Source organism: Canis lupus, chromosome X (genome assembly GCF_048164855.1).
Source record: "Canis lupus baileyi chromosome X, mCanLup2.hap1, whole genome shotgun sequence".
In the NCBI taxonomy this organism is placed as follows: domain Eukaryota; kingdom Metazoa; phylum Chordata; class Mammalia; order Carnivora; family Canidae; genus Canis; species Canis lupus.
In genome coordinates, this window is record NC_132876.1 from 65314565 (window position 1) to 65860929 (window position 546365).

At 38.3% G+C, this 546365-nt stretch overlaps 3 protein-coding genes and 2 long non-coding RNA genes across 14 annotated transcripts; 3 read left to right on the forward strand and 2 right to left on the reverse strand.

Annotated features, from left to right (window-relative positions):
* Window positions 1-2076: 2076 nt before the first annotated feature.
* LOC140627948 (uncharacterized) lies at window positions 2077-221781 on the reverse strand. Of its 5 annotated transcripts, none has more exons than XR_012026423.1 (6): window positions 221291-221781; window positions 164060-164173; window positions 60606-60684; window positions 58676-58787; window positions 15469-15617; window positions 2077-2916 (listed from the first exon to the last, which is right to left on the reverse strand). It is a non-coding gene; the product is annotated as an uncharacterized lncRNA (long non-coding RNA). The 5 variants fall into 5 exon arrangements; XR_012026425.1 differs by lacking the exon at window positions 2077-2916 and adding an exon at window positions 12996-14083; XR_012026424.1 differs by lacking the exon at window positions 60606-60684 and having other exon boundaries at window positions 221291-221780.
* MAGEE2 (MAGE family member E2) lies at window positions 155707-158028 on the forward strand. The gene has a single exon (XM_072815413.1). It carries the CDS (start codon window positions 155928-155930, stop codon window positions 157497-157499), a length of 1572 nt encoding a protein of 523 aa, XP_072671514.1. The 5' UTR covers window positions 155707-155927; the 3' UTR covers window positions 157500-158028.
* Window positions 221673-392869, forward strand: ZDHHC15 (zDHHC palmitoyltransferase 15). 4 transcript variants are annotated; one of them, XM_072816567.1, is made up of 12 exons: window positions 221676-222021; window positions 257399-257425; window positions 294372-294466; window positions 321155-321275; window positions 324308-324377; window positions 326661-326693; window positions 327423-327543; window positions 337935-338067; window positions 339638-339764; window positions 341452-341555; window positions 378625-378699; window positions 388734-392869. In XM_072816567.1, exons 1-11 carry the CDS (start codon window positions 221886-221888, stop codon window positions 378669-378671), a joined length of 1014 nt encoding a protein of 337 aa, XP_072672668.1. In that variant the 5' UTR covers window positions 221676-221885; the 3' UTR covers window positions 378672-378699; window positions 388734-392869. The 4 variants fall into 4 exon arrangements, with proteins under 4 accessions (XP_072672666.1, XP_072672667.1, XP_072672668.1 ...); XM_072816568.1 differs by lacking the exon at window positions 388734-392869 and adding an exon at window positions 380149-382448; XM_072816565.1 differs by lacking the exons at window positions 378625-378699; window positions 388734-392869 and adding an exon at window positions 343895-351369 and having other exon boundaries at window positions 221673-222021.
* A 61252-nt stretch (window positions 392870-454121) lies between these two features.
* On the reverse strand, window positions 454122-487741 carry UPRT (uracil phosphoribosyltransferase homolog). Of its 3 annotated transcripts, XM_072817608.1 has the most exons (8): window positions 487155-487285; window positions 482768-482859; window positions 466530-466572; window positions 463870-463939; window positions 462776-462838; window positions 459223-459384; window positions 458286-458384; window positions 454122-455484 (listed from the first exon to the last, which is right to left on the reverse strand). In XM_072817608.1, exons 3-8 carry the CDS (start codon window positions 466548-466550, stop codon window positions 455378-455380), a joined length of 522 nt encoding a protein of 173 aa, XP_072673709.1. In that variant the 5' UTR covers window positions 466551-466572; window positions 482768-482859; window positions 487155-487285; the 3' UTR covers window positions 454122-455377. The 3 variants fall into 3 exon arrangements, with proteins under 3 accessions (XP_072673709.1, XP_072673708.1, XP_072673710.1); XM_072817607.1 differs by lacking the exon at window positions 482768-482859 and having other exon boundaries at window positions 487155-487741; XM_072817609.1 differs by lacking the exons at window positions 482768-482859; window positions 487155-487285 and adding an exon at window positions 487617-487688.
* Window positions 487050-490362, forward strand: LOC140628325 (uncharacterized). The gene is made up of 2 exons (XR_012026616.1): window positions 487050-487518; window positions 489506-490362. It is a non-coding gene; the product is annotated as an uncharacterized lncRNA (long non-coding RNA).
* Window positions 490363-546365: the final 56003 nt, after the last annotated feature.

Here is a 546365-nt window from a genome sequence, read left to right on the forward strand (position 1 = left end):
GTAGCATGCCTCTTAGTCCCTCAAAAATGGCATCATCAGGGCCTCAGATGAAGCACTTTGTAGAATCTGTATTTATTCATACAGCAGTTTGGACCAAGCAGGCCAGCAGGGCTTTGAAATTTGTTCATGAGCCAGTCTCTACTTATCTCCCATTGGTATAAGATGATGGGGCTTACTGGTTTCCTTTTTCATCTTCTGAATGCTCTTTCCAACCTGTCTGTCACTTTCAGATTTGGGACAAATTGTCTAATTGTGTGATCTCTTTCTCTATAAGCAAAGCTCAAAGTGCAGCTTTGCATGAGCTGGGGGTCCAGGTGACATGCGCTCTATCATGTCTTAGGCCCATCTGCGCTTCTTCAGCACAACTGAGAAAGTAAGTGTAAACATAGATAACTGATTCCTTCGCTCAGGCCTATCCATACCACCCTCTCCAGCAAGAGCCAATCTTGCCTTTCACAGCCTGGAAGGCCAGCAAAAGCTACAGTTTTCTGACTGCATCATAAAGAATGAACATTGTCTGATCTTGAACATGCAGTGTCACTATTTACACTAAAACACCTTTCCACAAGATATTTAGTTCAAATCCTCAAACTGCTCATTTGTCTCATGCCCCCATCCCTATCCACTCTTGTTTTTCACTTCAACTTATTTTCTCTCTCCAAACCTCCAACACTGCCTCTCCCATCCTCACTCTTAGCTGATGACCTCCCTTTCTAATTCAACTCGAATTGACAAGTCCAAAATTGAACTCCCCCATCTTTCCATATGAACCTTCTTCAGCTGCAGTACTTTCCATCGCAGGGCAATGGCAAGTCTATTCATTCAGTTGTTGTGCCAAAGACTTGAGAGTGATTCTTCACTATGCTGCTGTACTCACCCCTCATTTTCTTTTTTTCTTTTTAAGATATTTATTTATTTATTTATTTATTTATTTATTTATTTATTATTAGAGAGAGAGAGAGAGAGAGAGGCAGAGACACAGGCAGAGGGACAAGCAGGCTCCATGCAGGAAGCCCGATGCGGGATTGGATCCCGGAATAATTCCGGGATCACGCCCTGAGGCAAAGGCTCAACCGCAGAGCCACCCAGGCGTCCCTCACCCCTTATTTTCAACCTGTCAGGAAATCCTGTGAGCTCTTTTTACAAAATATGTCCAGAAACTGACCACTTCTCCCCACCTCCACTGCTGGCATCCTGTTACAAGCCACCATCAGTTTTTTCCCCCTAGCTTGTTGAAATCGTTTCCTGACTTCTTTCTCTGCTTCACCCTCCCGCCCGCCACCCCTCTCCAAACTGCCCCACTGATAATCAATCCAGCAGCCAAAATACTGCTATTAAAACATATAATCAGATCGTATAATGCCTCTGCTTAAATCCAGCAGCTTTCGTTTTATCCAGGATAAATTAAGAGTCCTTATAATTGCCTACAAGGCCATATGTGATTTGTCCACTAGTTACCTCTCTTGTCTCGTAGTACTCTCCTCCTTTCTCATTCCCCTTTGGCCACAGTGACCACAAAGAAAGGGCTTTGGCACCATCTGTTCTTTCAGCCTGGAACATTCTTTCCCACAAATGTCTGCATGATTACCTCCCTCATCTCTTTTATGTCTTTGATTAAATGTCCCCTTTCAACGCGACTTACCCCTAAACATCTAATTTCAAATGCCCCTCCCCACCACACATACAATTCCCATTTACCTTGTCTTATTTTGTTCTTTTCTTGAATGCATTTTGTTCTTTCAACACATTATGTAATTTACTTCCTTATTCTGATTGTTTGCTTGTGTCTGCACACTAGAAGGCAAGCTCTTCAAAGCCAGGGTGGTGGTGGTGGTTGTTTAGTATGTATGTCTGATTGTTCACTCATTTGTCACAGTAGTGACTGGCATGTAGGAGGTGCTCAATAAATGTTCGTTGAATGAATAAATATGTATTACCAACATCCTCCATGTGCGTTCAACTTTTTTTAATCCAGTGAAGAGTGAGAGGGAGATGTTAATGTCCCCCACAAAATTGTTTCCCTCAATTTCCCCTTATGGTTGCACCATCATCGACAAAATCCCAAAGACAAAGAAAACTGTTTCTAACACGTATAATAGGCAGAGGGTAAATAACCCTGAGGAACAAAAACAGACGATAAATAGCACACCAAACAGTGAAACAGACAAGCAAAGAAAACACATTAGGGCACCCACGAATCAATGAACACTGTTCACAAACAATTTGGTAGTGGTGGTGAGGGTAAGGAAACAAACTACTTTGTTCAACTGTGCTCACACAGGAGTGTTGTAAAAAAAAAAAAAATGTCCATGAATGTTACTGTTGTATCTGAGAGGTGTTGGGACAGTGTTGGAGAGGAAGTTCACTCATTATACGGTAACCTCCCTTGGATGACTCCTGGGAGAAACCTACCTCAGGGAACAGCATAGTTATTCCTTCTGTGCAGTCATTCAGGTTTGACCTCAGGGATACTGTGACTCCTGTTGGTGATCACCTTTCCTCTTCTTTTTTTTTTTAAGATGTTATTTATTTATTCATGAGAGACAGAGAGGCAGAGACACAGGCAGAGGGAGAAGCAGGCTCCCTGCAGGGAGCCCGATGCGGGACTCAACCCAGGACCCCGGGATCACTGACCTGAGCAAAAGGCAGACGGTCAACCACTGAGCCACCCAGGTGCCCCAACTTTCTCTCTTTCTATTTAGGCAGCTTGAAACCGTAGATCCACATCTCTGGCCAACTGGCAGTAAATGCATAGAACCTTATGGCATGTGCTTTGTGTTCATCTGATTAGACTTCCACATTGTAATTTGGCCTTGATTTCCTCACCCAATATATTTATTGAAATCTTGATTTTCTTTTGCATTGATGTATTTTGTAAGCCGTGTGATTCCTCAGCTCAAAGCCTGCCGATGGCTTCTGATCTCACCCAGAGTAAAAAAAAAAAAAAAAAAAAAAAAAAAAAAAAAAAAAAAGAGAGAAGACTCAAATTAATAAAATCATGAATGAGAAAGGAGAGATCACTACCAACACCAAGGAAATACAAACGATTTTAAAAACATATTATGAACAGCTATATGCCAATAAATTAGGCAATCTAGAAGAAATGGACGCATTCCTGGAAAGCCACAAACTACCAAAACAGGAACAGGAAGAAATAGAAAACCTGAACAGGCCAATAACCAGGGAGGAAATTGAAGCAGTCATCCAAAACCTCCCAAGACACAAAAGTCCAGGGCTAGATGGCTTCCCAGGGGAATTCTATCAAACGTTTAAAGAAGAAACCATACCTATTCTACTAAAGCTGTTCAGAAAGATAGAAAGAGATGGAGTACTTCCAAATTCGTTCTATGAGGCCAGCATCACCTTAATTCCAAAACCAGACAAAGACCCCACCAAAAGGGAGAATTACAGACCAATATCCCTGATGAACATGGATGCCAAAATTCTCAACAAGATACTAGCCAATAGGATCCAACAGTACATTAAGAAAATTATTCACCATGACCAAGTAGGATCTATCCCCGGGACACAAGGCCGGTTCAATACTTGTAAAACAATCAATGTGATTCATCATATCAGCAAGAGAAAAACCAAGAACCATATGATCCTCTCATTAGATGCAGAGAAAGCATTTGACAAACTACAGCATCCATTCCTGATCAAAACTCTTCAGAGTGTAGGGATAGAGGGAACATTCCTCGACATCTTAAAAGCCATCTACAAAAAGCCCACAGCAAATATCATTCTCAATGGGGAGGCACTGGGAGCCTTTCCCCTAAGATCAGGAACAAGACAGGGATGTCCACTCTCACCACTGCTATTCAACATAGTACTGGAAGCCCTAGCCTTAGCAATCAGACAACAAAAAGACATTAAAGGCATTCAAATTGGCAAAGAAGAAGTCAAACTCTCCCTCTTCGCCGCTGACCCAAAAGCCTCCACCCCAAGATTGCTAGAACTCATACAGCAATTTGGTAGCGTGGCAGGATACAAAGTCAATGCCCAGAAATCAGTGGCATTTCTATACACTACCAATGAGACTGAAGAAAGAGACATTAAGGAGTCAATCCCATTTACAATTGCACCCAAAAGAATAAGATACCTAAGAATAAACCTAACCAAAGAGGTAAAGGATCTATACCCTAAAAACTACAGAACACTTCTGAAAGAAATTGAGGAAGACACAAAGAGATGGAAAAATATTCCATGCTCATGGACTGGAAGAATTAATATTGTGAAAATGTCAATGTTACCCAGGGCAATATACACGCTTAATGCAACCCCTATCAAAATACCATGGACTTTCTTCAGAGAGTTAGAACAAATTATTTTAAGATTTGTGTGGAATCACAAAAGACCCCGAATAGCCAGGGGAATTTTAAAAAAGAAAACCATAGCTGGGGGCATCACAATGCCAGATTTCAGGTTGTACTACAAACCTGTGGTCATCAAGACAGTGTGGTACTGGCACAAAAACAGACACATAGATCAATGGAACAGAAGAGAGAACCCAGAAGTGGACCCTGAACTTTATGGCCAACTAATGTTCGATAAAGGAGGAAAGACTATCCATTGGAAGAAAGACAGTCTCTTCAATAAATGGTGCTGGGCAAATTGGACATCCACATGCAGAAGAATGAAACTAGACCACTCTCTTTCACCATACACAAAGATAAACTCAAAATGGATGAAAGATCTAAATGTGAGACAAGATTCCATCAAAATCCCAGAGGAGAACACAGGCAACACCCTTTTTGAACTCGGCCACAGTAACTTCTTGCAAGATACATCCACGAAGGCAAAAGAAACAAAAGCAAAAATGGACTATTGGGACTTCATCAAGATAAGAAGCTTTTGCACAGCAAAAGATACAGTCAACAAAACTAAAAGACAACCTACAGAATGGGAGAAGATATTTGCAAATGACGTACCACATAAAGGGCTAGTTTCCAAGATCTATAAAGAACTTCTTAAACTCAACAGCAAAGAAACGAACAATCCAATCATGAAATGGGCAAAAGACATGAAGAGAAATCTCACAGAGCAAGACATAGACATGGCCAACATGCACATGAGAAAATGCTCTGCATCACTTGCCATCAGGGAAATACAAATCCAAACCACAATGAGATACCACCTCACACCAGTGAGAATGGGGAAAATTAACAAGGCAGGAAACCACAAATGTTGGAGAGGATGCGGAGAAAAGGGAACCCTCCTGCACTGTTGGTGGGAATGTGAACTGGTGCAGCCACTCTGGAAAACTGTGTGGAGGTTCCTCAAAGAGTTAAAAATAGACCTGCCCTACGACCCAGCAATTGCACTATTGGGGATTTACCCCCAAGATACAGATGCAATGAAATGCAGGGACACCTGCACCCCGATGTTTATAGCAGCAGTGTCCACAATAGCCAAACTGTGGAAGGAGCCTCGGTGTCCATCGAAAGATGAATGGATAAAGAAGATGTGGTTTATGTATACAATGGAATATTACTCAGCCATTAGAAACGACAAATACCCACCATTTGCTTCAACATGGATGGAACTGGAGGGTATTATGCTGAGTGAAGTAAGTCAATCAGAGAAGGACAAACATTATATGTTCTCATTCATTTGGGGAATATAAATAATAGTGAAAGGGAATATAAGGGAAGGGAGAAGAAATGTGTGGGAAATATCAGAAAGGGAGACAGAACATAAAGACTCCTAACTCTGGGAAACCAACTAGGGGTGGTGGAAGGGGAGGAGGGCGGGGGGTGGGGGTGAATGGGTGACGGGCACTGAGGGGGGCACTTGACGGGATGAGCACTGGGTGTTATTCTGTATGTTGGTAAATTGAACACCAATAAAAAGAAATTTATTATAAAAAAAAAAAGGAAGCCCAGTTCTTGGCCTGTAAAGAATACCAGATTTTTTTTTTTATAAGCTCATTATGCTTTAATATGATGATGGATCATCCCTGCCCGCCAGCACCATCCTCGGAATGGTGATGAAGGTCGAGACACCCGAGAATACCAGATTTAATTTCTGGCTAACTCTCCGGGGCTTCCTCTCCCCTTCACTCACTCTGCCCTACTCAAACTGGAATCAGCTTATACTTTTAATAAAATCTTCTGTTTCTGGGGTGATTGTGCCACATGATACATGTCGCAGCCACAGACTTTTTTTTTTAAACCCAGCTTTTGATGGCAAGTCTCCAAGTCTGCTTGCCCCTTGTGCATGCCAACATTTGAATAAAGCACATCTGTTGATCATATCCCCAAATGCTATGTATTTTGCTACTCTTTCCACCAATAGCATTGCTGGTGTACCTGTCTGGTCAGTACTAAATTCTTGTCCTACAGCTCACCCTCTGAGAAGAAAGAGTCACCAGCCACCACTGAGACCATTAGATCCGTGATGACAGCTACCTTCTATCTTAGTGTATACATATTGCCTGCCAGAAAAAGAAGATCTGAGTCCATTTACTGGGGCCTTTCTACAAAACAACACTCATCACCCTTGTGGTCATTTATCTCTGGCTTTCTCCATCCATGTGAATCCACCAAACTTCCAAGGCTCCCTCCCCCAGCTTATCCAGTATGATCGTCCCCTCCCTACTTGGATAATTTCCCACAGCCTGCACTGCTAGCCCAAGATGGGGAAATGGAATACGCAATACAAGAGAGGCTAGACTTTCAGTGGCAATGTGGTATCGCCAAAGCCTTCTTTACCTAGAAGGATCCTGCCTAGAGGACTGATCCCCAGAGCCACGTGGGAAGTGCCCTGGTTAGGTCTAAACATTCTAACGACTGAATCCTTGGAAATCCAGGCCTCTGGAAATCTGTGGTATGGGATTTCATCAATTTGGAGGTGCACAGGAAAGCCAATGGGGCACAAATAGTTTGAGGGTCATGAGTTATTTATTACCGGAAGGTTCAGGGTCAAGGCCCAGAAGGTTTCTCTCTTTTGCTTCCTTCCACCTCAGGGAATGGCCTTAGGCAATGCCTCTGGAGCCAGTTCACTCAGTCTTCTCTGACCGGCACTGCCAGCCCTTCCTTCCAGATCTTGTTCTTGTGTTTAACCCACCATATGGACTTGACATCCTCACCAGGGAAAATTTGGAAATTGGGGAAAGTTACCAGGATGAATTAAAAAAAAAAACACCATAATTCCACAACCAATGTATAGTCACTCTTAGTTCTTAATTTACTCCCCATGGGTCTCTTTCCTATGGGAGTAAGATAATATAGCACATAACCCACTACCATGAGATCCAGTGGTGTCCCTTGCTGCATCCCAGACATTGCTGTGTCTGGGAGCATGTGTGATGATCTGCAAAAATGATCTTCCTTCCCCCTACCCACTTACCCCCATCCTTCATGGAAAAAGATGGAAAAAGATGCTTAGCCCCAACATTAGTCAGGCAATAAAATATATATATATATATATTTTTTTTTATTTATTTAAATTCCGGTTAGTGAACATGCAGTGTAATATTAGTTTCGGGTGTCCAGTATTGTAGTTCAACACTTCCATACATCAACACCCAGTGCTCATCACAAGTGCGCTCCTTAATCCCCATCGCCTATTTAACCCATACCCCCACCCCACCCCCCACCTTCCTTCTGGTAACCATCAGTTTGTTCTCTAGAGTTAAGAGTCTGTTTCTTGGTTAGGCAATTAAAATAATTAGTCACAGTGAAATACCATTTCTTTTCTATCAGAGGACTATTTGATTTAGGGATGGAAAAGGACTAGGAAATGAAATCCTAAGGAAGAAAGAACCAGGAAGCCCAGCATGGCCCACTAACAGCACTGTGGCTGTGTGAGGGGAGTGGTGATATCCCTTACCCAGGTTGGTCCCCTGGCCCAGTTCCTATGGGACTGGATATGAATCCAATGAGGGGCTGAGAGTAAAAACCAGAAGAGTTGTTTCCATAATAAGAGTGATGAAGCAGTGCAAATCACTCAGCACAGGCCAAATGGCTTCCTTTCATGGTGGGTGACCACCATGTGCAACTGGTGGGCCTGTGGTCAGCCCAAGGGATGCCCCTGTGCCACCAAGCACCACAGGAGCCACTCTCAGAGAGATCTGATACCTGGGTCCAGTGCCCTGGATTCTTTTGTAGATGCGGCTGAATAAAAACAGGGTTAACACCAGGTCAGCAGAAGAGGCTCATCGCCAATCTCATCCCTGCCTTTTTCTCTGGATGCTCCAGAACTCCTAGTGAGCTCTGAATCAACATATTCAGCAGTCCCAGCTGGGGTATGTGATGGCCACCAAGGTTATCACCAGGCTTAGGCATGGATGGACAGGCTCGATGGCATATCCGGACATATGATTCCGTATCTTCACCCGAGAATAGAATACAATGGAATGGAATGGAATGGAATGAAATGACAGAGGAGATCGGAAATATGGGCGTGGGGGAGGCTTAAGAGTGCTGTGATTAAAGAATTGATCCAAGTCCTAAATGACCAAATTGTTCTGATCATTTAGGAAAACACACACACACACACAACCGAAAGAAAATCTTCCACATTTCTAGCTGAGAAACTTTGGAGATGGGGCTTGGATTATCAAGTGTTAATAACATTAAAAACTGTTTTATGTTTCTATTAAAAATGTTCTGTGATTATGAGAAAGCAGAAAAGGAAAAAAGGAGCAGAGGAGGGACTCCTGGGTGGCTCAGTGGTTGAGTGTCTGCCTTTGGCTCAAGGCGTGATCCCAGAGTCCTGGGATCCGAGTCCTGCATCACGCTCCCCAGAGGGAGCCTGCTTCTCCTTCTGCCTATGTCTCTATCTCTCTCTGCGTGTCTCTCATGAATAAATAAATAAAATCTTAAAAAAAAAGAGAAGGAGCAGAGGAAGAGGAGTAGAGAGAGGGAGGGAGAGAGAGAGAAACAGAGACACACACACAGAATAAAGACAAAGTAAGGAAAGAAGGGAAAGACAAATAAGAGACTATGTATAGAGACCGGCCACGGGCTTAGTTCATTTCTCTTCTTGAAACCCAGGGCTGCTGCCACTAAAGCCCAAAGTCCTGATGATAAGTTTCTGGTATTGCGCTTGCTTAGTGAAGCTCTCAGAGCTTCTGCTGAGGAAAATTTATGACCCACTGCAGCAAGACAGAAAACTTGCTGTTTTTTGGGGTCTATGCCCAACCAGTGTGACAGCCCTAGTTCACCCTAGCACCAGGAAGTTGCAGCTGGACCCCCAAGTACCATGGCTAACTTATGCCTATTTCTCCCCTTCATTGCCCCGAGCCTCCCTCTTCCGTAGCAGATGCGGAGCAAAGGAACGTTTGCAGAAAAAAAAAAATTTTTTTTTTCAGAGCCTTGGTCTGAGCTATGTCTGGAAAGTCCATGGCATCCTGAATGATATAGAATTTACTGAGCATTTATTAGGCTCCAGGCCTTGTTCTAAGAGCTCATATGTTCACTCATTATATAACTCCATCATTAAAACAACCAAGTGAGGCAAGCGCGACTATAACCTTCACTTTCGCAGTGAGGAAACCAAGGCTCCATGAGCCTTAGAAACCTACCTAAGGTCACACAGATCATAAAATTCAGGTGCCTCTGAATTAAAAGATGACATACTTTACTTTATTCATAAAGCATCATGGCCCTGAGGCTGAAGAGGAGAATAAGGTTGGTAATTTCCAAGGAGGAGGTGATTTTAAATCTGGCCTGATTTCAAATCACTTTGAACTACCCCTGCTGTACCTAGGGAGGCACCTTCTCTCTTAAACATCTACTCACAGACAGACAGACACACACACACACACACACACACACACACACACACACACCACACACACACCACACTGACTGGCATGGAGCAGTCGGAGGCCCATGTGATCCAGACTCAGCAGTTCACAGAATGATTATTTCCTTACCCTTACTCATGAACAATATTAAATCAATACTCCCAGAATTTTCTTGGAAACTTAAGGCATCAGAAGCTTCCAACTTTAGCCCAGAATGTGTTCTCTTCAGTTGTACAGATTCCACCATCCCCTAAGGATAGCTTAGAGCCCCTCTCCATCTTCCCATAACGCCCTGGGTGTATTTTTATCAATCCATTCATGCAACAAAAAATCGTGGAACTTCTCTAATATATGTCAGCCACTGTATTTATTCCTTGTAATCTCTGTCATTCAATTACTACTATCTTATTTTTAATGATCAGTCTTAATGTAACAATACCTCTCACTAGGATGGGTGCCTTGTCACTATTATATACCTAGGGCTTAGCCACATATGGGCACACCTCTGAGTAGGCTCTCAACCAATACTGGAGATTGAATGGAAAATTTCATGAGGTATATACTTACTGCATGTAAAAAATTAGGAACACAAGGAGGAGATAAAATATAAACTAAATGGAATGTGAACCTCACTGTGGGTAAAGAGATAATGCCACATTGAAGGTGGAGTACCAAAAAGGGAGGCTCTTATAATACTTGCAAAGACACATGGGGATCCCTGGGTGGCTCAGTGGTTTAGCGCCTGCCTTCAGCCCAGAGCGTGATCCTGGAGTCTGGGGATCGAGTCCCGCATCAGGCTCCCTGCATGGAGTTTGCTTCTCCCTCTGCCTGTGTCTCTGCCTCTCTCTCTCTCTCTCTCTCTCTCTCTCTCTCTCTGTGTGTGTGTGTGTGTCTCATGAATAAATAAATAAAATCTTTAAAAAAAATCTGCAAACACACTTTGCAATATAAACCAGGGTCTGTACACTCAGATAAGAATATATCTTAGGCAGGATGGCAAAATAACATCCAGCCCTATAATGGGAGCCCCCTCTTCTTAGTCTCAGGTTTGCTTTATGGGTGGGGTGGGGGTGGGGGCCTGCCTATCATACTGTATGTAACACAATCCCCAGGCACGCCAGGGACATTAGACACGAGGAGTGAAAGAGCATGAACATGAAAGTCCTTCCTTTTAGGAATGGACACCTTCTACTATGACTCGCTGGACTCTCCTATCTGTCTCTCAAGGTATTAGAAGTTCTGAATTCCCAAAACCTACCCAGGAGAAGTGTTGCTACTCCAGACCTACATACTTCCTAACTATGCATAGGTTTGAAGGGCCAACTTTGCCCACCAGTTGCCCTAGAGATAGCAGATTTTATTGGTGAATTCTGTTGACAGGACCCATCCCATATTCTGCAGGTCCCATTCATTTACAAGACATTGCCACTTTTGTTTTCAGACAAGGGCCATTTCAAGCAAGGAGACAAGAGAACATTTCTCAAATCCACCTCCCCGAAGGGTTGGCGTTGGGTGTATTTAAGGATAAGGGGTCAGGATGTCAAGGGGTATGTAGGGTTGAATGGAATATGCTGATTGCACATAGGGACAAAGGGGGGGGGTGTCCTCCTTTCTGAGCATGTGCATTTGGGAATCACGCCCCTTCGTGAGACACATGTTCAGAAAATGGTGACATAAACATGATGAATGGGAGAGATCTTGGGTTTGTCGTCACAGAGGTTACTTTCGGTCACTTTTGGCCTCTTCCACACGGCTGCAAGAATTCTTCCCGATTAAGTTCCAGTCTTAGTTAGTCTCATAGGTGGTTGGTCAACCACTGCGAAACAGACTCATAACTCAATCAAGTTAACCAGAGTTTCTTTAGGGTAGAACGATTAAACATTTGTTGATGTGTCGGTTTCACTTTCAATTTGTCAGGGGTTTGTTTTTGATTGTTTTTTTTTTTTTTTTTTCTGGACAAGGGCCCTGAATTGTCTCATGGTCCCTGGTATAGTACTCAGGAATGATGCAGGCCTTCTGACTTTAAGTTGTGCTGCAGGTGGCAGCAGGGAGCAGCTCCTCCTTTCTTTCTACAGCTATTGTTGAATCACAAATAAAAGCAAAGTTTTCATACACTGAGCCGCTTTTCTAAATTAGGTTTCACACTACATCAATCTCAGAATAACTCTTCAAGTTGAGTATTTTTCTTTTCACTATTTGAAAAAGAGAAAGAGGGAGGGAAGGAGACAGGCAGGGGGTGAAGAGGGAGACAGACCCTGTACAAAAACAATAGATGGAAGAATTAAGACTCGATTCAAGGTCTAAGCTTATCACTAGTTGGCATTATGGATATTAAGTGGTGTTTCTTGAGTTTTCCTTCCTGAGAAGCAAATCTGTGACAAAAGAGCAGTAGCTGGAGTCCATGGCCAGCCTGGCAGCACTATCTTATCACAGCACCCCTGGGAACACTAGAGCTACTTTTGATGGTAATGGGGTGGGATGGAGGTGAGACTGTGGACATGACACAAAGCTGAGAGGGACTTATGGAGACTAGTGAATGCCCATACCTTTCCTTCAGTGAGGGTGGTGTCAATGTCATGATGTCAACCCTTCCTGGCCACTGTATCCCAAGACAGAGCAAGATTTTCAGGGACTTGTGAGTCTCTATGTCAAAAGGAATGCAGTGCATTGTGTTACCTCCTGTAACAACTGTGTCAGATGGCCAGGATGGCATCTTAAGGGGCCATTGTATGTCCTCCTGACCACAAAACAGTCCTGGAATATGATCACCACATTCACACGCAACAGCTTCAGCAAGATGGCACCAGCCATCTCTTCTACCTGGCCCCTGTTACATTTTGTAAATCAGGTTTTCAGTTTTCACGGAACACTCTCTCAGATGGTTTCTGACCACAACCCCAGCTTTTTATTCCCCTCTCAACTTTTAGTCACAAGTTTCAAGGCCAATCAAATTTGCTTTCCTGTCCTATAGTCCAATAGCCAAACAGTCCATGAGAACTACACCCTACAATACTATCTGCCTATTTAGCTGCTGGATTCATGTTTCATATCTCACTGACCTCATTGCCCCAGGACACTCTACCTCATACCATTTATGGCTTCCAGCCTGTGTGCATGAATTGGATTCTTTCTTACTTCTTTTTTTTGAAAAGCACTTTGTTATTTATTTATTTATTTATTTATTTATTTATTTATTTATGATTTTATTTATTTGAGAGAGAGAAAGAGAATGCACATGAGCAGGGGCGGGGGGCAGAGGGAGAGAGAGAGAGAAGCAGGCTCCCCGCTGAGGGCAGAGCCTGATGTAGGGCTCAATCCTAGGAACCTGAGATCATGACCTGAGCCAAAGTCAGACGCTTAACAGACTGAGCCACCCAGGTGCCACCAATAATACATTTATTATGCATGTTGCATAGATGCTTGCCAGTGACAGGTACTATGTAATTGTTGGGTTTAGGGTTCGGGATTTATCCACTAAGTCAAGTTTGTTCACATGTTCAAAACTTCTAAATTCTTATTAGGTTGTAGGCTGTTTGAGCAGTCAATTGCTGAGAGACGTGTTAAAATATCCCACCATTTTACTGGATTTGTCCGTTTATGCTTGTAATTCTTTCAATTTTTGGTTTATGTATTTTGAGGTGGTCTTACAGCAAGGTTTCTGGGACAAGTTCCAATCTGGAATAGCATCCTGGGGTCATGGTTGCACTCCCTCCTGGCCATAGAACACACCCCGTGGACACAATCACTCAAGATGCCATCTCTAACATCCTATCTTGGCATGAAGCACACTTACTATAAGATGACGCAAGTCAGCCCCGGTAGGTTTTATGAACCACATAATTTACAGGAATATTACAGGAAACACTTTTATTATCCAGATTTTATATTTTCATAGCAGACTAACTTAAATGGTTTCTGACCATAGTCCTATTTTTCCTCTCAACTTTTAATGACCAGTTTCAAGGTCCTTCAAGTTTGTCTTCCCATGTAGTCTGACAGCCACCATGACCATGTGATCCATATTTTTAAGGAGTATCTACATGGCTTTACCAACTGCAACTAGCGGCACTCACCCAACTGCCTTGCCAATGACAAACATATTTGATAATGGAAGTTGCTTCCATTGACGTGTAACGTCAGATGCCTTCTTCTACCCCATGGTACCCTAGCTCCAGCAATTACAGCTTTCATTTTCTCCACACCCCTGTTATCCCTGGCACTACAGATACCTCAGCACCTTAGTCAGGACTGGTGACACCTTTGGATCCATCCATGGCATGTCCATATTACCTGTCTTCGAAGGAAGCTGAAGGTCAACTCAGTGGTGCCCTTCCAGAAAAGAGAAAGAATCATCCCAGGTGAACTTCCATCTCCATGTTTCTTACCCCACACCCAAAGGTCTTTCTTCAATATAGTTCTTAAAGTCCACCAACTCTCTCCTTTTATGTTCCTGGCCCATCCTTCTTTCTCTTATTTTAGTAACCAGCTACCTTGAGTCCATTTGAAACAATCGGTGTGAGTGCAAAGGCCAATGCTTATTTTGATAGCTCTGCCTGGCCTGGCAATGGGAAAGGCCCTGGATGACAGTTTGATCTGCTGCTGTTTGCGGGTACAGAGCAATTGGCTTTTCCAATCTTGTGAGAACCTCAATTCCTGGTCCGGATGAACCTTGAGGACATTCTACTAAGTGAAATTAGCCAGTCACAAAAAGACAAATACTATATGACTGCCCTTGTATGAGGTATCTAAAGTAGTCAAATTCATAGAAACAGAAAGTAGTATGGTGGTTGCCAGGGGCTGGGGGGAGGGAAAAATGGAAGTTGTTGTTTAATGGGTGCAGCCTTTCAGTATTGCAAGAAGAACTAGTTCTGTTGCACGGCGGTGTGGATACACTTAACACTCTTGAACTGTATACTTAGAAATGGTTAAGGGGGTCAACTTCTCTGTCATGTGTATTTCACCACAATTTTAAAAAGTCCCTGGACCTCCTGTCTCTTTCTAGCTTCAACTCTTTAGAAGAACTTCCTATGGTCATTGCCATCTCTTCTTTAACCCCCACTCCCTTCTCAACCCACTGCCATCTGACTTCTGCCCTCACCATTCCACTAAGCCTGCTCTTGCTATGGTTGTCAGTGACCTCTCGATATTTGTGGGCTTAATGTACTCAACCCAGGGGATTGGACACTATTCACCTTTCTCTCTCCTCTCTCTCTCTCTCTCTCTCTCTCTCTCTCTCTCTCTCTCACACACACACACACACACACACACTCACTTTTTCTGCCTTTTTGCCTCTTCATAAATAGTTCTTTGTGAACTGATCTTTGTGTCTTTGAATTCTTCAGAGTTTCCTTTGAACAGCTCAATTAAACCTAAAGAAACAGCTATAAGATGTATATCTCTGGTCAGATCTCCCTCTAACCAGTCAGTTCCATCTGAACGTCCCATTGGCTCTTCAAACTCAACTCCTCAAATTAAACACCATCATCCCTCCTCTCGCTGTTTTTTAAGCTCAATGCATGCATTTCCACATCTTATCCTGAAATTTGGGACTCATACTGGAATCCTGATTCTTCTATATCTCTCATATCCAATTAGTCAAAAAGCTCTATGGATTCTAATTCCCTTCTTATTTCTCAGAATTCATATCCAAATACATTTCAACTCTTATTTTGATGTAATTTTTGTGTTTGGTATAAGATATTGGTCCAGGGTACCTGGGTGTCTCAGTCGTTTAATTGTCTGCAGTTGGCTCATGTCATGATCTCAGAGTCTTCAGATGGAGCCCGTGTTGGGCTCCCTGCTCAGCAGGGTGTCTGCTTCTCTCTCCCTATGCTCCTCTCTGTCCCTCTCATGTTCTGTCTCTCTGAAATAAATAAAAAAAATTTATAAATAATTTTTAAGTAAACAAAATATTGGTCCAGTTTGATTCCTTTCTATGTAGCTAACCAGTTTTCCCAACACCATTTATTGAAGAGACTATTGTTTTCCCATTGTATATTCTTGCTTCCTTTATTTTAAGTTAATTGACCATATATGCGTGGGTATTTCTGAACTCTCTGTTTTTTTCATTGATCCGTATGTCTATTTTTATGCCAATATTATGTTGTTTAGATTATTATAACTTTGTAATATAGTTTGAAATCCATGAATGTAATGACTCTAGCCTTCTTAGTTTTTCTCAAGATTGCTTTTGTTGTTCAGGACCTTTTGTAGTTCCACACATATTTTAGGATTGGTTGTCCCATTTTTGTGAAAAATTTTATTGCAGTTTTTTTTAGATATTGCACTGGATCTGTAGATTGCTTTGGGTAATATGGATATCTGAGCAACGGTGATTTTTTTCTATCTTTGATAGTGGAAAATCTTTCCATTTATTTGCGTCTTTTTCAATTTCTTTAATTACTGTCCTATATTTTTCAGTGTGGAGGCTCTTACTCTCCTTGGTTAAATTTATTTCTTGGTATTTTATTGAATTTGGTACAATTGGTAAATCAGATTATTTTCTTACTACCTTTTCTGATAATTCATTGTTAATATATAAGTACACAACATATATTTGTATACTGACACACTGCAACTTTACTGAACTCATTGGTTCCGGGTTTTTTGTAGGAGTCTTTAGGGTTTTCTATATATAAAATTATGTAGTCAGGGCACCTGGGTGGCTCAGTGGTTGAGTATCTGCCTTTGAATCAGGGCATGATCCTGGGGTCCTGGGATTGAGTCCCACATTGGGCTCCCTACAGGGATCCTACTTCTCCTTCCATGTCTCTGCCTCTCTCTGCATTTCTCATGAATAAATGAATAAAATCTTTAAAAAATAAATAAAATCATGTGGCCTGCCAATAGTGACAATTTTACTTCCTCCTTTCCAATATGGCTACCTTTTTTCTTTTTCCTACCTAATTGCTCTGGCTAAGACTTACATTTCCAGGAGGTCCCTGGGTGGCTCAGAGGTTTTGCAGCTGCCTTCAGCCTAGGGCGTGATCCTAGAGTCCCTGGATCGAGTCCCACATCGGAATCCCTGCATAGAGCCTGCTTCTCCCTCTGCCTGTGTCTCTGCCTCTCTCTCTGTCTCTCATGAATAACTAACTAACTAAATAAATAAATAAAAAATATTTAAAAGACTTCCATTTCTATGTTGAATAAAAGTAGTGAGACTGTGCATCCTTATATTGCTCCAGATCTTAAAATAAAAGCTTTCAGCTCTTCACCATTGAGTATGATGTTAGCTGCAAGCTTGATTTATGGCGTTAATTATGTTGAGGTATGTTCCTTCTATACTCACTCTATTGAGAGTTTTTATCTTAAGTGCATGTTGAATTTTGTCAAATGCCTTTTCTACATTTATTGAATTCATTATATGGTTTTTATTTCTCACATTGTTAATGAGATATATCATGTTGATTGATTTGCAGATGTTGAACTCTGTTGCATCCCTGGAATAAATCCCACTTGATATTGGTGCATCATGCTTTCAATGTATTGCTGACTTTGGTATGCTTATACTTGGTTGAGGATTTATATAGTTTTACTTATTTTTACAACTTTTGTCTTTTAAACATTCACACTAGCTTTATTAAATGTTTAATTCACTTCCTTTACTATACATTTATCTTTATTTGTGAAATTTTTACTTTCATACATTTTCTTGTTGCTAACTAGTGTGTTTTCTTTTCAGGTTAAAGCAGTCTCTTTAATATTTCTTATCGGGCCAGTTTAACGGTGGTGAATTCCTTCAGCTTATGTTTTTTTGGGAAACTCATTATCTCCTTCAATTCTTTTTTTTATAATTTTTTTAAAAAAAATTTATTTATGATAGAGAGAGAGAGAGAGAGAGACAGAGAGACAGGCAGAGGGAGAAGCAGGCTCCATGCACCGGGAGCCCGATGTGGGATTCAATCCGGGGTCCCAGGATCACACCCTGGGCCAAAGGCAGGCGCCAAACCGCTGCGCCACCTAGAGATCCCTCTCCTTCAATTCTTAATGAGAATCTTGTCAGGTAAAGTATTCTTGGATTGAAGTCCCTCCCACCCCCACCCCAACACTTTGAGTATATCATGCCACTACATCCTGGCCTGAGAAGTTTTTGGTTAAGAATCTGCTGATAAGAAAGGGAGACAGAACGTAAAGACTGCTAACTCTGGGAAACGAACTAGGGGTGGTGGAAGGGGAGGAGGGCGGGGGGTGGGAGTGAATGGGTGACGGGCACTGGGTGTTATTCTGTATGTTAGTAAATTGAACACCAATTAAAAAAAAAAATTAAAAAAAAAAAAAAAAAAAAAAAAAACAAAATAATAATAGAAAAAAAAAAAAAAAAAAAGAATCTGCTGATAATCTCATGGGGGTACCCTTTTATGTAACAAGTTGTTTCCTCTTGCTTCTTTCAATATTCTGTCTTAATCTTTAACTTTTGACAGTTTAATTATAATGTGTTTTGGTTTGGGTCTCTTTGGGTTCATCTTATTTTAAAATCTCTAGACTTCCTGGATCTAAGTTTCTGTTTTCTTCTCCAGGCTAGAGAAACTTTCAGTTATGATTTCTTCAAATACGTTTTCTTTTTTCTCTCTCTTTTTCCTCCTGAGACTTCAAAAATGCAAATGTTATTCTGCACGATGTTCTCACTTGCGTCATTTAAGCTATTTTCATTTTTTGCCTTCGATTTTTGTTGCCCTGTTTGGGTGAGTTCCACTACCTTTTCTCACTAATTCTTTGTTTTATTCCATCTAAGCCACTTCTAAATCACTGTAGTGCATTTTTTGTTTGTTTGTTTGTTTGTTTGTTTAGTTACTTTAACCTTCAACTGTCTGACTTCAGTTTTTTTTTTATGTTTCCTATCTCTTTATTGGATTTTCACAGTGTTCAGCCATTCTTCTCCTAAGGTCAGTGAGCATTTTTATGACTATTACTTTAATTCTTTACCAGATAAATTACTTATCTCCATTCCATTACGGTTTTTCTCCAGTGTTGTTTTCTTGTTCTTTTGTTTGGAATGTATTTCATGCTCTTTATTTTACATGGCTCTCTGTGTTTGTTTCTATGTATTAGGTGAAACATCTATCTCTTCCAGTCTTGAAGGCATAGGTTTCTGTAGACAATGAGCGCTATCTTTTAAGTTTGCCCTAGGTTTTGTTGTCTCTTGAGCTACCTTTTTTATTGTTTTAGACACATCGGTCCCAGAAATGAAATCTACCTTGGCCAATAGAGCTAAGCACACAAGAGACATTACCTCAGTAGGCTGTGCTCACCTGCTAGATGGGTTTGACAGTGGCTGGAAAAGTGGCACAGGGAGTCAGGTCACTAAGTCTGGCTGTGGCCATGGAAGTGGTATGGAAGGGTGTGTTATTCTAGTTTCTTAAGGTATAAATTTATAGACTTCAGAACTTTCTTCTTTACTAAAGTATGTATTTAGTGGTGTAAATTTCCCTCTCAGCACTATTGAGTAAATAGGGAGTATTGCAATTGCTGGATCATAGTGTAGTTCTAATTTTAACTTTTTGAAAAACATCTATACTGTTTTCCAGAGTGGCTGCACCAGTTTTTACTCCCACCAACAGTGTAAGAGTGCTCCCCTTGCTCCACGTCTTCACCAACATCTGTTTCCCATGTTGTTAATTTTAGTCATTCTGATAAGCGTGAGGTGATATCTCATTGTAGTTTTGATTTGTATCTCCCTGATGATGAGTGATGTTGAGCATCTTTTTATGTGTCCGTGTCCATCTGTATGTCTTCTTTGGAATAATGGCTATTCATGTTTTCTGCCAATTTCTTAAACTGGATTATTTAGTTTTTGTGTGTTGAGTTTTAGCAGTTCTTCATAGAATTTGGATATTAACCCTTTATCCAATATGTCATTTGGAAATTTCTTCTCCCTTTATGTAGGTTGCCTTTTAGTTTTCTCAATTATTTCATTTGCTATAGAGAGGCTTTTTATTTTGATGGAGTCCAAATAGTTTATTTTTACTTTTGTTTCCTCAAAAGAGGGCTCAGAGGACCTATCTAGAAAGAAGTCGCTAGAACAGATGTCAAACACATTACTGCCTGCACTCTTTTCTAGGATTATAATTATGTCAGGACTTACAATAAGGTCTTTAATTCATTTTTAGTTTTTTTATCTGTGTATGGTGTAGGAAAGTGGTCCAGTTTCATTCTCCTGAATGTTACTGTCTAGTTTTTGCAACACCATTTGTTGAAGAAACTGTCTTTTTCTCACTGGATACTCTTTCATGATTTTTTGAATGGTTAATCATATAGTTGTGTGTCCATTTCTGGGTTTTCTATTCTGTTCCATTGATCTATGTGTCTGTTTTTGTACTAGTACCATTCTGACTTGACCACTAAGCTTTGCAACATAACTTGAAGTCCAGAATTGTGATGCCTATACCTCTGCTTCTCCTTTTTAAGATTGCTTTGGCTATTTGGGGTCTTTTGTGGTTCTATACACATTTTAGGATTGTTTGTTCTAGCTCGTGAAAAATGCTGGCCATATTTTTATAGGGATTACATTACATGTGTAGATTGATTTGGATAGTATAGACATTTTAACAATATTTGTTCTTCCAATCTAAGAGCATGGGTGTTTTTCCATTTCTTTTTGTCATGTTCAATTTCTTTCATAAGTGTTTCGGTTTTTTAGAGCACAGTTCTTTTATCTTTTTGGCTAGGTTTTTTCCCAGGTATCTTGTGGTTTATGGTACAATTGTAAATGGGACTGATTCTTTGATTTCTCTTTTTGTTGCTTCATTTTTCATATATAGAAATGCAACAGATTACTGTACATTGATTTTTATCCTGCAATTTGACTGAATTCATGAATCAGCTCTAGAGTATCATGGAATCTGCAAATAGTGAAAGATTGACTTCTCCCTTGCCACTTGGGATGCCTCTTATTTCCTTTTGTTTTCTGATTGCTGAGGCTAGGACTTCCGGTACAATGTTAAATAACAGTGGTAGGAGTAGACATCCCTGTCTTGTTCCTGACCATAGAGGAAGAGCTCTCACTTTTTCTCCATTGAAAATGATATTAGTTGTGGGTTTTTTGTATATAGCCTTTATGAAGTTGAAGTATGTTCCCTCTGTCCCTATTTTGTTGATGGTTTTTATCATGAATGTATGTTCTACATTGTCAAATGTTTTTTCTGCATCTACTGAGAGGATCAAATGGTCCTTATCCTTTCTTTTATTAATGTGGTGTATCACGTTGATTGATTTGTGGATATTGAACCACCCCTGCAACCCAGGAATAAATATCACTTGATCGTGGTGAATAATTCTTTTAATGTGCTATTGGATTCAATTTGTTGTATTTTGTTGAGAATTTTTGTATGCAATTCATAAGGGATATTGGCTTGCAACTCTTTTTTAATGAAGTCTTTGTTTTTGGAATCCGGGTAATGCTAGCCTAGGGAATGAATTTGGAAGTTTTCCTTCCATTTCTATTTTATGAAACATTTTGAGAATAATAAGTATTAATTCTTCTTTATTTTTTTTATTTATTTATGATAGTCACAGAGAGAGAGAGAGAGAGAGAGAGAGAGAGAGAGAGAGAGGCAGAGACATAGGCAGAGGGAGAAAGAAGCAGGCTCCATGCACCCGGAGCCCGATGTGGGACTTGATCCCAGGCCTCCAGGATCGCGCCCTGGGCCAAAGGCAGGCGCCAAACCGCTGCGCCACCCAGGGATCCCTAATTCTTCTTTAAATGTTTGGTAGGGGAACACCTGGGTAGTTCAGCGGTTAAGCATTTGCCTTTGGCTCAGGGTGTGATCCCGGAGTCCTGGGATTGAGTCCTACATTGGGCTTCCTGCATGGAGCCTGCTTCTCCCTCTACCTGAGTCTCTGCCTCTCTCTCTCTCTCTGTGTGTGTGTGTGTGTGTGTCTCATGAATAAATAAATAAAATCTTTAAAAATATATTTGATAGAATTCCCCTTAGAAGTCATCTGGCCCTTGACTCTTGTTTTTTCAGAGATTTTTGATTACTTATTTTATTTATCTGCTGGTTAGTAGTCTGTTCAAGTTTTCTATTTCTTCTTGTTTCAATTTTGTTAGTTTACACGTTTCTAGGAATGTTTCCATTTCTTTCAGATTTCCTGATTTGTTGGATATAACTTTTCATAACATTCTCGTCTATTTCTGCGGTGTTGGTGGTTATCTATCCTCTCTCATTTATGATTTTACTTATTTGACTCCTTTCCTTTTTCTTTTTGATAAGTCTGGCTAGGCGTTTGTATATTTTATGATTTTTTTCAGTGAACCAGCTCCTGGTTTCATTGATTTATTCTATGGAAAATTTTCAGTTTCTATATCATTTATTTCTGCTCAAATCTTTACTATTTCCCATTTTCTGCTAGCTTTAGGCTTCACTTGTTTTTCTTTTTCTAATTCCTCTAGGTGCAAGCGTAGGCTGTATATATGGGATTTTTCTTATTTATTGAGGTGGCCAGTATATGCTATATGCTTCCCTGTCAGGAACACTTTTGCTGCATCCCAAAGATTCTGGACTCTCATGTTTTCATTTACATTAGTTTCTATGTATTAAAATTTTTTTTTCTACCTTAATTTCCTGTTTGGCCCATTCATTCTTTAGTAGTGTATTTTTTACCTCCAAGGTTTTTTTTTTTTTAATTTATTTTCATTGAAGTTCAATTTGCCAACATATAGCATATCACCCAGTGATGACCTCATCAAGTGCCCCCCTCAGTGCCCGTCACCAAGTCACCCCAACACCCGCCCACCTCCCTTTCCACTACCCCTTGTTCACTTCCCAGAGTTACGGGTCTTTTATGTTCTCACACTCACTGATATTTTCACTCATTTTCTCTCCTTTCCCCTTTATTCCCTTTCACTATTTTTTATATTCCCCAAATGAATGAGACCATGTAATGATTCTCCTTTTCCGAAAGGCTTATTTCACTCACCATAATACCCTCCAGTTCCATCCACGTCGAAGCAAATAGTGGGTATTCGTTGTTTCCAATGGCGGAGAAATACTCCATTGTATACATATACCACATCTTCTTGATCCATTCACCTTTCCATGGACACCAAGGCTCCTTCCACAGTTTGGCTATTGTGGACATTGCTGTTATAAACATTGGGGTGCAGGTGTTCTGGCATTTCACTGCATCTGTACCTTTGAGGTAAATCCCCAGCAGTGCAAATGCTGGGTCATAGGGCAGTTCTATTTTTAACTTTGAGGAACCTCCACACAGTTTTCCAAAGTGGCTGTACCAGTTTACATTTCCACCAACAGTGCAAGAGGGTTCTACCTTCTCCTCATCCTCTCCAACATTTGTGGTTTCCTCTCTTGTTACTTTTCACCATTCTCACTGGAGTAAGGTGGTATCTCATTGTGGCTTTGATTTGTATTTCCCTGATGGCCAGTGATGCGGAGCATTTCTCATGACTTTTTGGCCATGTCTATGTCTTCTTCTGTGAAATTTCTATTCATGTCTTTTGCCCATTTCATGATTGTTTGTTTCTTCGCTATTGAGTTTAATAAGTTCTTTATAGATCTTGGATATTAGCCCTTTATCTGATATGTCATTTGCAAATATTTTCTCCCACTCTGTACGTTGTCTTTGAGTTTGGTTGACCATAAAGTTGAGGATCCACTTCTGGATTCTCTATTCTGTTCCATTGATCTATGTCTGTTTTTGTGCCAGTACCACACTGTCTTGATGACCACAGCTTTGTAGTACAACTTGAAATCTGGCATTGTGATGCCCCCAGCTATGGTTTTCTTTTTTAAAATTCCCCTGGCTAGGTGATGGAAGGGGAGGAAGGCGGGGGGTGGGGTGAATGGGTGACGGGCACTGAGGGGGGCACTTGACAGGATGAGCACTGGGTGTTATTCTGTATGTTGGTAAATTGAACACCAATAAAAAATAAATTTATTATTTAAAAAATAATTAAAAAATAAAGGGTTAAAAATAAATAAAATAAAATTCCCCTGGCTATTCGGGGTCTTTTCTGATTCCACACAAATCTTAATATTATTTGTTCCAACTATATGAAGATAGTCCATGGTATTTTGATAGGAATTACATTGAACATGTAAATTGCCGTTGGTAGCATTGACATTTTCACAATATTAATTTTTCCAATCCATGAGCATAGAATATTTTCCCATCTCTTTGTGTCTTCCTCAATTTCTTTTATAAGTGTTCTGTAGTTTTTAGGATATAGATCCTATACCTCCTTGGTTAGGTTTATTTCTAGGTCTTATGCTTTGGGGTGCAATTGTCAATGGGATTGTCTCCTTAGTTTCTCTTTCCTCAGTCTCATTGTTAGTGTATAGAAAGGCCACTGATTTCTGGGCATTGATTTTGCATCCTGCCACATTACTGAATTGCTGTATGAGTTCTAGCAATCCTGGTGTGTAGTCTTTTGGGTTTTCTATTTACAGTATCATGCCATCTCCGGAGAGGGAGAGTTTGACTTCTTCCTTGCCAATTCGAATGCCTTTTATTTCTTTTTGTTGTCTGATAGCTGAGGCTAGGAGTTCTAGTACTTTGTTGAATAGCAGTGGTGAGAGTGGACATCCCTGTCTCGTTCCTGATCTTAGGGGAAAGGCTCCCAGTGTTTCCCCATTGAGAATGATATTTGCTGTGGGCTTTTCGTAGATGGCTTTTAAGATGTTGAGGAATGTTCCCTCTATGCCTACACTCTGAGGAGTTTTGATCAGGAATGGATGCTGTATTTTTTTCAAATGCTTTCTCTGCATCTAATGAGAGGATCATATGGTTCTTCTTTTTTCTCTTGGTAATATGATCTATCACATTGATTGCTTTATGAGTGTTGAACCAGCCTTGCATCCTGGGGATAAATCCCACTGGGTCATGGTGAATAATCTTCTTCATGTACTGTTGGATCCTATTGGCTAGTATCTTGTTGAGAATTTTTGCATCTGAGTTCATCAGGGATATTGGTCTATAATTCTTCTTTTTGGTGCGGTCTTTGTCTGGTGTTGGAATTAAGGTGATGCTGGCCTCATAGAATGAGTTTGGTAGTATTCCATCTTTTTCTATCTTTCTAAACAGCTTTAGTAGAATAGGTATGGTTTCTTCTTTAAACGTTTGATAGAATTCCCCTGGGAAGCCATCTGGCTCTGGACTTTTGTGTCTTGGGAGGTTTTGGATGACTGCTTCAATTTCCTCCCTGGTTATTGGCTTGTTCAGGTTTTCTATTTCTTCTTGTTCCAGTGTGGTAGTTTGTGGTTTTCCAGAAATGCGTCCATTTCTTCCAGATTGCCTAATTTATTGGCGTATAGCTTCTCATAATACGTTTTTAAAATATTTTGTATTTCCTCAGTATTGGTTGTGATCTCTCCTTTTTCCTTCATGATTTTATTAATTTGAGTCTTTTGTCTTTTCTTTTTAATAAGACTGTCTAATGGTTTACCTATCTTATTAATTCTTTCAAAGAACCAACTCTTGGTTTTGTTGATCTGTTCTACAGTTCTTCTGATCTCCATTTCATTGAATTCTGCTTAAATCTTTATTAACTCTCTTCTTCTGCTGGGTGTAGGATCTATTTGCTGTTTTTTCTCTAGCTCCTTTATGTGTAAGGTTAGCTTTTTTATTTGAGTTCTTTCCAGATTTTTGATGGATGCTTGTATTGTGATATGTTTCCCCCTCAGGACTGCTTTTGCTGTATCCCAAAGATTTTGAACAGCTGTATCTTCAGTCTCCTTAGTTTCCATGAATGTTTATAATTCTTCTCTAGGTTCCTAGTTGACTCTTTCATCTTTTAGCAGGATGCTCTTTAACCTCCACGTGCTTGAATTTCTTCCAAATTTCTTGTGATTGAGTTCTAGTTTCAAAGCATTATTGTCTGAAAATATGCAGGGGACAATCCCAATCTTTCGATATCGGTTAAGGCCTGATTTGTGACCCAGTATGTGGTCTATTCTGGAGAAAGTTCCATGTGCACTTGAAAAGAATGTGTATTCAGTTGCATGTGGATGTAAAGTTCTGTAAATATCTGTGAAGTCCATCTCATCCAGTGTATCATTCAAAGCTCTTGTTTCTTTGGAGATGTTGTGCTTAGAAGCTATGTCAATTATAGAAAGTGCCATGTTCAAGTCTCCCAGTATAAGTCTATTATTATCTAAGTATGTCTTAACTTTGGTTATTAATTGATTAATATACGTGGCAGCTCCTACATTAGGGGCATAAATCTTCATGATTGTTAGGTTCTCTCGTTGGATGGATCTTTTAAGTATGATAAAGTGTCCCTTTTCATCTCTTACTACAATCTTTGGGATAAATTTAATTTATCTCATATTAGGATGGCTACCCTTGCTTTCTTTTGAGGACCATTTCAATGGTAAATCGTTCTACAACCTTTAATTTTCAGGCTGTAGTTTTCTTTACATCTGAAATGAGTCTCTTATAGATAACAAATAGACAGGTCTTGCTTTTCTATCCAGTCTGAAACCCTGTGCCTTTCGATGGGATCATGAAGCCCAAGATATGAATTTAGTGTCATCATAATACCTATTCAGTCCCTGTTTTTGTGGTTTGTTTCCTTGGACTTCCCCTTTGTTTTACAGAGTCCCCCTTAATATTTCTTGCAGAACTGGCTTGACGGTCACATGTTCTCTCAGTTTCTGCCTATCTTGGAAGCTCTTTATTTCTCCTTCTATTCTGAATGAGAGCTTTGCTGGATAAAGTATTCTTGGCTGCATGTTCTTCTCATTTGGGACCCTGAATATATCCTGCCAGCCCTTTCTGGCATGCCAGGTCTCTGTGGAGAGGTCTGCTGTCAACCTAATACTTCTCCCCATGAAGGTTAGGGATCTCTTGTCTCTTGCTGCCTTATGGATCTTCTCTTTATCTTTGGAATTTGCAAGTTTCACCATTAAATATTGGGGTGTTGAACGGTTTTTATTGATTTTAGGGTGGATCTCTCTATCTCCTGGATCTGAATGCTTGCTTTCCTCCCCCAGTAAAGGAAGTTCTCAGCTATGATTTCTTCAAATACACTTTCTGGTCCTTGTCCCTTTCGGCACCCTCTGGAACCCCAATTAAACATAGATTTTTCCTTCTGAGGCTGTCATGTATTTCTCTTAATCTTTCCTCATGGTCTTTTAATCGTTTTTCTCTTTTTTTCTTCAGCTTCCTTCCTTACCATCAACTTGTCTTCTATGTCACTCACTCCTTCTTCTACCTCAATAACCCTTGTCGTTAGGACCTCTATTTTGGATTGCATCTCATTTAATTGATTTTTAATTTCAGCCTGATTAGATCTAAGTTCTGCAGTCATGAAGTCTCTTGAATCCTTTATGTTTTTTTCCAGAGCCATCAGTAGCTTTATAATTGTGCTTCTGAATTGGCTTTCTGAGATTGAATTGTAATCCAAATTTTGTAACTCTGTGGGAGAGAGTACTGTTTCTGATTCTTTCTTTTGTGGTGAGTTCTTCCTTCTAGTCATTTTGCTCCGTGCAGAGTGGCTAAAAACAAGTTGTACTGGAAAAGGAAGGAAAAATGGAAAAATAGGCAGGGGGCAACCAAACAAACAAAAAGCAAAAACAAGGAGGTGTATCCCCTGATTGTAAATACTGTAAATCCCTCGACTTCCCCTGGACCTTCCGGCATTGCTTGTTCAAGAACTTGCTCTTCCCCTGTCCTTCCAGCAGGTGTTCTGGGGGAGGGGCCTGCTGTGATGATTCTCCGGTGTGTGCACCTGAGTGAGCTGCCCCGCCCCCTGCAAGGTACATGGCTCAGTGGCAGCTGTTTATCCTGTGAGCCAAGAGCCACTCTGGAAAACAGTATGAAGGTTCATCAAGAAGTTAAAAATAGAGCTACCCTGTGACCCAGCAATTGCACTACTGGGTATTTACCCCAAAGATATAGATGTAGTGAAACGGCAGGACATCTCATCCCAATATTCATAGCAACAATATCCACAATGGCCAAATTGTGGAAGGAGCCAGGATGTCTTTTGATAGAGGAATGGATAAAGATTTGGAATATTACTCAGCCATCAGAAAGGATGAATTTCCACCATTTACATTAACGTTGATGGAACTGGAGGGTATTATGCAGAGTGAAATAAGTCAATTGGAGATAGACAATTGTCATATGGTTTTAGTCATATGTGGAATATAAGAAGTAGTGTAAAGGACCATAAGGGAAGGAAGGTAAATGGTATGGGAAAAAATCAGAGAGGAAGACAAACCATGAGAGACTCTTAACTCTGGGAAACAAACTGAGAGTTGCTTAAAGAAAGGTTAGTGGTGGGATTGGGTAACTGGATAATGGGCCTTAAGGAAGGCACTTGATAGGATGAGCACTTGATGTTATACTATGTGTTGGAAAATTAAATTTTAATTAAAAAGGCAAACAAAACTAAAAAATTAAAAATAAAAAAATAAATTTCTGTCTTCTTGTGTGTGTTAGAACAACTTATTATCTTTCTTGCTCCTGAGAGTAATGGCTTTATGAAGAAGTATAGTGTCCATGGCCTGGTGCTATAGGATTTGTCTCTGGTGTGTGCTGCGTGCACTCTACTGCTTTGTTTTGGTTGCTCTATCTGTCAAGCTAGTGGTCTCCAGAAGCTCTCCTTGTCTACAGTGGGTAGTATTTGGGTCTTAGCCAGAGCATGGTGAGTTTGAACTAGATGTGCTCTGGTCTTCTTGCTAAGTGAGCCCTGATGCTACTTCCACTAGAACTGTAGACTTGCAGAAGTTTTTGGTGGGATACATGGTGTGGGAAGGGGTTTCTGCAGGTCTTCTGGGGAAGGATCCTGCTACAGTGGAACCGAGTCCCACTTGCCAGGGAATGGCAGTACCAGGAGAGCCCAGGGGCAAGACTTGTAAGCAGGTTAGGCAGCAAGTGGAAGCACTGTGCTGTATACTACAGGTCCTTCTATGCTTATGCTGAGGGATGGGGGAGGAAATGGTGCTGGCCAGCTTCTTTGTCCCCAGAGAAGTGTTTTTGTGCTTTGCTGTTCTTAGAGAAGCACTCTAAAAGAGTGAATATCTTTCCTTCATGTCCCAGAAAAGGCAGGCAATATTTCAGATTGCTGTTTTCATGTTGTCTGTTTCTGGGTTGCTTGCCTGCCTGTAGCAGCACAGTTCACTTTGGGCTCTATTTTAGCTAAGCCTGCTGACTTTTAAAACTCCAAACCAGAGACACACTCTGGCAGAAACCTGTACTTGGCAGTCTGCTGGGGTAGAGTCTGACTGTTCTGGGATGGATGAAGCTTTGACTAAGAAGGGCAGTCACACCAGAGCACAAGGGCATGGGATTTGGAGGAAAGCCGTCTAAATAGCTAGTGTCTGTGTTAGCCATCCTCAGTAGGTGTTTCTGTGTCTGTTCTTCTGGGGGCAGAAGAGGGAGGGAAATGGTGCCCCCTGGCTCTTTTATCCCTAGAGAGGTGTTTCTGTGGATGCCCCCTCTCACAAATGTGCTTTAAGAAGGGCAAACTGTCTCCCTGTGTGCCTTAGGAAATCCTCAGATTGCTCCATATGCCCTGTGATTTTTGTCTGCCGTTTCTCGAGGAGCAATGCAATGCCTTCTATCCCAGGCAAACCTACTGACCTGTAAGCCCCACTGGCTGCAAAAAATGACAAAAAATAGTCCCTTTCCTTTGCCCTGGCAATAGCTTTGAGGAAGTGTTCTCCTTGTGTATTCCCCTGTTCCACTCTCTGTTGCCTTTTCCTGCAAACAAGGATCATTTTCCTCCAAAGCAGCCATGATCCATTTCTCTTTCAAACCACATCTCCCTCTTTCCCTCTTCCTCCATGTGGTCTCTTCTCTTTCACTAGTTGTTCAGTTTGTTTTCGCAACCCTCAAGTCAATTTCTTGGATATTCAGAATGATTTGATAGCTATGTATTTGTGTTTGAGGAGAAAGACAAGCCTAGGCTCCTACTACTACATCATCATCTTTGTTCCAAGACTGATGTGTGAGAAAAATCTTAATTGATTCAACATATATGGGGTGCCTACCATGTGCTAAGCACTCTTCTAGGCTGTAGAGGTATAGAAGTGGACAAAACAAATATTCCTGTCTTTATGAAATATACATCAGAAGCAATTAACTAAATTTTCACCAATGGTATATGAATGTGCTCATTTTTTTCCTTATTCACATTAAGATTACTATTTTTCAAGATTTATGGATTCATTTATTTTAGAAAAAAAGAGAAAGGGGGAGGGGCAGAGGGGGAAGGAAAGAAGGAATCTCAAGCTGACTCCCCACTGAGTGTGGAGCCTGATTTGAGTCTGAATCCCAAGACCCTGAGATTATGACCTGAGCCAAAATCAAGATTTAGATGCTTAACTGACTGAGCCATTCAGGCACACCAAGATAACTATTTTTTACAAATCTTAGTGACTTTAGTAAGAGTAAATCCATGCTCCTTGGTCTTTTCATTCACATATCTTTAATTATTTAGTGAGATTAAGTATTTTTTATGTGTTTTAGTCATTTCTGCTTTCTCATTATAAATTCTATATTGCAAGTGATTTGCCAGTCTGTCACTTTGGACATGATATCTTTGACATTCATCTACTGGAGGTAATTTTCCTTGTTTCTTTTTGTTTTGTTTGGTTTGGCCTATAATTCTCCAGTATTTATTTATTTATTTATTATTTTTTTTTATTGGTGTTCAATTTACTAACATACAGAATAACACCCAGTGCCTGTCACCCATTCACTCCCACCCCCCGCCCTCCTCCCCTTCTACCACCCCTAGTTCGTTTCCCAGAGTTAGCAGTCTTTACGTTCTTTCTCCCTTTCTGATATTTCCCACACATTTCTTCTCCCTTCCCTTATTTTCCCTTTCACTATTATTTATATTCCCCAAATGAATGAGAACATATAATGTTTGTCCTTCTCCGACTGACTTACTTCACTCAGCATAATACCCTCCAGTTCCATCCACGTTGAAGCAAATGGTGGGTATTTGTCATTTCTAATAGCTGAGTAATATTCCATTGTATACATAAACCACATCTTCTTTATCCATTCATCTTTCGTTGGACACCGAGGCTCCTTCCACAGTTTGGCTATCGTGGCCATTGCTGCTAGAAACATCGGGGTGCAGGTGTCCCGGCGTTTCATTGCATTTGTATCTTTGGGGTAAATCCCCAACAGTGCAATTGCTGGGTCGTAGGGCAGGTCTATTTTTAACTGTTTGAGGAACCTCCACACAGTTTTCCAGAGTGGCTGCACCAGTTCACATTCCCACCAACAGTGTAAGAGGGTTCCCTTTTCTCCGCATCCTCTCCAACATTTGTTGTTTCCTGCCTTGTTAATTTTCCCCATTCTCACTGGTGTGAGGTGGTATCTCATTGTAGTTTTGATTTGTATTTCCCTGATGGCAAGTGATGCAGAGCATTTTCTCATATGCATGTTGGCCATGTCTATGTCTTCCTCTGTGAGATTTCTGTTCATGTCTTTTGCCCATTTCATGATTGGATTGTTTGTTTCTTTGGTGTTGACTTTAAGAAGTTCTTTACAGATCTTGGAAACTAGCCCTTTATCTGATATGTCATTTGCAAATATCTTCTCCCATTCTGTAGGTTGTCTTTGAGTTTTGTTGACTGTATCCTTTGCTGTGCAAAAGCTTCTTATCTTGATGAAGTCCCAATAGTTCATTTTTGCTTTTGTTTCTTTTGCCTTCGTGGATGTATCTTGCAAGAAGTTACTATGGCCGAGTTCAAAAAGGGTGTTGCCTGTGTTCTTCTCTAGGATTTTGATGGAATCTTGTCTCACATTTAGATCTTTCATCCATTTTGAGTTTATCTTTGTGTATGGTGAAAGAGAGTGGTCTAGTTTCATTCTTCTGCATGTGGATGTCCAATTTTCCCAGCACCATTTATTGAAGAGACTGTCTTTCTTCCAATGGATAGTCTTTCCTCCTTTATCGAATATTAGTTGCCCATAAAGTTCAGGGTCCACTTCTGGATTCTCTATTCTGTTCCACTGATCTATGTGTCTGTTTTTGTGCCAGTACCACACTGTCTTGATGACCACAGCTTGGTAGTACAACCTGAAATCTGGCATTGTGATGCCCCCAGATATGGTTTTCTTTTTTAAAATTCCCCTGGCTATTCGGGGTCTTTTCTGATTCCACACAAATCTTAAAATAATTTGTTCTAACTCTCTGAAGAAAGTCCATGGTATTTTGATAGGGATTGCATTAAACGTGTATATTGCCCTGGGTAACATTGACATTTTCACAATATTAATTCTGCCAATCCATGAGCATGGAATATTTTTCCATCTCTTTGTGTCTTCCTCAATTTCTTTCAGAAGTGTTCTATAGTTTTGAGGGTATAGATCCTTTACATCTTTGGTGAGGTTTATTCCTAGGTATCTTATGCTTTTGGGTGCAATTGTAAATGGGATTGACTCCTTAATTTCTCTTTCTTCAGTCTCATTGTTAGTGTATAGAAATGCCACTGATTTCTGGGCATTGATTTTGTATCATGCCACGCTACCGAATTGCTGTATGAGTTCTAGCAATCTTGGGGTGGAGACTTTTGGGTTTTCTATGTAGAGTATCATGTCATCGGCGAAGAGGGAGAGTTTGACTTCTTCTTTGCCAATTTGAATGCCTTTAATGTCTTTTTGTTGTCTGATTGCTGAGGCTAGGACTTCCAGTACTATGTTGAATAGCAGTGGTGAGAGTGGACATCCCTGTCTTGTTCCTGATCTTAGGGGAAAGGCTCCCAGTGCTTCCCCATTGAGAATGATATTTGCTGTGGGCTTTTCATAGATGGCTTTTAAGATGTTGAGGAATGTTCCCTCTATCCCTACACTCTGAAGAGTTTTGATCAGGAATGGATGCTGTATTTTGTCAAATGCTTTCTCTGCATCCAATGAGAGGATCATATGGTTCTTGGTTTTTCTCTTGCTGATATGATGAATCACATTGATTGTTTTACGGGTGTTGAACCAGCCTTGTGTCCCAGGGATAAATCCTACTTGGTCATGGTGAATAATTTTCTTAATGTACTGTTGGATCCTATTGGCCAGTATCTTGTTGAGAATTTTTGCATCCATGTTCATCAGGGATATTGGTCTGTAATTCTCCTTTTTGGCGGGGTCTTTGTCTGGCTTTGGAATTAAGGTGATGCTGGCTTCATAGAACGAATTTGGAAGTACTCCATCTCTTTCTATCTTTCCAAACAGCTTTAGGAGAATAGGTATGATTTCTTCTTTAAACGTTTGATAAAATTCTCCTGGGAAGCCATCTGGCCCTGGACTCTTGTGTCTTGGGAGGTTTTTGATGACTGCTTCAATTTCCTCCCTGGTTATTGGCCTGTTCAGGTTTTCTATTTCTTCCTGTTCCAGTTTTGGTAGTTTGTGGCTTTCCAGGAATGCGTCCATTTCTTCTAGATTGCCTAATTTATTGGCGTATAGCTGTTCATAATATGTTTTTAAAATCGTTTGTATTTCCTTGGTGTTGGTAGTGATCTCTCCTTTCTCATTCATGATTTTATTAATTTGAGTCTTCTCTCTCTTCTTTTTAATAAGGCTGGCTAATGGTTTATCTATCTTATTAATTCTTTCAAAGAACCAACTCCTGGTTCTGTTGATCTGTTCCACAGTTTTTCTGGTCTCGATTTCGTTGAGTTCTGCTCGAATCTTTATTAGCTCCCTTCTTCTCTTGGGTGTAGGATCTATTTGCTGTTTTTTCTCTAGCTCCTTTATGTGTAAGGTTAGCTTTTGTATTTGAGTTCTTTCCAGTTTTTGTTTTTTTTTTTTTTTTTTTTTTTTTTTTTAAATTTTTTTTATTTATTTATGATAGTCACAGAGAGAGAGAGAGAGAGAGAGAGAGAGGCAGAGACATAGGCAGAGGGAGAAGCAGGCTCCATGCACTGGGAGCCCGACGTGGGATTCGATCCCGGGTCTCCAGGATCGCGCCCTGGGCCAAAGGCAGGCGCTAAACCGCTGCGCCACCCAGGGATCCCTCTTTCCAGTTTTTGAATGGATGCTTGTATTGCGTCCAGTATTTATTTAGAAACTTTTCCAACTATAAGACTTTTCTGTATTACAGTATATAATTTGAATAATCCAATTTATTAATAATTTAATTACATTATAATAAGTTTGAAATTCCATGAAGAAATTCTGGAAGAGTGAAAGTATCAAAGTAGAGATAAACGTAACTGTTGTAGTGAGTCCTGATCCAGATACAGTTGTAGCCTTTCAAAAACATTAATGTGCATCCTACTGTCATATATTTTTCTGCTTATTATTCAAAAATAATTTAAAGCTTACAGAAAAGATGCCAGAATAGTACAAAGGACTGCCTTATTCTCTTTGTTCGAATTGATCAAGTATTTAAGAGTTTGTCCCATTTATTTTATCATTCACTATTATCTAGCTATCTATCATCTATCTATATCTATATATCCATCCATCTATCTTCGTTGAAATACTTGAATTTAAGTTTTAGATGTCATTCTCCTTTACATCCAAATAATTTCTAGATTATTTCCAAAGATCAAGGACATTCCACAATATAAGTTCATTCAATTTTCAACTTTGGGAAGTTTAATGCTCATACAGTGCATTTTCTTTATTCTATCAACCATATTTCAATTTTTTTCAGTTGATTTAATATTAAACATGATAACAGTTTCCTCCTGCAGTTCATGATTATGCATTTCAGCTATTTGTCATATCTTTTTGTTATATTGAATCTGGAAAAGTTCTTAAGCCTTTCAGGCTATGAATTCTGAATCACACTACAGAAATGATTTTGTATCTTGAGCACAGACATCTTTTGTGTGCATACTGATATACATAAAATAAAATCCACTAATTTTATGTGCATATTAATGAGTTTTGGTAAATATATACAGCACAATACAGATTTAGAATCTTTCTATTTTCCCAGAAAGTTCCCTTCTGTCTATTTGCAGTCAATCTTTGTCTCTGCCAACGCCCAGCGGCAAGTGCTGATTGGCTCCCTCTCCATATAGTTTTGTCTTTTCTAGATTTCTTACATATGGAGTCATACAATATGTAGACTTTAGTGTCTGGCTTCTTTCACAAAGCTTTATGTTTTTGATTTTCACCCATGCTGTGCCATGAATTTTATTTCTTTTTATTTCCAAGTAATATTCCATTATATAGATATATCATGATTTGTTTATCTACTCACTGGGTGATGGTAATTGGAGTTGTTTCCAGTTTTTAATCTATTTACATGTGCTGTTGCTATGAACATTCTTATACAAGTGTTGTCAGGACATATTTTCATTTCTTGTGGGTGTATACCTACGAATGAAATTGTTAGGTCATATGGTAACTTTAACATTTTGAAGAATTGTGAGACTATTTCCAAATTGCACCATCTTACATTACATCAACAATGAATGAAAGTTCCTATTATGAGGCATACATATCGACATTTGTTTTTAACACATTTTTGATATTAGCTATTCTTGTGGGTGTTCATTGGTATTTCATATGGTTTCAATTTGCATTTGCCTAATATCTAATGATATTGAGATACTTTTTATGTTCTTATTGCTGATTTATGTAATCTCTTTGGAAATTTAAAAAAAATTTTTTTAAATTTTATTTATTTATGATAGTCACACACACACACACACAGAGAGAGAGAGAGAGAGAGAGGCAGAGACACAGGCAGAGGGAGAAGCAGGCTCCATGCAGGGAGCCCGACGTGGGATTCGAACCCATGTCTCCAGGATCGCACCCTGGGCCAAAGGCAGGCGCTAAACTGCTGCGCCACCCAGAGATCCCTCTTTGGAAAATATTAAGATATTTTGACTATTTTAAAATTAACTTATTAATCTTTTTATTAAGTTGTAATAAGATTTGCATGCCCTTTATGTATTCTGCATAATAATAAATTTTAGCAAAGTTATGGAGTTATAAAATGATCACCATAATCCTATCATAGAACATTTTACCTGTATTCCATTTACATTTAGTCCATGTCCCCAAACCAATCCCAAGGCAGCTATTAATCTACTTTCTGTTTCTATAAATTTACTTAAAAATTATTTATTTGAGTATAGTTGATACACACCCCTAAATTAGTTTTAGGCATACAACATAGTGATTTGACAAGTTTATACATTATGCTATGTTCACCAGAGGCATAGCTACCGTTTGTCACCATAAAATACCATTACAGTACAATTGACTGTATTTCCTATTCTGTGACGTTGATTCCTGTAACATACTTATTCCATAAGTGGAAGCCTGTATCTCTCACTCCCTTATACCCATTTTTCCATCCTCCTGCCCCCCTTCCTTCTAGTAACTATCAGTTTGTTCTGTATTTATAGGTCCAATTCTGCTTTTTGTTTGTTTATTCATATTTTTAGATTACACATATAAGTGAAATCATATGGTATTGTTTTTCTCAATCTGAATTATTTCACTTAGCATATACCCCATAGGTCCATCCATGTTGTTGCAAATGGCAAGATCTCATCCTTATTTATAGCTGCATAATACTCCATTATATATATATAATATATATATACATCACCACTTCCTTATCCATTTGTCCATTGATGGACCCTTGGGTTGTTTCTATATCTTGGATATTGTAAATAATGCTGCAACAAACATACAGATGTATATATCTTTCAAATTAGTGTTTTCATTTTCCTCAGGCAAATACCCAGTAATGGAACTACTGGACCATATGGTATTTTTATTCCTAATTTTTTGAGGCAGCTCTGTAGTGTTTTCCACAGTGACTTTATCAATTGACATTCTCACAAACAATGCACAGAACTCCTTTATCTCCACAGCCTTGTTACTTCCTGTTGTTTCTTGTCTATTTACTTTTAGCCATTTTGACAGGTAAGGTGATATCTAATTGCAGTTTTGATTTGCATGTCCTTGATGATTAATAATGTTGAGCATCTTTTCATGTGCCTGTTGGGTATTTACACATTTCCCCTGGGAAAGTACCTGTTCAGGAGCTCTGCCCATTTTTAAATTATACTGTTTGGTGTTCTTTGGTGTTGAGTTGTATAAGTTTTTTCTATATTTTGGGTATTAACCCCTTATCAGATATACCATTTGAAAATATATTCAGGAGGAAACTTGGAAGATACCAGAGAAGGATCCTAAGTTCACCATGTCCTAGGATACACAGAGATAATTGGCATGTCAGTGCAACTAACCTAGACATTGGCCCAAAGACTGACAGAACAGTCTCTTCACAGTTAATCAAAGAGAAAAAACCTCATCCGAAAGGGTGGGAAAAGTGGAGACATGGTCAGGAACCAAACTCTTGGTGAGACTAACCACAAACAGGAGGGACACCATATCATGGAGAAAGGAAAGGAAGAGATCCCACACCAGGCAACAGAAACATGGGGAAAATTACATTAGAAGATGATTTCTCATAACGTTTGTCTTTGAAAACTAGTGGGGCTTATCTTCATGAGTTTTTACGATCAGCAAGACTTAAATCCAGGTACTTTAAAAATCAGTGGGCTTAGCTCAGTAAGAGCCAGAATGTGATAGGAAAATGAGTCCCTGCCCATAACAAGACAGTATAAGAAACACCACCACTGAGATATAACATAAAAGCAGCAGTTTAAAAAGCACCTGAAGTATATGGAAAAGAGATTTATTTATTAATCTAAAAATGTGTGTAGGAGTGGCAGTAATCTTTAGGAGAGTTCTTAGAATAGAAGGCCTTCCAAATGCCATTTCCCACCCTCTGTTCTACCCCAGATGCTCAGACACTTGTGACAAACAGAACATACACTTCCCATGTAGCTTACTTATACCACATGCCCCTCCCTCAATTTTTCCTGTGAAATCATCCCATCTAACTTCCTCACTTATCAGGAATCCTTCCAAAGTTGCTCCTGGTATGTCTCATTCTGTAAACAGTACAAATGGCCACTGGCATCACTCCAAAATGACTTTTGCCAAAGGGAGAGAGGAGGATAATGACACACACTTATTTGACTGCAGCCACAACATTTGGATAGAGACAAACATCTGATATGACTACAGTCCAGGTCTAGAAACAAGCCCATTAGGGTACAATGCAGGGAACATGCTCTGCAGTTAAGGATGACCACAGACTTGGAAAATCACCTCAGGCAGACAACTTGTGTGACCCATTTCCAAGCTCAAGGTGGCCCAAGACTGAACCCTTACAGACAGAGGCACAAATACTGCATATAATATGCAAAGGGAGCCATTGCAACTGACTGGACTGAAAGCAAATAAAGCTCAACCACAAGAGTAGGATACACACAATACATATAGGAGATAACCCTTGAAGCACCATGGTTTAAGGAACAGGGGACATTGCACTATAAGGCATTACAAGACCTCTTATTCATAAAGCCATTACATTCATGATCAAGAAATATAGCTAACTTACCAAATACATATTAACAAACACAGAATTAATCAAAATGAGGATACAGAACAATATGTTCTAAATGAACAAATAAGAAAATTACTGCAAAAGAGCTAAATGAAACATAAAGAGCAATATCCCTGATAAAGAATTCAAAGCAATAGTGATAAAGGTACATACCGAACATGAGAAAAGTGGAGGATCTCAGTGAGAACTTCAACAGAGAGATAGAAGCTATTTTTAAAAATCAGACAGAAAAACTAAATAATTGAAATAAAAAATATACTAGAGGGTATCCATAGCAAACTATAGAAAGCAGAAAAATAGATCAGCAAGCTGGAAGACAGTGTAATTAAAAGCAACCAAATGAACAGTAAAGAGAAAAAAATAATAAAAAATGAGAACAGTTTAAGAGAACCCAGTAACACTCTCAAGCATAATAACATTCACCTTATAGAGATCCCATAAGTAGAAGAAAAAGAAAAAGGGGCAGAAATTTATTGAAGAAATAATAGCTGAAAATTTCTGTAATCTGGGAAGGAAACAGACTTTCAGATTCGAGAGGCACAGAGAGCCCAAACAAAACCAATCTAAGGAGGTTTATACCAAGACACATAACTAAACTAGCAAAAAGTAGTAACAGAGAATTTTAAGAGAATCAAGAGTAATGAAAGCAGATACATACAAGGGAAACAGCACAAAGTTATCAAGTGATTTTTCTGCAGAAACTTTGCATTGCAAAACAGGGCGGCATAATCAAAGAGCTGAAGGAAAAAAAATACTCTATCCAGCAGTGCTATCATTCAGAATAGAAGGAAATATAGAGTTTCTAAGACAAACGAAAGGTAAAGGAATTTATCACCACTAAACCAGCATTACAAGAAACACTAAAGGGAACTCTTTGAGTGGAAGGCCAGAATCAGGAGTAAAAAACTAGAAAAGAAAAATTAAATTTATAGGTAAATAGAAACATAATAAAAGTAGTAGATTAATATTCATACAACCAATATGGAGGTTAAAACACAAAAACAGTTAAATGGATCACATCTATAAAAATCAAGCTGGGTATTCACAAAATAAAAAGGTGTAAAGTATGACATCATACATATAAACCATGAGGTTGGGAATAAAAGTTTAGTACTTTTAGAATGGTTTCAAAAGTAAGTGACCATCAACTTAATATAGATGGCTATATGCATAGGGTGTTATATGAACCTAATGTTAACAAGAAATTGAAAATCTGGGGATGCCTAGGTGGCTCAGTAGTTGAGCATCTACCTTCAGCTTAGGGCGTGATCCTGGAGTTCTGGGATCGAGACCCACATCGGCTTCCTGCATGGAGCCTACTTCTCCCTCTGCCTGTGTCTCTGTGTCTCTCATGAACAAATAAATAAAATTTTTAAAAAGAAGAAATTAAAAATCTGACATAGACATGTAAAAAATAATGAGAAGGAAACACAATCATATCATTAAAGAAAGGTATAAAAATATAAGAAAACACAGTGAAGGAAGAAAGGGAAAGGAAGAACTAAAAATACAACCATAAAAATATGAAAAGAACAATAAGCATATTCCTACCAATAATTGAGTATAAATGGACTAAATGCTTCAATCAAAAGTGATAAGGTGGCTAAATAAAAAGGAACATCTATCTACAGGCTGCCTAGAAAATATTCATACCAAGATGGTGAAAGAGTAGGGGTCCTCAGCTCACCTGGTCCCACCAACTTACCTAGATAATATACAAAACATCCTGAACACCTACAAATTCAACTTGAGATTTAAAGAGAGAACAGCCAGAATGCTACAGAGAGAAGGGTTTTTGCTTCTAGCAAGAATCATCTAGGGTGAAATTTACTTAGGTAGTGGTTGATATTCTTGACTCAGCCCACTCTTACAGCCACTCTGCACAGAGCAAAATGACTAGAAGGAAGAATTCACCACAAAAGAAAGAAGCAGAAACAGTACTCTATGCTACAGTTACAGAATATTGATTGCAATTCAATATCAGAAAGCCAATTCAGAAGCACAATTACAGAGCTACTGGTGGCTCTGGAAAAAAGCATAAAGGATTCTAGAGACTCCATGACTGCAGAATTTAGATCTAATCACTGGAAAAAAAGCATAAAGGATTCTAGAGACTCCATGACTGCAGAATTTAGATCTAATCAGGCCAAAATTAAAAATCAATTAAATGAGGTGCAATCCAAACTGGATGTTAATGAGGTGGAAGAAAGAGTGAGCAACATAGAAGACAAGTTGATGACAAGGAAGGAAGCTGAGGAAAAAAAAGAAAAACAAGAGACCATGAGGAAAGGTTAAGGGAAATAAAAGCCTCAGAAGGAAGAATCTACATATAATTTGGGTTCCAGAAAACTCTGAGAGGGTCAGAGGGCCAGAAAGCATATTTGAACAAATCATAACTGAGAATGTCCCTAATTTGGGGAGGGAAACAGGTATTCAGATCCAGGAGATAGAGAGGCCCCCCCCCCAAAAAAAACCAATAAAAACCGTTCAACACCTCAATATTTAATAGTGAAACTTGCAAATTCCGAAGACAAAGAGAAAATCCTTAAAGCAGTGAGAGACAAGTGATTCTTAACTTATATGGGGATAAATATCGAATTAACAGCAGGTCTCTCCACAGAAACCTGGAAGGCGGGATCCCTGGGTGGCGCAGCGGTTTGGCACCTGCCTTTGGCCCAGGGCATGATCCTGGAGACTCGGGATCGAATCCCACATCGGGCTCCCGGTGCATGGAGCCTGCTTCTCCCTCTGCCTGTGTCTCTGCCTCTCTCTCTCTCTCTCCGTGTGACTATCATGAATAAATAAATTAAAAAAAAAAAAAGAAACCTGGAAGGCCAGAAAGGGCTGGCAGGATATATTCAAGGTACATGCAGCCAAGAATACTTTATCCAGAAAGACTGTCATTCAGAATAGAAGGAGAGATAATGAGCTTCCAAGAGAAGCAGAAACTGAAAGAATATGTGACCACCAAACCAGCTCTGAAAGAAATATTAAGGGAGACTCTGTAAAAGAAAGTGGATGCCCAAAGAAATAATCCACAAGAACGGGCACTGCATTGGTATTACGATGACGCTAAATTCATATCTTTCAATAGTTACTCTGAACGAAAATGGGCTAAATGAACCCATCAAGGGATTCAGGGTTTCAGACCGGATTAAAAAAGCAGGACCCATCTCTTTGCTGTCTACAAGAGACTCATTTGAGACCTAAGGACACCTACAGCCTGAACATGAAAGGTTGGAGAACCACTTACTACTCAAATGGTCCTCCAAAGAAAGCAGGGATAGCAATCCAAATATCAGATAAATTTAAGTTTATCCCATAGACTGTAGTAAGAGATGAAGAGGGATACTCTATCATACTTAAAGGGTCTATACAAAAAAAAAAAAAAACAAAAACCTAACAATCATGAATATTCATACCCTGAATGTGGGAGCTGCCAAGTGTATCAATCAACTAATAACCAAAGTAAAGATATACTTAGATAATACTACACTGATACTAGGAGACTTCAACACTGTTATTTCTGCAAATGACAGATATTCTAAGTAGAACATCACCAAAGAAACAAGGGCCTTAAATGATACACTGGACCACATGTATTTCACAGATACATATAGAACTTTGCATCCGAACAAAAGTGAATACACATTCTTCCCAAGTGCACATGGAACTTTCTCCAGAGTAGACCACATATTGGGTCACAAATCAGGTCTCAACAGATACCAAAAGATTGGGATTGTTCCCTGCATATTTTCAAATCACAATGCTTTGAAACTAGAACTCAATCACAAGAAGAAATTTGGAAGAAAGTCAAACACTTGGAGGTTAAAAACCATCCTACGAAAAGATTAATGGCTCAACGAGGAAATTAGAGAAGAATTTAAAAGATTCATGGAAACTAATGAGGATGATGATACAACCATTCAAAATCTTTGGGATACAGCAAAAGCAGTGTTAAGAGAGAAATACATTGCAATACAAGCATCTCTCAAAAAGATGAAAAAAAAAAAAAACCCCAAATACACAAGCTAACCCTGCACCTAAAGGAACTAGAGGTAGAACAGCAAATAAAGCCTACACCTAGCCAAAGAAGAGAGTTAATAAAGATTCGAGTAGAACTCAATGAAATAAAGATCAGAGGAACTGTAGAGCAGATCAACAAAACCAGGAGTTGCTTCTTTGAAAGAATTAATAAGATAGATAAACCATTAGCCAGCCTTATTAAAAACAAAAGAGAGGGGATCCCTGGGTGGCGCAGCGGTTTGGCGCCTGCCTTTGGCCCAGGGCGCGATCCAGGAGACCCGGGATCGAGTCCCACATCGGGCTCCCTGCATGGAGCCCGCTTCTCCCTCTGCCTGTGTCTCTGCCTCTCTCTCTCTCTCTCTGTGACTATCATGAATAAATAAATAAAAATCTTTAATAAAAAAAGAAACAAAAGAGAAAAGACTCAATTTAATAAAGTCATGAATGAAAAAGGAGAGACCACAACCAAAACCGAGGAAATACAAACGATTTTAAAGATGTATTATGAGAAGCTATATGCCAATAAATTATGCAATCTAGAAGAAATGGATGCATTTTTGGAAAACCACAAATTACCAAACCTGGAACAGGAAGAAATAGAAAACCTGAACAGACCAATAACTAGGGAGAAAATTGAAGCAGTCATTACAAACTCCCAAAACACAAAAGTCCGGGACCAGATGGCTTTGCAAGGGAATTCTATCAAACGTTTAAAGAAGAAACAATGCCTATTCTTAAAGCTGTTCCAAAGGACAGGAAGGGACAGAATACTTCCAAACTCGTTTTGTGAAGCCAGCATCACCTTAATTCCAAAACCAGACAAAGACCCCACCAAAAAGGAGAATTATAGACAAATATCCTTGATGGACACAGATGCAATAATTCACAAGATACTAGCCATTAGGATCCAACAGTACATTAAGAAGATTATTCACCATGACCAAGTGGGATTTATCCCCAGGATGCAAGGCTGGTTCAACACTCATAAAGCAAGCAATGTGATAGATCATATCAAAAAGAGAAAAAACAAGAACCATATGATCCTATCAATAGATGCAGAGAAAGCATTTGACAAAATACAGCATCCATTCCTGATCAAAACTCTTCAGAGTGTAGAGAAAGAGGGAACATTCATCAGCATCTTAAAAGCTGTCTACAAAAAGCCCACAGCGATTATCATTCTCAATGGGGAAAAACTGAGAGTCTTTCCCGTAAGATCAGGAACACGACAGGGATTTCCACTCTCACCACTGCTATTCTACATAGTACTAGAAGTCCTAGCCTCAGCAATCAGGCAACAAAAAGAAATAAAAGGCATTCAAATTGGCAAAGAAGAAGTCAAACTCTTCCTCTTCGCAGATGACATGATTCTGAACATAGAAAACCCAAAAGACTCCACCCCCGGATTGCTAGAACTCATACAGCAATTCGGCAGTGTGGCAGGATACAAAATCAATGCCCAGAAATCATTGGCATTTCTATACACTGAGACTGAAGAAAGAGAAATGGAGTCAATCCCATTGACATTTGCACCCAAAAGCATAAGATACCTAGGAATAAACCTAACCAAAGAGATAAAGGATCTATACCCTAAAAACTACAGAAAACTTCTGAAAGAAATTGAGGAAGAGACAAAGAGAAGGAAAAATGTTCCATGCTCATGGATTGGAAGAATTTATATTCTTTAAATATCAATGTACCCAGGGCAATTTACGTGTTCAATGCAATCCCTATCAAAATACCATGGACTTTCTTCAGAGAGTTGGAACAAATCATCTTAAGTTTTGTGTGGAATCAGAAAAGACCCCAAATAGCCAGGAGAATATTGAAAAAGAAAACCAGAGCCGGGGGCGTCACAAGGCCAGATTTCAAGTTGTATTACAAAGCTGTGTTCATCAAGGCAGTATGGTACTGGCAGAAAAACAGACACATAAATCAATGGAACAGAATAGAGGATCCAGAAATGGGCCCTCAACTCTATGATAAACTAATATTCAACAAAGTAGGAAAAACTATCCATTGGAAAAAGGATAGGGTCTTCAATAAATAGCGTTGGGTAAATGGGACAGCCACTTGCAGAAGAATGAAACTAGACCATTCTCTTACACCATACACAAAGATCAACTCAAAATGGATGAAAGATCTACATGTGAGACAAGAATCCATCAAAATCCTAGAGGAGAACACAGGCAACACCCTTTTTGAACTTGGCCACAGCAACTTCTTGCAAGATACATCTATGAAGGTAACGGAAACAAAAGCAAAAATGAATTATTGAGACTTAATCAAGATAAAAAGCTTCTCCACAGCAAAAGAACAGTCAGCAAAAGTAAAAGACAACCCAGAGAATGGGAGAAGATATTTGTAAATGATATATCAGATAAAGGGCTAGTATTCAAGGTCTATAAAGAACTTATTAAACTCAACAGCAATGAAACAAACAATCCAAACATGAAATGGGCAAAACATAAACAGAAGTTTCACCAAAGAAAACATTGGAGGTCCCTCAGTGGCTCAGCGGTTTAGCGCCTTCCTTCTACCCAGTCTGTGATCCTGGAGTCCCAGGATCGAGTCCTGCATCAGTCTCCCTGCATGGAGCCTGCTTCTCTCTCTGCCTTGGTCTCCGCTTCTCTGTCTCTCTGCGTGTGTCTCTCATGAATAAATAAATAAAATCTTTAAAAAAACTACACATGGCTAACAAGCACACGAGAAGATGCTCTGCATCACTTGCCTTAAGGGAAATTCCTACCCTATGACAATCCAGCAATCGCTCTACTGGGGATTTACCCCAAAGATACAGATGCAGTGAAATCCTGAGTCACCTGCACTCCAATGTTTATCGCAACAATGTTTACAATAGCCCAACTGTGGAAGGAGCTTTGGTGTCCATTGAAAGATGAATGGATAAAGAAGATGTGGTCTGTAAATCCAATGGAATATTACTCAGCCATTAGAAACAACAAATACTCACCATTTGCTTCGAGTGGATGGAACTGGAGGGTCTGCGGTGAGTCTCCTATATGCAGTATGTAGATCGGTTTATTTTTTTATCCATTCTGGCACCCCATGTCTTTTTATTGGAACATTTAGGCTATTTATATTTAATTATCGATATACATGTAATTATTGCCACTTTTAAAATTTCTTTTCTGATAGTCTTTCTATTCTTCTGAGTTCTTGTCTTCTCTTGTGCTCCTTTTTTGTGTTTGATGAGTATTTATAGTGTTATGTTTGGCTTTATTTCTCTTTATTTTTTTGTGTATCTATTACAGGTTTTGGTTCCTATGAAATGCATATGTAACATCCTAAGTAAATAGAAGTCTCTATTAATCTGATTGTCCTTTAAGTTCAAACACGCTATAAACCATAAAGAAAACAATAACAGTAAAAAAAAACAGGAAAAGAAATAAAGACTTCTTTCTCTTTTTTTTTTTACCCGTTCACTTCCTTTTATACCCCTTCTCCATGTATTATATGTATGTAGTCATTTTTACATCTGTTTATTCATAATTTTCTGATGTCTAATTATGGCTATTTCTCTTTCAATAAAGAAGTCTCTTTAACATATCTTGTAAGTCTGGTTTATGAGTGATAAATTCCATTATTTTCTGGTTTTTCCTGTGAAACTTTTAATTCCCCTTCAAATCTAAATGATAACATTGCTGAGTAGAGTATTCTTGGTTGTAGCTTTTTTTCCTTTCAGTTATTTTCATTTATCATGCCCTTTGCTTCTGACCTGCAAAGTTTTTGTGAATAATAAGCTAATAGCCTTTTACCTTTTTCCTTGAAAGCAAATGTTTGTTTCTCTTTGCTACTTTTAAGATATTTTTCTTGATCTTTAAACTTTACATTTTAATTAGGTGCCATGGGGTGGATCTTCTTGGGTTCATCTTGTTTGGAACTCCCTGTGCTCCTTAAGCTGGATGTGTATTTCCTTCCCCAGGTTAGGGAAGTCTTTAGCTATTATTTCTTCAAGTAAATTTTCTACTCATTTCTCTTTCTTCTTAGGACCCCATATAATGCGAATCTTTTTCCTTATGTTTAGCATGGGTGCTTTCCATTACTCTATCTTCCAGACTATTGATAAATTCTTCTTCACTGATCTGTTGATTCCCTCTACTGTATTATTTATTTAAGTTACTGCATTCTTCAACTCTGGCTCTTTTTTATACTTCTTGTCTCTTTTAAAAATATTTTATTTTATTTATTCATCAGAGACACAGAGAGAGGCAGAGACATAGGCAGAGGGAGAAGCAGGCTTTTCACAGGGAGCCCAATTTGGGACTAAATCCCCTGACCCTGGGGTCACACCCTGAGCTTCAGGAAGATGCTCAACTACTGAGCCACCCAGGTGTCCCTTTCTAATCTCATTATTAAAGGTCTCACTGAGTTATTTCATTTTTTCCATCCCAGTGAGCATCTTCACAATTGTAACTCTATATTCTGTATCAGGCATATTGCTTATCTCTGTATCATTTAGTTCTTTTTCCGAGGTTTTGTCTTGTATTCTTTGGGAGGATATTACTTTCTCTCCCCATTTTGCTTGATTTTTTTGTTTGTTTTTATGGATCAAGAGGTATGGGTACTTCTAAACTTGAATTAATGATCTCAATTATGCTCATTACCTATGCAGGTTATGTGTGCTTGGTGAATTTTGCTGTCTGGCTGGAGCTGTGGCTGGCATGGGCAGGGAATTTCATGGTTCTCAATGCAGTGGGTGTCCTGGCAGGACAACTAAAGCCAAAGTGCATGCAAGCTGGTGTGTCCCAATGTTCTACACACATAGGGTGCCCTGGCAGGATATCAAAGCTTATGTTTATGTAAGATGGTGTGTCCCAGGGTTCTATGCATTGAGGGCAACCTGGGAGATTAGGCGAAGCTGAAATTGGTGTAAGGAGGCATGTTCCTGGGCACTCTGGGCAAGGGGTTTCTTGGAGTGGGGGCAACTTGAGCTTAGGTGTTGTGTGGGATAAAAGGTTCCTGTGCTCTCTGCTCAGACTGTGTTCCTGTGTTCTCCAAAAGGTTCCAGTGTTCTCTGCTCAGACACTGCTCAGACTAGGGTTACCTAGTTTTCTATGCACAAGTGGAACCTTGGCTTGATAGCTGAAGCTGGACTGGGTGTAAGCCAGGGTGTTCCAGGGTTGTCAGTGCAGAAGTTTTTTTGGTTTGGCAACTGAAGCCAAGTCTAGGGTGGGTGAAAGTGTTCCAGGGTGTCTATGTGCATGGGGAATCCTGGCAGCATGGCTGGATCTGAAGCAGATACCAGTTGGGAGATTCTGAAATTCTCTTGCTGAAGTGGCAAGCTGGCTTCATCTCCACACCCAGCTCTGATCTGTATTTTCTAGTTGGAAGCAAAGCATAAACTGTGCTGTTCTCTAGTCCCTCTGACTCAGAATGAGTTTCTTCAGCTCATTCACCATTTGGTGGAGTTCTAATGCTGTCTTTTTATAAACTAGTTGCTCCTTTGAACCATGGATTTTTTTTCTGTGCCCAAGGACAGAGAAATCTATTTTAGGCTGCTTGGTACTATCCATCCCCACTGCAGTTCACAGAGTTTGGAATGGAAGTTCTCTTCCTTATCATGTCTCTGTCTCTCTTGATGTTTTCATTTGACAACCTCTCCATTTTCTCTTCTGCAGAAGCTCTTCAGTTCACCTTAAGTTCTTCTTCAGGAGGAAATGATCAATAAATAGGTGTCACTTGGTGTCTCTGTATAGAAAGTGAGTTCAGGGTCTCTTACATTGCCATCTTGGATGGGACTCTATATATTTGCTTTTTATGAGACATTTCTTATATGGAATCATGCAAGATGTGGTCGGTTTCATCTGGCTTCTTTCAGTAAGAAGTTTCTCAGATTTATCCATCTGGTAGCTTGTACCAGAATTTCATTCATTTTATGACTGAATAATATTACACTGTGTAGGTATACTACACTTTATTTATCTAGTCATCAGTTGGGGTGTTCCAAGTTTGGCTATTATGAGTAATAGCATAACATTCAGGCATAACATTTTTGTAAAAACTTTATGGAGATGTAATTCAAATACCATTCAATCCACTCAGTGAAAGTATAATAAGTTGTGGTAAACTACAGTGTAGTTTTTAGTATATTCATAGACTTGTGCAAATTATCAACCACTACAGTTAACTTTAGAATATTTTTATCACTTTAAAATACATTCCCAGAAATTTTGCCTATCAATTCTCCTCAATTCTAGTGACTAATCTATTTAACCAATCACTAATCTATTTTCTTTCTGTATAGATTTGTTACTTCTGCTTATTTCATGTAAATGGAAAAATAGCATGTATGATATTTTATAATTGACTTATTTCATTCAATATAATGCTTTCAAGTTCCATCCAGATTGTAGCATGTATCAGTATTTCTTTCTTTTATGGCTTATTTATATTGCATTATATGGATATACCACGTTTTGTGTATCCACTAATCAGTTGATGAATATTAGAGTAGTTTCCATTTGGGAGCTATTACAAATAATGCTTTGAACATCTGTGTATGATTTCTGTGTGGACATAATTTTATTTATTTTTGAGCATATATCAATGACTAGAATTATTTGGCCAAATGATCTAAATTTTGAGAAACTAATAGTCTTTTTAATTTTAATAAGTTTTTTCTTGGTGCAGCGGTTTAGTGCCACCTGCAGCCCAGGGTGTGATCCTGGAGACCCGGGATCGAGTCCCATGTCAGGCTCCCTGCATGGAGCCTGCTTCTCCCTCAGCCCGTGTCTCTGCCTCTCTCTCTCTCTCTCTCTGAATAAATAAATAAATAAATCTTTTTTTAAAAAAGTTTTTTTTTCTTTTAAATCTGGTACAATTAACATATAGTGTTATATCAGTTTCAGATGTACAATTTAGTGATGCCACAATCCTATACATTGCTTAATGCTCATTATAAGTGCACTGTTTAATCACTATCTCTTATTTCAACCATTCCTCCACCAACCTCCCTTCTAGTAACCATCAGTTTGTTCTCTATGCTTATGAGTATGTTTCTTGATTTATCTCTCTTTCATTCCCTTTACTTTTTAATTTTTTTCTTAAATTCTACATTTGAGTGAAATTATATGGTATATGTCTTTCTCTGACTGACTTATATCACTTAACATTATACTGTCTAGCTCCATGAATGTCTTTCTAAATGGTAAGATTTTTTTTTCCTTTTTGTGGCTGAATAATATTCCATGTATGTTATATATATACTATATTATGTATACTGTATATATATATATTATATAGCGTGATACATATAATATATATCACATCTTCTTTTTCCATTCATCAGTCAATGGACACTTGGGCTGCTTCCATTATTTGGCTATTATAAATAAAGCTGAAATAAACATATGAGTACATATATCTTCTGGAATTAGTGCTCATGTCCTTTTTGGGTAAATATCCAGTTGTGTGGTTACTGGGTCACAGAGTAGTTCTATTTTTAATTTTTTGAGAAACGTCCATACTATCTTCCAAAGTGGCTGCGCCAGTTTGCATTTCCACCAAAAGTACACAAGTGTTCCTTTATCACCATTTCTTCACCAATACTTGTTGTTTTATCTGTTTTTTATTTTAGCCATTCTGACAAGTGTAAAGTGACATCTCATTATAGTTTTGATTTGCATTTTCCTGATACATGATGTGTAATGATGAGCATCTTTTCAGGTGTCTGTTGGCCATCTATATGTCTTCTTTGAATAAATGTCTGTTCATGTCTTCTGCCCATTTTTAAATTGGGCAGAATTGGAACACCAAAATTCATTTTGGGTGTTGATTTTATAAGTTATTTATATATTTTGGATATGAACATTGTATTGGAGATGCCATTTGCAAATATCTTCTCTCACTCAGAAGGCTGTTTTTTATTTTAGTGATTATTTCATTTGTTATGCAGAAACTTTATGTTGATGTAAACAGATGTAAAAGAGAGAAATTAAGAAGGCAATGCCATTGACAATTACATCAAAAGTAATAAAATACCAGGGAATAAGGAGGATGGCAGAAAAGTAGGAAGATTCTTGGCTTGGCTCGTCCTATGAATACAAGATAACAATTAAATCACCTAAATATAACAGAAATCTCCCTGAAGAATGGCAGAACAAAATCCACAACTAAAAGTAGTGAAGAGTCCAAGCTGAAGAAGGTATGAAGCACAGAGGCAGAGTTTGTTGGGGAGAAGTGGGTCATGGCTGCTGTAGTTGGGAGGGGATCTGCAGTCATGGAAAGGGCAAGAGACAAACCAGAACACAGGGGTGAACACAGGGAAAATAAATCCCCATAGGAATTGGCTTGGAAAAGTTAGAGACCCCAAATTTCATGAATTCTTTTGACCAGGAGGTTTAAAGCCAAGAGATTTGAAGGTAGGCAGCTTGGCTCAGAGACAGCCTGGATACATTTCGGCTGCTCTTAGAGAGAAGGCTGGCAAACAGCCCATAAACATACAACATAGAAACAGCATTCTGAAGAGCGTCTGGGGCACACAGTGGGGATGTCAGTTTCTCATCTTGGAATATGTCCCAGGGAGACACATTCACAGAGAGACCCCTCTAGGAATAAAGGAATTGGCATGTGCCATTTCCTTCAATGGCCCCTCAACAAAAGCACAGAGCCACCTGTAGTAACCAGCACAGCACTGACACTCACTACCTATATTTCTTTTGTTGTTGTTTTCATTATTTATTAAATTTCAATTTAATTAACATATGCTGTATTATTAGCTTCGGAGGTACAACTTGGTGATTCATCATTGTATACAAGTGCCCATCCCCCTACCCACATCCCTTCCAGCAACACTAGGGTGTTTCCTACAGTTAAGAGTCTCTTATGGTTTACCCCCCTCTCAGTTTTCATTTTATTTTATTTTTCCTTCTCTTCCCCTATGTTCATCTGTTCTGGTTCTTAAATTCCACATATGAATGAAATCATATGGTATTTGTCTTTCTCTGACTGACTTATTTTACTTAGCATAATGCCCTTTAGTTCCATCCATGTCATTTCATTGCAAATGGCAAAATTTCATTCCTTTCAATGGCTGAGTAATATTCCAATATATATATATATGTATATATACCACAACTTTTTAATCTATTCATCTGTTGAAGGATATCTGGGTTCTTTCCATATTTGGGCTATTATGAACATTGCTGCTATAAACATTGGGGTGCATGTGCCCCTTTGAATCACTATGTGTATATTCTTTCAATAAATACTGAGTAGTGCAATTGTTGGGTCTCAAGGGAGCTCTATTTTGAACTTTTTGAGGAACCTCCATAATGTTTTTGAGTGGCTGCACCTGTTTGCATTTACATCAACAGTGTAAGAGGGTTCCCCTTTCCCAAAATCTCACCAACATCTCTCATTTCCTGAGTTGTTCATTTTAGTCATTCTGACCAGTGTGAGGTGATATCTTATGTGGTTTTAATTTGTACTTCCCTGATGCCAAGTGATGTTGAGCATTTTTTTCATATGCCTGCTGGTCATTTGTATGTCTTCCTGAAAAATGTCTGTTCATGTCTTCTGCCCATTATTTGGCTGGATTTTTGGGGGTTTTGGGCAGTGAGTATGATAAATTTTTATAATTTTGGTACCAGTACTTAATCTTTTAAGACATTTGCAAATATCTTCTATTCTATAGGTTGCCTTCACATTTTTTGACAGTTTCTTTGCTGTGAAAAAGCTTTTAATGTTACTGGAGTTCAATAGTTTGTTTTTGCTTTTGTTTCTCTTGCTTTAGGAGATGTGTCTAGCAAGAAGTTGCAGTGGCCTAGGTCAAAGAGGTTGGTGCCTGTGTTCTTCTCTAGGATTTTGATGGATTCCTGTCTCACATTTAGGTATTTCTTCTATTTTGAGTTTATTTTTGCATATGGTGTAAGAAAAATGGTGCAGTTTCATTCTTCACGTGGCTGTCCAATTTTCCCGACACTATTTGTTGAAGAGACTGTCTTTTTTCCATTGAATATTCTTTCCTGCTTTGTTGAAGATTAGTTGAGCATATAGTTGAGGGTTCATTTCTGGGTTCTCTTTACTGTTCCATTAATCTATGTGTCTCTTTTTGTGCAGTAACATGTCTTAATGATTAGAGCTTTGCGATACAATTTGAAATCTGAAATTGTGATGATTCCAGTTTTGGTTTTCTTTTTCAACATTCCTTTGGTTATTTGGGGACTTTTCTGCCTCCGTACAAAGTCTTGGATTGTTTGTTTTAGCTCTGTGAAAAATGTTCATGATATTTTGATAGAGATTGCATTGAATGTGTAGATTTCCTTGGGTAGCATTGACATTAAAAAAATTGTTCTTCCAATCATGAGCATGGAATGCTTTCGATTTCCTTGTGTAATCCTCAGTTTCTTTCATAAATGTTCTAAAGTTTTCAAAGTACAGATATTTATGTCTTTGGTTAGATTACTATCTAAGGATGTAATGATTTTTTATGCAATTGTAATGGGATTGATTCCTTGATTACTCATTCTTCTGCCTCATTGTTACTGTATAGAAATGACTGACTTCTGTACATTGATTTTATATTCTGTGTTTTTGCTGAATTCCTGTATCATTTCTAGAATTTTTTTGGTTACGTTTTTTGGGTTTTCTACATAGATTATCATGTCATCTGTGAAGAGTGAAACCTTGACTTTACTGATTTGGATGCCTTTTATTTCTCTTTGTTGTCTGATTGCTGAGGCTAGGACTTCTAGTACTATGTTGAATAACAGTGGTGAGAATGGACATACCTGTCTTGTTCCTGACCTTAAGGGAAAAGCTCAGTTTTTCCCAATTGAAGATGATATTACTTGTGCTACTTTCTTATATGGCTTTTATTATATTCAGGTACGTTCCCTCAATCCCTACACGGTGGAGAGTTTTAATTAAGAAAGAATGCTGTATTTTGCCAAATGCTGTTTCTACATCTATTGAGAGGATCATATGGTTCTTATAGTTTCTTTTATTAATGTGGTATATCATGTTGATTGATTTGCAGACGCTGACAGTCCCCCCAGCCCCGCCAAGCCCAGGGATAAATCCCACTTGGTGGTGGTAAATAAGTCTTTTAATATACTGTTGGATCTTATTGGCTAGTATCTTGTTGAGAATTTTTGCATCCATGTTTATCAGGGATTTTGGTCCGTAATTCTTTTGAGGGAGTTCTTTGTCTGGTTTGGTGAACAAGGTAATGCTTGCCTCATAGAATGAGTTTGGAAGTTTTACTTCCATTTCCAGTTTTTGAAACAGCTTCAGAAAAAGAGTTAAAAATAGACCTGCCCTACGACCCAGCAATTGCACTGCTGGGGATTTACCCCAAAGATACAGATGCAGTGAAACGCCGGGACACCTGCACCCCGATGTTTATAGCAGCAATGGCCACGATAGCCAAACTGTGGAAGGAGCCTCGGTGTCCAACGAAAGATGAATGGATAAAGAAGATGTGGTTTATGTATACAATGGAATATTACTCAGCTATTAGAAATGACAAATACCCACCATTTGCTTCAACGTGGATGGAACTGGAGGGTATCATGCTGAGTGAAGTAAGCCAGTCGGAGAAGGACAAACATTATATGTTCTCATTCATTTGGGGAATATAAATAATAGTGAAAGGGAATATAAGGGAAGGGGGAAGAAATGTGTGGGAAATATCAGAAAGGGAGACAGAACGTAAAGACTGCTAACTCTGGGAAACGAACTAGGGGTGTTGGAAGGGGAGGAGGGCGGGGGGTGGGAGTGAATGGGTGACAGGCACTGGGGGTTATTCTGTATGTTAGTAAATTGAACACCAATAAAAAAAACACAAATTAAAATAAAAAGATAAATAGGTATTAATTCTTCCTTAAATGTTTGATAGAACTCTGCTGAGAAGCCATTCAACCCTGGACTCCTGTTTGTCGGAAGATTTTTTTTTAAAGAAATCATCTTTGTTTTTTTATTTTTTGTTTTTAATTTAAATTCAATTTGCCAACATATAGTACATCCTTAGTTTCAGATGCAGCGTTAAATAATTGCTGGGAGACTTTTGATTACTGATTCATTTTCTTTGCTGGTTTGTTCAGGTTTTCTATTTCTCCCTGTTTCAGTTTTTGTAGTTTATATTTTTCTAGGAATTTAACCATTTCTTCCATATTGCCTAATTTGTTGGCATACAATTACTCATAATTTTCTCATAATTATCTGTGTTTCTTCAGTATTGGTTGTGATCTCTCTCTTTCATTCATGATTTCATTCATTTGGGTCTTTTCTCTTTTCCTTTTGATAAGTCTGGCTAGGGGTTTAGCAAGTTTATTAATTCATTCAAAGAACCAGCTCTAGTTATTTTGATCTGTAATACAATTTTAAAATTTCTCTATCATTGATTTCTGATCTAATCTTTTTTTATTATTTAAAAAATAGTTTTCTCCTTCTGCTAGTTTTAGGCTGTATTTGCTATTCTTTTTCCAGCTCCTTTATGTGAAATGTTAGATTGTGTAATTGAGACTTTTTTTATTTCCTGAAAAGGGCCATATTTCTATATACTTCCCTCTTAGGACAACCTTTGCTGATCCCAAAGGTTCTGAACTGTCGTGTTTTCACTTTCATTTCTTCCATGCATTTTTAAATTATTCTTTATCTCCTGGTTGACCTATTTATTCTCTAGTAGGATGCTACTTAACCTCCAGGTATTTGTGGACCTTCCAAATTTTTTCTTGTAGTGACCTCAAGTTTTAAAGCACAGTGGGCTGAAATATGCATGGTATGATCTCAATCTTCTTCTACCAGTTGAGACCTGATTTGTGACCCAGTAGGTGATCCATTCTGGAGAATGCTCCATGTGCATTTGAGAAGAAAGTGAGTTTTGTTGCTTTAGGATGAAATGTTCTGGATATATCTGTTTAGCAATTTGATCCAATTTGTCATTCAAAGCCCTTGTTTCCTTGTTGATCTTCTGCTTAGATTATCTGTACATTGTTCTGAGTGTGGTATAAAAGTCCTTTACTATTACTGTATTATTACCAATGAGTTTCTTTAAATTTTTATTATATATCTGGCTATTTATATTTATATTTATATTTATATTTATATTTATATCTGGTTTATATATCTGGCTATTTCCATGTTAGGGGAATATTTACAATTGTTGGATTTTCTTTGGATAGATCCTTTTAATTATGATATAATTTCCTTCATTTCTTCTTTTTTTAAATTTAAATTCGATTTTCCAACATATAGTACATCATTAGTTTCAGATGTAGTTTTCAACAATTCATCATATGTGTATAACAACTGGTGCTCATCACATCACATGCCCTCCTTAATGCCCATCATCCAGTTAACCCATCCCTCCATCCACTTCCCTTTCAGCAATGCTCAGTTTGTTTCCCAGAGTTAAGAGTCTCTCATGCTTTGTCTTCCTCTCTGATTTTTTTCCCATTCAGTTTCCCCTCCTTCCTTTATGGTCCCTTGCACTATTTCTTATATTCCACATATGAGTGAAACCATATGATAATTGTCTTCTCCAATTGACTTATTTCATTCAGCATAATACCCCCCAGTTCCATCCACATTAATGTAAATTGTAGGCATTCATCCTTTCTGATGGCTGAGGAATATTCCATTGAGTGTATATATCATATCTTCTTTATCCATTCATTTGCTCCTTCCGTAGTTTGTCTATTGTGTACATTGCTGCTATGAACAGCAGAGTGCAGGTGTCCCTTTGACTACATTTGTATCTTTGGGGTAAATACCCAATAGTGCAATTGCTGCATCATAGGGTGACTGTATTTTTAGCTTCTTGAGGAAACTATATACTGTTTTCCAGAGTGGTTGTACCAGCTTACATTCCCACCAACAGTGGAAGTGGGTTTCCCTTTCTCCACATCCTCACCAACATTTGTTGTTTCCTGTCTTGTTAATTTTAGCCATTCTAACTGCTGTAAAGTGGTATCTCACTGTTTTGATTTGTGTTTCCCTGACAGTAAGTGATGTGGAGCATTTTTTTCTTGTGTCCCTTGGTCATTTGTATGTCTTCTTTGGAGAAGTGTCTGTTCATGTCTCCTACCACTTTCTTGACTGGATTATTTGTTTCTTGGGTGTAGATCCTTTACCTCATAACTACACTTAAAGATACAAGAAACAGTAAAACAAGTGGAGTTCAAATTTAATATAAAGAAGGAAATAATAAATATCAGAGAGGAAAAAAGAGACTGAAAAGATCGATGAAACTAACGCATAGTTTTCTGAATAAACAAAATTGAACAATATTTAGCTGGCCTAAGAAAAAAGAGAGAAGGCTTAAATAAAATCAGAAGTAAAAGAGAAGTTATGAGGAGGAAGCAAGATTGCGAAGAGTGGGGGTCCTCATTTCATCTGGTGTCTTAAATTTAGCTAGATAACTATCAAACAATGCTATGAATTCATCGCCTAAGAATTCAGCCTGAGATGTAAAGAAAGAATGGCGGGGGGCGGGGGGCGGTGCAGGGAGCCTGCTTTTCCCTCTGCCTATGTCTCTGCCTCTCTCTATGTGTCTCTTGTGGATAAATAAATTAAATCTTTAAAAAAAAGAATGAATGGCTAGAACTATATGAATAGAAAAGTGACCACTTTTTGCAAGGTAGGAGTGCAGAGAAGAAAAATGGAGGGGATATATTGGTAGATAAACAGAGGGCGGGATGGAGCCCTTGTAAGCTTGCTCCCAGAAAGTGATGGAGCTCAAAATCAGGACCTTTAGAAATTCAATCCTCTAAGAGATTTCCCTGCCTGAAAGCTGCTCAGGTTTTAAGCAGGGCAGAATCACAGGTGGGACAGTAGAGTCTCAATATTCCCAGACGCACAGAAAGAACAGGGGTGCCTGAGTCAGCAGAGTTCCCAAGCAATGGAGTGGGAAAACAGGTTTAGGTCAGTGGACCTAGGAAGGGGCTCTCAGCTTGTTCTGCTATAAACTGCAAACCATGGCTGGATCGGGTGACTGCTTTCCATGTTGGGCCCCTGCAAAAGACTGGAACACAGCAACCCTCCACCTTCCTCCGGGAGGGGTGGAGCAAGTAAGTACTCAACCTGGGAAACACTCTCTGTCAACAGATAGAAATGGGGCGACCCTCTGCTTCCTCATAGAGTGGTGGAGCGGGTGCCCCCGCAAGCAGGCAAAAGCTCTCCTGGCTGGAGCCTTGCAAATTGCACAAATCAGTATCCTTCTGGCTTTGCTCAGGAAGGATCTGAGTGGGCAGGCACCATAGGAATCTACAGAGTTTGGCGCACATCGAGGTCTCTCAGCTCTGGGGCTAGAGATCAAGCTCGAACATTTTTATTGTTGCCCTCTAAAAGGGTGTAGAAAGCCTTCATGGAAAAAAAGCTTCACGCAGCAGTTTATCCTAAGCCCAGCCCCTTGGCAAAGGGTGGTACAACTCCATCCAGGCACAGACACCTGAGAATCAGTGCAGCAGGTCCCTCCCCCAGAGACCAACTAGAAGATCAGGCAAACAGCAAGTTTACTGACCAAGCAGAACTAGAAAACTTCACTGCTAGAGGAAAATAGTATATAGAACATGAGGGGTTTTTCTTATAATTCATTTACCTTTCAGTTTAAAATTTTCCAATTTTTTCTTTCTTCCTGTTTCAGCTAATTCTTTATTTTATCAACTCTTTGTCTTTAAGTGATTTTTTAAAAAAAATCATATTTCATAATTACATGCTATAGATCTTCATTTTTGGCTTCCTTCCACTGTATTCAATTTTATTTTTGTATACATTTAAGTTTTTCTGTCTTTATAGTTTTTTAATTTAGTAACTTCTAACACAGACCAAAATGCATTCAGGACCAAGAAGATCACTCCGTTCTGTCCAATCTGTGAGATTGTATTTTCTTTCCCCTCCTTCTCCCTCCTTTTTTTGTTTTGTTTTGTTTTTCTTTTTCTTTTATTTACTAGTTCCTGACTTCTTTTGATTTGTCTACATTGTATTTCACTTGGGTCATGGTTGATATATATTTTTAAGATTTTTTATTTATTTATTCATGAGAGACACAGAGAGAGGCAGAGACACAGGCAGAGGGAGAAGCAGGCTCCTTGCAGGGAGCCCAATGTGGGACTCGATCCTGGGACTCCTGGACCACATCCTGGGCTGAAGGTGGTACTAAACCACTGAGCCACCTGGGCTGCCCTGTGGTTGATATTTTTGATTCTGTTCACTCATACAGCCATTCTTCACTGGACAAAATGACTAGATGGAGGAATTCACAACTAAAGAAAGAACCAAAGGAAATACTCTGTCACAGATCTAATAGATATGGATATAAATAAAATGTCAGAGCTGGAAGCCAAGATAACAATTATAAAGTTACTAGCTGGTCTTGAAAAAAAGCATAAAAGATGCTAGAAAATCTCTTAGTGCGGAAATGACATCTAATCAGGCCGAAATAAAAAATGCTCCAACTCACTGGGTGTTATACTCTATTTTGGCAAATCGAATTTCAGTAAAAACAAATATTTTTTAAAAATTAAGAAATAAGGGATCCCTGGGTGGCGCAGCAGTTTGGCTCCTACCTTTGGCTCAGGGCGTGATCCTGGAGACCCGGGATCGAGTCCCACGTCGGGCTCCTGGTGCATGGAGCCTGCTTCTCCCTCTGCCTGTGTCTCTGCTTCTCTCTGTGTGTGACTATCATAAATAAATAAAAATTTTTTAAAAAAATTAAGAAATAAAAATGCTCCAACTGACATGCAGTATAAAGTGGATGCTCTAACAGCTAGGGTAAATGAGGCAGAAGAGAGAGAAAGTGGCATAGAAGACAAGTTGATGGAAAGGAAGAATGCTAAGGAAAACAGAGAAAAATAACTAATAGAGAGGCTGTGAGAGATAAGTGATAGTATGAAAAAAATCCAAATTATTGGAAATCCTGAGAGTGCAGAGAGAGAGAGAGATAAAAGTCCAGAAGGTGTATTTGAGCAAGTCATAGCTGAGAACTTCCCTAATCTGGGGAAGAAAACAGGCATTCATACCCAAAGGGTAGAGAGGTAATCCAAAATCAATAAAAATAGATCAATAACCCAACATATAATAGTGAAGATTGGAAATTTCAGGGTAAAGAGAAAATACTAAAAGCAGCTTGAGACAAGAGATTCCTAACATACAGAAGGAGAAATGTTAGAATGACTGCAGACCTATCCATAGAGACCTGGCAGGCCAGAAAGGGCTGGCATGATATATTCAGCACACTAAATGAAAAAAAAAAAACATGCAGCCAAGAATACATTATCCAGCATAGTTGTCATTCAGAATGGAAGGAGAGATAAAGAGCTTCCAGGACAGACAGAAACTGAAAGAATTTGTGGCCAAAAAAACCAGCTTTACAAATGATATTAAGGGAGATCCAGTAAGCAAAGAGGGAGCCTAACAATAACATAGATCTGAAAGAAAGAGAGACAATCTGCATAAAATGGACTGGGCAATAATACGATAACATGAAATACACAAAATACATATGTTTCAATAGTTACTCTGTATGTAAATGGGCAAAATGCTCCAATCAAAAGACACAAAAGAGGGAGGGGCAAGATGGCAGAAGAGTAGGGGTCCTCAACTCATCTGGTCCACAAACTTATCTAGATAACTTTCAAAACATCCTGAATTTGACCTGAGATTTAAAGAGAGAATAGCTGGAATGCAACAGAGAAACGGTTTTGCTTCTAACAAGGTAGAAAGGCGAAAAATATAAAAAAGAATAAAGTGGGGGAGGGGAACTGCAACTAGCTGGGCTAAAGGGAACGGAAAAAGCCTCCAGGGCATGAAAGCCCAGCCCTGGAGAAGCAGGAACTTTAAAAATCTGCACTGGAGTTTTCTGTGTCAGAAAAGTGCTTAGCAGGGAAATCAGGCAGAATTGCAGAAGGGGCAGCCTCAAGATTCCTGGAGTCACTAGAAGAGGAGGAGCACCCAGCGGAAAGCTCACCACAAACCGTGGTCTGATATCAGTAAAGGGCTGGAGAGCCACAGCCCATTGGGACATTTGGGAGAAGCCAATTGGTTAGGTGGGCCAGCTTTGGAGCTGCCTTTGCCCTAGAGTCTGGCAATGGACTAAAGTGGCTGTATTCTGTTCCCTTCAGGAGAGGTGGTCCCTGGGAGCATGGGTGCAATGGCACAGGGCCCTGGATCCCAGGACACCCAAGTGGACAAAGCTGGCAATCCTCCATTCCCCCCTGGACAGGTGGAAGCAGGGAGGAGAGCTAGAACTCTCCTGTCACTGGGTGCCCTGCAAGCTATGTGGATCAGTACACCTGAGCCTGCCTCCAGGAACATCTAGGCAAGTGTGGACTATGAAACTGCAGTTAGTTACTCGAAGGGAGCTCAACTCCAGAGCTGGAAATTTGGCCGCCACCATTTTTTGTTTTTCCTTTTTCTTTCACCTTATGCCTAGGAAAAGGCAGGGTCTCTAGGGTATAAAGGTCTCAAAGGATAAATAGCTTATACTGAGCTCAGTACCTGGCAAGGGGCAGGGCATCTCCACCCAGGCACAGACACCTGAGCATCAGCACAGCAGACATCTCTCCCAGAAAAACTGCTGGAAGTACAAGGGAAAAGCAAGTTTATTGAACAAGCAGCCCTGGAAAGCTCAAGGACGGAGTGAAAATAGTATATAGAACTAAAGGGTCTTTTTCTTTTCTATTAAGACTCATTTTTATATCACACTAAAAATTACCAATATTTTTCTTTTTTCCCATCTTAACTATGATATTTTACCAACTCTTCATTTTTAAGTTTTTTTCCATTTTGACTTTCATATTATTACAATTACAAATCCTAGATATATTTTTCACTCCTGGATTCCTGTCAATATACTCAATTTAATTTTGGTAGATAGAGGAGCAAGATGGCGGAAGAGTAGGGTCTCCAAATCACCTGTCTCCACCAAACTACCTAGAAAACCTTCAAATTATCCTGAAAATCTATGAATTCGGCCTGAGATTTAAAGAGAGACCAGCTGGAATGCTACAGTGAGAAGAGTTCGCGCATCTATCAAGGTAGGAAGACGGGGAAAAAGAAATAAAGGAACAAAGGCCTCCAAGGGGGAGGGGCCCCGCGAGAAGCCGGGCTGGGGCCGGGGCGAGTGTCCCCAGGACAGGAGAGCCCCGTCCCGGAGGAGCAGGAGCTGCACCGACCTTCCCGGGCGGAAAGGGGCTCGCAGGGAGGTGGAGCAGGACCCAGGAGGGCGGGGATGCCCTCGGGCTCCCGGGGACAGTAACAGCAACTGCGCACCCAGGAGAGTCCGCCGATCTCCCTAAGGGCTGCAGCGCGCACGGCGGGACCCGGCGGGACCCGGCGGGACCCGGAGCCGCTGAAGGGGCTCGGGCGGCGGCTCCGCGGAGGGGGCTGCGCGGCCCCGGGAGCAGCTCGGAGGGGCTCGGGCAGAGGAAGAGGCTCCGTGCAGAGGGGGCTGCGCGGTTCCAGGAGCAGCTCGGAGGGGATTGGGCGGCAGCTCCGCGGAGGGGGCTGCGCGGCCCGGGAGCGCGAATCCAACAGCGCAGGCTCCGGAGCACAGGGCGCCGGGACACAGCCCAGGATCCGGCCTCCCCCGGGACAGGCAGAGGCCGGGAGGGCCCAGGACACCAAGGACGCACCTGCCCCAGCTGAGCAGATCAGCGGCCCCGCCCCGGAGCCTCCAGGCCCTGCAGACGGAGTTCCTGCCGGAGCTGAATCCAGGTTTCCAGAGCTGCCCGGCCACTGGGGCTGTTCCTCCTGCGGCCTCACGGGGTAAACAACCCCCACCGAGCCCTGCACCAGGCAGGGGCACAGCAGCTCCCCCAACTGCTAACACCTGAAAATCACAACAGGCCCCTCCCCCAGAACACCAGCTAGACGGACAACTTCCAGGAGAAGCCAAGGGACTTAAAGTACACAGAATCAGAAGATACTCCCCGGTGGTTCTTTTTTTGTTTGTTTGTTTTTGTTTTTGTTTTTGTTTTTGTTTTGTTATGCTTTTTGATTTGTTTCCTTCCCCCACCCCCTTTTTTTCTCCTTTCTTTTTCTTTCTCTTTTTCTTCTTCTTTTTTTTTTCTTTTTTTTTCGTTTTTTTTCTTTTTCTTCCCTTTTTTTTTCTCTTTCTCTTTTCTTTCCTTCTTTCTCTCCTCTCTTTTTCTCTTTTTCCCAATACAACTTGCTTTTGGCCACTCTGCACTGAGCAAAATGACTAGAAGGAAAACCTCACCTCAAAAGAAAGAATCAGAAACAGTCCTCTCTCCCACAGAGTTACAAAATCTGGATTACAATTCAATGTCAGAAAGCCAATTCAGAAGCACTATTATACAGCTACTGGTGGCTCTAGAAAAAAGTATAAAGGACTCAAGAGACTTCATGACTGCAGAATTTAGAGCTAATCAGGCAGAAATTAAAAATCAATTGAATGAGATGCAATCCAAACTAGAAGTCCTAACGACGAGGGTTAACGAGGTGGAAGAACGAGTGAGTGACATAGAAGACAAGTTGATAGCAAAGAGGGAAACTGAGGAAAAAAGAGACAAACAAAAGACCATGAAGATAGATAAGGGAAATAAACGACAGCCTGAGAAAGAAAAACCTACGTTTAATTGGGGTTCCCGAGGGCGCCGAAAGGGACAGAGGGCCAGAATATGTATTTGAACAAATTCTAGCTGAAAACTTTCCTAATCTGGGAAGGGAAACAGGCATTCAGATCCAGGAAATAGAGAGATTCCCCCCCTAAAATCAATAAAAACCGTTCAACACCTCGACATTTAATAGTGAAGCTTGCAAATGCCAAAGATAAAGAGAAGATCCTAAAAGCAGCAAGAGACAAGAAATCCCTGACTTTTATGGGGAGGAGTATTAGGGTCACAGCAGACCTCTCCACAGAGACCTGGCAGGCCATAAAGGGCTGGCAGGATATATTCAGGGTCCTAAATGAGAAGAACATGCAACCAAGAATACTTTATCCAGCAAGGCTCTCATTCAAAAAGGAAGGAGAGATAAAGAGCTTCCAAGACAGGCAGCAACTAAAAGAATATGTGACCTCCAAACCAGCTCTGCAAGAAATTTTAAGGGGGACTCTTAAAATTCCCCTTTAAGAAGAAATTCAGTGGAACAGTCCACAAAAACAAAGACTGAATAGATATCATGATGACACTAAACTCATATCTCTCAATAGTAACTCTGAATGTGAACGGGCTTAATGACCCCATCAAAAGGCGCAGGGTTTCAGACTGGATAAAAAAGCAGGACCCATCTATTTGCTGTCTACAAGAGACTCATTTTAGACAGAAGGACACCTACAGCCTGAAAATAAAAGGTTGGAGAACCATTTACCATTCGAATGGTCCTCAAAAGAAAGCAGGGGTAGCCATCCTTATATCAGATAAACTAAAATTTACCCCAAAGACTGTAGTGAGAGATGAAGAGGGACACTATATCATACTTAAAGGATCTATTCAACAAGAGAACTTAACAATCCTCAATATATATGCTCCGAATGTGGGAGCTGCCAAATATATAAATCAATTATTAACCAAAGTGAAGAAATACTTAGATAATAATACACTTATACTTGGTGACTTCAATCTAGCTCTTTCTATACTCGATAGGTCTTCTAAGCACAACATCTCCAAAGAAACGAGAGCTTTAAATGATACACTGGACCAGATGGATTTAACAGATATCTACAGAACTTTACATCCAAACTCAACTGAATACACATTCTTCTCAAGCGCACATGGAACTTTCTCCAGAATAGACCACATATTGGGTCACAAATCGGGTCTGAACCGATACCAAAAGATTGGGATTGTCCCCTGCATATTCTCGGACCATAATGCCTTGAAATTAGAACTAAATCACAACAAGAAGTTTGGAAGGACCTCAAACACATGGAGGTTAAGGACCATCCTGCTAAAAGATAAAAGGGTCAACCAGGAAATTAAGGAAGAATTAAAAAGATTCATGGAAACTAATGAGAATGAAGATACAACCGTTCAAAATCTTTGGGATGCAGCAAAAGCAGTCCTAAGGGGGAAATACATCGCAATACAAGCATCCATTCAAAAACTGGAAAGAACTCAAATACAAAAGCTAACCTTACACATAAAGGAGCTAGAGAAAAAACAGCAAATAGATCCTACACCCAAGAGAAGAAGGGAGTTAATAAAGATTCGAGCAGAACTCAACGAAATCGAGACCAGAAGAACTGTGGAACAGATCAACAGAACCAGGAGTTGGTTCTTTGAAAGAATTAATAAGATAGATAAACCATTAGCCAGCCTTATTAAAAAGAAGAGAGAGAAGACTCAAATTAATAAAATCATGAATGAGAAAGGAGAGATCACTACAACACCAAGGAAATACAAACGATTTTAAAAACATATTATGAACAGCTATACGCCAACAAATTAGGCAATCTAGAAGAAATGGACGCATTCCTGGAAAGCCACAAACTACCAAAACGGGAACAGGAAGAAATAGAAAACCTGAACAGGCCAATAACCAGGGAGGAAATTGAAGCAGTCATCAAAAACCTCCCAAGACACAAGAGTCCAGGGCCAGATGGCTTCCCAGGAGAATTTTATCAAACGTTTAAAGAAGAAATCATACCTATTCTCCTAAAGCTGTTTGGAAAGATAGAAAGAGATGGAGTACTTCCAAATTCGTTCTATGAAGCCAGCATCACCTTAATTCCAAAGCCAGACAAAGACCCCGCCAAAAAGGAGAATTACAGACCAATATCCCTGATGAACATGGATGCAAAAATTCTCAACAAGATACTGGCCAATAGGATCCAACAGTACATTAAGAAAATTATTCACCATGACCAAGTAGGATTTATCCCTGGGACACAAGGCTGGTTCAACACCCGTAAAACAATCAATGTGATTCATCATATCAGCAAGAGAAAAACCAAGAACCATATGATCCTCTCATTGGATGCAGAGAAAGCATTTGACAAAATACAGCATCCATTCCTGATCAAAACTCTTCAGAGTGTAGGGATAGAGGGAACATTCCTCGACATCTTAAAAGCCATCTATGAAAAGCCCACAGCAAATATCATTCTCAATGGGGAAGCACTGGGAGCCTTTCCCCTAAGATCAGGAACAAGACAGGGATGTCCACTCTCACCACTGCTATTCAACATAGTACTGGAAGTCCTAGCCTCAGCAATCAGACAACAAAAAGACATTAAAGGCATTCAAATTGGCAAAGAAGAAGTCAAACTCTCCCTCTTCGCCGATGACATGATACTCTACATAGAAAACCCAAAAGTCTCCACCCCAAGATTGCTAGAACTCATACAGCAATTCGGTAGCGTGGCAGGATACAAAATCAATGCCCAGAAGTCAGTGGCATTTCTATACACTACCAATGAGACTGAAGAAAGAGAAATTAAGGAGTCAATCCCATTTACAATTGCACCCAAAAGCATAAGATACCTAGGAATAAACCTCACCAAAGATGTAAAGGATCTATACCCTCAAAACTATAGAACACTTCTGAAAGAAATTGAGGAAGACACCAAGAGATGGAAAAATATTCCATGCTCATGGATTGGCAGAATTAATATTGTGAAAATGTCAATGTTACCCAGGGCAATATACACGTTTAATGCAATCCCTATCAAAATACCATGGACTTTCTTCAGAGAGTTAGAACAAATTATTTTAAGATTTGTGTGGAATCAGAAAAGACCCCGAATAGCCAGGGGAATTTTAAAAAAGAAAACCATATCTGGGGGCATCACAATGCCAGATTTCAGGTTGTACTACCAAGCTGTGGTCATCAAGACAGTGTGGTACTGGCACAAAAACAGACACATAGATCAGTGGAACAGAATAGAGAATCCAGAAGTGGACCCTGAACTTTATGGGCAACTAATATTCGATAAAGGAGGAAAGACTATCCATTGGAAGAAAGACAGTCTCTTCAATAAATGGTGCTGGGAAAATTGGACATCCACATGCAGAAGAATGAAACTAGACCACTCTCTTTCACCATACACAAAGATAAACTCAAAATGGATGAAAGATCTAAATGTGAGACAAGATTCCATCAAAATCCTAGAGAAGAACACAGGCAACACCCTTTTTGAACTCGGCCATAGTAACTTCTTGCAAGATACATCCACGAAGGCAAAAGAAACAAAAGCAAAAATGGACTATTGGGACTTCATCAAGATAAGAAGCTTTTGCACAGCAAAGGACACAGACAACAAAACTCAAAGACAACCTACAGAATGGGAGAAGATATTTGCAAATGACATATCAGATAAAGGGCTAGTTTCCAAGATCTATAAAGAACTTATTAAACTCAACACCAAAGAAACAAACAATCCAATCATGAAATGGGCAAAAGACATGAACAGAAATCTCACAGAGGAAGACATAGACATGGCCAACATGCATATGAGAAAATGCTCTGCATCACTGGCCATCAGGGAAATACAAATCAAAACTACAATGAGATACCACCTCACACCAGTGAGAATGGGGAAAATTAACAAGGCAGGAAACAACAAATGTTGGAGAGGATGTGGAGAAAAGGGAACCCTCTTACACTGTTGGTGGGAATGTGAACTGGTGCAGCCACTCTGGAAAACTGTGTGGAGGTTCCTCAAACAGTTAAAAATATACCTGCCCTACGACCCAGCAATTGCACTGTTGGGGATTTACCCCAAAGATACAAATGCAATGAAATGCCGGGACACCTGCACCCCGATGTTTCTAGCAGCAATGGCCACGATAGCCAAACTGTGGAAGGAGCCTCGGTGTCCAACGAAAGATGAATGGATAAAGAAGATGTGGTTTATGTATACAATGGAATATTACTCAGCTATTAGAAATGACAAATACCCACCATTTGCTTCAACGTGGATGGAACTGGAGGGTATTATGCTGAGTGAAGTAAGTCAGTCGGAGAAGGACAAACATTATATGTTCTCATTCATTTGGGGAATATAAATAATAGTGAAAGGGAAAATAAGGGAAGGGAGAAGAAATGTGTGGGAAATATCAGAAAGGGAGACAGAACGTAAAGACTGCTAACTCTGGGAAACGAACTAGGGGTGGTAGAAGGGGAGGAGGGCGGGGGGTGGGAGTGAATGGGTGACGGGCACTGGGTGTTATTCTGTATGTTAGTAAATTGAACACCAATAAAAAAAATAAATAAAAAAATAATTTTGGTAGATATATGAGATATGGGTATGTATTTTTTGTTTTTTTCTGCCTCATTTTGTTTTACAATGGTGGAAGTTAGAGTCTTCTAACACAGGACAAATATACACCCAGAACCAAGTGGAACACCATGTTGATTCATTCTGTGAGATTATATTCTCTCTTCATTCCCATTTAGCCCCCCTCTCTTACCTTGTTTATGTTTCTGTGGTCAATGTTGGGGCTTTATAAATGTATTACTGGGTTATATATTTTGGGGATTGAGCATCTTCTAACATACAGAGAAAAATACTCTCAGAACCCAGAGGATCACCCTCTAGGACCTCTCAGGTAGACTCATTCTCTCACCACTACCACTTCCTCACCACCACCATCACCGCCCTTTTTTCTCTTTTCTTTACCTTTTTTTCTTTTTCTTTGTTTTTGTTTTTTGACTTCTTATTTTTGCTACCTTGTTTTAAAATTTGTTTTTCACTTTAGTGGTCCTTTTGTTGTATTTTGTTCTTTTTATTTTTTAATTATATTTTCTGGTCTCTGACCACTTTGGAATCATGTAGGGTGTATTTTACTTACATCGTGATTGATATTTTTTCTCAGACTACTCATACACTCACTCTGCACTGGACAAAATGACTAGAAGGAAGAATTCACCACAAAAGAAAGAACAGGAAACAGTACTACTGCCACAGAGTTACAGAATTTGGATTTCAATGCGAAGTCATAAATTCAGTTCAGAAGTACAATTATAAAGCTACTGGTGGCACTGGAAAAAAGTTTAAAAAATAAAGGACTCTAGAGACTTCATTAATGCAGAATTGAGATCCAACCAGGACAAAATAAAAAATATATTAAATGAGATGCAATCCAAACTGGATGCTCTAACTGCTAGGGTTAATGAGGTGGAAGAGAGAATGAGTGACATAGAAGACAAGTTGATGGTAAGGAAGGAAGCTGAGAAAAAAAAGAGAAAAACAATTAAGAGCCCATGATAAATGGTTTCGGGAAAGAAATGATAGCTTGAGAAGGAAGAATATACGTCTAATTGGGATTTTAAAAGAGGCTGAGAGAGAGGGAGAGAGGACCACAAAGTGTATTTGAACAAAACATACCTGATAACTTCCCATATCTGGGGAAGGAAACAAGCATTCACATCCAAGAGATAGAGGGCCCCCAAAATCAATAAAAACCATTCAACACCTCAAAATTGAATAGTGAAACTTGGAAATTTCAAAGATGAAGAGAAAATTCTTAAAGCAGCAAAATACAATAGATTCTTAATTTATATGGGGAGAGATATCAGATTAACAACAGACCTCTCCACAGAGATTTGGCAGGTCAGAAAGGGCTGGCATGATACAGAGAGAGTACTAAATGAGAAGAACATGGAGCCAATAATGCATTATCCATCAAGGCTTTCATACAGAATAGACCGAGAGATAAAGCGGCTTATACGATAAGCAGAAACGAAAAGAATATGTGACCACCAAACTGGCTCTGCAAGATATATAAGGAAGACCCTGTAAAAGGAAGTCAATGACCAAAGAAACAATCCACAAAAACAGAGAATCTAGGTCATATGATAATACTAAATTCATGTCTTTCAATAGTTACTCTGAATGTGAATGGGATAAATGAACCCACCGAAAGATGCAGCTTACTGGACTCTAAAAAAGCAAGACCCATCTATATGCTCTCTACAAGAGACTCATTTATTTATTTATTTATTTTCACAATTTTATCTTTTTAAAAAAAAATTTTTATTGGAGTTCAATTTGCCAACATATAGCATAACACCCAGTGCTCATCTCGCCCAGTGCCCCCTTAGTGCCCATCACCCAGTCACCCCAACCCTCCGCCCACCTCCCTTTCCACTACCCCTTGATCATTTCCCAGAACTAGGTGTCTGTCATGTTTTGTCACCCTCATTGATAATTTCACTCATTTTCTCTCCTTTCCCTTTATTCCTTTTCACTAATTTTTATATTCCCCAAATGAATGAGACCATATAATATTTGTCCTTTTCCTACTGACTGATTTAACTCAGCATAATGCCCTCCAGGTCCATCCAGTTGAAGCAAATGGTGGGGATTTGTCATTTCTGATGCCTCAGTAATATTCCATTGTATACATATACCACATCTTCTTTATCCATTCATCTTTTGATGGACACTGAGGCTCTTTCCACAGTTTAGCTACTGTGGACATTGCTGCTATAAACATTGGGGTGCAGGCGTTCTGGCATTTCACTGCATCTGTATCTTTGGAGTAAATCCCCAGCAGTGCAATGGCTGGGTTGTAGGGCAGATCTATTATTAACTCTTTGAGGAACCTCCACACAGTTTTCCAGAGGGGCTGTACCAATTCACATTCCTACCAACAGTGCAAGAAGGTTCTCCTTTCTCCACATCCTCTCCAATATTTGTTGTTTCCTGCCTTGTTAATTTTCCCCATTCTCACTGGTGTGAGATGGTATCTCATTGTGGTTTTGATTTGTATTTCCCTGAAGGCCAGTGATACAGAGCATTTTCTCATGTGCTTTTTGGCCATGTCTCTGTCTTCTGTGAGGTTTCTGTTCATGTCTTTTGCCCCATTTCATGATTGGATTGTTTGTTTCTTTGCTGTTGAGTTTAATAAGTTCTTTATAGATCTTGGATATTAGCCCTTTATCTGATAGGTCTTTTGCAAATATCTTCTCCCATTCTGTAGATTGTCTTTAGTTTTGAGGACTGTTTCTTTTGCTGTGCAGAAGCTTTATCTCTTGATGAAGTCACAATAAATCATTTTTGCTTTTATTTCTCTTGCCTTCATGGATGTATCCTGTAAGAAGTTACTGTGGCCAAGTTCAAACAGGGTGTGGCCTGTGTTCTCCTCTAGGATTTTGATGGAATCTTGTCTCACATTTAGATCTTTCATCCATTTTGAGTTTATCTTTGTGTATGCTGTAAGAGAATGGTCTAGTTTCATTCTTATGCATGTGGATGTCCAATTTTCTCAGCACCATCTATTGAAGAGACTGTCTTTTTTCCAGTGGATAGTCTTTCCTCCTTTGTCAAATATTAGTTGACCATAAAGTAGAGGGTCTACTTCTGGATTCTCTATTCTGTTATATTGATCTATGTGTCTGTTTTTGTGCCAGTACGATACTGTCTTGATGACCACAGCTTTGTAGTACAAACTTGAATCTGGCATTGTGATGCCCCCAGCTATGGTTTTCTTTTTTAATATTCCCCTGGCTATTCGGGGTCTTTTCTGATTCCATACAATTCTTAAGATGATTTGTTCCAACTCTCTGAAGAAAGTCCATGGTATTTTGATAGGGATTGCATTAAATGTGTAAATTGCCCTGGGTAACATTGATATTTTCACAATATTAATTCTCCCAATCCATGAGCATGGAATATTTTTCCATCTCCTTGTGTCTTCCTCAATTTCTTTCAGAAGTGTTCTGTACTTCTTAGGGTATAGATTCCTTACCTCTTTGGTTAGTTTTATTCCTATGTATCTTATGCTTTTGGATGCAATTGTCAATGAGATTGACTTTTTATTTTCTCTTTCTTCAGTCTCATTGTTAGTGTATAGAAATGACACTGATTTCTGGGCATTGATTTTGTATCCTGCCACACTGCCAAATTGCTGTATGAGTTCGAGCAATCTTAGGGTGGAGTCCTTTGGGTTTTCTATGTACAGTATCATGTCACCTGTGAATAGGGAGAGATGACTTCTTTGCCAAACTGAATGCCTTTAATGTCTTTTTGTTGCCTGATTGCTGAGGCTAGGACTTCTAATACTATGTTGAATAGCAGTGGTGAGAGTGGACATCCCTGTCTTGTTCCTGATCTTAGGGGAAATGCTCCCAGTGTTTCCCCACTGAGAATGATATTTGCTGTGGGCTTTTCATAGATGGCTTTTAAGATGCTGAGGAATGTTCCCTCTATCCCTCCACTCTGAAGAGTTTTGATCAGGAATGGATGCTGTTTTTTGTCAAATGCTTTCTCTGCATCTATTGAGAGGATCATATGGTTCTTGTTTTTTCTCTTGCTGATATGATCAATCACATTGATTGCTTTATGAGTGCTGAACTTGGCTTGCATCCCGAGGATAAATCCCACTTGGACATGGTGAATAATCTTCTTAATGTATTGTTATATCCTATTGGCTAGTATCTTGTTGAGAATTTTTGCATCTTTGTTCATCAGGCATATTGGCAAGAGACTCATTTTAGACCTAAGGACACCTACAGCCTGAAAAAGAAGGGATGGAGAACCACTTACCATTCAAATGGTCCTCAAAATAAAAGCTTGGGTAGCAATCCTCATATCAGTTAAATTAGAGTTTATACCAAGGACTGTAGTAAGAGATTAAGATGGACACTAAATCATACTTAAAGCATATATCCAACAAGAAGACCAAACAATTAAGAATATTTATGCCCTTAACATGGGAGCCACCAATATATCAATCAATTAATAACCAAGGTAAAGAGATACTTAGATGATAATACACTAATTGTAGGGGATTTCAACACGGCACTTTCAGCAAATAATAAATCTTCTAAGCAGAACATTAACAAAGAAAGAATGGCCTTGAATGATACACTGAACCAAATATTTCACAGATATATACAGAACATTCCATCTGAATGCAACTGAACACAAATTCTTCTCAAATGCACATGGAACTCTCTCCAGAATAGACCACATGCTGGGTCACAAATCAGGTCTCAACCAATAGTAAAAGATTGAGATTGTCCCCTGCATATTTTCAGACCACAATGCTTTGAAACTAGAACTCAATCACAAGAGGAAATTTTGAATAAACTCAAACATGTGGAGGTCCAAGAGCAATCTACTGAAAGAGGAATGGGTCAAACAAGGAAATTAGAGAAGAATTAAAAGGATTCAAGGAAACTCATGAAAATGAAGATACAATCACTCAAAATCTTTGGGATACAGCAAAACAGACCTAAGAGGGAAATACATCACAATACATGCCTCCCTCAAAAAGTTGGAAAAAACTCAGCTACACAAGCTAACTTTCTACCTAAAGGAATTGGGGGAAAAAAACAGCAAATAAAGCCAAAACTAAGCATAAGGAGAGAGATAATAAAGATTCAAGCAGACTCAATGAAATAGAGACCAGAGAACTGTAGAACAGATCAGCAAAACCAGGAGTTGGTTCTTTGAAGGAATTAATAAGATAGATAAACCCGTGCCATTCTTATTAAAAAGAAAAAAGACTCAAATTAATAAAGTCACGAGTGAAAGAGGAAAGATCACAACTAATACCAAGGAAATACAAACGATTCTAAAAACAGATTTTGTGCAACTATATGCCAACAAATTAGGCAATCTGGAAGAAATGGATGCATTTCTGGATACCCGTAAATTACCCAAACTGGAAAAGGATGAAACAGAAAACCTAAAAAGCCCAATAACTAGCAAGGAAATTGAAGCAGTTATGGAAAACCCCCAAGACATAGAAGTCCAGGGCCAGATGGCTTCCCAGGGGAATTCTATCAAACATATAAAGAAGAAATAATACATATTCTACTAAAACTGTTTCAAAAGATAGAAAGAGAGGAAAGAGTTCCAAACTCGTTTAATAAGGCCAGCATTACCTTGATTCCAAAAGCAATGACCTCACCAAAAAGAATTATAGACCAATATCTCTGATGAACATGAATGCAAAAATTCTCACCAAGATACTAGCCAATAGGATCCAACCGTACATTAAGTGATAAATGTAAATCCAAGTGGGATTTATCCCTGGGATGCAAGGATGGTTCAACACTCATAAAGCAATCAACGTGATAGATCACATCAACAAGAGATAAAACGGGAACCGTATGATCCCCTCAATAGATACAGAGAAAGCATTTGACAAAATACAGCACCCATTCCTGATCAAAATTCTTCAGTGTGTAGGGATAGAGAGAACAATCCTCAGCATCTTAAAAGCCATCTACTAAAAGCCCACAGCAAATATTTTCAATGGGGAAACATTGGGGCCTTTTCCCTAAGATTAGAAACATGACAGGGATGTCCACTCTCACCACTGTTATTCAACATAGTACTAGAAGCCCTAGCCTCAGCAATCAGGCAACAAAATGAAATAAAAGGCATTCAAATTGGCAAGGAAGAAGTCAAACTCTCCCTCTTCACAGATGACATAAGAATTTATATAGAAAACCCAAAAGACTCCACCCCAAGATTGCTAGAACTCATACAGCAATTCGACAGTGTGGCAGGATACAAAATCAATGCCCAGAAATCAGTGGCCTTGCTATACACTAACAATGAATCTGAAGAAAGGGCAATTAAGGTATCAGTCTCATTTATAGTTGCACTCAAAAGCCTATGATACCTAGGAATAAACCAAACCAGAGAGATAAAGGATCTATATCCTAAGAACTACAGAACACTTTTGAAAGAATTTGAGGAAGACATGAACAGATGGAAAAACATTCCATGGTCATGAATTGGAAGAATAAATATCATGAAAATGTCAATGCTACCCAGGGCAATGTACATGTTCAGTGCAATCTCTGTCAATATACCATGGACTTTCCTCACATAATTGGAATGTATAATCTTAAGATTTTTGTGGAATTAGAAAAGATCCTGCATATCCAGAGGAATATTGAAAAAGAAAACCAATGCTGGGTGCATCACAATGACAGATTTCAAACTATATTACAAAGCTGTGACCATCAAGACCGTATGGTACTGGCACAAAAAAAGACATATGAATCAGTGGAATAGAATAGAGAACCAGGAAATGGGCACTCAACTCTATGGTCAACTAATATTCAATAAAGCAGGATAGACTATCCACTGGAAAAAGGACAGTCTCTTCAATAAATTGTGTTGGATAAATTGGACAGCCATGTGCAGAAGAATGAAACCAGGCCATTCTCTTACACTATACACAAATATAAACTCAAAATGGATGAAAGATATAAATGTGAGGCAAGAATCCATTGAAATCCTAGAGGAGAACACAAGCAACAGTCTTTTTGAACTTGGCCATAGTAACTTCTTGCAAGATACATCTGTGAAGGCAAGGGAAACAAAAGCAAAAGTGAACTATTAGGACTGAGTCAACATAAAAAGCTTCTATTTTTAAGATTTTATTTATTTATTTATTAGAGATACACACAGACAGAGGCAGAGACATAGGCAGAGGGTGAAGCAGGCTTCCTGCAGGGAGCCTGACACGGGACTGGATCCAGGGTCTCGAGGATCAGGCCCTGGGCTGAAGACAGCGCTAAACCACTGAGTCACCTTGACTGCCCAGACAAAATGCTTCTACAAAGCAAAAGGAACAGTCAACAAAACTAAAAGACAGCCTACGGAATGGGAGAAGATATTTGCAAATGAAATATCAGATAAAGGGCTAGTGTCCATGATCTATATAGAATTTATTAAATTCAATACCCAAGAATCAAACAATCCAATCATTAAATGGGCAAAAGACATGAACAGAAATTTCACCAAAGAAGGCATACATATGGTCCACAAGCACATAAGAAAATGCTCTGCCTTACTTGCCATCAGGGAAATACAAATCAAAACCACAATGAGATAGATATGGCCTTACACCAGTGAGGATGGTGAAAATTTACAAGGTAGGAAACAACAAATTTTGGTGAAGTTGCTTTGTTGGTGGGAATGCAAGCCACTGCAGCCACTCTGGAAATCAATGTGGACTTTCCACAATAACCTAAAAATATAGTTACCCTATGACCTAGCAATTGCACTACTGGATATTTACCCCCAAAATACCGATGCAGTGAAGCATCAGGACACCTACACTACAATGTTCATAGCAGTAATGTCCGCAGTAGACAACCTATGGAAGGAGCCATAATGTCATTCAACTGATGAATGGATAAAGATGATGTGATACGTATGTATTCCACACAGTGGAATATTACACAGCCATCAGAAAGGACATATACCAATGCAATATTACCCAGCCATTAGAAACGACAAATACCCACCATTTGCTTCGACGTGAATGGAACTGGAGGGTATTATGATGAGTGAAATAAGTCAATCAGAGAAGGACAAACATTATATGGTCTCATTCATTTGGGGAATATAAAAAATAGTGAAAGGGAATAAAGGGGAAAGGAGAAAAAATGAGTGGGAAATATCAGAAAGGGCGACAGAATATGAGAGACTCCTAACTCTGGGAAAGGAACTAGGGGTGGTGGAAGGGGAGGTGGGCGGGGGTGGGGGTGGCTGGGTGACGGGCACTGAGGTGAGCACTTGACGGGATGAGCACTGGGTGTTATTCCATATGATGGCAAATTGAACACCAATAAAAAATAAATTTTAAAAAAATAAACGACATATACCCACCATTTGCTTCGATATCGATGGAACTGCAAGGTATTATGCTGAGTGATATAAGTCAATCAGAGGAGGACAACCATCATATAGTTTCACTCATATGTGGATTATGAGCAATAGTGAAAATTATTTTAAGAGAAAGGAGGGGAACTGAGTGGGAAAAAGTGGAGAGGGAGATAAGCCATGAAAAAATCCTAACTCTGGGAAATAAACAGAAATAAACAAAGACTTGTGGAAGGGGAGGTGGGTGGGGTGATGGGGTAACTGGCTGATGGATACTGAGGAGGGTGAGCACTGGGTGTTATACTATATGTTGGCAAGTCGAACTTAAAAACTAATGTAAAAAATTCAAAAATAAATATAAAAATAATTTTAGATTTTTATGCAAATGACCAAATAGGAACATGATTAAAATTTTAAATAAAAAAAAAAGACACAAGGTGTCAGATTGGATAAAAAAGCATGACTTGGGGTAGCCCAGGTGGTTCAGTGGTTTAGCACCGTCTTCAGCCCAGGGCCTGATCCTGGAGACCTGGGATCGAGTCCCATGTCCGGCTCCCTGCATGGAGTCTGCTTCTTCCTCTGCCTGTGGCTCTGCCTCTCTCTCTCTCTCTCTCTCTCTCTCTGTGTCTCATGAATAAATAAAATCTTTAAAAGCATGACTTGACCATATATGCTTTCTATAAGAGACTCATTTTAGACCTAAGGACATCTTTGGACTACAAATTAGGGGGTGGAGGACAATTTACCATGCAAATTGACCTCAAAAGGAAGCTCTCTTGGCCATCTTCATATTAGATAAATTAGATTTTACATCACAGACTGTAGTAAAAGTTGAAGAGGGACACTATATCATAGTTAAAAGGTCTATCCAACAAGAATATCTAACAATTATAAATATTTATGTTCCCAATTTGAGAGCATCTAATTTTATCAAAAATTAATAACCATATTAAAAATATACATATTGATACATTAATAGTAGGGGACTTCAATACTCCACTCACAGCAATGAACAGATCATGTAACTAGAAGATCAACAAAGAAAGAAGGACTTTGAATGTTACACTGGACCATATGGACTTCACAGATATATAGAGTATTCCATCCTAATGCACCAGAATACACATTCTTCTCTAGTGCACATGTAACTTTTTCCAAAATAGATCATATACTGGGTCACAAATCAAGTATTAACCAATATCAAAAGTTGGAGTTTATTCCCTGAATATTTTCAAAGCACAATGCTTTGAAGTTTGAATTCAATCACAAGAGGAAATGTGGAAATATCTCAAACATTTGGAGATTAATGATTATCCTACTAAAGGATTCATGGGTCAACCAAGAAATTAGAGAAGAATTAAAAAGAATCATGGAAACTAATGAAAATGAAAGCAGAATTGCTCAAATTCTTTGGGATATGGCAAAGGTGGTCCTAAGAGGGAAATATATTTCAATAGAACCCTCTCAAAAAATTAGAAAAATTTCAAATATAGAAGCCAACCTTACACCTGCTGGACCTGGAAAACAAACAGCAAATAAAGCCTAAACCAAGCAGGAGAAAAGAAATAATAAAAATTATAGTAGAACTCAATGAAATAGAAACCAGATCAGTAGAACAGATAAATGAAACTAGAAGTTGGTTCTTTGAAAGAATTAATAAGTTAGATAAATCCCTAGCCAGCCTTATTGAAAAGAAACAAGACAGGACCCAAATTAGTAAAATCATGAGTTAAAGAGGAAAGGTCATGATCGACACCAAGGAAAATCCAAAGATTTTAGGAATATATTATGAGGAACTATATGCCAACAAATTAGGCAATGTGGAAGAAATGGATGCATTCCTGGAAAGTATAAACTACCAAAATTTAAACAGGAAGAAACATAAAACCTGAACAGACAAATAACCAGCGAAGAAATGGAAGCACTCATCCAAAACCTCCCATGAAACCAAAGTCCAGGGCCATATGGCATTCTAGGGGAATTATACCAAACATTTAAAGAAGAAACACCTATTCTACTGTTGTGTTTCAAAAGGTAGAAATAGTAGGAACACTTCAAAACTCGTTCTATGGGCCAGCATTATCTTGATTCTAAAAGCAAAGACCCCACCCAAAGGAGAATTACAAACCAGTATCCCTGATGAACATGGATGCCAAAATTCTCACCAAGATACTAGCCAATAGGATCCAATAGTACAATAAAAGGATTATTCACCAGGACAAAGTGGGATCTTTTCCTGGGATGAAAGGTAGTTCAACATTCACAAATCAATCGGAATGATACATCACTTTAATAAAAAAAATATAAGAATCATATGATCCCCTCAATTGATGCAGAAAAAGCATGTGACAAAATACAGCATCCTTCTTGATTAAAACTCTTCAAAGTGTATGGATAGATGGAACATATTTTAATATTGCAAAAGCCATATATTAAAACCCCACAGTGGATATCATTATCAATGGAAAAAAACTGAGAGCTTTTCCTCTAAGGCCAGGAACATGACAGGGATGCCCACTCTCACCAGCATCGTTCAACATAATATTATACGTTTTACCCTCAGCAATCAGACAACAAAAAGAAATAAAAGCTATCAACATTGTCAAAGAAAATTGAAATGCTCACTCTTCCCAGATATCATGATGCCTTATGTGGAAAACCCAAATTACTCCACTCCAAAATTGCTAGCCCTCATTCAGCAATTCAGCAATGTGGCCAGATTCAAAATCGATGCATAGAAATGAGTCGCATTTCTATACAGTGTCGATGAGACTAATGAAAGTGAAATTAAGTAATCAATCCCATTTACAGTTGCACCCAAAATCATAAGATACCTAGGAATAAATTAAGCAAAAAATGAAGCATCTATATTCTAAGAGCTACAGAACACTTATGAAAGAAATTGAGGAAGACTCAAAGAGATTGCAAACCATTCCATGCTCATTGATTGGATGAATAAATATTGTTAAAATGTCTATGCTACCCAGAGCAATTTACCCATTCAATACAATCCCTATCAAAATATCATGGACATTTTTCAGAGTTTGAATAAATAATCCTATAATTTGTATGGAACCAGAAGAGAGGCATGTTGGAAAAAAAAAAAAAACAACACAAACCTGAGAGCATAATAATGCCGGGCTTCAAGCTATATTACAAAGCTGTGATCATCACTTCAGCATGGTACTGGCACAAAAACAGACATATAGATCAATTGTACTGGATAGAGAACCCAGAAATGGACCCTCAAATCTATGGTCAACTCATCTTCGACAAAGCTGGGAAGAATATCCAATGGAGAAAAGAGAATCTCTTCAATAAATGATCTTGGGAAAATTGGACAGCCACATGCAGAAAAATGAAACTCGACCATTCTCTTACACTATACACAAAGATAAAATCAAAATGGATGAAAGATCTAAATGTGAGACAAGATTCCATCAAAATTCTAAAGGAGAACTCAGGCAGCAACCACTTCAACCTCAGCCATGGCAACTTCTTGCAAGACACACTATAAAGGCAAAGGAAACAAAAGCAATAATGAACTATTGAGACTTCATCAAGATACAAAGCTTCTGCACAGCAAACACTCAACAAAACTAAAAGGCAACCAACAGAATGGGAGAAGATATTTGCAAATGATGTATCAGATAAAGGGCTAGTTTCCAAGATCTATAAAGAACTTATCAAGCTCAACATATAACAAACCAACAATCCAGTCAAGAAATGGGCAGAAGACATAAACATTTTGCAAAGACATACAGATGGCCAACATGACATGAAAATATGCTTCACATTACTTGTCATCAGGGAAATTTTTTTATTGGAGTTCCATTTGCCAACATATAGCATAATACCCAGTGCTCATTCCTCCAAGTGCCCCCCTCAGTGGCCATCACCCAGTCACCCCCAATTCCTTTTAGCAGGATGATCCTTAACTTTCGCATGTTTGAAATCCTTCCAAACTTCTTGTTGTGATTTAGTTCTAATTTCAAGGCATTATGGTCTGAGAATACGCAGGGGACGATCCCAATTTTTGGTATCGGTTCAGACCTGATTTTTGACCCAATATGTGGTCTTTTCTGGAGAAAGTTCCATGTGCACTTGAGAAGAATGTGTATTCAGTTGCATTTGGATGTAATGTTCTGTAGATATCTGTGAAACCCAACTGATCCAGTGTATCATTTAAAGCTCTTGTTTCTTTGGAGATGTTGTGTTTAGAAGACCTATCGAGTGTAGAAAGTGTCTTTATGTCTAAAATGAGTCTCTTGTAGACAGCAAATAGATGGGTCCTGCTTTTTATCCAGTCCGAAACCCTGCACCTTTTGATGGGATCATTTAGCCCATTCACCTTCAGAGTTACTATTGAAAGATATGAGTTTCGTGTCATCATGATACCTATTCAGTCCCTGTTTTTGTGGATTGTTCCATTGGACTTCTTCTTAAAGAGGAATTTTAAGAGTCCCCCTTAAAATTTCTTGCAGAGCTGGTTTGGTGGTCACATATTCTTTCGGTTCCTGCCTGTCTTGGAAGCTCTTTATCTCTCCTTCTATTCTGAATGACAGCCTTGCTGGATAAAGTATTCTTGGCTGCATGTTCTTTTCATTTAGGACCCTGAATATATCTTGCCAGCCCTTTCTGGCCTGCCAGGTCTCTGTGGAGAGGTCTGCTGTTAATCTAATATTTCTCCCCATAAAAGTTAGAGATTTCTTATCTCTTGTTGCTTTAAGGATCTTCTCTTTATCTTTGGAATTTGCGAGCTTCACTATTAAATGTCGAGGTGTTGAGCGGTTTTTATTGATTTTAGAGGGGGAGCTCTCTATTTCCTGGATCTGAATGCCTGTTTCCATTCCCAGATTAGGAAAGTTTTCAGGTATGATTTGTTCAAATACATATTCTGGACCTCTGTCCCTTTCCCCACCCTCGGGAACCCTAATTAAAAGTAGATTTTTCTTCCTCAGGCTGTTATTTATTTCCCTTAATCTATCCTCATGATCTTTTGTCTCTTTTTTCCTCAGTTTCACCTTTTGCCATCAACTTGTCTTCTATGTCACTCACTCATTCTTCCACTTCGTTAACCCTCGTCGTTAGGACCTCTAGTTTGGATTCCATCTCATTTAATTGATTTTTGATTTCTGCCTGATTAGCTCTAAATTCTGCAGTCATGAAGTCCCTTGAGTCCTTTATGCTTTTTTCTAGAGCCACCAGTAGCTGTATAATAGTGCTTCTGAATTGGCTTTCTGACATTGAATTGTAATCCAGATTTTGTAACTCTGTGGGAGAGAGGGCTGTTTCTGATTCTTTCTTTTGAGGTGAGGTTTTCCTTCTAGTCATTTTGCTTAGTGCAGAGTGGCCAAAAACATGTTGTATTGGGAAAAAGAGAAAAAGAGAGCAGAGAAAGAAGAAAAGATAAAGAAAAAAGGAAAAAAGAAAGAAAAAAAAAGACAGAAAAAACGAAAAAAAAGAGAAGAAAAGGAAAAAGAAAAAAGGGGGGAAGGAAACAGAAATCAAAAAACAAAAAACAAGGGGGAGTATCCTATGATTCTGTATACTGTAAATCCCTTGACTTCCCCTGGAACTTTCCAGTGTTGTTTCGTCAATAATTTGTTTTTCTCCTGTCGGTCTAGCTGGTCTTCTGGGGGAGGGGCCTGCTGTTCTTATTTTCAGGTGTTAGCACTTGGGGGAGCTGCTCAGTCCCCTGCCTGATGCAGGGCTCTGTGAGAGATGTTCAACCTGTTTATCCTGTGATGCCACTGTGAGGCTCAGTGGGGGCTGTTTATCCAGTGAGACCCCAGGAGGAACAACAACAGTGGCAGCTGCCAGCTCTCCAGCCCTGGATTTAGCTCCTGCAGTAACTAAAGAGCTCTCAGTCTGCAGGGTCCTGGATGCTCCGGGGGCAGGGCCACTGATCTGCTCACCTCAGGTGCCTGGCGGCCGGAGTGTCCTTGCTGTTCTGGGCCCTCCCGGCCTCTGCGTGTCCTGGGAAGAGCACCGGATCTTCGGCTGTTTCCCCGGTGCCCTGTGCTCCCGGGCCTGCCCTGCTGGAATCGCGCTCCCGGCCGCGCAGACCCCTCCATGCGGAGCCTCCGCCCCAGCCACCTCCAAGCTGCTCCCGGGTCCAGCCGAGTGCGCGCTGCAGCCCTTTAGGGAGTTGGGCCGTGGGGTGTGGTGCTCTCCCTGGGGCGCAGGTGCTCTGTTAGTGTCCCAGGGAGCCTGAGGGCATCCCCACCCCTCCTGGGATCCTGCTCTAACTCCCTGCCAGCGCCTTTCTGTCTGGGAAGATTGGTGAAACTCCTGCTTCTCCAGGACGGGCCTTTCCTGTCCTGGGGACACTCGCTTTGTGGCCTTACCCAGCTCCTCACGCCCCCCCCCTTGGATGCCTTTTGTTTCTTTCTTTTTTCCTTCGTCTTCCTACCTTGATAGAAGCATGAACTCTTCTCACTGTAGCATTTCAGCTGTTCTCTATTTAAATATCAGGCTGAATTCGTAGGTTTTCAGGATGATTTGAAGGTTATCTAGGTAATTTGGTGGGGACAGGTGACTTGGGGACCCTACTCTTCCACCATCTTGCCCCACCTCCTGAAGGTAAACTTTCCTGAGAATGGCTTTCTCTCTCCTGATAAACTTTCTTTGCTGTGAAGACTCGTACCTTAGAGGAAAGAAGTAGAAGAGACTGGTGAAATGGACAAGGTAGAACTGGTGGACTTTGAACCCAATCAGGAAAGATGGGGCCATTATAATGGGGCCCTATATGCCGATGATGATCATCATCCTAAGGGTGGTGTTCAGTGTCAGACCTCTTAATTGGGACAGTGAACAACACTGCTGCTGGCATTTTATATGCAGTAGTGAATGAGTGAGCGAGTATAATCATAGCTCACTACTTGCTATTGTTTTTGTTTTAATATTCAACTATATTTGAATTTTAAAAGTTAAATGAAGAATAAACTCAATATAAAAGCTCTGACTTTGCCCTGTATGTGTGATGACTTCAGTTTGCAAGATAAGTTTAATACTGTAAAAACTACTTAAAAAAAAATCTCCCCTAGCATTTGTTAGTCCATACCTTGTAATTGATTGCAGCTCTATGTATATGAAACAGTTCAGACTGAAATGCTAGGTGTATGTATTGACTTCAGTGTATGACCCTTAATTGTTGAGGTATGAAGTTAAAACTTGTATTTAATTGGCAATCAAATAATTTATTAATTTGCAGAGAAGTGTTGGTCTTTAGTTACGTTAAGTGGGATTCATTGTGATGCCTCTGCATTTTATTGCCTCAACTGTTACTTGAAGATGGCAATGCTCTGTAATTTGGCCTGTGGTATCAGTGATAGAAAGGATACCTCTCTAAAGAAGGGGTTTATCATCTGCTTCTTGAGGGCTTTCAATTGTAGATTGCATTCTTTCTGTTGTGCCATATCAGTCCTGGTTACATTTTTTTTCCTTCTCTTTGGACCATGATAAACTTCAGAGTAGTGACTTCGGGAGCAGGGTAACTTAGAGTGAAGAGACATTTACATGGAGAAGTTAATTTGCATGTATGAGACAAGAAGGGGTCTTCTTGGTATGTGACAGGCTTACTTTAAACCATTTAACTTATGCTCTGAAGTAACTGTAATTTCATGTTGGTAGTATAGAAAATTATGATGAATAGCTTTAATTGTATGCTGAAAAGTCATGTTCACAAGCTTAAATCTGGAATCAGAATTAAGCAATCTAAATGTATGAATGTCTCCTTATACTGATTACAAAGCAAAAAAAAAAAGGAAAGTAACTAGATCACTATCACACATGATACCAAAAATTTACTCAAAATAGATTAAAATCTTTAATTTTTGATGAGAAAGCATAAAGCTGCAAGAAGAAAACACAGGCCATAAACTCCTTGACATTGGTCTTGGTGGTATTTTTTGTAGATCTGATTCCAAAGGCAATGCAATAAAAATGAAAATAAACAAAGTGGACATCAAAGTAAACTGCTTCTGCACAGTGGAGGACATCATCAACATAACAAAAGTCAACCTTTGCAAGACATTTGAAATTTGTGTATCCAATAATAGATAATGTCTAAAATATAAAAAGAACATTTATACATCTCAATAACGGAAAATTTCTGAATTAAATATGGGCAGATGATCTGAATAGACTCTTTACAAAGAAGACATACGGATTGCCAAAAGGAACATCAAAATATGCTCATTATTCATCATCTGGGAAATCCAAATCAAAACCACAAGAAAATATAACCTCACACCTGTCAGAGTGGTTATCATTTAAAAAATAACAAAAATATGACAAGTGTTGGCAAGGATGTGGTGAAAAGAGAGCCCACACGCGCTGCTGGTGGGAAAGTAATTTGATATAGCCACAAAGGAAAACAGTACAGAGGCTCCCCACAATATTAATATTGGAATTAGAGTATGATCCAGTAATTCCACTTCTAAGTATTTATCTGAAGAAAATGAAAACACTAATTCAAAAATAAATATGCACCCCTATGTTCATCAGTGTTATTTATAATAGCAAAGATATGGAAACAACCTAAGTGTTCATTGATGGATGAATGAATAAAGAAGATGTTATATATAATTGAATACTACTCAGCCATAAAAAGAATATCTTGCCTTTTATAACATCATGAGTGGACTTTTAGGGTTTTGTGCTCAGTAAAATAAGTCAGAGAGATACAATTAATGTATGGTTTCCTTATATATAGAATCTAAACAGCAAAGCAAATTTTCTACAAAACAAAGCAAAACTCATAGAAATAGAGAATAGGTTGGTTGCCAAAAAGAATGGAGTTTGGGGGCTGAGTGAAATGGGTGATGGGGATCAAGAGGTACAAACTTACAGTTATAAATACATAAGTCATTGGATGTAATAAAAAATAAATTGTTTTATGGCCCAGGATAGAGTGTATTTTTGTGAATTATTTGTGTGTGCCTGAGAAGAATTGTATTTTGTTGCTTTGGGAAGGATGTTTTGGGAAGGTCAGTTAGATCACACTGGTTAACTTTAAAGGGTATTTTCACTTGGTATAGGAACTAGTTTCATAGGGTTTTTTTTTCATTCAACAAAATATGTATTCTTGTTTGCATGCTTTCTGAGAAGTCTTCTATAATTTGTATTTTTCTTCCTCTTTAGGCAATATGGCCCCACTTCTGTCTGACGATAAGATTTTCTCCTTAGTTTTGGTTACTGTAGATAATGCTGCTATGAACATCGGGGTGCAAATATCCTTTTGAGTTAGTATTTTTGTATTCTTTGGGTAAATACCTAGTAGTGCAATTGCTGGATCATAAAGTATTCTATTTTTAACATTTTGAGTAACATCCACAATGTTTCCAGAGTGGCTGCACCAGTTTGCATTCCCAACAACAGTGCAAGAGGGTTCCTCATTCTCCATATCCTTGCCAATACCTGTTGTTTCTTGTGTTTTGATTTTAGCCATTCTGAGAAGTGTGAGACTCAGCCAAAAAAAAAAAAAGAAAAAAAAGAATGAAATCTTGCCATTTGCAACGACATGGATGGAGCTAGACAGTATTATGCTAAACTAAGTTAATCAGATAAAGACAAATACCATATGATTTCACTCATATGTGGAACTTAAGAAACAAAACAAATGAACAAAGGGGGAAAAGATAGAGGTAAATCAAGAAACAAACTTAATTATAGAGAACAAACTGTTGCTTACCAGAGGGGAGCTGGATGAGAGAATGAGTTAAATAGGTGATGGGGATTAAGAAGTGCACTTGTGATGTGTACTGAGTGTTTATGGAAATGTTGAATCACTATACTATACACCTGAAACTTATTACACTTTGTGTTAACTAACTGGAATTTAAATAAAAACTATTAAAAAAGATTTTCTCCTTGTTGGGTGTTTTTTAGTAGTGTGAATATATTATGCCTAAGAGCGCATATTTGTTTCTATTTTATTTATTATTTATCTTACGTGATATACTCTGAAAATTTTGAGTCTGTGGTGTTTTTAGTAATTTTGGAAAATTCACAGCTATTATTTTTCAAATATTTCTTTTGTTTTGTTCTCTCTATTCTACTTATGGTATTCCACTGATATGTGTATTATACCATTTGTTATTGTTCCATGGTGCTTGTATGTTCTGTATTGTTTTCCTATTCTTTTTCCTCTTAGTATTTCAGTTTGGGTAATTTCTATTTACTCATCTGCAAGATTAGTGATTCTTTCCTCAACTTTAGAGAGCATACTGATGAGCTAACAAAGACAATCTAATTTCAGATTTCTGTTTTTCATTTCTAGCATCTCCATTTATTCCTTCTTACAGTTTCTGTTTTCTGTTCAAGTACTTATGTAAACTTGCTTGTTTTCTTTCTTTTTATAGAGCTTTTAACACAGGATTTTGAAGGTATCCCAACCTCAGGATAATAAACATTTCCAGCTCAGATAATTCTATTCTAAGTTGCTGTCCTGTGCATTGTAGGATGTTTAGTATCCATGGTCTTTACCCACTAGATACCATAGCACATCTTATGACAATGATAGATACCTCCAGAACATTTCCAAATGTTCCCTGTGGGCAAAATTGCCCCTCCTCTTTTGATAACCAGTGCTTAAACATGTTAAGCATAGTTGTTTTAAATTCCTTTTCTGATATTTCTAACAGCCATGTCATATCTGAGTCTGCTTTGGAAGATTTGCCTCTTCAAATTGTGTTTTTCATGCTTTTTTGACATGCCACATAGATTTTTTTTGTTTAAAGATGAACATTTATAGAGTAGTAAATACTGAGATACTTTTTTTATGTGTCAGGATTAGCATGTTTTTCCTTCTGCTGGGCCTTTAGTGTGGCTGCTTGTGTTGATCTAGTGAGGAGTTGGACTAGGTTTGAAATTTGCTTAGTTCCTATTGTTTCTATGGTTACTGAAATTGGAATTTGTTGCTATGGTTATCTGAGTTGGATTTTATTGTTGCTATGGGCACAAGAGATTTCAAAATCCTCTAGTGATACCTTGTTTTTGTCTCTCCTCTTGAATTTGGATCTTTCTTTTGTTTTGCTTCTCATAGTCAGTCTCTTGTCATCCTTCCAGCTGTACTCCACTATAATATTTACTGGAGGTTTGTTAGCCTGGTGAGGGGGCAGTTTTTGAAGGGAACAGTCTCTGATGCTCTTTTTAAGCCTTTAGGCAAATATTTTTAACCTGAGTTTTGAGGCATGCTGTTTACAAGTATTCCTATTCCTTCTCCAAATGTAGAAGATTTTAGGGAGGTAAATATGGGTGCAGCTTTTGTGATGGTCTGCATTTCCCTCACTCAGCTGCAGTGGGTTTCTACTAGTGCACTACACTGAAGATTAGGTCTTTTGTTCTGTAGTGCAGATGGAGTGGGGGAGGACATTGGAGTATGTTGATTTTGACAGTGGCTATTATTGTTCTTTTCTTCCAGTCAGAAACATGGCGGAACTTTCTTAGGTTCCTCTTGTCTTACATCTGGGATTTCAGGTGGGGGGAGGTCTGCAAATAGGTGAGAACACACTTCTGCTGTGGCCCCTTATCCAAATCCGTGCTAATTCATGCTCTCATGCTAATCCATGGTTGGCCTTTAGCAGTTCACTAAGTATTTCCAGTTTAATCTTCTTAAAGGTTATAAATAATTTGTAATATTTATTCTGGGTATACAATGATCCAGTCCTGTTTTTATCTTCAGGCAACTCTCTCCAGATTTCAGGTCAGTTGTCTGCCCTTTGACTTCAATTAACTGATAGGTTCAAAAGAGTTGTTAATTTACATTTTGTCCAGCATTTTTCTTGTTCCATTGATCAACATGATCTTTCCATATTCCTATATCCTCTGTGTGTAATCAAAAACTACTGCTAATAAACTTTTAAAGTCATTTAAATAATAAAAATTTCCTTATTATTTACCCATGCACTTATCATTTTGTGGAATCTTTATTCCTTTATGTAGATCCATATTTCCACCTGGCATCATTTTCCTTATGTCTGAACAACTTCATTTAACATTTTTTGTAGTGTGGATCTGCTGCTGATGTATGTCTGAAAAAGGTTTCATTTCACCTTCATTTTTTTAAAATATTTTTTTCCAGGTAAAGATATATAGGCTGACATTTTTTTACTCTTCCAGTAGTTGTATTATGGTAATCCAGAGAAAAAGAGCCAATATATTTTGCAAGATATTGAAGAAAGGTCACAGAGTTATAGGTTGTTTTTGCCCAGGAGAAGCTAGTCTTTGCTCTATTAAGGCTCCAACTGGTTGGATGAAGCCCAACTAATTATGGAGGGCAGACTCCTTTACTCAAAGTTCCCCAATTTAAATGTTGATCTCATTTGAAAAATATCCTCACAGAAAGATTATCAAGGATAATCTTCAACCAAATACGTGTCAATTTGGTTGACAAATTTAACAATCACAGTACTTTAAAAATGTTGATGTACAATCCTCTTATTTGCATTTTTTCCCAATGAGACATCTACTGTCATCTTTGTATTTGTTCTTCCATATGTAATGTCTTTTTTCTCTGGTTGTCGTTAAGAAATTTTTCACTTCTTTTTAATAATACGGTTAAATGCCTTGGTTTATATTTCTTCACATTTTCATGCCTAGGGTTTCCTAGGCTTCGTGGATCTATTTTTATCAAATTTAGATAACTTTTAGCTATTATCATTCAAACTTTTTCCTTTATCTTTTCTTTTCCTTCTAGGACTCAAATTCCATATACACTACGCCTCTTAAAGGTTTCCCTCAGTTTACTGATGTTTTGTTCTTTCTCAACAACTTTTTTCCCTATGTTTTACCTCAGATAGTTTCTACTGCCATATTATCAAGTTTACTTTTCTATTCTTTAAAGGTTTATCTGTTAATTCCATTTAGTGTATTTTTACATTGGTTATTGTAGTTTTCACGTCTAGAAGTTTGAATTGTTTTTTTTTTATTTTTTTGTTTGTTTTTAAAGAGGGGGAAGGGGCAGAGGGAGAAGGAGAGAGAGAGTCTTAAGCAGGCTTCACGTGGAATGTGACACAGGCTCCATCTCACAACCCTGAGATCATGACCTGAGCCGAAATCAAGAATCGGACACTTAACTGACTGAGCCACACAGGAACCCCGGAATTTTTTTTAAATAATCTGTATCTCTATTTAACTTTTTGCATATATAGAATGCAGTTCAAATAACTTGAATCTTCTTGTCTGCAAATTCTTAAGTCTGTAAGTTCTGGTAAATTTCAATTAAATTGTTTTTTTCTTCATAATGGTCACTTTTTTCTTTGCATTCCTGGTATTTTGTTATTTATTTATTTATTTATTTATTTATTTATTTATTTATTTATTGCATTCCTGGTATTTTGTATTGGATTGCTGACATTGTCGTTTATACCATTTACATTATGGATATTTTTGTATTTCATTAAATATTCTTGAGCATTGCTCTGTGATGTGGTTAAAATACATGGAACCAGTTTGGGCCTTTATGGTTCTGTTTTTATTATTTGTTATGCGGGACCAAAACACTGTTTAGTCTAAGGATAATTATTTCTTACTCCTGAGACAAGACTCTTCTGAGTAATTTTCCTTCTACTCCATAAATTATGTGTTGTTCCAGTCTAGTTGGAAAAGGCATTATTTCTGACTGATGCTAGGTACTTTTCTTTCAGATTTTTTCATGTGGTTCTTTTCCCTGCTTTTGGGTATTTCCCTCACATGTAAGCATTGATCAGCAATCTGCTACATACTTAAGAGAAACACTCTTAATCACGGTTATTCTCTCTGTTTGCAGCTAGCTCTCTCTTTTTTATTTTGTCCAGCAAACTGTAGTTACTTTGATTTCCCCTAACTCTTAGCTTCATTGTTTCAACTCTAAGAGTCCCTGTGGCACTGCCTGGATTCCCATTACTACAGTGAGGCATGGAAACTCTCTCAGGGAACTAAACTGAGACAATTATTGGGTTCATTTTGTTTGCTTTATGAGTCTCAGGTGTAACTTTCTTTCAAGGTCTAATTTATTTTTTAAATAATTGTTTCATACATTTTTCCTGTTTTTAAAAAATCATTTCAGAAAAGAAGGTAAATCTGGTCTCTAGTACTCCATTTTGTCCCAAAGCACAAGTCTCATAAAGTAGTTCTTTGTGTATATTATAATAGATATTTATTTTTTAAAAACACTTCAGACAACTGGATTTTCTTACAGTAAAAGCACTAGCAGAGCCCAAAGGATCAACAAATCCACCCAAATCTTCCCACAGAAGCAATGCCAGAACAGGAGGTGAGAACAACCCACCTCTCAGTCAGTAGCAGTGGAACATTCTACTTGTGCCAGAGAATACAGTTGAGTCCAGTCCTTTCTACAGCTATGACTACTGTAATATGTGAGCCAATCTTCCCGAAATAGCAGAAACATATCAACCAGTCAGGCCAACTAGCTCATGTATCAAACTCACCAGCAGCAGGTCCTGTTAGCACCAAGGATGATAGTAAGCCTGGAATATCCCATCCCTTCATCCAAAGTGATAGAGAGCCATGCACACCCGGCAGTACTCGGCCTTCCATGAAATAGCAGAAGAAGATCCAGGCTAAATGTCTCCTAGATTCCCATTAATGAATGGCATAATTCAAATAAGTCTACCAAATTCTGGCCCTTCCCAGTGGCATAAAATGAATCAGAATCAGGCCAATAGTTTTTTGAACTTCCACCCACCCAGACATTGTGATTCTTGATCTTCCAGTCATTGGAAGGTGGTATAAATAATTGCTTCCCTTACCTCGTGCCATTGGTATATATAGAACAGGAAAAAAAAAGAACAGGGAGCTCACTGGTATTGGGTGGCTGGAAAGTAGCCCAGGGGAAATTTTCTTTTTCTCCTGGTATTGGTATCCTCTATCCCTCACCAAATGACACCAATAGCCCAGGGCAAAACCTCCCAAACCCAGCCCAGCTGTTAACTTAATGCTGAATTTATAGCCACAGAACTTTGAGACATTAAATTTCTGCTCAAGCCACCCAATTTATAGTACTTCCTTATGGCAGCCCTAGAAAATTCATACAAATCTTGATTAAGAAAATATAATCAATCATGCCAACATGATGTTGAATATAAATTAGATGCTGGAATTTTATAACAATAATTTTTTATAAACCTGTTTTTCTGAGATATACCTCACATAGCACATAATTCATCCTTCTAAAATGTGCTTTTCAGTGTTTTTTAAATATATGCACAAGGTTGTACAACCATTACCACAATCTAAGTTTGGAACATTTCATAAAACCTCAAAAGAAACCCATATTTATGGGAATTCAACCATCATCTATATTTAACCCATGACACAAGAAATCATAAATCTACTTTATGCATTCATAAAGTTGCCTGTTATGGACAGTTCATATAAATTAAATCATCTAATATTTCACCTTTTGTTAGTTGGCTTTTTTCACCTAGCATGATGTTTGTTTGTTTATTTATTTATTTCTTATTTTATTTATGTGTTCATGAAAGACACACACACTCACACACACACACACACACATACAGAGAGGCAGAGACACAGGCAGAGGGAGAAGCAGGTTCCATGCAGGGAGCCCTACGTGGGACTCGATTCCAGGTCTCCAGGATCAGGTCCTGAGCTAAAGGTGGCGCTAAACCACTGAGCCACCTGGGCTGCCCTAGCATAATGTTTATAAGCATCATCCACATTGCATTATGTATTAATATTTCGTTCCTTTTATTGATGAATAATGTTCCACTATATGGATATACCATATTTTTATCAATATGTCAAATAATGGACATTCTGTTTGTTTCCACGTTTAACCATTATCAATAATTCTACTATGTGTAAAAATTTTTGAATAGATGAATCTCTTTATCTATTTTGGGTTTACACTTAAGAGTGGAATTGGTGGATCATATGATAATTCTATATTTAATGTTTTAATAAACTTCCAAAATGTTTTTTTACAGTGGCTGCACACATTTGCATTTACACCAGCAATATGTGGTGATCCAACTGATATGAACACAAATTTTAAAGCTTTCATCATAAAATGTTTAGACAGTAACTAAAATTCTCTTGAAACAAATGAAAACTTAGAAAGTATTTTTTAAAAATGAAACTTATAACAAAGGACAATGTGGACATTCTAGAAGTGAATATAATGAACAAATAAAATATTTCTTGATTAGCTTGACAGTAAAGTGGCAGTGACAGAATGAAATCAGTAAACCGATGGACAGAACAATCAAATTACTCAACCTGAAAAAGCAAAAAGAAAACAGATTGAAAAAAATTAACAAGACCTTAGGGTCCTGTGAGACAACAAAAGATCCAACATTCATATCATGAAAATTTCACATGAATATGGAAAAGTGAGATAAAAATATTTTATTTTTTTAAAGATTTATTTATTTATTCATTCAGAGAGAGAGAGAGAGAGGCAGGCAGAGACACAGGCAGAAGGAGAAGCAGGCCCCATGCAGGGAGCCCGATGCGGGACTCGATCCTGGGTCTCCAGAATCACGCCCTGGGCTGCAGGCGGCGCTAAACCACTGCGCCACTGGGGCTGCCCAGATAAAAATATTTTAAAATAGTTGTCTATGGGAACACCCAAATACATGAAACAGCTAAAACAATCATAAAGGAATTAGTCAGTAGTAATACAATAATAACAGCAAGGAACTATACCACCCCACATACATCAAAAAGATCACCCACCTAAAAAATCAACAAGGAGGGACAAATGGTGGAATAAAAGGGACCTGATTTCATCTAGTCCCTTGAATTTAGCTAGATAAATATCAAACCACTCTGAACACCCATGAGTTCAACCTGAGATAGAAGAAAAGAATTGCTGGAACTCTACAAGTAGTAAAGTGACCATTTTCTGCAAGGTAGGAGGTGTGGAGAAATGAATCTGAAGTGATACACTGGAAGATAAATGGTGAGGACCAGAAGTCTCCATAAGCAGGATAAGGGAAAGTGATATAGCCACAGAGGGCAAAATCAGAACCCTTAGAAATCTGCTCTAGTGAGAGACATACCTGCTTGAAGGGTGCTCAGGTGGTGAAATGCACAGTGTGGTCTCATGATGCCCGGAGTCAGAGAAAGAATGGAGATGCCTAAGCTGGCAGAGTTCCCAAACATTGAAGCAGAAAACTGGTTAGGGTCAGCAAGCCCAGGATGGGGCTTTCAGCTTTGTTTGACATAAATCATGAGCCTTAGTCTGATCGAGTGAATGATCTTCATGTGGGGCCCCTCCATATTCCCCGGGAGGGTCAGAGGGGGTGCACACACGACTGGGGGACAGCCCTCGGTGCGGAGACCCTGTAAAAGACAGTAATGGAGCAACCCTTCTCCTTCCCCCACCCCAGGATTGGTATGGGCCGCACTGCAGTAGTCTGTAGAGTTTGGCAACCACAAAAGTGACAATTTCTTATCCCCGAGGGTTTACTGAAGAGAGAGAAGGAACCACAAACTTACAGCTCTGGGGCTGAAGATCAGAGCATGGCCATTTTTGTTTTGGTCCTCTAAAGAGTTGGAGAAAGCCTTCAGGGAACAAAAGCCTTGCAGAGCAACCAGAAAGAACTTACATTGAGCCTGGGCCCCTAGCAAAGGGCAGTGCAACCCCGCCCAGGCAAAGACACTCAGGCGTCAGTGCAACAGGTCCCTCCCTTAGAAGACCAGCTGGAAGAATAGGGAAACAGAAAAGTTATAGACCTCAGAATTGCAAAACTCCACAGCTATGGGAAAATAGTATATAGAATTTTGTGGTTTCTTCTCATGATTCATATATCACTCAGTTTAAAATTTTTATTTCTTTTTGAGTTGTTTATTTAAGATTTTATTTATTTATTTGAGACAGAGAGAGCATGAGCAGAAGGGAGGGGGAGAGGGAGAAGCAGACTCCCTGCTGAACAGGGAGCCTGATGTGGGACTCAATACCAGTACCCAGGGATCATGACCTGAGCTGAAGGCAGATGCTCAACCAACTGAGCTACCCAGAGGCCCAAATTTTTCCATTTCTTTTTTTCTTTTCATTTTTCCCTTTCAAACTAGTTTCTTGGTTTATCAACTCTTTGATTTTAAGTCTTTTTTTAACTTCTAATTTTTATATTAACAATTTATACATATATTCTTCATATTTGGCTTCTTTTCATTCTATCCAATTTTATTTTTGTATATATATTTTTTATTTTGTATATGTACATATATATTTGTATATATTATATATAATATATATTTGTGTATATATGTGTATAAATATTATATGTGTATTATATGTGTATATATTATATGTGCATGTGTATATATATATATATATAGTTTGCTTTCCTTATAATTTTGGAATTTAGTGTCTTTTATTTTTATTTATTTTTTTAAATTTAATTTAGTGTCTTTTAAACAGACCAAACTATACCAAGGACCAAGTGGATCACCCTGTTTTGTCCACTTTGTGAGATTATATTCTCTAGCCCCAACTTTTCTCTCTTTTTTCTTTCCTGTTTTTTCTTTTTCTTTTAATTTTGGTTTCTGACATCCTTGGATTTGTCTAGTAGGTATTTCAGCTTGGGTTGTGGTTGATATTTTTTATTCTGTTCACTTGTTCACCAGTTCTTCTCTGGGCAAAATGACTAGAAGGAGGAATTCACAACAAAAGAAAGAACCAAAGGTTCTTTCTCTATCTATGCCACAAATCAAATCGATATGGATATAAGTAAAATGTCAGAGCTGGAAATCAGGATAACAATTATAAAGTTACTAGCTAGTCTTGAAATAAGTATAAAAGACACTAGAGAATCTCTTAGTGTAGAAATGACATCTAATCAGGCCAAAATAAAAAATGTTCCAACTGACAAGCAGTATATAGTGGATCCTCTAACAGCTAGGGTAAATGAGGCAAAAGGGAGAGAAAGTGGCATTGAAGACAAGTTGATGGAAAGAAAGGAAGCCAAGGAAAAGAGAAAAACTAATGGACCATGAGGCAAAGCTTCAAGAATTAGCAATGTCATAAAATGAAACAATATCAGAAGTATTGGAGTGCCTGAGGCAAAGAAGTAAAAAGAGGACCAGAAGGTATACTTGAGAAAATCAAGCCTGAGAACTTCCCTAATCTGGGGAAGGAAACAAGCATTTATATCCTAGAGGAAGAGAGGACCTCTCCCCAAATCAATAAAAATAGGTCCACACTCTGACATAATGGTGAAACTTGCAAATTTCAGAGATAAAGAAAAAATACTGAAAGTAGCTTGAGGCAAGAGGTTCCTTATCTATATGGGTAGGAACATCAGACTGGCAGCAGAACTTTCCATGAAGACCTGGCAGACCAGAAAGGGCTGCAGGATATATTCAAGGTACTAAATGAAAGGAACATACAGCCAAGCATACTTTATCCAGCAAGGCTGTCATTCAGAATGGGAGGAAAGATAAAGAGCTTCCAAGATAGGCAGAAACTGAGGGAATATGTGACCACCAAGCCAATCCTTCAAGAAATATTAACGGGGATCCTGTAAACAGAGAGAGCCCAGGAGTAACATAAACAAGAAAGAACCAGAGACAATCTATAGAAACAGGGATTTTACAGATAATACGATGGCAATAAATTCATGTGCTTACTCTGAATGTAAATGGGATAAACGCTCCAATCAAAGGGCACAAGGCATCAGATTTGATAAAAAAGCAAGACCCATCCAAATGCTGTCTACAAGAGACTCATTTTAGATGTAATGAAATCCCCAGACTAAAAGTGAGGGGGCAGAGAATGACCTATCCTGCTAATGGACCTCAAAAGAAAACTGGAGTAGCAATCCTCATATCAGACAAATTAGATTTTAAAACAAAGACTGTATCAAGGGATGAATAGGGACATTATATTATCCTTAAAGGTCAATCAAAGAAGAAGATCTAATAACTATAAATACTTATGCTCCTAACTTGGGAGCAGCCAATTGCAAAATTAATTAATTACCAAATTAAAGACACATATTAATAATAACACAATTATAGTAGAGAACTTCAACACCCCACTCATAACAATAGACATATTATATAAGCAGAAGATCAACAACAACAACAACAAAAAAAACCCAAGAGCTTTGAATGAAACACTGGACCAGATACACTTCACAGATATATAAAGAGCATTGCATCCTAAAACAACAGAATACACATTCTTCTCCAGTGCACATTGAACTTTCCCTAGAATAGATAACATACTGGGTCACAAATCAGATCTCGACAGATACTAAAAGATTGGGATTATTCCCTACATATTTTCAGATCACAATGCATTGAAACTTGACCTCGACCACAAGAGGAAATATGGAGGAACTCAAAAACTTGGAATTTAAAGAGCATCCTATTAAAGAATGAATACGTCAACCAGGAAACTAAAAAAAAATAATTTTAAAATTTCATAGAAATGAATGAAAATGAAAACAAAACTGTTCAAATCCTTTGGGATACTGCAAAAGCAGGCCTAAGAGGGAAGTATATTGCAGTACAAACCTCTCTCAAAAAATTAGAAAATTCTCAAATACAGAAGCTAACCTTACACCTAATGGAGCTGAAGAAAGAATAGCAAATGAAGCCCAAACTAAGCAGGAGATGAGAAATAAAAAGATTAGAGCAGAACTCAATGAAATAGAAACCAGATCAGTAGAATAGATCAATGAAACTAGAAGCTGATTCTTTGAAAGAATTAATAAGGTAGATAAACCCCTAGCCAGCTTTATTGAAAAGAAATGAAATAGGACCCAAATTAATAAAATCATGAATGAAAGAGGAGAGGTAATGACAAACACCAAGGAATATCCAAAGATTTTAGGAATGCATTATGAGCAGCTATATGCCAACAAATTAGGCAATCCGCAAAAAATGGATGCATTCCTGGAAACGTATAAACTACCAAAACTGAAACAGGAAGAAACAGAAAACCTCAACAGACCAATAACTAGCAAGGAAATGGAAGCAGTCATCAAAAACCTCTCAACCTCAAGAATCCAAGGCCAGATGGTGTCCCAGGAGAATTCTACCAAACATTTAAAGAAGAACTAATATATATATATATATATATATATATATATATATATATATATATATATTTCTGTTCAAAAAGTAAAAATGGAAGGAAACTTCCAAACTCCTTCTATGAGGCCAGGATTATCTTGATCCCAAAACCAGAGACCCCCACCAAAAAGAGAATTGTAAACCAATATACCAGATGAACATGGATGCCAAAATACTCACCAAGATAACAGCCAGTAGGATCCAACAGCAAATTAAAAAGATTATTCACCAGGACCAAGTGGGATTTATTCCTGGGATGCAAAGTTGGTTCAACATTTGCAAATCAATTATTGTGATACATCACATTAATAAAATACAAGAACCATACGATCCTCTCAATTGGTGTAAAAAAAGCATTCGACGAAATATAACATCCTTTCTTGATTAAAACTCTTCAAAGTGTACAGATAGAGGGAACATACCTCAATATCATAAAAGCCATATATTGAAACACCACAGCAAACATCATTATCAATGGGAAAAGCTGAGAACTTTCTCCCTAAGGCCAGGAACATGACAGGGATGCCCACTCTCACCACTGTTGTTCAACATAGTACTAGAAGTCCTAGCCTCAGCAATCAGACAACAAAAAGAAATAAAAGGTGTCCAAATTGTAAAAGAAAATTCAAACTCTCTTTGTAGATGACATGATACTGTACATAGAAAACCCAAAAGACCACCCCAAAATTGCTAGAAGATATACAGCAATTTAGCAATGTGGCAGGATACAAAATCAATGCACAGAAATCAGTTGAATTTTTTTCAGTTGAATTTTTATGCACATTGTTAGTGTGAAGACTAACAGAGACTGAAGAAAGAGAAATTAAGGAATTTATCCCATTTATAATTGCATTCAACACCGTAAGATACCTTGGAATAAAGCTGAGCAAACAAGTAAAGGATCTGTACTCTAAAAACTACAGAACATTTATGAAATAAATTGAGGAAGACACAAAGAGATAGAAAACCACTCCATGCTCATGGATTAGAAGAATAAATATTGTGAAAATGTCTACGCTACACAGAGCAATTTACACATTCAATGCAATCCCCATTTACACATTCAGTATGCCATGGACATTTTTCACAGAGCTGGAACAAATAATTCTATGATTTGTATAGAACCAAAAGAGACCCAAATATCCAGAGGAATGTTGAAAAAGAAAACCAAATCTTGTGGAATCACAATGCTCAGCATCAAGCTGTATTTCAAAGCTGTATTCATCAAGACAGTATGGTACTGGCACAAAAACAGATACATAGATCAATGGAACATAATAGAGAACCAAGAAATGGGCACTTAATTCTATGGTCAACTAATCTTTGACAAAGCAGGAAAGAATATCTCGTGAGAAAAGGACAGTCTTTTCCCTAAATGGTGCTGTGAAAATTGGACAGCCACATGCAGAAGAATGAAACTAGATCATTCTCTTACATCATACACAAAGATAAACTCTAAATGGATGAGAGACCTAATTGTGATAAAAGAATCCATCAATGTCCTAGAGAATACAGGCAGCAACATCTTCAACCTTGGCCGAAGCAACTTCTTGCTAGACACATCTCCAAAGGCATGGGAAACAAAAGCAAAAATGAAATATTGGAATTTCATCAAAGTAAAAAGCTTCTGCACAGCAAAATTTTCTTTGCTATTTAGATTCCATATATAAGGAAATCATACAGTAATTGTATTTCTCTGATTTATTTTACTGAGCACAAAACCCTATAAGTCCATTCATGATGTTATAAATGTCAAAATATCATTCTTTTCATGGCTGTGGAGTATTCAATTATATAAAACATCTTTATTCATTCGTCCATCAATGAACACTTAGGTTGTTTCCATATCTTTGCTATTTTAAATAACACTGATGAACATAGGGGTGCATATCTATTTTTGAATTAGTGTTTTCATTTTCTTCAGATAAATACTTAGAAGTGGAATTGCTGGATCATATGCTAATTCCAAATATTAGCAGGGAAGTACAAATCAAAAGCATAATGAGAAACAACCTCACACGAGTCAGAATGGCTAAAATTGAGGTCAGGAAACAGCAGATGTTGGTGAGGATGTAGAGAAAGGGGAACTCTCTTACGCTGTTGGTGGGAATGCAAGCTGGTACAGCCACTCTGGAAAACAGTATGGAGATTCCTCAAGAAGTTAAAAACAGAGCTACCCTATCACCCAGCAATTGCACTAACAGGTATTTACTCCAATGATAAAAATGTAATGATCTGAAGGGAAATATGCACTCCAATGTTTATAGCAGCAATGTCCACAATAGACAAACTATGGAAAGGGCCAAGATGTCCATTGACAGATGAATGGGTAAAAAAGATGTTTATATATAAACAATGGAATATTACTCAGCCATCAGAAAGGATGAATACCTACCATTTACATCATATGGGTGGAACTGGAGGATATGCTTAGTGAAATAAGTCAGTCAGAGAAGGACAATTATCTTATGGTTTCACTCATATGTAGAATATAAGAAACAGTATAGAGGATCATAGGGGAAGGGAGAGAAAACTGAATGGGAAGTCATCAGAGAAGGAGACAAATCATGAGGGACTCAAACTGAGGATTGCTGGAATGGAAGTAGGTGGGAGGATTGGATAAATGGGTGATGGGCATTACAGAAGGAACATAAAGTGATGAGCATTGGGTGTTATATCCAACTGATAAACAATTGAACTCTGCATGTGAAACTAAAGATATACTATGTGTTGGCTAATTACATTTAATTAAAAAAGAGAAAATGCCTTTAAAACAGGTCATCAGAAATGGTGCATACCTATAGAGAAAAAAACATGTGAATAATAGTCAATTTCTGCTCTGTTTAGGAGTTTGGCCATCTTTCAAGTCCATGAATTCTATATCTGGAAAGACTATCCTTTAGAGAAGGGTGTGCGGATGGGGTAACTGGGTGATGGGCACTAAGGAGGGCACTTGATGGAATGAGCACTGGGTATTAAAATATATGTTGGCAAATTGAATTTAAATAAAATACTTTTAAAAATGAGATGGGCAGCTAGGCATGTGAGGACATCAGAATAAAGAGATGATATGCAGTGAAAAAAAGACTATCCTTTAGGAATGAAGAAGGAATAATAAAATCCTCATATGAAGGATGCTAAGAGACTTTGTCACTAGTAAACCTATTATTAAAGAATAGTTAAATTGTTTTCTGAAATAGGAAGGAAATGGTAACAGCAGAAATCTTAGACCTTCAGAAAGACAGGAAGAACATCAGAATGGAATAAAATTGGGTAATTATAATTAAATGTTAATCTCACGAATTTCCTAAATCATTTTTAAGAATTAAAGCAAAAATTATGATAATATTTTCATGAGGCACAATGCACATGAAATAAATATGTGTGACAATGACATTTTTTAAATGAAGTGGACAGATGTACCTAAATGGAAGTAAGATTTCAATACCTTACTCAAAGTGGTAAAAACATTGATAATAGCAAACTCTGATAAGTTATGTATATATATATATTTAATTCTTAGAAGGAATATTGAAAATTCTACAATACTGAAAAGTGAAAGAGTCAGAAATATGTTCAATAGCATTACAAGTAAATATTGTGGAATCATCTATATGTTCTAATAATCCACAGAAAGGCAAGAAAATATGAAAAGGGAAATGGGAAAGAGGAAAGAAAGTGAAAATAAATAATAAAATGGCAGACCAAACTGAAAATAGTCAATAATTACATTAAATATAAATAGTGTAGGATATACCAGAAGGTGGCAGCATAGGAAGATCCTGGTCCCATCTCTTCCCACAGACACACCAATGTTGCAACAGCATATAGAGAAATTCTCTCTGCAATTTACTTGAAGACTAGCAGAACAACTCTTCCACAATGCCAGATAGGAAGAAGATAGAAAATAACAAAAGCTGTACCAGTACTGATAGTAGGCGCAGAAAGGTGTCTTGCCAGGACACTCATGACTGGTACAGAAACCTAGGAGGGAGGGATATAAAAAATGCACAGCTCCTTTCTGAGAAGCAAGGGGGTTGAGTCCTATCAAGGACACCCCAGCCCAAGGGACCTGAACTGGAAATTTAAGCACCCCACCAAAATGGCTGGCTTTGAAAAACAATGGGGCTAACCCCTAGGAGAGCTGGAGGGATGTAAGGAACCAAGGCTCTACTCTTGAAGGGCTTGCACATAAATTCACTTGTCCTGAAACAAGTCCCCAAACAGGCAGTACCTTGAGAAGCACCTAGCCTATATGTATGGGAGATTCATTGACTATTCTTAGGGAGTATACTAGAGAAGCAGGAGTCTATTGGAGATCTCACTGGCACAAAGACACTAACAGGTGCCATTTTTTGCTTTTCTACTTCCTCTCTAGCCTGGTGCTGGCAGGGGAAGGAAAAGGGGGGGAGGAGAGAGATCGCATGACACGTGTGTTCTGCAGCCTGTCCCACAACACCCAGCCAAGTTCTTGTCCACTGTGCCCCCAGCTCATCAAACCTGGCAAGCAAGATCACTCTGGCCAAGTGCAATTCCATCACAGCCCCAACCTTGCCAATGTCAAAAGGTAGGATTGCCCTGGCTTGTCACTCATTCACTTCAGTATCTGTCTTGTCAGACCTGGCAAGTGAGCTTGGCCCAGGCTGATATTTTTCATCACAGACATTGCCACATCAGACACCAGAGGGTAGGCTCACTCAGTCTTGGGGCTTGTTCCCTGCCCCCACACACTCTGATAGACCACGTGGACAGGTTTGTCCAAGCCTGGCACTCATCCACATGGTCCTATCACTGTAGACAACCCTGACAAAGGGGGCACTTCTTGAACACTGGCACTGCTGGCTGGGGGACTTATGTTTCTGGTCCCCATTGGGCTGAAAAAATCAGAAAGACAAAAAGTTGAAGGGCTACTACTCCCAGGACACTGCACAAACAACAAACTGAAACAACCTGAGATTTCCAGTGACCACCCCTTCATGACAAGGAGAGACACTTCATCACCAAATACATAGAAATAAATACAGAGAGGAAAAATGAGACAGAGAAATATATTCCAAATGAAGGAATAAGACAAAACCTCAGAAAAAGACAATAAAAACAGTCTACCTGATAAAGTGTTCAAAGTAATAAAAATGCTTATTGAACTTTGGAGAAGAAAGAATAAGAACAGGGAGTTTTTTGAGAAGGATATAAAAAATATAAGAAAGTTCCAATAGGAGTTACAAAGCTGAAGAATAAAACATCTGAACTGAAAAAAATACACAATAGGGGTTCATTAGCAGACAGGATGAAGCAGAAGAACATATCAGTGAGTTGGAATACAAAGCAATCGAAATTAACTAGGCAGAGCAGGGTGAAAAATGAATATTTTAAGGGACGTTTGGGATAACATCAAGTGAAATTACAAGCATTATAGAGGTCCCAGTAGAAGAAATGTGAAAGAGCCAGAAAAATTATTTGAGGAAATAATAGCTGAAATCTTTCCTAATCTGGGGAAGGAAATAGACACCTAGTTCCAGGAATCCCAGGGAGTCCCAAATAAAATGAACTGAAAGAGATCCACACCAAGACACAATCTAATTGAAATGCCAAAATTTCATAAATAAAGGATTTTAAAAACAACAAGAGAAAAACAACTTATGTACAAGGGAAACCCCATAAGGCTCTGAGCAGATTACTCAACAGATATTTTTCAGGCCAGAAGAGAATGGCATAACATATTCAAAGTGCTGAAAGGAAAAAAAAAACTTCTGATCAAGAATTCTTATTGAAAGGGAGATCAGTAGTTTTCCAGTTAAGCAAAAGCTAAAGGAGTTCATCAGCAATAAAGCAGCCTTAAAAGAAATGTTAAAGGAACTTATTTGAGCTGAAAAGAAATGGCACTAATTCATAACAAACATACAAAAGTGAAAACTTCACTGGAACAGGTAAATATATACTGGCATAACTTGTTTTAATGTTCTTCACTTTATTGCACTTTGCACATATTGCATTTTCTACAAATTGAAGGTTTGTGGCAACTCTGAATCAAGCAAGTTTATCAGCACCATTGTTTTAGATTTTGTTTATTTATGAGAGAGAGAGAGAGAGAGAGAGAGAGAGAGAGAAGCAGGCTCATGCAGGGAGCCTGATATGGGACTCAATCCCAGGACCCCAGGATCACGCCTTGGGCCAAAGGCAGGTGCTAAACCACTGAGCCACCTGGGAATCCCCCGCACCATTTTTCTAGCAGCATTTGTTCACTTAATGTTTTTGTCACATTTTGGTAATTATTGCAGTATTTCAAACTGTATCATTATTACTATATTTTTATTTAGTTGTCTATAATTGTTAATGTTTGTTGTCAATATTGTAATTATTTTGGAATGCTATGAAACTCTTCCATATCAAACTTATGTGATAAATGTGTCTGTTTTGACTGCTCTATCAATGGGCCATTTTCCCCATCTCTTTTCCTCTCCTTGGACTTTCCTATTTCCTCAAAACAACAATATTAAAACAAAGCCTACTAATAATCCTACAATGGCCCCAAAGTCTTCAAGTGAAAGGAAAAACTCTCAATTTAAATCAAAAGCTATAAATGATAGCTAAAATAAGATGAAAGCTTGGTATCTTCCACCAAACAGTCAAATTTTGAATGCAAAAAAAAGTTCTTAAGGTAAATTCAAAATAATAATACTTCACTGAACACACAAATGATAGCAAAGTAAAATAGCCTTATTGTTAATATGGAGAAAGTTTTGGTGGTCCGAATATAAGATCAAATCAGCCAAAATTCCCGTAATCCAAAACCTAATCCAGAGCAAAGCCCTAACTCTATTTAATCCTGTAAAAGATTAGATAGGTGAGGAAGCTGCAGATGAAGAAAATGAAGCTATCAGTAGTTCGTCCATGAGTTTAAGAAAAAAAGGCATTTCCATAACATAAAAGCACAAGGTGAAGCAGGAAGTGCTAATGTGAAAGATACAGCAAGTTATCCAAATGATCTAGCTAAAATGATTAATAAAGATGGCTACACTATATAACAGATTTTCACTGTATACAATGCAGCCTTATATTGAAAGAAGATACCATCTAAAAATTTCATAGCTAGAGAGAAGTCAATGCCTTGCTTCAAAGTTTCAAAGGACAGCTGACTTGTTAGGAGCTAATGCAGCTGGTGACTTTAAGTTGAGGCCAATGTTCATTTACCATTCTGCAAATCCTGAGTCCCCTAAGAATTATGCTAAGTCTACTCTGCCTGTGCTCTATAAATGTAACAAGAAAGCCTGACTGGTAGTGCATCTGTTTACAACATAGTTATCTGAATATTTTAAGCCCACAGTTGAGACATGCAGCTTCCTTGGAAGGAAAAAAGATTCCTTTCAAGATATTACTGCTCATGGAGGGGTAGGTATCTTTAGGAGGTTTATCAAATAATTAAAGACGTGGTGGGTGGCATTTCTACTTCCCAACCTCTGCACACTAAGCCTAGATACCCAGAAACCAGCAAAAACAGAAGCCACACATCTTGCTAATACCATGCACCCCACCCATGTGTTCTCCTAAAATCCACCTCATCCATCCAGTCCCACTTGGCACAAGTTTCCCCAAAATAACTCCAGCCAGGTCTCATCATGCAAGCAGCCGCAGTAGGGACCAGGGACAGGCACATGCCTTGCTAACATCAAGTACTGTGCCTCCACATTCTCTTGCAAGTTTGCTCTACTGAACCTGCCCCACATGGAAAAAAATCCCTTCAAAAGGGCCCTGATACATCTCTTTCTGCAAGTAGCTGCAACAGTGACCAGCACCATTCCAAAGTGACTCTTGTCAGGGGGAGAGGAGAAAATAACCACACATTCAAGTTTGAATATAGCACCAGTTGTGCTATATCAGACATCTGATCTGACTGCTGACCCCACCCACCAAAAAAACCCTCATAGTAAGAAGCAAAAAGAAAGATCTCTGTAGTTTGGGGTTACTATAACACCAACAAATGGATTGGGGGCAAGCATCTCGTTGGACTATGGACCTGATACATTGAAATCCTCTCAAGTTACAATGCACCAAGAACACACTGTAGTGTGGTGTAACCACAGCTCCAGAAAATGGGCAACTTCTTTGACCAACTATAAGTCCAAGGTGGGACCAGACTGGCCTCTTGACATCACAGGAAATATGCAATGCCAACAACAAACAAAGGTGGCCATTGCAGTAGAATCGGCTGAAGGCAAATATAGCCTAAGCACAATAGTAAGGCCCACAAAACACGCATAGGAGACAGCCCTAACACCCTTGGTTCTGGTGAATAGAGGACATTATACTACAGGGTACTACAGGACATCTTCATAAGGCTGCTATTTTCAAGAGTGGAGATGTAGCTGACTTTCATAATACATAGAAACAGAGTGTTAGACAAAATGAGGAGACAGAAGACTATGTCCCAAATAAGAGAAAAGAGCAAAATCATAGTAAAAGAGCTTAATGAAACAGAGATAAATAATGTGCTTGATAAAGATTTCAACATAATGGTCATAAAGATATTCACTAGACGAGAAAAGAGTTGAGGATCTCAGTGAGATCTTCAACAATGAGACAGAAAATATAAAGAAAAAGTCAGAGATGGGGAAATTAGTAAAATAAATTAAATATACACTAGATGGAACAAATAATAGACAAGAAAAAGGAGTACAAATTAGCAAGGTAGAAGATCGAGTAATGGAAAGCAACCAGTCTGAACAGGAAAAGAGAATAATAAAAAATGAGAAAGAGTTCGGGGAACTCTGTGACATCATCAAGCATAATATTTGCCTTATAGGGATCCCAGAAGAAGACAAGAAAAAATGGTCAGAGAATTTATTTATATAGATAACTGAAACGTTCACTAATCTGGGGAAGGAAACAGACATCCAGATCCAGGAGACACAGAAATCCTCTAACAAAACCAACCCAAGAAAGTTCACACTAAGACACATAATGATTAAAATGGCAAAATGAAATGATAATTTTAAAAGGAGCAGGATAAAAGAAAGTTGTTATATATAAGGAAAACACCATAAGGCCATCAGCTGATTTTTCAGCAGAGACTTTGCAGGTCAGAAGAGAGGGGCATAATATATTCAAAGTGTTGAAGGAAAAAATCTTCAATCAAGAATACTCTATCTACCAAGGCTATCATTCAGAATAGAAGGAGAAATAAGGAGCTTTCCAGACAAAATTTAGAGGAGTTAACCGCACTAAACAAGCCTCACAAGAAGTGTAAAAGGAAGTTCTTTGAGTGGAAAGAATAGACCATAATGAGTAGTAAGAAAGTAAGGAAAGGATAAAACTTCACAGGTAAATACAAACATAATAAAAGTAGTAGATTAGTCATTTATAAAACCAGTATGGAGGTTAAAGCACAAAAGCAGTAAAATCAATTATATTTATAAAAATCAGAAAAGAGGTTCACAAAATAAAAGGATGTAAACTATGACATCATATACATAAAATGTGGGTAAGAGGAGCAAAAATTTAGTGTTCTTAGAATGGATTTAAACTTAAGCAACCATCAACTTAATATAGACTGCTACATGCATAGGGTTTTATGTATCAACTTAAAGGTAAAGAAAATCTTAAAAATCTAAGATAAATATGCAAAAAAAAAAAGAAAATCCAAGCATATCACTAAAGAAAGCATCAAACCACAAGAGACAGCAGAGAACTAGAAAAACAACCATAAAACAAGAAACAGAGTGACAATAAGTACATAACTGTCAATAATTTGAATGTAAAATAACTAAACTCCCATCAAAAAACACAGGGTGACTGAATTAATAAAAAAGAAGCATCCATCTACATGATGCATGCAAGAGACACACTTCAGTCTTAAAGACACATGCACAATAAAAGTGAAGGGATATAAAAACTATTATCATGGAAATGGAAGTGAAAAGAAAGCTGGAATAGCAATGCATATATCAGACAAAATAGACTTTAAAACAAAGAGTATAACAAGAGACAAGAAAAATGGTACATAATGATAAAGGGAAAAATTGAACAATAACAATTGTAAATATTCATGCACCCAAGATGGGGGCACCCAAATACATAAATCATTAACAGACATAAAGGAAGAAATTGATAGTAAAACAGTAAAGTCAGGGACTTTAACACTCTACTTACATCAATTGATAGGTCTACCAGACAGAAAATAAGGAAGAGTTCCTACTGACACATTGGACCAGATTGATCTAACAGATATATTCAGAACATTCCACCCCCAAACATTGGAATACACATTTTTTTCAAGTACACATATAATATTCTCCAGAATAGATCACATGTTAGGCCACAAAAGAAGTCCTAATGAATTTTTACAAATTTAAATCATATCATGCATCTTTTCTAACCATAGCAGTACGTAAGTAGAAATCAAACTTAAGAAAAAAATCTAGAAAGGACACAAACACACGGAGATTAAATAATAAGATACTAAACAATGAATAAATCAACCAAGAAATCTCAGTGGATATCAAGAAGAAATCTAGAAATACATGGAAACCAATGAAAATGAAAACAATAGTCTAAAGTTTCTGTAATTCAGTAAAAGCTGCTCTAAGACGTAAGTTCAGAATATCTTTGTTCAGATATCTTTGTCATTTTTTATCTTTCCTTTCCACTCAAAAAGTCCTTTTAGGATTTCTTGCAGGGCTGGTTATTGGTCATGGAATCTTTTAATAGAATTGGTAGATTACATGCTAATTTATTTTTCCTTTTTTGAGGAAGCTCCATAATGTTTTCCACAATGGCTGCACCAGCTTTCATTTCCATCCACTGTGTACAAGGGTTCTTTTTTGTCCATGTCCTTACCAATACTTGTTATTTCTATTTTTTTCTTGATTTTGATATTCTGAAAGATGTGATATCTCATGGTGATTTTGATTTGCATTTCCCAGATGATTAGTGATATTGAGCATCTTTTCATGTATCTCTTACCCACCTATCTGTTTTCTTGGGGACCATATTTATTCATATACTCTGTTCATGTTTTAATCAGATTATTTGTTTTTTTGGAGTTGAGTTATATGTTTTCTATATATTTTGGATATACTCCTATTGGATACATCATTTGCAAATACCTTCTCTCATTCAGTAGTTTGGCTTTTTGTTTTTTATTGTTTCCTTCACTGTACAATGACTCAATGTTATATCACACTAAGAAAACAAATGAAAAAAACATATGATCATTTCAATAGATGCAGAAAATGCATTTGAAAATGCACAACATCCATTCATGTTAAAAACTCTCAACAAGGTAGATTAAGAGGGAATATACCTTGATATAGTAGGACTATATATTTAAAATATCCACAGCTAACATCACACTTAATAGTGAATAAACTGAAAGCTTTTCCTCAGCTTATATCTTGTTTTTTTTAATACAACCCACCTATATGCTGCCTACAAGAGACTCATTTTGTGCCTAAAGACACCTACAGATTGAAAATGAAGGATGGAGAAAGATTTATCATGCAAATAGACATCAAAAGACACCCAGAGTGGCAATATTTATATCACACAACCTAGATTTTATCTTTCCCCCCAATTTTTCTTTAAATTCCAGCTAGTCAACACACAGTTCAAGATTAGTTTCTGGAATAGAATTTTAGTGATTCATCACTTAGGTACCACACCCAGTGCTCATCATAACAAGTGCCCTCCTTAATACCCATCACCCATTTAGGCCATCTGCCCCACATCTCCCACACAAACTAGATTTTAAACCAAAAAAATGTAACAAAAGATTAAGAAGGGCACATAGTTCAAACAAACATAATAGAAAACTCAGAAATGAGCCCACAACTATATGGTTAATTAATCTTCAAGAAGACAAGAAAGATTATTCAATGGAAAAAGGCTGTCTCTTCATCAAAGGGTGTTTTGAAAACTGGAAAGCAACTTACAGAAGAACGAACTGGACCACTTTCTTACACCATACACAAAAACAAATTCAAAATGGGTTAAACAGCTAAATGTGAGACAGGAATTCATCAAAATCCAGAGGAGAGCACAGATAGTAATTTCTTTGAGAAAAGCTGTGGCAACTTCTTACTAGATATGTTTCCTGAGGCAAGGGAAAGAAAAGCAAAAATAAACTATAGGGACTTGATCAAAACAAGTAGCCTCTGCACAGTGAAGGAAACAATCAACTAAACTAAAAGGCAACATATGGAATAGGAGAAGATATTTGCAAATAATGTATCTGGTAAATGGTCAGTACCCACTATATATGAAGAACTTATAAAACTCAACGCCAAAACAGACAAACAAATAATCCAGTTACAAAATGGAAAGAAGACATGAATAGACATTTTTCCAATGAACAGATTCAGATGGCTGACAGACACGTGAAAAGATGCTCAGCATTACTCATCATCAGGGAAAGACAAATCAAAACTACAATGAAGTATCACCTCACACCAGTCAGAATGGCTAAAATTAGCAACACAGGGAACAGATGTTAGCAAGGATGCAGAGATAGGGAAATGCTCTTATACTGTTGGTGGGAATGCAAACTGGTGCAGCTAATATGGAAAACAATATGGATGTTCCTCAAAAAGATAAAAGTAGAACTACCCTACCAACCCAGCAATTGCACTACTAGGTATTTACCTAAAGGACACAAAAGTACTGATTTGAAGATATACATGTACCGCAATATTTATAGCAGCATTATAAAAAATAATCAATTTAGGGAAAGTGCCTAAATGTCCATCTACTGATGAATGGATGAAGAAGCAGCAATATATATCACTGCGCCATCAAAAAGAGTGAAATCTTGCCATGTGAAAAGTGCTCAGTGAAATATGTTAGTCAGAGAAAGACAACTACCATATGATTTCACTCATATGTAGAATTTAAGAAACAAAACAAAAAAACACAGGGGAAAAAGAGTGCAGTAAACCAAGAAACATACTTTCAACTCTAGTGAACAAACTGATGGATACTGGAGAGGAGGTGGGTGGTGTTTGGGTTGAATAGGTGATGGGTTTAAGGAGGGCACTTATGATGAACACTGGATATTGTATGTAAATGATGAATCACCAAATTGTGCACCTAAAACTAATATTACACTGTATGTTAACTGACTGGAATTTAAATAAAATCTCAGAAAGTAAAAGAGAAAGACAAGTACTATATGATTTCACTCCTATGTGGAATTTAAGAAACAAAAGAAAACAACAAAGAAGAAAAGAGGCAAGCAAAACCAGACTCTTGAATATACAGAACAAATTGGTGGTTGCCAAAAGGGAGGTGAGTGCAGGGATGAATGAAATAGATGAATGGGATTAAGAGTACACTTATCCTGATGAGCACTGAGTAATGTATGAAATCGTTTAATCATTATATAGTTAATGTAACACTGTATGTTCATTATGCTTGAACTAAACAATGAAAATGAAAATTCAAAAATTTTAAAGATAAAGATGTTATTGCTCATTGGCAATGCATCTTGTTACCCAAGTGTTCTGATCCATGTATACAATGATATTAATGTTGTTTTCATTTCCACTAACACAAAATCCATTCTGGAATCCTTAACTGAACTCAAAATATTTCTGAGGTATGTCTGTAGTAAAAACAGTGGATCAATCACTTATAAAAGAAGTAGGAAGGTTAAAAGCAAAAGTAGTAAGATTAACTAAAACTATAATAATTAATTATGGGATACATAAAATAAAAAGATGTGGAATTTGACATCAAAGATATAAAGTGTATAAATCTTCTGGAAGAAAATATAGGCAATAATTACTTTGACATTTGTTGTAGCAAATTTTTCTAGATATGGCTCCTCATGCAAGGAAAATAAAAGCAGAAATAAACAATTGGAACTGCCCAAACTAAAATGCTTTTTCACAGCAAAGGGAACCATCAACAAAATAAAACTTCAACCCACTGAATGGGAAAAAGCATTTGCAAATGACATAGACCATAAGGGGTTAATATACAAATTATATAAAAACTTATATACCTCAACACGAAAGAAAAAGTAATCCAAATACAAAATGGGTGAAGAAACTGGACATTTTCTCCAAAGAAGACTTAAAAGATGGCCAACAATCTATGAAAAGCCCACAGCAAATATCATTCTCAATGGGGAAAAACTGAGAGACTTTCCCCTAACATCAGGAACATGACAGGGATATCAACTCTCACCACTGTTATTCAACATAGTACTAGAAGTCCTAGTGTCAGCAATCAGACAACAACAACAACAACAAAAAGGCATTCAAGTTGGCAAATGAAGTCAATATCTCCCTCTTTGCAAATGACAAAATAATTTATGTCGAAAAAAACCCAAAAGACTCCACCCCAAGTTTGCTAGAACTCATACAGCAATTTAGCAATGAGGCAGGATACAAAATCAATGCCCAGAAATCAGTGGCCTTGCTATACACTAACAATGAGCCTGAAGAAAGGGCAATTACGGTATCAATCCCATTTATAATTGCATACAAAAGCATAAGATACCTAGGAATAAACCTAACCAAAGAGGTATAGGATTTATACCCTAAAAACTACAGAACACTTCTGAAATAAATTGAGGAAGACACAAAGAGATGGAAAAATATTCCATGCTCATGGATTGGAAGAATTAATATTGTGACAATGTCAATGCTACCCAGGGCAACTTACACGTTTAATGCAATCCCTATCAAAATACCATGGACTTTCTTCAGAGAGTTTGAACAAATCATCTTAAGATTTGTGTGGAATCAGGGGGATCCCTGGGTGGCGCAGCGGTTTAGCGCCTGCCTTTGGCCCAGGGCACGATCCTGGAGACCCTGTATCGAATCCCACATCGGGCTCCCGATACATGGAGCTTGCTTCTCCCTCTGCCTGCGTCTCTGCCTCTCTCTCTCTCTCTCTCTCTGTGTGTGTGTGTGACTATCATAAATAAAATAAAATAAAAAGATTTGTGTGGAATCAGAAAAGACCCCGAATAGCCAGAGGAACATTGAAAAAGAAAACCAGAGCCAGGCACATCACAATGCTGGATTTCAAATTGTACTACAAAGCTGTGATCATGGAGACAGTGTGGTACTGGAACAAAAACAGACACAGATCAATGGAACAGAACAGAGAACCCAGAAATGGACCCTCAACTTTATGGTCAACTCATATTCGACAAAGCAGGAAAGACTATTCAGTGGAAAAAAGTACAGTCACTTCAATAAATGGTGATGAGAAAATTGGACAGCCACATGCAGAAGAATGAAACTAGACCATTCTCTTACACCATACACAAAGATAAACTCAAAATGGATTAAAGATCTAAATGTGAGATAAGTATCCATCAAAATCCTAGAAAACACAGGCAACACCCTTTTTGAACTTGGCCACAGTAACTTCTTGCAAGATACATCTATGAAGGCAAGGGAAACAAAAGCAAAAAAATAACTATTGGCACTTAATCAAGATAAAAAGTTTCTGCGCAACAAAAGAAACAGTCCACAAAATTCAAAGACAACCTACAGAATGGGAGAAGATATTTGTAAATGACCTATCAGATAAAGGGCTAGTATCCAAGATCTATAAAGAACTTCTTAAACAAACAAACAAAGAAACAGGGATCCCTGGGTGGCGCAGCGGTTTGGCGCCTGCCTTTGGCCCAGGGCGCAATCCTGGAGACCCGGAATCGAATCCCACATCGGGCTCCCGGTGCATGGAGCCTGCTTCTCCCTCTGCCTGTGTCTCTGCCTCTCTCTCTCTCACTGTGTGCCTATCATAAATAAATTAAAAAAATTAAAATCAAACAAACAAAGAAACAAACAATCCAATCATGAAATGGGCAAAAGACATGACCAGAAATTTCACAGGGGAGGACATAGACATGGCCAACAAGTACATGAGAAAATGCTCTGCATCACTGGCTATCAGAGAAATACAAATCAAAACCACAATGAGATACCATCTCACACCAGTGAGAATGGTGAACATTAACAAGACAGGAAACAACAAATGTTGGAGAGGACGTGGAGAACAGGAACCCTCTTGCACTGTTGGTGGAAATGTGAACTGGTACAGCCACTCTGGAAAACAGTGTGGAGGTTCCTGAAAGAGTTAAAAATAGAGCTACCCTTTGACCCAGCAATTGCACTGTTGGGGATTTACCCCAAAGATACAGATGCAGTGAAAATATGAGACACCTGCACCCCAATGTTTATAGCAGCAATGTGCATAATAGCCAAACTGTGGAAGGAGCCTCAGAGTCCATCGAAAGATGATGGATAAATAAGATGTGTTATATGTATAAAATGGGATATTACTCAGCCATTAGATATGACAAATATCCACCATTTGCTTCAACGTGGATAGAACTGGAGGGTAGTATGCTGAGTGAAGTGAGTCAGTCAGAGAAGGACAAACATTATATGGTCTCATTCATTTGGGGAATATAAAAAATAGTGAAAGGGAATAAAGGGGAAAGGAGAGAAAATGACTTGGAAATATCAGAGAGGGTGACAGAACACGAGAGACACCTAAATCTGGGAAAGGATCAGGGGGTGGTAGAAGGGGAAGTGGGCGGGGGGTTGGGGTGACTGGGTGACAGGCACTGAGGGGGCACTTGATGGGATGAGCATTGGGTGTTATGCTATATGTTGGCATATCGAACTGCAATAAAAAATATATACCAAAAAATTTTAAGAAAGTAAACACACACACAGAAAAGAATCAATTCTAATTTGATTGTGTATTTACATATGAAAGGTCACAATAAAAGTCCTTAAAACAGAAAAAAAAAACATGAAAATCAATGTCATCCACCATATCAACTGACTAAAAGAGAATTGCTATGTGATAAGATTAATCAATGCAGGAAAAGTATTTGATGAAATCCAACACACTTTTATGATATAAATTCTCAGAAGACTAGGCATATTGGGGAATGTCCTCAATTTTCTAAAGAACACCTGCAAAAAAAAAAAAAGAACACCTGCAAAATATTTACAGTTAACATATTTAATAGTGAAAGACTGACTGCTTTTCCCTAGGGCTGGAAACAAGAAAATGATGTCCACCCTCAGCACTCTTATTCATCATAATATAGAAAAAAATAATAAAAATACATATTGGAATGAAAAGGTAAGTCTTTATTTGCAAATAATATGATTTTCTACAAAGAAAATATCAAATAATATATCAAAATAATTTTCTAAAACTATTGAGTTCAGCAATGTCACAGCAATGTCATAAATTAAACATATAAAATCTATTGTATTTCTATTTAGTACCAATAAACATCTGGATATTGAAATTAATAATACAATAGTGTGTAAAATCACTATGTAAAAAACCCACAAAACACTTAGGTGTGTATCTACTCATCCCAAAGTACAGGACTTTGTTGCTTACTACACAATGCTGATGAAAGAAATCAAAGAATACAAATCTAGTGACATATCGTGTTGATGGACTGCAAGAATCATTATGCTAAACAAGTCAATTTTGCTCAAATTGCTGTATGCATTAATGTAATTCCTGTAAAAATTTCAGCAAGATTTTTTTTTTAAATTTTTTTTTTTTATTTATTTATGATAGTCACAGAGAGACAGAGAGAGAGGCAGAGACATAGGCAGAGGGAGAAGCAGGCTCCATGCACCGGGAGCCTGATGTGGGATTCGATCCCAGGTCTCCAGGATCACGCCCTGGGCCAAAGGCAGGCGCCAAACCGCTGCGCCACCCAGGGATCCTCAGCAAGATTTTTATAGGCATAGACAAGCTTATTATAAAATTCAAGTGGAAAAGTATAGGCCTTAGAATAGCCAAAACCAACTGGTTGGGTAAGTGGTGTGCAAATATTTATTAAAATTGAAAATACGCAAGCTTTCAAACCATGAGTCTTGCATTTGGAAATGTATCATGTAAAACACTAGTACTTAGGATTATATGTAAGAATATTTATTACTGTATTGTTTATAATGGCAAAGTTTGAAAACAATTTATCATTAGAGAATTGAATCAATTGTATGTTATCCATACTATAAACTATTATACATATATTCAAACATATTTTTTAAATAGAGAAAGGAGTAAAATCTCTAGCAAAAGTATAGGGATCAACCTTTAATAGAAACAGGAGCATGTCATCCATTATAAAAGAAAGGTAGACAAAATATATAGGTAAAGATATCAGTAAGTTGATCATTTTGGTGGAGGAAAGACAATGAAATTTCCTTTTAGTTGCAAATATTTTCTAAATGACAAATGAGACGCAGTCATGAGCTTGCTGTGTGAGAGGGGATTGGGGGGATAGTGGAGGTTTAGGGAAGGAAAAGAATTTTAGCAAGTAGCAAAGAAAACAGAGTGGGACAACATGTAAAGTTTACTGGACAGTGTTATCTTCCAACCTGAGATTTTGAGTTCTTCAATATAAATGAGACTGATCATTAGGGATGTGTACATTTCTCCACTCACAATAGTAATATCTGAGAAATTGTGAATTCATTACGACATATATGTCTATGTGTGTGTGCATGTTCATCTGCTTGTATCTATTTATATGTTTATCTGTATTTCTTTTACACATTTAAATCAATGGATAATTACCACATAAAATCATTGCAAAGACTAACTTATATTCCAAATGAAGCACTATCCTGGGAGAACTCCTACTATGCATAAATATCACCTTTATGATATATTGCCAGAATCCCACAGACATGGTTAAGAATTCCCTTTCTCATACCTCAACAGTATCTTGTAATTAACCCTATTTAGCCCTTTGAAAATATAAAATGTGTCTTAAAAATCTTCATCCCTATGACTTATCAGGATCTGGAACGTGTTGGAACCCAGTATATGTTTGTTGTTTGTGGGTAAATGGTTTATACATCCATGTACTCATCAAAATTATAAAAACAGAATGCCAAAAACTAAGCTTGCTCTACAATGTCCACCAAACACCAATCTATTCCCACCTGAAAGGCAGTTGGGCCACATTTGTTATTAAGAAGAATTGTTCCCTAGAAGATCGTTGTAAATATGAAATCTTTGGCTGAAGATTAGAGTGATTCTTAGCACAAATACAACAGTCATCTAACCTACCTCAGCTCTACATGTAGGAAGGATTCAGTGTCGTATCCTGAGTCTTTGTTCATTCTCTCAACCTATACTCTGCTCCTGGGTGATTTTTCCTAGATTGATGGTTTTAAATGCAATCTGGAGAAGAACCCTCTTGCACTGCTGGTCAGAATGGAAACTGGTGCAGGCACTCTGGAAAACAGTATGGAGGTCTCTCAAAAAATTAAAAATAGAACTACTCTGTGATCCAGCAATTACACTGGTAGATATTTACCGAAAGGATACAAAAATACATATTTGAAGGGGTACATGCACCCTAATATTATAGCAGCATTATCAACAATAGACAAACTCTGGAGAAAGCCCAAATGTCCACCAACTGATGAATTGATATAGAAGCAGTGGCATTTATATTTATATTTATATTTATATAAATGTTATTAACCCATCAAAAAATGAAATCTTTCCATTTGCAACAACATGGATAGAGGTAGAGTTGAATTCAGCAATGTCACAGCATAGCATTATGCTAAGTGAAATAAGTCAGAGAAAGACAAATATGATACAATCTCACTCATATGTGGAATTTATGAAAGAAAACAGATGAAGATATGGGAAGGGTGGAAAAAGGAGAGAAACAATCATAAGAGACTCTTCACAATAAAGAACAAACTGTGGATTGATGGAGGGATGTGGGTGGAGATGGCCTAAATCAGTGATGGGCATTAAAGAAGGCATTTGTTGTGATGAGCTGTGATATAAGCTGTGATGAGCTGTTACATACACCCAGTTGTATGCAAGTGATGAATCACTGAATTCTATTCCAGAAACCAATATTGAACTGTATATTAACTAACTAAAGTTTAAGTTTAAAACAAGGTAATCTCGAGTCCAGGCTTCTCTAGTCACAGGCCCAAAAGCCTATTTGACCTTATTGTTTGAATGAATAATAAGCCACTTAAAAAAAGACATGGCCAAAAAAATCTCTTGATTTCCTCTAAGAAAACCTATTCCTTTTCTAATCTTCACCATCCCATGAAAATATATTCCTATGTGTCCAATTGCTTAATCCAGAAGTTCACTCTAAATTTCCCCCAAGTTTTTTTATCCCCACACATAACACATCATCAAATCTTTACAAATATTCATAATTCATATTGAAAATCTACAAGTTTCACTCATGTGGATTTTAAGAAATGAAACAGATGGACATACAGGGGAAGAAAAGAGAGAGGGAAACCATAAAACAGGCTTTTAGCAATAGAGAACAAATTGAGGGTTGCCAAAGGTGAGATGGGTGGAGGATGTGTTAAATGAGTGATGGGGATTAAGGAGGGTATTCATTGTGATGAGCACTGGGTGTTGTATGTAAGTGTTGAATCACTAAATTCTACACCTGAGGCTAATCTTACACTGTATGTTAACTAACTGGAATTAAATGAAGAAAAGAAAAAAAAAGAAAAGTTAAAAAAATCAACAACTATGACTTTCCCCTGAATGATAAGAAAGAGTCAGATCCAGAGTTGAAACAGTAGTTTATTTAAAATGGTCATGTATTGAACTACTCTTTCAACTCTGGATCTGATTAAAAGTGCCGTTTTCAACAAAAAGAAAATTACAAGACATGCAAACGAAGGGTGACTCATATACAAGAAAAAAATGTAGTCAGTGGAAACTGACTCAGTAGGGATGCAGATGTTAGATATAGCAAAGACTTCAAAGAACTTGGAGGAGGAGGGGCAAGATGGCGGAAGAGTAGGGTCCCCAAGTCACCTGTCCCCAGCAAATTACCTAGATAACCTTCAAATCATCCTGAAAATCTACGAATTCGGCCTGAGATTTAAAGAAAGAACAGCTGAAACGCTACAGTGAGAAGAGTTCACATTTCTATCAAGGTAGAAAGACGGGGAAAAAAGAAATAAAGAAACAAAAGGCATCCAAGGGGGAGGGGCCCCGCGAGGAGCCGGGCTAAGGCCGGGGAAAGTGCCCCCAGGACAGGAAAGCTCCAGCCGGGAGAAGCAGGAGCTGCACCAATCTTCCAGGGCGGAAAGGCGCTCGCAGGGAGTTGGAGCAGGACCCAGAAGGGCGGGGATGCCCTCAGGCTCCCTGGGACACTAACAGACACCTGCACCCCCGGGAGAGTGCGCGGAGCTCCCTAAGGGGCTGCAGGGCGCAAAAGGCTGGACCAGGAGCAGCTCGGCTGGACCCGGGAGCAGTTCCGAGGGGCTCGGGTGGAGGATCCACGCAGAGACGGTTGCGCGGACCCTGTTGCAGCTTGGAGGGGCTCGGCTGGCGGCTCTGCGGAGAGGGTGCTGCTTAGCTGGGAGCGCGAATCCAACAGCACAGGCCCGGGAGCACAGGGCGCCGGGGACACAGCCCAAAATCCGACCACCCCCTGAGACAGGCAGAGACCAGGAGGGCCCAGGACAGCAAGGACGCTCCTGCCCCGAGCTAGCAGATCAGCGGCCCCACCCCCAGAGCATCCAGGCCCCTGCAGATGGAGAGCTCCTTAGTTACGGCAGGAGCTGAATCCAGGGCTCCAGGGCTCCAGAGCTGGCCGCCGCCACTGTGGTTGTTTCTCCTGGGGCCTCATGGGGTAAACAACCCCCACTGAGCCCTGCACCAGGCAGGGGGCAGAGCAGCTCCCCCAAGTGCTACCACCTGAAAATGAGCACAACAGGCCCCTCCCCCAGAAGACCAGCTAGACGGACAAGTTCCAGGGGGAACTCAAGGGACTTAAAGTATACAGAATCAGAAGATACTCCCCCGTGTTTTTTTGTTTGTTTGTTTGTTTTTTGCTTTTTGATTTCTGTTTCCTTCCCCCACCCTTTTTTTCCTTTCTTTCTTTTTCTTCTCTTTTTTTTCTTTTTTTCTTCCTTTTTTCTTTTTTTCTTTTCTTTCCTTCTTTCTCTCCACTCTTTTTCTCCCTTTCCAAATACAACTTGTTTTTGGCCACTCTGCACTGAGCAAAATGACTAGAAGGAAAACCTCACCTCAAAAGAAAGAATCAGAAACAGTCCTCTCTCCCACAGAGTTACAAAATCTGGATTACAATTCAATGTCAGAAAGCCAATTCAGAAGCACTATCATACAGCTACTGGTGGCTCTAGGTAAAAGCATAAAGGACTCAAGAGACTTCATGACTGCAGAATTTAGATCCAATCAGGCAGAAATTAAAAATCAATTGAATGAGATGCAATCCAAACTAGAAGTCCTAACGACGAGGGTTAACGAGGTGGAAGAACGAGTGAGTGACCTAGAAGACAAGTTGATGGCAAAGAGGGAAACTGAGGAAAAAAGAGACAAACAATTAAAACACCATGAAGACAGATTAAGGGAAATAAACGACAGCCTGAGGAAGAAAAACCTACATTTAATTGGGGTTCACGAGGGCGCTGAAAGGGACAAGGGCCAGAATATGTATTTGAACAAATCATACCTGAAAACTTTCCTAATCTGGGAAGGGAAACAGGCATTCAGATCCAGGAAATAGAGAGATCCCCCCCAAAATCAATAAAAACCGTTCAACACCTCAACATCTAATAGTTAGGCTGGCAAATTCCAAAGATAATGAGAAGATCCTTAAAGCAGCAAGAGACAAGAAATCCCTGACTTTTATGGAGAGGAGTATTAGGGTAACAGCAGATCTCACTACAGAGACCTGGCAGGCCAGAAAGGGCTGGCAGGATATATGCAGGGTCCTAAATGAGAAAAACATGCAACCAAGAATACTTTATCCAGCAAGGCTCTCATTCAGAATGGAAGGAGAGATAAAGAGCTTTCAAGACAGGCAGGAACTGAAAGAATATGTGACCTCCACACCAGCTCTGCAAGAAATTTTAAGGGGGACTCTTAAAATTCCCCTTTAAGAAGAATTCCAGTGGAACAATCCACAAAAACAGGGACTGAATAGATATCATGATGACACTAAACTCGTATCTTTCAATAGTAACTCTGAACGTGAATGGGCTTAATGACCCCATCAAAAGGCTCAGGGTGTCAGACTGGATAAAAAAAGCAGGACCCATCTATTTGCTGTCTACAAGAGACTCATTTGAGACAGAAGGACACCTACAGCCTGAAAATAAAAGGTTGGAGAACCATTTACCATTCAAATGGTCCTCAAAAGAAAGCAGGGGTAGCCATCCTTATATCAGATAAACTAAAATTTACCCCGAAGACTGTAGTGAGAGATGAAGAGGGACACTATATCATACTTAAAGTATCTATCCAAGAAGAAGACTTAACAATCTTCAATATATATGCCCCGAATACGGGAGCTTCCAAATATGTCAATCAATTAATAACCAAAATTAAGACACACTTAGATAACAATACACTTATACTTGGTGAATTCAATCTAGCGCTTTCTATGCTCGATAGGTCTTCTAAACACAACATCTCCAAGGAAATGAGAGCTTTAAATGATACACTGTACCAGATGGATTTCACAGATATCTACAGAACTTTACATCCAAACTCAACTGAATACACATTCTTGTCAAGTGCACATGGAACTTTCTCCAGAATAGACCACATACTGGGTCACAAATCGGGTCTAAACCGATACCAAAAGATTGGGATCGTCCCCTGCATATTCTCAGACCATAATGCCTTGGTATTAGAACTAAATCACAAGAAGTTTGGAAGGACCTCAAACATGTGGAGGTTTAGGACCATCCTGCTAAAAGATGAAAGGGTCAACCAGGAAATTAAGGAAGAATTAAAAATATTCATGGAAACTAATGAGAATGAAGATACAATCGTTCACAATCTTTGGGATGCAGCAAAAGCAGTCCTAAGGGGGAAATACATTGCAATACAGGCAGCCATTCAAAAACTGGAAAGAACTCAAATACAAAAGCTAACCTTACACATAAAGGAGCTAGAGAAAAAAACAGCAAATAGATCCTACACCCAGTAGAAGAAGAGAGTTAATAAAGATTGGAGCAGAACTCAACGAAATCGAGACCAGAAGAATTGTGGAACAGATCAACAAAACCAGGAGTTGGTTCTTTGAAAGAATTAATAAGATACATAACCCACTAGCCAGCCTTATTAAAAAGAAGAGAGAGAAGACTCAAATTAATAAAATAATAAAAGAGAAAGGAGAGTTCACTACCAACACCAAGGAAATACAAACGATTTTAAAAACATATTATGAACAGCTATACGCCAATAAATTAGGCAATCTAGAAGAAATGGACGCATTCCTGGAAAGCCACAAACTACCAAAACTGGAACAGGAAGAAATAGAAAACCTGAACAGGCCAAGAACCATGGAGGAAATTGAAGCAGTCATCAAAAACCTCCCAAGACACAAGAGTCCAGGGCCAGATGACTTCCCAGGGGAATTCTATCAATTGTTTAAAGAAGAAACCATATCTATTCTACTAAAGCTGTTTGGAAAGATAGAAAGAGATGGAGTACTTCCAAATTCGTTCTATGAGGCCAGCATCACCTTAATTCCAAAACCAGACAAAGACCCCACCAAAAAGGAGAATTACAAACCAATATCCCTGATGAACATGGATGCCAAAATTCTCAACAAGATACTAGCCAATAGGATCCAACAGTACATTAAGAAAATTATTCACCATTCCCAAGTAGGATTTATCCCCAGGACACAAGGCTGGTTCAACACTTGTAAAACAATCAATGTGATTCATCATATCAGCAAGAGAAAAACCAAGAACCATATGATCCTCTCATTAGATGCAGAGAAAGCATTTGACAAAATACAGCATCCATTCCTGATCAAAACTCTTCAGAGTGTAGGGATAGAGGGAACGTTCCTCAACACCTTATAAGCCATCTATGAAAAGCCCACAGCAAATATCATTCTCAATGGGGAAGCACTGGGAGTCTTTCTCCTAAGATCAGGAACAAGACAGGGATGTCCACTCTCACCACTGCTATTCAACATAGTACTGGAAGTCCTAGCCTCAGCAATCAGACAACAAAAAGACATTAAACGCATTCAAATTGGCAAAGAAGTCAAACTCTCCCTCTTCGCCGATGACATGATACTCTACATAGAAAACCCAAAGGCCTTCACCCTAAGATTGCTAGAACTCATACAGCAATTTGGTAGCGTGGCAGAATACAAAATCAGTGCCCAGAAATGAATGGCATTTCTATACACTAACAATGAGACTGAAGAAAGAGAAATTAAGGAGTCAATCCCATTTACAATTGCACCCAAGGGGATCCCTGGGTGGCGCAGCGGTTTGGCGCCTGCCTTTGACCCAGGGCGCGATCCTGGAGACCCGGGATCGAATCCCACATCGGGCTCCCGGTGCATGGAGCCTGCTCCTCCCTCTGCCTGTGTCTCTGCCTCTCTCTCTCTCACTGTGTGCCTATCATAAATAAATTAAAAAAAAAATAAAAAAAATGTTTACAATTGCACCCAAAAGCATAAAATACCTAGGAATAAACCTAACCAAAGAGGTAAAGTATCTATACCCTACAAACTACAGAACACTTCTGAAAGAAATTGAGGAAGAGACAAAGAGATGGAAAAATATTCCATGCTCATGGAGTGGCAGAATTAATATTGTGAAAATGTCAATGTTACCCAGGGCAATTTATACGTTTAATGCAATCCCTATCAAAATACCATGGACTTTCTTCAGAAAGTTAGACAAATTATTTTAAGATTTGTGTGGGGTCAGAAAAGACCCCGAGAAAAACAAAAACAAAAACAAAAAACAAAACAAACAAACAAACAAACAAAAAAAGAGCCCGAATAGCCAGGGGAATTTTAAAAAAGAAAACCATAGCTGGGGGCATCACAATGCCAGATTTCAGGGTGTACTACAAAGCTGTGGTCATCAAGACAGTGTGGTACTGGCACAAAGACAGACACATAGATCAATGGAACAGAATAGAGAACCCAGAAATGGACTCTGAACTTTATGGTCAACTAATATTCGATAAAGGAGGAAAGACTATCCATTGGAAGAAAAACAGTCTCTTCAATAAATGGTGCTGGGCAAATTGGACATCCACATGCAGAAGAATGAAACTAGACCACTCTCTTTCACCATACACAAAGATAAACTCAAAATGGATGAAAGATCTAAATGTGAGACAAGATTCCATCAAAATCCTAGAGGAGTACACAGACAACACCCTTTTTGAACTCAGCCACAGTAACTTCTTGCAAGATACATCCACGAAGGCAAAAGAAACAAAAGCAAAAATGAACTATTGGAACTTCATCAAGATAAGAAGCTTTTGCAGAGCAAAGGATATAGTCAACAAAAGTAAAAGACAACCTACAGAATGGGAGAAGATATTTGCAAATGACGTATCCGATAAAGGGCTAGTTTCCAAGATCTATAAAGAACTTCTTAAACTCAACACCAAAGAAACAAACAACCCAATCATGAAATAGGCAAAAGACATGAAGAGAAATCTCAAGGAGGAAGACATAGTCATGGCCAACATGCACATGAGAAAATGCTCTGCATCACTTGCCATCAGGGAAATACAAATCAAAACCACAATGCGATACCACCTCACACCAGTGAGAATGGGGAACATTAACAAGGCAGGAAACCACAATTGTTGGAGAGGATGTGGAGAAAAGGAAACCCTCTTCCACTTTTCGTGGGAATGTGAACTGGTGCAGCCACTCTGGAAAACTGTGTGGAGGTTACTCAAAGAGTTAAAAATAGACCTGCCCTACGACCCAGCATTGCACTGTTGGGGATTTACCCCAAAGATTCAGATGCAATGAAACGCCGGGACACCTGCACTCCGATGTTTATAGCAGTAATGTCCACAATAGCCAAACTGTGGAAGGAGCCTCGGTGTCCATCGAAAGATGAATGGATAAAGAAGATGTGGTTTATGTATACAATGGAATATTACTCAGCCATTAGAAACGACAAATACCCACCATTTGCTTCAATGTGGATGGAACTGGAGGGTATTATGCTGAGTGAAATAAGTCAATCGGAGAAGGACAAGTATTATATGTTCTCATTCATTTGGGTAATATAAATAATAGTGAAAGGGAATAGAAGGGAAGGGAGAAGAAGGGTGTGGGAAATATCAGAAAGGGAGACAAAACATACAGACTCCTAACTCTGGGAAACGAACTAGGGGTGGTGGAAGGGGAGGAGGGCGAGGGGTGGGGGTGAATGGGTGATGGGCACTGAGGGGGGGCTCTTGACGGGATGAGCACTGTGTGTTATTTTGTAAGTTGCAAATTGAACACCAATAAAAAATAAATTTATTATAACAAGGAATTAAGGAAATAAAAAAAGAATTAAGGAAATACAAAAACTATTAATTAGGAGATATGAATAAATAGGAAACAGAAAGGAAACTAATGGATATCTGGATATGAAAAATATATTTGCTACAATGGAAATTTTAACTCAATAGAAGATTTGTTATCAGAAGTATCAGTCAATTTGAAGGTAGATCAATAGAGATTATTTAATTTGAAGAGAAGGAAAAACAATGAAGAAAAATGAACAGATCCTCAGAGACCTGTAGGAAACCATCAAGAGTATCAACATTGCATAATGAGAGTGACAGAAGGAGAAAATCAAAAAAAAGGTGCATAAAAATATTTGAAAAATGGCAGAAAACTTCCCAAACTTGATCAAAATTATAATTTACTTATCCAATAAGCTCAGCAAACTCCAAGTAGGAAAATGGAGAGATCTAAACCTAGGCATATTTTCCCCTGTGGTATGCATTCTTCCTTGCTGCAAAAACCAATAAACCCAAATTGTACAACTTACAGGGGTGTTCCTGATGATCTTTGTCAGGAAGCCAATGACAGAAATGAAGGACACTAATACTCAGCTGAAGTTCTCACTACTTTGGACCAGAACCTTTTACTCAGTAATAGCATGCTATAGAGACCCGTGTCTCTTTCTGTTGAGCATAAGTATCAGAGACCCTTTGTGTTTCTATCTGTTCAAGGCAACGCCTTCTCTTAGTTGGGAAGTAAGCTCACACTGAATTGAATTTGATGTTTTATTAAAGGCTTTCAGCACTGGGTTTATTTTATGATCCTAGGAATAAGATTCCTTGGGATTTCTAAAAATCTGATCACCTTTAAAAATCTGCTTCTATGGGTTGTCTGTTTAATATCTTGATATTAAAGTTGTTTGTCTATAATAAATGTGTATAGAGAAAGAGTGGAGTTAGGCCTAGTAAGTATCAAGCTGATCTTAAATGCTGAGAAGATTTTTCTCAAACAAATATCCTTTGGACCAATTTTGCTCAAGGTCTTCGTTTCAAAATCTGATAAAGATTTTTTTAGTCTTTTTTTTTTTTTGTGTGTGTGTGTGTATACCCAGAATTGGCATTTAGTTTCATTTACTCAAATACAGATAGGTGGTATCTCATAGTTTTGCTTTGTATTTCCTCAATGATGAGTGATGTTGAGCATCTTTTTATGTGTCTCTTAGCTATCCATATGTCTTTTTGGGGAAAAATATCTTTTCATCTCTTTTGCCCATTTCATAACTGGATTATTTGGGTTTTTTTTAGTTGTTGAGTTTGATAAGTACTTTATAGATTTTAGATATTAACCCTTTGTCAGATATGTCATTGGCAAATATCTTCTCCAATTCTGTAGGTTCTTTTTTAGTTTTGTGCATTGTTTCCTTTTTTTTTAAATTTTTATTTATTTATAATATTTACAGAGAGAGAGAGAGGCAGAGACACAGGCAGAGGGAGAAGCAGGCTCCACGCACCGGGAGCCCGATGTGGGATCTGATCCTGGGTCTCAGGGATTGCGCCCTGGGCCAAAGGCAGGCGCCAAACCGCTGCGCCACCCAGGGATCCCCGCATTGTTTCCTTTGTTGTGCAGAATCTTTTTATCTTAAGTTCCTATAGTTCATTTTTGCTTTTGTTTCCCTTGCTTCCAGAGAAGTGTCAAGTAAGAAGTTCCTAGAGCTGAGTTCAAAGAGTTTGCTGCCTGTGTTCTCCTCTAGGACTTTAATGGTTTCCTGTCTCACATTTATGTCTTTTATCCATTTTCAATTAATTTTTCTGTATTGTGCAATAAAGTGTGGTCCAGTTACATTATTTTGCATGTTGCTGTCCGACTTTCAAAACATTCTTTTTCCCATGGGTATTCTTTCCTGCTTTGTCAAAGATTGGCTGACCATATAGTTGTGGGATCATTTTTGAGTTTTCCATTCTGTTCTATTGATCTATTTTTGTACCAGTAAAATAGTGTTTTAAAATAGTGTTTTAAAATAGTGTTTTAAAATAGTGATTAGTACAGCTTTGTAATATAACTTGAACTTTGAAATTGTGATACTTCCAGTTTTGTTTTTCTTCTTCAAAATTGCTTTCACTATTTGGAGTCTTGTGATTCCATACAAATTTGTGTGTTCTAGCTCTGTGAAAAATGAGGGCAGTATTTTGATAGGGATCGCATTAAATGTGTAGATGTCTTTCGGTAGTATAAACATTTGAACATGTTTGTTCTTCCAATCCATGAGCATGGAATGTTCTTCCATTTATTCGTGTCTTCTTGATTTCTTTCAAAACATTCTATAGTTTTCAGAGTACAGTTTTTTTTACCTCTTTGGTTAGGTTTATTCCTAGGTATCCTATGGGTTTTGGTGCAATTGTAAATGGGATCAATTTCTTGATTTCTGTACTTCATTACTGATGTAGAGAAATGCAATAGATTTCTGTATGTTGATTTTATAACCTGAGACTTTGCTGAATTCCTATATCAGTTCTACTAATTTTTTCATGGACTCTGGGTTTTTTACAGAGTATCATGTCATCTGCAAATAGTGAAAGCTTTACTTCTTCCTTGTCAATTGGATGCTTTTCTTTCTTTTTATTGTCTGAGGCTAGAACTTCCAGTACTATGTTAAATAACAATGGTGGGAGTGGACACCTCTGTCTTGTTTCTGACCATAGAGGAAATAAACTGAGATTTTCTCCACTGAGGATGATATTATCTGTGGATATTGCACATATGGCTTTTACGATATTGAGGTATGTTCCCTCAATCCCTACTTGTTGAGGGCTTTTATTAAGAATTGATGCTGTATTTTGTCAAATGCATATTCTACCTCTATTGAGAGGATCATATGGTTCTTCTCATTTCTTTTAATGATGTAATGTTGGATTCAATTTGCTAGTTTCCTTTTTTTTTTATTTTATTTTATTTTATTTTTTATTTTTTATTTTTTATTTTTTTTATTGGTGTTCAATTTACTAACATACAGAATAACACCCAGTGCCCGTCACCCATTCACTCCCACCCCCCGCCCTCCTCCCCTTCTACCACCCCTAGTTCGATTCCCAGAGTTAGCAGTCTTTACGTTCTGTCTCCCTTTCTGATATTTCCCTTTGAGAATTTTTGCATCCAAGTTCATCAGGGATATTACCCTGTAATTCTTTTAGTGGGACCTTTATTTTTTTTTATTTTTTTTATTTTTTAGTGGGACCTTTAAATGTCTGGTAGAATTCTCCTGAGAAGCCATCTGGCCAGGGATGTTTGTTCATTGGGAGATTTTTGACTACTAATCAATTCTTTTGCTGGTTAAAAGTATGTCCAAATTTTCTATTTATTCCTGTTTCAGTTATTGTGTTTATATGTTTATAGGAATTTATCCATTTCTTCCAGATTCCCCAGTTTGTTGGCATATGATTTTTCTTTTTTAAAAAAAGATTTATTTATTTATTTATTTATTTATTTATTTATTTATTTATTTGAGACAGAAAGCATACAGAGGGAGAGGGAGAAGCAGACTCACTGCTGAACAGGGAACCGACATGGGGCTCGATCCCAGGATCCCAGGAACACGACCCAAGCCAAATGCAGACGCTTAACTAACTGAGCCACTCAGGTGCCTCAGGATATGATTTTTCTTATTGTTGTTTATATTTGTGTAGTGTTGTTTGTGATATCTCCTCTGTCATTCCTGATTTTATTTATTTGTCCTTTCTCTTTTCTTTTTGTTAAGTTTTACTAGTTTATCAATTTTGTCAGTTCTTTCAAAAAGCCATCTCTTTCATTAATCTGTCCTACTGCTTTAATTTTTTGTTTGTTTCTACATCTTTTATTTCTGCTCTAATCTTTATTTCCCTTCTTCTGCTGGCGTTAGGCTTTATTTGTTATTTCCTCTCTAGCTCCTTTAGGTGCAAGGCTATATTGTATATTTGAGACTTGCTTCTTGAAGTAGTCTTCTACTGCAGTATACTTTCCTCTTAGGACCACCTTTGCTGCATCTCAACAGTTTTGGAGAGTCATGTTTTGATTTTCATTTGCTTCCATGTATTTTTGTAATTTCTCCTTTAATTTCCTACTTAACCCATTACATTCTTTAGTAGGATGTTCTTTAGCCTCCCTGTATTTGTGATCTTTCCAGATTTTATCTTGTGTTCAACTTCACATTTCATAGTATTGTGGTCAGAAAATATGCATAGTATGATCTCAATCCTTTCATACTTGTTGAGGTATGATTTCTGACCTAGTTTGTGATCTGTTCTGGAGCATGTTCCATATGCACTTGAAAGAATGTGTATTCTGCTGCTTTAGGGTAAAATGTTCAGAATATTTCCGAATATGTCTGTTAAATCCATCTGGTCCAGTGTGTCATTCAAAGACATTGTTTCCTTGTTGATTTTCTGCTTAAATAATCTTTCCATTTGTGTAAGTGGGGTGTTAAAGTCTCATACTTTAATTGTATTACTATCAATGAGTTTCTTCATGTTTGTTATTAATTTATTTATATATTTGGGTGCTCCCAAGTTGGGGACATATTTATAATTGTTAGAGCTTCTTGTTGGATAGATCCCTTAATTGTGAGTTAGTGCCCTTCTTCATCTCTTGTCAAACTCTTTGGTTTAAAATCAATTTGTCTGGAGGCACCTGAGTGCCTCATTGTGTTGAGCATCTGACTCTTGGTTTCAGCTCAGGTTATATCAATGGGTCTTTCTTTTTTAATCCATTTTGACACCCTTTGTCTTTTGACTGTAGTATTTAGTTCATTTACATTTGGAGTGATTATTGATAGATATGCATTTAGTTCCAATATATTATCTATAAAGTGGGTGTTTCTAGAGATTTTCTCTATTCCTTTATAGTCTTTGTTGCTTTTGGTGTTCATTTCCTACTCACAGTCCCCTTAAATGTTTCTTGCAGGGTTTGAAATATGAACTCCTTTAGATTTTGTTTGTCAGGGAAACACTTTACTCTTCCCTTCTGTTCTGAATGGTAGCATGCTGAATAGAGTATTCTTGGCTACATATTGTTCCCATTTAGCACATTGAATAAATCATGCCACTCTTTTCTGGCCTGTAAGTTTCTGTGGAGGTATATGTTACAAACCTTATTTGTCTTCCCGTGCAGGTTAAGGACATTTTCCCCCATCACTGCTTTCAGGATTCTTTCCTTATCTGTGTATTTTGCAAATTTTACTATATATCTTGGTGTTGGCCTGCTTTTGTTGATTTTGATGGGAGTTTTCTGTGTCTCCTGTATTTCTATGTCTGTTTCCTTTCCCAGATTAAGGAAATTTTCATCTATAATTTGTTCAAAGGAAACTTCCCCTTCTTCCTCTATTCTTCTTCTGGGACTCCTAAGATATGAATGTTATTACCCGTTATGGAGTCTCTGAGTTTCCTAAGTCCACATTTGTGATTTAATATTTTTCTTTCCCTCTTATTTTCAGCTTCATTATTTCCCATAATTTTATCTTTTGTATCATTGATTCATTTCTCTGCTTTATCCTTGCTATTGCATCCAGTTGGTTATATGGTGGTGGTGGTGTGGGGGGAAAGCCTGGTGTACTGGTTCTCAGGCAGACTTGCCCTAGTAATGATGCACCTGAAGAGCACAGTAGGGTGGAGCTTGGTGTAAGCAGCTCCAGCCTCCACTGGGGGTGTTGTGTTGTTCACTGAAGCCTGTCCATGCTAATGGGCCTGGGGAAAATGGCATCATCCTGCATCCTTGTGCCTGGAGTGGGGACTTCACACCAGCTATTCTTCAGGGTGCCCTTACAGAAGAATGAACAATTTCCCTTCTTATGTTCCAAGCATCTATCAAAACTCTGCCTTTACCTCATGTCTGAGCTGCCTGCCTGCTTGGTGGCACAGTGCTCCTGTGTTTTATCTCAGATATGTGATTGGATTGAAAAACTCCAAATTTTAGGGACCTGGCATGATGTAGACCCACACCAATCTTCTGGGGGAAGGTCTTGCCACACTGTGGCTGGTGCCAATTTACCCAGAAATCAGTCACATGACCACACAAGGGCTTGGAGTTTGTGGTAAAGAACAGACAAAAGCTCCCTTCCAGGTAAGCTGCCTTCAGTAGGTGCCTCTGTTATGCTAATTAACAGGGGCCACTAAACCTTCTCTTTTGTCACCCCAGAGGCTGTGTCACCTCTTTCAAATTCACTTCCAGGTGGGGAATTGTCTCTCCCAGGGCAACCTATGGGATCTTCAGACCAGGTTGTCTTCTCCCAGGCCTCTTCCCTCCTTCTTCACAGGAGCACTGCTAAGCCCACCAGATGTGACCTTGGCAATGGTGTGGATTTCTAAAACTTCAGACTTTGAGCTCCACTGCTTATAATAACTTGTTATAATCAGCCCCTCTCTTTTTCTCAGTGAATGGTTTGGGGGAAATGTTTTTCTTGTGCAATCCCTTGCACTCTGCTTTCTCTCTTTCTCTCTCTCCTCTTTCTGTGATCAGGACTCCCTCACCTCTGCAGCACATGTGATTTTTTTTCTCTCTCAAATCAACTCTCCACAGCTCCTACCTTACACAATATGACCTTTTTTCTCCCTCTAGATGTTCAGTATATTCTCTCAATTCTCAGATAGATTTCCTGGGTGTTCAGAATGATTTGGTATTTAACTAGCTATTATTGAGGGACGAGGCAAGCATAGGGTCCCTCTACTACTCTGCCATCTTAACTCACCCACAAATTTTCTTATTTATTAAAAGGAGAAATAACTTTGTTTAAAATGGGAGAAATCCTCTTCTTTGTTTCTATAGTCTGGGGGTTATTAAGTGCTAGACCTTTAATCATAAGCTTAATGAAATTGTCAAGGGAAATAATATTTTAAAGTCAGTTATGTATCATTCTCTTTTGTGTATGCATATGGCAAAATACATTTTTCTACAACTAAATTTTCTTCTCTCTCCTTGAAGAGAGAATATACTTAGCCTTTGCAGTGATAACTACATATTTGCCAGGAATCAACTCCTTCTCATTTCTTTTCCTTTCCATTTCCTTTCCTTTTCTCTCTCTTGAGAAACGCTAAAGATTAACTGACCAAAAAAATCATTCAGTTCTTCTTTGTTCATTTTAAGAGTATCTAGTCTAGATGAACAGTTATTAAAATAGACAGAAAATTATTAAAATATGGGGTTTAGGGAAGGACACTGAAAAGCTTATTTCTAAGTCTGAATTTCTCTTAATTAAAATGTCCTAAATTCCCTACATTAGTTTATGAGTGAAATAGCTTTCTACTTTTTTCATAACTTATTTATATACAAAATCATGTATGTAAAATAATATTTTCTACAGATGACTGTTGCAGCAATGAATTGTCATATTCACTAACATATAAATGCTATAAATATAATAAATGTTATGTTATAAAGGATATCTTTACAAGGAATTAATTTTTTTAAGACTATTTATTTATTCATGAGAGACACACACACAGAGAAGCTGTCTCCTCACAGAGAGCCCAATGTGGGACTCCATCCCTGGACTTGGGATCACTCCCTGAGCTGAAGGCAGATGCTCAAACTCTGAACCATACAGGTATCCCTATAAGGAATTAATTTTATGAAATTCTTAAAATGTTTCAAATCACAAAGATTTAATGTGTTAACTAAATTGTAATTTTCAAGTCCTTAACTAACTTTAAGACTGTAGGCCTAAGTTGAGTAATAAGTAATCTTTGAATGCTTACAGTTGCTAAAAAATAAAGACAGAAAATATTGGTTACTAAACAATTTTAATATAATCGTATTTACTAAAATCAATAGATGAACAAATTTGCAAATGCTTTTCAATTATGCCTGTATGTTTGTTTTTGTTTCCTCAGAGTTAAAATAATATGAAATAGTGCTCATGGAAAAAATAAATAGTTTTGGGTTTTTGGCTTGCTAGTTTTCTCTTTTATCTAGGTAAATTAAAAACTTGCTATTTCAATTGCAGTTAATAATTAATATAAATGGTTAATCAATTAGGTACAATGATTACAGGTAAATACAAAAATATACAAAATAATGGTTATGATTTTCTATTTAAGAAGGTTGTTCCAGTTAATTCAAATGATAAATATAAAATATATTACTTTATTTATTATGTTCAGTTAATCATATTTTAAGGCTATAGCTAAAATCTTTATTACTGATTACTATATTTATATATATATGCTTACATGTGTAAATACAAAGGCCTTCAGTAGGTGCCTGAATGAATTAATGAATTAATGAATCCTTTAAGTTATTATTTGGGTAATGCATCAAAATGGTAACTTTTTTGTATATTTTTTATTGGAGTTCGATATGCCAACATATAGCATAACACCAGTGCTCATCCTGTCAAGTGCCCCTCTCAGTGCCCATCACCCAGTCACCCCATCCCCCTGCCCATCTCCCCTTCCACTACTCCTTGTTAGTTTCCCAGTTAGGAGTCTCTCATGTTCTGTCACCCTCTCTGATATTTCCCACTCATTTTCTCTCCTTTCCCCTATAATCCATTTCACTATTTTTTTATATTCCCCAAATGAATGAGACCATATAGTGTTTTGAATTTGTTTCTTTTCATGTAAAAAGACTACATTATTTTTCTATTTCATGCCCAGAGTACTAGAATTTTCTGTTACAAAATTACCCTGTTAACTCTTAGTGCTTTTTGAATTACTCTGAATTTTTTAAATTTTAATTTGAGTATAGTTGACATATGATACTACATTAGTTTCAAGTATACAGCATAGTAAGTTAACAACTCAATATGTTATTCTATGCTCATCACAAAGCACAGCTACCATCTGTCAACTTGCAATGCTGTTATAATACCATTGACTATATTCCCTATGCTGTACATTTTATTTCTGTTACTTATTCATTCCACAAAATTTTTCTTGATTTTCTTTTTCCCAAATTAAACTTCAAGCTCAGAGTAATAAAATTATTGATATCTTTTATGCCTAAAGTACTACTGAATTTCCAAAAATGAACTTTAGATAAGAACCATTTGATCCTTCACCTTACAAGAGAAAAAACAAAAATAACTAGGTTTGCCAAAAAATGTCCAAATTTTAATTAAAACAGTCATGATAAATTTTATTTTAAATGCTTAATGTAAAAAAATAACAAAATAAAAAAGAATTTAAGTTCCTTGTTTAGTTATAATTAGAATATGTCAATATAAATATCTTTTAATAATTTAATATATTTTCAAGCAAAAATAAACATTTATATTTAAGCACAAACTGATAAAGAGAGATCCAGGATGGCAATGTAGGAAAACCCTGAACTCACCTCCACGGACACACCAAATCTATACCTACATATAGGATTTCTCCTGAAAAACAGGGCTTATTGAACAGTTTCTGGAGAAGAAGGGACAAAGTAACCATAGAGAGCAGCAGGAGAGAAGGAGACATGACAACAATAAGAACACCACTGCAGTGCTGTAAAATGTAGTAGGGAGGGATAGCTCAGAGAGACTGCCAGATTTGCCTTCCTTAAGGCAGAAAAAGTTGCAGTTTAAGGAGCAAATAAACTAGAAGTGAACTAACCCTATAATGTCTGCCAAACGTTAAAGAAATTGCAGAAATGCTCTCTGGGGTTGGAGGTGCTGGTGAGTACCATTGTTTATGTTACCCCTCCACCTTGATAGCATGTGTAGAAGCAGGGTGCAGGTGTTCCAGTCAGCCTGCCACCTTTGTGATTCCTGGGCCCCTAGTTCACAGCAGCCCCAGACAACCCCCCAAGGTGACCCCTATCCATGCCAGTCCAAGCTATAGCCATCCCACTGAGACGGTAGCAGTTCACTGTACACTGGAACAAAACCAGATGTAACCCACTAGAGCTTCAGCCATAAAATCAAGGTAGTACAGGCACAGTACATCCTGGGAAAACCCAACCCCACACCTGCTTCAGTTTCAGTTGTCCACCGAGGCCTCCAGAGATTACCATTAGGCCATTCCCACTCAGGCCTCCCTCAGCTCCAGCCATTCTGCTAGGATGCCCCCTAAGTTGAGTGCCCCCAGAAAAACCTGGCTTGTGCCTGCTTCAGCTTCAGCCACCTTACAAAGATAGCCCTGGCATGAAATACCCTGGGGCCTATGGACTGTACCAACTTCAGTTCCAGCTATGGAACTGTCAGGGTCTCCCTTGCAACCAACATCCAAAGACCCCCCAGTTCATACCCACTAGAGCTCCACCTTTCCTGCTAGAGCACCACCAGCATAGAGCATCTCATGGCAACATAAGTTGTGCCCAGTTTAGCTCCAGCCCAACCAACAGGGCATTCAGCTATCCAACCTATCCAACCAGGGTGGCCCTAGTGTGGAATGGCCCAGGACCCACAGCCCATGTTATAGTTCCTGACAGCTGCCCAAAGCCACCAAGCAATGCAATCTACACAGGGACTTGTTCTACACAGGGCCATTCCCTTCAAGACTAGAAGTAGCTGTTCTGCTTAATTCATGGAAACAAACACAGAAAGTCAAACAAAATGAGACAGAGTAATATGCTCTAAATGAAGTCCCAGAAAAACCTGTAGAAAATAAAGAAAAAGAAAAAAAGACAAACAATCTAACTGATAAAGAGTTCAAAGTGATGGTCATAAGATGCACACTGTACTTGAGAGAAGAGGGGATAAATCATTGAGAACTTCAACAAAGAGAGAGAAAATATAAAAAGGAATAAATCAGAGCTGAACAACACAATAACTGAAATGAAAAAACAACAACAGATGAGAAACAACATTAAGTAGACAACAGCAGATTAGAGGATGCAGAATGAACCAGTGATTTGGAAGGCAGAGAAATTTTCTTTTTCCTACTTTAAAATATTTTATCTATTTACTTATTCATGAGAGACGCACAGAGAGAGGCAGAGAGATTAGACAGAAGGAGAAGCTCCTCACAGGGAGCTTGATGCAAGACTTGATCCCTGTACCAGGATAACACCCTGAGTCAAACGCGGACACTCAACTGCTAAGCCCCTCAGGTGTCCCTAGAAGACAGAGAAGTTAAAAGCACCTAAGCTGAACATCAAGAAGAAAAAAAACCTTAAGGGTAGGTTAAGCAACTTCTGGGAGAACATCAAGTCTATTAACATTCACATTCAAGGAGTTCCAGAAGAAGAGAGAGAAAGGAGTAAAAACCTCATTTGAATAAATAATAGCGGAAAACTTCCTTAGGCTGGGGAAGAAAACAGATTAATCCAGGTTCAGGAACAAGAGAAAAGTAAATATTTCCATATAACGGAACCCCATAAAGGTTAGCATTGATTTTTCAGCAGAAACTTTGTTCTCCAGAAGGCAGCAGCATGATATATCCAAAATGCTGAAAGAAACAAAACCTACAGCAAAGAATACTCTACCTGACAAGGTTATCATTCAGAGTTAAAGGACATAAAGAATTTCCCAGACAGACAAAAGTTAATAGAGTTTAATACCATTTAATCAGCCTTACAAGAAAACTTACAGGGAGCTTTAAAGCAAAAAAGGAAAAGCCATAAATTGAAATAAGAAAATTATGAAAGGAAAAAGTTTCACGGGCAAAAGTAAACATACATGAAAGGTCGTAGATTAAACATTTATAGGACAGCATGGAGGTTGAAACACAAAAGTAGTTAGATCAAAATTTGTTAGATCTGCAAAAATTAATCAAAGGGTACACAAAATAAAAAGATGGAAAATTATGACATCATATAGATAAAACATGGATGAAATAACATTTATTGCTTTTAACAAGTGTTCAAATTTAAATGACCATAAAATTAATACAGACTGCTATATACTTAGAATATTATATATTAAGCCTCACAGTAACTACAAACTATAATACAAACCTATAATACATAAACAAAAAAGTAAAGAAAAAAGATCCAAGCATAACATTAAAGAAATCATTAGTTACAAGGGAAGAGAATAAGAGAAAAAGAAACATAAAAGAACTACAAAACGTTAAAATGAAAAAAAAGAACTACAAAACAACCAGAAAACAATTAGCAAAATGGCAATAAGTACATACATATCAATAATTATTTTAAATATAAATGATCTAAAATCTGAAATCAAAAGACAGAATGGCTGAATGAACAAAAACAAAAGACCCATATATATGCTGCTCACAAGAGGCTTACTTGAAACTTAAAGACACATATAGACTGAAAGTAAAGGGATGAAAAGATATATACCATGTAAATATAAGCAAAAGAAAAGGTGGGGTAGCTATACATAGATAAAACAAACTTTGAAACAGAAACTATAACAAGAGACAAAGAAGGGTATTGCATGATGATAAAGGGATCAGTTCAATAAGAGAATATAACAATTGTAAATATTTATGTACCCAACATAGAAGCACTAAGATATATAAAGCAACACTAATAAACATAAAGGGAGAAATTAAAATTAATACAACAATATTAGGAAACTTCAACACCTCACTTAAATCAATGGATAGATAATCCAGATAGCATATTGATAAGGAAAGAGTGGATTTGAATGAAGATGATGGACTTAACAAGATATATAGATTATATATATATATATATATATATATAGAGAGAGAGAGAGAGAGAGAGAGTATACATATATATAGACTTAAAAAATAGAAAAGATAGAGACTTAAAAATAGAAAAGATCAATCAGTAGAGACTTAAAAATTAGAAAAGATCAATAAACTAAACCAAGAGCTGGCTCTTTGGGAGAAAAAAGTGAATGAAGTTGATAAAATTTTAGCCACAGTTATCAAGACAAAAAGAGAAGATGTGGGGAGATAAAATCAGTAATGAAAGAAAAATTACAACTGATACCAGAGGTATATAAAGAATTATAAGAACATACTAAAAAAATAATATGCCAGTAAATTTGACAACCTAGAAGAACTGGATACATTTCAAGAAATATGCAATCTTCCAAATTGAATCAGGAAGAAATAAAAATCAGACTGTTTACTAGACATCAAATTGAATTGGTAATCAAAAAACTCCCCCCCCCCAAAAAAAATGTCCAGGATCAAATGGCTTCAAAAGTTAATTATACCAAATGCATGGAGTTAATATCTACTCTTCTCAAAAAAAGAAGAAAAGGAAGGAATGCTTTCAAAATCTATTCTATGAGGCCTGCATTACCATGACACTAAAGTCAGACAGACATTACAAAGAAAAGAAAACTGCAGATCAATATTCCTGATGAACATAGATGCAAAAAAATTCAACAAATATTAGCAAACTGAATTCAAACATACATTAGAAGGATAATTCAACATGATCAAGTGGGATTTATTGCAATAATATATATGCAAATTAATCATTGTGATAAACCACATTAACAAAATTTAGGGTAAATATACATATGATTATTTCAAAAGATGTAGAAAAAGAATTTGGCAAAATTAAACATCTATTCATGATAAAGTCTCTCAACAAAATGAGTATAGAAGAAACATACTTCACCATAATAAAAGCCATATATGACAAACCCACAGCTAACATAATAGTGGAAAGCCAGGGATGACTGGGTGGCTCAGCAGTTGAGCGCAATCTGACTTCAGCTCAGGGCATGATTCTGGAGTATTGTGATGGAACCCCGCATCGGGATCCCTACATGGGGCCTGCTTCTCCTTCTGCCTATATCTCTGCCACTCTCTTTCTGTGTCTCTAATGAATAAATAAATACAATCTTTTAAAAAATAATGACAAGTTGGGACGCCTGGGTGGCTCAGTGGTTGAGCATCTGGCTTTGGCTCAGGGTGTGGTCCCAAAGTCTCAGGATCGAGTTCCACACCCGACTTCTTGCAGGGAGCCTGCTTCTCCCTCTGCCTTTGTCTCTGCATCTGTCTCTCATGAATAAAAATTTAAAAAAATAGTGAAAAGCCAAAATTTTTCTTTAAGATCAAGAACATGACAAAGGTGTCCATTCTCAGCACTGAAAGTCCTAGCCATAGCAATCATAGAAGAAAAAGAAGTGAGACAAATCCAACTTGGCAAGGCAGAAGTAAAACATTTACTATTTGAAAATGACATGGTACTATAAATAGAAAACTCTAAAGACGCTAACAAATAAATGTATTAGAACTAATAAATGAGGTCAGTAAAGTTTCAAGATACAAAAATCAATGTACAGAAATCTGTTTCACTTCTACACACTACCAATGAAATAGCAGAAAGTGAAATTAATAAAAAGGAATCCCATCTATAAGTGTATCAAAAGAGTAAAATATCTAGGAATATATTTAACCAAAGATGTAAAAGACCTATACTTGAAAAACTATAGAATAATGATGAAAGAAATTAAAGACAACACAAATATTGGAAGATATATGATTCTCATGGATTATAATAAGCATATTGTTAAAATGTCCATATCACCCAAATAATCTCCAGATTAAATGCAATCCATATCAAAACTGTAATTGAATTTTTCACAGAACCAATACAAAAAGTCCTAAAACCTATATGGAACCACAGAAAACCTTGAAAAGCCAAAGCAATCCTGAGAAAGAAGAACATGGAAATATCAAAACAATATATATCAAACTATACTACAAAACTGTAATAATCAAAACAGTATGATACTGGCACAAAAAGAGATATATAGGTCAATGGAAGAAAATTGAAAGCCCAGAAATATACCAACTCTTATATGGACAATTAATCTGTGACAAAAGAGGCAAGAATATACATTCGGTAAAAGTCTCTTTAACAAATGGTTCTAGGAAAACTGGGCAGCTATGTGCACTAGAATAAAACTGAACTTCACCCTAACACCATACACAAAATCAAACTTAAAATGGATTAAAGATTTAAATATGAGACCTGAAACCATAAAACTTCCAGAAGAAAACAAAGGCAGTAACCTCTTTGATATCAATTTTAGCAACACTTTTCTAGATATGTCTTCTAAGGCAAGAGAAACAAAAGCAAAAATAAATTATTGGAACCACATCAGAATAAAAAAGCACAGCAAAGGAAACAATCAACAAAGAAAAGGTAACCTACTGAATGGGAGAAGATGTTTTCAAATGACATATCCAATAAAGGGTTAATATCTAAAATGGGTACAACTCAAAACCAAAACAAATAATCTGATTAAAAATGGACAGAGGACATGAACATTTTGCCAAAGACATACAGGTAGACAAAATACATGGAAATATGCTTGACATCACTAATTGTCATGGAAATGAAAATCAAAACTATAATAAATGCAAAATAAAAACCACAATAAGGAAACACCATATGATCCAGTAATTCCACTACTGGGTATTTACCCAAAGAAAATAAAAATACTAATTTAGGAAAATATATGCATCCTTATATTTATTGCATCATTATGTACAATACCCAAGATATGGAAGTAATCCAAGTGCCCATTGATGGATAATGGACAAAGATTATATGTATATATCTTGCCATTTATGACAATGAGTGGACATAGAGGGCATTATGTTAAGTAAGACTGAGAAAAAATAACATATGATTTTACTTATATGTATAATCTAAAAAACAAAGAAACAAAACTCTTAACCACAGAAAACAAACCAGTAGTTGCCAGGGGAAAGGTGAGTGGAGAGATGGGTAAAATAGATAAAGGGGATTAAGAGATATAGTCTTACAGTTATGGAATAAATAAGTCACAGAGATGAAAAGTGCAGCATAGGAAATATAGTCAATAATACTGTAATAACATTGTGCAGTGAGAACATCACTTGCCATCAGGGAAATACAAATCAAAACCACAATGAGATACCACTTTTTCACTAGTGAGAATGTCTAAAATTAACAAGACAGGAAACAACAAATGTTGGTGAGGATGTGGAGAAAGGGGAATGCTCTTCTACTGTTGGTGGGAATGTAAGCTGGTGCAGCCACTCTGGAAAATAGTGTGGAGGTTTCTCAAGAAGTTAAAAATAGAGCTACCCTATGACTCAGCAATTGCACTACTGGGTTTTTACCTCAAAGATACAGACATAGTGAAATGACAGGACTCCTGTACCTAATGTTCATAGCAGCAATGTCCACAATAGCCAAACTGTGGAAGGAGCCATGATATCCTTTGACAGATGCATGGATAAAGAAGATTTGGTATATCTTTGGTATAGGATGTAAGGATGTAAGGAAGTAAGGATGAATACTTACCATTTACATTGACGTGGATGGAACTGGAGGGTATTATACTGAGTGAATAAGTCAATCAGAGAAAGATAGTATCATATGGTTTCAGTCATGTGGAATATAAGACACATTGCAAAGGACCATAAGGGAAAGGGAAACTGAGTGGGGAAAAAATAGAGAGGAAGACAAACCAGGAGAGACTCCTAACTCTGGGAAACAAACAAAGGGTTGCAGAAGGGAAGGTGGGTGGGGGGATGGGGTAGCTGGGTGATGGGTAATGAGGAGGGCACTTGATTAGATGAGCACTGGATGTTATACTATATGTTGGCAAATTGAATTTAAATAAAATTTTTTTTTAAAAATCATTGTATGGGGAAAGATAGAGACTGCACTTATCATAGTGAGCATTGAGTAATGTATAGAATTGTTGAACCAATTTGTTGTACACTTGAAACTCATATAACATTGTACATAATTTATACTTCAATAAAAATGATGTATGCACCCCTATGTATATTGCTGCTTTATTTACAATAGCCAAGATATAGGAGTAACTTAAGTGCTCATTGATAGATTAATGGTTAAACAAGATGTATATGTACACTATGGAATATTATTCATCCACAAAAAAGAATAAAATGTCATTATTTATGACAACATGGATGGACCTAGAAGGTATTTTGCTAAGTATAATAAGTCAGAAAGAGAAAGACAAATACCATATGATGTTACTGATATGTGGAATCTAAAAAACTAAACAAGCAAACAAATAAAAACAACAACAAAGAAGAACATACTCATAAATATAGAGAATGAACTACTGGTTGCCAGAGGGAATGGGTGTGGAGTAAATGCAAAATAGGTAAAGGTAATTAAGAGGTATCAACTCCCACTTTTAGAGTAAGTCAAGGGGCATCTGGTTGGCTCAATCGGTTAAGCATCCAACTCTTGATTTCGGCTTGGGGGGGTCATGATCTCAGGGTCATGAGATTGAGCTTTATGTTGGGCTCAGTGCTCAACAGGTAGTCTCTTCTCCCTCTCTCTCTCTCTCTGTCCTTCCTTCTCCCTCTGTTCCTCTCTTTGCTCATACACTCTGTCTCAAATAAATAAAAAATATATTTTTTAAAGATTTTGTTTATTCATGAGAAACACACAGAGAGAGGCAGAGACATAGGCAGAGGGAGAAGCAGGGTCCCCTCAGAGAACTGAGTGTGGGACTCAATCCCAAGACACTGGATTCACGCCCTGAGCTGAAGGCAGACGCTCAACCACTGAGCCACCCAGATATCCCCCCAAAAATATTTAAAAATAATAAGTAAGTTATAAAAATGAAGAGTAAGTATAGGAATATAGTCAATAATATTTATAAAATAATATATGGTGACAGATGGTACTTAGAGTGTGCATTTCATAATGTATTTAATTGTTAAATCATGTTGTACACCTGAAACTCATAAAATATGTCAATTATACTTCAATTAAAAAGAAAACAAAGAAAACTGAAATCATATCAACCATCTTTTCTAACCACAATGGTATGAAACTAAAAATAATTTATAGGAAAGAAGACTAGGAAAAACACAAGTACGTAATTTCATTTTTTCAACTAACATCTTTTAAACATTTTTTGTATTCATTTTAGTTACTTATAACGTATTATTACTTTCAGGGGTACAATTTAGTGATTCATCGGTTACATATAACACCCAGTGCTCACTTCATCAAGTGCCCTCCTTAATGTCATCATCCAATTACCATTTCCCCCCATCCAAGACCCCCCTCCAATAACCCTCAGTTTGTTTCCTATAGTTAAGAGTCTCTTATAGTTTGCCTCCCTCTCTGTTTTTATCTTATTTTTTCTTCCCCTATGTTCATCTGTTTTGTTTCTTAAATTCCACATATGAGTGAAATCATATGGCATTTGTCTTTCTCTGACTGACATATTTCACTTAGCATAATACCCTCTAGTCCCATCCATGTTTTTGGAATTGGCAAGATTTAATTATTTTGATGGCTGAGTAATATTCCACTCTCTCTGTATATACCACTTCTTCTTTATTCACTCATTTATCAACGAACATCTGGCCCTTTCTATATTTTGGTTATGTGGACATTGCTGCTATAAACATTGGGGTGCATGTGCCCATTCCAATTGCTATGTTTGTATCTATTAGATAAATACCTAGTAAGTAGTGCAATTGCCAGGTCATAGACTGCTTCTATTTTTAACTTTTTGAAGAAGCTTCATACTGTTTTCCAGAGTGGCTGCACTCCCACTCTGGTTTGCATTCCCACCAACAGTGGAAGAGGGTTCCCCTTTTCTCCACATCCTCACCAACATCTATTGTTCCCTGGGTTGTTAATTTTAGCCATTCTGACTGGAGAGAGGTAATATCTCATTGTGGTTTTAATTTATGTTTTCCTGATGCCAAGTGATGTTGAGCATTTTTTCATGTGTCTGTTGGCCACTTAAATGTCTTCTTTGGAGAAATGTCTTTGTGTCTTCTACCCATTTATTTCTTGACCGGATTTTTTCTTTTATGGGTGTTGAGTTTGATAAATTCTTTATAGATTTTGGATGCTAGCCTTTTATCTGATGAGTGACTTGCTAATATCTTCTCCCATTCTGTAGGTTGCCTTTTAGTTTTGTTGACTGTTTCCTTTGTTGTGCAAAAGCTTTTTATCTTGATGAAGCCCCAATAGTTCATTTTTTGTTTTGTTTCCCTTCCATTTTTTTAAAAGATTTTATTTATTTATTCATGAGAAACACAGAGAGAGGGAGATGGAGACATAGACAGAGGGAGAAGCAGGCTCCATGCAGAGAGCCTGATGCAGGACTCGATCTCGGGACTTCGGCATCATGCCCTGAGAGTAAGGCAACTGCTCAACCGCTGAGCCACCCAGGCATCCCACTGTCTCCTTTGCATTTGAAGACATGTCTAGAAAGAGGTTGCTGCAGGTGAGGTCAAAAACTTTGCTGTTTGTGTTCTCCTCTAGGATTTTCATGGATTCCTGTCTCACATTTAGGTCTTTCATCCATTTCGAATTTATTTTTGTGTATGGTGTAAGAAAGGGTCCAGTTCATTCTTTTGTGTGTGACTGTCCAATTTTCCTGACACCATTTGTTGAAGTGATTGTCTTTTTTCCATTGGATGTTATTTCCTGCTTTTTCAAAGATTTGACCATAGATTTGAGGGTCCATTTCTGGGTTCCCTTTATGTTCCATTGATCTGTGTCTGTTTTGGTGCCAGTGCCATACTGTCCTGATTACCACAGCTTTTTTTTTTAATATTTTTTATTTATTTATGATAGTCACACAGAGAGAGAGAGAGAGAGAGAAGCAGAGACATAGACGGAGGGAGAAGCAGGCTCCATGCACCGGGAGCCCGACGTGGGACTCGATCCCGGGTCTCCAGGATCACGCCCCGGGCCAAAGGCAGGTGCTAAACCGCTGCGCCACCCAGGGATCCCCCTATCACAGCTTTATAATACAGTTTCAAGTCAGGGATTGTGATGCATCCAGCTTTGGTTTTCTTTTTCAACATTTCTTTGGCTATTTGGGGGCTTTTCTGATTTTATACAAATTTTAGGAATTTTTTTCCTAGCTCTGTGGAAAGTGCTGGTGGTATTTTGACAGAGATCATATTAAAAGTGTAAATTGGCTTGGATGGTATAGACATTTTAACAATGTTTATTCTTCCACTCCATAAGCATGAAATTCTTTTATATTTCTTTGTGTCCTATTCGATTTCTTTCATAAATGCTCTATAGTTTTCAGCATACAGGTCTTTCAGCTCTTTAGTTAGGTTTATTACGAGTTATCTTATTGTTTTTGTTATAATTGCAAGTGTGATAAATGCCTTGATTTCTTTTTCTGCTGCTTCATTATTGGTGCATAGAAATGCAACTGATTTCTGCCCATTGATTTTATATCCAGCAACTTTGCTGAATTCATGTATTAGTTCTAGTAATTTTTTGTGGAGCCCTTTAGGTTTTCTACACAGAGTAAAAGATAAAGAATCTTAAAATAAGCAAGAAAGATGCACAAAGATACCTAAAAGGGAAAGCCTATAAGACTTGTCAGCTGATTTTTCAGCAGAAACTTTGCAAACCAGAAGAGACTGGGATGATATATTCAAAGTGCTGAAAGGAAGAACCTAATAGCAAGAATACTCTACCCAGCAAGATTATATTTCAGATTTGAAGGAGAGATAAGAAGTTTCACAATAAAGATAGTTTATCACCACTGAACTATCTTTACAAGATATGTTAAAGCGACTTCTTTATTTTTTTTTAATATTTTATTTATTTATTCATGAGAGACACAGGGAGAGAGAGAAAGAGAGAGGCAGAGACACAGGCAGAGGGAGAAGCAGGCTCCACGCAGGGAGCCTGATGTGGGACTTGATCCCGGGACTCCAGGATCACGCCCTGGGCTGAAGGCAGGCGCCAAACAGCTGAGCCACCCAGGGATCCCCAAAGCGACTTCTTTAAGTGGAAAAGAAATGGCTATAATTTGATAGAAGAAAAATATGAATGAAAAGATGTAAAATATGATAACATATTCTTAAAACATGGAGAAAGGAGTATAAAAGGAAGAGAAGGAGAAAAAGAAAAAAGAAGAATTTTTCTGTTTTTTCTTTTCCTTTAGAATGTGTTTGAACTTAAATGCCCATCAAATTAATAGAGGCTGCTATTTATTTAGGATGTTATATAGGAACCTCATCATAACCACAAACCCAAAATCTATGATAGATACACACAAAAAAGAGAAAGGCAAACAAAATACTACAGATATTCATCAAACACATAGAAACAAGGGAAGAATAAAGGAACTAAGAAGAAGTAGAAAAACAACCAGAAAAGAAATTTTTTTAAAGTGGCAGTGAGTGCATACCTATCAATAATTATTTTAAATGTGAATGTCCTCAATGTTACAATCAAAAGACATAGAGTGGTGTAATGAATAAAAGAATAAGATCCATCTATATATTGACTACAAGGGACTCATCTAAGACCTAAAGATACATACAGACTGAAAGTGAAAGGATGGAAAAATATTAACCTTGCAATGGAAGTGGAAAAAAAGCCATGGTAGCAATACTCATATCAGAAAATTCAACTTTAAAATAAAGACTAAAAAGAGATAAAGAGTGGCATTACATAGTGATATAAGTATCAATACAATAAGTGGATACAACATTTGTATATATCTAGGTACCCAACACTGGAGCAAGCACCTAAATACATAAAACAAATGTTAGTTAGACATAAAAAGAGAAATTAATGTTAATACAATAATAGTATTGGATTTTGATACTACATTTATATCAATGGATAAATTGTCCAGACATAAAATCAATAAGGAAAGAATGTCACTGAATGACATATTGGACTAGATGGACATAATGGATATGAAAATACTCCATCCAAAAAGTCCGGAATACACATTCTTTACAAGTGCACATGGAACATTCCCCAGAATACTTTGAAAATTTATTTATTTATTTATTTATTTATTTATTTATTTATTTATTTTAATGTGAGAGAGAGCATGAGCAGGGGGAGGAACAGAGGAAAGGGTTAGGGAGAGGAAAAGAACTTTGAGCTGACTCTGCACTAGTACAGAGCCCAATGTGGGGCTCAGTCTCCTGACCCTGAGATTAGGACCTGAGCTGAAACCAAGAGTTGGACACTTAACCAACTGAGCTACCCAGTCACACCCATTCTCCAGAATGGATCGCATAATTGACCACAAAAGAAGCTTCAATAGATTTAAGGAAACTTAAATGATTCTTTGCCAATCACAATGGTATAAAATTAGAAAAAAATCACAAGGAAAAAACTCCCACAAACACATGGAGACTAAACATCATGACACTAAACAACAAATGGGTCAATTCATTAATTAAAGAAGGAATTAAAAATATATGTGGAGAGAAATTAAAAATAAAACACAGTGGTCCAAAATCTCTGGGACGCAGCAAAAGTAGTTGCAAGAGGGAATTATATAATGATATGGGCCTACCATAAAAAAAAAAAAAACAAGAAAAACCTCAAATAAACAATCTGACTTGACTAGAAAAAGAACAAACAAAGCTGACGGTGAGTAGAAGAAAGGAAATAATAAAGATCATGGCAGAAATAAATGATGTTAAGACTGAAAAAGAAAAGTCAACCATGAGTTGGTTCTCATGAAAAAATAGACAAATCCTTATCCAAACACATGAAGAAGAGAAAGGATCCAAATAAATAAAATAAGAAATGAGGGAGGAGAAGTAACAAATGACACCACAAAAGTACAAAGGAATATAAGAGAATACTATGAGAAATTATATTCCAATAAAGTGGATAACTTATCCCTAGATAATCCCTAGAAACAAACAATTTCTGAAGACTACACCAGGAAAATATAGAAAATATGAACAGATCTATCACAAGAAATGAAATCGGATTGGTAATGAAAAACCTACTAAAAATAAAAGTCTGGGACTAGGTGGAGTCACACGTGAATTTTACCAGACATTTAAAGAAGAGGCAATATCTATTATCATCAAACTATTCAAAAAATTAGAAGAGGAATAAATGTTTCCAATACATTCTGCTACTTCAGCACTACTTTCCTATGAAAACCAAAGACTTCATATAAAAAGAAAACTACAAATCAGTAACACTGATGAATACAAATGTAATAATTGTCAAAAAATATTATCAAACCATATGCAACAATGCATTGAAACATCATTCACCATGATCAGGTGGAGTTTATTCCCAGGATACAAGGATGATTCAATGTTTGCAAATCAATGTGATACACCACAGTAAAACAAAGGATAAAAATCATATGGTGTTCTCAACAGATGCAAAAAAGCACTTGACAAAATACAGCATCCATTCATGATAAAAAAAAAGTCTCAACAAAGTAGATTTATAGGAAACATAACTCAACATAATAAATACCATATATATGGTAACACACAGAAAACATCATATTCGGGGAAAAAAAAACAGAGCTTTTCTTCTACAGTAAAGAATAAGACAAGGATGTCCACTCTTTACTACTTTTAATCAACATAGTACTGGAAGTTCTAGCCACAGCAATCAGACAAGAAGAAGGAATAAAAGGTTTCCACACTGGTAAGGAAGTACTGAAACTTTCACCATTGGCAGATGACATGATACTCTTAATATAGAAACCCTAAAGACTCCACCAAAAAACTGTAAAAGTAATAAATGCATTCAGTAAGGTCACAGGATATAAAATCAATGCACAGAAGTCCACTGCATTTCTATGCACTAATAACAAAGCAACAGAAAGAGAAATTAAGAAAGCAATCCCATTTACAATTATAGCTAAAATAATAAAATATCTAGTAATAAACTTAAGGTGCTGAAATATCTGTACTTTGAAAACTATAAAACATTGATGAAAGGAATTGAGGTGACACAAATAAATGGAAAGATATTCCATGCCCCCACCAAAAGAAAGATATTCCATGTTCATGGATTGGAAAGAAAATATTTTTTAAATGTCCATACTACCCAAATCAATCTACAAATTTAATTCAATCCCTATCAAAATACCAACCTTTTTCACAAAACTAGAACAAAGTATCCTAAAATTTGTATGGAACCATAAAAGACCAAGAAAAGCCAAAACAATCTTGAAAAAGAAAAACAAATCCTACTAAGCTGTAGTAATCAAAACAATATAGTACTTGCACAAATATAGACAAATAGAACAATAGAACAGAATAGAAAGCCCCAAAACATACCCACAATTCTTTTTTTTAGAATGACATAGATTTTTTTCATTTCATTTTTAAATAGTAAATTTATTTTTATTGGTGTTCAATTTGCCAACATACAGAATAACACCAGGTGCTCATCCCGTCAAGTGCCCCCCTCAGTGCCCGTCACCCATTCACCTCCACCCCCCGCCCTCCTCCCCTTCCACTACCCCTAGTTCGTTTCCTAGAGTTAGGAGTCTTTATGTTCTGTCTCCCTTTCTGATATTTCCTACCCACTTCTTCTCCCTTCCCTTCTATTCCCTTTCACTATTATTTATATTCCCCAAATGAATGAGAACATATAATGTTTGTCCTTCTCTGAGTGACTTATTTCACTCAGCATAATACCCTCCAGTTCCATCCACGTTGAAGCAAATGGTGGGTATTTGTCATTTCTAATGGCTGAGTAATATTCCATTGTATACATAAACCACATCTTCTTTATCCATTCATCTTTCAATGGACACCGAGGCTCCTTCCACAGTTTGGCTATTGTGGACATTGCTGCTATAAACATCGCATACCCACAATTCTATTGTCAATTAATCTTTGACAAAAGAGGCAAGAATATATAATGGGATAAAACAGTCTCTTCAATAAATGGTTCTGGAAAAACAGGACAGGTATATGAAAAGAAAGGAACTGGATCACTTCCTTATACAACACAAAAATAAAGCCAAAATGGATTGAAGATCTAAAGATTAGATCTGAAACCATAAAAATCCTAGAAGAGAGCACAGGCAGTAATTTCTCTGACATTGGGAGTAGCAACATTTTCCTCAATATGTCTCCTGAGGCAAGGGAAATAAAAGCAAAAATAAACCATTGGGACTACAGCAAAATGAAAAGCTTCTGCACAACAAAGGAAACAATCAACAAAACTAAAAGACAACCTACTGAACGGGAGGAGATATTTGCAAAAGACATATCTGATAAAGGGTTATTTTTTGATAAAAGGTTATTATCCAAAATATATAAAGAGGGCAGCCCGGATGGCTCAGCAGTTTCACGCTGCCTTCAGCCCAGGGTGTGATTCTGGAGACCCGGAATCGAGTCCCACATCAGGCTCCCTGCGTGGAGCCTGCTTCTCCCCCTGCCTGTGTCTCTGCCTCTCTCTCTCTCTCTCTCTCTCTCTCTCTCTTTCTCATGAATAAATAAATAAAATCTTAATATATATATATATATTGAACATGAATATATGTATATATTTATAAAGAACTTCTATTACTCAATCCCCCAAAAAAACAAATAATCCAATTTAAAAGTGGGCAGAATCCCTATCAAAATACAATGGACTGTCTTCAGAGAGTTGGAACAAATCATCTTAAGACTTGTGTGGAATCAGAAAAGACCCCAAAGAGCCAGGGGAATATTAAAAAAGAAAACCAGAGCCTGGGGCATCACAATGCCAGATTTCATGTTGTACTACAAGGCTGTGATCATCAAGACAGTGTGGTACTGGCACAAAAACAGACACATAGATCAATATAACAGAATAGAGAACCCAGAAATGGGCCCTCAACTCTATGGTCAACTAATATTTGACGAAGCTAGAAAGACTATCCACTGGAAAAAGGACAGTCTCTTCAATAAATGGTGCTGGGAAAATTGGACAGCCACGTGCAGAAGAATGAAACTAGACCACTCTCTTTCACCACACACAAAGATAAACTCTCAAAATGGATGAAAGATCTAAATGTGAGACAAGATTCCATCAAAATCCTAGAGGAGAACACAGGCAACACCCTTTTTGAACTTAGCCACAGCAGCTTCTTGCAAGATACTTCTATGAAGGCAAGGGAAACAAAAGCAAAAATGAACTATTGGGACTTCATCAATATAAAAAGCTTCTGCACAGCATAAGAAACAGTCAACAAAACTCAAAGACAAATTACAGAGTGGGAGAAGATATTTGCAAATGACCTATCAGATAAAGGGCTAGTATCCAAGATCTATAAAGAACTTATTAAACTCAACACCAAAGAAACAAACAATCCAATCATGAGATGGGCAAAAGACATGAACAGAAATTTCACAGAGAAAGACATAGTCATGACCAACAAGCATATGAGAAAATGCTCTGCATCACTGGCTATCAGGGAAATACAAATCAAGAGCACAATGAGATACCACCTCACACCAGTGAGAATGGGGAAAATTAACAAGACAGGAAACAAATGCTGGAGAGGATGTGGAGAAATGGGAACCCTCTGCACTGTTGGTGGAAATGTGAACTGCTACAGCCATTCTGGAAAACTGTGTGGAGGTTCCTCAGAGAGTTAAAAATAGACCTGCCCTACGACCCAGAAACTGCACTGCTGGGGATTTACCCAAAGATACAGATGCAGTGAAAAGCCGAGACACCTGCACCCGAATGTTTATAGCAGCAATGTCCTCAATAGCCAAACTGTGGAAGGAGACTCGGTGTCCATCAAAAGATGAATGGATAAAGATGTGGTCTCTATAAACAATGGAATATTACTCAGCCATTAGAAACAATGAATACCCATCATTTGCTTCGACGTGGATGGAACTGGAGGGTATTATGCTGAGTGAAGTAAGTCAATCAGAGAAGGACAAACATTATATGGTTTCACTCTTATGGGGAATATAAAGAACACTGAAAGGGATTATAGGGAAAAGGAGAGAGAATGAGTGGGAAAAGTTAGAGAGAATAACAAAACATGAAAGACCCCTAACTCTGGGAAACGAACAAGGGGTAGTGGAAGGGGCGGTAGGCGGGGAGATGGGGTGACTGGGTGCCAGGCTCTGAAGGGGGCACTTGATGGAATGAGCACTGGGTGTTAGGCTATATGTTTGCAAATCAAACTCCAAAAAAATATATTTAAAAAAATAAAAATAAACAAAAATTTAAAAAATAAATGAAAAAATAAAAACACAAGAATAAAATAAAAGTTGGCAGAGGATATACATACATTTCTCTAGACATCCAGATGGCTAACACACACATGAAAAGATTCTCATCATCAGTTACTATCCGGAAATGCAAATCAAAACTACAATGAGATATATTACATCTGTCAGAATGGCTAAAATAAAAAACTCAAGGAGCAGGTGTTGGCAAAGATGTGGAGAAAAAAGAATACTCATACACTGTTGGTGGGACTGCAAACTGGTGTGGCCACTATGGAAAACAGTATGGAATTTCCTCAAAAAGTTAAAAGTATCTCATTGTAGTTTTGATTTGTATTTCCCTGATGGCAAGTGATGCAGAGCATTTTCTCATATGCATGTTGGCCATGTCTATGTCTTCCTCTGTGAGATTTCTGTTCATGTCTTTTGCCCATTTCATGATTGGATTGTTTGTTTCTTTGCTGTTGAGTTTAATAAGTTCTTTATAGATCTTGGAAACTAGCCCTTTATCTGATATGTCATTTGCAAATATCTTCTCCCATTCTGTAGGTTGTCTTTGAGTTTTGTTGACTGTATCCTCGGTGTCCAACGAAAGATGAATGGATAAAGGAGATGTGGTTTATGTATACAATGGAATATTACTCAGCTATTAGAAATGACAAATACCCACCATTTGCTTCAACGTGGATGGAACTGGAGGGTATTATGCTGGGTGAAGTAAGTCAGTCGGAGAAGGAACTGGAGGGTATTATGCTGAGTGAAGTAAGTCAGTCGGAGAAGGACAAACATTATATGTTCTCATTCATTTGGGGAATATAAATAATAGTGAAAGGGAATATAAGGGAAGGGAGAAGAAATGAGTGGGAAATATCAGAAAGGGAGACAGAACGTAAAGACTGCTAACTCTGGGAAACGAACTAGGGGTGGTAGAAGGGGAGGAGGGCGGGGGGTGGGAGTGAATGGGTGACGGGCACTGGGTGTTATTCTGTATGTTAGTAAATTGAACACCAATAAAAAATAAATTTAAAAAAAAGTTAAAAGTAGAATTACCTCATGATGTAGCAATAGCACTACTAGCTATTTATCTAAAGAATACAAGAACACTAATTTAAAGGGCTACATGTACCCCTATGTTTATAGCAGCATTATTTATAATAGCCAAATTTACAATCGCCAGATTACAATAGCTGAATATTATTCAGGTATAAAAAGGAATGAAATTGCTATTTGCAAACATATGGATGGAACTAGAGGGTATTATGCTAAGCAAAATAAGTCAGTCAGAGAAAGACAAATACCATATAATTTTACTCATATGTGGAACTTGAGAAACAAAACAATTGAGGAAAGGGAAAAAACAAAAGATAGAGACAAACGAAGAAACAGACTCTTAACTACAGAGAACAAATTGATGCTTACCAGGGGGTGGGGATAGGGAAATGGGGTTTAAGGAGTGCACTTGTTATTATTAACAACAGGTGATGTATAGAATTGTGGAATCACTATACTGTATACCTGATACTAATATAACACTGTATGATAACTAACGAATTAAAATAAAAATAAACACAAGAAACAACAAATGCTGAGGATGTGGAGAAAAAGGAATTTGTGCACTAATGGTGGGAATGCAAACTACTGTATACACTGTATAAAACAATTTGGAGGTTCCTCAAAAAGTTAAAAATAAAAGTTAAAAATAGGTTCCTATGATCCAGTAATTGCACTACTGAGTACCCAATGAATACAAGACACTAATTCAAAAGGATATATATATTCCTTTATTTTTTGCACATTATTTATAATAGCCAAATTATTGAAGCATTCCAATTGTCTATCAATAGATGAATGGATAAAGAAGATGTGGTACATACACACACACACAGACACACACACACACACACACACACACACACTGGATTGTTACACAGCCATAAAAAGAATGAAATTTTGCCATTTGCAACGATATGTTGGAGCTAGAGAGTATAATGCTAAATGAAAAAAGTCAGTCAGAAAAAGGCAAATACCCTATGATTTCACTCATATGTGGAATTTAAGATATTCATGGTTTTATTTTTTTTTATTCATGGTTTTAAATTGCAAAAAGGATGTCAGAAAGTATCGCTAGAAGTCCAAAATGGTGAGTATGGTCTCATCTTTTTCATTCACACTTAGAGTTCACAATATACCATATATCATATTCACAGTCACAACTCCTTAATTTTCCATTTAGCAAGAACTAGAACTATTTCAGAGACCAGTAGACTATAAATGACTGAGACGAAATGCTGAGACACCTGCACCCCGATGTTTATAGCAGCAATGTCCACAATAGCCAAACTGTGGAAGAAGCCTTGGTGTCCATCAAAAGATGAATGGATAAAGAAGATGTGGTATATGTATACAATGGAATATTACTCAGCCATTAGAAACGACAAATACCCACCATTTCCTTCGACGTGGATGGAACTGGAGGGTATTGTGCTGAGTGAAATAAGTCAATCAGAAAAGGACAAACATTATATGGTCTCATTCATTTGGAGAATATAAAAATTAGTGAAAGGGAATAAAGGGAAAGGAGAGAAAATGAGTGAAAATATCAGTGAGAGACACCTAACTCTGGGAAATGAACAAGGGGTAGTGGAAAGGGAGGTGGGTGCGGGGTTGGGGTGACTGGGTAATGGGCACGGAGGGGGGCACTTGATGGGATGAGCACTGGGTGTTATGCTAAATGTTGGCAAATTGAACTCCAATAAAAGAATTTAAAAAATAATAAATAACTGAGACCAGGAATGTAGCACTGTGTAACCTGGGAGTAGACTTCATGAATGGATTCTGGTGGATAAAAACGAAGATGGAAACCCAGGTAGGGAACAATTTGTGAAGGACTTGAAATCTGTGGAATTAGATTAGGATGTTATTTCAGAAGTAAAATGCTACCATTTGATGTTTTTTTTTTTGTTACTAGATGGAGGGTTAATAGAAGTTTCAACTCATGACAAAAATGTGAGCTGGGTTTCAGGAAAATATATATCTTTTTTTTTGTGACTGGGAATAAAAATCCTCTTTGAATCTACACCTTGGTAGCACCTGTCTAGACAAAGAACATGGAGTTCTTTTTTTTAAATAAATTTATTTTTTATTGGTGTTCAATTTACCAACATACAGAATAACACCCAGTGCTCATCCCGTCAAGTGCCCCCCTCAGTGCCCGTCACCCATTCACCCCCACCCCCCGCCCTCCTCCCCTTCCACCACCCCTCGTTAGTTTTCCAGAGTTAGGAGTCTTTATGTTCTGTCTCCCTTTCTGATATTTCCCACACATTTCTTCTCCCTTCCCTTATATTCCCTTTCACTATTATTTATATTCCCCAAATGAATGAGAACATACACTGTTTGTCCTTCTCCGATTGACTTACTTCACTCAGCATAATACCCTCCAGTTCCATCCACGTTGAAGCAAATGGTGGGTATTTGTCGTTTCTAATGGCTGAGGAATATTCCATTGTATACATAGACCACAGCTTCTTTATCCATTCATCTTTCGATGGACACCGAGGCTCCTTCCACAGTTTGGCTATTGTGGACATTGCTGCTAGAAACATCGGGGTGCAGGTGTCCCAGCGTTTCATTGCATGCAGATGGCAATCTTATGTAAATTTTTTCTCCTTCCCCAATATTTAACCACGTATCTTGATGTGAGAGCTAGGATTTAGCCCAATTATTTTGGTAGCACTCCCTAAAAATAACGCAGCTGATCTTTCTTCCTGGTCAGAGTGCTTGGATTATGCTTCCGCAAACACATAACCAACCTCTAAATAACCAGGCCCTATTCTGGTTTTGCCATTCCCATTTTGTGGGGTCCCAACCAATTCTGTTATACTGCTAAATCAGAAAACAGGAAATCCAATCATTCCTGGCTTACCATCTGCATTCTCATTTCCCACCCATCCTGGTACACTGGTTTTAGCCACTTTGGGTAACCAGATGTAATGCAACTTATGTTGTACTTTCACATCTCTGGGACTTTTCTGATATGCTGATCCTTCAGCCTGGAATTCCCTTATAGATCCTTTCCATCCTATTCATCACTTAAAGTTCAATTCTTCCTTGAGGCATGTGCCCCCATTCCAAGATTTCTCAAATTAAGCTGTAATTCATGGCTTGCTCCTTCTGTGTGTATACTATATGTTAATTGACCCTACATTACAGCAACTATTTCCATCTACTTTATAGGTCATTTTTAATGAACTCTTTGAATGGCAGATGGTGTCATAGAGAGTACTTATGCTTGAGACTTTGACAGAACTGGATTCAAATCCTATTCTCTTCCATTTATTGCTCCCTGATTTTGAACAAGTAAATCAACTTCTCTGACCCAGTTCCCTCATCCGCAAAATGAAGACCATTAAGAGTAGCCACCTCATATCTAGCATTAAATGTTTTAATATGGGACAAATGGAAGTACCAGAAACTGCCTGGTACATCGTAAATGCTTCATAACGGTAGGCTCTCATTATTATCACCACGGTTTGAACTTACCTCAGAATGTAAACTCTACAGAAAAAGATAATTATGTTTGTCCTCTGATGTGACCCTAGTACCCAGCACTGTGCCTGGCATGAAGTACGTACTCAAGAAATGTCTGTTGAGTTTGTGGATAAATTAATGAATCCATAAAACAATTCTCATTCTTAGCATCCTCCTTTTCTTCTTTGACTCTTCTACTATCTATTAACGTGGTGCTTCATACCTCACAGAAAAACTATTAAGTAGAGGGTCACTGAACATTCCCCATCCCTTGTTCATTTTGCTTTACCTCCACTTGTTGCCCCCTTTCTTGAATTCTCTGCTCTAACAAGTTTGAATTCAGCAGTGACCACTACAGCCTAGCCTTCCTGACAGAGGTAGTACGCAGGAGTGGGGGGGCGGGTAGCGGGGCGTGGCCACAGTGTCGCAGAACCAGACTGCGCTTGCGTAGGCTGCGACAACGCGGAGCACTGAGAGGCCAGTGGTCATTGCTCACTGGGTGTGTGTGTGGAAATATCACTTTTCTCACCAGCTCTCACTCCGGATCCCGGGTCTCTGGTTTAGGATTTGCCGGAGGCGCCGACATTCCTACCATCCTCTCTGACAGGTTGCTGACCTCCCGGTTCCTGCTCCTGACTCCTGGAACCATGTCTCTGGTAAGCCAGAATGCGCGCCGCGGCAGCGCAGAGACCACTGCAGATTACAGCGACGGCCAGGGTGAGATGCAGGCTAGTAACGCCTCCGGGTCCCCGACCTCCATGCTAGTTCCCCAGGCCCTCCAGGGCCCTCATGCGCCAATCAACCCTCAGGGTGCCAGCGCTTTCCAGGCTGCGCAGGACCCGAATGACCTCGAGGTCCTAATCGAAGAGCAGTCCCAACGTTTGGGGGCGCTCAGGGTCCAGGACCCTCTAGAAGACAGGTCGATTGCTTTGGTGAATTTCATGCGAATGAAAAGCCAAACAGAAGGTTCCATCCAGCAGGCTGAGATGCTGGAGTTCCTCAGAGAATACTCAGATCAGTTCCCTGAGATCCTCAGACGAGCCTCAGCCCACCTGGATCAGGTGTTTGGGTTGAACCTGAGGGTTCTTGATCCCCAGGCTGACATTTACAACCTAATCAGCAAACGGGGGTTCCAGACCTCTGATCAGTTAGCAGAATCCCTGGATGTGCCAAAGGCAGGTCTCCTGGCCTTGGTCTTAGGCCACATCCTCCTGAATGGTAACCGGGCAAGAGAAGCATCCATTTGGGACCTGCTGTTAAAGGTTGATTTGTTGGGTGATCCTCAGAGGATCAACAACCTTTTTGCGAACACAAGAAACCTGCTCATTACTGACTTTGTGCGCATGCGGTTCTTGGAGTACTGGCCAGTGTATGGCACCAATCCCCTTGAATTTGAGTTCTTGTGGGGCTCTAGAGCCCATAGGGAAATCACAAAGATGGAAGCCCTGAAATTTGTGGCAGAGGCCCATGATGAAGAACCCTGGAGCTGGCCAGAAGAATATAACAAGGCCCTGGAAGCTGACAAAGCCAAAGAAAGAAGACAGGCTGCTGGCTTGGAATTCTGGTCAGAGGAAACTATGAATGATAAGGCCAATGATTTGGTCCAATTGGCCATTAATGTCACTGAGGAGTTGCTACCTATACATCAGGATGAGCTACTGGCTCACACTGGCAAAGAATTTGAAGAAGTGTTCCCAAATATCCTCAGTCGAGCTACTCTAATCCTTGATCTGTTCTATGGATTCTCTCTGATTGAAGTTGATACCAGTGAGCACATCTACCTCCTTGTCCAGCAACCAGAATCAGAAGAAGAGCAAATGATGCTAGACAGCCTGGGGAGACCCACTCAAGAATATGTGATGCCAATTTTGGGTTTGATCTTCCTGATGGGAAACCGTGTCAAAGAGGCCAACATCTGGAACATGCTTCGAAGATTTGGTGTGGATGTAGGGAGAAAGCATGCCATCACCTGCAAGCTTATGAGACAGCGATACTTGGAATGCAGGCCACTCTCCTACTCTAATCCGGTTGAATATGAGCTTCTTTGGGGTCCAAGAGCTCACCTGGAAACTACCAAAATGAAAGCCTTGGAGTATATGGCCAGGCTCTACAGAAAGCGACCACAGGACTGGCCTGAGCAATATAGGGAGGCTGTTGAAGATGAGGAGTCCAGAGCCAGATCTGAGGCAACTGCCATGTTCTTCTTCAGCCCCATGTGAAGTCTGGGGAAATGTATCACTTTAGTTGTGTGGCATCAGTTAAAGGGGCCCTGGGGAAATGGGCACTGGGGCTCCAAATAAGAAGTCAGTCAGGCCTGGGGTGGAAAGTACACATTGTGCTTGCTATTTGTGTTCTATTACTAATAGTATTTCCTTTCTTATAATATATCTTTGAATTAGGTTCATGATCAATGTTTATAAATGAAATTGCTCATTTGTGATCCCCATCTTATTTTACTATAAAAGCTCAGATAACTGTGTAAAATGCATTGGTGATATTTACATCTTTCTATGATATGGAAGAGAATATAAAGTTGTTTTTTAACTGTTTGAAATAATTAGTAAAATGGTATGGTGCAAATGTTAAGTAACAATAGTAACAATACACACAACAAAAACAAACACAAAATCACTTATCCGTGGATGCCTTCTTTGTGTCTACTCTTGTGTAAGGAAAAAAAGGCTGGTATTCACCTGTTTGCTTTGTTGTTCCAAAATGTTGTGAAAAATAAAAGTATAATGAATTAGATCCCATGCTTAAGCACTCTTTTTTATTCAACAAACATTTATTAAGCATCTGCTATGCTCCGTGCTGGGAATATAAAGGTGAAGAAGACCCAGCTGAACCCAGGGCTTAAGGGGGAGGGTCCATGGAAGTAAACCAAAAATTGTTTCATTGCTGTGGCAAGATGGTATAATGAGGATAAACTCAAGAGTTAGTTCTAGGAGAGGCCACAGGAGTAATTTCCAACTAAACTGTAGGTGCTGGGAGGGTATGGTGGAGAAGACAATGGGGCACAAGAAAGGCTAGGGGAGGGGCAGGGTGGTGTCAAGCAAAAGAGTAGTAGGGGAGTGGCAGAGGAGGTGGTAGGGGATAATGAGGTGGTATGGAGGGCTCAGGACAAGTTGTCCTATAGTGACTTCTATTCTACCACCTGAGGTTGGGGTGGGGGAGAGAGGGATTGTTTATGAAGTCAGGGGCAGTATGTAAATCACCTTTTAGAGGATTCACAAAGACAATGTTCAGTTCAAGGGGAAGTGGGAGAGGGAAGCCTGGGGCAGAGATAAGGAAGACCCATATTCTCCAGAGTGGGTCTTGGGAATCAACAATGGTTCTCCCGAAGGCAGCTGGTCTTGGCTCTTGGGTCAGACAGAACAATCTACCTGGAGCTCTGTCCAGCAACCTTGGCCAGTGGAATTTATTTCTACACCTAAGCTGTTAAGGTGAGTGAGTATTTTGGCTCTCTTCATCCTGATGCTTTTTTGCAGCTTCTAACCCTCCTCACAGCTCTCCCTAAGTTTTCCCTAGAAAGCCTGCAAATAACAATTTCTATAAGGGAGTCCTGGCTCAGTAGTGGATGTTAAATGGAAAGTCATCTATGACGGCAGGGGTGGGGGAGGTGCCTACGCATGGTGTAGATTTTATGTTTCCTCACCCCCCCACCCCACCCCGCACCCATAAGCTTTCTGTCCTTTCATCCGTTTAATCAATAAGGGCTACCCTCAACTGCCACCTCCTAACAAATGAGAAAAGATGCTCCTCACATTTTCGTCAGTCTCAGGAAGAGAATGACACGACCATTTTACCGGGGGAGGGGACAAGAAGGGAAATACACCGTTTTGGTCCCAAATACCGCAGCCTGCAGAAGTCAAATTAGAGCTGCCTGCTTGGGGAAGCCACTGCGCATGCGCACTCCGCGGTTGCCTGGGAGATACAACCCCCACCTTGTCTCCGCGATCTCCCTATCACAGCAATCCGGGGAAAACTAAACACTAAGGGCAGGATTTCCAGTCATGAGAAAATGAGTAACTAGAGAGCTAGAGCTAAAGGGGTTCTGGAAAATGGGATGGGGGTTGGAGTTATGAGGCAGGAGAGCTTCTAACTCAAAGGCCGGACCTTGAAGTAGGGTCCTGCCTACATGCTGAGATCTCATTCTTTAGCCTCCTTGGATCCTTAATCTGTGCACGCTTGTGAGGCAGGGGAGGGGGGCAAACAGATTAAGATGCCAAATTTTCCTTGCTCTGATTTTTTTTTGGGGGGGGGGGTGGTGCAGTGTCTGGATCCTCGAGAACATCAGTTGTTCTGCGGGTACCAGTAGAGAGAAACCTGCCAAGGGGTGGGTGTAGCATCCAGACCAACAATAGTGTAAAACTGCCAACTTCTTTAATACTAAATTTGTTCTAGGTACTGTGCTGGGTTCTCCACCTCCTTTAGCTCTAATCTTTCCAGCAGTTCTCTAAGAAGCATTTTAATAGCCTTATTTGGCACTGTAGGAAACTGAGGCCCACACAGCCAGTCACCGAAGGCTGGTGTTGGAGTCTAAGTCTGCCTGTGACTATGGTTCACACTCTTTCCAGTATACTACATCGCAGGCCCCTTCCAGCTTGTGCTCTGTTTTCACTCTAACTTATTGAATCTCGAGAAATATAAGGAAAGGCTGCATGACATGATGGGAGAGGCAAGATGATAGCCCTCTGGAGGCCAATGAAAGTACTGCTGAAATTTTCCAGGCTCTTCCTAGTTCCATCACTCAGGCTCCACTAGAGCTGTCTAGGTGTAGAAAGTGCGTTTTTGTCCAATCTCCTTACTCTGTCCTATGAGTCTTCCCCAATTTGCCCTCTTCCTGCAAGCATCCAGCCTTATCTGCTGGCTTTCACCCAGAGAAAGTAAAACATCACCATTTCTGGGCCTCCAGAAATGTTTGGCAATGTATTTTGTGATCCTGAAAGAACACTGGCCTGATAGAGATCATGCTTTGCCAAAGGGAGGTCAGGATGCAAAAACAGAAGTGGGAGATAGCCCCTCTGTCACAGATGCCACATGTAGTTTCCTAGAAGTGACAAAGATGAGACTTGCATGGGGCACATGCCTGTGGTAAGGGAAAGGTTGTAGTCTCTCTGTGGCTACAGCCATTCCTTGGAAGGCTAGGGGAGATCTGGGTACTCTGCTTTCTACACACACCAAATTAAAATTAGCACCCCCTAGGAGAAACAGTGATGGAAGTGGGTGTCTAGTAAATAAGACTTACAAAAGATGCTGCATGAATTAATTCAATGTAAAATCACCAATAGGCCTTTAAACACTGAACCAAGTATTTTTCTTATCTGTGTGAATTTAGAAAAATGATAAAGTCTCAGTTCATTTGTAGACTCTTTGGGCTATCAATACCACAAGTATTGAATTTTGGCCAAGGTAGGGCTTGCAAAATGGGTGTTAGTTAGATATGAGCTCATAACCCTATATATACAATGCCATTTGGATTCCCCTTTGATCCTTCCTGGAAAGAAAATGTTGAGAATACATTCACTTTCAGTTGCTGAGACCCAGGAGTGTCCTCTTCTGGAGAAGATGGGTGGTTAGGGAAGACTTTTCCTGCCTTCTTTCCATCAGTTTCTCACTGAGCACACTCAATGAGCATTATAATTCAAGGAAAAGCTGAGCTGGACTGGCACATGTGGTCTTCAAGGCAGTTCTCCCAGCCCTAGGATTGCTGCTCCTAGGCCCTCCAATACCAACAATCTAGACCAGCCTGTAAGTACCCTTTAGGTTCAGACAAGGACCTCACAGTTGTCTTCTACCTTTCTAGTGGGGATTTCCAAACAGTGAGATTTCTCATTTTACATACTTTCTTTTTCCCCTCAATGAGTACTTGGCAATGCCCTAAGGAATTCTCTGCAGACAGGGTTTGAGGCTAGTTATAAAGAAAGCTGGAAAAGAATTATCAGAGTGGGCTCTGGCTCACTCAGACATTCCTGTTGTAGGCCTCATAGGAATACAATAAGCATATGATAAGTAGGGGGCAGTAGGTCAGAATGATTATGAACTCTGGATCTGGACAATGCCGGCTCTCACTTCCTGGTGACCTTGGGCAAGGTACTCAACATCCCTATCTAAACTACCTAAAACTATTTTCAAGAAATTGATTGAAAAGCCCAGAGTCATACACTATTCGATGATGTCAGAGAACTATACAACCTAGGCCAATTGTATGTTAGTCTAGTAATATTTCAATTCTTTACACTGCTTTTAAGATTACTTGTCAACACCTTGGTAGCTGAGTTCAAATGAATACAGATTTCTTAGAATTACTAGTATTTGGGGTTTTCCTAACAATTATTTCAGGTGAATATTAACTCCAGGTTGTTATGAATCATAAAGTTTGGCTGCATTAATAACATATTTTTTGCAAACACCCATCCACAAGACACTTTTCTAGGGCTTCTGCATGGTCTCTTTAAACAGGTCTCAAAGACTATTAGGAATAGGCTATTAGGCTTTACATAGTATTCAGGAGGATGCTTAGGTGGCTCGGTTGTTGAGTGTCTGCCTTTGGCTCAGGGCATGATCCCGGTTCTGGGATCGAGTCCCACATCTGGCTCCCTACAGGGAGCCTCCTTCTCCCTCTACCTGTGTCTCTGCCTCTCTCTCTCTCTCTGTCTCTCATGAATACATATCATTCAGGGAGTCCTAAACAATGAGGACTTCTCTGATAAAGGTCAGGGTTAGGAAGGGAGTTGGGAGCTCAAGCCTAATGTCTGAGCAACCTTATTTCTTATTTGAGTATTTGATACACAATGTTACATTAGTTTCAGATATGCAACTTAGTGACTTGACAAGTGTATACATTATGCTATGTTCACAAGTGTAGCTACCATCTGTTATGTTAAATCCCTATTACAATATCATTGACCGTATTCCTTAGATTGTGACTTTTACTCCGATGACATACTCATTCCAAAACTGGAGGCCCGTATCTCTCTCCCTTCACCCATTTTGTCCAATCCCTCACTCCTTTTCCCTCTAGCAACCATCAGTTTGTTCTCTGTATTTATAGGTGTGATTCTTTTGTTTATTCATTTTTTTGAGATTCCACTGGTGAATATATAATTGTTAATTATATATTGTTATATATAAAATATATATAATACATAAGTTTATATTTATATAAAAACATATTTATATATTATATATAATATAAAATATATAATATATAAAATTATAAATATATGATATTAATAATATTGTATATATATACAACATTTCTTTATACCTTCATTTATTGATGGACGCTTAGGTTGCTTCCATATCTTGGCTCTTGTAAACAATGCTGTAATAAATATAGGAGCGATATGGCTTTTTGAATTAGTATTTTTGTTTTCTTTGGGTAAATACCCAGTAGTGAAATTATTAGATCATACAGTATTTCTATTTTTAATTTTTTGACAAGCCTCCATATTGTTTTTCTCAGTGGCTATACTAATTTACATTTCTATCAACAGTGCACAAAGGTTCCTTTTCCTCCATATCCTCACCAACACCTATTTCTTGTCATTTTGATCTTACTTTGATTTTAGCCATTCTTATATTTGTAAGGTGATATATAATTACACGTATGTTGAGCAACTTTTCAAGTGTCTGTTGGCCATCTGTCTTCTTTGGAAAAATGTCTATTCAGTTTCTCTGCCCACTCTTTAATCAGATCATTTGTTTTTTTAGGTGTCGAGTTGATAAGTTCTTTATATATTTTGGGTATTAAACCCTTATTGGATAAATCATTTGTAAGTATCTTCTCCCATTCAGTAGTTTGTCTTTTTGTTTTGTTGATGGTTCCTGTCACTGTGAACATTTTTAAAAATAATCCAAATAGTTTATTTCTGCTTTTGTTTCCCTTGCCTTAGGAGACATATCTAGAAAAATGTTTCTATGGCCAATGTCAGAGAAATTATTGCCTATGCTGTCTTCTAGGATTTTTATGGTTTCAGAGTCTCATGCTTAGGTCTTTAATTCATTTTGAGTTAATTTTTGTGTATGGTGTTAGAAAGCAGTCCAGTTTCATTCTTTAACAGGTCCAGTTTTCCCAGCACCATTCATTGAAGAGACTATCTTTTCCCTCATTTTATTTTCTTGCTTCCTTTGTCATAGATTAATTGACTATATAATCATGGGTTTATTTCTTAAGACTCTATTCTGTTCTATTGACTTATATGTCTGGTTTTGTGCCAGTACCATACTGTTTTGATTACTACAGATTTGTAGTATATCTTGAAATCTGGAATTGTGATACCTCTACTTTGTTCTTTCACAGGATTACTATTTAGGGTCTTCTGTGGTTCCATACAAATTTTAGGATTATTTGTTACAATTTTGTGAAAATGCTGTTGGTATTTTGATAGGAATTGCATTGAATCATAGATTGCTTTGGGTAATGTGGACATTTTAACGATATTAATTCTTCCAACCCATGAGCACGGAATATCTTTCCATTTGTTTGAGTCATCTTTAATTTATTTCATAGGTCTTTTATAGTGTTCAGAGTACAGGTCTTTCACCTCTTTGGTTAAGTTTATTCTTAGGTATTTCATTCTTTTGTGGTGAAATTTTAAATGGTGTTGTTTCAAAAAAAAACTCTTTCTGAGTGAACTTATTTCATACTGCCTTTCTCCTTAGAGCATTTGGTTTGGCATGGGCTGGCCAGGGTAGGGTCTCTGTCCTCTAAACATCCACTTTTCTCAAAATATAGGATGGAGAAAGGGAAAACACAAGAATGGTCATTACTTACGAAGCTGTCCTCTGTTCTCAAGCCTTAACTTGCTTGGGCCACAGCTGAGAGAAACTTCCCTGCGAGGTGACAACAGGGTGCCTTGGGATGGCCTCAGTGTTGTTTGGTCTTGTTCTGCAAGACAAAGAGGACTGCTATTCTGGAAGATATTCATTATTCCCGACAGTGAGGGAGACCACTGAGATCTAGCTGTAGAGAAATACTTGTACACAAGACTACTCTCCTTTTTCTGGATTGGGAGCTAGGAGGAGTGCAAGGCCTAGGATGGAAGAAGTGAGTAGAGGGAGCTTTGGCACAACTACTAACCTTTTATATCATGTCCCCTCATACAATAATGGGCATGGGCATGCTCATAGTTCCTAACAGGGAAGAAGAACAGTAGTCAGACATGCTGAGTGAACAGAAGTCAAAGGCCAGCTATGACAGGGAACAAACTGGCCCTTAAGATCAGTGGCAGCACCCAAGCCTCTTGTTTGCATGGCCTTCACTGCCAAACTTACCCACAAGGAGTAAGACCTAGTTCAGCCCAAACCAAAGGCTGTCCTGGCCTCTGAGATTCATCTATGCTGAAGGAGCCTTTGGAAATCAGGCTTGTTAAGGGCCACTTGCCCAGTTAAGTGTTTTTTTCATTTTTAAAAGATTTTATTATTTATTTATTTATTTACTTATTTATTTATTTGAGAAAAAGATGGAGAAAGAGCGCACAAGTGGGGGGTGTGGGAGGGCAAAGGGAAAAGAAGAAGCAGACTTCCTACTGAGCAGGTAGACTGACATAGGGCCCGATCCCAGGACCCTGAGATCCTGACCTGAGTGAAAGGGAAAGGCTTAACCAGCTGAGCCACCCAGGCACCCTTGCCTAGTTCAGTTTAATAAGCAGTTGCTGAACACCTGCTATATGCTGGCCTCATCATAGTAGACACTAGGGCACAGAGATGAATTAAATATGGTCCCTACCATAACTGTGTTCTAATTCTCTATTCAGCTTTGAGTCTGTACAACTGTATAACTAATATATCAAGGTTTTATTCCAATGCATCACTTTTTAATTTCTTGAATTTATAATTGTTTCTTTTTCAAATATACCTTATTTTTTCTAAATAAGGACATTGTTCTTTTCTTATGGATTCTAGTCTTTTTCATCTCTTTAAACATTTTAATCAGTCTTATTTTAAAATTTTTAAGTATTTGCCTATTTTTTGTTAATTCTGCCATTTGTTAGGTCTGCTCAGTATCTAATTAATGATGGTGGGTTTTCATATGTGCTTTATAACTTATGTCTGTGTGCTAATCTTTAGTAGGCATTACCTCCTGAGAGACTCTCATGTTGTCTCTGCCTCCAATCTCTCCCTCTTGGGGAGAAAGAATGAAGTTACATGCAGTCTGGTGCAATTGTTCCACTGCAGTTTTTCAAGCACAGACACAGTGTCTTTCTGAGGTTGGAGGTTCTCTGAATCTCCTCTGACAAGAATACCTCCTGCTCCATGGAAGCCCTCTCCTGTACACATATCTTTAAGATATTTATCCAAATCTTTGCTGCCTTTTATGATTCCTTGCTCTTATAGTTTACTCCTCTTATAAATTTTTAGTGTCATTTCAATAGGATTTTGGAAAGAAAGGGAAAAGAGGAATGTAATATCACATCTTGACCAGAACACATCATTTACTTCAGTAGGTAAAAGTTGAAGTCAACTTAAAATCTCATAGTATATACTTTAGTTTCACTTATTAATAGAATTAGTGTCCGTCCTTCCAGTTGAAAAGTGTAAAATATTTGGGAATGATGGACTATTAAAGAGTAAGAAATGATATTCAATATGTATTATTAACTACAAAAAGCAAGTGATGAAATATTAAATATAGAGTCAATATTGTCTTGTTAAGTCTATGTGCAAATATTGGAAACATATTTTTTTAAATTATGAATAGTGATGTGGTAGACAAAATAACAGTCCCTTAAAGATATCATTACATGGGTAATGATCCCTGAAACTAGTGACTTAGTTACTTTACATGGCAAAAGGGACTTTTCAGATATGATTCAACTAAGGATATTAAGATAGGGGAAATTAGAGATTATCCTGGATGATGTAATCAAAATAGTCTTTATAAAAAGGTAGCAGGAGAATCAGGATTAGTGGTAGGGGATGTGACAAAAGAAGCAAGAGATTAAAGTGATGTGAGGAAGGGATCATGAACCAAGAAATGAAGACAGCCTCTGCAAACTGAAAAACGTAAGGAAATAGATTCTCCCCTCGGAGACTTGGGAAAAATTAGCCTTGTTGAGACCTTGACTTTAGTCCAGTGAGACTAATGTTGGATTTCTGACTTTCAGAATTATAAAGTAATAATACTACCAAGTTTGTAGTAATGTGTTACAGAAGCAATAGGAGATTCATACAAGTGCTTACCATAGGGTAAACAAATTTAGAGTAATTTAAGTTTCTACTTTGGTTGAAAAAAAATAACATTCAAATAAATAAGATAAAATGTTTAAAGCAGCTGAATCTGTCAATAACAATAAGACTCTGGTTGTCAGCTTATGACCAGAGAAAATAAAAGTACTGTAATATCCATGGTAGGAGAATGCAAAAGGAATAAGAATGCATTTATTTACATGTCTCCTAGAAATATAAATTAGTAGTGGGTTATACGGGGCTACATTAAATACTACACATTTTAAAGAAATGATTACATTCCATTTATAATAATGAATTTTGAGAAATTGTTTTTGGATGTGAACTTGCATTTGGCTTGGAGGATTATTCCAGACTTACTTAAATGAGGAAAAATGCCAACGAAAACAACTAAAAACTCCAACTAAATCTTCAATAACATTTGATTGGTAAAGGAGGTAAAAGTCTGTCTATGTAATAGAATGGCATACAGATAGTAGAAATGACAATGAACAGTAATGGTTAGTAACAAGTCAGTTACTTTAGGAGACAATATTAGCAGTATAACTTAATTTCTATGAAATTAAAAAGGACTATTTCTCTGGCCATATTATAATTTTATTCATCTTTTGTTAGTAGTTTTGCAGGTGCTATTTTTGCATATATTATAATACCACTTCCTTACTTTTCCACGGTGAAATTATATTTGTTTTAATAAATTGAACAAAACACCAAAGGCATACTGTGATGACCTCTTTCTTTTGAAAAGTGAAAAAATAATTTTAATTCTTGAATGCAAATTGAGTTGAGAAAAGGTCTTATGCTGTGGGTAGGAGCATAGATACAAACAGCTCCTTTATGGAGAGTCTTTTGGCAGCAAAGTAACACTTTTGAAGGTTTTCTCAGGAAATAATCCAGCAGATAAATATAGATTTGGCTATATGGAGTCCATAAAGGTATTTTTTTTTATTGGAGTTCAATTTGCCAACATATAGCATAACACCCAGTGCTCATTCCATCAAGTGCCCCCCTCAGTGCCCATCACCCAGGCACCCCCACCCACTACCCACCATGCACCTCCCTTTCCACCACCCCTTGTTTGTTTCCCAGAGTTAGGAGTCTCTCATGTTCTGTCTCCCTTTCTGATATTTCCCACTCATTTTTCTCCTTTCCCCTTTATTCCCTTTCACTATTTTTATATTACCCATATGAATGAGACCATATAATGATTGTCCTTCTTCGATTGACTTATTGCACTCAGCATAATACCCTCCAGTTCCATCCATGCCGAAGCAAATGGTGGGTATTTGTCGTTTCTAATGGCTGAGTAATATTCCATTGTATACATATACCACATCTTCTTTATCCATTCATCTTTCGATGGACAACGAGGCTCCTTCCACTGAAAGAATATGTGACCATGAAGCCAGCTCTGCAAGAAATACTAAGGGCGATTCTGTAATAGAGGAAGTCCCAGAGAACAATCCACAAAAACAGGGACTGAATAGATATCATGGTGACACTAAATTCATATCTTTCAATAGTAACTCTGAACATGAATGGGCTTAGTGACCCTATCAAAAGGAGCAGGGTTTCAGCCTGGATAAAAAAGCAAGAACAAATTTGCTGTCTACAAGAGACTCATTTTAGACATAAGGACACCTACAGCCTGAAAATGAAAGGTTGGAGAACCATTTACCATTCAAATGGCCCTCCAAAGAAAGCAGGGGTAGCCATCCTTATATCAGATAAACTAAAGTTTATCCCGAAGACAGTAGTAAGAGATGAAGAGGGACACTATATCATACTTAAAGGATCTATCCAACAAGAGGACTTATCATCAATATTTATGCCCCGAATGTGGGAGCTGCCAAGTATATCAATCAATTAATAACCAAAGTTAAGACATACTTAGATAATAATACACTTATACTTGGTGACTTGAATGTAGTGCTTTCTACAATCGACAGGTTTTCTAAGCACAACATCTCCAAAGATACAAGAGCTTTAAATGATACACTGGAACAGATGGATTTCACAGATATTTACAGAACTTTACATCCAAACGCAACTGAATACATATTCTCAAGTGCACATGGAACTTTCTCCGGAATAGACCACATACTGGGTCACAAATCAGGCCTTAACGGATACAAAAAGATTGGGATTGTCCCCTGCATATTTTCAGACTATAATGCTTTGAAATTAGAACTAAATCACAACAAGAAGTTTGGAAGGATTTCAAACATGTGGAGGTTAAAGACCATCCTGCTAAAAGATGAAAGGGTCAACCAGGAAATTAGGGAAGAATTAAAAAGATTCATGGAAAGTAATGAGAATGAAGATACTACCATTCAAAATCTTTGAGATACAGCAAAAGCAGTCCTGAGGGGGAAATACATCGCAATACAAGCATCCATCCAAAAACTGGAAAGAACTCAAATACAAAAGCTAACCTTGCGCCTAAAGGAGATGGAGAAAAAACAGCAGATAGATCCTACACCCAGCAGAAGAAGAGAGTTAATAAAGATTTGAGCAGAACTCATGAAATAAGAGACCAGAAGAACTGTGGAACAGATCAACAAAACCAGGAGCTGGTTCTTTGAAAGAATTAATAAGATAGATAAATCATTAGCCAGCCTTATTAAAAAGAAGAGAGAAAAGACTCAAATTGATAAAATCATGAATGAGAAAGGAGATCACCACCAACACCAAGCAAACACAAATGATTTTAAAAACATATTATGGAGTCCATAAAAGTATTGATTGAACAGGCTAAAACTTGAACGAACAAGGGGTGGTAGAAAGGGAGGTGGGCGGGGAGTGGGGGTGACTGGGTGCCGGGCACTGAGGGGGGCACTTGATGGGATGAGCACTGGGTGTTATGCTATTTGTTGGCAAATTGAACTCCAATAAAAAGAATAAATAAATAATAAAAACCAAAAAAAAAAAAACCACACAAAAATTAGTTACAGAAAATGGCATTTTTTTCATTAAATTGAATGGAATTCTGCCTCTGACCAGGAAGAAACAGAAAAAATGTTTCAAGGCATATAAATACTGAATATGTATCATTTTATGAAAAAATGTAAATATTTGGTAAGATTATAGTTTTGTAAAAATAGGCATATAAACATAAAATTTATACAATGAAATAGAATGCTCTCAAATTAAGCTTTGTTCATATCTATGTGTTACATGGGATTCTGGTTATTTTTATATCTTCTTATCATAGTTTATTATTTATGTACAACGAAATACTGTTCTTGTGTAACAATAGTTTTTAAAGCCTGAACAATAAGAAGAACCAAATAGTTTTGGTAAATTAAGTGAATACAAGCCCAATGAAATTAAAGATTCACATTGGAGGCATTCATTTGGGCATTGTATCATGGGACCCTCTATTAGAGCAACTTCAATGAAAGCCATATGGCAACATTTCATTCAAAGCTCTGAAATACACAGGGCCTTAAATGCCACTTAATCTTGTGAAATCTTTGTCTTATAATTAACTTTGGCTATCAGCACAGATTTAAATGTGATGTTCTATTTACCACCACTTATTTAAATTGACAATCTGAGTGACACTGAATACTCAACAAAAATGGAAAGTGTTGGGAAGCCTAGGTGGCTCAGCAGTTGAGCATCTGCCTTTGGCTCAGGGTGTAATCCTGGAGTCCTGGGACCAAGTCTCACATCGGGATTCCTGCATAAAGCCTGCTTCTCCCTCTATGTCTCTGCCTCCCTCTCTCTATGTCTCTCGTGAATAAATAAATAAAATCTTTTTAAAAAATGGAAAGGGTTGAGAAAGTAGGATTTGTTCATGGGAATTTAAGGTTTTACAAACATTGCAAATGATGTCCTAGGAGAATATTTGAAAATCTGGGAAATTGCAAAATGTAGTTTTTAAACATTTTGTTTTGAAATAATTACCAATTCCCAGGAAGTCACAAAGGTAGTAGAGAGATATTCTGTGTACTCTTTACCCAATATTTTCCCATGATACTGCTATATACTACAATATCAAAACCAAGAAACTGACATATAATGTATGTGTATAGCTCTATATCATTTTTACACATGTAACTACCACCACACACAAGATATATAACTATTCCATCCCAACAAATATTTTCTTCTTGCCTTTATAATCACACCCACACTTGACCCCATACACACTCCTGCCATTCCTTACCCCTTAACAGCCACCGATTTGTTTTCCATCTCTATAATTTTGCCGTCTCAAGAATGTTATATAATTGGAATCATATAGCAGGTAACTTTTTCTGATTGGCTTTTTAAACTTAAAATAATACCCTTGAGATCTATCCAAGTTGGGGCATGTAGTAATAGTTTTTCCCTTTTTACTGCTGTGTAGTATTCCATGGTGTGAATGTACCACAGTTTGTTTAATCATTCACCTATTAGGGTACCTTTGGGTTGTTTGCAGGATTTCACTATTACAAATCAAGCTGATTTGAAAAAAAACTGAGGAAAATTCCCTTGATAGTTAATTTTCTTAGAGTTTTTATCATGAATGGCTTTTAAATTTTGTCAAATAATTTTTTCTGCATTTGATCATAGAGTTTCCTCTTTATCCTGTTAATATGGTGGATTACAGGGTGGCTAGGGAGCTCAGTTAAGCATCTGCCTTTAGCTCAGGTCATGATCTCAAGGTCCTGGGATCCAGCTTTGAGCTGAGCTCCCTGCTCAGCAAGGAGTCTGCTTCTTCCTCTCCCTCTGCCACTCTCTCCCCACCACTCGTGCACTCTCTCTCATATTCTCTCTCTCTCTCTCAAATAAATAAAGTATTTTTAAGAAGATATTTATTCATGAGAGACCCAGAGAGAAGAGAGAAGGCAGAGACATAGGCAGAGAGAGAAGCAGGCTCCAAGCAGAAAACCCGATTGTGGGACTTGATCCCGGAACTCCAGGATCACTCCCTAAGCCAAAGGTAGACGCGCAACTGCTGAGCCACCCAGGCATCTCAAATAAAATATTTTTAAAAATATGGTGGATTACACTGATTGATTTTCAAATATTGAACCAGCCTTACATCTATGGGATAAATTCCACTTAGTCATGGTGTACAATATTTTTTTGTGTGTATATATAGCTTAATTCTATTTTCCAATATATTGTTAAAAATTTTGCATCTAAATTTATAAGTGATATTGGTGTGTTATATTCTCTTTTTGTAATTTGTATGTTTGTGATTTGGTGCCATGGCAATACTGACTTTGTTAGAAAGAACTGGGAAGTGGTCCCTCATAGTTTTTGGAAGAGATTGTATAAAATTGGTGTAAATTCCTATTCAAATATTTGGAAAAATTCTCCAGTGTTGCATGGAGATTTTGTGGAGGAGGATCTTTTCAACAACAAATTCAACTACTTTAATACTATATGGGCTATTCAACATACCTACCTCTTATTGGATGAGTTGTAATAGTTTCTGCATTTTGTTTTTCCTAAGTGGTAAAATTTGTGTATATTGATTTGATCATATTGCTCCTTTGTTACCTTTTGACCTCTGCAGGGTGTGTAATGATATTCCTCATTCTGTTCTTGATATTAGTCATTTGTATTTCCTGTCTTTTTTATTATTATTCATTAGTCTTGCTAGAGTTCTGTCAAATTTATTTGTTTTCTCAAAGAACCAACTATTTATTTTTATTTTTTTAATTGGATTTCGATTTGCCAATATATAGTATAATACCCAGTGTTCATCGGTCAAGTGCCTCCCGCATTGCCCATCATGCAGTCACCCTGTCACCCAGCACACCTCGCCTTCCACTACTCATTGTTCCTTTCCCAAGTTAGGAGTCTCTCATATTCTGTCAACCTCTCTGATAATTCCCACTCATTTTTTCTCCTTTCCCCTATTATCCCTTTCACTACGTTTTATATTTCCCAAATGAATGAAACCATATAATGTTTGCCCTTTTCCAACTGACTGACTTCACTCAGCATCATACCCTCCAGTTCTATCCACGTTGAAGCAAATGGTGGGTATTTGTTGTTTCTAATGGTTGAGTAATATTCCATTGTATACATATACCACATCTTCTTTATCCATTCATCTTTTGATGGACACCGAGGCTACTTCCACAGTTTGGCTATTGTGGACATTACTGCTAAAAACTTTGGAGGTGCAGGTGTCCTTCCTTTCACTGCATCTATATCTTTGGGGTACATCCCCAGCAGTGCAATTGCTGGGTCATAGGGTAGTTCTATTTTTAATTTTTTGAGGAACCTCCACACAGTTTTTCAGAGCGGCTGTATCAGTTCACATTCCCACCAACACTGCAAGAGGATTCCCCTTCTCCAATCCTCTCCAACATTTGTTGTTTTCTGTCTTGTTACTTTTCACCATTCTCACTACTGTGAGTTGCAAACTCTTTTTTATTAGATTTTATTTATTTAATTAGTCATGAGAGAAACACACAGAGGGAGAGAGACAGGGGCAGAGACATAGGCAGAGGGAGAAGCAGGCTCCATGCAGGGAGCCCAATGCAGGACTTGATCCCTGGACTCCAGGATTATGCCCTGAGCCAAAGTCAGGCGCTAAACACTGAGCCATCCAGGGATCCCCCTTTGTTTTGTGAAGTGGTATCTCATTGTGGTTTTGATTTGTATTTCCCCGATGGCAAGTGATGTGGAGCATTTTATCATGTGCCTGTTGGCCATGTCTATGTCTTCTTTGGTGAAATTTCTGTTCATACCTTCTGCCCATTTCATGACTGGATTGTTTGTTATTTGGGTGTTGAGTTTCATAAATTTCTTATAGATCTTGAATACTAGCCCTTTATCTGATATGTCATTTGCAAGTATCTTCTCCCATTCTGTAGGTTGTCTTTTAGTTTTGTTGACTGTTTCTTTTGTTGTGCAGAAGCTTTTTATCTTAAGTGCCAATAGTTCATTTTTGCTTTTGTTTCCCTTGCCTTCATAGATGTATCTTGCAAGAAGCTGCTGTGGCCAAGTTCAAAAAGGGTGTTGCCTGTGTTCTCCTCTAGGATTCTGAGGGATTCTTGTCTCACATTTAGATCTTTCAACGATTTTGAGTTTATCTTTGTGTATGGTGTAAGAGAATGGTTTAGTTTCATTCTTCTGCATGTGGATGTCCAATGTTCCCAGCACCATTTATTGAAGAGACTTTCCCATTTCCAGTAGATAATCTTTCCTGCTTTGTTGAATATTAGTTGACTGTAGAGTTGAGAGCCCATTTCTGGGTTCTCTATTCTGTTCCATTGATTTATGTGTCTGTTTTTGTGCCAGTACCACACTGCCTTGATGATCACAGCTTTGTAGTACAACTTGAAATCTGGCTTTGTGATGCCCTCGGCTCTGGTTTCATTTTTCAATATTCCCCTGGCTATTTGGGGTCTTTTCTGATTCCCCACAAATCTTAAGAATGCGTAATCCAACTCTCTGAAGGAAGTCCATGGTATTTTGATAGGGATTGTACTGAATGTGTAAATTGCCCTGTGTAGCATTGACATTTTCAGAATATTGACTCTACCGATCCATGAGCATGGAATATTTTCCCATATCTTTGTGTCTTCCTGAATTTCTTTCAGAAGTGTTCTGTCGTTTTTAGGGTATAGATTCTTTACCTCTTTCATTAGGTTTATTCCTAGGTATTTTATGCTTATGGATAAAATTGTCAATGGGATTGACTCCATTTCTTTTTCTTCAGACTCATTGTTAGTGTATACAAATGCCACTGATTTCTGGGCATTGAATTTGTATCCTGCCACACTGTCAAATTGCTCTATGACTTCTAGCAATTGTGGGGTAGAGTCTTTTGGGTTTCCTATGTACAGTATCATGTCATCTGTGAAGAGGGAGAGTTTGACTTCTTTGCCAATTTGAATGCCTTTTATTTCTTTTTGTTGTCTGATTGTCTAGTACTATGTTGAATAGCAGTGGGGAGAGTGGACATCCGTGTCATGTTCCTGATCTTATGGGTAAGGCTCCAAGTGTTTCTCGTTGAGAATGATATTTGCTGTGGGCTTTCCATAGATGGCTTTTAAGATGCTGAGGAATGTTCCCTCTATCCCTACACTCTGAAGAGTTTTGATCAGGAATGGATGCTGTATTTTGTCAAATGCTTTCTCTGCATCAATTGAGAGAATCATATGGTTCTTGTGTTTTCTCTTGTTGATATGACCAATCACATTGATTGCTTTATGAGTGTCGAACCAGCCTTGCATCCGGGGGATAAATCCTGCTTGGTCATAGTGAATAATCTTCTTAATGTACTGTTGGATCCTATTGGCTAGTATCTTGTTGAGAATTTTTGCATCCATGTTCATCAGGGATATTGGTCTACAATTCTCCTTTTTGGTGGGGTCTTTATCTGGTTTTGGAATTAAGGTGATGCTGGCCTCATAGAACGAGTTTGGAAGTATTCCATCTCTTTCTATCTTTCTGAACAGCTTAGTAGAATAGGTATGGTTTCTTCTTTAAGCGTTTGATAGAATTCACCTGGGAAGGCATCTGGCCCTGGACTTTCTGTGTTGGGAGGTTTTTGATGACTGCTTCAATATTCTCCCAGGTTATCGGCCTGTTCAGGTTTTCTATTTCTTCCTGTTCCAGTTTTGGTAGTTTGTGGTTTTCCAGAAACATGTCCATTTCTTCTAGATTGCCTAATTTATTGCCATATGCCTGCTTATAACATGTATTTAAAATCGTTCGTATTTCCTTGGTATTGGTGGTGATATCTCCTTTCTCATTCATGATTTTATTAATTAGAGTCTTTCTTCTTTTTAATAAGGCTGGCTAATGGTTTATCTATCTTATTAATTCTTTCAAAGAACCAACTCCTGGTTTTGTTGATCTGTTGTACAGTTTTGGTCTCTATTTCATTGAGTTCTGCTCGAACCTTTATTAACTCTCTTCTGCTTGGTGTAGGTTTTATTTGCTGTTTTATCTCCAGTTCCTTCAGATGCAAGGTTAGCTTGTGTATTTGAGTATTTTCCAATTTTTTTTGGCATGCTTGTGTTGTGATATATTTCCCTTTTAGGACTGCTTTTGCTGCATCCCAAAGATTGTGAACGGTTGTATCTTCATTCTCATTAGTTTCCATGAATCTTTTTAATTTTTCTTTAATTTCCTGGTTGACCCTTTCATCTTTCAGAAGGATACTCTTTAACCACCGCATGTTTGAGTTTCTTTCAAAGTTCTTGTAATTGAGTTCAAGTTTCAAAGCATTATGGTCTGAAAATATGCAGGGAACAATCCCAATCTTTCAGTATCAGTTAAGACCTGATTTGTGACCCAGTATGCTGTCTATTCTGGAGAAAGTCCATGTGCATTTGAGAAGAATGTATATTCGGTTGTGTTTGGATGCAAAGTTCTGTGTGTATCTCTGAAATCCATCTGGTCCACTCTATCATTTAAAGCTCTTGTTTCTTTGGAGATGTTGTGCTTAGAATATCTGTCACTTGCAGAAAGCACCATGTTGAAGTCTCCTAATATTAGTGTATTATTATCTAAGTATGCCCTACTTTTGGTTATTAAATGATTGATATACTTGGCAGCTCCCACATTCGGCACATAAATATTCATGATTGTTAGGTCCTCTTATTGGATAGACACCCTAAGTATGATATAATGTCCTTCTTCATGTCTTACTACAGTATTTGGGATAAACTTTCATTTATCTGATATGAGGATGGCTACCCCAGCTTTCTTTTAAGGACCATTTGAATCGTAGATATTCTCCAAACTTTTATTATCAGGCTGTAGGTGTCCTTAGATCTACAATGAGTCTTTGTAGACAGCAAAAAGATGGGTCTTGCTTTTTTTATCCAGTGTGAAACCCTGCATCTTTTGATGGGATCATGAAGCCATTCATGTTCAGAGTTACTATTGAAAGATATGAATTTAGTGTCATCATAATACCTAATCAGTCCCTGTTTTTGTGGATTGTTTCTTTGGGTGTCCTCTTTCTTTTACAGAGTCCCCCTTAATATTTCTTGCAGAGCTGGTTTGGTGGTCACATATTCTTTCAGTTTCTGCCTATATTGGAAGCTCTTTATCTCTCCTTCTATCCTGATGAGAGCCTTGCTGGATAAAGTATTCTTGGCTGCATGTTCTTCTCATTTGGGACCCTGAATATATCCTGCCAGCCCTTTCTGGCCTGCCAGGTCTCTGTGGAGAAGTCTGCTGTTAATCTAATATTTCTCCCCATATAAATTAGGAATCGCTTGTCTCTTGCTGCTTTAAGGATTTTCTCTTTATCTTTGGAATTTGCATGTTTTGCTATTAAATATCAAGGTTTTGAACGGTTTTTATTGTTTTTTTTTTGGGGGGGGGACCTCTCTATCTCCTGGATATGAATGCCTGTTTCCCTTCCCATATTAGAGAAGTTCTCAGCTATGATTTAAATATATTTCTGTCCCTCTGTCCCTCTTGGCACTCTCTGGAACCCCAATTGTACATAGATTTTTCCTTCTGAGGCTATCATTTATTTCCCTTAACCTTTCCTCAGGGTCTTTTACTAGTTTTTATTTCTTTTCTTTTTTTTTTAATTTTTATTTATTTATGATAGTCACACACAGAGAGAGAGAGAGAGAGAGAGAGAGAGAGAGGCAGAGACATAGGCAGAGGGAGAAGCAGGCTCCATGCACTGGGAGCCTGACGTGGGATTCGATCCCAGATCTCCAGGATCACGCCCTGGGCCAAAGGCAGGCGCTAAACCGCTGCGCCACCCAGGGATCCCCTAGTTTTTATTTCTATCAGGTTCCTTCCTTGACATCAACTTGTCTTCTGTGTCACTCACTCTTTCTTCTACCTCATTAACACTTGTCATTAGGACCTCCAGTTTGGATTGCATCTCATTTAATTGATTTTTAATTTTGGCCTAATTAGATCTAAATTCTGCAGTCATGACATCTCTTGAATCATTTATGCTTTTTTCCAGAGCCACCAGTAGCTTTATCATTGTGCTTCTGAATTGGCTTTCTGACTTCGAATTTTAATCCAAATTCTATATCTCTGTGGCAGTGAGTACTGTTTCTGAATCTTTCTTTTGTGGGGAGTTCTTTCTAGTTATTTTGCTTAGTGCAGACTGGCTGTGTGAGCAGGCTGAGTCAAGAATATTAAACACGACCTAAGTAAATTTCACCCTAGATGATTCTGCCAAGGTCAGAGACCAGAGATTGAAAACAAAATCAGAATGAAATAAAACAAAAGGACCACTAAAGTGAAAAACAAATTTTAAAATAAAGTAGTAAAAAATAAAAGGCCAAGAATCTCAAAGAAGAAGAGGAAAAAAAGAAGAAAGCAAAATGAAAATAAAAGTAGAAGAAAAAAAGGCGAGACTGGGAGATGGTTGTGGTGACGAAGTTGTAGTGGAGGGAGAATGTAATCTACCTGAGGGGTTCTAGAGGGTGATCATCTTGGTTCTACATATTTTAATTTCTGTATGTTAGAAGATGCTCAGTCCCAAATGTATATAAACCAGAAATATTTGTAGAACTCCCCAACCTTGACCACCGAAACATAAATGAGATAAAAGAGGGGGGCAGAATGGGAATGAGAAATGCACAGAATGAAGCAGCACAGTATTCCACTTGGTTCTGGGTGCATTCTGGTCATGTGTTAGAAGGTATTAACTTCTGCCATTGTAGAACAAAATGAGAAAATGAAACACACACACACACACACACAAAAAAAAAACCCATATCTTTTATACCTCCCAAAATTAAGTTGAGTATGTTGAAGGGAATCTAGGAGTGGAAAATATATCTAGGACCTGTAATTGTAGAAATATAAAAGTCACAAAGGAAGAATCTTAAAAATGAAGAGGTGGTAAAATATCGTAGTTAACGTGAGAAAAGAAAAAAAATGGAAAGTTACAGTCTGATATAAAAACGAGTTGTACTGTTAAAAGAAAGAAAAAAACAGGTAGGGTACCCTCTGCTTTTATATACTGCAAATCCCTGGACTTCCCCTAGAGTGTTCTAGCAGGGCTTGGTCAAGAACTTGCTCTTCATCTGTCCTTCCAGATGGTGGTAATGGGGAGGGGCCTGCTGTGCTGATTCTCAGGTGTGTGTTCCTGGGGGAGATGCCCGTCCCCTGCCAGGTGTGGGGCTCAGTGGGAGTTGTTTACCCCATGAGGCCTCTGTTCCCTAGTGGCCCCACCTCTCCCAGGCACGTGGTGACCTAGGAGGAACAACAACACTGGTGGAGGCCAGGTCTCTAGCTCTGGAGTCAGCTCCCTGTAGTAACTAACCCAGTCTCCCAGTCTGCACTGGCCTAGATGCTCCCAGGGTGGCAGGGGGTGTGGGGGCGCTGATCTGCACAGCCTGGGAGAGTCTGGCAGCAGGAGAGTCTTCGCTGTCCTGTGCCTTTCCCACCTCCGCCTGTCCGTGGGGGAGTGCAGGATCATGGACTGTGTCTGCTTGGGGCCCTGGGATCCGAGACCTGTGCTGCTGGAATCGCGCTCCCAGGGTCGTGGCTCCTGAAGGCAGCAGGGTGCAGACATCTCTGTCTGGAGCCACCTGCCTGACCCACTGGCTTCTCCCGGATATCCCGCCGGGTGCGTGCTCCAGTGCTTTACCAGGATCGGCCTGGGGTATACGGTGCGCTTTCTCCCTGGCGCACTTCCTCTGTTAGTGATCCCGGGAGACTGGAGGCTTCACTGCCCCTCCTGCACTTCTGCCCTATATCCCTGCTAAGTGCTTTTCTGTCTGGGAAGAAACCAGTGCGGATTTTTTGAAGTTCCTGCTTCTTGTGGGCTGGGCTTTCCTGCCCTGAAGGCTCTCGCTGACAGGCCTTAGCCCGGCTCCTCGAGGGGGCCCTCGCCCACTTGATTCTTTTTTATTTTATCCATCTTCCTACCTTGTTAGAAGCAAAAACCTTTCTCTTTGTAGCATTCCAGCCATTCTCTCTTTAAATCTCAGGTCAAATTCGTAGGTTTGCAGGATGGTTTGAAAGTTATCTAGGTAAGTTAGTGTGGCCAGGTGCGTTGAGGACTCCTACTCCGCATGTTCGCAACCAATCCAGTATTGTATTAAATAAAACTGGTGAGAGTGTACGTCCTTGTATTATTCCTGATCTTAGATTAAAAGCTGTCAGGTTTTCATCATTTGAGTATGATGTTAGCTGTGGGTTTCTCATATATGAATTTATTATTTTATTTATTATTTTTATTTTTTAAGATTTTACTTATTTATTTATTCATGAGAGACACACAGAAAGAGGGGCAGAGACATAGGCAGAGAGAGAAGCAGGCTCCACGAAGGGAACCCTATGTGGACTCAATCCGGGGACTCCAGGATCAGGCCCTAGGCGGAAGGGAGGTGCTCAACTGCTGAGTCACCCAGGAGTCCCTGACATTTATTATTTTAATGTGGGTTACCTCTAAACTCACTTTGTTGACAGTTTTTTAAATCATGAATGGATGTTGAATTTTGTCAAATGCTTTTTTTGCATCTATTGGATGATCATATTTTTTTATTTTTCATTTTGTTGATATGATGCTAATTGATTGCAGCCCTCATATAAAACCCACTTAATCCTGGTCAATGTTTCTTTTAATATGTTGTTGAACTCAGTTTGCTAATATTTTTGAGGGTTTTTCACTTATGTTCATGAAGGATATCGTCCAGTAGTTTTCTTTTTTTGTAGTGTCTTTAATTTTGGTATTGAGGTAATGCTAGCCTTGAAAAATGAATTTGGAATTTTTACTTCCTCTTCTATTTTTTGAATAACTGAGAAGAATGAATGTTTACTTTTCTTCAACTATTTTTTTTTGCACAAAGACAAACACAAGGACATAATCTGCTTGTTTGTTTTTTTTTTAAATTGAAGTTCAATTTGCCGACATATAGTATAACACCCAGTGCTCATCAAATATTTGATAGAAATTACTTGTGAAACCATTTGGTCTGGAGGGTTTTTTTTTGGTGAGAGCTTGATTGCTGATTCAATTTCATTACTAGTAATTGGTATGTTCAAATTTTCTGTTTCTTCCTAATTCAGTTGGAATTTGATTCATTGTTTAGAACTGAGAGGTATTAAAGAATCAGAATTTTCAGGATAGCCAATCAGTGACTATTAGGGATGGCATTGGGATATGCTTTTTAAGATTTATTTATTCATTTATTTGAGAGAGAGAGCATATGCACAAATGCATGAGCATGGGGAGGGGCAGATGGAGAGGGAGAGAGAGTATCTCCAGCTAACTCACTACTGACCATGGAGCCCAAAGTAGGGCTCGATCTCATGACCCTGAGATCATGACCTGAGCCAAAATGAAGAGTCAGATGTTCAATGGATGAGCCATCCAGGTGCCGTTCTCTGTTTTTTTTTTTTTTTAACACTCTCTGTTCTATGTTGCTTCTGGGGTGAAGTGACATAGTCATAGAAGTGGGTAATTTCTACCTGGAGGACAGAAAAGGAGAGTCCCAGGAAACCAGAAAGTACTAGGAAGATCACAGAGTACTTAGTTTTTGGGAAAGTGCCCCCATAAAGCTGTTTATGAACTTTTCAGATCACCTCCAACTTTCAGATGCTTAGATTTGATGATTTTATAATTAGTCTACCAAAGACATTAAGAATTTTGCTGATAGACTTCTGTCCAGGTCCCAGACTAACCACTAGGTGGTTAGTGAAACAAATCGTAATAGCACTTCAAAGGTTTAGAAAACTGAACTGACAGTGGAACTATACCCCACAGAGGGGAGGTTGAAACTTGCAACTTGACTAAACCAAACTGACTACTTGCTAAAACAAAAATGTTAATATTGTTTATAAGATTTAACAAATCCAAAGTGTCATGACATAACACTCAGAGTAAAAATCTAATTACTTTGACATAAAAAGAACCACAGATATTTTAACTTTCATGGGAAAAGACAAACAGCTAACAACAAAGGGATGACACATAGTTTGGAAATTTGTGACAAAGACAAAGAATTTTCAGGAAAAGCATTTGAGAATTATAAGCATATTTGAAAAAAGTTAAATGTAGAAAGTATCAGTAAATATATAGAAATGATAATGAAAACCTAAACAGAAATGCTAGAATAAAAAAACACCAATACTCTAATTAAAAACTCCCTGGAAAGACTGAATAGCAGAATTGAGATAGCAAACTTGAATTTAAATCAATAGAAATTATTCAATCTGAAAAACAGCATAAACAGGCTGAAGAAAACAACAATGCCTCAGGACCTATGTGACAATGACAAAAGATCTAACATACCTATCACTGGAGTTTCATGAAAGAGGAGAGCATGACTGAAAGATTAAAGAAATAATGGCTCCAAAGATTTAAAGTTCCTCAAAAGGCATAAGCCTTTGATTCAAGATCAAGGAACCCTAAAGAGGATAAACCCCCCCAAAAAAACCACACTTCCAGACATGTCACAATCAACCTGTTAAAAACTAAAGACAAAAAAAGAAATCTTGGAACAGTTAGAAAAAATGTTTTACCTCAGGTAAATAATGATTCAAATGACTATACATTTCTAATCACAAACCATAGAGGCCAGAAGGAAGTGGCTTACATTTTTCAACTGCTGAAAGAAAAGAAATTACAGTCTAGAATCCTATATACAGTGAAAATATCCTTTAGGAGTAAAGAGGAAATAAAGACATTTTCAGAAGGACACTGAGAAAACTCATACACAGTAGAAAAGCATTTAAAAATCGGCAAAGAGTGGGGGAGGGGCAAGGTGGCGGAAGAGTAGGGTCCCCAAGTCACCTGTCCCCACCAAATTACCTAGATAACCTTCAAATCATCCTGAAAATCTACGAATTTGGCCTGAGATTTAAAGAGAACAGCTGGAATGCTACAGTGAGAAGAGTTCACGCTTCTATCAAAGTAGGAAGACGGGGGAAAAAAGAAAAAAACAACAGGCATCCAAGGGGGAGGGGCCCCGCGAGGAACCAGACTAAGGCCAGGGTGAAGGCCCCGAGGACAGGAAAGCACCGACCTAGAGAAGCAGGAGCTTCACCAATCTTCCCGGGTGGAAAGGCGCTCGCAGGGAGTTAGAGCAGGACCCAAGGAGGGGCGGGGATGCCCTCAGGCTCCCTGGGACACTAACAGACACCTGCGCCCCGGGGAGAGTGCCCCGAGCTCCCTAAAGGGCTGCAGCGCGCCTGGCTGGGCCCGGGAGCAGCTCCGAGGGGCTCGCGAGGAGGCTCCGCGGAGGGGGCTGCGCGGCCCCGGGAGCACAGGGCGCCGGGGACACAGCCCAGGATCCGGCCTCCCCCCGGGACAGGCAGAGGCCAGGAGGGCCCAGAACAACAAGGACGCTCCTGCCCAGAGCTGAGCAGATCAGCGGCCCCGCCCCCGGAGCATCCAGGCCCTGCAGAGGGAGAGCTCCGTAGTTACTGTGGAAGCGGAATCATGGTTGTTCCTCCTGGGGCCTCACAGGGTAAGCAAGCGCAAATGAGACTCACAGTGGCCTCACAAGATAAACAGGATAAACATCACTCACTGAGCCCTGCACCAGGCAGGGGGCAGAGCAGCTCCCCAAGTGCTAGCACCTACAAATCAGCAAAACAGGCCCCTCCCCCAGAAGACCAGCTAGACAGGGGAAAAACAAATTATTGACCAAGCAGCACTGGAAAGTTCCATGGGGAAATAAAGGACTTACAGTATAGAGAATCAGAGGATACACCGCCTTGTTTTTTTCTTTTTCATTTTGATTTCTGTTTGCTTCCCCCAACCCTTTTTTCCCTTTCTTTCTGTTTTTATCTTTTTCTTCTCTTTTTTTCTTTTTTTCTTCCTTTTTTCTTTTTCTCTTTTTTCCCCTTCTTTCTCTCCTCTCTTTTTCTCCTTTTCCCAATACAACTTGTTTTTGGCCACTCTGCACTGAGCAAAATGACTAGAAGGAAAACCACACCTCAAAAGAAAGAATCAGAAAGATTCCTTTCTGCCACAGAGTTACAAAAGTCCAAAATTTGGATTACAATTCAATGTCAGAAAGCCAATTCAGAAGGACTATTATAAAGCTACTGGTGGCTCTTGAAAAAAGCATAAAGGACTCAAGAGACTTCATGACTGCAGAATTTAGATCCAATCAGGCAGAAATTAAAAATCAATTGAATGAGATGCAATCCAAACTAGAAGTCCTAACGACCAGGGTTAACGAGGTGGAAGAACGAGTGACATAGAAGACAAGTTGATGGACAAGAGGGAAACTGAGGAAAAAAGAGACAAACAATTAAAAGACCATGAGGATAGATTAAGGGAAAAAAACGACAGCCTGAGGAAGAAAAACCTACGTTTAACTGGGGCTCCCGAGGGCGCCAAAAGGGACAGAGGAACAGAATATGTATTTGAACAAATCATAGCTGAAAACTCCTAATATGGGAAGGGAAACAGGCATTCAGAACCAGGAAATAGAGAGATCCCCCCCAAAATCAATAAAAAACATTCAACACCTCAACATCTAATAATTAAGCTTGCAAATTCCAAAGATAACGAGAAGATCCTTAAAGCAGCAAGAGACAAGAAATCCCTGACCTTTATGGGGAGGAGTATTAGGGTAACAGCAGACCTCTCCACAGAGACCTGGCAGGCCAGAAAGGGCTGGCAGGATACATTCAGGGTCCTAAATGAGAAGAACATGCAACCAAGAATACTTTATCCAGCAAGGCTCTCATTCAGAATGGGGGGAGAGATAAAGAGCTTCCAAGACAGGCAGGAACTAAAAGAATATGTGACCTCCAAACCAGCTCTGCAAGAAATTTTAAGGGGGACTCTTAAAATTCCCCTTTAAGAAGAAGTCCAGTGGAACAATCCACAAAAACAAGGACTGAATAGATATCATGAGGACAGTAAACTCATATCTTTCAATAGTAACTCTGAACGTGAACGGACTTAATGACCCCATCAAAAGGCACAGGGTTTCAGACTGGATAAAAAAGCAGGACCCATCCATTTGCTGTCTACAAGAGATTCATTTTAGACAGAAGGACAACTACAGCCTGAAAATGAAAGGTTGGAGAACAATTTACCATTCAAATGGTCCTCAAAAGAAAGCAGGGTTAGCCATCCTTATATCAGATAAACTAAAATTTACCCCGAAGACGGTAGTGAGGGATGAAGAGGGACACTATATCATACTTAAAGGATCTACCCAACAAGAGGACTTAACAATCCTCAATATATATGCCCCGAATGTGGGAGCTGCCAAATATATCAATCAATTAATAACGAAAATTAATACATACTAAGATAATAATACAATTATACGTGGTGACTTCAATGTAGCGCTTTCCACACTCGATAGGTATTCTAAACACAACATCTCCAAGGAAACGAGAGCTTTAAATGATACACTAAACCAGATGGATTTCACAGATATCTACAGAACTTTACGTCCAAACTCAACTGAATACACATTCTTCTCAAGTGCACATGGAACTTTCTCTGGAATAGACCACATACTGTGTCACAAATCAGGTCTTAACTGATACCAAAAGATTGGGATCGTCACCTGCATATTCTCAGATCATAATGCCTTGAAATTAGAACTAAATCACAACAAGAAGTTTGGAAGGACCTCAAACACGTGGAGGTTAAGGACCATCCTGCTAAAAGATGAAAGGGTCAACCAGGAAATTAAGGAAGAATTAAAAAGATTCATGGAAACTAATGAGAATGAAGATACAACCGTTCAAAATCTTTGGGATGCAGCAAAAGCAGCACTGAGGGGGAAATACATCGCAATACAAGCATCCCTCCAAAAGCTGGAAATAACTCAAATACAAAAGCTAAACTTACACATAAAGGAGCTAGAGAAAAAACAGCAAATAGATCCTACACCCAGCAGAAAAGAGAGTTAATAAAGATTCGAGCAGAACTCGACGAAATCGAGACCAGAAGAACTGTGGAACAAATCAACAAAACCAGAAGTTGGTTCTTTGAAAGAATTAAGAAGATAGATAAACCATTAGCCAGCCTTATTAAAAAGAAGAGAGAAAAGACTCAAATCGATAAAATCATGAATGAGAAAGGAGAGATCACTACCAACACCAAGGAAATACAAACGATTTTGAAAACATATTATGAACAGCTATACGCCAATGAATTAGGCAATATAGAAGAAATGGACGCATTTCTGGAAAGCCAAAAATTACCAAAACTGGATCAGGAAGAAATAGAAAACCTGAACAGGCCAATAACCAGGGAGGAAATTGAAGCAGTCATCAAAAACTGCCCAAGACGCAAAAGTCCAGGGCCAGATGGCTTCCCAGGGGAATTCTATCAAACATTAAAGAAGAAACCATACCTATTCTACTAAAGCTGTTCAGAAACATAGAAAGAGATGGAGTACTTCTAAATTCGTTCTACGAGGCCAGCATCACCTTAATTCCAAAACCAGACAAAGACCCCACCAAAAAGGAGAATTATAGACCAATATCCCTGATGAACATGGATGCAAAAATTCTCAACAAGATAGTAGCCAATAGGATCCAAAGGTACATTAAGAAAATTATTCACCGTGACCAAGTAGGATTTATTCCCGGGACACAAGGCTGGTTCAACACCCGTAAAACAATCAATGTGATTCATCATATCAGCAAGAGAAAAACCAAGAACCATATGATCCTCTCATTAGATGCAGAGAAAGCATTTGACAAAATACAGCATCCATTCCTGATCAAAACTCTTCAGAGTATAGGGATAGAGGGAACATTCCTCGACATCTTAAAAGCCATCTACGGAAAGCCCACAGCAAATATCATTCTCAACGGGGAAGCATTGGGAGCCTTTCCCCTAAGATCAGGAACAAGACAGGGAAGTCCACTCTCACCACTGCTATTCAACATAATACTGGAAGTCCTAGCCTCAGCAATCAGAGAACAAAAAGACATTAAAGGCATTCAAATTGGCAAAGAAGAAGTCAAACTCTCCCTCTTCGCGGATGACATGATACTCTACATAGAAAACCCAAAAGCCTCCACCCCAAGATTGCTAGAACTCATACAGCAATTTGGCAGCGTGGCAGGATAGAAAATCAATGCCCAGAAATCAATGGAATTTCTATACACTTACAATGAGACTGAAAAAGAGAAATTAAGGAGTCAATCCCATTGACAATTGCACCCAAAAGCATAAGATACCTAGGAATAAACCTAACAAAAGAGGTAAAGGATCTATACCCTAAAAACTATAGAACACTTCTGAAGGAAATTGAGGAAGACACAAAGAGATGGAAAAATATTCCATGCTCATGGATTGGCAGAATTAATATTGTGAAAATGTCAATGTTACCCAGGGCAATTTACATGTTTAATGCGATCCCTATCAAAATACCTGGACTTTCTTCAGAGAGTTAGAACAAATTATTTTAAGATTTGTGTGGAATCAGAATAGACCGCGAATAGCCAGGTGAATTTTAAAAAAGAAAACCATATCTGGGGGCATCACAATGCCAAATTTCAGGTTGTACAACAAAGCTGTGGTCATCAAGACAGTGTGGTACTGGCACAAAAACAGACACATAGATCAATGGAACAGAATAGAGAATCCAGAAGTAGCCCCTGAACTTTATGGTCAACTAATATTCGATAAAGGACGAAAGACTATCCACTGGAAGAAAGACAGTCTCTTCAATAAATGGTGCTGGGCAAATTGGACATCCACATGCAGAAGAATGAAACTAGACTATTCTCTTTCACCATACAGAAAGATCAACTCAAAATGGATGAAAGATCTAAATGTTAGACAAGATTCCATCAAAATCCTAGAGGAGAACACAGACAACACCCTTTTTGAACTCAGCCACAGTAACTTCTTGCAAGATACATCCACAAAGGCAAAAGAAACAAAAGTAAAAATGAACTATTGGGACTTCATCAAGATAAGAAGCTTTTGCACAGCAAAGGATACAGTCAACAAATCTAAAAGACAACCTAAAGAATGGGAGAAGATATTTGCAAATAACCTATCAGATAAAGGGCTTGTTTCCAAGATCTATAAAGAACTCATTACACTCAAAACCAAGGAAACAAACAACCCAATCATGAAATGGGCAAAAGACATGAAGAGAAATCTCACAGAGCAAGACATAGACATGGCCAACACACACATGAGAAAATGCTCTGCATCACTTGCCATCAGGGAAATAGAAATCAAAACCACAATGAGATACCACCTCACACCAGTCAGAATGGGGAAAATTAACAAGGCAGGAAACCACAAATGTTGGAGAGGATGTGGAAGAAAGGGAACCCTCTTACACTGTTGGTGGGAATGTGAACTGGGGCAGCCACTCTGGAAAACTGTGTGGAGGTTCCTCAAAGTGTTCAAAATAGACCTGCCCCACGACCCAGCAATTGCACTGTTGGGGATTTACCCCAAGGATTCAGATGCAATGAAACGCCGGGTCACCTGCACCCCAATGTTTGTAGCAGCAATGTACACAATAGCCAAACTGTGAAAGGAGCCTCGGTGTCCATCGAAAGATGAATGGATAAAGAAGATGTGGTATATGTATACAATGGAATATTACTCAGCCATTAGAAACGACAAATACCCACCATTTGCTTCAACATGGTTGGAACTGGAGGGTATTATGCTGAATGAAGTAAGTCAATCGGAGAAGGACAAACATTATATGTTCTCATTCATTTGGGGAATATAAATAATAGTGAAAGGGAATATAAGGGAAGGGAGAAGAAATGTGCGGGAAATATCAGAAAGGGAGACAGAACATAAAGACTCCTAACTCTGGGAAACGAACTAGGGGTGGTGGAAGGGGAGTAGGGCGGGGGGTGTGGGTGAATGGGTGACGGGCACTGAGGGGGGCACTTGACGGGATGAGCACTGGGTGTTATTCTGTATGTTGGCAAATTGAACGCCAATAAAAAATAAATTTAGTATAAAAAAAAAACAGTGTGGTACTTGCACAAAGACAGATACATAGATCAATGGAACAGAATAGAGAACCCAGAAGTGGACCCTGAACTTTATGGTCAAGTAATATTAGATAAAGGATGAAAACTATGCACTGGAAGAAAGCATCTTCAATAAATGGTGATGCCACAATTGGACATCCACATGCAGAAGAATGAAACTAGACCACTCTCTTGCACCATACAGAAACATAAACTCATAATGGATGAAAGATCTCAATGTGAGACAAGATTCCATCAAAATGTTAAAGAAGAACAGTGGCAACACCCTTTTTGAACTTGGCCACAGTAACTTCTTGCAAGATACATCCACGAAGGCAAAAGAAACAAAAGCAAAATGAACTATTGGGACTTCATCAAGATAAGAAGCTTTTGCACAGCAAAGGATACAGTCAACAAAACTAAAAGACAACCTACAGAATGGGAGAAGATATTTGCAAATGACCTATCAGATAAAGGGCTAGTTTCCAAGATGTATAAAGAACTTATTAAACCCAGAAGCAAAGAAACAAAGAATCCAATCATGAAATGGGCAAAAAACATGAAGAGAAATCTCAGAGGAAGACATAGACATGGCCAACATGTACATGAGAAAATGCTCTGCATCACTTGCCATCAGGGAAATACAAATCAAAACCACAATGAGATACCACCTCACATCAGTGAGAGTGGGGAAAATTAACAAGGCAGGAAACCACAAATTTTGGAGTGGATGTGGAGAAAAGGGAGCCCTCTTACACTGTTGGTGGGAATGTGAAATGGTGCAACCATTCTGGAAAACTGTATGGAGTTAAAAATAGACCTGCCCTTCGACCCAGCAATTGCACTGTTAGGGCTTTACCCCAAAGCTACAGATGCAATGAAATGCCGGGACACCTGCACCCCGTTGTTTATAGCAGCAATGTCCACAATAGCCAAACTGTGGAAGGAGCCTCAGTGTCCATGGAAAGATGATTGGATAAAGAAGTGGTTTATGTATACAATGGAATATTACTCAGCCATTAGAAATGACAAATACCCACCATTTGCTTCAACGTGGATGGAACTGGAGGGTGTTATGCTGAGTGAAATAAGTCAATCGGAGAAGGACAAACATTATATGTTCTCATTCATTTGGAGAATATAAATAATAGTGAAAGAGAATAGAGGGGAAGGGAGAACAAATGGATAGGAAATATCAGAACGGGAGACAGAACATGAGATACTCCTAACTCTGGGAAACTAACTAGTGGTGGTGGAAGGGGAGGAGGGCGGGGTGGGGGTGATTGGGTGGCAGGCACTTAGGGGGGCACTTGACGGGATGAGCACTGGGTGTTATTCTGTATGTTGGCAAGTTGAACACCAATAAAAAATAAATTTATTATTTAAAAAAAGATGTGGTTTATATATACAATGGAATATTACTCAGCCATTAGAAATGACAAATACCCACCATTTGCTTCAACGTGGATGGAAGTGGAGGGTATTATGCTGAGTGAAATCAGTCAATCGGAGGACAAACATTATATGTTCTCATTCATTTGGGGAATATAAATAATAGTGAAAGGGAATAGAAGGGAAGGGAGAAGAAATGGGTAGGAAATATCAGAAAGGGAGACAGAACATGAAGACTCCTAACTCTGGGAAACGAAGTAGGGGTGGTGGAAGGGGAGGGTAGGGGGTGTGGGTGAATGGGTGACGGGCACTGATGGGGACACTTGACGGGATGAGCAATGGGTGTTATTCTGTATGTTGGCAAATTGAACACCAATAAAAATAAATTTATTACTAAAAATATAAATAAATATAAATTGGCAAACAGTGGGGAACCTAAGATGTTTGCATAGTAGGAGAGCTGTAGTCTCATAACATCTCTCAAACACAACTAGATAACTTTCAAATCATTCTGAATATGTAAGAAATCAACCTGAGAAGTGACAGAACAAACTCCACAACTAGAGAATGAGAAGAGGCTATATTGAAGAAGGTAGGAAGTGCAGAGATGTGGTTTGGGGAAGAAATGGATCATGATTGCTGTGGATGGGAGAGAGCCCTGGTCATGGAGAAAGGCTACAGAAAAGAGCACACAGGATAATGCTCAAGGTGAACATCTTCCCAGAGCATTGGCTGGGAAAATAAGGGGCTTATTTTCAAGAGTTTTTTGCAACCAGCAGTCTTAAGGACTGGGATTTTAAAGTTATGAGGGCTTAGCTGGTATAGAGCTCTGAGGGTGCTGCTTTACTTCTAGAAAGAAGGCTGCCAAACAACCCTGGGACAGACAGCACAATCTGAGAAACATCTGGGAAACATAGGGGGAGATTATTCACTCTTAGAGAATGCCCTTGAGAGATAGACTTTATGGAGATTCTCTCCAGGACAAAGGGGCTGGTAGGTACCATCTCTCTCTTATATCCTTTACCATAAATGATGCAGAGACACCTCCCAACAGCAGCTCAGCCCCGGTAATGGTTACCTAGCCTGCTTGATCTGGATCCATTGCCCCTGCTCTGGCATTACTGCCTTTAGTCAAGTCTCCCTGAGTCCCAGCAAAGAAACCACCTCTCCTAGAGGAATAGTGCAGGCCCCTATTCAATGTCCCTTAAACCTGGAGTTCTGAAACTCAGCAGATTTGGCTGAGATAGACCTCTGAGGGTGCTGTCCTGCTTCTGGAGAGAAGGTAGGCAAGCAGCCTGGAAGCAGACAGCATGAAGGCAGCCATCTAGGGGGTTCCCAGGAAACACAGTCGGGAAGGGAGCTGTTGACTCTTATTAGGGTGCTTCCCTGAAAGCAGCAAGCACAGAGACCCCTTTCCAGGGCCAAAGATGCTGGCTGGTGCCATTTCTTTCCCCCAACCCTCTATATAAACACAGAACTACCTTCTGCACCACAGCACTGACATTGGCTGCATAACTTGCTCACAACAAGTCCCACACACTTGTGCTCTGCCAGTACTACCCTTCCTGTTCAGGTATGCCTTAGTCCCAGTGTGGTGGGCCCCTTTTCCAGAAGAGCAGCAGAAACCTCTGCCTAAACACATCTCATAGTCACAGACTTCTGCATGGCCTCAGTTCTAGTGGAAGTAGCATCAGGTCTCATTTAACAAGCAGACCAGAGCACATCTAGTTAAAGTTTGCCACACTATGGCCAAGGACCAAACACTGCCCATTGTAGGCTAGAAGTACCTCTGCAGATGACTGGCCTGAGGAACAGAGCAGCAAAAAATAGCAGCAGCGTGCACACAGCACACACCAGAGACAGTCCCTGAAACACTAGGCCCTGTGGTTTATAAAGCCACTACTTTATAAAGCCATTATTATCAGAAGCAGGAAATATAACAGGCTTTTCTAACACAGAGAAGACAGAGACTTAGATAAAATGCCAAGACAAAGGAATCCATCCTAAATGAAACAATAAGATAAGGCCATGGCCAGAGATCTAAGTGAAAGAAACATAAGTAACATGTCTGATGGAGAAGTTAAAACAACAATCATAAGTATACTCGTTAAGCTAGAGAAAAGAATGGAAGACTTCAGAAGGCCCTTACTGCAGAGATAAGAGTTTAAAAAATTAGTCAGAAATGAAAAATGCAATAACTGAGAATTGCAATAGACTCGATGCAATGAATATAAGGATGGAAGAAGCAAAGGAACAAATATGTGATATAGAAGATAAAATACTGGAAAATAATAAAGCTGAACAAAAGAGAGAAAGAATAATTATGGAACAGAAGAATAGAGTTGGGGAACTCAGTGACTTCACAAATGTAATAACATTCATATTATAGGAATTTCAGAAGAAGAGAGGATAAAAAGAGGCAAAAAAGCTATTTGAGGAAATAATTGCTGAAAATTTCCCTAATCTGAGGAAGGAAACAGACATCCAAAACAAGAAGACACAAAGAACTTCCATCAAAATCAACAAAAGCAGGCGATTTTTGTCATGTGTGGTTCCTCCTTTAAAAAGACACATTTTCTCCAGTCGGCAGAACTAAAAGACCACCTATAGAATGGGCAAAGATATTTGCAAATGTCTTGACAGATAAAGGGCTAGTATCAAAAATCTATAAATAACTTATCAAATTCAACACCTAAAAACGAACAATTCATACATATATAATGTACAGAAGATATGAATGGACATTTCTCCAAGGAAGACACACAAATGGCCAACAGACATATGAAAAAATGCTCAACATTTTTTCAGCATCAGGGAAATACAAATCAAAACCACAATGAGATACCACTTCACACCGGTTAGAATGGCTAAAATTAACAACTCAGGAAACAACAGACATTGGCGAGGATATGGAAAAGGGGAAACATCTTACACTATTGGTGGGAATGCAAACTGGTGCAGCCACTCTGGAAAATAGTATAGAGATTCCTCAAAAAGTTAAAAATAGAGCTACCCTATGACCCAGCAATTGCACTACCAGGTATTTACCCAAAGGATACAAACATAGTGATTCAAAGGGGCACATGCACCCTGGTGTTTATAGCAGCAATGTCCACCATAGCCAAAATATGGAAAAAGCCCAGATGTCCATCAACAGGTGAGTGGATAAAGAAGAGGGAGATTTTATATATATATATTGTTCAGCCACCAAAAATCATGAAATCTTGCCATTTGCAATGACATGGATGAAACTAGAGTGAATCATGCTAAGCAAAATAAGTAAGTCAAAGAAAGACAAATATGATTTCACTCATATGTGGAATTTAAGAAACAAAACAGATGAACATATGGGAAGGGAAGAAAAAATAAGATTAAATCAGAGAGGGAGACAAACCATGAGATTCTTAACTATAGGAAATAAACCGAAGGTTGATGGAGGGGAGGTGGGTGAGGGCATGGAGTAACTGCGTGATGGGCATTAAGGATGGCACTTGATGGAATGAGCACTGGGTGTTACGTGCAACTGATGAATGACTTAATTCTACCACTGAAACTAATAATATAGTATATGTTAATTAAATTGAATTTAAATTTAAAAAAATTTTAAAGATGCTCCCTTAACTCCTTCCCCCATGTGAACCCCTCTTCCTATAGGCTCAGATTTGACTACCCTCCCTAGGCTTTTTCTTTTTTTTTCTGTAGATGAAGCAGATTCTCCATTAGGTGAGTCTGCAGGACAATTTCTTGCATGCCTTCTTTGGGAACAAACATATGGAATTCTTCAGATGTAACTTCTAGTTCATTCCCCTTGGATTCCTTTTCCCCTTCTTCCTATACTGCTGTGCAGGGGTTCCAGCAAAAGACATGTTTCTGAACATTATGAAAATTATGACATTTAAGGCTCAAAACAAAACTATGAGGTGTGTAGTAACATTATCTCCAATTTATAGACAAGGATTTTATGGCACAAAGTGGGCATGTATCATACCAACGTCACCTACATTGGAGACAAAATTCTAATCCAGGCTGTTCAGCTCCAAACAACTGCATTCTACAAGTGAAATGGAGAAATACTGTGTTTTTATATAGACTCAAAGGGATTGGAAATATCTAATTCTGTGCATGACAGCCAACTGATAATTAGGGATTTTATGAGCAAATTGTTAAACTATTAGTAGCTTGAAATTGGTCATAGTGAGCATATTCACACCACAAAAATCAGCAAATACTACATGTAAGAACCTTTTTTTCCCCCTGAAGTTCCAGTTTACTAACACACCACTGCTGAGATGTGATCTTGAGGAAAGACAAGGACTAGACAGTCCCATGGAAACTTCAGGAGGCTTAAATTTGTAATCCCATTGCATAGACTTTGCTTCTGTTGCCTTGGGAGAGATTAAATTCAAGCCTGTTTTGGGAAGGGCAATCTGAAGATATTCATAGACTAAAACACAATACTTAGCAAAGGAAATCAATGCCTCACATCTTTTGCACACTTGTCAGATATTTCCCTTCCACACATGTTATTAATCTCTATAATGTAGTGATTTCATCTTTGCTTTAAAATGTCTTTAGTATTTAAAATATTTTAAAATAGATTTATATCTGAAATAAAGATACTTAACATTTACATATATATTTACTATTTGTGGTGCTCTTTTAAGTTTCTGCAGATATAGACTTCTATCTGATAATATTTCCCTTTATCTTAAAGAATTTCTTTGAGCATTTGTTTTAATCAGACTTGCTGGAGACAAAAATATCTCTCAATTTTCATATCTGAAAATACTTTTACTTTTCCTATTTTTGAAGTATTTTTTGTTTCACTTGGAATTCTAAGTTAACAAAATTTTGCTATCAACAATTTAAATATGTAAGTCCACTGTGTTCCATGCTCCATGGATTCTGCTGTAAAATCAGTGTAAACTTATCATTGTTCCCCTATATTTAAGGTATTTTTTTCCTATGGCTGCTATTTAGACTTAATTTTTCAGGAATTTGACTATTATGTGTCTCTATGTTGTATCTTTTAACATATTTATTAAAACAGTATTTTCAAATTGGTCTTATAATTCCATAATTTGGACCATCTCTTGTCTGGGTATATTGATTGTTTACTTGTTTGGTTGTAAGTTACATTTGTTTGATTCTTCATATATTCAGTATTTTAAAAATGCATGTTAGGTATTTATGTAAAATATAAGTAAAGAAGTAAAAATATACTTTCACAAAAAGGCATAGCCCTTCTGTCAAGACACAGTATGAGAGGCTGGATCAACTTAATTTGTATTTTAGCTGAACCTGTACTTTTGGGAGCAACATATGTATAAAGAATATTTAAGAAACAATCTCAAGTAAGTTGATCTAACTAACATTTATAGAGCACTCCACTATACAGTGCAGATTATACTTATTTTCAAGTATGTGTGGACCATTCACCAATACTGATATGCTAGGCATAGAATATATCTAATATATATTTAAAAGGATTTAAGACTTACAGTGTTTGTTTTCAGATAATAATGGAATTAAATTAGAAATCAATAGTAACAAGATACCTATACAATTCATAAATATTTAGGAATTTGGTAATATACACTGAAATCAGAAAGGGTCAAGGAAGAAATGCCAAGGGAAATAAAATATTTCACACTGAATGATAATGAAAACACAACTTATCAAAATTTGATGCCACTATAATAGCTCTTAGAGGAAAAATTATAGCTATCATATCTATATTGGGAAAGGAGAAATGTTTAAAATCAGTGAACTAAACCACAGTAACTTCTTGCAAGATACATCCATGAAGGCAAGAGAAACAAAGGCAAAAATGAACTATTGGGACTTCATCAAGATAAGAAGCTTTTGCACAGCAAAAGAAACAGTCAACAAAACTAAAGACAACCTACAGAATGGGAGAAGATATTTGTAAATGACCTATCAGATAAAGGGCTACTATCCAAGATCTATAAAGAACTTATTAAACTCAACAGCAAAAAAACAAACAATCCAATCAGGAAATGGGCAAAAGACATGAAGAGAAATCTCAAAGAGGAAGACATAGACAAGGCCAACAAGCACATGAGAAAATGCTCCGCATCACTGGCCATCAGAGAAATACAAATCCAAACCACAATGAGATACCACCTCACACCAGTGAGAATGGTGAACATTAACAAGGCAGGAGACAACAAATATTGGAGAGGATGTGGAGAAAGGGGAACCCTCCTGCAGTGTTGGTGGGAATGTGAACTGGTACAGCCATTCTGGAAAACTGTGTGGAGGTTCCTCAAAAAGTTAAAAATAGATCTGCCCTACGACCCAGCAATTGCACTGCTGGGGATTTACCCCAAAGATACAGATGCAGTGAAACGCCGGGACCCCTGCACCCGGATGTTTATAGCAGCAATGTCCACAATAGCCAAACTGTGGAAGGAGCCTCAGTGTCCATCGAAAGATGAATGGATAAAGAAGATGTGGTCTATGTATACAATTGAATATTACTCAGACATTAGAAATGACAAATACCCACCATTTGCTTTGACGTGGATGGTCATGCAGGGTATTATGCTGAGTGAAATAAGTCAATCGGAGAAGGACAAACACTATATGGTTTCATTCATTTGGGGAAGATAAAAAATAGTGAAAGGGAATAAAGGGGAAAGGAGAGAAAATGAGTGGGAAATATCAGAGAGGGAGACAGAACATGAGAGACTCCTAACTCTGGGAAACGAACAAGGGGTGGTGGAAAGGGAGGTGAGCGTGGGGCGGGGGTGACTGGGTGACAGGCACTGAGGGGGGCACTTGATGGAATGAGCACTGGGTGTTATGCTATATGTTGGCAAATTGAACTCCAATAAAAAGAAATTAAAAAAATAAAATAAAATCAATGAACTAGGCTTCCACCATAAGAAGGTGGAAAAAAGAACAAATTTGTAGAATGAAAACTTAAGAGTGGAAATCACTTAAATTGAAAATAAACATTACAAAAAAATCAACAAACTCATTGAAGTAGGGAAAGTTGTCCTGATCAGGCTGTTTTTTTACCTATCACAGCAACCATTAGGACCTGAAATTTTATCTTTTTTCTTTATTTTATTCAGCAAGATTCCGTATTAGGCTGTGGGCCTATCAGCCAGCTTCTGAAAGTTTAATATATATTTCAGAGGATAGCCTATCCATACAGAATTGTCTAGTAAGCAAGGTTCAAAAAATTTTCTGGAACTGGGCTCTAGCTGCAGTAGAGGAAGGCGTAGTTCCTACAAAGAAACATAAAGAGTAACAGGCATTGAATTTTTCTTCATGTTTTCTTTTTCTGAATTCTTTTTATTGATGGCTCCAGCATCCACCCAGATACCTTCTTTTGCACAGGATTAAACTCCACCTCCTCAAAACTAAAACATCAGTCAAGTTCTATAAAACTCCTATCAAATAAGTAACCCTCTACTTGGCTGACCACTGTCTGATTTTACTGCTTTAATTAGACCATGCCCTTGTCATTTCCTGATGTAGAATGTCCCTATGCTTTCTGCATAAAATCCCAAACCCTCAAAAAATAATTCCAAGCTTTTAGGCCACTAATGGCTTCCTGACAAACACTGATCTATCCAAATTACCAACATTGAGGCTGCTTATTTTTCAGTTCATTGGATGATCATCACTCCAACTTAAACACTCTCACCTCAATTTGCTTAGTATTTTTTCTTCACCCTTTAGATTTCACTTTAGATTTAATTTTCTCCAAAAAGCCTTCTTTGAATACATAAATGCATCAGATAAGTTGCCCTTTTTATGTGCTCCCACTACACCTTGTTCCATTAAAACAATATATGAATTTAGTTAGGTAGGCTACCTACCTTCTCAGTGTCTCATTTTTTTTTTTGTAGATTCCGTGGGAATTTCTATATAAATAATAATGTCATCTGTTATATGATTTATATTTGCCTTTCTAATATTTTTATATTTTACTCCATTTTATTTCTCATTATATTGGTAGGACCTAGGATACAAAAAAGAATAGAGAAGATACTTCTGCATTATCCTAGTTTTAGGGGAAAGATGTTCAAGTTTTCACCATGTTAGGTTTGACATTAGCTAATATCATAAATAACCCTTATTGGGTTGAGAACATTTCCTTTTACTTCCAATTTGCTGAGAGTTTTTGTTATGAATGGATACCAAATGTTGTCAGATATTTAATATGCATCAGTTGAGATAATCATAAGGTTTTCACTTTTAGTTTCTTAATATGGTGAATTATATTATTTATCTAATGTTAAACCAATCTTGAAATTCAGGGATAAACTCCGCCTAGTCAAGAAGTAATTTCCTTTTTATATATTTCTGGATAGGACTTATTAGTATTTATTAATGATTTTAGTACCTATATTATTGGGGTATAATGATGAGTACTTTTTATTGGTAACATTTTTGGTATTAGGTTGGTGCTGATCTTATAGAACAAATTAGGGAGGATTATTCTTGGAAAAATTCAAGTAGAATTTTATTTCTTCCTTAAATGTTTGATAGAAATCAGCAGCAAGGGCATCTCTGTTTTTTTTTTCTGGGAAACTTACTGTTCATTAATTTTATTTGCTTTAGATGTAGGGCTTTTCAGATTATTTACTGAGTAAGCCTTGATAGTATAAGTCTTTCAGATAATTTTTCTATTTCATCTAAGTTATATAATATATTGATATAAAGTTGTTAATAATCCCTTATTATCTTTCTAATATCACCATTCTATATAGCGATGTCTCATTCTTCATTCCCATTATTGGTAACTTGTGTCTTCATCTATTTTTTGTCAGTCTGTTTAGGTGCTTATCAATTTTAGTGGCAATTACAATATTCTGTGTTTAGCATTAAAGGGTTTCTCTCAATGTCTCAGGTTTTTAATCTGTGAAATGGGGATGACAACAATACTATATCATATGTTTGTGAGGAGTATGAGAAAATCCATGTAAAGCACTTAGAACAGTTCCTGGCACCCTATGTAACACTTAGTAAATATTATTTAATGTTATTAGAATGTGTAAGTTACTATGTGTTAAAAATGCTTTTGACTGTCTCTCTCCACAAGTTAATGTCCTTGAAATGAGAAACTGTCTTTCTTATATTCAATGACAGCATCTAACACAAAGCTTTGTGGAATTAATGAATGAAACAAATATATAAATAAGAAATTAATACACCCCTCTCTTGTAGACCACCCTACATTCTCATACTCCATGTATCAGTCTTCCCAAACCACTGAATATGCAATGACAATCCGTGCCCATGCTCTCTACTCCAGCTTTCCTCCTCATGGTGTCTCCAACATATGGGATGATCTTCCCCAGATTTCCCCAGAGTTTATAGTCTGCACTACTTCTCACTCTCCTTGAAGACATAACATGTCCTTCTAGTTCATAATAGGACCCAGAGCACATGCAATCTAGGGGCCTGAAAGCCTGACAGAGAAATGTGTGATGGATGCAGGTGGTGGTCCAATAAATAACTGTAGACCACTGAGTCTAGAATGAAGGAGCAAGCCTCAAGAAGAAAAAAAAATTACCTAATTTATACTCCTTAGGGGCCTTACCACAGAAGTTCTAACCCATACAAAAGGAATTGTGCTGCGGACACAGACTAGGAAGTTTATAGATAATGGGGGAAATCTGAAAGAAGCTTTCAGGGAAAAAGATGAGAGAAGTAATCAGAAAAAGCAGAGAGCAGTGAAACTCCTTTAAAGTCCTTTAACTCCTTCATAAATACTTAAAGCTAGAGGAACAAAGATGGCAGTATAGTAGGAGAACCCTAAGCTCGTCTTGTCCCTCAAACACAACAAAATAACTATTAAATCATTCTGAATACTCCAGAAATCAACCTGAAAACTGACAGAACAAACACCACAACTAAAGGGAGAGAAGGAGCCACCTCAAAGAAGTAGGAAGGGAAGAAACTGCTTGGGGGAGACTCAATCATGCAGAAATAAGAACCAGCAACTTGGAGACAAATCATTTGAAATTAGTGTGTTAAGAGAAAAATAATGACAACAAAAGAATGGAAAAGAGTGAAGAAAGCCCATAGGGCCTATATGACAATACAAGTATACGAATATTATATGCATTATAAGAATCAAAGAAGGAGAAAAGAAAAATAAAAGGGCAAAAAAGCTTATTTAAAGAAATAATGGGGGGGGAGGAGCAAGATGGCGGAAGAGTAGGGTCTCCAAATCACCTGTCTCCACCAAACTACCTAGAAAACCTTCAAATTATCCTGAAAATCTATGAATTCGGCCTGAGATTTAAAGAGAGACCAGCTGGAATGCAACAGTGAGAAGAGTTCGCGCTTCTATCAAGGTAGGAAGACGGGAAAAAAGAAATAAAGAAACAAAGGCCTCCAAGGGGGAGGGGCCCCGCGAGGAGCCGGGCTGAGGCCGGGGCGAGTGTCCCCAGGACAGGAGAGCCCCGTCCCGGAGGAGCAGGAGCTGCACCGACCTTCCCGGGGGAAAGGGGCTCGCGGGGAGGTGGAGCAGGACCCAGGAGGGCGGGGATGCCCTCGGGCCCCCGGGGACAGTAACAGCAACTGCGCACCCAGGAGAGTGCGCCGAGCTCCCTAAGGGCTGCAGCGCGCACGGCGGGACCCGGCGGGACCCGGAGCAGCTGAAGGGGCTCGGGCGGCGGCTCCGCGGAGGGGGCTGCGCGGCCCGGGAGCGCGAATCCAACAGCGCAGGCTCCGGAGCACAGGGCGCCGGGACACAGCCCAGGATCCCGCCTCCCCCGGGACAGGCAGAGGCCGGGAGGGCCCAGGACAGCGAGGACGCTCCTGCCCCAGCTGAGCAGATCAGCGGCCCCGCCCCGGAGCCTCCAGGCCCTGCAGACCGAGAGCTCCGGAGTTCCTGCGGGGGCTGAATCCAGGTTTCCAGAGCGGCCCCGCCACTGGGGCTGTTGCTCCTGGGGCCTCACGGGGTAAACAACCCGCACTGAGCCCTGCACCAGGCAGGGGCACAGCAGCTCCCCCAACTGCTAACACCTGAAAACCAGCACAGCAGGCCCCTCCCCCAGAACACCAGCTAGACTGACAACTTCCAGGAGAAGCCAAGGGACTTAAAGTACACAGAATCAGAAGATACTCCCCGGTGGTTCTTTTTTTGTTTGTTTGTTTTTGTTTTTGTTTTTGTTTTTATTTTGTTTTGCTTTTTGATTTGTTTCCTTCCCCCACCCCCTTTTTTTCTCCTTTCTTTTTTTCTCTTTTTCTTCTTCTTTTTTTTTTTTTCTTTTTCTTCCCTTTTTTTTTCTCTTTCTCTTTTCTTTCCTTCTTTCTCTCCTCTCTTTTTCTCCTTTTCCCAATACAACTTGCTTTTGGCCACTCTGCACTGAGCAAAATGACTAGAAGGAAAACCTCACCTCAAAAGAAAGAATCAGAAACAGTACTCTCTCCCACAGAGTTACAAAATCTGGATTACAATTCAATGTCAGAAAGCCAATTCAGAAGCACTATTATACAGCTACTGGTGGCTCTAGAAAAAAGTATAAAGGACTCAAGAGACTTCATGACTGCAGAATTTAGAGCTAATCAGGCAGAAATTAAAAATCAATTGAATGAGATGCAATCCAAACTAGAAGTCCTAACGATGAGGGTTAACGAGGTGGAAGAACGAGTGAGTGACCTAGAAGACAAGTTGATAGCAAAGAGGGAAACTGAGGAAAAAAGAGACAAACAATTAAAAGACCATGAAGATAGATTAAGGGAAATAAACGACAGCCTGAGGAAGAAAAACCTACGTTTAATTGGGGTTCCCGAGGGCGCCGAAAGGGACAGAGGGCCAGAATATGTATTTGAACAAATTCTAGCTGAAAACTTTCCTAATCTGGGAAGGGAAACAGGCATTCAGATCCAGGAAATAGAGAGATCCCCCCCTAAAATCAATAAAAACCGTTCAACACCTCGTCATTTAATTGTGAAGCTTGCAAATTACAAAGATAAGGAGAAGATCCTTAAAGCAGCAAGAGACAAGAAATCCCTGACTTTTATGGGGAGGAGTATTAGGGTAACAGCAGACCTCTCCACAGAGACCTGGCAGGCCAGAAAGGGCTGGCAGGATATATTCAGGGTCCTAAATGAGAAGAACATGCAACCAAGAATACTTTATCCAGCAAGGCTCTCATTCAAAATGGAAGGAGAGATAAAGAGCTTCCAAGACAGGCAGCAACTAAAAGAATATGTGACCTCCAAACCAGCTCTGCAAGAAATTTTAAGGGGGCCTCTTAAAATTCCCCTTTAAGAAGAAGTTCAGTGGAACAGTCCACAAAAACAAAGACTGAATAGATATCATGATGACACTAAACTCATATCTCTCAATAGTAACTCTGAATGTGAACGGGCTTAATGACCCCATCAAAAGGCGCAGGGTTTCAGACTGGATAAAAAGCAGGACCCATCTATTTGCTGTCTACAAGAGACTCATTTTAGACAGAAGGACACCTACAGCCTGAAAATAAAAGGTTGGAGAACCATTTACCATTCGAATGGTCCTCAAAAGAAAGCAGGGGTAGCCATCCTTATATCAGATAAACTAAAATTTACCCCACAGACTGTAGTGAGAGATGAAGAGGGACACTATATCATACTTAAAGGATCTATTCAACAAGAGGACTTAACAATCCTCAATATATATGCTCCGAATGTGGGAGCTGCCAAATATATAAATCAATTATTAACCAAAGTGAAGAAATACTTAGATAATAATACACTTATACTTGGTGACTTCAATCTAGCTCTTTCTATACTCGATAGGTCTTCTAAGCAAAACATCTCCAAAGAAACGAGAGCTTTAAATGATACACTGGACCAGATGGATTTAACAGATATCTACAGAACTTTACATCCAAACTCAACTGAATACACATTCTTCTCAAGCGCACATGGAACTTTCTCCAGAATAGACCACATATTGGGTCACAAATCGGGTCTGAACCGATACCAAAAGATTGGGATTGTCCCCTGCATATTCTCGGACCATAATGCCTTGAAATTAGAACTAAATCACAACAAGAAGTTTGGAAGGACCTCAAACACATGGAGGTTAAGGACCATCCTGCTAAAAGATAAAAGGGTCAACCAGGAAATTAAGGAAGAATTAAAAAGATTCATGGAAACTAATGAGAATGAAGATACAACCGTTCAAAATCTTTGGGATGCAGCAAAAGCAGTCCTAAGGGGGAAATACATCGCAATACAAGCATCCATTCAAAAACTGGAAAGAACTCAAATACAAAAGCTAACCTTACACATAAAGGAGCTAGAGAAAAAACAGCAAATAGATCCTACACCCAAGAGAAGAAGGGAGTTAATAAAGATTCGAGCAGAACTCAACGAAATCGAGACCAGAAGAACTGTGGAACAGATCAACAGAACCAGGAGTTGGTTCTTTGAAAGAATTAATAAGATAGATAAACCATTAGCCAGCCTTATTAAAAAGAAGAGAGAGAAGACTCAAATTAATAAAATCATGAATGAGAAAGGAGAGATCACTACCAACACCAAGGAAATACAAACGATTTTAAAAACATATTATGAACAGCTGTACGCCAATAAATTAGGCAATCTAGAAGAAATGGACGCATTCCTGGAAAGCCACAAACTACCAAAACTGGAACAGGAAGAAATAGAAAACCTGAACAGGCCAATAACCAGGGAGGAAATTGAAACAGTCATCAAAAACCTCCCAAGACACAAGAGTCCAGGGCCAGATGGCTTCCCAGGAGAATTTTATCAAACGTTTAAAGAAGAAATCATACCTATTCTCCTAAAGCTGTTTGGAAAGATAGAAAGAGATGGAGTACTTCCAAATTCGTTCTATGAAGCCAGCATCACCTTAATTCCAAAGCCAGACAAAGACCCCGCCAAAAAGGAGAATTACAGACCAATATCCCTGATGAACATGGATGCAAAAATTCTCAACAAGATACTGGCCAATAGGATCCAACAGTACATTAAGAAAATTATTCACCATGACCAAGTAGGATTTATCCCTGGGACACAAGGCTGGTTCAACACCCGTAAAACAATCAATGTGATTCATCATATCAGCAAGAGAAAAACCAAGAACCATATGATCCTCTCATTGGATGCAGAGAAAGCATTTGACAAAATACAGCATCCATTCCTGATTAAAACTCTTCAGAGTGTAGGGATAGAGGGAACATTCCTCGACATCTTAAAAGCCATCTATGAAAAGCCCACAGCAAATATCATTCTCAATGGGGAAGCACTGGGAGCCTTTCCCCTAAGATCAGGAACAAGACAGGGATGTCCACTCTCACCACTGCTATTCAACATAGTACTGGAAGTCCTAGCCTCAGCAATCAGACAACAAAAAGACATTAAAGGCACTCAAATTGGCAAAGAAGAAGTCAAACTCTCTCTCTTCGCCGATGACATGATACTCTACATAGAAAACCCAAAAGTCTCCACCCCAAGATTGCTAGAACTCATACAGCAATTCGGTAGCGTGGCAGGATACAAAATCAACGCCCAGAAGTCAGTGGCATTTCTATACACTAACAATGAGACTGAAGAAAGAGAAATTAAGGAGTCAATCCCATTTACAATTGCACCCAAAAGCATAAGATACCTAGGAATAAACCTCACCAAAGATGTAAAGGATCTATACCCTCAAAACTATAGAACACTTCTGAAAGAAATTGAGGAAGACACAAAGAGATGGAAAAATATTCCATGCTCATGGATTGGCAGAATTAATATTGTGAAAATGTCAATGTTACCCAGGGCAATATACACGTTTAATGTAATCCCTATCAAAATACCATGGACTTTCTTCAGAGAGTTAGAACAAATTATTTTAAGATTTGTGTGGAATCAGAAAAGACCCCGAATAGCCAGGGGAATTTTAAAAAAGAAAACCATATCTGGGGGCATCACAATGCCAGATTTCAGGTTGTACTACAAAGCTGTGGTCATCAAGACAGTGTGGTACTGGCACAAAAACAGACACATAGATCAGTGGAACAGAATAGAGAATCCAGAAGTGGACCCTGAACTTTATGGGCAACTAATATTCGATAAAGGAGGAAAGACTATCCATTGGAAGAAAGACAGTCTCTTCAATAAATGGTGCTGGGAAAATTGGACATCCACATGCAGAAGAATGAAACTAGACCACTCTCTTTCACCATACACAAAGATAAACTCAAAATGGATGAAAGATCTAAATGTGAGACAAGATTCCATCAAAATCCTAGAGAAGAACACAGGCAACACCCTTTTTGAACTCGGCCATAGTAACTTCTTGCAAGATACATCCACAAAGGCAAAAGAAACAAAAGCAAAAATGAACTATTGGGACTTCATCAAGATAAGAAGCTTTTGCACAGCAAAGGATACAGTCAACAAAACTCAAAGACAACCTACAGAATGGGAGAAGATATTTGCAAATGACATATCAGATAAAGGGCTAGTTTCCAAGATCTATAAAGAACTTATTAAACTCAACACCAAAGAAACAAACAATCCAATCATGAAATGGGCAAAAGACATGAACAGAAATCTCACAGAGGAAGACATAGACATGGCCAACATGCATATGAGAAAATGCTCTGCATCACTTGCCATCAGGGAAATACAAATCAAAACTACAATGAGATACCACCTCACACCAGTGAGAATGGGGAAAATTAACAAGGCAGGAAACAACAAATGTTGGAGAGGATGCGGAGAAAAGGGAACCCTCCTACACTGTTGGTGGGAATGTGAACTGGTGCAGCCACTCTGGAAAACTGTGTGGAGGTTCCTCAAACAGTTAAAAATATACCTGCCCTACGACCCAGCAATTGCACTGTTGGGGATTTACCCCAAAGATACAAATGCAATGAAACGCCGGGACACCTGCACCCCGATGTTTCTAGCAGCAATGTCCACTATAGCCAAACTGTGGAAGGAGCCTCGGTGTCCAACGAAAGATGAATGGATAAAGAAGATGTGGTTTATGTATACAATGGAATATTACTCAGCTATTAGAAATGACAAATACCCACCATTTGCTTCAACGTGGATGGAACTGGAGGGTATTATGCTGAGTGAAGTAAGTCAGTCGGAGAAGGACAAACATTATATGTTCTCATTCATTTGGGGAATATAAATAATAGTGAAAGGGAAAATAAGGGAAGGGAGAAGAAATGTGTGGGAAATATCAGAAAGGGAGACAGAACGTAAAGACTGCTAACTCTGGGAAACGAACTAGGGGTGGTAGAAGGGGAGGAGGGCGGGGGGTGGGAGTGAATGGGTGACGGGCACTGGGTGTTATTCTGTATGTTAGTAAATTGAACACCAATAAAAAAAAATGAATATCAAAAAAAAAAAAAAAAAAGATATAATGGCTGAATGGTTCCCAAATTTTGGGATGGATAGATATCCACATTCATGAAGCTCAAATATCCCATAATGAGATCAAACCAAAGGAGATTATCTCAAGATATATTATAATCAAATTGTAAAAATTCTAAGATCAACACAGAATTTTGAAGCAGCAAGAGAAAAGCAACTTGTCACATAAAAGGGATCCCCCATAAGGCTACCAGCAGAAACCTTATAGGACAGGAAGAAGTGGGATGCTATGTTCAGAGTGCTTAAGGAGAAAAGTGTCAACCAGAAATACTATATCCAGAAAAGCTGATGCTTAGAAATAGAGAGATAAATATATTCCCAGACAAATTAGATCTGAGGAAGGTCATTACTACTAGACTAGCCTTATGAGAGATGCTAAAGGGAATTCTTCAAGTTGAAATGAAAGAAAGCTAAGAAATAATAGGAAACATATGAAAGCATAAAGTAAAGGTAAATATATAGTAAAATTCAGAATACTCTAATACTGTAGTAGTGGTATGTAAATCATTAAACTCTAGGAAAATGTTAAAAGACAAAAGTATTACAAATTTGCTATAGGGGTGCCTGGGTAGCTCAGTTGGTTAAGTGCCTGACTTTTGATTTCAGCTCAGATCATGATCTCAGGGTCATGGGACTGAGGATCTCATCAAACTCCATGCTCAGTGGGAAGTCTGCTGGAGATTCTCTCTCTCCCTCTGTCCCTCCCCCAACTCATGTTTCTTCTCTCTCTCTAAAATAAATAAATAAATAAATAAATAAATAAATAAATAAATCTATCTTTAAAAAATAACTATTGCTACTATAATTTGTTAATTGATAAACAATATAAAATGTGAAGTGTGATATCAATAGTTTAAAATGTGGGAGAGGGATCCCTGGGTGGCGCAGCGGTTTGGCGCCTGCCTTTGGCCCAGGGCGCGATCCTGGAGATCCGGGATCGAATCCCACGTCAGGCTCCCGGTGCATGGAGCCTGCTTCTCCCTCTGCCTGTGTCTCTGCCTCTCTCTCTCTCTCACTGTGTGCCTATCATGAATAAATAAAAATTAAAAAAAAACAATGCAAATTATTAAAAAAAATAAAAAATAAAATGTGGGAGAGGAATAAAAGTATTAAGTTTCTTCAAGCGGTTGAAGTTCTTATTAGCTTAAAACAGAAATGTTATAATTATGTTTTATGTAAGCTTCATTGTAACCACAAAATAACCTCTAGTACATACACAAATGATAAAGATTAAAAAATCAAAGCATACTGTTAGAAAAAATAAGAAATCAAAAAAGAAGACAGCAAGAGAAGGAAAAAGGAGCAAAGAAACTTAAAAATACAGTCAGAAAACAACGAACAAATTGACAATAGTAAATCTTTATCAATAATTATTTTAAATACAAATGGATTAAATACAAATCCAAAGACAGAGAGTGGGTAAATGGATTGTAAAAAGTTCAAATAATATGCTGCCTCCAAGAGATTTACATCAGCTGTAAGGGCAGGAGACAAAGCAGGGATGGGGCTAAAGACCCCTACTGCAGAAATTCACAGAAACAAATTACAACCCAGTTCTCTAGCCCAACTTGTAGGTGATACTTGATATCAAGAAGCCAGAAACCAAAAGCTCCAAACAAGCACCATGGCCCAGCTTACAACTAGTTTTGCTCCTACAAAAACTAGATCAGACCAGCCTGAGCAATAGCAGACTCCAGCACTGACCTTATATCAACTTTTCTCTGATTATAATGCTAAAAATCATGCCTAGGGGTAGAGATTTAACATGCTCATTAGATATGCAATGTGTAACAAAATATGATCTTTAAGTGTGTAAGGGATGATAAGTCCCTGCCTCTACATATTTAAATGTCATCTTTTTTTCCCACCTAAGCCTCTTTAAAACTCTCCCTACCTCTCCTCAGAGAGTCAGCCTGAGAACACTTTCCTTTGTGCTATCTCCCTTGTGCTGGAACATTAAGCCTCAGTAGCCTTGTCTGGAATTCCTGTTAGGCCTTGTCAATTTCTATTGCTTAGAGAGCCCAAGGGCCCAGTTCAGTAACAGGCAGAAATTTGCTGAAAGTGAAGGGATGAAAAAAGTTATTCCATACAAATAGTAACCTAAAGATAGCAGAAGTGACTGTACTTGTATTAGGCAAAATGAGTTTTCACTCAAAATGTGCCACAATAAACAAAGAAGGTCACTATACAGTGATAAAGGAGTCAATTCATCAAAGGATATAATAATTGTAAATATAAATGCAGTACATACTGAAGCACTTAAATATATAAAAGTCATATTAACAGAAATGAAGGGAGAAATAGACAGTAATTCAATGACAGTAGGGCACTTTAATACTTCACCTCAGGGAACTAAACAAACTTAGACCAAAGTTAGAAGAAGGAAGGAAATAATGAAGATTAGAACAGATATAAATTACTAGAAACTGAATAAACAATAGAAAAGATCAACGAAACTAAGAATTGAGTTTTTGAAAAGATAAGCAAAATTGACAAATTTTTAGCTACTTAATAAATAAAATTGTAAATGAAAGAGGAGATATTGCAACTGATACCAAGAAATAAAAATGATCATAAGAGATTACTATGAACAATTATATGCCTACACATTGGATGAACGAAAAGAAATGGATACATTCCTAGAAATATACAACTGACCAAGACTGAATCATGAAGAAATATAATCTGAACAAACCATTAATGAGTAAGGATTCTGACTGAGTAATCCAAAATATGCCAACAAAGAAAAGTCAGGGCCAGGTGCCTCACTGGTAGATTCTAACAAGCATTTAAAAAGAACTAATTTCAACTGTTTTTCAAACTCTTCTCCAAAAACTGAACAAGAGTGAACACCTCCAACTCATTTTACAAGGCCAACATTACATTACCCTAAACCAAGGCCAAAGGAGGACACTGAAAGAAAAGAAATCTTCAGGCCAATATCCCTGATGAATTTGGATGCAAAAGTCCTTCGCGAAATACCAGCAAACCAAATTCAACAGCATATAAAAAGGATCATATACTACATTCAAGTAAGATTTATTCTTGGGATGCAAGGATGGTTCAATGTATGCAACTAATAATTGTGATACTAGGCATTAACAGAATAAAGAATAAAAATCCTATGACCATCTCAATAGACGTGGAATATACATTTGACAAAATTCAACATCTTTCATGACAAAAACTTTCAACAAATAAGGTATAGCAACAAGTCCTTCAACATAATAAAGGCCATATATGATAAGGCCACAACTAACATCATACTCAATGGTGAAAATCTGAAAGCTTCTCCTTTAAGAAACAAAACAAAGATGCATACTTTCACCACTTCTATGCAAAATAGTACTTAAATTCCTAGCCAGAGCAACTAAGCAAGAAAAGGAAATAAAAAGGCATCCAAATCATAAAGTAAAATTGTTGTTTGCAGATTACACAGTCTTTCTAGGGAAAACTAGATACACCACCAAAAACCTATTGGAACAAATTAATGAATTTAATGAATTTGCAGGATACAAAAGAAACATCCAAAAATCGGTTGCATCTCTATACGCCAATAATAAACTATTTGAAAGGGAAGTTAAGAAAACAATCTCATTTATAATTGCTTCAAAAAGAAAAATACTTAGAAATAAATTGAACAGGAGAAATGAAAAACTGAAAGCTATAGAACATTGGTGAAATAAATTGGACAAGACACAAATAAATGATAAGATATCCAGTGGTCATGAATTGTGAGACTTACTATTGTTAAAATGCTCATACTGGTTTTAAATTCTATTACAGAGCTCTTGTAATCAAAACAGTATGGTACTACCATAAAAACAGATACATAGTCCAATGGAACAGAATAGAGAGTCCAGAAATAAACCCACACATATGCAGTCTACTAATAATTGACAAGGGATCTAAGAATACACAATGGAGAAAGGATAGTCTCTTTAATAAATCGCACTGGGAAATCTAGATATCCACAAACAAAAGAATAAATTTGGAACCTATCCTACAGCACTCACAAAAATCAAATCAAAATGGATTAAAGATTTAAATGTATAATCTTGAACTGTAAAATTTAGAGAAGAAAGCATAGGGAAAATGTTCCCAGACATTGGTCTTGGTGATGATTTTCTGGATATGACACCAAAAGCAAATGTAACAAAAGCAAAAATAAACATGCGGAATTTTATTCAACTAAAAATCTCTACATAACAAAGGAAACAATCAAGAAAATGAAGCATCAACCCACAGAATGGAAGAAAAAATACTTACAAATCATCTACCTCAAAAGGGGTTAGACTCCAAAATATGTAAGGAACTTACACAATTAATTCAATAGCAAAATAGTTAAAAAATGGACAAGGGATCTAAATAGTCATTTTTTCCAAGGAAGACATGCAAATAGCCAATGGATATACTAAATGGTGCTCAACATCAAGGAAATCAATCATCAAGGAAATGTAAATTAAAACTACAGTGAGATATCATCTCATGTATGTTTCAATAGCTAATATTAAAAAAACCTAAGTGTTTCATTTATCTATCCCCTCCCAGCAACCACCAGTTTGTTCTCTATATTTATGAGACTATTTCTCTTTTTGTTATTGTTTGTTCTTTTGTTTTGTTTTTTAGATTCCGCATGTAAGTGAAATCATATGGTATTTGTCTTCCTATCTGACATTCCAATATTGTAATAATTTTATATGGTGACAGATGGTAACTGAAATTATCATGATGAGTACTTCATAATTTAAATAATTATCAAATCACTATGTTGTACATGCAAAATTAATAATATTATATGCCAACCATACTTCAATTACAAATAATGTTTTTTTTTTAATTTAAAAACAGATAAATGTTGGCAAGGGTGTGGAGAAAAGGGAATACTCGTGCACTGTTGTGGGAATGCAAATTAGTAGAGCCATTATGGAGAACAGTATGGAGGTTGCTCAAAAAATTAACAATAGAACTAGCATGTGATCCATCAATCACACTTTTGAGTATATATCCAAAGGAAAGGAAGTTTGTATTTCTTTTTTTTTTTTTTTGGAAGTTTGTATTTCAAAGAGATATCTAAGTTCGTACGTTCATCGTCATCTTACTGCCAGTCTTCAATATATGGAGGCTACCTAGTGTTCATCGATGGATGAATGGATACAAAAATATAATGGGATATTTTTCAACCATGTAAATAAAAAATACTTCCATTTGCAAAAACATAGATGTACCTGTAGTACATTATGCTAAGTGAAATAAGCCAGGCACAGAAAACATACTACACAATTTCACTTATATGTGGAATAAAAAAGGTGAATTTATAGAAGCAGAGAGTAGAAAGGTGGTTCCTGCTGGGGTCAGAGAGAAAGAATAACAAAATGCTGGTGAAAGGGTACAGACTTAGTATCATAAGATGAATAAGACATGGGGATTAATGTACACGACTATATTTAATAATACTGTATTGTATACTTGAAATTTACTAAGGGTATAGATTTTAAGTATTTCTAGTACACACACACACACACACACAATGATAAATACAATGACATATCATCCTACATCTCTAAGAATGGCAACCATCAAGAAGACAAGAGATAAGTGTTAGAAAGGATGTTAAGAAAAGGGAATATTTATGCACTGTTGGTAGTATTGTAAATTGGTTCAGCCATTAGGAAGAACAGTATAGAGGTTCTTCAAAAAATTAAAAACTACCATACACTCAGGAAATATCCCCTCGGGCAGCCCAGTGGCTCAGGGGTTTAGGGCTGCCTTCAGCCTAGGGTGTGATTCTGGAGACCAGGAATCAAGTCCCACGTCAGGTTCCCTACATGGAGCCTGCTTCTCTCTCTGCTTGTGTCTCTGCCGCTCTCTCTCTCTCTCTCTCTCTCTCTGTCTCTCATTAATAAATAAATAAATAAATAAATAAATAAATCTTTAAAAAAAAGAAATCCCCCTTACTTATATAAAGGAAATCAAAAGAGGTTACCAAAAGACATGTGCACACCCAAATTTATTGCAGCATTATTCAAAATAGCCAAGGTATGAAAACAACTTAAGTGTTAACAGATGCATGGATAATGGATAAAGAAGTAAATAAGACTGGATTTTATATGTATATATATTTTACGTATGTATATATATATAGAGAGAGATAGATACAGATAGATATATACATGTACGTTTATATGAAACATTATTGAATCATGAGACAAAAGTCCTGCCATTTGTAACAAAATGGATGGACCTTGAGGACATTATGCTAAATGAGATAAATCACACAGAAAGACAAATACTGTGTACTATCTCTTATATGTGGAATCTAAAAGAACAGAAATCATAAAAGCAGAGAATAAAATGGTAGCTACCAGAGATTGAGAGTAGGGGATGAGAGAGATGTTTAAGCATACATACTTGCAATTGATAACAAGTTTTAGAAACCTAATATACAATACAGTCATTAGAGAGGACAAAGATATATTATAAATATTAAACTTGCAAAGAGACTAGATTGTAAATGTTCCCACCACTAGAAGAATAATAACTATATGATAGGATAGAGGTATTAGCAATGGCAAACAAGTTGCAATAGCAATGTATCAAATCAATATGTTACACACTTTAGGAGTAGAGGAAGATGGTGGTGGAGAAGGAGAATCCTAGTCTTGCCTCATCCTACAAAAAGAACTGGATAACTGTCAAATCATTCTAAATTCCCAAGAAGTCAACTTGAAGACTGAAACAAACTATACAACTAAAGGGAGAGAAGAGGTCATATCAAAGCAGGTGGTTCAGGAAATATAGAGGCATACTTTGGGGGAGAAATGGGTAATAGGTGCTCTTGAGGGGAGGGAGCTGTGATCACAGAGTAGGGCAAGAGAGGAGTACACAGGGCAATGCACAAGAACATTTCCATAAAAGCCAATGTCTTGGAAAAGGAGAGCAGTTGAATTTGATGAGTTCTTACAAGCAGCAGGGCTTCAAGTTTGGAATTTTAAAGGTCAGCAGATTTGGCCTGGGTAGAGCCCTGAGGGAACTGTCCTGCTCCAGGAGAAAAGGTAGGCAAACACCTGGGGGCAGACAGCACAGAAACAGTGATTTGAAGAGCACCTAGTACAATCCTGGGTGGGTGGGGAGAGATTATTCACTCTTCTTGGAGTACTTCATTGGGAGGCAGCATCCATAGAGATCTCTGGGAAGAAACAAACTGGCTGGTGCCATTTCCCTCCCCCATCCCTCAGCATAACACAGATCCACATGCAGGAAGCAAACCAGTGCCAACACTGACTGCCTAACTAGCTTACACCGAGACCCACCCTGCTGTGCTCTGGCTAGAATGCCCTTCCCAGTCATGCTGGCCTCAGTCCCAATGCAATAGGCATCTCCCCCAGAGGACAGCACAAACTCCTGACCCCACCACACATCCTAACCAGAGAGTTCTGCAGGGTCTCAGTCCTCATGGAAGTGGTGTCAGGTCTCATTTCACAAGCAGGCCAGAGTACCCCTAGTTAAAACCCACAACAATCAGGCTGGGGACCAAACACTACACACAGCAAGCAAGGAGAGCCTCCACAGATGACTGGCCTGAAGGATAGAGTAGACAAAAGACAATAGCACAGTGCAAACAGTACACATCAGAGACACTCCCTGAAACATCAGGCCCCAGACACTACATGACCTCTTCATAAGGCCATTACTTTCAGGAGCAGGAGACATAATTGGCTTTTCTAACACAAAGAAGGCAGAGACTTAGACAAAATGCCAAGACAGAGGAATTTATCTCAAAATAAAGAACAAGATAAGGCTATGGCCAGAGATGTAAGCAAAACAGGTATAAATAACATGCCTGATGGAGAATTTAAAGCAACAATCATAAGGATACTCACTGGTCTTCAGAAAAAAAAAAAAGAAGAAGACATCAGTGAGACCCTTACCACAGAAATAAAAGAGTTGAAAAAAGAATCAGTCAGAGATGAAAAGTGCAATAAATGAGATTGGAAACAGGCCTCATGCAATGAACAGCAGGCTGGGACAAGCTGAGGAATGAATTAGTGACCTAGAAGACAAAATAATGGAAAATAATAATGCTTAACAAAACAGAGAAAAAAGAATTATGCAAGATGAGAATAGACCTAGCGAACTAAGTGACTCCATCAAATGTAATAACAGTTGTATTATAGGAGTCCCAGAAGAAGAAAAGAGAGAAAAGGGGGCAGCAAATTCATTTGAAGAACTAATAGTTGAAAACTTCCCTAATCTGGGGAAGAAAACAGACATGCACATTCAGGAGACACGGAGAACTCCCATCAAAATCAACAAATGCAGGCCAACACTAAGGCATATTATAATTACATTTGCAAAATATAGTGATAAAGAAAACATCTTAAAAGCAGCAAGACACAAGAAGTCCTTAATTTACAAGGGAAGACCCATAAGGCTAGCTGGAGATTTCTCAACAGAAACTTGGCAAGTCAGAAGGGAGTGGGACGATATATTCAAAGTGCCAAATGGAAAAAAATCTGTGGCCAAGAATACTCTATCCATCAAGAGGAGAGATAAAGAGTTTCCCAGACAAACAAAAACTAAAGGAGTCTGTGACCACTAAACCAGCCCTGCAAGAAATATATTTTTTAAAGATTTACTTATTTATTCATGAGAGAGACACACACACAGAGGCAGAGACAGGCAGAGGGAGAAGCACTCTTGCAAGGAGCCCGATGTAGGACTAGATCCCAGATCCTGGGATCACGCCCTGAGCTGAAGGCAGATGCTCAATCGCTGAGCCACCCAGGCATCCCCCTGCAAGAAATATTAACAGCGTCTCTTTGAGGGCCAAGGAGAGACCAAAAGTGACAAAGACAAGAAAGGATCAGAGAAAAGTCTCCAGAAATTATGGCAAAACAAGTAATGACATGGAAATAAGTACATATTTACTAATAATTACTTTACATGTAAATAGATCAAACACTCCAATCAAAAGACATAGGGTGTCAGAATGGATAAAAAGCAAGACCCACCTATATGCTGACTACAAAAGACTCACTATAGACTTTAAGACACCTGCAGATTGAAGGGTGGGAGGAGAAACATTTATCACACAGAAGATTGTCAAAAGAAAGCCAGAAGCAGTATTATATTGGACAAATTAGACTGTAAATCAAAGACTGTAAAAAAGAGACAAAAAGGGCACCATATATTCATAAAAGGAAAATCCAAGAAGATATAAAAATTATAAATATTTATATATTCCACATGGAAGTGCCCAAATATATAAAACTTTTAATAACTAAGATAAAGGAATTCATTCATAATAATATGATAATAGTAGGGGGAATATAACACCCCACTTAGATTAACGTACAGATTATCTACACAGAAAATTGAGAAGAAATAAATGGCTTTCAATGGCACCCTGGGCTAGATGGACTTAACAAATATGTTCAGAACACTCCAGACTAAAATGGGAGAATACTCATTCTTTCAAATGCACATGGAACATGCTCCAAAATAGGTCACATATTAGGTCACAAAACAGGCCTCAACAAATACAATAAGATTGAAGTCATATATGCATCTTATCTGACCACAACACCATGAAACTAGATGTCAAACACAAGAAAAAATGTGGAAAGACCACAAATACATGGAGGTTAAACAACATGCTACTAAAGATGGGTGGGTCAACCAGGAAATAAAGAAGAAACAACAACAACAACAACAAAATACATGGAAACAAATGAAAATGAAAGCACAGCTGTCCAAACTTTTGGGATTCAGCAAAAGCAATCCTAAGAGGGAAATATATAGCAATGCAGGCCTAATTCAAGAAGTAAGAAAAATCTCAAATAAACAAACTAAATTTTAACCTAAAGGAGCCAGAAAAAGGATGAAAAACAAAGCTTAAAGCCAGTGGAAGGAAATAATGCTTAGAGTAGAAGTAAAAAATACAGAAACTAAACAAAAACAACAATAACAAAAAAAAAAAAATACAACAGATCAGTGAATCCAGGAGCTGATTCTTTGTTTTTTTTTGTTTGTTTGTTTTTTAATTTTTACTTATTTATGATAGTCACAGAGAGAGAGAGAGAGAGGCAGAGACACAGGCAGAGGGAGAAGCAGGCTCCATGCACTGGGAGCCCGATGTGGGATTCGATCCCGGGTCTCCAAGATCGCGCCCTAGGCCGAAGGTAGGCGCCAAACCGCTGCGCCACCTAGGGATCCCATGATTCTTTGAAATTAATAAAACTGATAAACCTCAGGATGCCTGGGTGGCTCAGTGGTTGAGCGGCTGCCTTTGGCTCAGGGTGTGAGATCCCAGGTCTAGTCCCATATCAGGGTCCCTCTGGGGAGCCTGCTTCTCCCTCTGCCTATACGTCTCTCTCTGAGTGTCTCTCATGAATAAAAAAATAAAAAACCTTTTAAAAAACCTGATAAACCTCTAGTCAGATTTATCAAAAAGAAGACAGGACCCAAATGAATAAAATCACAAATGAGAAAGGAGAAAGAACACCTAACACCACAGAAATACAAACTATTATAAAAGAATATTATCAAAATCCATATGCCAACTAACTGGAAAAGATGAAAGAAATAGATAAACTCCTAGAAACATATAAACTACCAAAACTAAAGAAATAGTAAACAGGAATAAATAGAAAACTTGAACAGACTGATAATTAGCAAACGATTCAGTAATCACAAAACTCCCTAGAAACAAAAGGCCAACACAAGATGGCTTCACTGGCAAATTCTACCAAACATTTATTTTTATTTTTTATTTATTTATGATAGTCACACAGAGAGAGAGAGAGAGAGAGAGGCAGAGACACAGGCAGAGGGAGAAGCAGGCTCCATGCACCGGGAGCCCGACGTGGGATTCGATCCCACGTCTCCAGGATCGCGCCCTGGGCCAAAGGCAGGCGCCAAACCGCTGCGCCACCCAGGGATCCCTCTACCAAACGTTTAAAGAAGAGTTAATACGTACTCTTCTTCTCAAACTATTTCAAAAAAAAAATAGAAAAGTAAGGAAAAGATTTATTTCTATGAGGCCAGCGTTGCTCTAATACCAAAACCAATGGAGACATCACTAAACAAAAAAAACTACAGGCCAATATCCCTGATGAACATGAATACAAACATTCTCAATAAAATATTAGCAGACTGAATCCAACAAAGCATTTAAAAAATCATTCACCATGATCAAGTGGGATTTGTTCCTGGGGTACAAGGGTGGCTCAATATTTGCAAATCCCAATATACCACATCAATAAAAGAAAGGACAATAACCACATGATTATTTCAATGGATGCATCAAAAGCATTTTCGAAAATACAACATCCATTCATGATAAAAGCACTCAACAATGTAGGTTTAGAGGGAATATATCTCAACATACTAATGACCATCTATGAAAAACTCACAGCTAACATCATACTCAATGGAGAACAACTGAGAGCTTTTCCTCTACAATCAGGAAGAATACAGGGATGTGTACTCTCACCACTGTTACTTAACAGTACTGGAAGTCCCAGCACAGCAATCAGACATCAGAAAGAAATTTTAAAAAATGTCCAAATCAGCAAGGAAGAAGTCAAACATTCACTATTTGCATTAGATATGATACTCCATCCTGAAAACCCAAGAGTCCAACAATAAACTGGTAGAATTGATACAAGAATTCAGTAAAGTCACATGGTACCAAATCAACATACAGAAATCTGTTTCATTTCTCTACAGCAATAATGAAGCAGCAGAGAGAGAAAATAAGGAATCAATCCCATTTACAATTACACCCAAAATAGTAAGATACCCAGGATTAAACCTAACCAAGAGGTGAAACACCTGTACTCTGAAAACTAGAAAACACTGATGAAAGAAACTGAAGATGACACAAAGAAATGGAAAGACATTCTATGTTCATGGATCAGAAGAACAAATATGTTAAAATGTCTATATTACCCAAACACATCTATACATTTAATGAAATCCCTATCAAAATACCACTAGCATTTTTCACAGAGCTAGAAAAAAACAATCCTAAAATTTGTATGGAATCACAAAAGACCTGAAACAGTGAAAGCAATTTTGAAGAAGAAAAAACTGGAGGTATCACTATTCCAAACTTGAAGTTGTATTACAAAGCTGTACTAATCAAAATAGTATTGTACTGGCACAAAAGTAGACACATAGAACTATAAAACAGAAAACCCAGAAATATACCCACAACTATATGGTCAGCTAATTTTCAACAAAGCAGGGAAGAATATCCGTTAGATAAAAAACAGTCTCTTTAACAAAGGGTGTTTGGAAAACGGAACAACAACATGCAAAAGAATGAAATTGGACCATACTTGCTTACATTATACAAAAAGATAAATTCAAAATGCATTAAAGATCTAAATGTAAGGGGCAATCTGGGTGGCTCAGAGGCTTAGCGCTGCCTTCAGCCCAGGGCGTGATCCTGGAGACCCGGGATCAAGTCCCACATTGGGCTCCCTGCATGGAGCCTGCTTCTCCCTCTGCCTGTGTCTCTGCCTCTCTCTCTCTCTCTCTCTCTCTCTCTGTGTGTCTTTCATAAATAAATAAATAAAATATTTAAGAAAAGACCTAAATGTAGGACCTGAAACCACAAAAATCCTACAAGGGAACATAGGCAGTAACTTTTTTAACATTGTCTGTAGCAACTTCTTTCTAGATATATCTCCTGAGGGAAGGGAAGCCAAAGCAAAAATAAACTATTGGGACTTTATAAAAATAAAAAGTTTCCACACAGCAAAGAAAACAATCAACAAAACTAAAAGGCAACCTACAGAATGGTAGAAGACATTTGTGATGGCATATGTGAATAAAGGGCTGGCATCCCAAATATATAAAGAACTTATGTAGCACCCAAAAAATGAATAATCCAATTAAAAATGGGCAGAAGACATAGACTTTTTTTTTTTACAAAAAAAGACATCCAGATGGCCAACAGACACATGAAAAGATGTTCAACACCACTTATTATAAGGAAAATGCAAGTCAAAACTACAGTGAGCTATCACCTCACGCCTGTCAGAATGGCTAAAATCAACAACATAAGAAATAACAGGTGTTTGTGAGGATGTAGAGAAAGGCTAATCCTCTTGTGCATTCTTGTGGGAATGCAAACTGGTATAGGCACTCTGGAAAATATTAGCACATCCTCAAAAAGTTAAAAATAGAAATACCCTAAGATGTAGCAATTACACTAGTAGTTGTTTACTAAAATAATACAAAAATACTAAGTGAGAGACATACACCCCAATGCTTTTAGCAGCAGCATCCATAATAGCTAAATTATGGACACAGCCCACGTGTCCATCAACTGACGAATGAATAAAGATGTGGTGTGTGTGTGTGTGTGTGTATGTATATTATATATATATATAATATACACACAATAAAATACTAGTAGACTGAATCTGTGTATATATATACGTATATACACAATGGAATATTATTCAGCCATAAAAAATGAAATCTTGCCATTTGCAATGACATGGATGGAGCTAGAGAGTATCATGCAAGGGGAAATGAGTCCATCAGAAATTGACACCTACTATATGGTTTCACTCGTATGTGGAATTTAAGAAACAAAAAAAAATCTCTGTAAAAAAAAAAGAAACAAAACAGAAGAGCAAAGGAAATAAAGAGAGAGAGACAGAGAGGCAAACTACAAAACAGACTCTTAACTAGAGAGAACAAACTTATGGTTACCAGAATGGAGTTGGGAGGGTGGACCGGTTAAATAGGTGATGGAGATTAAGGAGTGTACTGGTTGTGATGAACATCTTGTGTTGTATGGAGGTGCTGAATCACTATATTGTTCACCTGAAACTAATATTACACTATATGTTAACTAACTGAAATGTAAATAAAAACTTTTAAAAATGTACACCTTAAATTTACACAATGTTGTATGTAAAATATATCTCTTGTAAAAATATCAAAAAATGGTAACTATGTGATAATAGTGCATCAATTAGCTTGTCATAATTGTTTCCCACTGTATATACACCTACCAAATGATCACATTATACACCTTAAATATATACAATTTTTATCTGTCAATTATACCACAATAAACATTGTGAAAAATAATATTTAAATATAGATGTCTGAACCTAGGACTCAAATAATTAATTGGGCTATTAAAATAAATATAGACTGAAAGGAGTCTGTGTTTCACTACATCATTAATTTAGTAATAACCATGAAGTTAATCTGAAAAAAAAAACAAGAAAGCTCTTATCACTTCAGGAAATTACTGCATATATAACCATAAATAAAGAATAGAGCACAACCCTGTTGAAATCCTTGTTCCCAATACAGAATGTAAATAAATAAATAACTAAATAACTAAATAACTAAATAAATATAAATAAAATATGGGTCTCAGCAAAATCACAAATTTCTGCATGTCATAGACCTTTATAAATCATTAAACAGTGAGTTTTAAATCCATAAATGTCAAAATCTTACTATACTTCCATTATTATACTTGTGTCATTGAACATCTAACCCCTGATGAGGACACGAGCTTCATGGGGATAGGCCTCTTGTTTCTTCATCCTTTTTATACCAAAGTTGACCTACACAAAGCAACCAGCCCAAAAACATTTGTTGAATTAAATTGCTTCCTAATTGGTCTGCTTCCAGGCCATCCTCCTCTCCCAAATCCTGCCAGTTCTTTTACAAAAATACATCTCTGCTAATGTCATTCCATTGTCCCAAACCTTTAATGGCTGTTCATAGTAATCTGTTTTAAAGGATTATGTCCACATACCCTGGCAGGGCATTTAAGGACCTTCACACTGTTCTCTCAGTCTATATATTCCCAGTCTCAGTCCCAGCCTCTCCTTTTCACACACCCTCTCAAGCCATATTAGTTGTTCCTTGAACGCTTTTGGATTTTTGTGACTCTGTGCCTTTCCAAACGCTGTTTCCTCTGAATGATCCTTTCCCTCTAGTCTGCCTAGCAAACATTTACTATTAAATAAACATCAGTTTAAATTTGACTACCTTTGTTATCTGTCCATGACTTCTCACAGAATTCACGTCCCCTTCATTTGTCTTTCTCAGCCAATAGGTTTATTCTGAAAGTGAACGAAGCTAAACTTGGGGTAAGGGGAGAGAGAAGGAAGGAGGAAACGCCTGTGAATGGACTTACCTAAGCAGTGATTGCAGCACTATGCGTTAAAGCATATTTTTCAAGCAGCAGTGGGAGGACGGGGTTAGGTAACCTTTTAGTCTTAAGAGGCTCGGGCTGTCATCTTTCGCACAGCGTGTTCGTGTGCTCTTGTGTTTATGTTGAGTGGGGAAACAGAGAGACAAAAAACAGAAAGAGAGATCAGAAAAGAGATGGGGGGGGACGCAGTGCGGTAAAAGCACAATAGGCGGACCCAAATTTCTTCTGCTTCACCGTTTGCACGGGTTCAGCTCTGCATCTAGGGCTGTAGCATGGAGGTGGAAGGAGAGGAAAAGGGAGGGACTGCACTCCCTCTGAGTGTGCACAGCCTCGGCTGCCGGGCGGATCACCTTCCGCTCCAACTGGGCCAGTTCCTCCCCGCCATGACTCATGCTTATTGTGCCGGGCCGAGCTCACTCTGCCCTGCAGTCTTACAGGTGGTTTTGGCTTGGGGAGACAGTTCCCGCCAGGCTAGGCAGTGGAGCGCCGCACAGCGCGCCTTCTTGCCTCCCAGCTGCCTGCCAGGCAGTTCCGACCCAGCGCCAGCAGGCCTGCTCGGTCGATCTTCGATCCAAAGATGCGGCGGGGCTGGAAGATGGCTCTGTCCGGGGGGCTGCGGTGCTGCCGCCGACTACTTTCCTGGGTGCCAGTGCTCGTTATTGTCCTCGTTGTGCTTTGGTCCTACTATGCCTACGTCTTTGAACTCTGCCTGGGTAAGTGGAGCTGGTCACCTAAGATGGGGATATTATGCTCCAGCGTAATTGTCTGTCCTACCCTTCACATTGGTGTCCCTCTCCCCCGCGTTTTTAGCCCTCACACTGCAGGGTTTGTTTTGTTTTCTTTCTTTGTTGGTTTGCTTGTGGGGAGGGGGTTGTTCGTTTTTTCTTAGCTCTCTGGAGACCTCCGCATCTCCAACCTCTGTCTTCTCACATATTTCTTCACAATCTTCCAGTGAGGGTCCCACCATGTCGCCATCACTTCTCACTGAGAGTTTTTTACATTATTCCCTGGCCTTATCCACAAGAATCTCCTGGCTCTTTCCACCAGAACCCCCTTTTTCGCATACAGGACAAGCACTTGTGCCTGGTGTTCTCGTTCTGGGGGCTCCCACCCTACAGAATTGAGGAAACAACACACCCTGTATCGCTAAACTGCTTACACTGTGAATCCCATCCATGCATCCAACTAGGAGCCCCACATTTTCGCATTCCCTCCTACTAAAGAATCCCAAAATATGTCCTGTACTGTCTTACTGGTTCTCGTTTTTCCAATACTGGAATTCATCCTTTTTCCATGATCCTCTCAACTGGCTGAAGTGCTTCATATCTTCTTCAACTTAGAATCATCCCACAGTATGTCTTGCTTTACCCTACTGGGTCACCCCTTTTCACAAAGTGAAAATGGGCCCTTTATTCTCTTTCCCTGTGGGCTTTACTATTTTGTCATCTTCTCCAATGGAATGAGAGTCCTACAATACATCTTGTCCTGTCCCCTCACATTAGAGACCCTGATTTTATCATACTGGGGTTCCCTTTAGTCTTCTAGTTTCCTGCTTTGAGGATTATTCACTCCTTTCCATTAGGGTCCCCACATTATTTTCTCACACTTCATACTAGGCACCCTGCTTTTATCACAACATGGTCATACTTTGTCCACTGTCTTCTCACATTAGTGTCCTCTTTACCCTCCCATAAGAGTTTGCATAATCTCTCATATCCCTCCAGTACCACTACTTTTCTAATGATACTTCCCTCTTGTTATCTTTTTTGAAAACTACTCCCACCTCCTTTCCATCTGTCTATTATTGTTAACCACACATTTTACCATCCTGTTTCTCTAGGTTTTTATTATTAGTATTATTTTATCTTACTTACCTCTAGGGTTGTCCTTGTCTTCTGTCTTCTCAAACTAGGAAAACACCATCCTTTTCTACTGGGATTTCTAATATTTCCTTCCCAGTCCCATAAGAGCCTCATTTTTTTTAAAGATTTTATTTATTTATTCATGAGAGACACAGAGACAGAGAGAGAGAGAGAGAGAGGCAGAGACATAGGCAGAGGGAGAAGCAGGCTCCCTGAGGGGATCCCGATGCAGGACTCGATCCCAGAACCCTAGGATCACATCCTGAGCCAAAGGCAGACGCTCAACTGCTGAGCCACCCAGGCGTCCCAGGAACCTCATTTCTTGTCCCATTTCATCAGACCACCCCTTCTATAAATCTAGAGTCTCCTCTTATACCCTGTCATGTCACATTATGGAGCATTCCAACCCCCCCTTATCTGTAAAATGGTTCCCACAATATATTTTATGCTTCCAAACTCAGAATTCCACAGTATTTCCTGACACAAACTTCAACATCCTATCTTTTATGTTCCTCAATTGTATTACCCCAGTCACCTAACCTTATCACTAATGGTTTTATAGTGTTCTTGTAAATTTACAATGGAGTTTTCATATTATATCCTGTCTCCTCGCAACAGATGTTCTGTTTTTATCACAGTGAGAATTCTCCTTGCCTCTGTCCTCTCACATTGAAGAATTTCAAACTCTTCTCAAAGGAGATTCACTAATAGTTATTGTCACTTCAGTATTAGAAATTACACTTCTTTTATTTATTCATGAGACACACACACACACAGAGAGAGAGAGAGAGAGAGAGAGAGGCAGAGACATAGGCAGAGGGAGAAGCAAGCTCCATGCAGGGAGCCTGTTGTGGGACTCGATCCTGGGACTCCAGGATCACACCCTGAGCCGAAGGCAGATGCTTAACTGCTGAGCCACCCAGGCGTCCTGAGAAATTCTACTTCTACCACCTTTTAAACTTTTGTCCTGCAATGATCCCCATTAATTCAGTATGAAGTTCCAGCATATTTCTAGTCCCCTTACATTAGGACTCTTATTTTTCCCATTGGTGATCCATGTACTGCCAACTCCTTCCACGATAACTTTATTTCTTTATATTGGGTTCTTATCATCTTAAAAATTACAGTTCAGGTGCCGTTTTCTCCAACCCCAGGACCTGACCCTTCTTACTACTTAGGAAGTTACTACTAAGGAAGATCTTACAACTTCCTTCCTTATATATTTGACACAGCAATAGTTTACTCCAATTAGGTGGACATTAAGTAGGGAGCCAGGAGATGGCTTTGTTTTCCAATATAGAAATTTCTTCTAATTAACTATGCGTGAGAGTTTGAATTATCCACATCTCCTTAGATTTATTATAGAAAATGTAGAGAGATGTTATAAATAAATTCATTAGTAGCCTTTATAGATGCAAATTTAGGCTGTATTTCTTTTTATCTCAACCTTTATTTCTACCTTTACCTCAACAATATACCTCAGCTTTATCGATGAGTATTACATGGACCATGCAATGATTAGAAAGTTTTATTATTCTCAGACTTCACCACTTTGCCCTTTTGAATGACTGATTAAAGGATTAAAAGGTCACCTCCATTATTATACTATGGATTTTGCTTCTTAGGATCAATGCCATCTTGTAAACACTACTAAGCATATTTTACAATTTTGCAGTACTGACTTATGTGAGCTTTGTCAAGCATTCAATTGAAAACTTAATAATGATAATGTCTAATACTTACATGGTGCTTAATTTGTTCTAGGCCATGTTCTAAGTACTGCAGATATATTAGTTCTCCCTATATTAAATCACTTAATCCTCACAATAACCATATAAAATAGGTACCCATTTTACAGATGTGCAAACTGAGGGATGGGTCAAGTTAGAATTAGTGAAAATAATCAAAGGAAGCTTAGAGTTTTTTTTATTTTCAGAGCACTTGCTATATGCCAGGCACTGTTTTAAGTGTCACACACATATACACCCACACAAACATAACCCTCATAACAACCTTATAAGGTACATGTCCATTTTAAAGACAAGAAACAGGCAAAGACAGATGAAGAAGGTTGCCTAGGGTCATAGAGCTAGTAAATGGCCTACCTTGGATGCCAACCTAGGCAGTATGGTTCCATAGTCCATGCTTTAGCCCCCACAATGTCGAAACTCTCTGCCTTCTATCAGCCAATACAGAAGCAAAATCTTGTGAATAACAGGCCAAATGCAGCCTGCAGATGTATTTCATTTGGCCTGCACAGTGTTTTCATTTTGTATCAGTTGCCATTATTTAAAAGCCGGGAGAGTAAGGTAGCCTTGACTTCCAATTCTGGCTCTGCCTTCATTCTGTCATCTTCATTTTACAATCTTTTGAAATGTTGCTTTCAGAGGTTAAATCACATTTTCCCAAGTCACTTGTTTAGTAAATATTAGAGAATTGAGCATCGAGGCTGCCTGAAATGAAAACAACACAACCAAATGAACAGATTCAAATTTTAATATGACTCAAAAGGTAATATTAAGGACCTAACTTCTTTCTAGAAATAAACCTGGTATCTTTATATGTAATTTCATGTTAGAACTGAAGCTAAAAATGATATTGTTGTCTTATAATTCTGTCTGATAAAGCTTGAATTCTGCCACTTACTGACTAGGAGATCTGGGGCAAGTTACCTAATCTTTATCAACCAAGGTTGCCTAACATGGTGCCTTGCTTATATGGTTGTTCACTCATACCACAAATACTTGCTTAGCACCTACTATATGCCAGTTAGAACATTGTTGTTGTGAGATAATGTAAAGCATTTGTGTGTCTTTTTTTGAAAAATGTCTATTTATATCTTTTGCCTATTTTTAACTAAATTATTTGTTTTCTCGGTGTTAAGTTTTATAAGTTCTATACATTTTGGGTACTAATCCATTATCAGATAGGTCATTTGCAACTGTCTTTACCCTTTCTGTAGGTTGTCTTTTACATTTGTTGGCTTTACTTTGCGGTGCAGTAGCTTTTCATCTTGATAAAGTCCCAGTAGTTTGTTTTTACTTTTGTTTCCCTTGCATTCATAGCTGTGTCTTGCAAGAAGTTGCTATGGCCTAGTTCAAAGAGATTATTGCCTGTCATCTCTTCTAGGATTTTGATAGAGTCTTGTCTCACGCTTAGATCTTTCAACCATTTTGAGTTTATCTTTGTGTATGGTGTAACAGAATGGTACAGTTTAATTCTTCTGTATGTGGCTGTCCAATTTTCCCAACACAATTTGTTGAAGAAACTGTCTTTTTTCCCCAGTGGATATTCTTTCCTGCTTTGTTGAAGATGAGTTGACCATAGAGTTGAGGGTCCATTTCTGGGTTCTCTATTCTGTTCCATTGATCTATGTGTTTTTGTGCTAGTACCATACTGTCTTGAAGATCACAGCTTTGTTTTAGAGCTTGAGGTCAGGCATCGTGATGCATCCAGCTTTAGTTTTCGTTGTCAACATTCCTCTGGCTATTCCAGGTCTTATCTTGTTCCAAACAAATCTTAGGATTATTTGTTCCAACTCTGTGAAGAAAGTCCATGGTATTTTGATAGGGATTGCATTGAATGTGTAAATTACTCTGGGTAGCAAGACATTTTCAGAATATTTATTCTTCCAATTCTAGAGGATGGAATGTTTTTCCATCCCTTAGTGTCTTCCTCAATTTCTTTCATAAGTATTCTGTAGGATTTAGAGCACAGATTCTTTACCTCTTGGGTTAGGTTTATTTCTAGGTATCTTATGGAATTGGGTGCAATTGTAAAATGGATTGATTACTTAATTTCTCTTTCTTTGGTCTCATTGTTAGTGTATAGAAATGCCACTGATTTCTGGGCATTGACTTTGTATCCTGCCACACTGCCAAATTGCTGTATGAGTTTGAGCAATCTTGGGGTGGAGTTTTTTTTGTGTGTGTTTTCCGAATACAGTACCATGTCATCCTTGAAGAAGCAGAGTTTGACTTCTTCTTTGCCAATTTGAATGCCTTTTATTTCTTTTTGTTGCCTGATTGTTGAGGCTAGGACATCTAAAACTATGTTGAATAGCAGTGGTGAGAGTGGACATCCCTGTTGTGTTCCTGATTTTAGGGGAAAGGCTCTTAGTTTTTCCTCATTGAGGATGATATTTGCTGTGGGCTTTTCATAGATGGCTTTTAAGATGCTGAGGAATGTTCCCTCTATCCCTACACTCTGAAGTGTTTTGATAAGGAATGGATGCTGTATTTTGTCAAATGCTTTCTCTGCGTCTATTGAGAGGATTAAATGGTTCTTGTTTTTTCTCTTGTTGATATGATCTATCATGTTGATTACTTTACGAGTGTTGAACCAGCCTTGCATCCCAGGGATAAATCCTTATTGGTCATGGTGAATAATCTTAATGTACTGCTGGATCCTATTGGCTAGTATCTTGTTGAGAATTTTTGCATGTGTGTTCATCAGGGATCTTGGTCTATAATTCTCCTTTTTGGTGGTTTCTCTCTATGGTTTTGGGATCAGGGTGATTCTGACCTCATAGAACAAGATTGGAAGTACTCCTTCCATTTCTATTCTTTGAAACAGTTTTAGTAGAATAGGTATTATTACTTCTTTAAGTGTTTCTTAGAATTCCCCTGGAAAGCCATCTGGCCCTGGACTTTTGTTTCTTGGGAGGTTTTTTATGACTGCTTAAATTTCCTCAAGGTTATCGGCCTCTTCAGGTTTTCTATTTCTTCTTGTTTCAGTTTGGGTAATTTGTAGGTTTCCGGAAATGCATCCATTTCTTCTAGATTGCCTAATTTGTTGGCATATCATTGCTCATAATGTTTTTTAAATCATTTGTATTTCCTTCGTATTGGTTCTGATCTCTCCTCTTTCATTCATGATTTTATTAATTTGGGTCTTGTTTCTTTTTAATAAGTCTTGCTAATGGTTTACCTATTTTAGTAATCCTTTCAAAGAGTCATCTCCTGGTTTCTTTGATTTGTTCTACAGTTCTTCTGGTCTCTGTTTCATTGAGTTCTGCTCTAATCATTATTATCTCTCTTCTTCTGCTTGGTTTAGGCTTCTTTGCTTGTCTTTCTCCAGCTCCTTTAGATACCTGTGTATTTCAGATTTTTTCCAATTTTTTGAGGGAGGCTTATATTGAGATATATTTCCCTCTTAGGACCATTTTACTGTATCCCAAGGATTTTGAGCAGTTATACTTTCATTTTCATTAGTTTTGATGAACCTTTTTAATTCTTCTCTAATATCCCAGTTGACCCATTCATCTTTTAGTAAGATGCTCTTTAACCTCCATGTGTTTGAGTTCCAAATTTTTTGTGATTGAGTTTGAGTTTCAAAGCATTGTGGTCTAAATATGCAAGAAATAATCTCAATCTTTTGTTATTGATTGAGACCTGATTGTGACCCAGTATGTGGTCTATTCTGGAGAGAGTTCCATGTGCACTTGAGAAGAACATGTATTCAGTTGCATTAGAATGGAATGTTCTGTATATATCTGTGAAATTCATTTGATCCACAGTGTCATTCAAGACCCTTGTTTATTTGGTGATCTTCTGCTTAGAAGATCTGTCCTTTGCTGAGAGTGGAGTTTTGAAATCTCCTACTATTAATGTATTAATATCTATGTGTCTCTTTACTTTGGTTATTTTTTTAAAGAGTTTGTTTATTCATGAGCGACATAGAGAGAGAGAAGCAAAGACATAGACAGAGGGAGACGCAGGCTCCATGCAGGGTGCCCAACGTGGGACTCGATCCCAGGACTCCAGGATCATGGCCTGTGCCGAGGGCAGGCACTAAACCACTGAGTCACCCAAAGATCCCTACTTTGGTTATTAATTGATTGATATAATTGGCTGCTCTGACATTTTGGGCATAAATATTCATAATTGTTAGGTTTTCTTCTTGGATAGACTAAGTATGATGAAGTGTCCCTCTTCATCCCTTAGTACAGTCATTGTTTTAAATTCTAATTTTTCTGATATGAGGATTGCTACTCCAGCTTTCTTTGAAGGACAAGTTGCATGTTAAATGGTTTTCCACCCCCTCATTTTCAGGCTGAAGGTGTCCTTAGGTCTAACATGAGTCCCTTGGGCAGCCCAGGTGTCTCAGCAGTTTAGCACTGCCTTCACCCAGGGCCTGATCCTGGAGACCCGAGATCAAGTCCCATGTCAGGCTCCCTGCATGGAGCCTGCTTCTCCCTCTGCCTGTGTCTCTGCCTCTCTCTCTCTCTCTCTCTCTCTCATGAATAAATAAATAAAATCTAAAATAAAATAAAATAAAATAAATAAAATAAAATAATAAAAAATAAAATAATAAAATAAAATAATAAAATAAAATAAAATAAAATAAAATAAAATAAAATAAAATAAAAAATAAGTCTCTTGTAGACAGCATATAGATGGGTCTTGCTTTTTTTATCCAGTCTGAAGCCCTGTGTCTTTTGATGGGATCATTTAGCCCATTCATGTTCAGGATAAATATTAAAAGGTGTGAATTTAGTGTCATAGTATAACCTACAGATTCCCTGTTTCTGCAGATTATTTCTTTGGGCTCCCTTTTTTTCTTACAGGGTCCCCCTTATTATTTCTTGCAGAGCTTGTTTGGTGGTTACATATTATTTCAGTTTCTGCCTATCCTGGAAGCTCTTTATCTCTCCTATTCTGAATGACAGCCTTGCATAATAATGTATCCTTGGCTGCATGTTTTTCTCGTTTAGTACCCTAAATATATCATGCCAGCCCTTTCTGGCCTGGCATGTCTCTGTGGAGAGGTCTGCAGTTAATCTGGTATTTCTCCCCATATAAGTTAAGAATCTCTTGCCTTGAGCTGCTTTTAGGTTTTGTTCTTCATCTTTGAGATTCGCAAGCTCCATTATTATATGTTGGGGTGTTGATTGATTTTTGTTGATTTTGCAAGTGGGGGTTCCTCCTGGATCTGAGTTCCTGTTTCCTTCCCCAGAGTAAGGAACTTCTCGGCTATGATTTGTTTAAATATACTTTTTGGTTCTTCTCTCTCTCTCTCTCTCTCTCTCTCTCAGTCTTTCTCTCTCTCTCTCCCTCTCTCCATCCTCTGGAATCCCAAAATGATCAACATTATTCTTTCTCAAACCTTCACTTTTTTCTCGGAGCCTCTCCTCATGGGCTCGTAATTGTTTTTCTCTTTTTTTCCCTCAGCTTCCTTCCTTTCCAACTTTTCTTTTATGTGACTCTCTCTCGTGCCTCATTTCACCTATCAAAGCATCCGGTTTAGACTGCATCTCAGTTAATGTATTTTTAATTTAGCTCTCAATTCTGCAGAAAGAGCATCTCTAGAGTGTTTTATGCTTTTTTTAAGAGCCACCAGTAATTCTATAATTGTACTCCTGAATTGTACCTCTGACATGTTACTTAAATCCACATCCATTAGATCTGTGGCAGAGAATATTACCTCTGGTTCTTTCTTATGTGGTGATTTCTTCCTTCTAGTCATTTTGTGCAGTGCAGAATGCCTGTATGAGCAAGCAGAGTAAAAAATACCATCCACTGGGGGGATCCCTGTGTGTTTCAGTGCTTTAGCACCTGCCTTCAGCCCAGGGCATGATCCTGGAGTCCCAAGATCGAGTCCCACATTGGGCTCCCTGCATGGAGCCTGCCTCTCCCTCTGCCTGTGTCTCTGCCTCTCTCTCTTTGTCTCTCATAAATAAATAAAATCTTTAAAAAAATACCATCCACGACCTAAGTAAAATATACCCAAGACAATTCCAAATAGGTCAGGGACCAGAAAATAAAAGGAAAAGAAAAAAAAAGATCACAAAAGTGAAAAACAAATGAAAAAAAATAGTAGAAATTTTTAAAAACACTGGGAGGATGTGGTGGGGGAGAGATAATATAGTCTTACAGAGTGGACCAAGACGGTGGTCCTCTTGGTTCTGAGTGTATTTTGGTCTTATGTTAGAAGGTGCTAAATCTCTTATTTACATAAACAGAAAAACTTATAGAGAGAAACAACAGCAGAAACAAAAACAAGAAGTCAAAAAAAGGGGGCAGCATGGGAAGGAAGAGAAAATATAATCTCAAAGAGTGGATTAACATGGTGCTCCACTTGGTTCTGAGTTTATTTTGGTCCGTGTGTTAGAATATACTAAATTGCAAAATTATAAAACAAAACAAGACCAAAAAAATCCCATAACGTTTATCTACAAAAATTAAATTGAATATATTGAAAGAAGTGAAAAATGTAGAATATATCCCATGATATACATACATATACATGGGATATGTACATATACATATGTACATATACATATACATATCATGTATGTATGATATACATACATGATATATTTACAATTACATGAGATGTAATTGTAAATATATGAAAGTCAAAAAGGAAAAAAGTTAAAAAAGGAAGAGTTGATAAAATATTTTAGTTAAGACAGGAATAAAGAAATAATATTGCAAATTTTTAACCTGAAAGATAAACGTATCATAAGGAAAAAAACCTTGATTTCTAGAGACTATTTTCCCCCAGTCCTGGAGCTTTCCAGTGCTACTTAGTCAGTAACCTAGCTTTCTCCTGTTTTTCCAGCTGATCTTCTGGTGGAAGGGCCTGCTGAGCTGATTCTCAGGTGTCTGTGCCTGGGCGGAAATGCCCCATTCCTTGCCAGGTGGTTTGGCTCAGTTGGAACTGTTTGTCCTGTGAGGTCTTTGTTCCCTAGAGTCCATACCTCTCCATGGTGAAAGGAGAAAAAAAGTTTTCGTGGTCATATCTGTAGCCCCAGAACTTAGAGCTCTGAGCAGGTACCAAAATCCAGTCTTTTTTTTTTTTTTCCAAAATCCAGTCTTTTGTGCACACTGGCACAGATCCTCCTATGGGCAGGAATGGGGGCACTAGTTCCTACAAATTGAAGGGGGCCAGGTGGTGGGAAAGCTTTTGACATCTTGTGAGCTCCCCAGCTCTGCCTCTCCTGGAAGAAATGGAAGATAGTCTGCTCTGTCTGCCACCAGAACCTGGGGCAGAGAGTGTTCTGCTGCTAGACTGTAGAGCAGGTCCAACTCTCCCAGATGCCCGGAGGGTTGCTGCATTCCAGTTCTTTACTGAGACCTACGACAACATGGGTCCCATGATACCATCATTGTTGGCAGTTTATGGCACAAGGTGAGCTTTCTCCCGGGCACCCATATTCTTACTGTATCTCTGGGCATATTGAGACTTCACTACCCATCCTGCAATTCTGCCCTATTTCACTACTGAGGATTTTTCAAGCAGGGAAGACTCTCTCAGGAACAGATTTCTAAAGGTCTCGATTGTGTGTGGTACCACTTTCCTGTAGCAGCTTACAAAGGCTCCCCGCCTCTGCTATTTATCTTCCGATATAACCCCCCCCCCCCGTTTCTTCCCTGCACTCCTACCTTGTAACAAGCGAACACTTTTCTCTCTGTAGCATTCCAGCTGTTCTCTCTTAACTTCTCAGGTTGAATTCTTAGGTGTTCAGGATGGTTTCAAAGTTATCTAGGTAAATTTTCAGGACCAGATGAAACGAGGAGCCCTACTCTTTTGCAATCTTGCTGCCTCCTCTAATTTCCTTATATTTTAAATGTTATTGATTTCATTGTTATTCATTTCTAGTTTAATTCCTTTGTATCAGGGATCCCTAGGTGGCACAGCGGTTTGGCGCCTGCCTTTGGCCCAGGGCGCGATCCTGGAGACCCAGGATCGAATCCCACATCGGGCTCCCGGTGCATGGAGCCTGCTTCTCCCTCTGCCTGTGTCTCTGCCTCTCTCTCTCTCTCTCTCTCTATGACTATCATAGATAAATAAAAATTTAAAAAAAAGAAAAAGTAATTCCTTTGTATCAGAAAAGAAGCTTTGAATGATTTCAAACTTTTAAATTTATTTAGATTTGTTTTTTAGTCTAATATGGTGTATAATGTATAATGTTCCATGTATATTTGAGAAGAACGTATATTCTTTTGTTATTGAGTTTAGTGTTCTACATATGTCTGTTAGATGAATTGTTTTATAGTGTTGTTCATGTCCTCTGTTTTCTTTTTTTTCTAATTAAAAAAAATTTTTTATTGGAGTTCAATTTGCCAACATATACCATAACACCCAGTGCTCATCCCGCAAAGTGCCCCCCTCAGTGCCCATCACCCAGTCGCCCCAACCCCCAGCCCACCTCCCCTTCCACTACCCCTTGTTCATTTCCCAGAGTCAGGTGTCCCATGTTTTGTCACCCTCAATGATATTTTCACTCCTTTCCCTTTATTCCCTTTCACGAATTTTTATATTCCCCAAATGAATGAGACCATATAATATTTGTCCTTTTCCGATTCACTTATTTCACTCAGCATAATACCCCCCACCTCCCTCCACGTCGAAGCAAATGGTGGGTATTTGTTGTTTCTAATGGCTGGGTAATATTCCATATTGCATACATAGACCACATCTTTATCTTTCGATGGACACAGAGGCTCCTTCCACAGTTTGGCTATTGTGCGCATTGCTGCTATAAACATTGGTGTGCAGGTGTCCCGCTGTTTCACTGCATCTGTATCTTTGGGGTAAATCCCCAGCAGTGCAGTTGATGGGTAGTGGGGCAGTTCTATTTTTAACTCTCTGAGGAACCTCCACACAGTTTTCCAGAGTGGCTGTACCAGTTCACATTCCCAGCAACACTGCAAGAGGGTTCCCCTTTCTCCACATCCTCTCCAACATTTGTTGTTTCCTGCCTTGTTAATGTTCCCCATTCTCACTGGTGTGAGGTGGTATCTCATTGTGGTTTGGATTTGTATTTCCCTGATGGCAAGTGATGCAGAGCATTTTCTCATGTGATTCTTGGCCATGTCTATGTATTCCTCTGTGAAATTTCTCTTCATGTCTTCTGCCCATTTCATGATTGGATTGTTTCTTTCTTTGCTGTTGAGTTTAATAAGTTCTTTATACATCTTGGATACTAGCCCTTTATCTGATAGGTTATTTACAAATATCTTCTCCCATTCTGTAGGTTGTCTTTTAGTTTTGTGGACTGTTTCTTTTGCTGTGCAGAAGCTTTTTATATTGATGAAGTCCCAATAATTCATTTTTGCTTTTGTTTCTCTTGCTTTCATGGATGTATCTTGCAAAAAGTTACTGTGGCCAAGTTCAAAAAGGGTGTTGCCTGGGTTCTCCACTATGATTTTGAGGATTCTTGTCTCACATTTAGATCTTTCATCCATCTTTAGTTTATCCTTGTGTATGGTGTAAGAGAATGGTCTAGTTTCATTCTGCTATATGTGGATGTCCAATTTTACCAGCACCATCTATTGAAGAGACTCTCTTTTTTCCAGTGGATAGCCTATCCTCCTTTGTGGAATATTAGTTGATGATAAAGTTGAGGGTCCACTTCTGGATTCTCTATTCTGTTCCATTGATCTATGTGTCTGTTATTGTGCCAGTACCACACTGTCTTGATGATCACAGCTTTGTAGTACAACCCAAAATCTGGCATTGTGATGCCCCCAGCTATAGTTTTCTTTTCTTTTTTTTTTAATTTTTATTTATTTATGATAGTCACAGAGAGAGAGAGAGAGAGAGAGAGAGAGAGAGAGAGGCAAAGACACAGGCAGAGGGAGAAGCAGGCTCCATGCACCGGGAGCCCGATGTGGGATTCGATCCCGGGTCTCCAGGATCGCCCCTGGGCCAAAGGCAGGCGCCAAACCGCTGCGCCACCCAGGGATCCCATAGTTTTCTTTTTTAATATTCCCCTGGCTATTCGGGGTCTTTTCTGATTCCACATAAATCTTAAGATAATTTTTTCCAGGCCTCTGAAGAAAGTCCATGTTCATCAGGGATATTGGTCTGTAATTCTCCTTTTTGGTGGGGTCTTTGTCTGGTTTTTGAATTAAGGTGATGCTGGCCTCATAGAATGAGTTTGGAAGTATTCCCACTCTTTCTATCCTTCGAAACAGGTTTAGTAGAATAAGTATGGTTTCTTCTTTAAATGTTTGATAGAATTCCCCTGGGAAGCCATCTGGTCCTGGACTTTTGTGTCTTGGGAGGTCTGTGACTGCTTCAGTTTCCTCACTGGTTATTGATCTGTTCAGGTTTTCTATTTCTTCCTGTTCTAATTTTGGTACTTTGTGGTTTTCCAGAAATACATCCATTTCTTCTAAATTGTCTAATTTATTGGCATATAGCTGCTCAAAATATATTTTTAAAATCGTTTGTATATCCTTGATATTTGTTGTGATCTTTCCTTTTTCATTCATGATTTTATTAATTTGAGTCTCTTTTGTTTTTAATAAGGCTGGCTAATGATTTATCTCTCTTATTGTTTCAAAGAACCAACTCCTAGTTTCGTTGATCTGTTCTACAGTTCCTCTGGTCTCTGTTTATTTGAGTTCTGCTGGAATCTTTATTAACTCTTCTTCTGCTTGGTGTAGATTTTATATGCTATTTTTTCTACAGTTCCTTTAGGTGCGAGTTTAGCTTGTGTATTTGAATTTTTTCTGGTTTTTTGATGGATGCTTTTATTGTGATGATTTACCACTTAGGACAGGCTTTGCTGTATCTCAAAGATTTTGAACGGTTGTATCTTCAATTTTATTAGTTTCCATGACTGTTTTTAATTCTTTTGTAATTTTGTGGTTGACCCATTCATCTTTTAGCAAGACACTCCTTAACCTCTAGGTGTTTCAGTTTCTTGCAAATTTCTTCTTGTGATTGCATTCAAGTTTCAAAGCATATCGTCTGAAAATATGCAGGGGACAATCCCAATCTTTTGGTATCGGTTCAGACCTGATTTGTGACTCAGTATGTGGTCTATTCTGGAGAAATTTCCATGTGCACTTGAGAAGAATGTGTATTCAGTTGCGTTTGGATATAAAGTTCTGTAAATATCTGTGAAATCCATCTGTTCCAGTGTGTCATTTGAAGCTCTTGTTTCTTTGGAGATGTTGTGCTTAGAGATCTGTCGATTGTAGAAAGCGCTGTGTTCAAGTCACCAAGTGTATTATTATCTAAGTATGTCTTAACTTTGCTTATTAATTGATTGATATACTCGGCAGCTCCCACATTTGGGGCATAAATATTCATGATTCTTAGGTCCTCCCGTTGGATAGATCCCTTAAGTATGATAGAGTTTCCCTCTTCATCTCTTACTATACAGTCTTTGAGATAAACTTTAATTTATCTCATATGAGGATGTCTACCCCTGCTTTCTTTTGAGGACTATTTGAATGGTAAATGGTTCTCCAACCTTTTATTTTCAGGCTGTAGGTGTCCTTACGTCTAAAATGAGTCTCTTGTAGACAGCAAATACATGGGTCATGCTTTTTTATCCTGTCTGAAACTCTGTGCCTTTTGATGGGGTCATTAAGCCCATTCATGTTCAGAGTTACTATTGAAAGATAGGAATTTAGGGTCATCATGATACCTATTCAGTCCCTGTTTTTGTGGATTGTTTCCTTGGACTTCCTCTTTCTTTTACAGAGTCCCCCTTAATATTTCTTGCAGAACTGGTTTGGTGGTCACATATTCTTTCAGTTTCTGCCTATCTTGGAAGCTCTTTTTTTAAAATTTTTATTTATTTATGATAGTCACAGAGAGAGAGAGGCAGAGACACAGGCAGAGGGAGAAGCAGGCTCCATGCACCGGGTGCCCGACGTGGGATTCGATCCCGGGTCTCCAGGATCGTGCCCTGGGCCAAAGGCAGGCGCCAAACCACTGCACCACCCAGGGATCCCCTCTTGGAAGCTCTTTATCTCTCCTTCTTTTCTGAATGAGAATTTTGCTGGATTAAGTATTCTTGGCTGCATGTTCTTCTCATTTGGGACCCTGAATATATCCTCCCCTTCCTTTTTGGCCTGCCAGGTCTCTGTGGAGAGGTCTGCTCTTACCCTAATACTTCTCCCCATAAAAGTTAGGGATCTCTTGTCTCTTGCTGCTTTATGGAGCTTCTCTTTATCTTTGAAATTTGCAAGTTTCACTATTAAATGTCGAGGTGTTGAGCGGTTTTTATTGATTTTAGGGGGGGGGAAATCTCTCTATTTCCTGGATCTGAATGCTTGTTTCCTTTCCGAGTTAGGGAAGGTTTCAGCTATGATTTATTCAAATACACTTTATTGTCCTCTGTCTCTTTTGTCGCCCTCTGGAACCCCAATTAAACATAGATTTTTCCTTCTGAGGCTGTTATTTATTTCCCTTAACCTATATCATGATCTTTTCATTGTTTTTCTCTCTTTTCCTCAGTTCTTTCCTTGCCATCGACTTGTCTTTATGTTACTCACTCATTCTTCTACCTCGTTAACCCTTGTCGTTAGGACCTCCCATTTGGATTGCATCTCATTTAATTGATTTTTAATTTCTTTATTTTTATTTTATTTTTTTGATTTTTAATTTCGGCCTGATTAGATCTAAATTTTCCAGTCATGAAGTCTGTTGAATCCTTTATGCTTTTTTCTAGAGCCACCAGTAGCTTTATAATTGTGCTCCTGAATTGGCTTTCTGACATTGAATTGTAATCCAAATTTTGTAACTCTGTGGGAGAGAGGACTGTTTCTGCTTCTTTCTTTTGTGGTGAATTTTTCCTTTTAGTCATTTTGCTCAGTTCAGGCCAAAAACAAGTTGTACTGGTAAAAGGAAAAAAAGAGAGAAAGAAAGGGGGGGGAACAAACAGAAAACAAAAAACAAGGGGGAGTGTCCTCTGATTCTATATACTGTAAATCCCTTGACTTCCCCTGGAACTTTCCAGCAGTGCTTCGTCAATAACTTGCTTTTCTCCTGTCCTTCCAGCTGGTCTTCTGGTGGAGGGGCCAGCTGTGCTGATTCTCAGGTGTGTGCACCTGGGGGAACTGCCCAGCCCCCTGCAAGGTGCATGGCTCAGTGGGAGCTGTTTATCCTGTGACGCCCCTGCTCAATCCCAGTTACCAGGTGACACCAGGAGGAACAACAGTGGCGGCGGCCAGCTGTCCAGCTCTGGAGTCAGCCCCACAGTAACTACTGCAGCTACCAGTCTGCAGAGTTCTGCATGCTCCGGGGGTGGGCGGGACACCGATCTGCACAGCTCGGGGCTGCTCCGGGGCAGGAGCGTCCTTACTGCCCTGTGTCCTCCTGTCCCCCACATGTCCCTGGGGGAGTGCCAGATCTTGATTTGTGTCCCCCAGCGCCCTTGGCTCCGGGGCCTTCACTGCTGGAATCACGCTGCCAGGGCCATGCAGGCCCTCCACGGTGATCTGCCACCTGAGCTGCTCCCGGGGCCCTGCCCCAGTGCGTGTTCCAGCTCTTTCGGGAGCTCGGCCCGTAGTGAGTGGCAGCGCTCTACCCCAGGTGCAGTTCCTCTGTTAGTTCCCCTGGGAGCCTGAGGGCATCACTGCCCCTCCTGGAATCCTGCCAGCGGCTTTCCGTCCAAGAAGGTTGGTAAAGTTTCTGCTTCTCCGGGCCTGTGCTTTCCTGTCCTGGGGGCACTCACCTGGCCTTAGCCCCACCCCCTTGGATGCTTTCTTATTTCTTTATTTCTTTATTTATTTTATTTTATTTCTTTATTTTTATTTTTTTCTCTCTTCCTACCTAGATAGAAGTGGGAACTCTTCGCACTGTAACATTCCAGCTGTTTTCTCTTTAAATCTCAGGCCAAATTCGTATGTTTTCAGGATGATTTGAAAGTTATCTAGGTAAGTTGGTGGGGACAGGTGACTTGGGGACCCTACTCTTCCGCCATCTTGCCCCACCTCCTGTCCTCTGTTTTCCTATTGATCATCTGCCTAGTTTTTCTGTAGTCTCAACCTAACACTTTTTTCAAGTTTTTACTTAAATTCCAGTTAGTTAACATGCAGTGCAACATTAGTTTCAAGTGCACGGTATAGTGATGCAACACTTCTGAATGACACCAAGTGCTCATCATAACAAATGCGCTCCTTAATCTTCATCATCTGTTTCAGTCATCCCCCCCTCCACCTTCCCTTGTCTATAATTTGTTCTCTATAGTTAAGAGTCTGTTTCTTGGTTAGTCTCTTTTATTTCCCCATGTTCATTTGTTTTGTTTCTTAAATTCCACATATAAATGAAATCATCTGGTAGTTCATCTTTCTCTGACTAATGTATTTGTTTCTCTTTTTTTGTATATTTTTATTGGAGTTCGATTTGCCAACATATTGTAAAAAAGCCATGCTCATCCCGTCAAGTGCTCTCCTCAGTGCCTGTCACCCAGTCACCACTTCCCTCTGCCCACATCCCCTTCCACACCCCCTTGTTCGTTTCCAAGAGTTAGGAGTCTCTCATGTTCTGTCATCCTCTCTGATAATTCCCACTCATTTTCTCTCCTTTCCCCTCTAATCCCTTTCAATTTTTTTATATTCCCTATATGAATGAAATCATATAATGTTTGTCCTTCTCCGATTGCCTTACTTTACTCAGCATAATACCCTCCAATTCTATCCACATTGAAGCAAACAGTGGGTATTTGTTATTTCTAATGGCTGATTAATATTCCATTGTATATGTAGACCACATCTTCTTTATCCATGCATCTTTTGATGGACACCAAGGCTCTTTCCACAGTTTGGGTATTGTGGACATTGCTGCTATAAACATTGCAGCGCAGGTGTCTCGGCTTTTCGCTTTATCTGTATCTTTGGGGTAAAACCCCAGTAATGCAATTGCTGGGTCGTAGTGCAGTTCTTTTTTTTAACTCTTTGAGGAACCTCCACACAGTTTTCCAGAGTGGCTGTGCCAGTTCACATTCCCACCAACATTGCAAGAGGGTTCCTCTTTCCCCACATCCTCTCCAATATTGTTTCCTGTCTTGTTAATTTTTCCATTCCCGCTGGTGTGAGGTGATATCTCACTGTGGTTTTGATTTGTATTTTCTGGTATGCAAGTGATGTGGAGCATTTTCTCATGTGCTTTTTGGCCATGACTATGTCTCCCTCTGTGAAATTTCTGTTCATATCGTCTGCCCATTTCATGATTGGATTGTTTCATTGCCTTTGAGTTTAATAACTTCTTTATAGATCTTGGATAGTAGCCCTTTATCTGATATGTCATTTGCAAATATCTTCTATTCTGTAGGTTGTCCTTTAGTTTTGTTGACTGTTTCTTTTGCTGTGCAGAAGCTTTTTATCTTAAGTCCCAGTAGTTCATTTTTTCTTTTGTTTTCCTTGCCTTCATAAACGTATCTTGCAATAAGTTGCTGTGGCCAAGTTCAAAAAGGGTGTTGCCTGGGTTCTCCTCTATGATTTTGAAGGATTCTTGTCTCAGATTTAGATCTTTCATCCAATTTGAGTTTATCTTTGTGTATGGTGTAAGAGAATGGTCTAGTTTCATTGTTCTGCACGGGGCTGTTCAATTTTCCCAGCGCCATTTTTTGAAGAGACTGTCGTTTTTCCAGTGGATAGTCTTTCCTGTTTTGTGGAATAATAGTTGACCATAGAGTTGAGGGTCCGTTTTTGGATTCCCTATTCTGTTCCATTGATCCATGTGTCTGTTTTTGTGCTAGTACCGCACTGTATTGATGATCACAGCTTTGTAGTACAACTTGAAATCCAGCCTGGTGATGCCCCCAGCTCTGGTTTTCTTTTTCAACGTTCCTCTGGCAATTTGGGGTCTTTTCTGATTCCACAGAAATCTTCAGATGATTTGTTCCAACTCTCTGAAGAATGTCCATGGTATTTTGAATGGGATTGCATTGATCCTGTGTTGACCCTGGGGAGCATAGACATTTTCAGAATATTAATTCTTCCAATCCATGAGCATGGAATACTTTTCCCATCTCTTTGTGTCTTCTTCAATTTCTTTCAGAAGTGTTCTGTAGTTTTTAGGGTATAGATACTTTACCTCTTTTGTTAGGTTTATTCCTTGGCATCTTATGCTTCTGAGTGTAATTGTAAATGGGATTGACTTCTTAACTTCTCTTTCTTCAGACTCAGTGTATAGAAATGTCACTGATTTCTGGGCTTTGGTTTTGTATCCTGCCACAGTGCCGCATGGCTTTATGAGTTCTATCAATCTTGGGGTGGTGTCTTTTGGGTTTTCTATGTACAGTATCATGTCATCTGCCAGGAGGGAGAGTTTGACTTCTTCTTTGCCCATTTGAATGACTTTTATTTCTTTTTGTTTTCTGGTTGGTGAGGCTAGGACTTCTAGTACTATGTTGAATAGGAGTCATGAGAGTGGACATCCCTGTCATGTTCTTGTTCTTAGGGGAAAGGCTCTTAGTTTTTCCTCATTGAGGATGATATTTTCTGTGGGCTTTTCGTAGATGGCTTTTAAGATGCTGAGGAATGTTCCCTCTATCCCTACACTATCAAGAGTTTTCATTTGGAATGGATGCTGTATTTGTCAAATGCTTTCTCTGCATCTATTGAGAGGATCATATGGTTTCCGGTTTTTCTCTTGTTGATATGATCTATAACATTGTTTGTTTCATGAGTGTTGAAGCAACATTGCATCCCGGGGATAAATCCTTCTTGGTCATGATGAATAATCTACTCAATGTATTGTTGAATCCTATTGGCTAGTGTCTTGTTGAGAATTGTTGGATATGTTTTCATCAGGATATTGGTCTATAATTCTCCTTTTCCTTGCGGTCTTTGTCTGGTTTTGGAATTAATGTGATGCTGGCCTCATAGAATGAGTTTGGAAGTATTCTGTCTCTTTCTATCTTTTTAAACAGCTTTAGTAGAATAGGTATGGTTTCTTCTTTAAACGTTTGATAGAATTTCCCTGTGAAGCCATCTGGCCCCGGACTTTGGTGTCTTGGGAGGTTTTTGATGGCTGCTTCAATTTCCTCCCTGGTAATCGGCCTGTTCAGGTTTTCTATTTCTTCCTGCTCCAGTTTTGGTTGTTTGTGGTTTTCCAGAAATGCATCCATTTCTTCTAGATTGCCTAATTTATTGGTGTATAACTGCTCATAATACATTTCTAAAATCGTTTGTATTTCCTTGGTATTGGTGTGATCTCTCCTCTTTCATTCATGATCTTATTAATTTGAGTCTTTTTGTTTTTAATAAGACTGGCTAATGGTTTAATCTATCTTATTAATTCTTTTAAAGAACCAATTCCTGTTTTTTTTTTTTATCTGTTCTAGAGTTATTCTGGAATCTATTTCATTGAGTCCTGCTTGAATCTTTGTTAACTCTCTTCTTTTGCTTGTTGTAGTTTTTATTTGCTGTTCTTTGTGAGTTCCTTTAGATGTGAGGGTAGTTTGCGTTGTTGAGTTTTTTCAATTTTTTGCAGGATGTTAAGCTAACATTTAAATACCATCTATAGTTCTCTTCTATTCTATTAATGTTAGGTTCTTATATTTGGGGTTGTCTGTGGTTCATTTTGTGCATTTTTATAATTTTACATATTCTTTATGTGTTATTCCCTTTAGCAATTAATATCATTTGCTGCCTCTTATATTAATTTTTACATTTTTATTTAAATTCCTGTTATTTAACATATAATGTAGTATTAGTTTTAGTTGTTCAATACAGTGATTCAGCACTTGCATACAACACCCAATTCTCATTACTCATGCACTCCTCATCCCAATCACCTATTTAACCCATCCTTCCACAGACACCCTTCACCTCCAGTAACTGTGAGTTTCTTAATTATAGTTAAGAGACTGTTTCTTGTTTTGTCTCTCACTTTTATTCTTCTTTGCTCTTTGGGTGTTTTTCTTAAGTTCCACATATGAATGAAATCTTATGGTATTTCTCTTTCTCTGACTTATTTTGTATTGTGTTAATACTCTCTAGCTCAATCTATGTTATTTATAATGGCAAGATTTCATTTTTTATGGTTGATTAATATTTCTTTATATATATATATATATATATATATATATATATATATATATATATATAATCACATCTCCTTTATTCATTCCTAAGTTGCTGGACCATCAGGATGTTTCTATAATTTTTCTATTGTAGATAATGCTGCTGTAAGCATCAATGTATATATCTCCCTTTGAATTAGTTTTTTTTTGTATTTTTGGTGTACTTAGTAGTGCAATTGTTGGATCTTTGGGTAGTACTATTTTAACTTTTTTATTAAACCCCCTACTGCTCTCCAGAGTGGCTGTAACAGTTTGCATTCCCACCAGCAGTACAAGAGGGTTCGCCTTTCTCCACATCCTTGCCATAACCTGTTGTGTAAGATGATATCTCATTGTGTTTTGATTTGCATTTTCCTGATGTTCAGTGATGTAGAGCTCTTTTCATGTGTCTGTTGGCCATCTGGATGTCTTCTTTGGAAAAATGTCTATTCGTGTCCTCCACCCATTTTTAAATTGGATAATTCAGTTTTCAGTGTTGAGTTTTATACATTTTTTAAATATATTTTGAATACTAACCCTTTGTCAGATATGTTATTTCCAAATATCTTCTCCTGTACCTTAGATTGCCTTTTAGTTCGTGGATTGTTACTTTGCTATGCAGAAGTATTTTATTTTGATGAAGTCCCAATAGTTTATTTTTGCCTTTGTTTCCCTTGCCTCAGGAGACATATCTAGAAAGAAACTTCTATGGCCAATGTTGAAGAGGTTACTGCCTGTGTTCCCCTCTAGGATTTTGATTATTTCAACTCTTACATTAGATCTGTAATTCATTTTTAAAAGATTTACTTATTTATTTTAGAGAAGAGAGAGCAGCATGGAAGAGTAGAGAAACAGAGAGTCTTAAGCAGATTCTATACTGAGCAAGTAATCTGACACAGGGCTTGATCTCATGGCCCTGAAATCATGACCTGGGGCCAAACCAGGAGTCAGATGCTTAACTGACTGCTACCCATGTGTTCCAATCTTTAATGCATTTTGAATTTTTTTTTGTATATGGTGTGAGAAAGTGGTCCAGTTTCATTCTTTTGTATGTTTCTGTCCAGTTTTTCCCAATACCATTTGTTGAAAATACTTTCTTTTTCCCATCGGATATCTCTTCCTGCTTGGTCAAAGATTAACTGACCATGGATATGTGGATTCATTCCAGGTATTTTATTCTGTTCCATTGATCTATGTTTCTGTTTTTGTTAGTACCATACTTTTCTGATCACTGCAGCCTTGTTATATAACTTGAAATACAGAATTGCTATGCTTCCAGTTCTCGTTTCCTTTCTCAAGGTTGCTATGTCTATTCAGGCTCTTTTGTGGTACTCTACAAATTTTGAAATTATTTTTTCTATGTCTGTGAAAAATGTCCTTGTTATTTTAATTGGGATTTCATTGAATGTGTTGATTGTTTTGGGTAGTATAGACATTTTAACAATATTTGTTCTTCCAATCTATGAAAATGGAATATCTTTCCATTTCTTTGTGTCATCTTCAAGTTTTTTTAATCAGTGTTTTCTAGCTTTCAGAGTACAAGTCTTTTACCTCTTTGAATAGATTTATTCCCTATATCTCATGATTTTTGATGCAATTATAAATGGGATTGATTCCTTCTTTTCTCTTTCTGCTGCTTCATTATTATTGCATAGAAATGAAATACATTTCTGTATGTTGATTTTGTATCCTGTAACTTCACTGTTTTCGTGTATCAGTTCTAGCAGTTTTCTCATGGAGTCTTTTGGGTTTTCTATATAGGGTATATCATCTTAAAATAGTGAAAGTTTGACTGTTTCCTTGCTGCTTTGTATGCCTTTTCTTGTTGTTCTTTGATTTCTGTGGGTAGGACTTCCACTACTCTGTTAAATAGTAGTGGTGAGAATCCAAATCCCTGTCTTCTGCTTGACTGTGAAAGAAATGAGCCCAGGTATTCCCCATTGAGGAATTAGCTGTGTGTTTTTCATATATGGCCTTTATTATGTTGAGGTATGTTCCCGGTAAACCTACTTTTGTTGGTATTTTTTTTATCATAAATGGATGTTGTACTTTGTCATATGCTCTTTCTGTGTCTATTAAAATGATCTTATGGTTCTCATCCTTTCTTTTATTAACATGGTGTATCACACTGATTTGTGAATATTGAACCACTCTTGCAGCCCAGGAATAAATGCCACTTGATCATGGTTAATGACTGTTTTAATGTACTCTTGGATTTGATTTTTGCTAGAATTTTTGCAAACATGTTCATCAGTGATTTTGTCCTGTAGCCCACTTTTTCAATGGAGTCTTTATCTGGTTTTGTATAAGGGTAATTTAGCTGGCCTTATGGAATGAGTTGGAAAGTATTCCTTCCTTTTCTATTTTTTTGAAATAGTGTGAGAAAAATAGATATTACCTCTTCTTTAAATATTTGGTAGAATTCCCCTGAAAGCCATCTGGCACTGGAGTTTTGTTTGTTGGGAATTTTATGATTTCTATTTTTTTGCTAGTTGTCAGTCTGTTCAAGTTTTCTGTTTCCTCCTGTTTCAGTTTTGATAGTTTATATATTTCTAGGAATTTATCCATTTCTTACAGGTTGCCCAATTTTGTTGGGGTTTGGTTTTTCATAATATTCTCTTATAACAGTTTGTATTTATGTGGTGTTGGTTGTTCTTTCTCTTCTTTCACTTGTGATTTTATTCATTTGGGTCCTTTCTCTTTTCTTTTTCATAAGTCTTGCTAGAGGTTTATCAATTTTATTAGTTTTTTTCAAAGAACCAGCTCCTAATTTCATTCATCTATTCTACTTTTTTTTTTTTAGTTTCTGTATCATTTATTTCCGCTCTAATCTTTACTATGTCTTTCCTTCTGCTGGATTTCGACTTTTATCTCCTTTAGGTAAAAAGTTAAGTTGTTCATTTGAGGTTTTTTGTGCTTTTTGAGGTAGGCCTGTATTGCCATATACTTCCATCTTAAAACCACTTTTTTGCATCCCAAATTTTTTGATTGTTGTGTTTTCATTTTCATTTGTTTGCATGAACTTTTTAATTCCTTCTTTGATTTCCTGGTTTATGCATTCATTATTTAGTAGCTTGTTCTTTAACCTCCATGTACTGGTGGTCTTCCAGTTTTTCTTGTGATTGACTTCTAGTTTCATAGTGTTGTAAGAATCATACCATGATTTAAATCTTTGTTTTACTTGACACCTTCTTTGTGATCCAGGATGTGATCTATACTGAAGAATATCCCGTGTAAATTTTAAAATAATGTGTATTTCACTAGATAAAATGTTGTGAATATATCAGTTAAGCCTATCTGTGTCATTCACAGTCATTGTTTCTTTGTTGATTTTCTGTTTAAATTATCTTTCCATTGATGTTTATGATTTGTTAAACTCCCCTACTATTATTGTATTATCATCAATGAGCGCCTTTATGTTTGTTACTAATTGTTTTATATATTTAGGTGCTTCCATGTTGGGTGCATAAATATTCCTCCCGGTTAGATTTTTTTTTTAAGATTTTATTTACTTATTCATGAGAGATACAGAGAGAGAGGCAGAGACATAGGCAGAGGGAGAAGCAGTCTCCCTGTGGGGATTCTGACATGGGATATGATCCTAGGACCCCAGGATTAAGACCTGATCCAAAGACAGATGCCCAACCACTGAGACACCCAGATGCCCCATGGTTAGACATTCTTGTTAGATTGTCCCTTTTACTTTGATATAGTACTCTTTCCTTTTTTTAAGATTTTATTTATTTATTCATGAGAGACACACAGAAAGAGAGAGACGCAGAGACACAGGCAGAGGGAGATCAGGCCCTTGGCTCAAGGTGGCGCTAAACCGCTGAGCCACCTGGGCTGCCCACCGTTTCCTTTTTTGCCACTAGATGAAACACAGGGCTTTCTTATTCCCATTACGAAGGCATTACAGTCTTTGTAGGATGAGTAAGGATATTCTGATGGTGGGGAGGAGCCCCTACTTACCTGCAATGATGGTTCTGCAGGACCATAATACCTGAGTACCCAAGTAGAAACATTTTGGAGATGCAGCAGTCCTTGCTGACTTACTTGGAATTCTTGCCCTTGCTGCTCTTGAGAACTTTGGTCAACAACATCTCCTTGACATTTTCCACGACCATGTTGCAGTGCTTGTCCCCCGCTTTCACATTGACCAGGACCTTCTTCTTGTGCCAATTCATGAGCACCTGGACAATATTCTTCACTATTGCATGAACATAGAGAGTGAACCTGTTTTAAATTCTTCTTCCTTGCACTTCTTGTACCTCCATGGTCATCTCAAGTCTTGGGGTTTTTGAGGAAGTTCATGGTGTAGAGGCTGTGCCCCCAAATCAGTGCTGACTGTTCATTCTTCCTCTGCCTTCTGTATCTCCTGTTATAGTTTTTGTTTAAAGTGTAGTTTTTCCAATATGAGTATTGCTACTCACTTTCTTTTGACATCCATTTGCATAATAAATATTTCTCCATCCCCTCATTTTCTATCTGCAAGTGAGTAAATGAGTCTCTTGTAGGCACTGTATAGATGGGTCTTGTATTTTATCCATTCTGACATCTGATGTCTTTTTAAAATATATTTATTTTACAGATAGAGAGAGGGAGTAGTGTTCAGGGGTAGAGAGAGAGAGAGGAGAGAGAATCCCAAGCAGACTCTGCACTAAGCATAGAGCCCGACATAGAGCTTGATCTCATGACCCAGATCATGACACAAACTGAAACCAAGCGTCAGACACTCTTGACTTTACCACCCAGATACTACCCCTTGTCTTGATTGGAGTGTTTGATCTATTTAAATGTAAAGTAATTATTAGTAAATATGTACTTATTTCCATGTCATTACTTGTTTTGCCATAATTTCTGGAGACTTTTCTCTGATCCTTTCTTGTCTTTGTCACTTTTGGTCTCTCCTTGGCCCTCAAAGAGACGCTGTTAATATTTCTTGCAGGGGGATGCCTGGGTGGCTCAGCGATTGAGCATCTGCCTTCAGCTCAGGGCGTGATCCCAGGATCTGGGATCTAGTCCTACATCGGGCTCCTTGCAAGAGTGCTTCTCCCTCTGCCTGTCTCTGCCTCTGTGTGTGTGTCTCTCTCATGAATAAATAAGTAAATCTTTAAAAAATATATTTCTTGCAGGGCTGGTTTAGTGGTCACAGACTCCTTTAGTTTTTGTTTGTCTGGGAAACTCTTTATCTCTCCTCTTGATGGATAGAGTATTCTTGGCCACAGATTTTTTTCCATTTGGCACTTTGAATATATCGTCCCACTCCCTTCTGACTTGCCAAGTTTCTGTTGAGAAATCTCCAGCTAGCCTTATGGGTCTTCCCTTGTAAATTAAGGACTTCTTGTGTCTTGCTGCTTTTAAGATGTTTTCTTTATCACTATATTTTGCAAATGTAATTATAATATGCCTTAGTGTTGGCCTGCATTTGTTGATTTTGATGGGAGTTCTCCGTGTCTCCTGAATGTGCATGTCTGTTTTCTTCCCCAGATTAGGGAAGTTTTCAACTATTAGTTCTTCAAATGAATTTGCTGCCCCCTTTTCTCTCTTTTCTTCTTCTGGGACTCCTATAATACAACTGTTATTACATTTGATGGAGTCACTTAGTTCGCTAGGTCTATTCTCATCTTGCATAATTCTTTTTTCTCTGTTTTGTTAAGCATTATTATTTTCCATTATTTTGTCTTCTAGGTCACTAATTCATTCCTCAGCTTGTCCCAGCCTGCTGTTCATTGCATGAGGCCTGTTTCCAATCTCATTTATTGCACTTTTCATCTCTGACTGATTCTTTTTTCAACTCTTTTATTTCTGTGGTAAGGGTCTCACTGATGTCTTCTTCTTTTTTTTTTTCTGAAGACCAGTGAGTATCCTTATGATTGTTGCTTTAAATTCTCCATCAGGCATGTTATTTATACCTGTTTTGCTTACATCTCTGGCCATAGCCTTATCTTGTTCTTTATTTTGAGATAAATTCCTCTGTCTTGGCATTTTGTCTAAGTCTCTGCCTTCTTTGTGTTAGAAAAGCCAATTATGTCTCCTGCTCCTGAAAGTAATGGCCTTATGAAGAGGTCATGTAGTGTCTGGGGCCTGATGTTTCAGGGAGTGTCTCTGATGTGTACTGTTTGCACTGTGCTATTGTCTTTTGTCTACTCTATCCTTCAGGCCAGTCATCTGTGGAGGCTCTCCTTGCTTGCTGTGTGTAGTGTTTGGTCCCCAGCCTGATTGTTGTGGGTTTTAACTAGGGGTACTCTGGCCTGCTTGTGAAATGAGACCTGACACCACTTCCATGAGGACTGAGGCCCTGCAGAACTCTCTGGTTAGGATGTGTGGTGGGGTCAGGAGTTTGTGCTGTCCTCTGGGGGAGATGCCTATTGCATTGGGACTGAGGCCAGCATGACTGGGAAGGGCATTCTAGCCAGAGCACAGCAGGGTGGGTCTCGGTGTAAGCTAGTTAGGCAGTCAGTGTTGGCACTGGTTTGCTTCCTGCATGTGGATCTGTGTTATGCTGAGGGATGGGGGAGGGAAATGGCACCAGCCAGTTTGTTTCTTCCCAGAGATCTCTATGGATGCTGCCACCCAATGAAGTACTCCAAGAAGAGTGAATAATCTCTCCCCACCCACCCAGGATTGTACTAGGTGCTCTTCAAATCACTGTTTCTGTGCTGTCTGCCCCCAGGTGTTTGCCTACCTTTTCTCCTGGAGCAGGACAGTTCCCTCAGGGCTCTACCCCGGCCAAATCTGCTGACCTTTAAAATTCCAAAGCCCTGCTGCTTGTAAGAACTCATCAAATTCAACTGCTCTCCTTTTCCAAGACATTGGCTTTTATGGAAATGTTCTCCTTGTGCATTGCCCTGTGTGCTCTTCTTTCTCTCTCATCCTTTTCCACAACCACATCTCCATTCCCTCTGCAATATCTGCAGTTCCTTTCTCTTCTACATCACGTGTCCATATGTCCCACCTTCAATTTGGTCTCTTCTCTCCCTTTAGTTGTATAGTTTGTTCTTTCAGTCTTCAGTTTGGTTTCTGGTATGTTTAGGATGATTTGATAGTTACCTAGTTTTCTTCCTGTGATGAGACAGCCTAGAGCCATCTTATTCCACTGCCATCTTCCCTTTCTCCTCCATCTTTTATATCAATCTTTAATTTAAAATCAATTTGTCTGTTATTAGTATAGTGACCCTAGGTCTTTTTTGGTTGTTATTTACATGGATGTGTTTGAAAAACTGTCTTCCAAATTATCTTCATCATTTTGCATTCCTACCAGCAATGAAAGAGATTTCTTGTTTCTCCACATCCTTGTCTGCATTTGGTGTTAGTATTTTAGAGTTTTGCCTTTCTAATATATATGTAGTAATGGCTTATTTTTTTACCTCATTGTTATTATTTTTTCATCCTTGTTTTTTAATTGATTCTTTCTACTGCACTCATTTTAGTTTATGTAATTTCATTTTCTATATTTTTTTAGTCTTTTTCATAGTGCTCAACCCTGGTAATATAATTAATATTTTAATTTTATGATACTTAGGTTCAAATAATTATTTTGAATCAATATCAATTTAGTATAACTGTATACAAAACTCGACTCCTTTTTAGCTCCAGTCTCCACTTTATGTTGGTAACTTTCCCATATTGCATCTTCATACACTGTGTGCCTGTTAATATACATTTATCCTTATTGTCTTATGGATTTATCTTTTAAATCATATACCACATAAAACTATAAAGCAAAAATGCAATATTTATGGCTTTACATTTATATTTACCAGTAGTCTTGATTTCTTTTAATGAATTGAGTTATAATTAGCACCGCTTTGGTTTTTCCTGGACAACTCCATTATTTCTTAAAGGACACTTCTACCAATGATGAACTCCATCATGTTTTGTTTAACTGTGACTGTCTTATTTTATCCTTCATTTTTTGAAGGTTATTCTTGGGGCAGCCCAGGTGGCTCAGCAGTTTAGCGCCGCCTTCAGTCCAGGGTGTGATCCTGGAGACCCGGGATCGAGACCCGCGTTGGGCTCCCTGCATGGAGCCTGTTTCTCCCTCTACCTGTGTCTCTGCCTTTCTCTCTCTGTCTCTGTCTCTCATGAATAAATAAATAATCTAAAAAAGAAGGTTATTCTTGTTATTTATCAAATTCTTGACTGACAGATATTTTTCTTTTTTCTTTCAACAGTTTAAATATCACATCTCACTGCTTTGTGCCCTCCATGGTTTCCATGGGGAAGTCATATGTTAATCTCATTACTTTTGTATGTGAAGTTGCTTATCCTTTCCTGCTTTCAAGATATTTTCTTTGGTATTGGTTTTGTCAGTTTGATTATAATGTGTCTGATTGTGTATATCCTTTAGTTTATCATATGTGGAGTTTATTGAACTTCCTGGATGTTTAGATTCATGTCTTTTACCAAATTCGTGGAGTTTTGTGTCATCATTTCTTCAAATATTTTTTGCTCCCCCCTTTTTTGCTCTCTTTCTAAACTCCCTTTATGCATATGATAGTATATTTGACAGTGTGCCACAAGTCTCATATGCTTTGTTCATTTTTCTTTCACTTTTTTTTTTATCATTTTGCTCTTCAGACTGGGTAATTTAAGTCAACCTGTCTTCATATTTACTGATTCTTTCTTCTGCCTGCTCAAATCTGCTGTTGGATCCCTCTAGTAAATTTTTCATTTCATGATTGTCCTTTTCATCTCCAGGATCTCTATTTGGTTGCTTTCTCTATATTGTATCTCTTCACTTATATATTTTATTTTTATTCTTCTGATCTCTTTTGTTGATCTCTTCCTTCCTATGCTTTTTATTCTGTTAATTGCCAGTCTCAAGTGTTGTCCTTTGCCCCAGGCTGCTGCATTCAATACCTGTGCCTATAAATATTTTCAGCAAAGGCGACTCAGGAAGGTGCCTCAGACCTGGGAATGCTCTGAGTCAAATAAAAGCCAGGGAAGGCTTTGTGTTACTTTTTGAAGTAGCTGTCAGACCATCAACACTCACAACTACAATTCTTTGTGAGTAAGGTCTGTATTGCTGCTACTTCTGGCATTTATAAACCTGCACCAGTCTATTCTCACAGCCCCTCCTGTTCTTGGATATGAAGAATGGTAAGCAGGAAATTTAAAATGCCACAACATTCTCTTACCAAAAAGTAAAAGCTTCTTTATTCACTAACTTTCCCTCTTGATTATTGTACATTTTTTATTAAATAATAGAATTCTGCAAAAGTTGATTCTAACAATTATCACTTCATTTATAACTTTTTGGGAAAAAACAAAACCTAGGAATTCCCTACTCTGCTATTTTGGTGATTAACATTGTCCACTTTGAGATTTAAAAAGGTCCAGGAAATAATTCTACTCAGAAACAAGAAATCCTTCAAAAATATTCAGAAGAAATTAACACTAATAAGAAAAAAATAACCCAAACACAGAAGGAATATTTTCTGGAAACCAAGTTTCTGAATAAGCAAAAGTTACCCATTTAAGTCTATGTGAATGCCTATGTGAATCATCGTATTCTCATATCTAAAATAGTTGTGTAAGTCATCCATATGCAAAACAGTTAAATGTATCACACCTGACTACTAAGATATCAAACCAAACATCAAAAATAACTCCAGTAGTTCTTATACCTGGCTGATAATCAGAATCATCTACTGAGTTTTTTTAAGTATGAATTCCTCTACCTTCACCTAGAGATTTTTTATATGAGGGAGGTCCTATAATCTGTTTTTATCAGTTCCCTCGGTGGGTATTGAAATCATCAGGTTTGAAAATGGCTGCCGAAAAAGTAAACGAATGCCTAGTATGAGTAACTTTTTCAAAGGAGTAAATGAAATCTCATGTGGTTAGTTTGCTCTCAGGAAGCAGAACATAATGAGAAATGTATCTAGGTTCTCCATTTTGAATTCTATTCCCTCTCCTAACCTAAAGTCTAAGACACATCTAATGGAAAAAGTAGGTATCAAATATACTCATCTTGACATTGAATACATTACTTTAAAACCACGTGAAACTTTAGGATCACTATAATAAAAAATATTTTATTTATTTATTTTTAAACAATAAATAATGTTATTTAAAATAATACCAAATTAGATAGTAAAGCTCAAATGGACTTGTATTCCAATGAATGGCAGCCACTAGCCACATGTGGCTATTAAACACTTGATATATGGCATCCGAATTGAGATGTGCTGAAGCATATTGTACAGACCAGCTTTCAAAAATTTCATACAAAAAGAAGAATGTAAGTATTAATAATTTTATGTGCATAACATGATGAAATGATGATGTTTTTATTATATTGGACTAAGTAAAATATTAAAGTTAACTTCCCTTTGTATTTTTTAAATTCTTGAAATGTTCTTACTAGAAAAATAAATTACATGGCTTGCATTATATTTTTATTGGACATCACTGTTGTAGAATTTCTTCCATGTCCTTTCTAGTACATTTGTTGACCATCTCCAACTTGCCTCAAATTAGGGTTATTCTAACATTCCCGTTCTGGCAACCCTACAGTATGCATCTACTTAGAGAAATTTTATGAGATATGCTTTGATTTTAACACTAGTTGTGTGTGATGAAAAGCCCTTGCATGCACTCCACATTTCCATACCTTTTCTCCACACCTAGTTTTAAGTATCAGTAATTAGAAGAAAGAAAAAAGGAGAAACAGTGCAAAAATCTATTTGATGATAACTCCAAGTATTTAACATCCCAGTAGTGAGCTAAAATTTGAAGGAACAAAGCAGATGTATTACACATATCAGCACATCACTATACAATCATACCTGGTAAGTTACTCCTAGAATGACTAAGTGTACATTTACATATCCAAGAGATTTCTTGATAAAAGATCAATTTTGTAAAAGTTTACAATGACAACTGCAGCATTTTCATTTTATTTATTATTTTAAAACAGCTTTATTAAAGTATAAATTACTATAAAATCCACCCATTGCAAGTATTAAGTTCAGTGATTTTCATAAATATATGGAACTCTGCAACCATCACCTGGTATAGTTATAAAACTTTTCTGTCACCCCAAAAAGTTTCTTCATGCCCATTTGCAGCACCTCACTTTTACCTCCAGCCCTAGGCAACCACTGATCTGCTTTCTTTTTCTAAAACTTACCTTTTCTAGACATTCATACAAACAAAACTGTACAATATATACAGTGTTTTCTATCTGACTTCTTCACTGTGCATGAAATTTTTGAGTTTCATCTGTGTTCTAGCATTCTATTAGAATTCTTCAAAGAAACAGAACTAATAGGATATATAGAGATTTATAGGAAGGGATTTAGCTTATGAGGGCTTAGTTTAGGTGATTACTGAAGTTAAGACCCATGATCTGCCTTCTTCAAGCTTGAGGCCCAGAAAAGCCAATGGTGTAGTTCCAGCACAAATCTGAAAGCGTGAGAACTGGGGGAACTAATGGTATAAGTTTTAATCCAAGTCCAAAGGCCTGAGAACCAGGAATGCCAATGTCTGAATACAAGAGAAGATAGATGTTTTAAGTCAATCAGACAACAAATTTGCCTTTTCTCCACATTTTTGTTCTATTCAGACCCTCAAAGAATTGAATGATGCTCATGTCAAATTGGTGAGGGTGATCCTTACTGTTTACTGATTTAAATGCTAATCTCTTCCAGAAATATCCTCACTGACACACCCAGAAATAATATTTTACTGGCTATCTGGGTGTCCCTTAGCCTAGTCAAGTTGACACGTAAAATTAAACAGCACAAGTAATAACATTTTCATTTTAAATATGACTGACAAAATAAATAAATAAATAATAAATAAATAAATAAATAAATAAATAAATAAATACGGACATATTCTTAGTCTCTTCCTTTAATAGTGAGAAGGGCAATATTACAAAGATCACTAAAGGGAAAGCAGAACTACTAAGATAAGTGCCCCCAATGTTTTATAATAAAGGCACTTCTTTTTTTCTTCAGAAATGTGTAACTTCCAACAGGGAATTTTGCAAGAATATATTTTTCCCCTCAGGCTTATTTCATCCTTATGGATTTTAGGAATATAAGGAACTTTAACAGTCAAATGCCTAACTCATGTGGAAGTGTCCTGTGCAACATTTCCAAATGTGTGTAATGGGAAACTCAGTCCTTTCCAATGCTGCCAATCCATCATCATAGTCATCATCATCATCATCAAAATCATCATTTTTTCTTATAGTGAGCTAAAATGTGTTGACCTGCAGCTTTTACCCATTAATTCTGTTTCTATCCACAGTTCTTGAGTCATATAAACCAATCCCATTTACACCATGACAGACATAAGATTACTTAAAGACAGCTGTTTTCCCCCAGAGACTTCACTCGTTTCCACTCATTTTTCTGTGCACACATTGTCTCAGTCTGATATCTTCAAAGCACTGAATGATTGCCTTCCCTCACCCACAAGTATTACAGCAAGTGGTCAAGCAAATGGTAGTGCAGACCTCCACTTTTTGCTTACCAGTGATTGTTCAGCCACAGAGGCAGAAAGAGATATACCAAACATCAATTTATCAGCCAGTCTTTATTAAGATTGGTCTCTAAGCAACTCTACTCTCTCTCACTCCATTTTAATGAGAAGTTATTAACCCAATTCAGAGCCTAGTTCAACTGATTCGGTCATGCCACATGTATGTGCAAAATCATGAATCCTAGGTTGATCCACCAAGGCTTCTTGTTTCCATTTCCATTTGTATTGTCAAAGGAGAATATATGCTTCTTTCAATCATTCTTAACCAGAATTTTTTAACTGGAAATGAAAAAAAAGAATATCCATCTCCAGGCAGGTGTATTATAAATAATAGGACATTACCTTGTCAGATTTTTGCACAAATAACATAGAATAGCTTTAACAAGGTTCATTCAAATGATGATTAAAAGGATAAACTTTTAAGACTCTACAAAAACAGACCTGGAAATGAAGAGAAATACAAAGTATAACTGATGAATGACCTGAGGAAATAGCCCCTAGAATATAGTATCATTCTCTGTTAGGATTTTTCTATGTTTTTCTGACATTAAGTATTTATCATTGTGTCTGAAAACCATGTATTTTATAAATTATTTTTTTTCTTTTCTAAAGAGAGAGAACACATGCAAGTGGGGGGGGGAGGGGCAGAGGAAGAGAGAGACACTCCCAAGTAGGCTCTACACCCAGCATGGAGCTCGACGCAGAACTGGATTCCACAACACTGAGATCATGACCTGAGCTGAAATCAAGAATCGGATGCTTAACCGACTGAGCCACCCAAGCGAACCTGAAAACCATCTTAATTCAATAGTTTCTCAAGATTGAAAGGCATGCCTTATAGTTTCACTTTGCATTAACACCTAATATAAATGACACAGATGGTGGTGACTAAAGATAGGTAGGCTTCATTGTTCAAATATCATTCTGTCAAAAATTATGTATATATCATATAAGGCAGCAAAGAATGATTGGGAAAGGTAGACACAGTACATGAAAAAGGCCTTGGAGGCTAGAATTTAGTCCCAGCTCTACAAGTGACTTACTCTATGACCTTGAGCAAATCATTTGGTACTACTCTAGTTCTTTTTTCCCAGTTGTAAAATGAGACAGATAAACCAGATAATTGCTAAAGTTTCTTACAGTTGTGATATTATACAAAATCATAGTTCAAAAATAATAAGAAGTATTAATATTTATTATATACTTGCCTTGTGCTAGACACGATGTTAAACAGCAGTTACATGCATTAACTTGTTTGAATCTCAAGTAACCTTGGGAGGTAAGTAAGTTAGGGAAGTAAGGAACCTGCCTAAGGTCACAAAATAGTGCAACTGGGTTTTTAAAAACCAGGCAGTTTGACTTCTGAGCTATCATGCAACCTCCACTCTAAATCAACTCTAAATATATAAGAGAAACGTGATATTTAAAGATCTTTCCAGTGAATACTTTGAGAAAATGAATAGTCATCTCCTAATTGATTGGCTTTTAAGCTCCTAGATAGCTCAACAGTTTTGATTTGGTGGGATTTTTTAAAAATCTAGTTATATATGTCTGTTAAAAAATCTAGTTATATATTGATAAATGAGTAGAAATTCTTAGGTTTAAGATGAAGAAGGAGCAAAGGATGTATTTAATCATCCATGCCTTCCCTCATCTTAGCAGGCTAGTTGTTTCCTAAAGTATTCCATTGAATAAATTGCTCAAAATTTTTGGATTAATTTGGAGTATCTGGGTGGTGTAGTGATTAAGTGTCTGACTCTTGGTTTCGGCTCAGGTCCTAATCTCAAGGTTAAGAGATCGAGCCCCACATCAGGCTCTGCACTCAGCACAAAGTCTGCTTAAGACTCATTCTCCATCTGTTCTCTCTCTCTCTCTAATAAGTAAATAAATGAATAAATCTTTAAAAAGGGAAATGAAAATGTTTTAAAATATCACTAATTTTTAACTTTCTCTTTCTTTTTACAGTAACTGTTTTGAGCCCAGCAGAAAAAGGTAAGATAGTATTGTAAATTGTATTGGTCAGAATTGTATCCTTCTTTCTATCTAAAAGTCAATTACATAAAAGCCTATAAATTGAACAACTTTCCCAGGAATACTGAATTAAATGGAAAGTTTAGGATGGTATTTTTCAGGAAGCATACCCAGAGCTTATCCAGAGATACAGCAGAACATATCAGTGGCCCCTTTGGCTGTAGCACAGGAATTGTAAGTTACCAGAATTTATGATAGAGAAAGGCAGAAGTAACCATGCTATTGGCCATAGTGATCCCAGGCTCTTGCTTCATTACTGTTGTCCTAGGTACCTTGTCTTCCTGCACAATTCATTCCCTCTTCAAGGTATGGAGTAAGGGTACCATGAGGAAATTTAAAGGGATAAGTCCTTCACCATCACAGTTGCAATATATTTACATATTCTTCTTCACTCTTCACCCCCATCTGGCTTAATCTTCAATTTATACTACCACTGTAAAGAGATTAAGTAATTTTCCACTAAAAATGTGTAAGCTAAAGATGAGTCTTAACAAACATTTAACTTCACATTATTTTTTCAGACATAACCGTAAGTATTTATGTAGCCACTTTATATAGCCACTTTTTATTCTCACTTCATGGGATTAACAATTGTAATTCATTAATTATATAATATTTATATTACACATTTTATTAAGTTTTTTATTTTAATGCCAATATACTTGACAGAGTAGTATATTGGTTTCAGGTATACAATATAGTGATTCACAATTACTCAATGCTCATCATGATAAGTGTACTCGCTACTCCCCTCACCTATTTCATCCATCTGCCAAACTAACTACCCTCTTGTAATCACCAATTAGTTCTCTATAGTTAAGACTCTATTTTTTGGTTTGCCTATCTTCATCTTTTTTTCCTGTGCTTGTTTTGTTTCTTGTTTCTTTCTTTCCTTGTTTTGTTTCTTAAATTCTACCTATGAATGAAATCATAGGGTATTTATCCTTCTCTGACCAACTTATTTCACTTAGCATTATACTCTCTACCTCTATCCATTTTGTTTGCAAATGGCAAGATTTCATTCTTTTCTGGGGCTGAATAATATTTGATTGCATATATTTACATCTTCATCCATCAATGCACACATAGTCTGCTTCCAATTTTGGCTATTATAAATAATGCTGCAGTAAATATATGGGGACATGTATCTCTTCAATTACTGTTTTTGTATTTTTGGGGTGATCACTCAGTAGTACAATCAATGCATCATAGAGTAGTTCTATTTTTAAGTTTTTGAAGAACCCCCATAATATTTTCACAGTAGCTGTGCAAGTTTGCATTCCCACCAACACTGCAAGAAAGTCCCCCTTTCTCCACACCCATACCAACACTTGTTTCTTGTGTTTTTTGTTTTAGCCATTTTATAGATGTGAGGTGATATCTCATTGTGATTTTCATTTACATTTCCCTGATGATAAGAGACGATGAGTATCTTTTTATGTGTCTTTTGACCATGAGGATGTCTTTGGAGAAATGCCTGTGTATGCCTTCTGCCCATTTTTAATTGGATTATTTGTTTTAGGAGTTTTGAGCATTTAGGAGTATAAGTTCTTCACATATTTTAGATACTAATCCTTTATTGGATATGTCATTTGCAAATACCTTTTCCCATTCCTTAGGCTGCATTTTAGTTTTATTGATTGCTTCCTTTGAAGTACAGTAGCTTTTTATTTTTGCTATAGTCCCCATAGTTTATTTCTCCTTTTATTTCCATTGCTTCGGGAGCTGTACCTAAAAATAGTAGATGCTATGGCTGACATCAGAGAGATTACTGCCTGTGTTCTCCTCTAGGCTTTATGGTTTCAGGTCTCACATTTCAATCTTCCATCCATTTTGAATTTATTTTTTTTGTGTTTGGTGTAAGAAAGTAGTGTAGTTTTATTCTTTTGCATGTCGCCATCCAGGTTTCCCAACACCATTTGTTACAGAGTCTGTCTTTTTCCCATTGGATATCTTTTCCTGTTTTGTTCAAGATCAGTTGAACATATATTTGTGGGTTCATATCTGGGTTTTCTATTCTGTTCTTTTGATAGATAGAACAAATGATAGAACAAATGTGTCTATCTTTGTGTCGGTACCATACTGCTTTGATCATTATCGCTTTGTAATATAACTTTAAGCCCAGAATTGTGATGCTTCCAGCTTTTCTTTTCTTTATTAAGATTGCTTTGGCTATTTGAGGTATTTTGTGGTTCCATACAAATTTTAGGATGGTTTGTTGTAGCTCTGTGAAAAATAGTGGTGGTATTTTGGTAAGGATAACACTGAATGTGTAGATAGCTTTGGTTAGTATAGACATTTTAATATTTGTTCTTCTAATCCATGAGCATGGAGTATCTTTCCATTTCTTTGTATCCTCTTCAATTTCTTTCATCAGTGTTTTCTAGTTTTCAGAGTACAGGTATTGTACCTCTTTGGTTAGGTTTATTCCTAGTTATCTTCTTATTTTGGTTGCAATTGTAAGTGGAATTGTTTTCTGAATTTGTCTTTCTGCTCCTCCATTATTGCTGTATAGAAATGCAATAATTTCTATGATTTCTCTATGTTGATTTTGCCATCCTGCAAATAGATTTCTCTATGTTGATTTTGCTATCCTGCAACTTTACTGAATTCACATATCAGCTCTAGCAGTTTTTTGGTGGAGTCTTCTGGGTTTCCTTTTTTTAAAAAAAGATTTTATTTATTCATGAGAGACACAGAGAGAGAAAGAGAGGCAGAGACACAGGCAGAGAGAGAAGCAGGCTCCATGCAGGGAGCCTGATGTGGGACTTGATCCCAGGACCCCAGGATCATGCCCTGGGCCGAAGGCAGGTGCTTAACTACTTAGCCACCCAGGTGTCCCCTGGGTTTCCTATATAGCATGCAAATAGTGAATCTGCAAATAGTCATCTGCAAATAGTGAAAGATTTTCTTCTCCCTTGCCAACTTGGATATGTTTCAATTATTTTCATTGTCTGCTGTAGCTACACCTTACATTACTATGTTAAATAACAGTGGTGAGAGTGGACATTCCTGTTCCTGATCATAAAGAAAAAGTTCTCAGGTTTTCCCCATTGAGGATATTAGTTTTTGGTTTTATGATGTTGAGGGATGTTTTCACTTAACCTAATTTGTTGAGAATTTTTTTTATCATGAATGGATGTTGTACCTTGTCAAATGCATTACCCTAATACCAAAACTAGATAAGCTATCTATAGTGCAGTAAAAGACCTGCAGTTGTCTTTTACTTTTCAATCTATAACTCCCTTATTCGCTCAGTTGAGCTCCTTAATGAGAAATTTGATATTCAATTGCTGTTTTATCTAGTGGCCAAAATTCTCTATCTTCATTTTTATATATTGTCAGTGAACTCAATCACACCAGTGTGGTGTCATTTGTAAGCTCAACTCAGTTCAGAGCCTTCCTAGTAGCATCAATGCAGTTGCTGGGATTTGAGCTCTTTAGATTATGTTGCACATGTATGATTTCTTTTTCTTTCATCACCTATTTGACCAATTCTCCCCTCATACCTCCTCTCTAGTAACCATCTATTTGTTCTCTATAGTTATTAAAAGACTGTTTCTTGGTTTATCTCTCTCTTCTTTTTGACCACTCTTTCCTGCTTTTTTGAAGATTAATTGACTGTATAATTGTGGATTTAATCCTGGGCTTTCTATTCTGTTCTGTTGATCTATGTGTTTATTTTTGTGCCAGTACCATGATGATTACTACAGCTTTGTAATATAACTCGAAGTCTGGAATTGTGATACCTCCAGTTTTGTTTTTCAAGATTATTTTGTCTGTTCAAGGACTTTTGTGGTCATAATGTTTGATTGTTTAAGTTTTTATTTAAATTCCAGCAAGTTAACATACAGTGTAATATTAGTTTCAGATGTAGAATTTAGTGATTCTTCACTTATATACAAGAACCAGTGCTCATCTCAACAAGTGCCCTCCTTAATACTCATCACCTGTTTAACCCATCCCCCTGCCCACCTCCCCTCCAGCAACCCTCAGTTCGTTTTCTATAGTTAAGAGTCTGTCTCATGCTTTGTCTTTCTCTTTTTCCCCATGCTCATCTGTTTTGTTTTTTAAATTCCACATAGGAATGAAATCATATGGTGTTTATCTTTCTCTGGCTGACTTATTTGCTTAGCATAATACATTCTAACTCCACTATATCATTGCAAATGGCAACATTTCATTCTTTTTGATGGCTGAGTGATAGTCCATTGTAGATATATACCACAACTTCTTTATCCATTTGGACCACTTTCTTACACTACACACACACACACACACACACACAATTCAAAATGGGTGAAAACCTGAATGTGAGACAGAAAACTATCAAAATCCTACAGAACATAGGCAACCTTTTTGACATTGGTCATTGCATCTAGATACAACTCCAGAAGCAAGGGAAACAAAAGCAAAAATGAACTATTAGAACTTCATCAAGATGAAAAGCTTCTGCACAGTGAAGGAAACAATCAACAGAACCAAAAGACAATCCTTGGAATAGGAGAAGATATTTGCAAATGACTTACATGATAAAGGGTTAGTATCCAAAATCTATAAAGAACTTATCAAACTCAACACACAAAGAATAAATAATCCAGTTAAGAAATGAGCAGAGGACATAAATAGACATTTCTCCAAAGAAGACATACAGGTGGCTGACAGACACATGAAAAGAAGCTCAACATCACTCATCGTAAGGAAAATACAGTGCATGATTTTTAAGCTCCTTTGACACTAGAATTCTGATTCCAAGCACTTTTTTCCTGATGGCTTTCAGATTTATCAATATAATAAAGAATAAGATTAGATTTTGCTTCTTGGTTCTGCAGTGGGGCATAATGAGACAGAGCACGGGATTTAGGGACAGAAGGTCTGAGTTGCAGTTACAGCTCTATCATTTACTAGCTCTGTGGTCTTTGGTAAGTAAACTTCTCTGAACCTCAATTTCTATAAAAGGAGATGAGTTTAGTGATGTGTTACAGATTTGTTGTTAGCTAGCAAGCATGAAATTATATGGGAGTAAAAGTATATAAGAGTAAACTGCTTTGTAAATGTTAAGTATGAACAATCTCAGTTATAACATTTTTTATGTCAGGGTTCTCAAAGACAGTGGGATTAATAAGCTGAAATTAGATTTTATTGTAACCAGAAGATTAAAATTTAGACTTACAAAGAACTTCTAAAGACTATCATTGGTTTCTAGGCAATGCCTTGAAATTTATTTTTCAGAAAGTATTAGACAACCAAGTATCTGGGATGAATTGGTAAGCCTTGCCTAGAAGCCGACCAATATGCCTAATGAATATCAGTAGTCCCTTATTACCCAATGAATTTGTGGGTTGTTTCAAATAAATTCAAAATGGGTGAATTTTGCACACATTGAAGTAAATACAATATGACATATTACTGCTAGTAGGTACATTATTTGGCAATGGCAAAGAATATATTACTGCCAAATAAATGAAGACCTCAAATCACATAACCTTTTATTCAGATTCTATAGCTTAAGAAAACCATAATCAAACATACCGTAAAAGTTTTTCCATTTCTTTTCTGCTTAATGGTTCTTTTACTGGGTTGAAAAGCTCCCTCCAAAATTTATAACCACCCAAAACCAATAAATGTTAATTTATTTAAAAATATGGTCCTTAGGGACACCTGGGTGACTTAGTGGTTGAGTGTCTGCCTTCAGCTCAGGGCATGATTCCAGGGTCCTGGGATCAAGTTGCACATTGAGCTTCCCACATGGAGCCTACTTCTCCCTCTGCCTATGTCTCTGCCTTTCTCATGAATAAATAAATAAAATCTTTAAAGATGATAGATGATAGATAGATATACATATAGATATAGATATATATAAATATAGATATAGATATAGATATAGATAGATTAGATATAGATATAGATAAATAAGTCAGTCCTTGGGCACCTGGATGGTTCAGTTGGTTAAGTGTCTGCCTTTGGCTCAGGTCATGATCCTAGAGTTCTGGGATCAAGCCTCATATGGGGCTCCATGCACAGTGGAGAATCTGCTTCTCTCTCTCCCCCTACTTGTGCTCTCTCTCTTTTACTTGCTCACTCTCTCTCTCAAATAAATAAATAAAATATTTTCTTAAAAATGGTCCTTGCAATAAAGATGTATACACACACACAGTGGAATACATTGTGTGTGTGTGTGTGTGTGTGTTTTTGTGTGTGTATATACACATAGTGGAATATTAGCCATCAAAAAGAATAAAATCTTGCCATTTGCAAGGTTGTAGATAGAACTAGAAGGTATTATGCTTTGTGAAATAAGTCAGTTACAGAAAAACAAATGCCATATGATTTCACTCATATGTGTAATCAAGAAACAAAACAGATGAACATAGGGTAAGTGAAAGAAAAATAAAATAAGATGAAAACTGCGAGGGAGACAAACCATAAAGGACACTGAACTCTAGGAAACAAACTGAGGGTTGCAGGATGTGAGGTGTGTGTGGGGAAGGGTAATTGGGTGATGGGCATTAAAGAGGGCACTTGATGTAATGAGCAATGGGTGTTATATGCAACTGATGAATCACCAAATTCTACCTTTGAAACTAATAAAATTTTAAAAATATGGTCCTTACAGATGTAATCAAGTTGAGATCATACTGCCCTAGGGTAGGCCCTATGACAGATGTACTTATAAAGGAAGGGAAATTTAGATACACAGAGAGAGATGGTCATGCAAAGACAAAATAAGAATGAATTATGTTGCCACAAACCAAAAAAACACCAAGTATTGCCAAGGAACACCAGAAGCTAGGATGAGGCAAGGAAGGATTTTCTCCTAGAAACTTAGAGAATATGTATGACCTTGCCTAAGCCTTAATTCCAGACTTCTAGTCTCCAGAACTATGAGAGAATAAATTCTGTTCTTTAAGCCACCCAGTTTGTGGAACTTCTTATGACAAACCTGAGGAATTAACACAATTACTGATTAATCCCAATCTCTAATGCACTAAGAGCATTGTAACAGTAGCAAATAAGCACAGACTTTGGTGTCAGATATACCCAGGATCAAATCTTGCCTTTCCACGTAATATATATATTACCTTTGGACTAAATTTCACTTTCTTCATCTGTAAGATTGTTATAAAAGTAGCTATCTTAAATCATGTGTAGAGCACTAAATAAGATGATATATGTAAGTCTCATGGCATAGTGCCTAGCATATGATAAGCACAAAATAAATAGTAGCAGATACTATTATTGTTATTGTTATTAACATTAATTGGAAAGGACCTAAAAGATCTTTTTTCTAAGAAGCATAATATATTTTAGGACTATAATTATTTATATACATATATATTTTATTTATTTATAAAAATATTTTTATATTTATTATATTTATAATATATATTTGTAAAATATATAAGGATATATATTTTAGGGCTTTACCTTTGTAAATATATATATATATTTATATATATATAAATATAAACATAATATATTGTCAAAAGCCATGCACTCCTATCTTGTAAGTAGAACAAATGAGTTCAAAAGAAGTAACATATGTTGATCTAGTCATGTTGATTCTAGTGCACAGAAAGAACTAAAGCCCAGATTATCTGAACCATAGTCCAGAATATTATATAGTATATCATCCTTGATTCTACAAGATTCACAAATTCTTTTTTTTTAACACGAGTCCAAATCTTTTTCCATAGATCATACTAGAAACAAATCCCATAATAATAATTTTGTTTTCATAAGACTCTTTTCCATAGATGATCTTATTCAGCATCATAGTATCTGTCTGTATTTTGAAGATCTTGATAGGAAGATCTTGGATGCACTTGATGTTAGAAATTTAGTGGAGTCCAAGGATAAGTGAAATAGGGGATGAATTTAGGAAAGAGATAGGCATAATCTGTCAGAAAATCCACATATAATCAGAATAATGTATTGACCAGTTGGTTATCTTCAAAAAGGGCCATTAATCATTTTAAGTAAAAGTTTCACGCATCTTTTGAGAATTCATTTGCATACTAGTTTCATACTAAATTCTCTGGTTTCCCTTTTAAAGTTAGATATAGTTGTAGCTATTTACCTTTTTAGAAATAGATGTGATTCCTAAATACTTGAACTTCTGTGGGCTGAACTATGTTCCCCCAACATTCATATGTTGAACTCCTAACCCCCAGTATGTCAGACTGTGACTGTATTTGGAGATAGGGTGTTTTAAAGAGGTAATTAATTTAAAATGAGGTCACTAGTGTGAGCCCTAATCATTATGACTGGTGTCCTTATAAAGAGAGGATATTAGGACACAAACACATACGGAATGAAGACATATGAGGACACAGGAAGATGGCCATCTACAAACCAAGAAGAAAAGCCTCAGAAGAAACCAACCCTGCTAATACTTTAATATTGACTTCTAGCCTCAAGAACTGTGAGAAAGTAAATTTCTGCTGTTTAAGTCATTCAGTCTGTGGTACTTTGTTATTGCAGTCTTAGCAATTAATATAAGAACTTATTTAGGTTTCCATTTGAAAACCCAGGGACGCCTGGGTGGCTCAGTGGTTAAACGCCTGTCTTCTGCTTAGGGGATGATCCTGGAGTCCCAGGATTGAGCTCCACATCAGGCTCCCTGTATGGAGCCTGCTTCTCCCTCTGCCTGTGTCTCTGCCTCTCTCTCTGTGTCTCTCATGAATAAATAAATAAAAATTTTAAAAAAATGAAAACCCAGAGCATGGAAGTATTCACTTTTTGTCTACTTGATTATATTAATCTTGATTTATTGGTCATATATTAGACACCAGGAAATTGAAAATGTACTGGGAGGGAAAAGTTTGGGCCACAGTATGATCTTTTATATTCACATTCATACTGCATAGGAAATCCTCAGCTAGGCTTTGAGCAGTTAGCTCAGTGTTCTTAATAATAGACTATTTTATACTTATTATTGTAAAATTACTATATAATGTGGATTTGGGGGACCAAATGAAGCTCTCTTTAGTGGCCAACCCATTTCTAAAAGAATATTATATTGTGGCATCTGGGTGGCTCAGTCAGTTAAGCATCTGACTTTGGCTCAGGTTCTGAGATCAAGTTCAGTCCTCAGATCATGCCTGTCTTTAGACTCCCTGCTCAGTGAGGAGTCTGCTCCTCCCTCTCCTTCTCCCTCTGCCTCTCCCCAACTCATGCTCACTTGCTCTCTCTCTCTCTCTAATAAATAAATAAAATATTTTTTTAAAGATACATTCCATTGGATGTATCAAATATATTTTTAAATAATAATAATAAATAAAAGAATATATCAATTTCAATATAATCATAATAATAATATAATAATATTAATATCATATTAACAAAAGTAATGCTTATTGAAAATTTAAATAATACAAAGATATGAGATAAAAAATTAAAGCCTTCCTCATGCTGCCTCTTCCCCATCACTATTTACAGATAACTACTATATTGAGTTTGATTTGTATCCTAGATCTTTTGCTCTGTCTTTACATACAAACATATGAGTACAGATGTGTATATTTATATAGATTTGGGTTTTTTAAAAACTGGATGATACTGTGCATATTATTCTATTGCTTACTTATCTCAATAATATATATATTTTTCCATGTTAGCATATAAAAATGTATTTCATTTTTTAATGATCTCAGGGTATTAAATAGTATGCATATACCATGATTTATTTAACCTTACCCAATGATAAAATTAAAAATAAATTTTATTATTTTTCTTAATTATGAGAAATAAAACCACACAAAATGTAAGTAGTATAGAAATGTATAAAGTAGAAAGTATTAGTCCTTTGTAATTACTGCAGAGGTTAAGGATAGAGCAAGATTCATTGATATTTCACTTGAGACATAAAGACACATACAAACTAAAGTGGAGAGATAGAAAAATATTTACCATGCAATTGGAAGTGAAGAACAAAGCCTGGATAGCAATACTTCTATCATGCAAAATAGACTGTAAAACAAAGACTATATAACAAGAGACAAAGAAGGGCATTACCTAATGATAAAGGGGACAATCCAACAAGAATATATAACAATTATAAATATTTATGCATCCAACATTGGAGCACCTAATTACATAAAGCAAATATTTTCATACATAAAGAGAGAAATATATAATAGGAGACTTTAACACCCCACTTACATCAATGGATAGATCATCCAGACAGAAATTCAATAAGGAAACAGTGTTATTGAATGACACATTAGGCCAGATGGACATAACAGATATATGAAGAACATTCCATCCAGAAGCAACAGAATGCACATTGTTTCAAGTGCACATGGAACATTTTCCAGAATAGATCACATCTTAGGCCAAAACCCAAGTCTTGGTAAATTTAAGAAAATTGAAATCATACAATGCCTCTTTTCCAACCACTACAGTATAAAAAATTAGAAATTAGTCACAAGAAAAAACTGGAAAAAACAGGTTTTTTTTTTCAAACAAACACACGAAAGCTAAATGACATTGTACTAAGCAACCAATGGATCAATGAAGAAATCAAAATAAAAAACACAAAAATATGGAGACACATAAAACTGATAACACAATGGTCCAAAATCTTTGAAACACTGTGAAAACAATTATAAAGAAGGAAATAACCTAAAAAAAAAAGAAGGAAATATATAGAGACAGAAGCCTACCTCATGAAACAAGGAAAAGCTCAAATAAAAATCTAACCATATACCTAAAGGAATTAGAAAAAAAGAAGAACAAAGCACAAAGCTAGTAGAATGAAGGAAATAATAAAGATTAGAGCAGAAATAAATGAAACAGAGAAAAACCAATAGAAAAGATCAATGAAATCAAGACTGGTTCTTTGAAAAGATAAACCAATTAATAAACTATTAGCCAGACACCCCAAGAAAAGGAGAAAGGACCAAAATAAATAAAATCAGAAATGAAAGAGGAAAAGACAGCTGACACCACATAAGTATAAAGGATTATAAGAGAATATTATGAAAAATTATGTGTCAACAAAGTGGACAATCTAGAAGAAATGAATAAATTCCTAAAACATACAGTCTTCCAAAACTGAATTAGAAAGAAACAGAAAATCTCAACAGATCAATTACTAGTAACAAAATTGAATTAGTAATCAAAAAACTACCAAAAATTAAAAGTGCAGGATCAGGTCAATTCACAGGTGAATTCTACCAAACATTTAAAGAAGAATTAATATTTATTCTCCTCAAACTTTTCCAAAAAATAGAAGAGGAAGGAAAAGTTTCAAATACATTCTATGAGATCAGCATTACCCTGATATTAAAACCAAAGATACCACAAAAACAAAACTGTAGGCCAATATACCTGATAAACATAGATGCAAAATTCCTCAACAAAATATTATCAAACTGCATTCAACAATACATTGACCAGAAAATACATTAACAGATCATTCACCATTGTCAAGTTGAATCTATTCTGGGGACATAAGGATGGTTCATTATTTGCAAATCAATCATTGTGATGCATTACATCAACAAAAGGGTACAAATCATATGATAATCCCAACAGATGCAGAAAATGCATTTGACAATATCAACATCCATTCACAATGGAAAGTCTCAACAAAGTGGACTAAGAGGGAACATACCTCAACATAGTGAAGGCTATATATGAAATACCCACAGCTAAGTTGAGTATGATGTTCACCAATTTTTCAATGGTGAAAAATTGAGAGCTTTTCATCTAAAATCAGGAACTAAATAAAGATGTCCACTCTTGCCACTTGTATTCAACATAGTACTGGAAGTCCTAGCCACAGCAATCTGGCAAAAAAAAATAGATAATAAGAAGGATCCATATTGGCAAGGAAGAAGTTAAATTGGCACTATTTGCAGATGACATGATACAATATATAGAAAACCCTAAAGACTCCACCAAGAACTACCAGAAATAATAAGTGAATTCAATAGAGTCACAGGATACAAAATTAATACCAAGAAATTGATAGCATTTCTGTGCACTAACAAAGTGGCAGAGAAATATAATAATTCCATTTACAATTGCACCTAAAAAATACCAATAAAAAACTTAACCAAGAAGGTGAAAGTCCTATACTCTGAAAGCTATAAAACATTGATGAAAGAAATTGAAAATGATACAAACAACTGGAAAAATATTTCATGCTCATGGATTGGAAAAATTAATATTGTTAAAATGTCTATACTACCCAAAGGAATTTACAGATTCAATGCCTTCTTTATCAAAAAATACCAACAGCATTTTTCACAGAACGAGAACAAATAATCCTGAAATTTGCATGGAACCACAAAAGACCCTCAAACACCAAGAACAATCTTGACAAAGAAGAACAAAGCTGGAAGTATCAGAATTCCAGAGTTCAAGTACTCCAATGTTTAAGATATGCTATACAGCTATAGTAATCAAAACAGTATGGTACTGGCACAAAAATAGACAACAGGAATGAATAGACAATGGTACTGACACAAAAATAGATCAGCCGAATTGAAGAGACCCCAGAAACAAACCCAAAATCATATGGTCAGTTAATTTATGAGAAAAAAAGCGAGAATATACAGTAAGGAAAAGACAGTCTTCATTAAATGGTGCTGGGAAAACTGGACAGCTACATGCAAAAGAATAAAACTGGACTACTTTTTTTACACCATAAACAAAAATAAACTCAAATTGGATTTAAGAACTAAATATGATACCTGAAACCGTAGAATTCCTAAAAAAGAACACAGGCAGCAATTTCTCTGGCATCATTCTTAGCAACATGTTTCTAGGTATGTATCCCAAGGAAAGGGAAATGAAAGCAAAAATATACTATTGGGACTATATCAATATAAAAAAGCTTTTGCACAGTGAAGGAAACCATCAACAAAACAAAAAGGCAACCTACTGAATGAGAGAGGATATTTTCAAATGATATATCTAATAAGGGGTTAATATCCAAAAGAGCTTAAATATATCAACATCAGAAAATGTTTTGGAATGTCAACCCAATTTAAAAATGAGCAGAGGACCTGAATAGACATTTTTCCAAAGAAAACATACAGATGGCTCACAGACATAAAAAGATGCTCAACATCACTCATCATCAGAGAAATGTAAATAAAAAATGCAAGGTATCACCTTAAGTCTGTCAGAATGGCTAAAATCAAAACCACAAGACATAACAAGTGTTGGCAAGGACATGGAGAAAAAAGAACACTCATGAACTGTTTGTGGGAATGTAAATTGTTATAGCCACTATGGAAAACAGTATGGAGGTTTTTCTTTTAAAAAAATAGGTAATTTTACTAATTGGTATGGAAGCAATCTAAGTGTCCATCAATTTACAAATGGATAATAAAAATACTATGTGTATACACAATGGAAAATTATGCAGCCATAAAGAAAGAATGAGATCTTGCTATTTGCTGCCACATGGAGCACCCACAGAGTATTATGCTAAGTGAAATAAATCAGACTGTGAAAGACAAATACCATATGATTTCACTCATATGTGGAATCTAAATACAAATTAATAAACAAAAAAGAAGAAGAAGACATAAATACAGAGAACAAACTGATGGTTGCTGGAGGGAAGGGGGTTCAGGGATAGGCAAAATGGGTGAAGGGGAGTGGGAAGACTTTCAGATGGGATGAATAAATCACAGGGATAAAAAGTAAAGCATAGGGAATACAGTAAATGATAAATAGCACTGTATAGGGACAAATGGTAGCTACACATTTGGTGAGCATATCATGATGTATAGAGAAGTTGAATCACTCTGTTGTATACATGAAACTAATGTGTATCTATGCTAAAATGAAAAAAAATCCAGTGGTGTTTATTGTGTACTTGGTAAAAATTTTAAAAAGTAATTTTGCTCCTATACATTGTGACAAGTCTCTTTTGATATAGAAATGTACTTGCTTTTATCCCTCCCAATGGCCTGAGCTAGAACTTACATGCTCCTGTGTACTTCCCAATATGACTCCTGCCAACACCCACTTGTATCAGTTTACTGCTTGGCGGGGGCATTTATGGAGCCAAAATAATGAAATCTATATGACTGACGAAAGATCAGCCAAAGTTCGGCCAATGCTAGGTTTCAGCATCATGATTCTGCTTCCTACCCTAGTTGCATACCATTTGGCATTGCTTTCTATCATACAGACTGGAATTCCCAACACATCTAAATATGGCTATGAGAAAAATAAAAATGTTACGTTGGGAAGTCAGAATTAATAGCCATCTATTATGCTAAATGTTAGAAAATCTAAAATGAAAAGACATCAAAGAAAAAGGCCCATTTTTGTTTATTTGTTTTGAAGTTGTTAGACTCAATTTTTTTATTATTACCAATTAATAGATGAAGGGACTGGAGACTAAATGATAACTAAGGTTAGAGAATAATAAATACTATTTCAGGGGTGCCTGAGTGGCTCAGGCAGTTAAGCATCTAATTCTTGACTTTGGCTCAGGTCATCATCTCAGGTTTGTGGGACTGAGCCCAGTTTTGGGCTCCATGCCCAATGTGGAGTCTGCTTGAGATTGTCCTTTTCCCTCTGCCCTCCCCCATGCACTGCTCACACAGGCTCTCTCTCTAAAATAAATAAAATCTTTTAAAAAATACTATTACAAGTCCACTTACTCTGTGACAACTACTGCTCTAATATACCTTGGATGTATTGATTCATTTAATTCTCATTACAACCCTATGAAGTATTACCATATACTCATTTACGCATGAAAAAAACTGAGTATAGAACTGTATTAGTTTTCTAGGACTGTCATAACAAATTATGACAAACATAGTGGCGTAAAGCAACCAAAATTCATTTGTAAATGGTTCTAGAGGGCAGAAGTGTAAAATTATGATATCTTCAGGCCATGCTCCCTCCAGAGGCTTAAGGGAAGATACCAAATCTTATCTCTTCCAGCTTCCAGTGACTGCCTTTGTTCCTTGGCTTGTGGCTGCATCACATCACCCCAAAAAAGACCCAATTTTAGATCTCTTTGGGTTTTTTATCATGTTTATCAAGATATTATTTACATACAATAACAATCACTCTTTATAAATATAAAGATTGATAAGTTTTGACAAATGTATACAGTGATGTAAACCCCACCACTATTAAGATACAGAATATTTACATTATCCTAAAAACATTCCCTCCTCCTCATTTACAAGCAGTCTTCACACTTCCCACCTTGGCAACCAATTATCTGCTTTCTCTCCATATGGTTTTATCTTTCTCAGAATGTCCTGTAAATTGAATTATAGCCTTTTGTATCTGGCTTCTTTCACTTAGTAATATGCATTTAAGATTCATCCATGTCAGTGCATATATGAGTAGTTTGATTCTTTTTACTGCTGAGTAGTTTGCTATATTATTGATGTACCCCAACTTGCTTATTTATTCACAAGTAAATGAGCATTTAGGCTGTTTCCAGTTTGGGGCTATTGTGAATCAAGCTGATAAGAATATCCATGTACAGGCCTTCGTGGAAATGTATGTTTTTAATTCTCTTGGGTAAATACCTGGGAGTGGATGGCTGGGCTATATGGTAATTGTATGTTTAACTTTATAAGGAACTGCTAAACTGTTTTGCAAAGCAGTTCTACCATCTTGCATCCCCATCAGTTATATATGAGAGTTCCAGTCATTCTATATCCTCACTGTCACTTGGTGTTGTCAGGGATTTTAAACCATTTTATTGTGTCTGATGTGGTATCTCCTTGTAGTTTTACTTTGCACTTAGGTAATGATTAATAATAAGCGCCTTTTCATGTGCTTGTTTGCCATCTCTGTATCTTCATTTTGAAGTGTCTCAGTCTACTGCCTATTTTTATTGAGTCTTTGTCTTCTTCTTGAGTTGTAAGAAATCTTTAAATATCTAGATGCAATCCTTTCTGTTTTTAAGCAAATCTGATTCCTTTCCAGGGAGCAAAATTATAATCAATGGGAGAGAATTACAAGGAGGCATGTTTCTGCCTAATACAAAGAAGACTTGTCTAACAAGCAGAGTTGTGTAACAATAGAATGGGCTGTTCCAAGACTTTATAAGTTTCCCATAACTTCAGGTATTCAAAGAAAAGCTGGCCAATTATTAGCAATAGTGCAAAGCAGATTTAGACATTTATACATCATGGAGACTGTTGGTCCAAATGGCATCTAAAGACTTTTCGAAATCTAAAATTTTATATTAAAATAAGTCAACATTATATTAATGAGGTAGAGAATTTATTAATTGCATCAAAAAGGGAAATACATTCCGAGGGAACCAAGCTGGGGATGAGATGACTCCTGCCACTTTCCCAGCCAGTGAAACATTGGCTTACAAATACTTAGCTACTATGAGGAAAGTAGAGATTCTCTGTTCTGCTTTGGTGTCCAATGTTGAGTATCCTTGACAACATGGAGGCATTGGGCTATACTTAATCCAAATGATACATATAGTATAGTGCCATCTTAACTATCCATTTTATTTTTTTAATAAATTAAATTTTTATTGGTGTTCAATTTACCAACATACAGAATAACACCCAGTGCTCATCCCGGCAAGTGCCCCCCTCAGTGCCCATCACCCATTCACCACCACCCCCCACCCTCCTCCCCTTCCACCACCCCTTGTTCGTTTCCCAGAGTTAGGAGTCTTTATGTTCTGTCTCCCTTTCTGATATTTCCCACACATTTCTTCTCCCTTCTCTTATATTCCCTTTCACTATTATTTATATTCCCCAAATGAATGAGAACATACACTATATGTCCTTCTCCGATTGACTTACTTCACTCAGCATAATACCCTCCAGTTCCATCCATGTTGAAGCAAATGGTGAGTATTTGTCCTTTCTAATGGCTGAGTAATATTCCATTGTACACATAAACAACATCTTCTTTATCCATTCATCTTTCAATGGACACTGAGGCTCCTTCCACAGTTTGGCTACTGTGGACATTGCTGCTAGAAACATCTGGGTGCAGGTGACCCGGCGTTTCATTCCATATAAATCTTTGGGGTAAATCCCCAACAGTGGAATTGCTGGGTTGTAGAGCAGGTCTATTTTTAAATCTTTGAGGAACCTCCACACAGTTTTCCAAAGTGGCTGCACCAGTTCACATTCCCACCAACAGTGTAAAAGGGTTCCCTTTTCTCCGCATCCTCTCCAACATTTGTTGTTTCCTGCCTTGTTAATTTTCCCCATTCTCACTGGTGTGAGGTGGTATCTCATTGTGGTTTTGATTTGTATCTCCCTGATGGCAAGTGATGCAGAGCATTTTCTCATTTGCATGTTGGCCATGTCTATGTCTTCCTCTGTGAGATTTCTGTTCATGTCTTTTGCCCATTTCATGATTGGATTGTTTGTTTCTTTGGTGTTGAGTTTAAGAAGTTCTTTATAGATCTTGGAAACTAGCCCTTTATCTGATAGGTCATGTGCAAATATCTTCTCCCATTCTGTAGGTTGTCTTTTAGTTTAGTTGACTGTATCCTTTGCTATGCAAAGGATATCTTGATGAAGTCCCAATAGTTCATTTTTGCTTTTGTTTCTTTTGCCTTCGTGGATGTATCTTGCAAGAAGTTACTGTGGCCAAGTTCAAAAACGGTGTTGCCTGTGTTCTCCTCGAGGATTTTGATGGACTCTTGTCTCACATTTGGATATTTCATCCATTTTGAGTTTATCTTTGTGTATGGTGTATGGTTTGAGTTTATCTTTGAGTGGTCTAGTTTCATTCTTCTGCATGTGGATGTCCAATTTTCCCAGCACCATTTATTGAAGAGACTGTCTTTCTTCCAGTGGAGAGTCTTTCCTCCTTTATTGACTATTAGTTGACCATGAAGTTCAGGGTCCACTTCTGGGTTCTCTATTCTGTTCCATTGATCTATGTGTCTGTTCTGGTGCCAGTACCACATTGTCTTGATGACCACAGCTTTGTAGTACAACCTGAAATCTGGCATTGTGATGCCCCCAGATATGGTTTTCTTTTTTAAAATTCCCCTGGCTATTCGGGGTCTTTTCTGATTCCACACAAATCTTAAAATAATTTGTTCTAACTCTCTGAAGAAAGTCCATGGTATTTTGATAGGGATTGCATTAAACGTGTAAATTGCCCTGGGTAACATTGACATTTTCACAATAATAATTATGCCGATCCATGAGCATGGAATATTTTTCCATCTCTTTGTGTCTTCCTCAATTTCTTTCAGGAGTATTCTATAGTTTTTAGGGTATAGATCCTTTACCTCTTTGCTTAGGTTTAATCCAAGTATCTTATGCTTTTGGGTGCAATCGTAAATGTGATTGACTCCTTAATTTCTCTTTCTTCAGTCTCATTGTTAGTGTATGGAAATGCCATTGATTTCTGGGCATTGACTTTGTATCCTGCCACGCTACCAAATTGCTGTATGAGTTCTAGGAATCTTGGGGTGGAGGCTTTTGGGTTTTCTATGTAGAGCATCATGTTATCGGCGAATAGGGAGAGTTTGACTTCTTCTTTGCCAATTTGAATGCCTTTAATGTCTTTTTTTCTCTGATTGCTGGGGATAGGACTTCCAGTACTATGTTGAATAGCAGTGGTGAGAGTGGACATCCCTGTCTTGTTCCTGATCTTAGGGGAAAGGCTCCCAGTGCTTCCCCATTGAGAATGATATTTGCTGTGGGCTTTTCATAGATGGCTTTTAAGATGTCGAGGAATGTTCCCTCTATCCCTACACTCTGAAGAGTTTTGATCAGGAATGGATGCTGTATTTTGTCAAATGCTTTCTCTGTATCTAATGAGAGGATCATATGGTTCTTGGTTTTTGTCTTGCTGTTATGATGAATCACATTGATTGTTTTACGAGTGTTGAACCAGCCTCGTGTCCCGGGGATAAATCCTACTTGGTCGTGGTGAATAATTTTCTTAATGTACTGTTGGATCCTATTGGCTAGTATCTTGTTGAGAATTTTTGCATCCATGTTCATCAGGGATATTGGTCTGTAATTCTCCTTTTTGGTGGGGTCTTTGTCTGGTTTTGGAATTAAGGTGATGCTGGCCTCATAGAACGAATTTGGAAGTACTCCATCTCTTTCTGTCTTTCCAAACAGCTTTAGTAGAATAGGTATGATTTCTTCTTTAAACGTTTGATAGAGTTCCCCTGGGAAGCCATCTGGCCCTGCACTCTTCTGTCTTGGGAGGTTTTTGATGACTGCTTCCATTTCCTCCCTGGTTATTGGCCTGTTCAGGTTTTCTATTTCTTCCTGTTCCAGTTTTGGTAGTTTGTGGCTTTCCAGGAATGCGTCCATTTCTTCTAGATTGCCTAATTTATTGGCGTATAGCTGTTCATAATATGTTTTTAAAATCGTTTGTATTTCCTTGGTGTTGGTAGTGATCTCTCCTTTCTCATTCATGATTTTATTAATTTGAGTCTTATCTCTCTTCTTTTTAATAAGGTTAGCTAATGGTTTATCTATCTTATTAATTCTTTCAAAGAACCAACTCCAGGTTCTGTTGATCTGTTCCACAGTTCTTCTGGTCTCGATTTCGTTGAGTTCTGCTCAAATCTTTATTAACTCTCTTCTTCTGCTGGGCGTAGGGTCCATCTTCTGTTTTTTCTCTAGCTCCTTTTTGTGTAAGGTTAGCTTTTGTATTTGAGTTCTTTCCAGTTTTTGAATGGATGCTTGTATTATGATGTATTTCCTCCTTAGGACTGCTTTTGCTGCATCCCAAAGATTTTGAACGGTTGTATCTTCATTCTCATTAGTTTCCATGAATCTTTTTAATTCTTCCTTAATTTCCTGATTGACCCTTTCATCTTTTAGCAGGATGGTCCTTAACCTCCACGTGTTTCAGGTCCTTCCAAACTTCTTGTTGTGATTTAGTTCTAATTTCAAGGCATTATGATTTGAGAATATGCAGGGGACAATCCCCATCTTTTGGTATTGGTTCAGACCTGATTTGTGACCCAGCATGTGGTCTATTCTGGAGAAAGTTCCATGTGCACTTGAGAAGAATGTGTATTCAGTTGAGTTTGGATGTAAAGTTCTGTAGATATCTGTGAAATCCTTCTGGTACAGTGTATCTTTTAAAGCTCTCGATTCTTTGGAGATGTTGTGCTTAGAAGACCTAACGAGTATAGAAAGAGCTAGATTGAAGTCACCAAGTATAAGTGTATTATTATCTAAGTATTTCTTCACTTTGGTTATTAATTGGTTTAAATATTTGCAGCTCCCACATTCGGGGCATATATATTGAGGATTGTTAAGTCCTCTTGTCGGATAGATCCTTTAAGTTGAGAGAGTATCCCTCTTCATCTCTCACTACAGTCTTCGGGGTAAATTTTAGTTTATCTGATATAAGGATGGCTACCCCTGCTTTCTTTTGAGGGCCATTCGAATGGTAAATGGTTCTCCAACCTTTTATTTTCAGGCTGTAGTTGTCCTTCTGTCTAAAATGAGTCTCTCGTAGACAGCAAATAGATGGGTCCTGCTTTTTTATCCAGTCTGAAACCCTGCGCCTTTTGATGGGGTCATTAAGGCCGTTCACATTCAGAGTTACTATTGAGAGATATGAGTTTAGTGTCATCATGATATCTATTCAGTCCTTGTTTTTGTGGATTATTCCACTGAACTTCTTAAAGGGGAATTTTAAGAGTCCCCCTTAAAATTTCTTGCAGAGCTGGTGTGGAGGTCACATATTCTTTCAGTTGCTGCCTGTCTTGGAAGCTCTTTATCTCTCCTTCCATTTTGAATGAGAGCCTTGCTGGATAAAGTATTCTTGGTTGCATGTTCTTCTCATTTAGGACCCTGAATATATCCTGCCAGCCCTTTCTGGCCTGCCAGGTCTCTGTGGAGAGGTCTGCTGTCACCCTAATACTCCTCCCCATAAAAGTCAGGGATTTCTTGTCTCTTGCTGCTTTAAGGATCTTCTCTTTATCTTTGGAATTTGCAAGCTTCGCTATTAAATGTCGAGGTGTTGAACGGTTTTTATTGATTTTAGGGGGGGATCTCTCTATTTCCTGGATCTGAATGCCTGTTTCCCTTCCCAGATTAGGAAAGTTTTCAGCTGGGATTTGTTCAAATACATTTTTGGCCCTCTGGCCCTTTCGGCGTCCTCGGGAACCCCAATTGAACGTAGTTTTTTCTTCCTCAGGCTGTCGTTTATTTCCCTTAATCTGTCTTCATGGTCTTTTAATTGTCTGTCTCTTTTTTCCTCAGTTTCCCTCTTTGCCATCAACTTGTCTTCTATGTCACTCATTCTTCCACCTCGTTAACCCTCATCGTTTGGACTTCTAGTTTGGATTGCATCTCATTCAATTGATTTTTAATTTCTGCCTGATTGGATCTAAATTCTGCAGTCATGAAGTCTCTTGAGTCCTTTATGCTTTTTTCTAGAGACACCGGTAGTTGTATAATAGTGCTTCTGAATTGGCTTTCTGACATTGAATTGTAATCCAGATTTTGTAACTCTGTGGGAGAGAGGACTGTTTCTCTCTTTTGAGTTAAGGTTTTCCTTGTAGTCATTTTGCTCAGTGAAGAATGGCCAAAAACAAGTTGCATTGGGAAAAGGAGAAAAAGAGAGAGAAAGAAGGAAAGAAAAGAGAAAAAGAAAAAAGGAAGAAAAAAACGGATAAAAGGGAAGAAAAAGCGAAAGAAAAAGAAAGAAAGGTAAAAAAAGGGTGGGGGAAGCAAACAGAAATCAAAAAGAAAAAAAAAAGAAAAGAAAAAACCACGGGGGAGTATCTTCTGATTCTGTATACTTTAAGTCCCTTGACTTCCCCTGGAACTTGTCCGTCTAGCTGGTCTTCTGTGGGAGGGGCCTGTTGTGCTGATTTTCAGGTGTTAGCATTGGGGGAGCTGCTCTGCCCCCTGCCTGATGCATGGCTCAGTGGGTGTTGTTTACCCCGTGAGGCCCCAGGAGGAACAACCACAGTGGCAGCGGCCAGCTCTGGAGCCCTGGATTACTGCAGGAGGAGCTCCTGCAGTAACTACAGAGCTGTCCGTCTGCAGGGCCTGGAGGCTCCGGGGCGGGGCCGCTGATCTGCTCAGCTCGGGGCAGGAGCGTCCTTGTTTTCCTGGGCCCTCCTGGACTCTGCCTGTCCCAGGGGGAGGCCGGATCTTGGGCTGTGTCCCAGCACCCTGTGCTCCGGAGCCTGCACTGTTGGATTCGCACTCCCGGCAGCACAGCCGCCTCCGAGGAGCAGCGCCCGAGCCCCGCCGAGCTCTCCCGGAGCTGCGCAGCCCCCTCCGCATGGAGCCTCTTCCTCTGCCGGAGCCGCCTCCATATGCTCCCGGCCGCGCAGCCCCCTTTGCGCGGAGCCGCCGCCCGAGCCCCTCCAAGCTGCTCCTTGCAGCCGCGCAGCCCCTCCGCACGGAGCCTCTTCCTCTCCCGGATCTGCCCCCGAGCTGCTCCAGTCCGCGCAGCCCCCTCCGCGCAGAGCCGCCGCCCGAGCCCCTCCGAGGTGCTCCGGGTCCAGCCGTGCGTGCTGCAGTCTTTTAGGGAGCTGGGCCGCGGGGTATGGCGCACTCTCCTGGGCGGGCAGGTGTCTGTTAGTGTCCCAGGGAGCCTGAGGGCATCCCCGCCCCCCCTGGGTTCCTGCTCTCACTCCCTGTGGGCGCCTTTCCACCTGGGAAGATTGGTGAAGCTCCTGCTTCTCCTGGACGGTGCTTTCCTGTCCTGGGGTCACTGGCCCTGGCCTTAGCCGGGCTCCTCGTGGGGCCCCTCCCCCTTGGATGCCTTTTGTTTCTTTATTTCTTTTTCCCGTCTTCCTACCTTGATAGAAGCGCGACCTCTTCTCGCTGTAGCATTCCAGCTGGTTTCTCTTTAAATCTCAGGCCGAATTCGTAGATTTTCAGGATGATTTGAAGGTTATCTAGGTAATTTGGTGGGGACAGGTGATTTGGGGACCCCACTCTTCCGCCATCTTGCCCCTCCCTCAACTATCCATTTTAAATCAGGAAAGTAACCAAAGGTTATTCCCCAAGTGATGCTGCCCTGTGTACTTATTTATTTCCACTAACAATGAATCAATGAAATATTAAGTAAACATTGTCAAAAAGAACACTGAAAACAAACCACTTTTCTCCTTTTGAACAAAGCCATAATGTGTCTATCCCTGAAGTCTGTAGTTTTTACCACCGTATCTCAGAAAACAAATCACTAAGACTTAAGAGGAAGGAAAGAAAACTGATGTCAATTAAGTTCTAAGAGAATGTGAGATACTTTCACATTTAAGTCAATTTGTTCTCACAACCTTGTCATGCAAACTGGTAAGGTGGTTTTTGTGTGTGTGTGTGTGTGTGTGTGTGCATATATCATGAGATCAGCAAAGTTAACCCAGCTTCTCAAGGATACATGGTTATTACTTTGCAGATCTAGAACTCAAACCCAAATCATCAGATTCCAAATCCATTGTATTTTGCTTGGCATTTCAATGCTCAAAACAGACCAAAAAGAAAGACCTCTTCAGCATGGCAAAATAAGCTGAGAGGAGCTATAATCCAAGTTTATAAAGACATGTAGGCTATATATTTTGTTAGCTTTGTGTTGTTTACCAAATTACATATACTGGGACTAGAATGCTCTTTGAAAATGAAAAAAAAAAATTACTGAATTTAAGACAATTCAAATGAAGCCCTGCTTTGCACAGGGGCTGGCAAACATATGAGACTCATTACCCCCAGAATTGGTATAGACTGAAGATAATCGGCTTCATAAAAGATTTATATTAAACTGATAGATGGTAGATTCTTAATGGATAATTAAGGGAATATAGGATATTTGAGAGACAACCCTAACTTTTAAAGTTGTTATCAATAAGGAATACCGTGCTCTTTTAAAATATGATGTCATATATTGGTACTAGAATCTGATACCACCATCAGAGAGACTCCTAAGGAGTAGCCAGCTAAACCTTGAAAACAACTCTTGGGGATGCCTGGTGGTTCAGTGGTTAAGCATCTGCCTTCAGCTCAGGGCATGGTCCCAGAGTCCTGGGATCGAGTCCCACATCAGGCTCCCCTTGAGGAGCCTGCTTCTCCCTCTGCCTATGTATCTGCCTCTCTCTGTGTGTCTCTCTTAAATAAATAAATAAATAAATAAATAAATAAATAAATAAATAAAATCTTTTAAAAGAAAAAGAAAACAATTCTTGGGGTGCCTGGGTGGCTCATTCAGTTGAGCATCTGGCTCTTGGTTTTGGCTTGGGTCATGATCTTAGGGTAATGGGATGGAGCCCTACAACTGCACTCAGCACAGAGTCTCTTGAGATTTTCTCTCTACACTCCCTCTGCCGCTCCCCCTGCTCGTGCTCACTTTCCCTCCCTGTCTCTCAAATAAATTAATACAATGTTTAAAAAAAAGAGAAACAACTCTTAATAAAACCTTATATTGTCCAAGGGCAGGGGGGTACCTAAATAATGGAATCAACTCTTGGATAGTTCTTGTGTTCTCATGAATTATCCTTAGGTCTTTGGCTATAATCTATGGGCCTCTAACTCCATTCTCTCCAAATACTCCAAATAGCTCAGAGAGAAGGTTTAGCTCTTTGTTCAAGTTTTTAAGGCAATGTAAGTAAATTAAGGCAGTGAACTCAAATATTAGAGTCAAAAGCTCATTGATAGATGTCTCCTTCTCAAAGATAGAGGTGACTGGCGGACAGATTTCCCCCTGATAATAATCTGGAGATTTCTATTTTGGTCCAAAATGGGGGTTTGAGTGAGGATTCTTTCAATTGCTAAAGCTACAACTGCTGTTCCCATTTGAATCATGGTATGTAGTTGAAAGGTACACCCTTCTCCCCATTACCAAACTCAAAAGCTTTTAGTTACCAATTGATGCAGAAGGTATTACAGAAAATAGTACTGGCACCCCGGGTGGCTCAGCGGTTTAGCGCTGCCTTTAGTCCAGGATGTGATCCCGGAGACCCAGGATTGAGTCCCACGTTGGGCTCCCTGCATGGAGCCTGCTTCTCCCTCTGCCTCTGTATCTGCCTCTCTCTCTCTCTCATAAATAAATAAATAAAATATTTTTTTAAAAAAGAAAATAGTATCTTTTTATTGAAACATAATTTTCTTTTTTAAATTTAAATTCAATTTGCCAAATATAGTATAACACCCAGTGCTCATCACATCACATGCCCTCCTTAATGTTCATCACTCAATTACCCCATCTCTCCAACCACCTGCCCTTCAGTAACCCCCAGTTTGTTTCCAAGGGTTGAGTCTCTCATGGTTTGTCTAATAGCTTTTATTTTTTTATTTTTTAATAAATTTATTTTTTATTGGTGTTCAATTTGTCAACATACAGAATAACACCCAGTGCTCATCCCGTCAAGTCCCCACCTCAGTGCCCGCCACCCAGTCACCCCCACCCCCCGCCCACCTCGCCTTCCACCACCCCTAGCTCGATTCCCAGAGTTGGGAGTCTTTCATGTTCTGTCTCCCTTTCTGATATCTATTAGCTTTTAAAGAAAAGAGGTATGTTGGATAATTGCCACAATAACAGCCACAATAACAGCATTTACTTGTCTAAATATATATAGTAAAACTTCATTATATTCCTATTTTCCCCATTTTGGTGCTCATCTTGCTGCATTTAGAGCATCTTATCTGCTGCATTCATTCTTATTCACACAAGAAAGTGTGTGCATGGGCATGCACACACACAAAATCACTCATTTCCCATTAGTGCCTGGGAGCAACAGTTAGAAAGGCATCCTGCTATTGAAAGATGTTGCTAATAACTTTATGCTACTTCCACCATGTACTTTCAGATTCTATAATTTTTATCAAGGTGTTTATGAATTATTATGTCAAGAAAAAAGTTCAAGTAGCTTTCTCATTTCAGAAGCTATTTCCATAATGGGATATTGACATTGCAACACAGTGACTAAATTCAGAAAAACTGCATGTTCAGGTGGATTTTTCTTTGGCAGTTGGTCATGTTCCTTATGGCTGAGCTTTTCTCTTGAAAACCTTTGGAGAAAAAAAAAAGAAAACCTTTGGACAAGTGGAAGGAAAAAAAAACACTTGAAATGTTTTTGGCTTTTATGTGGTAATCACAGCTCCAGCAGCTTCTGACACCCCATCACTGTGATCACTACCAGATAAACAAAAGACTGCTGTGCCTGTTTGCTTTAAAAAGGTGTTTCCCTGTTTCATTTCAATGTCAATGAATAGTGGCGTTTAGGAATACTGTTCACAAGCTCTTATTTTTCTAGTGATATGGAATCTCACTAGAGCATCACACTTAAAAAACTCATTGTCCGTGCAGTTTATAAGGATAATTATTCTAGATACTAAATAGTTAATATAAAGAAAAATGTTTCTGATTTTTTAAGGCAGAAAAAGAATGAACTTTCACACATTTGGAACCATACCTTAGGAACATTGAATATATAGGGAGAAACATAAAATGGAGAAACCTAGGTCCCATCCATAATATAATAATACTCACTCAGGATGAAATGAGGCAGAGATGTGGAAATTTCCTGCCGGGAATGTTGGAGACCAGTTTCCCCTTGGGATGGTAGACTGAACAACCAAATAACCCCTAAAGCCCCACTTTCCATGGTTTGTCTGTCTCAGAATCACCTGGGGGAGTTGCTAGAGTCTTGGACTCCATCTCTGACTACTGATTCACAATCCTTGGTATAGAGTTTGGGAATCTGCATTGTAATAACCTCCCACGGTGATTTTGATGCACACTGAAATTTGGGAACCACTGCTCCAAGGAAAAGAGCTTTGGACTGAGAATGAGGAAGCCTGGATTCTGGTTCCATTGCTTCCATAACTTTGCTAGGTAACCTTAATCAAATCACATACCCTACCTGTGTCTCAATTAGCTAGTTCTCTATAAAATGAGGAGGTGGAACTAGATGATTTCTATGTTCTCTAAGATTTTTTTTCTTTTAAAACTGAAATACAAAAAATGGGGATCCCTGGGTGGCACAGCGGTTTGGCGCCTGCTTTTGGCCTAGGGCGCGATCCTGGAGACCTGGGATCAAATCCCACATCGGGCTCCCGGTGCATGGACCTGCTTCTCCCTCTGCCTGTGTCTCTGCCTCTCTCTCTCTCTCTCTCTCTCTTCCCCTGTGTGACTATCATAAAGAAATAAAAAATTTTAAAAAACTGAAATACAAAAAATAAATAAAACTGAAATACAATTAACATATAATTTTATATTAGTTGCAGGTGTATATCCTTTAAAATTCTTATAAAATCTATAGTATAGTTCATATTCTGCCAATCCAGTGATAGACTTTTACTTAGTTATTTAACCTCATTGTCCTTCATTTTCTATTAAAAAAATGTGCTCATAACTTCTGTGAAACATTGGGATACAGGAACGAGAGTCAGCTCTTTTAAATTTTATGATTAAACCAGTTGTTAATTTGTAAAATCATCTGGAAAATTTTTATTTTTTATTACTGTTCTGATTTTATTTTATTTTGTATATTTTTATTGGAGTTCGATTTGCCAACATAAACATAACACCCAGTGCTCATCCCACCAAGTGCCCCCTCAGTGCCCGTCACCCAGTCACCCCATCCCCCTGCCCACCTCCCCTTCCACTATCCCTTGTTCATTTCCCAGAGTTAGGAGTTTCTCATGTTCTGTCACCCTCACTGATATTTCCCACTCATTTTCTCTCCTTTCCCCTTTAATCCCTTTCATACAGGGAATATAAAAAATAGTGGAAAAATTTTAAATCCGACACTTCCCATCTCAATCATTGCACTAAAAAATAAATAACCTTAGAACACTACTAAGTATGAGTCTAGTTTTCAACATGCAGGGGAGCCAGACTGCAGAAATTTATTACCTTTGAAGTACCCAATAAAGTTATTTTCTCCCAATTTCTTTGTAACCAAAAATTCCACAATTCCATTCCATACTGAAGGACAGGATTTAGCATATGTCCCTTTTAACTTAGACATGTAATAAAGTAGACATCTTCCATATATAAACTTCATAAAATCAAAGAAAACCATATCAAAACATAACACATAAAGAAATATTTTATTTTAAAATCAATTAAATAACATATAGTATATTACTAATTTCAGAGGTAGAGTTTAGTGATTTATCAGTTGCATATAACACCCAATGCTCATTACAAGTGCCCTTGTTAATGCCCATCACCCAGTTACCCCATTCCCCCAAACACCTCCCTCCAACAACCCTCCATTTGTTTCCTACAATTAAGAGTCTCTTAAAGAAACAGTTTTAAAGTATTCTAAGATCAAAAGTTTGAATAACACTTCACAAGGTCTAGGCTGTGGAGAAAGAGTCACTATTATTCACTGGTGATGAGAATATAAACTAAGGGGAAAAAAGGAAAAAAATAAACTAAGGAAAATATTTTAAGTTTTATAAAAAGATTTTATTTGTTTATTTGACAGAGAGAGAGAGAGAGAACACAAGCAGGGAGAACAGGTAGAGCAGTAGAGGGAGAGGGAGAAGCAGGTTCTCCACTGAGCAGGGAGCCCAATGCAGGGATTTATCCCAGGACCCTGGGATCATAACTTGAGCCAAAGGCAGACACTTAACTGAGCCACCCAGGCACCTCAATATTTTAAGTTTTTATTTCAATTCCAATTAGTTAACATACAGTGTGATATTATTTTTGGGTGTACAGTATAGTGATTCAACACTTCCACACAACACCTGGTGCTCACCAAAACATAGGTACACCTTAATCCCCATCATCTATTGAACCCACCCACCCACCCACCTCCCCTCTAGTAGCCATCAGGTTGTTTTTTATAGTTAAAAGTCTGTTTCTTGATTTGCCTCTCTCTTTTTTCTCCCTTTGCTTATTTATTTCTTTTTAATTTTAATTTAATTTTTAATTTAAATTCAAGTTAGTTAACATATACTATATTATTAGTATCAGGGGTAGAAATTAGTGATTCATCCGTTGCATTATAGCACCCAGTGCTCATTACATTAAGTGCCCTTCTTAATGCCCATCCCCCAATTACCCCATCCTCCCACCCATCTCCCCTCCAGCAACCCTCAGTTTGTTTCCTATAGTTAAGAGTCTCTTATGATTTGCCTCCCTCTCTGATTTTCTTCTTTTATTTTTTCTTCCCTTCCCCTATGTTCATCTGTTTGTTTCTTAAATTCCACATGAATGAAATCATATAGTATTTGTCTCTGACATTTCATTTAGCATAATACCCTCCAGTTCTTTCCATGTTGTTGCAAATGGTAAGATTTCATTCTTTTTGATGGCTGAATAATATTCCATTAAATATACATACCACTTCTTTATCCATTCATCAGTTGATGAACACTAGAACTGCTTACATAATTTGGCTATTATGAATAATGATTCCATAAACATAGGAATGTATATGTTCCTTTAAATTAGTGTTTTTGTATTCTGTGAGTAAATGCCCAGTAATATAAATCCTGGGTCATAGAACAGTTCTGTTTTAAATTTGAGGATCCTCCAAACTATTTTCCACAGAGGCTGCAACAGTTTGCATTCACACTAACAGTGCAAGAGGATTTCCCTTTCTCCACATCTTCACCAACACCTGTTATTTCTTGTGTTGTTAATTTTAGCCATTCTGACATATGTGAGGTGATATCTCATTATGTCTTTGATTTGCATTTCCTTCATGATAAGTGATATTGACCATCTTTTCATGTGTCTGTTGGCCATCTGAATGTCTTCTTTGGAAAAAATGTCTATTCCTATCCTCTACCCATTTTCTAATTGGACTAATCTTTTTTTTTTTTTTTGGTGTTGAGTTTTATAAGTTCTTTATATATTTTGGTTTTTTGTGTGTTTTTTTTTATTTAAATTCAATTTGCCAACATATAACACCCAGTATCTTTATGTATTTTGGATACTAACCCCTATTAATACATCATTGACAAATATCTTCTCCCCTTCTATAGGTTGCCTTTTAGTTTTGGTGCTTCCTTCACTGTGCAGAGCTTTTGATTTTGATGAAGTCCCAATAGTTTATTTTTGTTTTTGTTTCCCTTGCCTTAGGAGACATATCTAGAAAGAAGTTACTGTGGCCAGTGTCAAAGAGGTTATTGCCTATGTTCTCTTCTAGGATTTTTATAGTTTCAGATGTGCATTGAGGTCCTTAATCCATTTTTATTCTATTTTTGTGTGTAGTATAAGAACATGGTCCATTTTCATTCTTTTGCTTGATGGTCTCCAGTATTCCCAGCACCATTGGTTGAAGAGACTATCTTTTCCTCATTAGACATTTTATTCTGCTTTGTTGAAGATTAATTGACTATATATTTATGGGTTCATTTATGAGTTTTCTATTCTGCTTCACTGATCTATGTGTCTATTTTTGTGTCAGTATCATATTGTTTTGATCACTATAGCTTTCCAATATAACTTGAAGTCAAATTGTGATGCCTCCAGCTTTGCTTTTCTTTGTCAAGGTTGCTTTGGCTATTCTGGGTCTTTTGTGGTTCTATACAAATTTTAGGATGGTTTGGTCAAGCTCTGTGAAAAATGCTGTGGTATTTTGGTATAGATTGCATTAAATATATAGATTGTTTTGGATAGTATACATATTTGAACAATATTTTTTTTTCCAATCCATGAGCATGGAATATCTTTCCATTTCTTTGTGTCCTCTTCAGTTTCTTTCATCAGCATTTTATAGTTTTCCAAGAACAGGTCTTACACCTTTTTGGTTAGGTTTATTCTTAGGTATCTTATGGTTTTTGGTGCAATTGTAAATGAGAATGATTCCTTAATTTCTCTCTCTGCTGCTTCATTATTGGTGTGTGGAAATGCAACAGATTTGTGTAGGATAATTTGGTATCCTGTTACTTTACTAAAATTATGTATTAGTATACTTTATTTGTGGAGTCTTTGAGGTTTTCTTTTTTGTATTTTTTGTTGTTGTTGTTGGAGTTCGATTTGCCAACATATAGTATAACCTGTTTGACCTATTCATTCTTTAGCAACATGTTGTTTAACCTCCATGTATTTGTGGTCTTTCCACACTTTTTCTTGTGGTTGACTTCTAGTTTCTTACTGTTGTAGTCACAAAAGGTGCATAATGTGACTTCAGTATTTTTGTGTTTATTGAGACCTGATTTGTGACCTAGTATGTGATCTATTCTGTAGAATGTCCCATGTGCATTTGAAAAGAATGCGTATTCTGCTGTTTTAGGATGAAATGTTCTGAATATATCTGTTAATTCCATTTGGTCCAGTATGCCATCCTAAGCCATTGTTTCCTTCTTTATTTTTTGTTTAGATGATCTGTCCATTGGTGTAACTGGGAGGTTAAATCCACTACTATTTTTGTATTATTATCAATTAGCTCCTTTATGTTTGTTATTGTTTTATGCATTTGGGTGCTCCCATATGGGGACATAAATATTTACAATTGTTAGATCTTGTTGGATTGTCCCCTTTATTGGGATATAGTGCCCTTTTTTTGTCTCTTTTTCCAGTCTGTTTTATTTTTTTGTAAAAATTTTATTTATTTATTTATTCATGAGAGACTCAGAGAGAGAGGCAAACACATAGGCAGAGGGAGAAACAGGCCCAATGTGGGACTTGATCCCAGGACTCCAGGATCACGCCCTGAGCCAAAAGCAGATGCTCAACTGCTGAGCCACCCAGGCATCCCTCCAGTCTGTTTTATTTTTTTAAGATTTAATTTTTTTATTCATGAGAGACTAAGAGAGAGAGAGGCAGAGACACAGGCAGAGGCAGGAGCAGGCTCTATGCAGGAAGCTCAATGTGGGACTTGATCCCGGGACTCCAGGATCACACCCTGGGCCAAAGGCAGGCATTAAACCACCGAGCTACCCAGGTGTTCCCTTCCAGTCTGTTTTAAAGTCTGGTTTGTCTGATATACTATTTCTACTGGCTTTCTTTTGACATACAGTTGCATGATAAATGTTTCTCCATCCCTCACTTTCAATCTGCAGGTGTCTTCAGGTCCACAATGAGTCTCTTTGCAACATATAGATAGATGGGTCTTGTTTTTTCATCCACTCTGACACCCTATGTCTTTTTTATTCAGCATTTAGTTCATTTATAAAGTAATTATTGGTAGATATGTATTTAGTCCCATTTTATTAGCTGTTTTGTCACTGATTCTGGTAATTTCTCGATCCTTTCTTGTCTTTGTCCCTTTTGTTTTCTTCTTTGACCTCAAAGAATCCCCTTTAATATTTCTTGCAGGGCAGATTTGGTGTGAAAAATTCCTTTAGTTTTTCTTTGTCTGTGAAACTCTTTATCTCTCCTTCTATTCTGAATGATAACTGTGCTGTATAGAATATTCTTGGTTGCAGACTTTTTCCATTTGGCACTTTGAACATATCATCCCATTCTTTTCTGGCTTACCAAGTTTCTGTTGAGAAGTCTCCAGCTGGCCTTATGGGTCTTTCCGTATCAGTTAAGGACTTTTTTTGTCTTGTTGCTTTTAAGATTTTTTTCTTTAGTGCTATATTTTGCAAATATACACTGGCCTGCTTTTATTGATTTTGATGGGAGTTCTCAATGCCACCTGAATCTGAATATCTATTTCTTCTCCAGATTTGGGAAGATTTCAGCCATTATTTTCTCAAATACACTTTATGCCCCCCTTTTCTCTCTCTTCTTCTTTGACTCCTATAATGTAAATGTTATTATGTTTGATGGAGTCACTGAATTCCCTGTCTATTCTCATTTTGCATAAGTTTCTCTGTCCTTTGTTCAACTTCATTATTTCCATTATTTTGTTCTATGCTGCTAATTCATTCCTCTATTTCTTCTAGCCTGCTGCTCATTGCATCAAGCCTGTTTCCAACCTTATTTATTGCACTCTTCATTTTTATTGATTCTTTTTTAACTCTGAGATCTCTGTAGTAAGGATCTCACTGACGTCTTCTATTCCTTTCTCATGCCCAGTGAGTATCCTTATGATCGTTACTTTAAGTTCTCCATCAGGCATGTTACTTATGTTTTACCTACATCTCTGGCCATGGCCTTTTATTGTTCTTTCATTTAGGATACAGTCCTCTGTCTTGGAGTCTCTGCCTTCTTCTCTGTGTTAGAAAAGAAGTTATGTCTCCTGATCCTAAAAGTAATGGCCTTATAAATAATAGTTCCTGTATTACAAAGGGCCTGACACTTCAGGGAATGTCTCTGGTGTGTACTGCTTGTTTTCTGCTGTTGTATTTTGCCTGCACTTCCTTCAAGCCAGTCTGTAGATACTCTCTGCCTGCTGTGTGCAGTGTTTGGCTCCTGGTCTGAATGTGGCAAGTTTTAACTAGATGTGTTCTTGTCTGCTTATGAAATGAAACCTGACACATCTCTGCCAGGGCTGAAGTCCTGCAGAACTCTCTGGTCAGGACATGTGGTATGGTCAGGAATTTGTTCTGGTCTTCTGGGGAGGGGCCCACTCTGTTGGGACTAAGGCAAACATGACTGATAAAGGCAGTCCCACCAGAGTGCAAGGGTGAGGGGCTTGGTGTAAGAATGTTAGGCAGCCAGTGTCGATTTTACACTGCTTCCTGTATGTGGCTTTGTGTTTATGCTAAGGGGAGGAGGGAAATGGCACCATCCAGCTCCTTTGTTCCTGGGGAGGAGTCTCCATGAACCCTGACGAGCAAATAATCTCCCCCTTGTGTATCCCAGGTGTTCTTCAGATCATTGTTTCCATGTTGTCTAATTCTGGTTTGTTTGCCTGCCTTCTCTCAAAAAGCATCAGTTGTCCTTCAGGCTCTATCCTAGCCAAGCCCACTGACCTTTAAAGCTCCAGGCTCTAAGCCTTGCTGGTTGCATGAACTCACAAAATTCAGCCCCTCTCATTTTCCAAGCTAATGGCTTTGGGGAAACCTTCTCCATGTGCATCCCCCATGTGCTTTTCTCTCTCTCTTCTCTCTCTCTCTCACTCTCTCCCCCCCTCCATCCATCCCTCCCTCTCTCCCTTCTCCATGACCACATTTCTCTCCCCTCCACAGTACCCACAATCCCTTTTACCCTAAACCATGTATCTGTACTTCCTACCTTCTTTGACATGGCTTCTTCTCTCCCTTTAGTTGTGTAGTTTGTTCTGTCAGTCTTCTTGCCTATTTCTGGGCCATTTATGATGATTTAATAGTTGTGTTCATGAATTGAAATGAGCTTAGGGTCCTCCACTCAACTGCGATCTTCTCTCTCCCCCAAATGAATTTTTACTATAAAGATAAACAGACTTCCAATATGTGGGATGATATACATGGAACTTCAATATCCTTATTCTGCCATGACCTGAAACCACCAGGGAGATGATAGTGTAACAGACCCTTGTAGGTACCTTACTTGATCCTGTGAAAGGAGTGTTGGAGCAGGTGATGTCCAGGGTCCCTTCCAACAACAGTCTTACTATCTGTACCACTCCAGCACTGATCACAGGACTTGGTGAACCACAATTCAGTGAGTGGCCATATGGAACCTCTGGTGCCCATCCATGGAGCATGGAGGATGCATGGGAGGATGCATGGTAGAGCAGCAGCAGGAAGGAGGCAGCGGACTGGCATGTGGGAGGTCAGTAGGTTCAGTGTGAGCAAGATCCCCATGCTCCCCTCATGTGAGTGTTCCCCTCATGGTTCTACCCTGCAATGCTTGGGCATGCCTGTCCTGAATACTACCTGAGTGGCCCTGTCCCAAATATCACCTGAGTGGCCTTATGGAACCTTATGGTTACTCTACACCAAAAAACAAACAAACAAACAAACAAAACTTTTTTTAATGGCAATTTGACATTATCTACCAAAAGGCTTATGTTTGGGCCTAGCAATCCCACTTTAAGGAATTGACCCTATAGATTTAGTACATGTGCTAATGACATACTTACAAAGTTTTTTTTACAGCATTCTTTGTATTAGCAAGAAAAGAGGGAGAAACAAAATTTTCATCAGAAACACTTTGGTTAAAAAAAAGAAATTTGGTTAAATTAGGCCACATTGATGCAGTGAAAACACATGCAGCTTTTTTTTAAAGATTTTATTTATTCATTCATGAGAGACAGAGAGAGAGAGAAAGAGAGAGAGAGAGAGAGAGAGAGGCAGAAACACAGCCAGAGGGAGAAGCAGGCTCCATGCTGGGAGCCTGACGTGGGACTCGATTCCAGGTCTCCAGGATCACACCCTGGGCTGAAGGCAGCACTAAACCATTAAGCCACCCGGGCTGCCCCCCATGCATTATTTTTAAAGGAGAATGAGGAAACTTACTCTTTGCAAGTTATACTAAATAGAATGATCTCCAACTTACAGAAAATGAAAAGAAATTTGTACAAAACTGTGTATATAATACTACTGTTTGTGTGAAAAAACAGTTTCAGTGCTTTTATATGTATAAAATCTACAAGTGTACAGAATAAAGTCATGAAACTGAGATTTGTTGCTTCCAGGAAGGAAACTTGGTGGCTGAGGGACAGGGATGGAAAGGAAACTTTTACTGTATGCTATTTTATGCCTTCAAATTTCGAATGTTGTGAATGTATTATCTTTCAAAAGAAATACAATGAAAAAAATTTTAAATATGACAAAAATTCCATATTTGTATTATGTTCATATATTTATATAAAAAGATAAAAATCAGAAGGTCTGGGATGATATATACCAAACAGCAAACAGGTATTAATGCCTTTAGGAGGAGGAGGTGGGAGGCTCGATGTATATGTGTGGTAGGTTTTACTTTTTACTTTAAATTTCTTGAATTTAAAAATGAGATTTCATAATTACACAAATTAGGCACATAAAAAAGGACTTGCACCATAAGATTAGGAACATTGGACCAAGAGAGTACAGGTTTTTCAATTCAGCCCTATATGTATAAGGTGCTCAGCCCTATTAACTTGTCCTTGAGTTATTCCCTTGGGTCTTTGTAATGGATTGAGGTAATAACACCTTGCCATGCAAGGACTTACAATGAAATAGTGAAATGACCATCAGTCTTATAATGGCCTCTGTAGAATAGTGAAGTTTTTGATATCAAAAGTGCTATAAAAAGAGTATAAAAAGATAAGCTATGGACCAACTTCTACAACTATTGCAATGATACAACTCACAATTCGAAAGTATATAATCTGAAGATACTGTCATGTTTTATTAGTTTAACAAAGTTGAAAGTGTCTGGTCTGTACATAATGAATGACCTTAACCATGTTGATGCTGCAAGTGAAAGTTCATTGTCATCTTTATACTAAGTTTATTGGTATTTTTAATGTAAAATTAGGACTGCAGATTATTCCTCCACCAGTCTTAGTCCAGGAATGAGGCTCTCACCAGATGCAGTTATGCAGTCATGTGGAACCTTGCTTTCTAGTGCTGGAAAAGATGTCTCTCATTACTGGCTTCAATAAATATGAGTCCAGACTGCTCACAAAAAATAAATATGTAGTCTTTGAGGCTACTGAAAAGATCTTGCAGTTTATAGACAGTAATACTGTGTTTAAGACCAGATTACATTAGATAGTAGGTGTATCACTTTGGATAGTCAGCTTCTCCTGATGGTTAACCAACTTTCCCTATCCTATTACCTATTTCACAAAGTTATTGAAACAATAAAAAGATATAATATCATGAAATCACGTTGTAAACTCTATAGCGTTGTGCAAATATTATCATTATCATCTTTTAGCAACTAAAATGGCAGAGATAATAAGTGGCTATGGGAGCTTCCCTCACATTGCTTTAAAAAAAAATTCCCCTTTATTTTTATAATCACATGGCAACTTTAAAAACATGCAACTTCCAGAAGGTCTCACTGAAAATTTGGCACTGTAACTTTTTCTATCACTGCATGGGAAAAAAGGTAAGAATTAACATTTTATAATAATACTAGAAAATACTTGGTAATAGGAAAACAAAACCAAAATTTGTTGTTTAGTGTTATGTCTTTCTGAACCCCTAGATATAAACAAAAGTGATAGTATAAACAATGAATTTTTTCTCTTAAATTTCAGTTATCTACCTCATATTCTACCATGCCATCTTTGTGTTCTTTACCTGGACCTACTGGAAGTCCATATTTACACTCCCACAACAGCCAAATCAGAAGGTAAGAATACTGGTTGCTTCTTAAAGGCTAAAAAACAGGAAAGCAGAAATGCAAAAAAGCAAATAACTTTCATTTACAGGAGAGATTAGGGTAATCTTTAAAAAGGACTCTTAATGATAAATGTAAATTAAGTGTAGGATGCTCTATTGCAAATTCACTGGCCATACATACTTGAAGACTAAGAAACCACTATTTCAATTAGTGATATAATTATTTTTTAAAAATTTTACTTCAATTCAATTTAGTTAACAGATACTGTATTATTATTTTCAGGAGTACAATTTAGTGATTCATCACCCAGTAGCACATATCACCCAGTGCTCATCCCATCAAGCTCCCTTCTTAATACCAAGTACCCAGTTTACACCATCTGCCCACCCACCTCCCCCCTAGCAACCCTCAGTTTGTTTCCTATAGTTAAGAATCTCTTATGGTTTCTCTCCTTCTCTATTTTTATCTTCTTTTAATTTCTTCTCCCTTCCCCTGTGTTCAGCAGTTTTGTTTCTTGAATTACACATATGAGTGAAATCATATTGTATTTGTCTTTCTCTGACTGATTTTGTTTAGCATAGTACCCTCTAGTTCCATCCACATCATTGCAAATGGTAAGATTTCATTCTTTTTGTAGGCTGAGTAATAGTCATATATATACCACATCGTCTTTATCCATTCATCTGTCAGTGGATATCTGGGCTTTTTCCATATTTTGACTACTGGAGACACTACTGCTATAAACACTGGGGTGCATGTACCTCTTCAAATCAGTACTTTTGTATGCTGTGGATAAATATCTAGCAGTATAATTGCTGGATTGTAGGTTAGTTCTATTTTTAACTTTCTTTTTTTTTGTTGTTTTGTTTTGTTTGTTCCTCTTTTTCTAGTTCCTTTAGATGGAAAGTTTGGTCCCTTGAGATTTTTCTTGCTTCTTGGTCTTTCCAGATTTTTTTTCTTGTTGACTTTGGGTTTCATAGCATTATTGTCAGAAAAGATGAGCAGTGTAACTTTGATCTTTTTGAATTTGTTGATACTTGTTTTGTGGCCTAATATGTAATCTGTTCCGGAGAATGTTCAATGTGCACTTGGAAAGAATGTGTATTTTGCTGTTTTAGGATGGATTGCTCTGAACATATCTGTTGAATCTCTCTGGTCTAGTGTGTCATTCAAAGACACTGTTTTCATGTTGATTTTCTGTTTGGATGATCTGTGATCAATATCAGTGGGGTGTGAAAATCCCCTACGATTACTATCTATTACTTCCTTTATGTTTATTATCGGCTACTTTAAGTATTGAATGCTCCCTTGTTGGGTGTATAAATATTTACAATTGTTATATCTTATTGGATTCTCCCCTTGATTATTATATAGTATTCTTCTTTGTCTCTTGTTACAGTCCTTATTTTAAAGTCTTTTTTTCTGATATAAGTATTGCTATCCTGGCTTTCTTTTCACATCCATTTGCCTGATAAATGCTTATCCATCCCCTCAATTTGTATCTGCATGTGTCTTTAAGTCTGAGATGAGTCTCTTGTAGGCAGCATATAGATAGGTCTTTTTTTTAGATAGGTCTTTTTTAATCCATTTTGTCACCCTATGTCTTTTGATTGGATCATTTAGTCCATTTACATTTAAAGTAATTATTGATAGGTATGTATTTATTATAACCATTCTGTTACTTGTTTTATAATTTTTGTAGTTTTTTCTGTATCCCTTTCTTACCTTGCTCTCTTCTCTCATGATTAGTTGGCTTTCTTTAGTGATAAACCTTGATTCCTTTCTCTCTATCTTTTGCATATCTATTACTGTTTTTTAAATTTTTGGTTACTATTTGGATTGTATATAGGATCTTCTGTATATGGTGGTCTATACTAATTTGATGGTTGGTTAAATTTGAACCCATTCTTGACTTCTCTCCTCCTCACTTTTTAAGTATATGGTGTCACACTTTACATTCTTTTATTTTGGGAGTCCCTTTACTGATTTTTACACATATACTTACTTTTACTACTTTTGTGCTTCCTACTTTCCTTACTCTTGCTTGTGGTCTTTCCTTTCCACTCAAAGACTCACCTTTAAAATTTCTTGCAGGACTGATTTAGTCTTTATGAATTCTTTGAACTTTTGTTTGAGCAAACGCTATCTCTTTATATTCTGAATGATAGCCTTGCTGAATAGAGTATTCTTGGCTGCAAAATTTTCCCATTCAGCACTTTGAATGTATCATGCCACTCTCTTCTTGCCTGCAGGTTTCTGTTGAAAAATCAGCTGATAGCCTTATGAAGGTTCCCTTTTATGTAACTGTCTTCTGTTCTCTTGTAGCTTTTAAAATTCTCTTTCTCACTACTTTTTTTGCCATCTTAGTTATTACTATGTATCTTGATGTGAACCTCCTTGGGTTGATTTTATTGTGGGATCTCTCTACCTGCTGAATCTGGATTTCTGTTTTCTTCCTCAAATTCAGGAAATTTTAGGCTATTACTGCCTCAAAAGCACCTCAATAAATTTTGCCTCAAATAAATTTTCTGCCCCTTTTCTCTCTTCTTCTGGGATCCATATGGGATCAAATGTTTTTTTTTTTTTTTTTTTTTTTTTTTTTTTTTTTATTTATGATAGTCACAGAGAGAGAGAGAGAGGCAGAGACACAGGCAGAGGGAGAAGCAGGCTCCATGCACCGGGAGCCCAACGTGGGATTCGATCCCGGGTCTCCAGGATCGTGCCCTGGGCCAAAGGCAGGCGCCAAACCACTGCGCCACCCAGGGATCCCGGGATCAAATGTTATTATACTTTATAGCACCACTGAGCTCCTTAAGTCTATTCTTGTTTTGCACATTTTTTCCTCTCGACTACTTCAGCTTGATTACTTTACATTACTCTCTCCTCCAGATCACTGACTCATTCTTCTGCCTCATCCAGTCTACTATATATTTCATCTAATATATTTTAAATTTCATGTATTGTATTCTTCATCTCTGGTTCTTTTATGTGTGTTCTGTATCTTTCATAAGGGTCTCACTGATGTCTTCCACTCTTCTCAAGCCCAATGCGTATAATCATTTCTTTAAACTATCAGGCAAATTACTTATCTGTGTTTCACTTTGGTCTCTTACTGTAATTCTGTTATTTTATTTGGGACATACTCCTCTGTATCCTCATTTGCCTTACTCTCTGTATCTGTTTCTCTGTGTTAGGAAAGACAGATCTGTCCCCTGCACTTGAAAGTAATAGCCTTATGGAGAAGAGTCCTGTAGTGCCCTACTGTGCACTATCCCCTGTTCAGAACCTGGCACTTCAGGGATGTCTCCTATGTGTAATTCACACACTCTGCCACTGTGACTAAGCTACCTTTGCCCTCAGTCCTGTCATCCCTATTGGTTCTTTGCCTTTTGTCAGTAGCTCTTTCTCCCTGTGGTGTAGGGCAATATGAGGATGCCTTGAGCTTAAGTTAAGTCAGAACAGGCATTTGCCAGAGATGCAATAGCATGTAACTTCTGGGTGCTTTCCCCATGTTGTCCCTGAGAAGCCTTCACTGGTGGGCAAAGCCTGAAGTCAGACCAATAGTCTGCTTCTAGCCGTCTGCTGGGACCTTAGTCCGAGTGGTGTTTGTGGTTATCTTTCCCTCTCTCCTAAGGCACACACTTTGGTGTGCTGCTAGCCATTATAGGAGCTGCTTGCACACTACCAGACCTGTGGCATCATCCTGTATGGGCTTTGGCCAAAAGCATATTGAAGAGTGCACATCTACTGGAGCACCATGGGGGAAGGAGGTATTGGTTGGTGTCACTGTGTTGACAGCAAATTTTGTGTGCCTGTGGTCCTCTGTGGGAGGGGCCCTGCAGTGACAGACTGAGATGGGGTATCTGGAGCAGTGAACTGGCAGAAGCAATGCATGGAGGATTTAAGTGGCACTGCTAGCAATTTACATAGCAAGTCCAACTCTAGGGCTGGGGAGAGAAATGGCATCTAGCTCCTTTGTTTCTGGAGTTGTTTGTTAGTTCTGTCCCTCCAGGACATGCCTGAGATTAATAAATAACTCACTCCCATATGCCCCAGGCACCTTTCAAACTGCTGCTTCTATACTGTATCTTCTCAGGCTGTTTATTGCGCTGTTTCTTTAAGGGTAGGTACTCAGTTTCTTCTTGTCCACCAGCTCTTCCAGAGCTGAACCTGCTGATTTTTAAAAATTTCAGGTTTTAAGTCCTGAAGTTATAAAAGTTCATGAAATTTGGCCCCTCTGGTTTTTAAAGACAAATGATATGGGGTTTTGTATTCTCTGTGCAAACTTCCTAGTGTGGGGTTTGTTTCACTCCCCTTTTCATGCTTAAGCCTTCCTTCTCTCCCGCAGACAGTCTCAGGAGCCCCTTTAGTTCCTGACTGTGTCTCCACCCTTCCTACCCTCTTTAACATGGCCTCTTTTCTGCATTTAGTTGTGGAGTTTATTCTGCCAGTCTTCAGGTCATTTTCCAGGTTATTACACTGATGTGAGTGTTATCTAGTTTATCTGCAGGAAGAAGTGAGCCTAGGGTCCTCCCACTCTGCCATCTTCCCTGAAAGCCCCTTTATCATATATTTTTTATGCTATCTATAAGCAACTCACTTTATAACAAAAAGTAAATAGACTGAAAGTGAAAGGATGGAAAAAGTTATTCCAAGCAAATAGTAATTTTAAAAGACCAAGGGTAGGTATACAATATCACATGAAAAAGGGCTTTAAGCCAAAAAATATTACAAGATACAAAGAAAAAAAGACCATATTAGTGATGTCAGAAATATGGCAAAGTAGAAAAGACAGCCTTTTTCTTACCACAAAAACAAACAAACAAACAAACAAACAGACAGTATGTTTGAATGAAAATAGCACTGGTAGAGCTCAAGAGTCTAATTAAGAACATACAACAACACAATAAAATAAAAAAAGGAGAATAATCTCACAGAAGGATTACTGGGGAAAGCAGCATGGCTGAGACATCTGGAAAAGACTAAGAACAAAGAAAATGGGCAAAGGTTATCAGTATCAGCCATGTGGCAGGTAACAATAAAGTTCCCAGTGTCCTGCTCAATGGAGGAACCTTGCAGTTTTTGCCTCTGAGGACTTCAACAACTCCCAAGGCAGCCACAAATTCCCACTTCTTTTATAGCAGAGCACTCCATAATGTTTGTTGTATGGGACCGAACCCAGCAGCCTGCTCTGCAGATGATACTGGCAGCTTTTGCAACTGAAGTAACCAACAGCTATCACCACCACAGACTCCCTATAGAGTGAGACACTGCTGAGAACTTCATATGAAACAGCCACTGTTGTGCCACACCAGTACCAGGTCTGCCATCCCCCTCCCTGCCAAACCTGTGCTTGCCCTAGATACTAGAGCCCTGGCCACTTCATGTACACCTGAACAGCAGACCCCAGCTTCACAACCACTGAATGCACACTCATGCTCCAGACCCTGACTCAATGGCCATTCTTCATGCACCAGCACCTCCAAAACCAGAGCCACCGACACTGCAGGGTATCCCATATCCTAGACTCTGAGACACTATCATTTCATACATACTTGTACTCTGGACCCTGGTTCCATGGCCACTCCTCAAGTACTCATAGGAATTGAAGCACTGCTGCAGCGGGTACACCAGCCCTCTAGAACTCAGGTCCACAGCTGCTCCACAAGTGCTGAAACTTAGGACACCCAAGCTACTGCCATAGCAGGCTCATCCATGCATCTCACAAGCTACTCCCTGGACCCCTGCTTTGTAACTGCTCTGTGAGTTCTTTCACAAAGAGTGATGGGGTCATTTCAACAGCAGGAGTACCTGTGCCTCAGATCTCAGAGCCCCTGTAGCTTTGTGCAAGCCTGTACTCTGGTCCCCAGCTCCATGGCTGTTCTGCAAGGACCTTACCTCACACACCATTACCAACACTACAGTAGGGGTGCTTGTACCCCAAGCACTAATATCACCACTACCCCAGGCCCCAGAGCAACCCTAGGGGCTTCATGCATGCCTCCACCCCAGATTCTGGCTCCATTGCTACTCCATGGGCACCCATGCATAAAACATCATTGACATAGCCATTGTAAGTGTGCTCACAAGCTGAATCCAGGGCCTGGAAAGATCCTCTCAGCCATGACTTCCACCATGGGAGGAAAAGAGACCAGGAGGCCCCAAGCGCCTTCACCACTGAAGACCCCAACAGCCCTCACTGCCACTGCAGACACCTGTGGGCTTGACCACCAAAGACCCCTTTAGTGTATGTTGATTCTGATGACAGGTAACAGAGGTGCACAGGGACCATGCTACTGCATCTACTCTGGAGCTAAAACTGCCTCATCCCACCCATCAAGCACCCTTGCACCAATCTACAGGTGATGGTCTTTCTTCACTGAAACCAGTCCATATAGTCTGGAAAAGATGACAGCTCCATCAAATATGCACATAAAAGCTCAAGGAAAAATGACCATTCAAGGAACAATATTCCAATAACTACCTGCAAAGAAATAGATATCTATTAAAAAAAACTACCTCAAAATAATTGTTTTAAGGAAGCTCAGCAAACAGTAAGAGAACACAGATAAATAGCTTAACAAAATCAAGAGTACAATATATAAACAAAACAAGAAGTTAAACAAAAATAAACCGTAAAAAAGAACCAAATTCTGGAGCTAAAGAACACAAGGAAATGAAAAACAGTAGAGACAATATTGACAGCATTCTTAATCAAGCAGAAGAAAGAATCTACAAACACAAAGACAGGTCCTTTGAAATTACCCAGTTAAGGGAACAGAAAGAAAAACAAATGAAATAGTAAAGACAGCTCATGGAACCTGTAAGACACTATCAGGCATAAGAATATATGCATTATGGGAATAAAAGAAGAAGAAAGGGGAAGAAAGCTTTAAATAAGAAATAATGGTTGAAAACTTCCCAAATTTGATGAGACATATGGACATTCAGATATATGAAGGCCAAAAGTCCCCAAATAGGTTAAACCAAAAGAAGAATTCACCAAGACACATTATTTTTTTTAGAGAGGAGACAGAGCATACACAAGTTAGGGAGAGAGGGGTAGAGGGAGAGAGAGAATCATAAGCAGAATCCATGCCCAGCACAGAGCCCAACATGGGGTTCATCTCACAACCCTGAGCTCATGACCTAAGCTGAAATCAAGACTTGGATGCTTAACTGACTAAGCCACCCAGGTGCCCCCACCAAGACACGTTATAATCAAACTTTAAAAAATCAAAGACAGGTTGCCTAGGTGGCTCAGTTTGTTAAGCATCTGCCTTCACCTTGGGTCATGATCCCAGGGTCCTGAGATTGAGCCCCACATCTTGCTCTCCTTCTGCCTCCTGCTCCCCCTGCTTGTATTCTCTGCCTATCAAATACATACATATCTTTAAAAATCAAAGACAAAGAATTCTGAAAGCAGCAAGAGAAAATAAGTTAGTTCTTTTCATGGGAACCCCTATAAAGCTATCAGTGGATGTCTCAGCAGAAACCTTGTATATAAAGACTTTGTAGGATGATATATTTAAACTCCTGGTAGAAAAAGAAAAAATGATGGACCAAGATTGCTTTACTTAGCAAAGCCATCCTTTAGAAATGAAGGAGAGATACTTTCCCATCGAGCAAAACCTGACAGAGTCCATCACCAGGAGAACTGTCTTACCAAAAAAGTGTTGAAGGGAGTTCTTCAAGCTAAAATGGAAATATTCTGATTAGTAATATGGACACATATGAAAGTAAATAAAAATCACAGGTAATGGTTACTATATAACCATTTAAAAATACTACAATACTGTAAAGGTAGTGAGTAAATCACTTTTAACTCTAATATAAAGGTTAAAAGACAAATCATTAAAATAGCCATAAAATATAAAATAACCATAGCTAAAATAATTATTAATGAATATACTATGAAAAGGTGTAAATTGTGAAATCAAAACCATAAAATACCGAGGGGAAGAGATAGGGTGACATTTTTGTATGTATCCAAAGTTGCCTTCTAACTAGCTTCAGATAGAATAATACAAATGTGTTTAATGAAAGGTCAATGGTAACCACGAATTAAAAAATGAACTCAAGGGACACCTGGGTGGCTCAGTTGGTTTAGTGTCTGCCTTCAGCTCAGGCCATTATCCCAGGGTTTTGGGATTGAGCCTTCACTGGGCTTCCTGCTCAGCAAGGAGCCTGTTCTCCCTCTCCCTCTGCTGTTGCCCCTGCTTATGCATGCACTCTCTTTCTGTGTCAAACAAATAAATAAAATCTTCAAAAATATAAAAATAAATTCAAGCAGATACACAAAAGATAAAGAAATAAAAGCACACCACTATACAAAACATCAAATCACAAAGGAAAATAGCAAGGAGAAAAAGAAACAAAGAAACTACAAAACAGCCAGGAAACAATTAACAAAATGGTATAGTACATCCTTACCTATCAGTTATTTAAATGTGAATAGATTAAATTCTCCAACCAACAGGCTGGATCGAGTGGATGAATGGATTTTAAAACAAAACACAACTATATGCTGCATGTAAGACAATCACTTCAGATTTATGGATACACATAGGCTGAAAGCAAAGGAATACTAAAAGATATTCCATGCAAATGAAAATCAAAAGCAATTAAGGGTGCTATACTATAGCAGACAAAAGAGACTTTAAGTCAAAAACTGTAACAGGAGACAAAGAAGATAATTATATAATGATACAGGGTTAAATTCATCAGAAGGGTATAAAATTGTAAATATATATGTACCCAACACTGGAGCATCTAAACATACAAAGATTGGCAGAACCAAGGTGAGAAATGGACAGGAATACAGTAATAGGGGACCTCAGCACTCCATTTTTATCAATGCATAGATCATCCAGACAGAAAATTAATAAGGAAAAAGCAAATTTGAATAACACTATAAACCAAATGGACCAAAAAATATATACAAAACATTCTACTAGCAACAGAATAATACATTTTTTCCTCTTCACACACAGAACATTATCTAGACTAGACTATCTACTTGACAAAAAAACAAATACTAAATTTAAGAAAATTGAAATCATATTAAGGATAATTTTTGATCATAACTTCATGAAACTAGAAATCAATAACAGGATGAAAACTGGAAAATTTATATGTATCGGGAGAAGACAGTACATTTCACAACTCATTTTACAAGGATGGCATTATCATGATAACAAAGCCAGACAAAGCCATTACAAGAAAAGAAAACTACAGACCAATATCCTTGGTGAACATAGATGTAAAATCCTTAACAAAATAAAGGAAACCAAGTTCAACAGCATATTAAAAAGATCATTCATCATGGCCAAGTGGGATTCATACTCAGGATACAAGGATGGTTTGACATATATAAATCAATAAATGTGATACACCATATTTACAAAATGAAGGATAAAAATCATACGATGCTTTCAATAGATACAGAAAAAGCATTTGACAAATTTTAACATCATTTCATGATTAAAAAAAAAAACTCGGGAAGCTGAGAAGATGGCGGAGGAATAGAGGTCCTCAACTCACCTGGCCCCACCAACTTACCTAGATTACTTTCAAACCATCCTGAAAACCTACAAGTTCGACCTGAGATTTAAAGAGAGAACAGCTGGAACACTACAGAGAGAAGGGTTTTTGCTTCTAACAAGGTAGGAGGGTGGAAAAATTTTTTTAAAAAGTCAAGTGGGGCAGGGGCCTCGTGAGGAGCCAGGCTAAAGCCCAGCGGCCAAAGCCTCCGGACAGGAAAGCCTAGTCCCAGAGAAGCAGGAACTTTAGAAACTCCCCACCGGATTCTTCCAGGACTGAAAGGTGCTTAGCAGGGAAATGAAGCCGAATAGCAGGAGGGGCAGTGGAGCCTTCGGTTTCCCAGAGTCACTAATACAGGAAGTGCACCCCGGGGGAGAGAGCACCACAGACTGTGGGCCAAACTCGGTAAAGGGCTGGAGTGCACACCCAGCGGGACCTCGGGAGGAGCCGGTCAGTCAGGCTGGGACTCCGGGTGGAGGGGGCTGTGCCCTGCTGCCTTCAGGAGCTGTGCCTCCGAAGCACGATTCCAGCAGCACAGGCCTGGGATTCCAGCGCACCCTGTGGACACAGCCCACGATCCTGCACTCCCCCGGGAAAGGTGGAGGCGGGGAGGGCACAGGACAGCAAGGACTCTCCTGCGCTGGGCACCCCCAAGCTGTGCAGATCACCACACCTGCAATGGCCTGGGAGCATCTAAGCAGGTACAGACTGAGAGACTGTGGTAGTTACTGCCGGGAGCTGACTCCAAAGCTGGAGACCTGGCCACTGCCATTGTTGTTGTTCCCCCTTGTTTCACTGTGTGCCTGGGAGGAGCGGGGACACCAGGGGACAGACACCTCAGGGGGTAAACAGCTCCCACTGAGCCCAGCACCAGGCAGGGGGTGGAGCATCTCCCCCAACTGCACACGCCTGAGAATGAGCACAGCAGGCCCCTCCCCCAGAAGACCAGCTGGAAGAACAGGGGAAGAGCAAGTTCTTGACCAAGCAGCACTAGAAAGCTCCAGAGGAAGTCGAGAGATTTACAATATATAGAACCAGAGGGTACCCCTCCTATTTTTTTCCTTTTCTTCCTTTTTCCAGTAAAACTCGTTTTTATATCACACTGTAAATTTTCAACTTTTTTTCCCTTTTCCCACCTTAACTACGATATTTTACCACCTCTTCATTTTTAAGATTCTTCCTTTGTGACTTTCATATTTCTACAATTACAGGTCCTAGATATATTTTCCACTTCTAGATTCCCTTCACCATACTCAACGTAATTTTGGGAGATATACAAGATATGGGTTTTTTTTTGTTTTCTCTGCCTCATTTTGTTATACAATGGTGGAAGTTAATACCTTCTAAAACATAACCGCATGCACCCAGAACCAACTGGTATATGGTGCTTGTTCATTCTGTGAAATTCATCATTCCCATTCTGCCCCATTCTTTTATCTCATTTATGTTTTGGTGGTCAATGTTGGGGCCTTCTATAAGTATTTCTGGTTTATATAAACTCGGGACAGAGCATCTTCTAACATCTTCTAACGTACAGAACTTAATATACTCAGAAACAAGGGGATCACCCTCTAGAACCCCTCAGGTAGACTACATTCTCCCTCCACTACAACTTCCTCACCACCACCATCTCCCAGCACCCCCTTTTTCTTTTCTTTTCCCTTTTTCTTTCTCTTCTTCTTTGGGATTCTTGGCCTTTTATTTTATAACACCTTGTTTTAAAATATGTTTTTCACTTTAGAGATCCTTTTGTTTTATAACATTCTTTGTTTTCAATTTCTGGTCTCTGACCTCATCAGAATCATCTAGGGTGAAATTTACTTAGGCCATGATTGATGTTCTTGACTCAGTCTGCTTATACAGCCAATCTGCACTGAGCAAAATGACTAGAAAGAAGAACTCTCCACAAAAGAAAGAATCAGAAACCATACTCTCTCCCACAGAGTTACAGAATTTGGATTACAACTCGATGTCAGAAACCCAAATCAGAAGCACAATTATAAAGCTACTTGTAGCTCTGGAAAAAAATCATAAAGGATTCAAAAGACTTCATGACTGCAGAATTTAGATCTAATCAGGCCAAACTTAAAAATCAATTAAGTGAGATGCAATCCAAACTGGAGGTCCTAACAATGAGGGTTAATGAGGTAGAAGAACCAGTGAGTGACACAGAAGACAAGTTGATGGCAAGGAAGGAAGCTGAGGAAAAAAGAGAAAAAAAATTAAAACACCGTGAGGGAAGATTAAGGGAAATAAATGATAGCCTCAGAAGGAAAAATCTAGGTATAATTGGGGTTCCAGAGAGCGCCAAGAGGGCCAGAGGGCCAGAAAGCATATATGAACAAATCATAGGTGATAACTTCCCTAACTGGTGGAGGAAAACAGGCATTCAGATCCAGAGGATAGAGAGATTCCCCCCCGAATCAATAAAAACCGTTCAACAGGTCGACATTTAATAGTGAAACTTGCAAATTCCAAAGATAAAATCTTTAAAGCAGGAAGAGACAATTGATCCCTAACTTCAATGGGGAGAAATGTTAGATTAACAGCAGACCTCTCCACAACGACCTGGCAGGCCAGAAAGAGCTGGCAGGATATATTCAGGGTCCTAAGTGAGAAGAACCTGCAGCCAAGAATACTTTATCCAGAAAGGCTCTCATTCAGAATAGAAGGAGACATAAAGAGCTTTCAAGATAGGCAGAAACCGAAAGAATATGTGACCACCAAACTAGCTCTGCAAGAAATATTAAGGGGGACTCTGTAAAAGAAATAGGAAGCCCAAAGAAATAATCCACAAAAACAGGGACTGAATAGGTATCATGATGACACTAAATTCATATCTTTCAATAGTAACTCTGAATGTGAATGTGCTAAATGATCCCATCAAAAGATGCAGGGTTTCAGAGTGCATAAAAAAGCAAGACCCTAGTACTGGAAGTCCTAGCCTCAGCAATCAGACAACAAAAAGACATTAAAGGCATTCAAATTGGCAAAGAAGAAGTCAAACTCTCCCTCTTCGCCGATGACATGATACTCTACATAGAAAACCCAAAAGTCTCCACCCCAAGATTGCTAGAACTCATACAGCAATTCGGTAGCGTGGCAGGATACAAAATCAATGCCCAGAAGTCAGTGGCATTTCTATACACAAACAATGAGACTGAAGAAAGAGAAATTAAGGAGTCAATCCCATTTACAATTGCACCCAAAAGCATAAGATACCTAGGAATAAACCTCACCAAAGATGTAAAGGATCTATACCCTCAAAACTATAGAACACTTCTGAAAGAAATTGAGGAAGACACAAAGAGATGGAAAAATATTCCATGCTCATGGATTGGCAGAATTAATATTGTGAAAATGTCAATGTTACCCAGGGCAATATACACGTTTAATGCAATCCCTATCAAAATACCATGGACTTTCTTCAGAGAGTTAGAACAAATTATTTTAAGATTTGTGTGGAATCAGAAAAGACCCCGAATAGCCAGGGGAATTTTAAAAAAGAAAACCATATCTGGGGGCATCACAATGCCAGATTTCAGGTTGTACTACAAAGCTGTGGTCATCAAGACAGTGTGGTACTGGCACAAAAACAGACACATAGATCAGTGGAACAGAATAGAGAATCCAGAAGTGGACCCTGAACTTTATGGGCAACTAATATTCGATAAAGGAGGAAAGACTATCCATTGGAAGAAAGACAGTCTCTTCAATAAATGGTGCTGGGAAAATTGGACATCCACATGCAGAAGAATGAAACTAGACCACTCTCTTTCACCATACACAAAGATAAACTCAAAATGGATGAAAGATCTAAATGTGAGACAAGATTCCATCAAAATCCTAGAGAAGAACACAGGCAACACCCTTTTTGAACTCGGCCATAGTAACTTCTTGCAAGATACATCCACAAAGGCAAAAGAAACAAAAGCAAAAATGAACTATTGGGACTTCATCAAGATAAGAAGCTTTTGCACAGCAAAGGATACAGTCAACAAAACTCAAAGACAACCTACAGAATGGGAGAAGATATTTGCAAATGACATATCAGATAAAGGGCTAGTTTCCAAGATCTATAAAGAACTTATTAAACTCAACAGCAAAGAAACAAACAATCCAATCATGAAATGGGCAAAAGACATGAACAGAAATCTCACAGAGGAAGACATAGACATGGCCAACATGCATATGAGAAAATGCTCTGCATCACTTGCCATCAGGGAAATACAAATCAAAACCACAATGAGATACCATCTCACACCAGTGAGAATGGGGAAAATTAACAAGGCAGGAAACAACAAATGTTGGAGAGGATGCGGAGAAAAGGGAACCCTCTTACACTGTTGGTGGGAATGTGAACTGGTGCAGCCACTCTGGAAAACTGTGTGGAGGTTCCTCAAACAGTTAAAAATATACCTGCCCTACGACCCAGCAATTGCACTGTTGGGGATTTACCCCAAAGATACAAATGCAATGAAACGCCGGGACACCTGCACCCCGATGTTTCTAGCAGCAATGGCCACTATAGCCAAACTGTGGAAGGAGCCTCGGTGTCCAACGAAAGATGAATGGATAAAGAAGATGTGGTTTATGTATACAATGGAATATTACTCAGCTATTAGAAATGACAAATACCCACCATTTGCTTCAACGTGGATGGAACTGGAGGGTATTATGCTGAGTGAAGTAAGTCAGTCGGAGAAGGACAAACATTATATGTTCTCATTCATTTGGGGAATATAAATAATAGTGAAAGGGAAAATAAGGGAAGGGAGAAGAAATGTGTGGGAAATATCAGAAAGGGAGACAGAACGTAAAGACTGCTAACTCTGGGAAACGAACTAGGGGTGGAAGAAGGGGAGGAGGGCGGGGGGTGGGAGTGAATGGGTGACGGGCACTGGGTATTATTCTGTATGTTAGTAAATTGAACACCAATTAAAAAAAAAAAACATAAAAAATAAAAAAAAAAAAAAAGCAAGACCCATCTATTTGCTGTCTACAAGAGACGCATTTTAGACCTAAGGACACCGCCAGCCTGAAAATGAAAGGTTGGAGAACCATTTACAATTCAAATGGCCCTCAAGAGAAAGCTTGGGTAGCAATCCTCATATCAGATAAATTAAAGTATATCCCAAAGACTAGTAAGACATGAAGAGGGACACTGTATCATACTTAAAGGATCTGTCCAACAAGTGGACCTAACAATCATGAATATTTATGCCCCAAATGCGGGAGCTGCCAAGTATATCAATCGAATAATAACCAAAGTAAAGAAACGTAGATAATAATACATGTATAGTAGGAGACTTCAACACGGCATTTTCAGCAAATGACAGATATTCCAAGCACAACATCTACAAGGAAACAAGAGCTTTCAAGGATATACTGGACCAGATGGATTTCAGAGATATATACAGAACTTTGCATCTGAATGCAACTGAATACACATTCTTCTCGAGTGCACATGGAACTTTCTCCAGAATAGACCACATACTGGGTCACAAATCAGGTCTCACTGATACCAAAAGATTGGGATTGTCCCCTGCATATTTTCAGACCAAAATGCTTTGAGCCTTGAACTCAATCACAAGAAGAAATTTTAAAGAAACTCAAAAACATGGTTAAAGAGCATCCTGCTAAAAGATGAAAGGTTCAACCAGGAAATTAGAGAAGAATTAAAAAAATTCATGGAAACTAATGACAATGAAAATACAACTGTTCAAAATCTTTGGGATACAGCAAAAGCAGTCCTAAGAGGGAAATATATCGCAATACAAGCATCCGTCAAAAAATTGGAAAAAACTCAAATACACAAGCTAATCTTGCACCTAAAAGAACTGGAGAGGGATCCCTGGGTGGCGCAGCAGTTTGGCGCCTGCCTTTGGCCCAGGGCGCGATCCTGGAGACCCGGGATCGAATCCCACGTCGGGCTTCCGGTGCATGGAGCCTGCTTCTCCCTCTGCCTGTGTCTCTGCCTCTCTTTCTGTGTCTCTCATGAATAAATAAATAAATAATATTTATTCGATCCCGGGTCTCCAGGATCGCGCCCTGGGCCAAAGGCAGGCGCCAAACCACTGAGCCACCCAGGGGTCCCAATAAATAAAATCTTTAAAAAAAAAAGAACTGAAGAAAGAACAGCAAACAAAACCTACACCAAGCAAAGAGAGTTAATAAAGATTTGAACAGAAATCAATGAAATGGATTCCAGAGGAACTGTAGAACAGATCAACAAAACCAGGAGTTGGTTCTTTGAAAGAATTAATAAGATAGATAAACCATTAGCCAGCCTTATAAAAACAAAAGAGAAAAGACTCAATAAAATAACGAATGAGAAGGAGTGATCACCACCAATACCAAGGAAATACAAATGACTTTAGAAATGTATTATGAGCAGTTATATACCAATAAAGTAGGCAATCTAGAAGAAATGGATGCATTTCTGGAAAACCACAAACTACCAAAAGTGGAACAGGAAGAAATAGAAAACCTGAACAGGCCAAAAACCAGGGAGGAAATTGAAGCAGTCATCAAAAACCTCCCAAGACACAAAAGTCCAAGGCCAGATGGCTTCCCAGGGGAATTCTATCAAACATTAAAGAAGAAACCATACCTATTCTACTAAAGCTGTTTGGAAAGATAGAGACAGAATACTTCCAAACTCGTTCTATGAGGCCAGCATCACCTTAATTCCAAAACCAAAGACCGCAAGAAAAAGGAGAATTATAGACCAATATCCTGATGAACACAGATACAAAAATTCTCAATAAGACACTAGCCAATAGGAACCAAAAGTACATTGAGTATATTATTCATCATGACCAAGAGGGATTTATCCCAGAGATGCAAGGTTGGTTCAACACTCATGAAACAATCAATGTGATAGATCATATCAGCATGAGAAAACACAAGAACCATATGATCCTCTCAATAGATGCAGAGAAAGCATTTGAAAAAATCAGCATCCATTCCTGATCAAAACTCTTGAGAGTGTAGGGATTGAGGGAACATTCCTCAGAATCTTAAAATCCATCTATGAAAAGCCCACAGCAAATATCATCCTCAATGGGGAAAAACAAAGAGCCTTTCCCCTAAGAACAGGAACATGAAAGGGATGTCCACTCTCACCACTGCTATTCAACATAGTACTAGAAGTCCTAGCCTCACCAACCAGACAACAAAAAGAAATAAAAGAATTCCAATTGGCAAAGAAGTCAAACTCTCCCTCCTCCCAGATGACATGATACTGTACATAGAAAACCAAAAAAGACTCCACCCCATGATAGAACTCATAAAGCCATGCAGCACTGTGGCAGGATACAAAACCAATGCCCAGAAATCAGTGGCATTTCTATACACTAACAATGAGATTGAAGAAAGAGAAATTAAAGAGTTAATCCTATTTATAATTACACTCAAAAGCATAAGATGCTGAGGAATAATCCTAACCAAAGAGTTCTATACCCTAAAAACTACAGAACACTTCTGAAACAAATTGAAGAAGACTCAAAGAGATGGGAAATATTCCATGCTCATGGATTGGAAGAATTAATATTCTGAAAATGTCTATGCTCCCCTGGGCAATATACACGTTCAATGCAATCCCTGTCAAAGTACCATGGACTTTCTTCAGAGAGTTGGAACAAATCATCTTAAGATTTGTGTGGAATCAGAAAAGACCCCGAATGGCCAGGGGAATATTGAAAAAATAAAACCAGAGCTTGGGGCATCACCAGGCTGGATTTCAAGTTGTACTACAAAGCCCTGATCATCAAGACAGTGTGTACTGCCAAAACAAAACAAAACAAAACAAAACAAAAACAAAAACAAGAGACACATAGATCAATGGAACAGAACAAATAACCCAGAAGTGGGCTCTCAACTCTGGTCAACTAATATTCTATAAAGCAGGAAAGACTATCCACTGGGAAAAGGACAGTCTCTTCAATAAATGGTGCAGGAAAATTGGACAGCTACATGCAGAAGAATGAAACTAGACCATTTCCTTACAGCATACACAAAGATAAACTCAGAATGATGAAAGATAGAAATGTGGGACACGAATCCATCAAATTCCTAGGCAACACAAGAGAACAGAGGCAACACCCTTTTTGAACTTGGCCACAGCAACTTCTTGCAAGATACATCTATGAAGACAAGGGAAACAAAGCAAAAATGAACGATTGGACTTAAATCAAGATAAAAATCTTTTGCACAGCAAAAGAAACAGTCAAGAAAACTAAAAGACTACCTACAGAATGGGAGAAGATAATTGCAAATGAAATATCAGATAAAGGGCTAGTATCCAAGATCTATAATTAACTGATTAAACTCAACAGCAAAGAAACAATCCAATCACGAAATGGGCAGAAGACATGAACAGGAATTTCACCAAAGAAGACATAGACATGGCCAACAAGCACATGAGAAAATGCTCCGCATCACTGGCCATCAGGGAAATATAAATCAAAACCACATTGAGATACCACCTCACACCGTTAAGAATGGCGAAAATTAACAAGACAGGAAACCACAAATGTGGAGAAACGGGAACCCTCTTGCATTGTTGGTGGGAATGTGAACTGGTGCAGCCACTCTAGAAAGCTGTGTGGAGGTTCCTCAAAGAGTTAAAAATAGAGATACCCTATGACCCAGCAATTGCACTACTGGAGATTTACCCCAAAGATACAAATGCAGTGAAAAGCTGAGACACCTGCACCCCAATGTTTATAGCAGCAATGTGCACAATAGCCAAACTGTGGAAGGAGCCTCGGTGTCCATTGAAAGATGAATGGATAAAGAAGATGTGGTTTATGTATACAATGGAATATTACTCAGCCATTAGAAACAATAAATACCCATCATTTACTTCAATGTGGATAGAACTGGAGGGTATTTGCTGAGTGAAATAAGTCAATTGGAGAAGGAGAAACATTATATGGTTTTATTCATTTGGAGAATATAAAAAATAGTGAGAGAGATTAAAGGGGAAAGGAGAGAAAATGAGTGGGAAATATCAGAGAGTGTGACAGAACATGAGAGACTCCTAACTCTAGGAAACGAACAAGGGGTAGCGGAAAGGGAGGTGGGCAGGCAGATGGGGTGACTGGGTGATGGGCACTGAGTGGGGCACTTCACCAGATGAGCACTGGGTGTTATACTATATGTTGGCAAATCAAACTCCAATTAAAAAATATACAAAAATAAACTCTCATCAAATTAAAGGGAACATACCTCAACAGCATAAGGCCAAATATGATAAAACCACAGCTAATATCATATTCAACCATGAAAATCTGAAAGCTTTTTCTTTAAGATCAGGAACAAGACAAGCATGCCCACTCTCACCACTTCTATTCATTATAGTACTGTAAGTGCTAGGTAGAGCAATTAGGAAAGAGAAAGAAATAAAGGCACACAAATCAAAAAGGAAACAGTTTTTTGTTTTTAGATGACATAATCTTACTTATGGAAAACGCTAAAAAATACACAAGAAAAACCTTTTAGAATTAATAAATAAATTCAATAATGTTGCAAGGAAAAGAGAAAAAGACAAAGATCAGTTGTATTTCTATACCATAAAAAGAAACTATCCAAAAAAAAAAGTTAAAACAATTGCATTACAATAGCATCAGAAAGGATAAAATACTTAGGAATAAATTTAACCAAAGTTTTGACGGGACTATACAAGATAAACTACAAACAATGATGAAAGAAATTGAATAAGGCAATTAAATGGAAAGATTTCTTATGTTCATGAATTGGAAGAATTAATATTGTAAAAATGTCCACATACCCACAGCTATCTACAGATTCAGAGCAATACCTCTCAAGATTCCAATGCCATTTTTTACAGAAATATGAAAAACAATCCCAAAATTCATTTGGAATCATTAGAGATCCTAAATAATTAAGGCAATTTTGAGCAAGAAAAATAAAGCTGGAGGCGATACACTTCCTGATTTCAAATTACATTATAAATTTATAGCAATCAAAACAGTATCATACGGTCATAAAAAGAGACACATAGACCACTAGGAGAGAGCTCAAAATAAACCTATGCATATGCAATTAATCTTTAACAAAGTTGCCTAGAATACCCAATCGGAAAATGATAATCTCTTTAACAAATGTGCTGGGAAACTTGGATATTCACATGCAAAAGAAAAATTGGATCTTTACCTCAGAAAAATTCATTTAAAATGAATTAATGACTTGGGCAGCCCAGGTGGCTTAGTGGTTTAGCCCTGCCTTCAGCCCAGGGTGTGATCCTGGAGACCCGGGATTGAGTCCCACGTTGGCTCCCTGTGTGGAGCCTGTGTCTCCCTCTGCCTGTGTCTGCGCCTCTGTGTGTGTGTGTGTGTGTGTGTGTGTGTGTGTGTGTGTGTTCCATGAATAAATAAATAAAATCTTTAAAAAATAACATAAAATGAATTAATGACTTAAACAAAACACCTTAAACCATAATAATCCTAAAAGAAGAAAGAGGAAAATTCTTTGACAATGGTCTTAGCATAATATTTTGGATTTGACACCAAAGTCACACATTACAAAGGCAAAAATAAACAAGTGGGACTACATCAAACTAAAAAGTTTCTGCATAGCAAAAGTAACAACAAATACAATAGTAAGGCAATCTATGGAATGGGAGGAAATATTTGTAACTATTTGATAAGCAGTTATTATATAAAATATATGTGTAACTCATACAACTCAATAACAGTAGTAGTTACTGTTAATAATAATAATAATAATAGTAATAGCCTTATTAAGAATGGTCAAAGACCTATATAGATATTTTTAAGAAGAATGTACAAATGGCACACAGGTACATGAAAAGGTACCCAACCTCACTAATCATCAGAAAAATGTAAACCAAAACCAAATCCTCACAACTATCAGGATTGCTATTATCAAAAATCTAGGCATAAACAAGTGTTGGTGAGGATGTGGAAGAAAGGGAATCCTTTTTCACTGTTTGACAGAATGTAAATTGCTACCGCCGTTATGGGAAACAATATCAAAGTTCCTCAGAAATTAGCAATAGAACGGTATAACATATGATCAAACAATCCCACTTCTAGTTATATATCCAAAAGATATGAAAACAGGTTGCTGAAGAGACATGCACTCCCATGTTTAATGCAGCATTATTTACAGTGATAAATATATAGAAACAACCTATTTGTTCATCAACAGAGGAGTGGATAGAGAAAATATGGGATATATGTTTAATAGAATATTATTCAGTATTTAAAAATAAAGAAATCCTTCCATTTGCAACAACATGGATGTAACTGGAGGACATTATGCTAAGTGAAATAAGCCAGACACAGACAACTAGTGCATTATCTCACTTATATGTGAATCTTTAAAAAAAAAAAAAAAAAGGTCAAACTCATCGTAATAAAGCAGAATGGTGGTTATCAGGAACTGGGAGGTGAGACTTAGGGGAAATATTGGCAAAAATATACAAAATTATAGCTATAAAATGAATGTTATGGAGACCTAATGTATAGAATGGCAACTATAATTAATAATTAGTAATATTGTATAATTAAAGTACTAAGAGAATAATTTCAAGTGTTGTACCACAACAAAAATCTTAACTCTGTGAGGTGACAGATGTTCATCAGCTTGATGTGGTAAGCATTTCATAATTTATATGTATATTAAAACATCACATGACATACCTTAAATATATCCAATTTTTATCCACCAGCCATATCTCAATAAAGCTGGAAAAAATAAAATGAATAAAATATTTAACTCAAAGAAAAAGAGAGGTGGACATTACATACTGATAAGATAGTCAATTCAGCAAGAACATGCAGCAGTTATAAACATAAAGTGTGGCCCAAAATACAGGAGGTAAAAACACCCAGAATTGAAGAAAAAAATATACAGTTCTACAATAATTGGAGATTTCAATAACCCATTTCCAATAATGGATAAAACACCTAGATAGAAGACCAATAAGGAAATGGAGGATTTCATAACACTGTAAACCAACTAGATGTAACACACATGTATAGAATACTCCACCCCAAAATAGAAGAACATACACTCTTCTCATGAGCAAACAGGACATCCTCCAGTATAGACCCTATGTTAGGATGCAAAACAAGTCTCAATAAATTTAAGGATAGTGATCATATAAAGGATTTTCTCTGACTTTAGTGGAGTGAAACTAGAAATCAATAACTTAAGGAAAACTATAAATTTACAAATTTGTGAAATTAACTAAAAAATCATAAGGGAAATTTAAAAAATACTTTGAGGTTAAATGAGAAACAACATACCAAAAATTTTAGGATGCAATAAAGCGGGGTTCAGAGGAAAATTTATATCTATAAATACTTATATTATAAAAGGAGTAATATGTCAATTCAATATTCTTTACACCTTAAAGAATCAGAAAATGAAGAGCAATCTAACCCCAAAGTTAGCAGCAGTAAATAGTGAGGAATGGAGCAGAGATAAAACCAAATATAGAATAGAAAACAATAGAAATAGTAAAAACAAAATTGGGAATTTGAGACGATTGACAAAATTAAGAAACTTTTAGCTAGACTGAACAAAGAGAGATAGGACACAAACTACTAATATCAGAAATGAAAGTGGGACATTACTACAGAACTAACAGAAACAAAGAATAATAATAGTACGAGGGATTGTGCACCAACAAATTAGAAACCTAGATGAAATGGAAAAATTCCTAGAAATACACAAACTACCGAAATTGACTCAAGAAGAAAATATTTTTTAAACTTGTATATACATAAAATAAGTAAAGAGATTAATCAAAAAATAATCAACAAAGAAAAGCTCAGGACCAGATGGTTTCACAGGTAAATTCAATCAGAAGAATTAACATGAGTCCTTCTTAGAATCTTCCTAAAAGAGAGACAGACAGACAGACAGACAGGCAGACAGACAGAAAGAGAAGTGAGGAACACTTTCTCTAACCAATCCAAGTAGGCAAGAAAAAAAAAATAAAGGCATCCAAATTGGATAGAAAAAAAGTAACATTACCTCTGTTCACAGATAGTATGGTCTTACATGTAGAAAACTCTAAAGATTCCCCCAAAACACCTATTGGAAGTAATAAATTAACTCAGCAAAATTACAGGATACAAAATCAACACACAACAATTAGTTAATTAGTTACAATTCTATACACTAACAATGAATAATAAGAAAACAGTTACATTTACAATATTATGAAAAAGAAAAATACTTAGTAATAAACTTCATCAAGGAGGTGAAAATCTTCTACACTGAAAACTAAAAACTGTTGCTAAAAACAACTAGATACAAATAAATGGAAATACAGCTCATGTTCATGGATTAGAAAAGTTAATATTGTTAAGAATGTCATTACTATCCAAAGTAGTCTACAGATTTGATGCAAGCTCTATCAAAAGCACAATGATTTTTTTGCATAAATAGAAAATTCCATCTTAAAATTCATATGAAATCTTAAGGGACCCCCAAATAGCCAAAATAATCTTGAAAAAGAACAAAGTTGTAGGTGTCACTTACTTGTTTCTAACCTTACTACAAAGCTACAGTAATCAAAACAGGATGTTACAGACACAAAGGCTAATGGAATAGAAGTAAGAGCCTACTAATAAATTCTTACATATATGGCAGATGATTTTTGAAAAGGATGTCAAGACCATTCAATGGGGAAAAGATGGTCTTTTCGACAAATGGTAGTGGCAAAATTGGACATGCACATGCAAAATAATGAAGTTGGACTCATACCTTACAACATATAAAAAAATTAGCTCAAATGGATTAAGTACCTACACCTAAAAAGCTACAAAACCTTTAGAAAAAACATGGGTGGGTTGCCTGGGTGGTTCAGTTGGTTTAGCATCTGCCTTCAACCCAGGTCATGGTCCCAAGGACCCTGGGATGGAGCCCTGAGTTGGGATCCCTGCTCAAGGGGGCATCTGCTTCTCCCTCTCCCTCTGCTCCCACCCCATTCATGCCCTCTCTCATGTGTGCTCTCAAATAAATAAATAAATAAATAAATAAATAATCTTTAGAAAAAAAACATAGGGAATAAGTTTCATGACATTGGAGCTGGCAATGATTTCTTGGATATGACATCAAAAGCAGAGGAAACAAAAGTAAAAGTAAATTGGGCTACATTAAAGTTTAAACTTCTGGACATTAAAAAACACAACCAACAGGGTGAAAAGACAACCTATGGAATGGGAGAAAATGTTCACAAATTATATACTCAATAAATGTCGTTTATCCAGAGTATTTAAAGATTCTTACCACTCAACAACAAAAAGACAACCCAACTAATAAATGGGCAAATGATTTGACTAGACATTTCTCTGAAGAATATATGTGAATGGCCAACAAACACATGAAAAGATGATTGACATCATTAGTAAATAAAGAAATGTAAACTGATTACAAGAGATACCACTTCACATCCACTAAGAAGTCCAAAATGTACATACATACAGAAAAGAGAGAAAAGGAAGGAAGGAATAGAACAGCTGTTAATGTGGATGTGAGAAACTCTGAATCCTCATACATTGCTACTGGGAATGTAAAATGGTACAGCTGGTGTAGAAAACAATTTTTCAGTTTCTCATAAAGCTAAACATAAAGTTGTCTTGTGACCTAGCAATTCTATTACTAGGTATATGCTCAAGTTGAAAACATGTGTTCAAAAGTTATACACAATTGTCCATAGGGCACTATTACCTATAGCCAAAAGATGTAATATCCATCAACAGATGAATGGATAAACCAAGGATGGTATGTCCATAAATGGAGTATTATCCAGCCAATAACAAAAAGTGCATTACTGATACATGCCACACACAGAATGGATGAACCTTGAAAACATTATGCTAATTGAAAAACACCAGACACTAAAGACCACATATTGTTTGATACCATTTGTATGCAATATCCAGAAAGGAAAGAAATCTAATGAGGTGGAAAGTAGATTAATGGTTGCCAGAATCTGGGGATGAGGGAAGTAAGAAATTACTGCTTAATACATATGGGGTGTCCTTTTCGAGGTGATGAAAATATTCTGGAACTAGATAGTAGTGATGGCTGCCCAACACTGTGAATGTACTAAATACCACTGAATTGTACGCTATGAAATGTATACTTTAAAATGAAATTTTAGGGCACCTAGGTGGCTCAGTCATTTGAGCATCTGCCTTCAGCTCAGGTCATGATTCCAGGGTCCTGGAATCGAGCCCTACATTGGGGGCGGGGGGAGTCCCTGCTCAGCAGGAAGTATGCTTCTCCCTCTACCCTTCCTGCCTGCTTGTGATCTCTCTTTCTTTCATGCTTTATCTCAAATAAATAAATAAATAAAAATCTTAAAAAAAAATAAAATGGAATTTTATGTTATGTGGATTTTAGCTCAGTGTAAATAACTGTCCCCTTCACACTATTTAGAAAGCTTGTAGGCCAACAGAAAGGCTGAATGGTTGGGAGTTTTGTAGGACTAAACTGGGTGGAATGATAGTAAGATTTAAATAAGAATTGCAAATTTCTAACACCTAAGACTACATCTTCATCATTTTTAATTGGTAAAAAAAAAAAAAAGTGAGTCTTTGGGGCCTATTTCATAGCCATGATATTTATTTCTCTAGTACCAAATACATCCCAATCTATCACCTAATACCAAATACATCCCAATCTATCACCAATTGCCCACCCAAAATGTGTTTACTGGTTAATTGCATTCTAATCCTCAAATGACGTGTTTAGTACCAGATAGGGCATCCAGAGATGACATCTTATTCCAATCCAAAGCTTACTTTTTGTTACTTGATGAAACAAGGTTTTCATCATATACTAGCAGTAACAACTCTGCCTCTGCTTTTCAAGCAGGTGCAGTATGCCACACAAAAGTTATATTCCCAAGGTCAACCCCCAAATTAAAGTGCTTCCCCAAGTGCTACTTTTATCAAAATAAAAAATAATTGTTTAGGGGCACCTAGGTGGCTCAGTGGTTGAGCCTTGGCTCAACCTTGCCTTTGGCTCAGTTCGTGATCCCAGGGTCCTGGGATTGAATCCCATATTGGGCTCCCTGCAGGGAGCCTGCTTCTCCCTCTGCCTTTGTCTCTGCCTCTCTCTCTCTGTCTCTCATGAATAAATAAATAAAATCTTCAAAATAATAATTGTTTAAACTTTATACTACTAACTAGAATAGTTAAATCTAAAATTCTAGTATCAAATCTTTTAAATGATTTAAGAAATTGAACTTGTAAAAGAAACTTTTAATTACTCATTATCCAGTACTTTTATATCAATCTTATAAAATAGGTATTATTTCCTCTATTTCACAGAGGAAGAAACTTGGGTTAAGAGTGTCTGGTTTTTCAAAGTGATTTTTTTTAACTATTAAGTGGAAGAGATGAGGTTTAAACCCCAAAAATCTGATCACAGACCTTTTTTTTTCACCTCTGCCTACCTTTTGGCCCAGAGAGAAGAAAGCTTTCAAGTCTATGTTACTCTGGAAAATTGTTGACATATCTTTTGCAAGATTAGCAAAGTGTGGTGCCAATGTTGGCAATAAGCTTCGTATCAGACTAAAAATTTCTGAAATAGTGAGATTACCCAAATTTCTACTCATTTGCAAAATTAGAATATAGTGTCACAAGCAGTCTCATCCATCTTCCCTAAGAGTGCAACCTCTGAAAAATAACTACAACTTAATAACAATCATCGTTAATCATCAATAGGGCCTGGCAGCGAAACATCACACATCTGTATATAACATCATATTATGGTATAATGGAGTAGAAAAGGCACAAGTCTTAGAGCCCAGTGAACTGGGTTTGGAGCTTAGTTTTGCTACATACTAGTTAAGTGAGTATAACCATGGACAAAGTACTTAATCTTGCTAAATTTTCTTTTCTTTATTTATAAAACAATACTACCTATCACATGGACTTATGAAAATTAATATAAAAGCCAGATTACAATAATTAAGATGATTATGCCAAGAAAGTTATGAGCCAAATTGGTACCTGGACTCCAAGGGTAAATAACAAATATTTTCATCTAAATAGTTATTGTTTAAATGTTAAAATGTTTTTAACATATTCTGTAAACCTTGGAAAATAAAGTCTGCCCTGTCACTTCTGCTTCTAGTTCCACTTGTCCTATTCAGACAAGGAACGCTATGAAAATGAAGAGAGACCTGAGGTCCAGAAGCAGATGCTCGTCGATATGGCCAAAAAGCTACCGGTTTACACAAGAACTGGGAGTGGAGGTCAGTTCATCCAGAGTCACCTAGAGAATCGGCAAGTCACCTTTTGAGACTAGCAAGGATCTGAAAAAGTCTAAGTCATATGTATCCACAGGCTCATCTGTATACTTAGCACTGGAGTCTACCACTAACATTTTACTATGTTACTTTATCACATATCTGTCTACAAACCCATCCCTCTATCCATCATCCATAAAGCCATCTTATTTATTCATACATTTCAAATTAAGCAGCAGATATCAGTATACATCTACCTTAATATTTTATCATTCTTTTCAGGGTGAAATTTGCATACAAAGACATATACAAATCTTAAGCGTGCCATTCAGTATTTTGACAAATGTACACATCTGTGTTACCAAAACTTCTATAAATATTACCACACTCCCAGAAAGGTCTCTCATGCTCCTTCCCAGTCAATCTCATCAACCACCACCAAGACAACCACTATTCTGATAGTTTTCCATCATAGATTAGTTTTACCTGCTCTAGAATTTTATATAATTGTAATCATACAGTATGTACTATTGTATATGGCTTCTTTTACTTAGCATAATATTTTTTGGGATTCATTCACATTGCTGTGTATTTTACTCCTTTTATTGCTAAGTAATATTTCATTGTGTGAATATAGGATAGTTTGTTTATCCATTCACCAGCTGATGCACATTTGGTGTTTCCAGTGCTTAGCTATCATGAGTAAATTTGCAATTAATATTCTTGTGCAAGTATTTGTGCAGAGATATGTCATCTTTCTTGGACAAATGTCCACTATGGAATTTGACTATTAGTTTAAATCGATATTACTAGCTGAACCAATTCTCCACCTTTCGAAATTTGAAAATCAAACCTCTTTTGACAAGTCATTATAATGCTTCTAATAAGGAAGATTGTGTCTCAAGGCTTTGAGAATTATACTGTTAGACATTTATGTTCATCTGTTTGTCATTTATTTATTCAGTAATCATTTGTTAAGATCCAATGTGGCAATTGGGGGAATTTTAATATGGTCTGGGTATTAGTTATTAGGGACTTTATTAATTTTGTTAAAGCATTGATGTCATGGTGGTCATGATTTTTTATTAGTCTTCATACATACTGAAATATGGTGAAAAGTAGACATGAAATATTTTCATGTAATTTCTCACAGTAGTAATTTCTTACAGTAGTAAACAGAATGATATGATAGAACAGATTGATTACAAACTAAAGATATAAGGGATGAATTGGACCCGAGATAAATTTTGTTTGATCTCTAAAGTATCTTTTAAAACTTTGCATTTGTTACTGATTTTTAACAATTAGAATATTTCCACATGAAATTCTATATTTCTGGCTTCTCTTGAAAATTCGGACTATGGCAGCATTCAATCTGCATTTTCACATGGCAAAAGTTAGTTAGCTAAAGCTGAGTAGGATCCACTCTCTTTAAATAAGGCCTACATTCTCAAGTTCTCTCACAGTCTCCAACTGGCTGCTTCACTCATTTCTCACTATTCTCTGGACCCTTGAATCATTTGTTTGCAGCCCTATGATATAGAGAAGGATCCTATGAGGAAATATCATTTGATTTGAGACCTGAATAATAAAAAGTAACTAGCAGGAAGTAAAGAGCAGAGGGACTAACATCCCAGGCAGAAGGAACTGCAAGTACAAAAGTCCCTTATACCGGAACAAGCTTGCAGTATTAGAATAGACAGATAGCCATGGAACTGGAGGATAAAAACTGGAGAGTGATACCAATTAAAACTGAAGAGGCAAGCAGAGGCCAGATGATGCAGACCTTGGTAAGGAATTTGGATTTTATTCTAATGGCATTAGAAGTCCATTGAAGGTTTTAAGTAAAAATGATATAATCTGATTTACATTTTAACAGATCATCTGGCTATTCTGTAGAGAACATATGCGGAACATGAATGAAAGCAGAGTAAATAATAAGGCATCTATTGCAGCCATCCAAATGAGAGATAATGGTGGCTTAAACTGGGCAATGGCATTACTGTATCTTTAAAAACATCTGAATGAATTAAGCATGAATGTCCTTCTCCCTTTTTCCTTGACTCATCTATAACCATACTTTTGTCATCCTCCCCATTGCTAGACATAAACACAAACTGCTGAATTAGTGGTCCATTATGCTGAATCAGTTATGTGTGCTTAATGTACACTTCAGATGAATTATTATGTTAGCTCAAATTATACATGATTTTAGTTGTTTCACTTAATAATAATTACATTAAACAGTCATACTCATCAATGAACAGAGAAAAAATGAGAAGAAAAAGAAAATGTCTTTCATCTAAGGGAAATAAAGAAAAAAGGAAGGAGAGAAGGAAGAGGGAGAAATGTTATATATATATATATATATATATATATTATATGTATGAAATATATATATGTGCATACTGAAATATAGTGAAAAGTAGACAGGAAATTATATGTATAATTTCTCACAGTAGTAAACAGAATGATATGATAGAACAAAGATTGGTTATAAACCAAAGGCATATGGTATGAATTGGAGATTTACAGAGTGAAGAGAACCCTGAATCAACTAAGGAATCAGGAAAACCATAGTGGTCACTGTCCTGCCGTTTACTTGCTATGTGATCTTGTGGAAGTCACTTGATATGGCTCAAGTCTTTACTTCCTTTATTTGTGAAATGGTCAATTGAATTGATTATTTTCATATAGGAAAGTTGGAGTAAACAGAATTTAAATTATTTTCCCATAATTTTCCCAATTGTCAAGCAGTTGACAGTATAGTTTGTTTTATAATGCCAAATCTTATTATCAGATATCCAGATATGAAAACTTTCCCCTTTACCTTCATCCCCTAAAAGATGCCATCAAGACTAAACAGGAGAAAAAAATACATACCACAATTCTCTTCTGTGAAATGCCTTTTTCTTGGTAATTTGAGATGACTTTGACTACTTGTAATCAGTGTATAACAAGTCATCCAGATAGGCTAACAAGATACATAGTGTCATACTGAGCCCTAACCAATGCTAACCATTTTATTTCTCCTATAGCTGTTAGATTCTGTGACAGGTGCCATTTGATCAAGCCAGATCGCTGCCACCACTGCTCTGTCTGTGCCATGTAAGTGACATCCATATTTCCCCTGGGCTGAACTTGGACAACAAAGTGATTGATCCTAGCATGTGACCATGCCTAGATAAGAGCATTTCTTTTCAATCATAATGAGCACATGCCATACACCCTCTTGGAATGATGGTGATTCAAAGTATTCTAAAGATAGGAAAGGGATATAAAACCCCATTTTAAAAATAAATATTCAAGGTACCTGAGTGGTTCAGTCAGTTGAGGATTTAAATCTTGATTTCAGCTCAGGTCATGTTCTCAGGGTCCTGGGATAGAGCCAAACATCAGATTCCATGCTCAGAGGGGAATCTACTTCTCCCCCCTTCCTTCTCCATTCCCTCTGCTTGTGTTCTCTCTTTCATATTCTCTTTCTCAAATAAATAAAGAAAATCTTTAAAAATAATAAATTAAAATAAAACTTTATTTTAGAAGTTTTAGATTTATAGAATTATTGTGATGATAGTTCTCATATGTTCTACAACCAGTTTCCCTTATTGTCAACATGTTGCATTAATATGATACATTTGTTACAGTTAATGAACCAACATCAATTCATTATTTTTAATTGAAGCCTATACTCTATTTAGATTTCCTCAGTTTTATTTAGTATTCTTTATCTTTTCCAAGATCCCATTCAGGATATCACATTACATTTAGTTGGCATGTCTTCTTAGGCTCTTTTAGCTCTGACAGTTTCTCAGACTTTACTTGTTTTTGATAACTATGACAGTTTTTAGGATTTTAGGACTAATGATCAGCTATTTTGTAGAATATCCCTCAGTTGGGATTTGTCTGACATTTTTCTCATGATTAGACTTGGGTACTATGTTTTGGGTAGGAAGAGCTTAGAGGTAAAGTACCATTATTGTATCAATAGCACATACTATGAACATGACTTATCACTCCAATATTAACGTTGATCATCTAGCTGAGGTAGTGTTTGTCAGACTTCTGTAATGTAAATTTACTGTTCCTCCTCTGCTTCCTTTACTCTTTGGAAGGAAGTCACTATGTATAGCCCAAACTAAAGGAATGGAGGAAGCTATGCTCTCCCTCCTTGAAGGCAGAGTATCTACATAAATTGTTTGGAATTCTTCTGCATGGGAGTTTATCTCTTCTCCTTTGTTTGCTTGTTTATTTGTTGATTATTCATTTAAGTATATAGGCATGGATATTCCTTTATACTGTGGGTTATACCTCAATATCACTTTATTTTCTTACTCGAATTACTCTAGCTTTGTAAAGTCACATCTTTATGTTAATAAATATAATCTTCATGTTCTTCTTGGTGTGTGTTCCACCCATATTTCTTACTCTTGATTCAAACGGATCTGTCAAAAGTTCAGAAATACCCAATGTGAAACAAATAAATCACCAGAATAGTGATTAGTAGATTTTCTTGTTTTTTTAAAAGGTTTTATTTATTTATTTGAGAGAAAGAGAGCCAGAGAGAAAGAGTACAAGCAGAGGAGGAGCAGAGGACAAGGCAGAAGAAGACTCCTGACTGAGCAGGGAGCCCAATGCAGGGCTCGATCCCAGGACTCCAGGATCATGACCTGAGCCGAAGGCAGACACTTAACTGACTGAGCCACCCAGGTGCCCATAATTAGCAAAATTTTATTGTGTACACACAAAAAAGTTTGCAAACCAGGAGCACTCAAACCAAAGCATAAAATGAGGCTTGAGGTATATTTATATAAAATAGCTTATATAGTGAGAAAATAAGGGCTTTTTATTCTTCACAGTGATTAGTTAGAATATTTAGAATTTTCTTAAGTGATAGAAACTTGGTCAGTGATTATATAAACCTTGGAAAACAGTTTAAATTTTACTAATGATTTCCAGAGTCATAAGCAAGAAATGACCCAGGTCAAGTCAGTCTTACAAAGTAAGCTAAATTAAGCTTTGTTTGTATGACTAAACTGGTTTTGTACGCTTGGGAAATTTTCAAAGGTGTTCTCCATTTGTTTTTTTTATTTTAAAAGATTGTAGCCATGTGTTGTTTTCTGTACTTTTATTAATCTGTATATTGAGCAAAATGGGGGAGATATCTTGAACTTCTAGGCATGTAACTTGCTGCCAGCATAATCCTGTAAAGTGTCGTGATTGGCTTATCCTAGAAATAACTGAAGACAAAATAGTTTTGCAGTAGCTCATAGTGGAAATCTAGGAATGAGTGTACTGGTACCATGTAAAAATACTGAGATTTGAGTTCAATTATGAAGTGTTACTTCATTTCCGTAGCTCCACTTACCACATTGTATTTTGTTTATTTTGTAGGTGTGTATTAAAAATGGACCATCACTGCCCTTGGTATGTCCTTCTGATTCATTTCTTTACTCTGAAAGGGTCAAAATTGCTCAAAATACCTACCTTCCTAAGCATAGTTGTAATGTGTGTGTTTCTACAACGATAAATCACTGGGTTTTGTATGTACATGGGGAACAGGGGAGGCATAACATTTTAAAGCAAAAATAAATATACCACCAAAGGTATGGTAGTGAATTCTTGGGCTCTCAAAGTTAGCTGGGTGTAGTAATGAAATCAAGCACAAATAGTTTTCTTCTTTGACATTATACAATTCAGTTCTATTTTTAGTTGTCTTGATGCTTGAAATATTCTAGATTGTTAATTTCAGGAATTCTTCTCCAAATTCCATAGGTCTGACTTAGGGAATCCATCTGAAACCATGTAACTACAAAGAGGACATGCCATACTATACTAAGTATAGCTGTTGAAATTGTAATAGGTTTTCAGCATCCAAGATTCAGGTTTCCTTGGGTGGGTCAGAAACCAGTCCAGAACTATTAAGTAGGCCAGGTGTCTCTATGCCTGTAAATGAAAGGAAAAACAAGTGAGACATGAACTTGTTCTTCCAATCTATTCCTATTAAGGGACTTCTATTTCTTTTGAGTTTCTACACAACACATAATGAAGTAGCAGGAGTAACATACTTCATTGCTTTGTTCACTTATGTATCAGTGTGTTTTCAATCAATGGATCTTGATTTCAAATTAGTTTTCCTTTTTTTTCTTTTTTTAGGGTTAATAATTGCATTGGATTTTCCAACTACAAATTCTTTCTTCAGTTCTTAGCTTATTCTGTTCTCTACTGCCTGTATATTGCTACAACAGTCTTCAACTATTTCATCAAATACTGGAGAGTAAGTCATCACCAGAACAAATACATACCTACTCCAATCTGTGATATTTTTCAACTTTTTTTTTTTTTTTTTTTTTACATTTTGAAATAGCTAATACTAAAGTAACCAGAAAGGAAGGCACCAAAAACAAATTTCCCATGTTGACTATTCTGAGATTTAGGAATTTGTTATTTAAGGATTCCACTTAAACAAATTTATGTCATACATGAGAATCTCGTTAAGACCCTTAAGAACCTAATCTCTTGACTCTTAGTGATTCTTTATAATGTACTTATCTAGTCAAGTTTAAAAATCCACTTCTTTCCAATTATAGATTTCTAAAATGTTGAAAGTAATTTTGAATCTCTAGTTTCCTAAGAAAAATGCTAGCAAAAGACTTTCTCATTTCCTGTTCAAAAGAGAAATGCAAATTTTCTACTGAACAGAAAAATTAATTGACTCATCTTCGCATATGACCAAAATGAAATGAGTCTTATTGAACTTTGTATGACAAACACTGGGTTGAGAATTGGGAAACCTAAGTTCTAATGCTGGCTCTGTTACCTGCTTCACTGACTCACTGCCAAGATCAGATAAAACATATGTTAAAAGTATTTTACCTTTCAACATACAATTTTGATGATTATAGTGAAATCTAAAAAATAATTTCATATTTCTTCTACTTGAAGATTTCAACTATACTCTATTTCCAAAAGAGTTGAAGGCAGATTTTTACTTTACATATGTGTATGAAGTCTGGCAGCAGTATAGTAATTTTTTTTTATTTCATACAAATGGACTTCAGAAGATATCTCTTCCCCACAATTCCAGTACAGTAGTTAAAATATCATAATCTTCCATGATGAGGGTTCCAAACTGAAAACAAGTGGCAAAAGACAGATATGGGCAGAGCTATTAGTTATTACTGTAGGAATTATATAAGAGCCCATATAACAGGAATATCTTACCTCAGGTGAAAAGGTAAAGCAGCAGGGAAAGAATGTGAATCCTGTGACCAGAATAAAGATTATAATAAACTGGAGAACAAAGAAGAAAGACAGGCAGTGAGAACCTAAATACCTGAGAGTAGTTAAATTATTTAGTGCTTTTATCCCTACTAGTGTAGAAAATACAATATAGAAAATTATAGTGATGTGCTTTCCATTCCCTCAACTTGCTTAATTGATTCAGATATTTAATAACTTTAAGAATCAGGAATTATATAATGTATACCAAAATATCAACTCAGAGATACAAAAGTATAAGCAGAAATGAAATTTTCTCTTAAATTTTCCCCAAATACAAAATGTTTCATTATCTTCCATCTCTTCTATGGCTCCTTTCCACATCACAGGATCTCTTATCTATTGCTCAGGTTTTTATGACCTGTTTGGCATCCCCTTCACATACTGAGTTACTACCTGAATGTAAAGAAAATCTATTATATCCAATTCAGCAGGGAAAGTGTCAGCCTTGGTCTTCACTACAGATCTTACTTGGTCTTCACTACAGACCTTACTTGGTTTTCAATACATAGGCTACTGCTATTTAAGAACTCTTTATGGAGTAAACAATGTTGCATTTTACACATTTTACCTTGGCCCTCTAAGTCAGTCAAATCATCAACTACCACAATGCTATCCAGGTTCTGTATGCACTTTTTATTATTGAAAGATTATATTTGGATATGAATTAATTACTAGAAATATGTCAGTATTCACAAGCACAAGAATATAGCCTCGTACTTTTTCTATACCCTCATTTTTTCTCTACAATAGACTAGCTCATGCCTGACAGATGGGACATAAGAAAACCTGTCTTGGCTTGCCTTCATAATGAAAAGGACATTGACTATTCAGAGAAATGCTTCTTTGCAGTCTCTCTAACCAGAAAGCACTTTGGGGTGGTTTAGAGAAAGCTTTCTCAGTTTAAATTGAGTCTCACCTTAAAATAAAAAGTAAATACTGCCATGTATTTTAAAAACCATGTGTCAAGGAGACTAGTGGTTCTCCTAAGAACAGCAACCCCCATTTACCATTTTCAAAGTACTTTCATACCTATTATCTCATCTTCTCACCATAGCCTTATAAAGTACACAGAACAGGAATTGTTAGTCTCATTTAAAAATTATAAAGTTGAGGCTCACTGGAAGCTGTCTGACCCTAAACCCAGAGATCTTAAACACTATGCCATACCCTATTGCTATTATGGTCCTGCTATGGAAAAGCTATAGCTCCTTTGGAATAAAGAATTCAGAAAACTATCATCAAAGAATGTTTTTTTCTCTATATATTAGCTTAAAGAGTAGCATCTTCGATAGGAAATTGATCTTTGCCTTATTAAAAAGTAGTAATATACCCCTTCCGCACTGGGACATGAATCTCCTCACAGAGACTGTGAATTATTTTAGAGCCAAAATAGTAGTAGTATTCTACCAAATTCCCCTGAACTGTTTCTGGTGATTATTGCTTTGAGTAATTTAGCTTAGTTATCTCCTGGGAAAGTAATTTTGAACATAGGGCTGTCAACCTCTTCTAACAAGAAAGGACTTTATCAAGGGATATCCTTTGGCATATAAAAGATAGTTCTGCAAGAGCAATTAAGGGAGGAAAAGACTTCCAGCTTAACTACCCAGAGTGTGAACTTTCTATCAGTCCCTCTTGCCCAGACATTTCCTATTGCCCACTTAAACATGAAAGGTAAGAAGTAAAATAAATGTAAGCTTTAAAAGCTTTAACAAACATACTAGTAGAGATTATGAAAGCAAAAACCTAGTTGGGCTAAAACCACTACAAAACAATGTATAAAATTTTTCCTATAAACTCAGAACAAAACAAACACATACTAATCAAATTCAGTTTGGGTGCTTAGGCCAAGATTTTATGGAGGGATCATTTCAGAAAGGAGCTTCATTCAGATAAAGGTTTCTGAAGGTTGAAGTCCCTGAGGTAACTATTTCCTGGGGCGCTCTGCCCCCATGCAAACTTTACCCAGACCACCCCTCAGCTGAAAACATCTGACTGACTGATTTCCCTTTATCTTCATCCTTCAAACATATATACTCTGAAAGATCCCCAATATTTCCTTACATCAAAATAAATAAAAATCTTCTTTAAGAAAGAAATCTGTGCTATTTGAATTTTCCAAGGGTTTTCAAGTCTTAATTTTTTCCTTCCAAATTGAAGTAGAACAAGATACTAATGTTAAGGTCCACTTCAATCAAGAATCACTTTTAATTTTATTACTCAAGAGTATTTGGAAATACTTTAATACAATTCATTATGCCAAAACAATTATCAGCACAGGAAAGGGGGAAATAAAAAAACTTCTCTCAACTGCTCACTCCAGAATTGAAATTGTTTTCTAATGTTCTCTTCAGAAGATAAAAAGTTATACATTGTGCATGCAGCTTTAAGGCTACATGTAAAAAAGAAAGCTGATTCCACATGGAAAATAAGATGTCCCAGATAATTATAAAAGTCTTTAGCTACCTACTTTTACAATTGCCTGTCAAATCCTGCCTGAATTTACTGTCCAATGAGCTATTTTTCACAGGATGTGAGATACCAGGACATTCTACTTCAACCATAAAAAACAGAAAGATGGCGGAAGAGTAGGGTGACCAAATCACCTGTCTCCACCAAATTACCTAGAAAACCTTCAAATTATCCTGAAAATCTAAGAATTCGGCCTGAGAATTAAAGAGAGAACACCTGGAATGCTACAGTGAGAAGAGTTTGCGCTTCTGTCAAGGTAGGAAGACGGGAAAAAAGAAATAAAGAAACAAAGGCATCCAAGGGGGAGGGGCCCCGCGAGGAGCCGGGCTGAGGCCAGGGCGAGTGTCCCCAGGACAAGAGAGCCCCGTCCCGGAGAAGCAGGAGCTGCACCAACCTTCCCGGGCAGAAAGGGGCTCGCAGGGAGTTGGAGCAGGACCCAGGAGGGCGAGGATGCCCTCGGGCTCCCCGGACAGTAACAGCAACTGCGCACCCAGGAGAGTGCGCCGAGCTCCCTAAGGGCTGCAGCGCGCACGGCGGGACCCGGCAGGACCCAGAGCAGCTCAGAGGGGCTCGGGCGGCGGCTCCGTGGAGGGGGCTGCGCGGCCCCGGGAGCAGCTCAGAGGGGCTCAGGCAGAGGAAGAGGCTCCGTGCGGAGGGGGCTGCGCGGTTCCAGGAGCAGCTCGGGGGGGGCTCGGGCGGCGGCTCCGCGGAGGGGGCTGCGCGGCCCGGGAGCGCGAATCCAACAGCGCAGGCCCCGGACCACAGGGCGCCGAGACACAGCCCAGGATCCAGCCTCCCCCCGGGACAGGCAGAGGCCCGGAGGGCCCAGGACCGCAAGGACGCTCCTGGCCCGAGCTGAGCAGATCAGCGGCCCGCCCCGGAGCCTCCAGGCCCTGCAGACGGAGAGCTCCGGAGTTACTGCGGGGGCTGACTCCAGGGCTCCAGAGCTAGCCCCGCCACTAGGGCTGTTGCTCCTGGGGCCTCACGGGGTAAACAACCCCCACTGAGCCCTGCACCAGGCAGGGGCACAGCAGCTCCCCCAACTGCTAACACCTGAAAATCAGCACAACAGGCCCCTCCCCCAGAAGACCAGCTAGACGGAAAACGTCCAGGAGAAGCCAAGGGACTTAAAGTACACAGAATCAGAAGATACTCCCCCGTGGTTCTTTTTGTTTTGTTTTGTTTTGCTTTTTGATTTGTTTCCTTCCCCCACCCCCAATTTTCCCTTTCTTTCCTTTTCTTTCTCTTTTTCTTCTTTTTTTTTCATTTTTTTCTTCCTTTTTTTCCCCTCTTTCTCTTTTCTTTCCTTCTTTCTCTCCTCTCTTTTTCTCCTTTTCCTAATACAACTTGTTTTTGGCCACTCTGCACTGAGCAAAATGACTAGAAGGAAAACCTCACCTCAAAAGAAAGAATCAGAAACAGTCCTCTCTCCCACAGAGTTACAAAATCTGGATTACAATTCAATATCAGAAAGCCAATTCAGAAGCACTATTATACAGCTACTGGTGGCTCTAGAAAAAAGCATAAAGGACTCAAGAGACTTGATGACTGCAGAATTTAGAGCTAATCAGGCAGAAATTAAAAATCAATTGAATGAGATGCAATCCAAACTAGAAGTCCTAACGACGAGGGTTAACGAGGTGGAAGAACGAGTGAGTGACATAGAAGACAAGTTGATAGCAAAGAGGGAAACTGAGGAAAAAAGAGACAAACAATTAAAAGACCATGAAGATAGATTAAGGGAAATAAATGACAGCCTGAGGAAGAAAAACCTACGTTTAATTGGGGTTCCCGAGGGCGCCGAAAGGGCCAGAGGGCCAGAATATGTTTTTGAACAAATTCTAGCTGAAAACATTCCTAATCTGGGAAGGGAAACAGGCATTCAGATCCAGGAAATAGAGAGATCCCCCCCTAAAATCAATAAAAACCGTTCAACACCTCGACATTTAATAGCGAAGCTTGCAAATTCCAAAGATAAAGAGAAGCAGCAAGAGACAAGAAATCCCTGACTTTTATGGGGAGGAGTATTAGGGTGACAGCAGACCTCTCCACAGAGACCTGGCAGGCCAGAAAGGGCTGGCAGGATATATTCAGGGTCCTAAATGAGAAGAACATGCAACCAAGAATACTTTATCCAGCAAGGCTCTCATTCAAAATGGAAGGAGAGATAAAGAGCTTCCAAGACAGGCAGCAACTGAAAGAATATGTGACCTCCACACCAGCTCTGCAAGAAATTTTAAGGGGGACTCTTAAAATTCCCCTTTAAGAAGTTCAGTGGAATAATCCACAAAAACAAGGACTGAATAGATATCATGATGACACTAAACTCATATCTCTCAATAGTAACTCTGAATGTGAACGGCCTTAATGACCCCATCAAAAGGCGCAGGGTTTCAGACTGGATAAAAAAGCAGGACCCATCTATTTGCTGTCTACGAGAGACTCATTTTAGACAGAAGGACAACTACAGCCTGAAAATAAAAGGTTGGAGAACCATTTACCATTCGAATGGTCCTCAAAAGAAAGCAGGGGTAGCCATCCTTATATCAGATAAACTAAATTTACCCCGAAGACTGTAGTGAGAGATGAAGAGGGACACTATCTCATACTTAAAGGATCTATTCAACAAGAGGACTTAACAGTCCTCAATATATATGCCCCGAATGAGGGAGCTGCCAAATATATAAATCAATTATTAACCAAAGTGAAGAAATACTTAGATAATAATATACTTATACTTGGTGACTTCAATCTAGCTCTTTCTATACTCGTTAGGTCTTCTAAGCACAACATCTCCAAAGAAACGAGAGCTTTAAATGATACACTGGACCAGATGGATTTCACAGATATCTACAGAACTTTACATCCAAACTCAGCTGAATACACATTCTTCTCAAGTGCACATGCAACTTTCTCCAGAATAGACCACATATTGGGTCACAAATCGGGTCTGAATGGATACCAAAAGTTTGGGATCGTCCCCTGCATATTCTCAGACCATAATGCCTTGAAATTAGAACTAAATCACAACAAGAAGTTTGGAAGGACCTCAAACACATGGAGGTTAAGGACCATCCTGCTAAAAGATGAAAGGGTCAACCAGGAAATTAAGGAAGAATTAAAAAGATTCATGGAAACTAATGAGAATGAAGATACAACCATTCAAAATCTTTGGGATGCAGCAAAAGCAGTCCTAAGGGGGAAATACATCGCAATACAAGCATCCATTCCAAAACTGGAAAGAACTCAAATAGAAAAGCTAACCTTACACATAAAAGAGCTAGAGAAAAAACAGCAAATAGATCCTACACCCAAGAGAAAAAGGGAGTTAATAAAGATTTGAGCAGAACTCAACGAAATCGAGACCAGAAGAACTGTGGAACAGATCAACAGAACCAGGAGTTGGTTCTTGGAAAGAATTAATAAGATAGATAAACCATTAGCCAGCCTTATTAAGAAGAAGAGAGAGAAGACTCAAATTAATAAAATCATGAATGAGAAAGGAAAGATCACTACCAACACCAAGGAAATACAAACGATTTTAAAAACATATTATGAACAGCTATATGCCAATAAATTAGGCAATCTAGAAGAAATGGACGCATTCCTGGAAAGCCACAAACTACCAAAACTGGAACAGGAAGAAATAGAAAACCTGAACAGGCCAATAACCAGGGAGGAAATTGAAGCAGTCATCAAAAACTGCCCAAGACACAAGAGTCCAGGGCCAGATGGCTTCCCAGGAGAATTTTATCAAACGTTTAAAGAAGAAACCATACCTATTCTCCTAAAGCTGTTTGGAAAGATAGAAAGAGATGGAGTACTTCCAAATTCGTTCTATGAGGCCAGCATCACCTTAATTCCAAAACCAGACAAAGACCCCACCAAAAAGGAGAATTACAGACCAATATCCCTGATGAACATGGATGCAAAAATTCTCAACAAGATACTGGCCAATAGGTTCCAACAGTACATTAAGAAAATTATTCACCACGACCAAGTAGGATTTATCCCTGGGACACAAGGCTGGTTCAACACTCGTAAAACAATCAATGTGATTCATCATATCAGCAAGAGAAAAACCAAGAACCATATGATCCTCTCATTAGATGCAGAGAAACATTTGACAAAATACAGCATCCATTTCTGATCAAAACTCTTCAGAGTGTAGGGATAAAGGGAACATTCCTCGACATCTTAAAAGCCATCTACGAAAAGCCCACAGCAAATATCATTCTCAATGGGGAAGCACTGGGAGCCTTTCCCCTAAGATCAGGAACAAGACAAGGATGTCCACTCTCACCACTGCTATTCAACATAGTATTGGAAGTCCTACCCTCAGCAATCAGACAACAAAAAGACATTAAAGGCATTCAAATTGGCAAAGAAGAAGTCAAACTCTCCCTCTTCGCCAATAACATGATACTCTACATAGAAAACCCAAAAGTCTCCACCCCAAGATTGCTAGAACTCATACAGCAATTCGGTAGCATGGCAGGATACAAAATCAATGCCCAGAAATCAGTGGCATTTCTATACACTAACAATGAGACTGAAGAAAGAGAAATTAAGGAGTCAATCCCATTTACAATTGCACCCAAAAGCATAAGATACCTAGGAGTAAACCTAACCAAAGATGTAAAGGATCTATACCCTCAAAACTATAGAACACTTCTGAAAGAAATTGAGGAAGACACCAAGAGATGGAAAAACATTCCATGCTCATGGATTGGCAGAATTAATATTGTGAAAATGTCAATGTTACCCAGGGCAATATACACGTTTAATGCAATCCCTATCAAAATACCATGGACTTTCTTCAGAGAATTAGAACAAATTATTTTAAGATTTGTGTGGAATCAGAAAAGACCCCGAATTGCCAGGGGAATTTTAAAAAAGAAAACCATATCTGGGGGCATCACAATGCCAGATTTCAGGTTGTACTACAAAGCTGTGGTCATCAAGACAGTGTGGTACTGGCACAAAAACAGACACATAGATCAGTGAAACAGAATAGAGAACCCAGAAGTGTACCCTGAACTTTATGGTCAACTAATATTCGATAAAGGAGGAAAGACTATCCATTGGAAGAAAGACAGTCTCTTCAATAAATGGTGCTGGGAAAATTGGACATCCACATGCAGAAGAATGAAACTAGACCACTCTCTTTCACCATACACAAAGATAAACTCAAAATGGATGAAAGATCTAAATGTGAGACAAGAGTCCATCAAAATCCTAGAGGAGAACACAGGCAACACCCTTTTTGAACTCGGCCACAGTAACTTCTTGCAAGATACATCCACGAAGGCAAAAGAAACAAAAGCAAAAATGAACTATTGGGACTTCATCAAGATAAGAAGCTTTTGCACAGCAAAGGATACAGTCAACAAAACTAAAAGACAACCTACAGAATGGGAGAAGATATTTGTAAATGATGTAGCAGATAAAGGGCTAGTTTCCAAGATCTATAAAGAACTTCTTAAACTCAACAGCAAAGAAACAAACAATCCAATCATGAAATGGGCAAAAGACATGAAGAGAAATCTCACAGAGGAAGACATAGACATGGCCAACATGCATATGAGAAAATGCTCTGCATCACTTGCCATCAGGGAAATACAAATCCAAACCACAATGAGATACCACCTCACACCAGTGAGAATGGGGCAAATTAACAAGGCAGGAAACAACAAATGTTGGAGAGGATGTGGTGAAAGGGGAACCCTCTTACACTGTTGGTGGGAATATGAACTGGTGCAGGCACTCTGGAAAACTGTGTGGAGGTTCCTCAAAGAGTTAAAAATATACCTGCCCTACGACCCAGCAATTGCGCTGTTGGGGATTTACCCCAAAGATACAAATGCAATGAAATGCCGGGACACCTGCACCCCAATGTTTATAGCAGCAATGGCCACGATAGCTAAACTGTGGAAGGAGCCTCGGTGTCCAACGAAAGGTGAATGGATAAAGAAGATGTGGTTTATGTATACAATGGAATATTACTCAGCTATTAGAAATGACAAATACCCACCATTTGCTTCAACGTGGATGGAACTGGAGGGTATTATGCTGAGTGAAGTAAGTCTGTCGGAGAAGGACAAACATTATATGTTCTCATTCATTTGGGGATTATAAATAATGGTGAAAGGGAATATAAGGGAAGGGAGAAGAAATGTGTGGGAAATATCAGAAAGGGAGACAGAACGTAAAGACTGCTAACTCTGGGAAACGAACTAGGGGTGGTAGAAGGGGATGAGGGCAGGGGGTGGGAGTGTGAATGGGTGACGGGCACTGAGGGTTATTCTGTATGTTAGTAAATTGAACACCAATAAAAAATAAATTAAAAAAAAACAACAACCACACAAAATTTTCAGTAGCTTTAACGTCAGGTTATAACTTATAGGTAGAGCATTTAAAAAATCTACCTGTGTGTTTTAACTTCCTACATGTATCATTGTGATGTTTTCAACACATCTATGTCTAAGGAATAATGATATACAAAGTATTTCAGAAAAACCAACTTGAGACAGGAGGATGAACCATATGACCTCAAGATCACCTTTGGCCAGTGATTCATCATTTGCAAACTAAATGGAGTAGCTTTAAGAGGTCGCATACCAATTATGGCCTGAATATACCCTTTTTACACTACCCTTTTCTAATTGCTGCAGTATATACTCGATTTTACACTGAACTTAATCAGGGGTCCATTTTAGGCTTTGTAGGCTGAAAATCTATCCATAATGAGGTATGGTCATTAACAGAACTGTTTTTTAAAACTTCTATAAAATTTATATTTTAATTATAGCTATACATTTTATACATGTGAGAAAAATGATAACATATAGAAAAACTAGCCAATCCTTATCACTTTAATCCTTTGTTTCTATTTGTTTATTATTTCTTTTCTAGGGGGAATTGCCCAGTGTTCGCTCAAAGTTCCATGTTCTTTTCCTCCTCTTTGTGGCCTGCATGTTTTTTGTCAGCCTTGTGATTCTCTTTGGTTACCATTGTTGGCTTGTCAGCAGAAACAAAACCACCTTAGGTAAGAATGGCTGTTAAGACTAGGGAAAAACACATTAATGTATATCATAGTGACCTATGGATTATTCCCAAGGAAGAGAAAAAGTTCCAGTGAAGCATTTTATTTATAGTGACATTCCTTTGCCTCCAAACTGAGACAGGTATAAATGCATTTAACCAAACTGGGAGAGCCATAGTGAATGAAGAAAGCATTATTGAATGAAACCTCACACAAAACCAAAATGGACCATTGCTCTTTATAGCTCACATTGGGTAATAGGTCCCCAAACTTATGGCTTGAAAAATTTCTTAATGTGTTCACATGTGGAAGTGAAGATAAAAATCACTACAGAAGGGAATATCAGAAGGTGGAGGTGAAGGTTAATAAAGATAGAAGAATTGAAATTATTGAGGGCATCCAAAGACAGAGTGCTGAGAATCTAAACCAACAAATCATTGTATATCTACAATCATCAAATATCTGTGGAGTGCCTGGGAGCATGATAAATACACTGAATAAGCAAGTTTCTAGAAAATGAGTACAAGTGAACATTTTTTCTGTTACTCTATACTCCAGGCTATTATTTGGAGAATTATATTTCTGATTAATTCAAGTGCAACAATTTTATTTCATATTTCACTATAGATGTATATTTCACTATAGTATACAAATAAATGCATAAGGAATGAGGAGAAAGTGTCCAAGTGTTGAATGTTTAGCTAAGATAGATTGAGGAATGTTTAGTACAAAAGCCACTATACATTTGGAACACATTTACTTATAATGCTAATATCTAAGAAAGTATTTACACTCCTTTTCTAAACCAAATATCTGTAGTACTTAGTTGGTAGGATGGTAGATCACCACATTTGGCTTAGACATAACTGCAAAGTAGAGAAGCACGAAAAACTTCACAATAATGGAGTCTGAAAACAAAGAAAAAAATGGGAAATGGCCAGATGCAGCTGGCCCAACGGTGAAAGTATTTGCTTAATGGGATAAATATGTGTCTAAAAATAAGGTGTACTAAGATGGTCCAATTCCTCAGCCTTTGGGGTGATTATAGTTCATCTGTTGACATTTTTTTCTGGAGTAAAACTCTATTTCTTACATTGCAGGTTTCAGTGCAAACATCTTCATTTCTGAAATGTTTCAAAACCACATCAATGTCGTAACCATCTCTTCATCATTACTTTAGTCTCAACTCTAAAGATCGAGACCATTCGGCTGCTAATGCCACTTACATTCAAATAAAGCATTGTTAAATTTGTTCTTTTACTCCTTACATGCAGCAGCACAAAATATATAATTCCCTCATGGCTGCTTAATTATTTCTGCCACTATGTGCTTCTTCTGCCTTTAAAAAAAAGAGTACCAATTCTTTGCCTTTAATAACAAAATTACTTTATATTAAGTGATTAGACTGTTTTTTACTAAGTAATTTAACAATATCTAAGGATGAGAAGCCTATGCTACCATAACAAAAAGATACTATAACATCAAGTCACATTCATGGAGAACTATAAAATCATGATAGTCCTGAAATTTGTTCCTTTTCCCTCTTTCTTTCAACTCCCCTATTCTGCCCTAGAGGCCTTCTGTACTCCAGTGTTTACAAGTGGCCCAGAGAAAAATGGGTTCAACCTTGGCTTCATCAAAAATATCCAGCAGGTGTTTGGAGATAACAAGAAGTTCTGGTTAATACCTATTGGGTCCAGGTAGGTAATTATTACCACTGAAAGACGTTGATGCCAGACCATGACTTGAAGTAGCAAATTCAATTTTAATTGTTTGTAACAAATAACAGTCCAATGAAAAACTCTATTTCCCAAGTTTTTTTATTTCTAGGTTAATAAAGACAAATTAGACATGAGGGTATGATAAATGGACATTCTCATGCTTTATGGCAATGTAAACTGGTACCATTCTTTTACAAATGAATTTGGTAATATGTATTAAAAATTGTAAGAATCCACATGTCCATTGTTTAAAATTCCGCTTCTAAAAATCTGTCCTAAAGACAAACTAGGCACAGAAATGTGCATTACAACATCATTTTCAGCCAATGATTAGAAAACATCCAACCTAAATACTCAATATGCTATATATATATCCCCACTGACTGGAATATTATGTAATCATAAATAATAATTATTAAGACTGTCACAATAAAGGGAAATATTCTAAGTGGAAAATGTAGAATTCAAATGGTATGTACTCTGTGATTAAAAATATACGCAAAAATATGTATAAACATATACTGAAGAAAACCAACAGAGGGGACATATACCCCCAAAATGCTGTAAGTGGTAAGTGGTACCAGTTAGTGTTTTACAGGTTCATTTATTTAAGGTCTATGGCATATCCTACTATCCTGGCTATAAAGCAAAAGACAAAACTGTGTTGGTGGGTAATGTTGATTAATAACTCTTACCAGCAATTATTTGCACCCCACTACTACACATACACACACAAATATACACGCACTATCACTACATCAGAGAGGCCTAAAATGAGTCTTCTCTGAAATAAAAAAACAAAAGCAAAAAGCAAAGCCCATTCCCTTATAATCAGTATACTTATATCTTCTGTAGGGAACTATCAATAAAATCTGTCAACTTTCAGTTAACGACAATTGTGAACAGGAGAAAAGGCATAGGCAATATAAAACTAATAATCCAAAAGTCACTCAGATATAAATTTGCAGTGCATTCAGATATATATACTCAGGTGTTCAAACTGTAGCCCACTCTAGCCAGAACTAACTTAGTTCCCTCCAACGCATCCCATCTGTTAGTGGACAGAGATTAACTAAGGAGGTAGCCCTAGATTACTATAGTGGATCCCACATGAGAATAATTGCCCCCAGAATCTGCACTCCTAGAGATACCTCACTCTGGCTGTTTCGCACAGTGCCCAATAACCTTTCTGCCATTCAAGCCAAATAACAGAGCATCCAGACATTAATATCTATCACCAATTCATAGCAACTTATCTCCAATATATCAGTGATTATTTTTGTTGAAAATAATCTGAATCTGCTAATTTTTGTTGAAAATTTAAAACCGAAGCAATAAAATAATTGTATATAAATTGAGATGATCATCAGTAAATAATATTTATGAAGCCTACCATGTGTGCATATTACCATAATGGGCACTATGGGAAACAAGTTAAACAGTTGCTTACAAACCAGAACAGTTGACACTGATGCAGATATAGACACTGAGAGCAATACAGCAACTAAATGATGCTATTGTAAAATCCTATTCCACCATGGCTTTAGCGAATAAGCTAAATGGTTTAAATCTTTCTAAGAACCCCCTCCTATTTCTAAGAGGGCTATTATCTTCATAAAAAGTCTATGTCAGCTGCAAGAGCTCACTGCCTTCCTTTACCCAACAGCCCTGGTGATGGACACTCCTTCCCTATGAGGTCTATGAATGAGTCACAGAACCCACTGCTAGCAAATGAAGAGCCTTGGGAAGACAATGAAGATGAAAACCGAGGTAAGGAGGCTCAAAAGGAAGTCTGCTCTCCACCCAGCAGAGCAAGCACTAATAAAGACCATGTTAATACAACCGATGTAGTGTAGTGAGAAAATAGTGTCCAGAAAGATTATATAATCATGTCAACCTCCTAAGTGCCCTTTGAATAGAGAAGGGCAAGTATGGCCAGATTTGTGTAGCAAATATGGGTGGCTTAGGTTGGATTAGATGGCAACTTGGAAGGTTGCTTACAAAATTTGTGATACCATGATTTATAATCAGTCAGATAAGTCAGGACACATAATAAACTACTGTTTATATTTGTAAATAATCCAGCCAGTTGGCCATTCATGGTGCTTTGTTGGAGTTAATTTAATCAGTGGGCAGCAGCTCACCTTTCTCTACCCTAATTTATTCATGTTGGTTAAATTTTCTTTAAAATCCCATTCCCATTCTCTTTTAAAATGCTTTAAATACACAAAGAAATATAGTATGTGTAGGCAAGCCTACACCTGCATGTAGTCTACTTTTCTAAAAGGCAGAGCAGCAAAGGAAAAATGAGGAAGCAGAACTTTGTCCTTCCACCGTTCTCCCACTAGATTTTTGGATCATAATGAGATTTGTGGTGTGTGTGTGTGTGTGTGTGTGTGTGTGTGTGTGTGTGTGTGAAAAGCTGAAAGTTAAGTTCTCATGTCACATACCCCTACCATCACCTGTTCTTTGTCTCCACATGACATTATGCTTACAAGTGTGCCTCCACCATTTGTTTATGTTTCTAATACCAGGCATCAGAGTGTAATTTTTACCAGCTGATCCCAGTAATACAATAGCTGATAAAAATTTTGAGTGAGAAATTGTAGTGCTTGTCAAAAACTACCTAGAGTGAATAAGGCTGATGAGGACATAAAAAAAGCATTGAGATGAGGAACACAGATGGGAAACATAGCTTTATAAATGTTTACCCAGTTAGATTATCTAGGTCTAGCATTTCTATTTTGAAGTCCAGTTTTAGAGTAAGATGGGTTGTTAGGACTAAGCAAGATAAAACCTTCCAAAATTCAGTTACAAAGGGAAAGAGTTCTTGCCCAGCTGACTGAGCACCTCCCTATCGACTCCTGCTGACCCTTTATTGAAAAACTGTATTTTGACCTACTTTCCGTCAGCTATCACTCTTTCAATTTTTTTCTTTTTCAAGTTTTTATTTAAATTCTGATTAGTTAATGTACAGTGTAATATTCATTTCAGGTATAAAATTTAGTGCTTTAACACAATAAAACTCAGGGCGCTACCACAATATGTGTGCACCTTAATCTCCATCACCTAATTAACCGATCCCCAAACACCTCCCCTCTGATAACCATCAGTTTGTTCCCAGATAGCGAAAAGTTGATTTCTTGGTTTTCTTCTCTTTTTCCCCATGTTTGTTTTGTTTCTTAAATTCTACATATAAGTAAAATCATATGGTATCTGTCTTTCTCTGACTTATTTTATTTAGTATAGTACTGTCTAGCTCCATCCATGTGCTTGCAAATGGCAAGATTTCATTCCTTTATATGGCTATTATTCCATTGTATATACATACCACATCTTCTTTATCCAATCATCAGTCAATGGACATTGGGGCTCTTTCCATAATTTGACTCCTGTAGATAATGCTGCTATAAACATCAGGGTGTGTTTATCCCTTCAAATTACTATTTTTAAATCCTTTGGGTTATTACCTAGTAGTGCAATTGCTGAACTGTAAGGTAGTTCTATTCTTAATTTTTTGAGGAACCTCCATACTGTTTTCCAGAGTGGGTGCACCAGTTTGCATTCCCACCAACAGTGTAAAAGAGTTCCATTCTCTACATCCTCACGAACACCTGTTGTTTCCTGTGTTGTTCATTTTGGCCATTCTGACAGGTATGAGGTGATAATCTCATTGTAGTCTTGATTTTTATTTCCCTAATGGTCAGTGATGTTGAGAATCTTTTCCTATGTCTGTTAGCCATCTGTCTTTTTAAAAAAAATGTCTATGCATGTCTTCTGCCCATTTATTTTATTTTTTTATTTTTATTTTTTATTGGTGTTCAATTTGCCAACATACAGAATAACACCCAGTGCTCATCCCATCAAGTGCCCCCCTCAGTGCCCATGACCATTTCTTAACTGGATTATTTGTTTTTTGGGTGTTGAGTTTGATAAGTTCTTCATATATTTTAGATACTAACCCTTTATCAAGTATATTGTTTGCAAATATATTTTCCATCTCATAGATTGCCTTTTAGTTTTGAGGATTGTTCCCTTCAATGTGCAGAAGTATTTTACTTTGATAAAGTCCTAATAGCTGATTTTTGCTTTTGTTTCCCTTCCCTCAGGAGACATATCTAGAAAGAAGTTGCTTCAGCTGATGTCAAAGAGGTTACTGCCTATGTTCTCCTCTAGGATTTTAATGGTTTCCTGTCTCACATTTAGGTCATTAATCCATTTTGAATTTATTTTTGTGTATGGTGTAAGAAAGTGATCCACTTTCATTCTTTTGCATGTTGCTGTCCCATTTTTCCAACACTCTTTGTTGAAGAGGCTATCTTTCCCATTGGATATTCTTTCCTGCTTTGTCGAAGATTAGTTGACTATATAGTTATAGGTTCATTTCTGGATTTTCTATTCTGTTCCATTGATCTATGTGTCTATTTTTAAAATATTTTATTTATTCATTCACAAGAGACAGAGAGAGAGCAGAGACACAGGCAGAGAGAGAGAAGTAGGCTCCTCACAGGGACCCGATGTGGGACTTGATCCTGGACTCTGGGATCACACCCTGGGCCGAGGACAGACACTCAACTGCCGAGACAACCAGGCATCCCTATGTGTCTATTTTTTGTGCCAGTAATATACTATTTTGATCACTACACCTTTGTAATGTAACTTGAAGTCCAGAATTATGATGCTTCCTGCTTTTCTTTGCTTTTTCAGTTCTGTGTTGGCTATTCAGTGTCTTTTGTGATTCCATACAAATTGTAGGATTGCTTGTTCTAGCTCTGTGAAAACTGCTGCTGGTGTAATTTTGCATTAAATGTGTAGATTGCTTTGCATAATATAGACAATTTAACAATATTTGTTTTTCCAATCCATAATCATGGAATGTTTTTCCATTTTTTTGTGTCATCTTCAATTTCTTTCATCAGTGTTTCCTAGTTTTCAGAGTACAGGTCTTTCATCTCTTTGGATAGATTTATTCCTAGGTATCTTATGGATTTTGGTATAATTATAAATGAGATCAATTCCTTGATTTCTCTTTCTGCAGCTTCATTATTAATGTATGGAAATGCAACAGATTTCTCTACATTGATTTTGTATCCTGTGACTTTATGGAATTTGTGTATCAGTCCTAGAAATTTTTTGGTGGAGTTTCTCAGATTTTATGTAGAGTAGCATTTCTTTTCATTTCTGTGGTATTTGTTTGTTATTTCTCCTCTCTCACTTGTGGTTTTATCTACTTGAGTCCTTCCTCTTCTTTTTGATAAGTCTAGGTAAGCGTTAATCAATTTTATTAATTATTTCAAAGAACCAAATCCTAGTTTCATTGATCTGTTCTATTGTTTTTTTAGTTTCTATATGATTTATTCTTTTTTTAAAGATTTTATTTATTTACTCATGTGAGACACACAGAGAGAGTGAGGCAGAGACATAGGCAGAGGGAGAAGCAAGCTAACTGTAGGGAGCCTGTAGGCTCCCTCAATCCCAGGGCTGTAGGATCATGCCCTGAGCCAAAGGCAGACACTAACTGCTGAGCCACAGCTCTAATCTTTATCATTTCCCTTCTGCTGGCTTTAGGTTTCATTTGTTGTTATTTTTCTAGGTCCTTTAGGTGTAAGGTTAATTTATTGCTTTGAGATTTTTCTTGTTTCTTAAGGCAGGCCTGTATTGCTATATACTTCCCTTTTAGGACCACTTTTGCTGCATCCCAAAGGTTTTGGACTGTCTTGTTTCATTTATTATGTTGAGATATAGTCCCTCTAAATCTACATTTTTGAGGGTTTTTTTTTTTATCATGAATGGATGTTGTGCTTTTTTAAAAAAAGATTTTATTTATTTATTCATGAGAGAGAAAAAGAGAGGCAAAGACACAGGCAGAGGGAGAAGCAGGCTCCATGCAGGGAGCCTGATGTGAGACTCGATCCCGGGACTCCAGGATCACCCCCTGGGCTGAAGGCAGGCACTAAACCACTGAGCCACCCAGGGATTCCTGATGTTGTGCTTTTTAAAGTGCTTTTTCTGCATCTTTTGAAATGATCATATGGTTCTTATCCTTTCTTTTATTAATGTGATGTGTCATGTTGATTGGTTTTCCAATAATGAACCAACCTTGCAGCTCAGTAGTAAATTCCACTTAAATGATTATTTTAATATACTGTTGGATCTGATTTCCTAGTATTTTATTGAGAATTTTTGCATCCATGTTCATCAGGGATATCAGCCTTTAGTTCTCTTTTTTTAGTGAAGTCTTTCTCTGGTGTGGGTATCAGGGTAATACAACTCCATGTATTTGTGGTCTTTCCAAATTTTTTCTTGTGATTGACTTCAAGTTTCATACTGTTGTGGTCAGAAAAGAAAGATGCATGGTGTTATCTCAATCTTTTTGTATTTGTTGAGGCCTCATTTGTGATATAATATGTGATCTATTCTGGAGAATTCCCATGTGCACTTTAAAGATTGATTGATTGATTGATTGATTGATTGATTGATTATGAGAGAAAGTGAGTACAGGGGTGAGGGAAGGCCAGAGGGAGTGTAGAGAGAGAATCTCAAGCAGACTCCTCACTGAGCACAAAGCCTAATGCGGAGCTTGATCTCATGATTCTTAGATAATGACCTGAGCTAAAATCAAGAGTTGGACACTTGACTGACTGAGCTATCCATGTGCCCCTCTCCCATGTGCACTTTAAAAGAATGTGCATTCCACTGCTTTAAGATGGAATGTTATGAATATACCTGGTCCAGTGTCATTCAAAACCATTGCTTCTTGGTTGATTTTCTACTTACATGATCTGTCCATTGCTGTAGGTCCATTGCTATAACCTGTCCATTGCTGTAAGTTGCTGCAACATCAGTTAGTTCCTTTATGTTTGTTATCAAAATTTTTAGACATTTGAGTGCTCCCGTGTTGGATGTATAAATATTTACAGTTGTTGTATGTTCTTATTAAACTGTCCCATTTGCCCTTCTTCATCTCTTGTTACAGTCTTTGTTTTAAAGTCTACTTTGTTTGATATAAGTATTGCTACTCTGGTTTTCTTTGACATCCATTTGCAAGATACTTGTTTTTCCATCCCCTCCCTTTCAATCTGCAAGTGTCTTTGGGTCTAAAATGAGTCTCTGGTGGGAAGAATATAGATGGATCTAGTTTTTTTTATTTATTCTGACACCATAACTTTTGATTGGAACACTTAATCCATTTACATTCAGGGTAAGTATTGACAGTTATGTATTTAGTGTCATTTTATTACTTACTTTGTCATTGTTTCTGGAGATTTTCTCTGTTCCTTTCTTGTCTTTGTCACTTTTGTTCTTTTCTTTCCACACAAGGAGTCCCCTTTTGTATTTCTTACAGGGCTGTTTTAGTGATCACAGATTCCTTTGGTTTTCTTTGTCTGGTAAGCTCTTTAGTTTCCCTTCTATTTTGAATGATAGGCTTACTGGATAGAGTATTCTTGGTGGCAGGTTTTTCCTCTTCAGCATGTTGTGTATATCATGCCACTCTCTTCTGGCTTGCCAAATTTCTGTTGAGAAATTTCCAGCTATCTAATTTTCTTTTGTAAGTTAGGCACTTATTTTGTCTTGCTGCTTTTAAGAATTTTTTTTCTTCATCACTATATTTTGCAATTTTAATGACAGGATTTGCTGGTGATGGCCTGCTTTTGTTGATTTTGATGGAAGTTCTCTGTGCCTCCTGGATCTTGGTATCATTTTCCTTCCCCAAATCAGGGAAGTTTTCAGCTAATATTTGCTAAAAATAATTTTCTGCTCACTTTTCTCTCTTGTTCTTCTGGGATTCCTATAATATGACCATTACTATATTTGGTGGAGTCACTTAGTTCCCTAAGTCTATTCTCATGTTGCATAAGACTTCTTTCTCTCTTTTGTCCAGCTGCATTATTTTCCATTGTTGTATCTTCCTTATCACTTAATCATTCCTCTGCTTCTTCATTCCATGTGTCCATTGCATCAAGTATGTTTCAAATTTTAATTATTTCGTTCTTCATTTCGTACTGATTGTTTTTTAACTCTTTTATCTCTGCATTAAGGGCCTCTCGAAGTCCTCCATTCTTTTCTCAAGCTTGGTGTCTATCTTTATTATTGTTGCTTTAAATTTTCCACCAGGCATGTTACACTTATCTGTGTTGCTTAGATCTCTGTTAATGACCTTATTTCTTATATTCTTTATTTTAGGATGAATTTTTCCATCTTTGCATTTTGCTAAATCTCTGTCTTCTTCTCTGTGTTAGAAAAGCTATCATTCTTTATCCTGAGAGTAATGGCTTTATGAAGAAGAGGCCGTGTAGTTAGTACTCAGGGCCTGGCACTTCAGAGAGTGTCTGGTGTATGCTGGGTGCACTCTGTTGTTGTGCTTCTCTATCCTTCAAGCCAGTCATCTGCAGAGTTTCTTCTTGCCCGTGGTGGGCAGTGTTTGGTTCTTAGCTAGAATGTGGTAAATTTTAAGTAGGTATGCTCTGCTCTGCTTGTAAAATGAGGCCTGATCCTACTTTCACTAGAACTGAAGCCCTACAGAACTCTCTTGTTGGAAGACATGCTGTCGGTAAGGACTTCCACTGGTGTTCTGAAGAAAAGGCCCACCATATTGAGACTAAGGCCAATGTGACCAAGTAGGTCAGTACTGCTTGAGCACAGGTAATGGAACTTGGAATAAGCCAGTTAGGCAGCTAGTGTTGGTGCTGTGCTGTTTACCATACGTGGCTCTGTGTTCATGCTAAGGGGCAGGGAAGGGAAATGGTGCCCACAGGCTCCTTTGTCCTGGAGAGGCATATGTGTGAATCTACCTCTCAGGGATGCTCCAAGAAGAGTGAACAATGTCCCCCTGTGTGCCTGAGGCATTCTTCAGATCACTATTTCCATACCATCTGCCTTCTCTCCAGGAGCAGGGCAGTGCCCTGAAGCCTCTATCCATCCAAGCCTGCCAACCTTTAGAACTCCAGTCTCTAAACCTTGTTGGTTTCAAGAACTCACAAATACTAGCCCCTCTCATTTCCCTAGCAATGGCTTTAGGGAAGTGTTCTCTTTGTGCATTCCTGTGTGCTTGTCTCTCTCACCTTTTTCCATGACCACTGCTCCCTCCCCTCCACAGCAGCCATGATCCATTTTTCCCCCAAACTACATTTCTGTACTTCCTACCTTCCTTATGTGGCTTTTTCTCTCCCTTTAGTTGTGCAGTTTGTTTTTTCAGTTTTCGGGTTCATTTGTGGGGTATTTAAAATGATTTCATAGCTATCTAGTTATGTTCCAAGAACAAGACCAGCTTAGGGTCCTCCTACTATGCCACTGTTTTAGCTCCAGCTATCACTCTTTCTGAGCCAACTTTTAGTTATAGCAGTTACAAGTGATAAGAATTTTAGTTTAGTTTTGTTTTTTAAAGCAAGCTCTAATAAAAATCAGAGAAATATAGTGTGTTAATAACCTGCTTTGAAATATTTCCACAATGGAAAAAGCTATTCACATCTGAGTCTTGTATTGGTAAGCAAAATACTTTAACTATAAATGTAGCACTACATTATAAAAAGGGTTTTATTTTAAGTCAAACACATTTACTGACACCTCACTGCCTACTAAATAAAATCTAAGATCATTGGGGCAAATTATCTTAGCCATATTTTCCTCCTTGACATTATCTCCCATCTTTATGGGCCTCAAGCTGCCCTTTTCAGCACCTCCACTTCCTCTTGGGATTTTTCTACCTCAATTCTCACAGTGATTATCACAATGGGCCACTAAGAATAGTCTTCCTCCATCAAAGGTATGGAAGCAGCAGATTCTATTCAAAAAGATAATTACTAGGGCACCTGGGTGTCTCAATTGGTTAAGCATCTGCCTTCGGCTCACGTCTTGATCCCAGGGTCCTGGGATTGAGTCCTGCATCAGGCTCCCTGCTCCACAGGGAGCCTGCTTTTCCTGTCTCTGCCTCCTTCTCTTTCTCTCTATCTCTCAAGAATAAATAAATAAAATCTTAAGAAAAAAATAACTGAAACCTAAGGAAAATGTAAGATGGAATGAAGATAGTCAAGTTTTGGGGCACCTGGATGGCTCAGTCAGTTAAGCATCTGCCTTTGGCTCGGGTCATGATCCCAGGGTTCTGGATTGAGCCCTGACTTGGGCTCCCTGCTCAGTGGGGAGTCTACCTCTCCCTCTGCCCCTATCCCCGCTTGTGTTATGTCTCTCTCTCAAATGAATAAATAAATAAATAAATAAATAAATAAATAAATAAATAAATAAAATCTTTAAAAAAATAAAAATAGTTAAGTTTCTGAAATTGAGGTATTTGCATTAACAGATCTGGTAAATAGAGATGAGCTTTCACTGACAAATAACTATATTTTAGCCCCAGGTAAGCTGGTAAACATTATAGATACATTACTTAGTTTCTTAGCGTCTTCGGAACTTGGAGGTACCATGTCTTGTTGTTTTTCTGGATAAACTAAATTCTCAGACCCAAAGTCTGAGACATTCTAAAAAGTCCAACAGTATGACATTCAGAATACCACCAATTTCTTGGATTGGAGCACATGCAATTAAGAATTCTGCTATCTGGGGATCCCTGGGTGGCTCAGTGGTTTAGCACCTGCCTTTGGCCCAGGGCATGATCCTGGAGTCCCAGGATCGAGTACCATATCGGGCTCCCTGCATGGAGCCTGCTTCTCCCTCTGCCTATGTCTCTGCCTCTGTGTGTGTGTGTGTCTCTCATGAATAAATAAATAAAATCTTAAAAAAAAAACAATTCTTCTATCTGTTGATATCTGAAAAAGCAAGAATAAGGTACTTATTAGCTCCTGTGAATAAATGCTCATAAAAATTAAGTGATATAAACTATCTTTTATATAAAATTTATAGGTATCTGTAAATTTTTCATGGCCTCTCTTCATTTATAAATACCATTAGATAATACCAATTCATAATCATATGTCTTCACTAGTTGTTCCTTTCTCTTCAATATGCAGTTTTTCTTAGATGATATGCCTGGTCTCTGTTTTCATTTTGCTTGCCTCCAAAATCTCTACAACCTAGTGATATGGTTCTCTTGGTCTGCCTAGGGACAGGATAGAGGAGTAAAGGAATAACTACTTTCCAGTAGCTGGCCCAGAACATCTCAAGAGTTGATGATGATGATGATGTTGATGATGATTAAAGTATAATTGACATACAATATTGTATTAGTTTCAAGTGTACAAAATATTAATTTGACAAGTCTATATATTACTCAATGCTCACCACAATAAGTAAAGTCACCATAGCACATTATTACAGTACTATTGACTATATTCCTTATGATGTACTTTTTATCTTTGTAATTATTTATTTTATAATTGAAAGTCTGAAACTCTTAATCTCCTTTACCTATTTTGTTCATTCTCCCACCCACTACCTTCTGGCAACCACCAGTTTACCCTCTGTATTTAGGAGTCTGATTTTTGGCTTGTTTTTTAGATTCCTTCATGTAAGGAAAATTGTATGATATTTGTGTTTCTCTGTATGATTTATTTCCTTTAGCATAATACTCTGTAGGTCTAACCATATTGTCATTTATTTTTCTGTGTGGCTGAAATATATATATATATATATATATATATATATATATATATATAATCGCATGTTCTGTATTCATTTATCAATGGATAGTTAGGTTGTCCATTTTGGCTATTGTAAATAATGCTGCAATAAACACAGGGTTGTATATATCTTTTCAAATAATTGTTTTTGTTTTCTTTAGATAAATACCCAGTAGTAGAATTACTAGATCATATGATATTTCTATTTAAAAATGTTTGACGGGAGGAGGGGCAAGATGGCGGAAGAGTAGGGTCTCCAAATCACCTGTCCCCACCAAATTACCGGGATAACCTTCAAATCATCCTGAAAACCTACGAATTCGTCCTGAGATTTAAAGAGAGGGCAGCTAAAATGCTACAGTGAGAAGAGTTAGCACTTCTATCAAGGTAGGAAGACAGGGGAAAAAGAAATAAACAAAAGGCATCCAAGGGAGAGGGGCCCCGCGAGGAGCCGGGCTAAGGCTGGGGCAAGTGTCCCCAGGACAGTAGAGCCCCGTCCCGGAGACGCAGGAGCTGCACCAATCTTCCCGGGCGGAAAGGGGCTCGCAGGGATTTGGAGCAGGACCCCAGGAGGGCGGGGATGCCCTCAGGCTCCCTGGGACAGTAACAGAGCAACCGCACCCAGGGGAGAGTGCCCTGAGCTCCCTGAAGGGCTGCAGTGCACGCGGCTGAACCCGGGAGCAGATCGGAGGGGCTCGGGCAGAGGAAGAGGCTCCGCGGAAGGGGGCTGCCCGGCTCCGAGAGGAACTCAGAGGGGTTGGGATGGCGGCTCCGCGGAGGGGGCTGCGGGTCGGGGAGCACAAATCCAACAGCGCAGGCTCTGTAGCACTGGGCGCCGGGACACAGCCCAGGATCCCCCCCCCCCGCCCGCCCCGGGACAGGCAGAGGCCGGGAGGGCCCAGGACAGCAAGGACGCTCCTACCCCGAGCTGAGCAGATCAGCACCCACGCCCCCGGAGCCTCCAGGCTCCTGCAGAGAGCTCTGTAGTTACTGCAGGAGCTGAATCCAGGGCTCCAGAGCTGCCGCAGCCACTGGGGTTGTTCCTCCTGGGGCCTCACGGGGTAAACAACCCCCACTGAGACCTGCACCAGGCAGGCGGCAGAGCAGCTCCCCTAAGGGCTAACACCTGAAAATCAGCACAACAGGCCACTCCCCCAGAAGACCAACTAGACAGACAAGTTCCAGGCGAAGTCAAGGGACTTAAAGTATTCAGAATCAGAAGATACTCCCCCGTGTTTTTTTTTGTTTTTGTTATTGTTTTTGTTTTGTTTTGTTTTGCCTTTTGATTTGTTTGCTTCCCCCACCCATTTTTTCCTTTCTTCTTTTTCTTTTTCTTCTCTTTTTTCTTTTTCTCTTTTCTTTCCTTCTTTCTCTCCTCTCTATTTCTCCTTTACCCAATACAACTTGTTTTTGGCCACTCAGCACTGAGAAAAATGACTAGAAGGAAAACCTCACTTCAAAAGAAAGAATCAGAAACAGTCCTCTCTCCCACAGAGTTACAAAATCTGGATTACAATTCAATGTCAGAAAGCCAATTCAGAACCACTATTATACAGCTACTGGTGGCTCTAGAAAAAAGCATAAAGGACTCAAGAGACTTCATGACTGCAGATTTTAGATCTAATCAGGCAGAAATTAAAAATCAATTGAATGAGATGCAATCCAAACTAGAAGTCCTGGGATCCCTGGGTGGCGCAGCGGTTTAGCGCCTGCCTTTGGCCTAGGGCGTGATCCTGGAGACCCAGGATCGAATCCCACGTCGGGCTCCCGGTACATGGAGCCTGCTTCTCCCTCTGCCTATGTCTCTGCCTCTCTCTCTCTCTCTGTGTGACTATCATAAAATAAAAATAAAAATTAAAAAAAAAAAAAAACAAAAAAAAAAAACAAACTAGAAGTCCTAACGACGAGGGCTAATGAGGTGGAAGAACCAGTGAGTGACATAGAAGACAAGTTCATGGCAAACAGGGAAACTGAGGAAAAAAGAGATAAACAAAAGACCATTAAGATAGAATAAGGGAAATAAACGACACCCTGAGGAAGAAAAACCTACCTTTAATTGGGGTTCCAGAGGGCGCAGAAAGGGACAAAGGGCCAGAAATGTATTTGAACAAATTCTACCTGAAAACTTTCCTAATCTGGGAAGGGAAACAGGCATTCAGATACAGGAAATAGAGAGATCCCCCCCTAAAATCAATAAAAACTGTTCAACACCTCAACATTTAACAGTGAAGCTTGCAAATTCCAAGATAAAGAGAAGATCCTTAAAGCAGCAAGAGACAAGAAATCCCTGACTTTTATGGGGAGAAGTATTAGGGTAACAGCAGACCTCTCCACAGAGACCTGGCAGGCCAGAAAGGGCTGGCAGGATATATTCAGGGTCCTAAATGAGAAGAACATGCAACCAAGAATACTTTATCCAGCAAGGCTCTCATTCAAAATGGAAGGAGAGATAAAGAGCTTCCAAGACAGCCAGGAACTGAAAGAATATGTGACCTCCAAACCAGCTCTGCAAGAAATTTTAAGGGGGACTCTTAAAATTCCCCTTTAAGAAGAAATTCAGTGGAACATTCCACAAAAACAAGGACTGAATAGATATCATGATGACACTAAACTCATACCTTTCAATAGTAACTCTGAACGTGAACGGGCTTAATGACCCCATCAAAAGGTGCAGGGTTTCAGAATGGATAAAAAAGCAGGACCCATCTATTTGCTGTCTACAAGAGACTCATTTGAGACAGAAGGACGCCTACAGCCTGAAAATAAGAGGTTGGAGAACCATTTACCATTCGAATGGTCCTCAAAAGAAAGCAGGGGTAGCCATCCTTATATCAGATAAACTAAAATTTACCCCGAAGACTGTAGTGAGAGAGGAAGAGGGACACTATATCACACTTAAAGGATCTATCCAACAAGGGGACTTAAAATCCTAAATATATATGCCCCGAATGTGCGAGCTACCAAATGTATCAATCAATTAATAACCAAAGTGAAGAAATACTCAGATAATAATACACTTATACTTGGTGACTTCAATCTAGCTCTTTCTATACTCATTAGGTCTTCTAAGCACAACATCTCCAAAGAAACGAGAGCTTTAAATGAGACACTGGACCAGATGGATTTCACAGATATCTACAGAACTTTACATCCAAACTCAGCTGAATACACATTCTTCTCAAGTGCACATGCAACTGTCTCCAGAATAGACCACATACTAGGTCACAAATCGGGTCTGAACCGATACCAAAAGATTGGGATCATCCCCTGCATATTCTCAGACCATAATGCCTTGAAATTAGAACTAAATCACAACAAGAAGTTTGGAAGGATTTAAAACACGTGGAGGTTAAGGACCATCCTGCTCAAAGATGAAAGGGTCAACCAGGAAATTAAGGAAAAATTAAAAAGATTCATGGAAACTAATGAGAATGAAGATACAACCGTTCAAAATCTTTGGGATGCAGCAAAAGCAGTCCTAAGGGGGAAATACATCGCAATACAAGCATCCATTCAAAAACTGGAAAGAACTCAAATACAAAAGCTAACCTTACACCCAAAGGAGCTGACGAAAAAACAGCAAATAGATCCTACAGCCAGCAGAAGAAGACAGTTAATAAAGATTCGAGCAGAAATCAATGAAATCAAGACCAGAAGAACTGTGGAACAGATCAACAGAACCAGGAGTTGGTTCTTGGAAAGAATTAATAAGATAGATAAACCATTAGCCAGCCTTATTAAAAAGAAGAGAGATAAGACTCAAATTAATAAAATCATGAATGAGAAAGGAGAGATCACTACAAACACCAAGGAAATACAAACGATTTTAAAAACATATTATGAACAACTATATGCCAATAAATTAGGCAATCTAGAAGAAATGGACGCATTCCTGGAAAGCCACAAACTACCAAAACTGGAACAGGAAGAAATAGAAAACCTGAACAGGCCAATAACCAGGGAGGAAATTGAAGCAGTCATCAAAAACCTCCCAAGACACAAGAGTCCAGGGCCAGATGGCTTCCAAGGTGAATTCTATCAAACGTTTAAAGAAGATACCATACCTATTCTACTAAAGCTGTTTGGAAAGATAGAAAGAGATGGAGTACTTCCAAGTTCATTCTATGAGGCCAGCATCACCTTAATTCCAAAACCAGACAAAGACCCCACCAAAAAGGAGAATTACAGACCAATATCCCTGATGAACATGGATGCAAAAATTCACAAAAAGATACTAGCCAATAGAATCCAACAGTACATTTAGAAAATTATTCACCATGACCAAGTAGAATTTATCCCCAGGACACAAGGCTGGTTCAACTCTCCTAAAACAATCAATGTGATTCATCATATCAGCAAGAGAAAAACTAAGAACCATATGATCCTCTCATTAGATGCAGACAAAGCATTTGACAAAATACAGCATCCATTTCTGATCAAAACTCTTCAGAGTGTAGGGATAGAGGGAACATTCTTCAACATCTTAAAAGCCATCTATGAAAAGCCCACAGCAAATATCATTCTCAATGGGGAATCACTGGGAGCCTTTCTCCTAGGATCAGGAACAAGACAGGGATGTCCACTCTCACCACTGCTATTCAACATAGTACTGGAAGTCCTAGCCTCAGCAATCAGGCAACAAAAAGACATTAAAGGCATTCAAATTGGCAAAGAAGAAGTCAAACACTCCCTCTTCGCCGATGACATGATACTCTACATAAAAAACCCAAAAGCCTCCACCCCAAGATTGCTAGAACTCATACAGCAATTTGGCAGCGTAGCAGGATACAAAATTAATGCCCAGAAATCAATGGAATTTCTATACACTAACAATGAGACTTAAGATAGAGAAATTAAGGAGTCAATCCCATTTCCAATTGCACCCAAAAGCATAAGATACCTAGGAATAAACCTAACCCAAGAGGTAAAGAATCTATACCCTAAAAACTATAAAACACTTCTGAAAGAAATTGAGGAAGACCCAAAGAGATGGAAAAATGTACCATGCTCATGGATTGGCAGAATTAATATTGTGAAAATGTCAATGTTACCCAGGGCAATTTACATGTTTAATGTGATCCCAATCAAAATACCTGGACTTTCTTCAGAGTTAGAACAAATTATTTTAAGATTTGTGTGGAATCAGAAAAGACCATGAATAGCCAGGGGAATTTTTAAAAAGAAAACCATATCTGGGGGCATCACAATGCCAGATTTCAGGTTGTACTACAAAGCTGTGGTCATCAAGACAGTGTGGTACTGGCACAAAAACAGACACATAGATCAATGGAACAGAATAGAGAACCCGGAAATGGACCCTCAACTCCATGGTCAACTAATATTCGACAAAGCAGGAAAGACTATCCATTGGAAGAAAGACAGTCTCTTCAATCAATGGTGCTGGGAAAATTGGACATCCACATGCAGAAGAATGAAACTAGACCACTCTCTTGTACCATACACAAAGATAAGCTCAAAATGGATGAAAGATCTAAATGTGAGACAAAAGTCCATCAAAATCCTAGGGGAGAACACAGGCAACACCCTTTTTGAACTCAGCCACAGTAACTTCTTGCAAGATACATCCACGAAGGCAAAAGAAACAAAAGCAAAAATGAACTATTGGGACTTCATCAAGATAAGAAGCTTTTGCACAGCAAAGGATACAGTCAACAAAACTAAAATACAACCTACAGAATGGGAGAAGATATTTGCAAATGACGTATCAGATAAAGGGCTAGTTTCCAAGATCTATAAAGAACTTCTTAAACTCAACAGCAAAGAAACAAACAATCCAATCATGAAATGGGCAAAAGACATGAAGAGAAATCTCACAGAGGTAGACATAGACATGGCCAACATTCACATGAGAAAATGCTCTGCATCACTGGCCATCAGGGAAATACAAATCCAAACCACAATGAGATACCACCTCACACCAGTGAGAATGGAGAAAATTAACAAGGCAGGAAACCACAAATGTTGGTGAGGATGGGGAGAAAAGGGAACCCTCCTGCACTGTTGGTGGGAATGTGAACTGGTGCAGCCACTCTGGAAATCTGTGTGGAGGTTCCTCAAAGAATTAAAAATAGACTGCCCTACGACCCTGCAATTCCACTGTGGTGGATTTACCCCAAAGATGCAGATGCAATGAAATGCTGGGACACCTGCACTTCAATGTTTGTAGCAGCAATGTCCACAGTAGCCAAACTGTGGAAGGAGCCGTGGTGTCCATTGAAAGATGAATGGATAAAGAAGATGTGGTTTATGTATACAATGGCATATTACTCAGCTATTAGAAACGACAAATACCCACCATTTGCTTCAACGTGGATGGGACTGGAGGGTATTATGCTGAGTGAAGTCAATCGGAGAAAGACAAACAGTGTATGTTCTCATTCATTTGGGGAATATAAATAATAGTGAAAGGGAATATAGGGGAAGGGAGAAGAAATGTGTCAGAAATATCAGAAAGAGAGACAGAACATAAAGACTCCTCACTCTGGAAAATGAACTAGGGGTGGCAGAAGCAGAGGAGGGCGGAGGGTGGGGGTGAATGGGTGACGGGCACGGGGGGGTCACTTGACGGGATGAGCACTGGGTGCTATTCTGTATGTTGGTAAATTGAACGCCAATAAAAAATATATTTATTAAAAAATATAGGGGAAGGGAGAAGAAATGTGTGGGAAATATCAGAAAGGGAGACAGAACATAAAGACTGCTAACTCTGGGAAACGAACTAGGGGTGATAGAAGGGGAGGATGGCGGGGGGTGGGAGTGAATGGGTGACGGGCACTGGGGGTTATTCTGTATGTTAGTAAATTGAACGCCAATAAAAAATAAATTTAAAAAAAATAAAAAATAAAATAAAATAAAATAAAAATGTTTGAGGGGGCAGCCCGGGTGGCTCATCAGTTTACCGCCACCTTCAGCCCAGGGCGTAATCCCGGAGACTCGGGATCGAGTCACACATTGGGCTTCCTCTGCCTGTGTCTCTGCCTCTCTTTCTCTCTCTCTGTGTTTGTCATGAATAAATAAATAAAATATTTTTTAAAAAATTTTAAAATATAATAAAAAATAAAAATGTTTGAGGAACCCTCATAATATTTTCCAAGTGGTTTGTGCCAATTTATATTCCCAGCAACAGTGCATGAGGGTTCCCTTTTCTCCACATCCTTGCCAGACTTGTTATTTTTTGTCCTTTAATACTAGCCATTCTAAAATATTTAAGGTGATATCTCATTGTGGTTTTTATTGAGTATCTTTTCATATATTCGTTGGTCATTTGTTTATCTCTTTGGAAAAATACCTATTCGGGTCCTATGCCCATTTTTCAGTCAGATTGTTTGTGGGATTTTTTTGGTGTTCAGCTATATGTTTTTAACATATTTTTAATATTAACCCCTTATAAGATATAATTTACAAATATTTACTATCATTTAGTAGGCTGCCTTTTTGTTTTGTTGATAGTTTCCTTTGCTATGCAAAAATCTTTCATTTTGATGTAGTCCAAATACTTTACTTTTACTTTTTTTCGCATTGCCTGTCTACATTTTCTTTTAGGATTTTTGTATTGCAGGTCACACAGTTTGGATTTTAATCCATTTTGAGTTTACTTTTGTGTATGGTGTAAGAAAGTGGTCCAGTTTCATTCTTTTGCATATAATTGTCTAGTTTGCACAACACCATTAGTTGAAAAGGTAGTCTTTTCCCATTGCATATTCTTGCCTCCTTCGTCATAGATTAATTGATCATATGTGTGTGGACTTATTTCTGGGATCTCTATCCCATTCAACTGATCTGTGTCTGTTTTTATCCAGTACCATATGTTTTACTACAACTTTGTAGTATATCTTGAAATCTGAGGTGGTAATACCACAAGCTTTGTTCTGTCTCAAGATTATTTTGGCCATTCAGGGTCCTTTTTGGCTCCATACAAATTTTAGGATTATTTCTTCTAGTTCTAGTTCTATTACATGTTGATAGGCACTGCATTGAATCTATAGATTACTTTGAATAGTATGGACATTTTAACAATGTTAATCCCTCCAATCCATAAGCATTGTATATATTTCCATTTGTTTATGTTATCTTCAGTTTCTTTCACTGATGTCTTAGAGTTTTCAGGTATACAACCAACTTTCTTGGTTAAATTCATTCCTATCCATTGTATTCTTTTTGATACAATTTTAAATGGGATTGTTTTCTTAATTTCTCTTTCTGCTACTTTGTTATTAGTGTATAGAAATGCAACAGATGTCTGTATGTTAATTTTGTATCCTGTGACCTTACTGAATTCATTTATCAGTTCTAATTTTTTGGTGGAATATTTAAGGATTTCTATATGAAATATCATGTCAACTGTAAATAGTGACCATTTAACTTCTCCCTTACCAATTTGGATGCCTTTTATTCAATTTTTTGTCTGATTGTTGTAGCTAGGGCTCCCCATACTATATTGATTATAAGCGGTTAAGAGTGGATATCTTTGTCTTGTTCCTGATCTTAGAGGAAACATTTTTAGTCTTTCACCATTGAGTATGATGTTAGTTGTGGGTTTCTCATATATCACCCATATGTTGAGGTATGTTTCCTCTGAACTCACTGTGTTGAGAGATTTTAATCATGAAAGTATGTTGTCTTTGCTTTCTCTCTATTGAGATGATCATATACTTTTTAATCTTACTCTTGCTAATGTGATATATCACATTAATTGATTTGCAAATATCAAACCACCCTTGCACCCCTGGAATGAATCCCACTTGATCATAGTGAATGATCCTTTAAAGTATTGATGAATTCAGTTTGCTAATATTTTGTGAAGATTTTGCATCAGTGTTCATCAGGAATATTGGCATGTAGTTTTCTTCCTATTCTCTCTCTCTCTCTCTCTCTCATAGTGTCTTCAGTTTTGGTATCAGGGTTACATTGGCCTCATAGAATATATATATGGAAGCTTTCCTTCCTTTTCCATTTTTTTTGGAATAGTTTGAGAAGAGGTATTAACTCTTCCTTAAATGTTTGGTGGAATTCACCTGTGAAGCCATCCAGTCCTAGACTTTCATTTACTGGAAATTTTTTGACTACTGATTCAATTTCATTACTAGTAATTGGTCTTTTCAGATTTTCTATTTCTTATTCAGTTTTAGAGGATTGCATGTTGCCAGTAATTTATCTAATTTCTTCTAGTTGTCCAATTTGTTGGCATATAATTTTTCATAATATTCTCATATAATTGTTTATATTTCTGCGGTGTTGGTTGTTATCTCTCCTCCTTCATTTCAGATTTTATTTATTTGAGTCCTCTTTTTTTCTTAATGGTTCTGGCTAAGGGTTTATCAATTTTATTTATCTATCATGAACTAGTTCTTGATTTCATTGATCTTTTCTATTTTATAGTCTCTGTTCTTTTTTTCTGATACCTTTAGCTATATAATTAGGTTGTTTATTTGAAGTTTTTCTTTTTCTTTTCTTTTTTTCTTTTTCTTTTTCTTTTTTTTTTTTTCTTTTTTTGAGGTAGAGGTGTATTGCTATAATCTTCCCTCAAAGAACTGCTTAGTGTCCCAAGGATTTTGAACTATTGCATTTTCATTTTCATTTGTCTCCATGTATTCTTTATTTTTGTGGTTGTTGTTGATTCATTGGTTGTGTAGTAACATGTTTCTTAGCCCCCATGTGGTTTTGTTCTTTCTAGTTTTTTCTTGTAATTGATTTCTAGTTTCATTGTTTTGTTTGAAAAAGATGATTTACATGATTTCAAGCTTCTTAAATATATTGAGGAATGTTTTGTGGCCTAACAAGCAATCTACCTTGGAGAATGTTTCATGTATACTTTAGAAGAATGTGTATTCTGCTGTTTTTAGATGGAGTGCTCTGTATATATCAGTTAGGTCCATTTGGTCTAATGTGTCATTCAAAGCTACTATTTCCTTGTTGATTTTCTGTCTGGATGATCTATCCAGTCATGTAAGTGGGGAGCTAGAGTCCCCTACATTTATTGTATTGCTGTCAATTTCTACCTTATGTCTATTAATATTTTCTTTGTGCAGTACTTCTAGTTGCGTCTATAAATATTTATAATTATTATATCTCTTGTTGGATTGATCCTTTTATCATTATGTAGTGTACTTCTTTTTCTTTTTTTTTACTTTAGTTGACACACAAAGTTACATTAGTTTCAGATGTACAACTTAGTGATTTTCAAGTTAATATTTTATACTATGTTCATCACAAGTATAGCTATCATTTGTCCTGTTACATCACTATTACAATATCATTACTGTATTCTTTATGCTGCACATTTTATTCCCATGACTTATTCATTCCATAACTCTGAGCTTTTATCTCTCTCTCCCTTTCACCCATTTTGCCCATCCCCTCACTTCCTTCCCTTCTGGCAATCATCAGTTCTTCTTTGTATTTAGAGTTGGATTCTACTTTGTTTGTTTATCCCTTTTTTTACAGGTTCCACTTACGAATAGAATCATATGGTATTTGTCTTTCTCAGTCTGACTTATCTCACTTAGCATAGTACCCTCTAGGTCCCCCCATGTTTTTTCAAATGATACAGTCTCATCCTTTTGTGGCTGTGTAATATTCCATTTTGTATATTTAGGTTGCTTCCATATCTTGACTATTGTAAAGAATGTTACAATAAACATAGAAGTTCATTTATCTTTTTGAATTAGTATTTTCATTTGGGGGGGGGGTCAATACCCAGTAGTGTAATTATTGGATCATATGGTAGTTCTACTTTTAATGTTTTGAGGAAACTCCATACTGTTTTCCACAGTGGCTATCCCAATTTACATTCCCACAAATGGTGCATGCGGATTCCTTATTATCCACATCCACACCAATACTTGTTATTTATTGTCATTTTGATTTTAGTCATTCTAACTAGTGTAAGGGAGATATGTCAGTGTAGTTTTGATTTATATTTCCCTGATGATTGTGATGTTGAATATCTTTCCATGCTCCTGTTAGCCACCTGTACGTCTTCTTTGGAAAAATGTCTATTCAGGTCCTCTCTCCATTTTTTATCAGTTTTTTTATTGTTGAGTTCTTTATGTATTTTGAATATTAACCCCTAATTGGATATATGACTTGCAAATATCTTTTCTCACTCAATTGGTTGCCTTTTTGTTTTGATGATGATTCTTTAGCTGTGCAGAACCTTTTAGTTTGATGTAGTCCCATTTGATTATTTTGCTTTTTGTTTCCCTTGCATTTGGCATCAATATACAAACACATCAATGACACTGATGTCAAAGACCTTACTACCTATGTTTTTTTCTACAAATTTAAAGTTTTCAGGTCTTATGTTCAAGTCAAATCTATTTTGTGTTGTTTTTTGTGTATGGTGTAAAGTAGTGGTCTAATTTCATTTCTTTGCATGTGCCTGTGTGGTTTTCCCAGCGCCACTTATTGAGGAGACTATTCTCTCTCCATTGTGCATACTTATCTCCTTTGTCATATATTAATTGCCTATATGTGTGTGTCTGGGCTCTCAATTCTCTTCCATTGATCTGTGTGTATTTTTAAAAAGAGTTTATTTATTTATTTATTTATGAAAGAGAGAGAGAGAGGCAGAGACACAGGCAGAGGGAGAAGCAGGCTTCATGCAGGGAGCCTGACATGGGACCGGATCTTGGGTCTCCAGGATCAGGCCCTGGGCTCAAGGCGCTGCTAAACCGCTGAGCCACCCGGGCTGCCCTGTGTGTGTGTTTTTATGCAAATACCAGAATGCTTTGCTTACCATAGCTTTGTGGTATAGTTTTTAACCAGGGAGCAAATCGAACTTCAATAAAAACAAAACCAAAATAACCAGGGAGCATGATACCTCCACCTTTATTCTTTCTCAAGATTACCTTGGTTATTTGGGATCTTTTGTAATTTCATGAAGATTTTAAAATTATTTTTCTATTTCTTTGAAAAACGCACTTGGAATTTTGATAGGGATTGCATTGAATCTGTATATTGCTTTGGGTAATATGGACATTTTAACAATATTGATGTTTACAATCCATGAGCATGGAGTATCTTTCCATTTTTTGTGTGTCTTCAATTTATTTCATCAGTGTCTTATAGTTTTTAGTGTACACGTGTTTTGTCCCTTTGGTTAAATTTATTTCTAGGTATTTTATTCTTTATGATGTAATTATAAATGGGAATATTTTCTTTGTTTCTCTTTCTGATATTTTATTAGTATATAGATATATACACATTTCTGTATATTGATTTTGTATCTTACAAATTTACTGAATTTATTAGTTCTAACAGTCTTTGGTGAAGACCTTAGACTTTTCTACATATGATTTCATGTCATCTGAAATAAAGACCTTGGTACATCTTCCTTTCCAATTTGGATGGCTTTTTTTTCTTGCCTTAAGTATTTCCAATCCTATATTTAATAAAAGTGGTGATAAATAAATAAAGCCTTGTTCCTAATCTCAGAGTAAAAGCTATCAGTTTCTCACCATTAAGCATGATATAGCTGTGGGTTTTTCATATATGGCTTTTATTGTGTTGGGGTATTTTCCCTCCATACCCACTTATTAAGAGTTGTTATAAATGTATGTTGAATATTGTCACATGCTTTTCTGCATCTACTGAGATGATCATAGGATTTTCTTTTCTTTTTTTTTTTTGATCATAGGATTTTCATCTTTCATTTTGATAATGTGGTATATCATGTTGATTGATTTGTGAATGTTGAAACATCCGTACAAAAAAAATATCCTTACATCCCTGAAATAAATCCCCCTTATTTATGCAGTATGATCTTTTTAATGTATTGTTGAATTCGGTTTGTTAATATTTTCTTGAGGATTTTTGCAACTATGTTTATTAAGGATATTAGCCCACAATTATATATTATTGTTGTGTTCTTATCTGGTTTTGATATCAGGGTAATCCTGGTCTTGTAAAGTGAATTTAGAAGCATTCCCTCCTCTTCTACTTTTTGGAAGTTTGAGGATAGGTATTACATTTTCTTTGAGTGTTTCATAGAACTCACCAGTGAAACTGTCTGGTCCTGGACAGTTGTTTGCTGGAAGGTTTTTGATTACTTATTCAGTTGACTTCCTAGTAATTGTTCTATTCAGATTTTCTATTTCTTCGTGATTTACTGTTAGAAGATAGTGGTTGTAAGAAATTTATCGATCTCCTCTTGTTCAATTTGTGTACAGTTGTTCATACTAGTTTCTTATGACTCGTTCTACATCTTATGGTATCAGTTGTAATTTTTCCTCTTTTATTTCTGCTTTTATTTACTTGAGCCCTCTCTTTTTCTTAGAGAATCTAGCTAAAAATTTGTCATGTTTGCTTATCTTTTCAAAGAAGCACCTCCTAGATTCGTTGGTATTTTGTTTAGCTATTTTGTCTCTGTTTGTGCTTTGATCTTGGTTACTTCCTTCCTTCTACTAACTTAAGGCTTCATTCGTTCTTTTTCTAGTTTCTTTAGGTGTAAAGTTAGATTTTTTAGTTTCTATATTATTTATTTCTGCTCTAATCTTTATTATTCCCTTCCTTCTGTTGGCTTTTTTATTTGTTGTTCTTTTTCTAGTTTCTTTAGTTATAAGTTTAGGTTGTTGATTTGAGATTTTTCTTGCTTCTCTACATAGGCTTGTATTGCTATATACTTCCCTTTTAGGAACACTTTTGTTGCATCCCAAAGGTTTTGGAATGTCTTGTTTTCATTTTCATTTGTTTACATCTATTTTTTTATTTCTTCTTTGATTTCCTGGTTAACCCATTCATTGTTTACTAACATGTTATTTAACCTCCATGTACTTTCCAGATCTTTTTTTGTGGTTGACCTCTACTTTCATTGTGTTGTGGTCAGTAAAGCTGTATGGTATGACTTAAATCTTTTTGTATTTGTTGAGACCTATTTTGTTACCTAATACGTGATCTATTATGGAGAATGTTCCATGTGTACTTGAAAAGAATGTGTATGCTGCTGCTTTAGAATGGAATGTTCTGAATATATGTGAAGTCCACCTGGTCCAGTGTGTCATTCAAAGCCATTTCCTTGTTTATTTTCTGTATAGACCATCTGTCCATTGATGTAAGTGGGGTGTTTAAGTACCCTACTATTAACATATTATCCATTAGTTCCTTTATACTTTTATTAACTGTTTTATACAGTTGGGTGCATAAGTATTTATAATTTTTAGATCTTCTTGTTGGATCTTCCCCTTTATTATGATATAGTGCCCTTCTTCATTTCTTTTTTTTTTTTTTTTTTTTTTTTTTAATTTTTTTTTTTAATTTTTTTATTTATTTATGATAGTTACAGAGAGAGAGAGAGAGAGGCAGAGACACAGGCAGAGGGAGAAGCAGGCTCCATGCACCGGGAGCCCGATGTGGGATTCGATCCCGGGTCTCCAGGATCGCGCCCTGGGCCAAAGGCAGGCGCCAAACCGCTGCGCCACCCAGGGATCCCCCCTTCTTCATTTCTTGTTACAGTATTTGTTTTAAAATCTAGTTTCTCGGGATCCCTGTGTGGCACAGTGGTTTAGCGCCTGCCTTTGGCCCAGGGCGCAATCCTGGACACCCGGGATCGAATCCCACGTCCGGCTCCCGGTGCATGGAGCCTGCTTCTCCCTCTGCCTATGTCTCTGCCTCTGTGTGTGTGTGTGTGTGTGTGTGTGACTATCATAAATAAATAAATAAATAAATAAATAAATAAATAAATAAAATCTAGTTTGTCCTTGCTAAGCAAAATAAGTCAGTCAGAGAAAGGCAAATATCATGATTTCACTCATATGTGTGACTTAAGAAACAAAACAGATGAACATAGGAGAAGGTAAGGAAAAATAAAATAAGACTAAATCAGAGAAGAAGACAAACCATAAAAGACTCTTAACTATAAGAAACAAACCGAAGGTTGCTGGAGGGGAGGTGTGTTGGGGGATGGGAAGACTGGGTGATGGTCATTAAAGAGGGCACTTGATGGAATGAACACTGGGTGTTATATACAACTAATCTAATCACTAAATTCTACTTCTGAAACTAATAATACACTATGTTAATTAAATTGAATTTATATAAGAATTTTTTTAAAAATCTAGTTTGTCTGATATAAGTATTGCTACTCCAGCTTTCTTTTGAAATCTATTTCTGTGATAAATGTTTTTCCATGCCCTCACTTTCAATCCACAAGTGTCTTTAGGTCTAAAATGAGTCTTTTATAAGCAGCATATTGATAGGTCTTTTTCTTTACTGGAGCATTTAGTCCATTTACATTCAAAGTAAGTACTGATATATATACGCATTTAGTGCCATTTTATTGCTTCTTTTGTCATTGTTTCTGGAGATTTTCTTTGATCCTCTCTTGTCTTTGTCACTTTTCGTCTTCCTTTCCACTCAAAGAGACCTCTTTAATATTTCTTTCAAGGCTCATTTAGTAGTCATGAACTCCTTTAGTTTTTCTTTATCTGGGACATTCTTTACCTTTCCTTCAATTCTGAATGATAGCCTTGCTGGATAGAATATTCTTGGCTACAGATTTTTCCCATTCAGTATGTTGAATATATCATGCCACACTCCCTTCTAAGATACTGTTGAGAAATCTCCAGCTAGCTTTATGGGTCTTCCCTTATAAGTTAAGGATTTCTTTTAACTTGCTTCTTTTAAGATTTTTTTTTTCTTTATCACTGTATTTTGTAATTTTAATTATGAAATGTCTTGGCGTTGGCCTTCTCTTTTGATTTTAATGGGAGCTTTCTGTTCCTCTTGGATCTGGATGTCTCTTTCCTTCCCCAGATTAGGGAAGTTTTCAGCTATTATTTTCTCAAATAAATTTTATGCCCCACTTTGTTTCTCTTCTTCTGAGACTCCTGTAATATGAATGTTATGTTTGATGGAGTCACTGAGTTCTCTAAGCCTATTCTCATGTTGCATAAGTCTTCTTTCTCTCTTTTGTTCACCTTAATTTTCCATTTTTTTCTTCTATATCACTAATTCATTTCTACGTTTCTTGCAACCTGATGTTCATTTCATCAAGCTATTTCCAATCTTATTTATTGCATTCTTCATTTCTGATTGATTCTTTTTTAACTCTTTTATCTCTGTGGCAAGGGTCTCCCTGATGTCTTCCATTCTTTTCTCAAGACTGGTAAGTATCCTTGTGATCATTGCTTTAAATTCTCCACCTAGCATGCCCATCTCTGTCCATGGCCTTATCTTGTTCTTTCATTTGGGAAGAATTCCTCTGTCTTGGCATTTTGTCTGTCTCTGCCTTTGTCTGTATGTTAGAAAAGACAATTGTGTCTCCTGCTCCTGAAAGTAATGGCTTTATGAAGAAGACACCATATAGTGTCCAGGGCCTGGTACTTCAAGGAGCATCTTTGGTGTGTGCTGCATGCGCTCTGCTATTATGTTTTGGCTGCTCTATTCTTCAAGCTAGTCGTCTACAGAGACTGTCCTTCCCTATGGTGTACAGTGTTTGGTCCTTGACCAGAATGTAGTGAGTTTTAAGAAGGTGAACTCTGGTCTGCTTATGTAGAGAATGAGACCTAATACTGCTTCATCTAGAACTGAAGCCCTGCAGAACTCTCTGTTGGGAGACATGGTTTGTACAGGGGTTTCTGCAGGTCTTCTGGAGGAGGGGCCCACTCCACTGAGACTGAAGCAAGCTTGACTGAGAAGGGCAATCTCACCAGAGTGTCGGGGTGTGGGACTTGGTATAAGCAAGGTAGGGAACCAGTATCACTGCTGCACACTGCTTCCTGCAAGTGGTTCTGTGTTTATGCTGTGAGGCAAGGGAGGGAAATGGGGCCAAGTAGCAACCTTGTCCCTAGAGAGACATCCTTGTGAATATGGCCTGTTAGGGAAGCACTCTGAGAACAGTGAATATTCTCCCTCTTGTGTGTCCCAGGTGTTTTTCAGATCACTATTTCCATGCTGTCTGCCTCTGGGTTTTTTGCCGCCTTCTCTCCAGGAGCAATGCAGTGCTCTCTGGGTGCTATCCCATCTAAACCCTCTGCCCTTTAAAACTCTAGGCTTTAAGCCCCACTAGTTGCAAGAACTCATGAAAATCAGCCACTCATTTTATCAGCAAATAGCTTTGGGGAAATGTTCTCTTTGTGTGTTCCCCTGTGTGTTTTACTCTCTCTCATCCTTCTCTGCAACCACAAATCCCTCCCCTCTGTAGCACTCAAGATCCATTTCTCCCCTAAACCATGTCTCCACAATTCCTCTCTTCTTCGTTATGGCTTCTTCTCTACCTTTAGCTGTGGACTTTGTTCTGTCAGTCTTTAGGGTGGTTTCTGCGGTATTTAGAAATATTTTATTATTACCTACCTTTTTTTAAATAAATTTATTTTTTATTGGTGTTCAATTTACCAACATACAGAATAACACCCAGTGCTCATCCCGTCAAGTGCCCCCCCCAGTGCCAGTCACCCATTCACCCCCACCCCCCGCCCTCCTCCCCTTCCACCACCCCTAGTTCGTTTCCCAGAGTTAGGAGTCTTTATGTTCTGTCTCCCTTTCTGATATTTCCCACACATTTCTTCTCCCTTCCCTTATATTCCTTTTCACTATTATTTATATTCCCCAAATGAATGAGAACATATAATGTTTGTCCTTCTCCGATTGACTTACTTCACTCGGCATAATACCCTCCAGTTCTATCCACGTTGAAGCAAATGGTGGGTATTTGTCATTTCTAATGGCTGAGTAATATTCCATTGTATACATAAACCACATCTTCTTTATCCATTCATCTTTCGATGGACACCAAGGATCCTTCCACAGTTTGGCTATTGTGGCCATTGCTGCTATAAACATCGGGGTGCAGGTGTCCTGGCGTTTCATTGCATCTGTATCTTTGGGGTAAATCCCCAACAGAGCAATTGCTGGGTCGTAGGGCAGTCTATTTTTAACTCTTTGAGGAACCTCCACACAGTTTTCCAGTGTGGCTGCATCAGTTCACATTCCAACCAACAGTGTAAGAGGGTTCCCTTTTCTCCGTATCCTCTCCAACATTTGTGGTTTCCTGCCTTGTTAATTTTCCCCATTCTCACTGGTGTGAGGTGGTATCTCATTGTGGTTTTGATTTGTATTTCCCTGATGGCAAGTGATGCAGAGCATTTTCTAATGTGCATGTTGGCCATGTCTATGTCTTCCTCTGTGAGATTTCTCTTCATGTCTTTTGCCCATTTCATGACTGGATTGTTTGTTTCTTTGGTGTTGAATTTAATAAGTTATTTATAGATCTTGGAAACTAGCCCTTTATCTGATACGTATTATCTACCTATCTTTGAGGGATGATACAAACCTAGGGTCCACCTACTCCCCTGCCATCTTCCACCCAAATCCCTATTTTAATAATTTTAATATAGTATGTCCCAGAAGGGATTTTTTGTCAAGAAAAAAATCTCCTTAATACAAAAACAAATATTTGCTTTAACTTGCTAATTCAGTCTTCTAGTGTTTATGATAAACCAGGGCTCAGAAAAATTAGTCTTATCAAATGCTGGACACTTATCCAGAAAAACATTGAATTAGACTGTAGTATATTATGTGCTTTATTTTATTTTATTTTATTTTATATTTTTTTGCTGTGTGTTCCTGAGTTTTTTTTAATAAATTTATTTTTTATTGGTGTTCAATTTGTCAACATACAGAATAACACCCAGTGCTCATCCCGTCAAGTGCCCACCTCAGTGCCCGTCACCCAGTCACCCCCACCCCCTGCCCACCTCCCCTTCTACCACCCCTAGTTCGTTTCCCAGAGTTAGGAGTCTTTCATGTTCTGTCTCTCTTTCTGACATTTCTTACTTATTTTTTCTCCTTTCCCCTTTATGTGTTTTATATAGGGCAATTTCCTACTATTTTGTTTGGATAAAACTTTTGTGTTTGAAACAATTAGTGACTTTTCAAGGTAGAGGAGGCTTCTGATTTATTTTCAGTCTTGTAGTCCCTGCTGCCATAATAAATAATCCATTAGGAAGAATAACAGAATAAATAAGCTAGTATTTGTTGAGAACGTGCTAAGGTTATGACATTAGAATCATAAGAGACATTATGCATTATTGTCTGTGCACTCAAGGGTTTTGTATTTATTTGGGGGAAATAAGACACACATATATGAAAAGTTGCCTAACAAAGTACAATATATGCTATTGACCAAATAAATAGAACCATGAAGTTTATGCTACAGGAATTCAAAAGAGAGAATGAATTCTGTGGCCAGTCAGGAAATGCTTTACAGAACAAGTAGAATTTTGGTCTTAAGATTAGATAGGATTTGAATTAGTGGCAAAGAATAAAAATACGGATGATACAAGGAAAGCCACAGGCTATGCATAGAACCCCAAGCTAAGTGAGGTGGACTTGAAGAAAGTAGCCTACTTCCAGCTAAGAGTTTGAATGGTGGGGGAGTGGATGAGAATTCCTTGAAGTCAGAGACCTAGTCACCTTGATTTCAGTATTTTCTGCAAACTTTGCAAAATAGTATTGCATATAGAAGATGATTATGAGATTAAGTTAGCAAGTAAATTGGTGTCAGATTGGTTGGGACCTTTGATATAAGACTAAGAACTTTATTATATGGGTGATGGGGAACTACTGATGGTTTTTGTGCAGGTTTTTGTGCATGTGAGGAAAATACTGTTTTAGGAAGATGATGAAGTGATACTCCTATCAAAGCACACTTCCATTCTATGTCAGAGATTGCTCTAATTTCTGGACCTTCTGAGAGAATTGGTTAGAGCCCTTCTCTTCATCAGAACTCAAACTCTTCATGTACATCCTGTATATAAGAGCTCTGATTCTGAGACAAGGGAGCTTTCATATCAAGAACTATATTGCTTAGAAGCATCTATGGATGATATTCTGTGCAATCACCTACCAGTGAGAGACAGCCATTGAATCTTGCTTAAAGGAAAAATATTACCCTATCACATAGTTCTTTGAGCCTAACCAGACTTTCGTGATCATCCATGAAGAACTTGAAGATACTACCATAGTACTTAGGCAAGGCCCTAAGTTAAATTCATGTTTTCTACCTCACAGACTATATTCCTTCGGGGTACTAAATTGTCCTTATTTATTCCCATGCAGAGTAACAACAGGTAGGGCCAACTATGGAAGTATCCATAATCCAAGTCAATTCTTTACCAGCTTTCTATATAGGAATTCAAGATACATAGGCTTATACTAACATGTTACCAACCTGATCTTCCAATGAATTATACTTATGAATACACATTTGGGATGATTAATTGAGTGGCTCTTTTCCTAAAGGCTATTTTCCATTATTCAGAATGTTTACAGGAGTTAGTTCCATTTTGGGGGAGAATGTCTGGTTGATTGACCAAGGATATTTAGGTAAAGGACAGGGGAGAGGGAGAAACTAACATTTGTTAAATTTATTTGAGGAGATAAGACACATACATGAAAAATTGCTTAACAAAACACAATACAGGATATAATATTGACCAAATGAGTAGAACCATAAAGTTACATATATATATATATATTCAAAGAGGAGTGATTCCTATGAGCTGGACTGGTCAGAAAAGATTAGATAGATTGGTGGCAAGGAAGGAAGAGGTAGAAGGTACACATAAGTCACAAGTAATGCATGAGACCCCAAGCTAAGTGATGAAGATAGTAGCCTGGTTCCAACAAAGAATTTGGATGGTAAGGGACTGGATGGGAATTCCTTGATTCGAGAAACATTGTCACCTTTATTTCATTATTCTCTGAAGCCCTAGCAAACTAAGGTTGCATGTAGATAACTGCTTGATTCTAAGAGTACAACTAACATTTGTTGAATGGCTATTTTATGCAAAGTAATTTATAGACATTGTCACATTTAAGAGTCATAAACATTTTATGAATTGTAAATATTAAATAACCCCATTTTACAATTGAGGAAACTCAAATGTAGAGAAGCCCAAAGTCACATAGCTAATAAGTGACAATCTGGCTCCAAAGTCCAAAAGCTTAATCACTGTGTCTCTTCTTTGCTATTTACTTTTAAGTTTATAGAACTTTTTAAGGTCCATTTAAAAAATTACCTCAGTTCCTATGCCTTTTTCATCAGAAATAGAATGATGAAAAAACATGGATAAAGCCCTGGCATGGGAATCATTTCCCAGCTTTGCCACCAGGTTCAATGAATGAGTTTTAGAAAGTCCCTTCTCTTCTCTGGACCTCAGTTTCAATTGCATGATCTCTAAGCTATCCTCAGCTCTAAGGTGTGATGTCCTGTGATCCCATCTGATACTGAGGAATTAAAAGTCAAACTGAATAACCACAACTAGATATATTTCACAAAATGGCTCTTTTTCTTTTTTGAAGAAATATTATACTTGAGCAGCCACTGTAAATTCACATTATAAATATGCCTCCCTTACTCTGGAATAAAATATCTTTAATCAAATATTCTCCTAAGTACACCCAGTTGTTACCTCTTATCACACCCACCTAGCATTTTGACCACTGGGCTGTAAACAAACTATTCTCACATTCATCATTTAACTTTACTTGAGAGTAGAAATTCTAGGTCTCATCCCTGAAAGTATCAAACATAATACACTAAGGTATGGAGGGACTACCCTTTAAGTAACTAGGCATTTTCCAAGTGACTTCTTCCCTAGTTTCTAGGTAAAAAGGAAGTGACCATACCTACAGCTTCTGAAAAACTTACCTCATGTAATAATATCATGAATGTTCATTTTACCAATTTACTTGCAGTGTCCAACACTCAGTTCTGAATTGGTACATTTCCCTGAAATACTGAAGGTCTCCAATCAATCAGTTTAATTCAGAAAACATTTCCTCAGACAAGGTACTGTGGAAGGATACGAAGATAAATAATAGGTGACCTCTGCCCCCAAGGAATTTGCAATTGTAAGGAAGGATAGGAAAAGCACACAAGTCTAACACAAGCCTTAATGTGCACATTGCCATAAAAGTGATGATAGCAATTGCATAACTAATGTAGGCTTACACCCAAGCTAAGTACTGTGTGGCACACATGGTAAGTGTGTGTGATGCTTAAACACTGATCATATTAATAAAGGGCTATAGTAGTGAAACTTATGAGGAAGAGACAGTACTTAAACTATATGTTATTTGGATGGGTAACATCTGGATAGATGCTAGAAATAAGGAAACAACATTGCAGGTAAGAAGTATGACATGAATGTGGCAAGATCACTGAGGAAACCATCCATTCCTATAAAGGTTGGCATTGTGGGTTGTGGGAAGTAATCTTAGAGATGTAAGATATGAACAGATGGTAGAGGGCTTTGTAGACTTGATACAAAAAGAAATCGCTATTAACTTTGGTCTTGAGTAATATTGATATAAAGAAACATAAATTTTATAAAGATAACTTAGTTGCTAGTATGCAGGATGGATTGAAATTTGGAGATACAAAAACCAGAAAGAGCAATAGATAGTTGGGCATATGTCACAATGGCTTCATGAGTGGTGGTAACATTAGAAATGAAGAAGAATCAAAGTCAGGAGACATTTTAATTAACTGGAAATAGTCCCATTGGCTAGAGAGATCTGGGATTCATTCATATAGAGATGGCAGTTAAACCTATGAGAAATGTAAATCATCAAGGGAGAAAATAAAGCTAGCAAAAGGAGATAAATGTGAAATTTGGAATCACCTAAGCAATATGAGATGCATGTATAAGGATAAGGAAATGAATGGAAAAAGAGAAATATAGAGTGTAAATGACAGAGCCTTAGAGGATACTCATAATTTGGGTGAGAGCATCATAAAAATACTGTAGATGAGAGAGTATTTCCCTGTTTTACAGATGAAAAAACTGAGGCTGAAGAGATAAGGTGACTTATATAAGGCCATGAAGCAGTTTCAACTCACTAGGTTCTTCCAGATTCCACACTGTCCATTTCCCTACACTTCCCCATCTCTGAAAACCAACGACTTGAAAGAAGTATACACATACTGTTATGGTCATTTCCCATGGTATCCAGGGTTTATGTAGGAATATAGAATTTTAAAGTAAAGGAGGAGATCTAGAATGATACAGAAAGAGAATGAATACTGAGCATACACTAATACTAAAATTACATCATTCTTGGTTTAAGTAGATGTATATTGAATAAATGATGAAATCACTACAACACAGGCATCAAGAGCAGGTAGGAGTGGGGAAAGCAGTATAGGTACAGATAGTAGAAGTCAAATTGACTTCCCAAATTCTTCATTTGTCTTCTATTACGCATAGCATGACTTTTTGAAGTATCTGCATTTTTTTTTTCAATTTAGTCCTCACCACATGATGACTTTACCTTTGCTGCCTTAGCTCGATCAATGCCAGGAGTGATACCATGAAGTTGATAATCCAGTTTTTCAGCTCAGGCTTCAATGTCTGCAAGCCTGATCAATTAATGACTGGGAGGAAGCACTCTGTGCCAAATAAGAGTGTGCATTGCAGTGGTAAAAAGCTAACAAAACCCATTTAGCAGGATACTAAGTCAATTTCTGAAAAAGTGTATTGTCAAATCATACCTACCAAATTCTGAAATACCAACCATCAGCAAGGAGCAGAAAGGCAGATAGCCCATTGCACTTCCAGAATTGCCTTTCACACTTTATCAATCACCTTTTTGGTACAAATATACAGGTGAGAATGAGATGTATGCTTAAGCATTTACTGCCTATTTTTCTCTTCAAGATGTTTGACAAACATGAGTTATTTTCTATATATCCTTCACTGAAGAGCTGGATCAATACACTTGCTTTCTGTTCAGACTTAAGGGAAAGAACACCCTAAACCTGGGATTCCAGATAAGACAGAATGTTGTGCCCACCATGGAGCTGTGATTCCAAAGACAGACATTCTCAAAGCTACTTTTACTTTTCTATTCTTTATGGAACAAAGCAACCTTGGCTCTGGAATCTGTCTGTTTAACACAGTGGCATGAAAGTTTTCCAGCCTCCTGGTGGCTACATCCTGACTGGCAGCTATACTCTGGGATCTAGATCTCACAGTTATGGAAGTACTCTAAATGGCACATTGATTTCATAAAGGAGAATGTACTAACCAAAAACTATAAGGGACAATCACTGCTACCTTTTTATTCATTCATTCATTCTAAGTTTTTAATTAAATTTCAGTTAGTGAACATATAGTACAATATTAGTTTCAGGTGTACAATATAGTGATTCAACAATTCTATATATCACCCTGTGCTCATAACAAGTGCACACCTTAATCCTCATCACCTATGTAATCCATTCTCCCATCCACCTGCATTTTGGTAAGATAAGTTTCTTCTCTATACTTAAGCACCTATTTTCATGGTTTGCCTCTTTCTGTCTCTTTTTTTCCCCTTTGCTCATTTGTTTTGTTTCTTAAATTCCACATGAGTGAAATCATACGATATTTCCCTTTCTCTGACAAACTTATTTTGCTTACTATAATACTCTCTAGCCCCATCCATGTCTTTGCAAATGGCAAGATTTCATTATTTTTTATGACTAACATTCCATTGTATACACACACACACACACACACACACACACACACACACACCACATCTTCTTTCTCCAGTCATCTATTGATGAACACATGGGCTATTTCCATAATTTAGCTATTGTAGATAATGCTGCTATTAACATCAGGATGTATGTATCCCTTTGAATTCCTATTTTTGTATTCTTTGGGTGAATACCTAAGATTGCAATTGCTAGATTGTAGGTTATTTCTATTTTTTAACTTTTTGAGGAACCTGAATACTGTTTTCCAGAACAGCTTGCAGCAGTTTGCATTCCCACCAACAGTGCAAGAGGGTTCCCCTTTCTCCGCCACCACATCTCCACCAACACTGGCTGTTTCTTGTGTGGTTGATTTTAGCCATTCTGACAGATGTGAGGTGATATCTTTTTGCAGTTTTGATTTGCATTTCCCTGATGATCAGTGATATTGACCATTTTTCATGTGTCTATTGGCCATCTGGGCGTCTTCTTTGGAAAAATATCTACTCATGCCTTCTTCCCATTTTTAACTGGATTCTTTGTTTTTTGGGTGTTGTATTTTATAAGTTCTTTGTATATTTTGGATATTAATCCTTTATCAGACATGTCATTTTGCATATATCTTCTCCTATTCCATAGATTGCCTTTTAGTTTTGTTGACTGTTGCCTTCATTGTGCAAAAGCTTATTTTGATGAAGTCCCTATAGTTTGTTGTTGTTGTTGTTGTTTTTGCTTTTCTTTCCCTTGCCTTAGGAGACATCCAGAAAGAATTTGCTATGGCCTGTATTCTCTTCTAGGATTTTTAAAGTTTCAGGTCTCAGGGTTTAGTTTTTTAATCTACTTTGAATTTATTTTCACCTTTGGTGTAAAAAAGTGGTCCAATTTCATTATTTTGTATGTTGCTGTCTAGTTTTCCCAACATCATTTGTTGAAGACACTGTCTTTTTTTCCATTGGATATTCTTTCTTGCTTTGTCAAAGATTAATTGACCTCATAGTTATGGGTTCATTTCTGGGTTTTATATTCTGTTCCATTCATCCATTCGTCTATGTGTTTGTGCCAATACCATACTGTTTGGGTTATTACAGCTTTGTAATATAACCTGAAGTCCAGAATTGTGATGCCTCCAGCTTTACTTTTCTTTTTAGATTTCTTTGTCTATTCAGGGTCTTTTGTGATTCCATACAAATATTAGGATAGTTTGTTCTAGCTCTGTGAAAAATGCTGATGGTATTTTGATAGGAATTGCATTAAACTCATAGATTGCTTTGGGTAGTATAGACATTTTAACAATATTTGTTCTTCCAATATCCATGAGCATAGAATGTCTATTTCTTTGTGTCATCTTCAATTTCTTTTATCAGTATTTTCTACTTTTCAGAATGCAGGTCTTTCACCTCTTTGGTTAGGTTTACTCCTAGGTATGTTATGGGTTTTGATGCAATTGTAAATGGGATTGATTCCTTGATTTCTCTTTCTGCTACTTCATTATTGATGTGTGGAAAAGCAATATATTTCTATATGTTGATTTTGTATCCTGTGACTTTACTAGATTTGTGTACCAGTTCTAGCAATTTTTTGGTAGTCTTTCAGGTTTTCTATTCAAAGTATTCTGTCATCTGTAAATACTGAACATTTTACTTATTCCTTGCTGGTTTGGATACCTTTTAATTCTTTTTGTTGTCGGATTGTGGTGGCTAAGATTTCCAGCACTATGTTAAATTATAGTGGTGAGTGTGGACATCTCTGTCTTGTTCCCTTCCATAGAAGTAAAAAAAAATAATAATAAAACTCCAGGCTTTAAGCTCTGCTTTTTGCAAGAATTCATGAAATTCAGCTCCTCCCCTTTTCCAAGCCAAAGGCTTTGGGGAAGCATTCTTGTGCATTCCCCTGTGTGTGTCTCTCTCTCTTGCGTGTGCATGCACGTGTGAGCAAGTATGCTTCTCTCTACAAACATGGCTCCCTCCCCTCTGCAGCACCTGTGATCCATTTCTCCCACAAACCATGTCTCCCCACTTTCTACCTTTTTTGATGTGACCTCTTCTCTTCCTTTATTTGTGGAGTTTGTTCTGTCAGTCTTCAGTTCTACTTCTGGGGTATTTAGAATGGTTTGATGGTTATCTCATTGTGTTCATGGAACAAGACATGCCCAAAGTCTCCCTATTCCACCACCACTTGTTTTTTTTAATCTCAAACTGCCAAGTATAATATTATGCAAGGAGTATAAAGAAAGTGATTATCAGTACATTAAGCAAGCTGATTCAAAAGTACTTTACTCCTCCAAAATGCTCATATTAGAAACAAAAACATGTGTACCATAAATGATGTTGCTTGTTAATTCTAAAGCCTCTTGCTTTCTGGATGCCTTAGTCCTTTTTAGAACACAGCAACAGCAAAAGTACTTTAATAGCTATTTCAATATGTCCAGTAGAAAAACATGAAATAGGATAATTTTTTGAGTAGCAAGACCCAAAGCATCCCATTAAAGCCAGATGATGTTGAGTTGTTATCACAGCTGTCTAAGTCTAATATCTGCCATTATTATAGATCAGATAATGCTTATAAATAAAATAATCTTCTTTTACAGTACATCAACCTGACTACTTTTGGAATATGAAAATCTCAACTGGTTACAAATGCTTTGGGATAGCACACCAGTCTTTAGAGATATGCAGATATCTACTGTCTTCAGGGATTGAAAAAAAAATGAAATATACCAGTGAAATAATACCCGCCCATAAAATAAAAAGGGTCATTTGATCACCTTCACTTTTCAACCTTTCAGATTATCCAGAAGCTTCATCATCTCTCACCATGGAAACAGAAACATAGTAGTTTACACATTTCCTGCATCTCTCAGGTCAGTATTCTGAGGGAGGCATATAGATTGTTGCCTGGACTGCTAAGGGGCAGACTAGAAAAGAATTAAGTTCTTGCTCTGGTGAATAAGATATTAAATTTTTCACTCTCATATTATTCACATAAGTAGAAGTTCTATATATAATTTATACAACTTGACTAATAGCCCTTATAATGTGTTTCCATTTCTGTAGACCTTATAGAGAATACATGTGCATAACACTCCATAGAATTCAGATGCATAATGCTCCATCTCCCCAATATTGTTTAAATTAAATGACCATTTATTTATAATTTGAAATTAACAATTGATGACATATTTTTAAATTTGCTTAAAATGTTTGTAGATAAAAAAAGACATTATTGCCCTAATTTTTATATAAAAAGCACTAATTATAAATATTTCCTTCAATATGAAAAGACTAGAAACATTTGCAAAATATGTAACACTCAAAATTTAACACCCTTAATTTACAAAGATATTGCCAATCAGAAAGGAAAAAAAATACAACCATTAGAAAATGAGTAAACAATACAAACAATCAACAAATAAAATTTAAAATGAAGAATAAACATGAAAATTATTCAAATTCACTACAAAGAAATGCAAATTAAAATAACCCAAAATATCACTTTTTGTTTACCATAATAGCCAATTTTTATAAATTATAGTACTTAGTATTGGTAAGGATGTATTGAAACAGGTGCTGTTATAAGTTTAAATTCATACATTGTTTTTATGACTTAGTAACATATAAAACCCATAAAATGTTCATATAATTTTTTTCTGATAACCAAATTTTAGGGATGTACTTTAATGAAATAATCAGAGATCTGCACAACTGGTTTTTTATTTTATTATTTTTTAAGATTTTATTTATTTATTCATGAGAAACACACAGAGAGAGGCAGAGACATAGGCAGAGGGGGAATCAGGCTCCTCACAGGGAGCCTGATGCAGGACTCAATCCCAGGACCTTGGGATCAAGCCGCAAGCCGATGGCAGACACTCAACCGCTGAGCCACCCAGGCGTCCCTGCACAACTATTTATTATCAATTTATCATAACACCAGAAAAGTAGAAACAAAGCTAAATATCTAACAATAGAGGAATGGTGAAATAAATTCCTTCATTATTATGATGAAATATTTTACACCAATAAAAGTATTTTGAAGAACAATTAATAGAGTTATGTTAAAAAGCTGTATTAATGCAGTGTAATTTTAAAGGTATATTTGCATCAGCTTATATTGTGATATAATTCACAATACCATATAACTTGACCACTTAAAATGTACAATTCAGTGATTTTTAAGATATTCACAAAGCTACACAACCATCACCACAATTAATTTGGAATATTTAGAAATACCATACTCTTTAGCAGTCACTTTCAATTCCTCCATCCCACTTCTTGGTAACCACTAATCTACCTTTCTGTCTGTATAGATTTGCCTATTCTGGACATTCCACATAATTCACGATCCCATGGAATTATATATGAGGCCTTTGATGAGAAAATATTTGCAAATCAAATATCTGATAAGAAACTTGTGTGCAGGAGGAGGGGCAAGATGGCGGAAGAGTAGGGTCCCCAAATCACCTGTCCCCACCAGATTGCCTAGATAACCTTCAAATTATCCTGATCTATGAATTCGGCCTGAGATTTAAAGAGAGAACAGCTGGAATGCTACAGCGAGAAGGGTTCGCGCTTCTATCAAGGTAGGAAGACGGGGGAAAAAGAAAGAAACAAAAGGCATCCAAGGGGGAGGGGCCCCGCGAGGAGCCGGACTAAGGCCGGGGCGAGTGTCCCCAGGACAGGAGAGCCCCGTCCCAGAGAAGCAGGAGCTGCACCAACCTTCCCGGGCGGAAAGGGGCTCCCAGGGAGTTAGAGCAGGACCCCAGGAGGGCAGGAATGCCCTCGGGCTCCCTGGGACACTAACAGACACCTGCGGCGCATGCAGAAGAGTGCGCCGAGCTCCCTGAGGGCTGCAGCGCGCACGGCGGGACCCGGAGCTGCTCGGAGGGGCTCCTGCGGCGGCTCTGCAGAGGGGGCTGCCTGGCCCGGAGCAGCTCGGAGGGGCTCGGGCGGAGGAAGAGGCTCCGCGGAGGGGGCTGCGCCACCGGGAGCGCGAATCCAACAGCGCAGACCGGGAGCACAGGGCGCCGGGACACAGCCCAGGATACGGCCTCCCACCACCCCCCCCCGGACAGGCAGAGGCCGGGAGGGCCAGGACAGCAAGGACGCACCTGCCCGGAGCTGAACAGATCAGCCTCCAGGCCCTGCAGACGGAGTAGTTCCTGCTGGAGCTGAATCCAGGTTTCCAGAGCTGCAGGAACCACTGGGGTTGTTCCTCCAGGGGCCTCACAGGGTAAACAACCCCCACTGAGCCCTGCACCCGGCAGGGGGCAGAGCAGCTCGCCCAAGTGCTAACACCTGAAAATCAGCACAACAGGCCCCTCCCCCAGAAGACCAGCTAGACTGACAAGTTCCAGGGCAAGTCAAGGGACTTAAAGTATACAGAATCAGAAGATACTCCCCCGTGTGTGAAAATGTCAATGTTACCCAGGGCAATTTACACGTTTAATGCAATCCCTATCAAAATACCATGGACTTTCTTCAGAGAGTTAGAACAAATTATTTTAAGATTTGTGTGGAATCAGAAAAGACCCCGAATAGCCAGGGGAATTTTAAAAAAGAAAACCATATCTGGGGGCATCACAATGCCAGATTTCAGGTTGTACTACAAAGCTGTGGTCATCAAGACAATGTGGTACTGGCACCAGAACAGACACATAGATCAATGGAAGAGAATAGAGAACCCAGAAGTGGACCCTGAACTTTATGGTCAACTAATATTCGATAAAGGAGGAAAGACTATCCATTGGAAGAAAGACAGTCTCTTCAATAAATGGTGCTGGGAAAATTGGACATCCACATGCAGAAGAATGAAACTAGACCACTCTCTTTCACCATACACAAAGATAAACTCAAAATGGATGAAAGATCTAAATGTGAGACAAGATTCCATCAAAATCCTAGAGGAGTACACAGGCAACACCCTTTTTGAACTTGGCCACAGTAACTTCTTGCAAGATACATCCACGAAGGCAAAAGAAACAAAAGCAAAAATGAACTATTGGGACTTCATCAAGATAAGAAGCTTTTGCACAGCAAAGGATACAGTCAACAAAACTAAACAACCTACAGAATGGGAGAAGATATTTGCAAATGACGTACCACATAAAGGGCTAGTTTCCAAGATCTATAAAGAACTTACTAAACTCAACACCAAAGAAACAAACAATCCAATCATGAAATGGGCAAAAGACATGAACAGAAATCTCACAGAGCAAGACATAGACATGGCCAACATGCACATGAGAAAATGCTCTGCATCACTTGCCATCAGGGAGATACAAATCAAAACCACAATGAGATACCACCTCACACCAGTGAGAATGGGGAAAATTAACAAGGCAGGAAACCACAAATGTTGGAGAGGATGCAGAGAAAAGGGAACCCTCCTGCACTGTTGGTGGGAATGTGAACTGGTGCAGCCACTCTGGAAAACTGTGTGGAGGTTCCTCAAAGAGTTAAAAATAGACTGCCCTATGACCCAGCAATTGCACTGTTGTGGATTTACCCCAAAGATTCAGATGCAAAGGAACGCTGGGACACCTGCACCCCGATGTTTCTAGCAACAATGTTCACAATAGCCAAACTGTGGAAGGAGCCTCAGTGTCTATCGAAAGATGAATGGATAAAGAAGATGTGGTTTATGTATACAATGGAATATTACTCAGCCATTAGAAATGACAAATACCCACCATTTGCTTCAAAGTGGATGCAACTGAAGGGTATTATGCTGAGTGAAGTAAGTCAATCGGACAAGGAGAAACATTATATGTTCTCATTCATTTGGGGAATATAAATAATAGTGAAACGGAATATAGGGGAGGGGAGAAGAAATGTGTGGGAAATATCAGAAAGGGAGACAGAACATAAAGACTCGTAACTGTGGGAAACGAAGTGGGGGTGGTGGAAGGGGAAGAGGGTGGGGGTTGGGGGTGAGTGGGTGACGGGCACTGAGGGGGACACTTGACAGGATGAGCACTGGGTGTTATTCTGTATGTTGGTAAATTGAACACCAATAAAAATTATTTTATGAAAAAAAAAGAAACTTGTGTGCAGGATATATAAAGAACTTTTACAATTCTATAATAAAAAGAAAATCCAATTTAAAACAATGACAAAGGATCTGACTAGATATTTCTCCATGGGTATATGGTCAACAAGCACATGAAAAGATGCTTTACATTATTAGCTATTGGAAGAATGCAAATCAAAACCACAAAATACCACTTAATGTCCACTAGGATCCGAAAGACAGAAAATAACAAGTGTTGACAATGATGTGGAAAAATCAGAAACCTCACACATTGCTGATTAGAGTGTTAAATGATTCAATCACTTTGGAAAACAGTTTGACAGTCTTTCAAAATGTTAAACATAGAAATACCACATGACCCCGAAATTCTAGTCCTTGTATATAATGAAGAGAAATGAAAATATATGTCCACACAAAAACTTGTGCATAAATGTTTACAACAGCATTATTCATAATGGCCAAAATGTGGAAACAACTCTAATGTCTATCTGCTGATAAATAGATAAATAAATGTGGCATATCCATACAAGTGAATACTATTTGGCAACCAAAAGAATATATGTTAAAACATGGATAAACCTTGAAAGGACTCTAAAATTACATTTTAAATTTTAATTTAAACTTTTAAGTATTAAAATATAGCTGTCTATGTAGAAAAACACTGAAAGAAAATGTAACAAAAAATAAGTGAAAATTAAATTTTTACATGGTTACTCCCAGCTTTGCCTGGAGAGAGCCTTCAGTTTCTCTTGCCAATATATTTTTTGAAGCATAATAAAGTAGTGTTAATTAGTTTTGGATGTACAATGTGGTTCATTTGAATACATTACTCAATGCTCATCAAGGTAAGTTGTGCTCTTGTTTCCCCTTATGTATTTCACCCCTCCCTCACAACCTTCCCTCAGGCAACCTCTCGTTTGTTCTCTGTATTTAAGAGTCCAGGGTTTTTTTTGTTTGTTTTCTTTGTTCATTTGTTTTGTTTCTAAATGTCCAAAAATGAGTGAAATCATATGATATTGGTCTTTCTCTGACTGACTTATTTCACTTAGCATCATACTTTCTAGGTCTATCCATGTTGTTGCAAATGGCATTTCTTGCCAATATTTTTATCTCCCTAACTCCATTGCCTCAGCCAGAAAAAAATTCCAGATTCAATCCATTTGCCTTCTCTATTCCTATATCAAGGCTGCTGAGAAATACTACAAAAATAACACAACAGATTATAAATACTGATTGTAACTTATTACAAATAACACAATTGAGATTACACATTTGTTATCTTCAGCCTAAATTGGCTTGAAAAATCGTCATTACTTACCTTCTTACCAGTAATTTTTCTATTAACCACAACTTCTCATATCACTCCTTTCACAAATCATAATGAAATCCTAACACATGCAATAGTGCTAGAAAAAAATATAAAGGCATTCTGGAAAAAAATAGAACTATCTTGATTTGCAGATGACATGATTGTCTACATAGATAATTCAAAGAATTTACAAAAACTCTGAACTAATAAGTGAGTTTAGCTAGTTTACAACACACAAGATAAACACACAAGCATCTATTGTGTTTCTATACATTTGCAATGCAGTTGGGAAACCAAAATAAAAAAAAAACAGTACCACCTACAATATTTGCCAAAACGATAATTCCAAAAATTAAATAGCTAGATATAAATCTAACAAACTATATATAAGGTCTGTATGCTGAAATCTGCAAAACTCTGATGAAAAAGATCAAAGAAGTCCTAAATAAATGAAGAGACGTACTACGTTCATGAGTCAGAAGACTCAATATAGTTAAGATTTCAATGCTCCCCAAATTGGTATACAGGTTTAATGCAATCCCAATTAAAATTGTAGCAGGCTTGGGGCACCTCAGTGGCTTAGTCAGTTAAGCGGCTGCCTTCAGCTAAGGTATGATCTCAGGCTTCTGGGCTCTCTGCGCAGTGGGGAGTCTGCTTCTCCCTGCTTCTCTGTGCTCTCTTGCTCTTGCTCTCTCACTCTTGCTCTCTCTCAAGTAAATAAATAAAATCTTTTAAAAAGTTGTAGCAAGATTTTTGTAAATATAGACAAGCTGATTCTAAAATTTATATGGAAAAATGAGGCAACTACAATAGCCAGAAAGATTCTGAAAAAGAAAATCAGTCAGAAGACATTATCTGTCCAATATTAAGACATACTATAATTCCACAGTAGTCAATACAATGTGGTAGCAGCAAAAAGACCCAATGGAACAGAAAAAAATCAAATACAAAAATAGACCCACATAGGGATCCCTGGGTGGCGCAGCGGTTTAGCGCCTGCCTTTGGCCCAGGGCGCGATCCTGGAGACCCGAGATCGAATCCCACGTCCGGCTCCCGGTGCATGGAGCCTGCTTATGTCTCTGCCTCTCTCTCTCTCTCTCTGTGACTATCATAAATAAATAAAAATTTTTAAAAAATAGACCCACATAAAGATGATGTATGGGTTTTTACACAAAGATATAATGGTAATTCACTGGTAAAAATTACAATCTCTTCAACAAATGGTGCTAGAACAACTAGACATCACTGCAACATGTACACTTCACAACATAAAAAATTCAAAATGGATCATATATGTAAATGTAAAATTCAAGACTATAAAACTCTTAAAATGTAGGAGAAAACCTATGTCACTTTGACTTAGGCAAAGTTCTTAGATATGACATCAAAAGTAAAATACATAAAAGGAAAAATTTACAAATTAGACTTGAAGAAAATTTAAAATGTTTTCTCAAAAGAACACTGTTAAGAAAATAAAAAGACGAGCCACTGACTGAGAGGAAATATTTGCAAAACTCGTATCTGATAAAGGACTTGTATTCAGAATATGCAAGTGTTCTAAAAGCTGAAAAATAAGAAAACAAACATCATGATAAAAAATGGGCAAAAGGTTTGAATGGACACTTTCCCCAAAAAAGCACAAGAAAAAATGCTCAACATCACTAGCCATTAGGAAAATACAAATTAAAACTTCAAGGAGAATCCTTTACACTCATACTGAAATGGATAAATTTTAAAAAGATAGTGATAATTCCAAGTCTTGACAGAATAATTTGAATTCTCCTACATTTTTGGTGGGAATGCACAATAGCACAGATACTCTGGGAAACAGTTTGATAGTTTTGTTTAAAAGTTTCTTGTAAAGTTAAACCATATGACCCAGTAATTCCACTCTTGTATATTTTCCCTAGAATGAAAACCTATATGTTTATACAAAATTTGTATATGAGGGATGCCTGGGTGGCTCAGCGGTTGAGCGTGTGCCTTTGGCTCAGGACGTGATTCCGGAGTCCCCGGATTGAGTTCCGCATCGGGCTTCCTATGTGGAGCCTGGTTCTCCCTCTGCCTGTGTCTCTGCCTCTCTCTCTCTCTCTCTCTCTCTCTCTGTGTGTGTGTTTCTCTCATGAAAAAATAAATAAAATCTTTAAAATAAAAAGAATCGTATATGAAAATAACAGCTGTATGCTGAGATGGTGGTTATGAGATTCTACGCATGTCTAAAACCTCATAATACCAAACAAAAGTTAATTTTACTTTATTTAAATTTAAAAACTAAACAATAAAGCAAAAAAATTTAAGTTCTGTCATGTTTCTCTGAAACTTTCTACAATTTCTTTCCCTCCCCCCCACCATCAGAGATCTCCTCCTTAAAATAATATCTTCCCAAACTTTACCAAGTTTTTTTCCTGATCATCACATTAATCTACTTAGTCCTTAGGAAATCTATCCATTCCTTGGCTAAAGAGTGTGTGTATATGTATGTAATATATAATTAATGTATATAATATATATGCTATATATACACACTGTGCACACACACACACACTAACAACTACTGAATATGTTTCTCCAACCCAGGACTCTTTCCTGAACTCTAGACCTGAATAACCAAATGCCTTTCAACTTCACTCATCCAAAACCTTTTTCCTGTTTTGTTCCCACTCCTTCATCTCCCACCCATATCCAGTTAATCACCAAGGTGTGTTGACTGTGTTTCCTAAATATCTCTGGAAGCTGTGCACTTTTCTCTATACTAATTACCATGACCCCAGATCATGTGTCCCCTCTATTGCTGCAGTAGCCTCTTAGCTGGCTTCCCTGCCTCAATCTTGCCCCTCATCCAATCCATTCACCATATTGCAACTAGAATGATGTTAAAAACTCAAATCTGTGTAATGACTTTCATTGGCCTCAACATAGTCTGAACACATTAACATGGTTTACAAGTCCTTTCATGATCTGGCTCCTGCTCATCTCTCCAGGTTCATCTCCCAGAATTCTGAACTTTGAAGCTTCCTCTCCACTAGTTTTATTTCCACACCCTATGCTTGAGCCACACTCTACTGCTTTCAGTCCCTCAAACATAAACCCTGCTGTTTTCCATGATTGGCATGCTTTCTCAGCACTGTCCTACCTCCTCCATACCAGTCTCCTTCATCTAGCTATATAATATTTATTTTCCAGTTTTCAGCTTCCATATCATTTACTCAGGTACATCACTGGCTGAGGTCTACATAGCTGAGGTCTATATCCCTTTTGGATGCTACCATAATAACATTATGAGAACACTTTTATTCTGTGTTATAATTATTTACTTCTCTGCCTCCCTCACTAGATTGTAAGCTCCCTGAGAGCAGGGACTATGTCTTGTTCACATTTTAGTGCCAGTCCCTAAACAGTGCCTGGCATGTGTTAAGTATGCAATAAATATTTGTTGAATGAATGATGAGGAGAGAGAATGAAAAACAGTCTATGAGGTTATAGGTCATTATTTTTCTTTATTCCTTTCTATATTTTTCAGTTATTCTGTGATGAATATGAATTGCTTTTATAATAAACACATTAGACTTAATTTTAAAGGTATATCAAGCATAACAAAAAGAAAAAACTATGAAGAAAATTAAAATCACCTATTCCACCACCTAAAGATAACTGATGTTAAATCTTTTCTATGAATATTCCAATATTTTCTATGAATATATTTTTAATCATTGAGCTCATATTGCATTGCTTTGAATTCTGCATTTCTCATTAACACCAATAGTAATTTCACATTATATCAAGGTACTGTTGTTTATTTAATCAATTTTTTAACTTTCCAACCTTAAGATTTTATCCAATTTTTCACTATTATGAATAAGGCTATCAATAATATCATTGAATATTAATCTTTTTTCTCATTTATAATTATTTTTTAGGATAGAATCCTAGAAGCAAAATTACTGGTATGAACTTAAAGACTCTTAAAATATATGGCTGAATTGTTTTCCAGAAAGTTTATATTAATAATAGCTACTTCAGTGCCTACTATATGGCAGATGTTGTTTCAGGTAGATTTTATTGTGCTTATGTTACAGATGAAGAAACTAAGATCCATTGATGTTATTTATCCAGAGTCACAGAGATAAACAAGTATAGCAAAGCTAGAATTCAAATTCAGAATTGCCCACTTTCAAAGCTCATGTTATTTTCGTGTGAATTTCAAAAATAACTATTTTGTGCTATCAAGTGATTATTTATTTACTTGAGAAAATATGGAAAGCATAAGTAGAATGTAAAGAAGATAAAAATAAATTACCCATGAACCCACCACTTTGAACAATTTAGTATATTCCCTGTTTTTTGTTTCAGATACAATTTCTGGGTTAAAAATAATGATAACAGTGTATGTATAATTTTTTATCTTACTCTTTTCACTTAACATTTTCCAGTGCTGACTCATACTATTCATAAATATAATTTTAATGGTTGCATATTATTGTCAATGGTTGTTAATGTGTGGATATTTACAGTTGTTCAGCTCACCTGTGAATTTCTTTTTTTCCATTCCCAGGGCCTTCCATCTCCCATGAGGCTTACAGAGTTCAATGTTGGGAACCATTTTAATCTTCAAAATAAGTCACCATGGTGGATTGAAAGCTTCCATCAAACATGCTGCGCAGATAGATGTTTCAGGACTTTACAAGTTATTTGTTTACTAACTGAAGTCATCAATCTAGTAGCAATTAATTCAAACCAGTCTTCCTCTCTTTCTTCATTTTACCTCTCCAATCTGTAAAAACCTAAATGTAACATATATACCTTTCCAGAGGCTCTTTTTATTCCTCTTCTCAGGTAAAGAGGAATTCAAAAAGACTTCCATGGAGTCTCTAACTCCCCTGGAAAGACTATTAATTATATTTATAAGATCTTTGTGGTATTGAGGGGGAAATGACTGTGTTTGCTACTTGTGTGCCTGTACATTTATAAGCATGCATATGTGCAGCATATTTACACAAAATTCTGCAGTGGTGTTGTGAAAATCAAGGTTAAAAAAAAAACAAGGTTTTTATTCAATCCTACTGTCTTCCCTAAATAGCAATATAAATATTTGCTGGGCTGTGAATACCATCCCTATATCAGATATCTAAAATTTAAAAGGCAGAATCAACATACCATAATCAAGGTCCTCAAATTGGGAATTGAACAACAATGCAAAGCCTATTCTTTGTCATAAATGTATGATGCTCCTGAAAGCACCACAACTAACTGAGAAGATCAGATCAGATTTCCACTTTATTAAACATAAGTATTGGTGTTTTAAAGACTTTTAATGTAGGCTATAGTAAAATTCTCCAGTTACTTTTATTATTTTCTCTGCTACCTAGATTTATTTTTGTCTATATGAATTGTTCTTATGATAAAAGAAAAACTATACTCCGAAGTCATGCACCATAGATTTTGTTAAGGGGCTTAAGGGTAGTTTTCAAGTTTAATTACAATACTGTTCATTGGGTAAAGTTTCAAAGTTGAAATTAGCCTAATGATTAGCACTCAAGATCTGTGGTTTCACAACAGGGGGTTAATGTACAGATAATGATAACCTAATAGTAATATGCCAATACTTTCTTTTTCTTTTTTTCTAGATTCAGTGGTAGTTTAGCCATTAAGGTAGTTTACATTCATTTCTGCATTTATTTATAATCAGCCTTTCTTTTAGTCCTAGTGCCTGAATTAATGAGTATGAACACTAATGCTGAATCTTTATAATAACAATACCTAAGAGCATTGATGTTTTTCATTTCTCAGTCAGTGTTCTAGTGCCCAGCTGCCAGCAGTAGAAGTCCCAACTCTTACAGAGATTAGTGAGAGTTAGAGGCATCTTACAGATATTAAGGAGTTGAGCTCTAGAAGGATATTAGGTTTACTAAGTAATCCCCCACTAAAACCTTTTTGAGTAAAAGAAAATTTACCTACCACAAACTATTTGGTGTTCAGGCTTCAGCAGAGCTGAGAAAGTGAAAAATTCAGCTACTTAAAGAAATAAAAAACCTGTCCATTTGTATCTCCTAGGTGATTTGGGGCCAGGTAAGACTTTTAGCATAAATTAAATGGATTGTGTCGGTGTTTCATTTGAGAGAATACTAGACATGACAAAATCTATTAGGGCCAGGGACTGTTTCTCAAACTCAGATGCTAAGAAGCAACCTAGAAGACTATACACAATAGGTTTCACAAGTGAAATAGTGTATGTTCAGGTGGGAAGATTTTCCCTCTTCCTCTCTCTGTCTCCAAAACACTCTCTTGTTTAGGTTTTTCTTGAAAGCTAATTTAGCCATTCACATGGTCTTAAAATGGACAAACCTTGCCTTTTACTCATATAGTAATGCACCTTTCTCCAAAGATATGGCCATTACTTAATTCCACAGCCAGTGGGCCTCAGAGAAATATTTTCCTTTCCCATCTATCATTTTCTGCCAATGGTAGTTTCTAACTATGATTCAAAGTCAGGAAGGAATCAATAACTACCTTGAATGCATAGAGCGTATCAGCATTGAGCAATGATATAAATCACGTCATTAGAGACAGTGTCAAGAAACTACAGGGAAGCACTGAAAGGGTAAAGCTCAGGAGAGCTATAATGCAAAGCTGATTGTTTAATGTCTTACAGACTTAACACCATCTTCAAGGGCCAAATAAATGAGTTTTAAGTGGGGGCTTGAAGAAATAAACCCTATTCCTATCTCAGCACCTTTATTCCGCTAATTTATAAATTCTGATAATACCCCTATCCATAGATCATTCAGTATTCACTACTGTACATAGACACCCCCCCAATTGATTGACTATTATTTGACAGTGTCATTTAATAATTAGTGTATCCTGATCTGGCTCTATTGCCTGTTTTCCTTGAGGCCCTATCAAATTACCTCTGTGGGATCTCATTCTCCAATTTTGGGTACCCATATTCCCCATTTGCAAAGTGTAGACACTTATTGTTGGGATCCTACAACTGAAAGGTGCTATGTAACTCTCTAGTGCTTTTAAAAGTCTTTCATTGAAGGACTGGAATGAAAACTTGAACCATAACAGTGTTTCTAGGCAAACCAGTGTGCTCCATTCTTTCTTTCATGCTCTCATTGCTGACTTGTTATTTCGGAGTTTATATTATTTAAGTTCCTCAATTCATTACAACAATGTCCTTGCATAGAAATCATTTTCCCCATGGCACATCTGGAAAAAATTAAGAGCAAAAAAAAAAAAAGAAGTAGCCTCCAAAAGCACATAGCTGTCCAGAATACACCTCAGTTATCATGTCCAGTGCACTGTTAGACTGACTTGGCTTCCCAGTACTGGAATTATCAGGGAACAGCTTAGAACATTGAGAGCAGTTTGGGCAGGATCACATTTTAGAAAAGCTCCACTTCATCCAAAATCTAAAAGTATGCAATTAAACAACTGTTATTTTCTATGTGATATAAATGTAATATGTGTCTCTTTCCCACACTGGTCCCATGTAACACATATATTTCACACTACATGACATCAGCCAGTGCCAGTATCTCCTCTGGTACTCATAGAGCCCAATCTCAGGCTGTCTTTGCCAGGGAAAAGAATGTGCTTCCCCATATTTATGCCAAATTGCACAAAGTGTAGTCATTGAGGTTAATGGAGATTAAGCACAATCCCAAGCAGGTGTGTTTTAAGAATACTGAATGTACATTATTGTGACATTCACCTGAAATTTAACATGGCCGAAATTCATAGAAATTTAACAGTTATGCAAAGCCTATCCCTTTTACCCCTCATCACACATATACTACATACATGTGTGCCTACACATATGTACACTACACACTGCCCCCAAAGCAGGCTGCTTAGTCACCAGGAGCAAATACTTTAAATAATGATTTTTTGTCCTCTCCTTTTAGAAAAATGTCCAACACTCATTGCAAGTGAAGAACACTCCATTTATTCATTCTAAAACCTCTAATCCCAGAGTAGCTATGGCACTCATTTGGTGCAAAAAAAAATTGTTAAACCCTTTCACAAGACCTATGTTCTTATAAAATTTATGATTTCCATCTAATTAGTAGAAAATGGTTTATGGGGTATGGTACATCTGCATTTCTTTAACTTTAGCTATAATGTACCATATTAAGTTGTAGTCTTTTGAATGCAATGTAATATAATAATGAATAGGTGGCTCCTAATAGCATGCAACCAACAGCTGTTTGTTTCCCCAGAAGGGCTAGGGTTGTGTCCTGCACAGTGTTTAAAACTACTAAATTTGTTCTTTGTAGTAGGCTGGTATGTGGCCATCAGCAGAATGAGTTAAAATGGACAATGAATGAAATATACTAGGAAACAATTTTAGTAGGGAATGGCATGGAAAAAAAAGGAATATGGTAAGATGCATTCAATGAATAATTGCTGTCACCCTGCTGGTTAAATCAGCAAACACAGGAGGAAAGCTGGTACTTAGCCTTGATAATATATGAAATGTATTGGAGATCCAGAAAAAGAAAGGCACTGTGGCCTCCAGCAGGTGAGCTGAACTTGTCAATTTGCTATAAATCTTTTTTTCCACCAATCTGCTCAAAATTATTGTATATGGTATTCTTAAAATCCTGTGTCTTTACAGAAACACCCACAAATACTAACAAGCTTTATCTTACTATGTCCTTTATTAAAACTATATGCATAAAATTGTTTCTTTTGTATATTATAGTTTTGTTAAACAATGTTGGCAAAGCTTAAAATTTTAGACCATTTTGATGTAAGTTTCCATACACTTGATTTCACAGGGTTACAGTACAGTTTATTCACTGCCAGGGTGACTGGGACTTTTCTGTAACATACATACAGTGTAAGTATGTAGACTCTTATGTAACATACCTACTGAACAGACCCCTTCCCTGTGCTCAGTCTTTCTTATGTTCCTACATGGATATGAGTTGGGAAATTAGCAGTAATGGCTTCTAGATAGAAAGCTGACTAGTCTAATGGCACATGATCATGTTTGGTCTCTGCTCAGCCTTGTGTCTTTTGCCTTTCCCTCTGTTGATGCAGTAAGTAAAAAGAAAAAGAAAGAGCTTATCGTATGTGACTAACGGTGGTATGAACTCTGGTTTATTTTTTCTTACACTGAACACTAAGTTTATTATCTCCAGAGGCATGTCACCTGAAAAAAAGAATACAATCATCCTGAGAAAAGAACACAATGGTGCACTTGCTTCTAAATTATACATTACCCTCAGAGAAATATTTGAAGAGACCCTCATTAGTTCCAAGTGAAGTTTCCCTCAATAGATGCACCATCTGCACAAAAAGACCTTTTCAGACAGAATGAAGAAAAGCCTCCCAATAAGCCAAAAAGAAGGCATGTCATTAAAAATTCAAAGCATTGAAAGTTGAAGTTTGAAACAGTCATTGCTGACCTCAATGAAATAATAGTGTAGAACATGAATTATGTGGGAGAAGCCCAGCCGATAGAGGTCAGACCTAACATAAAACCAGAAAAAAAAGTATTTTATTCCAAATAAAATATAAAATAAGTTATCAATATAATTATAAAATAATACTTACTTAGCTTAGGTAAAGACCTGAAACATCTCAACTGAAAATCCCATTTCATTTATTCTAAGGCATCAGCTATGAACAACTTGAATTTGCATTAGAGTGAAAAAAATTCAAATACTATAAACAAAAGACAACTAATTTATTTCTAGATTTTAAAAAAGGCATAAAGGAGGAGACTTTTATACAAGAATCTTATTTGAAGAGGTTACTAAGAAAATTAAAGGCAGAGATGACCAAAAGGAAATTTTATTGATATAAAGATCTACAATAATGATTTATACAGGAATGTGTAAACATAATAACATGCATTTTAATGTTATAAACAAACTTCAAATTTTCTCACTATGCAGGAACGTTAAAAAATAGGGTGGGAGGGCGGGGCAAGATGGCAGAAGAGTAGGGTCCCCAAGTCACCTGTCCCCACCAACTTACCTAGATAACTTTCAAATCATCCTGAAAAACCTACGAATTCGGTCTGAGATTTAAAGACAGAACAGCTGGAATGCTACAGTAAGAAGAGTTTGCGCTTCTATCAAGGTAGGAAGATGGGGAAAAAAAATAATACAGAAATAAAAAAGCATCCAAGGGGGAGGGGCCCCACGAGGAGCCCGGCTAAGGCCCCGTGGCGAGTGCCCCCAGGACAGGAAAGCCCCGACCTGGTGAAGCAGGAGCTTTACCAATCTTCCCGGGCAGAAAGGCATTCCCAGGGAATTCCAGCAGGATCCCAGGAGGGGCAGGGATGCCCTCAGGCTCCCAGGGGCACTAACAGGAACTGCACCCCGGGGGAGAGCACGCCCGGCGAGGCCCTGGGAGCAGCTCCGGCAGGGCTCCAGGGGTGCTTCCGCGCAGACGAGGTTGCGCGGCACTGGGAGCATCACTCCAGTGGCGCAGGCTCCGGAGCACACGGCCCTAGGGGACACAGCCCAAGATCGCCGCTCCCCCTGGGACAGGCAGAGACCGAGAGAGCCCAGGACAGCAAGGACGCTCCTGCCCCCAGGCGGCCCAAGCTGTGCAGATAAGCACCCCCTACCCCTGGAGCATCCAGGCCCCTGCGGACTGAGAGATGCGGTAGTTACTGCAGAAGCTGACTCTAGAGCTGGACAGCTGTCCAACGTCACTGTTGTTCCTCCTGGTATCACCTAGTACCTGGGACTGAGCAGGGGAGTCACTGAGCTCCCACTGAGCCCTGCAACTAGCAGTGGGCTGGGCAGCTCCCCCACGTGCACACACCTGAGAAACAGCACAGCAGGTCCCTCCCCCAGAAGACCAGCTAGGACGACAGGGGAAAAGCAAGTTCTTGACAAAGCGCTGCAAAGTTCCAGGGGAAGTCGAGGGATTTACACTATATAGAATCAGAGGATACTCCCCCTTGGTTTTTTTTTTCTGTTTGTTCCCCCCCCCCCCTTTTTATTCTTCTTTCTTTTCTCTCTCTTTTTTCTGCTTTTTCCAGTACAATTTGTTTTTGGCCACTCTGCACTGAGCAAAATGACTAGAAGGAACTCACCACAAAAGAAAGAAAGAGTCCTCTCTCCCACAGTTACAAAATTTGGATTACAACTCAAAGTCAGAAAGCCAATTCAGAAGCACTATTATAAAGTTACTGGTGGCTCTAGAAAAAAGCACAAAGGATTCAAGAGACTTCATGACTGCAGAATTTACATCTAATCGGGCGGAAAGTAAAAATCAATTAAATGAGATGCAATCCAAACTGGAGGTCCTAACGACGAGGTTTAATGAGGTAGAACGAGTGACGTAGAAGACAAGTGGATGGCCAGGAGGGAAACTGAGGAAAAAGAGACAAACAATTAAAAGATCATGAGAATAGGTTGAGGGAAATAAATGACAGCCTCAAAAGGAAAAATCTACGTTTAATAGGGGTTCCCGAGGGTGCCGAAAGGGACAGAGGTCCAGAATATGTATTTGAACAAAACATAGCTGAGAACTTCCCTAACTTGGGAAGGGAAACAGGCATTCAGAACCAGAAGATAGAGAGATTTCACCCCGTAAAATCAATAAAAACTGCTCAACACCTCGATATTTAATAGTAAAACTTGCAAATTCCAAAGATAAACAGAAGGTCCTTAAAGCAGCAAGAGACAAGAAATCTCTAACTTTTATGGGGAGAAGCATTAGGAAAACAGCAAACCTCTCCACAGACCTGGCAGGCCAGAAGGACTGGCAGGATATATTCAGGGTCCTAAATGAGAAGAACCTTCAGCCAAGAATACTTTATCCAGCAAGGCTCTCATTCAGAATAGAAGGAGAGATGAAGAGCTTCCAAGATAGGCAGAAACTGAAAGAATATGTGACCACCAAACGGGCTCTCCAAGAAATATTAAGGGGGACTCTGCAAAAGAAAGAGGAACTCCAAGGAAACAATCCACAAAAACAGGGACTGAATAGGTATCATGATTACACTAAACTCATATCTTTTAATAGTAACTCTGAACGTGAATGGGCTTAATGACCGCATCAAGAGGCACAGGGTTTCCGACTGGATAAAAAAGCAAGTCCCATCTATCTACTGTCTACAAGAGACTCATTTTAGACATAAGGACACCTACAGCCTGAAAATAAAAGATAGTAGAACCATGTACCATTCAAATGGTCCTCAAAAGAAAGCAGGGGTACCCATCCTTATATCAGATAAACTAAGGTGTATCCCGAAGACTGTAATGAGAGATAAAGAGGGAAACTATACCATACTTAAAGGATCTATGGAACATGAGGACTTAACAATGATCAATATATATGCCTTGAATGTGGGAGCTGCCACGTATATCAATCAAATAATAACCAAAGTTAAGACATACTTAGATAATAATACACTTATACTTGGTGACTTCAATGTAGCGCTTTCTACAATTGATAGGTTTTCTAAGCACAATATCTCCAAAGAAGCAAGAGCTTTAAATGATACAGTGGACCAGATGGATTTCAGAGACATACACAGAACTTTACATCCAAACACAACTGAATATACATTCTTATCAAGTGCACATGGAACTTTCTCCAGAATAGACCACACACTGGGTCACAAATCAGGTCTTAACCAATACCGAAAGATTGGGATCATTCCCTGTGTATTTTCAGACCATAATGCTTTGAAATTAGAACTAAATCACAAGAAGAAGTTTGGAAAGATTTCAAACACGTGGAGGTTAAGGACCATAACACTAAAAGATGAAAGGGTCAACCAGGAAAATAGATAATAATTTTTAAAAATTCATGGAAACTAATGAGAATGAAGATACAACCATTCAAAATCTTAGGGATGCAGCAAAAGCAGTCCTGAGGGGGAAATGCATCACAATACAAGTATCCATCCAAAAACAGGAAAGAACTCAAATACAAAAGTTAACCTTGCACCTAAAGGACCTAGAGAAAAAAGAGCAAATAGATCCTACACCCAGCAGAAGAGAGTTAATAAAGATTTGAGCAGAACTCAACGAAATCGAGACCAGAAGAACTGTGGAACAGATCAACAAAACCAGGAGTTGGTTCTTTGAAAGAATTAATAAGATAGATAAACCATTAGCCAGCCTTATTAAAAAGAAGAGAGAAAAGACTCAAATTAATAAAATCATGAATGAGAAAGGAGAGATCACTACCAACACCAAGGGAATACAAACGATTTTAAAAACTTATAATGAGCAGCAATACGCCAATAAATTAGGCAATCTAGAAGAAATGGATGCATTTCTGGAAAGCCACAAACTACCAACACTGGAACAGGAATAAATAGAAAACCTGAAGAGGCCAATAACCAGGGAGGAAATTGAAGCAGTCATCAAAAACCTCCCAAGAAACCAAAGTCCAGGACAAGATGGCTTCCCAGGGGAATTCTACCAAACATTTAAAGAAGAAACCATACCTATTCTCCTAAAGCTGTTTGGAAAGATAGAAAAAGTTGGAATACTTCCAAACTCGTTCTATGAGGCCAGCATCACCTTAATTCCAAAACCAGACACCCCACCAAAAAGAATTACAGACCAATATCCCTGATGAACTCAGATGCAAAAATTCTCAACAGTCCTAGCCAATGGATCCAACAATACATTAAAAAGATTGTTCACCATGACCAAGAGGGATTAACCATGGGATGCAAGGCTGGTTCAACACTAGTAAAGCAATGTGATTGCTCATATCAACAAGAGACAATGCAAGAACCATATGATCCTCTCAATAGATGCAGAGAAAGCATTTGACAAAAGACAGCATCCATTCCTGATCAAAACTCTTGAGAGTGTAGGGATAGAGTGAACATTCCTCAGCATCTTAAAAGCCATCTACGAAAAGCCCACAGCAAATATCATTCTCAATGGGGAAACACTGGGAGCCTTTTCCCTAAGATAAGGAACACGATAGGGATGTACACTCTTACCACTGCTATTCAACATAGTACTAGAAGTCCTATCCTCAGCAATCAGACAACAAAAAGAAATAAAAGGCATTCAAATTGGCAAAGAAGAAGTCAAACTCTCCTTCTCACAGATTACATGATACTACACGTAGAAAACCCAAAAGACTCCACCCCAAGATTGCTAGAACTCCTACAGCAATTTGGCAGTGTGGCAGGATACAAAATCAATGCCCAGAAATCAATGGAATTTCTATACACTAACAATGAGACTGAAGAAAGAGAAATTAAGGAGTCAATCCCATTGACAATTGCACCCAAAAGCATAAGATACCTAGGAATAAACCTAACCAAAGAGGTAAAGAATCTATACCCTAAGAAGTACAGAAAACTTCTGAAAGCAATTGAGGAAGACACAGAGATGGAAAAATATTCCATGCTCATGGATTGGAAGAACTATTGTGAAAATGTAAATGCTACTCAGGGCAATTTACACATTTAATGCAATCCCTATCAAAATACCATGGACTTTCTTCAGAGAGTTGTACAAATCATCTTAAGATTTGTGTGGAATCAGAAAAGACCCCGAATATCCAGGGGAATTTTAAAAAAGAAAACCAGAGCCAGGAGCGTCACAATGACAGATTTCAGGTTGTTCTACAAAGCTGTTTTCATCAAGACAGTGTGGTACTGGCACAAAAACAGACACATAGGTCAATGGAACAGAATCCAGAAGTGGACCCTCAACTTTATAGTCAAATAATATTCGACAAAGCAGGAAAGACTATCCACTGGAAAAACGACAGGCTCTTCAATCAATGTTGCTGGGAAAATTGGACATCCACATGCAGAAGAATGAAACTAGACCATTCTCTTACACCATACACAGAGATCAACTCAAAATGGATGAAAGATCTCAATGTGAGTCAAGATTCCATCAAAATCCTAGAGGAGAACACAGGCAACACCCTTTTTGAACTTGGCCACAGCAACTTCTTGCAAGATACATCCATGAAGGCAAGAGAAACAAAAGCAAAAAATGAATTATTGGGACTTCATCTAGATAAGAGGCTTCTGCACAGCAAAAGAAACAGTCAACAAAACTCAAAGACAACCTACAGAATGGGAGAAGATATTTGCAAATGAAATATCAGATAAAGGGCTAGTATCCAAGATGTATAACGAACTTATTAAACTCAACACCAAAGAAACAAACAATCCAATCATGAAATGGGTAAAAGACATGAACAGAAATTTCACGGAGGAAGACATACACATGGCCAACAAGCACATGAGAAAATGCTCCACATCACTTGCTATCAGGGAAATACAAATCAAAACCACAATGAGATACCACCTCACACCAGTGAGAATGGTGAAGATTTAATCTTCAAGACATGAAACAACAAATGTTGGAGAGGATGTGGAGAAAGGGGAACCCCCTTGCACTGTTGGTGGGAATGTGAACTGGTGCAGCCACTCTGGAAAACTGTGTGGAGGTTCCTCAAAAGTGAAAATAGATCTGCCCTATGACCCAGCAATTGCACTGCTGGGGATTTACCCCAAAGATGCAGATGCAGTGAAACGCCAGGACACCTGCTCCCCGATGTTTATAGCAGCAATGTCCACAGTAGCCAAACTGTGGAAGGGGCCTCAGTGTCCATCGAAGGATGAACGGATAAAGAAGCTGTGGTCTATGTATACAATGGAATATTACTCAGCCATTAGAAATGACCAATACCCACCGTTTGCTTCGACGTGGATGGAACTGGATGGTATTATGCTGAGTGCAATAAGTCAATCAGAGAAGGACAAACATTATATGGTCTCCTTCATTTGGGGGATATAAAAATAGTGAAAGGGATTAAAGGGGAAAGGAGAGAAAATGAGTGGGAAATATCAGAGAGAGTGACAGAACTTCTAACTCTGGGAAGCGAACAAGGGGTGGGTGAACGGAGGGGGCGGGGGTTGGTGGTGACTGGGTGACAGGCATTGAGGGGGCACTTGATGTGATGAGCACTGGGTGTTATGCTATATGTTTGCAAATTGAACTCCAATAAAAAGAAATTTTAAAAAAAATCGTGTGACAAAACATGAAAGACTCCTAACTCTGGAAAATGAACAAGGGGTTGTGGAAGGGGAGGCGGGCAGGGGAATGGGGTGACTAGGTGATGAGCACTGAGGGGGGCACCTGACGGGTGTTATAAGCACTGAGTGTTATATTGTATGTTGTATGTTGGTAAATCAAACTTCAATAAAAAATATATGGAAAAAAATAATCAACTTCACTTTGAATATTAAAAATATTCATTCTCACACAGTAGTTCAATGTTCCAATGTTTGGCAGCTTTATGGGGTGGAGAATTTATGATAGTAAAAGGCACAATTTAAGCAAATTTTTAAAAAGTATTTGAATATGTTTATGATTTGTAAAGAAATTTTCCTCTAACCTTAACTGACGTATTCAAATCAATTTTGCAAATTAGGATAGTATCAAACCCAGATCCTGACAGTGTTGGCAAATTCTACAATGAATCTGGCCGTGGCATAGAAGAATTTCAATAAAAATAAAATGCAATTCACTGTACAGGGGAAGCAAAATTTTGCCTTTGGAACATTAAAGAATGTAGTTTAGGTTACCAGTTAGTCAAAAGTCGTCATTATCTTACCAATCCACTGTCAGTATAATGTAAATTACCCTGGACAATTAGAAAGTATTTATTAGAGTCATGTGGTTCAGAGGGATGCAACAGAAATGCAAATCTTGTTTCTGAATCACATGTGTCTGTGTGTGACGAAACTACTGGACACTGAATATTGAGGGTTTGGTGAGATGTAAAAAATCAAGGAGGAATGCTAGGAGAAATAAGTGAAGATGAGATAGGAAACATTCATATTTAACCCCTTTCCACTTGATTATCTACTGCTTCTAAACTCTGAAGCCTTCTATTTTCTACCTACATATTTTCAGTTTATTAAAATTGTAATTTAGTTGAGGGTAAAAATAATTTACCTCTTCTATGTCTATCCTATTAGCTGACTGATACAGAGACAACTTAAGATTTGCATTTGTATCACTGCTTCTGTCTGAATATCTTAATAGAACCACGTAGAACATCCATTTCTAAACATTATTTTTAAAATGTCATGAATTTTGTCATGAATTCATCAAGTCTACTTTTTTTAAGTCTTCTACTTTTTATTCACTTGACAGTTTTGTACACTAATAGCCAAAGTCATCAGAAACAATTTTGCCCTCATATGACTCTTTTCAAAGAATGTGGACCATAACAATCCTAGCTGAAAAAGAAAACACTGCATGAAGTGCTTATGAAGTCCTTCTATTATACCTAGTCTAGCTTTTAAATTCATGAATTTTGTCATGAATTCATCAAGTCTACTTTTTTTAAGTCTTCTACTTTTTATTCACTTGACAGTTTTGTACACTAATAGCCAAAGTCATCAGAAACAATTTTGCCCTCATATGACTCTTTTCAAAGAATGTGGACCGTAACAATCCTAGCTGAAAAAGAAAACACTGCATGAAGTGTTTATGAAGTCCTTCTATTATACCTAGTCTAGCTTTTAAAACTACTTCATGATAAGTCTTACTGCCATGGGATTGCATCTGTTTTTTTTTTTTTATTAATTTTGAGTATAGTTGACATGTAATGTTACCTTAATTTTAGGCGTTCAACATAGTGATTCAACTTCTCCATATGTTAGGCTATGCTCACCATAAGTGTAGCTACTGACTGTTACTGTACAAAACTATTACAATATCATTGGCTACATTTTCTATGCTGTGCATTTTATGCCCATGCCTTATTCATTCCATGACTAGTAGCTTGTATTTCCCTCTCCCCTTCATCAATTTTGCATACCCGCATCCTGCTTCTCTCTGGCAACCATCAGTTTGTTCTCTATATTTATAGGTCTGATTCTGCTTTTTGTTTCTCATTTGTTTTTTAGGTTCCACACATGAGTGAAAATCATATGGTATTTGTCTTTCTCAGTCTGAGTTATTTCATTTAGCATAATAAGTTCTAGGTCCATCCCTGTTGTCACAGTTGGCAAAATCTTATCCTTTTATGGTTAAGTTATATCCCATAACATATATCTTTTCCTTCTTTATCCATTAATCTATTGATGGGTATTTAGGTTGCTTTCATGTCCTGGTTATTGTAAACGCTCCTACAATAAACAAGGATGCATATATATTTCCAAATTAGTGATTTAATCTTCTTTGGGTTAAAACCAATTTGTGACATTATCAGATCAACATAGTATTTCTATTTTTAGTTTTTTGAGGAACCTCCATACTATTTTCAACAGTGGCTGTAGCAATTTATATTTTGCACCAATAGCATGAGGGTTTCTTTTTATCCTCGCCAACACTCAGTACTTGCGGTTTTTAGCCATTTTTATAGGTGTGAGGTGATATTTCATTGTGGTTTTGATTTGAATTTCCCTGATGATTAGTAATGTTGAGCATATATTCATCTGTCTGTTGGCCATCTGTATGTCTGTTTTGGAAGAATGTTTGTTCAGGTCCTCAGCCCATTTTTCAATTGGATTGTTTGTTTATATGTGTGTTGAGTTGTATACATTCTATATATATGCTGAACATAACCCACCCTTATCAGGTGCATGGGGATTTACAAATATCATCTCCCATTCATTAAGTTGGGTTTGTATTTTGTTGACGGTTTCCTTCACTCTGCAAAAGCTTTTTATTTTGATGTACCTCCAAAAGTTTAGTTTTGCTTTTATATCCCTTGTCTTTAGGAGAAATGTCTAGAAAAATGATGCTACAGCCAAGATCAGAGAAATTACTGCCTATGTTCTCTTCTAGGAGTTTTATGGTATCAGGTCTCACACTGAGGTCTTTAATCCATATTGATTTTATTTCTGTGTGTACTGTTAGATATTAGTCCAGTTTCATTATTTTGCATGTAGTTTTCCAGTTTTCCAACACCATTTATTGAAGACTGTTTTCCCCCATTATATAGTTTTGCCTCCTTTGTCATAGATTAATTGACCATATACTCATGGGTTTATTTCTGATTCTGTGCAATTCTGCTGATCTATGTGCCTATTTGTGCCAGAGCCATACTGTTTTGATTACTACAGTTTTATAATATATCTTAAAATCTGGAATTGTGATAACTACAACTTTGTTCTTTTTTCCCCAAGATTGCTTTGACTATCCAGCGTCTATTGTGGTTCCATATAAATTTTTGGGATTATTTATTCTAGTTCTGTGAAAAATGCTTTTGGTATTTTGATAAGGATTGCACTGAATCTATAGATTTCTCTGGGTAATATGTAAGTTTTAACAATATTTGTTCTCCCAATACTTGAGCATGCAATATCCTTCCATTTGTGACATCCTCATTTTTTTAACCATGTTTTATAGTTTTCGGAGTACAGGTCATTCACTTCGTTAGTTAAGTTTATTCCTAGATATTTTATTATTTTGGGTGCAATTGTAAATGAAATTGTTTTCTTAATTTTTTTGCTACTTTATAATTAATGCATAGAAATACTACTGACTTCTCAGTATTGATATTGTATCCTGCAGTTTTACTGAATTGATTTATTACATCTAATGGTTTTCTGATGGAGCATTTACGGTTTTCCATGTTTCGTATCAGGTCATCTGCAAATTGTTACAACTTAAATTCATCCTTACCAGTATGGATACTTATTTCTTTTTCTCCTCTGATTGCTATGGCTAAGACTATATTGAATAAAAGTGACTAGAGTGGACATCCTTGTTTTCTTAATTTTAGAGAAAAATCTGTTTTTCATTATTATGTTAGCTGTGGGTTTTTCATATGTGGCCTTTATTGTGTTGAGGCATCCTCTAAATCCACTTTGTTGAGATTTTTTATTGTGAACAAATGTTGAATTTGTCAGATGCTTTGGGGCCATCAATTGGGATGATCATATGATTTTATCCATTTCATTGATGTGGTGTATCATATTGATTTGCAAATATTGAACCATCCTTGCATCTCTGGAATTAATACCACTTGATTTTGGTGACTGATCCTTTAATATATCATTGAATGCAATTTGATATTTTGTTAAGGATTTTTTGTATCTGTGTTTATCAGGGATACTAGTCTGTAGTCTTTTTTATTTTGTTGCCTTTGTCTAGTTTTGATATCAGGGTCATATGGAGAAAGGGGAAACCTCTTGCACTGTTGGTAGGAATGTGAACTGGTGCAGCCACTCTGGAAAACTGTGTGGAGGTTCCTCAAAGAGTTAAAAATAGATCTGCCCTACAACCCAGCAATTCCACTGCTGGGGATTCACCCCAAAGATACAGATGCAGTGAAATGCCAGGACACTTGCACCCCGATGTTTATAGCAGTAATGTCCACAATAGCCAAGCTGTGGAAGGAGCCTTGGTGTCCATTGAAAGATGAATGGATAAAGAAGCTGTGGTCTATGTATACAATGGAATATTACTCAGCCATTAGAAATGACAAATATCCACTATTTGCTTCGACGTGGATGGAACTGGAGGATATTATGCTGAGTGAAATAAGTCAATCAGAGAAGGACAAACATTATATGGTCTCATTCATTTGAGGAATATAAAAAATAGGGAAAGGAATAAAGGGGAAAGGAGAAAAATGCGGTATTTTGTCAGAAAGGGAGACAGAACATGAGAGTGGGAAATATCAGAAAGGGAGACAGAACATGAGAGACACCTAACTCTGGGAAACGAACAAGGGGTGGTTGAAAGGGAGGTGGGTGGGGGGTTGGGGTGACTGGGTGATGGGCACTTGGAGGGCACTTGTCGGGATGAGCACTGGGTGATATGCTATTGCTGGCAAATTGAACTCCAATAACAAATAATAATAAAAATGAAATCTTGCCATTTGCAACAACATGGATGGAACTAAAAAGTATTATGTTAAGCAAAATAAGTCAGTTATAGAAAGACAAATACCATATGACTTCACTCATTTGTGGAGTTGAGGAAATGAAACAGGTGAACGTAGAGAAGGGAGGCAAACATGAAATAGAAACAGAGAGTGAGCCAAATTATAAGAGAATCTGATATATGGGAAATAAACTGAAGGTTGCTGGAGGGGAGGTGATGAGGGGTATAGTAATTGCATGATAAGCATTAAGGAGGCACTTGATGTCATGAGTACTGGGTATTACATGCAACTGATGAATCACTAAATTCTACCCCTGAAGCTAATAACACACTATATGTTAAAAAATTGAATCTAAATACATTAAAATCAAAACAAAACAACAGACTGTAACAAAAAATGAAGAAGGTCATGATATCATAATAAATGGGTCTATCAAAAAAGATGTAAAAAATGTAAATATTTAAGCATCCAAAAGGGGAGCACCCATATATGTAAAACATTTTGTAACAAACACAAAGGAAATAATGGATAATAAATTAATAGTAGGAGACTTTAATACCAACATACATCAATGGGCAAATCACCTATACATAAAATCAACAAGGAAACAATGGCTTTGAATGACACACTGGACCAGATAGACTTATAAGACATATTCAGAACATTCCATCCCAAAACAGCAGGATACACATTCTTTTCAAATGCACATAAGACATCCTCCAGAATAGATTGCATACTAGGTCACAATCAGGCCTCAACAAGTACAAAAAGATTGAGATTATATCCTGTATCTTTTATGCCCACAATGCTATGACACTTGAAGTCAACCACAAGAAAATATTTGTAAAGTTCACAAATACATGGAGGCTAAACAACATGGTACTAAACAATAAATGGGTCAATATGGAAATCAAGGAAAAACAAAAAGAATATTCAAACATTTGAAAATGAAAACACAATGGTTCAAAACCTTCAGAATGCAACAAAAGCAGTCCCAAGAAGGATGTATATTACACATACAGAATCTACAAAAAGAACAATAAAAATTCCTGAAGCCAGCAGAACAACGGAAATGATAAGGATCAATGCCAAATAATTGGTATAGACAATGAAAAAACAACACAACAGATCAATGGAACCAGGAGGTGGGTACTACAAAAAATTACTAATAAACCTCTAGTCAGACTTATCCAAAAGAGAAAGGATCCCAAAAAAGAAAATTACAAATGAGAGAGGACAGATAACAACCAACTCCACAGAAATAAAAACAATAAGAGAATATTATGAAAAACAATATGCCAACAAATTTGATAACTTGGAAGAATAGATAATTCCTAGAAAACATATAAACTACCAAAACTGATACAGTAAGAACGAAAATGAAAACAACAATAACCAGCAAAGAAACTGAATCATTAATCAAAAATCTCCCCACACACAAAAGTCCGAGCCAGATGGACTTCCCAGGGGAATTACACTTTAATTACATTTATTTTTTTATTGGAGTTAAATTTGCCAACATATATATAGCATAACACCCAGTGCTCATACCGCCAAGTGCCCCCCTCAGTGACCATCACCCAGTTACCCCAACCCCCCGCCCACTGCCCTTTCCACTATCCATGTTCATTTCGCAGAGTTACCTGTCTTTTTGTTACCCTCACGGATATTTTCATTCATTTTCTCTCCTTTCGCTTTATTCCATTTCACTAATTTTTAAATTCCCCAAATGAAAGGGACCATATAATGTTTGTCCATTTCTGATTGACTTATTTCACTTAGCATAATATTCTCCAAGTCCATCCATAAGAAGAAAATGGTGGGTATTTGTCGTTTCTAATGGCTGAGTAATATTCCATTGTATACAAAAACCACATATTCTTTATCCATTCATCTTTCGATGAACACCGAGGCTCCTTCCACAGGTTGGCTATTGTGGACATTGCTGCTATAAACCTTCGGGGGCAGGTGTCCCGGCGTTTCACTGCATCTGTACCTTTGGAGTAAATCCCCAACAGTGCAATTCCTGGGTCATAGGGCAGATCTATTTTTAACTCTTTGAGGAACCTCCACACAGTTTTCCAGAGTGGCTGCACCAGTTCACATTCCCACCAAAAGTGCAAGAGGGCTCCCCTTTCTCCACATCCTCTCCAACATTTGTGGTTTCCTGCCTTGGTAATTTTCCCTATTCTCACTGGTGTGAGGTGGTATCTCATTGTGGTTTTGATTTGTATTTCCCTGATGGCAAGTGATGCGGAGCATTTTCTCATGTGCTTCTTGGCCATGTGTATGTCTTCCTCTGTGAAATTTCTCTTCATGTCTTTTGCCCATTTCATGATTGCATTGTTTGCTTCTTTGCTGTTGAGTTTAATAAGTTCTTTATACATCTTGGATACTAGCCCTTTATCTGATAGGTCATTTGCAAATATCTTCTCCCATTCTGTAGGTTGCTTTTAGTTTTGTGGACAGTTTCGTTTTCTGTACAGAAGTTTCTTACCTTGATGAAGTCCCAAATATTCATTTTTTGCTTTTGTTTCCCTCACCTTCATAGATGTATCTTGCAAGAAGTTGCTGTGGCTAAGTTCAAACAGTGTGTTCCTTGTGTTCTCCTCTAGGATTCTGATGGAATCTTGTCTCACATCTAGATCTTTCATCCATTTTGAGTTGATCTCTGTGTATGGTGTAAGAGAATGGTCTAGTTTCATTCTTCTGCATGTGGATGTCCAATTTTCTCAGCAACATTGATTGAAGAGCCTGTCCTTTTTCCAGTGGATAGTCTTTCCTGCTTTGTCAAATATTAGTTGACCATAAAGTTGAGGGTCCAGTTCTGGATTCTCTATTCTGTTCCATTGACCTATGTGTCTGTTTTTGTGCAGTACCACACTGTCTTGATGACCACAGCTTTGTAGTACAACTTGAAATCTGGCATTGGGATGCCCCCAGCTGTGGTTTTCTTTTTTAAAGTTCCCCTGGCTATGTGGGGTCTTTTCTGATTCCACACAAATCTTAAGATGATTTGTACAACTCTCTGAAGAAAGTCCATGGTATTTTGACAGGGATTGCAGTAAATATGTAAACTGTCCGGGATAACACTGACATTTTCACAATATTAATTCTGCCAATCCATGAGCATGGAATATTTTTCCATCTCTTTGTATCTTCCTCAAATGCTTTCAGAAGTGTTCTGTACTTCTTAGGGTATAGATTCTTTACCTCTTTGGTTATGTTAATTCCTAGGTATCTTAAGTTTTGGGTGCAATTGTCAATGGGATTGACTCCTTAATTTCTCTTTCTTCAGTCTCATTGTTAGTGTATAGAAATGCCACTGACTTTTGGGCATTGATTTTGTATCCTGCCACACTGCCGAATTGCTGTATGAGATCTAGCAATCATGGGGGGCAGTCTTTTGGGTTTTCTATGTACAGTATCATGTCATCTGTGAGAAGGAGAGTTTGACTACTTCTTTGCCAATTTGAATGTCCCTTATTTCTTTTTGTTGCCACTTTGCTGAGGCTAGGACTTCTAGTACTATGTTGAATAGCAGTGGTAAAAGTGGACATTCCTGTCGTGTTCCTGATCTTAGGGGAAAGGCTCCCAGTGTTTCCCCATTGAGAATGATATTTGCTGTGGGCTTTCGGTAGATGGCTTTTAAGATGCTGAGGAATGTTGCCTCTATTTCTACACTTTCAAGAGTTTTTATCAGGAATCAATGCTGTATTTTGTCAAATACTTTCTCTGCATCTATTGAGAGGACATATGGTTCGTTTTTTGTCCTGCTGATAAGATCAATCACATTGATTGCTTTATAAGTGTTGAACCAGCCTTGCATCCCGGGGATAAATCTCACTTGGTCATAGTGAATAATCTTCTTGATGTACTATTGGATCCTATTGGGTAGTATCTTGTTGAGAATTTTTGCATCCATGTTCATCAGGGATATTGGTCTATAATTCTCCTTTTTGGTGGGGTCTTTGTCTGGTTTTGGAATTAAGCTGATGTTGGCATCATAGAACGAATTTGGAAGTACTCCATCTCTTTCTATCTTTCAGAACAGCTTTAGTAGAATAGCTATTGTTTCTTCTTTAAACCTTTGAAATAATTCCCCTGGGAAGCCATCTGGCCCTGGACTTTTGTGTCTTGGGAGGTTTTTGATGACTGCTTCAATTTCCTCCCTGGTTATTGACCTCTTCAGGTTTTCTATTTTTTCCTGTTCCAGTGTTGGTAGTTTGTGTTTTTTCAGAAATGCATCCATTTCTTCTAGATTACCTAATTTATTGGCGAATAGCTACTCATTATATGTTTTTAAATCGTTTGTATTTCCTTCATATTGGTGGTGATCTCTTCTTCCCATTTATGATTTTATTAATTTGAGTCTTTTCTCTCCTCTTTTTAATAAGGCTGGCTAATGGTTTATCTATCTTCTTAATTCTTTCAAAGAACCAACTCCTGGTTTTGTTGATGTGTTCCACAGTTCTTCTGGTCTCTATTTCATTGAGTTCTGCTCGAATCTTAATTAATTTTCTTCTTCTGCTGGGTGCAGGGTCTATTTGCTGTTTTTTCTACAGCTCCTTTAGGTGAAAGGTTAGCTTTTGTATTTGAGTTCTTTCCAATTTTTTTAATAATAAATTTATTTTTATTGGTGTTCAATTTGCCAACATACAGAATAACACCCAATGCTCATCCCGTCAAGTGCTCCCCTCAGTGCCCGTCACCCATTCACCCCCACCCCCTGCCCTCCTCCCCTTCCACCACCCCTAGTTCATTTCCCAGAGTTAGGAGTCTTTATGTTCTGTCTCCCTTTCTGATATTTCCTACCCATTTCTTCTCCCTTCCCCTCTATTCCCTTTCACTATTATTTATATTCCCCAAAGGTCTTTCCAGTTTTTGGATGGATGCTTGTATTGCAATGTATTTCCCCCTCAGGACTGCTTTTCCTGTATCCCAAAGATTTGAATGGTTGTATCTTCATTCTCATTAGTTTCCATTAATCTTTTTAATTCTTCTCTAATTTCCTGGTTGACCCTTTTATCTTTTAGCAGGATGGTCTTTAACCACCACGTGTTTGAGTTTCTTTCAAATTTCTTCTTGTGATTGAGTTCAAGGTTCAAAGCAGTATGGTCTGAAAATATGCAGGGTATGATCCCAATCTTTTGGTTTCCATTAAGACGTGATTTGTGACCCAGTGTGTGGTCTACTCTGGAGAAAGTTCCATGTGCACTTGAGAAGAGTGTGTATTCAGTTGTGTTTGGATGTAAAGTTCTGTAAATATCTGTGATATCCATCTGTTCCAGTGTATCATTTAAAGCTCTTGTTTCTTTGGAAATCTTGTGCTTAGAAATCTGTCAATTGTAGAAAGCATTGTGTTCAAGTCACCAAGTATAAGTGTATTATTATCTAAGTATGTCTTAACTTTGGTTATTAATTGATTGATATACTTGGCAGCTCCCACATTCGGGGCATAAATATTGATGATTGTTAGGTCCTCTTGTTAGATAGATCCTTTAAGTATGATATAGTGTCCCTCTTCATCTCTTACTATGGTCTTTGGGATAAACTTTAATTTATCTGATATATGGATGGCTATCCCTGCTTTCTTTGAGGAACATTTGAATGGTAAATGGTTCTCCACCCCTTCATTTTTAGGCTGGAGGTGTCCTTATGTCTAAAATGAGTCTCTTGTAGACAGCAAATCGATGGGTCTTGCTTTTTTTAGCCTGTCTGAATCCCTGCCCTTTGATGGGGTCATTAAGCCCATTAACATTCAGAGTTACTATTGAGAGATATGAATTTAATGTCATCATGATACCTATTCAAGCCCTGTTTTTGTGGATTGTTTCCTTGGACTTCCTCTTTCTTTTACAGAGCCCTCCTTAATATTTCTTGCAGAGCTGGTTTGGTGGTCACATATTCTTTCAGTTTTTGCCTATCTTGGAAGCTCTTTATCTCTCCTTCTATTCTGAATGAGAGCCTTGCTGGATAAAGTATTCTTGGCTTCGTGTTCTTCTCATTTATGACCCTGAATATATCCTGCCAGCCCTTTCTGGCCTGCCAGGTCTCTGTAGAGAGGTCTGCTGTTAATCTAATATTTCTCCCATATAAGTTAGACATTTCTTGTCTCTTTCTGCTTTAAGGATCTTCTCTTTATCTTTGGAATTTGCAAGTTTCACTATTAAATGTCGAGGTGTTGAGCGGTTTTTATTGATTTTAGGGGGTGGGATCTCTCTATCTCCTGCATCTGAATGCCTGTTTACCTTCCCAAGTTAGGGAAGTTCTCAGCTATGATTTGTTCATATACATAATCTGGACCTCTGTCCCTTTTAGTGCCCTTGGGAACCCTAATTAAACATAGATTTTTTTCCTTTTGAGACTGTCATTTATTTCCCTTAACCTATCCTCATGATCTTTTAATTGTTTTTCTCTTTTTTCTTCAGCTTCCTTCCTTGCCTTCAACTTGTCTTCTATGTCACTCACTCGTTTTACCTCATTAACCCTCATCGTTAGGACCTCCAGTTTGGATTGCATCTCATTTGATTGATTTTTAATTTCTGCCTGATTAATTGTAAATTCTGCAGTCTCTTGAATCCTTTACGCTTTTTTCCATTGCCACCAGTAGCTTTATAATTGTGCTTCTGATTTGGCTTTTTGACATTGAATTTTAATCCATATTTTGTAACTCTGTGAGAGAGAGGACTGTTTCTGATTCTTTCTTTTGGGTGAGTTTTTCCTTCTAGTCATTTTGCTCAGTGCAGAGTGGCCAGAAACAAGTTGTACTGTATAAAAAGAGAAAGAGGAAAAGAAGGGGGGGGAGAAACAGAAAATAAAAACAAGGGGGAGTATCCTCTGATTATATATGCTGTAAGTCCCTCGACTTCCCCTGGAACTTTCAGCACTGCTTGGTCAATAACTTGCTGTTCCCTGTCCTTCGAGGTAGTCTTCTGGGGGAGGGGCCTCCTGTTCTGGGGGAGCTGCCTCGCCCCCTGCCAGGTGCACAGCTCAGTGGGAGCTGTTTATCCTGTGAGGCCCCTGCTCAGTCCCAGGTACAAGGTGACACCAGGAGGAACAATAACAATGGTGGCGGCCACATCTCCAGCTCTGGAGTCAGGTCCCACAGTAACTACCGCAGCTCCCAGTCTGCAGGGGCCTGGATGCTCCACAGGTGCAGCACGCTAATCTGCTCAGTTCAGGGCCACCTGGCAGCAGGAGCGTCCTTGCTGTCCTGTGTCCTCCCAACTCTGCCTGTCCTGGGGGGAGTGCAGGATCTTGGTCTGTTTCCCCCAGAGCCCTTGGCTCCGGGGACTTCATTGCTGGAATCGGCTTCTTGGGCTGGGCAGCCCCCTCCACGTGGAGCCGCCACCTGAGCCACTGCCTGAGCTGCTGCCTGGCCGTGCTGGGCACGCTCCAGACCTTTAGGGAGCTTGGCCCGCAGTGAGTGGCGTGTTCTCCCCCAGGGTGCAGTTCCTCTGTTAGTGCCCCTGGGAGCTTGAGGGCATCCCTGCCCCTCCTGGGATCCTGCCCGAGTTCCCTGCGGGCACCTTTCCATCCTGGAAGATTGGGAAAGTTTCTGCTTCTCCAGGACTGGGCTTTCCTGTCCTGGGGCACTCGCCACCTGGCCTTAGCCTGGCTCCTCGGGGGTCCCCTCCCCCTTGGATGTATTTTTATTTATTTTTTCCGTCTTCTTATCTTGATAGAAGCGCGAACTTGCGAACTCTTCTTGCTGTAGAATTCTAGCTGATCTCTCTTTAAATCTCAGCCAAATTCGTAGGTTTTCAGGATGATTTGAAAACTATCTAGGTAAGTTTGTGGGACAGGTGACTTGGGGTCCCTACTCTTCCGCCATCTTGCCCTGAATCCCTTTAATAACATTTAAAGAAGAGTTAATATCTATTCATCTTAAACTATTTCAAAACATAGAAAAGAAGAGTGACTTCCAAATTCATTCTACAAGGCCAACATTACTCTGATAACAAAACCAGATAAAGACTCAGGTAAGAAAGAGAACTACAGGCCAATATCCCTGATGAACATGCATGCAAAATTTCTCAGTAAAATACTAGCAAACTGAATCCAACAATACATTAAAAGAATCATTCACTATGACCAAGTGGGATTTATTCCAGGTTGCAAGGGTGGTACAGTATTCAGAAATCAATCTATGTGAGACCACATTAATAATAGAAAGGCTAAGATTATATGTTCTCATTCATTTGGGGAATATAAATAATAGTGAAAGGGAATATAAGGGAAGGGAGAAGAAATGTGTGGGAAATATCAGAAAGGGAGACAGAACGTAAAGACTGCTAACTCTGGGAAACAAACTAGGGGTGGTAGAAGGGGAGGAGGGCGGGGGGTGGGAGTGAATGGGTGACAGGCACTGGGGGTTATTCTGTATGTTAGTAAATTGAACACCAATAAAAAATAAATTAAAAAAAAGAAAGGCTAAGAAACATATAATCATTTGAATAGATGTATAAAATGCATTTGACAAAGTACAACACCCATTCATTATAAAAACCCTCATCAAAGTAGGTTCAGAGGGAACATAGCTGAACATAGTGAAGGCCATCAATTTAAAACCCACAGCTAACATCATAGTTAATGGGGAAAAACTGAGTTTTTTCCTCTATGGTCAGGAACAAAACAGGGATGTCCACTCTCACCAGTGTTATTTACCATAGTACAGAAAGTCCTAGCCACAGCAATCAGACAATGAAATGAATTAAAGAGGAAATTGACAATAAAGAAGTAAAATCTCACTATTTGTTAGATGAAGTGATATTCTATATAGAATATAGAAATCTATATAGACAACCCAGAAGACTCCACCAAAAAAACTGATAGAAATGAGGAGCTAAAATATTGGCTTTAGGAGGAACCTGGGTTTGTCCCATCCCTTGAAAATAGCTAGATAAATATCAAATCATTCTAAATACCCAAGAAATTGATCTGAGGACTGACAGAACAAACTACACAACTAGAAGGAGAGATGATGCCACATCGTAGAAGGTAGGAGGTGCAGAGATGTGATTTGGGAAAGCAAAAGATCCCCTGGGATGTGGAAGGTAGGGAGTTTTGGTCATGGAGAGAAGGCAACGGGGAGGGAAGTACTCAGGGGATGCAGAAGGAAAACACTTCCCCAAAGCCACTGACTGGAAAAAGCAGAGGAGCTGATTTTTATGAGTTTTCACAACCAGCAGGGTTGAAAGACTGGGGTTTCAGTGGTCCACAACATGGCTAGTGGGTGTTACAGTGCTCCTGTGGAGGACGGCAAATAGCCCAGTAGCAGAGGGCGAGATCTGAGGATCCCCTGGGATGCACTAGGAGAGACAGTTCCCCTTTTCTGGAGCACATCTTCAAGAAACGGCATTGCATCTCCAGGGACAAAAGGATCTGTAGGTGCCATTATCCTGTTGTGGCACTCAGTACAGGTGCAGAGACATCTGCTGAGGGCAGCTAACCTGGACACAGCTCTTTGCTGTACTTTAGTCTAAAATCCATGCCAGTGCACTTTGGTGTGACTGCCCTTCTGGGACAAAATTGCATCAGACCCAGAGCAGCTAGACCATCTCCGAGAGTAAGAGTACCAGTCCCCACTATGCCAGGTCACTAAAGTTCATTGCTTTAAAGCTCAGCCAGCTTGCCTGGAATGTAATACAGGTGCGTTGTGGTACCAGGTGGGCAGACAGCCCAGATACAAAGAGGGTGAAGGCAGGGATATCAAGGATGCCTGGGACACACAAGGGGATATTGTTTGCTCTTCTGAGAGGGCTACCAAGACAGCGATGAGTGCAAACTCCCATCTCCAGGATTAGGGAGAGCTGGAGCCATTTCTTTCCCCTTCCCCTCAGGATAAAGTAACCTCAGTAAGCAGCATAGTGCCAACAGTGGTGACCTATAATGCTTACACCCAAGCCCTGTCCTCTTTGTTCTGTAGGTACTGCTTTTCTAGGGCAAGTGTACCTCAGAACCAGAGCAGCAAGCCTCTCCGTCAGAAGACCAGCACAACCCCACCCAACCCCACAGACACTTTATCTACTGAAAATAGTTCTACAAAGCTTCAGCTCTAATAGAAACAGTGTTGGGTCTCTTACAACAAGCAGACCAGAGCACACATATTTAATACTCACCATTCTCTGGGCCTGGTCCAAACACTCCCCATTGCAGGCAAGGAAAATCTCTGCAGAGAGCTGACTCAAAGAAAAAAGCAACCAAAACACAGCAGCGGAGTGCACACAGCATACAACAGAGATACTCCCTGATGCACAAGGCAATAGCAGTATATGACATCTTCTTTCTAAAGCCATTAATTTCTGGAGCAGGAACTGTAACAGGATTTCATAAGAAAAAAGAAAGAAGCCTAGAAAAAAATGCAATGATGGAGGTATTCAACACAAAAGAAAGAATACGAAAAGGTCACAAACAGGAATCTACTCAGAACAGATATACATAATATGCCCAAACCAGAATTTAAAGCAACAATAATAAGGGTACAAGTGGAGAGGGGCAAGATGGTGGAAGAGTAGGGTCCCCAAATCACCTGTCCCCACCAAATTACCTAGATAACTTTCAAATCATCCTGAAAACATACGAATTTGGCCTGAGATTTAAAGAGAGAACAGCTGGGATGCTACAGTGAGAAGAGTTCGCAATTCTATCAAGGTAGGAAGACGGGGTGGGGGGGGGAAGAATTAAAGAAACACGGGATCCCTGGGTAGCGCAGCGGTTTGGCACCTGCCTTTGGCCCAGGGCGCGATCCTGGAGACCCGGGATCGAATCCCACGTCGGGCTCCCTGCATGGAGCCTGCTTCTCCCTCTGCCTGTGTCTCTGCCTCTCTCTCTCTCTCTCTCTATCATAAATAAATAAAATCTTAAAAAAAAAGAAACAAAAGGCATCCAAGGGGGAGGGGCCCCGCGAGGAGCCAGGCTAAGGCAGGGGCGAGAGTGCCCAGGACAGGAAAGCACCATCCCAGAGAAGAAGGAGCTTCACCAATCTTCCCAGGGGGAAAGGCGCTCGCAGGGAGTTAGAGCAGGACCCCAGGAGGGGCGGGGATGCCCTCAGGCTCCCTGGGACACTAACAGAGCAACTGTTATTCTGTATGTTGGCAAATTGAACACCAATAAAAAATAAATTTATTATTAAAAAAATAAATAAGGGTACAAGCTGGGCTTGAAGAAAGCATAAAAGACATGAGGGAGTTCCTTACTCTAGAGATAAAAGAACTAAAAACTAGTCAGGCTAAATCAAATTTAAAAATGCTATAACCAGGGATCCCTGGGAGGCTCAGCGGTTTGGCCCCTGCCTTTGGCCCAGGGCGCGATCCTGGAGTCCCGGGATCGAGTCCCTCATCAGGCTCCTGGCATGGAGGCTGCTTCTACCTCCTCCTGTGTCTCTGCCTCTCTCTCTCTCTCTCTCTCATAAATAAATAAATCTTTAAAAAATGCTACAAAGTATGAAACTGACTTGATGTAATAACCACTAAAATGAAAGAAAAAGAGGAAGAGTAAGTGATATAGAAGACAAAATTATGGGGGAAAATGAAGATGAAAAGAAGAGGAAAAGAAAAATATTGGATTACAAATATAGACTTGAGGAACTCAGTGACTCCATAAAGTTTAATAACATTAGTACCTTAGGAGTCTCAGAAGAAGAAGAGAGAGGAAAAGGGACAGAAGGTTTACTAAAGCAAATTATAGCTGAAAACTTCCCCTAATCTGGGGGAAAAAAAGACAACCAATCTATGAGGTACAGTGAACTCTCATCAAAATCAGCAAAAGATATCATAATTAAATTTGCAAAATATAGAGATATAGGAAAATATCCTAACATCACAAAGACAAAACAAGTCCTAAACTTAAAGAGAAGACAAATAAGGTTAGCAGCACATCTTTCTTTTTTTATCTTTTTATTTTTTTAACTTTTTATTGGTGTTCAATTTGCCAACATATAGCATAACACCCAGTGCTCATCCCCCCTCAGTGCCCATCACCCAGTCACCAAACCCCCTGCCCACTTCTCCTTCCACTACCCCTTATTCATCTCCGAGTTAGGTGTCTCTCATGTTTTGTCACCCTCACTGATATTTTCACTCATCTTCTCTCCTTTCCCTTTATTCCCTTTGGCTAATTTTTATATTCGCCAAATAAATGAGACCATATACTGTTTGTGCTTTTCCGATTTACTTATTTCACTCAGCATAATACCCTCCAGGTCCCTCCACATCGAAGCAAATAGTGGGTATTTGTCGTTTCTAATGGCTGAGTAATATTCCATTGTATACATAAACCACATCTTCTTTATCCATTCCTCTTTTGATGGACACCAAGGCTCCTTCCACAGTTTGGCTATTGTGGACATGCAGCACATTTTTCTATAAAAACTTGGCAGGCCAGAAGGAAGTAGAATGATATATTCCACGTGCTGAATGGGAAAATATGCAGCCAGGACAGCTCTATCCAGCAAGGCTGTTATTCCTTTTTTTTTTTAAATAAATTTATTTTTTATTGGTGTTCAATTTGCCAACATATAGAATAACACCCAGTGCTCATCCCATCAAGTGCCCACCTCAGTGCCCGTCACCGAGTCACCCCCACCCCCCGCCCACCTCCCCTTCCACCACCCCTAGTTCGTTTCCCAGAGTTAAGAGACTTTCATGTTCTGTCTCCCTTTCTGATATTTCCCACTCATTTTTTTCTCCTTTCCCCTTTATTCCCTTTCACTATTTTTTATATTCCCCAAATGAATGAGACCATATGATGTTTGTCCTTCTCCGATTGACTTATTTCACTCAGCATAATACCCTCCAGTTCCATCCACGTTGAACCAAATGGTCGGTATTTGTCGTTTCTAATGGCTGAGTAATATTCCATTGTATACATAAACCACATCTTCTTTATCCATTCATCTTGTGATAGATACGGAGGCTCCTTCCACAGTTTGGCTATTGTGGACATTGCTGCTATAAACATCGGGGTGCAGGTGTCCCGGCATTTCATTGCATCTGTATCTTTGGGGAAATCATCAACAGTGCAATTGATGGGTCGTAGGGCAGATCTATTTTTAACTCTTTGAGGAACCTCCACACAGTTTTCCAGAGTAATTGTACCAGTTCACATTCCCACCAACAGTGCAGGAGGGTTCCCCTTTCTCCACATCCTCTTCAACATTTGTGGTTTCCTGCCTTGTTAATGTTCCCCATTCTCACTGGTGTGAGGTGGTATCTCATTGTGGTTTTGATTTGTATTTCCCTGATGGCAAGTGATGTGGAGCATTTTCTCATTTGCTTGTTGGCCATGTCTATGTCTTCCTCTGTGAGATTTCTGTTCATGTATTTTGCCCATTTCATGATTGGATTGTTTGTTTCTTTGCTGTTGAGTTTAATAAGTTCTTTATAGATCTTGGAAACTAACAAGGCTGTTATTTTGAATAGAAAAAGAGATAAAAAGTTTCCCAGACAAACACTAAAGGAGTTAATGACCACTAAACCAGCCTTGCAAGAAATAGTTTCAAGGGGACTCTTTGAGTGGGAAAGAAAGACCAACAGCTACAAACACTAGAAAAGTACAGAGAAATCTCCAGAAATAATGACAAATCAAGTAATAAAATGGCACTACATTCATTACTGTCAGTAATTACTCTGAATGCAAATGGACTAAATGCTCCAATCAAAAGACATAGGGTGTGAGAAGGGATAAAAAAATACAAGACCCATCTAAATGCTGCCTATAGTAGAAGAAAGAGAAACCAAGGAATTGAACCCATTTACAATTACACACAAAATCATAAGATACCTAGGAAGAAATCTAATCAAAGAGGTAAAAGATCTGTACTCTGACAAAAGAAATAGAGGAGAACACAAAGAAATGGAAAAATATTCCATGCTCATAGACTGGAAGAACAAGTATATTTAAAATATCTATGCTACCCAAAACAATCTACACATTTAATGCAATCTCTATCAAAATACCACCAACATTTTTCACGGAGCTGGAACAGGTAATCCTGAAATTTGTACAGAACCAAAAAAGAACCTGAATAGCCAAAAGAATGTTGAAGAAGAAAACCAGAGGTAGGGGCATCACAATCTCAGACTTCAAGCTGTATTAGAAAGCTGTAATCATCAAGACAGTATGGTACTGGCATAGAAACAAACACATAAATCAATGGAACAGAATAGAGAACCCAGAAATGGACCCTCAACGCTATAATCAACTAATCTTTGGCAAAGCAAGAAAGAATATCCAATGGAGAAAAATGTACAGTCTCTTCAACAAATGGTGTTGGAAAAATTGGACAGCCACATGTAGAAGAATGAAAGTGGATCATTTCTACACCACAAACAGAAGTTAAAGAACATACAACTAAAGAATGAATGAGTTAACCAAGAAATCAAAGAGAAATTTAAAATTATACACAACAATGAATGAAAATGAAAACATGATACTCCAAAACTTTTAGGATGCAGCAAAAGTGGTCCTAAGAGGGAAGTATATAAGAATACAGGCATACCTCCAGAAGCAAGAAAAATCTGAAATAAGCAACCTAACCTTACACTTAAAAGGGATAGAAAAAGAATGAATGAAGTCTAAAGCCACCAGAAGTAGGAAAATAATACAGCAGAAATAACTGCTATATTTAGATAGATTATTTAGATTATTATATATTTAGATTAGATATATATAGAATATATATCTATATTCTAGAGAAACAAACAAAAAACAGTAGAAGAGATCAATGAAACCAAGAGCTGCTTCATTGAAATAATTAATGAAATTGATAAACTCCTAGCCAGAATTATCAAAAAAGAAAAGTGAAAGGACTCAAATAAATAAACTCACACAGGAGACAGGAGAAATCATAGCCAACACCACAGAAATACAAACAATTATTTTAAAATATCATGAAACCATATGCCAATAAAGTAGAAGACCTGGAAGAAATAGATAAATTCCTAAGTATATATAAACTACCAAAACTGAAACAGGAACAAACAGAAAACTTGAAAAGTCCAATAACCAGCAAAGAAATTGAATCAGTATTTTATTTATTTTTTATTTTTTTCTTTATCAGAATGTTTATTTCATTATTTTAATAAATTAATTTTTTATTGGTGTTCAATTTACCAACATACAGAATAACACCCAGTGCTCATCCCGTCAAGTGTCCCACTCAGTGCCCGTCACCCACTCACCCCCAACCCGCGCCCTCCTCCCCTTCCACCACCCCTAGTTCGTTTCCCAGAGTTAGGAGTCTTTATGTTCTGTCTCCCTTTCTGATATTCCCCACACATTTCTTCTCCCTTCCCTTATATTCCCTTTCATTATAATTTATATTCCCCAAATGAATGAGAACATACACTGTTTGTCCTTCTCCAATTGACTTACTTCACTCAGCATAATACCCTCCAGTTCCATCCACGTTGAAGCAAATGGTGGGTATTTGTCATTTCTAATGGCTGAGTAATTCCATTGTATTCACAGACCACATCTTCTTTATCCATTCATCTTTCGATGGACACTGAGGCTCCTTCCACAGTTTGGCTATTGTGGACATTGCTGCTAGAAACATCGGGGTGCAGCTGTCCCAGCGTTTCATTGCATCTGTATCTTTGGGGTAAATCCCCAACAGTGCAATTGCTGGGTCTTAGGCCAGGTCTATTTTTAACTCTTTGAGGAACCTCCACGCAGTTTTCCAGAGTGGCTGCACCAGTTCACATTCCCACCAACAGTGGAAGAGGGTTCCCTTTTTTCCGCATCCTCTCCAACATTTGTGGTTTCCTGCCTTGTTAATTTTCCCCATTCTCACTGGTGTGAGGTGGTATCTCATTGTGGTTTTGATTTGTATTTCCCTGATGGCAAGTGATGCAAAGCATATTCTCATGTGCATGATGGCCATGTCTATGTCTTCCTCTGTGAGATTTCTCTTCATGTCTTTTGCCCATTTCATGATTGGATTGTTTGTTTCTTTGCTGTTGAGTTTAAGAAGTTCTTTATAGATCTTGGAAACTAGCCCTTTATGTGGTACGTCATTTGCAATATCTTCTCCCATTCTGTAGGTTGTCTTTTAGTTTTGTTGACTGTATCCTTTGCTGTGCAAAAGCTTCTTATCTTGATGAAGTCCCAATAGTTCATTTTTGCTTTTGTTTCTCTTGCCTTCGTGGATGTATCTTGCAAGAAGTTACTGTGGCTGAGTTCAAAAAGGGAGTTGCCTGTGTTCTCCTCTAGGATTTTGATGGAATCTTGTCTAACATTTAGATCTTTCATCCATTTTGAGTTGATCTTTCTGTATGGTGAAAGAGAGTGGTATACTTTCATTCTTCTGCATGTGGATGTCCAATTTTCCCAGACCCATTTATTGAAGAGACTGTCTTCCTTCCAATGGATAGTCTTTCTTCCTTTATCAAATATTAGTTGACCATAAAGTTCGGGGTCCACTTCTGGATTCTCCATTCTGTTCCATTGATCTATGTGTCTGTTTTTGTGCCAGTACCACACTGTCTTGATGACCACAGCTTTGTAGTACAACCTGAAATCTGGCATTGTGATGCCCCCAGATATGGTTTTCTTTTTAAAGTTCCCCTGACTATTCGGGGTCTTTTCTGATTCCACACAAATCTTAAAATAATTTGTTCTAACTCTCTGAAGAAAGTCCATGGTATTTTGATAGGGATTGCTTAATGCAATACGTGTAAATTGCCCTGGGTAACATTGACATTTTCACAATATTAATTTTGCCAATCCATGAGCATGGAATATTTTTCCATCTCTTTGTGTCTTCCTCAATTTCTTTCAGAAGTGTTCTATAGTTTTTAGGGTGTAGATCCTTTACGTCTTTGGTGAGGTTTATTCCTAGGTATCTTATGCTTTTGCGTGCAATTGTCAAAGGGATTGACTCCTTAATTTCTCTTTCTTCAGTCTCATTGTTAGTGTATAGAAATTCCATTGATTTCTGGGCATTGATTTTGTATCCTGCCACACTGCCGAATTGCGGTATGAGTTCTAGCAATCTTGAGCTGGAGTCTTTTGGGTTTTCTATGTAGAGTATCATGTCATCGGCGAAGAGGGAGAGTTCGACTTCTTCTTTGCCAATTTAAATGCCTTTAATTTCTTTTTGTTGTCTGATTGTTGAGGGTAGGACTTCCAATACTATGTTGAATAGTAGTGGTGAGAGTGGACATCCCTGTCTTGTTCCTGATCTTAGGGGAAAGGCTCCCAGTGCTTCCCCATTGAGAATGATATTTGCTGTGGGCTTTTAGTAGATGGCTTTTAAGATGTCGAGGAAAGTTCCCTCTATCCTTACACTCTAAAGAGTTTTGATCAGGAATGGATGCTGTATTTTGTCAAATGCTTTCTCTGCATCTAATGAGAGGATCATATGGTTCTTGGTTTTTCTCTTGCTGATATGATGAATCACATTGATTGTTTTACGAGTGTTGAACCAGCCTTGTGTCCCAGGGATAAATCCTAATTGGTCATGGTGAATAATTTTCTTAATGTGTTGTTGGATCCTATTGGCTAGCATCTTGTTGAGAATTTTTGCATCCATGTTCATCAGGGATATTGGTCTGTAATTCTCCTTTTTGGTGGGGTCTTTGTCTCGTTTTGGAATTAAGGTGATGCTGGCCTCATAGAACGAATTTGGAAGTACTCCATCTCTATCTTTCCAAACAGCTTTAGAGGAATAGGTATGAATTCTTCTTTAAACGTTTGGTAGAATTCCCCTGGAAAGCCATCTGGCCCTGGACTCTTGTGTCTTGGGAGGTTTTTGATGACTGCTTCCATTTCCTCCCTGGTTATTGGCCTGTTCAGGTTTTCTATTTCTTCCTGTTCCAGTTTTGGTAGTTTGTGGCTTTCCAGGAATGCGTCCATTTCTTCTAGATTGCCTAATTTATTGGCGTATAGCTGTTCATAATATGATTTTAAAATCGTTTGTATTTCCTTGGTGTTGGTAGTGATCTCTCCTTTCTCATTCATGATTTTATTAATTTGAGTCTTCTCTCTTTTCTTTTTACTAAGGCTGGCTAATGGTTTATCTATCTTATTAATTCTTTCCAAGAACCAACTCCTGGTTTTGTTGATCTGTTCCACAGTTCTTCTGGTCTCGATTTCGTTGAGTTCTGCTCAAATCTTTATTAACTCTCTTCTTCTGCTGGGCGTAGGGTCCATCTGCTGTTTTTTCTCTAGCTCCTTTATGTGTAAGGTTAGCTTTTGTATTTGAGTTCTTTCCAGTTTTTGAATGGATGCTTGTATTGCGATGTATTTCCCCCTTAGGACTGCTTTTGCTGCATCCCAAAGATTTTGAACGGTTGTATTTTCATTCTCATTAGTTTCCATGAATCTTTTTAATTCTTCCTTAATTTCCTGGTTGACCCTTTCATCTTTTAGCAGGATGGTCCTTAACCTCCACGTGTTTGAGGTCCTTCCAAATTTCTTGTTGTGATTTAGTTCTAATTTCAAGGCATTATGGTCTGAGAATATGCAGGGGACGATCCCAATCTTTTGGTATCGGTTCAGACCCGATTTGTGACCCAGTATGTGATCTATTCTGGAGAAAGTTCCATGTGCACTTGAGAAGAATGTGTATTCAGCTGAGTTTGGATGTAAAGTTCTGTAGATATCTGTGAAATCCATCTGGTACAGTATCTTTTAAAGCTCTCGTTTCTTTGGAGATGTTGTGCTTAGAAGACCTATCGGGGGTAGAAAGAGCTAGATTGAAGTCACCAAGTATAAGTGTATTATTATCTAAGTATTTCTTCACTTTGGTTACTAATTGATTTAAATATTTGGCAGCTCCCACATTCGGCGCATTATATATTGAGGATTGTTAAGCCTTCTTGTTGGATAGATCTTTTATTATGAGATAGTGTCCCTCTTCCTCTCTCACTACAGTCTTTGGGGTAAATTTTAGTTTATCTGATATAAGGATGGCTACCCCTGCTTTCTTTAGAGGACCATTTGAATGGTAAATGGTTCTCCAACCTTTTATTGTCAGGTTGTAGGTGTCCTTCTGTCTAAAATGAGTCGCTTGTAGACAGCAAAGAGATGGGTCCTGCTTTTTTATCCAGTCTGAAACCCTGAGCCTTTTGAAGGGGTCATTAAGCCCATTCACGTTCAGAGTTACTATTGACAGGTATGAGTTTAGTGTCATCATGATATCTATTCAGTCCTTGTTTTTGTGGATTTTTCCACTGAACTTCTTCTTAAAGGGGAATTTTAAGAGTCCCCCTTAAAATTTCTTGGAGAGCTGGTTTGGAGGTCACATATTCTTTCAGTTCCTGCCTGTCTTGGAAGCTCTTTATCTCTCCTTCTATTTTGAATGAGAGCCTTGCTGGATAAAGTATTCTTGGTTGCATGTTCTTCTCATTTAGGACCCTGAATATATCCTGCCAGCCCTTTCTGGCCTGCCAGGTCTCTGTGGAGAGGTCTGCTGTTACCCTAATATTCCTCCCCATAAAAGTCAGGGATTTCTTGTCTCTTGCTGCTTTAAGGATCTTCTCTTTATCTTTGGAATTTGCAAGCTTCACTGTTAAATGTCGAGGTGTTGAACGGTTTTTATTGATTTTAGGGGGGGCATCTCCCTATTTCCTGGATCTGAATGCCTGTTTCCCTTCCCAGATTAGGAAAGTTTTCAGCTAGGATATGTTCAAATACATATTGTGGCCCTCTGGCCCTTTCGGCTCCCTCGGGAACCCCAATTAAACGTAGGTTTTTCTTCCTCAGGCTGTCGTTTATTTCCCTTAATCTGTCTTCATGGTGTTTTAATTGTTTGTCTCTTTTTTCCTCAGTTTCCCTCTTTGCCATCAACTTGTCTTCTAGGTCACTCACTCGTTCTTCCACCTCGTTAACCCTCGTCGTTAGGACTTCTAGTTTGGATTGCATCTCATTCAATTGATTTTTAATTTCTGCCTGATTGGATCTAAATTCTGCAGTCATGAAGTCTCTTGAGTCCTTTATGCTTTTACCTAGAGCCACCAGTAGCTGTATGATAGTGCTTCTGAATTGGCTTTCTGACATTGAATTGTAATCCAGATTTTGTAACTCTGTGGGAGAGAGGACTGTTTCTGATTCTTTCTTTTGAGGTGAGGTTTTCCTTCTAGTCATTTTGCTCAGTGCAGAGTGGCCAAAAACAAGTTGTATTGGGGAAAGGAGAAAAAGAGAGAGAAGGAAAGAAAAAAGAAAAAGAAAAAGAAAAAAGGAAGAAAAAAGGAAAAAAGAGAAGAAAAAGAGAAAGAAAAAGAAAGGTGAACAAAAAGGGTGGGGGAAGCAAGCAGAAATCAAAAAGAAAAAAAAAGAACACACGGGGGAGTATCTTCTGATTCTGTATACTTTAAGTCCCTTAACTTCCCCTGGAAATTGTCTGTCTAGTTGGTCTTCTGGGGGAGGGGCCTGTTGTGCTGATTTTCAGGTGTTAGCCTTTGGGGGAGCTGCTCTGCCCCCTGCCTGGTGCAGGGCTCAGTGGGGGTTGTTTACCCTGTGAAGCCCCTAGAGGAACAACCCCAGTGGCTGCGGCAGCTCTGGAAACCTGAATTCAGCTCCCACAGTAACTACGGAGCTCTGGGTCTGCAGGGCCTGGAGTCTCTGGGGCGGGGCCGCTGATCTGCTCAGATTGGGGCAGGTGCGTCCTTGCTGTCCTGGGCCCTCCCGGCCCCTGCCTGTCCCGGGGGAGGCCGCATCCTGGGCTGTGTCCCGACACCCTGTGCTCCGGGTCTGTGCTGTTGGATTCCCGCTCCCGGCCACACAGTCCCCTCCGCGGAGCCTCCACCTGAGCCCCTTCGAGCTGCTCCCTGGCCGCACAGCCCCCTCCGCGCGGAGCCTCTTCCTCTGCCCGAGCCCCCTCCAAGCTGCTCCCGGCCGCGCAGCCCCCTCCGTGGAGTCGCCGCCCGAGTCCCTCCGAGCTGCTCCGGGTCCAGCTGTGTGCACTGCAGTCTTTTAGGGAGCTCGCCAAGGGGTATGGCACACTCTCCTGGGGGTGCAGGTGTCTGTTAGTGTCCCAGGGACCCTGAGGGCGTCCCAGCCCTCCTGGAGTCCTGCTCTAATTCCCTGCAAGCGCCTTTCTGCCTGGGAAGGTTGGTGCAGCTCCTGCTTCTCCGGGACGGGGCTCTCCTATCCTGGGGGCACTCGTCCCGGCCTTAGCCCGGCTCCGTGCGGGGCCCCTCCCCCTTGGAGGCCTTTTGTTTCTATTTCTTTTTCCCCGTCTTTCTACCTTGACAGAAGCATGAACTCTTCTCACTGTAGCGTTTCAGCTGTTCTCTCTTTAAATCTCAGGCTGAATTCGTAGATTTGCAGGATGATTTGAAGGTTATCTAGGTAATTTGGTGGGGATAGGTGATTTGGAGACCCTACTCTTCCGCCACCTTGCCCCTCCTCCAAATTGAATCAGTATTAAAAATCTACCAACACACAAAAGTCCAGGGCCAGATGACTTCACAGGGAAATGTTACCAGATATTTAAAGAAGAGTTACTATCTATTCATCTCAAACTATTCCAAATGATAGAAATGGAAGGAAAACTTACAAACACTGTCTATGAGGCCAGTATTTCCCTGATTTGAAAACCCGACAGACTCCACTGAAGGGGAACCTGGGTGGTTCAGTTGGTTTAGCATCTGCCTTTGGGCTCAGGTCATGATCCCAGGGTCCTGGGATCAAGCCCCATGATGGGCTCCCTCCTGGTGTAGAGCCTGATTCTCCCTCTCCTTTCAGCTTATTCTATCTCTCTCTCTCATTCAAATAAATAAATAAAATCTTTCTTTAAAAAAGACTCCACTGAAAAAAGAATTACAGGCCAATATCCCTGATTAATATGGGCAAAAAAAAAATTCTCAACAAAATACTAGCAACTCAAATATGTTAACACAATCATTCTCCAAAATCAGGTGGGATTTTGCAAGGCTGGTTCAATATTTGTAAATCAATAAATATGGTACACCACTCTTAATAAAAGAAAGGATAGGAACCATTTGATCCTCTCAACAGATGCAGAAAAAGCATTTGACCAACTATAACGTCCATTTTTGATGGAAACCCTCACCAAAGTAGGGATAGAGGGAACATGACTTAACATCATAAAGGCCAAATACAAAAAAAATCACAGCTCCTTAATGGGGAAAAATGGAGAGCTTTTCCTCTATGGTCAGGATTAAGATAGGAATATCCAATCTCACCACTATTACTTAATATAGTACTGAATGTCCTAGCCTCAGCAGTCAGATAACAAAAAGGAGTAAAAGGCATCCAAATAGGCAAGGAAGGATTCAAACTTTCACTGTTTGCAGACATGATACTCTATGTAGGAAATCTAAAAGACTCCACCAAGAAATTGCTAGAACTGATATATGAATTCAGTCAAGCTGCAGGTAACAAAATCCATGTGTAGAAATCTGGTGCATTTCTCCACACCAATAATGAAGCAGAAGAAAGAGAAATCAAGGAATCAATTCCTTTTACAATCACACCAAATACATAAGATATCTAGGAATAAAACTAATCAAAAAGGTAAAAGATATGTACTCTGAAAATTAGAAAACACTGATGAAAGAAATTGAAAATGAAACAAATAGATATTCCATGCTCATGTAATGGAAGAACAAACATTGTTAAAATGTCTATACTACTAAAGCAATCAATCTACATATTCAATGCAATCCCTATCAAAATGCCACCAGAATTTTTCACAGAGCTAGAACAAACAACCCTAAAGTTTGTATGCAACCACAAAAGACCCTGAAGAAACATAGCAACCTTCAAAAAGAAAATCTAAGCTGGAGGCGTCACAATTCTGGACTTCAATGTATATTACAAAGCTGTAGTGGACCAAACCATATAGTACTGCCACAAAAATAGACACACACATTAATGGAACAAAGATAACACCCAAAAATGGACCCACAGCAATATGGTCAAGTAATCTTCAACAAAGCAGGAAAGAGTATCCAATGGGGGAAAAAAGTCTCTTTAACTAACGGTGTTGGGAAAACTAGACAGCAACATGCAAAAGAATGAAACTGGAACTCGTACACAAAACACAAAAATAAATTCAAAATGCATGAAAAACCTAAATATGAGAAAAGAAACTATTAAAATCCTAGAGAAGAACACAGGCAGTAACCACTGCAAGATTGGCAGTAACAACTTCTTACTAGATACATCGCTGGAGGCAAGGGAAACAAAAGCAAAATGTACTATTGGGACTTAACCAAGATAAAAAGCTTCTGCATAGCAAAGGAAACAGTCAACAAAATCAAAAGGCAGCCTAAGGAATGGGAGAAGATATTTGCAAATTACCTATTTGATAAAGGGTTAGTATCCAAAATATATAAATAACTTATCAAACTCAACACCCAAAATCAAATAATCCAGTTAAAAAATGGGCAGAAGACATGAACAGACATTTTTCCAAAGAAAACCTACAGATGGCTAATAGACAAGGGAGAAGATGCTCAATATCACGCATCCTCAGGGAAATATAAATCAAACTACAATGAGATATCACCTCACACCTGTCAGAATGGCTATAATTAACAACACAGGAAACAAAAGATTTGGCATAACATGTACAAAGAGGAACTCTCAGGGTTGGTGAGAAAGCAAACTGGTGCAGCCACTCTGGAAGACAGTATGAAGGTTCCTCAAAAAATTAAAAATAGAACTACCCTATGATTCATCAATTGTACTACTAGGTATATATACAAGTGATACAAAAATACTGATTCAAAGTGAAACATGAACCCTAATGTTTATACCAGTATTATCAACAATAGCCAAATTATGGGAAAAAAACAAATATCCGTCAACTGATAAATGGATAAAGAAGATGTGGTATATATGTGTATATATATATTATATATATATATATAATATATATATATATATATGTGTGTGTGTGTGTGTGTGTGTATAATGGAATAGTACTTGGCCTTAAAAAAGGAATGAAATCTTGCCATTTGTAACAATGTGCATGGAGATATCCTGTATTATGCAAAGTAAATTAACTCAGAGAAAGAGAAATACCATATGATTTCACTCATGTGGAATTTAAGAAACAAAACAGATGAACATATGGAGAAAAAAAAGAGACAAACCATAAAACAGACTCTTTTTTAAAAAAATATTTTATTAATTCATGAGAGACACAGAGAGAGAGGCAGAGACATAGGCAGAGGGAAAAGCAGGCTCCTTCTGGGGAACTAAATGCAGGATTCGTTCCCAGGGCCCTGGGATCACAACCCGAGCCAAAGGCAGACATTCAACTACTGAGTCACCCAGGTGCCCCAAGACTCTTTTTGTCTAAATAAATAAAAAAATTTTACTTATTTATTTATTTGTTTGTTTGTTTGTTTATTTATTTATTTCAAGGGGGAGGGGTAGAGGAAGAGAATCTGAAGCAGACTCCCTGCTGAGCATGGAGCCCAATGCAGAGCTCAATCCTATGTCTCTGAGATTATGACCTGAGCCAAAACCAAGAGTTGGACACTCAACCAACTGAGCCACCCAGACACTCCTAAACAGACTCTTAACTATAGAGAATGACCTGAGTGTTGTTGGAGAGACAGGCAAGGGGATGCGTTAAATGGGTAATAGATATTAAGGATCACACTTGTGATGAGTAGTGGATGTTTGATGTATCACTAAATTCTACTACTGAAACTACTCTTACACTGTATGTTAACTACCTAGAATTTAAATAAAAACTTGAAACTACAAAGAAAGAAAAGACAGAGTGACTGCATGAATAAAAATCAGGACTCATGTGTATTCTGCCTACAAGAGACTCATTTCAGACCTAAATACACCTACAGATTGAGAGTGAGAGGATGGAGAAACTTCTACCATACAAATGGATGTGAAAAGGAAGCCAGGGTAACAACATTTATATCAGATAAAACAGAGCTTAAAACAAATACTATCACAAAAGACAAAAAAGGACACTATTTAACCATGCAGGGGACAATCCAACAAGACATAACAATTATAAATATTTATGCACCCAACATGGGAGCATCCAAATTCTTAAAGCAGTCAATAACAAGCATAAAGGAAATAATTGGTAGTAATACAATAATGCAGGGGACTTATACCCACTTACATCAATGGAGAGATCATCCAAACAGAATATCAACAAAGAAACAGTAACTTTGAATGACATATTGGATTCGATAGATTTAACAGATATTTTCAGAACTTTCCATCCTAAAACAGTAGAATCTATATTCCTTACAAGTGCTCATGAAATATTCTCCAGAATAAATCACAAAACAAGTATCAATAAATTTCAAAAAGATCAAATTCATTCCTTGCATCTTTCCTGACCACAAAGCTATGAAACTTGAAATCAACCACATAAGAAAAAATCCTGTAAAGAGCACAAATATGTGGGTTAAATAACATGCTACTAAACATAAATTGGCCAATAAAGAATCAAAGAGAAAATTAAAAAGTACATGGAGAGAAAAGAAAAGGAAAGAAACAATGGTCCAAAATTACTAGGATGAAACAAAGGCTGTCCTAAAATGGAATCTTAGCAATACAAGCCTACCTCAAGAAATAAGGAAAATCTCAAATAAACAACCAAACCTTACACATAAAAGAGCTAAAAAAGAAGGAAAAACAAAACTAAAAACTGTGGAAGGAAGGAAATAATAAATATTAAGCAGAAATAAATTAAATAGAAAAGAAAACTACAATGAAATCAGGAGCTGGTTCTTTGAAAAGATGAACAAAATTGATAAATGTGTAGCCAGATTCATCAGAAAAAAAGGAGAGAGAGAGAGAGAGAGAGAGAAGACTCAAATAAATAAGATAAATAATACTCAAATAAACTGACACCACAGAAATACAATTGTAAGAAAAATCATATGCCAATAAAGCAGACAACCTAGAAAAAATGGATAAATTCCTGGAAACATATAACCTCCAAAAATTGCATCAGTAAGAAAGAAAATTTGAACAGAACTATTATCAGCAATGGACTTGAATCAGTAATCAAAAAACTCCCAACAAAAAATGTGCAGGATCAGACAGCTTCACAGGTGAATTCTACCAAACATTGAGGGCCTATTACTATTCTTCTCAAAATATTCCAAATAATAGAAGAGGAAGTATAACTTGCAAATTTATTCTATGAGGCCTGTATTACACTGATACCAAAACCAGATAAAGAGACTATAAAAAAAAGAAAACTACAGGCCAATATCTCTGATGAACATACATGCAAAAAATCTTCAACAACATATTACCAAACTGAATCTAACAATACATTAAAAAAATCATTCACCATGATCAAGTTGGATTTATTCCCAGGTTGCAATAGTTGCATATCAATCACTGTGATACATCAAATCAATAAGAGAAAGGATAAAAAACATATGATCATTTCAATAGACACAGAAAAGGCTTTTGACAAAGTATTAACATTCATTCTTGATAAAAACCCACAACAAAGTTGGTTTAGAAGGAACATACATCAACATAATAAAGTCCGTATATGAACACACACAGCTAACATCACACTCAATGATGAAAACTGAAAGTTTTCTCCCGAAGGTCAGGAACAAGAAAAGGATATCCACTCTCACCGCTTTGATTCAACATAGTACTAAAAGTCCTAGCCACAGCAATCATACAAGAAAAAGGAATAAAAGGCATCCAAATCAGCAAATAAGTAAAACTTACATTATTTGTAGATGACATGATATTCTCTATAGAAAATCTATAAAATTCCACCAAAAAATTGCAAGAACACAAATTCAGTAAAGTCACATAATAACAAGATCAACATACAGAAATCTGTTGCAATTCCTATACACCAATAATGAAGCAGCAGAAAGGGAAATCAAGGAATCAATTGCACCAAAAACCATAAGATACCTAGGAATAAACCTAACCAAAGAGGTGAAAGATCTATTCTCTGAAAACTATAAAACTCTAATGAAAGATATTGAAGAGGACACAAAGAAATGGAAAGACATCCCATGATGATTAGAAGAACAAATATTGCGAAAATGTCTATTCTATCCAAAGCAGTCTACACATTTAATGCAATCTCTGTCAAAATACCAACATAATTTTTCACAGAGCTAGAACAAACAATCCTAAAATTTCTATGGAAGCTCAAGAGACTCTGAATAGCCAAAGCAATCTTGAAAAAAAAATACAAAGCTAGAGGCATCACAATTCCAGACTTCAAGTTATATGACAAAGGTATAATGATCAAAACAATGTGGGTCTGGCACAAAAATAGACACACAACAGAACAGAAGAGAAAACCCAGAAATGAAAACACAACTATATGGTAAAATATACTTCAACAAAGCAAGAAAGAATATCCATTGGGAAAAATAATGTCTCTTTAGCAACCAGTGGTTTTTGACTTCTAGTTAGTTCTGAGATCTACCACCACTGCAACGGGCTCTTGGGTCTCAAGCCGATCTCTCCCTGCCCAGGGCACATGTGACCTGGCAGAATAAACTCCCGTAGAGATAGTGAAGGCAGCTCAACATCACAGGTCCGAAGCAACCACACCTGAGCACCCCGTAGATCCCAATGGCCAGGTGGTCGGCAGCTGCAGGTGATCTGCTGATACCCACCACGCCCCGGGTAACTAACCAGGGTAGAGCAGCCGACCTCCCCAGCACGGTTAGTTGAAACACCCGCAAACAGAAAGCAGCGCCAAAAAAAATTAAAAAAAAAAGTAGGATGAAATAAAGGCTGTTCTAAGATGGAATCTTAGCAATACAAGCCTACCTCAAGAAATAAGGAAAATCTCAAATAAACAACCAAACCTTACACATAAAAGAGCTTAAAAAGAAGGAAAAACAAAACTAAAAACCAGTGGGAGGAAGGAAATAATAAATATTAAGCAGAAATAAATTAAATAGAAAGATATATAATGTCTTTTCAGCATATAGCAGTCTATATTAAGTTGATGGTCACTTAAGTTTGAACCCATTCTTTATTTCTTCCTCCTCATACACATTTTAGGCATATGGTGTCATATTTTACATCCTTTTATTTTGGTAATGCCTTGACTGATTTTTTTAATAAAAATATTTATTTTTACTGCTTTTTTGTTTCCTACTTTTCATACTGTCACTTTTGGTCTTTCCCTTCCACTCAAATATTTCCCTTTAATATTTCTTTGGGCTGGTTTACTGGTCATGAACTCTTAGCTTTTGTTTGTCTGGGAAGCTATTTCTCAGTTTGTTCTGTTCCAGCCTTACTGGATAGAGTATTCTTGACTGCAGATTTTTCCTTTCAGAACTTTAAATATATCATGTCACTGTCTCCTGGCCTGCAAAGTTTCTGCTGAAAAATCTGCTTATGACTTTATTATGTGGTTTCCCTTGTATGCAGCTGTCTTCTTTTCTCTTGCTGATTTTATTTATTTAATATTTTATTTATTTATTCATGAGAGACACAGAGAGAGAGGCTCGCTGTGGAGAGCCTGATGCAGGACTGGATCCCAGGACACCAGTATCATGACCTGAGCTGAAGGCAGATGCTCAACCACTGAGCCACCCAGGTGCCTCTCTCTTGCTTCTTTTAAAACTCATTCTTTATCACTACTTTTTGCCATTTTGATTACTATGTATCTTAATATGGACCTCCTTTGATTGATTTTTTGGGGGGATTTCTGTGCCTCATGGATCTGGATATCTGTTTTCTTCACTAGATTATGGATGTTTCCAGATATTAATTCTTCAAATAAATTTTCTTCCTCCTTTTTTTTCTCTTCTTCTAGGATCTCCATAATGCAAATGTTATTACGCTTGATGCAGTCACCACATTCCCTAAGTCTATTCTCATTTTGCATAATTCATTTTTCTGTCATTTGTTCAGCTTTATTACTTTACATTACTCTGGATTCTAGTTCATTAATTCCTGCTGTTTCTTCCATCCTGCTATTTATTCTATCAACTCTATTCTTAATTTCATTTATTGTGTTATCTCTGGTTCTTTTTTATGATTTCTACCTCTTTCTTAAGGTCTCACTGATTTCCTCCACTCTTTTCTTAAACACAGTAAATATCTTATTATCATCACTTTACATTCTCTATCAGGCATTTTACTTATATCTTTTTCACTTAGGTCTTTATCTGTAGTTTTGTTCTGTTCTTTCATTTGTGATATATTCTTCAGTCTCCTCATTTTGCCTCTCTATTTGTGTTAGGAAAGTCAAATATGTCTCTTGCTCTTGAAAGTATTGGGCCAAACTTTTAACCAGATAGAACTGGTCATCCTCTAGCAGGAGGTGGAGCTCCACAAAGCTTGCACAGGTGACAGGGGCACTTCACAAAGTGTGTACATTTGGAAAGGGGCACAGTTACACAAGCTGTGGGCATTGGTCCTCTCCCACAGGGGACCTGCTGCCACCCTATAGACCCAGGCCAGCCTGGGCTGCTTGACAAAGTATGTGCAGGCAACGGATGCACTTTCTTTTTATTATCTATTTTTATTTGTTTGTTTCAGAGGTAGAATTTAGTCATTCATCAGTTGCAAATAACACCCAGTGCTCATTACATCAAGTGCCCTCCTTAATGCCCATCACCCAACTATCTCTCCCCCCACCCTCTCCCCTCCAGCAATCCTCAGTTTGTTTCTTAGACTTTAGTGTCTCTTATAGTTTGTCTCCCTCTCAATTTTCATCTTATTTTATTTTTCCTTCCCTTCATCAAGGTGTGCACTTTTAACAAAGGTGTGCTACTTCTCCACAGGAGTTCAGTAGAAGCAGTGCTTTTTAAAGTTTGCATGCGTCTTCTTGGGGAGGGTACCCAAAGCACTGGGACTGGTCCAGGTCTGGCTGATGGTGACAGAGAACAGTGTAAGCAAGTTAGGTAGTAAGTTGGGTGCTGCAATGGTTCCTGCAGGTGGCTGTGTGTTTATAGTGTCGGGTGAGGGAGAGAAATGGCATCTGCCACCTCCTTTGTTCCTGGTGAAGTTCCTGAGAAAACTCTGAGGTTAGTAACTAAATTTCCCTCCCACAAGCCCCAGCTACTTTTCAAACTGTTGTTTCCCAGCTATGCTGTCTTGTTATTGGCAAGGACTCAGTTTCCTATAGTCCTCTGGTCTCTTTCATAAGCAAGCCCCCTGATTTTTTAAATTTCAGGCTTTAAGTCCCACTAGTTGTAAACATTCACTAAATTCAGCCCCTCTGAATATATATATATATATATATATATATATATATATATAGAGAGAGAGAGAGAGAGAGAGAGAGAGAGAGAAAGAGAGAGAGAGAGAGAGAGAGAGAATAACACTCAGTGCTCATCCTGTCAAGTGCCCCCCTCAGTGCCCACATTAGCCCCTCTGATTTTAAAAGGTAAATGATATGGGGATTTATCTTCCCTTTGTAGGCTCCCTGGTGTACTAGTTTCTTTCTTATCATTCTCTGTGCCCACAGAAGCCTCCTTCTGCTGGTGAGACCCACAGGGTTTAGGTAGCCACTAAGCCCTTACCTTCCTATCCTCTTTGATGTGGCCTCTTCCCTACATTTAGTTGTGGAGTTTGTTGGGCACTTTTCTGGGTTGTCTGCTCTGATGGAAATATCATCTAATTGTATCCACGGGATGACATGAGTTTAGGGTCTTCCTACTCCACCATCATTTAAGCCAAATGTTCAGAATAGGCAAATCCATAGAAACAGTAAGTAAATTAGTGGTTGCCATGTAGAAAACTGAAACTGGATCTTTTTCTTACATCCTACACAAAGATAAACTGAAAACAGATAAAATATCTAAATGTGAGACAGGAATCCATCAAAATCCTACAGGAACAAACAGGCAACAAATTCTTTCACCTCAGCTGCAGTGACTCCTCGCTAGACATATCTCTAAAGGCAAGGGAAACAAAAGCAATAATGAACTATTGGGACTTCATCAAGATAAAAACTTCTGCACAGCAAAGGAAACAGTCAACAAAACTAAAAGGCTATCTATGGAATGGGATAAGATACATGCAAATGACATCAGATAAAGGCTAGCAATCTAAGATGCATAAGGACTTATCAAACTCAACACCCAAGAAACAAAGAATCCAATCAAGAAATGGGCAGAAGACACGAACAGACATTTCTCCAAAGAAGATACACAAATGGTCAGCAGACACAGGAAAAATGCTCCATAAAAAAAAGAAAAGAAAAATGCTCCATATCACTCAGCATTAGGGAATACAAGTCAAAATCACAATGAGATATCACCTCACACTAGTCAGAATGGCTAAAATCAACAAGCCAAGAAATAACAAATATTGGTGAGGATGCAGAGAAAGGGGAACCCTCTTACACTGTTAGTGGGAATGCAAGTGGCTATAGCCACTCTGGAAAAACAGTATGGAAGTTCCTCAAGAAGTTAAAAACAGAGCTATCTTATGACCTTAACTGCACTACTAGATATTTACCCCAAAGACACAAATGTAGTAATCTGAAGGGGCACCTGCACTCCAATGTTTATAGCAGAAATGTCGATAATAGCCAACTTGTGGAAAGAGCCAAGATGTTCTTCAACAGATGAATGGATAAACAATATGTGATATACAATAGCTAAACTGTGGAAGGAGCCTCAGTGTCCATCGAAAGATGAATGGGTAAAGAAGATGTGGTATATATATACAATGGAATATTACTCAGCCATTAGAAACGACAAATACCCACCATTTGCTTTGACGTGGATGGAACTGGAGGGTATGATGCTGAGTGAAATAAGTCAATCAGAGAAGGACAAACATTATATGGTCTCATTCATTTGGGGAATATAAAAACTATTGAAAGGAAATAGAGGGGGAAGGAGAGAAAATGAGTGAAAATATCAGTGAGGATGACAGAACATGAGAGACTCCTAACTCTGAGAAATGAACAAGGTGTAGTGGAAAGGGAGGTGGACGGGGGGTTGGGGTGACTGGGTGATGGGCACTGAGGGGGGCACTTGACAGGGTGAGCACTGGATGATATGCTATATGTTGGCAAATTGAACTCCAATAAAAAAGTCTTAAAACTATGAAAAAATATATATATACATATATATATACATACATATATATATATATCCATTGGTATATATATCTATTGGTATGTGTGTATATATATATATATACACACACATATGTGTATATATACACACATATATGTGTCTGTATATGTGTGTACATATATGTGTATATATGTATATATGTGTATATATATATATATATATATATATATATATATATATATACCAATTGAATATTACTCAGCCATAGGAAAGGATGAATACGAGGGAGGGAGGGGCAAGATGGTAGAGAGTAGGGGTCCTCAACTCACCTGGTCCCACAAATCTACCTAGATAACTTTCAAAACATCCTGAATACTTATGAATTCAACCTGAGATTTAAAGAGAGAACAGTTGGAATGCTACAGAGAAAAAAGTTTTCGCTTCTAACAAGGTAGGAAGGCAGAAAAAAACAAATAAAAAAGCATAAAGTGGGGTAGGGGCACCACGAGTAGCCCTGCTAAAGTGGAGCCCCAAAAGACTCTGGGACATGAAAGCCCAGCCCTGGAGAAGCGGGAACTTTAAAAATCTGTACCGGAATTTTCAGGGACGGTAAAGTGCTTAGCAGGGAAATCGGGCAAAATCCCTGGAGGGGCGGTGAAGCCTCAAGATTCTGGGAGTCACTACAAGAGGAGGGGCGCCTAGGGAAAGCACACCACAAACCAAAGTCCAATATCAGTAAAGGGCTAGAGAGCCGCAGCTCTCTGGAACATTTGGGAGAAGCCAGTCGGTTAGGCGGGCTGGCTCCAGATGAAGGTGGCTCTGCCCCATTCCCTTTGGAAGAGGTGACCTTCCCCCCCGGGGAAGTGTGGGTCCAGCAGCACAGGACCCCAGATCCCATGGCATCCAAGAGGACAAAGATGGAGATCCTGGGTTCCCCCTGGGAACGGGGCACAAGACACCGAGAACTCTTCTGCTGCTGGACGCCCTCAAGCTGTGCAGATCAGTGAATCCGCACCAGCCCTGGGAGCATCTAGGCCAGTGAGGATTGGAAGACTGCATTAGTTACTCGTGGGGAGCTCAACTCCAGATCTTGAAATCTGGCCAGCACCGTTGCTGTTTTTCCTCTTTGTTTTCACCTTGTGCTTGGAGAAGGCAGGGTTGTTAGGGAACACAGGCCTCACAGGATAGACAGCTCCAACTGAACCCAGCACCTGGTGAGGGGCGGGGCATCTCCACCCAGGTACAGGCACCTGATAATCAACAGAGCAGACCCCTCCCCCAGAACCAGCTCGAAGTACAAGGGAAGAAGAAATTTTTAACCAAGCAATGCTGGAAAGCTCCAGGACCAAGAGAAAATTGAGGGAAAAATAGTATAAAGAACTAGAGGGTCTCCCTTTTTTTCCTCCCTTTTTCCATTACAAATCATTTTTATATAAACTAAAAATTTCCAATATTTTTCTCCTTTCCCACCTTAACTACAATATTTTACCAGCTTATTTTTAAGTATTTTTGTCTTTTTGACTTTCATATTTCTACAATTACATGTCTTAGATACATTTTTCACTTCTGCATTCTCTGCAATGTATTCAATTTAATTTGGGGAGATATATGAAATACAGGTTTTTGTTTTGTGTTTACTCTTTTCTCTGACTCGTTTTGTTCTACAATGGTGACAGTGAATACCTTCTAAAACATGACCAGCATACACCCAGAACCAAGGGAAATACCATGCTGGTTAATTCTTGTGATTATATTCTCTCTTCCTTCCCATTCTGCCCCCGATTTTATCTTGTTTATGTTTTGGTGGTCAAGGTTGGGGCTTTCTATAAGTATTGGGGGTTTATATAAATTTGGTATTGAGCATATTCTAACATACAGAACAAAATACACCAGAACCAAGAGGATGACCCTCTAGGACACTTCTACATTCTCCCTCCACTACAACTTCTTCACCACCACCATCTCCCAGTAACCCCCCCCCCGTTTCTTTCTTCTTTTTTTTTTTCCTTTTTCCTCTTTACTTTTGCTTTTTTCTCTTTCCTCCCTTTTCTTTTTTTCTTCTCCTTTGAGATTCTTGCTTTTTAGTTTTTACTACTTTGTTTTAAAATTTGTTTTTCACTTTGCTGGTCCTTTTGTTTTATTTTGTTCCAGTCTTTGTATTTTCTGGTCTCTGACCTTGTCAGAATCATCTAGGGTGAAATTTACTTAGGTTGTGGTTGGTATTCTTGACTCAGCCTGCTCACACAGCCCCTCTGAACTGAGCAAAATGACTAGAAGGAAAAATTCACCATGAAAGAAAGAATTAGAAACAGTACTTTCTGCCACAGAGTTATATAATATGGATTCATATTCGATGTCAGAAAGCCAATTCAAAAGCATAATTATAAAAAAAAAGCACAATTACAAAGCTACTGGTGGCTCTGGAAAAATCATAAAGGATTCTAGTCCTCTCTCCCACAGAGTTACAAAATCTGGATTACAATTCAATATCAGAAAGCCAATTCAGAAGCACTATTATACAGCTACTGGTGGCTCTAGAAAAAAGCATAAAGGACTCAAGAGACTTCATGACTGCAGAATTTAGATCTAATTATGCCGAAATTAAAAATCAATTAAATGAGATGCAATCCAACCTGGAGGTCCTAAAGATGAGAGTTAATGAGGAGGAAGAAAGAGTGAGCGACACAGAAGACAAGTTGATGCCAAGGAAGGAAGATGAGGAAAAAAAGAGAAAAAAGACCATAAGGAAAGGTTAAAGGAAACAAGTGTTAGCCTGAGAAGGGGGAATCTACATATAATTGGTGTTCCAGAAAATGCCAAGAGGGCCAGAGGGCCAGAAAGCATATCTGAACAAAACATAGCTGAGAACTTCCCTAATTTGGGGAAGGAAACAGGCATTCAGATCCAGGAAATAGAGAGGTTCCCCCCTGCAAAAAAATCAATGAAAACCTTTCAACACATTGACATTTAATAGTGAAACTTGCAAATTTCAAAGATAAAGAGAAGATCCTGAAAGCAGAAAGAGACAAGAGATTCTTAACTTATATGGGGAGAAATATTAGATTATCAGCAGACATCTCCACAGAGACCTGGCAGGCCAGAAAGGGCTGGCAGGATATATTCAGGGTCCTAAATGAGAAGAACATGCAGCCAAGAATACTATGTCCAGCAAGGTTCTCATTCAGAATAGAAGGAGAGATAAAGAGCTTCCAAGATAGGTAGAAACTGAAAGAATATGTGGCCACCAAACCGGCTCTGCAAGAAATATGAAGGGGGAACCCTGTCAAATAGGAAGTCTGAAGAAATAATCCACAAAAACAAGGACTGAACAGGTATTATGATGACACTAAATTCATATCTTTCAATAGTTACTCTGAATGTGAATGGGCTAAATGATCCCATCAAAAGACACAGGATTTCAGACTGGATAAAAAAGCAAGGCCCATCTATTTGCTGTCTACAAGAGACTCATTATAGACCTAAGGACACTGCCAGCCTGAAAATGAAAGGTTGGAAAATCATTTACCATTCAAATGCTCCTTAAAAGAAAGCTAGGGTAGCAATCCTTATGTCAGATAAACTAAAGTTTATCCCAAAGACTGTAGTAAGACATGAAGAGGGAGGCTATATCATACTTAAAGTGTCTATCAAACAAAAAGACCTAACAATAATGAATATTTATGCCCCTAATGTGGGAGCTGCGAAGTATATCAATCAATTAATAACCAAACTAAAGAGATACTTCGATGATAATACACTAATAGTAGGAGACTTCGACACAGACTTCTGCAAATGACATATATTCTAAGCACAACACAACCAAAGAAACAAGAGATCTAAATGATACACTGCACCAGATGGATTTCACAGATATATACAGAACTTTCCATCTGAACGCTACTGAATACACATTCTTCTCAAGTGCACATGGAACTTTCTTCAGAATTGACCACATGCTGGGTCAAAAATCAGGTCTCAACCGAAAGCACAAGATTGGGTAGTCCCCTGCATATTTTCAGACCACAATTCTTTGAAACTAGAATTCAATCACAACAAGAGATTTGGAAGAAACTCAAAAATGTAGAGGCTAAAGAGCATCCTACTAAAAGATAAATGGGTCAACCAGGAAATTAGAGAAGAATTAAAAAGATTCATGGAAACTAATGAAAGTGAAGATACAATCATTCAAAATCTTTGGGACACAGCAAAAACAGTCCTAAGAGGGACTACAATACAATTAAATACAAGCATCCCTCAAAGAGTTGGAAAAAACTCAAAAACACAAGTTAACCTTGCACCTAAAGGAACTGAAGAGAGAACAGCAAATAAAACCTACACCAAGCAGAAGAAGGGAGTTAATAAAGATTTGCCCAGAAATCAATGAAATAGAGACCAGAAGAACTGTAGAAATATCAACAAAAACCAGGAGTTGGTTCTTTGAAAATCTTAATAAGACAGATAAACCATTAGCCAGCCTTATTGAAAAGAAAAGAGGGATCCCTGGATGGCGCAGCGGTTTGGCACCTGCCTTTGGCCCAGGGCGCGATCCTGGAGACCCGGGATCGAATCCCATGTCAGGCTCCCGGTGCATGGAGCCTGCTTCTCCCTCTGCCTATGTCTCTGCCTCTCTCTCTCTCTCTCTCTCTCTCTCTCTCTCTCTCTGTGTGTGTGTGTGTGTGTGTGTGACTATCATAAAAAAATAAAAATTTAAAAAAAGAAAAAAGACTCAAATTAATAAAATCATGAATGAAGGAGAGATCACAACCAATACCAAGAAAATACAAACGATTTTAAAAACTTATTATGAGCAGCTATACGCCAATAAATTAGGCAATCTAGAAGAAATGGATGCATTTCTGAAAAAACACAAACTACCAACACTGGAACAGGAAGAAATAGAAAACTTGAACAGGCCAATAACCAGGGAAGAAATGGAAGCAGTCATCAAAAACCTCCCAAGACACAAAAGTCCAGGGCCAGATGGCATCCCAGGGGAATTCTATCAAACGTTTAAAGAAGAAATAATACCCATTCTACTAAAGCTGTTCCAAAGGATAGAAAGGAATGGAATACTTCCAAACTCGTTTTATGAGGCCAGCATCACCTTAATTCCAAAACCAGACAAAGACTACACCAAAAACAAGAATTATAGGCCAATGTCCCTGAGGAACACAGAGGCAAAAGTTCTAACAAGATACTAGCCAATAGGATCCAACAGTACATTAAGAAGATTATTCACAGAGACGCCCAGGTGGCTAAGTGGTTGAGTGTCTGCCTTCGGCTCAGGGCCTGATCCCAGGTTCAAGAACCAAGTCCCGCATCAGGCTCCTTACACAGCCTCTCCCTGCTTCTCCCTCTGCCTGCATCTCTGACTCTCTCTCTCTCTCTCTCTCTCTCTCTTTGTGTGTGTGGGTGTCTTTCATGAATAAGTAAATCTTTAAAAAAAAAAAAAAGATTATTCACCATGACCAAGTAGAATTTATCCCTGGGATGCAAGGTTGGTTCAACACTCATAAAACAATCAACATAATAGATCACATCAACAAGAGAAAAACAGGAACCATATGAGATCTGGTCAATAGATGCAGAAAAAGCGTTTGACAAAATACAGCATCCATTCCTGATCAAAACTCTTCAGAGTGTAGGGATACAGGGAACATTCCTCAGCATCTTTTTATTTTTATTTTTTTAGCATCTTAAAAGCCATCTACGAAAAGCCCACAGCCATTACCATTCTCAATGTGGAAACACTGGGAGCCTTCCCCCTAAGATCAGGAACAAGACAGGGATGTCTACTCTCACCACTGCTATTCAACATAGTACTAGAAGTCCTAGAAGCAGCAATCAGACAAGAAAAGAAACAAAAACCATTCAAATTGGCAAAGAAGAAGTCAAACTCACCCTATTCGCAGATGACATTATACTGTATATAGAAAACCCAAAGACTCCACTCCAAAAATTGCTAGAACTCATACAGCAATTTGTCAGTGTGGCAGGATACAAAATCAATGCCCAGAAGTCAGTGGCATTTCTATACACTAACAATGAGACTGAAGAAAGAGAAATTAAGGAGTCAATCCCATTTACAATTGCACCCAAAAGCATAAGATACCTAGGAATAAACCTAAACAAAGAGATAAAGGATCTATACCCTAAAAACTACAGAACACTTCTGAAAGAAATTGAGGAAGACACAAAGAGATGGAAAATTATTCCATGCTCCTGGATTGGAATAATTAATATTCTGAAAATGCCTATGCTCCCCAAGGCAATTTACACATTCGATCCAATCCCTCTCAAAATACCATGGACTTTCTTCAGAGAGTTGGAACAAATCATCTTAAGATTTGTGTGGAATCAGAAAATACCTTGAATAGGCAGGGGAATATTGAAAAAGAAAACCAGAGCCAGAGGCATCACAAGGCCAGATTTCAAGTTGTGCTACAAAGTTGTGGTCATCAAGACAGTGTGGTACTGGAACCAAAACAGACACATAGATCAATGGGACAGAATAGAGAACCCAGAAATGGACCCTCAACTCCATGGTCAACTAATATTCGACAAAGCAGGAAAGACTATGCACTGGGAAAAGGACAGCCTATTCAATAAATGGTGCTGGGAAAATTGGACATCCACATGCAGAAAAAAGAAACTGGACCATTCTCTTACACCATACACAAAGACCAACTCAAAATGGATGAAAGATCTAAATGTGAGATAGGAATCCCTCAAAGTCCTAGAGTAGAACATAGGCAACACCCTTTTTGAACATGGCCACAGCAGATTCTTGCAAGATACATCCATGAAGGCAAGAGAAACAAAAGCAAAAATGAACTACTGGCACTTAATCAAGATAAAAAGCTTTTGCACAGCAAAGGATACAGTCAACAAAACTAAAAGACAACCTACAGAATGGGAGAAGATATTTGCAAATGACGTATCAGATAAAGGGCTAGTTTCCAAGATCTATAAAGAACTTATTAAACTCAACAGCAAAGAAACAATCCAATAATGAAATGGGCAAAAGACATGAAGAGAAATCTCACAGAGGTAGACATAGACATGGCCAACAAGCACATGAGAAAATGCTCCACATCACTTGCCATCAGGGAAATACAAATCAAAACCACAATGAGATACCACCTCACACCAGTGAGAATGGGGAAAATTAACGAGACAGGAAACAACAAATGTTGGAGAGGATGCGGAGAAAGGGGAACCCTCTTGCACTGTTGGTGGGAATGTGAACTGGTACAGCCACTCTGGAAAACAGGGTGGAAGTTCCTGAAAGAGGTAAAAATAGAGCTACCCTATGAGCCAGCAATTGCATTGCTGGGGATTTACCCCAAAGATACAGATGCAGTGAAGTGGCAGGAAACCTGCACCCCAATGTTTATAGCAGCAATGTCTACAATAGCCAAACTGTGGAAGGAGTCTTGGTGTCCATCGAAAGATGAATGGATAAAGATGTGGTCTATGTATATAATGGAATATTATTCAGCCATTAGAAACAACAAATACCCAACATTTGGTTCATCATGGATAGAACTGGAGGGTATAATGCTGAGTGAAGTAAGTCAATCAGAGAAGGTCAACATGGTTTCATTCATATGGGGAGTATAAAAAACAGTGAAATTGATTATAGGGGAAAGTAGAGAAAATGAGTTAGAAAATCAGAGAGGGTTACAGAACATGAGAGGCTCCTAACTCTGGGAAATGAACAAGGGGTAGTGGAAGGGAGGTGGGTGGATGGGGTGAGTGGGTGATGGGCACTGAGGGCGGCACTTGACAGGACGAACACTGGGTGTTATACTATATGTTGGCAAGTCGAACTGCAATAAAAAAATATACAAAAGAACAATAATAGCACAAAGGCTGAAGTATATTGTTTCAATTCTTATAAGTGAAATGGACTGTGGTAAGTTAAAGGTATATATTATAAGGCATAAGGAACCAGTACCAAATAAACAAATGGAACTAACAGCTAATATTAAGATGGTAGATTTAAAACTAGTCATATCAATAATCCCATTATATGAACATGGTCCACATACCCCAATTAAAAAGTAGAAACTGTTGAATTGGATAAAAAAGCAAGACCCAACTCCAAGCTACCTACAAGAAACTCAAATTAAATATAAAAACACAAATAGGTTAAAAGCCAAAGGATGGAAAAAGATATACCATACTAATATATCAACAGCAAACTGAAATGTTTATATTAATGTCAGACAAAGCAGATTTCATAAGAAAGGACATTACCAGGAGTAAAAGGACACATTTTATAATGATAAAATTTCAATTTATCAAGAGGACATTGGATGCCTTTGTGGCTCAGCAATTGAGCATCTGCTTTGGCTCAGGGCATGATCCCAGGATCCAGGATGGAGTCCCACATTGGGCTCCTTACAGAGCCTGCTTCTCTCCCTCTCCCTGTGTCTCTACCTCTCTCTGTGTGTCTCATGAATAAATAAATAAAATATTAAACAAAAACAGAAATGAGAATGTATTTTGCCCAAAATGAAAACACAACATATCAAAATTTTTGAGGTATAGCTAAATCAGTATTTTTAAAAGATTTTATTTATTTATTCATGAGACACACACAGAGAGAGAGAGAGAGAGAGAGAGAGAGAGGCAGAGACACAGGCAGAGGGAGAAGCAGGCTCCATGCAGGGAGCCTGACATGGGATTTGATCCCAGGTCTCCAGGATCAGGCCCTGGGCTGAATGCAGCAGTAGACTGCTAAGCCAGCTGGGCTGCCCTAAATCAGTATTTATAAGGAAATTTACATCATGAAAGTCTGGTATTATAAAAGCAGTACCTGAAATCAAAGTATGGCTACCAGAACAGCAACATTAGCATTACTTGGGAACTTAGAAACTGAAGTCCTCAGGCCCTACTCCAGACCCTACCAAATCAGAAACTCTAGTGGTGAGGTCCAGGTGATTCTGATGCACATTAACTTTTGAGAAACACTATTGTATACTATTTGAGTATCATTTTTGTGGTGTTAAGGATTCTTTCTTCAATAAGGAATCTACACAGTTTAAACTGCTCTGAAGCTCACGTCATTAAAAACAATCTTATATTATATAGACTGTTAATTTTATATCATTTAGAAAATTTCCCAGGCCCTGGTTGTATAAGTAACTAACCTTACAAATAATCCCTCACTTGGTAAAAACATCCAAATTTCAGGGACACTTGGGTGGTTCAGTGGCTCTGCCTTTGGCTTGGGTCATGATCCTGGGGTCCTGGGATCGAGTCCTATATCAGGCTCCCCACAGGGTGCCTGCTTCTCCCTCGGCCTATATCTCTGCCTCTATTTGTGTCTCTCATGAATAAATAAATAAAATCTTTTAAAAAGTCCAAATTTCAGAAGACATGGTTACAATTTTTCTTAAGATCTGAAGTGGAGTAGAGGAAAAAGACTACTGGGAAATATGATCCCACCAAATAATTGCTATTATTTACAGTAGGAATTCCCTCCATATGGGAACCAAATATAATCGAATCTCAATCATGTTCAGTGATGTAAAAATAAGACACATTAAATCTAAATGGCTGACGATATAAAAATAATTTGCTTGAAATGATATTTCATTTTATACCTGCACTTGAGTATGAACTTGTCTGATGTTTTACTTCAAAATATTGAAACCCTAACATAAGTACTAACTCAGAAGCACTGACTCCTATAATGGTAGACATCACCTTTCCAACTAATTCAATGCATCTATCTATGCCAAACCTGGCTGCTATCTAAATTTTCTGCTCCCATTTTTCCTAGGACACTGAGTTAAAGATTTGGGCTTTACTGGACTTCAGTTACACCTTCTGCTAATCAGGAATAAACAAATTCCAAATTGTATCAAAATACTTAACTGATAAGTATAAATGATAATTGCAGTAAGAACATGAGAGCAACATTTGCCATGAAAGAATTATAAAATGGGTAATCTATCGATTAATCTCAGTTTTCAATATTATGACAGTTTTAAAAAATAAAGGGAGATAGGGTAGAGCTAAGCTGGTGGCATACTAGGAGGACTCAAGGCTCATCTTGTTCCTCAACTACAACTATATAACTAACAAACCATTTTAAATGCCCCAGAAATCAACCTGAAGACTGATGGAACAAACTCCACATCTAAAAGGGGGAAAAGAAGCCACATCAAAGATAGGAAGTATAGAGTGTGGTTAAGGGAAGAAACAGATCGAGGGTACTACAGAGGGTTAGGAGCTGTGGTCATGGAGAAAGCTAAAGGAGAAAGAAGCACACAGTAGAATGCACAAGGAGACCATTTCCCCAAAGCCATTGACTAGGAAAATGAGAGGGGCTGATTTTCATGAGTTCTTGCAACCCAGGGGCAGATGGCACGGAAATAGTGATATAAAAAATTCTTGGGGCACATGGGAGGAGATTATTTGGCTCTTCTTGGAGTGAGTCCCTGAGAAGCAAAGTTCAGGGAGATGCCTCTCTAGTGACAAGAGAGTTGGCTAGGGCCATTTCCATCCCTAGCCCCTCAGCATAAACACAGAGCCATCTGCATAAAGCAACACCAGTAGCCTAAGTTGCTTACGCTGGATCCGAAATCCCTGGGTTCTGGCAACACTGTCCTTCCTGGTGAAGCCTGCCTCAGTCCCCGGGTGACAGGCCTCTCTCCAGAAGATCAGCAGAAAGCCCTGCAATACCATGTCTCCTGACCAGAGAGGTCTTTAGCTCTAGTGGACATAGTATCAGGTCTTATTTAACAAGCATACCAGAGTAAATCTAGTTAAAACTCACCACATTTTGGCCAGACCAAACAGTGTCCACTGCAGGTAAGGAGAGCCTTTGCAGATAACTGGCCTGAAGGATAGACCAGCCCAAACAAAACAGCAGAGTATACAAGCACACACCAGACATAATCCCTAAAGTGCCAGGCCCTGGACCCTGTATGATCCCTTCTTCATAAAGTTATTACTCTCAGGAAAGGGAAACATAACTGCCTTTTTTTTTAACACAGAGAAGTTAGAGACATGGACAAAATGCCAAGAAGGAGGAATTCATCCCAAATGAAAGAACAAGGTAAGGCCACAGCCAGATATCTAAGTAGAACAGATATAAAAGTAACATGCCTGAGGGAGAATTTCAAGCAACAGTCATAAGGATACATGCTGGGCTTGAGAAAAGAAAGGACCTAACCTTACACCTAAAGGATCTACAAAAAAAAAAATGTTACCTAAAGCCATCAGAAGGAGGGAAATAATAAGATTCAAAATATAGCAATGAAAAAACAATAGCATGGAGCAATGCAACCAGGAGCTGCTTCATAAAAGAAAATAAAAATTGATAAACCCCTTAGGCAGACTTGCCAAAAAGAAAAAAGACCCAAACTAATAAAATTACAAATGAGAGAGGAGAAATCACAACCAACACCACAGAAATATAAACAATTGTAACATCATATTACGAAAAAATATATGGCAAAGGGGCACCTGGGTGGTTCAGTGGTTGAACATTTGCCTTCAGCTCAGCTCGTGATCCCGGGGTCCTAGGATCGAATCCCGCATGAAGCTCCCTGCAAAGGGTCTGCTTTTCCCTCTGCCTATCTCTGCCTCTCTCTTATGAAACAATAAATATAATATATATATATTATATTATATATTATATATATTCTACCAAACATTTGTTTTTTTTTGTTTTTTTTTGTTTTTTTTTAAATTTTTATTTGTTTTATGATAGTCACAGAGAGAGAGAGAGAGAGAGAGAGAGGCAGAGACACAGGAGGAGGGAGAAGCAGGCTCCATGCACCGGGAGCCCGACGTGGGACTCGATCCCGGGTCTCCAGGATCGCGCCCTGGGCCAAAGGCAGGCGCCAAACCGCTGCGCCACCCAGGGATCCCTCTACCAAACATTTGAAGAACAGTTAATACCTATTCTTCTCGAAGAGAACACAGGCAACACCCTTTTTGAACTTGGCCACAGTAACTTCTTGCAAGATTCATCCATGAAGGCAAGAGAAACAAAAGCAAAAATGAACTACTGGCACTTCATCAAGATAAGAAGCTTTTGCACAGCAAAAGAGTCAACAAAACTCAAAGACAACCTACAGAATGGGAGAAGATATTTGCAAATGATGTACCAAATAAAGGGCTAGTTTCCAAGATGTATAAAGAACTTATTAAACTCAACAGCGAAGAAACAAACAATCCAATCATGAAATGGGCAAAAGACATGAACAGAAATCTCACAGAGGAAGACATAGACATGGCCAACAAGCACACGAGAAAATGTTCCGCATCACTTGCCATCAGGGAAATACAAATCAAAACCACAATGAGATACCACCTCACACCAGTGAGAATGGGGAAAATTAACAAGGCAGGAAAAAACAAATGTTGGAGAGGATGAGGAGAAAAGGGAACCCTCTTACACTGTTGGTGGGAATGTGAAATGGTGCAACCACTCTGGAAAACTGTGTGGAGGTTCCTCAAAGAGTTAAAAAAAGACCTGCCCTATGACCCAGCAATTGCACTGCTGGGGATTTACCCCAAAGATACAGATGCAATGAAACAGTGGGACACCTGCACCCCAATGTTTATAGCAGCAATGTCTACAATAGCCAAACTGTGGAAGGAGCTTCAGTGTCCATCAAAAGATGAATGGATAAAGAAGATATGGTATATGTATACAGTGGAATATCATTCAGTCATCAGAAACGACAAATACCCACCATTTGCTTCGACGTGGATGGAACTGGAAGGTATTATGCTGACTGAAATAAGTCAATCGGAGAAGGACAAACATTATATGGTCTCATTCATTTGGGGAATATAAAAAATAGTGAAAGGGAATAAAGGGGAAAGGAGAAAAAATGAGTGGGAAATATCAGAAAGGGAGACAGAACATGAAAGACTCCTAACTCTGGGAAATGAACTGGGGGTGCTGGAAGGGGAGGTGGGCGGGGGGTGGGGGTGACTGGGTGACGGCTACTGAGGTGGGCACTTGACGGGATGAGGACTGGGTATTATTCTATACGTTGGCAAATTGAACACCAATAAAAAATAAATTGATAAAAATAAAAAATAAAATAAAAATAAAAATACCTATTCTTCTCAAACTATTTCAAAAACAGAATTGGAAGGAAAACTTCTAAACTCATTCTTGAGGCCAGCATTACCCTGATACCAAAACCAGATAAAGACCCCAGTAAAAAAGAAAATTACAGGCCAAAATCCTTAATGAACATGGATGCAAAATTTCTCAATAAAATACTAGGAAATATAGAGGCACCTGGATAGCTCAGGTCATGATCTCAGGGTCCTGGGACTGGGCCCATCAGGCTCCCTCCTCAGTGGGGAGTCTGCTTCTCCCTCTCTTCTTCTGCACCTTTCCACCTGCTCGTGTACACTCTTTCTCCCTCTCAAATAAAATCTTTTTTTTTTAATTTAAGAAGATTTATTTTTTTAAGATTTTATTTATTTATTCATAGAGACACACACACACACACACAGAGAGAGAGAGAGAGAGAGAGAGAGAGAGGCAGAGAAACAGGCAGAGGGAGAAGCAGGCACCCTGAAGAGCCTGACGTGGGACTCGATCCAGGGTCTCCAGGATCACGCCCTGGGCTGCAGGCGGCGCTAAACCGCTGCGCCACCAGGGCTGCCCTCAAATAAAATCTTTTAAAAATATACTTAGGAAATCAAATCCAACTGAACATTAAAAGAATCATTCATCACTATCAAATGTAGTTTATTCCTAGGTTGTAAGGATGTTTCAGTATTCTCAAACCAATCAAGATGATACACCACACTAATAAAAGAAAGGATAAGAACCATATGATCTCTCTGTAGATGCAGAAAAATCATTTGGCAAAATACAGTGTTCATTTTTTATAAAAACCCTCAACAAACTAGAGACTGAGGGAACATACCTCAACATAATAAAGGCCATATACAAAAAAGCTGACAGTTAATATCATCCTCAATGAGAAATAACTGACAGTTTTTCCTCTATGATCAGGAACAAGATAGGGATGTCCGTTCTCACCACTATTATTTAAGATAGTACCGGAAATTGTAGCCTCAGCAAACAGACAAGAAAAAGAAACAAAAAGCATCCAAATCAGTAAGGAAGAAGTCAAGCTTGCACTGTTTTCAGACAACTTGATGCTCTACATAGAAAACCCAAGACTCCACAAAAAAATTGCTAGATAACAAAATAAACAAATTCAGTCAAGCCGCAGGACACAAAATAAACATATAGAAATCTTTTGCATTTCTATACACCAATAATGAAGCAGCAGAAAGACAAATCAAGGACTCAATCCTATTTACAATTATACCAAGAAGCATAAGATACCTAGGAATACACCTAACCAAAGAGGTAAAATCTGTACTCTGAGAAGTATAAAACACTGACAAAAGAAACTGAACATGCCACAAAGAAACAGACAGTCCATGCTCATGGAACAAAAGAACAAATATTGCTGAAATGTCTATACTGCCCAAAGCAAACTACATGTTTAATGCATCCCTATCAAAATACTACTCCGCATCACTGGCCATCAGGGAAATACAAATCAAAACCACAATGAGATACCACCTCACACCAGTGAGAATGGGGAAAATTAACAAGGCAGGAAACAACAAATGTTGGAGAGGATGTGGAGAAAGGGGAACCCTCTTGCACTGTTGGTGGGAATGTGAACTGGTGCAGCCACTCTGGAAAACTGTGTGGAGGTTCCTCAAAGAGTTAAAAATAGATCTGCCCTATGACCCAACAATTGCACTGCTGGGGATTTACCCCAAAGATACAGATGCAGTGAAACGCTGGGACACCTGCACCCCAATGTTTATAGCAGCAATGTCTACAATAGCCAAACTGTGGAAGAAGCCTCAGTGTCCATCAAAAGACAAATGGATAAAGAAAATGTGGTCTATGTATACAGTGGAATATCACTCAGTCATCAGAAACGACAAATACCCACCATTTGCTTCGACGTGGATGGACCTGGAGGGTATTATGCTGAGTGAAATAAGTCAACAGGAAAAGGACAAACATTATATGGTCTCATTCATTTGGGGAATATAAAAATTAGTGAAAGGAAATAAAGGGAAAGGAGAGAAAATGAGTGAAAATATCAGTGAGGGTGACAAAATATGAGAGACACCTAACTCTGGGAAATGAACAAGGGGTAGTGGAAGGGGAGGTGGGCAGGGCTTGGGGTGACTCAGTGATGGGCACTGAGGGGGGCACTTGATGGGATGAGCACTGGGTGTTATGCTATATGTTGGCAAATTGAACTCCAATAAAAAAAAATTTAAAAAATACTACCAGCATTTTTCACAGAGCTAGAACAAACCATTCTAAAATTTGTATGGAACCACAAAAGATCCCAAATAGCCAAAGCAACTTTGAAAAAGAAAAGAAAAGCTGGAGGCATCACAATTCCAGACTTCAAGTTATATTACAAAGCTGTAGTGACTGAGGTAGTATGGTAGTGGTACAAAAGTAGACACATAGATCAACAGAACAGAATAGAAGACTCAGAAATGGACCCATAACTATATGGTGAGCTAATCTTCAATGAAGCAGGAAAGAATATCTAACAGAAAAAAGACAGTCTAACTGTTGGGAAAATTGGACAGCAACATGTGAAAGAATAAAACTGGAGCATGTTCTTACATCATACACAAAAAATGAATTCAAAATGCATTAAAGACCTAAATGTGAGACAATAAACCATTAAAATCCTGAAGAACATAGGCAGTGAGCTCTTTGACATCCGCTGAAGGAACTTCTTTCTAGATATGTCTCCTGAGGCAAAGGAAACAAAGGCAAAAATAAACTATTGGTACTTCACAAAAATAAAAAGCTTTTCTGCACAGTGAAAGAAACAATCAACAATACTAAAAGGCAACCTACAGTATAGGAGAAGAAATTTGCAAATTACTATTTGATAAAGGGTTAGTATTCAATATGTATAAAGAACTTAGCAAACTCAATACCCCAAAAAACAAATAATCCAGTTAAGAAATGGGCAGGAGACATGAATAGATATTTTTCCAAAGAAGAACTACGGATGCCTAATAGACATGAAAAGATGCTCAACATCACTCACCATCAGGGAAATACCAATCATAACTACAATAAGGTATCACCTCACATCTCTCAGAATGGCTAAAATCAACAACACAAGAAACAAAAGGTGTTGGTGAGGATGTGGAGGAAAAAGGAAGCCTCATGCACCATTGGTGGGGATGCAAACTGGTACAACCACTGTGGAAAACAGTGTGGAGGTTCCTTAAAATGTTAATAATAGAACTACACTAAGACCCAGGAATTAGCCTCCTAGGTATTTACCCAAAGGATATAAAAATACAGATTCGAAGGGATACATGTACCTTGATGTTTACAGCAACATTATCAACAATAGCCAAATTATTTGAAAATCCCCAATCTCCATGGACTGATGATTAGATAAAGTTGTGGAATATATTTGTATAATAGAATATTAGTCATAAAAATAATGAAATCTTGCCATTTGAAATGATATGGACAGAGCTAGAGAGTATTATGCCAAATGAAATAAGTCAGAGAAAGACAAATACAGTACAATTTCATTCATATGTGGAATTTAAGAAATAAAAGAAATGACCATGATGGGGGAGAGTAAGGTAAACAAGGTAACAGACTTGTTTTTTTATTTTTATTTTTTTTTAGGAAACAGACTCTTAACTATAGAGAACAAACTGATGGTGACTAAAGGGGACAGGGTGGGAGATGGGTTAAATAGATGGTGGGGATTAAAGAGTGTACTTGTGATGAGCACTGGGTATTGCACATAAGTGTTGAATCACTAAATTCAACACCAGAAACTAATATTACACCATATGTTAACTAACATACAATGAATTTAAATAAAAACTAAAAAAATTGAAAATAAAGTGAAAAAATATAGTGAAGCCTTTGTAGCATTCCTAGGCTCTATAGGGAAAATGCATTCCATTGTACACCAGCTTTCCTTCCTCTCCCCTAATTGTTGCTGACTTTCCTCAGCTTTGGTTCTAAGAAACTCCCTGATGCTCTTTCTGAATTTTTTGGAACACAGGCCCACAACAGCTGCTTAGGGGGCTATGAGAGTATAATTATTCAAGTCATCAGTCAGAGCCACTGTAAAAATGTTTAATATCAATGTAAAATAAGATCAGGATTTCACAAACAATTTTCAGCACACAAACACTGATTTCTACAACAGTTTGTCTTCCTTTCAGAGGCCTAAATATAAACACACATAAATCTTAAGGATTTAAAAAATATCATGGTTTTTTAACATTAATATAGCTACAGTTGACAAGCATGCAAAAGAACTCATTTCCAAATTGAATGAAATATCCAAATTAAAAATGTAGCAGTTTAATGTACTTATTGGTCATAAAACTCAGCAAGAAACTGTTCTTTACCCCATACCTCAAAAAACTACCACAAATTCCTTTCTAGGGCATTGATGGCATTAACAGTACTTAGCCCACCCTTGTCAGCATCCAGATATCCCTGATTCAATCTATCTATGTAAATTAATGTTACAGTTTCAGTTGTTGAAAATGCTCACCATCTTCTTCACTGCATTATACTTGGCAAAGCATCTACCAACCATGCACAGGATAGGAATTGAGCCATGAAAAACATAATGGCTTGACTGAAGAGGTAACCACATAACATGGGTCTGCTAATTGAGTGAGGATATTAATGGAAATGTAAAATTCCAGGAAGCATTCTTTTTTTCATCCTCTCCAAGTAACCAGCATGTACAGTACTGGGAATAAAGAGGAGAAACAGGTGACAACAGCCATAAACATGAAATTTCCCTAGAACTAAAAGGAAACTAAACAAAATGTAAAGTATAGTGGACCAAAGAATGGACTTTCACTTGGGCTTTTACTATGGCGGCAAACTGAGAGGTTTGAAGGAGGAGTCCAAACTGAGAGGTTGAAAAATTATGAAATAGTTTTGGGGCACCTGGGTGGCTTGGTCAATTAAATATCTGACTCTCGATCTCAGCACAGGTCTTGATCTCAGGGTTGTGGGTTCAAGCCCCCGCACTGGGCTCCATGCTGGGTGTGGAGCCTACTTAAAAATATATTAGGAAATAGTTTCTATGCCCTGAGGGATCATCAACTTGCATAAGAATACTATTAAAATATTTTCTAAGAGTTGTGTGTACTTCCCTATTGAATTTGGTACCAACAATAAAGAAATAACCAAATAAATTAAATAAACCTCAAATAGTTCCTCTTTACTATACTCACTCCCAAAAATTACAAAGCAAAATTTTCTCTGCCATTCCTCAAGTGAATTAATAAAACAAGTAGAAACTCAAACATTAAATGTAATATTACACAAGATAATTGATTTTCCTTTGGTAACTCAGTCTGTCCCAAAGTATTTCTGTCCAAAATGTGTAGGCGCAACAGGATGAACTTCAGTAGTTAATATTGTGATCTCGGGAAACTCCTGAATGATTGATTTGGCACCTTCAAAAAATAAAAGGAAAATTGCTGTTATGGTATAACTTTTTCCAGTCACTGGAATTCAGGAATTTTATAGTCACTAGGTATAATATAGACAGAAGACAGAAAGCAATGACCTTTAAATACCTAGTCAGATTTGGCTAATCTCTTAGTTTGATATCTGAAAAACTTTCACAATCATCACACTATGCCTCCACCCATTCACTGATAAATTCCTCGAATCAAATTGTTTTCTAACCAAGATTTTTAAAATACATACAGTTATAGCAACTTTCTCCCTGGAGAGTCTTTGCTTTGTTTTGTTTCATTTTAAAGGCAAATGGATGCGTAATATCCCATTGTATTACTCAGCCATTAGAAAAGATGAATACCCACCATTTGTCTCAACTTGGATGGAACTGGAGGGTACTATGCTGAGTGAAGTAAGTCAATCAGAGAAGGACAAACATTATATGGTTTCACTCATGTGGGGAATATAAAGAATAGTGAAAGGGATTATAGGGGAAAGGAGAGAAAATGAGTGGGAAAATCAGAGACGGTGACAGAACATGAGAGACTCCTAACTCTGGGAAATGAACAAGGGTTAGTAGAAGGGGAGGTGGGCAGGTGGATGGGGTGAGTGGGTGACAGGCACTGAGAGGGGCACTGGATGGGATGAACACTGGGTGTTATATGTTGGCAAATTGAACTCCAATAAAAAAATATACAAAAAATAAAAATAAATAAAACCAGAAAAAAATTAAAGGCAGATGGAATAGAAAGAATACAACCCTTTCCAGAAACAGGATCATATAAAAGATGATGGTTTCTCAACTGCAACAAGTGTAAAAACTTCCTTGGTATGTCAGAGTGAGCTAGCTTTTAGAAGTTAGGACTTTAGCTTTGGGGTTGCAGGAAAAAGGACTAGCTAGTAGCCTCACCAAACTAAAAAACCATAGCAATGCTGCCACAGAATAAGACTTTTTTCATCTGTAATGTCAAAGAATAGTATATTATTCTAATGTATACTCTTAGAACTAATAGTTACTTTTCAACTTCCAAAGGCAGAAAACCCACTAATTATTTGATTATCTCAATGATTACAGTGCTACCTCTGCTGTATGTGTGTGTGTGTGTATATATATATATATATATACATATATATATATATATATATATATATATATATATATATATATATATATATGACAAAGCAAATTGCCCTTTGTCACCATCAACATTTGAACTACAGGTAAATTTTTATTATGAAACAACAAAATAATCAATGGTCTACTGAAAGCAGCCCTCCCGATTGGATACACTATAGCTTCTTCAAGGTTGGCTGAGACTGGGAACTTTTGGAAATGAGGAAATGCCCTAGCTAGAAGCTATATATTTCCCTTTCTTTTCAATTATGAAACAAATACAAATTCCTTGTCAAATATTTGTAAAATACAAAGAAAAACCTTAAAAAATAAAATGAATTGCTTAGAGTCTCACCATCTTAAGATAACCACCATTGATATAGTGTGTATTTTAAAATGAAAATATCAGAAAGGGAGACAGAACGTAAAGACTGCTAACTCTGGAAAACGAACTAGGGGTGGTAGAAGAAGAGGAGGGCGGGGGGTGGGAGTGAAGGGGTGACGGGCACTGGGGGTTATTCTGTATGTTGGTAAATTGAACACCAATAAAAAATAAATTAAAAAAAGAAAACTGAAATAGATTATGCATCTGTCTAGCCTCTCATGCTAAGGAAAGACTTATTAGCTTCTATGTTAAGTCCAAATCTGATTTTGGTAGTCATAACAGTCATAATATGTATTAGTCCTCTCTAAACTTGGTGATAATATTTTACGTTATTCTAATGCTGTTATGTTTTAAACATGCTTTTTTTACATTTACATGGAGATTTTTCAATGTTATTAAATATTATTTGAAAATATGAGTTAACAGTTACATATTACATCCTTTGAATCTATATTTATTTAAACATTTCTTTATTGTAAGTCAACTTTCACTTCTTTTTAAAGATTTTATTTATTTATTCATGAGAGGCAGAGACACAGGCAGAGGGAGAAGCAGGCCCCCTGCAAGGAGCCTGATGTGGGACTCAATCTCGAATCCCAGGATCATGCCCTGAGCCAAAGGCAGATGCTCAACCGCTGAGCCACCCAGGCGTCCCTCAAATTTTTTTTTTACACTAAATATAACTCTGCAGTGAATACCCCAAAGGCTAAATTTCTATATGTATGTCTGATTATTTTCTTAGGATACTTTCACATATGTCCTCGATTGTATAGCAAAAAACTAGGACCTTATATTAGGCTGACTTTCCTGAGGAAATGGAGAACACACAGTTCTACCATTATGCTCTTTGGGCAGAAGTAGAACTTAGAAAACTTCTGTTCTTTGCTTCATGCTGGAAAGTTTATGTAACAAGACCACAAGGCTAAACAGAACCTCAAGTTTCTTACTATTTGGAAGCAGTTCTCAGGCTCAGGTGAGAAGTCAGGAGAAACAGGGACATTTCAGCCATTTGCAGGCTCTACCCATACAAAAATACCAGGAAAACAACTGCAATCCCCCTCAAAGGGGTTAGTTCATACTTTTCCATATGAATTTGAACATTAGAATGGTACAAAAATACTGTTATCACTAAGCTTAGAGATGATAAACACAAGTTATGAACTACCAAAATTAGATATAGATTTAATGTGGAGGAAGCAAATGAACTTTTCTTCATGATGAGAGTCTGGACAGATATACACTCACCCAACCCATGACCATCTGGAGCCCCAGTAACCACCTCATGCTGAACTCACCGTGAGGAGTAGAGAACAGACTGAGTAGGATGATAACACTGGGTTGAACTCCATGTTCTATAAGAACCTTTACAGCTTCAATTACAGTATTTCCAGTACCTGAAATCAAAAGACAACCAAATGCATTAGCAACTTTAACATTTATCTCAAAACATATTTGAAGTTTATTGTTAAATAAAGGCAATTTAGAAATCTGACATAAAACACGAGGCAAAGCTTCATTTGAAGGTGCGTGGTCTTTATCAATGACATTCTTTTCTTAATGATTTTATTTATTTACTCATTCATTCATTCCTTTATTCGAGAGAGTAGGGGGCGGAGCCTGATGCTGGGCTTGATTTCACGATTCTGAACCAAAACCAAGAGTTGGATGCCTAACCCCAGATGCCCAATCCATGGTGTTATTTTCAATAATGGACATCATACACACACTTTTCAGCTTTCAAATACACAACAAACCCCAAATTTATTAGATATTTGAGATATCAAATTTGACACCCACCCTCCACTACCAACCCTCGGAGACAATGCTGTTTGTGATCTGAATAAGCTCATAAAACAGAATAGGAGAAAAAAATTACTTTTAGAGAGGATAAATCCTTGAGAAATTCATTGCTATATTATTTGGGCTAGAGAAGGGACATATTTCAATAAATTTTCTGTGTTCTATATATTTTGCCTCAGATCCTTTGCTTTAGAGCTTTCATTCATTTTAAAACAAAAGTTCTTTGGAGCTAATAAAGTTTAGACAATGTATATTCTCTTATTACACAATAAAAATTCCCCAGTTAACTGCCCAGGGCAACTCCAAATCCAACTGAGAAAAATACATTTAGAATCAGTTTTGCCTTTATATAAGGGTATCTAAAAGGCAGTCACTAAGTCGAATTGATTTAAACCATAAGCAAAGTATACAAATTAAACTCCAGCCACTCACTGAGAATTGGATACATCAGAAGGACTTTTCTCCGGTAAATGTCTGGGGGGAACTTAGCATAATATACTTTGGCTCTTTGTGTCTCTTCATCACTCTGAATCAGGATCTTCCCAATTCGTATGGATCGACAGCAGTCTCGTAAACCTTGTTCCATTGCCTCACCTTGAAGACAGAAATTTTTAAAAAGAAAAAAAAAGGGTTGACAGAATTGAAGTCCCAAAATAGACCAAAGCAGAGTGTGTGTGGCTATTATTAATACAAAAAGGACATTGTCAAGATGGGAGCAATTCTTCTTAAGCTAAGAACTTTTATTTCTGATATGCTCTTATTTTATACTTAGTGCAGGTCAAGTAAACCAGATTAAGGGCTGGTCAATGAAAATAGGATAAGCTAGTTTTATTGCTGGCTTTCAAGTTCCTTCCTTCTCCTCCCCCAAGAAACATAACAAACACTAGTACTACCCTCTTGGTTTCTGAACACAGCTATTTTTAGTCTAAATTCCTTTAAGGAAGTGTTTGCCAAAAGTGAATCACTCTCACACCATCCTCAAGATTTTAGGCTATATCAGAATTCGATCTGTACTGTTATTTACTTAATATTTTTCTTTAAATTAATATTTTCATTTACATTTATTTTAAGAGGAAACTTTCTATCACTGTTGTAAACATAAAAACAGTTTCTAAAATATATGAAAATCAACCAATAGCTAATAAGATTAAAAAATAACCCTGTCTATGCATTACCCCAAGGTCATCTGCTATATACTAGGGCTGTGAGGATGCTGTTACCTTTAGAGCAGGAACTGGACTGAAATAGAAGAAAAAATGCCTTAAAAGCCCATCTCCATCGTCTTCACCAGTTTTTAAAAAGTTAAATAACATTGTCCTGAAAATCCTATCATTGCTTAAAAGCTATCATATTTTTTTTAAAAAAGGAGAGCTTAAAGCTCCTATTTTACTTGAGGCCTTCAATTGTTCACCGACAGAAATACACAGCCAGAGAAAAGGCAATGCTTATATGTGAAAATACCCATCGTCTCCAGTGCAAGCAAATGAGGCTTCCACTGAAGCTTGGATGTTGTAAAAAAAAGTAATTAATTAATTTGTTAATTAATTTATTTATGTATTTATTAAGTTGCTGAATGGAAGTAACCATCCCCATATAACAGGTAGACATTCTAATTACAGGCACATAATTTTTTTTTCTCATTAAACTTTTGTTTTAATGGGTCTCAAAATTCTGTGACAGATTTTTGGTCAAGTTGTTTCCATTAAAAAGTACTGATTTTAAAAACTAATAACTTAAAACTGCCACACACGCACAAAAAGAAAAAAAAAACAAATGGTCCACAAAACATTCTCCTTTCCTTATGAAGGTTTTACGATGCATTGTTATCATTGGCCAGTCTTTTACTATTAAACTTAAATGGCCAATTGACACAAACAGTTCTGAGACCGTTCTTCCACCACTGATTAAGACTGGGGTGGCAGGTATTGGGGATAATATTCATTTAGCCTTCTGAGCTTTCTGGGCAGACTTGGTGACTTTGCCAGCTCCAGCTGCCTTGTTGTCCACTGCTTTGATGACACCCACAGCAACCATCTGTCTCATGTCACGAACAGCAAAATGGCCCAGAGGAGGATAGTCAGAGAAGCTCTTAACACACATAGGTTTGCCAGGAACCATATCAACAATGGCAGCATCCCCAGATTTCAAGAACTTGGGACCATTTTCCAGCTTCTTTCCAGAACGACGATCTATCTTTTCCTTCAGCTCAGCAAACTTGCAAGCAATGTGAGCTGTGTGACAATCCAGCACAGGTGCATAGCCAGCACTGATTTGGCCTGGATGGTTCAGGATAATCACCTGAGCTGTGAAGCCAGCTGCTTCCATTGGTGGGTCATTTTTGCTGTCACCAGCCACGTTGCCATGACGAACATCTTTGACAGATACGTTCTTGACATTGAAGCCCACATTGTCCCCAGGAAGAGCCTCACTCAAAGCTTCATGGTGCATTTCAACAGACTTTACTTCAGTTGTAACATTGACTGGAGCAAAGATGACCACCATACCAGGCTTAAGAACACCAGTCTCCACTCGACCCACTGGTACAGTACCAATACCACCAATTTTGTAGACGTCTTGGAGAGGCAGACACAAGGGCTTATCAGTTGGAAGAGTTGGTGGCAGAATGCAATCCAGGGCTTCAAGCAGTGTGGTTCCGCCGGCATTCCCATCTTTACGGGTGACTTTCCATCCTTTGAACCAAGGCATGTTAGCACTTGGCTCTAGCATGTTGTCACCATTCCAACCAGAAATTGGCACAAATGCTACTGTGTTGGGGTTGTAGCCAATTTTCTTAATGTAGGTGCTGACTTCCTTAATGATTTCCTCGTATCTCTTCTGGCTGTAGGGCAGTTCAGTGGAATCCATTTTGTTAACACCAACAATTAGTTGTTTTACACCCAGTGTGTAAGCCAGAAGGGCATGCTCACGGGTCTGCCCATTCTTGAAGATACCTGCTTCAAATTCACCAACACCAGCAGCAACAATCAGGACAGCACAGTCAGCCTGAGATGTGCCTGTAATCATGTTTTTGATAAAGTCTCTGTGTCCTGGGGCATCAATGATGGTCACATAATACTTACTGGTCTCGAATTTCCACAGGGAGATATCAATGGTGATACCACGTTCACGTTCAGCTTTCAGTTTATCCAAGACCCAGGCATACTTGAAGGAGCCTTTTCCCATCTCAGCAGCCTCCTTCTCAAATTTTTCGATAGTTCTTTTGTCGATCCCACCACATTTGTAGATCAGATGGCCAGTAGTGGTAGACTTGCCCGAATCTACCAGTCCAATGACGATGATGTTGATGTGAGTCTTTTCCTTTCCCATTTTGGTTTAGGTTTAGCGGTGGTTTTCACGACACCTGTGTTCTGGCGGGAAACCCATTGCGAAAAAGCGGCACATAATTTTGTTGCACAAAGTCTGGTTTAAAAGAATAATCAGTTGGACTCAAATACAAATACAACATTTATAAAACAAGCAATTGGAAATACCTAGAGTTAATAACAGTTAAGTGCTTTTGCCATATGGTCACATACACAGCAACTATAAAACTAAAAACACTGAATAAGCCATTCACTCCAGCTCCTAGTAGGGTAGGATTATTCTGTTCCCTACAAAAGAAATTAAAACAAAACAAATTATTTCTCCAGTCAGGTATTCAGAGTTCTGCAGGCCTGAATTTGTGCCATATTCTATCAGTTTTTAAGCTCCCCGGTTCTCCCCAAGACAGCACCATCTTATCCTCCTATCCCACCCTGAAGCTCTCTGAAAGTGGCTTACCCATGGGGGCAGGCCAGTAGAGTAGATGCTTTATAGTTAAAATTAGTCAAGCTCAGCAACACACAGGCCACCATGAGGACAGACAACACAGGTGGTGAGATTTTTGTGAAGGCGGGATGCATTTATGGCAGACAAGCCCACCTCTCTCCTGGACAACTGTTTCTATGTGTGCGAAGAGACAAGAATCACATATATGCAAACCTACCGCTTCTCATTATGCTGACACCACAATTTCCCTTCTCAAATTTCACTCCTTCATACTTGTATCCTATTGGGGAATAAAATCAAAGAATTTATCTTTCATTACTAGAGAAATCCACATATTTTTAAAGTGTCTATAGCTTAAAGCCAGTGGGTACAGAGCAACCATTGTCTAGACATTCTGTATAACCTCTTAGGTAATGAGAAGTCATGATTTTTCAGTTATTTCTTAATCCCTCATAAGAAACCTGTGGGGAGAATTGGGAGATGTGGACTTCACCAACCAGGAATAGGACTGATATTCACGTACACATTCCTCAATTTGAATTCAGAGGGGAATCATTGCACTCGGAAGTGCTATAAACCCCATCAATTCAAACTGGGAACTCACTGTGAGCTACAGCAGAGAGCCTCCTCATTCCAACCCTTTTTATGAGCTTCCATTCTGCCTTAAAAAGCAGGAGACAGAGGTTGAAGTAGTTACCAAGACATGTTCAACCCTTAGTGTCATCCTGAATTTGTATCAATTATGATGCAACAAGCTCGAGACCCTAATTTTCCTAAAGTTAACCTTTGAATAGAACAGCTTCCATTATTTACTAAAGGAGAAAATCAGAATTTCAAATCCCTGAAATAAGGATCTTCAGCTGTGTTCTATTAGAGTAAAACAAAATATTCTCTTCAAATCTCATCATATCTAGTTTTCTTTGTCTTTTTCACTTCTCACTCTTTTACCTGGAGTTTCAATGCCAAACCAACCCACCCATTTATTAATACTGGTAGCTTCTCCCACAGAGTTGAAGATAAGCTGCCAGCAATTCTTAACTCTGGTCCCAATGGGCTGTCATCAAAGGCAACACTTGCATGCTAAAGAATATTTATTAACCTTTAACTTGAATTGACAAGCAATTCATTAACAAAAAGTCACCCACATAGATTTTTTACTAAATGTCTCTGAGTTTAATAAGTTATTTAAAAGAACAGCTCCACCTAGACTCCTCATTTTGCATACTGATTTACTCAGACTGCTGTTTTCCATTTCCCCCCTAATTCTCAGAGTTTTCATGATGAGAATCTGAGAGTAACAGTCCTAGTTACCTGTTGGGGTGGTCACCATGCATTCTTTGTATGGCAGCTGATTCAATCCCTCTTCCACAACAAGTCTGATCTACAGAGTTAAAAGAAGAGTAAGTTGAGAACCTGCTAGGTCTACTGTTAGCTGTTAGCTTCAGGAGCTGAACACTAGGCACAACAGGCAAGGGTTTAGATTATGGAGGTAGGAAGGGGGCACCTATCATAGGTTAGATGCAGAAATAGACCCAAATGTTTGGCTGCTTGCTGCTAGGTATCCAACCTTGGGAAGGCACATGATTGCCACCAAAAGGCTCAAGTATGCCTTCTGATTCTCATTCAGTTAGTCCAGCCGATATTATTATGAGAGATGCAAAACTACAAGTGACAAGAGTCATCCTTGGAGAGAGAGCATGAGGTGGGGGAGGGGCAGGTGGAGAGGGAGTCTCAAGCAGACTTCCCACTGAGCGCAGAGCCTAACCTGGGACTCAATCTCACAACCCTGAGATCATGACCTGAACCGAAATCAAGAGTTGGATGCTTAATGGACTGAGCCACCCAGGCACCCCTCCTAATAACACTATTCTAAAGAGTCTTACCTCCTGCCTATCTCCTGCATCTCTAGGACAGAAATTAATGTGTCCAGGCCTTATAAGAGAACATAAAACCAGAAGGGTGACTAAATATAAAGAACTCAAGATCTGAGTGCCAGGGAAGCCAATCCTGATATATCCATGATAGAATTAATGTCAACTATAATGGAACCCTTGTGCTAGAACAGTGAACTAGAAATCCTCAACACCAGAAACCTAAATAGCTCCAGTCCCAACCACAACCATGAAAGACCCTCTGCATACATCCCCAATATCAGAACCTTCAGAGTCAACTGCAGAGAAGAGAGAGGTCCAAATTGCCATCCCCTCATGTGAATTATGCCACAGCTCCTTATTGTCTTATTTGGTCAAGATATAAGCAGGTAAGCATTTTACAATAACCATGAACTTAACTCCTACCTTCTATAGACAGAAAGCAAAGAAAGCAAAAGGAAGAGGAACCATTTTCTACTAATGAACACCAAGACTTCTGTTTTCTCCATGACAGCCAATGACACAAGTTCCTTCCTCCTTGAACCTATTCCTTTGGTTTGATAAAAGCATAAAGACCGAATGACCTATCACTCCAGGAGGGTCAATTACATTGACCTTAATGCAAGCCAAGGGATATTACTGCCCCTGGAAGCTCAAATGATTATAAATTAAGTGGCCTCTGAACCAGGAATACTTAAATCCAAAAGCATAAGAGGAGCTGCCTGTACTTGGGAATTAAGATTTTACCCATGGAAAATCTAGTTTCATGCCTTTTCCCCCATCACACTCCCTTTAATAATTATTGTCTATTCTCTGATTACACCTGTGAAGTTAATAAGCCACTTTTCTTTCTTTCCCAAACTAAAAACTGACAACAGCATTTAGAATGTAAACTCCATGAGATCAGGAACAATGTCCATATTCTTTGCGGCTGTTATCTCCTCCCCCTGCAACACAGCCTAGCCCAATGCCTAACTCAAGTTCAGTAAATGTTTTGTAAATAGATAAATACTAATAATCACAGCAGAAAATGTGTCAACCTTATTCCAAGCACTGAGCACACAAGAAGGAAATGCAATGTTTTACCTGAAAACAACTCAATTCGGCCTGAGATCCTCTCAGATCACACTAGCTAAACTGAATTGGGCTCATCAGAAAGGATGAATACTGACCATTTACATCGACGTGGATGGAACTGGAGGGTATTATGCTGGGTGAAATAAGTCAATTAGAGAAAGACAAATCATATGGTCTCACTTATGTGTGGAATATAAGAAATAGTGAAAGGGGCCATGGAGGAAGGGGGCAGGAAATGAGTGGGGAAAAATTAGAGAGGAAGCAAACCAGGAGAGACTCCTGACTGGAAAACAAAGGGTTGCAGAAGGGGAGGTGTGGGGGGACGGGGTGACTGGGTGACAGGCACCAAGCAAGGCACTTGATGGGATGAGCACTGGGTATTATATGCAACTGATGAATTACTGAGCTTTACACCTGAAACTCATGATGTACTTACTATATGTTGGCTAATTGAATTTAAATTAAAAAATAAATTTTAAAAAAAGGTTTCCTTCACGAATCTAAAAAATAAATAAGCAAATTGAATTGGGCTTGACCAGTCCTTAACAGGAAGCCCCTGAGGAAAGTATACACAGTCCAACTTAGTATTTCACATGTGAGGATAATACAGAAAAGGCAAAATAAATAACCTCCCATGAAAACTACAAGAAGGATATTAGTTTTTCTGTATTAAATGTATACCACAAGGGTAACTTCTAGGTCTCCTTATATCTTTGATTTTCTTTTAACGTACTTCACTTCACTGCCCTAAGATGAGGTCTTTAAGGGTTGCCAAGATCCACTTGAGAGGTAGAAGTACCTCAGAATTATAGAGAATGAATTCATGGGCAATGCTTTGAGGTTAAATGGATTGAGGCACAGCCTTAATGAAAGAGCAGAAACAACACTTCAGAAGTTTACCAGGATGACGATTACTTGGCACAATCTCTCTCATGCCCAGAATTCCCTAAAAAAAAAGTCAGTTGGCCTACTATGATTATATCACTAAGAACAATAAAACAAAAAAGGAAAGACTCCACCTACCAAACGATCCGCAGAAAACATGAAGTCCCCTCTACTGGCTGTCCTAGAAAGAAAGTAGTATAAATTTTAGTCCATATTAGAGCTTTAAGGTAAAATATTACTTAATACATATAGTAACAATGCTATTAAGAGCTATTACAGGGACACCTGGGTGGCTCAGTGGTTGAGCATCTGCCTTTGGCTCAGGGCATGATCCCAGGATTCTGGGTTCGAGTCTCACATCAGGCTCCCCTTGAGGAGCCTGCTTCTCCCTCTATCTATGTCTCTGCCTCTTTCTCTGTATCTCTCATGAATAAATAAATAAAATCTTTTTAAAAAAGAGCTATTACATACTAAAAGCCTAAAAGCTTATAAGTATAAACTATTACTGAGGCAAGATATTTTTCACTAGGATATAGGAACTTGAATGACTTGATAAATATTATTGAAAATGCTTACTCGATATCAACATTAGAGACAGGAATTGAAATGATTATCCCACTGAGCTGCCCAAATATATATTATTCCACAAGGAGATGAATGAAGCTTCCCCTGCAAGATGGCAGCAAGTCAACAGCTCAAGTTAAGAGAAAAACTTCTGCAGTATGAAAACCGGGTTCTTCCCAATCTCTCCATCCATTCACCTTGAACTAAAACCCACATTACCAAGGTAAGTAACCTATCTACTTTGTCTCTAATCCTTTTTGGAATGAGAATGATACAATACAAACAAATAAATCTTCCACTTTTGCCACTCTTTGCAAGAATACATAACCTGATTTCCAAGACCTCTTTCTCAAATTATTTGTTCCTTTTGCCTGTTTTTTCCTTTTTTTTAAATTTTTTTATTTTTTTATTTTTTTATTTTTTTATTTTTTGCCTTTTTTTCCAATCAGATGCTTTATTCCTTAGACCATTTTGCCTTTTTCCTATACATTTCCTCTGGTCAACACTTTCATATCCTGAGGCGCCCAAGTAATAAATATCCAAGGTTGCACCTACCCACCTAACCAACCAAAAGGGAATGTTAAAAGGCTTACATTTTTTTTCTGTGTGTAAAAATCTAGTATTGTTCTATCCTCTTCTCCCACAGAAGTTAAATGATTTGACTGACAGACTGATTTACAGTTTATGTGCTTAAAAAATCCCTATCTGCCTATCCATAGCATACCTAAAATATTCCCCCAACACAGCATAGAAATGGCATATGTAAGCATATATAATCTCAGTATACCATTAATCACTACTCCTTTTTTTCCCCAAGCTGTATTTACTTTTTCTGACAGGAAAAAGCAATGAAATATCCTTGACACAAATGATATTTGGTTTCTTAGAGTAACCACAATTCTATCATAGTATAGATATTAACTCTCTAAGATATGAACCATGATTGAGCAATAGCAAAAATATAGGTCTGTATTCTTTATATATAAATATTCCCTGAACTCAGAAAACTATCCACACATACCTACACACACACGCACACGCACACACACACACACACATTTTTTAAAAAGGCTGTACTTAAAGAACAAACTAATGGTTGCCAGAGGGGAGGGGGATAGGGGTATGGGAAAATTGTGTAAAAGCGAGTAGAAGATACAAGCTTCCACTTATGGAATGAACAAGTCATGGGAACAAAAGGCACAGCATAAGGTATATAGTATATGATATTGTAATAGCACTGTATGGTGACAGATAGCAGCTACACTTGTGGTGAGCATAGCATAACATATAAACTTGTGGAATCACCTTGTTGTACACCTTTTACTAATATAACATTGTGTGTCAACTATACTCACATCAAATAAATTAAATAAATTAACTAATAAAGCAGACTCTTACCATGGTTTTCAAATAAAACTACACTTTTACGCTAGCACCTTTCATTTCTGGATTTAATCTTCACAAAGTACTTGTCAGGAAATAAAAGTTAGTGAACTACAAAAAATACTGAAGCCTACTTTCTGTTTGCCAGACCCATATAAACAAACAATGTAGCCAGCCAGAACAGTTTTTCAATAAGGAGGAAAAATCTGGATTTGCCTTATAAGAAATACTCAGTAAAATATCTTGGGAACACATCTGAAATATTTGTTTTTAATTTCTGAACAGTTACACATACATTTATTACACAGAAAAATCATATTAGGCTAAATGATCAGAGCTGTCCAAATCCATTATTTGGCTTTGAAATCAGGCATTTTAACACCTTTCATATTCTCCCCCAAGATATCAGCCTCAACTGCTAACTTTTCCATAATAATCACCTTCTCTACATTCCAAAAAAGTATACACTAGAGCTGTCATCTCTTGATAGCTATTTGACTTCCAATTAAAGCATTTACTGTTCTAAGTCATCCCACTACAAACAGTAATTACCACCCCATCTCCTGCTGTTCAAGACCCATACTGTATACTTTTAATCAATTTAGAAATTGAACTACAGCTAGAATACAATAAGTTGATTGCATTGAAAAAAAATCCACAGTGGTCTTCAATACTCACATCTAAACCCTTAACACTGTTATCACTAGAGTTTCACAAACAGTTATATACTTGTCAGATCAACAAGTTGCACATATTCTCTGAATCCCTACTTTATGCTCAATACTGCACCAAAGTGTTTGTTAATAAAGGAATTTCAACGTAAGCTCAGGTCTTATTCACTCCATACACTTTGTTTCAAATTGTAACTCTATTCACTTGTCTCAAAATCATTTTTTAAAAGATTTTATTAAAAAAAAATTAAAAGATTTTATTTATTCATGAGAGATACACAGAGAGAGGCAGAGACACAGGCAGAGGGAGAAGCAGGCTTCCTGTGGGGAACCTGATGCAGGACTCAATCCCAGGACCCTGGGATCATGCCCTGAGCCAAAGGCAGACGCTCAACCACTGAGCCACCCAGGTACCCTTCAAAATCATTTTTTTTTAAATTCTCATACTAAAAACAAAGTTCTGAAAGTCATTTTAATCATCTTCTATCTAATAACAGTAAAAAAATCTAATGCAAAATTATCACAAAACAACAAAAACTGACACACATTTCTGGAATATTCTAACCTATAGCCAAATGATCAAATGTCAAATATTTAAACAGTGGTATTCAGACACTTTTAATTCAGAACACAGAAATCTAATTAGTGTTAAGCTGAGCATTTTTTTAATTGTACAACCTTCAAATAGTATTCACAGTGCAGACCTAATCATATCATCAAATATACTTTTCTTGACACTTCCCCCAACAAATGTGTCACACATCTGTAGAAACAAAATGAAAGCCAAAGGCAGCCATTTTAAAACGTTATCTTTACAATGAAACAACAAAAGAATGAGAATCATACAGGAAGTCAAATCCTTGTTTTAATGTGGACTTGGTAAATTTGATTCTTCCCTACTTAAGCCTGTCTATAAAGCACTTTAAAAATTCCACAGAGGCTTCAGCAATTGTGGAAAACATGCATGTCTCACAGCAAATGCAGACCAAGATGAAACTTCTTGAATCTCACTGAACTCTAATTATCATGCATGAGATATAGAACTATGACAGAGGAATGTTTTTATAATATTAAAAAATTAAAACTTCAAGTAGAGATCCTCTCCCCTATTCCTTCTAGTCCTTACTGCTACTACTACTAGAGGGAATGTATAGAGTGTTGGAAGATGTTCTCCCCTGGGACAATTACAACTTCAATTTCTATAACAGAAATTGCCATTTGATCACTCTCTGCTACTTCTCTCCATTCAAAATAAACTTGACAGCTCTCCCCCTTTTATTTACAAAGACCATTTTAACAACAACACACATACACTAAGTATACAAAGATTTATTTATAAAGCTTTTCTAAAAAGGTCTGAAAGTTACAGCAGGTACCTCACATATTACTCCCTTCTTTCTCACAGGTCACTATTTAGTAAAAGTTTCCTTGGTGCCAAGTATTAAGCACTTGTGCATTACCTGATCTACTCCTCATACAACCTTAAGAGGTAGATTCCATTACTACCACTTTAGTGATGAAAACAGTGAGGTTTATAAGAGGTGAAGGACTTCAAGGTACTTCCCATCCTGAAGCTCTTTGATTCCAAGGCCCTGAGGAAAGCCATTATTTATTTTGCTCTAATAAGACAATGTTTTCTAAAGGTGACCGTTTTTAAATGTATTTTAAAGATATTTCTCTCCCTGCAAACGAGACTGGCATGGACACTCAATGCAAACAATGAAATAGACTCCGGTGGGCAAATAAAACATTATTAAAATGCGCCTTTGGAAGAGAGAAAAGCTGCCATTATAACATGGCTTGTAAAAAAGTTAACACATACAAGAAGAATACACCCTTTCCAAAAATTATTAAATCAAAACCTCTGACCCATAACTTAAACAATTTAATTTAAATCAATTCCCAGGAGACGCCTGGATGGCTCAGTAGTTGAGTGTCTGCCTTCGCCTCAGGTCTGCCTTCAGCTCAGGTCCTGATCCTGGGGTCCTGGGATTGAGTCCCACACTGGGCTCCCCATAGGGAGCCTGCTTCTCCTTCCTCTGCCTATGTCTCTGCCTCTCTCCGTGTGTCTCTCATGAATAAATAAATAAAATCTTTTTTAAAATCCATTATATAAATCAATCAATCAAATCCCAGTAGCATTGATTTAGGTGTCATTTTTTTTAAAAAGGCCTGAGGAGAGAGTTAAGATGGAACAGTAGTAGGGGAATCCTAGGCTTGCTTCCTCTCTAAATTAGACCCAGATAAATATCAAAACATTCCAAACATCTGATCAATTTGAGTGGTCAGAGAACAAATTGGAAAACTAGAGAAAAAAGAAGCCACAACGTGGAAGGTAGGAGGTGTGGAGACGTGATACACGGGGGAGGGGAGAAAAGAATCCTTGGGTTCTGTGGAGGGGAGGGAGCCTTAATCTCAGAGACAGAGACAGAGAGAGAGAGATAGAGAGAGAAGGCAGCATGCAGAGAACTGCACCAGAGAGAGATTGTCCAAGACCATTCACTGGGAAAACTACAGTGGCTGATTACTGCAAGTTTTTACAAGCATTGGAGCCGAAAGTATGAAGTATTAGAAGTACCTGCAACTGCTGGGAGAAGCCCCCCCACCAGACCCTGCACCTTGCAGGGGCATATCTAACAGGGCAAATCCACCTAAAAATCAATGCATCAAGCCATACCCCAGAAGACTAGCACAAATTCCTCACAGGCACCAAGTCAACTGATCATAGAGTGCTGCAAAACTTCAGCTATAGTGGAAATAGGATCTAACTTTTTTTTAGACCTCTTCTTAATATAGCCATTACTAACAGCAGCAGGAATATAATAGGCTTTCCTTACAATCACACACACAAAAAAACAGTGACCTAGACAAAATGACAAAGTGTAGGAATTCACCATAAAAGAAAGAATCAAAAGAAGTCAGAGCCACAAAGAAGTCAAACTCTCCCTCTTCGCTGATGACATGATACTCTACATAGAAAACCCAAAAGACTCCACCCCAAGATTGCTGGAACTCATACAGCAATTCGGCAGCGTGGCAGGATACAAAATCAATGCCCAGAAGTCAGTGGCATTTCTATACACTAACAATGAGACTGAAGAAAGAGAAATTAAGGAGTCAATCCCATTTGCAATTGCACCCAAAAGCATAAGATCCTAAGAATAAACCTAACCAAAGAGGTAAAGGATCTATACCCTAAAAACTATAGAACACTTCTGAAAGAAATGGAGGAAGACACAAAGAGATGGAAAAATATTCCATGCTCATGGATTGGCAGAATTAATATTGTGAAAATGTCAATGTTACCCAGGGCAATTTACACGTTTAATGCGAACCCTATCAAAATACCATGGACTTTCTTCAGAGAGTTAGAACAAATTATTTTAAAATTTGTGTGGAATCAGAAAAGACCCCAAATAGCCAGGAGAATTTTAAAAAAGAAAACCATATCTGGGGGCATCACAATGCCAGATTTCAGGTTGTACTACAAAGCTGTGGTCATCAAGACAGTGTGGTAATGGGACAAAAATAGACACATACATCAATGGAACAGAATAGAGAATCCAGAAGTGGACCCTCAACTTTATGGTCAACTGATAATCGATAAAGGAGGAAAGACTATCCACTGGAAGAAAGACAGTCTCTTCAATAAATGGTGCTGGGCAAATTGGACATCCACATGCAGAAGAATGAAACTAGACCACTCTCTTTCACCATACACAAAGATAAACTCAAAATGGATGAAAGATCTAAATGTGAGACAAGATTCCATCAAAATCCTAGAGGAGAACACAGGCAACACCCTTTTTGAACTCGGCCACAGTAACTTCTTGCAAGATACATCGACGAAGGCAAAAGAAACAAAAGCAAAAATGAACTATTGGGACTTCATCAAGATAAGAAGCTTTTGCACAGCAAAGGATACAGTCAACAAAACTCAAAGACAACCTACAGAATGGGAGAAGATATTTGCAAATGACCTATCAGATAAAGGGCTAGTTTCCAAGATCTATAAAGAACTTACTAAACTCAACACCAAAGAAACAAACAATCCAATCATGAAATGGGCAAAAGACATGAAGAGAAATCTCACAGAGCAAGACATAGACATGGCCAACATGCACATGAGAAAATGCTCTGCATCACTTGCCATCAGGGAAATACAAATCAAAACCACTATGAGATACCACCTCACAGCAGTGAAAATGGGGAAAATTAACAAAGCAGGAAACCACAGATGTTGGAGAGGATGCGGAAAAAAGGGAACCCTCTTACACTGTTGGTGGGAATGTGAACTGGTGCAGCCACTCTGGAAAACTGTGTGGAGGTTCCTCAAAGAGTTAAAAAAAGACCTGCCCTACGACCCAGCAATTGCACTGCTGAGGATTTACCCCAAAGATGCAGATGCAATGAAACGCCGGGACACCTGCACCCCGATGTTTATAGCAGCAATGTCCACAATAGCCAAACTGTGGAAGGAGCCTCGGTGTCCATCGAAAGATGAATGGATGTGGTTTATGTATACAATGAAATATTACTCAGCCATTAGAAATGACAAATACCCACCATTTGCTTCAACATGGATGGTACTAGAGGGTATTATGCTGAGTGAAATAAGTCAATCGGAGAAGGACATACATTATATGGTCTCATTCATTCGGGGAATATAAATAATAGTGAAAGGGAATAGAAAGGAAGGGAGAAGAAATGAGTGGGAAATATCAGAAAGGGAGACAGAACATGAAGACTCCTAACTCTGGGAAACGAACTAGGGGTGGTGGAAGGGGAGGAGGGCGGGGGTGGGGGTGAATGGGTGACGGGCACTAAGGGGGGCACTTGACGGGATGGGCACTGGGTATTATTCTGTATGTTGGTAAATTTAACACCAATAAAAAATAAATTTATTACTAAAATAAAAAAAGTCAGAGCCATGGATTTAATCAATACATATACAAGTAAGACGTCTGAACCAGAATTTAAATCAACAATTACGCTGAAGCAAATGATGGGTATTCATCGATTCTAATGGCTCAGTAATATTCCATTGTATATATATACCACATCTTCTTTGTCCATTCATTTTTTGAAGGACATCAAACAAGGGCTAGTGGAAGGGGAGGTTGGCAGGAGGATGGGGTGACTGGATGACGGGCACTGAGGGGGGCACTTTATGGGATGAGCACTGGGTGTTATACTATATGTTGGCAAACTGAATTTAAATTTAAAAAACGTAAAAAAAATGCTATAACCATAAGAGTCCCTGAAGAAGAGAAAGAAAAAGGGGCAGGAAGTTTATTTGAACAAATTATAGCTGAGAAATATCCTAATCTAGGGGAGGAAACAGACATCACAATCTAAAAAGCACAGAGAACTCCCATTAAATTCAACAAAAGCTGACAATCACTAAGACATATCATAGCCAAATTCATAAAATATGCACAGACATGGAAAGAATCCTGAAAGCAGCAAAGGAAAAGAAGTCCTTAACCTACAAGGGAAGAAGGAACAGGTTGCCACAGATTTCTCCATAAACTCTTGGCTGACCAGAGGAAAGTGACATGCTATATTCAACATGCTGAATGGGAAAAACAGACAGCCAAGAATATATCACTATCATTAAGGGTTACCCGAGACTCGGGCACCTGGGTGGCTCAGTCCATTAATGGTCTGCCTTACTCCCAGGTCATAATCCTAGAGTCCTGGGATCAAGCCCTGAATCAGGCTCCCTGATCAGCTTCTCCCTCTCCTCCAGGCTCACGCTCTCTCACAATCTCTGCTGCTATCTCTGTCTTTCAAATAAATAACTAAAATATTTTTTAAAAAAGTTATAAGACCCTCATTTTAGACCTAAAGACACCTGAAGGGATGCCTGGGTGGCTCAGTGGTTGAGTGTCTGCGTTTGGCTCAGGTCGTGAACCTAGGGTCCAGGGACTGAGTCCCACAATAGGCTCCCTGCAGGGCCTGCTTCTCCCTCTGCCTATGTCTCTGTCTCTCTCTCTCTCTGTGTATCTCTCATGAATAAATAAATTAAATATTTTTTAAAAAAAACCTGCAGATTCAGGGGATGGAGAGCCATCTATCATGCTAATGGACATCAAGAGTCAGATTAGCCATACTTATTTCAGAAAAACTAGATTTTTAAACCAAAGACTATAATAATAGATGAAGGGTATTATATCATAATTAAGGGGTCTATCCATCAAGAAGATGTAACAATTGTAAATATTTATGCCCCCAAATTGGGAGCGCCCAAATATATAAATCAATTAATAACATATGTAAAAAAAAACTCATTGATAATAATAAAATAATAGTAGAGGACTTTAATACCACACTTACAGCAATGCACAAACCATCCAAACAGAAAATCAACATGGGAACAATGGATTTGAATGAAACATTGGACTAGATATATTAACAGATATATTCAGAACACTTTACCCTAAAGGGCAGAATACACATTCTTTTCAAGTGCACATGGAACATTCTCCAAAATAGATCACATACTGGATCACAAAACAGCTCTCAACCAGTACAAAAAGATTGAGATCATACTATGACTGTTCTTTCCTTTTTTTAAAAAATTTTATTTATTTATTCATGAGAGACACAGAGAGAGAGTCAGAGACATAGGCAAAGGGAGAAACAGGCTCCCCATAGAGAGCCTAATATGGGTCTCGATCCCTGGACCCCAGGATCATGACCTAACCAAAGGCAGATGCTCAACCACTGAGCCACCCAGGTGCCCACCATGCATGTTTTCAAACCACAATGCTATGAAATAAGAAAAAATTTAGAAAGACAAATAAATGGAAGTTAAAGAACATTCAACACAAGAATGAATGGGTTAACTAGGAAATTAAAGGAGAAAAAAAATACATGAAAGCAAATGAAAATGAAAACACAACAGTCCAAAACCTTTGGATACAGGCCTACCTCAAGAAGCAAGAAAAGTCTCAAAAAACAGAACCTACAGGAGTTAGAAAAGGAATAGCAAATAAAGCCTAAAGCCAGCAGAAGAAGGGAAACTACAAAGATTAGAACAGAAATAAATTATATAGAAACCAAAAAACTAGAACAGGTCAATGAAACTAAGAGCTGGCTCTTCAAAAGAAAAAAAGTGATAAAAAAAAAGAAGAAAGAAAAAAGTAATAAACATCTAGCCAGAGTTATCAAAAAGAAAAGAGAAAGAACTCAATAAATAAAATCATGAATGAAAGAGGAGAGATCACAACTAACATCATGAAATAGAAACAACTATAAGAGAATATTATGAAATAGTATATGCCAACAAATTGGTCAATCTGGAAGAAATAAACAAATTCCTAGAAACATACAAATGACCAAAACTGAAACAGAAAGAAATAGAAAATTTGAATGGACCTATACATAACGAGTAAAGAAAATAAATTAGTAATCAAAAATTTCCTAACAAACAGAAGTCCAGGGCCAGGTGGCTTGCTAAGAGAACTCTACCAGAAATGTAAAGAAGAGTTAATACCTATTCTTCTCAAACTGTTCCAAAAAGTAGAAATGGAAAGAAAATTTCTACACTTGTTCTACAAAGCCAGCATTACCTTGATTATAAAACCAGACAAAGACCCCACTAAAAAGGAGAATTACAGGCCAATATCCCTGATGAACATGGATGTAAAATATCTCAATAAAATATGAACAAATCAAGTGCATTAAAAGAATTATTCACCATGATCAACTAGGATTGATTTCTGGACTATAAGGGTGGTTCAATATTTGCAAATCAACCAGTGTGGTATATACCACATTAATAAAAGGATAAGAACCATATGATCCTCTCAATAGATGCAGAAAAAGCATTTGACAAAATAAACAGCATCCATTCTTGATTTAAAAAAAAAAAACCCTCAACAAAGGAGGAATACAGGTAAAATATCTCAAAATAATAAAGATCATAAAGAAAAGACCCACAGCTAATATCCACAATGGGGAAAGACTGAGAACTTTTCCTCTATGGTCAGGAACAAGACAGGGATGTCCACACTCACCATTACTAATTAACATACTACTGGAAGTCTTAGCCTCCGCAGTCAGACAACAAAAAGAAATAAAAGGCATCAAAATCAGCAAAGAAGTCAAACTTTCACTATTTGTATACGACATGATACTCTGTAGAAAATACAAAAGATTCCACCAAAAAAAAAATTGCTACAACTAATACATAAAGTCAACAAAGTTGTAAGATATAAAATCACTATAGAAATCTGTTCCATTTTGATACAAGAATAATGAAGCAGCAGTAAAAGAAAACAAGGAATCGATCCCCTTAACAATTGCACCAAAAACCATATCTAGGAATAAACCTAAGCAAAGAGATCAAAGATCTGTACTCGGAGAACTATAGAACACTTATGAAAGAAATTGAAGAGGACAGAAAGAAATGGAAAAGCATTCCATGCTCATGGATTGGAAGAACAAACATAATTAAAATGTCTATACTACTCAAAGAAACCTACACATTTAATGCAATCCACATCAAAATAACCACCAGCAGAATGTGTATTCAGTTGAGTTTATAGCAGCAATGGCCACGATAGCCAAACTGTGGAAGGAGCCTCGGTGTCCAACGAAAGATGAATGGATAAAGAAGATGTGGTTTATGTATACAATGGAATATTACTCAGCTATTAGAAATGACAAATACCCACCATTTGCTTCAATGTGGATGGAACTGGAGGGTATTATGCTGAGTGAAGTAAGCCAGTCGGAGAAGGACAAACATTATATGTTCTCATTCATTTGGGGAATATAAATAATAGTGAAAGGGAATATAAGGGAAGGGGGAAGAAATGTGTGGGAAATATCAGAAAGGGAGACAGAACGTAAAGACTGCTAACTCTGGGAAACGAACTAGGGGTGGTGGAAGGGGAGGAGGGCGGGGGGTGGGAGTGAATGGGTGACGGGCACTGGGGGTTATTCTGTATGTTAGTAAATTGAACACCAATAAAAAATAAATTAAAAAAAAACAAAACAAAAAAAACAAAATAACCACCAGCAGAATGCTTCCAAACTCATTCTATGAAGTAAGAATTACCTTGATCCCAAATCCAGACAAATCCCCACCATAAAGGAGAATTATGACCAATCTCCCTGATGAACATGGAAGCAAAAATTCTCACCAAAATACTAGCCAATAGGCTTCTACAGTACATTAAGAGGATTATTCACCACTACCAAGTGGGATTTATCCCTGGGCTGCAAGGATGGTTCAACATTTGTAAAACAATCAACGTGATAGATTATATAAATAAAAGACAAGACGAGAACCATATGATCCTCTCAACAGATACAGAGAAAGCATTTGACAAAATACAGCATCCATTCCTGATTAAAACTCTTCAAAGTGAAGGAACAGAGGGAATATTTCTCAATATCATATAAGCTATTTATGAAAAGATAACAGTTAATATCATTTGGGGAAGAACTGTGAGCTTTTCCCCTAAGGTCAGGAACATGACAGGAATGCCCACTCTTACCACTGTTGTTCAACATAGTACTACAAGTCCTAGCCTCCAATTTCAATCAACAAAAAGAAATAAAAGGCATTCAAATTGGCAAAGAAGAAGTCAAACTCTCACCCATCCTGGATGACATCATACTGTATATAGAAACCCCAAAAGACTCCACCCCAAAATTGCTATAACTCATACAGCAATTCAGCACCAGGGCAGGATACAAAATCAATGCACAGAAACCAGTGGCATTTCTATACACTAACAATGAGACTGAAGAAAGTGAAATTAAGGAATCAATCCCATTTACAATTGCACCAAAAAGCATAAGGTAACTAGGAGTAAACCTAATCAAAGAGGTAAGTGATCTATGCTCTAAAACCACCGAACACTTATAAAAGAAATTGAGGAAGACACAAAGAGATGTAAAAACATTCCATGCTCATAGATTGGAAGAACAAATATTGTGAAAATGTCTATGCTACCCAGAGCAATCTACACATTTAATGCAATCCCTATCAAAATACCATGGACTTTCTTCAGAGAGTGAGATTTGTGTGGAATCAGAAAACACCCTGCATAGCCAGAGGAATGTTGAAAAAGAAAACCAAAGCTGGATACATCACAATGCCTGACTTCAAGCTGTATTGCAAAGCTATGATCATTAAGACGGTATAGTACAGGTACAAAAAAAGACACATAGATCACTGTAACTGGGAGGAGGGGCAAGACGGCGGAAGAATAGTGTCTCCAAATCACCTGTCCCCACCAAATTACCAAGATAACCTTCAAATTATCCTGAAAATCTACGAATTCGGCCTGAGATTTAAAGAGAGAACAGCTGGAATGCTACAGTGAGAAGAGTTCACGCTTCTATCAAGGTAGGAAGATGGGGAAAAAAGAAATAAATAAAAAAGCATCCAGTGGGGGAGGGGCCCCCATGAGGATCCAGGCTAAGGCCAGGCAGCGAGAGACTCATTATATGTTCTCATTCACTTGGGGAATATATATATATATCTGTATGTTGGTAAATTGAACACCAATAAAAAATAAATTTATTTAAAAAAAATATATGCCTATTTAAAAAAAAAAAAAAAGATCACTATAACCGAATAGAAAACCCAGAAATTGACCCTCAACTCTATGGTCAACTCATCTTCTACAAAGCAGGAAAGAATATCCAATGGAAAAAAGACAGTCTCTTCAGTAAATAGTGTTGGGAAAATTGGACAGCCACATGCAGAAGAATGAAACTGTACCGACCATTCTCTTACACCATATACAAAGATAAACTCAAAATGTTTCAAAAATCTAAATGTGAAACAAGAATCCATCAATATCTTACAGGAGAACACAGGCAACAACCTCTTTGACCTTGGCTCAGCATCTTCTTGCAAGATGCATCTATGAAGGCAAGGGAAACAAAAGCAAAAATGAATTATTGGGACTTCATCAAGATAAAAAGCTTCTGCACAGCAAAAGAAACAATCAACAAAACAAAGGCAGCCTATGGAATGGGAGAAGATAAGTGCAAATGACATACCAGATAAAGGGTTAGTATGCAAAATATATAAAGAGCTTATCAAACTGAACACCCAAGAAACAAACAATCCAGTTAAGAAATGGGCAGAAGACATGAATAGACATTTTTCCAAAGAAGACATTCAGATGGCCAACTGACACATGAAAAGATGTTCCACATCACTCATCATCAGGGAAATACAAATCAAAACCTTCATGAAATACCACCTCACACCTGTCAGAATGGATGAAATTAACAACACAGGATGACAGATTTTGTGAGTATGTCAAAAAAGGAGAACTCTCTTACACTGTTGGGAATGTAAACTGGTGCACCTACTCTGGAAAACAGTATGGAGGTTCCTCAAAAAGTTAAAAATAGAGCTACCCTATGACTCAGCAACAATCATACTCCTAGGTATTTACCCAAAGTATACAAAAGTACAGATTTGAAGGGGTACATGCACCTGTATGTTTATAGCAGCACTATCAACAATAGCCAAACTATAGAAAGAGCCCAAATGTCCATCGACTGATGAATGGATAAAGAACACACAACGGAATATTTCTCAGCCATAAGAAGAATGAAATCTTGCCATTTGTAATGATATGGATGGAGCTAGAAAGTATGCTAAGCAAAATAAGTCACTTGGAGAAAGACAAATACCATATTATTTCACTCATATGTGGAATTTAAGAAGCAAAACAGATGAACATATGGCAAGGGGGAAAAAAACAAAAAAGAGAGAGTGAAACAAACCATAAGTGATTCTTAAAGACAGAGAACAAACTGAAGTTTAATGGAGGGATGTGGGTGGGGGATCGGCTAAATGGGTGATGGGTATTAAGGAGGGCACTTGTTATGATGAGCACTGGTTTTATATGCAAGTGATAAATCACGAAGTTCTACCCCTGAAACCAGTATTACACTATATGTTAATTAACTAGAATTTAAATAAAAATTTTAATAATTTAATACATTAAAAAATTTAAAAACAAAGGCTATTTTCAACATTCGGGTGGGAGAAGTTAGGGTTAGCACAGGGTTGCCAGATTTAGCATAAAAAATACAGGATACTGGGATCCCTGGGTGGCTCAATGGTTTGGTGCCTGCCTTTGGCCCAGGGCGTAATCCTGGAGTCCCAGGATCAAGTCCTGCATCAGACTCCCTGCATGGAGCCTGCTTCTTCCCTCTACCTGTGTCTCTGCCCCTCTCTCTCTCTCTCTCTCTGTGTCTCTCATGAATAAATAAATAAAATCTTAAAAAAATACAGGATACCTAGTTAAATTTATATTTTAGAAGTATAACCCATTCAATGTTTAGGGTATATGGAAAAAAAGTTCATTGTTTATCTGAATTCAAATTTAATTGAGTGTCCTGTATTTTACCTGGTAACCTAAGTGAAGAAAAAAGAACTAAATAGACTCAAATTCAGCTCTATTGTGTTTTTGTTTGTTTTTTATTTTTTAAGTAACAAATTGAAGGGAAGTGGAACATAAAAGCTTTTCCAGCAGGTTTAATGTTTAGTCAAAGCTCTGAAAACATAAATGCTACTTCCAGAGCCATTTCGTTATTATGGGATCACTAGAATAAAGAATAACTCCAAGGTTTCTCATAGTATGCAGATGTTTTGTAAATGATTTTCTGCCTCCTTTCACCCTCAGAAAAACAACTCCCAGTGAAGTACTTGGAGCAAAACTAATCTAATGTGAGAAACTGAATATATATATATATATATATATATATATATATATATATATTGATTTTACTACCTGCCAGATACGTCAGCAAGGCCACACCTCTATAGCACCTTCTTAAAAAGCTATTAAAATAGTGTCAATATTTACTTGCACCTCAAAGCAGAGTTTAACATAAGTATTCAAAATTAGGTAGAAGAAGAAAAGAAACTATCATTTTTCCCTTAGAACCCAGGCTGCAGTCACTTAGAAGGTGATTTTTTTTTAATACTGATTGAGTATTAGTTCCCTTATGCATCAGGTACTGTGCCAGGCCAGACCTTCTTTATGCTTCCCTGGAGTACATACTAGTTGGTAAGACATTTCTAGGACATGCCCAATAAATATGATGACAACGGTATGCATAAAGAGGTGACTCTTCCTTCCTGGGCTAAAAGCCAGTTCCAAAATTCATGTGTAAAACCAAAATCATGTCCATGTTTTAAACAAATTGCAGGTCATGGCTTTTTCTGTGGTGATCATTTTGGTTTTGTACAAGTAGGGAAAATATCAGATTCCTCCAATCTCAGGGTAATGCCAAGCTAGGCTCTCTAGGCTGATTTTGTTGGAATCCCTAGCTCAGCCTATATCCCAAATCCGAAGCCAGGCAAATTACCTTGCAAGAGAGAATGGCCATTCTCCCAGGGACAGTGGTCCAGCCTGAGCACAGCATAATCACCTGTGGTATTTGTAAAGCTACAGGTGCTCAGGTTCCACACAAGACTACCCAAAGGTTACCAAAAATTTTATTTGGGAAAAAAAGAAAAGACTCCCCAGGCAATTCAGATGCACAGCCTCGGTTAAGAACAGCACATTAGGGGCACCTGGGCAGCTCCGTGGTTGAGCATCTGCCTTTGGCTCTGGTCATGATCCCAGGGTCCTGGGATCAAGTCCTGTATCAGGCTCCCCATGGGGAGTCTGCTTCTCCTTCTGCCTGTGTCTCTGCCTCTCTCTGTGTGTCTCTCATGAATAAATAAATACAATCTTTAAAAAAAATGAATATCAAAATTACCTAGTCAGAAGCCTCAAATCACATTAGGCTGCAATCATTTTAGGGCTAAAGAGAATGTTCATCACTCCAGAGGTTGTATCCCCTCCAGGCGACTAAAAAAAATAAAATAAAATAAAGTCACAAGGCTGTCCTTCTTTAGTGTTATTTCGTGGACTAAAATACTCTGAGAATATTCAATTTTCATCCAAGTTGTCTGCTGAGGCCATGGCAAAGCCCTTCCAAGGAGAAGGAGAAGGAAACACTCAAGAGCTTATGAAACAGCTTTCCTTTAACATTTTGGGAGACAACAGAAAAAAAGGTGGGGAAGGGAGATGATCTTTTAAATACACTGCATTGCCTTAAAGATGAGGTCACGAACTGTGTTCAAAAGAAAAGTACACTATACTCAGATTTTGCTAGGTTTATTATATAAAGGAGACAGTAAGAGAAAGATTTGGTTTTTTTTAGAAGGATGTTTTTCCTGTTACAAAAACTGAAAATGAAGGTGTAATTTCTCTTTCCAGGTTCACCAGTTACCCATGTGTGACTTAGTAAATAATCTGCTCTTTCAATGTTTAGATTACTGCATTATGAAGAGAGAGAAAACCATTTACTTGAAATTCAATAATAAAACCAACGTATCATATTGCAAATACTACACATTTTTTTAAAAAGGCATTTTAGATCAGGACAACGTTCTCAATCTTGCCTGCTTTATATATTTACAACATGCAGTCCTGTGGCTCCATGTTCTACACTTCTACACTGGCAAAGTCAATTCAGAAAGCAATTCCTTCAATAGCTATATACTAAGGACCAGGATCAATAAAGGAATAACAAGTACTCCAATTGTTTCTATTATCAGACAGCTCCACAGTGCACATATATGATGTCACATCAAAACAGAGAAGAGCCTAAGCTCTGAGGAAGACAGGATATGATAACTGATGGCAACTTCCATAACTTAATCTACCTAAGTATAGCTCCTCTTACCAAAGACCTCCTATACCAGCCCCCTGGAGTAGATGAAACAGGTCCCCTTTGTGTGAGGAGACTCCAATTTTTGAAGATAAAGGAACAGAGGCCTGTTTTGTTAAATCTGTTTAACCAAACAAAACTAAAACACTGTCTCCAGCCTAAATAACTAAGCATCAAATAGTTATCAAGAATTTTAAGGAGTCCCTCTATACTATCACAGCAGGATAAAAATTATCTAGGATCAGGATGCCTGAGTGGCTCAGCAGTTGAGCACCTGCCTTTGGCTCAGGGTGTGATCCCAGGTCCATGATTCCGGGTCCCAGGATTGAGTCGCACATCAGGCTCCCTGTGAGGAGCCTGCTTTTCCCTCTGCCTATGTCTCTGCCTCTCTCTCTGTCTCTCATGAATAAATAAAATCTTTTTAAAAATTATCTAGGATCTCTCAATGTTGCTTTTTAAAAAAAAGAATGTGAGTTTTATGTATAGTTAAATTCTGTTTACTGTCTCCTGAAAGTTTAAGAAACTAGACCTTATGAATGCAATTAGAACGATGAACAAATCGAAACATGAAGGCTTGCAAAGCTCTTCACAGTTTATAACAAATGTAAGACAGAATCTTGTTTTAGCATCTCAAGAGTTCCATGAGATATTACCACATCCTCATCTGACAAACGATAAAGTTGAAGCGCAGTGATGCTAAAGATTTTGCCTAAGATCACTCTGGATCCTGCTGTCTCTTTCCAAACTCATAAAAGAAAAAAAAAGATTCCACTTACACTCAAGTTTACTATACAACCCAGGATTTTCTGAACAATGCAGTAAAATCAAGTATTGATACTGTCTTATAGGAGTGCTGAACTTCACGCCCTCTCCATATCCTACAGCAATGGCTTACCTTTACATGGTCATGAAGACCCCTTTGTTTTTTTTTAATTTTTTTAAAGATTTTATTTGTTTATTCATGAGACAGAGAGAGAGAGAGAGAGAGAGAGAGAGAGAGGCAGAGACAGAAGCAGGCTCCCTGCAAGGAGCCTGATGTGGAACTCGATGCTGGATCCCAGGATCACGCCCTGGGCCAAAGGTAGACACTCAACTGCTGAGCCACCCAGGTGTCCCACGAAGACCCCTTTGTGATATGTAATGAAAGCTAAGGAATCCTCACCCCATAAAAAAGGCACATATGCAAATGTTCATAGTAGCATTATTCTTAATAGCCAAAGAGTGGAAACCATGCAAACATCCATCATCTGAAGATGGACAAATACAATGTGGTATATCGATACAGTGGACTATCACTCAGCTAAAAAAGGAAATTTTAAAATTTTAAAATTTAAGAAAAAGTGATTTTCTTACACTAAATGAAAGAAACTAGTCACACAAAAGACCATATGTTATATGACTCCATTTATGTGAAATGTCCAGAATAGGCAACTTAACAGAGATAGAAAGTATATTAGTAGTTGTCCAGATTAGTGATTTGATGGGTTGAGGGGAAATGGGGAGTGACTACTCCTGTGTACAGGCTTTCTTGCTGAGGTAATGAAAATGTTCTAAAATTGATTGTGGTAATGGTTGCACAGACATGAACATACTTAAAAAACCAGTCAATTGTGCACCTTAAATGGTGTATTTTATGATATGTGAATTATATCTCAATAAAGATGCTATTCAAAAACAACCATTAAAAATGCATATAATGAATAGTATTTCCCAGATAATTTCTGACCGTTCACCAAGGCCCTGAAACCCAGTGGTGTCCAAGGCTCAAGGTCAGTAACTCCTGATCTATAGAAACAAGAAACATCATCCTATTTTCTTTGTTCTATAAATGAGCTATATTTCAGCTTCCCCTACCACAACTATCAAACCTATGCCTCCTACTTTTTAAGATCACAGTACTTTTCAATATTGATTCATTAAAATCTAGTAAGTGAGACAAGACTGATACACCAATAACAATATACAAAACAGCGGGTGAGTCATGCATTTAAAAAACTAGGGAAGATCAGCAAGGAAGAATGATTAAAGGAAAGCCTCTCGACAGAGGTGGACATTTAATGCTGGGTTTGATCCTGAAGAGTAGGTAGGATATGAAAATGCAGAGAAGGAGTAAAGGGAGGAGTAAAAAGAATTTCAGAGGAGGGATGCCTGGGTGGCTCATGGGTTGAGCATCTGCCTTCCGCACAGGCGTGATCCTGGAGTCCCAGGATCGGGTCCCACATGGGGCTCCCTGCATGGAGCCTGCCTCTCTCTCTCTGTGTCTCTCATGAATAAATCAATAAAATATTTTTTAAAAAAGAATTTCAGAGGAGAAAAGAATCAGGGATGTTTCATAATAGTTCCCAGGAACCATGAAGAGGGGCCTTAATGTCAAGGTCAGGATCCTGGACTTTATTTGACAGGCACTAAGAAGCCAAGGAAGGCTGCTGAGTAGGATAGTTACCTAAAGCAAAGTTGTATATTGAGATTGTTCAGTAATGTGTGGGAATATGTGGAAGGCAGAAAAACTGAAGGCAAGGAAACCAATTGGGAGCCTATTAACAGTATGAAGAAAAGTTACTACAGTCTGATTTAAAGAATGGCATCTTGACCCAGCAGCCATTTTAAAAAATTAAGGAATCCACTGAAAAACGAGTGCTTTGACATGCAGTAGCTACTCATTTAAGGTGCTGCCAATACAGAAACCAGCTATATTTCATGATGGTACATATTTCCCTTGAAAAACCCCATCTACAACATGAGTCTTGAGATCTCTCAAGATAGCATGTTAACATTACTTTTTTGGCTATCTTGGTTTGTGGAATTAGGAGGGGGCGCCAAAGATTCCTTTAGGTTACCTTTGCTCCATTAACTCTACAGAAAACATCGGAAGTTCTGTAACTTTACAAAAATCAGTCCTGATCAGAGTTGAACAAATTTCCACCTGACAAAACCCAAATTCCAAGACTAAAAGACGCTAGACAAAATGACATATTTGTAATAGCAAACAGTAAACGGTCAGAGAATTTGTTTGAGCACAACAGAATTCCCTTGAAATTGCTTTATTTCAATTTGTGAGCCTGAGGTGCTTTGGGCTAGAACAGAACCTTGGGTAGCACCCATTTCTGGCTTATATAGACCAGCACTAGACAGCGTAGACGCGTTTACAGCCAGGAACGGCTGAGGATTAGAATTCGCTCTGAAGAGACAAAGACGGAGCCGGGGGCTGCTTAACAGTATTCGTCCTTATACACAGCGTGGTTTAACTCAGGGACTCAGAAAGACTGGGTTGAAGGGCTGAGTCACGTGACACCCTGCCCCGCCCTATCTCCACAGACTAGTTTCCCGGCGCCAAAACCACACCCCTTAGCCCTTTTACTTCCAATCGCTGTCCCCTCTTCCCCCGCCTTGAGACCCTCCACATCCCTTTCCCCTTATGATCTCCGCTCACTTGTCACGGATGATAGTCTGCAGCTCCCGGATCTGATCATTCATAGGCAGCAATTTAAGCTGCGCCCCGATCTGCTGGAAGACTTCGTGGTCCCCTAGGAGGAATTTGCCGGTCGGTGCGTCACAGTTGCCACTGCCACCGTTGCTCTCTGAGTTGAGGCTGGCCACGCTGCAAACCTGAGGAGGATCCAGCTCAGCGGGTACGCTAGAATGAGCGTGCCCTGGGAGGAGAGTTGGCTTGGCCTTGGAGGAGCTGTTTCCCCCGGCTGGGTCTGAGATCAGGTCGCCAGGTCGCAGCGGCTCCATGATTGGGTTAGAGACAGAGTTTACTTTCTGGTTGTGACAGGACATGGAGTCCAAATACCGTAAGTCCATGGCTATACACCAGGCCCCGGGCTGTCCCTGCAAGTACCGACCCCTAAGGATAAAGGAGAGCGGGGAGAAGGGGTAGATGCTCACTTGCCTTCCTGTTCGCCCCGGACGTTTCCAAACTCTTAACCTAGGTGGGCCCTCTCACCCCTAGGCCTCCGTAAATTCCCTTAGGCGCGCTACGTCCCTGCCCCGCCCACACCGTCCCTGTCCCGCCCACACCGGACGTAGGGCCTGCCTAGACACTATTGGCTTCTCTGCCTGTCGCTCTCCAGAGAACTGCTGGTAACCCTTTGAGTCCCCTGGCTGCGTGGGTTCCCGAACGTTGCTAGCCAGGCAGATGGGATGGAGCCAGGGATGGTTGGTTGCAGGGTCTCCCGGGAGCCCTTAGGGGTTCTGTATGCAAAACTTTGGGTAAGTGGTAGAGCCAGGAAAATCTAGGGGTGGAGACTGATAAAAATGATTACATATGTAAGGCCCATTGGTTTTAGACTTTGTGTCTTGGCAGAGAGATTATACTTCAATAACTGCATCTTCAGTTAGCTTGTCCGGGTAACCAAAAGGGAAAGTTCGAAATGCCTAGCAAGCTGCTGAAGAGCCCGCCCTCTACTAGACCTTTCTACAAACTGCAGCTTCCCAAGTGTGCTTGACCACTAGAGTTTTCCTTATCTTTTTTCTTTGGGACCTACACTGTACAGTTACCATGGGGATTCTGACAGCAATTCAGATCCTTGGCCACTTTATTTATTTTAAGTACTTAGGAAGACACTTATTTTATTCTTTTGAGAAAGAATGTCTAGGCAACAGTGCTTTTCAAAACCAGTGTGTATTAGAACAATTGTGGAGCTTGCTAAAATGTAAGCTCTCATCACCTACATTTAAGATTCTGATTAAGATTTTAGATCTGAGATGGGATCAAAGAATCTTTGTTTTTAACAATAACCTAGCAATTCTGATTTTTTAAAGATTTTATTTATTTGTTCATGAGAGACACAGAGGCAGACATAGGCAGAGGGAGAAGCAGGCTCCTCACAGGGAGGCCAATGTGGGACTCAATCCCAGCACCCTTGGATCACGCCCTGAGCCAAAGGCAGAGGCCTGATTGCTGAGCCACCCAGGTGTCCCTATGGTTTTTTTTTTTTTTTTTCGATGTCATGCTGTAAGAAAGGGAATTACAGGCTTTCTTTCTAAAGAGCTATAACGTGAAAGTCGGAAACCTGCTAATTCTAAAAAATTACTGAGCAGCATTTAACAAGTCACTTTCACTCTCTGGACTTGTCTTTCTTCATTTATAAGTGAGATGCATTACCTATTTGACTCCTAAATGTTCTTCAAATTTTAACATTCTATAATTTTATTTTGCCTTTCAAAAAACCAATTCTTAAAATTCCCTTTTCCACAGAAGCATATAAGCAACACATGACAGAGTCAGAGTAACAGATAAGAATATCCAGGCCTTTAGTGGGATTTAAGCCTTGATCTGGCTTTCTGTTTTCAATTTTTTGTTCGTTGTTTTGGTTTTGGTATTAATGGTATTTTTATCCCTTTTCTTCACTCCTATTATCTCTGCTTTCTTCCTGACCCTCGAGGTCAGTACACTATTAGCTATAATTATAGAGAGTTTAAATCTGATTGGATGATAAGAATTGCGGTCTGGAATTGTAATCCCAGTCACTTTTAAAAACTTTTGCATTTTTCCACCTAACACTTAATACAATTCAAAGGGTCTCTGGGTTTAAAAGACAAATCTGTCTAATTGGCCAATGGATTCTCTAAAGGAAAATTCTGCAGTACAGTATTGTTTATCAGTAAATGAAATGAAGTAATGAATTTAAAATGGTATTGTGAGATGTTCCAGGAACAAAACTACTATAGTCATTTTTGTCTAGTTTTTCATCAGGCAAGTGGCTTTGTTCTCAATGCCACAGATTATGAATTAAGATTATACAATTGCTAGTGTGTCTTGTGTTTTTACTCTTATAGGAAATATCTCACACAGATCCAGGATAGTCAGAGGCAACAATATGAAGAAAGACTCAGAGTCTCGATGAATTTTAATGTGGGGAACAGGGGGACTGAGACTCAGACTCCAACTCAAACCGGACTCAGACTCTGACCCCAAGGCTGTCTCCTCCAGTTTTTACTAAGAGAGCTAACAGATTGACTATAGGAATGATTAACTTTGGGAAGTAGAGAAAAAAATGTTTACTTCAAAAGGTAAAAGAATACTCTATTGACTCAAGGACGGGGGAGTCGAGGAGCTGTATCCAGAGAACAATGTGGTCAAGAGTCAGTGTGCCCATTTAATGCAATCCCTATCAAAATACCATGGACTTTCTTCAGAAAGTTAGAACAAATCATCTTAAGATTTGTGTGGAATCAGAAAGGACCCCGAATAGCCAGGGGAATATTAAAAAAGAAAACCATCACAATGCCAGATTTCAGGTTGTACTACAAAGCTATGGTCATCAAGACAGTGTGGTACTGGCACAAAAACAGACACATATATCAATGGAACAGAATAGAGAATCCAGAAGTGGACCCTCAGCTTTATGATCAACTAATATTCAATAAAGGAGGAAAGACTATCCACTGGAAAAAAGACAGTCTCTTCAATAAATGGTGCTGGGAAAATTGGACATCCACATGCAGAAGAATGAAACTAGACCATTCTCTTACACTGTACACAAAGGTCTACTCAAAATGGATGAAAGATCTAAATGTGAGACAAGATTCCACCAAAATCCTAGGGGAGAACACAGGCAACACCCTTTTTGAACTTGGCCACAGCAACTTCTTGCAAGATACATCCATGAAGGCAAGAGAAACAAAAGCAAAAATGAATTATTGGGACTTAATCAAGAAAAAAGCTTTTGCACAGCAAAAGAAACAGTCCACAAAACTAAAAGACAACCTACAGAATGGGAGAAGATATTTGCAAATGAACTTTCAGATAAAGGGCTAGTATCCAAGATCTATGAAGAACTTATTAAACTCAACAGCAAAGAAACAAACAATCCAATCATGAAATGGGCAAAATAAATGAACAGAAATTTCACAGGGGAAGACATAGACATGGCCAACAAGCACATGAGAAAATGCTCCGCATCCCTGGCCATCAGGAAAATACAAATAAAAAGCACAATGAGATACCACCCCACACCAGTGAGAATGCGGAAAATTAACAAGACAGGAAACCACAAATGTTGGAGAGGATGTGGAGAAAGGGGAGCCCTCTTGCACTGTTGGTGGGAATGTGAACTAGTGCAGCCACTCTGGAAAACTGTGTGGAGGTTCCTCAAAGAGTTAAAAATAGACCTGCCCTTCGACCCAGCAATTGCACTGCTGGGGATTTACCCCAAAGATACAGATGCAGTGAAACGCTGTGACACCTGCACCTGAATGTTTATAGCACCGATGTCCACAATAGCCAAACTGTGGAAGTAGCCCTGGTGTCCATTGAAAGGCGAATGGATGAAGAAGATGTGGTCTATGTATACAATGGAATATTACTCAGCCATTAGAAACGACAAATACCCACCATTTGCTTCAATGTGAAGGGACCTGGAGCGTATTATGCTGAGTGAAATAAGTCAATCAGAAAAGGACAAACATTATATGGTCTCATTCATTTGGGGAATATAAAAATTAGTGAAAGGGAATAAAGGGAAAGGAGAGAAAATGAGTGAAAATATCAGTGAGGGTGACAAAATATGAGAGACACCTAACTCTGGGAAATGAACAAGGAGTAGTGGAAGGGGAAGTGGGTGGGGGTTTGAGGTGACTGGGTGATGGGCACTGAGGAGGGCACTTCGCGGGATGAGCACTGGGTGTTATGTTATATGTTGGCAAATTAAACTCCAATAAAAAAAAATTAAAAAAAAAAAGTCAGTGTGCTGACTCCCATGTCCCCAATGTGCTGAGGACTAGGAGATTCAGTTCTCAGATAGGCTCCGCAGCTGGTTCCCCACAAATATCCATACATACACTTACCTATATGTATGGTAATTAACTCATAATCATTAGAAAATCTATATATCTGTTTTTTTAAGATACTATTAAAGTATAATTCACTAATGATCATAATAACACCTAAAATTTGGTGCTTTGTAATTTACAAAACACTTCTATACATTCTCTCATTTAATTTTCAAAAAAAAAAAAAAAAAGCTTGAGGATTACCAAACCCCCATTATAGATCTATTTGTGAGATTCCTTTTCCTAAAGTGACTTGTCCAAGGTCAAACATCCACAAAGAAGCAGAGCCAAGACAAAAGCCCCAGTCTTTTGACTTCTATTGCAGCCTTCTTTACACATACCCTCAGAACCATGAAATCATTCAGTTAACAAATACTAGTTGAGCCCTTACTGTTTGCCATCCATGTTGCTAGGTGCTGAAACAGATACAAAGAAAAAAGACAAAAGATCTGGAAATTCTCCATGGTGATAGAGGTCATAGACAGTTTGGATCTTTGAAAACCAAAAGACAATATTAAGCAGCATGGAAACCTACGCCAAAAATGCTAATAACAGAATTGACAAATCTGAATTTAGCTTTCTTAAGCACATTTTTTTGTGGAGGCATGAAGCCAGATAAAGCAAAAGCTGGGAAATTCTCTTGTAGCAATTGAGATGACTGTAAACTTTAATTGAGGTTGTGAGCTCTAAATTTGATCTAATCCCTAAAAATTATGGGAAGCAACAAACCAATTGCTTGTATCAATAGAAATCTTTCACATACATCTACATAGTACATTTGAAAAGATATCCAAATAGAGATTTTGAGATTTAACCTATGAACTAAAACTTGTACTATATGACTGAGCTGGGGAATCCTGATATAATTATGTTAATAGATAGTTCTCAAATGAATTCCTTGACAATCCCTTTGGCCCTAAGCTCCAAGAATTCTTTCATTCAAGTTGACTTTGGTGATGCTTAAGCCATTGCATTATTATTTTAAATGTCTTATGAACAAAAAATTTATTTAAAAGGATAGCCAATATTCTGAACAAATACTGTGATTTGTATCTTTTCAAATGAATAGCTACACCAACTTTTAGATGTATGCCTTAATTCTGTGGCTTCTAATAGTCTCAAAATCTCTACTCCAATATCTTTTCAAATGTATACCTTTATTTTTTGCCACTTACTCCTCCACCTTTCAGAATTTTTTAATCACTTTTGAAATACATATTTTCAGCCTTTTGAAGTTAGTTTACTTATAAGTACAAAGACCTTCCTGTAAATCTTAAACAATTTCTGGTAGGATGTATGGGGCAGAACAGGCATATCTTTTATAAAATACTATTACTTGTTCTAAGAAAGAAAATACCTTGTATAACAGGTATAAAATAGAACCTGTTAAAATAACATATTAATAATTGAGGTATCTTTTGTTAAAAAATTATTTATTTGAGAGAGAGAGAGTACAAGTCTAAGGGAGGGGCAGAGGGAGAAGGAAAAGCAGGCTCCCTGCTTAGCAGGGAGCCTGACATGGGGCTGGATCCCAGGACACTGGGATCATGACCTGAGTCAAAGGCAGGTGCTTAACCAACTGAGCAACCCAGGCGCCCCCTGAGGTGGCTTTTTGGTGTGTGTTTTGTTCATTTTTTGTATTGTATGCTTTGAAACTTTTCTATTTTTCTCCTGTGTAAATTTTAAGGGTATTCTTGTTTTCTGGTTTCCTTGGGACTTATATAAGATAATTTATAACAGTATAATTTAAGTTGATAACAACTTAAGTTCAATCATATATTAAAAACTCTACACTTTGACTTCTCCTGTCTCACTTTAAATTTTTGTCACAATTTACATTTATTCCTATAATGTATTTTTAAACATTTTTTACTTATACTTATTTGTAATAATTTACTTTTTTTTAAAGTAAGTTCTGGGGCAGCCTGGGTGGCTCAGCGGTTTAGCACCTTCAGCCCAGGATGTGATCCTGGAGATCCCGGATCGAGTCCCATGTCGGGCTCCCCGCATGGAGTCTGCTTCTCCCTCTGCCTGTATCTCTGTCTGTCTGTCTGTCTGTCTCTCTCTCTCTCGTTCTGTGTGTGTGTCTCGTGAATAAATAAATAAAATCTTTAAAAAAATAAAGTAAGTTCTGTGCCCAATGTGGGGCTTAAATTCATGACCCTGAGATCTAGAGTCACATGCTCTACTGAATAAGCCAACCAGGTTCCCCTATAATAATTTTTATTTTACTTTTAGGACTTCTAGTAACCCACCACAATTACACTAATGCAGTGTTCTTTTATTTGTCTATATATTTATCATTACCAATGAGTTTCAGGACAGTATTTATCTCTCCTTCATTTTTTTCTTCCAAGTTTTTATTTAAATCCAATTAGTTAACACACACTGTAATATTAGTTTCACAGGTAGGATTCAGTGATTCATCACTTATATAAAACACCCATTGCTCATCACAAGTTCCCTCCTGAATAGCCGTCACCCGTTGAACACATCCCCCTGCCATCTCCCCTCTAGCAACACTCAGTTTGTTCTCTAAAGTAAGAGTCCATTTATGCTTTCCTCTCTCTTTTTTCCCCATGTTTATCTGTTTTTTTTTCCACATATGAGTGAAATCAAATGATATTGGTCTTACTCTGACTGATTTTGCTTGGCATAATACTCTTTAGATCTATCAATGTTGTTACAAATGGCAAGATGTCATTTTTATGGCTGAGTAATATTCTGTTGGAAAAAAATATATATATACCACTTTTTCTTTATCCATTCATTAGACCATGGACTTTGGTGCTACTTTCATAATTTCCCTGTTGTTGATAGTGATGCTGTAAACATCAGGATATTTCTTCATGTATTTTTTAAGATTTTATTTATTTATTCATGAGAGACACAGAGAGAAAGAGGCAGAGGCATAGGCAGAGGGAGAGGCAGGCTCCATGCAGGGAGCCCAATGCGGGACTCAATCCCAGGACTCCAGGATCACACCCTGAGCCAAAGGCAGATGCTCAACTGCTGAGCCACCCAGGCATCCCAAGATTTTATTTTTAAGTAATATCTACACCCAACGTGGGACTCGAACCTACAACCTCAAGATCAAGAGTTGCATGCTCTACCAACTGAGCCAGCAGATGCCCCATCTTCATGTATTTCTTCAAATCAGTAATTTATATCCTTTGGGTAAATACCTAGGAGTACAGTTCGTGGATCCTAGGGTCGTTATATAACTTTTTGAGGAAACTTCATACCATTTTCAAGAGTGGCTGCACCAGTTTGCATCCCCACCAAAAGCGTAAGAGCGTTCCCCTTTCTCCACATCCTTTTCAAATCTATTGTTTCCTGTGTTGTTAATATTAGCCATTCTGACAGGTATGAGGTGATACTTCATTGTAGTTTGGATTTGTATTTCCCTGATGATGAGTGATATACATCTTTTCATGTGTCTGTTAGCTATCTGGATGTCTTCTTTGGAAAACTGTCTATACATGTCTTCTATCCATTTTTAACTGTATTATTTGGTTTTTGTATGTTGAGTTTTATAAGTACTTCATATATTTTGGATACTAACCCTTTATTAGATATGTCATTGCAAATATCTTCTCCCATTCCATAGGCTGCCTTTTGGTTTTGTTGATTGTTTTGTTCACTGTGCAGAAGCTTTTTATCTTGATGAATTCCCAATAGTTCATTTCTGTTTTTGTTTCCCTTGCCTTGAGAATGTTGCTAGTAAGAAGATAATATGGCTGATGTCAAAGAGGATACTACCTGTGTTCTCTAGGATTTTGATGCTTTTCTGTCTCAAATTTAGGTCTTTCATCTATTTTGAATTCATTTTTGTGTATGGTGTAAGAAAGTGGTCCAGTTTCATTCTTCTGTATGTTGCTGTCCAGTTTTCTCAGCACCATTAGTTGAAGATACTGTCTTTTTACTACTGAATAGTCTTTCCTGCTTTGTTAAAGATTAGTTGACCATACACTTATGGATCCATTTCTGGGTTTTCTATTCTGTTCCATTAACCTATATGCCTATTTTTGTAACAATACCATACTGTTTGGATCATTACAACTTTGTAATATAACTTAAAATCTGGAATTGTAGGGATCCCTGGGTGGCTCAGCGGTTTAGCACCTGACTTCAGCCCAGGGCATGATCCTGGAGTTCCGGGATTGAGTCCCGCATGGGGCTTCCTGCATGGAGCCTGCTTCTCCCTCTGCCTGTGTCTCTGCCTCTCTCTGTCTCTGTCTCTCTCTGTCTCTCATGAATAAATCAAATCAAATCAAATCTGGAATTGTGATGCCTGCAGCTTTGCTTTCCTTTTTCAAATTGCTTTGGCTCTTCGGGGTCTTTTGTGGTTCCATATATATTGTAAGATTGTGCTACCTCTGTGAAAAATGGTGGTGGTATTTTGATAGGGATTGCATTGAATGTCTTTGGGTAATATAGACATATTAACAATATTTATTCTTCCAATCCATGACCATGGAATGTGTATTACTTTGTGTAATCTTCAATTTATTTCATCAGTGCTTTTTAGTTTTCAGAGTACAGATCTTTTACCTCTTTAATTGGGTTTATTCCTAGATATCTATGGTTTTTCCTACAATTACAAATGGTATTGATTCTTGGATTTCTCTTTCTCCTGCTTCACTACTGATGTATAGAAATGCAATAGATTTCTGCATGTTGATTGTGTATCCTGTGACCCGATTAATTTGTATATCAATTCTAGCAATTTTTTGGTGGAGTTTCTTGGGTTCTCAACATAGAGTATCATCATCTACAAATAATGAAACTTTCTCTTCTTCCTTGTCAATTTGGATGCCTTCTATTTCTTTTTGTTGTCTTTTTGCTGAAGCTAAGACTTCTAGTACTATGTTAAAATAACAATGGTGAGAGTGATCATCTCTGTTTTGTTCCTAAGCATAGAGGAAAAGCTCTGTTTTTCACCACCAAGAATGATATTAGCTGTGGATTTTTTGTATATGGCCTTTATGATGTTGAGGTATATTCCCTCTATCCCTCCATTGTTGAGGATTTTTATCATGAATAGATGTTGTACTTTGTCAAATGCTATTTCTACATCTATTAAGAGGATCATGTGGTTCTTATCCTTTCTTTTATTAATGCTGTGTATCACTTTGATTGATATGTGAGTATTGAATCATCCTGCAACCCGGGAATAATCATGGTGAAAGATTCTTGTAATGGACTGTTGGGTTTGATTTGCTACTATTTTACTGAGAATTTTTGCATGCATGTTAATCAGGGATATTGGCCTGTAATTTTCCTTTTTAGTGTAGTCTTGTCTGATTTTGGAATCAGGTTAATGCTGGCCTCATACAATCAGTTTGAAAGTTTTCTTTCCATTTCTAATTTTTGAAATACATTGAGAATAGGTATTAACCCTTCATTTAATATTTGGTAGAATTCCCCTGGGAAGCCGTCTGGCCCTGGACTTTTGTTTATTAGGAGATTTTGATTACTGATTCACTTTCTTTACTGGTTATGTGTCTGTTCAAGCTTTCTATTTCTTCCTATTTCAGCTTTGGTAGTTTATGTGTTTCTAGGAATTATTCCATTTATTCCAGGTTCCCTATTTGTTTGCATATAATTTTTCATAATATTTTCTTATACTGTTTGTATTTCTGTGTTATTGCTTGTGATTTCTCCTCTCTCATTTGTGATTTTATAATTACTTGAGTCTTTTTCTCTTTTCTTTTTGATAAGTCTGTCTAGGAGTTCATCAATGCTATTAATTTTCTTTTAAGAAACAGCTCATAGTTTAATTGATCTGTTCTACTCAGTTTTGTTTGTTTGTTTCATATCATTTATTTCTGCTCTAATCTTTATTATTTCCCTTCTCCTGGTATGAGGCTTCATTGCTTGATCTTTGTCTATCTCCTTTACATGGAAGCTCAGGTTACTTATTTGAGATTTTTCTTGATTCTTGAAGTAGGCCTGAATTTGTATATTCCCAAATTTCTTTTTGTGGTTGACTTAAAGCTTTATAGCTTTGTGGTTGGAAAAGATGCACGGTATAACCTCAATCCTTTTGTACATGTTGAGGCCTGATTTGTGCCCTACTGTGAGATCTGTTCTGCAGAATGTCCCTTGTGCACTTGAAAAGAATGTGCACTTTGCTCCTTTAGAATGAAATGTTCTGAATATATCTGTTAAGTACATCTGGTCCAGTGTGTCATTCGAAGCCACTGTTTCCTTGTTGATTTTCTGCATAGATGATTTGTTTATTGATGTAAGTGGGCTGTTAAAGTCCCCTCTTATTATCGTATTATTATCAATAATATGTTTGTTATTAAGCATTCCTTTATGTTTGTTATGAAGTGTTTTATGTATTTGGCTGCTTCCAAGTTGGGGGCATAGATATTTACAACTCTTAGATCTTCTTATCGGGTAGTCCTCTTTATTATGATATAGAGCCCTTCTTCATTTCTTGTTAGAGTCCTTGGTTTAAGATCTAGTTAATGTGATACAAGTGTTGCTACTTTGGCTTCCTTTTGACTTCCGTTTGCATGGTAAATATTTCTCCATCCCTTCACTTTCAATCTGTAGGTGTCTTTAGGTTTAAAATGAGTCTCTTTTAGACAGCATATAGATGGGTCTTCTTCTTTTTTAAAATCCATCCTGACACTGTCTCTTCATTAGAGCATTTAGTCCATCTACATTCAGAGTAATTATTGTTATATTGTGGAACTTAGTGCCAAAATATTGTTATAAGTGGAACTTAGTGCCATTTTATTAATTGTTTGGCATTGTTTCTGGAGATTTTCTCTGTTCCTTTCTAGTCTCTGTCACTTTTGGTATTTCTTTCCCACTCAGAGTCCCTTTTGATATTTCTTGCAGGGCTGGTTTAGTGGTCACAAACTCCTTTAGTGTTTTTTGTCTGGGAAACTCTTTATCTCTCCTTCTATTATGAATGACAGTCTTGCTGGATAGAGTATTCTTGACTGTGTGTTTTTCCCAAGCAGCACATTGAATATATCATGCCACTCTCTTTCAGCCTGCCAAGTTTTTGTGGAGAGATCTGTTGCTGATCGAATCCACATTCCCTTATGAGTTAGGAACTTCTTTTGTCTTGCTACTTTTAGGATTTTTTCAATCTCTACTTATTGTAGATCTAACTACAATATACCTTGGTGTTGGCTGCTTTTGTTGATTTTGATGGGATTGCTCTGTGCCTTCTGGATTTGGAAGTCTGTTTCCTCCCCCAGATTAGGGAATTTTTCAGCTATAATTTCCTCAAATAAATCTTCTGCCCCCTTTTCTTTCTTCTTCTGGGATTCCTATGATAAGAACATAATAATGTTTCCTGGAGTCATTGAGTTCCCTAAATCTACTTTCAGGATCCAAGATCTTTCTTTGTCTTTTCATCAGCTTCCTTATTTTCCATAATTATATCTTCTGTATCACTTGTTCGTTCCTCTGTCCTCCCATCTTTGAGGTCATTATATCCAGTTGGTTCATATCTCAGTTACTACAGTTTTTCATTTTGGCCTAATTGGATTTAACTTTTTTTTTTAAATCTCTGTGGTAAGGATCTCCCTGATGTCTTCTATGTTTTTCTCAGACCCAACTGGTATCCTTATGATTGTTGATTTAAAATCTGCCTCAGGCATAGTACTTATCTCTGTTTCGATTAGATCCTTGGGCATGACCTTTTCTTGTTCTTTCTGTTGTGATGAATTCCTCCATCTTAACATTTTGTCTGGGTCTTCATCTTCTTTTGTGTGTTAGGAAAGCCTTTATGTTTTCTGATCCCAAGAGTAATGGCTTTATGAAGAAGAGGTCATATAAAATGTCCAGGGCCTGCCACTTCAGGAGGTATCTCTGGTGTGTACTGCATGCACTCTGTTGCTGTGTTTTGGCTGCTTTATACCTCAGATCAGTCCTCTACAGAATTTCTCGTTGCCTGCAGTGGGGAGTGTTTAGAAATTGCCAGAGTATGTTGAGTTTTAACTAGGTGTGCTCTGGTCGGCTTGCTAAAAGAGACCTGATGGTATTTCCACTGGATCTGAAGTTTTGCAGAACTCTATGGTTGATAGATGTGGTGCATGCAGGAGTTTGTGCTGGTCTTCTGAGGGAGAAGTGCACTGAACTGGTTCTCAGGAACACTTGCCCAAAAAAGGGGTACCATCAGAGGGCAGTGGAGCAGGGCTTGGTATAAGTAGCCAGTATGGGTGCTGTGCTGTTTATAGAAGTTTGTCTGAGTTGATGGGTGGGGGAGTTAAATGCTCCCAGTCAGCAATTTTGTTACTGGTGCAGGGAGTTTCTGCTTTCTGCTGTCAGGGAAGCCCTCCCAGAAGAGCAAATAATTTCCCCTCATTTGTCCTCCGTGTTCTTCATATCACTGTTTTCGCACCATCTGCATCTAGGTTGCTTGCCTTTCTGGAGCATCACAGTACGCTTGGGCTCTATCCCAGCCAGTTTTAAAAGTCAGAACTTTAGGAACCTGGTGTGGTAGGACCTGTGCTGGTCTGGGGAGAGTTTTGCCATGCTGATACTGATGTACGTTTGACCCAGAAGCGCAGTCACACTAGAGTGCAAGAGAATGGGATGTGGAGCAAAGCACACTATAGAACCAATGTCCAGGTTAGCCATCCTCAACAGGTGTTGCTGCATCTGTGCTGAGGGGTGGTAAAGGGAAATGGTGCCCACTGGCACTTTTGCCTCCAGAGAGGCAATGCCACCTCTCTCCAGTGTGCTCCAAGAAGAGGGAACAGTCTCTCCCAGCGTGCCCTAGGCAAGCTTTCGATCATACCACCTGCCCTCAGGTTACCCGCATGGCTCTTCTACTGGAGCACTGCAACACCCTAGGGCTCTGTTCTAGCCATACCATGGACTACTAAACCTCCAGTATTTGAGTTCCACTGGCTGTAAAATCTCAAAAAAAAAAAATCAACCCCTTACATTTTCGTAGTCATTGTCTTTGCGAACTGGTTTCCTTGTGTGATCCTATGTACGCTCCTACCTGTCTCTCACACTTCTCTCTACCACCAGGGATCCCTTTCCTCCAGAGCACCCATGACTTCTCCCCGACTGTCCTCTACATATGTCCTACCTTCCATGATGTGGTCTGTTTTCTCCTTCTAGTTGTGCCATCTGTTCTTTCAATCTACAGATTGATTTCTTGGATATTAAGAATGATTTGATATTTATCTATGTGTTTGAGGGACAAACAAGCCTAAGGTCCTCCAAATACTCTGCCCTGTCAGCTCCTCCCCTCTCTCTTTCATTTATGAAGGACAATTTTGCTGGAAATAATATTTTTGGTTAGAAGTTTTTTTCTTTTTCCTTTAAGCATTTTCACTATATTATCTCATTCCATTCTGACCTGCAAGATTTCTGCTGAAAAATCTACTGATAGTCTTATGGGGGTTCGCTTATATGTGAACAGTGACTTTTCTATTGCTGCCTTCAAAATACTTTTGACTTTTTTTATAAGAATTCAATTTGCCAACATATAGCATAACACCTGTGCTCATCCCATCAAGTGCCCCCCTTAGTGCCTGACACCTAGTCACCCCCACCCCCCCGCCCATCTCCCTTTCCACCACCCCTTGTTCATTTCCCAGTTAGGAGTCTCTCATGTTCTGCCTCCCTTTCTAATATTTCCCAATCATTTTTTTCTCCTTTCCCCTTTCTTCCCTTTCACTATTTTTTATATTCCCCAAATGAATGGGACCATATAATGTTTGTCCTTCTCTGAACAACTAATTTCACTCAGCATAATACACTCCAGTTCCATCCATGTCGAAGCAAATGCTGGGTATTTGTCGATTCTAATATCTGAGTAATATTCCATTGTATACATAGACAACATCTTCTTTATCCATTCATCTTTCGATGGACAACGAGACTCCTTCCACAGTTTAGCTATTGTGAACATTACTGCTATAAACATCGGGGTGCAGGTATCCCAGCGTTTCATTGCATCTGTATATTTGGGATAAATCCCCAGCAGTGCAATTGCTGGGTCAAAGGGCAGATCTATTTTTAGCTCTTTGAGGAACCTCCACACAGTTTTCCAGAGTGGCTGCACCAGTTCACATTCCCACCAACAGTGTAAGAGGGTTCCCTTTTCTCCGCACCCTCTCCAACATTTATGGTTTCCTGCCTTGTTAATTTTCCCCATTCTGACTGGTGTGAGGTGGTATCTCATTGTGGTTTTGATTGGTATTTCCCTGATGGCAAGTGATGTGGAGCATTTTCTCATGTGATTGTTGGCCATGTCTATGTCTTCCTCTGTGAGATTTCTGTTCATATCTTTTGCCCATTTCATGATTGGATTGTTTGTTTCTTTGATGTTGAGTTTAATAAGTTCTGTATACATCTTGGATACTAGCCGTTTATCCAATACGTCATTTGTAAATATCTTCTCCCATTCTGTAGGTTGACTTTTAGTTTTGTTGACTGTTCCTTTTGCTGCGCAGAAGCTTCTTATCTTGATGAAGTCCCAATAATTCATTTTTGCTTTTATTTCTCTTGCCTTCATGGATGTGTATTGCAAGAGTTGCTGTGGCCAAGATCAAAAAGGGTGTTGCCTATGTTCTCCTCTAGGATTCTGATGGAATCTTCTCTCACATTTTGATCTTTCATCCATTTTGAGTTTATCTTTGTGTAAGGTGAAAGAGAGTGGTATACTTTCATTCTTCTGCATGTGGATGTCCAATTTTTCCAGCACCACTTATTGAAGAGACTGTCTTTCTTCCAATGGATAGTCTTTCCTCCTTTGTCAAATATTAGTTGGCCATAAAGTTGAGGGTCCACTTCTGGGTTCTCTCTTCTGTTCCATTGATCTATATGTCTGTTTTTGTGCCAGTACCACACTGTCTTGATGACCACAGCTTTGTAGTACAACCTGAAATCTGGCATTGTGATGCCCCCGGATATGGTTTTCTTTTTTAAAATTCCCCTGGCTATTCAGGGTCTTTACTGATTCCACACAAACTTAAGATAATTTCTTCCAACTCTCTGAAGAAGGTCCATGGTATTTTGTTTTTTGTTTCTTTTTTTAAGATTATTTATTTATTTATTCATAGAGACACAGAGAGAGAGAGAGACAGAGAGACAGAGAGAGAGACAGAGACAGAGAGAGAGACAGAGACAGAGACAGAGAGAGAGGCAGAGAGACAGACAGAGGGAGAAGCAGGCACCATGTGGAGAGCCTGACCAGGGACTTGATCCAGGTTCTCCAGGATCACACCCTAGACTGCAGGCGGCACTAAACGCTGCGCCACCAGGGCTGCCCACTCCATGGTATTTTGATTGGGATTGCATTAAATGTTTAAAATGCCCTATGTAGCATTGACATTTTTACAATATTAATTATTCCAATCCATGAGCATGGAATATTTTTCCATCTCTTTGTGTCTTCCTTAATTTCTTTTAGAAGTGTTCTGTAGTTTTTAGGGTATAGATCCTTTACCTCTTTGGTTAGGTTTATTCCTAGATATCTTATGCTTTTGGGTACAATTGTCAATAGGATTGATTCCTTCATTTCTCTTTCTTCAGTCTCATTGTTAGTGTATAGAAATGCCACTGACTTCTGGGCATTGATTTTGTATCCTGCCACACTGCCGAATTGCAGTATGAGTTCTAGCAATCTTGAGCTGGAGTCTTTTGGGTTTTCTATGTAGAGTATCATGTTATTGGCGAAGAGGGAGAGTTTGACTTCTTCTTTGCCAATTTAAATGCCTTTTATTTCTTTTTGTTGCCTGATTGCTGATGATAGGACTTCTAGTACTATGTTGAATAGCAGTGGTGAGAGTGGACATCCTGTCTTCTTCCTGATCTTAGAGGAAAGGCTCCCAGTGTTTCTCCATTGAGAATGATATTTGTTCTGGGCTTTTTTAGATGGCTTTTAAGATGCTGAGGAATGTTCTCTCTATCCCTACACTCTGAAGAGTTTTGATCAGGAATGGATGCTGTATTTTGTCAAATGCTTTCTCTGCATCTATGGAGAGGATCATATGGTTCTTGGTTTTTCTCTTGCTGACATGATCAATCACATTGATTGCTTTACGAGTGTTGAACCAGCCTATCATCCTGGGGAAAAATCCCACTTGGTCATGATGAATAATCTTCTTAATGTATTGTTGGATCCTATTGGCTGGTACCTGTTTGAGAATTTTTGCATCCAAGTTCATCAGGGAGATTTGTCTATAATTCTCCTTTTTGATGGGGTGTTTGTCTGGTTTTGGAATTAAGGTGATGATGGCTTCCTAGAAGGAATGGAAGTTCTCCATCTCTTTCTATCTTTCCAAACAGCTTTAGTAGAATAGGTATGGTTTCTTCTTTAAACGTTTTATAGAATTCCCCAGGGAAGCCATATGGTCCTGGACTCTTGTGTCTTGGGAGGTTTTTGATGACTGCTTCAATTTCCTCCCTGGTTATTGTTTTCTATTTCTTCCTGTTTCAATTTTGGTAGTTTGTGGTTTTCCAGAAGTGCATCCATTTCTTTTAGATTACCTAATTTATTGGCGTAGAGCTGCTCATAATATGTTTTAAAATCATTTGGATTTCCTTGGTGTTGGTGGTGATCTCTCCTTTCTCATCATGATTTTATTAGAGTCTTTTCTCTTTTCTTTTTAATAAGGCTGGCTAATGGTTTATCTATCTTATTAATTATTTCAAAGAACCAACTCCTGGTTTTGTTAATCTGTTCCACAGTTTTCCTGGTCTCTATTTCATGAGTTCTGCTCAAATCTTTATTAACTTTCTTCTTCTGCTAGGTGTAGGATCTATTTGCTGTTTTTTCGCCAGCTCGTTTAGGTGCAAGGTCAGCTTTTCTATCTGAGTTCTTTCCAGTTTTGGATGGATGCTTGTATTATGATGTATTTCCCCCTCAGGACTGCTTTTGCTGTATCCCAAAGATTTGAATGGTTGTATCTTCATTCTCATTACTTTCCATGAATCTTTTTAATTATTCCTTAATTTCCTGGCTGACCCTTTCATCTTTTAGCAGGATGGTCCTTAACCTCGACGTGTTTCAAATCCTTCCATACTTCTGTGATTTAGTTCAAATTTCAAAGCATTATGGTCTGAAAATATGCAGGGGATGATCCCAATCTTTTAGTATTGGTTAAGACCTGATTTGTGACCCAGTATGTGGTCTATTCTGGAGAAATTTCCATGTGCACTTGAGAAAAATGTGTATTCAGTTGCGTTCAGAAGGAAAGTTCTGTAAATATCTGTGAAATCCATCTGATCCAGTGTATCATTTAAAGCTCTTGTATCTTTGGAGCTGTTGTGCATGGAATACCTGTCAATTGTAGATAGCGCTACATTCAAGTCACCAAGTATAAGTGTATTATTATCTAAGTATTTCTTAACTTTGGTTATTAATTTATTGATATATTTGGCAGGTCCCACATTCAGGGCATAAATATTGATGATTTTTAGGTCCTTTTGTTGGATACATACTTTAAGTATGATATAGTGTCCCTCTTCATCTCTTACTACCATCTTCGGGATAAACTTTAGTTTATCTGATATAATGATGGCTACCTCTGCTTTCTTTTGAGCACCATTTGAATGGTACATTGTTCTCCAACCTTTTATTTTCAGGTTGTAGGTGTCCTTATGTCTAAAATGAGTCTCTTGTAGACAGAAAATAGATGGGTCTTGCTTTTTTATCCACTCTGTAACCCTGCGCCTCTTGATGGGGTCATTAAGCCCATTCACGTTCAGAGTTGCTATTGAAAGATATGAATTTAGTGTCATCATGATACCTATTCAGTCACTGTTTTTGTGGATATTTCCATTGGACTTCCTCTATTACAGAATCCCCCTAGTATTTCTTGCAGAGCTGGCTTCGTGGTTACAGATTCTTTCAGTTTCTGCCTGTCTTGGAAGCTCTTCATCTCTCCTTCTATGCTGAATGAGAGCCTTGCTGGATAAAGGACTCTTGGCTGCATGTTCTTCTCATTTAGGACCCTGATTATATCCCGCCAGCCCTTTCTGGCCTGCCAGGTCTCTGTGGAGAGGTCTGCTGTTAATCTAATATTTAGCCCCATAAAAATTAGAGATTTCTTGTCTCTTGCTGCTTTAAGGATCTTCTCTTTATCTTTGGAACTCACAAGTTTCACTATTAAATGTTGAGGTGTTGAGCGGTTTTTATTGATTTTAGGGCGGGGATCTCTCTATTTCCTGGATCTGAATGCCTGTTTCCCTCTCCCAATTAAGGAAGTTCTCAGGTATGATTTATTCAAATACATATTCTGGATCTCTATCCCTTTCGGCGCCTTCGGGAACCCCAATTAAATGTAAATTTTTCCTTCTGAGCCTTCATTTATTTCCCTTAACCTATCCTTATGATCTTTTGTTTGTCTCTTTTTTCCTCAGTTTCCCTTCTGGCCATCAAATTGTCTTCTACGCCACTCTCTAGTTATTCTACCTCATTAACCCTCGTCTTTAGGACCTCTAGTTTGGATTGCCTCTCATTTAATTGATTTTTAATTTCTGCCTGATTAGATATAAATTCTGCAGTCATAAAGTCTCTTGAATCCTTTATGCTTTTTTCTAGAACTACCAGTAGCTTTATAATTGTGCTTCTGAATTGGCTTTCTGACATTGAATTGTAATCCAAATTTTGTAACTCTGTGGGAGAGAGGACTGTTTCTGATTCTTTCTTTTGTGGGAAGTTTTCCTTCTAGTCATTTTCCTTCTAGTCTGCTCAATGCAGAGTGGCCAAAAACAAGTTGTACTGGGAAAAGGAGAAAAAGGGAAGAGAGAAAAGAAAAGAAAAAAAGAAGAAAAAAAGAGAAAAGAGTAAAAAGGGGGGAAGCAAACAGAAAACAAAAACCTGGGGGAGGGGCAAAATGGCGGAAGAGTAGGGTCCCCAAGTCACCTGTCCCCACCAAATTACCTAGATAACCTTCAAATCATCCTGAAAATCTACGAATTCGGCCTGAGATTTAAAGAGAGACCAGCTGGAATGCTACAGTGAGAAGAGTTCGTGCTTCTGTCAAGGTAGGAAGACGGGGAAAAAGAAATAAAGAAACAAAAGGCATCCAAGGGGGAGGGACCCCGTGAGGAGCTGGCTAAGGCCGGGGCGAGAGTCCCCAGGACAGGAAAGCTCCCTCCCGGAGAAGCAGGAGCTGCACCAATCTTCCCGGGTGTAAAGGCACCCGCAGGGAGGTAGAGCAGGACCCCAGGAGGGTGGGGATGCCCTCAGGCTCCCTGGGACACTAACAGACACCTGCGCCCCAGGGGGAGAGTGCGCCAAGCTCCCTAAAGGACTGCAGCGCGCGCACGGCTGGCCCCAGGAGCAGCTCGGAGGGGCTCCGGCAGAGACTCCGCATGGAGGGGGATGCGTGCCCTGGGAGCAGCTGGGGGGGGGGGGCTCAGGCGAGGGCTCCGCGGAGAGGGGGCTGCGTGGCCGGAGCGCGAATCCAACAGCTCAGGCCCAGGAGCAGAGGGCGCGGGGGACACAGCCCAGGATCTGGCCTCTCCCCGGGATACGCAGAGGCCAGGAGGGCACAGGACAGCAAGGACACTCCTGCCCCAAGCGGAGCAGATCAGCGGCCCCACCCCCGGAGCATCCAGGCCCCTATAGACTGAGAACTGCGGTATTTACTGCGGGAGCTGAATCCAGGGCTCCAGAGCTGGCCCCCACCACTGTGGTTGTTCCTCCTGGGGCCTCACAGTGGCCTCACCGGATAAACGTTACTTACTGAGCCCTGCACCAGGCAGGGGGCAGAGCAGCTCCCCCAAGTGCTAACACCTGAAAATCAGCACAATAGGCCCCTCCCCCAGAAGACCAGCTAGACGGACAGGGAAAAAAAAATTATTGACCAAGCAGCACTGGAAGGATCCAGGGGAAGTCAAGGGACTTACAGTATAGAGAATCAGAGGATACTCCCCCATATTTTTGTTGTTCTTGTTGTTGTTCTGTTTTTTTTTTGTTTTTGCTTTTAGATTTGTTTGCTTCCCCCACTCCCTTTTTTTCCTTTCTTTCTTTTTCTTTCCCTTTTTCTACTCTTTTTTTTTATTCTTCCTTTTTTTCTTTTTTCCTTTTCTCTTTTATTTCCTTCTTTCTCTCCTCTCTTTTCCTCCTTTTCCCAATACAACTTATTTTTGGCCACTCTGCACTGAGCAAAATGACTAGAAGGGAAACCTCACCTAAAAAGAAAGAATCAGAAACAGTCCTCTCTCCCAGAGTTACAAAATTTGGATTACAATTCAATGTCAGAAAGCCAATTCAGAAGCACTAGTATAAAGCAACTGGTGGCTCTAGAAAAAAGCATAAAGGGCTCAAGAGACTTCATGACTGCAGAATTTAGATCTAATCAGGCAGAAATTAAAATCAATTGAATGAGATGCAATCCAAACTAGAAGTCCTAACGACAAGGGTTAACGAGGTAGAAGAACGAGTGAATGACATAGAAGACAAGTTGATGGCAAAGAGAGAAACTGAGGAAAAAAGAGACAAACAATTAAAAGATCATGAGGTCTTAACCGATACCAAAAGATTGGGATCGTCCCCTGCATATTCTCAGACCATAATGCCTTGAAATTAGAACTAAATCACAACAAGAAGTTTGGAAGGACCTCAAACCCGTGGAGGTTAAGGACCATCCTGCTAAAAGATGAAAGGGTCAGCCAGGAAATTAAGGAAGAATTAAAAAGATTCATGGAAACTAATGAGAATGGGTGTTATTCTGTATGTTGGTAAATTGAACACCAATAAAAAAAAATTTAAAAATTTAAAAAAAAGAGGCTTAGCAACTTTATAGGGGCCAGTGGCCAATGGGATACGCAGAAAGTTGCATAGTCATGCTGGTCCGCTGAGCCGGATTTCCGGTTAGGGTGTGCCCTGGTCTTTGACTAGGGCAGCGCAGTGCCCTAAGTAATAAGCAGGTCAGCACAAGGCGGGTACAGCCCAAAATAGAGTTAGTCCTGCTCTGCTTGTCCAGGGGTAGGGGATTTTGTTAAATTTCCTGGGTCCCACATTCCCCCCTTTTTCAGAGGATCCTATGCAGGACCCAATCATGGGTCCAGGTTGCTCTCAGAGTGAGCCAGGGGATGATTAAACCAGGATTTTCACCATCCTTGTTGCTGTTCTCGCTCTTATTTACAGTTAAGGCAGCACATACCCCCCCACCCTTTGTTGTAAGAAGACTAATTCTAATCCCCTTCTATTTTGAAGAACAACCTCGGACTAGGGAGTCTTGGAGGTGGGAAATAAGTGAGAATGGCACAGTCTTAGCTTTAGGGGATTGTTCTTGTCTGGTTGGCTTTTCCATTCTGTAACAAAGTCTGTGAGAATGGTGTGTGGGTCTCCACTGGCTTCTGAATCAGGTCCTTATAGGCCAAGGTCACCATCTCCTAATTCTATTTAGAAAATCTTTATTTCTTCCCATCTAGGTGAAAGTTAACTTAACCTTAATAGATTATTCTCAGATAGTCAGACAGAATACATTAAAATTTGTATCTAAACTAGTCCCTAAGTGTTACTCAAAGCCTTAAAAAATGAGTATCTTTTCTAATGTATGGCTTTATCTCAAAAACAAATCATTCCTCTGCAGTGCAGAAGATACCATTTAATGTCACTTTTATCATCAATATTTCCTTGCCCCTAACACTCATACCACAACCGCCATGTAGATTTCAGGGAATTATTCAGCCAAACTCAGCCTCTCTGGTAATCATTACCACTGTAATTAACCATATCTCTGATTAAAGAAGAAATTATTCATGGTTCAGATCATTTGGAATTCCTACTTCAACATAGCTGTCTCAAGGACCTCGTAGTATGGAACAGTAATAGACCTAAAATGAACTCCTGGGAACTGAATAGCCATACCTATGTACACTGATTAAGAACTCTTTTTCTTACAAATAACCCACCACTGATTTTTCACCTAAACTTTGAGAATTCACCAGAGCAACAAGGTAAAGAAATAAACATTTCTTATTTTATCCCTGCAACTAATAAATTGGAGACATTGGTATTTTTCACCAACCAATATGATTCATGTTCAATGTGATTACAGAGTATAATGTATTCCACCTCTAGGGGAACATCCATGGTGAGAGTTAATATCAATGACTAGAGTAAGATCCCTTTCAAATAAGGCAGATTGAAAGCCATGGTTTCTTAAAAATGAGTTAGTTAATTGATTAATTCAATTTCCTATATACTATGTTCCAGGCTTAATGCCAGGTACTATGGATACAAGATAAATAAAATAGAATCTCAATTCATAAAGAGGTCAAGGTTTAATGAGGGAGGAAGAAAGCTATGATATAACATGCTCTAATAGAGATTTGAACAAGGAAGGGAACCTCTAACTGTGCCTAAATCTTCACCAAGGATGTGATATTTGAACTAAGCCTTAAAGGAGGAGTAGTGTATGCCAGATAGAAGAAGGATGAAGAGATGGCTGAAGGAGGGATAAACAAATAAGGTAAGCTGGAAAATGCATGAGCAAAGGCATCAAAGCCTGAAATGAATGATGAGATTGGGAGGTGTTGAACAGATTACTGTGTTTGGAATGTGTAATGTTTTGGGGTGAATGACAGGATATGAGGGTATCCATGTACATCAGAATTCAGTTATAAAAGATTTTTTGGCCCTCAGGCAAACCTATCTTGCCTGGCCACTGCCCCCCTTCTGCTCCAATTTATGGCCATTTTGTCCATTTTTTCATCTATCTACCCCTCTGTTTCTTGGATCAATTTAACTCTCCAAGTTTGCTTCAGTGAGTTTCCTTCCCCATGCCTACTTCAGACAGCTTTGCCCTCTGGTTTGTAATCAGTTGAATATTTATCTTTGAGTTTATAATTTCTAAATATAATGCTTCATAATCCCCCTGTATTCCCTGGCAAGCTGAGCCCCTGACTCCTATTTCCATAGATACTGACACTATAACAACTGTGATATAAACCTATATCCATGCAACTCTTCTACAAATGCTTGCTACCTTTGCAAGCCTAGAATTTCCTCTTTGGATATTCACATTATTTCCTGTTAGTTTGATAAGAGTACAATTATAAACACATGCTTCCTTTTATTGGCTCTCTATTCTAAACTGAATGCAATCCAAATTGCACCAGCTGATAATCAAAGCACATTATACTTCCCCAAAGCTATCTTGCTAATTTATATTTCAGAACGCCTTACTATAACTTCATGCTTCTGTAAGACTTGCTTACCATTCCCCACATAAACTGCATATTTTCCCATTTATGTACTTTGTTTATAACATTCCTTCTTCCTATCACAGTTTCTGCCCCTCCACCTACCCTAATCCCACTGATCTTTCCAGGTGCAATTAAATTTCTGGTTCCTGGGACACCTGGGTGGCTCAGCAGTTGAGCATCTGCCTTTGGCTCAGGGCATGATCTCGGGGTCCTGGGATAGTCCTGCATCGGGCTTTCTGCATGGAGCCTGCTTCTCCCTCTGCCTATGTCTCTGCCTCTCTCTGTGTGTGTCTCTCATGAATAAATAAAATCTTAAAAAAAAACACCTTGCTTCTGATACTAGTCACAAACTACCCAGTGCTTATTTGAGTACATGTATTTGTTCCTACCAAATTGCAAATTCTCTAATAGTTAGGAGCCTATTATATTCAACTTTCCATTCTACCATAAAAACCTAAGGTCATTAATCTGTTATTTAGGTCTCTGTTAGACTTACAGTTAAATATTTATTTTTTATTGAAGCTATTATAGTGTTTTAAGTTTCAGGTTCCAATTGTTCATTGCGAGTATGTGAGAATATGATTTATTTTTGTATATTGGTCATATATTCTGCAAATTTGCTAAGCTCACTTATTAGCACTAGGAGGCTTATTTCCCTGGTAGGTTCCTTGAGATTTTCTAAATAGAAAAGTATGTCATATGCCAATGAGGACAGTTTTATATCTTCCTTTTAAGTCTATATGTTTTAGTTTCCTTTCTTTTTGCCTTATTGAACAGAGTAGGAATTTGATTATTGTATTGAAGAGATGAGAGAAATATAATTGCTTTCTATGTAATGATGGGGGAAAGCATTCAGTTTTGCACCACTAAGTATGGTGTTAGCTATAGATTCTTCACAGATTCCCTTCATCAGGTTGAGGAGGTTACCTTCAATTCCTAGAGTGGAGAATTTTTATCTTAAATGAGACCAGCACAGGCCCCTGACACACCAGGTCCCTAAAGTTTTGAGTTTTAAAACTCAGCTTGCCTGGCTGGGATAGAGCCCAAAGTGCACTGCGCTGCTCCAGACAGGCAATTGACCTGGACAAAGACAGTGTGAAAATGTAACCTGAGAAACACCTAATATGCACAAGAGAAAATTATTCACTCTCTGGGAAGTCTTCCCTGATAGCAGCAAGCAGAAACATCCCACACCAGGAACAAAGGAACTGCCTGGTATCTTTTGCCTCACTTGCCCCTCAGCTCAAACAAACTTCTGTAAACAGCACAGTACCAACACTGACAGCCTAACCACCTTACACCAAGTCCACCTGCACTCTGCTAGAACTGCTTTTCTCAGGCAAATGTGCCTGACAAACAACTCAGTGCGCCCCTCCCTCAGAAGATTAGCACAAAACCCTGCAGCACCACATCTGACCATAGGGTTCTGCAAAGCTTCAGCTCCAGTAGAAATAGCTTCAGGTCTCTTTAAGCAAGCAGACCAGAGCACACCTAGTTAAAACTCGACATACTCTAGCAAGGTCCAAACACTTCTCATTGCAGGTAAGGAGAAACTCTGTAGACAATTGACTTGAGGTATAGAGCAGCCAAAACTAGCCCTTTATCTGAAAGTTCATTTGCAAATATATTCTCCCATTCTGTAGGTTGTCTTTTAGCTTTGTGGACTGTTTCTTTTGCTGTGCAAAAGCTTTTTTCTTGATTAAGTCCCAATAATTCATTTTTGCTTTTGTTTCTCTTGCCTTCATGGATGTATCTTGCAAGAAGTTGCTGTGGCCAAGTTCAAAAAGGGTGTTGCCTGTGTTCTCCTCTAGGATTTTGGTGGAATCTTGTCTCACATTTAGATCTTTCATCCATTTTGAGTTTATCTTTGTGTATGGTGAAAGTGAGTGGTCTAGTTTCATTCTTCTGCATGTGGATGTCCAATTTTCCTAGCACCATTGATTGAAGAGGCTGTCTTTCTTCCAGTGGATAGTCTTTCCTCCTGATCAAAACTCTTCAGAGTGTAGAAATAGAGGGAACATTCCTCAACATCTTAAAAGCCATCTACGAAAAGCCCACAGCCAATATCATTCTCAATTGGGAAGCTCTGGGAGCCTTTCCCCTAATATCAGGAACAAGACAGGGATGTCCACTCTCACCCCTGCTATTCAACATAGTACTGGAAGTCCTAGCCTCAGAAATCAGACAACAAAAAGACATTAAAGGCATTCAAATTGACAAAGAAGAAGTCAAACTCTCCCTCTTTGCCGATGACATGATACTGTACATAGAAAACCCAAAAGCCTCCAACCCAAGATTGCTAGAACTCATACAGCAATTTGGTAGCATGGCAGGATACAAAATCAATGCCCAGAAATCAGTGGCATTTCTATACACTAACAATGAGACTGAAGAAAGAGAAATTAAGGAGTCAATCCCATTTATAATTGCACCCAAAAGCATAAGATACCTAGGAATAAACCTAACCAAAGAGGTAAAGGATCTATACCCTAAAAACTATAGAACAATTCTGAAAGAAATTGAGGAAGGCCCAAAGAGAAGGAAAAGTATTCCATGCTCATGGAGTGGAAGAATTTATATTATGAAAATGTCAATGTTACCCAGGGCAATTTACACGTTTAATGCAATCCCTGTCAAAATACCATGGACTTTCTTCAGAGAGTTAGAACAAATTATTTTAAGATTTGTGTGGAATCAGAAAAGACCCCGAATAGCCAGGGGAATTTTAAAAAAGAAAACCATATCTGGGGGCATCACAATGCCAGATTTCAGGTTGTACTACAAACCTGTGGTCATCAAGACAGTGTGGTACTGGCACAAAAACAGACACATAGATCAATGGAACAGAAGAGAGAACCCAGGAGTGGACCCTGAACTTTATGGTCAACTAATATTCTATAAAGGAGGAAAGACTATCCATTGGAAGAAAGACAGTCTCTTCAATAAATGGTGCTGGGAAAATTGGACATCCACATGCAGAAGAATGAAACTAGACCACTCTCTTTCACCATACACAAAGATATATTCAGAACATTTCATTCTAAAGGAGCAAAGTGCACATTCTTTTCAAGTGCACAAGGGACATTCTGCAGAACAGATCCCACAGTAGGGCACAAATCAGGCCTCAACATGTATAAAAAGATTGAGGTTATACCGTGCATCTTTCCAACCACAAGGGTATGAGTCTTGATTTTGACCACAAGAAAAAATCTGGAAAGACCACAAATACATGGAGGCCAAACAATATACGACCACACAGTGAATGGGTCACCCAGCAAATCGAAGAGGAAATATAAAAAAAAAAAATACATAGAAACAAAACTGAGGGGGATCCCTGGGTGGCGCAGCCGTTTGGCGCCTGCCTTTGGCCCAGGGCGTGATCCTGGAGACGCAGGATCGAATCCCACGTCGGGCTCCCGGTGCATGGAACCTGCTTCTCCCTCTGCCTACGTCTCTGCGTCTCTGTGTGTGTGTGTGTGTGTGTGTGTGTGTGTGTGTGTGTGACTATCATAAATAAATAAAAATTAAAAAAAAGAAAAAAGAAACAAAACTGAGGGCAGCCTGGGTGCCTAAGCAGTTTAGCGCTGCCTTCAGTCCAGGGCGTGATCTTGGAGTCCCCGGATCGAGTTCCACGTCGGGCTCCCGGCATGGAGCCTGCTTCTCCCTCTGCCTGTGTCTCTCTGTCTCTCTCTCTCTCTCTCTCTCTCTCTGTGACTATCATAAATAAATAAAAATTAAAAAATCTTTGGAAAAAAAGAAACAAAAATGAAAACACAACGGTCCAAAACCTTTGGGATGTGGCAGAAGCAGACATAAAAGGGAAGTATATTGCAATACATGCCTCCCTCAAAAACAAAAACAAAAACAAAAAACAATCTAACATTCTAACATTGCATCTAAAGGGCCTAGAAATTTGTCAATTGAACAAATGAAGCCTAAAGCCAGCAAATGAGGGGAAATAATAAAGATTAGGGCAGAAATAAATGATATAGAAATAATAAAACCCCCAGTAGACTAGAAAATGAAACCAGGTGCTGGTTCTTTGAAAAATTAATAAAATTGATAAACCTCTAGCCAGTATTATAAAAAGTGAAATAAAAAACTCAAATAAAATCACAAATAAGAGAGGAGAAAGAACAACCAACAACACAAAAATACAAACAAATATAAGAGAATATTATGAAAAATTATATGCCAACAAACTGGGCAATCTGGAAGAAATGGAGAAATTCCTAGGAACATATAAACAACCGTAACCCAAACAGTAAGGAATAGAAAACTTGATCAGACTAATATCCAGCAAAGAAACTGAATCAGTAATCAAAAAATCTCCCAACAAACAAAAGTCCAGATCTAGATAGCTTAGCAGGGAATTCTACCAAACATTTAGAGGAGAGTTAATATCTATTCTTCTTAGACTATTCCAAAACTTAGAAATAGAAAGAAAACTTACAAACTCATTTTACAAGGCAGCATTTCCCTCATTCCAAAATCAGAGAAAGACTCCACTAGAAAGAAAATTACTGGCCAATATCCCTGGTGAACATGGATGCAAAAATTCTTAGCAAAATAGTAGCAACCCAAATCCAACAGTCCATTAAATGAATCATTCACCACGATCAAGTGGAATTTATTCCTGGGTTGCAAGCATGGTTCAGTATTCCCCAATCAATCAGTGTAATACACCACATTAATAAAAGAAAGGCTAAGAACCACATTATCCTTTCAATAGATGCAGAAAAAGCATTTGACAAAGTACAACATTCATTTTTTTAAAAAGACTTCTTTATTTTAGGGAGAGATAGAGATAGAGCAAGAGGCAGGGGCACTAGAAGAGGGACACAGGGGAGGGAGAGGGACAAGCAGACTCCATGCTGAGTGCTGTGTCAGATGCGAGGCTCGATCTCATGATTCCGAGATCATGACCTGAGCTGAAACGAGAGTTGGACATTTAACTTACTGCAGCATCCAGGCACTCCCTACAACATCCATTCTTGATGAAAACTATTGAGACATTAGAGATAGAAGGAACATACCTCAACATCATAAAGGCCACACACAAAAAAACCTACAGCTCATCACTCTCAGTGGAGAACAACTGAGAGCTTTTCCTCAATGGTCAGGAACAAGATAGGGATGTCCACTCTCACCACTGTTATTTAATGTATTACTAGAAGTCCTTGACAATCAGATAACAAAAAGAATTAAAACACATTCAAATCAGAAAGGAAGTCAAACTCTCACTATTTGCAGATGACTTTATATAGAAAACCCAAAAGTCTCCACCAAAAAATTGCTAGAACTGATACAGGAATTCAGTCAAGTTGTAGGATACAAAATCAATGTGAAGAAATTTGTTGCATTTTTGTACACCTATGATGAAGAAGCAGAAAGAGAAATCAATAATTGACCCCATTGACAATTGCACCAAAACCCATGAGATACCCAGGAATAAACCTAACCAAGGAGATAAAAGATTTGTACTCTGAAAATTAGAAGACACTGCTGAAATAAATTAAACAAAACACAAAGAAATGGAAAAACATCCCATGCTCATGGAGTGGAAGAACAAATACTGTTAAAATATTTATACTATCCAAAGAAATCTACACATTCAATGCAATCCTTATCAAAGTACCACCAGTATTTTCCCCAGAGCTATAATGAACAATCCTAAAATTTGTATGGAAACTCAAGGGACCCCAAATAGCCAAAGCAATGTTGAAGAACAAAAGCAAAGTGGAAGCATCACAATTTCAGACTTCAAGTTTTTTTTACAAAGGTGTAGTGATCAAGAAAGTATGGTACTGTCACAAAACAGATACATAGATCAATAGAACAGAATAGAAAACCTAGAAATGGACCCAGAACTATATGGTCAACTGATCTTCCACAAAGCAGGAAAGATTATCCATTGATAAAATGCAATCTATTCAACTAGTGGTGTTGGGAAAACTGGACAGCAACAGGCAAAAGAATGAAACTGGACCAGTTTCTTACACCGTATACAAAAATGAATTCAAAATGGATGAAAGACCTAAATATGAGACAGGGGACCATCAAAATCCTATGCAGTAAACTCTTTGACATCAGCCATAGCAACTTCTCACTAGATATGTCTCCTGAGGCAAGGAAAACAAAAGCAAAAAGTAAACTGTTGCTACTCCATCAAGATTAAAAGCTTTTGCACAGTGAAAGAAATGATCAACAAAATTAAAAGACAACCTATAGAATGGAAGAGGATAGCTGCAAATGATATATCTGATAAATGGTTAGTACCCAGAATCTATTTGAAAACTTATAGAAGTCAACACCTAACTGTTATGCTATATGTTGGCAAATTTAACTCCAATAAAAAATTTTAAAAAAATAAAGTACAAAAAAAGAACTATTCTTATGGAGATTAACAAAGTCTCCTTAATTTAGAAAAAAAGGCAACACCTAACAAATAAGTAATCCAGTTAAGAAATAGACAGAAGACATGAATAGACATTTTTCCAAAGAAGACATTCAGATAACTAACATACACATGAAAAGATGCTCAACATCACTCATCATCAGGGAAATAAAAATCAAAACTGCAATGAGATACCACCTCACACTTGTCAGAATGGCTAAAATTAACAATACAGGAAACAACAGGAGTTGGCAAAGATGTGGAGAAACACTCTTGCACTGTTTGTGGGAACGCAAAATGTGCAGCCACTCTGCAGAACAGTATGGAGTTTCCTGAAAAAGTTAAATATAGAACTACGCTATGATCCAGCAACTGCACTCCTAGGTATTTACTCAAAGGATACAAAAATACTGACGTGAAGAGATAGATGGACTGCAATGTTTATACCAGCATTATAAACAATAGCCAAATTATGCAAAGGGCCTCAATGTCCATGGAGTCGGGAATGGATAAAGAAGAAGTGGTATGTATATATAATGGAATATTACTCAGCCATAGAAAAGAATGAAATCTTGCCATTTGGGATCCCTGGGTGGCGCAGGGGTTTGGCGCCTGCCTTTGGCCCAGGGCGCGATCCTGGAGACCCGGGATCGAATCCCACGTCGGGCTCCCAGTGCATGGAGCCTGCTTCTCCCTCTGCCTGTGTCTCTGCCTCTCTCTCTTTCTCTCTCTGTGACTATCATAAATAAATAAATATTAAAAAAAAAGAAATCTTGCCATTTGAAAAGATGTGGATGGAACTAGAGAGTATTATGCTAAGCAAAATCAGAGTAAGACCAATATCACATGATTTAACTCATATGTGGAATTTAAGCAATTGAACAGATGAACTTAGGGGGAAAAGAGAGAAGCAAAACATAAAACAGGCTGTTAAAGCGAAAAAAGTGAGTGTTGCTCGAGGGAAGGTGGGTGGGGGGATGGGTTAAATAGATGATGGGTATTAAGGAGGGCACTTCTAATGAGCACCAAGTGTTGTATGGAAATGACTAAATGACTAAATTTTACACCTGAAACCAATACTAGTTTGTTAACTGGAATTTAAATAAAAACTTGAAAGAAAAATACAATTTTTAGAACAGATTTAGGGTCCCAGCAAACTGACCAGCAGGTAACACAGCACAACCTCTCCCACTATTAAAATCCCACACCAGAGTGCTACATTTATTACAATCAATAAACCTACATGGACACATCATTATTTTCCAAATTTCCTTTAAGTTTTTATTTATTTATTCATGAGACACACACACACACAGAGAGGGGGGAGGTAGAAACATAAGCAGAGGGAGAAGCAGACTCCCTGAGGGGAGCCTGATGTGGGACTCAATCCCAGGACTCCGGGATCACGACCTGAGCCAAAAGCAGACATTCAACCACTGAGCCACCAAGGCACCCATTATTTTCCAAATTTCATAGTTTACATTAAAACTCTCTTGGTTTGTATTTTCTATGGTTTTTGACAAATGTGTAATGAAATGTGTCTACCACTTATAGTATCATATAGAATAGCTTCACTGCCCTAAGTACTGTCTATGCTCTGCCTGTTTATTCTTTGCTCCTCTAGAACCCCTGGCAACGACTGATCTTTCAATCTTGTCATTTCCGGAATGTCATATACTTGGAATTATGCCATATGTGGTGTTTTCAGGTTGGCTTCTTTCACTTAGTGTAGTATAAATACATTTGAGATTCCTCCATGTCTTTTCATGACTTGTTAGCTCATTTCTTTTGAGCACTGAGTAATATTCTATTGTCTGGATGTACCACGGTTTGTTTATTGATTCACCTAAGGAAAAACAACTTTGTTGCTTTCAAATTTTGACAACTATGAACAAAGCTGCTATAAACATTCATGTGCAGTTTTTATGTGGACATATGGTTTTAACTCATTTGGGTAAATACCAAGGAACACAATTACCAGATCATGTAGTAAGAGTATGTTTAGCTTTGCAAAACGACCAAAATGTGTTCCAAAGGCTGTATCATTTTTCATGCCCCCAGGAATGAATGAGAGTTCCTGTTGCTTCATATCGTTGCAGCATGTGATTTAGTGCTTTGGAGTTTAGCCTACCTAAAAGGTATGTTGTGGTATGTTACTGTTTTTTTTAATTTATTTTTTATTGGTGTTCAATTTACTAACATACAGAATAACACCCAGTGCCCGTCACCCATTCACTCCCACCCCCCGCCCTCCTCCCCTTCCACCACCCCTAGTTCGTTTCCCAGAGTTAGCAGTCTTTACGTTCTGTCTCCCTTTCTGATATTTCCCACACATTTCTTCCCCCTTCCCTTATATTCCCTTTCACTATTATTTATATTCCCCAAATGAATGAGAACATATAATGCTTGTCCTTCTCCGACTGGCTTACTTCACTCAGCATGATACCCTCTAGTTCCATCCATGTTGAAGCAAATGGTGGGTATTTGTCATTTCTAATAGCTGAGTAATATTCCATTGTATACATAAACCACATCTTCTTTATCCATTCATCTTTCGTTGGACACCGAGGCTCCTTCCACAGTTTGGCTATCGTGGCCATTGCTGCTATAAACATTGGGGTGCAGGTGTCCCAGCGTTTCATTGCATTTGTATCTTTGGGGTAAATCCCCAACAGTGCAATTGCTGGGTCGTAGGGCAGGTCTATTTTAAACTGTTTGAGGAACCTCCACACAGTTTTCCAGAGTGGCTGCACCAGTTCACATTCCCACCAACAGTGTATGAGGGTTCCCTTTTCTCCGCATCCTCTCCAACATTTGTTGTTTTCTGCCTTGTTAATTTTCCCCATTCTCACTGGTGTGAGGTGGTATCTCATTGTGGTTTTGATTTGTATTTCCCTGATGGCCAGTGATGCAGAGCATTTTCTCATGTGCATGTTGGCCATGTCTATGGCTTCCTCTGTGAGATTTCTGTTCATGTCTTTTGCCCATTTCATGATTGGATTGTTTGTTTCTTTGCTGTTGAGTTTCATAAGTTCTTTATAGATCTTGGAAACTAGCCCTTTATCTGATATGTCATTTGCAAATATCTTCTCCCATTCTGTAGGTTGTCTTTGAGTTTTGTTGACTGTATCCTTTGCTGTGCAAAAGCTTCTTATCTTGATGAAGTCTCAATAGTTCATTTTTGCTTTTGTTTCTTTTGCCTTCGTGGATGTATCTTGCAAGAAGTTACTATGGCCAAGTTCAAAAAGGGTGTTGCCTGTGTTCTTCTCCAGGATTTTGATGGAATCTTGTCTCACATTTAGATCTTTCATCCATTTTGAGTTTATCTTTGTGTATGGTGAAAGAGAGTGGTCTAGTTTCATTCTTCTGCATGTGGATGTCCAATTTTCCCAGCACCATTTATTGAAAAGACTGTCTTTCTTCCAATGGATAGTCTTTCCTCCTTTATCGAATATTAGTTGCCCATAAAGTTCAGGGTCCACTTCTGGATTCTCTATTCTGTTCCACTGATCTATATGTCTGTTTTTGTGCCAGTACCACACTGTCTTGATGACCACAGCTTTGTAGTACAACCTGAAATCTGGCATTGTGATGCCCCCAGATATGGTTTTCTTTTTTAAAATTCCCCTGGCTATTCGGGGTCTTTTCTGATTCCACACAAATCTTAAAATAATTTGTTCTAACTCTCTGAAGAAAGTCCATGGTATTTTGATAGGGATTGCATTAAACGTGTATATTGCACTGGGTAACATTGACATTTTCACAATATTAATTCTGCCAATCCATGAGCATGGAATATTTTTCCATCTCTTTGTGTCTTCCTCAATTGCTTTCAGAAGTGTTCTATAGTTTTGAGGGTATAGATCCTTTACATCTTTGGTTAGGTTTATTCCTAGGTATCTTATGCTTTTGGGTGCAATTGTAAATGGGATTGACTCCTTAATTTCTCTTTCTTCAGTCTCATTGTTAGTGTATAGAAATGCCACTGACTTCTGGGCATTGATTTTGTATCCTGCCATGCTACCGAATTGCTGTATGAATTCTAGCAATCTTGGGGTAGAGACTTTTGGGTTTTCTATGTAGAGTATCATGTCATCGGCGAAGAGGGAGAGTTTGACTTCTTCTTTGCCAATTTGAATGCCTTTAATGTCTTTTTGTTGTCTGATTGCTGAGGCTAGGACTTCCAGTACTATGTTGAACAGCAGTGGTGAGAGTGGACATCCCTGTCTTGTTCCTGATCTTAGGGGAAAGGCTCCCAGTGCTTCCCCATTGAGAATGATATTTGCTGTGGGCTTTTCATAGATGGCTTTTAAGATGTCGAGGAATGTTCACTCTATCCCTACACTCTGAAAAGTTTTGATCAGGAATGGATGCTGTATTTTGTCAAATGCTTTCTCTGCATCCAATGAGAGGATCATATGGTTCTTGGTTTTTCTCTTGCTGATATGATGAATCACATTGATTGTTTTACGGGTGTTGAACCAGCCTTGTGTCCCAGGGATAAATCCTACTTGGTCATGGTGAATAATTTTTTTAATGTACTGTTGGATCCTATTGGCCAGTATCTTGTTGAGAATTTTTGCATCCATGTTCATCAGGGATATTGGTCTGTAATACTCCTTTTTCGTGGGGTCTTTGTCTGGTTTTGGAATTAAGGTGATGCTGGCCTCATAGAACGAATTTGGAAGTACTCCATCTCTTTCTATCTTTCCAAACAGCTTTAGGAGAATAGGTATGGTTTCTTCTTTAAACGTTTGATAGAATTCCCCTGGGAAGCCATCTGGCCCTGGACTCTTGTGTCTTGGGAGGTTTTTGATGACTGCTTCAATTTCCTCCCTGGTTATTGGCCTGTTCAGTTTTTCTATTTCTTCCTGTTCCAGTTTTGGTAGTTTGTGGCTTTCCAGGAATGCGTCCATTTCTTCTAGATTGCCTAATTTATTGGCGTAGAGCTGTTCATAATATGTTTTTAAAATCGTTTGTATTTCCTTGGTGTTGGTAGTGATCTCTCCTTTCTCATTCATGATTTTATTAATTTGAGTCTTCTGTCTCTTCTTTTTAATAAGGCTGGCTAATGGTTTATCTATCTTATTAATTCTTTCAAAGAACCAACTCCTGGTTTTGTTGATCTGTTCCACAGTTCTTCTGGTCTCGATTTCGTTGAGTTCTGCTCGAATCTTTATTAACTCCCTTCTTCTCTTGGGTGTAGGATCTATTTGCTGTTTTTTCTCTAGCTCCTTTATGTGTAAGGTTAGCTTCTGTATTTGAGTTCTTTCCAGTTTTTGAATGGATGCTTGTATTGCGATGTATTTCCCCCTTAGGATTGCTTTTGCAGCATCCCAAAGATTTTGAACGGTTGTATCTTCATTCTCATTAGTTTCCATGAATCTTTTTAATTCTTCCTTAATTTCCTGGTTGACCCTTTTATCTTTTAGCAGGATGGTCCTTAACCTCCACGTGTTTGAGGTCCTTCCAAACTTCTTGTTGTGATTTAGTTCTAATTTCAAGGCATTATGGTCTGAGAATATGCAGGGGACAATCCCAATCTTTTGGTATCGGTTCAGACCCGATTTGTGACCCAATATGTGGTCTATTCTGGAGAAAGTTCCATGTGCACTTGAGAAGTATGTGTATTCAGTTGAGTTTGGATGTAAAGTTCTGTAGATATCTGTGAAATCCATCTGGTCCAATGTATCATTTAAAGCTCTCGTTTCTTTGGAGATGTTGTGCTTAGAAGACCTATCGAGTATAGAAAGAGCTAGATTGAAGTCACCAAGTATAAGTGTATTATTATCTAAGTATTTCTTCACTTTGGTTAATAATTGATTGATATATTTGGCAGCTCCCACATTCGGGGCATATATATTGAGGATTGTTAAGTCCTCTTGTTGAATAGATCCTTTAAGTATGATATAGTGTCCCTCTTCATCTCTCACTACAGTCTTTGGGGTAAATTTTAGTTTATCTGATATAAGGATGGCTACCCCTGCTTTCTTTTGAGGACCATTCGAATGGTAAATGGTTCTCCAACCTTTTATTTTCAGGCTGTAGGTGTCCTTCTGTCTAAAATGAGTCTCTTGTAGACAGCAAATAGATGGGTCCTGCTTTTTTATCCAGTCTGAAACCCTGCGCCTTTTGATGGGGTCATTAAGCCCGTTCACATTCAGAGTTACTATTGAGAGATATGAGTTTAGTGTCATCATGATATCTATTCAGTCCTTGTTTTTGTGGACTGTTCCACTGAACTTCTTCTTAAAGGGGAATTTTAAGAGGCCCCCTTAAAATTTCTTGCAGAGCTGGTTTGGAGGTCACATATTCTTTTAGTTGCTGCCTGTCTTGGAAGCTCTTTATCTCTCCTTCCATTTTGAATGAGAGCCTTGCTGGATAAAGTATTCTTGGTTGCATGTTCTTCTCCTTTAGGACCCTGAATATATCCTGCCAGCCCTTTCTGGCCTGCCAGGTCTCTGTGGAGAGGTCTGCTGTGACCCTAATACTCCTCCCCATAAAAGTCAGGGATTTCTTGTCTCTTGCTGCTTTAAGGATCTTCTCTTTATCTTTGGAATTTGCAAGCTTCACTATTAAATGTCGAGGTGTTGAACGGTTTTTATTGATTTTAGGGGGGGATCTCTCTATTTCCTGGATCTGAATGCCTGTTTCCCTTCCCAGATTAGGAAAGTTTTCAGCTAGAATTTGTTCAAATACATATTCTGGCCCTCTGTCCCTTTCGGCGCCCTCGGGAACCACAATTAAACGTAGGTTTTTCTTTCTCAGGCTGTCGTTTATTTCCCTTAATCTATCTTCATGGTCTTTTAATTGTTTGTCTCTTTTTTCCTCAGTTTCCCTCTTTGCTATCAACTTGTCTTCTATGTCACTCACTCGTTCTTCCACCTCGTTAACCCTCGTCGTTAGGACTTCTAGTTTGGATTGCATCTCATTCAATTGATTTTTAATTTCTGCCTGATTAGCTCTAAATTCTGCAGTCATGAAGTCTCTTGAGTCCTTTATACTTTTTTCTAGAGCCACCAGTAGCTGTATAATAGTGCTTCTGAATTGGCTTTCTGACATTGAATTGTAATCCAGATTTTGTAACTCTGTGGGAGGGAGGACTGTTTCTGATTCTTTCTTTTTAGGTGAGGTTTTCCTTCTAGTCATTTTGCTCAGTGGAGTGGCCAAAAGCAAGTTGTATTGGGAAAAAGAGAAAAAGAGAGGAGAGAAAGAAGGAAAGAAAAGAGAAAGAGAAAAAAAAGGGAAGAAAAAAAAACGGAAAAAAAAGAAGAAAAAGAAAGAAAAAGAAAGGAGAAAAAAAGAGGGTGGGGGAGGAAACAAATCAAAAAGCAAAACAAAACAAAACAAAACAAAACAAAACAAAACAACAACAACAAAAAAAGAACCACCGGGGAGTATCTTCTGATTCTCTGTACTTTAAGTCCCTTGGCTTCTCCTGGAAGTTGTCCGTCTAGCTGGTCTTCTGGGGGAGGGGCCTGTTGTGCTGATTTTCAGGTGTTAGCAGTTGGGGGAGCTGCTGTGCCCCTGCCTGGTGCAGGGCTCAGTGGGGGTTGTTTACCCCGTGAGGCCGCAGCAGGAACAGCCCCAGTGGCGGGGCAGCTCTGGAAACCTGGATCAGCTCCGGCAGGAACTCCGTCTGCAGGGCCTGGAGGCTCCGGGGCGGGGCCGCTGATCTGCTCAGCTGGGGCAGGAGCTTCCTTGCTGTCCTGGGCCCTCCCGGCCTCTGCCTGTCCCGGGGGAGGCGGGATCCTGGGCTGTGTCCCGGCGCCCTGTGCTCCGGAGCCTGCGCTGTTCGATTCGCGCTCCCGGAGCCGCGCAGCCCCCTCCGCGGAGCCGCCACCCGAGCCCCCCGAGCTGCTCCTGGAACCGCGCAGGCCCCTCTGCACGGAGCCTCTTCCTCTGCCCGAGCCCCTCCGAGCTGCTCCGGGTCCCGCCGTGTGCGCTGCAGCCCTTAGGGAGCTCGGCGCACTCTCCTGGGCGCGCAGTTGCTCTGTTACTGTCTCAGGGAACCCGAGGGCATCCTCGCCCTCCTGGGTCCTGCTCCAACTTCCCACGAGCCCCTTTCCCCCGGGAAGGTCGGTGCAGCTCCTGCTCCTCCGGGACGGGGCTCTCCTGTCCTGGGGACACTCGCCCCGGCCTCAGCCCGGCTCCTCGCGGGCCCCTCCCCCTTGGAGGCCTTTGTTTCTTTACTTCTTTTTCCCCGTCTTCCTACCTTGATAGAAGCGCGAACTCTCCTCACTGTTGCATTCCAGGTGTTCTCTCTTTAATTCTCAGGCCGAATTCATAGATTTTCAGGATGATTGTAAGGTTTTCTAGGTAATTTGGTGGAGACAGGTGATTTGGGGACCCTACTCTTCCGCCATCTTGCTCCTCCCCCCCGTTACTGTTTTTTAATTTGAAATTATCTAATGACAAAGCGTTGACCATCTTTACATGTTTATTTGCCATTTATCTTCTTTGTTGACCTGTCTGTTCAAATATTTTGCCCATTTTTATCAATTTATTTTTTATTGGTGTTCAATTTGCCTACATATAGAATAACACCAAGTGCTCATCCCGTCAAGTGCCCCGCTCAGTGTCCGTCACCCATTCACCCCCACCCCCTGCCCTCCTGCCCTTCAACCACCCCTAGTTCGTTTCCCAGAGTTAGGAGTCTTTATGTTCTGTCTCCCTTTCTGATATTTCCTACCCAATTCTTCTACCTTCCCTTCTATTCCCTTTCACTATTTTTTATATTCCCCAAATGAATGAGAACATATAATGTTTGTCCTTCTCCAATTGACTTATTTCACTCAGCATAATACCCTCCAGTTCCATCCACGTGGAAGCAAATGGTGGGTATTTATCGTTTCTAATGGCTGAGTAATATTCCATTGTATACATAAACCACATCTTCTTTATCCATTCATTGTGGTTTTGATTTGTATTTTCCTGATGGCAAGTGATGTGGAGCATTTTCTCATGTGCTTGTCGGCCATGTCTGTCTTCCGCTGTGAGATTTCTGTTCATGTCTTTTGCCCATTTCATGATTGGATTGTTTGTTTCTTTGCTGTTGAGTTTAATAAGTTCTTTATAGATCTTGGAAACTAGCCCTTTATCTGATACGTCATTTGTAAATATCTTCTCCCATTCTGTACATTGTCTTTTAGTTTTGTTGACTGTATCCTTTGCTGTGCAAAAGCTTCTTATCTTGATGAAGTCCCAATAGTTCACTTTTGCTTTTGTTTCTCTTGCCTTCATGGATGAATCAGGCAAGAAGTTACTGTGGCCAAGTTCAAAAAGGGTGTTGCCTGTGTTCTCCTCTAGGATTTTGATGGAATCTTGTCTCACATTTAGATCTTTCATCCATTTTGAGCTTATCTTTGTGTATGGTGCAAGAGAGTGGTCTAGTTTCCTTCTTCTGCATGTGGATGTCCAATTTTCCCAGCACCATTTATTGAAGAGACTGTCTTTCTTCCAGTGGAGAGTCTATCCTCCTTTCGAATATTAGTTGACCATAAAGTTGAGGGTCCACTTCTGGATTCTCTATTCTGTTTCATTGATCTATGTGTCTGTTTTTGTGCCAGTACCACACTGTCTTGATGACCACAGCTTTGTAGTACACCCTGAAATCTGGCATTGTGATGCCCGCAGCTATAGATTTTCTGGCTATTCCCCTGGCTATTCCCCTGGCTATTCGGGGTCTTTTCTGATTCCATACAAATCTTAAGACAATTTGTTCCAACACTCTGAAGAAAGTCCATGGTATTTTGATAGGGATTGCATTAATGCAATGAGCATGGAATATTTTTCCATCTCTTTGGTCTTCCTCAATTTCTTTCAGAAGTGTTCTATAGTTTTGAGGGTATAGATCCTTTACATCTTTGGTTAGGTTTATTTCTAGGTATCTTATGCTTTTGGGTGCAATTGTAAATGGGATTCACTCCTTCATTTCTCTTTCAGTCTCATTGTTAGTGTATACAAATGCCACTGACTTCTGGGCATTGATTTTGAATCCTGCCACACTGCCGAATTGTTGTATGAGTTCTAGCAATCTTGGGCGGGAGTCTTTTGGCTTTCTATGTAGAGTATCATGTCATCGGCGAAGAGGGAGAGTTTGACTTCTTCTTTGCCAATTTGAATGCGTTTTATGTCTTTTTCTTGTCTGATTGCTGCTTCTAGGACTTCTAGTACTATGTTGAATAGCAGTGGTGAGAGTGGACATCCCTGTCTTGTTCCTGATCTTAGGGGAAAGGCTCCCAGTGCTTCCCCCTTGAGAATGATATTGGCTGTGGGCTTTTAGTAGATGGCTTTTAATATGTTGAGCAATGTTCCCTCATTCTCTACACTCTGAAGAGTTTTCATCAGGAATGGTTGCTGTCTTTTGTCAAATGCTTTCTCTGCATCTATTGAGAGGATCATATGGTCTTGGTTTTTCTCTTGCTGATATGATGAATCACATTGATTGTTTTACAAGTATTGAACCAGCCTCGTGTCCCGGGAATAAATCCTACTTGGTCATGGTGAATAATCTTCTTAATGTACTCTTGGATCCTAATGGCTAGGATTGTTGAAAATTTTAGCATCCATGTTCATCAGGGATATTGGTCTATAATTCTCCTTTTTGGTGGTGTCTTTGTCTGGTTTTGGAATTAAGGTGATGCTGGCCTCATTGAATGAGGTTGGAAGTATTCCATCTCTTTCTATCTTTCCAAACAGCTTTAGGAGAATAGGTATGGTTTCTTCTTTAAACGTTTGATAGAATTCCCCTGGGAAGCCATCTGGCCCTGGACTCTTGTGTCTTGGGAGGTTTTCGATGACTGCTTCAATTTCTTCACTGGTTATTGGCCTGTTAAGGTTTTCTATTTCTTCCTGTCCCAGTTTTGGTAGTTTGTGGCTTTCGAGAAATGCTTCCATTTCTTCTAGATTGCCTAATTTATTGGCGTATAGCTGTTCATAATATGTTTTTAAAATCGTTTGTATTTCCTTGGTGATGGTAGTGATCTCTCCTTTCTCATTCATGATTTTATTAATTTGAGTCTTTGCTCTCTTCTTTTTAATAAGGCTGGCTAATGGTTTATCTATCTTATTAATTCTTCCAAACAACCAACTCCTGGTTTTGTTGATCTATTCCACAGTTCTTCTGGTCTCGATTTCGTTGAGTTCTGGTCCAATCTTTATTAACTCTCTTCTTCTGCTGGGTGTAGGTTCTATTGGGTGTTTTTTCTCCAGCTCCTTTAGGTGTAAGGTTAGCTTTTGTATTTGAGTTCTTTCAAGTTTTTGGATGGATGCTTGTATTGCGATGTATTTCCCCCTCAGGACTCCTTTGGCTGCATCCCAAAGATTTTGAATGGCTGTATCTTCATTCTCATTAGCTGAATGAATCTTTTTAATTCTTCCTTTATTTCCTGGTTGACCCTTTCACCTTTTAGAAAGATGGTCCTTAACCTACACGTGTTTGAAGTCCTTCCAAACTTCTTCTTGTGATTTAGTTCTAATTTCAAGGCATTATGGCCTGAGAATACATAGGGGAGAATCCCAATCTTTTGGTATTAGTTCAGACCTGATTTGTGACCCAGTATGTGGTCTATTCTGGAGAAATTTCCATGTGCACCTGAGAAGAATGTGTATTCAGTTGATTTTGGATGTAAAATTCTTTAGATATCTGTGAAATCCATCTGGTCCAGTGTTTCATTTAAAGCTCTCGTTTCTTTGGAAATGTTGTGCTTAGAAGACCTATCGAGTGTAGAAAGCGCTAGATTGAAGTCACCAAGTATAAGTGTATTATTATCTAAGTATGTCTTAACTTTGGTTATTAATTGATTGATATATTTGGCAGCTCCCACATTCGGGGCATATATTTTGATGATTGTTAAGTCCTCTTGTTGGATAGATCCTTTAAGTATGATATAGTGTCCCTCTTCATCTCTCACTACAGTCTTCGGGGGTAAACTTTAGTTTATCTGATATAAGGATGGCTACCCCTGCTTCCTTTTGAGGGCCATTTGTATGGTAAATGGTTCTCCAACCTTTTATAGATGGGTCCTGCTTTTTTATCCAGTCTGAAACCCTGCACCTTTTGATGGGGTCATTAAGCCCATTCATGTTCAGAGTTACTATTGAAAGATATGAGTTTGTGTCATCATGATACCTATTCAGTCCTTGTTTTTGTGGATTGTTCCATTGGACTTCTTCTTAAACGGGAGCTTAAAGAGTCTCCCTTAAAATTTCTTGCAGGAATGGTTTGGTGGTCACATATTCTTTCAGCTCCTGCCTGTCTTGGAAGGTCTTTATCTCTCCTTCTATTCTGAATGAGAGCCTTCCTGGATAAAGTATTCTTGGTTGCATGTTTTTCTCAGTTAGGATATATCCTTCCAGCCCTTTCTGGCCTGCCAGGTCTCTGTGGAGAGCTCTGCTGTTAACCTAATATTTCTCCCCATAAAAGTTAGGGATTTCTTGTCTCTTGCTGATTTAAGGATCCTCTTTTTATCTTTGGAATTTGCAGGCTTAACTAATAAATGTTGAGGTGTTGAGCGGTTTTTATTGATTTTAGGGGGGGATCTCTCTATTGCCTGGATCTCAATGCCTGTTTCCCTTCTCAGATTAGGAAAGTTTTCAGCTAGGATTTGTTCAAATACATATTCTGGACCTCTGTCCCTTTCGGCACCCTTGGGAACCCCAATTAAACGTAGGTTTTTCTTCTTCAGGGTGTCACTTATTTCCCTTAATCTATCCTCATGATCTTTTAATTGTTTGTCTCTTTTATCCTCAGTTTCCCTCTTTGCCATCAACTTGTCTTCTATGTCACTCACTCATTCTTCCACCTCGTTAACCCTCATTGTTAGGACTTCTAGTTTGGATTGCATCTCATTCAATTGATTTTTAATTTTTGCCTGATTGGATCTAAATTCTGCAGTCATGATGTCTCTTGAGTTCTTTATGCTTTTTTCTAGAGTCACCAGTTGCTTTATAATAGTGCTTCTGAATTGGCTTTCTGACATTGAATTGTAATCCAAATTTTGTAACTCTGTTGGAGAGAGGACTGTTTTTGATTCTTTCTTTTGAGGTGAGGTTTTCCTTGTAGTCATTTGGTCAGTGAATAGTGGCCAAAAACAAGTATTGGAAAAAGGAGAAAAAGAGAGAAGAGAAATAAGGAAAGAAAAATAAAAAAAGAAAAAAGAAAGAAGGAAGAAAAAAGAGAAGAAAAGAAGAAAAGGAGAGGAAGAAAAGAAAATTAAAAAAAAAGAAAAAATCGGGGGCTGGGGAAGCAACCAAATCAAAAACAAAAACAAAACAAAACAAAAAAAAGGGGCAGTATCTTCTGATTCTGTATACTGTAAGTCCCTCGACCTCCCCTGGAACTTTCCAGTGCTGTTTGGTCAATAATTTGTTTTTCCCCTTTTCCCCTGTCTGTCTAGCTGGTCTTCTGGGGGAGGGGCCTGCTGTGCCGATTTTCATGTGTTAGCACTTGGGGGAGCTGCTTAGCCCCCTGCCTGGTGCAGGGCTCAGTGAAAGATGTTTAAACTGCTTATCCAGTGAGGCCACTGTGAGGCTCAGTGGGGGTTCTTTATCCTGTGAGGCCCCAAGAGGAACAATAACAGTGGCGGCGGCCAGCTCTGGAGCCCTGGGTTCAGATCCCGCAGTAACTACAGAGCTTTCTGTCTGCAGGGGCCTGGATGCCCCGGGGGCAGGGCCGGTGATCTGTTCAGCCTGGGGCAGGAGTCTCCTTACTGTCCTGTGCCCTCCTGGCTTCTGCCTGTCCTGGGGGGAGCGCCGGATCTTGAGCTGTGTCTCCTGGCATCCTGGGCTCCCGGGGCCTGTGCTGTTGGATTCGCGCTCCCGGCCCTGCAGCCCCTTCTGTGGAGCCTTTGTCCGAGCCGCCGAGCTGCTCCCAGGGCCTCGCAGCCCCCTCCATAGGCACCCTCGGCCGGAGTCGCTCCCGAGCTGCTCCCGGGGCCACACAGCCCCCTCTGCACGGAGCCGCCGCCGGAGCCTTTCCGAGCTGCTCCCGAGTCCAGCCATGCGCGTGCTGCAGCCCTTTAGGGAGCTCGGCTGCTGGGTGTGGCGTGCTCTCCCCGGGGCGCAGGTGCTCTATTAGTGTTCCTGGGAGCCTGAGGGCATCCCCGCCCCTCCTGGGGTCCTGCTCTAACTCCCTGCGAGCGTCTTTCAGCCCGGGAAGATTGGTGAAGCTCCTGCTTCTCCAGGCGGGCCTCTCCTGTCCTGGGGACACTCGCCCCGGTGTTAGCCCAGTTCCTCGCGGGCCCCTCCCCCTTGGATGCCTTTTGTTTCTTTATTTCTTTTTCCCCCCGTCTTCCTACCTTGATAGAAGCGTGAACTCTTCTCACTGTAGCATTCCAGCTGTTCTCCTTTAAATCTCAGGCCAAATTTGTAGATTTTCAGGATGATTTGAAGGTTATCTAGGTAATTTGGTGGGGACAGGTGACTTGGGGACCCTACTCTTCCGCCATCCTGCCCCACGCCCCAGTTGACCACATTTATGCAGGTTTATTTCTGGGTTCTCTCCTCCGGTCCACTGATCTATTTGTCTGTTCTTTTGTCATGCCACACTGTCTGAAATACAGTAGCTTTATAGTAAGTCTCGAAGTCAGGTAATATCAAGTCCTCCAAGTTTGCTCTTCTCCTTTAAAATTGTCTTGGCTTGGGCAGCCCAGGGGGTGCAGCGGTTTGGCGCCACCTTCTGCCCAGGGCATGATCCTGGAGACCCACACTGGGCTCCCTGAGAGAAGCCTGCTTCTCCCTATGCCTGTGTCTCTACATCTCTCTCTCTCTTTCTATCTCTCTCTCATGAATAAATAAATATTTTTTATTAGAAGAATCTGCTCAGCCATTAGAAATGACAAATACCCACCATTTGCTTCGACTTGGATGGAACTGGAGGGTATTATGCTGAGTGAAGTAAGTCAATTGGAGAAGGACAAACATCACATGGTCTCATTCATTTGGGGAATATAAATAATAGTGAAAGGGAATCAAGGGGAAAAGGAGAAAAAATGAGTGGGAAATATCAGAAAGGGAGACAGAACATGGAAGACTCCTAACTCTGGGAAAGAACTAGGGGTGGTAGAAGGGGAGGTGGGCGGGGGGTGGGGGTGACTGGGTGATGGGCACTGAAGGGGGCACTTGTTGGGATGAGCACTGGGTGTTATGCTATATGTTGGCAAATTGAACACCAATAAAAAATAACTTTACAAAAAAATAAATAAAAGAATCTTTTAAAAATATTGTCTTGGCTATTCTGAATAATGCCTGTCCATATAAACTTTGGAAGTAGTTTTATTGATATTCACAAAATAGCATGGTGGATTTTGATTGGGATAGCATTGAATCTATAGATCACATTGGGAACATCTTTTTATACTTATTATTGAAATATACTTGACATACAATGTTATATTAGTTTCAGGTATACAGCACAGTGATTCAATAAATATAGTCATCATACATTATTAAAATATTACTGTCTATTTTCCATATGCTGTTCTTTTCATCTCCATGACATTTATTTTTTAACTGCTAGTTTGTACCTCTTAATCTCTTTCACTTATTTCACCCATCTCATCACCACCACCACCCACAGTTTGTTTTCTGTATTTATGAGTCTGTTTCCATTTTTATTTCCCTGTTGGTTGGTTGTTTATGGTGTTTTAGAAGTTATTTATGTATTTATTTATTTTCTTAAGTAGGCTCCATTCCCAACATGGAGCCAAACATGGGACTTGAATTTACGACTGTGAGATCAAGACCTGAGATGAGATTAAGGGTTGGAAGTTTAACCAACTGTGCCACCCAGAAGCCCGTTAATTTTTTATTTAAATTCCAGTTAGTTAGGAATGCCTGGTTGGCTCAGTGTTTAAGCGTCTAACTTTGGCTCAGGGCATGATCCCAGGATTCCGGGATCTCCCCTGCAAGAGAGCCTGCTTCTCTCTCTGCCTACATCTCTGCCTCTCTCTGTGTCTCTCATGAATAAATAAATAAAACCTTAAAAAATCCAGTTAGTTAACATACCATATAGTATTAGTTTCATGTGTACAAGACAGTAATGCACCACTTTCATAGAATACTCAGTGTTTATCAAGACAAATGCACTCCTTATCCCCATCACCTATTTAGTCCATCTTTCCCCTCATGTCCCCTCTGGTAACCATCAGTTTGTTCTCTATAGTGAAGAGTCTGTTTCCTTTTTTTACTTTTAATTTACGTGTGTCTTTATACTTAAAGCTGGTTTTCTGTAGACAAGATATAATTGTATATTGGGGTTTTTTTCTGTCCACTCTGACAATTTCTGTCTTTTAAGTGGTATATTTACACTGTTGATGTTTAAAGTAATTATTGATGTAGTTGGATCAGTATTTATCATGTATTACTGCTTTGTATTTGTTTTCCTTGTTCTTTGTTCCTGGTTTTGTCTTCCAAATTTGTTCTGCATTTTTTTATTTCGATTGAGCATTTTATATGGATCTCTATACTCTTTTATTAGCATGTCAGTTCTACTAATCCTTTTTATGTTTTTTTGTACTTGCCCTACATTTTGCAATATATATTTACAACTAATCAAAGTCCATGTTCAAATAACGAGTGAGGGACATAGAAGACAAGTTGATGGCAAAGAGGGAAACTGAGGGAAAAAAGACAGACAATTAAAAGACCATGAAGACAGATTAAGGGAAATAAACGACAGCCTGAGAAAGAAAAACCTACGTTTAATTGGGGTTCCCGAGGGCGCCGAAAGGGACAGAGGGCCAGAATATGTATTTGAACAAATCATAGCTGAAAACTTTCCTAATCTGGGAAGGGAAACAGGCATTCAGATCCAGGAAATAGAGAGATCCACCCCTAAAATCAATAAAAACCGTTCTACACTTTGACATTTAATTGTTAAGCTTGCAAATTCCAAAGATAAAGAGAAGATCCTTAAAGCAGCAAGAGACAAGAAATCCCTGACTTTTATGGGGAGGAGAATTAGGGTAACAGCAGACCTCTCCACAGAGACCTGGCAGGCCAGAAAGGGCTGGCAGGATATATTCAGGGTCCTAAATGAGAAGAACATGCAGCCAAGAATACTTTATCCAGCAAGGCTCTCATTTAGAATAGAAGGAGAGATAAAAAGCTTCCAAGACAGGCAGAAACTGAAAGAATATGTGACCACCAAACCAGCTCTGCAAGAAATTTTAAGGAGGGCTCTGTAAAAGAAATAGGAAATCCAAGGAAACAATCCACAAAAAACAGGGACTAAATAGACATCATGATGCCACTAAATTCATAACTTTGAGTAGTAACTCTGAACGTGAATGGGCTTAATGACCCCATGAAAAGGCGCAGGGTTTCAGACTGGATCAAAAAGCAAGACCCATCTATTTGCTGTCTACAAGAGACTCATTTTATTTTATTTTTTTAAAGATTTATTTATTTATTTATGATAGACATAGAGAGAGAGAGAGAGAGGCAGAGACACAGGAGGAGGGAGAAGCAGGCTCCATGCCGGGAGCCCGACGTGGGACTCGATCCAGGGACTCCAGGATCGCGCCCTGGGCCAAAGGCAGGTGCTAAACCGCTGAGCCACCCAGGGATCCCCCGAGACTCATTTTAGACATAAGGACACCTACAGCCTGAAAATAAAAGGTTGGAGAACCTTTCAAATGGTCCTCAAAAGAAAGCAGGGTAGCTGTTCATATATCAGATAAATTAAAGTTTATCCCAAACTGTAGTAAGAGATGAAAAGGGACACTATATCATACTTAAAGGATCTATCAAACAAGAGGACCTAACAATCATCAATATTTATGCCCCAAATGCGGGAGCTGCCAAGTATATCAATCAATTAATAAACAAGTTAAGACATACTTAGATAATAATACACTTGTACTTGGTGACTTGAACACAGCGCTTTCCACAATCAACAGATCTTCTAACCACAACATCTCCAAGGAAACAAGATCTTTAAATGATACACTGGACGAGATGGATTTCACAGATATTTACAGAACTTTCCTTCTGAACACAACTGAATACACATTCTTCTCAAGTGCACATGGAACTTTCTCCAGAATAGATCGCATATTGGGTCACAAATCAGGTCTTAACTGATACCAAAAGATTGGGATCACCCCCTGCATATTTTCAGACCATAATGCTTTGAAACTAGAACTAAACTAAATCACAAGAAGAAATATGGAAGGATTTCAAATACGTGGAAGTTAAGGCCCATCCTGCTAAAAGATGAAAGGGTCAATCAGGAAATTAGGGAAGAATTAAAAAGATTAATGGAAACTAATGAGAATGAAGATACAACCATTAAAAATCTTCAGGATACAGCAAAAGCAGTCCGGAGGGGGAAATATATCACAATATAAGCATCTATCCAAAAAGTGGAAAGAACTCAAATAGAAAAGCTAACTTTGCACCTAAAGGAGCTGGAGAAAAAACAGCAAATAGATCCTACACCCAGCAGAAGAAGAGAATTAACAAAGATTCAAGCAGAACTCAATGAAATAGAGACCAGAAGAACTGTGGAACACATCAACAAACACAGGAGTTGGTTCTTTGAAAGAATTAATAAGATACATAAACCATTAGCCAGCCTTATTAAAAAGAAGAGGGAGAAGACTCAAATTAATAAAATCATGAATGAGAAAGGAGAGATCACTACCAACACCAAGGAAATACAAACGATTTTAAAAACATATTATGAACAGCTATACGCCAATAAATTAGGCAATCTAGAAGAAATGGACGCATCCTGGAAAGCCACAAAGTACCAAAAGTGGAACAGGAAGAAATAGAAATAGAAAACCTGAACAGGCCAATAACCAGGGAGGAAATTGAAATTGAAGCCATCATCAAAAACCTCCCAAGAAGATATTTGCAAATGACGTGTCAGATAAAGGACTAGTATCGAAGATCTATAAAGAACTTATTAAACTCAACAGCAAAGAAACAATTCAATCATGAAATGGGCAGAAATCTCACGGAGGAAGACATAGACATGGCCAACAAGCACATGAGAAAATGTTCCGCATCACTGGCCATCAGGGAAATACAAATCAAAACCACAATGAGATATCACCTCACACAAGTGAGAATGGTGACAAGTAACAGGCAAGAAACAACAAATGTTGGAGAGGATGTAGAGAAAGGGGAGCCCTCTTGCAGTGTTGGTGGGAATGTGAACTGGTGCAGCCACTCTGGAAAACTGTGTGGAGTTTCCTCAAAGAGTTAAAAATAGATCTGCCCTATGACCCAGCAATTGCACTGCTGGGGATTTACCCCAACGATACAGATGCAGTCAAACACCAAGACACCTGAACCCCAATGTTTATAGCAGCAATGTCCACAATAGCCAAACTGTGGAAGTAGCTTCAGTGCCCATCGAAAGATGAATGGATAAAGAAGATGTGGTATATGTATACAATGGAATATTACTTAGCCATTAGAAATGACAAATACCCACCATTTGCTTCGTCATGGATAGAACTGGAGGGTGTTGTGCTGAGTGAAATAAGTCAGTCGGAGAAGAACAAACATTATAGGGTTTCATTCATTTTGGGAATATAAAAAATAATGAAAGGGAATAAAGGGGAAAGGAGAGAAAATGAGTGGGAAATATCACTCAGTGACAGAACATGAGAGGCTCCTAACTCTGGGAAAGGAACAAGGGGTAATGGAAGGGAGGTGGGAGGGTTTTGGGGTGATGGGCACTGAGGCGGGCATTTGACGGGATTAGCACTGGGTGATATGCTATATGTTGGCAAATTGAACTCCAATAAAAAATAAATTTAAAAATATAATAAGAAGAAAAATAAAATTTTCTATTTTACCTTCACTTACTCCTTCTCAATGTTCTCCTCTTATGCAGATCTGAGTTTTTGACCTGTATTATTTTCCTTATTTCCTTTTTTAAAGATTTTATTTATTTATTCATGAGAGACACACAGTGAGAGAGAGGCAGAGACACAGGCAGAGGGAGAAGGAGGCTCCATGCATTGGGACTTGATCCCTCGTCTCCAGGATCAGCCGCTTGGCTGAAGGAGGTGCTAAACTGCTGAGCCCGGACTGCCCTATTTTCCTTATTTCTGAAGAATTTCTTTTGACATTTCTTGCATGGCAGATCTACTGCGAGCAAGGTTCCTCAATTTTGTTTGTTTTAGAAAATCTTTATTTCCTTCACTTTTGAAGATAATTTCCATAAGCACAGAATTTTAGAATGGTGATTTTTTTCTCTCAACACTTTAAATATTTCACTCCATTCATTTTTATTTGCATGGTTCTAAGGAAAAGTTGAATACAATTTTTTTCTTTGTTCCTATATAAGGTGTTTTTTACTCTAGTGTCTTTCAAAATTTCTTTCTTCATCTTTATTTCTCTGCGATTTTAACAAAACATGCCGGAGAATAATCGTTTTGCTCTTTATTCTGCTTAGAGTTGTCTCATCTTCCTGGAACTGTGGTTTGGTGTCTGATATTAATTTGGAGAAATTGTCAGTTATTATGGTTTCATACATTTCTTTCATTCCTTCCTCTCTTCTCCTTCTGGTATTCCCATTATGTGCATTTTACACCTTTTATAGTTGTCTCAGAGGTTTTGAATATTCTATTTTTTCAGTATTTTTTTTCTTTTTGCTTTTTAGTTTTGACAGTCTTTATTGACATATCCTCAAGCACAGAAATTCTTTCCTCAGCCATGTTCAGTCCACTAATGTGGCCACCATAATGTCATTCATTTCTTTAATAGTGTTTTTTTCTAGCATTTCCTTTTGCTTCTTTCATACAATGTCCATCTTTTTGCTTACATTACCATGTTCTTGCATACTGTCTATTTCATCCATTAAAGCTCTTAGCATACTAATCAGTTGTTTTAAATTTCTGATGTGGTAATTCCAATGTCCCTGCCAATCTAAGTCTGGTTTTGACAGTTTTCTCTCTTTAAACTGGTTTTTGCCTTTTAGTATGCCTTGTAATTTTTTCTTGATACCCATACATGATGTAGTAGGTAAAAGGAACTGCAATAAATAAACCTTTAGTAATGTGGTGTGAGATGTGGGGAAAAGAGAAGCATTTATAGTCCTATAATTACATCTCAATCTTTTACTGAGCCTGAGCTTCTGGACTGTGACCTTCACAAATGTCTCTCTGTCCACTTTCCTGTAGGTGGACCATGATGACTAAGTGGGCTGGAATTGTGTATTTTCCTTCCCCTACATGCAAGGCTAGAGAGGGCTAAAGTTGTGTATTTTCTCTCCCTTATGTGAGTTAGTCTATGAAAAACACTTAATAGTTTAGGATCTGGTCTTGATTTTCATTTTCCCAATTATTAGTGATGTTGAGCATTTTGCATGTGCCTCATGCCACATATGTCTTCTTTGGAGAACTGTCTATGCTAAGTGCAATAAGTCAATCAGAGAAAGACAAATGCCATTTGATTTCACTCATACATGGAATTCAAGAAACAGAACAAATAAACAATGAAAAAAGCAAATATTGCTTTATTAAGAGCAAATATTCCTGTCATACTATTCTTTATTTTTTCCATTTATGGAATTATATTTAGTTAAAACTGTTTTAAACATTAAAAAATTACAGATTATATTACAGATTAAAAAGGAAAAGAGTTTTTAAAAAACAATTAGATTATAGGAACTAAGTGCAGAGGTAGAAAGCCATTTATACAATATTTCATAGCAAGTTAGAAGCAGAATAATGATTAGATTTCAAGTTTACCGATACTTGAGTCAACATTAATCCCACAGTTTGTGGTGGTTTTTCTGATTCTTTTTATGCAGCCCACAAGTTAACTCAAGAACCTTTGTGAGAAGAGCAAAACAACCTATAATTAGTTACTTTCTAACAGCAGGCTGGCTGCCCAGGGCAATGTACTGCTGATGCTAAGATTTCGACAGATGGTTTTCTCTATTCCTTTCCAAACTCCAGCTAGACGATAAATGAATCATGTCTTTCTCACTACACTGACAGGATTGCTGCTGTTTCCACTGGCCTCCCTGTGCTCAGTCTAGGTTTATTAGTGGAAAGAAAAAGGAACACGTAGAGATTTGGGCCTGAGACTTGGCTTTTTAACTTGTTTCCAGGTCATAGGAAAACAGAACACATTCTGGTTAAGAAGATCTCTCTGATATACAAGTTTTTTTTATAAACAAACCATACCCTGAGGCCTGTAGTTGTGAGAAAAGGCAAGGAACGACAAACTCTGGAGGTACCAAATTCAGTTTAATTCAATTCAAAACAGTCTCTTCGACATTCCAGGCACTGTGATACTTCCTGGGGTACAACAATCAATGAAGTCGCTGTTTCCGTCTTCAAGAAACGTACAGCCTGGTAAAGCTCATTGCCATGAACACAAGTCAGTATGATGCAAGTAAATTTGAAACAGTGCTATAAAAAAATCCAGGTAGTGGGCAGCCCCGGTGGCGCAGCGGTTTAGCGCTGTCTGCAGCCCAGGGTGTGATCCTGGGGACCCGGGACCGAGTCCCACATCGGGCTCCCTGCATGGAGCCTGCTTCTCTCTCTGCCTGTGTCTCTGCCTCTGTGTGTGTGTGTGTGTGTGTGTGTGTTTCTCATAAATAAATAAATAAATCTTTAAAAAAAATCCAGGTAGTGTTCTGTGACAGTACAGAAGGCAAAATGGCTACTTTCCAGTAAGGCAGGCAGGATTAGCTTCATAAAAAGAATTATATTTGAGTTAGGCTCTGAGGGTTAGGAATTTAATGACTAGAGAACAAGGGCAAAAGCAGAGGACAAAGGCCAGGAGGTGTGAAATGTACTGACTGAGTTCCAAACAAGAATTAATTTGGAGGGTGAAGAGAGGGATCGTATAGAAAGCCAGATTGTGGAAAACTTGAAAAGCCATGTTGAGTGTTTGGATTCAAATATGTAGGCATATTTTTGAGAAAAAAAATGATGTGATTCAAACTGTTTCAAAAGAATAATTCTGACAGCAGTGTGGAACTTATAGCAAAAGGTAACGATACTAGAAACAAGAAGCTATTACAGTAATTCATATGAGATGGTGATGGTCTTCACTAGACCAATGTCATAGGAGATGGAAGAAATAAGCTAGATCAAAAAGATACTCTGGGGATGTCTGGGTGGCACAGTTAAGTGGCTGACTCATGATATCAACCCAGGTCATGATCTCATGGATGGTGAGACTGAGCCCCCCAGTGAGCTCTGCACTCAGCAGGTAGTCTGCTTGAGATTCTTTCCCTCTGTCCTTCCCTGATCTACTCTAGTTTTCTCTCTCTCTCTCTCTCTCCAAAGTAAATAAACAAAATCTTTAAAAAAAGATACTCTAGAAGTGGAATAGATGGAATAGGCAAATTAATTTAGTGTTGCTGGTGAGGAACACAAAGGAGCCAAGGAATTTCAGTTGTGTGACTAAAGTAATGATTATGTAGAGGAGGAAGTAAAGAAGCTATAAGTAAATAAAGTAGGAAATAGGAGAAGCAAGTTTGAGAGGTGGGGAGAAATTTTGAATTTGAGGTGTCTATGGTTATACAAATGGAAATTATTTGGTTAGCTGATAGATATAAAAGTATGAAGCTCAGGGACACCTGGGTGGCTCAGCAGTTGAGCATCTGCCTTTGGCTCAGGGAGTGATCCCGGGGTCCCGGGTTCGAGTTCCACATCGGGCATCTTGCATGGAGCCTACTTCTCCCTCTGCCTGTGTCTCTGCCTCTCTTTCTGTGTCTCCCATGAATAAAAAAATAAAATCTTTAAAAAAAAAAGAAGTCTGAAGCTCAGAAGAAAACCTACACTGGAAGTCAAGATTTGAGAATCATTGAAACATGGCAGCTGAAGTCATTTTATGACACCAGCCACAAAAAGGATAAAATGAGAAAAAGAAGAGAACCAAAGGTGCAATCTTCAATAATCCCCTAAATGTCCAAAATTAGGGTCTGGATTTATCCTTCTATTATGTGCAGAAATATGTGTAAATTAATGTGAGAGAAGACTGAATTGGGGAATTTTCACTTTTTTCCTTCCCACAGTTATTTTAAAAAAAGATTTTATTATTCACTCATGAGAGACACAGAGAGAGGCAGAGACATAGGCAGAGGGAGAAGCAGGCTCCTCGTAGGGAACCCAATGTGGGACTTGATCCCAGGACCCCAGGAGCACACCCCAAGTCAAAGGCAGACACTCAACCAATGAGCAACACAGGTGTCCCTCCACAGTTCTTTAGTCCCTACACATTTTGTCACAAGCATTACTTACACTTAGAAAAGACAGAAAGAAAAAAGAATTATATTAAGGAAATACACTATACAATTTTAGAAAAGAAAAAGTTATATATTGCCATTAACTTAACAAAACTATTTTTATTTCTCAAAGTTCCTTTCCAGTCTCTATTCACAAATTTATAAAAATGCACTTACATAGCTGTAATTGAAGTTCATGTACTACTTTTATTAAAAGTATTAAAATTTAGGGACACCTGGGTGGCTCAGCAGTTGAGTACCTCCATTTGGCTCAGGGTGTGATCCTGGAGTCTCGGGGGGGGAGTCCCACATTGGGCTCCCTGCATGAAGCCTGCTTCTCTCTCTGCTGCCTATGTCTCTGTGTCTTTCATGAATAAATTTTTAAAAGTATTAAAATTTAATCCTTTATTAAGATTTTATTTTCCATTTTATTTTACTTATTTTAAGTTCTATTTAAATTTCAGTCAGTTGGGATGCCTGGGTGGCTCAGTGGTTGAGCATCTGCCTTCAGCTCAGGACGTGATCCTGGAGTCCCAGGATCAAGTCCCACATCGGGCTCCCTGCATGGAGTCTGCTTCTCCTTCTGCCTGTGTCTCTGCCTCTCTCTCTCTATGTGTCTCTCATGAATAAATAAATAAAATCTTAAAAAAATAAATTCCAGTTAGTTAACATACAGTGTCATATTAGTTTCAGGTGTACAATGCAGTGATTCAACAATTCCATACATCACCTGGTGCTCATCTCTTCAAATGCACTCCTTAATCTCCACCTCCTATTTAACCCTTCCCCCCACCCACCTCCCTTCTGGTAACCATCAGTTTGTTCTCTATAGTTAAAAGTCTGTTTTTGGGATCCCTGGGTGGCGCAGCGGTTTGGCGCCTGCCTTTGGCCCAGGGCGCGATCCTGGAGACCCGGGATCAAATCCCACGTCGGGCTCTCGGTGCATGGAGCCTGCTTCTCCCTCTGCCTATGTCTCTGCCTCTCTCTCTCTGTGTGACTATCATAAATAAATAAAAATGTTAAAAAAAAAAAAGATTTAAAAGTCTGTTTTTTTCTTTGCCTCTCTTTTTCTCTTTGTTCATTTGTTTTGGTTCTTAAATTCCACATATGAGTGAAATCATATGGGATTGGTCTTTCTCTGACTGACTTATTTTTCTTAGCATTATACTCTAGCTCCATGTCATTGCAAATAGCAAGGTTTCATTCTTTTTGTGGCTGAATAATATTCCATTGTGTGTATATACACACACACATATATATATATATCACTTCTTTATTCATTCATCAGTTAATGGACACATGGGCTTCTTCCATAACTTGCCTATTGCAAATAATGCTGCTATAAATACAGGGGTGCATGTATCACTTTGAATTAGTGTTTCTTTTATTCTTTGGGTAAATTCCCAGTAATGTGATTGCTGGATCATAGGGTAGTTCTATATTTAACTTTTCAAGGAACCTCCATACTATTTTCCACAGTGGCTGCACCAGTTTGCATTTTTATCAACTGTGAAAGAGAGATCCTTTTTCTTCACAACCTTGCCAATACTGATTGTTTCTTGTGTTGTTGATTATAGCCATTCTGACAGGTGTGAGGTGATATATTATCGTTTTGATTTGCATTTCCCTGAAGGTAAGTGATGATAAGCATCTTTTCATTTGTGTGTTGGTCGTCTGTATGTCTTCTTTGGGAAAATGTTCTCATATTCTGCCCATTTTTTAATTATATTATTCATGTTGGGGTCAAGATTTCTACCCCATACCTTACATGCTCTATATAGTCACTTCCTCTTGGGTGTGGGCAGATTTTGTGAAAATAATGGGATATTACTCTCTTGATTTAGGTAGGTTATATGGCAAAGGTGAAGGAAATTCCAAATGTATTAAGGACCTTAATCAATTGACTTTAAAATAATCAAAACAGAGATTATTCTGAGTGGGCCTCACATAACCAAGCAAACCCTTTATAAGAGGATCCAGGCTTTTCCTGAAAGAAAGATTCAAAGTAAAATAATGACCAGGGGCATAAGCCCTGCAAGAAATATTAAAGGGACCTCTTTGAGTGGAAAGGAAAGACCAAAAGTGATTAGAAAGATTAGAAAGGAACAGAGAAAAACTCCAGAAACAATGAGAAAACGAGTAGTAAAATGGCACTAAATACATATCTATCAATAATTATTCTGAATGTAAATGGAATAAATGCTTCAAAAGACAGAGGGTGTCAGAATGGATAAAAACAAAACACATCTATATGCTGCCTATAAGGGACTCATTTTAGAACTAAAAACAACTACAGATTGAAAGTGAGGGGATGAAGAAATATTTACTATGCAAGTAGACATTAAAAGAAAGCCAGAGTAGCAATACTTCTATTACACAAACTAGATTTTATTTTTTTTTAATTTTTTTTTTAATTTTTATTTATTTATGATAGTCACAGAGAGAGAGAGAGAGAGGCAGAGACACAGGCAGAGGGAGAAGCAGGCTCCATGCACCGGGAGTCTGATGTGGGATTCGATCCTGGGTCTCCAGGATCGCGCCCTGGGCCAAAGGCAGGCGCCAAACCGCTGCGCCACCCAGGGATCCCCACAAACTAGATTTTAAAGCAAAGAATGTTACAGGAAATGAAGGAGGGCACTATATCATAGAAAGGGGTCCATCCAACAAGATCTAAGAATTGCCAATATTTATGCACCCAAAATGGGAGCACCCAAATATATAAAACACTTCATAACAAACATAAAGAAGGGACATCTGAGCGGCTCAGTGGTTGAGCACCTGCCTTTGGTCAGGGTGTGATCCTGGATTCCCAAGTTTGAGTCCCACATCAGGCTCCTTGCATGGAGCCTGGTTCTCCCTCTGCCTGTGTCTCTGCCTCTGTGTGTGTGTGTGTGTGTGTGTGTGTGTGTCATGAATAAATAAATAAAATCTTTCAAAAAATAAAATGAACACTTAAAAACAAACATATTATTGATAATAAATGCAATAATAGTAGGAGACTTTAATAGCCCACTTACAGCTATGGACAGATCATCTAAGAAGAAAATTAACAAGGAAACAATGTCTTTGAATGACACACTGGACCAAATGGACTTAACAGATATATTCAGATCATTTCATCCTAAGAAGCAAAATACACATTCTTTTCAAGTGCACAAGGGACATCCTCCAGAACAGATCCCAAGTAGGGCACAAATCAGGCCTCAACATGTACAAAAAGATTGAGGTTATACCATGCATCTTTTCCAACCACAAGGCTATGAAACTTGAAGTTGACCACAAGAAAAAAATCTGGAAAGACCATAAATACATGGAGGTTAAACAATATACTACCACACAGTGAATGGATCAACCAGGAAATCAAAGAAGAAATTTTAAAAATACATAGAGACAACTGAAAATGAAAACAAAAAAGTCCAAAACTTCTGGGATACAGCAAAAGTGGTCCTAAGAGGGAAGTATATATAGCAAAACAGGCTTACCTCAAGAAGTAAGAAAAGTCTCAAATTTAAAAAATCTAACCTTACACAAAAGAAGTTAGGAAAAAAACAATGAATTAAGCCTAAAGCCAGCAAAAGAAGGGAAATAATAAAGATTAAAGCAGAAATAAATGATATAGAACCCCCCCCAAAAAAAAACCTCAATAGAACTGATCAATGACCAAGTGGTGGTTCTTTGAAAACATTATCAAAATTGATAAATTTCTAGCCAGACTTATCAAGAAGAAAAATGACCCAAATAAATAAAATCATAAATGAAGAAGACAAGCACTACAGAAATACAATTATAAGAAAACCTTATGAAAAAAATTATATGCCAACAAATCGGACAACCTGAAAGAAATGCATAAATTCCTAGAAACATATAAACTACCAAAACTGAAACAGAAAGAAATAGAAAACAGACCCGCAACTAGCAAAGAAATTGAATCAGTAATAAAAAAATCTCCAACAAAATTCCATGGTCAGATGGCTTCACAGGAGAATTCTATCAAACATTTACAAAAGAGTTAATATATATTCTTGAATTATTCCAAAAAATAGAAAAGGAAGGGAAAATTCCAAACTCATTGTTAGAGGCCGACATTACCCTCATTCCAAATCCAGACAAAGACTCTGCTAAAAAAGAGAACCACAGGCCAATATCCCTGATGAACATGGATGCAAAAATTCTCAACAAAATACTAGCGAATCAAATTCAACAATACATTGAAAGAATCATTCACCATGATCAAGTGGGATTCCTGGGCTGCAGGGTTGGTTAAATATTCACAAATCCATCATCATGATATACTACATTAATGAAAGAAAGGAAAACAACCACATTATCCTTCCAATAGAGGCAGAAAAAGCATTTGACAAAGTATAACATGCACTCATGATAAAAACCCTCAACAAAGTAGGGTTATGGGAACATACCTCAACATTTTGAAGGCCATATATAAAAGACCCACAGCTATCATCCTTGATGGGCAACAACTGAGAGCTTTTCCTCCATGGTCAGAAATAAGATGGGGATGTCCACTCTCACCACTTTTATTTAACATAGTACTGGAAATCCTAGCCTTAGCAATTGGACAACAAAAAGAAATAAAAGACATCCAAATCAGCAAGGAAGAAGTCAAGCTCTCCCTATTTACAGATGACATCATACTCTCTGTAGAAAGCCCGGAAGACTCCACCAAAAAATTACTAGAACTGATACATGAATTCAGTAATCACATGATACAAAATTGATGCACAGAAATTTTGCATTTCTATACACCAATAATGAAGCAGCTGAAAGAAATCAAGGAATCAATCCCATTTACAATTTCACCAAAACCCAAAAGATACCTAGGAATAGACCTAACCAATGAGATAAAAGATCTGTACTCTGAAAACTAAAAAACACTGATGAAATAATTTAAAGATGACACAAGGAAATGGAAAAACATTCCATGCCCATGGATTGGAAGAAAAAATACTGTGAAAATGTCTATACTACCCAAAGTAATCTAGAAATTCAATGCAATCCCTATCAAAGTACCACCAGCATTTTCCCTAGAGCTAAAACAAAAAATCCTAAAATTTGTATGGAACCAAAAAAGACCCCAA

Bases quoted from the DNA above. Each gene is read 5' to 3' on its own strand.
- MAGEE2 (XM_072815413.1), top strand. From the start codon at position 155,928: ATGTCTCTGGTAAGCCAGAATGCGCGCCGCGGCAGCGCAGAGACCACT.
- ZDHHC15 (XM_072816565.1), top strand. From the start codon at position 221,886: ATGCGGCGGGGCTGGAAGATGGCTCTGTCCGGGGGGCTGCGGTGCTGC. The intron at 257,426-294,371 runs GTAAGATAGTAT...CTTAAATTTCAG, and splicing joins TTTGAGCCCAGCAGAAAAAG to TTATCTACCTCATATTCTAC. The intron at 294,467-321,154 runs GTAAGAATACTG...TTCTGCTTCTAG, and splicing joins CACAACAGCCAAATCAGAAG to TTCCACTTGTCCTATTCAGA.
- UPRT (XM_072817607.1), bottom strand. From the start codon at position 487,528: ATGGACTTACGGTATTTGGACTCCATGTCCTGTCACAACCAGAAAGTA. The intron at 462,839-463,869 runs GTAACTAGGACT...ATTCCCCAATAG, and splicing joins CATGGTGACCACCCCAACAG to GATACAAGTATGAAGGAGTG. The intron at 459,385-462,775 runs GTAGGTTTGCAT...TCTGTCTTCAAG, and splicing joins TGTCAGCATAATGAGAAGCG to GTGAGGCAATGGAACAAGGT.